The sequence below is a fragment of the Chiloscyllium plagiosum genome, unplaced genomic scaffold (assembly GCF_037043375.1).
Source record: "Chiloscyllium plagiosum isolate Xiang-an unplaced genomic scaffold, Cpla_swu_hap1 HiC_scaffold_9, whole genome shotgun sequence".
Taxonomy (NCBI): domain Eukaryota; kingdom Metazoa; phylum Chordata; class Chondrichthyes; order Orectolobiformes; family Hemiscylliidae; genus Chiloscyllium; species Chiloscyllium plagiosum.
In genome coordinates this window covers 62,786,637-63,290,976 of record NW_028270147.1, presented here as the reverse complement: position 1 = coordinate 63,290,976, position 504,340 = coordinate 62,786,637, and the positions used below count along the sequence as shown (strand labels likewise).

The 504,340-nt window shown below is 42.4% G+C and overlaps 2 protein-coding genes across 5 annotated transcripts; both read left to right on the top strand.

Moving 5' to 3' along the window:
- The first annotated feature begins 99,799 nt into the window (after positions 1-99,799).
- On the top strand, positions 99,800-406,060 carry ror1 (receptor tyrosine kinase-like orphan receptor 1). Of its 3 annotated transcripts, XM_087990688.1 has the most exons (10): positions 100,300-100,412; positions 214,812-214,893; positions 304,782-304,850; positions 320,256-320,543; positions 334,511-334,547; positions 371,263-371,390; positions 372,024-372,341; positions 375,617-375,862; positions 378,105-378,307; positions 402,894-406,060. In XM_087990688.1, exons 3-10 carry the CDS (start codon positions 304,784-304,786, stop codon positions 404,319-404,321), a joined length of 2,715 nt encoding a protein of 904 aa, XP_087846814.1. In that variant the 5' UTR covers positions 100,300-100,412; positions 214,812-214,893; positions 304,782-304,783; the 3' UTR covers positions 404,322-406,060. The 3 variants fall into 3 exon arrangements, with proteins under 3 accessions (XP_043555382.1, XP_043555381.1, XP_087846814.1); XM_043699447.2 differs by lacking the exon at positions 214,812-214,893 and having other exon boundaries at positions 99,800-100,412; positions 402,897-406,060; XM_043699446.2 differs by lacking the exon at positions 214,812-214,893 and having other exon boundaries at positions 99,802-100,412.
- Positions 406,061-428,510: 22,450 nt separating this feature from the next.
- On the top strand, positions 428,511-501,136 carry LOC122554781 (ubiquitin-conjugating enzyme E2 U-like). Of its 2 annotated transcripts, none has more exons than XM_043700154.2 (11): positions 428,511-428,723; positions 433,214-433,358; positions 434,769-434,850; positions 436,061-436,153; positions 436,636-436,733; positions 462,512-462,641; positions 465,413-465,497; positions 483,285-483,370; positions 486,163-486,250; positions 495,988-496,106; positions 500,767-501,136. In XM_043700154.2, exons 2-11 carry the CDS (start codon positions 433,293-433,295, stop codon positions 500,916-500,918), a joined length of 999 nt encoding a protein of 332 aa, XP_043556089.2. In that variant the 5' UTR covers positions 428,511-428,723; positions 433,214-433,292; the 3' UTR covers positions 500,919-501,136. The 2 variants fall into 2 exon arrangements, with proteins under 2 accessions (XP_043556089.2, XP_043556088.2); XM_043700153.2 differs by having other exon boundaries at positions 433,210-433,358.
- The last annotated feature ends 3,204 nt before the right edge of the window (positions 501,137-504,340 follow it).

Genomic DNA, 504,340 nt, shown 5'->3' with positions numbered 1-504,340 from the left:
AGTTAATGGGTAGAATCAGAGTAAGGGGATACATTAAAACCTTCTACTCCAGGCCTATAGCTCATATATGGGAATGCACAGCATATAGTAACTAAGATTGGTGAGTCACAGGTCCAGATTGCCACGTGGAATTATGATGATGTGGTTTACTGAGACCTGGATCAAGGAATAACAGGATTAGTTGTTAAATATTCCTTTATACAAAATGTTCAGGAAATTTAGAAAAGGAAAAACAAAAAAAGGAGAGATGGTTTATTAGTTAAGGAGAGATTGCAGTACTGGAGACAAAGAATATCCCAGTGGATTTAAGGACAGAATCAATCTCAGTTGAGCTAAGGATCAAGAAAGTTGGAATTACGTTGCTTGGTGTAGTTTACAGGCCACCAGCTAGTGAGTATGATGGAGAGGAACAAATCTGCAAGGGAATTAAAGAGAGCTATAAACATTATAGAGTAGTTATAATGGGGGAACTTTACCTCAGTCTGTATTTGAATTGTTAGTGGAAGTATAAAGGGTAGAGAGGGAGAGTGTTCCTTGATAGTGTTTAGGAGAATTTTCCCAGCAGTATGTATCCAATCCAATGAGAAAGGAGATGCTGTTAGACTTTGACTCCAATATGAGTCAGGTTAAGTACATCAAGTGTCAATTGGGAAAACCAAGGACAATGATAATTGCATTGTAAGATTTAGGATGACAGTGGGAAAAAAAACAAAGAACAATACAGAATAAGAATAATTAACTGTGGAGAGCTGACTTTGTTGGTACAAGTATGGAGCTGGGCCAAAGAGACTGGAGTCAAAGGTTGACAGGAAAAGATGTTGAAGAGGAGACAGTTCAGACACAGTCAAAAGAGAAAGAAGGGACAAAAAAATCTTGTGCTAACTAGATAAGAAGAAGATAGACATAAAAACCGAGAAGGAAGCGTATGTTTATGATAGGTGTCAGATACAAAATACAATTGAGAAGCCAGGCTTAGAAAACAAGGTCAGAAGGGATGTAGACAAAAGGAGCCAGCATATAGATCTGTGAAAAGAGACTGACAACTAACATAAAACAAAGAATCATAAAGTTCTCTCAGTACATTCACTCAATCCTTGTGGCCTTCTTTATTTAATCCATTTCTGAGCTATGTTCTATTTATCTAATTCCAAGTCACATACACATCAAAGAAGTTGTCCTCATCCTGCTCATAGGAGAATATATTGCCTCCCCCACTATCATAAAACCACTCTGGAAAGCAATTGTTTACCACGGCTGTTCATTTCCTGCTCCTTAACCAGCTTTGTGTCCACACTGCAGCTATTCTTTTAATTATATGGGCTTAAATGTTTCTATCAATAATACATTATGTGGTATTTTGACAAATGCCTTTTGAAAGTCCATGTGCATGACATCAGGCTTCTGTTAGGTCATTAAAGATGTAAAGTAAATCAAGTTAGTTAAAGATGAATTGTCATTAATAAATCCATGCTGACTTTCATTTATTGACCTGTATTTTTAGCAAATGCTAATTAATTTTGTCAGAGATTATTGCCTCTAAAGGTTTTCCCACCACCATTGTTAGGCTGACTGACCTGTAGCTGGGTTTTATGCTTTTTTTTCCTTGAACAAGGATTTAAAATTTATAATTGCCTGGTCTTTTGACACTCCGTACCTAAAAGGATTGGAAGATTGTGGACAGAGTCTCTGTAGTATCTCTCCTTACTTTCCTCAGAAACGTAAGATGGATCCCATTAATTTCATATGACTTTTCTAAATTAAAGACAGACAAGGAATACTCAGCAGGTCTGGAAGCATCTTTGGAGTGGGTAGGAGAGGTAGCTTTACAGACGGATAACCTTTTCATCATCTTTCCACTTTGAGGACTGTCACACTTCTAACTATCATCTCTACCTATTTTTATCCTATCTAAAATCATTACTTCCTTCTTGGTGCATTTTCAGCATCCTTATTTGCAGTGAAGGCAAATGCAAAATAGAAATGAGTTCATTAGCTTCCAAAAACAAAACCACCTTTTTGGTCCCAAATCTGTGTGCATCACCTGTGGTTTCCTTTATTGATGTTTTTACTATTTATAGCAAACAGCTATATGTTTAGCAAACAACTTCTTTGCTTTCCTGTAAATAATTTATTCTTTCTTTACCCATCTTATTCCCATTGTTTTAGTGCTCCGGACAGTTCCAAATTTCCCTTGGTTTGCCATTGTTATGCGAATCTTAAAAATTAAGCATTTCTTTTTCTCCACAGGCCCTGCCTCCCCATCTGTTGAGTATTACCAGCATTTTGTTTTTATTTCCGACTCCCAATATCCATAGTACTATTGTTTCTGTAATCACTTTCTCAACCTGTCCTGCCTTGAACAACTTGTGCATCTGCACCCCTAGGCCTGAATCCCTTTTAGAATTCCATTTGTTATTTTGTCTGCTTTTCATTCTTTCTACCAAATTGTATTGCTTCAAACCTCATTTGTGACATGTTTGGTCATTCCGCCAGCCTATCTATTTCCTCGTGAAGTCTGTGACTTGTTTCCCATTTTTAAATTTGGCATCTTCTACACATTTTGAAATTGTGTCCTGTGCATCCAGCAAGTCATTAATATACAACAAGACTGAACAGCAGTCCTAAAACCAACCCATAAGAGATCCCCATGTTATCTCTTCCTCCTGTCCATGAAAACTGCCCACTACTACTCTTGACTTCCAACTAATCAGCCAGGAGTAGTAGTGAGCAGCCTCCTGCACTCCCTGCCTCACCCAACCCAAAAGGTTGACAATGTGCATTTAGAAAGTTCTGTGTATACACACTTTGTGTAACACCCTTCCAGTAAATAACATGGTGGCACCCAAATAAACACAATACATGTGAGTGAATGGGAAAGCATGATGTCACTGACAGTGCTGCCAGAGGTACTGTGCATCCACAGTATTTTGCATTTGTGGTCAGACATAATTTTCAGAGTCAGCAATTCTGTTCAATTTATATCCAAACTGCCACTGTTCCTTTTATTCTATTGGTTTTGATTTTGCTCATAACTTTGTTATGTGGCACTTCATCAAATGTCTTTTGGATATCCATATACACCACATCAACCACATTATCCGCATCAAACCAACTCTGTTACCTCATTGAAAATGCCTCAATAAAGTTAGTTAAACATTGTTTTCTTTCTAAAAAAAACTCTGCTACTCAACCCTCTGAGGCCAAGCATAGGTATATTCATTCATGGGATGTGGGTGTAGCTGGCTAGCCACCATTGACCGTCTGTCCCTGGATGCCATTGAGAAGATGGTTGTGAGCTGTCTTAAGACCATAAGACTTAGGAGGAGAGATTAGGCCATTCAGCCCATCGACTGTGTTCTGCCATTCAATCTCGGCGAATAAGTTTCTCAACCCCATTCTTCAAGTCCTTCTTCAAGACTTCTTCAAGTCCTGAAGTCCATCAGCTCTGTGTTGACCAACAATGCCTTTCGGGAGGAGTTCCAGGATTTTGATCCAGCGACAGTGAAGGAGCAATGATATATTTCCAAGTTAGGACAGTGAGTAGCTTAGAGGGGAACTTGCAGGTGGTGATGTTCCCATGTGTCTGCTGCCCTTGTCCTTCTGGATGGAAGCAGTCGTGGAATTGAAAGGTGCTGTCTGCAATGCATCTTGTAGATAGTACACTGTGTCAGTGGTGGAGGGAGTGGATGTTTGTGGATGGGGTGCCAATCAAGTGGGCTGCTTTGTCCTGGATGGTGCCAAGCTTTTTGAGTATTGTTGGAGCTGCACCCATCTAGACAAGTGAGGAGTATTCCATCACACTCCTGACTGTGCCTTGCAGATGATGGACATTCTTTGGGGGAGCCAGGAGGTGAGTTACTCGCTGCAGTATTCCCAGCCTCTGACCTGCTATTGTAGCCACTGTATTTATGTGGTGAGTCCAGTTGAGCTTCTTATCAATGGTAACCCCCAGGATGTTGATAGTGGCGGATTGAGTGATGGTAACACCATTAAATGTCAAGGGGCAGTGGTTAGATTGTCTCTGACTGATGATGGTCATTGCCTGGAACTATGCAACCCATTCTTCCATCAGGGCTATAGTGAAGCAGATAATAGGCTTTCTGAGGATGAGATTGCAATGCTTCAATAGATCTAGAGGTCCTTGCAGTATAATCCAAACAAAATGTGCCGCATAATCCTAGCATGTTGTGTTCTGCGTACCTGGAGCAGAAAAAGAAGGGATGTGACAGACTCGAAAGATCTAGGACAGCAGCAGCTACCTTCTGAGGAGGAAGATGTGGATGCTGAACAGGAAGAAGATCACGTTCAGTGTGAGAGAATGGTGCAGGATTGGGTATAACATATCAGACAGGATTTAATTAATGCCAACTTTCAATCGATGTCAGCTAGCTGCAGTGATTATTCGTTGACTGTAAATTTGTCATTGCTCAAAAAGCAAGCAGTCTCTGATTATTCCCAAAGGTTAGTGCATTGTTTCTTTGTTTGCTTTTCCTTCAGTTTTTTTTATGGTTGTTCAATAAACATTTTCGTTTGTTTGAAGGCTTTCCAACATGTGATGCTGGCACATTGACCAATGACAGGATGTTATGCTATGTTAGGCGTAAAGAAAGAGTAGCACTCCCTTAGACTGGGTTCTAACCTCTAACCTAATTTCTTTGTAGCTGCAGTTACCATAACGGTTGATCAGCCAGGTGATAATGTAAAGTGACAATACATTTACAAATGTATGATTCGATTTCCAGTGAAATGCCACTTGTGTGCCCTTGCGAGTTTTTCATCTATGTTTCCATCCCACCATGTGTGCTGTGAAGGGCTTTTCATTTCACCCGTAGCATAGCTGGGCTTTAACAAAAAACAGGACACCTTCTGTGTGGTTACAAATGTCTGAAAATCTTGCAAGAGTGTTAGTTGAGCAATGAATTAACCATACATACATCAGGAGCAGCTGATCATATTGTGGGTTTGGAATAAGTTGTAGTATGATCATATAGATCATATTCTGAATTGGAGCATATTATAGATTTAGGAGTCAGAGCAATAATTAGGCAGAGTGTCTGTTGTGTAATAAATTTGTAACGTAACTACAAAAATATCCCATAAAGTTGACAATGTCTTACATTTCACAGAGGAGATGGAAGAATTTGATTTTATGGGCGGCACAGTGGCACAGTGGTTAGCACTGTTGCCTCACAGCGCCAGAGACCCGGGTTCACTTCCCGCCTCAGGCGACTGACTGTGTGGAGTTTGCACGTTCTCCCCGTGTCTGCGTGGGTTTCCTCCGGGTGCTCTGGTTTCCTCCCACAGTCCAAAAATGTGCAGGTCACGTGAACTGGCCATGCTAAATTGCCCGTAGTGTTAGGTGAAAGGGTCAAATGTAAGAGAACGGGTCTGGGTTGGCAGGTCGGTGTGGACTTGTTGGGCCGAAGGGCCTGTTTCCACACTGTAAGTAATCTAATCTAATCTAATGGTCAAGTGAGATGAAACCAAAGATTATTGAGCTTGTTAGAGACATGGACCTTTCATGTTCCTAAAGACTGTTTGCCATTTTGGTTACGTTTTTGTATTTGCTCCAGTGTTTCTTTTGTTCCATCTTCTTCCTGCTGAACATCTCATGTGTGAATTGTAGCTGCTGGAGATACCTCTGTTTGGATCACTGACTAGTTTCACAGTTCCTCTTTTGTTCTCTATGTTCCTCTTCAGGATGACATTATTTCAATGCATTGCTATCTTTAAAAGCCTGCCTATCCGAATAACAAGGTACAAAAACAGAAATTGCTGGAAAAATTCAGCAGATCTGGCAGCAACTGTGGAGAGAAATCAGACTCAACGTTTTGGGTCTAGTGACCCTTGCTCAGAAAAATGCTGCCAGATCTGCTGAGCTTTTCCAGCAATTTCTGTTTTTGTTTCAGATTTCTATCATCTGCAGTTCTTCTGTTTTTTTCTTAATAACAGGGTACTTAGAATGGTTATTTTATTTCCTTCTTTCTTTACTGCTAAAGTTTCCTTCTTTACATTTTTCTATATGTAACTGTTTTTCCATGTCCCTAATCCGCCTGCTAGCCATTTACTTCAGTAGCCTTCATCACAATTTGCTATGTTCGCTCCCCTAACCTCACACAGGAGTGGTTTTTAACAAAATGATGTTCCTGAACATTTTTGAGATAAAGATGGTGCCTCTTTAAATCTGTCAAGACTGTCCATATTTCCTTGATTATCTTTTGAAGCGAAGCTGACAACGTTCATCATCTGGATGGTTTACAGTGCTAAGGATGATTTCTAGTCCCAACGTTCTGTTATAAGAAGGACCAGATACTGCATATAATTGAGTTTTGGATGAATTGCTATATTTTTCTTCTGATTCTGTGCAGTTGATTTTCGAGGAGACAATTTTTATTTTGCCATTTTTCTTTAACCTGGCTGGCTGATCTTGGATGATCTTCTGCCAGAACACAGAGTCAATATCAGAACTCCTAAGTGAAATTTTCAGAGTGCCTTTGTAGCATTTTATTTGACTACAGTGACAGCACACCCCAGACTAGGGCACCCCCTCCCAAGTTTACTATGGCAAGCAAAGTGTCAGACATTTAGGGCACATCAGCCCAACACAGAGGTGAATATCTCAATATGATGTTTGCCACCAGGTGGCACTACAGACCTGGAATATGAAAAAGAATATGTATTTATTTTAGTGAATTATCTTGGTTGTTTTGTGTTTCCTCCTACTGAAAAATGTTGGAAGACAAGCATATGGAGAGAAAAGAAACCTTGTTAAATGGCAGTGATATGTTTTTGCATTAGGAAGATAACCTTTTGTAAACAAACAATAGAGGTGAGACAGAGATACTGGTAGTGTTAATGACATGTCAAATTTTGAATGAGGAAAATTGACATAGAGACAGGATGAGGAAAGACCAGGGTGAAACTCTATGCCAATGCAAGTTTGCTGAGTTTGATTAAACTTGGGGTTTGGATTTCCGCTGGAGTAGTACATTTCTCTGTGCCACAAGAACTCGAAAAAGCAAACAATACAGTCTCTGGAGCGCAGCCTGATTCTTGCTTAGTATTGACCTTGACAGCAATCACATAAGTTCAAATCCAGCTTTGACAGTCAAGGGCGGCTAGGCTGAAAGTGAAACTGAATTATTCGTCTTTAGAAAAGTTGAGGAGAATTTGTTCCTGTGTTGTTCACCTATATTGGTATTAATGCATTACTGGTACAGAAATTAAAGAACTTGGTGCCTTGAGTTAACAACTATTTTATGACAATATGAAAAAAAATTACAGAATGTAAAAGGCCAGGCTTGAAGCAATTACAGCCCGCTTTATCCAGATTTGACGAGTACTCGACCTCTTGGTCTCATGCTAATGTCTCCACCACCAAAGATTCTCGACTTTGGTCATTCGTTCCACATGACAACAATAAATAAATGAGTCCAGTTCACACAGCAAAGACTGGTGTAGACATGTAGAAATGTGCCAATTAAGTCTCCGACCAAGCTATTTATATTGATGTGATACTAACATCTGAATCTCCACAATGGTGCAGAAAAATGTCTTGGAAATTTGACCACATGAATCAGCAAGGCCAATGGCTGACTCAATCGTTACCAACATGACTGTTAACAATCATTACCAACGTAATGGTTAATGATCATTACCAACATGACTGTTAACAATCATCACCAACGTAATGGTTAATGATCATTACCAACATGATGGCAAGAATCATCAAGTTGCAGTTACTGAGATCCACTACTTTCCTGACCTTATTACAACTTAGATTGAAACATGTATAAAAGAGATGAATTTCAGAGGTGAGGTAAGAGTGCCTGCCTTTAACATCAAGGCAACATCTGACCCAATATGGCATCCAAGAGCTTCAGTAAAATTGATTTAACTGTTATTTGTGGAACTGTCCAGTGTGTGGTGACCATGTTCCTTCTATGGGTGCTGCCAGCAATCAGGAACATACAAATGGGGTAAATGGGTCATGCCTATCAGTTACCTCTTCAAGATGCATGGCACAGCCACACAGTCTTACATCAAACAAATTGTGCACAGCGAAGGGGACTTAGGGGAAACAAACTGAATGTGAAGAAAGCTAGTTATGGTTGTTGGATGCTCATCATGACAGAGACTTCCTCACCCAAGTATTTTTCAGCTGCTTCAGAAAAGACATCAAACTCATAACATCAGAAGGAGGAATGTTTTTTGCTGATTGCACTGTCTGCAATTTCATTTTATAATTTCTCATTAAATATTTCAGGCCCATATGCTGCAAGCCTTACGTTCTAGGTTTTCAAGTAACAAACAATATTCATGCTGCACAAACGTCAGGGGACAACTTCCTTTAACAACTTCCTTCTACGCACCTCTCCTTGGTAATCATTACTCAGCTTGTTATTGAGGAGAAAGTGAGGTCTGCAGATGCTGGAGATCAGAGATGGAAATGTGTTGCTGGAAAAGCGCAGCAGGTCAGGCAGCATCTTGGGAACAGGAGAATCGACGTTTCGGGCATTAGCCCTTCTTCAGGCATTAGCCCTCCTTGTTATTATCAATCTTGCATTATCACTGACTGGAAATTCACCGGGACCAGTAACATGAATGCTGCAGCTCTGACAACAGAGTGGTTGGGTGCATTGTGATGTGTGCCAAAGCCTCAAGACACAAAACAAATAATTCTTCAATAATCTTAGATGACTGTAGCAGTAAGGAGCTTCAAAGAGTGCCAGGCTCGTCTGGATCCAGCTGCCCTCTAGATCGGCACATCATTCTGTAATTGTGGTATCTACTATCCACAATGAGGACTGCAGCAACTCAGCACAGTTTCCGTAGCAGCATCTCTGAACCCACTAGTTCCACCATCAACCAAGGAAAGCAAGAGCAACTGAGGAACACCATCCGTTCCTTGTTCCCCTTATTACAGGCGCTGTCCTACTTGAAAATTTATCATGCTTGGGTCAAAATTCTGGAAACCTCTGCATATGGGTATCTTAGGAGAACTGGAGCAGGGCAAGGCAGCAGCTCACTGCTACCACTCAAGAACAGCTCAGTCTAAGCAATAAATACTTTTTCCCGTAATGCCACACCCCAAGTGATTCTTATTTAAAACCTCCATGCTTTCTTATCTCATTACAACTGAACTGTGGTCTGCTGTTCTTCATGTGTAATGTCTCGCCATCATAACCCAGCAATGATCATGCCCCATTGATTATGTCATGCGCTCATTCTATCTCTCTCCCTAGTCCCATCCCCATGGCACCCCAGGTTCATCTTACTGCAAAACATTTATCCAGCTCCTTTGTGAAGCGGCTTCATTGTTATTGGCAAAGCTTTATGTTTCAGTTTGGAGAAGAAAGGGCCAATTGGTTAGGTCTGGATGTTATGAATAGGAAGCAAGCCTCATTGAAAATTACAAAGAGAACCAATTCTCTCCATGTTTATTTTTAAGCTTTGTTCACTGTTGGAACAGCCACCAGCCTGGCCAAAGTGATACATTCTTTTACATTTACTGTAAATCGTTTCTTATCATCAACAATCATGCTCCAACTAGTTGAAATCTGAGATACCGATTATTTCATTGAAATTTGATTGCATTCAGACCAGGCTTCAGCGGCTGTTATACAACATTATGTAATATAATCTTACTAATTATTATGCATTATTAATTTGACAGACGTCTTCAGTTTAAGGTTTCACCTAGAAGACAGCCCCTCTGTCAGTGCAGTGTTGCCAGACTGCAATGTTTGCCTTGATTTTTGTATTTAAGCCATTCAGTGGGACATGGACTCAGGATCAAGAGCGTTACCAACTGACTAACAGCTAGCACATTATTTTTAATAAATATTTTTTCTATATTACACCCTATTCCTCTGATGGTGCTGCCTCACACAGGCAGAGATGGGGTAGGCGTTTTGCATTCAATCAAAGCCAGTCAGCTCGAAATCCTTGTCTTTCCCCGCCCTTTAATCGCCTCGTCAATCAAGAAGCTAGCTAAGTCAGATTTTAAAATATTCAATGACTGTTTCCACTGGCCTCTGAGGGACAGAATTCCAAACTAATGATCCTATGAGAGAAAACATTTCTTCATATCTCCATCTTCTTCTTTCCTCTCTCATTACATTATACCACCCAATATTTCACTTCCCTCCTTTAGCCACAATGGGGAGGTAATGGCCTAGTGGTATTATCACTAGAGTATTAATCTAGAGACTGAGGTAATGTCATTGGAACCCAAGTTCAAATCCTGCCATGGCAAATGGTAAAATTTGAATTCTTATAAATGGAAATCAGGGATGAAGAGCCTAATTAAGGCCATGAAACCATTGCCAATTGTAAGGAAAAACCCATGCGATATTCTAATGTCCTCTAGGGAAGGAAAGCTGCCATCCTTACCCAGTCTGGCCTACATGTGACTCCAGATTCACAGCAATGTGGTTGATTTTCAGATGCCCTTTGGGAAATTAAGGATGGACAATAAATACTGGGCTGGCCAGCAATGTCTATGTCCTCTGAATGAATAATAAAATGTTCTGTTTCACTCTTTTGTGAATTCAGTTGCAAAGTAGTCAATAAGGACCATGCCCTTGTCTGGATGCACAGGTTAACTTTCTCTCTTTAATTGGTCTATTTCCTTAGTTATCCATTTGTTCTTTATGTGTTAATAAACATCTTTGTACAATACGAGCACAAACAGCCCAGACCATGTAGCTGGGATATTTTATTCCACATGCAGCAAATCATCACAAACATGGAAGGAAATTAAGGTGAAACAAGAAAGACATTGTTTTTACATGGATTTCAGTCTGCAGTTTACATCCTTTGTCTGTCTGATCCCTTCTTCTCATGAGGCTTCCTTCCTGAAAGTTAATCTTTCCTCTCAGGAATGAAAGAATGAATGAATTGAATTAGCTTTATTGTCATGTGCACTCACATGAGGATAGTGAAAAGTTTGTACTGTCACTGCTTATGGCGCCAACTTAGGTACAACTTATCTAGGTACAGACACTTAAGTATTTGGAACAAAATTGAAAGAATAATAAGTAAAGGTCCAGCACAAAAATAAAAAGGAAAAATGTACACAATTTGCAGTCCTGTTCACCGCAGTCCATGCCAGCACCTAGTCTCCAGCCTGCATCGGGCCAAGTCTCCATCTCATCGGGTTTCAAAACTCTTGGCCTTGCCTCCAGTCCACAAGGGCCTCACCTCCCGCAGCAGCCTCCAGTCCACTAGGGCCTCACCTCCCGCAGCAGCCTCCAGCCTCCAGTCCACTAGGGCCTCACCTCCCGCAGCAGCCTCCAGTCCACTAGGGCCTCACCTCCCGCAGCAGCCTCCAGTCCACAAGGGCCTCACCTCCCGCAGCAGCCTCCAGTCCACTAGGGCCTCACCACCCGCAGCAGCCTCCAGTCCACTAGGGCCTCACCTCCCGCAGCAGCCTCCAGTCCACTGGGGCCTCACCTCCCGCAGCAGCCTCCAGTCCACTAGGGCCTCACCTCCCGCAGCAGCCTCCAATCCACTAGGGCCTCACCTCCCACAGCAGCCTCCAGTCCACAAGGGCCTCACCTCCCACAACAGCCTCTGAATAAGTTTAAAACATTAAGAGTTTTTAAAAAACACTCAAGTAATGAGAAAAAAAGAAAGTGAACAGGCAGAGCAGAGAAGCTCCAGTTAGAATGTTCTACTGCACGGGTGCTGGCAGGTGAGACTAGATTGGGTTGGGTTGGGATATCTGGTCAGCATGGATGGGTTGGACCGAAGGGTCTGTTTCCATGCTGTACATCTCTATGACTCTATCTTGGCATATAAGGAGGATCCATTCAATGGCTCCAGCTGTCCTCCCTCACCATTGCCACCTACAGCTGGAGGTTCTGCTATACACTTCGCTGCCTGGGAATTGCCATCCTAGAAGCTGCACAGAGCACACAGTGACAATTTGTGAAGGAGCTTGGTGATTAGTAGGCTCAGCTGTGCAGTGTGGGTCCTCTGCAATGGCAGCATTCTCTGGGGAAATGGTAAGAATTGGAGCGACAGACAGCAGTTGCTTAAGAGGACCTTCTCAGCTCCTGAACTGTATTGACATACTCCCCATTTCTGTGGCAGATCACCCACATTGGTCTGTAGGTCAGTCATGTCTCCAGGAAGCTTATGATTGGCAGCACTTGTTGGGTCAGTTTCTGCATCCTATCAGCCCTTCCCTGCATCATTTTCCAAGGTGAGAATAGGCCACTCTACACTAGATATAACCCCTGGATTCACAGTACACAGGTCAATCCAGGATGCTGCATCCCTATCTGATTCCCCTTCACGTTTGTTCCTGGACTATAGTTTGCCCTTTTCCATAGTTACATGAAGCTAATTGAATTATGATCATTTGCCCTAAAATGTAAGGTCCTAGGGAGTGTTGCTGAACAAAGAGACCTTGGAGCTGAAAAATGTGTTGCTGGAAAAACGCAGCAGGTCAGGCAGCATCCAAGGAGCAGGAGAATCGACGTTTCGGGCATAAGCCCTTCTTCAGGAATGAGGGTGTGCCAAGCAGGCTAAGATAAAAGGTAGGGAGGGGGACTTGGGGGAGGGGCGTTGGGAATGCGATAGGTGGAGGGAGGTTAAGGTGAGGGTGATAGGCCGGAGAGGGGGTGGGGGCAGAGAGGTCGGGAAGAAGATTGCAGGTCAAGAAGGCGGTGCTGAGTCCGAGGGTTGGGGCTGAGATAAGGTGGGGGGAGGGGAAATGAGGAAGCTGGAGAAATCTGCATCCCTTGTGGTTGGAGGGTTCCTAGGCGGAAGATGAGGTGCTCTTCCTCCAGGCATCGTGTTGCCATGGTCAGGCGATGGAGGAGGCCAAGGACTTGCATGTCCTTGGCGGAGTGGGAGGGGGAGTTAAAGTGTTCAGCCACGGGGCTGTTGGGTTCGCTGGTACGGGTGTCCCAGAGGTGTTCTCTGAAACGTTCCGCAAGTAGGCGGCCTGTCTCCCCAGAGTAGAGGAGGCCACATCGGGTGCAGCGGATGCAGTAAATTACTCAATTCTCCTCCCACCACCTTATCTCAGTCCCAACCGTCGGACTCAGCACCGCCTTCTTGACCTGCAATCTTCTTCCCAACCTCTCCTCCCCCACCCCCTCTCCGGCCTTTCACCCTCCTTCCACCTTTTGCATTTCCAACGCCCCTCCCCCAAGTTCCTCCTCCCTAACTTTTATCTTAGCCTGCTTGGCACACCCTCCTCATTCCTGAAGAAGGGCTTATGCCCGAAACGTCGATTCTCCTGCTCCTTGGATGCTGCCTGACCTGCTGCGCTTTTCCAGCAACACATTTTTAAGCTCTGATCTCCAGCATCTGCAGTCCTCAGTTTTTCCAAAGAGACCTTGGAGGGCAGGTTCATAGTTCCTTGAAAGTGGAGTCACAGGTAGATAGGATAGTGAAGAAGGCATTGGTATGCTTACCTTTATTGGTCAGAGTATTAAGTACAGGAGTTGGGGGGTCATGTTGCGGCTGTGCAGGACATTGGTTAGGCCACTGTTGGAATATCGCGTGCAATTCTGGTCTCCTTCCTATCGGAAAGATGTTGTGAAATTTGATTTACAAGGATGTTGCCAAGGTTAGAGGGTTTGGGCTATAAGGCGATACTGCACAGGCTGGGGCTGTTTTTCCTGGAGTGTCGGAGGCTGAGGGGTGACCTTATAGAGGTTTACAAAATTATGAGGGGAGTCCAGAACTAGAGGGCATAGGTTTAGGGTGAGAGTGGAAAGATATAAAAGAGACCTAAGGGGCAACTTTTTCACACAAGAGGGTGTTATGTGTATGGAATGAGCTGCCAGAGGATGTGGTCTAGGCTGGTACAGTTGCAACGTTTAAAAGGCATTTGGATGGGTATATGAATAGGAAGGGTTTGGAGGGATATGGGCCGGGTGCTGGCAGGTGGGACTAGATTGGGTTAGGATATCTGGTCGGCATGGATGAGTTGGACCGAAGGGTCTGTTTCCATGCTGTACATCTCTATGACTCTGGCACATGTGAGGATCTAAAATTTGAATTTTGGCTGTCATCAGAAGATATCCATATCTTCACCTGCCCAGCCTCATTTACTGAAACTAAGTGCAGAATTGTTCCTCATCTATTGGGTGTGCCATGTGTTGGCTAATACATTTCTCCTGAGTGCTTTTTAAAGGAACTCAACTGTCTCTGCTGTTTATGCTGGTTCTGTTCCAGTTAATATTCAGATACAAACCTCTGTGCATCTGAATTCAGAGCAGATCTATTCTCCTTGTGTGAATCTAAACAGTATACAGACTGACAAATTAATGAGTCTTACAGTATATTCTCACCATAACTTTGGCAGGAGGCTGCTGGAGGATCCAACAGCACTCCAGCCCAGTGGTTCAAGAAACCACCTTCTCTATGGCAATTAGCCATAGGCAAGAAATATTGCTCCAGCTAGTGATGCCCATAGAGCAATCAATTTGTGTGGAAACTTTGCCCATGTCTTATAGGATCAGCTCGGAAGAGGAGAGGAGATGTGAGACTTCAAATATACAATTTTCAGATTCAGAGCTAAAAGTGCTACCAATTGAGTCTGGATGATATTAATATAAAATCAATAACTGATAGGATGGGAGGAGGCTTTTGTGGAGTATAAGCACTGGTATAGATTTGTCTCGGTAGTGATTTTTATGTAAGATAGAGAGTAGGATTACTAAATTAGTGCAAGAAGGTGGTGTTTTGGTCTAAGCACTGATACCAGGTTAAACATATTGAAGGAGAAAGTGAGGTCTGCAGATGCTGGAGATCAAAGCTGAAACTTTATTGCTGGAACAGCACAGCAGGTCAGGCAGCATCTAGGGAACAGGAGATTCGACGTTTCGGGCACATCCTGAAGAAGGGCATGTGCCCGAAACGTCGAATCTTCTGTTCCCTAGATGCTGCCTGACCTGCTGTGCTGTTCCAGCAATAAAGTTTCAGCTAAACATATTGAACTATGTCTCAGCATAAATTAATGCCTTCAGGAAAAGACGCAAGATAAATCTTTCATCTTATGCACTGAAGATATGCTTGCAGACACAGAAGATAAAAATACAAAGATTAAATTATAAGTTTACAATTGTTTCTCATCTGTTAAAAGGGAAGAACATGTTCACAGGCGCATTGCAAAGGAAAAAGTGAAATATATTTGAGAGACACAAAAGTGATTTAAGGAGTCATGTGAAATTCTGCTCATGTTACACTTGCTCTGTTTCGCAAACACTTGGGAAATCCATCATCAGCAGGATTGGTGAAGTCAGTTAGACTGTGTGTATGTTACCACCACAGTCCTTAGAAGGACATGGTTTTAAGTTTCTCAGCATTTGTGCTTTAGCAGTGTTGGGTTTAAATCCTGCAGTGCAAATATTTATGCTTGAGGCATTAGTTTGAAAGTCAAAACAACCCTTCAAAGGAAAAAAAAGTATTAACAGAACTAAAATTGATTGCTTTTTCCAACAATGGCAGAATTTGTAAGCTATAAGGGTTTTTATTAACGCCAAGTCTCAGTATAGTGTTTACTTTAGTTATCTTTATTTTTTCAACAAGCCTGTGTTTTGCTCTTTGCTGCAAATTTGTCCTTTCTTCCTCTTCCCATTCCCTCTCTGAAAACGCAGGCTCAGCCTGAGCATGGACTAGGGCCACATTGATTCATTGAAACTGAAAATCAGAAGAAGCTTGTAACAGGCTGCTACGTGAATCATATCCTTTCACAGTTTGGCCCAAAGACAAAATTAGCCTCTGAGTGTTGGCAGACTATTCTACCACAGAAACGTCACAGCCAAGCTTTCTTCTGTCCTTGCCCATATTCATGCTTATGTATGGTCCAGGTCCAGTCACAGAAAGCAGTCAAAAGCAAAAGTCTTGGCCGGTTTCCATTTTGTTTCCCAGTGTGAGGATGCTTGACTCCAGCTGCAGTATTGAAGACTGATTTTTAAGTGTTGACTTCCATAAACAGTAGAGTCATAGAGTCATGAAATCATACAGCAGAGAAACTCCTCCATCCTGACCAGACATCCCAATCTGACCTCGTCCCAGTTGCCAGCTTTCTTGTTTCTAATTTTGTAAAGTTAAAGGATTAATTACCTTTACAGTATTACCATACAACCTTACAACTCCAATACAATATCAATGATAAGTTCAGAATTTTTAATATGATTTTACACCTGAGCCTGCAGAATAACTTTCAAATAATTAAAGTACAAAACGTCCAGGATAATAAGTATTGGTGGTGCAGAAGTGGTTCAATTAAGTTTTAAAAATTAGCTTTTTTTTACTGAAACCATTTAGTAATAATCTGTGTGAGTGACAATCCCCTTGAGATAAAGGGCAATATTCGATTTGACATTTTGATTATATTTTGTATGAGACCAGGACCTTTAAGTAAGCATGCCTTGGCTCCTCCACAATTCATATTTTCTCAAGTTAAGGAAATATTCAAATTCGTCTTTCTTGCATGACTTCAAATATTGCCATGTTGACCATGATGTGTCACAGCTTCACAGTAGCATAGAAGCAGGATTTGGCTATTTAGTCCCCAAAGCATTGAATGAGATCAGAGTAAATCTTGTTCCTTAACTGGCTGAGTTTACTATGAAGGACTCTCCTTCTCCGCCTCTCTCCTCACCTGAGGCGTGGTGACCCTCAGGTTAAACCACCATCAGTCATCTCTCCCTAATGAGAAAGCAGCCTGATAGCCCTCTGGGATTATAATGACTTTACCTATTTTATTTTTATTTCCTTAACTTGTGCAGCACGGTGGCTCAGTGGTTAGCACTACTGCCTCACAGCACCAGGGTCCCAGGTTTGATTCCAGCCTCGTGCGACTGTCCGTGTGGAGTTTGCACATTCTCCCAGTGTCTGCGTGGGTTTCCTCTGGATGCTCTGGTTCCTCCCACAGTCCAAAGATGTGCAGGTCAGGTGAATTGGCCATGCTAAATTGCCCATAGTGTTAGGTGGATTAATCTGGGTGGGTTACTCTTCAGAGGGTCGGTATGGACTTGTTGGGCCAAAGGGCCTGTTTCCACACTGTAGGGAGTCTAATCTAAAAACTTACCTTTGCTCCATTTCCATTAATACCTTTGGTAAACAAAAAGGACAATCAAACTTGTGTTTAAGATCAACAATCGGTTTGGCATCAACTGCTCTGTGCACAAACCAGTTCCAAAGTTATAACACCCATTGTGCAAAAACCTTTTTCTTAATTTCCCTGGTGAAATATTTGGCTTTGAGTTTGCTCACTCATTAAACTTGCCAATGAACCCTGCATATTTATTTGCTGCCTGCCTCAAAGTTGTTGTCACCTGCAACTTGTGGATATAAGATTTTTATTCATTTATTCAAGACAGCAGTAAATATGGTGAAAGGCTGAGGTCCAAACGCAGATCCCAGGAGAATAGGATCAGTAAGATCCAGCCAATAAGAGTGCTTTTTAACATTGCTAAGAAGAGACATGAAATTGAAGTTGTTTTTGCTTTGAGTTTATCAGGAGCCAAATGCAAGAGAACCAGCTTACCAGGAACATTTGGTTCTGTTTTTATTTCAGATCTCCAGCATCCATATTGTTTTGCAGTGTAAAAATGTTTATTTGACCCCTACAAACCGCCTTACACCTCTCAACAAATGTCCAACAAGGTTGCCTCCATTTCCATGTACTTTATTTTTTCCCACTTAACCTTGTTAAAATGCTTTTGGAATTCTGTACAGACAGCATTCATAGGCTCTGCCTTATCTAGCATGTTACTAGATTAACCAGACATTGCATATCATTCATAAGTCTCTGACTCTGTGATAAGTTCCTTTTCCTTCCAGTGCCATTTCACTTGATCATCATTCCCCATTATTACAGCCATGTTAAGTGCCCCATTACTGTGCTGTTCCACCATGTCCAACCAGAAATGCCACCTAGAGAAACCTTATCATAAAATCTTTATCCAACAGTGCATTCAATAATGCTCATAATTAATGATCTTTTCATTCTTTGCTTTAATGCCTGTTGTGTAGGTGCCTAAGTCTGGCCTAATGCCAGAAGGCTGCTGACTTTCGCTGGGAGACTGAAGATGAACTTGAAGGATGTGCTTGAGCAGCTTAATTAAACATGAAAAATTCTGGTAAAACACAGCATGTGGTGCAGCATCTGTGGAGAGAGGAACGGAGTTAACATTTCAGTTTGTCTGAGAAAGAACATGACCTGAAATGTTAACCCAGTTTTGTACCTCCACAGAAGCTGCCAGGCCTGCTGAGTACAGAGGAACCTCGATTATCCGGCACTCGATTATCCGAATTTGGGATTATCCAGCAAGATCACAAGGTCCCGATGCTCGGTGAAACTATGTTATCCGGCATTAGATTAAACAAATGCAATACTCACACCCCCCCCCCCCCCCACCCCCCATGCCCTTCGGATAATCGAGGTTCCTCTGTATGTCCTGTAGTTTCTGCGGTTATTTCAGTTTTCCAGAATCCACAGTATTTTCCTTTTGAACTTTGAACGATTGCACAGTGCCTTGATAATGGCAGCAGTCTGTCAGACTCATAACAGGCAGGCTGCTGGCAGTGTGCTCCTGAGAAACGGCAGCAGGTTACAGTTCCACAGTGACGCCACTGCTCCCAAGGGACAGCATCTCAGCAACCCCAGTAGTCTGCTAGAGCATATAATGTCAAAAATCTCCTAGAACCTGCCTTGCCTGTTCAACACCAATGTCTGTCGCTAAAAGGGCAGTTGTCAGAGCCAGCGTGGCAACAGCATGGATCTCATGACCTTCACATGAGTTTCCAATGTGGCACTGAGACATTGGGTCACCTTGGCATGTGGTCCAGCAGCAGCACCCAGAGTGCATGGGTGTCTAGTGCTGCCATGATACTAAACTTGTAAGAGTGTCACAATAGGTATGCAGAGATTATGCTGAGCCTTTATAAAGCTCCAGGAATTGCAGCCAGCACTAGTTGCTAGTTGGATTTTTAAGTCTGGATTTCAGAAGAATGAGGGGAGATCAAATTGAGGTATTCAAGATGATAAAAGATGCAGATACAATTGACATGGAGCAGATGCTTCCTCTTGTGGGGGCATTGCAGGATGAGATGTCATAGGGTGAGGGGTAGCAAATTATAAACAGAGTTGAGGAGAAACTACTTCTCCCAAAGGGTTGTGAATTAGAGGAATTTGCGATCCCAAAGTGAGGTAGATGCTGGGACAGTGAGTAAATTTAAGGAGGAGTTAGAGAGATTTTTAATTGGGAATTGATTAAAGGAATATGGAGAGAAGGCAGAAAAATAGGGGTGAGGAACATATTAGCCATGATGGAATGGCAGAGCAGACGTCTGCTCCTATACCTTATGGACTGATGAACTTCTGGCAGGTTGTAAGAGGAGCTTTAGCACAATGGTTCCAGAGATGAGGGATTTCAGCAACCAGGTGGGGTAGGAGAAGCTGAGACCATCCTCCTGACAGCAAAGAAGATAGAGATGGAATTTGATAGAGGTGTACCGGCTCTGATAGAGGATCACAACATTATAGCAGGTTTACCTGAGATTGACAAAGTAAAGCTGTTCCCATTAGCTAATGGTACAAGAACAAGGAAGACACAGATTTAATGCTTTAGTCGAGAAAGGCAGGAACATGTCAGGAAGCACTTTTTTAGGGTTAATGACCAGGAGCTCATTCCCAAAGTCATTGATTTCAAAATGAAATTGGATGGATTCCTGAGGGAATCAAAGAAAGAGTGGGAGTCTGAGACTAATTTCAAATAGCTGGCATGGACTTGATAGGCCTCCTTACTTCCTTCTGTGCCGTAATTGCACTATGTCTTGAATTTAACATTGGTGACAGAATTTAATGACCAGCTTGGAAACAGACAAGAGTCACACATCACTTAAGTTGGGAAGGTCAGCTGGAAGGAATACTTCACCAGACACTTCTCCTTAGTATTCCAGCTATTCATCTGAGATACGATTCTAAAAGGACTCTTCCATTAGCTTTGTAAATAGACACCACTGTGCCTTTATTTGTGTGGATCTCATGATTCTGGATGCTTCAGTAATCACTGCAAGTTCAGTTGCTTACCTCAGTGACCTCTTGCTGCATTCCCCTTCTCTAAGCTACCTGGTTTCTGATGTTGGCTATAAATGGCCCGTCAATTTCTCTCTTTCAGTTGGAAATCCTTAATCCAAAAATCTTGGCATCAACTGGTTTTGGTTTTCGGGATCACTATAGTCCATTCAGGTCCTTTGGGAAGAAAGAACTTTGCTTCACCTAAACAGATCAAAAAGCAAACATTTTTTTTGTCAAAGGTCCGAACTCAGCGTGTACACAAGTCTGTTCTCCTTTTAGGTCTTTTCTGTTTTCAATTCTTTTCTGTTTTCAGGCATACAGATCATGAATCCTAATCTGCATTTCCCTTGTAATCGTTTATTGCCTGCCCATTGCTGCTGTGCAAATTGCTAACAAGACTCCAATGGCATCCCTCTGAAAGATGGAAAGGAAGCTGGAGGACATTGTGAAATTAAGATCTGGATATTTACACCCATTTTAACTTGCCAGTTTTGGAAAATCCATTTAAATAGGAGCCTTTGGTTCTCAATGAAAATCTCCCCACCGGCAGAAATACTTTTCAATATTTAGAACTCTCTGCAATCCAGATTACTTAAATTGCTACCTAATTGAATTCAAGCCAAAATATTTGTTCTATCAAGGGCCTGAATTGACCTGAGGGCTTGGCAGGAATCATCAATGACAGAATAGTCTGCTATTGTTTTCAAGTGAAGTAGTGGACAAGACAGTAACTGAATTGTTACTAACTTTCATTTCAGCCATGCCTGTGGTTTCTGAGCAGGCGATTGCTTAGCGCTTTTTAAAATGCTTGCTTTCAGCCCTGCGAGCATACTGGCTTTTCCAAGTGGTGAAACATTGCAGGGTTCAAATCCAACCAAATCAAATAAAGCCTCAACATGGATGAGGGAAGAAGCCGATAACAGTAACACACAGCGAGCTAGTCAAAGCTTATAATCACAACCAATGGGATTACTAACTGGGTAGGATGCCCCATTTACTGTGGCCCAGGAGACCCTCAGGAGCCAAAGCAAGTATTTAATTTGATGTTTAAACATGGCTTGCTCAGTGTGTTCATGAACTGACAAATGTTACATACCAATGCACCAGCCAATGGAAACCCACAAATACTTCAGAAGACATTAAACAGACACCACCTTCATGCCAGAATGCTTGCTAAAAGAAAATTCCTGTTTCTTTGAAAATGCATACATCAATACTCTTTGTACATCACCAGGATTCATTTATGATTCTAAACAGAAATTGCTGACAGGTTCCTGTGGGGACCATCACATCGTAACACTTTGCCACCTTCCTTCAACATTCACAATCTCCAGAATGGGTTACTAAATAGTGATCAGAAGTGGGAATACTGCTTAATTATTTCTAGTCCTTACCCAGGGCTGCCATGGAATATTTAAATACACTTATAAGTGTACAAGCTGAGATCAGCCTAATTTAAATTCTTGCGTTCATGCCAATATGCCTCATTACCATTACCCCACTGAGACATATAGGGAATAGAAAAAGGTTGTCATGAAGGAGATAAAGAATCAGAGCAGCATAGTTTTGCCGTGTGTTTGAACTCCATGGACCAGGAAAAGGATGTTTATACTCCACCACCAACACCCAACTAAATTCCAAATTTTAGTCATGTTTCTATGGAGAGGTATTAATCTCAGATTATTGAATGTGGATTGACATCAAACATCTCCCCTCACCAGGTGTAATCAGCAGAGATACACAAACAGACTGTTACACTATCCTTACTGTTGTAGACAATGTACAGTATAGCTAAGGTAGATCAATAGGGTCTGAGCAAAAAAACTGCATGGAAAGCTCATACTCCAAACAAAACCCAGTCATTGAAGTGAATGCAAGCTGGGAGTTATACAGAGATCAGTTCAGGATTATTAAGGGTCAAGTGGAAACTTAAAAGGTTGATTGTCGAAAGAAGAAAGGAGGATTTAAAGATTTTTTTTCTCAAAGGTTAATTATGAAGTAGGTAGAATAGTCAACAACAGATGGGTGCCTAGATGGAAAGGGTAGACATGCTGAATTAATTCTTCACATCAATCTTTGCAAATAAGATAGAAGACAAATTCCAGATCCAGTCAAACTGCTTTGGAAATTTATAGCATATGTAGAGGTCATTAAACCATGTGTTATAAAGAAACACAAGGAATTAAATGTCAAGAGGGCACCCATCCAGATGGCATACACCTTTAGTATCCTCAAGGAAATGAATGAGGAAATTGATATGACTCTGGCTAAAATAAAAAGTAGGTGTTTCACAACACAATATAATAGTCACTGTTATTTTGAGATGTGAGACAGGGAATTAAAGATCAATTAGTTGAACATCAGGAACTCATGGATTGCAACCATTGTGCTTCTGACAAGCAGCGGGTCATGATCCAGCATCTACAGACGGTAAGTCGCATCACGTGAACTTGTAAGCATTTCTTGAGGGGGTTTTCTAAAAAAAATTTGTTTAGTGTTTTAGGAAAATAAATATTTATCTAGTTAATTGCAGAATATTGCAGGTACTGTACTTGATTGAATATTTGCTTGTAATTGCAAATAGGTGTAATGATAAATGGGGAAGATCCTGTATGGAGGCAATAGCTAAGGGTTGCTCTTGAATTATTGCTATTGATGTGATAAGATGTTTCTTTAAGTATCGCATTTACAAAATACATCAAGCTAGGTGACTTATGTAGGGGAGATTGACAGAATTGTAAAGGGACTTGAGCCATTTAAGTAAGTAGACAATTAAATCGCAGGTTGAATTTAACATGGATAATAAATATTAGTCCAGGAAACATGAAACACATGTATATAATGACTTGTGGTCCTATTGCCAAAGGTGGAAAAAGTTTTGGATGTGGCTATCAATTCTTCATTAAAAACATCCAGATAATATGACATTATAGTCCAAAGTTAATCAAATACTGGAATATACCTAGAGGGCATTCCATTGCAAATTGAATAAAGTTATTTTTAACTATATAGCCATTCTTAAAGCTGGATTTGAAATATTGGACGAGGCTTTCAAATAGACGTCAGCTATTTCACACCTGAGAGAACGGGGTGCCAGCAGCAGGAAATCTGGTGAGGGCCACATGCATCAATTTGCCTATCTGATTAAATCAGCTTTCAGGCAGCCTTTTAACCGGCATTGAAAACACTTACCAAAGCAAGCAGGAGTCTGTTTAAATGTGTAAATATGGGCCATATGTATTTTGTATGATGCTAGTTGTAATGTTCAAGGAGAAATGGAAAAAACCTGAGATGGAGCATGTCAGTTACTTTTGCCCAGGTATTGCAAGGCCAAATCCATAAAGTGACCCCTGAAGGCTTCTCAACAAAAGTAAGTTTTTTTTAGCAATGATTATTATGAAATCAGGAGTAGTAGGAAAGCAAGACACATATAAAAACCTTCCAGGCCACTCCCTCACATTCACACCACCACTACACTGTGGTGAGGAGGACAGCCCATTACACCCTCCCACCACCATCATCACAGGCCCATCCTAACAGCTGGCTGTATGCAGTAGCCAATTAGGTTTCTTTCAGCTGCAGTTAGTGAGTTATTGATGCTTTAGGTCCCTGACTGTCATGGCAGGCTGGCATTGTGGGCACAATTCCAATATTGAACACATTTGGCAATCATCTAGAAAGTCTCACCCATTTAGAGTACTGTGCACAGTTTTGGGCACCATATCTCAGGAAGGATGTACTGGCCCTGGAATGTGTTCAGAGGAGGTTCACGAGAATGGTCCCAGGAATGAAAAGCTTAACATATGAGGAACATCTGAGGACTCTGGGTCTGTACTCGATGGAGTTTAGAGGGATCAGGGCGGGTGGGTGATCTAATTGAAACATACAGAATACTGAATGGGCTGGACAGAGTGGATGTTGGGAAGATGTTTCCATTGGTAGAAGAGACTAGGACCCAAGGGCACAGCCTTAGAGCAAAGAGAAGACCTTTTAGAATGGAGATAATGACAAACTTCTTCAGCCAGAGAGCTATGAATCTATGGAATTCACTGCCACAGAAGGCTGTGGAGGTCAGATCGTTGAGTATAGTTAAGACTGAGATAGATAGGTTCTTTAGTATCAAGGAGATCAAGAGTTACAGAAAGAAAGTGAGAGAATGGGGTTGAGAAACTTATCAGCCATGATTGAATGGCAGAGCAGACTCAAATGGGCTGAATGGCCTAATTCTGCTCCTATGTCATATGGTCTCATTGTGGCAAATTTGGAAATGTTGCTTTTGAACAAACCTTGCCATTTTGGATTGAGTTATGAGAATAATGAATAGGATGATTTCTGAACTCAAAATTTCAAATTGCTTCAGTTTGAAACAGAGAAGATTTGGAAATAATATGGAATTTGTCAGTTTTCTGTCCACAAAACCTGTGGGGAGCAGATGAAAGAAGGGTCCCAGAGAAACAGGCGAGAGATGGACCCTGAGATGGGGAGTCAGAGAGAGGGATTGATTCATTGGAGATGATTTGAATTGGCTCTTGCTCTACCATAGAGAAAGGAGCTAGCCACTTGTTGAATCTATGGAAAGTAGCAGACTTCAGAGGAATTACGCAGGAATTCGCATGCTGACCCCTTCCTTCACTTAAGAACCTACATTCCACATCCCCAACCCACCCCCATCCCCATTTACCTCCCAAGAGCTGAATACCCTTCATTCATCTGGGCTCAACTCTGTCTCCAATCCAGATCCACACTTCTCTCTTCCCCAAACTGCCTCTGACTGACTCCAGGAGTTAATTGAAAAGCGCAGCAGGTCAGGCAGCACCCAAGGAGCAGGAGAATCGACGTTTCGGGCATGAGCCCTTCTTCCTGAAGAAGAGCTCATGCCCGAAACATCGATTTTCCTGCTCCTTGGATGCTGCCTGACCTGCTGCGCTTTTCCAGCAACACATTTTCAGCTCTAATCTCCAGCATCTGCAGTCCTCACTTTCTCCAGGAGTTAATTCCCTTACTCCTGCTGCTAGACCCAATCTTCCTTAATGTCCTGTTTTGACACCATCACCTCGCTAACTTCTTATGATCTCTCTACATTAATTAGTTTGTACAGTTTTGGATTACTTATTACTTTGGTTTGACCCTTGGCACGTGACTCTTATTCCTATCATGTTATTCCAGCCATTTGGTTTGTCTCCAACACAGCCTTATTTTTAATTTTTTATAATTATCTCTTTGTCTCAATTAATTGGATTTTAAGTCATTCCTTCACTTGCTATTCAGTTAGTGGCACTTTACTCACAGCTGCTGACACTTTTGATCCCCTGCTCAGGTTTATTATTCAGCCTGTCAATGCTTCACTCACACCATTTGGTCTCGCTGCCTATAAACTCTCTGCCTGTGTGCTTCTCTTCATTTCACCTGACAAAGGAGTAGCGCTCCAAATGCTTTTGTGATTTCAAATAAACCTGTTGGATTATAACATGGTGTCATGTAACTTCTGACCTTGTCCATCCCAGTCCAACCCTGGCACCTCATCATCATGGCTACCCTAAACATGGCATAACTTACCTGCTTCCCTCCCCACCTCCATCACCTTGCACCCTGGCATCCTACTCAGTGAGCAACCTACTTAGCTAACCCATATCCTCCTGGCACCATGCCACATATTACCTCATGTACTTACCATTTACCAGCAGCTGTCAAAGTGACTGTCTGTGCCTGTGGTCTGTTAAATACCTGAATCCAACAGCTGGGCGCTGTGTAAAGTGGGGGGAGATTGTGGGTTACCTTTCTCTAAATGTTCTGTACTGTGAGGGAACTTACAGAGTAGAAGTATGGCTCTACAATTCTGAAGTAACCCTGCTCAAAATCTTTCTGTCAGAAATGCAGAGCTTTCTCTTTACAACAAAAATATGGGAGGGTGGTTAGCAACCTGCATGAGGTTGCCATTTCTTGGAAAGTCTGGCCAATAAAAACCAATGTAAATAAATGAATAAAATAACTAAGTAACTAATTGAAACTCATTGAAGATGGCTAGAGAGGTGCTGTATGGAGAGATGCTGTAGCTTGTGGGATTTCTTGGATATCATTGTCACCCTTGGTAAACATGACAGTCATAAATGTTTGATGTTCAAGCAACCTCAACTCAGGGTTTATGAGCTGAAGGATGGACTACAGACACAGTGTACCATTAAGGAGGGGAAGGTTACTTTCTACTAGGAGACAGCCACACCACTAAGTGCCTTCTGATTTGGTCAGTGGTCATGGTCAGGAGAATGTGACTGCGAGTGAGGCAGGTAAGGTGACTCAGACAGCAGGAGTGTTGGTTGGTTCCAAGCCCCCTCAGCTTGTTTGGGTGAGAGTGGGGGCTGCAAGTTGAATGAGTAAGTTAATCATAGCACGATGGTGCAGGAAGCCATTCAGGTGAGGGAGCACAGTAGGTGACAGTATAATGAGGAGGACTGACCCTGTTCTCTGCAGCAAAGAGTGAGATTCCAAACAGTTGTGTTCCCTGCTTGGCGCAAGGGTTTGAGATATCTGTTCAAAAGGAATTTGCAGTGAGAGTGACAATGATCCATTAGTTATGGTCATCAACAACATAGGAAGAATAAAATTTAAAAAGCAGAAACTCAGATTCTAAAAGGTATAAACTCTGGATTATTGCCCAAATTAGTTTGGGTGCATGAAACAAGACAGATCAACAGTAAAAATACAATTACAAGGGAAACAGTACCAGGCAAACTGGCAAACTGGGCTGACAAACATCCAGCTCAGGTGGATTTCAAGTAGAAAAAAATGAGTACTGCAGAGACGAGAGTGTGGTGCTGGGAAAGCCCAGCAGGTCAGGCAGCATCCGAGGAGCAGGAGAATCGACATTTCGGGCATAATTCCTGTGCTTTTCCAGCACCACACTCTTCACCCAGGTGGATCTCATTCTAAGGCCTTTTTTAAAAAAGTTGCTAATGAGGTACTAGTGTTTTATTCCAAACGTTCCCAGGTTCTGGAAAAGTTCCATCAGACTGGAAAGTAGCAAATATATGAAGGAAGGGAGTTAAGAAACAGGAACCTATAGGCCAGGGAGCTTGGCCTTTGTTATGGGGATGTTGTTAGAATTGATCATTAAAGAAATTTTAGCTGTGCATCGAGAAAAAAACTTCAGGTAATCAGAAAGTATTAATATGGATTTGTCAAAGAGAAATCATCTTTAACTAATTTATTGAAGATCTTTAAAGGAGTAACTTGCACTGTGGATGTAGTGTACTTTTGTTTACAGAAGCATTCAATAAGGTGTCACAGAGAAATCATGGTGTAGAGAGTAACAAATCAAAATGGTTAAAAGATTTGCTGACTGGCAGAAAATACAGAATGTGTATGAATGGTTCTTTGTCTGATTGGCAGGATATAATGAGTGGAGACTCACAGTAGTCTGTGTTGGAGCCTCAACTGTTTAGAATTTACAATAATGGCTTAGATGAGAGGAATGAAGGTATATCAGCTAAATTTGCAAACAACACCAAGCTTGGTAGGAAAATATATTGTGTGAAAGTCATTAGGAGTTAGCAGGTGGATGTAGATAGATTCAATGTATGAGCAAAATTCTGGCAGTTAAAACAGGAAAATGTGAAGTTGCTCACTTCAGCAGTGAGAATGAAAAAACAGAGGATCATAGAGTCATTGAGATATACAGCACAGAAACAAACCCTTCAATCCAACTTGTCCATGCCGCGCAGATATCCTAACTTAATCTAGTCATGGCCCATATCCCTCCAAACCCTTCGTATTCATATACCCATCCAGATGCTTTTTAATTGTACTAGCCTCAACCTCTTCCTCTGGCAGCTCATTCCATACACGTACCACCCTCTGCATGGAAAAGATGTCCTTTACGTCTCTTTTATATCTTTCCCCTCTGATCCTAAACCTATGCCTTCTAGTTCTGGACTCTCACACCTCAGGGAAAAGACCTTGTCTACTTACCCTATCCATGTCCCTCATGATTTTATAAACCTCTATAAGGTCACCCCTCAGCCTCCGACGCTCCAGACAAAACAGCCCCAGCCTGTTCAGCCTCTCCCTATAGCTCAAATCCTCCAACTTTGGCAACATTCTTGTAAATCTTTCTGACCCTTTTCAAGTTTCACAACATCCTTCTGATAGGAAGGAGACCAGAATTGCACACAATATTCCAAAAGTGGCCTAACCAATATTCTGTATAGCCGCAACATGACCTCCCAACTCAGGTACTCAATACTCTGACCAATAAAGGAAAGCATACCAAACATCTTCTTCACTATCCATCTATCTGTTACTCTACTTTCTAGGAGCTATGAACCTGCACTCCAAGGACTCTCTGTTCAGCAACACTCCCTTGGACCTTACCATTAAGTGTATAAGTCCTGCTCTCATTTGCTTTTCCAAAATGCAGCACCTCACATTTATCTAAATTAAACACCATCTGTCTCTCCTCAGCCCATTGTAAAGAGAAGGACCCTGAGATGGGAGTCAGAGATCACATTGTAATCTGAGGTAATCTTCTTCACTGTTCACTACACCTCCAATTTTGGTGTCATCTGCAAACTTACTAACTATACCTCCTATGTTCACATCCAAATCATTATGAAAAGCACTGATGAAAAGCAGTGGACCCAACGCAGATCCTTGTGGTACAACACTGGTCACAGGCCTCCAGTCTGAAAAGCAACCCTCCACTACCATCTATGTTTGAGTTGGTTCTGTATCAAAATGGCTAGGTAGTTCTCCCTGTATTCCATGAGATCTAACGTTGTTAACCAGTCTCCCATGGGAACTCCATATAGTTCATGTCTACCACTCTGCCTTCATCAATCCTCTTTGTTACTTCTTCAAAAAATGCAATAAAGTTCATGAGGCATGACCTTCCATGCACAGAGCCGTGCTGACTATCCCTAATCAGTCCTTGCCTATCCAAATACTTAGGAAGAATATTCCTGGGAATGTATCGGGTGAAGTTATTTGGGTGGAGCTGAGAAATAAGAAAGGGACAATGACCTCATTGGGATTGCATTATAGACCCCCTAATAGTCAGCAGAAAAATGAGAAACAAATTTGTAAGGAGATTTCAGATATCTATAAGAATTATAGGGTGGTTATGGTAGGGAATTTTAACTTTCCAAACATAGACTGGGACTGCCATAATTTTTAGGGTTTAGATGGAGAGGAATTTGTTAAGTGTGTACAAGAAAGTTTTCTGATTCAATATGTGGATGTACCTACTAGAGAAGGTGCAAAACTTGACCTACTCTTGGGAAATAAGGCAGCGCAGGTGACTGAGGTGTCAATGAGGGAACACTTTAGGGCCAGCGACCATAATTCTATTAGTTTTAAAATAGTGATGGAAAAGGATAGACCGGATCTAAATTAGAGGAAGGTTAATTTTGACAGCATTAGGCAAGATCTTTCAAAAGCTGATTGGGGGCAGATGTTCGCAGGTAAAAGTATGGCTGGAAAATGGGAAGCCTTCAGAAATGAGATAACGAGAATCCAGAGAAAGTATATTCCTGTCAGGGTGAAAGGGAAGGCTGGGAGGCATAGGGAATGCTGGATGACTAAAGAAATTGAGGGCTTGGTTAAGAAAAGAAGGAAGCATATGACAAGTATAGAGAGGAGAAATCAAGTGAATCCTTAAAAGAGTATAAAGGCAGTAGGACTATACTTAAGAGGGAAATCAGGAAGGCAAAATGGGCAAAAGATGAGATTACTTTGGCAAATAGGGTTAAGGAGAATCCAAAGGGGTTTTATAAATACATTAACGACAAAAGGGTAACTAGGGATAGAACAGGGCCCCTCAAAGATCAGCAAGACAGCCTATGTCTGGAGCCACAGGAGATAGGAGAGATAATAAACGAGTATTTTGCATCAGTGTTTACTGTGGAGGCGAATATGGAGGAGAATGTGGGATGTATAGGATGTAGGGAAACATTAAAAAATGTCCATATTACAGAGGAGAAGGTGCTCAATGTCTTGTATTTGGATCACTTAAGTGATCCAAATGCAAGACATTGAGCACCTTCTCCTCTGTAATATGGACATTTTTTAATGTTTCCCTACATCCTATACATCCCACATTCTCCTCCATATTCGCCTCCACAGTAAACACTGATGCAAAATACTCGTTTATTATCTCTCCTATCTCCTGTGGCTCCAGACATAGGCTGTCTTGCTGATTTTTGAGTGATCCACTTAAGTGATCCAAATGATCCTGCAGAATTCCAAGCTGCAGGAAGATTTAAGTATTCAAATATATAAGGCGCAAAAAGTTAGTGGTGGTAATCAAGAGTGTGAATGGACTTCTTTCCTTTATGATCAGAGAAATTGGACATTAAAGGAAGGATCTTTCGTTTAACAGGGCATCGGTGAGACTACATCTCAAACACTATGTTCGAGATATAACTGCACAGGAGGCTGTTCAGAAGAAGTCTACTTTGATTGATATCTGGAATAAGAAAGTCGTTTTATGTGGATTGGCTGGACAGTGTGTTTCCAATGGAGTTTAGAAAATGAGGGATGACTTGATCGCAAAGTATAAGATCCTGAGTGGCCTTAACAAGGGTGGGTGTGGAAAGAATGCTTCCCTTTTATGGGTCAGTCCAGACCTAGGGAGCTTTACTTAAAATGAAGGCTTTCATTTGATATGAGGACAAACCTTTTCATTCAGAAAGTTGTGAGACTTTGGAACTTTTTGCCTCAGAATGCCGTGAAGAATGGATTATTAAAAACAATTTAAAGGCAAAAGTAGATGGCAAGGGCATCCAAGGTTGTGTGAAATTTGGAAGACAGATTGGCCATGACTTGACTGACAGGTAAAGGTCGAGGGACTAATGGTCTTCTTCTGCTTTATTTTGTGTGGCTGTAAATGTTTTACAATTGGTTTATGACTATTCTGTATGTTAACTCAATCCAGTTGGCTTGACTCAATATGTTTTTCTTTCCTTGTTTAGAAAAACTTATTGGCATCAGGCATATAATTCCTTATTGAGCTGGCATCCATTGCCAGTTCTATGGAAGAATTATACTGGACTTGAAATATTAATTCTGTTTCTCTCTCCACAGAAGTTGCCAGCCCTGCTGAGTTTCTCCAGTATTTTCAGTATTTTGCTTTTATTCACTTAATTCTTTGATCAAATAATACTGCCATTTCCCATCATTGTCAGGAACAGTATAAATAATTATGAACAAAAATGACAATGACTTTCCAGGCAAGTTTCTCATTGTTGTAATGGATTCAGATATCAGTGCAGGCAAAGTAAGATCTTGAGAGTTTGGAATAAGAAGGAAACCTACAGAGTACTGTCGGCTCTGATATAATACGATAGTTCCACTCTCATGCGATCCCGCATTAGAAGAAAATTGTGCAATAGCTGCGCCATTTAAATTAATGGGGCCAGAATCGTGTTATAGCCAGTACAGGGAAGGAAAGTTCGCATCCTACAAATAACGGTCTAAACTCTCCAAGTGCATTAAAGCCAATTTGCATTGAAGAAACGTGTGTTATAGCAGAACCAACTGTACCAGAAATGTGAAATAAATTACTGATAAAGGAGAACCACTACACTCAACGAAGTGTTGACTGTGTCTCTGGGATTGAAGAAGATAGAGGATCACTATAAAGGGACAAAGGAGAAAGGTGATGTGAGTTTCTCATTCAAAAGAAGACAGGTCTGTTGAGCTTCATTGCCTTTTCTTGTTTCAAAGATTCCTACATTCTTAAGTACCAATGCTCTTAAGTGTCTTTCTGCAGATAGTCTCAGTGAGCTAACCCAGTGACCCCTAACTAAACAGCGGTCAGTGAAACCATTCAGAAACTCACAAACACAATTCACCTGTAATGTGGCGCAACAGGTTCCTCTAGAACATATGCCATTCACTTTATAACTAACCATTAGTTAGAAGAGCAACAAATACTCAAGGCAGCACTACAGAGAAAATTGTGCCAATAGTAGTCCTTCAACTCTGATCTCACAAAGATTTCACAATAGTGTCAATTCCAAGTCACAATGTCAATATTTTGCCATTACCTAATGATGTCAGTTACATTTTTTTAAATCATTCCTAAAGGTTTTCTACAAGTTCTGGTCTCCAGCTTGAAAACACTGTCACAGTTACAGGGGCAGAATAATGTTAGAATTATTCTGAACATTATCAAATCAGATCCTTCATTACAGCTTGGCAATGAGCAGTAATTTCAATATTCTGCAGTAAAGGCTTGTAAAATCAATGGGGTGGGGCCATCTCCAACTAATTCTCATCATATCCCACTTTCCCCATGGTTTTCCAACGCTACTTCCTTTTGCAAAGCCCCTCCACTTACAACAGTCTCACCTTCAGCTCTAATTGCCACAGTACTTCAACAGCCCCATGACAAATGGTGGAATTTGAGTTGTATAAAAATCTGGAATTAAAAGTCTAATGATGACCATGAAACCATCGCCAATTGTCAGAAAAACTCATCTGGTTCCCTAGTGTCCTTTAGAGAAGGAAACTGCAGGAGAGTTTCATTTGTTGGATAAGGTCTGGGCACAGAGAAGCCAAGGCAACTGAATGGATGATCTTTATCTGAGCGAATAAGACATCCAGAGTTCCTTGCAGTTGTTGTTAAAGCTCAGAAAGAAAGGGGTAGGGAAGAAAAGTTTCAGGGGACAATTAAAAGAGTGAAAAAGAAGCCAAGAGTTATTTCTGCCTTCTAGAAGGTGGGGAGGAGGGGAAATGAGGGTTTGAGAATCCCGAGGTGGAAGATGAGGTGTTCTTCCTCCAGACATCTGGTGGTAAGGGAGTGGCGATGGAGGCAGCCCAGGACCTGCATGTCCTCAGTGGAGTGGGAGGGGGAGCTGAAGTGTTCAGCCGCGGGGCAATGGGGTTGGTTGGTGCGGGTGTCCCAGAGATGTTCTCTGAAGCACTCTACAAGTATGCGTCCTGTCTCCCCAATGTAGAGGAGACCGCATCAGGAGCAACGGATACAATAAATGACATGTGTGGAAGTGCAGGTGAACTTTTGATGGATGTGGAAGGCACCTTTGGGGCCTTGGAAGGAGGAGAGAGGGGAGGTGTGGGCGCAGATTTTGCAATTCCTGCGGTAGCAGGGGAAGGTGCCGGGAGGGGAGGGTGGGTTGTTGGTGGTGGCGTGGATCTAACTGGGTAGTCACGGAGGGAACGGTGAGTTTGTAGACTCAACTCTGACATTTTGTACAAACCCACTGACTTCCACAGCCACCTGGATTACACCTCTTCCCACCCTACCTCCTGCAAAAACGCTATCCCTTATTCCAAATTCCTCCCCCTCTGCTGTATCTGCTCCCAGAAGGACTAGTTCCACCACAGAACACACCTCCTTCTTTAAAGACTGCAATTTCCCCTCCCACGTGGTTGAAGATGTCCTCCAGCGCATCTCATCCACTTCCTTCACCTCCACCCTCGAATCCCACCCCTCCAACTGCAACAAGGACAGAAACCCCCTGATCCTCACCTTGTAGCCCATCAACCTCCGTATACATTGCATCATCCTCCACCATTTCCGCCACCTACACACGAACCCCACCACCAGAGATATATTTCCCTCCCCACCCCTATTCACTTTCTGTAAAGACCGTTCCCTACGTGACTTCCTCGTCAGGTCCACACCCTCAACAACCCACCCTCAATCAATGTGAACTTCACCAGTGTCCTCATTTCCCCTCTCCCCACCTTAACCTAGTTCCAACCTTCCAGCTCAGCACCGCCCTCATGACCTGTTCCACCTGTCCATCTTTCTTCACACCTATCCGCTCCACCCTTCCGACCTATCACCATTCCCCCCACCTCCATCCACCGATTGCACTCTGAGCTACCTTCCCCCCAGCCCCACTCCTTCCATTTATCTCTCCACCCCCCGAGGCTCCCTGCCTCATTCCTGATGAAGGGCTTTTGCCCGAAACGTTGATTTTCCTGCTCCTTGGATGCTGTACTTTTCCAGCATCACTCTCTCAACAGAAAAAATAATAAGCCATGATCTGTTTTAATTGGTTCCTATTCTGTTGCTGAAAAGTGCAGATGTGTGAGTATCTGATGAGGGAAAAACTCACTGCAATACAAGGTAGTGGTCAAGGCTGCCAACACTGAGCGGCTAAGGTCACACATAAAAACTGTACACCTACAAAGTGAGATGAAGAGTGTCCTGTTTTCAAAAAGTCACAAGAAGTTGTCAAGATATTAAAAGAATCAAATTAACTGGATTTTTTGTTGTTAATTTTCTTATTTTGCTTTCAGGAGCCACACTGGTCAACAGCGTCCATGTGGAAACCAATGCAGAAATGACTTACTCTGTTAGTTTACATGGTAACCATCCGAAAAAAAACAATAAATGCAGGAATGATTTCTTTGCACAGAAGAATTCTGAAAGATTATTTTTACAGAGATGCTTCATCTACAAATATGGGTATAGTGTTAGCCATTTAAAGTTAAAACGCTAACTTTCAGGCTCTCCATCTCTTGGTCTAATCTAAACTCTGCGAAAATGCATCACCCATCATCTCAGTGGAAATCTTTACTGGATTCAAAATGTCAATGTATTGGATAGAAATATGTCTCCCTGAGTCGTCATAGCTTGATTCTTTTAAATGACACCATCAATGATGAATTGAGAGGCTATGGTTAGGTGATACTTGGCCTAGATTCTAAACCTCTGTAGATTTGAGGAGGAAAGAAAGACTGAGGAAGCCAGGTTTGTTTAAAATCTAAGTGAAGACTTACCTGGGAACAGTGCGTTAACTATCCAGCCCCACTTCTCTACAAGGTGCCACAGATGTGTAAATAACCAATTAAACCACCAAGGTCATTAATTTACCAGACTGACATCGATTCAAGACAAAAGCAATTGACACCAGGTTTCATCATGAACAGGAAAATGAGTTTAATTAGTTATGCTTTAAGAAACAATGGTAGAAAAATTAAAGGATTACTAATCTACTACAATGTGACTTAGACTACACCCCTTTAAAACCTCAAAGACACACACGCGCTCATTCTTGAATAAGTCAGACAAAACAGATGGTTTGACTCAAAAATTATACGTGGAAAATCTAGACAGGTAAAACAAAGGTCTAAAGATCAAAAGTCCAGATGCCAAGAATAGATTAAGTTGTCTCTCACAATTTCTTTTCCTTTTGGCAATGATCATAAACTGTTTTTGGTATAGTAACAGTTACTCTTCAGTTTGATGTTAGACCTTGGTCTTTTCTTGTTTTATAATTCTTTCTCTTAAGTTTCTTGTTTTTTCTGTCTTTTAACCAACACAGAGAGGAGGGTAGAAGATGTTTTCTGTTTGTCAGCCCTGGATGGTTTTGGCTGCAGGGCTCCCACCAATGTGCTGCAAACAGCAGCTCAACCAATCTGGAGGCTGTCATCAGGCCATATTTCCTCAATTCAAAGGCATTGGCACTGCTTGGAATACAAACATCTTGTTGCTCCAATGGCAATATATCCATGCTGAGCTAAAATTGTGCAGAATTTAACTCAAAATTGCAGTTCTCCTGGTAATTCAGCTATACAGCAGCGTCTAACATCTATTCCAGTTTATAGACTCATAGAATCCCCTACAGTGTGGAAACAGGCCATTTTGGCCCAACAAGTCCACACCAACCCTCTGGAGTATCCCACCCAGACCCACTCCCCTAATTACTCTACATTTGCCCCTGACTAACGCACCTAACCTACACATTCCTGAATGCTATACGCAATTTAGCACAGCCAATTCACCTAACCTGCACATGTTTGGATTGTGGGAGGAAACCCACACAGACACAGGAAGAATGCACAAACTCCACACAGACAGTTGTCCGAGGCTCGAATTGAACCCAGGAATCTGTCATTGGGAGGCAACAGTGCTAACCACTGAGCCACCGTGCCACCCTAGATTCAAGGTATTTTTTTTTATATATAATATCTAATCCTTACAGTTAGGGGCATTTTATGACTGTATTTTCAAGATTAAGACAGATAGAAGGATGGGTGTTAGAAAGTAGAAGCTGTTTCTGACAATCATTTCGGGACACTGAAATGAGTCATAGGCCTAAGAGATTGTAAGTGTGATAGTCATATAACCACAGAACCAGGTAAAACTTCCAGATTAACAGTGGCCTCTGGCACCGTCAATCTAAAAATGACTCCAGAAGCATGTGATCAGTTTAGGGTGAGTTTTTTTATACTGTAAAATTCCAGTTACAAGATTCCATTCCCATTGATTAGAATTAAGCATTATATTTCAAACCCAGTCTCCAGTATCTCAGTGGAGCTTCCCTTAACAGGACTGAGCTGACTTTAAGAACAGAAATCTGGCTGCTTAAGGCACGAATGTAATGTACTTGAGGGAAGGAAATTTGCCCCCCCTTACCTGGCCGGGCCGAGGTGAGATGGGACTTGAAAGCCACTGCAATGTGGCTGACTCTTAACTGCCCTCTGGGCATTTAGGAATGGGCAATAAACACTGGCCGAGCCAGTGATGCCATGTACTGTGAATGAAGTTTAATAAAGGCAAGTCCTGCTTGAATGCCTAACGAGCACCAAGGCACATGCATAGCCTTTACACTAATTCTGGTAACAAGGTGCCAACTCCAAATTTGTCTAGTGGAACCAAACTGATCAGGAAGAAAAATGTGACCCTGTACCTGAATAATGGCCCAGTATAGTTTTCAACCCTTGGAAGCTATTGGCATTTGTTACTTTATTTCTCATGCACCAGCATTTTCCAGCTTTTAGTTTTCAGCCTGGATTTTAACACATTTTAATTAGTGAGGTGAAAGGAGATTAGAACCACATTCTTGGATCTTTTAACTGTTCCATTGCTGGGTTCCTTTCTCTATTCCCAAGAAGAATATGTAGCAGTTTTTCTGTCCTGCAAATGATTATTGAGAAGATGAAATTTGCTGGGTCCAACTCTTTTCAAAAATGTGATCTCTTTGCAGTTCTTCAATAACATATATACACAATGGTAACCAGTGGAAAAACTAGCAAGAAATTCCTCATGAAGTGCTATATGAATACTTAAGTCACTTTTAAAAATTGATTTTTGTGTTTTACAAATATGACCACTGGACTGTAACATGGTATCATTAGACTTTCAACTGAATCTTCAACATTTTCTTTTCCTCATCCCCAAACAAATCACTATTCAACTTGTGCTAAATATATATTTCACATACACAGCGACTCTGACATATAAACAGAAATACTGGAAAAAAACAGCAGGTCAATCAGAAGGACATAAAGGTTAATTAATTTTCATCGAAACTGATAGTAATGCATTTGCCTGGCAGACATTACAAAGGAATGGCTGAATGCCAGTTTGATGAAATATAATATTTTTGTTTGGATTATTCCTCTGAATGCTGTTAAAGCTGAGTAATTATAACCTTTCTCATTTTAGACATCTAGTGCCAATATCAAGTGCTGCTGTGTTTGATAATGAAGTCAGTTAGAGCTTTTTCCACTCTCTTCTAATAATGTATTATAGCCACCATCTGAGCCCATATGCATCTCAAACACACAACACCCATTCATGTAGCTTCTTTGAAGGACATTACTCATATACTGCCACTAGTGGATTCTGTTGTGTCATGAGACTACCTCCATGACAAATTGGTTTAGAAATGTCTAAATTCATTTTGAATTGGATTCTTGTAACTAGCAGAAAGGGTAAACTTTCAATCCCTCAATCAATTGGAATTTTTTTCCTCAATATCAGAGAGGTAAAGGAGCAATGCACTAAATCCCTTATGATGAAAATAATTATTTTGATGTGCAACTTATTATAAACAGCAAACACAGCAATTGTTAATGATTGAAGAGTTAACATCCAATACAGCTGTATAAACAAGCCTGGCAACCTGTACCTGAAGATATGAAAATCTGGATTTTCTAATTTAATTCTTAAAGTAAACTACCTTAATTAGGTTCAGAAAATGAGCAAGGCTCACCCCCCCAGAAAGAGTTTAAACAACCTTGATTCCCAAAGAAATAATTAAATTATTTACTACATTAAAAGCCGAGTACCCACAGCTGTTGAGAAAAGTATTTACTTCTGCTACAGGATCAATCATTTTCTGTTTATTGCATAGTCAAAGCTGCATGATCAACTTTACAAGAAAAAAAGATTTGTTTCAATTCTGAATCTTGTTGACCTATTTGCGTCAGATACTGAGAGCAATGTTAGCATGTCCTCTGTGAAAGGAAAGTTAGTGATGGCTGGGTGCATCTAACTAATTATGACTTAGAAACAAATGTAATTGTACATTTTTAAAAAGACTTTGAAAACATTAAATGTATTTCAAGTTAATTCTGGTAAAATTATTTATTGATAGTTATTTGGAATTCTGAATTGGAAGTTGCGATGTTGATAACGGTGGAAGGATCTTCTTCATTTTCTTTCACTTCCTGCTTTTTCAAGAATACATCCTCCAATTTTTTCCACACCCACAATATTATACACTCTCTGATATCTCACCCAATGACTACTCTTCATTTATGCAGGTAAGATAATGGTTTAGCAAGTGATTGTGCTCAGAGTGAGAATGAGAAGTCGTTATTCTTATTCTTCAGAAATATTTGTGTTATACCTTTTACAACAGCAATACTATATACAGCAATTAGACTGATAGCCTCTGCACCCTCAACCCTAGACCACATGGCCAACTGCAGCCACTCGACTGCTGCCAGCCAACTCTGTAAAGGCAAGGGATCAAGCATGGGACCCTACAGGTCAATCTGTTGCAGTTGTACAGACCAATGAATACATCAAAGATGTAAATGCTATTTTCCCAATAATTCATAGACTCCTGTTTCTATTAAGATATGCTTGCAAGCCTATTAAGTGGAAGGTTTGCATATAATGTTTCTGATGTAATTATTTTATTTTTAGTGAAGCAATTATCATGGTCAGTCAATTCTATGTTTGAGAGGCTCAAAACTTTGTGGAATCTACATATGTAACATTTCTGTTTGCCTGATAAGAAGTAGGTAATTGCTCCCCAATGAAACTCCAGATAGTTTAGGCGCAGGTTAACAGAACCAAAGCCTAAGTCTGTACAATTGTTAGAATTTAACTGGTTAAAACCGTACAATTTACTTGCAAAAGCTTCCCATTGTTAGTTCACTGAGGGCAGCCCTACATTGGTTTGTGGGACTATCAGAAGCTGAGAGAGAAATCTTTAGTTCTAGCTTTGCCCCTGAAGAAAATTGACTAACAATTCATTGAATGTCCCAGGATGGATTGTGCCTTCCTGGTTCAGGTATCAGACTACCAAACTGTCACTGAGGTTGATTTACGTCTGAACTTTCAATGCCAGGAGTATTGCCTTAGAGTCAGTTTGAACCCAGAAATACCCCTTTTAATCTTGGCCAAATACCATGAAATGCTCACCAGTTGTCCATGCTTCCATGCTATTCTACATAAAAAGTGTAATTTAACTTTAAGGATGATTTAACTCTCCTTGCCCTGTGAAAATTGAATAGGCAGCCAGGCAGTTCAAACCATCGAGGAGACATATTTGCTTCCCACCGTTTCCATACTAACCCACGTTTCCAGACAGCCAGAAATGACCCTCACTGGAAATCACTATAGCCTTTTTAAATTCCCAGATCACATTTAACAGTGGAAATTATTGTGGCTGTCTACCAGGTTAATCTAAGGGGGAGAAAAAAGAGTCCAGACCAGAAGAGGTTGAATCCAGGAAGTTATTCAACAATTTGTTTTAACCTTTGTCTGTGGAGTGAGAGGAGGAGTAGAGCTCCATTAAGCCTATCAAGAAAGTTTAAGCATTCCCTTCCTCCTCATTAGTCACATGGTCCTTCCAAACTTCATGACTTATCTCAAGTTAGGGATAGTTCCTTCATTCCTCAGGTGAGCAATTGATCAGGAATGTACAGACAAGGCATTGAGGTTAAAAATCACCCGACAATCAAATAAGTGAGGCCAGAGGAATTCAGCCTGTTCATTCAATTCTCATCTTACTTAAAATTCAGACCTTGTGTATTTATTAAACATTTGCTAAATATTATTTTCAAGGCATCAGTGCAGAGGAGAAAGAATGGGTAACATTACATAATTCTATGATTAAAAAAATTAAAATACATACTGTGGTAATATCAATACCAAACTACTGTTGTATCTCTCAGAAGATGAAGGTTCATCATGTTAGGTTTCTTACTCCTCAGAACTGGTTCAATTATGGCCTTTATTGATTCAAGCTGACAACATATGGAATGACTATAACCAATTCAATAGAGTCCAATACATTCAACCATTTGGAAAGCCGATCTGGAATAGCTGTTGTGTTGAAAGCTGTCAACTTGTCAAGTGTGTAGCAGATTCCAGCTGGGAGTGATTTTTATCGTCCCCTGCCCTCCCTAGGTCAGGGGTTTCAGATTGGCTCCCAGGCATATCTGAGTACAGGATCTAAAGAGAAGTTACTTCCTAATATTATGAATCAAAATGACACTTATACATCAGCTTGTCTAACACACAATCATTAAAAGAAATTACTCTGTCATGGGAAACATTGTTAAGTTCTAGCAAAACTAGTGCACAATCAAAATTATGGCTTTAGCCTGTTTTAGTCACAAAGAACTATCCTAATCAAATAGCATTCAGTTGAGAGTTGTGACGAAATCAAATGTTCTATTTCATCTGCACAGGTTACTTGAATTATACATAAAGCATATTTTAACATTACAATATTTGTGGTTGATGTATACCTCCAGAATCAAGTGCACCAAACTTGTTCAACCTTTGGAAATGTCTATTCTTACAAATATTTCACTTACTTTGATCAGCAATAGTCTTCTCTTTAGTGACAACTCTTTTGTCATCAAACAAATACTTCATTGACTGTATCAGTTATTGCAATATCAACTAACTCAAAATGCTTAAAATCTATGGCCAATTATTTCTTTAATATTGCATTAGGTTAATCCAGAGGGAGTTGTAAACATATCCAGTAAATCACTTCGATAGTTCCTTCAGCAACGTGCTGTCTTCAGGTTATAAGAACATAAGAGCCAGCAGTAGGAGTAGGCCACCTGGCCCTTCGAGCCTGCACCGCCATTCAGTAAGATCATGGCTGATCTTTCTGCGGCCTCAGCTCCACTTACCCGCCCCCTCACCATAACCCTTAATTTCTTTACTGTTCAAAACAATCTACCTTAGCTTTAAAAACTTTTACTGAGGAAACCTCAGCTACTTCACTTGGCAGGGAATTCCACAGATTCACAACCCTCTGAGTAAAGAAGTTCCTTCTCAATTCAGTCCTAAATCTCTCCCCCTAATTTTGAGGCTATGCCCTCTTGTTCTAGTTTCACTCACCAGTGAAACTAGATCTTATCTATTCTCTTCATAATTTTATATGTTTCTATAAGACCACCCCCCCCCCCCCGATTCTTCTAAATTCCAATGAATATAATACCAGTCTACTCAGTCTCTCCTCATAAGCCAACCCCCTCAACTCCGGAATCAACCTAGTGAACCTCCTCTGCACCACCTCTAGTGGCAATACATCCTTTCTCAAGTAAGGAGACCAAAACTGCACCAGGTGTAGCCTCACCAGCACCCTGTACAGCTGCAATATAACCTCCCTGCTATTAAACTCAATCCCGTGAGCAATGAAGAACAAAATTCCATTTGCCTTTTTAATGACCTGTTCTACGTGCAGACCAACCTTCCGTGATTCATGCACAAGGACACCCAGGTCCCTCTGCACAGCAGCATGCTGTAATTTCTTGCCATTCAAGTAATAGTCCTTTTTACTGTTACTCCTACCAAAATGAATGACCTCTTATTTATTAACACCGTATTCCATTTGCCAGATCTTTGCCCACTCACTTAAAGTACCTATGCTCCTCTACAAAGTTTCACAGTCCTCTGCACACTCTCCTCTATCATTCATCTTCATGTCATCTACAAACTTTGATGCACTGCCTGTGGTCCCCAACTCCAAATCATCTATGTAGGTTGTGAATAATTGCAGTCCCAGCACTGATCCCTGAGGCACACCACTAGTCACTGGTTGGCAGACAGAACAGTACTAATTTATCCCCACTCTTTGCTTCCTGTTGGCTATCCTCTATCCATGCTAATACATAGCCCATAATACCTTGCATCTTAGTCTTATGCAGCAGCCTGTTATGTGGCACTTTGTCAAATGCCTTTTGGAAATCTAGATACACCACATCTCCTGGGTCACTATTGTCCACTGTGTTCATAATGTCTTCATAGAATTCCAAAAGCATGTCCTGCCCTTCATGAACCCCTGCTGCGTCTGCCCAATGAGACAATTTCTATCCAAATGCCTTGATAAATTGCTCGAGCACTTTCCTCACGACAGAAGTTACGTTAACTGGTCTATAATTTTGTCTACCTTCCTTTTTAAAAAGGAGCATCACATTTGCTGTTTCCAATCTGCTGAAACTGCCCAGAGTCCAGTGAATTTTGGAAATTTACCACAAATGCATTTGTTATTTCTCCTGCCAACTCTTTTAGCATGTTGGGATGCATTCCATCAGGACCAGTAGACTTGTCTACCTTTAGCTCTATTAGTTTGCCTAACACGACCTCTTTCATGATAATGAATGTCTTCAGGTCCTCACCTACCTTTGTCTCTTTGTCACTTATTGGCAAGTTATTAGTGTCCTCCACAGTGAAGACCGACACAAAATACCTGTTCAATGCCTCAGCCATTTCCTCATATTCCATAACTAAATCCCCCTTCTCATCCTCTAAAGAACCATGCTTACTTTATCCACTCTTTTTTGTTTTATACATTTATAGGAATTTTTGCTATCCGTCTGTATATTCTGAGCTTTATCTCATAATCTATCTCACTTTTCTTCATAGTTTATTTTGTGGCTTTCTGTAGACCTTTGAAGTTTTTCCAATCTTCGCGTTTCTTGCTGATCTTAGCCACTTTGTATCCCTTCTCTTTCAATTTGATAGTTTCCCTTATTTCCTTCCCCACCCATGGCAGATTACCCTTTTTCCTACAGTCCTTCCTTTTCACTGGTATACACTTTTGCTGAGAACTTTGAATAACTGCTTTAAAAGTCCTCCTCTGTTTGTCAACTGTCCCACCATAAAGTCTTTGCTTCCAATCTACTTTACATAGCAGTCTAATATTGCTATGAGGTGAGCCTTGAGCAGTGTGCAATTCAGCAATTTCAGTTCATAGAATCATAGAACCCCGACAATGTGAAAGCAGGCTATTCAGCTCATCAAGTCCATACTGATCGCCTGAAGAGAATTTCACCCAGACAACCCCCTATCCCTATCCCAATCCCTGCAACCCTGCAATCCCCATTGCCAATCTACCTAACCTGCACATCTTTGGACTGTGGGAGGAAACCCATGCAGACATGGGGAAAGTGTGCAAACTCCGCACAGTCAGTTGCCCGAGGCTGAAATCGAACCTGGGTCCTGGTGCTGTGAGGCAGCAGTACTAACCACAAAGTTACTGTACCGCCTTACTGTTTAGTGAGACTGGCAATGTGTTTTACAAGTTTAACAGTGTTTGGCCAGGCTTCAGTAAAGCCAGTGGCTAAAAGGAGGTGAGGACAGATTTGGTGCTCTTACAGGACTGTTTATGAGTCAGAAGACAAAGGATTGCCACTCTCACACTCCCCTATCATCAATCAAGGATCCTCTGGAGTCAGCGATTAGACCTGACCTATCTTTGTCCACTGGAATCAGGAGGTAGACCAAAATCCTACCATAGATATCAATCCCAAGTTCTGCCTGCTCACTCTTGCCTTGTTTTTGTCCAGGAGAAGGCTGTGCATTACACTAAGGAACAAAGTAAAACTGCGCTATGAAGACCTCTCCTTATGTCAAAGGTCAAGCATCAAACTCTGATGATCCACGGTACCTCCAAAGAAATCTAGCAGGAGACTTCAAAGTGAAGTGCTTCTATGAAAAGGTCATCTTCAGAACAATATGGTTGCATCTCTGCAGTCTACTTCGAAAATTGTTGCCACCTCTATCTGTAGCTGTGCCCTCAAAACAGGATGTCTACAGTAGGTTTTCTAACAGTTTGAACGGCTGCCAGGCAGACTGCGTGCTCAAACCTGTGCTCTGCTTGGAGAGATTGATGGAGAAAATACAAAGGGGCTTTCAGGGCATCACAAAGCTTCAGCAGTTTGCTGTCCTCAAGATAGATGGAATTGAAGAGCCACAAGCTCATGGAAGTAGCAGTGATGCAGAGGAGTGACAGATACTGCTCTTTATCCTTCTTTGCTTTTGTATAAATGCTGTCCTCAATCAGAGTGTGAGCATATCTGCTTTCTCACCATCCTCTCAATGAAAATAAGCCATGGTGCCAGAAAGGCAATTGGCTATAAGTGGAGAACTTTAACCCTCAACAGGAGAACTGCTCTTTGACGAGGTATGTGTGTCATTTGGACAAAGCATTGTATAAGCTGGTGAGGACGACAAAAGGAAGAACCTGAACTGAAACTGTAGAATATCAGCTTGGTCATGGGTGGAAGTGAGTTCTAGCCTGGCCTGCAGAAGAGGGATTAGAGGACATTTTTGGAAGAACAATGTGAAATCCTTAATTTGCTATCCATCAGCCTCATTGGAAATGATCATTATTAGATATTTTACGTAAAAAATCCAAAACAAACATTTTCTTCTGCCGTTAGTAGATTTTCCCGTGCTGCAAAGAGGAAAGTAAATTTTAAAATTAAAGGAAAATTCCAAATGCAGAGTAATATACAAAAAAATCTGTGGGTATATCCCTTTTCAATCAAAATGAAAGTGCAACAGCTGTTACCAAAATACTGTAAAACGCACCAACAGTTATCGATCAACATTTTCTACAATAGACTCTATCAAAATAAGAGTGTTTTTGTACTTTCAATACAATTACTTTTTAAAAAATGTGTTTGTCTTCAGGGATGCTTTGAAGTTGACAGCTTTTTGGTCAGGCTGTGCCAGTTTCAATGAAACTGTTCGATCATCTCTTGTTGGTTAGTTTAATTGACATAGTTACAAATTTGATTTTAAAAGTCTTGGAAAAAGCTCACATCATTGCAGGTCTGTAGAATTAAACATCCTGTTATCTCACACTATCAGCTCTCAAAGCGCTCAAAGTGTCATTGCTTTGTAAACATTTCGAAACATATTCACTTGTCAATTTATTGTCTGTTGTCAATTTTATTGTTAGATAACTAACCATAATTGCTCTAATTATACTTTGTCTTTTTCTGAATAAATTCATTTTAAGTTTAATGAGTTTATTGTTATGCAAACCACACTGTTAACTATTTGTGTGATTTTGAAGCATGCAGTTTAGACAATTTACTCAGGATCTCTGATCTATTTGAAGGCAATTGATCTTACCCAAAACAGTAATAGGGACAGTATCATTGGCCACACAATCTCTTGCATCAGATCATTATTCAACAGTGTGGAGTTTGGGTGAGGATATGGTCAGATTTGGCTGTTTAACTGGTTGTTCCATTAGACGCACTACCTCAGTCCATAGTGGAGGGTTTTGAGTGCTTCTAGAAGCATGAAACACTTTTAGTGGATTGGACGCTGGGAGGGAAGGGTAAGCATATTTTGAAATTCACAGCTCCATATACGTTCTTGTCATATTTTCCACATTACATCAGTTACTACACCTCGAAAGCACTTCATTTACTGTCTAGTGGTTTAGAATGTCCTTGAGTTCATGTAATGTTCATATGTAAATACAAGTCCTTTATTTCTTATAAAGAATGGAAAGAGTTGGTCTTTCAAAAATATCCTTTATAAGTCTTTAGACATTCAAATGACTATCATCGTTTTAAGTTCACAATCAGCATTCAGATAAATGCAAAGTGTGGCATTTTGATAAGACAGAACAGGATAAGACTTATACAGGTAATGGTAGGGCCCTGGGAATTTTGTTGAACAGAGGGACCTCAGGGTGCAGGTACATATTTCCTTGAAAATGGTGTCACAGATAGGCAGGGTTTGCATGCTTGCCTTCATCGGTCAGAGCACTGAGTATAGGAGTTAGGACATCATATTACAGTTGCTTAAGACATTAGTAAGGTCACATTTGGAATAATGTGTACAATTCTGGTCACCCTGCAATTGGAAGAATGTTATGAAACTGGAAAGGGTGCAAAACAAGGATGTTACCAAAAGTGGAGGGTTTCAGTTATAAGGAGACACTGAATAGACTGGAAGTTTTTTTTCCTGGAGCATGGAAGGCTGAGGGGTGACCTTATACAGGTTTATAAAATCAGGAGGAGCAATTTCCAATGTCTTTTCCCCAGGGTAGGGGAATCCGAAACTAGAATGATGGGAAATCAAACAAGTTGGATGGTGCTGTCCAGAACCAAGCAACCAGACCCAACTTCTTTCAAGGCTGCTAATGCCCAAAACTGAAGCAAAAAAGTTTGAATTTCAGGTCATGCTATATATCTATCCATATATCAGTTGACTATTGAACACTCTACAAGTCTGCATATGTTTTGATCCCAAAAAAATATATATAACTATATTCCAGTATTTGTATAATCTCAATATCTGTGTATGTTGCAACTATACATGCTTTTCTAAATATCTCTGAATATCCATTTATCACTTTGTATAAGATGTAAAAATACAAATTTGTTTGAAATAGGAAGACATTTCTTTGATGCAGACACATCAGCTGACTTTATTTGATTTTTTTTCCTGTCATTAGATGTGAAATTGGCAGGAAATACGAACACCTATGTCGCATTGACTTGCACTTACTTGTTTAGAATAAATGGCACAGAAACTGGTCAAGCACACGACTAATCTGCATCATGTTTGGGATTATATTGCTGTGCTGCGGAATGCAGAATTTTGGCTTTTTTTGTCTGCAAGTGGAAAGACCAACTATATCCTACAATTATGAAAGCTATATCAGTTTAGTTATTTGCTCCTGTTTGAAAATCATTTTTATTATTGTGCAGTATCTGGGGAAAGAGTTCTGCTTATCTTCATAAACGTGATCAACAATAACCAGTAAGATGGTTTGTTTTTATATTAGATTGTCAGCTCTAGCCGCAGGCAATCAGATCCATCTCATCTGCTCCTTGCAATCCCATTTTTCTGTGCTTGACTTTTTTTTAATGGATGCACTTTCGATTTCTAACAGGGTGGAAGGTGACAGTGAGCACTCATTAGTCTGTGTTTAGGCACCTCAACATCCAAATCCCTTTCCTGGTAGTTCTTCCCATAAACTCCATAAGTTTTTCATTGTGTCCCTATCCAGCTATCTACATGAGCTGCACTTTCCTACCATCCCCTTCCTCCTGCCTCTGGGATCTGAGGTGACCATGCCGAGTGTGCTCATACACGGTCTACCGCTTGAAAGTAGGGAGCTCCTGACCAAAGACAAAACCTCCATTCTCCATGACCCCTTTCCCATCCATATTTTAGCACATTGTCTCCACCCCCTTGACTGCTGACCAGCAAGACAAGCTGCCTGGTTGTGTTACTGTGCTAACAGACACTGCAAGACAAGGCAAGGCAAGGATCCTGTGAGAATGCAGGTGGACTCTAACTGAGTGACCAGTGAGAGAGCAAACAAGCAGCTCTTAGATGCAGCCTGGCCCAAGCTTTCCTCTGGGTGTCTATCCATGTGCATAAAGGGTCTCTGCACCAATCTATCAATGCGAGTTGTTGATGCGCCCTGTGAAGCCAGCCTGGATTCCACAGTGCCCTGTCAGTGTGGTGTAGAGATGCCATAATGGTAAATGCCAAATAGCAGGTGCCAATGTCTGTGGATGACGGGTGTGTGCAACTGGAGCCTCATGCTCTGAGATGCTGCTGGGTCGTACACAGCATGGACATCATTCAAAACAAGCGGTGAGCTGAATTTGCCAGGTACATGCTGCACTTTCCGTGTGTAGATTTCTCAAAGTCTAGTTCGTTTGGCAAGTTAGGTAAGGTAGAAAGCTGAATATTAATGAAGCAAGTAAAAGATGCAACAAGAAGCTCCCAATGTTGAAATCGGCCTCGCCAGACTTCTCATCTCACTCTGTCACAAATCCCACCCTAGCCCTCATCGCTCTGATTCCTGAAAGATTCTGCTCCATTGAGTGATGCAAAGGTGAGTGGCAGATTAGAAGATTGGTCAGAATATGAAAGAAAACCTCAAAGAATGACCAAAGGATTAATGAGGAGGGTAAATTAAGAATGATTTGGGGATGCCAGTGTTGGACTTGAGTGTACAAAGTTAAAAATCACACAACACCAACTAAAAGTCCAAAAGATTTATTTGGAAGCACTAGCTTTACAGTGTGATATAAGTGAAATTATATATTGAAAAAGACCTGGATTGTTTGTTAAGTCTCTCATCTTTTAGAATGACCATGTTGGTTTCAGTTCTTTCATATGTAACTCACAGAACTTTTAAAAAAGTTAGTATTCTCAAGTGAACTTTAACAATTGGTGTCATGTTGGCCCAGATAATACATTGAAGGTGTGAGCTGCCCTGTGTGAGGCTGTCTGTGCCACAATGATCAGACTGATTCTAATCTAAAAAATGGATTTACAGAATCTTACATGGATTCATGCTGTTATTGAGCAAAGTAAAATGTAATTCTGCAAGTACAAATTCACTCCACAAATTTATATGTGTATGTGTGCATGTGGGTGAGTTGGGGTGGGGGATGGTGGTGGTGGTGGTGGGGGTTATGAGTGTCTGTGAGAGAGTGCGCGTATGTCTGTCAGTATGAGTGTAAAGGGGATAAGTCTGTGACAGAGTGCATGTGAGAGTGTGGGAGTGTATGTGTGAGCGTATGAGAGAGAGTCTGCGTGAGTGCATGGGTCTATATGAGTGTGTGTGTGTGTGTGTAGTGCAATGGGGTCACCTATAGTGTAATATGAACCCAAGGTCCCAGTTGAGGCCATCCTCATGAGTACCGAACTTAGCTATCAGCCTCTGCTCGGCCACTTTTCATTGTTGCCTGTCCTGAAGTCCGCCTTGGAGGACAGTCACCTGACGGTCCGATGTTGAATGTCCCAGACCGCTGAAGTGTTCTCTGACTGGGCGGGAACACTCCTGCCTGTTGATTGTTGTGTGGTGTCCATTCATCCATTGCCGTAGTCTCTGCTTTGTCTTGCTAATGTTCCATGCCTCAGGTACTTCTCCAGGGCAATGGGCAATAAACGTAGACATAATCAGCAACATCCAAATCGCGTGAATGAAGTTTTAAAAAACCGAATTAGGTCACGGTTAGCCATAGAATCCCTACAGTGCAGAAGCAGGCCATTTGGTCCATCAAGTCCACACTGACCCTCCAAAGAGTAACCCACTTAGCCCTCTACCCTATCCCCATAACCCCATTAACCATGGCCAATCCACCAAGCCTACACACTCCTGGACACAATGGGGAAATTTAGCACGGCCAATCCACCTAACATGCACATCTTTGGACTATGGGAGGAAACCAGAGTGCCCAGAGGAAACCCATGCAGGCACTGGGAGAATGTGCAAACTCTACACATGAGGTCACCAGAGGCTGGAATCGAACCAGGGTCCCTGGCACTGTGAGGCAGCAATGCTAACCACGGAGCCACCGAAAAGCAGAACAAACTGAAGGGCTAAATACCTATTCATTTCCTATGTTTCTATCTAATCTCAGCACTTATTTGAATGGGGGATAGTTCTCTGCTTTTTTGCTGAGGGCCTTTGCACAACAGAGCAGAAGTCACAGGAAATTTTGATGTGGCATTAATAATAGCATAAGTAATGCATTCCATAATCTTCTTAATTTTTGCTAGAATAATGCTTTGCACCAAGCGTTCAGTAAATTTCAACATTGATATTTAATGAAAGGAATCTGACCCTGTAATGTTGGGCAGAGCTCGCTACAATTATATGTGAATTGATATTTTTACTTGCATGAAAGGTAGAACTAAAATATGCTGCAAGTGCTAACATATCATGAAAATTGAAATTTTCTGAATTGGGAGTGATACCCAAAGCTGTCTGAAAAATAAACCATTTTGCTCTTGATACTGGCACACCCTTCAGCAGTTTTAAATTCAGCTCAATTCTGTACACTTAAGGTTGAGTCTATGCAATAAAATGAATGCAGTCTTGTTTTCTCCTGCATTTTAAGTTTTGATGAGCCTGTATGCTACTTAGTCAGCCTCATTCCTTCACACAGGGTTATTTTTGTTTCGTTCTTGCTGGTCATCTGGATTGACATGTTTAGAGGGAATCATAGTTTTAAAAAAATACACATATAAATATTGCTGTTGAGTTTGTTTAAATAAATTACATTGTGAAATCTGTTTTCGGCTGTTTTCTTTCCATTTATATAGTTTGAAGTCCTTTTGAATGAAACAACCCTCAACACTTGGTCAGAAAAATGTTAATTTAGCAGCAATGGTTTTATGTGAGGTAACTGAAGGACAAGACCAAAGGCTTGCTGGAGGTGGAACAAATGAGATGTTATCTGACATGCTTTACTCAAGGCACAGCTAAGATGACTTTCAACCTTTATCCTGATGTAAGGGATCTCAAAGGCCTGGATGCAATCTGGTTTGGATCTACTCAAAGTGATTGATTGGAACCTGCAACATCTGGGTTCTGGACACAATATCCAATGGATAGTCACATTTAATTGAACACAGTTCCACCAAACATTCTGGGATTAATGGGATTTAGTCCTACTATGAAGAATCTAAAATAAGAGTGAATAAAACTGTTATTTGTCCTCTGTATAGCATTCTGTCCCCACGCAGAAAAAAGACTGATATTTTCTGAAGTCTAGTCTAATGCTGTCATGTAATACTGAGTGGTTCTGCACTAGTGTGCTTCCAATTAAGCCTGTTGGACTATAACCAGGTGTGTGATTTTTAACCTTGTACACCCCAGTTCAACACCGGCATCTCCAAATCATGGTTCTGTACTGTCAGTGATGCTGTCTTTCAGATGAAATGTTAAACTGAAGCCCAGCCTTCTCTCTTGGGTAGATGTAAAAATTCCATGACAGCATTTGAAGAAGAGCTGGGAATTCTGATCAAATTTATCCTGCAACAAATTCCACTAAAACAGTATCTGATCATTATCCCATTGCTATTTGTGAAACCTTGCAGCAGATTCCAGTCTTCTTTCATTCCAACACGATTATGCATGCCAACAGCATTCAATTAGTTGTGAACTGCTTAGACATTATTCATTTTATTGACATTTTGTTCAAAAAATGAAAGATTCCAACTTCCCTTTCTAAACATAAGGCATCATAAAAAGTTCACATGCCAGGATGTTTCAAAAATCCATTGTCAATGTAAAGATATGATTGTGTGCCATTGATTTGAATCAGATATTTTTAATGGGGATGTGATGAAAATTTTAGATTTCAATGCAGGAATAGGTTGTAACTTCTGATTCTTCAACTCCCAGCCCTGAGATCTTGAATTCTACTACACTTTTGGGTGAAACCCTGAATGAGATTGAGCCATTTTTTCACAAGAAATGTTAAAATTAGATTAATGCTTCTCTTACACAGTTGTGAGTGGCAAGTTGAGATGTGATATGTGTAGAAGTAATAAATTGTCTGTGCAGCCCCTGGCTCTGGGAATGGTTTATCATTCATAAGTGCATGGAAGTGGATAGAAATACGTATCCAATGGTGTGGATGAAATGTTTTATTAAATGTGCATTTCTTGTACTCTTGAATTAATGTTATAGTGGGAACTTATATTTGTGCTCCTCAAGATGAATGGTGTCACTGCTTTGAAATGAAGCACTTGCTTAGTTAGTCAACATTGAGTATTTCCAGAACAGCTACAGTGTGGATTAAGCATAAAAAAAACTCTGTTGTCACATGTCAAAAAAACTAGTGTTTTTGTGTGACATTTCCTCATTCATACACATTAACCTAAACAACCCAGCAAAAGCTAATTGAGTAAGGCCTTCAGAGCACTCCTAGTTAAATACTATGATGCATAAGGGCCAACACTAGACTGAAAGTGCATCTGGAATAAAGAGTACAAAATTTAGCAATGTACTTCACCCAGTTTTACTGCAACAGGCACATCGCTGCATGTTGATTTCACTGTACTGGTGACATTGTTAACCTCAGTAATCCTCTTAAACATACACTGCTGAACCAGCGGCTGCATTAGTGACAGTGAACCTGAATGGCTTCACATTGGGCTCATCCAACTTTGAACAGATGATATCTCCAACCTTTTATGTTTGTCATTCTGGAAGGAAGCCCCATTCTCGATATTTAAACAGATCATCTTCTACTCACAGCTACATTTGCTGTTTGGCTTCTGCTTGCTGTAGTTGGGCTTGTTGAAGCATGTGGTACTTTATACATGTTTATTTAAAGGCAGGAAAGTTGCATGTGCTGAAGGACGACGGCAGATTAATGCCCCATGATGTCAGAGACCTCAGTAAAACCTAACAACTTGACAGTGAGCAGATTGTCTGGCTCCTGCAAGACCCTGCAAGCTCTCTGAGTCAAGGTGGCAGCAGTCTGAGTATGTTAGCATGCCTTGTTTACATGGTAACAAGCAGAAAGCTCAGAACATCAGTCTCAGTCTCCAATGCAACACACAAATGATGGTGGCTACTGTTTGTGCTGGACTAGGAACCGAAAAGGTTGACAATAAAGTGCTGTAACATCTGTGAGTCCATAAGTGTTCTCAAGGAGTTACCCACCATTTCCATGCTGTGAAGGATGACCTTCAAAATCTGTACAAGACTTTGTGCCAAGTTGATGCTAGACTCTTGCGTGTTCTTTAACAGTGACCATAGGTTTCCTGGATCTGAATCACCCATAGCAGATTTTGGATTGACCTTGTCTTCTGGTGAGCTGGTACCTGTGCTAACCTTTACCCCTGCCCTGACTGTAGGCTGCCCATGGCCAGTGACTCTCCAGCTGCAGACCTGGCCTACATGCTACTTTGCAAATATTCAGTATTTGAATTGATGCCAGTGAGTGTGAAATTGATGACTGCTTTTCATCGGAACCTGAGAATATAAGAAGTGGGAACAGTAGCAGGCCATACAGCCACAAGCTTGTTCTGCATTAATACAGCCCTTTGGCTTCACATCCAGTTTTCTGAGTTCTCACCAAACCTCTGAGGGGTCAAAAATCTGTTTATATGAGCCTTATATTCAACAATGGAGCATCCATAACCCTTTGGTGTAGAACATTCCGAAGATTCACAATCCTCTGAGTGATAATCTCTCTATTTCAGTCCTACATAATTGGGCCCCATGTTCTAGATGCATTAGCCAGGGGAAATAACTTCTCAGTGTCTACCCTCTCAGCCCCGTTAGAATCTAGTACACTTCAACATGTAAATTACCATTGAGAGAGAGGGGACATTAGTGGTTTTAGCAGGCTTGAAAATGGATAAATGCCGAGATGCAGTTAAATAGTAACCCAGTCTGTTGTGGAAGGTGAGGGAAGAGGAGCAGGGATCTGGACATTAATGATTAAATCCTCTCTGGCCATAGGAGGGTTGTCAGAGGATTGGAGTACAGTCAGTGTGGTACCATTATTTAAGAAAGGTGGTAGGGATTTACCAGGGCCTACAGGCCAGTGAGGCTAACATCTGTGCTCAGAAAACTATGGAAAAGATCTAAGGAACGGAATTAATCTCCACTTTGAGAGACGAGAATTTCAAGGATATACAGTACAGGTGATTTTGCTCGAACACATGTTTCCTTAACAGAATTTGCTATAACGCAGTTGATGAACTGGGGCCATGTTTCTAAGTATGAACTTTTAAAGCATGTTATAATGCAATTCTGGCCCCGTTAGTTTAAATGCTGCTGCTACTATGTAATTTTCTTATTACACAGGATTGCTCGAGAACAGAACTACCATGTTATAGCAGTACTGACTGTACGGCTTTATCCAGGAAGACCATGTGTGACAAATTTGAACTTTTCAAGGTGGTGACGAGGTGTGTGTTGATGTTGTTGACATGGACTCGAAGATGGCTATTGACAAAGTCTCACACGTTAGACTGGTTAAGAAGCAAAGAGTCCATGGAATCCAGTAAAATTTGTCAAAATAGATTCAACACTTGGCTTTGCGTGGTAAGCAAGGATGATGGTTAAAGGGTGTGTTTGCAACTGAAAACTGTGTCCAGTGGTATACCACAGGGTTCAGTACTGACCCTTTACGGAGAGGGACCGTATTGTTGAAAAGGAGAGTATGAAGCGGACTGGTAAGCTAGAGGAGATACTTATTAGGAAGGAAGATGTGTTGGGCATTTTGAAAAACTTGAGGATAGACAAGTCCCCCGGGCTTGACGGGATATATCCTAGGATTATGTGGGAAGCAAGAGAGGAAATTGCAGAACCGTTGGCAATGATCTTTTCGTCTTCACTGTCAATGGGGGTGGTGCCAGGGGACTGGAGAGTGGCGAATGTTGTGCCCCTGTTCAAAAAAGGGAATAGGGATAACCCCGGGAATTACAGGCCAATTAGTCTTACTTCGGTGGTAGGCAAAGTAATGGAAAGGGTACTGAGGGATAGGATTTATGAGTATCTGGAAAGACACTGCTTGATTAGGAACAGCCAGCATGGATTTGTGAGGGGTAGGTCTTGCCTTACAAGTGTTATTGAATTCTTTGAGGAAGTGACGAAGCATGTGGATGAGGGTAGAGCAGTGGATGGAGTGTACATGGATTTTAGTAAGGCATTTGATAAGGTTCCCCATGGTAGGCTTATGCGGAAAGTCAGGAGGCATGGGATAGTGGGAAGTTTGGCCAGTTTGATAGAGAACTGGCTAACCGGTCGAAGTCAGAGAGTGATGGTAGATGGTAAATATTCAGCCTGGAGCCCAGTTACAAGTGGAGTTCTGCAGGGATCAGTTCTGGGTCCTCTGCTGTTTGTAATTTTTATTAATGACTTGGAAGAGGGAGTCAAAGAGTGGGTCAGTAAATTTGCAGACGATACGAAGATTGGTGGAGTTGTGGATAGTGAGGAGGGCTGTTGTCGGCTGCAAAGGGACTTAGATATGATGCAGAGCTGGGCTGAGGAGTGGCAGGTGGAGTTCAGCCCTGTCAAGTGTGAGGTTGTCCATTTTGGAAGAACAAATAAGAATGCGGAATACAGGGTTAACGGTAGGGTTCTTAGTAAGGTGGAGGAGCAGAGGGATCTTGGGGTCTATGTTCATAGATCTTTGAAAGTTGCCACTCGGGTGGATAGAGCTTGTAAGAAGGCCTATAGTGTATTAGTGTTCATTAGCAGAGGGATTGAATTCAAGAGCCATGAGGAGATGTTGCAGCTGTATAGGACCTTGGTTAGGCCACATTTGGAGTACTGTGTGCAGTTCTGGTCGCCTCATTTTAAGAAAGATGTGGAAGCTTTGGAGAGGGTGCAGAGGAGATTTACCAGGATGTTGCTTGGAATGGAGAATAGGTCGTACGAGGATAGGTTGAGAGTGCTAGGCCTTTTCTCATTGGAACGGCGAAGGATGAGGGGTGACTTGATAGAGGTTTATAAGATGATCAGGGGAATAGAAAGAGCAGACAGTCAGAGACTTTTTCCCCGGGTACAACAGAGTGTTACAAGGGGACATAAATTTAAGGTGAAGGGTGGAAGGTATGGGGGGATGTCAGGGGTAGGTTCTTTACCCAGAGAGTGGTGGGGCATGGAATGCGCTGCCTGTGGGAGTGGCAGAGTCAGAATCATTGGTGACCTTTAAGTGGCAATTGGATAAATACACGGATAGGTGCTTAAGCTAGGACAAATGTTCGGCACAACATCGTGGGCCGAAGGACCTGTTCTGTGCTGTATTGTTCTACGTTCTATGTTCTTGTGTATGTCTATGATCTAGATATGAAAGTAAGAAGCATGATCAGTAATTTTACAGATGACACAAAAATTTGAGATGTTTCAAATAGTGAGGAGGCAAACTTTATACCACAGTTTTATAAAGCTGGCAGAACAGTGAAAAATGGGATTTAATTCTGATAAGTGTGAGGTAATGTATTTTGAGAGTCATGGTTTGGAGATAGAACATAGAACATAGAAGAATACAGCGCAGTACAGGCCCTTTGGCCCTCGATGTTGCGCCGATCCAAGCCCACCTAACCTATACTAACCCACTATCCTCCATATACCTATCCAATGCCCGCTTAAATGCCCATAAAGAGGGAGAGTCCACCACTGCTGCTGGCAGGGCATTCCATGAACTTACGACTCGCTGAGTGAAGAACCTACCCCTAACTTCAGTCCTATATCTCCCCCCCCTTAATTTAAAGCTATGCCCCCTTGTAATACCCGACTCCATACGCGGGAAAAGGTTCACACTGTCAACCCTATCTAACCCCCTAATCATCTTGTACACCTCAATCAAGTCACCCCTAAACCTTCTTTTCTCTAATGAAAACAGCCCCAAGTGTCTCAGTCTATCCTCATACGATCTTCCTTCCATACCAGGCAACATCCTGGTAAACCTCCTCTGCACCCGTTCCAGTGCCTCCACATCCTTCCTATAGTATGGCGACCAAAACTGCACACAATATTCCAGATGCGGCCGCACCAGAGTTTTATACAACTGCATCATAACCTCAGGACTCCGGAACTCAATTCCTCTACCAATAAAAGCCAGTACGCCATATGCCTTCCTCACCGCACTATTTACCTGGGTGGCAACTTTCAGAGATCTGTGTACATGGACACCAAGATCCCTCTGCTCATCCACACTACCAAGTATCCGACCATTAGCCCAGTACCCCATCTTTTTGTTATTCTTCCCAAAGTGAATCACCTCACATTTAGCTACATTGAATTCCATTTGCCACCTTTCTGCCCAGCTCTGCAGCTTCTCTATATCCTGCTGTAACCTGCCACATCCTTCCTCACTGTCAACAACTCCTCCGACTTTCGTATCATCCGCAAACTTGCTCACCCAACCTTCTAACCCCTCTTCCAGGTCATTTATAAAAATGACAAACAGCAATGGTCCCAAAACAGATCCTTGCGGAACACCGCTAGTGACGGCACTCCATGAAGAAACTTTGCCATCAACCACTACCCTCTGTCTTCTTCCATCCAGCCAATTCCTAATCCAAACCTCCAACTCACCCTCAATGCCATATCTCCGTATTTTCTGCAGTAGCCTACCATGGGGAACCTTATCAAACGCCTTACTAAAATCCATATATACCACATCTACCGCTTTCCCCTCATCAACCTCCTTCGTCACCTTTTCAAAGAATTCAATAAGGTTTGTGAGGCACGACCTGCCCTTCACAAAACCATGCTGACTATCCTTGATCACATTATTCCTATCCAGATGTGCATAAATCCTATCCCTTACAATTCTCTCTAAGACTTTGCCCACAACAGAAGTGAGACTCACCGGCCTATAGTTACTAGGGTTATCCCTACTCCCCTTTTTGAACAAGGGAACCACATTTGCTATCCTCCAGTCTTCTGGCACTACTCCTGTAGACAAAGAGGACATAAAAATCAAGGCCAATGGCTCTGCAATCTCCTCCCTTGCTTCCCAGAGAATCCTAGGATAAATGCCATCAGGCCCAGGGGACTTATCTATTTTCACCTTTTCCAGGATTTCCAACACCTCTTCTCTACATACCTCAAAGCCATCCATTCTACTTATTTGTGACTGAGTATTCACATCTACGACAATGCCCTGTTCCTGAGTAAATACTGAAGAAAAGTATTCATTCAGTGTCTCCCCAATCTCTTCCGCCTCCACACGCAACTTCCCACTACTATCCTTGACTGGACCTATTCCTACCCTAGTCATTCTTTTATTCCTAACATACCTATAGAAAGCCTTAGGGTTTTCCCTAATCCTACCGACTAAGGACCTTTCATGTCCCCTCCTTGCTGCTCTTAGCTCTCTCTTCAGGTCCTTCCTGGCTACCCTATAACTCTCAATCGCCCCAATTGAACCTTCACGTCTCATCTTGAGATAGGACGCCCTCTTCCATTTTACAAGGGATTCCAATTCCTTATTAAACCACGGCTCCCTCGCACGACCCTTTCCTCCCTGCCTGACAGGTACATAATTATCAAGGACACTCAATAGTTGCTCCTTGAACAAGCTCCACATATCATTTACACTCTTGCCTTGGAGTCTACTTTTCCAAGCCACACATCCTAAGTCATGCCTCACCGCATCATAATTTCCCTGACCCCAGCTATAACTCTTGCCTTGTAGTACACACTTATCCCTCTCCATCACGAGAGTAAAAATCACCGAATTATGGTCACTATCCCCAAAGTGCTCACCTACCTCTAATTCCAACACCTGGCCTGGTTCGTTACCCAGAACCAAATCCAGTATGGCCTCACCTCTTGTTGGCCTGTCTACATATTGTGTCAGGAAACTCTCCTGCACACATTGAACAAACACTGACCCATCTAACGAACTTGAGCTATAGCTTTCCCAATCAATATCAGGAAAGTTAAAGTCCCCCATAACCACCACCCTATTACTGTCACTCATCTCCTGAATCACCTTCCCTATCCTTTCTTCTACGTTTCTAGGACTATTGGGAGGCCTGTAAAAGACTCCTAACAGGGTGACCTCACCTTTCCTATTCCGAACCTCAGCCCAAACTACCTCAGATGGCAAGTCCTCATCCATCGTCCTTTCCACCACTGTAATACTATCTTTGACAAGCAATGCCACACCTCCCCCTCTTTTACCCCCACCTCTGACCCTACTAAAACATTTAAATCCTGGAACCTGCAACAGCCAATCCTGTCCCTGTTCTAGCCATGTCTCCGTAATAGCCACAACATCGAAGTCCCAGGTACCAACCCACGCTGCAAGTTCACCTACCTTATTTCGTATACTTCTTGCATTGAAGTATACACACTTCAAGCCACTTTCCTGTTTACAGACACCCTCCTTGGAAATTGATGCCATGTTCCTAACCTCCCTACACTCCAGGCCCTGCACCCTGAAGCTACAATCTGGATTCCCATGCCCCTGCAGAGTTAGTTTAAACCCCCCCCAAGAGCACTAGCAAACCTCCCCCCAAGGATACTGGTGCCCCTCAGGTTCAGGTGTAGACCATCCTGTTTATAGAGGTCCCACCGTCCCCAGAAAGAACCCCAGTTATCCAAAAACCGGAATCCCTCCCTCCTGCACCATCCCTGTAGCCACGCATTTAAGTGTTCTCTTTCCCTATTCCTCGAATCTCTATCACGTGGCACGGGTAACAAACCAGAGACAACAACTCTGTTCGTTCTAACTCTGAGCTTCCAACCTAGCTCCCTGAAAGCCTGTCTAACATCCTCGGCACTCCTCCTACCTATGTCGTTGGTGCCAATATGGACCACGACTTCGGGCTGCTCCCCCTCCCCCTCCAGGACCCGGAAAACACGATCAGAGACATCACGTACCCTTGCACCTGGGAGGCAACATACCAATCGTGAGTCTCTCTCGTTCCCACAAAACCGCCTATCTGTGCCCCTAACTATCGAGTCCCCAATTACTACTGCTCTGCTCTTCTTCACCCTTCCCTTCTGAGTAACGGGGACAGGCTCGGTGCCAGAGACCTGAGCCCCGTTACTTACCCCTGGTAAGTCATCCCCCCCACAAGTATCCAAAACGGTATACTTGTTCTTGAGGGGAATGGCCGCAGGGGGTCCCTGCACTGGCTGCTTCCTCCCAGTCCCCCTCACTGTCACCCATCTATCTGCCATCTTTGGAGTTACTACTTCCCTATAACTCTGATCTATGACCCCCTCTGCCTCCCGAATGATCCGAAGTTCATCCAACTCCAGCTCCAGTTCCCTAACACGGTCTTGGAGGAGCTGGAGATGGGTGCACTTCCTGCAAGTGTAATCGGCAGGGACGTCGATGGCATCCCTCACCTCATACATGTTGCAGGAGGAACATTGCACTGCCTTCACTGCCATCCCTCTAAAGCTAACTTTTATTTTAAAAAAAACTGGGTCTAAAGAATACAACAAGCAAAATTCAGCACTTACCTACTTACCACAACAGATGTTATTATTAGGTTAGAGGAGGAGGGCGGGTGGGAGGCACTACCCATGTAGTGCCTCGGGTTCCTCTCCTTCGCGCTTTTAAAGGGGGAAAAAACCTACCCAGGTAAGCTTACACTAACTGCTTCCGGGTCTCGGCTGCCCCTCTGGTCGTCGTCACTTCCCCCTGGTGCTCCCGCTCTTTCTGTGAAGAGAGAGAAAAAAAACACCGCTGCCCGCTACCGGTAAGCACTTTTAAAACCAAACGGTCTTACCTTCGCTGCTGCTCGCACTGGAAAATCAGTGTTGGACTGGGATGGACAAAGTTAAAAATCACACAACACCAGGTTATAGTCCAACAGGTTTAATTGGAAGCACTAGCTTTCGGAGCGACGCTCCTTCATCAGGTGGTTGTGGGAGGATTAACAAAGCAAGGGAGTACACGTTTTGTGGCAGGACCTTAGGGTGTACAGAGGATCAGAGGGCCCTTACTGTCCATGTCCATAAATCATTGAAAGCAATGTTGTTTAACACAGCAAGATATTTGCACATTTTATGTTTTTCACTGCGGCTACTTCAGTTACCTAGCAGCCCAATTTCCATATTAGTCCAAAAGGAAAATATGTTAGTCCCTTACATGTTTCAAGACTTAAATAGATTGTTTTAAATGTATTTCACTGCAAAGTATAACATATATACACTATAGCACAAGACAATTACGTTTATTTGTTTATTCCTTATACAGTATTTAAATAATTTCCCATCATTTTCCCCCTAAATTCTTAAACTTTTCCAGGACAATCACATTCTTGATAATGTGTTGGCTATTACATTATATTCTCCAGCAATCTGAACAACTTTCATATTAAGTTGTTCACTCAATAAGCTCAATTGGAGAAATCTTATGCTTCGAGTCTTAAATTTCTCTGCAAAAGAAAATCTTCTTTCCAAAAGTTAACAAATTATTGTCAGTGAATATTAGCGTCAGGCACTCTTGTGGTGAAGTGGTAGTATCCAGCTACTCATAACATGTCTGATCAGACTGATTAAGAATAACAATATTACTGTTTCATTTCAAACATGATGCATATAGAATTCAAAATGTCAAGAGCCAATAATCATCCCAAAGTCTCATTTTTCATTGTAAAGTATGCCTTTTAACATTGGTTAAATTTCCTTGACATCTCTATTTAAGATTCATCATTTTGTATTTTGTCCCTAAGTCACTCATATATAACCATCATTTTAAAAGTTATGTAAAATCAGTGACAGCCAGCCCTGGTGCATTTATGAAGATGGTATTCAGCTTCACAAAAACCATTCAGTATCTGCTGATCACAGCAGCTTTGCCTGTTTTCATAATCAACCTTTACAAGTGCAGCTATTGTACTCAAGTTAGGTAGGAATTTCCAAGAAATATTCCACACATTCCCAGGAAACCCATGGTTTTCCATTTAGTTTTAGAAATGGGAAATTCAATCACAGCCTTCACTTTTGCTGTTCTTGACAACATCCTTTACCCTACAATGCATATAAATGGTATCTGTTTACATGTGTATTATACCCAAGCCATATATCTCTATGACTCCAACTCTATGACTCTATGATTACCTCTAGTTCTCGTACTTCAGACAGTATAGCCCCAATTTACTCAGCTTCTCGTCACAGGACAACAAATGTTTCAATGTTGTCTGTCTGGTTTCAACCTCACCCTCTTGTGGAATTGCCTCGTCAGAGGGCAGTTTTTTGGCTTCTGAAAGAAAAAGGCACAAGGAAAGAATACATTGAGGGCAGGTTTGGAGGAAGGCAAGAGATGCATGCTTCTACCATCCGCAGATTACGAACGAGGGGAAAATAGGATGTGGGAAGGAGAATTAGGTATGAGTGTATAATCATCTCCAACTTATGCAGCCCCACCACTGGTCAAGGTCTTTGTCATAGCCAAGTGATGGGAACACTGTTTCTTTCATTGGAGTGTTGACATAAAACTGTGCCTATTCCTCACTGGTATAACCTACAATTTTCTCTCAACTTCCTTGCAACACAAGGGGAAATACTTCTGTGTAATGTACTTGGTTGATATGGCTGTCATGAATGAATAGTGGGCAATGGAAGTAGGTGTTGAGATATGCGTGAGAGAAGCAGTAGTGCTAGTGTTTGAACGTGAGATTATTGGTAAGTGGTCATGTGAGCTGAAAATGTGTTGCTGGAAAAGCGCAGCAGGTCAGGCAGCATCCAATGCGTAGGAGAATCGACGTTTCGGGCATGAGCCCATCTTCCCGAAACGTCGATTCTCCTGCTCCTTGGATGCTGCCTGACCTGCTGCGTTTTTCCATCAACACATTTTCAGCTGTGATCTCCACCATCTGCAGTCCTCACTCTCTCCTCGAAGTGGTCATGTGTTGCTTACAGGTAGTGGTGCAGTGGTGGGATATGACAGCTGAATATATATTCACTGATCTTAATCATTTGAGGTAATCAGTGGAGTGCCACAAGGATTGGTGCTGGGTCCTCTACTTTTTTTGTCATTTACATAAATGATTTGGATGTGAGCACAAGAGGTACAGTTAGTAAGTTTGCAGATGACACCAAAATTGGAGGTGTAGTGGACAGCAAAGAGGGTTACCTCAGATTACAACAGGATCTGGACCAGATGGGCCAATGGGTTGAGATGTGGCAGATGGAGTTTAATTCAGATAAATGCGAGGTGCTGCATTTTGGGAAAGCAAGTCTAAGCAGGACTTATATACTTAATGGTTAGGTCCTAGGGAGTGTTGCTGAACAAAGAGACCTTGGAGTACAGGTTCATAGCTCCTTGAAAGTAGAATCGCAGGTAGATAGGATAGTGAAGAAGGTGTTTGGTATGCTTTCCTTTATTGGTCAGTGCATTGAGTAAAGGAGTTGGGAGGTCATGTTGCGAATGTACAGGACATTGGTTAGGCCATTGTTGAAACATTGTGTGCAGTTCTGGCCTCCTTCCTATCGGAAAGATGTTGTGAAACTTGAAAGGGTTCAGAAAAGATTTACAAGGATGTTGCCAAAGTTGGAGATTTGAGCTTTCGGGAGAGGCTGAACAGACTGGGGCTGTTTTCCCTGGAGCGTCGGAGGCTGAGGGGTGACCTTATAGAGGTTTACAAAATTATGAGGGACGTGGATTGGATAAATAGGCAAAGCCTTTTCCCTGGGATGGTGGAGTCCAGAACTAGAGGGCATAGGTTTAGGGTGAGAGGGGAAAGATAAATAAGAGACCTCAGGGGCAACTTTTTCACACAGAGGGTGGTACATGTATGGAATGAACTGCCAGAGGAAGTGGTGGAGGCTGGTACAATTGCAACATTTAAGAGGCATTTGGATGGGTATATGAATAGGAAGGGTTTGGAGGGATATGGGCCGGGTGCTGGCAGGTGGGGCTAGATTGGGTTGGGATATCTGGTCAGCATGGATGGGTTGGAACGAAGGGTCTGTTTCCATGTTGTACATCTCTATGACTCTATAACTAGTCTGGGCTCATTAAACTTCATCCAACACTGGATCCAGATTCTGAGGACTACACTGGCATTTACCAGCCTCACTATATAGAGTCATAGACCTATACAGCATGGAAACAGACCCTTCACTCCAACTCGTCCATGCCAATCAGATATCCCAAATTAATCTAACCCCATTTGCTAGCATTTGACCTCTATCCCTTTAAACCTTTCCTATTCATTTATCCATCCAGGTGCCTTTCAAATATTGTAATTGTACCAGCCTCCACCACTTCCTTCAGCAGCGCATTCTGTACACACATCACTCTCTGCGTTTAGAACCCTTTTATATCTTTCTCCTCTCACCTTAAACCTATGCCCTCTAGTTTTAGACTCCCTTATCCAGGGATAATACCTTGACTATTTACCCTGTCCATGCCCCTCATGGTTTTATAAACCTCTATAAAGTCACCCCTCAGACTTCAATGCCCCAGGGAAAATAGCCCCAGTCTATTCAATCTCTCTCTATAACTCAACCCCCCCCCCCAATCTTTTCTGAACTCTTTCAAGTTTCACAACATCCTTCATAAAGCAGGGAGACCAGAACTGAAGAGTGTTCCAAAGGTGACCTTACCAATGTCCTGTACAGCTGCAACATGACCTCCCAACTCCTTTACTCAATGCACTGACCAATAAAGGCAAGCATACCAAATGCCTTCTTCGCTACCCTGTCTATCTATGACTCCACTTTCAAGGAACTATGAACCTGCAGTCCAACACTCCCCAGGACCTTACCATTAAGTGTATAAGTCCTGCCCCAATTTGCCTTTCCAAACTGCAACACCTTGCATTTATCTAAACTAAAGACTACCTCTCCTCGGCCCATTGGCCCATCCGATCAAGGTACCATTGTACTCTGAGGTAACCTTCTTTGCTCTCCAAAACACCTCTCTCATTGTTTTTGTCCAACTTGTTTTGTTGCAGGGGCAAAGTTTTGCAAAATGCCAGTTAATCAATACCAAATAAAACACAAATTCCCCTCCCCCCTACCCTTTATCTCAGCCCGCTTGGCACACCAGCCTCATTCCTGAAGAAGGGCTTATGCCCAAAACTTTGATTCTTCTGCTCCTCGGATGTTGCCTGGCCTGCTGTGTTTTTCCAGCACCACATTTTTCAACCACAATGAATTATAACTTGCATTGGAACATCCTGCAGGTTCCATACAGGTTAATAGTAGGCAAGGGTACTATGTAAATGGAGAACAATCATTGGCAAAATCCAAAATGTCAAACTAATATTTCCTTTTAACTGACCTATTCTGAATTTTCAACCTTTCCTACTTCCAAATTTCCAGTGTTTTAAACTCACTCTTTTATTTAGGGTTATGTGGCATGATATCAAATTGATACTAGAATTTTCTATTTTAGATTCTTTACAAAGTAAGGCAAAGGGCAATTGTGAATCTCTTCTGGCTGACCACATACTGTAAATCACATTGTCAGCCAGATAAATTGATAGAGCCTTCTTCCATAATATATTGTAGAAAGTCTTTAATTCATTAAACTGATCATTTTAACAATGTCAAATCATGGGATTGTTCATCATATCTCAAAAGTCATTCTGTGCATCGAACATGCTGCTTGTATGCAAAAGTGAGAAAGGACTTTGTTGCAAGGAATGTTTGCCTGTACAGCTGTGTTTGCAGTTTGTAGTGAAAGTACTGTTAATTAAGCAACACTTTGACCATTTGAAGAGTGCAAAAGTAAGCACAAGTGCACAGACATCCTGGCTGTTGGTTTCTATTCGCCAAGATGATCATTGAGACAAGGCATGAATCTGGCTGATGGAAGCAGAGATACGCTTGTCAGTTCAGTGGCTACATTATATTCACGGCAACAAAATGCATTTGAATAGCTCCTTTAAAACAGTAAACTTATCCCAACGTGATTTTTAGGAGAACAATCAAAAATCGTATGTGGATTTAAGAAAGAGACAAACAAAGGAAATATATTCTTTTAATATACCTGTCCTAAAAGAACAAAATACGCAGAATTGTGTGAAAGCTAAGTACTATACTTGGCCATGGAGACCAAGATGTTCCCAGATTCTGTTCTTTTTTTTTCTCTTTCTTCATTCACAGGATGAGGGCATCACTAGCCAGGCAGCATTTATTGCCCATACACCAGTTAAGAGGCAACCACATTGCTGTGGGTTTGAAATCACATGTAGGCCAGACTAGGTAAGGATAGCAGTTTCCTTCTCTAAAAGGCATCAGTGAACTAGATAGGTTTTTCCTGACAATGGATTCATGTTCATCATTAGACTCTTAATTCCAGATATTTATTAAATTCAAGTTCCACCATCATACACAGCAGGATTAGAACCCACATCCCCAGAATATTATCTGGGTCTCTAGACTAACTGTCCCAGCCATAATGCCACTAGGCCATGACCTCCCATGCTGTACTGTTCTCAGTGGCTCAGCAGTTAGCTGCTACAATTGATCACATCAGCTTTGTCCTAAAGAGAGCACTTGACCAAATTCTTACTTCTGTTTCCTGTCCAGCAGGAAACAGAAGTAGAAAGTAGCACTTGTATGGAAGTTGGTTAAGAGCAGTATTGGACTTGACTGTGAATTACCCATTCAATAATTGTCTCGGGTCTCCTTTGAAAATGAATGCTTGGGAAAGATGTCAAAATGTTTGAAAGAATGACATAGAATACATGACGCAAACTGATACTTCCCCCTCGACAGACAGTGCCAGCATTTATGCTGCAGTCAAATCTCCTTCCTTGTGTTCTGTCTTGTCTATCAATGAAGCATAACCCAATGTGAATCCAGATGTCATTAAGAAAGGAGAGGATGATTAGAGGAAAAAAAGTAAAAGATATGTACATGCAAAAGTAACAACCTGCCTGATTCTTTACTGGTTATTGTCCTGTTAACGTTTGTCCCTACTCCTCAAGGAACAGTGTGATGTTGAATTGAGTCTTGTGCATTAAATTTCACCTTTAAACTGCACAAACTGTTGATTGCTCTCACATTTATAACTGTACTAGGTACTTTATATGTTTCTGTTCTGCTGTAGTGTTGTAATGAATTCCAGAGCATGCAATGAGCTAGAGATTTACTGTCAAGTCCATGCTTTATTAGAGCTAATATAGTCCCCTGGGTGTTTGAACACGGCAGGGAATATGGAATGAGTGTTAAGATAAAAGACTGAAGCTTCTAAGTGATTTTGAATTGTGTTGAAACTTGTGGAATTTCCATTATTTCTTTCAAAATACAATGTAAATTCCTCTTAAATATATTTGCACAACAGTCCCATTTTATCTATGACTCTATGACTTCTGTTACTGAATTGACTGACAGTTAAACACCCATACTTGCTTACAGATGCTTGCAATTCCTTGACTGGTTTACAATTGAAAACAGAAGAAGGTTTAGCAACTCTAAGTAGCACCAAGTAACTTTAACGTGGCTAGCTGGATTACAACATACATGCTCTACTAGATAAGCTGCAATATGTGATTTTTCTTCCTTCCAAATAACTCAATGAATAAACAAGATCAAGCAGGCTCCAGATTCAATCCTCCAACTGAATTGGCTTCAATTGTGTTAAAAAAGAGTCTACAAATGGTCTCAGTAAAAGAAACCTTCTGCTTTGATAATACATTTTTCACATGGCTCATTGTCTCTTCTAGAGAGCATGTGATGTTCCATTCATTAGTAAACCTGTAATGTCTTTCTTGCTCATCAAGGCCAGAGATTTTAACAACTCCAGCCATATGCTAATATGCTAATTTACTATGTTGTTCATATTTTTGCTTTGTGGGGAATATATTGATCAGTTTCTGAGTAATTCCAACTTCTGAAAGTCGGAGAGTCACACCTCACAATTTACTGATAATTGTTTGTTTGATAGATTCCACAGTTAAAATGACCAGCTCTAATATTTGTCATTTACCTGCATTTGCCAAGAAGAGGCATTTTAACACATCAATGCAAGGGGCCTAACAGGGAAGGCAGATGAACTCAGCACATGGTTAGGAACATGGGACTGGGATATCATAGCAATTGCAGAAACATGGCTCAGGGATGGGCAAGACTGGCAGCTTAATATTCCAGGATACAAATGCTACAAGAAGGATAGAAAGGGAGGCACGAGAGGAGGGCGAGTGGCATTTTTGATAAGAGATAGCATTACAGCTGTGCTGAGGGAGAATATTCCTGGAAATACATCCAGGGAGGTTATTTGGGTGGATCTGAGAAATAAGAAAGGGATGATCACCTTATTGGGATTGTATTATAGATCCCCTAATAGTCAGAGTGAAATTGAGAAACAAACTTGTAAGGAGATCTCAGCTATCTGTAAGAATAATAGGGTATACAAAGTTAAAAATCACACAACACCAGGTTATAGTCCAACAGGTTTAATTGGAAGCACACTAGCTTTCGGAGCTCCAACACCGGCATCTCCAAATCAATAATAGGGTAGTTATGGCAGGGGATTTTAACTTTCCAAACATCGACTAGGACTGCCATAGTGTTAAAGGTTTAGATGGAGAGGAATTCCTTAAGTATGTACCAAGACAATTTTCTGATTCAGTATGTGGATGTACCTACTAGAGAAGGTGCAAAACTTGACCTACTCTTGGAAATAAGGCAGGGCAGGTGACTGAGGTGTCAGTGGGGGAGCACTTTGGGGCCAGCGACCATAATTCTATTCATTTTAAAATAGTGATGGAAAAGGATAGAGCAGATCTAAAAGTTGAAGTTCTAAATTGGAGAAAGGCCATTTTGACGTTATTAGGCAAGAACTTTTGAAAGCTGATTGGAGGCAGATGTTCGCAGGTAAAGGGATGGCTGGAAAATGGGAAGCCTTCAGAAATGAGATAGCGAGAGCCCAGAGAAAGTATATTCCTGTCAGGGTGAAAGGGAAGGCTGGTAGGTATAGGGAATGCTGGATGACTAAAGAAATTGAGGGTTTGGTTAAGAAAAAGAAGGAAGTATATGTCAGGTATAGACAGGACAGATCAAGTGAATCCTTAGAAGAGTATAAAGGCAGTAGGAGTATACTTAAGAGGGAAATCAGGAGGGCAAAACGGGGACATGAGATAGCTTTGGCAAATAGAGTTAAGGAGAATCCAAAGGGTTTTTACAACTATATTAAGGACAAAAGGGTAACTAGGGAGAATAGGGCCCCTCAAAGATCAGCAAGGCGGCCTTTGTGTGGAGCCACAGAAAAGGGGGGAGATACTAAATGAATATTTTGCATCAGTATTTACTGTGGAAAAGGATATGGAAGATATAGACTGTAGGGAAATAGATGGTGACATCTTGCAAAATGTCCAGATTACAGAGGAGGAAGTGCTGGATGTCTTGAAATGGGTAAAGGTGGATAAATCCCCAGGAGCTGATCAGGTGTACGCAAGAACTCTGTGGGAAGTTAGAGAAGTGATTGCTGGGCCTCTTGCTGAGATATTTGTATTATCGATAGTCACAGGTGAGGTGCCGGAAGACTGGAGGTTGGCAAACGTGGTGCCACTGTTTACGAAGGGTGGTAAAGACAAGCCAGGGAACTATAGACCGGTGAGCCTGATCTCGGTGGTGGGCAAGTTGTTGGAGGGAATCCTGAGGGACAGGATGTACATGTATTTGAAAAGGCAAGGACTGATTAGGGATAGTCAACATGGCTTTGTATGTGGGAAATCATGTCTCACAAACTTGATTGAGTTTTTTGAAGAAGTAACAAAGAAGATTGATGAGGGCAGAGCAGTAGATGTGATCTATCTGGACTTCAGTAAGACGTTCAACAAGTTCCCCATGGGAGACTGATTAGCAAGGTTAGATCTCATGGAATACAGGGAGAACTAGCCATTTGGATACAGAACTGGCTCAAAGGTAGAAGGCAGAGGATGGTGGTGGAGGCCTGTGACCAGTGGAGTGCCATAAGGATCGTTGCTGGGCCCTCTACTTTTTGTCATTTACATAAAGGATTTGCATGCGAGCATAAGAGATACAGTTAGTAAGTTTGCAGATGACACCAAAATTGGAGGTGTAGTGGACAGCAAAGAGGGTTACCTCCAATTACAACAGGATCTGGACCAGATGGACCAATGGGCTGAGAAGTGGCAGATGGAGTTTAATTTAGATAAATGCGAGGTGCTGCATTTTGGGAAAGCAAGTCTTAGCAGGACTTATACACTTAATGGTAAGGTCCTAGGGAGTGTTGCTGAACAAAGAGACCTTGGAGTGCAGGTTCATAGCTCCTTGAAAGTGGAGTCGCAGGTAGATAAGATAGTGAAGAAGGCATTTAGTATGCTTTCCTTTATTGGTCAGAGTATTGAGTGCAGGAGTTGGGAGGTCATGTTGCGGCTGTACAGGACATTGGTTAGGCCACTGTTGGAATATTGTGTGCAATTCTGGTCTCCTTCCTATTGGAAAGATGTTGTGAAAGGGTTCAGAAAAGATTTACAAGGATGTTGCCAGGGTTGGAGGATCTTAGCTACAGGGAGAGACTGAACAGGCTGGGGCTGTTTTCCCTGGAGCGTCGGAGGATGAGGGGTGACCTGATAGAGGTTCACAAAATTATGAGGGGCATGGATAGGATAAATAGACAAAGTCTTTTCCCTGGGGTCAGGGAGTCCAAAACAAGAGGGCATAGGTTTAGGGTGAGAGGGGAAAGATATAAAAGAGACCTAAGGGGCAACTTTTTCATGCAGAGGGTGGTACGTGTATGGAATGAGCTGCCAGAGGATATGGTGGAGGCTGGTACAATTGCAACATTTAAGAGGCATTTGGATGGGTATATGAATAGGAAGGGTTTGGAGGGATATGGGCCAGGTGCTGGCAGGTGGGACTAGATTGGGTTGGGATATCTGGTCGGCGTGGACTGGTTGGACCGAAGGGTCTGTTACCATGCTGTACATCTCTATGACTCTATCTACCATTTTGTGATCTTCCATAATTTCTTTAGAATGACCATGAAATGTTTGACTGGCTCTTGATACACTCTGTCAGTTTGCGGTTAAAGAGATCTACACATTTGCCTTGCCAATCTACACATTTGATGCAGATCTCGTAGCAGTGATTCTTTGGGGCTGTACTGGCAGCAGCAAGTCTTCCTGGATAGAAGTGTGAGCCACAAACTTGAGTGTGTGCCAGGCTCATTTTATACTGGAGAGAAAGCCAGCATTTAAGCAGCTGTGCTGTTGGCCAACACAAGACTCATTCGAGCTGGACCTTGCAATCTTTTTGCCACTTTCACATGGCAATGTTCCCCATTCATTTTAAACAGGCACAAGTGGAAGGGTCAGTCTCTGGGATAATACTTCTTAAGGAATCAGTTTTAAAATTTTGGGTTGACATGTTCATATCTTTTCACTCAGTGGGTTGAATTTTCCCAGGTTTGCTGAGGCAGCTTTGGAATCAAGGACCTCATAATGATGTGATTAAACTATATATTCAGGTAATGACCACTGGCACCACCACATAACATCACGGTTGCCCAACAGAATGATCTGGGATGCCTTATGTTGATTCGCTGCTCCCATTGTTTCCTGGTATTTGTTACTGATGGAAAGGTTGCCTACACAGCTCAGCCTTAATAAATTAATTAGATGTATTACATATTATTTGATCACTGATAACATTATGATTAGATTAGATTGCTTACAGTGTGGAAACAGGCCCTTCGGCCCAACAAGTCCACACCGACCCTCTGAAGAGCAACCCACCCAGACCCATTCCCCAACATTTACCCCTTCACCTAACACTACAGGCAATTTAGCATGGCCAATTCACCTAAACTGCACATTTTTGGTCTGTGGGAGGAAACCGGAGCACCTGGAGGAAACCCACGCAGACACGGGAGATTGTGCTAACTCCACACAGACAGTTGCCTGAGGTGGGAATTGAATCCGGATCTCTGGCATTGTGAGGCAGCAGTGCTAACCACTGTGCCACCGTGCCGCCCATTATATGTGAGATACAGACGTGTTTCTGATGAGGCATCAACTTAAGAGTAAATAATGCTTCATTAACAAACTTCTTTATTCAACAAGGGATGGAAGTGGTAATATGCATGCTGTGTCACCTCCCCATCACACACGCTCCCTCTTCAATCCACTTTTCCTGCTGATGGAATAGCAAGCTCATTGCCAGATGGGCTTACAATGGAGGAATTCCGTAATCATGCCAAGTCACTGATCTGCAACATTGTGTGTTACAAGATGCTTTCCCTCAGGTGCATGATCCCTTCCCTCCTGGCGCCTCCATGTTATCAGGATCCAAGAATGAATTGGGGTGACTTTGTAGCAGGAGGTCTGAGATGTGATGATGTTGCAAATTTTAACCCACTTGCTGGCTGTAAATATAGAGTCATAGAGATGTACAGCATGGAAACAGACCGTTCGGTCCAACTTCACCATGCTGACCAGATATCCCAACCCAATCTAGTCCCACCTGCCGGCACCCAGCCCATATCCCTCCAAACCCTTCCTATTCATATACCCATCCAAATGCCTCTTAAATGTTGCAATTGTACCAGCCTCCACCACATCCTCCGGCAGCTCATTCCATACACATACCACCCTCTGCATGAAAAGGTTGCCCCTTAGGTCTCTTTTATATCTTTCCCCTCTCACCCTAAACCTATGCCCTATTGTTCTGACTCCCTGATTCCAGGGAAAAGACTTTGTCTATTTATCCTATCCATGCCCCTCATAATTTTGTAAACCTCTATAAGGTCACCCCTCAGCCTCCGACGCTCCAGGGAAAACAGCCCCAGCCTGTTCAGTCTCTCCCTGTAGGACAGATCCTCTAACCTTGGTAACATCCTTGTCAATCTTTTCTGAACCCTTTCAAGTTTCACAACATCTTTCTGATAGGAAGGAGACCAGAATTGCACGCAATATTCCAACAGTGGCCTAACCAATGTCCTGTACAGCCACAACCTGACCTCCCAACTCCTGTACTCAATACTCTGACCAATAAAGGAAAGCATATCAAACACTTTCTTCACTAGAGTTGAAAAATGTGGTGCTGGAAAAACACAGCAGGCCAGGCAGCATCCGAGGAGCAGGAGAATCGACGTTTCAGGCATAAGCCCTTCTTCACTATCCTACCTACTTGCGACTCTACTTTCAAGGAGCTATGAACCTGCACTCCAAGGTCTCTTTGTTCAGCAACACTCCCTAGGACCTTACCATTAAGTGTAGAAGTCCTGCTAAGATTTGTTTTCCCAAAATGCAGCACCTCGCATTTATCTGAATTAAACTCCATCTGCCACTTCTCAGCCCATTGGCCCATCTGGTCCAGATCCTGTTGTACTCTGACTTAATCCTCTTTGCTGTCCACTACACCTCCAATTTTGGTGTCATCTGCAAACTTACTAACTGTACCTTTTATGCTCACATCCAAATCCTTTATGTAAATGACAAAAAGTAGAGGACCCAGCACCGATCCTTGTGGCACTCCACTGGTCACAGGCATCCAGTCTGAAAAACACCCCTCCACCACCACCCTCTGTCTTTTACCTTTGCGCCAGTTCTATATCCAAATGGCTAGTTCTCCCTGTATTCTGTGAGATCTAACCTTGCTAATCAGTCTCCCATGGGGAACCTTGCCGAACGTCTTCCTGAAGTCCATATAGATCACATCTAATGCTCTGCCCTCATCAATCTTCTTTGTTACTTCTTCAAAAAACTCAATCAAGTTTGTGAGACATGATTTCCCACATACAAAGCCATGTTGACTATCCCGAATAAATCCTTGCCTTTCCAAATACATGTACATCCTGTCCCTCAGGATTCCCTCCAACAACTTGCCCACCACCGAGGTCAGGCTCACCGGTCTATATTTCCCTTTGTCTTTACCGCCCTTTTTAAACAGTGGCACCATGTTTTCCAAAAGGAATCTATAAATTGGCAGAAGGCCATTGCTGGTGACTGGTGTTTTCATTCTACTTTGAGCTGCTACAATGCAGACACCTTCCTCCCACTCCATTAGTCCCTATAGCAGTGCTGCAGCACCAGCTGGTGGTCAGACATTGGGGATATCATGAGGATGTCCCTCAGTTCTCTCCACAAGCCATGCTGAATGGATCTCCCAAGAGGGAGCATTACATATTGACATGACTCTGAGAAGACCTGGCTTCTTAATTGGCTACTGCTGAGAAGATGGCACCCATTGTGGCTCTATTCCACACCAATTCCACAACAGCATTCATTCATTGTTGGAATCATCCAACACGTTGCTTTATATCCATTTTTGCTGGTACAATTGCAATAATTGTTCTTGATATTTATACCTGATATTTTGCAATCCAAGACTTATATTGCCAGATCTAAACAGTCATGAATTCAACTGGTATGTCATTTGAAGCAAATTCCCAAAATCTGAAATCGAATGAGGAATACTCATGGAAAAAGTTTGAGAAGAGATTTTTGGGAAGTACAAATATTAGCCTAGACCAATTGGACTATACATTCTGTTTATATGCTGCATATTCTATTAAATTTGATGTAGCTGTTCCAGAGAAACAATAAAAGGAAAATCCGCAAGTATACTTGCCACATTATATGGAGAACAGACTGGATTGAATAGTTGCATGTCAATCAGCCTAATCTCAATGGAGAACAAAGTACCAGGGGAGAAATGTGACAGTAGTATTCATCATTAATCATCATTTAGAAAAGAACAGATCAGTCAAAAGCAGTCAGCTCGTATTTGTCATGGGAAATCCATGTCTGATTAACCTCATTGATTCTCCTTGTTATCTTCTCAAATGGTTCACTGAGAATAATGTGTTTGATATGGTCTACATATATTTTAACAAGGCCTCTGACAATGTTGCAAATGGCAGACAGGGCAGGAAAGCAAAATCCCATAGAACCCAAGGGCAAATGGCAAGTTGGATTGGACTCAACGGATACATATTTGACTGGAAAGCTCCAATGAAATTCTATAGGATTCAGTACTGATCCCTGGCCTTTTGTGGAACATTTTAATGTTTTAGACTTAAATGTAGGTGGCAGGATTACGAAGTTTGCAGATGATACAATAATTGTGGAATAGAGCTGTGGATAATGAAAATGGTCAGACTGAATGGGCAGAAAAGTGTTGAATGGAATTCAATCCAGAGAAGTGTGTGATAATGCATGTGAGGACAGCAAATAAGTCTAGGAAATACACAATAAATGATGCTGTGAAATGTAGATGACCAGGGGCTTTGGAGTACAAATTCCTCTACGCAACAGAAATGAAAACAGAAAATGGGATGGCACAGTGGCTCAAGTGGTTAGCACTGCTGCCTCACAGCGCCAGGGACCTGGGTTTGATTCCACCCTCAGGCAACTGTCTTTGTGGAGTTTGTACATTCTCCCTGTGTCTGCATGGGTTTCCTCCAGCTGCTCCAGTTTCGTCCCACAATCCAACAATGTGCAGGTCAGGTGAATTGGCCATGCTAAATTGCCCATACCATTCAAGGATATTTAGGCAACATAAATATTGGATAATAGGGTTGGGGAAAGGGTCTGTGTGGATCTGTTGGCCAAAGGCCTACTTCCACACTGTAGGGATTCTATGAAAATACCAGAAAAACTAAGAAGGTCTGGCAATATCTTTGGAGAGAGATACAGAGTTAATATTTTGTGTACAATGTTTCGAGTTTCAAAGAGAAAAGTTAATTTTATATCTCTCTCTATAGACGCTACCAAACCTGCTGAATTTCTCCAGCATTTTCAATTTTCATATCAGATTTCCAGCATCAACAATACTTTGCTTTTACTTGAAGATAACATGATTGATAGATGATGTGGTTAAGAATTAATTCAGGATACTATTCATTAAAAACTGAGGTACAGAATTTAAGAGCATACCTGATACTGGTTCCTACAGAATACAGAAAGCACACAAATACATTAAAGTGGTAAAAGAGAAGATTTACAAGGATGTTACCAGAATTAAGAACTATGGCTATGAAGAAAGGTTGCACAGATTTGTACTTGCAGAATTACATTTTATTTTCTCAAAAACTGCATAAATCCATGTAAGATTCTGTACACTGGGACACGGAGAGACTTTAACCTTATACCTTCGATGCATTATCTGAGCTGAGATGGCACTTAATGTTAAAGCTACCTTGAGAATGTAACTTTAATAAAGTTCTGGGATTTACATATGAAAGAATGAAACTAACATGGTCATTCTAAAAGATTAAAATGCTCTGAAATCTAGTGCCTCCAAATAAACCTGGTGGACTATAACCTGGTGTTGTGTGATTTTTAACTTTGTCCTCCCCAGTGCAACATCAGCACCTCCAAATCATGGATAGATAAGGATTGATTTCTTTGGAACAGACAAATCTGAGGGACGTTTAATTGAGGTGTGTACAAATAAAAGGGGTCAATACAGAAAGGATTGGAGGGTAGAAAGGCCAATAACATGGGGAACAGGTTTGACAAACCAATGGAAAAGTTGGAGGGTAACTGAAGAGTAATGCTTTCACCCTGAGGATGATGAAATTCACAACTCACAGGCCAAAGAAATGGTGGAGGCAGAAACACTCAGTATATTTGATAAATGCTTGGATATGCATAGAAAGTGCCTCATGCTATAATCTATGGCCAGGAGCTGGAAAATGGGATATAGCTAGGTAGCTCTTTGTTGCCAGGCTCTGACACAAAATCCCTGGTCTGTGTTAGAAATTCCTATGTTCCATTAATTTTATATGTCCACTCATTTTAACCACTCATAACCCACATTCGAACAGGCATTGCTGAACATGTCAAAGAACATATCACATTGCCTTTGTTTCACTCCAATCCACAAATACTTTCATACCCATTGGAGGCTCCCTTGCAGAGAAATTGTATTTGACAAGACAATCTGATAAGCATCTTTCATAAACGTTGTTATGGTATTTATGTTACCTTTCATTGAACTGTACCTGTATCTTTATGTCTTGTTTCTGATGCAGTTAATCACTTTGAAATAACAGCTTTCTTGTTGCCTTTTTTTTGTGGTCTGGTTTTAATAAGAACTTTATAAATATTATTTGGGAATAATATTGAACAGAAATTTCTAAACATTTGGAAAAATTAAACTATTATCTTCAGTCACTGCATGAACTCTGTTCTCTTGTTGCCAAATCCATCGTCTCCGTAGCAATTGTCTGATGCTTCATCAGATTGTTTACAGTCTAGGGGTCACCTTTGACCTTGAAATGAGCTCTGTCCACATTACTAAGGTTACCGACTTCCAATACTGTAACAAATGCCTAACTGCTCTTTTACAGCTGATTTGCTTCTGAAATCTTCAGCCAAGCCTTTTTGCTACCTCCAGACTTGGCTATTCCTCTAAAATATCCCATTTTACATTTTCATAATCTTCAGCTCATCGAAGACAACACTAGCCACTTTCTAACTTGTACCAAATCCCACTCACCTATTAACCCTGTGCTAACATTGGCATCTGGTTAAACAATGCCTTGAATTTCAAAGTCTCAGCATTATTTTCAAATCACTCGATGGTTTCACCCTTTGCTGTCTCTGTAGTTCTTTACAATCTTCCAAGATAGTTGTGACCATTTCCTTTTAGCCCCTTGAGCACCACAACCATTGATAGCTGTGTCTACAAAAGCCAAGATACTAGACTCTGGAGTACCCGCCCCTCCCCCAACTTTCCATCTGTCTTCATCCACTGGTGTACCCGTTAAAAATGATTTGTTTGGCCAAAGTGTTAGTCGCTTTAATATCTGTGTGAGCCTAAGACATTTTACTATGTAAAATGCAATTTGTTGCTATTTTTGGTACTGTTGAAGTAAACGGCTTAACAGGTAAATTGGACCAAACTTATTTTAGTTTTTAATTTTCTGCCATGCCATGATTTTTCCAACTAAAGCCATGGAGATAGACTTTTCCATGTTTAGCTTCTCCATAACAAAGTAAATTCAATGTTACCAAATTCAATAAATTGGTATCCAGGGAATCTTAGACACAGTAATGGTGCATTGTCGCACAACAGTTTGGACTGAAGTTTCCGTGCCTCCTATCACTGCACTATCATCAATTTAAATGTTAAAAATCTTGTTCAGATCGGAAATAATTGAAAATTTCCAAATACATAATCGTTTTGTCCAATACTTGTAAAATTAACATATTAAATGTAGCTAGATTATATCAAAAATGCATATTCTACTTGATGTCCAAAATACTGGTCTTTGATTGAGCTGAAGTGTAGAAGTGCTTTGGTCTGTGTGATTTACGGCAGCTAGTTAGAATAAAAAGCTGTTATTATTGCTTCAGAACTCAGGGTGTTTTCATAACCAGGGATAAAAGGAAAACCTGTGCATGTTGGAAATTTGAAATATAAACTAAAAGGACAAAGCAGGTTAATCAACATCTGAAACTTTACCTTTCTCTTTCAGTTGCTGGTCATCCTGCTGTTAGTATTTACAGTCAATTCTCAATATCTTGTGACATCGCATGATTTAAAGGTAAAAGGGAAAGATTGGACTGCTTTACCAACTGCAAGGCCCATTGATAGAGTTTAATGTTTTGCTGTGTAAGGACACCTAAAAATAAGATCTAGATTGGACATCTTTTAGGCTCCTGAGCTAGCGGTCTATTTAAACTAATGGGGGCCATAGCACGTGTGTGGTACCCCTGATATAATCCTGTGATATAATCCTGAGTGGAGTTGAGATGGGACTCGCACAACTCTGGTTCTGGATTTTGCTCAATAAGCAGTCGTCACTGAATAAGTCAGATTACTAACAGTTTCTAATTGATCTACAGCCAGGAAAGGCAGGAGCGTTCCTCCTGGCTCCACAATACTGTTGGCAAAGAAGACAGTATGCTTTGTTGTACATTGAATAGCTGTATTTATGCAACCTAATACCCTACTGGCTTTGGCTGTGGCTATCCAACATTGGTCATGAACCTCTCATGAAGAGAGTTATAGATAATAACAACAAAATCTCTGTTGACTGATTGTAATTCTGCATCATAAAATGTATAAATACACTCAGTATTGGCCCTCTCCTAAAGCAATGCACTGTTCTTATCTAACATAAGTGTCATTTGCCAGAGTTTGACCCATTTTTCTAGTCCCCCATGTTCCGAGGTCCCAACAATCAAATGACCTTTGAATTCATAGCATCATACAGCGCAGGAGACCATTCAGCCCACCAATCCCATGCTTTGAAAGAGCTGCCCAACTAGTTGCATTTTCAAACCATCTGTGAACAGGCAGAGGATTCCTCCAACACCTATTATTTACGGAAATGGTAAAAGCAGCTATATCTTGGGAACAGCATGATTGACTAGCTTTCAAGCACATCCAAAACTATTAACCACAACTTTCTGCCTCTGGGTCTGTAACCAATTTACAATCCATTGTACTAGCTCTCCACTAATACCACAAAATCCTGTCTTGTTGATGGGATTCCTCAAAGACATTTTGGAAATCCAAATATGAAATATCTGCAGTATGTCCAAATCTTCTTCCCTTGTAACTTCTTCATAAGAATCTAATAGATTACTTAAATAAAACTCTACAATGAAGGAACCAATATTAAATTGTTAATCAATTTAAATCTAATTATATTATCATTACATTCCTCTTTAATAATTTAAAATAGAAGAGTTATCATTTGATATAGTAACAAGGTGGATTTGTACAATCTATAAGAATACTTCATTAAACTTAAATTAAACAGCATTGGTAGCTTGTCAATGTGACAGGAATATTAACATTGTGAAAGTCTATCGTACCATCGTCTAGAGAAATAGCTGAAACTGCTGATAGCTTGTCGTTCACAAAGAGACTGAAACAGAGATTTTTATAGGAGTCTTCAGTGCATTTTTAAAGAAAAGGTTGATGTGTAGTCAGCATTTTCACAATTGGAATGCTTTTTTGAAGCTGACTATATTCTATTTTTAGACATAGTTCAAACATGGGCAAGAAAACTTCTGTTGATTAGCTTCTGTCACCGGCCTCCTGCTCACATGCTACTCCATTTGAACACAACTTGGAAGAAACTGCTGAAAACAGCAAGGATACAGGATGGGACTATAATATTGGTCTTTAACAGTGGCTCACTAGACCCAACACTGACCAAGTTGAAGGACTTGGCTATCAAACTAGTAGCTTGAAGGACCAGCAGTAAATGGTCAGGGAACCAGCAGATGGAAAAAAAAGTACATTTACTTATCCTGAAGAAGCTACCTGTTGAAGATGTATTTGTCCATGAGCTATATTGCTAGGTGTGACAAAGACACATTTATTGTGGAAACAAATTTCTATCTTCACACCGAGGATATCCTCCATCATATTGTGTGGTACTACCACCATACTAAATGGGATGGATTCAAAACAGATCCATTAGCACCAAAGTGGACATTCATGAGGCATTGAATGCCAACAGCAGCAGCAGAGTTGTACTCAACTACACTTTGTAACCTCATGTTGCTAATTCTACCATCAATATCAAGCCATGGTTTAAATGAAGAGTGCAGCAGGGCAGGTAGAAACGCAGGGCTCTATTCCTGATGAAGGGCTTTTGCCCAAAACATCGATTTTCCTGTTCCTCAGATGCTGCCTGACCTGCTGTGCTTTTCCAACATCACTCTAATCTAGACTCTGGTTTCCAGCATCTGCAGTCCTTGTTTTTACCAGTTGAAACAGCAGAGCTAAGCAATTGCAGATCCAAATGAACACTCTGAAATCCTGACAATCCAGTCTTAAAAAGTGATATACAATTAAATAACCAACAAAAGGAAGAGGCACGATGAATATCTTTATCATTAGTAAGGAAAAAGTCCAGTATGAGAGGATGACGCATTTATAATCACCTTAAACCAGAAGTATAGAGTGCATAATCCATCTCACTCTCCTCCTGAGATCTCCACCATCATAAAACAAGATTTCAACCAATTTGATTCACTGCATGATGATGCCAAGAAATGGCTGACTGTAGCATAGGCTATGATCCTGATGACATTTCCTGTAAAGGTGAAAATCTCGTCTCCTGAACTAGCTCCACCTCTAGTCAGACTGTTTCAGTATAGGTAAAAACAATGACTGCAGATGCTGGAAACCAGATTCTGGATTAGAGTGGTGCTGGAAAAGCATAGCAGTTCAGGCAGCATCCGAGGAGCAGGAAAATCTGACGTTTCGGGCAAAAGCTCTTCATCAAGAATACCAGCCTGATGAAGGGCTTTTGCCCGAAATGTCGGATATTCCTGCTCCTCGGATGCTGCCTGAACTGCTGTTTCAGTATAATCAATTAAAGCAGGATAATTCCCACTACAGGTCATTCACAATCAGCAGCAAAGAGATGGTGGGGCTCATTGACAGTGTTACTAAGCACATTGATGCTTGATTCATGTTCTGTCAGCTCCAAACCTCGCTGCTGAAATGTTTGAATCAAACTGTTGAGCGATGATAGGGCACATCTCTGGAGCAGATCTTGGTACAGGAGCCACAGCTTCTAGAGCTGATCGCTATCACGTTTTTGCCGACTCGCTAAACATCTGACCCATAGTATGGAATTAGAAACTTGAAGGCCAGGCAACATCACGAATGGGATGTTGAATCATAGAAAATTGCAGAGTTACAGATACGTACAACACAGGAGGTGTGGAGAAAGTGAGGTCTGCAGATGCTGGAGATCAGAGCTGAAAATGTGTTGCTGGAAAAGCACAGCAGGTCAGGCAGCATCCAGGGAACAGGAGAACCGACATTTCGGGCATATCATCTCTGTGCCAGTCAATAAAATGCCAATCAGCCTAATCTCACTTTCCAGCTCTTTGTGCATAATGCTGCAGCCCATTGCACTTTGGTGCATATCCAAGTATTTTTTTAACTGTGATGAAGGCCATTTTACTTTTAGACAATGAGCTGCTGACCCCCTTGAGCAATTACTTTAAATCTATGCCCCTAGCTTTGGACCTCACTGCTATGAGAAGAAGTCCTTCCTGCCCATACTATGTCCCCGACTATTTTACTACCTTTTACCTTCCTCCATTCCAAAGTAATCAACCCCATCCAATTGTATTTCTCCTTCTCATTAAAATTTTCCAACCCTGGATATAACATCATTCATCTCCTCTATACCCACCCCACCTTAAGTCTTAAGCAATGAAGCAAAGTATCACTAGCATTCATAGAACATAGAACATGGCAGCGCAGTACAGGCCCTTCGGCCCTTGATGTTGCACCGACCTGTGAAACCAATCTGAAACCCATCTAATCTACACTATTCCATTTTCATCCATATGTCTATCCAATGATCATTTAAATGCCCTTAAAGTTGGCGAGTCTACTACTGTTGCAGGCAGTACTCTCTGAGTAAAGAAACTACCTCTGACATCTGTCCTATATTTATCACCCCTCAATTTAAAGCTATGAACCCTTGTAGAAGCTATCACCATCTGAGGAAAAAGGCTCTCACTGTCCACCCTATCTAACCCTCTGATTATCTTATATGTCTCAATTAAGTCACCTCTCAATCTTCTTCTCTCTAACGAAAACAGTTTCAAGTCCCTCAGCCTTTCCTTGTAAGATCTTCCCTTCATACCAGGCAACATCCTAGTAAATCTCCTCTGAATCCTTTCCAAAGCTTCCACCATGAGTTTGTGGCTCCAAAACTCAATCCCTCTACCAATAAAAGCTAACACACCGTATGCCTTCTTAACAACCCTATCAACCTGGGTGGCAAATTTCAGGGATCTATGTACATGGACACAGAGATCTCTCTGCTCATCTACACTGCCAAGAATTTTGCCATTAGCCCAGTACTCTGCATTCCTGTTACTCCTTCACGCGTTTCTGCATTAAACTCCATTTGCCACTTCTCAGCCCAGCTCTGCATCTTATCTATGCCCCTCTGTAACCCACAACATCCTTCAGCACTATCCACAACACTGCCTATGTTAATGTCATCTGCAAATTTACTAACCCATCCTTCTATGCCCACCTCCAGATCATTTATAAAAATGACATACAGCAGTGGCCCCAAAACAGATCGTTGCGGTACACCTCTAGTAACTGAACTCCAGGATGAATATTTCCCATCAACTTCCACCCTCTATCTTCTTTCAGCTCACCAATGTCTGATCCAAACCGCTAAATCACCCTCAATCCCAGGTATTTTGTGCAAAAGCCTACCGTTCCTCAACACCTTATCTCTCTACTACCTTCAGGGATCTGTCATCATTCATTACAAGGTCCCTTTGTACCAACTAGTAACTTTCATAGCCATATCCAAAATACCAGTATTTTTAAGTTTGATTTGATATCTCACCACCACAGCTTTGAATTCCAAGTCCTGAGCTTGATGCCAAATACCATGCCCATTAGAATACCCACTGATGTGGTTTGTGATCTCTGCTAGTTTAGATCCAAAGAAGTTTTAACCTGACAATGCTTCAGGTTTTATCTGATCTGGAAGTGCTTAATGCTGTCATCCTGGGAGGAATCTTATCACCCTGCAATGTTTAAAGATGCCACAGGAAGCCCCCCTCTGGAGAAATCTTCTGGAGGTGAGAACTTAGTAAAGTACCAAACATTCCATATTTCCATGTATGCACCCCAACTCCAAAGTTGCCTCCTCAGGACTGCAAAGAGTCATCGTTTACATCCTGGATGGACATTTCTCTATTCCACAATACTCACCGTCCTGAAATTGAAGTACGAACAGTTGACGAAAAAAAATTGTTTTTAAAATTGCTGCTAGAGTCTTTCAACTGTGGATATTGTAACTAGATTCATGAATGATCTGACTGGTATAAAGCACTGTTGTCAAATTGTTTCCATCACTGGGGACGTGCTGGTGTGTGTTTGATGTAATAATTGCCCTTCACATGATAACATTAATTATATGGTGCTTGGAATGTGCAGCACAAGGCGTTGGTGTTGCAGTGAAAGTCCAATTCCCCTTGACTCTGCCACGTATTTGCAAGTCAACATTGTCTTATTAATGCAGAACGTTCCCAGATGACCCACAAATCCAGAATTTTCCCAAGTGGGTTTTAATTATTACAATATTAAGCATTTGGACATTAGGAAACTTCTCAACTGGTGATTTTTTTTTGTCATGATGTCACCATTTGTAGTTACGCTATGTCATTCTCTGATTCCATTCCTTTGATGGAAAATATTTTTTTCCCGGTCTCCTCTTGGGTCAGATTTAGCACTGAAATTCAATTCCAGATACACCATTTGTTCTCCTTTACCTTGTGGGAATGACAACTTCTTATCCATTACGTTCAATATTGGGAATATGTTTCAGCTGAGTCAGCCTTGTCCCTATCCAACCTACACTTTCTCACCAGATACTGGGCAGCAGTCAAGAGCCTGCTCATGTTTGTTTTTTTCTCTAGTGCAGAGACGTCAATTCCAGTTGGAGCATCCTCACCTGTACCTCTGCTGAACTCAGACAAAGAATTGAAATTGGCTTACCAATGTTGTAGTCCCTCCCCTACAGCATAACAGAGAAAAAAGTGGGAACAGGAATTGATTATATGTGCAACACTACTAACTACATGACTGTTGGATTTCTGATGGGAACGCTGTCAAATGGAGGTTATGATATACAGCAGCACATTGAAGGGAAAATAGCAGGTAGAAATTGTTCCTATTTAACCAATTCGGAGGCTACTCATGAAGCCAGCTATATTATAATAACAATGTGGAAGAGAAAGAAAAATAATCACTGAATGGTGTCTCTGTCAGCATCTTGTTGCCAGTCTATAATTGCCAGTTGAAGCAGGTATGATCTTGACACACTTCTGGGGCAACTGTTTGCCCTGAATCTTCCAAATCCCCTTCCATCAATCTTCAGTATGCTCAGACACCAACAGTTTAGAGCATCAAAAAAGGATGCTTATATTGGCAACCACCACAAGGGAGTTTGTGTTCTGGTAGATGCAACTTGACTCTGGGCAGTGTCTTACAGGGGTCCGAGCAATGTGGACTATGTCAATATGTTTGGCAGAATCATGCAACAAATCCAACGGGACCCATCTCAATATCACAATTATCATGCTCTATCTTTTATGCCTTCCACAAGTGGCATAGCAAAATTCTCACTCGGCAGTGGTGAGATGCCAATTACTGGAGATTAATGCCTGTTAAACCCTTTGTTAACTTGCCTCATTTATAGTCAGCCTTGCATCTTAGCAAACTCGCCAAGTCAGCTTGTCATGGGGAAAACTCGATGAGGTAACCAGAGTGGGTGCTTGATGAATTCAGCTCACCACATACCCTGAACAATGTTCATATTGCCTGTGCCCAATCCACAACCACTGACAGGATCAATGGGCATGAGTCAAATTCACTCCTCACTGGCGTCTGCCACCTTATCATGACCATCCTGACCCCTCTCCCATGCACTGGCAATGCCCTCTAGAGGCACAGGCCTACATTACAGGGTGCAATAGCAACTAGCATTGAAAGGTTGTAACAGGGATATTTTACACATGGGTACAGGTGTCCAGTTCACAGACCAGACCAGGCTCATCTCAGGGCTGCTCATCTGCTCCCTTAACACACGACTGCTGCACTATTCTTTAACAGCTACACTTTTATGCAGAGAGGGAGCCAAATATCAGGGATGTCAGATAAGGACGGCCAAAGGTGCTACCAGTACTCAGTGCTATGCGTACGCATTGCTCCCCTGATCCTGACTGGCGGAGTAGGATTGGTGCAGACCTTCATCCATTGGCTCTCATGGGTGATCATAAAGTGATGCTGGAACATGTGAAAATGTATTTAGACTGTACACAGACAGACTCACAAACACATGCATGACAGATAACATCAGGAATTTTTATGTAACAATTGATATTTACAAACCAGCCTTTTTCACCCATGTCACCCAAGTGCCCTCAATAAGTTTTCCTTTACCACTCCCTCCCACTGTGTTTGAGTTTACTCTCGGATACCCCAGTTGGAGTAGAGGGAACTTGCTCTTTGTGGAGATGTTGGCCCCGGAGGTTTGTATGGTCAACCCTGGGGAGCAGGGTTATAACAATCACTGCAGACCAGATCTGCCAAGCGCCTCCTTGCCAGAGATGAGCTGACTCTCCTCCTCTTGAACTTCCAAAGGTCAGAAGGGTCAGGCAGAATGGAGGTGGAGGGCCCAGCCACCTCTACAATGTGCCGAGTGGAACCTCATGAGGGGCCTGTCTGTGGCTACACATTCAGATGGGAACATCCGAGCACCATCTTGTGGGGAACCCTGGACTAGGTTCAAACTTCCCTGCTTCCCTGTTCTGAGGAGGTGGGGTGATGGACAATGTGCACATTGCCAACAGTACCTGAGGGAGTGGGACCTGGCCCTCCATGGCAGACACCAACCTTTCCACGGGGCCAACTAAAGAGTTGCATGACTCGCTGCTCTCATGCAGCCTCTCAGAAACAGGGGTCATTGCCTCTGACATACCTGTCACTGCTCCTGTTCCTCCCTGTGCTTGTGGACAAAGTGCCAGATTACTGACACCACTGGGTCTGCTCCTGTCCTGCCTGGGTCTGAGCTGGTGGCTGGTCTCCGGACAGTGCCCCCAGTGCCAGTTCCCTGGGGCATTTCTTTCCTCCGCTAGCTGCAGGGCTGTCACTGTGAGGTGCTCACCAGCCGATGCTCCCACACTCTCTACTTCAATACTTCACCCTGAGGTGTCGGTATCTGAACTGGTGGAAGGTGCAGGAGGAAGCCTTGCCAAGGGCTCAGTACATTGTGCCCAGCAGTTGAGGAGGGTGGATCTGCCAGTGTTGGGTGTTTCTCTGCACAACTCAATGGCAGGCTGGCACACTCTGCAAAACGGAAGAGCGAGGAGGTGTCACAGCCCATGTTTAGCAGTGATGGGTAACTAGCGAGAGTTATAGTGGGGTTGATGGCAGAGTGACAGTGGCATGCAGGCTGGTACTCACTCATTTGATGGGTCATGGATGAACATAAGAGCATAAGAAATAGGAGCAGGAGTAGACAATCTGGCCTGTCGAACCTGCTCCACCATTCAATAAGATCATGCCTGATATTCTCATGGACTCAGCTCCACTTCCCTGCTCGCTCACCATAATGCTTAATTCCTTTACTGTTTGAAAATCTATCTATCTTTGCCTTAAAAACTTTCAATGAGATAGACTCAATTGGGCAGGGAATTCCATAGATTCACAGCCTTTTGGGATACCTGAGCATACGGTTTAAATTTATTTTAGTTCCAGGTTTTCTTCAGTTCCTGGATGCAATTGGAGAGGTCATGAGGTCACATATAAAATTGTTCTGTGCGTTGGTTGGTAAGGTGACAAGTGTTTTCTTTTATGTTTCATTTTTTTTTCCCGGCAGTCTATTTGGGAATTTAGAAAAGCGGGATTGGAGGTTAGAGAAGCTGAATGTTCCTCCTGCAGTATTTGGGAGGTAAGGGTCACCTCTAGTGTCCCTGTGATTTCATTTGTGGAAAGTGCACCCAACTCCAGTAGATGGGTTACCATCAGGGGTAGGAAAGGGAACTGGCAGGCAGTGCAGGATCTCCTGTGGTGGTTCCCCTCTAAAACAAGTATACCATTTTGGATACTGTTGCGGGGGTCATCTTGCCAGGGGTAAGCAATGGGACACAGGTCTCTGGCACAGAGTCTGTCCCTGTTGCTCTGAGAGGAATGGGGAAGATGATCAGAGCTTTAGTCACTGGGGACTCTATAGTAGGGGGACAGATAGGAGGTTTTGTGGGAACAAGAGAGACTCACAATTGGTGTGTCACTTCCTCGGTGCCAGGGTTCATGATGTCACTGATCATGTTTTCGGGATCCTTGAGGGGGAGGGGGTGCAGCCCCAAGTTGTGGTCCACATAGGCACCAACGATGTAGTTAGGAAGAAAGATGGGGATCGAAGGCATAAATTCAGGGAGCTAGGGTGGATGATTAGAGCTAGAACAAACAGAGTTGTTATCTCTAGTTTGTTGCCCTTGCCACATGCAAGTGAAGCGAGGAACAGAGAGTGAGCGGAGCTGAACATGTGGCTGCAGGGATGGTGCAGGAGGGAGGGGCTTGGATTCTTGGATAATTGGAGCTCTTTCTGGGGAAGGTGGGTCCTCTACAAACACAATGGTCTTCACCTGAACCAGAGGGGTACCAATAAATAATCCTCTTTTGGGGGGGGTTAAACTAATGCATCAGGGGGATGGGAACCTGAATTGTAGTTCCACTGTAAAGGAGGTTGAGGGTCGTGAGGTCAGGGATAGGTTTACAACGTTGAGAGAGGATGCCGGCCATCAGGATGTTGGTTTGAAACGTGTGTACTTCAATGCCAGGAGCATCTGGAATATGGTGGGTGAAATTGCAGCATGGGTTCGTACCTGGGATTGCGATGTTTTGGCCATTTCAGAGACATGACTAGAGGAGGGACAGGAATGGTTGTTGCAGAATCCAAGATTTAAATGTTCCAAGAAGAAGAGAGGAGGTGGTAAAAGGTGGTTGGGGTGGGAGGGAGGGGGAGGTGGTGAAGCATTTTTAATCATGGGTAGCAGCTGAGATAACGCTTGAGGACTTATTCACTGAGGTAGTTTGGGCTGAGGTTTGAAATAGGAAAGGAGAGGTCACCATGTTGGGAGATTTCTATAGACCTCTGAATTGTTCCAGGGATGTAGAAGAAAGGCTAGCAAAGATGATTCTTGATAGGAGCAAGAGTTACAGGGTAGTTGTTATGGGAGGCTTTAACTTCTCCAATATTGACCGGGAATACTATAGTTTAAGAAGTTTAGATGGGTCAGTTTTTGTTCAATGTGTGCAGGAGGGTTTCCTGACACAGTATGTGGACAGGCCAACAAGAGGATTTGGTACTGGGGAATGAACCCTTCCAGGAATTGGATTTGGAGGTAGGTGAGCACTTTGGTGACAGTGACCACAATACGGTTATGTTTACTAGACAAATGAGCAGGGATAGGTATATGGGGGTTGAGAGTGTGGTGCTGGAAAAGCACAGCAAGTCAGGCAGCATCTGAGGAGCAGGAGAATCGACGTTTTGGGCATAAGACCTTCATCAGTAAGGTGGTTGATATAGTGTATATGGACTTCAGTAAGGCATTTGATTAGGCTCCACACAGTAGGCTATTGCACAAAATAAGGAGTTTCAGGATTGAAGGTGATTTAGCGTTTTGGATCAGAAATTGGCTAGCTGCAAGAAGACAGAAGGTGGTGGTTGATGGGAAATGTTCATCCTGGAGCTCAGTTGCCAGTGGTGTGTCACAAGGATCTATTTTGGGGCCACTGCTCTTTGTCATTTTTATAAATAATCTGGAGGTGGGTGTAGAAGGATAGGTTAAAAAATTTGCAGATGACACTGAGGTAGGCAGAGTTGTGGATAGTGCCAAAGGGTGTTATGGGTTACAGGGGAACATAGATAAGATGCCGAACTGGGCTGAGAAGTGGCAAATAGAGTTTAACGCGGAAAAACATGAGGTAGTTCACTTTGGAAGAAGTAACAGGAATGCAGAGTACTGGGCTAATGGTAAAATTCTTGGCAGTGTAGATGAACCGAAACATAATGTCCAGATGCATAAATCCCTGAAAGTTGCCAACCACATCGAGAAAGTTGTTAAGAAGGCTTATGGTATGTTGCCGTTTATTTGTAGGAGGATTGAGTTTTGGTGCCACGAGGTCAGGCTTCAGCTGTACAAGACACTGGTAAGGCCACACCTGGAGTGTTGCACAATTCTGGTCACCGCATTATAGGAAGGATGTGGAAGCTTTGGAAAGGGTTCAGAGGGAATTTACTAGGATGTTGCCTGGTATTGAAGGAAGTTCTTACAAGGGAAATCTGAGGGGACTGAGGCTGTTTTCATTGTAGAGAAGAAGGTTGAGAGGTGACTTAATCAAGACGTATCAGAGAATCGTGGATTAGGTAGGGTGGACAGTGAGAGCCTTTTTTCCTTGGACGGTGAAGGCTAACACGAGGGGACATAGCTTTAAATTGAGGGGTAATATATTTAGGACAGATATTAGGGGTAGTTTCCTTACTCAGCGAAGTAGGGGCATGGAATGGCCTGCCTGCAGCAGTAGTAGACTCGCCAACGGTAAGGGCATTTAAATGGACATTGGACATACATATGGATAATAATGGAAAGTGTAGGTTAGATGGGTGTCAGATTAATTTCGCAGGTCGATGCCACACCGAGGGGCGAATGGCTTGTTCTGCGCTGTAACGTTCTAAGTGTTATGTTCTATGTTCTAACCCTTTCGGTGAAGAAGTTCCTCCTCAGCTCCATCCTATAACTGCTCCCCTGTTATTTTGAGGCTATGCCCTCTAGTTCTAGTCAGTGGAAACAACCTCCCTGCTCCTGTTCCATCGATTCTCTTCTTAATTTTAAATGTTTCTATAAGATCTCCCCCCCCCCCCCGCCCATTCTTCTAAATTCCAGTGACTGCAGTCCCAATCTACTCAATCTCTCCTCACAAGGCAACTTTCTCAATTTAGGAATCAATTCCTGCAGTGCCAGTACACCCTTGTTTAAGTAAGGAGACCACAACTGTACACAGTACTCCAGGTGTGACCTCACCAGCACCCGATGCAACTACAGCATATACTCTGTTTTTAAACTCCATCTCTCTTGCAATGAAGGACAATATTCTATTTGCCTTCTCAATTACTTGCTACACCTGCAAACCAACTTGTTGTGATTTGTGTACAAGGACACCCATGTTCCTCTGCACGGCAACATGCTGTACTTTTGTTTTCTCCACAGAAGCAGAACCCATCTTCTTCTGTGAGGGCCAGGATTTAGTCTTCATTGGAAGTGAGGATTTTGGGCATCTCGCTACCTGTACAAGCTCACTCTGGCCTGTTATGGGCTGCCTTCTTCTGAAATGGGAAGAAGGGGGTGGCTATAAGTAAATTTATAATGGGTGGCACATCAGTTCATTCTGGTTCGTGTAGAGGAAACGTAGGATGATGTATTGAAGAACTGAGGATGCAGCACAGGGGGCATACAGGTTTAGTGATGTGCGAGGCTGAGAGGGGAGAGCAGGTGAGGGAAGACATCACAGGCAATAATGACAGTACTGTGGCATCAGCTTTAGTTGGTGCAGAAGTGGAGATAAAGTGTGTGTGTGTGAGGTAGTGGAGAGAAGAGTGCAGCAGTTGCCCTCACAAAGCAGGGAAGAGTGTTGACCTTCTTCAGGTCATTCCTGAAGAAGGGCTTATGCCCGAAACATCGATTCTCCTGCTCCTTTGATGCTGCCGTCATTCCTGAAGAAGGGCTTATGCCCGAAACGTCGATTCTCCTGCTCCTTTGATGCTGCCTGACCTGCTGCGCTTTTCCAGCAACACATTTTTCAGCTCTGATCTCCAGCATCTGCAGTCCTCACTTTCTCCTCCCTGACCTTTTTGCAAGGCTGGCAGTTCCTTCACCCCAGGGAAACAGTGCACTGAATCAGGTGGTAACCTCAGACCAGGCTGGCAAGATCTGGTAATATGGCCTTCCCAGGAAAAGGACATCTCTTTGTTGCAGCACCCACTTGACCAGGACCTCCAGTTGGAGAATGGAAGTGGCATCTTCCCCATTCTCTGAAATCTTGTGCAAATGTCCTTGCATGTGCAGGACAGCTTCTGAATACCAGTCCGGCAAAGGTGTTCGACAAGGTTCTCCATGGGAGACTGATTAGCAAGGTTAGATCTCATGGAATACAGGGAGAACTAGCCATTTGGACACAGAACAGGTTCAAAGGTAGAAGACAGACAGTGGTAGTGGAGGGTTGTTTTTCAGACTGGAGGCCTGTGACCAGTGGAGTGCCACAAGGATCAGTGCTGGGCCCGCTACTTTTTGTCATTTACATAAATGATTTGGATGCGATCATAAGAGGTACAATTAGTACGTTTGCAGATGACACCAAAATTGGAGGTGTAGTGGACAGCGAAGAAGGTTACCTCAGATTACAACAGGATCTTGAACAGATGGGCCAATGGGCTGAGAAGTGGCAGATGGAGTTTAATTCAGATAAATGCGAGGTGCTGCATTTTGGGAAAGCAGATCTTAGCAAGACTTATACACTTAATGGTAAGCTCCGAGGAAGTGTTGCTAAACAAAGAGACCTTGGAGTGTAGGTTCATAGCTCCTTGAAAGTGGAGTCGCAGGTAGATAGGATAGTGAAGAAGGTGTTTAGTATGCTTTCTTTTATTGGTCATAGTATTGAATACAGGAGTTGGGAGGTCATGTTGCAGCTGTGCAGGACGTTGGTTAGGCTACTGTTGGAATATTGCATGCAATTCTGGTCTCCTTCCTATCAGAAAGATGTTGTGAAACTTGAAAGGGCTCAGAAAATATTTACAAGGATGTTGCCAGGGTTGGAGGATTTGAGCTAAAGGGAGAGGCTAACAGGCTGTGGCTGTTTTTCCTGGAGTGTTGGAGGCTGAGGGATGACCTTATAGAGGTTTACAAAATTATGACGAGCTTGGATAGGGTAAATAGGCAAAGCCTTTTCCCTAGGGTCGGGAAGTCCAGAACTAGAGGGCATAGATTTAGGGTGAGAGGGTCATAGACTCATAGAGATGTACAGCATGGAAACAGACCCTTCGGTCCAACCAGTCCATGCCGACCAGATATCCCAACCCAATCTAGTCCCACCTGCCAGCACCCGGCCCATATCCCTCCAAACCCTTCCTATTCATATACCCATCCAAATGCCTCTTAAATGTTGGAATTGTACCAGCCTCCACCACTTCCTCTGGCAGCTCATTCCATACCCGTACCATCCTCTGTGTGAAAACATTGCCCCTTAGGTCTCTTTTACATCTTTCCCCTCTCACCCTAAATCTATGCCCTCTAGTTCTGGACTCCCCGATTCCACGGAAAAGACTTTGCCTATTTACCCTATCCATGCCCCTAATAATTTTGTAAATCTCTATAAGGTCACCCCTCAGCCTCTGATGCTCCAGGGAAAACAGCCCCAGCCTGTTCAGCCTCTCCCTGTAGCTCAGATCCTCCAAACCTGGCAACATTCTTGTAAGTCTTTTCTGAACCCTTTCAAGTTTCACAACATCTTTCCAACAGGAAGGAGACCAGAATTGCATGCAATATTCCAACAATGGCCTAACCAATGTCCTGTACAGCCGCAAAATGACCTCCCAACTCCTGTACTCAATACTATGACCAATAAAGGAAAGCATACCAATCGCCTTCGTCACTATCCTATCTACCTTCGACTCCACTTTCAAGGAGCTATGAACCTACACTCCAAGGTCTCTTTGTTCAGCAACACTCCCTAGGACTTACTATTAAGTGTATAAGTCCTGCTAAGATTTGCTTTCCCAAAATGCAGCATCTCACATTTATCTGAATTAAACTCCATCTGCCACTTCTCAGCCCATTGGCCCATCTGGTCAAGATCCTGTTGTAATCGGAGGTAACCCTTTTCGCTGTCCACTACATCTCCAATTTTGGTGTCATCAGCAAACTTACTAATTTATGCTCACATCCAAATTATTTATGTAAATGTCAAAAAGTAGAGGACTCAGCACCGATCCTTGTGGCACTCCACTGGTCACAGGCCTCCAGTCTGAAAAACAAATGCTGTACATCTCTATGACTCTATGACTCTATGTGCGCAGCCCCCTTTTAAAGATGGTGCCGATGTAAGTGATGCTGGATTTTTGGCAAATATCTGCTGAATGGCCATGTTGTGCATGATATGATGGGGCAAAAATCAGATGAGAGAGATACCACAGGGGTGAGTGGTAATTAATCTGGTGAGTTTGGTAAGATAGGGTATTTGAACTTGCTAGGTGAAAATCCCTCCCAAAGGACTCAACACAACTCAGACTCAGCCAAAAGACTCAGCCCTCTGTCTTAATCCACCATTATGATGGCCTGGTAGAGCTTAATGGGACAGTGTTGAGGAAGTCATATGCATAAACTTTGCCATGATCCACTCCCAAATTTGTAGTTTCGTTACCACATTAAAGCCATGGGCTAAACTTGCTGGATCCAAATTGGATTACCTCAGTGAGACTGTTCAAAGCACAAACCCATAAAAATTATGTGCTCTTAGGCAGCACCCCATTAAAGCAGACCTCTTAAAGCGTGGAGGTTTATTTTAGCCATTGTTTTATGCTTTTTTTGGCTGCATTTTGATTTTTTGTACTCATTACTTTTGCTGATGAGGCCTGCAATTTAATATTTTTTAACCACCAGTATGTTTTTTCATATTATTGTTTCCTGTGTGCTTTGATGTTATGTCTTACAATCTCAGTGATCTTCAGAAACTGTTGTATATGTGATCCAGCAGCTGACATAACAAATCCCCATTTCTTTTTACACAATAGGGTAAATATCATCAGGGCCAATAGCCAATTTGCCTTAAAAGTCCTAATCCTTGTCAGAACTAATTCCACGTCAACTTCAGTGCACTTTACTGGAGTGTCACTGTTTCACTTAACATCAGCAATAATGTTCCACAGAGCTTTGTCAACACGGAAGAAGGCCGTTCGGTCTGTTAAGTCTGTGCTAGCTCTCCAAATGTCTGGCTCCCCTGCTGCTGCACTCCTCCCTTCTCCCTGTAACCCTGTGGGTTCTTCCTTTTCAGATCACAATCCAATTCCTTCTTGAATGCCTCAATAGATCCTGCTTCCACCATACGGCAGGCAGTGCATTCTCAATCTCAACCATTCACTGTACGAAAATGTTTCTCCTCAAGTCATCAGGTTTCTTTTACCAACTGAATTGATAAAGCAAAGATGTAAAGTAGTCATTCAGCATCATGGCTATTTCTTCAAACTCTGTCCAACCTACATTGTAAATTTTGTCAAAGGTCCTATCTAGTTTCTGATTACACTCTGACTCTAAGCTGAGGTGAAGAAGGCCTTCCTATAAGTGCCACAGTCCTCATCCCCATTGCTTTATCACCCAATCTAACAGTAGCTGCTCGTATTACCTTCAGTTAGCCTTTATCTTGAGAGCCAGTTTCCATTAATATAATAAAATGCTTCTGTTTTACATAAATTTGACTTCATACTACACTATTAAGGCATATTACCAAATATTTTCTTTTTTTTAAGTCTAATCGATACAGATGATTTTGTTGGTCATAAGCGTCCCATTGAGGACACCCTTCCCCTGTTTCGTCCCTCACCTAACCTTGCGGAAATTGTTTCATTTTTGTGCATTGCGTTCTCTTAAAATCTGGCATTAACCTTAGATTGTTTGCAGCAGTAGCTTGGCTAAACAAATTAAATCTGATAGTATTTTGATTTTCTCCCCAATTGCCCTCACCATCCATGTAACTATTATTTTACTTTTACAAGGTGTTCTGTAGAACTTTGGCTCCTGCAAAACAGAAAGGATACATAACCTGTGAAGCAGCATGGATTCAGAGAGATGTTACTGGGAGGAAAAATGATTGATCTGAAGGTACACTTGAGACGTTTGGGATTCTTTTCTATTGGAAGTGATAACAGATAGAGGTTTTCAAGATTTTGAAGGGTTATGGTCAGTGATCTTGACAAATGGTTATTCATGTGATCCAGCAGCTAACAGGATAGGTCAGGCAGATAATGACAATTTGTGCCTAATGGTTGGCAAGAGTATTAAATGGCACAAATTTAAGATAATCAAAAATTGAATTAAAGTGTGATGAATAAAATATTATTTAGAAGAAAAATGAATAGAATATAAAATTGTCAAGTTGCATGGATTGGTTAAAATAGAAATCAGAAATTTCTTTAAAATGAATTAATTGGTTTAAAAAAGAATCATTAAATTGTGTGGATATTAGGAAGGAGAAAGGGATCAATCAGCTTAGCTGATATGGAGAAAACCATCAGCACAAACTGATGGCCCAAATGGCCTGTTTCTGTGCTGTAACATTCTATAACTGCAAAGTGGAAGAAGTGTCCCATTCCCAGTGTTAAAATCTTTGATACGATTCATCTCAGCTCATTCATCTGGAAGTATTCACCTTTTACACCGTCTAGCTATTTATTCATTGACTCCAAAGTTTTGATCTCTGCTACCCTGACTGGAACTTTGCACACTTCAAAAGGTAATTTTCAGCATCCAGGGAATACAAATACAGAAACTATTAAAAATACCAAGTTACATTCTGAAGCCATAAAATTCACAAACACAGCACTTGGTTTTATTCCCAAAGTAATATAATTGATACATGGGAATTTATATTAAGCTTTTTTGGATCTTTGTTAGACCATGCTTTGTGGTTTCCATAGTATAAAATCATACAGAGACACTCCAGTAGTTGCACAAATATTTACGAGGACTATGTCAGAAGTCAGAGTGCTGCACTATCCAGAAAGAGAAACCAGACTGGAACTCTTTAGTTTCCAAAAGAGAAGCTGAGGGCTGGTGTAACAGAGGCCTTTTGAAGTAATGAAGGGATTTGATAGGCTAGACTTGAACAAGATGTTTCTACTTGTTAGGGAATTCAAAACTACAGGCTATAAATATGTAATAGTCACTAATTAATTCAGAAGAAACAGCTTTACCCAGATAATAGCCAGAATGTGGAACTTATTCCCACATAGAGTAATTGAAGTAAATAGCACAGATATGTTTCAGGGAAAGCAAGACATATAAATGAATGAGAACAGAATAGAAAGACATGCTGATAGGATTCAAAAAGATGAGGTGGGAGGAGGCTTGTATTGGGCATAAACATCAGAATATACCACTTGGGCTAATCTACATATTTCTCTGCAGTAGTATTTCTGTAAAGTACTTTCTGACACCAGCTTAAATATGTCTTTAGCAAACTGTTCTAGAGCCCCTCTAAATCCACTTGTTGAAGTTTGAGAGCTTATTATTCAGTACACTCCAAAAAAGCTGTTTCAGAACACCTTAAAGTGTGCTTTCTAATGACAATGTCCCTTTTAAGGCAAAGGTGGTGCCCATTTAAGGATGCCAGTGACAAAATTAAATGAAAAAGCCTATTTTAAATATTATATTTTAAATACTGCTCCTCGGATGCTGCCTGAACTGCTGTGCTCTTCCAGCACCACTAATCCAGAATCTGCTTTCCAGTATCTGCAGTCATTGTTTTCACCTATTTTAAATATTTCCTACTCCTTTCTTATGCTGTCCTGCGTGAATTTATGTTGTTTAATTATATTAGCAGTGTACAGGAGCATGTAAACAATTTTGACTTTAAATGAAAATAAATTGAGATCATTAGCTGAACTGTGAATCAGATACCCTGCTCAACTCCTTTTTCAAACTATGCATTAATCTGTTGCCCAAGAATGCAATCTTTGGGATATTTTTTCTTCCCTTCCTTAAGATGCTAACTCCTGCTGCAGACAGTATTTGCTGTTTCCATCCTTTTGTTATAAGCCACGACAGTGAGTGTTGGAAACTGTATTACAATGGTGGTCATCAAAATCCAGACTAATCATGCTCTCACTCAACCTAAGTACATACATGTTTCTAAATAATTGTGATTCAAAGCAGGAGTCATAGCGTCATACAGCATAAAACAGACCCTTCAGTCCAATTCGTCCATGCCAACCAAATTTCCCAATTAAACTAGTCCCATTTGCCTGCATTTGGCCTCTATCCATCTAAACCTTTTACCTATTCATGTACCTGTTCAAATGTCTTTTAAATGTTGTAACTGTACATGCATCTATCATTTCCTCTGGCAGTTCATTCCACATAAGCCTGCCCCTAACCTAGGATTCTGGAGCCAATTTTACCAGACCAACTGCTTCAGTACTAAATTCAACTAACTTGGTACAAGCCAGATAAAGTTTATTTTGCTAGTGGAACTTACGAAATGCAGCAGTCAATCTGAGCACAGCAACTCCAATAAACAGTATTTCGACAAATGAGCTGACAGTATGTTTAGAGATATTGAATGGGAGATAAATATTAATATGGAAACTCCCTTGCTCTTCTTTGGAATCATGTCGTGGAACCTTTTACTTCCACCTAATGCAGGCGAAGCCTTTGCTTAATTTCTCATTTGAAAGATAGTGATTCCACCCATGTAGCGTTCCCTTTGCTGCATTGGGATGTCAGTGCAGGTGCTGGGCTCAATAACCTGGAGTAGGAGTTAAAGCTTTTGTGCCCATTGAGCCAAAGCTAACACATTGAGTACTGCTGTGATTCCACAGAATTTACAGCGAACATAGTATCAATATTCATAAGAGAAAGATATCTGATCCAGATAAATGAAAGTTCAGAGATTTAATATCAACAGTGGGTAAACTAATGGAATGATTCTGAGGAGTCAACCTGAGACATAACTATGTAATAACTGACAAAGTCACAAGTGGTGTTTTCTCAGCAAATTTCTCTACATTCACTAGATCTAATTCTCTCTGTTATTGTTTTTCCACAAAATACACAGAAAGAAGCAAACTCATTGAACTCTATGAAAAAGCTCAGGGCTTTTCCTAGCCTTGTTTACCTGGATTGCCAAACCAATGTAAGACTTCTTTCCAGCTCTGATGGCCTGGAGACTGCCGAAACTAAACTTCCCTCTGGCTGGTATTGATCTTTTCTCTATGAACTGGATTTGTTGTACCCCTCCTAAATGGTTTCTGTCTCTGGGTCACTAACTTTTAATTAGTAAACACGTCAGCGATTGTCTCAACAGTTAGCTTGTTGGGGAATTTAGCTTAAGTTGCATTATTTCTTGGAAGTGCTGTTTTGACCCAATGCTAAAAAATGTTTCAGGTCCTTAAAAATGAAACAAGTCACCATCACAAAATTAAAAATCAAAAACCCATTTACCCCTACTTTGAATCCAAATTCCCAAACAATAATAATGCTGGTATATTATGAAACTTTATCACCCTTCCCTTAGGAAATTCATGCTAACTGACCTTGGTTAATCTGTGGCTTTCTGAATGGAAATTTACCCTGTTCATTAGAACTTCTTCCAGTTATTTTGCCATCACTGAGATAAAGCTGACTGGCCTGTAATTACTTGTCTCTCCCTTTCTAAACAATGGTACAATATTAACTGTCCTTCCGTGCTCTGGCTTTACACCTATAACCAGAGAAGATGGGAAAGTGCTAGTCAGAATTTATTATCTTGCTTCCCTTAACAGTAAGTGTTACATTTCACTAGACCTTGGGACATGTCCATTTTCAAAGACCTTAAACTTTGAATTCATCCTCTCTCAGTATGTTCATTTAATATTTCATTTAATTTGAATACACCCCCTCCCTTTTATTCTCCGCTTTTATGAAAACAGATGCAAAGTACTCAGTAAGAACTGTACCAATATCTTCCACCTCCACACATTGGTTGCCCTATCAGCTCTAAAAGGCCCAATTCTTTCTTTAGTATTCTCTTGATCTTTATTTATAAAGAAAACTTCTCATTTTCCTTGATTTTACTTGCCAAAATTTTAATGCCCCCCCCCCCCTTTGCTTTCCTAATTTCCTCTAAACAAGTGTAAAATTGAAAGGTTTGAGAAATTAACATGTTATTGATTGACTCCTCCCTTTTATCCCACTGCAAGTTGGTGTTTGAACACTCTCCCTCTGCTTAACTCTGCAGACTGGAGCCAATTATTACTTAGGGCATAGCTTTACATCCTCCTCTTTCCTCTCACTGCCTCTTTCATTTTATCTCTGTCTCCATAGCTCTGTCTTCCTCTCACCCTCATGGAGTGGTACTGGTGCTCTTTGTCCCATTAGGTTCACACGTTACCTTGTTCATCCTTATGCCCCATATTGTGGCGCTGCCAATCTCCTTGCATTGGACAGTGCCTGCTTTGTAGCCAGGAGGGATTTCTCTGCTTCAGTAACTGCTTTGTAGCACTGAGTGAATGTTGCACTGTTGGAGATGGCTTCCTTCTGGAGAGATGTTAAGCTGAGATCCCCATCTCCCTGTTCAGGTGGACTTAACAGATCCCACACACTATTTCATTGGGGGAGTTAACCCAATGTCCTGACCAACATATGCCCCTCAATCAACATGACAGAAGCCTGATTGTCATCACATTGCGAGATTGCTGTGAGAGATGGCTGTGCACATATTGGCTGCACAATTACAGAAGTACTCCATGGGCCACAAAGGGTGTTGAGGTGCTTAGTGGTTGATGAGAAGTTCTATATAAAAGTGAAAGGCTTCCTGCTATCTGATGAAGGAGCAGTGCTCAGAGAGCTAGTGCTTCCAAATACACCTTTTGGACTATAACCTGGTGTTGTGTGATTTTTAACTTTGTTTTCTGCAGGCTAGAGTGGTATGTAGTGCAATGGCAGGAGGAACTCTGGGTTTGAATCTTGGTGCCAAAAAAGGTTAACCTGCCTGAACAATCTATGCTTCTGAGAATGGGATGATGGGAACAGCGGGACACCTCTTCTGCACAGTAATGCTTGACGCTGAGTGGTTGCCTTCTGACGACAAATTGGAGAACCTCTTGCAAGAAAGTGGAGACAAGAATGTGGTTTGCCGGCCTCACGCAGCATTAAGTTGAGGGGTGGAGTAATCCGGGGGGCATGTATGACCTCGGTGGGGTGATGCTGAATTTCTGGCTGTCTGCTCAGGGTGGCGCAGCTGAGCTGCTGCGGGACTGACCGAGGCTGAGCTCCGGGGACTGAGAGAGAGCTCCCGAGAGCTGGAGGAGTCTGTCTGCAACATCCCCGAGTCAGAGCAGCAACAAGCCGTGTGCGAGCGGACAGCGGCGATGGTGCAGAGTTTATAGAGGGCTGGAAGCAGAAGCGGGCTTGACGAAGCAACAAAGCAACAGAATAAAAAGGGAGACGCCGAAACAGAATCCCTCTGGCTCTGTAACAACTCCGAGATAAAGTAAATCTCCGCTGTGTGGATGTGCCGAAAAGCAGCAGCGAATCCAGCAATGGACCATCCCGGGGCGAAACATCCCAGAGGCTGGGCTGCAAATTTCCAACCTCTCCTCCTCTTCCTGGGATCCAACCTGGTGCTTCACCGCTTCGCTAACGGTAAGGGAACTGCATAGGCTGCAAATTCAGGCTTTCTTTTCCCTGCAAACATTAGCTGCGAGTAAAATTTAGTTAAAACGGATCCCGAGTTATTCAGACTTTAGAAGGCTTTTTTTTTAATGGAAATAAATTTGGTGCAAGTCTTTGAACACGGCTGGACTCGAAGTTGTGTAGACGTTGCATAACCTTTGGGTGATAAATGCATGTAGAATGGTAGTTATATAATATTTCTCTCTGCCACTATTCTCCCGGGACAGTCCTTGTCATTAACTTTGAGTAAATGAGGTGAAGTCACTGACGTGAACACCGTGTCAATTTCAGATCTAACTTCAGCAAGCACAAACTTTGTTTGTTCCTGAATGCGATTTAAAACATCTGTACTTGTAAATAAATCCCATCGGAAGGTTTATCTTCGTTTTCAATCAGCTTCCAGTAAACGGGCTCTCGGCTTTGCAAACATGGAGCCTTTCAGGTTGGAGTTGTGTTTTGCTTTTCAGTTTGGAAAGTGCCGTGCTCGGTAGTTAGTTGCAAGACTTTAATTTCCGAATAAACTGTCAGACCTGCTAAGTGTCCAAAATGCAAAGGGATTAGGCATCAACCTCCCACCCACCCCCAAGCCTCCCAGGGGTGCCAAAGTTGGCAGTTTCTATTCCTGAGGGTATACAATGCAATCTAACTCTTGTGTCGGAGATGAGTGAGTTCTCAGCTTGAGATCTATCTCCCACTCAGTCCCTGCAAATAGTAAATCGATAGCCTAGTGTGAATTCTTCTGGTTAACTAGCATAAAATGCCCTGGCCACTGTTGGAGTGGATGAAGCTTACAAATAAACTATCATGCGCCCTGGAACCCAAGAGTTGGTCAAGTCTTCACAGTGAAGATTATCCTTGCATTCTACCAAGCACATATAAGTTAAAATTTAATAATTAAGATGTTTTCCAACTCTTTAACTTATATAGAGGTAAAAACAATGACTGCAGATGCTGGAAGCCAGATTCTGGATTAGTGGTGCTGGAAGAGCACAGCAGTTCAGGCAGCATCCGAGGAGCTTCGAAATCGACGTTTCCGGCAAAAGCCCTTATATGTCTATTTCATTCCGCAATGCTGGTTTACTTGTGGGTATAATGTGGTTCATATTAAACTGGTTCAGTTAAAATAGTAAAAAATGTCAATGTGGAGGCTGTAGTTCCTTTTTAAAAATTGCCCTATGAAAAGACAATAACGACATGGTATTGTAATAGTAAACTCACTGATTAAGAGGAATTTAAAACCTGATGTGTGTTCCTCTCTGTTGTAAAGACAATCGCCTACTGTGCTGTTCCATTGCAAATGAGAGAGATCCACCGGAGGGTCAGTCCTGTCACTGTTCATCTAATTGAGTTGCATGGGAAAGTTATTCAAGATATACTCGTTCTACTTTTTGTAGAATATCATACTTTACCAGTACTTCTCCCTGTAAAATTTGGTTTACACATTATTGATTTTTTCATCCCAAAATATGTTTTTGCTTATTGTTACTGCTCCCAAAAGCTGGGTAAATGGATATGTTTACAATGGGTCTTTACAGTCAATTCATTCACCAGTTCTGTCAGGGAATATAAACTGTAAAATATTTACTTCAGACCTAATTCTGTTCGTGTGGAGTTAGGTAATACCTTGCTATTGGACAGCAAATATACAATTAAGAGAAAGTGAGGACTGCAGGTGCTGGAGTACCAGAGTTGAAAAATGTGGTGCTGGAAAAACACAGCAGGCCAGCTGTGTTTTTCCAGCACCGCATTTTTCAACAAATATACAATTTACCCTGGATTACAATTCCACATTGGATCAGGGGTGCTGGAAGTTATTGTGCTTGGACAGTAACTAGTTTTTTTGGAATTTTAAGCAAAAGCAAAATACTGCAGATGCTGGAAATCTGAAATAAATCAGAAAATGTTGGAAATATTCAACAGTTCAGACAGCATTTACAGAGAGGGAAACAGTTAATATTTCAGAAAGATAACTTTTGAAAATCCTTTCATTGTTTGTTTGTACTGTCTTAAATTGATCCTTTTTGAATATTTGGTATCTATACCTGTAGAAATGCTGATTCAGTGCAGCTTAGTCAACATAGGCCCAGGCTTTGGTCATCATTGGTTACCGTATCGGCGAGACCTTGTCTGGAACCTTCAACTCAGACTTGTTGGAAGTGTGAGCTGATAACAGGATGGTAAAGGCAACAAGGCATTTGGAATCTTTGTGAATAACCAATGTGATTTAAGAATTAAGAAAAAAAAACTGAAGGAAATACTGAATTAAAATCAAATGATAACAGTCAGAGAAATAGAGACGGGAAGAAAGATTGGGTTAAAAGGTAATTTCCTCAAATTGTGAACAATTTTGAAAAGTCGTAATTAGCTACTTATGAGAATGAGGCACCACAGTTTTAGTTGTTTGTTTTCTGAGCCAGAGAGTTTGAGTGGCAATGCAGAAATACAGATCTCCTCATTGAAACGTACCTGCGCTGTTTAAGTACTGGCCCTGATTTGCATGTTTCAATAACAATCAATGTACAAATGCGGCAACTTTATGAAACTGATTGGCTGTTTGAGGATGAGCAGCTGTTCATGTGAGGCTGATATTAGAAGGAACCTTCACAGTATCTCTTCCTCCTCAAGTTCCAGGATGGTTTACACATCAATTTAACGCATGTACGTTAAATTCAGCACCAATGGTCTATAAATGATGAGTTCTAACCCTTTGTCATAAAGCAATCTCTCTCTCTCTCTTTCCAGACTCATGATATTTCTCTTCTTATTGTTGTTTTGAAGTTTTATTTATCTTGTTCTTCTGAGTTCAATAAAACTGTCCTTCCTTTTGCTATTTTGGGTACACTCCCAAAACTGATATCTATCTGACAGATGTGGGAAATTGCTAGATGTGTCCTGTACAGAAAAAGCAGGACAAGTCCAACACTGCCAGCTGCCACCCTGTTGGTCTACTTAGTCATCAACAAAGTGCTGAAAGGTGTCAGCAAAAGTGCTATCAAGGAGTACTTGCAAATGAAATACCTGCTCAATGATGCCCAGTTTGAATTCCACCAAGACCACTCAGCTCCACACCTCATGACACCCTTAATGGATAAAGGAACTGGACACCAGAGGTAGGTGAGAGTGACAGCCCTTGACATCTTGGTTGCATTTGGCTGAGTGTGGCATCAAGAAGTCCTAACAAAACTGGAATCAATGGGAATTATTGGGACAACGCTCCACTGGTTGGAGTTACATCTGTCCCATAGGAAGGTGGTTGTGGTTATTGGAGGTCAGTCATCTCAACTCCAGGATATCTCTGAAGGAGTTCCTCAGGACAGTGTCCTCGGTTCAACTCTCTTCAGCTGCTTCATCAATGACCTTGCATCCATCATAAGGTCAGAAGCGGGAAGTTAATCGATGATTGTACAATGTTCTGCACCATTCACAATTCCTCAGGTACTGAAGCAGTCCATGTTCAAATGCACCAAAACCTAGACAACATGTTAATAATAATGATAGTAATAATTGAGCTAATATGTAGCATTCACATCACATAAGTGCCAGACAATGACCATCTACACCAAGAGAGAATCTCAACTTCACTTGTTCAGTGGCATTGCCTTCACTAAATCCTCCACTATCAACATGCTGTAGGTTACCATTGACGGGAAATCAAACTGGACGAGACATACAAGCAGCTCAGAGGCTCGGAAGTCAGTCGCGACTAACTTTTGCCCTGCCTATCTCCCGTTTTCCCAGGGACTGTCTATACGTACCAGTTAGGAGTGTGAGGGAATACTTTCTATTTGCCTGGATGAGTGCTGCTTCTACAACATACAAGAAACTTGACAACGTCTTAGCCAAAGCAGCCAGTTGCCACCTTCAGTGTTCACTGCCTCCATGACTGACACACAGTAGCAGCAGAGTGTGCCATCTACAAGATACACTGCAGAAATTCATCTGAGCTCCTTAGAGAGCACACTTCAAGGCCATGACCTCCACCATGTAGAAGGACAAGAGCAGCAGATACATGGGAACACCAAGCCACTCATGTTCCCTGCCAAATGACAACATTTAAAAGGCAGTTGGATGGTTACATGAATAGGAAGGGTAAATGGGAGGGATATGGGTCAAATGTTGTGAAATGGGACCAGATTTATTTAGGTTATCTATCGGCATGAATGAGTTGGATCGAAGAGACTGTTTCCATGCTGTACATCTCTGTGACTCATCGTAAAGCCACACATTCCTTCAGTGTCGCTGGGTCAAAATCCTGGAATTCCCTCTCTAACAGTGCGATACATGTCCCTGCACCCAGAGGACTGCAACAATTCAAGGCAGCAGCTCACTACAACTTTTTCCAGGACAATTAGGAGTGAGCAACAAATACTGGTCCAACCAGTGAAACTCTTTTCCCTGGAACAGATTTTTAAAAATCAGCTGCAACTTCACAATATCAAACTCAAGAATTAAATAAAAGCAAAATACTTCAGATGCTGGAAATCTGAAGCAAAAATAAAACATTGGGAGAAGCTCAGCAGGTCTGGCAGCATCTGTGAAGAGAGAAACAGAGTTTACATTTCGAACCCAGTCATCAGAATCTTCACCATCTGGTCTCCCTGCTGTGGGAAAGATGCTGTGAAACTTGAAAGGGTTCAGAAAAGATTTACAAGGATGTTGCCAGGGTTGGAGGATTTGAGCTATAGGGAGAGGCTGAATAGGCTGGGGCTGTTTTCCCTGGAGTGTTGGAGGCTGAGGGGTGACCTTATTTGTGTCTATAAAATCAAGAGTGGCATGAACAGGGTGAATAGCTAAGGTCTTTTCCCAGGATAGGGGAGTTCAAAACTGGAGGACCTAGGTTTAAGAGGTGAAAGATTTAAAAGGGAACTAAGGGGCAACTTTTTCACACAGAGGTTGGTGTGTGTATGGAATGAATTGCCAGTGGAAGTGATGGAGACTGGTACAATTACAACATTTAAAAATCATCTGGATGGGAATATGAATAGGAAGGGCTTAGAGGGATAAGGACCAAATGCTGGCAAATGGGACTGATGAAAAATTTCTGGTCAGCAGGGATGAGTTAGAAATTTCTATGACTTTCCTACCTATAATGGCTGAATTCCTCAAAGACTGAAGACTCGTTGCACCATACAATATACTCTGAAGATTCTTTCCCAGGATCTCAAACTGTGTCTTGCATCTCTATCACTCTTGTCTCCCTCCCATCATTTAGTCTCCACACCTGGAATCATCTTCTGTCTTGCTTTTTCTAAACTTTTGACCTGTATTTTTGAACTTGCCTTGGGCAATCATCTGGCTTCCAAAAAAAACATTGTGTTTTCCACTGTAACAGGCAGTTTGTAGAACATTTCCACAAATTATTCAGCAAAGTAAGGGTTAATATTTACTTGTTTCTGAAGAAAGGATAGTGTTTTTGCCAGAGCTGCTATTTAGCATGAAGCAGAATTAAAATTTACAACTTATAATAATATAACTGGGTGACCACGAAAAGATATTTTAAATTATATCATACAATTGGAATTTGAGCCACTTTAAGTTTATAATTCAAGCAAGCAAACAAAATAAAATGGAGTTGACCACAGGAAAACTAACAGACACAAAGTGAGGGCTGGTATGGAGTGAGTGGGTGTTCTGCAGACTCTGCGCCAGTTCTTGGCTTCTGCTAAATTTGTGGTTAGTATGGATCATATTCACTTTCTCATATTATCGTTGGGAGACAGGAACACACATAACATGCTTTCATTAGTGGGACTCATTCTGGCAGTTTTCACTCTTTCTCCCTTGTAGACTGTTGATGGGGTGGAGTCCCACAACAATTTTTGAACCTGGGGCAAGTTCGCCCAATGGGCCATTCTTCATACTATTACACAGATGGTGTCAGCAATTGGCTATTCAAACATGGCAGCTCCACATAGCACCTTACCCTTTCCTTGTCTGACCTACATAACAAGAAACTGCATTTTTTTCCTCTCTGGCTCAGTGGTTAGCGCTGCTGCCTCACAGCTGCAGGGACCCGGGTTTGATTCCACCGTCGGGCGACTGTCTGTGCAGAGTTTGCACATTCTCCCCATGTCTGCAAGGGTTTCCTCCCCAGTTCAAAGATGTGCAGGTTAGGTGGATTGGCTATGCTAGATTGCCCATTGTGTCCAGGGATGGGCAGGTTAAGTAGATTAGCCATGGGGAAATGCAGGGTTACAGGAATAGGAAAGGGTGTGGGTCTGGTGGGATACTCTTCAGAGGGTTGGTGTAGATAGCCTGCTTCCACACTGTAGCGATTCTATGATTGTCACCCATTTTCTAGTTTCCCTAACGGCACCCCACAAATTGCCCTCACTGTTACCTAACTGCACTTTCAGCAGGAGGTGAATTCTTCATCTCAATGTCATTGTCAGGCTGATATCAGTTAAACTGATAGAATGCGAATTGAATCTCTTACGCTCATTACCTGACAAAGTTAATCTCCTCAGGCTGGTGTTTCATTAGGAACTCCTGCTTATTTGTGCCTTAAGTAACAGAGATAGTAGTTGCCATTCTGACTGGGCCTTCCCACTGCCCATACAGTATCACAAAGCATTTTCCTGTGTTGCTATCTTCCCGGTCCTTGCCAGACTGATAACAAGATTGTGACTTGGTGTTAATTGCAGAAAATGTGCCTGCGCACATTGCTGCACTCTTGAAGAGGATGGCAACGCAATGGGATCAAGTTACAGAACTACTTGCATCGGAAATGGCAGATTAGTCCTGCTAGGTCTGTAGAGTTTGATACCACACGCCATCATAATGATTCACCATGTTTCTCCAGCTCCTGTCTTTAAAAATGTGTGATTGGATCTTCTTGCAACTGAGTGAAGCTAATTTGTGATCAAAGTAAAATGTCAACTTTTATTGCCTAGCTATCATGCTTGAGGAGAAAGTGAGGACTGCAGATGCTGGAGATCAGAGCTGAAAATGTGTTGCTGGAAAAGCGCAGCAGGTCAGGCAGCATCCAGGGAACAGGAGAATCGACGTTTCGGGCATAAGCCTGAAGAAGGGCTTATGCCCGAAACGTCGATTCTCCTGTTCCCTGGATGCTGCCTGACCTGCTGCGCTTTTCCAGCAACACATTTTCAGTAGCTATCATGCTTCCTCAGTATGGATGCATTTTTATAACAGCTATGTTAGAGGTTTGCTTGCAACCTAAGTGGGTAAACAGACTAAACAACACACGGAATTAGCATTCGCTCTCACTCGCTCAACTGTACTCTTACACTTACTAGACTCTCATTCCCTCACCTGCCCAGCATGTACCTAGGTACATAGTGTCCACATGAACTCTCTGCCTGCATGCACACACTGACTCACACACATGCTCATTCAACTACTTGCACATTCTCACTCACACTTGTTCACTATCCCTCACTGACACTAACACATTTGCCCAACCACTCTCACTCATGTGCTTTAATACTCTCTCACCCATCTGCATGCATGCAAACACACATTCACCTTGCCCAACTGCATACACCTTTCACTCAACCACGCACAGTCATTCACGCACACACTCTTGCATTTGCAGCTGCTCAATCGCGAACCTACGTTCCTTTAAAAGGGAATTTAAGTGTTGTTTAAAAGACAAGAATGTTTAAGAACACATGAGACAATCATGCGAAGAACAATACAAGTTCAGACTTGACAGTCTTAATGGCTGCAAACTTGCTGTACTGTTCTGTGATTTTGTATATCGTTTTCAATAGCTTGTGGATACATACATCTTTTTAATGTTCTGGAGGGTCCTTATGCCTTTTAGTCAAACTGGGTCTGCAGTTGTTATCTCTGGGTTTCTACCTTAGGGCTCGTTTGGTCAGATTCAGGTGAGCTATAAAGGAAAAATGAAGGACTTCCGGACTGATTTTGATCTTTGTAGGCCTACAACAGAGGCTTAAATAAAGTGAGGCAGCTCAGTTTCTGAATTCTTCTGAAGAAAATTTCAATGGATAGGAAACAATTTGCTTTTAAGATGTTTACAAAAAGATCCTTCTGTCTTTGTACTTCATCTCCTAAAGATTAGCATAATTACTTCTCATCACTTCGTGTTCTCGTGTTGTGTGTCTTTTTCTTATTCAACTTTTAATGAATGTTTATACATTGTTAATGGGTTTCTATATGGTTGTAATTTATCAAGACTTTAAAAGCACGTTGATTGAGATCTTTGCCTTGATTCAGTGAATAAATGTATCACCATTTGTAGTACTGACTGGTACAAGGTGGCAAGATCCCAAGTTTGATCCCTGGTTTGTAATCTCTGCAATGATGTGAATGAGAGATGGATGAACAAGGGAGGGGGAAATAGACCAGGAGGATTCCTGCTGCTTTTTGTTATTTAGGGCACCTGCTCAAATATGAGTATGTCTCTATGTGTTGGGTCGGCCATGGTGTAGAAGGCTCCCCTACCCCACTCCCCATGGTTGGTGGGCCTAGCTCGTCTCCTAAGAATGGCCAAAACAGCAAGGTGGAAGATGGTGATGCGATGAATTTTGGAAATGGATTGCTGTTGTTTTTGTTCAATGATGGCAGGCTGCAACACCTGTATGGATTTATCGTTTAGTCCCCAAAGGCTGTGGAATTGGGCTCCTAAAAATACAAGCTTCAAGCTCTAGTGCTATTGCTGGATCATTAACTAAAGGACTGCTTCAATGAAACAGAATGATTTGTGATTGTTAAAACAGTCAGACTTTGAACAGCCTTATCTTAATATTGATTGGAGCTGACTAAAAGATCAAAGTTACATTGTGTTGAATGGGATGATTCTGTGGTCATTAAGCTCAGGGGGCCAGAGGTGAACAGCAAGTGTGCTGGTGAGCTTCCCATTTGATGTATTAAAACTCTGATTCCCCTTCAGCCACACTTAACTATGGCCTTATTTAAAAGCTGCGCAAAAATAGTTTGTCTATAAAGTCATTGTTTCTCTAAGGAGCTTTACCTTTTAGAATTGTGCCTTGTGTGCACATGAATTTTGTGAAATGATAAATAGCATTATTTTTGCTCTGAGTGCAGTTAATTTTGACTGCATGTTAATCCTAACATAGGGCAACAAGCCGTTTACATTCCTGCTCTTTAACATTCCATGCATGTATGTGAATTATGTGTTTGGTTTCACACAGCCAACAAAACAGCCATTAGAAATTTACTTGCAAAGTCACACTCTTGTTTCAGAGCTCTGCTTGGACTTCAATTTGGTTGCAAAGAGTCAAAAGAAATTGGGAAACATTTTGATTTGTTGTAATGAAGTCTTAAGAAAGTTGCAATTGTGCACTCATTAAAAAATGCTTCATTCCAGCTGGTTTGATAGATGGGCATTTTTGGGTAAAGAGTAAATTATCTTGCTCTATTGACCTGTATACTTAAACATGATGTTCTTATAATTGCACAATTTAATCTCCAAATATACAAATTGTCTCCTCATATTTGACTGTTCCTCTGGAATCATCTTGCCACTGATTTTTTTTTTACCCACGTTCTCTTGCACTCCAGTGTCCTGTTATCCTGTTCAAGAGGATCAGGGATGGCTTTTGTTTTGCTGACTCTGCTGGTAATCTGACATTTTGCAATTAAAATATGTAAGTCCAGCCAGTAAGTGAGACCTACTAGTTAACTGTGGTCGCTTCACAGTCTGACTGAACCATGTCCTCTCCCACCATTTATGTGTATGTGGACTATTATGAGCATAGTCAGCATAGGGCTCTCAAGAACAAAACCTTTGGCTGAATCCCCTCTCCTCTCCTTCCCCAATTCTAGGGCACTGACCCCATTTCCCTCCTTTTCTTCCACCATCCCACCTGGACATTTGCATATTAAACCCATGGCTGGAGCCAGCTAAATAGGATGGAACCTTAGACTTTTCTCAGCCATGTACCACCCATTTCTACTGGGCCACATTTGCTAATTGACACGCAGTCATTTGTTCCTTCACTTCTCTGTGGCAGAAAAATTGGTAACCAGACAGCACAAATTTCAGGTCAAAAGAACCAGAACAGCCAAGAGAAAAGATTTTCCTTTGCATTGTTGTTATGCATTGATCACAATGTTGGTGGAAATATATTCAGTAGCAACGTTCACAAGGGGACTGGATAAATATTTAGAGGGAAAGGTTTACAGGGCTTTGAAATAACAGTAGAGGAAAGGGGAAAAAATGGCTAGCCCTTCCATATAAGCCATCTCCTTTTCAAAGGGCCTGTAAATTATGATTATGCTGTCTGCTCCTCGGGCATATTTTAATAGTTGGTGTGAATGAAAACAACTCAATTAATAAGTGCACTGTAAGGGTCTAGCAGTGGTTTGAGGTTTACTGGTACAAATGGTCAGTTACCTGTTTGAACAGGAGAAAGTGCAATTTAAAATCCTTCAATGCTTTTTTTTGTTACTTTTTGGTGTGTGTCATTAGTCAATTTGCTTATATATTATGGATGAGAGTTTCTTGCGAGCTGTTTAGGCTCGGGATAGAATGCTGACTGGTTGACATCTCCCCAGTGTACTGTATAATTGTAAGGTTTGAGTCCAAGATGGCCAACATGGGCAATGTGAGTTGAACTTGTATGTCAGGTCATGAGTGGAAGTGAAGGGGAGTAAAACATCTCAAGATAGTCAATTATACATTTCCAGTTGTATAGGCTGTATCTTTAAAGCAGTGGCTGGAAAGCCGTAAACCTTGCGGAGGAGAGCAGGAAATATTGTGACACATACCTTCCCTTCAATCCACAAACACCATGATAACTTCTCCTTGTTTATAGAATGTTAACAGTATGTGTTGGTGGATTTAAGTTATTCTCCTTGAATTGCCCCCACTTGCTTTCTGTTTCTTTTGTTAATTTTTGTGATTTATTTAACTGGCAGTTATTACCATCGGTGTTCTATTTGGTAGTATGTGGTCTCTGTAATTCCCAAAGTTTCACTTACTGCCATTTTTTATTTTGACTACAGCTTTTGTCACCATTAGTGCTGCAAGCAATGTTATATATTACCTTCTTCAAACCCAACCCAATGGCAGCATTACAGAGTAAATGAGGTGGTTCAACTGCTTCTAATGGACAATGAGTCCTTATCTTGAGAGATGTGGGTTCCCAGCATGCAAGGTAGTTTTTTTTTTGATTGTGTACAGAAAAACTGAGTCAGAATACCTGTATTAGTCAGCAGTTGCAGATCAAGTCTTTCCAACAATAGGGAAAATCTGCAGCTAGAAACCCCAGTTGCAATGATTAAACAACAGTAGATTTCCAATTCTACTGTTAACTCTATTTTTACACATCTCATACAGCAATGTAAATAGAATGGATCACATTGCGTTTGCAGCTAAGATATTTATTCAAAACTCCACTTTATTTTAAAATATATTTCAATAAAATTCAATGTACTATTTTTCTTAAGTTCAGATATGGTGTAAGTTACTTCTTTGGCTTATTTTTATCCCATTTAGAATTTCCTGTGTTATGCGCAGACTTGTGGGTTGCTGAGTTTTGAGGACAAGTTTCAATTTTTGTGTATCACCAGGTTTGTCCTCTCATTAATGTGATCTCTCCCTTCTTCCCTGTTAATTAATGGCTAGGATTCCTTAGTTGGTTCAGTGAGTAGATGAGCTACAAGTTATCCTGGTCCCAAGTTGTTATGTACAGTCTGTGACAACGTCTGGTTGTCACTGAGTGGGCATTAGGACTTTTCCAGTAGGGATTCTCGAGCATTGGTCCATGTCTGCAACTGGACAGTTCAAAATAACTTTTATTTTTGTAGCACTTTTCAGAAGTTCTGAACATCCCCAATTACTTAATAGCCAATTAGGTTTGTTTGAAGTCTTGAAACTTTTGTATTTTGAAGAAACTCAGCAGCAGATTCTGTACTCAGAAAGATGCCACAAACAGGAACAAAATAAATGATCAAATAATCTGTTTTGCATTTGAGAGATAAACATTGGCCAGGACATTTGAGGCAGTATGTGGGTGGTTATTGGAGGTCACTACCTGATAAAAGGATCTTGATTCATGCAATAAGTGGCATCTCCAATAGTGTGGCATTTCCTCAGCACTGCGCTGAGGGGTCAGCCCAGATCCTGGTTTCAGACCTTCAAAATGGAACTTGAACTCACTAGCTTCTGGCTCAGAAGTGAATATGCTAAAGATTCAGCTGAAGCTGACATCTCCTCGTTTGCTTGGATTTTAGACTGTTGTTGGCTTCGATGTTTAGCTTAGCAAGACTCATTCAGAAACAAAGCATCGGAAATGGATAATAAAAACACAAACACAGCAGCTCTGGCAGCATCTGTGGAGAGAGAAACAGTTAATGTTTCATGTCCAGTAGGCTGTTCTTCAGACTCATAACACTCATTGTCAGGTTCTGCATACAGACATGATCGCGATAGAAGCAGAAGCTAATAGAGTGAGCGAGAAAGAAGCATAATAGATAAATGGACTGGAGAACAAAACTTAAAAACAGGAAGGGTATTGGGCAAGGAAGTAAAAACTTTGATTGTACTGTTAGTTGGAGTCAGATAAACACCTAATTCAAAAAGAACTGTTTTACTTGGATCCACATTTGTACATAGATGGAATGAGTAGGGTTCGTCCCATGGTATTTGTAGCCTGCATCAGAGTTATGCTTAGTTGAATGTTTACCCAGCCCCAACTCTGCATTTTAAAAAGCTCAATTCCACATCTGTTTGTATGTATCCTTAACTGTGGAGAAAGATCCAAAAGTAAAAACAAACAGAAAACACTGGAAATGTACTGAAGAAGGTTCCTAATCAAAACATTCTAGAATCTTAGAAAGAATTGGTTCCAAACAGTCTGCACACTTTATAATCACTTTGAAAATGTATTTTCTCTTTCTCATTTTGCCAGACATTGCCAGCTCTGATGACTGGGCATCATGTTCCCTAGTCCCATGAGCTTATGGTCAAGTGTACATCCGAGTGTAAGGGCCGCTTCCACAAGGGAAATGCCAGAGCTTTCCTTTCGCATTTTGTTTCCAGGATGTGGGTGATGTTACATCCGATCCAAAGACCCGAGGAAGGCCAGGAATCGTGCTCATGTGTATTACTCCTTTCGCTGAACCAGTTGGATTTTTATGACCAACTGGCAGCTTCATTCCTTTTGTTTTTCTCTCCCTGTTGTCAGCTGACTAAGTAGCAAATTGTATGAAAGTCAGTTTCAACCTTGGGAGTTGAATTTGCTCCACAAGTACCATGGCTCTAACATACCAATAACCAACCCGGTGACTCGTTTCAACAATCTGATTGAAAATACAAACTTGGCATGGCAAACTTGTTTTCTAGAGTTATTTTTCTTGGCATGAATTTTGTGTCACCATTAGCTCACTCTAATACTGCACAGTGTTCTAGTTCTTTCTATATAAAATAGTTTATAAATTAGCACTTGTGTAGATGGCAGGTGAGGGAGCCACAATTAGCATTCCGGTTAGGAACTGTAAATAGGGCTTTAATGGAATACACAGATCTTGCAACTAGCCAAATTTGCACATTGATTATACACCAGTCAGCATGTCGATGAGTGGAGATAGCTTAGTCTGCTACTGAAAAACCAAGGACTTGTGTCATTGCAAGATGTTTTCATTTTCAAATATTTTTCAATGTCGTCTAGAAGATGTTGATGCATAGATTCATGGGAATGCTAACCTGGAATATCTACCTGAAGTGTAAATCTGGAATATCGCCCAGTAGTCAATCATTGTTATAAAGCCTGGATGTTGTTGAATAACTGGTTAAAATTCAATGGAAAGTTTATATTGGTGCAAGAACCTGCCTTCATCTGACTGCCACATATCAGGCATTCTAGCATCGCTCACAAGGTAATAAGTGTTCATTCCCTACCTCTGGTTCTGTTGTTTGCAATAATGTTCTAAATGATACTCTGACTAAAGCCAGACAACAGAGTACAAACCACTGAATAAGCTGAGGTTTGAGCAGTTTGTTTTCTCATGGGATTATTAGTGTGGATGAATTAGAGAGAATGGCCAGAGCATGGGATGATACAGGAGTTGTTGCTCAGGGAGAGACACAGACAATTAAGAATGAAAGCGAGAGTCCCAAATCAATTTTCTGGTAATGATGTACTTTTGAAATGTACTGTTACCATGTAGGAAGTGAGGCAGCCAACCTGCACTCAAGAAAATCACACAAACAGCAAGAGGATAAATAACCAGATATTTAGGGTTTGTGATGTTGGTTTATGGCTGAACGTTTGTCAATCCATTTCCTTGTTTTATTACATCCACCTGAAATGCCTTTGGTTTATAGCCTCACCTGAAAGTCAGCATCTCCAATTTTGCTGCATTCCTTCGCTTTTGTGCTGAACGCCCTGGAGTGAGGCTTGAACTCATAACTTTCCAAATTCAGAGACAAGAATGCTACCAACTGAGCCATGGTTAGCTATTAAATGATTGTTCTTTGAGGTTGTTTGAAAACAGGCCTGAAATAGTTACCTGCAATTATGATTACATGATTGAGAACTTCAAAGGCATAGCTATTTTTCAACAGTATTAAACACATACATTTTATTTTGGTAACATTACTGCCTCTCTTGCAGGTTTAATCTTTGACTGGTTATTTAAAGAAATTCTGAATTTTGTAAACTGAATTCCAAATGTGTTGTTCAAATATTATCAGTTCAGACAGTGATTAGCTGAACCAAGCAGCCATGGAACTCAGTTGAGTGATGTTTTGGGCCTATAATAAACCTAGATGAAAGAGGGGGAGGGGTGACTCAACATGAATTGCTGTGACTGATCTCTGTCTAAGTTATTCCCAAACTGCTATAATATTGAACTTGTGATTTATTTGGCCACGCCTCCGAATAATGATTCCACTAACATAATCACAAAATTCTGTACCCTTCATGCTTAAAACCTCTATTGATGAGTCTCAAGCCCTGTGGGATTTCCTTTACATACATTTAGGCAAGGTAACAACATATTAGACCATGACACATTATGGGTTTGAAACCCTACTTGCTGGACAATGGGCTAGCAGTTCATCATCGAAAGTTTGTAGATGATACAGAGCTTGGAAACATTGTAAGCCATAAGAAGGACAGATCAGACTGCAGAAGGATATTTCAAGTTGGGGGTAGATTGGTGGCAGATGATGTTCAATGTATAGAAGTATCCGGTGACACATTTTAGTAGAAAGAACATGGAAGAAGGACATGCAGAACTTCAGAGAGTCATTTTCAGGTTGGTGTGGGCAGATTGGTCACAGATGATACAAGAAGATAAGTTGTTGAGAAACACAGCAGGTCTGGCAGTGTCTGTGATAGAAAGCAGAGTTGACGTTTCAGGTCCAGTGACCCTTCTTCAGGGCATAGAGGGGCGAGGAGAAAGCAAAGGTATTGATGGGAGAGGCTCTTTGGCACATTTCTTTACCATCAGAAACTGAAGGTCCTGCTGGCTGGAGAGGAAAGGTAGGAGTGATCACTGCATGGAGTGTGTCCTGACAGAGGTCCGCGAGCAGGCAGAGGGCTGGATAAAGTGAATGGACGAAATCTGGCAGATAGAATGTAAATAGGAAAATGTGAAGTTGTTCACTTTGACAAGAAGAATAAAAAGGCAGAGTATTTTTAAAATGGAAAACGCTATAGAATTCCAAGGTCTGCAGGTACCTAGGAATCCTAGTACATAAGTCACAACAAATGAATAAGCAAGTACAGCAAGTGATTAAGCAGACTAATGGAATGCTGTCCTTTATTATGAGAGGAACTGAACGTAAAAATAAGGATTTTATACCTGATTTAATTGATGTTTATAAGATCCTGAATGGTCTTGACAGGGTGGCGGTGAAAAGGATGCTTTCTCTGGTGGGTTCGTAAGCACAGGAGCCTCTTAAAGTTAGAGTTTTCCAACTGAGGAGAGTACTTTTATTTCACTGATTGCTGTACAACTTTGCATTAGAAGGAGGTAAATACATCCTTGTTGGTATGGGAAGCAGAAGGTTATTGGGTGTTTGCAAACATGGAATTTGAAACGTAAAAATCAGCCTCAATTTTATTAATTATTGGAAGAGACTTAAACGCCTGAATCACCACCTTCTGCTTATCATTGAGATGTTTGTATTTAACAAGGTGGCAGAGAGGTTCGAATCATCGATTATTTCAGTCGGAACAATTGGGCAGAATCGTCCCAGCCCCTGAACAATGAAGACATTGGAAACTAAGCTGGGAGAATTGCATGAGATCAGCACTGAGGGGCTTCTTGTCATTGACAGCTATTGGTCCCATTTTGGAACCAAGCATTGAAAACGAGAAACTTGCCAGTTGGTGAGAGGCCAGTTTGCATGCAATACATCTTCATTATTGTGTCATCTGGCCTCACTGATATGCAGCTTTCCATGCTTCTATCTACTGCATCGAAACTACATGGCAACAGTTCCCAGCATGAAAATCAGAGCAATAACCTGGAGCTCCAGCACTCTGCTTGCTTCTCCAGGCCTTAATCAAGATACATTCCATATATATCTGTATTGTTCAGCAAAGACTACTCCTGTACCCAACACATCCTGCCTGGAAAAGACTCATTTCTCTCTGTTTACTTTCAGCATTCAATTTTCTGTCTGCCAGTATGTTATCTCCACATCATGGAATAATCTTTGTTGTGAAACCCTTTCAAATGCCTTCTAGAAACCTGAGTACAGTGCGTCAATGGTTTCCCTTTATCCACAGTGCATGTTACTCCCTCAAAAAATTCCAACAAATTGATTAAACATGATTTTTCTTTCACAAAACCATGCTGACCCATCCTTGTTACCTTAAGTTTTTCCAAGTGCTCAGTTATAACCTCCTTTAATGATTCATTTTAACACGTTCCCCATGACAGACATTAAGGTAATTGGCCTATACTTCCTAGTTTCTGCCTCTCTCCCTTCTCGAATAATGAGATTTCAGTTCCTCTTTTCCAGTCTAATAGAGCTTTTCCAGAATATGGCGGCGCATTAGGGTGGCATGGTGGTTAGCACTGCTGCCTCACAGAGTCAGGCACTCTGTGCGGCTGTCCGAATGAAGTTTGCACATTCTCCCTGTGTCCATGTGGGATTCCTCCAGGTGCTCTGGTTTCCTCCCACAATCCAGAGATGTGCAGGATAGGTGCATTGGCCATGCTAAATTGCCCACAGTATTCAGGAATGTGTAGGTTAGGGACATTAATCAGGGGAAATGTAAAGTAATAGGGTAGGGAATGGGTCTGGGTGGGATACTCTTTGGAGGGTTGGTGTGGACTTGTTGGGCCAAATGGCCTGTTTCTACACTGTAGGGATTCTATGGATATGATGAATTTTGGAAAATTTATACCAATGGATCACCTGTCATATTAAAAACCCTCAGATGACATCCATCAGGACCAGAAGATTTATCAACCTGCAGGTCCATTAGTTTGCTCAGTTCCCCTTCCCCAGTGATTATAATTTCACAAAGTTTCTCTCTCCCTTAATTACCTGTTTTACAGGTATCACTGGGATACTTTTGTATCCTCCATAGTGAAGACAGAAGTAAAGTATTTACTCAATACATCCTCCATCTCTTTAGTATCTATTATTAGTTCTACATTTTCATTGTCTTCATGACCAACTCTCACTTTACTTACTCTTTTCCTTTTTAAATACCTATAGAAACTCTTGTAATCTATTTTTACAGTTCTAGTCAGCTTCTTCTCGTGCTGTAATTTATTTGTCCTGATTAACCTTTTAGTCATTTTCTACTGCTGTTTGCATTCTTACCAATCTTCTGACTCAGCACTCCTCTTGCCATAATTTTATGTTTTGTTTTCTCACGTTTAACACTCTCCTGAACTTATTTGGTCACTCTGGCATGGTGGGCTCTTCCATTAGTTTTTGTATAGTAGTGAAATATTTATTCTGAGCTTGCTGAAATATATATCCCTATAAGAGTCTGCCATTGTGTTCTCTGATCTGCTTCCTAACTTCAGTTTTACTAGGAGGCAAACTTTTATGTCCACATAGTTTCCCTTAGGGCTTATGCCCGAAACGTCGATTCTCCTGTTCCCTGGATGCTGCCTGACCTGCTGCGCTTTTCCAGCAACACATTTTCAGCTCCCTTTCTTAACATAAAAGTTAGACCCACTCTTCTCTCTTTCAAACTGAAATATAAAATTGAAAATTATTATGATCACTGCTACCACACTTGGTATTCTGCATTATGACAGAATTAATAAATCAGAAATTAGAATATCAGGTCTCGTACAGCCTGCTCTCTGGCTGGTCCAGAACATGTTACTCTAATAGACTCTCTGGAAAGCTATGAACTTTTCATTGAGACTGCTTCGTCAATTTTTGTGTTAGTCTGCTTTTCCTCTCTTTTCCATTTCAAGTTTTTTAAGTCTATTTCCCTTTGTTTTTTCTTTCTCTTCTCTAATTCAAGTCTTTTCATTTCTAACTGTATCTTGGCTAATTCCAGTTGTGATATTTCAAATTCAGGTTTCTTTTCTTCTTATTCTAAATATAGGATATTTGTTTGAAGTATCCATCCTGACCAATTCCTGCTTTCACTTATTTCTTCACTTTATCTGCTAACTCTCTCAGTTTACCTTTAGTCAAAGATTTCAAACAATCAGCATTCATATACAGTCATAGAGCTATACAGTATGGAAACAGGCTCTCTGATCCAACTCATTCATGCTGACCAGGTATCCTAAACCGATTGCAAGTCCCATTTCCCAGCATTTGTTCCATATTCCTCTGAACCCATCTAGATGCCTTTTAAATGTGCTAATTGTACCTGCCTCCACCAATATTTTCCAATTCAGGAAAGCTCTTAGACACAGTCAAAGCCATTTCCAAATTCCACGCAATAGACATCACCGTGGTATAGCTGGTTTATGTCCAGAACCATCTCATAGCCATTACTTTAAAAAGAAAGACACAGGTCCCTTTTAAATTGAGTGAATTTTAAAATCCCACCAAGAGTCTCAGTTGTTACGATCCCAATTGATGTAATTACTGAACAAGTGACATCCCAGATTGCAATCTGGCTTGATAGATTTTTTTTCTTTTTGTTTTAACAAGGTGGTCTTTCGTTGAAGTACAGACTCACAATGCTGTAGATTTGGGTTTTAAAAAAAATGAAGATAGAATAAACCAAACAATTTACGTATTACATTTAAAGTTTTTGAAAAACATGGCAAAATACAATTCTAATTAATCTCAAAAGCACTCCTTTACAGTACTCACATCTGAGAGAATTTCCTTCTGTTCACATCTATAAGGTAATTTAACAGTGGCTTCAATTCTCTGTCTTGATAATCTGATAGCCTCTTTCTAGAGCCTTCCTGCATCTGAGGTTAGATTTTCTCAGCTTCAAATAATCACATCAGGGTTGTGATCCAACACTTCTGGTATCAAACTTTTAAACTAACTCCTTACTCAGAGATAACCTATTTCTTCTCAGTGCTAAACTACTCTCCTTTCTCAGAGCAACTGTTTTGTATATCCAACTTCAGCCAAAACATCTGCAACATCTGCCCAAATTGAAACTATAAGAATTATTTTTTTCAAGCTATGGGAATTTCCCTTAAGCCCAACAAAAATTTCAGATGGCCTAATGCAGAATGCTGTTCATATTTTTTGCTCATATGCTCTCTCAATATAAGCAAATCCCCATTAAACTTCCCAAACTCTCTCAGACTAAAAAGAAAACACTGTATCTGCAGAAATACCTACCAGTTAATCATTAAACACCTTTAGACACACAGAAAGCTCTGTGCATGAGTTCAAAATTCAAAACTCCAAAAGAAATGAGGTTAAAGTATATATAAATTGCACATTTTCTCTATCTTTGTCAGTCTGATCTTTTCCAATTTATATGTAGATTGAAACCCCCATGATTATTGCTGCCCCTTTATCATAACCCCCTAATATCTTTTCTTATATACTTCTTTCCACATTGTGGTTACTGTTCAGGGTCTGCCGGTCATTTCCAGAAGTGATTTCTTTCCCTGACTATTTCTCATGACCACCCAAACCAGTTCTGCAACCTGATCTGCTGAACTAAGGTCATATCCAACTATTGTACCAATACCATCTTTGCTTAGGTGTGTCATCCCTTCACCTTTGCCTAGCTTCCTATGCTTCCTGACTGTCATATACCATTCAATATTTGAAACCAAATGCTATCACTATGCAGATTGTGTAGATGTGCTTTAGGAGAGCACAGGACTTCATTGGACTATGAATGTTTATCCTCAAAGTTAAAAATCACACAACACCAGCTTATAGTTCCTTTGTAAGTTAGCTAGCTGCCTGACGGAGGAGCAGCACTTTGAAAGCTTGTACTTCCAAATAAACCTATTGGACTATAACCTGGTGTTGTGTGATTTTTAGCTTTGTCCACCCAGGTCCAACACCAGCACCTTCTCATCATATCCTCAGAGTAGAATGTCAAAAATTGCTGAGGGTTGTTATTATGAGAACTGCCTCTCAGGCAAGATAAGGGGGAAAACATTGTCAATGTGCACTATGGAGTGGGGAATCAAGAGAATATTGATGGGGACAAAGCATTAGTCCAGACCTGACTTTGCTCGAAGTCCATATATACTTTCCAAAAGGAGGAATGACTGGATAATGATTAGAAGCAAGATCATTGGCTGAGTATATTTTTGTATTTCCCTTTCCTAGCCCAGAGGCATTAAGGGTGGATCTCAGACTCACTTACTAACATGTGTCCTTCCTGGTCTTTGTAAGATGATACAACATTGGTTTGTGTATTTATTACTGAGCCTTTGAAATGCAGAATAATATTTCTTTCTTTAACATGTTTCTGAAATTGATGTGTCACATTTCTAATATATTTAACTGTGGAATCTATTGAAAAAGTTAGAACTAATTTTACCTTTTGAAGTTTCTTTTTTGTTGTAATAAATGTCTTTCTTTAAACTGTGTTTGAAATTGTGTGGAAAATGGGGATTGAATTACCTGCTGTAGAAGCAAGTCATTAAACCAGGATATATCAGTTATCTTGTCATTTAAAATATGCGTTCATCTATCTCCCTCAACTTGACAGACAGAGAAAGGAAACCTGTCCGATAATTGCTCCTTTGCTACCACTACTTCCATCCTCACCCTGTTTTATTTGCTTTTTGGGTGCTGCAGTAGTCTCTGAACTTTCTGTTCCTGCTTTGCCACACACAGATGAGCGTGTTTAGTCCCAAAAGCTTTTCTTCCTTTCTCTAAAAAGAAACATTTACCACACCCTCTGCTGCAAGAATGTCCAAACTCTCAACTCTCAGATTTCCCTTCAAAAACAGAAATTCAAAAGCAAAGTTTAATGGTGCCTACTGATCATTTCCAATTTACCTCATCCTCTCTTCATCTCATCCATCTTCCTGTACAGAATTCTTGAATGGTTTGATTTGTATAGCTGGTTTCTGTTAGCGTCAAACAGGGGGTTAAAATCAACCATGGTTCCTGCTTTAGATCATTAACTGATAACTGCAATGAAAAATATGTCTTTGCAGATGCTGGATAGTATGGAATAGGGCTCAAATGGTGCTGGGCCCATGTCTGAAACTCCGACGCACATTAAGGTTAAGAGTTTCCACTTTGGATGTTATCAGGGAAAGTTTGCATTTATTTTGGAAAGTGCTTCATTTTTCTCAATTTTCTCCTCAAACTCATTTATGTATCACTGAATGAAAAATCTGGCATCCGTGATTGCAATCAGACAGTGTTTTAAAATCATTTTGCTTTGGAAAATATTTTTAAATTGTGACTTTGTGCAGTTTGATTAATATAGCTAATGCAAGCAAAAATGTGTTTTCATCTCCTATGAGTGACCCAAATTTAAAAGGCTGAAAATGATTTTAAAAAAGAAATTACAGCTTCATTCAGGTATATTAGTCAGATTCTTAGTAAATTAAAATACATGTTCAAAAACTTGTAAAATGTCACTATTGATATTGTTGGAGTATCCAGAAGAACTAACTTAGTTTTTGGAGACTCCTTGAAAGCCAGCAAACACACACACAGTTAGTGGAAACTGCTGGTCATGGGTCTTGCATCCTGGGGTGTGGTTAGTTTTTAGGGCAATGTCTGCTTCTTGTGTGTTTTTGTTTAAACTAGCACAAAAGAGCATGGAAAATGAATTTGAGGAGAACATAATTTGCATTTGGAATTCCATAGTCTTTTGTGCTCTCTTCAATGATCTCAAGTAAATTGAATGAAATGACATGGTCTTGCAGACGATTAATGGCCAAATTTCTCCTGTCATCGGATCCATGTGTCAGCCTCTCCATAAGCAGAGGGGAGAGGATTGGATAAAGGTGATGACAGCTACCTGTCTCATCAAACATTAATTGGAAGATTCACCATGATTTTCGATGGACAATGGGTATATCAGGTTACGTGAATCTATATAAGACAAAAGTCGTTTGAAAATTATTCTGCATCTTTCACCTCATCCAGGTTTGAATGGAGACAGGAATAGTGGAAGCTCCAGGAGACTGCTGCATCTTTTTTCCCTCATAGTTGTTTCCTCCTTTCTGAGGGATGGGGTACGACACCATGCGTGCTGTCAGCTCAGCTCAGTATGGATCTGGGGACTGGGTTTGATCGTGTGGAATGTTTCAGTTAACCTGATCCTCTTCCTCCCCCCTGCCCCCCACTTCGCAGTCACACAAGTGTATGTACCAGCAAGGGCCAATAGACGGTCATTGTGAGCAATAATCTGGACTTCTCCTTCTGTTTGGTTTGCGATATGCATTCCACTCACGAGCAACAACTTGAATGAGAACAGTTACATCAATTCAAACTTGGGAACTCTTTGTATTCCAATGAATCATCGGATGATATAGTACAGAGGGAGGTCACTTGGCCTTTATGGCCTTTGGTCCAGATCTGTAGAAGGGATATCGATTTGTCCCACTTGCCAGTTTCTTCTCCCAAGCTCTGCAGCTTTTCTTTTTCAAACGTGTATTCAATTCCTTTTTGGAAGTTACTATTAAATTTGCTTCCACCACCTTTTCAGACAGTGCGTTCCATTTTGTAAAAGCTGACAGTGTGAAATTGGTTTTTCTCACCACGCTCCTTGTTCTTTACCATCAACTTGTATCCTCTAGTAATCGATGCTTCTGCCTCTGGAAACAGGGTTTACAACCTGGCTGTCACCATGGATGTTACTGTATGAGTAAACCTTTGAAGACCCAAAATAATTGGGATCAACTTATACACTGAGTAGGTGGATTCGAGTGGCTTCCAACATAAAGAATGGGCTTGTCTTTAACTCCTACACATCTTCTCAACACGACCTGTATTGCTTTATTAATCCCTTGTGCCCAGATATAAAGTATATCTTGTTGGGCCAAATGGCCTGTTTCCATTCTGAAGGGAATCTAATCTAATCTACAGTAAGTAAAACTTGCATTCGTTGGGGGGGAATGTAACATATCTCGGCTGTAAAGAGGGTCAACTTTTATGCCAAGTATATACAAAAACATGTTTATTGAGGCTGGTAAATGGTTTAGCCTTAAATGCTGCCATTTACAATAAATGTTCAGCTAGAGTCATAGAGATGTACAGCATGGAAACAGACCCTTTGGTCCAACCTGTCCATGTCGATCAGGTATACCAACCCAATCTAGTCCCACCTGCCAGCACCCGGCCCGTATCCCTCCAAATCCTTCCTATTCATATACCCATCCAAATGCCTCTTAAATGTTGCAATTGTACCAGCCTCCACCACATCCTCTGGCAGCTCATTCCATACACGTACCACCCTCTGCATGAAAAGGTTGCCCCTTAGGTCTCTTTTATATCTTTCCCCTCTCACCCTAAACGTATGCCCTCTAGTTCTGGACTCCCCGATCCCAAGGAAAAGACTTTGTCTACTTATCCTATCCATGCCCCTCATAATTTTGTAAACCTCTATAAGGTCACCCCTCAGCCTCCAATGCCCCAGGGAAAACAGCCCCAGCCTGTTCAGCCTCTCCCTATAGCTCAAATCCTCCAACCCTGGCAACATCCTTGTAAATATTTTCTGAACCCTTTCAAGTTTCACAACACCTTTCTGATAGGAAGGAGACCAGAATTTCATGCAATATTCCAACGGTGGCCTAACCAATGTCCTGTACAGCCGCAACATGACCTCCCAACTCATGTACTCCATATTCTTACCAATAAAGGAAAGCATACTAAATGCCTTCTTCTCTATCCTATCTACCTGCGACTCCACTTTCAAGGAGCTATGAACCTGCACTCCAAGGTCTCTTTGTTCAGCAACACTCCCTAGGACCTTACCATTAAGTGTATAAGTCCTGCTAAGATTTGCTTTGCCAAAATGCGGCACCTCGCATTTATCCGAATTAAACTCCATCTGCCACTTCTCAGCCCATTGGCCCATCTGGTCCAGATCCTGTTGTAATCTGAGGTAACCCTCTTCGCTGTCCACTACACCTCCAATTTTGGTGTCACCTGCAAACTTACTAACTGTACCTCTTATGCTCGCATCCAAATCATTTATGTAAATGACAAAATGTAGAGGGCCCAGCACCGATTCTTGTGGCACTCCACTGGTCACAGGCTTCCAGTCTGAAAAACAACCCTCCACCACCACCCTCTGTCTTCTACCTTTGAGCCATTCTGTATCCAAATGGCTAGTTCTCCCTGTATTCCACAAGATCTAACCTTGCTAATCAGTCTCCCATAGGAAACCTTGTCGAACGCCTTACTGAAGTCCATATAGATCACATATACTGCTCTGCCCTCATCAATCATCTTTGTTACTTCTTAAAAAAACTGTTAAACTCTACTCTTTTAATTTGTCACTGGCCTTTTGCAGTGAATAATACAGTAAAACGTTTCAATAATTGCCACAATTTTGAATAGTTTAAGAATAAAAAGAATGAAAGAGAGTCCTAAGCCAGCTTCCCAGTGACACCCCTCCTCCACCACCTCACCAGACCCACCAATGTAGGAGCGTCCCCCCCACCTCAACTGCCATCTCTTTTCTGCTGAGCCAACCTCGCCGATACGGCCACTGATGCTGATGCTGGGTTCTGTGCTGAACATACACTCGCCCTGCAACCAGGAGTCCCGAGCTCTGCTGATCCCTCGGTGACACAGTAGTCCCCACTCCGGGCCCACTGCAACCAGGAGTCCCCAGCTTTGGGCCCACTGCAACCAGGAGTCCCCGCTCCGGGCCCACTGCAACCAGGCGTCTCCACTTTGGGCCTACTGCAAGGAATCCTTGGCTCCACTGCTAGACCAAGCTGCCTGCACTATCTCGCCAAGAGTCCTGCTCTGGCCGTCCTCCTCCGAGATGTCATCTTACTGGTTCTGCCATCTTGAAAAAGTCCATTGCAGCCTCTGCCACTACCATCCTCGAACACCAGGAGGATGTCCCTGTTGCCCATGGAACCACTGCCTCCAGTCGCCTTGAGCAGCTATATCCGCCACTGAGACGAACCGCATTCTGCATATAGCTTGCTGGAGCTGCCAGGCCGAGTTCACCAACTATCCACTGCAAAGGACACCAAAGAAAAGAAAAACAAAAGAAAAATGAAAGTAATTTGGATGTGAAGTTGTTGAGCTGCACTCAGAAGTACCACAGGAAGTTGAAAATGTAAGGAAATTGGTGGGGAAAACGCAAGTGAAGATTCTCTCGATGAAATACAGGATGTCTACCCTCAATTAAAAATCATTCTTTGGGGTCAGCACTGTCTTTCAGGAAGAGGCGCATACTGTGGGATTCAAAGTGTTCCAATGTATTCAGTCCTTTAAGAAATTTTCTTTTGGACCCCACTTCGATTGAAAGAAAGAATGGGGCGCTTTCAAAGAGTCGGTGGAAATTAGATCTGGCCAACAGCGAATGTTACGAGTGCAGCACAATTCACAGATTGTCTAGCTTTTAACCTTTGAGGTCCACAAGCCCTTCGTAAAAGTGACACACAGGAGCTCTCTCTTTAACAGTCACCTGGGACCCAAAAAAAAAGCTTTTTGAGTAATGATAGAAGGAGAGGTAGCAGCTGCTTTTTAAAAAAAAATCCTCTCTGCTCAAAATACCTCGTAATTTGATATTTGATCCCCTATTTCCCAAACAGGAGGATCACGGTCACAATTCATTGCCTGTCAGAAATGTCACATCTGATGATTTCACACATAAGCATTCATTGCCCTTTCGACCCTGGCACTTTGATAACTGCTTCTAACACATGAATAGTCAGACGTGTCATCTGATGCCTCTCGCCTGGAAGCTATGCGGGCAGAAGTATTTGTCTTTCCTAGAGAGGTAGTTTCTCTCGTCCAGTGGTTATAATGTTGAGGACACTACTGTAATGTAAACAGCAGGGCACACACATTGCTGCAGGCACTGACTCCTCTGTGTGATATGACTCCAAATTCTGGAGGCAAAGTACCTCTGGTAGTCCTGAGTACAGGAGGTGCAGTTCTATTCTGGTTGTGAATGAATTAGTTTGTCCTGACAATGACAATGTTTTCTAATGTACCATACTTTGTGTATCATGGTCCATTTTATGTTATGTGTATCAACACATCACAGTCATGCAGCATGAGGTGTGACTAGAAATGTCAGGACCAATCTCCTGACCTGACATTTTAATGAGATAAAGAATTCCTGATAGCTAACATAAAGATACAACCTCAATCAATGAAGGCATCCAATTCTAGCTCCATACTTTAGTAAAGATGTGTTGATATTATGATGTGGAGGTGCCACTGTTGGACTGGGACAGACAAAGTTAAAAATCACACAACACCAGATTATAGTGCAACAAGTTTATTTGGAAGAACTAGCTTTCGGAGCTAGCTACCTGAGGAAGGAACAGTGCTCCGAACACTTGTACTTCCAAATAAAGCTGTTGGACTATAACCTGGTTTTGTGTGACTTTTAACTGTGTTGACATTAGAGAGAGCACAGAAGAGATCTTAAGAATGGTACCTGAATGGGAAACTTCAGTTACACAGATAGATTGGAGAGCTTGGGAGTTTTCTCTTGGGAAAACGAATGTTTAAAATAGAGATTTAATAGAGGTATTCAAAATTATGAGCAGTCTGGACAGAATAGATGAGGAGAAACTTTCCAATGGTGGAAGGATTGATATCCAGAGAGCACGGATTCTAGGTAATTGGCAAAAGAAGCAGAGGTGATTTCTGTTTCACACAGTGTGTGGTTAGGATTTAGAACATACTGTCTGAAATTATGATAGAGGTGGGTTCAACAAAGGTATTCAATTGGGAATCAGATTACCATCTGAAAAGAATCAAAATGCAGGGTTGGAAGAGAAGATGTTAGGACTGTGGAGATCCTTGAGGCTGTGGTGATTCTAGATAAGTGTTCCTTCAAAAAACTAGCAGAGATGTAATGGGCTGAGTAGCCTTTTCTATGCTACCATCACTTAGTCATTCTGTAAGAGGTAAGCAATTAAGAGTTGAGTCAATTCTTACATCCCTGCAATCCTTGGGTATGGATTTTGATTATCTTTTTCTGCATAAATTTTTGCCTGTCAATTAAATGATAATCAGATACAGTAAATCTTTAATTGTGTATGGTTTATTTTCAACCTTTCATGTTATTTACAGCTAAACCCATTGTTTTTGCAACAATAGTCCATTTCTCTGTTGGAAGGGGCAAGACCATCAAAGAGGAGAGCTTTTAACTTACAGTCTGCCATACTTTTTTTAAATTCACTCATGAGACATGAGTGTCACTGGCTGGGCTAGATTTATTGCCCAGCCCCAGTTGCCTTTAAGAAGGTGGTGATGTACTGTCTTCTTGAATCGCTGCAGTGCATGTGCTGCAGGTACAACCAGGCTGTTAAAGAGGGAGTTCCAGGATTTGACCCAGTGACACTGAAGGAATGGTGCTATATTCCCAAGTCAGGATGATGAGTGGCTCGGAGGGGAACTTGCAGCTAGTGCTGTTCCTGTGTAACTGCTGCCCTTCCCCTTCGAATTGAAAGTGGTTGTGAGTTTGGAAGATGCCATCTGAGGAGCTTTGGTGAATTTCTGCAGTGTATCTTGTAGATAGCACACACTGCTGCTACAAGGTGTTAGAAGGTGTGGAGGTTTGTGGATGAGTTGCCAATCAAATGGGCTGCCTTCTCATTGGTGATGTCGAGTTTCTGGAGTGTTGTTGGGGCTGCACCCATCCAGGAAAGTAGGGAGTATTCCATCACACTTTTGAGTTGTACCTTATAGATGGTGGTCAGGCTTCGGAGAGTCAGGAGGTGAGTTACTCGCTGCAGGATTTCTGTTCTCTGAACCACTTCTTGGAGCCACATGGCTAGTCTTGTTCAGTTTCTGATTAATGTTAAATCCTACGATGTTGATAGTGATGGATTCAGTGATGGTAAAGCTATTGAATGACAAGGCATTGGTTAGATTGCCTCTGATTGGAGATGGTTATTGCTTAGCAGTTGTGTGACATGAGTTATTTGCCATTTATCAGTCCAAGCCTGGATGTTGTCCAGGCCTTGTTGCATTTGCACATGGACTATTTTAGTGTCTGAGGAGTCGTACACGGTGCTGAACATGGTGCAATCATCAGTGAACATCCCTACTTCTGATCTTATGATGGGGGGGATCCTCATTGATGAAGGAGCTGAAGGTAGCTGGGCATAGGATACTGCGTCGAAGGGTGTAGTGCTGATAAAGCACAGCCAGTTAGGCAGCATCCGAGAAGCAGGAGAATCAACGTTTCGGGTATAAGTCCTTCATCAGGAAGCTTGTAGTGGATGTCCGTGTTGAGTCAGTCACTGGAAATGGAGATGGAGAGGTTCAGGAAGGGAAATGCAGTGTCTGAGAAGGTCCAGGTGAATTTGAAATTGGGGTGGAAGGTGCTGGTGAAGTTGATGAACTGTTCAAACTCCTTATGGGAGCACAGGGTGGCGCCGATGCAGTCATTAACGTGGTGGAGGAAAAGGTGGGGAATGGTGCCGGTGTAGCTGCAGAAGATGGACTATTCCACATACCTGATGAAGAGGCAAGCATAGCTGGGGCCCAGGCGGGTGCCCATGGCCACCCCTTTGGTCTGGAGGAAGTTGGAGGATTGGAAGAAGAAGTTGTTGACAGTAAGGACCAGTTCAGCCAGGTGGGTGAGGGTGTCAGTGGAGGGGTACTGGTTGGGCCAGAGGGAGAGGAAGAAATGGAGGGCTTGGAGACCTTTGTCATGGCGGAGAGATGTGTACAGGGACTGAATATCCATAGTGAAGATAAGGCGTTGGGGGCCAGGGAAACGAGTTTGTTGTTGAGTCAGTCACCAGAAATGGAGATGGAGAGGGCGAGGGAGAGATCCAGGAAGGGAGGGAGGTGCCTGAGGTGGTCCAGGTGAACTTGAGGTTGGGGTGAACTTAGGATACTACACTGAGGAACTCCTGCAGTCCTGAAGCTGAGATGACTGACCTCCAAAAAAGCTCTAAACTATTCAAACAATATTTCAAAGGAATTTTGTAGATATTCATGTAGGTATTTGTAGTTTCTGTTCTATCAAATATTTAGCTCTGTTCATAGGGCCAGTGTAGATCTCCTCCCAATGGAGGAGCTGCATAGCTGCATTAATGATAATTGAGTTTATGTCTTCAGGCAATAAGTGGGAACCAGATGTCATCCAAACAAAGCGGCCATCTTACCATAATAAAGGCAAAATACTGCAGATGCTGAAAAGCTGAAATTCTGAAGAAGAGTCATATTGGATTTGAAACGTTGATTCTGTTTCTTTCTCCACTAATACTGCTGACCTGCTGAGTTTCTTCAGCATTCTCTGTGATGGTTGGCCTCTTACCATTCAAGTCTCTCACCTCCCAATTCAACCAGATATATTACAATAAAGGAACTTTATTGATGTTCATTTTGTTGAAAAGCAAATACATCAACATATTATTTTCGATATTATGAACTGAATGGTTTCATTAGTCGTCACTTGGAAGTATCACACTTGAAAGTTGCTGAACAAAGAGATATGGTGCCAAATGTTTCCATCTTACACTCATCAGGACAAATGCAAGAATGCCAAATTTCAGATGATTACCAAAACTGATTGGTACGCAGAGTTGGAAATATATTGATATTTCAGTGTCACTGGATCCTGGACAGCATCTATACCAAATGGACTGCAGTAGTTCAAGTATCTCAGCTCACCACCTTCGCAAAGGCAGTTAGGGATAGGCAATAGCTGCTGGCTATTGAGCCAGCGATGCCCACAGACTGTGAACAAATAATAAAAGTCAACTCTGATTGGTATTGCCATGGAGAAAGCAAGAGAAACGATGGGCTCTCCTTGCTCCTGTGCAATTCAAAGATGATGCAAGGCTTGAACATACTCTTTTTGTTTATCAATATTTGTCCGTTCGTATGATAGAACTGGTGTCACTTTTAGCAAATGAAACTGGGCCAAGTTTCAAGCTCAACTGATCATCTTAATAACCTAAACTTCAAAAGTACTTCTGAAGTAAAAACAGAAATTGCTGGAGAAACTCAGCAGGTCTGGCAGCATTCATGGTGAAAAAAGAATGGAGTTAATGTTTGGAGTCCAGTGACCCTTCTGAGAACTTCCCCAACAATTTCTGTTTTTGTTTCAAATTTCCAGCATCTGCAGCTCTTTATTTTATTCAAAAGTATTTTCATTGGCTCAAACCATTTTGATATCTCCTGAGGTCATGAAAGGTGCTTTATAACTATAAACAATTCCTATTGTTCTTTATATAACACCAGTGAGCACTCTGAATAAATAGCATCTTCTTGAAATTGTCCTCTCCATTTGCATAGCACAGTTTGCAAGCATTTCGCTTCTGGGTCAGTGGTCAATGAAGTATTGGTCAGTACAGGATTTCCCTTTTGTCTTTATTAGCCCTGATACCTTAGAGCTGAAAAACAAGTGTGTGATCTGTTTCCTTACTAGAGGCAGACCAGATATGACTTGTTTTTCTTTCTCAAATGTTGTCTCTATCACTCACTAGGAGAACCCTGCAGCCTTCTTGATGCAAACAGAAGTTGTTCTGATTGGAGAAGTTGACCGATGAGTGGGAATTTAAACTTCAAGGGGCCACCAGTGCTCAATGTGCCCCTCAATGAAAAGTTTAAAAAACACCTTGCATGGGGAATGGCATATGGAGTTCAATTTAGATAAATGTGAGGTACTTCATTTTGGAAAGACAAATCAGGGCAGGACTTATGCACTTAATGGTAAGGTCCTGGGGAGTGTTGCTGAACAAAGAGACCTTGGAGTGCAGGTTCATAGCTCCTTGAAAGTAGAGTCACAGGTAGATAGGATCATGAAGAAGGCGTTTTGTATGCTTTCCTTTATTGGTCAATGCATTAAATATAGCTGTTGGAAGGTCATGTTGCACTGGTACAGGACATTGGTTAGGCCACTTGGAATACTGCATTCAATTCTGGTCTCCCTGCTATAGGGAGGATGTTGTAACTTGAAAGGATTCAGAAAATATTTACAATGGAGCTTAGGTCCTCCAACCTTGGCAACACCAAGGCTGAATAGACTGGGGCTATTTTCCCTGGAGTATTGGAGGCTGAGGGGTGACCTGAAAGAGGTTTACAAAATCATGAGGAGCATGGATAGGTCTTTTGCCCAGGGTGAGGGAGTCCAAACTAGATGCATAGGTTTAAGGTGAGAGGGGGAAAAGATTTAAAAGGGAACTAAGGGGCAAGCTTTTCACACAGAGGGCGGTGTGTGTATCGAATGAGCTGCCAGAGGAAGTGGTGGAGGCTAGTATGATTACAATATTTAAAAGGTCTCTGGATGGGTACATGAATAAGAAAGGTTTAGAGGGATATGGACCAAATGTTGGCAATTGGGACTAGATTAATTTAGGATATTTGGTTGGCATGGATGAGTTGGACACAAGGGTCTGTTTCCGTGCTGTATCTCAGTGACTCTATTTATGGGGCACTTTTTACAACCACTGGATGTCTCCAAGTGTATTACAGTTGATGAACATTGGTCTACTCTTATTCCTATATCCTTTCAACCAGTTAAGCCTGCTTTGCCATTTAATATGATTGCGGCTGATTCAGCGTGTTTACCTCCACTGTCCCGATATCCCTTTCCTAAGTGTGTGCTCTACTGTAATATACATGACAGCCAATTTCCACACAACAAGCTCCCTAAAAAGTGACATAATAATGAACAAATCATCTATTTTTCTTGTGTTTAAATATTGGTCAGGACCCCAGGGTTAACTTTTCTACTGTTGTCGAAAAAAATGCTGGAGGTTCTTCTTGGTCCACCTGAGAGTGCAAATGGGGTTTAATATCCTGTCCAAACGATGACATCTCCAACAGTGGAGCAGCCCCTCAACCAGGAATATTATGCTCACATCTTGGAGTCAGACTTCAGCTCATAACTTTCTGACTCAGGCAAAATGCCTATTGAACCAAGGCTGATTCACAGTCAGAAAGAGCAATGACAGCAAAATGAATAGCAACCTATGTCCATCCTATTAACAAGCCAGAATCTTTCCTTTGAGTGCAACTGAATAAACTGACAGAAATCATCTCAAAAGCTCAGTGTATAATGTGGACAGGATGTCACAGTGGTCCTCTGCTTCTAACAAAAGATGTGGTCATTGGAGGATATTTTCATGAAAGTAAAGGCCTTTTTAAAAATTTGTGTATTTGCTACTAATTGCCACACGTAAAAGTTTTATTACATTTAATATTTTTGGTTTCAGACCGGCTTTTGTTCCATAATTAACATCAGTATCCATAGAGTGTATAATCTCTCTGGCAGTCAGCGTTTTAAGAAATCCTTCTCCTTTGAAGATTACTTTGCCTTTAAGAGGGTTTAGCTGGAGATCAGTGCTTTAATAAACATTGCCCTGGGTATCTAAGCAGAATGCAAAGAATGTGATTGGCTAATTTGCTAATTCTGTGCAATGTAGATAACTTGTTTTCACTCAGCAATGAGGGAGTTTGCTTTTGATCACAGTTCGCTTACTAAAAGAATGAACCAAAGAACATTCATGTCAGGAACTCTCTGAGCCAGCTCAGTAAGTGTATCTAGCGTGTATTGTAGCTGGGCCTGTAGACTGCCAAGGCCCCAGAGTTGATCCTGATCTTTGTTGAATTAGTGCTGTCACCTGGGGTTTGGGGGGTTTTGAAGGCTTTGGTCAATTGTAGCCCGCTCTAAAAGGAAAGGGAAAACGCAGCGTGAATCCTCTGCCCGAAAGCTGTCTGCTGACAGAAGTGATCATGTATGATGTATCCATGAAAGACAAGATTGTCTATGACCCATTGCTTCCCCCAACTGTCTTCCTGTAGAAAAGCCTACTGATGCTAAGTACCAGGGCTCATTTTGAGTAATGCCCATTTGAGTGTGATACTGGAGGGAACACAGATGGAACCACATCACTGCATGGAGTCGGTACCTTCAGCAAAGCTGACATGGAAACAGACCTTTAGCAATCTCCTAGAGGCCAACCATAACTCCGTTAACTGATCCCTGAAAGGAGATCATTGGGATGTGATTCCAAGAAATAGCACGTCAGTGTTGATAAAATGTGGCGCTGGGAAAAGCATAGCAGGTCAGGAAGCATCTGAGGACCAAGTGAGTTGACATTTCGGGCATAACCCCTGATCAGGACTGGGGAGGGGTCTCAGAAATAAAGGTTGGGGGTGGGGGGGTCGGCGCTAACCTGCTGTTCTTTTTCCATTGACTCTGACTGTCCAGCATTTACAGTCCTTACTTTTTAATAGTACACCAGTGTGGCCAACAGGCTCAGAATGAGGAGAATAATTGGAAGAAACTTCTTTTTTCTAAAGTTCACTCCAGTCACAGATGTTACAACCTGGAAAGGTCGTTTGTGGCAATTTTGAGTAATTTAGTTTAATATTGTTAGTGCACTCATCATCAAAGGAAAGTACTTTTTATATGAAACAAAACCATATGCATTCCTGGGGTCCTGTGTTGGAGTAAACCCAGCCTTTCTCTTATTTTAGCAAAGTTAGTTTAGAAATCAGCTTTGCCTCATTTAGATTAAGTATCACCTCGAAGTGACCACAACACATCAGGAATTTGGCAGTGCACATGTTTCAATATAAATGGCACGCTTGATAACTCTGTCCCTTGCAGGTTCTATTTTTGCCTCAGCCATTCCAGAACCATATCTGTAATTCTTGCAAAGGCTACAAGTGTGAGTTTTGATTTGTTCCCATTTCTCTTTCCAATGTGAGTCATGTTGATATCAGTATTTTGATATTTTCAGTAATTTTCATAATTTCCTGACTATTTTTAAGCTTTTTAACAATGTTTTTTTGAAGAAAGACAATTGTGTATATCCTTATACAAGGCTACAAATTTAGCTAGCTTTTTGGTTGATGTCGGTGTATTCTGTTAGACAGGAGGCCCTCTGATGATTGGCACTACTTCAAGCTTGGTTCTACAGTCGGGTTTATTTTGGGCTATTCCTTTTTTTTCAATTCCCATTTACTCATTCCCTCTATCTCCTACTGCCTTGCTTTATGAACCTGGTATAAATGCTGTCCTTTCTAAGATTTCTGCTATACTGTGGCCTTTTCTCCTTGTCACCTGAACATTAAGGGAGGCAAAGGTCTAGTCATGCTATTGCCAAACTATTAATCCAGAAAGTCAGGTGATGTTCTAGACATCTGGGTTCAAATCCCACATTAACCACTGTTGACTGCCAGAAAAGCTCATCTGGTTTACTAATGTCCTTTAGCGAAGACCTTACTTGGTCTGGTCCTGATGTGACTCCTGACCTACAGCAATTAGATACAGGCAATAAATACTGGCCTAGCCAGTGAGGCCAACATCCCAGGAATGAATAAAAAAAATTCCTGCTTTCCAGTTTGACTCTTTGAGAATCTCCTTGTTTAAACTCTCATAGAGCTCCTCTCATTATCCCTATCCATGTACAATTGTGACAGCATGTGTATGATCAATGCTTGTTGAAATGAAACTGGCCGCTCTCTGTGAAGTCACGTTGATTGATGAGACATCTTTCATAATCATTTACGCATGTAGGTGTCACAGGCAAGGCCAGCATTTATTGCCCATCCCTCATTATTCATGAGGTTGTGATGAGCTTTCACCTTGAACCATTGCAGATCTTGTATTGAAAGGGGTTCCCTTGGCATAGAGAATTCCAAGATTTGGACTCAGTGACAGTGTGTGGTAGATTTTCACAAGATGTTTGACTGGAAATCAGGGGAACAACCTTATACATTGGACATCTCATCATAGAGTATATACAGTAAAACAAAGTGAATTGATTTTCACATTTTACAACTTTCTCAATTCACTCATTTCTCCTTAATTTTGATAACTGGTATGATTTTGTTTTTTTTTAATTCATAATGTAGTATCGTAGCTGGAGGTATCTGCTGCATAGGTTAGTCCATGAGAATGTGTTGTATCACAAACAAGGATAGTTAACCCTGCCTCGTCTCTGCACCAGCAGCCCTTCATGATGTTGTCGACGTACTTATTTGTACTTTCTCGCACTCTCAGAACTATCAAGGGTAGCAGCAGCCTAATGATCTGTGCTCTGTAAGGAATGGAATGCTTACAAATCCAGCTCTTTCCTCTTCCATTTACCATATAGGCTGGCAGTGTCACCTCAACTGCTGTCTCTACTCACTGCTGAATGTGGCTGATGAAATTTTCTTGGGCACCAATCTTGCTAATCACACAAAATGTGGCTCAGTGGTTAGCACTGCTGCCTCACAGCATCAGGAACCTGGGTTCGATTCCACCCTTGGGCAACTATCTGTGTGGAGTTTGCACATTCTCCCCGTGCCTGCATGGGTTTCCTCCCACAGTCCAAAGATGTGCAGGTTTAGTGGATTGGCCATGTTAAATGACTCCATAGTGTCCAGGGATGTGCAAGCTAGGTGGATTAGCCATGGGAAATGTGGGGTTATGGGATGGGGTGTGGTGCTCTTCCAAGAGTTGATGTGGACTTGATGGGCCAAATGGCCTTCTTCCACATTGCAGGGATTCTACCATCTTAAATCTTTCATAAGTCCTTCCTCCAATTTTCTCTGTCATTTCCAAGACAAAAGGTTAATATTGCTACATTGTTTCAGGTATTCTTTAGACCCTCTCCCAAGTTGCTCATCTCCATGAAAGTGTCAAAGGGTTACTTGACTACAGTTAAAAGTCACACAACACCAGGTTATAGCCGAGCAGGTTTAATTGGAAGCACTAGCTTTCGGAGCACCGATCCTTCATCAGGTGGCGCTCCGAAAGCTAGTCCTTCCAAATAAACCTGTTGGGCTATAACTTCGTGTTGTGTGATTTTTAACTTTGTACACCCCAGTCCAACACCGGCATCTCCTCCAAATCTTGACTACAGTGGCATCACAGCTGAGCCCAATCCTGATGTGTGATGTACATCCATATGTGTATTCATCCTGGCAGGAATTCTGGGTAAGTTATTCATTCATCCCCACCCCCGCCAACCACCGCAAAGACAATAGAAACATCTCTTCAACTACTCTTACTGAGATCAGTTCACTCAGCACAGATCTAGCATCAAATGTGGAGCCTGCAGACAGAAAATAATTGGATTGTCAGCATTCAGTTTATAAGCCGAGGATGGAGTTGATCCCTTATCTTATCAGATAGATAACCCCAGCTTATGTTCCAGCAAGGAAATTTCTCAGGAACTACCAACTAGACTAGCTCCAACTAATCCATTTATAAACGAGTTGTCTAGGGATTATGATATTGGAGCTCGAGTTTCACCAGCGCAGATGCTGGATGCCTGCAACAGTAAGGGAGAAAACTTTATTTGTTTAGTCGGAGGTCATTGTCTGCTCATTACAAACAGTGGCTCACAATCAGACACCAGCCTCTGTTTACTTTACTTGCTTTATAGTGAATGAAGAAGTTGTGTTCCGACTGTTCTTTGTGTACATCATTGTTTGGCTTTTTGACCTTTTGAATTTCAGCTTTGCTAAGTATTTTGAAGAACAGGAGGAGCTACAGAGGCGTCTCAAAAAGAGACAAGGAACTTTTTAGAATAAGAGATGAACTGGGGACAGAGGGTCGAAGTGTATGTTTTTTCGCTATGTCTGGGTTGTGTCAAGTCTTTTTGAGAGTTTGTCATTGTGAAGCCCAGTGAGTTTATCTCATATCTTAAACTCCCCTCATAAATTACCTACCCCTGCTCCTATGCTGTCTCTCACATCCAGTTTCTACCCCGTCCTGCCATGCACTATTTCTGAAACCGCTCACCACTCAGTGGAGTTTGCGGAATGTACTGCCATTCTTTGTGTCTGCACCAGTGTTCACTCTAATGCTCCTTCCCTCTGATACATGGGCCTCTGATGTCCGAGCACAACAGTAATTTTCAGAGGCAGGTATCAAAGCCCCTTGATGGGCGTCAATGTACACGGAACTCGGGAGTGGCTGTGCCTGCATGCAGCTGTGGAGCTCAGAGGGAACATTGCTCTATACCATCTATAAAAGTCTGTTGTGCATCCAGATAGGCACTGGGAATCTGGAGCTGCCCTGCACAGTTACCCCGACTAATGCCCAGCTTTGAAGGAAAAATGTCAATGACCTTTTCCACTCTGCTGAGAGTAAGTTCCACCAACTGATATCTCAGTTCACTGTATCTCTGCTACTGCACCCACATCTCACCAGCACTCATGGTCTACAACTCTCACAATTGCTGGCAATATCTCCACTCTCACCCACCCCCAATGCCTGATACCAATAACCCTGCATTCCCTCTGCATTACCTCCACACTCAGGGCACCTCCTGACCTGCACCAACAGTAACAGCTGTGCCACCCATATTCGTCTCCTGTAAAATCTGCCTCTCTCTCATTGCAGAAGGGAAACAGGCAGAAAGATGGGTCTTGTGCAGCCCGCCATTCAGCTGCTTAGCCGGTTATGAGGATAACATCCTGACTGACTGTTACATGCAGGCCCTGGGTTTGTACCAGAGGTTGCCCTGAACTCAGTCTGCTGGGAAATCCTGGGTGAAGGCTATCCCCCTTGACTTCACTGAGACTGGTGATGACTATGACATATGTCCTGGCATTGTATCTGCACTAAATGGCATGGCCAGGCAGCAGTACTGTGAGCTTGATGTCTCCAGCTGTGAGGGCAAAGCATAAAAAAGGCAAGACAAAGCCAGGCAAGGCAAGTTTGCTGGGAGAAGCCAAGTTGGCTGACAGTGAATGTGTGCAATGATGGAGTGCAAAGAGCCCGGAGATACTGTCTGATCCATTCTGTGAGCTGGATGTGTGTCCCTGAGTACACAGCTTTACACTGTGTTACCGGTGAAGCCTGAGGTATAGCATAGAGCTGAAGGGATTTTTGAGTGTATCAGGAACATGCCAATGTCAGATGGCAAGGTCTGTGGATGTGAGCTGCATATGGTCAGTGCCCATGGAGTGTGCCCTATCACAATGATGCCCAGTTCCCAACACTGGAGATGGCTTAATACAAACTGAATTCACCAGGTGGTCCTCTAGTTTCCTTGTTGAGCTTTCTCGATATTGAGCTTGCTTGGTCTGCTCGGTAAGATTGGCTGAAGATTAATGAGATAAGTTGGGCTGTTAACATGGCATTTAAGTAGCAGAACTCACTCTCACTGGTATTTTGCTGCTGCTACCTAGCGAGAATCTCATTAAGCCGCTTGTGGCAAGCATCAAAAATGCTCCTGATGTCAGGATGGGTCTGGGCTGCACCAGTTCCCCCGATACTGCCCCATCTCAACACAGCTCACATCGCTCACAGCCCAGTGGAGATTCCCCTCTTGGCATTTCCTCTGACCAATAAAACCCAACTTATTAAGTGTACATCTGTTTGTGAAGTAATGGTGTCCTGTTGCATCCAGCAGAAAATTTACTGGTTTTGTTTTCCTTGAAAGGTGTTGCAGGTGAATTAACAGAGAAAAAGGCTGAAGTTTTGAGACAGGAGAGAATGACATTTCCTGGTACAAATGAAAACAATTGAAAATGTGAAATCTGGTTAGCAGCAAGCACACAAGCTCTGTCACTTGCAATTTCCACAAAAGGAAAGCTGTAAAATAATCAAACCAACTGTGGACTAAAACACTTTGATTCTTTTGTTCCATCTACAATTTCCACATAGTTGGTCTTCAATGAGGTGGCAGTAGTGATGGTTAAATGTGCAGAAAGGAGTTTAGCCTGTGATCACTGTCCAGAAATTCCCTGGCTGTGTGATTGTTACATGATGACAGAGTGGAGAAACAGACAATTTTCAAATGCATTGGACTGTGTCTATTTAAGCATCTTGCTATAAATACGTTGTATTTGTAGTTTTGCGCTGTATATTCTTAATTGCTCTGAGTCTTTCGGCATTGGAAAATAGCTCTGATGAATAGTCACCGGTCTCAAAACTTAATTCTGCTTTTACCCACAGGTGCTGCCAGATCTGCTGAGCTTCTCCAGCAATTTCTGCATTTGTTTCAGATCTCCAGCATCTGTAGTTCTTTGTTTTATTATACTAAAAAAATAACGTATTAGTTATTAGTGCCCCATATCTCCAGTTGTTCCGAATAACATCACATATAACTTTTACTACTTCTTAACATTAAACTTCTCGGATACTCCAAAGTATGAAGATGCAATAACTTAAAAGGATAGAACTTAAATTGTTCTTAGCCAACTGAGCTTATTTCATCCGCAGACCTTATGCAGTTTGCACTATCGATGAATCTACCTTGCCTGTTCAGGTTTCTGTTAACACTGTAGCTGTACCACAAGTTGAAGTTCAGAGCTAGAAGCCACACTCCACGGGCAGAGCTAGATAAGGCTCTTCCTTTACAGATTTACACAACACAGGACCAAATCTTCAGAGATGGGGAGAGCCTCCAACTCAGCTTATGTGCTGATGTACAACAGGACCCTGAGGAAGTCCCACATCCAGGATACTTAGGCATGACGTTTAAACTTCTGACTTGTGTGTTTTACCCAGTCCTAGATTTCTCTGCAGTTTCAATGACAATGCAAGCAGATGGACAGAACCATGCAGAAAAGGCCCGGTTGTGCTATACTTTTCCTGGATTTTACTTGAATTTACTGAGAGCTGGAAGTAGGTTTGCTTGCTGAGCTAGAAGGTTCATCTTCAGACGTTTTGTCACCATAATAGGTAACATCATCAGTGAGCCTCCAGATGAAGCCCTGGTGGTATGGCCTGCTTTCTGTTTATGTGTTTAGGTTTCCTTGAGGGGTGATGTCATTTCCTGTGGTGACATCATTTCCTGATATTTTCTCAGAGGGTGGTAAATGGGATCCAAGTCAATGTGTTTGTTGATATAGTTATGGTTGGAATGCCATGATTCTAGGAATTCTCAGGCATATCTCTGTTTGGCTTGACCTTGGAATGGACGTGTTGTCCCAGTCAAAGTGGTTACCTTCCTCATCTGTATGTAAGGATACTAGTAAGAGAGGGGCATATCTTTTTGTGGCTGGTTTGATGTCATGTATACTTGTGGCTAGTTTTCTGCCTGTTTTTTCAATGTAGTGTTTGTTACAGTTCTTGTAAGGTATTTTCACAGAAACTAACATTACCAACTCAAGGAAACCCAAACACATAAATAGAAAGCAGGCCATACCACCAGTGCTTTATCTGGAGGGTCACTAATGATGTTCCCTAGTATGGTGATGACACATCTGAAAATGAACCTTCCAGCTCATTGAGCAAACCTACATCCCGAGTTACAAATCTTCTCAAAACTCGCTTACTGAGAGCTTTTCATAGTAGGTATGAACCAACCTAGCATAACTCTTAAATAAATACACTGGAGGGTCAAAGCATTCCAGCACTCATAAGTATTCTGGCCCTATTCTCCCCTACCACTCTCAGCAATGTTCACCCAGCCTTCTGCTTCCAGCAATACTGATTGCCCACTTACCCCAGGCAATGTCCAAACCCCTGCACCTCCCATCCTGAATTGCCTTTTGAAACCCCTGGCTCAAGTCCTGTCATTGTAGGGAAATTGTCTGAGTGGATGGTTTTTTTAAATTCGCTCGTAGGATGTGGGAGTCGCTGGCTGGCCAGCATTTATTGCCTGACTCTCACTGCCCTTGAGAAGGTGGTGGTGAGCTGACTTCTTGAACCACTGCAGTCCATCTGCTGTAGATATATACACACACACAAAATGCCCTTAGGGAAGGAATTCCCAGTCTTTGACCCAGCAACAGTGAAGGAATAGCAATGTATTTCCAAGTCAGGATGGTGAGTGGCTGTCGGGATATTTGCATGTGGTGGTATCTGCTTCCCTTGTTGTTCTGGATGGAAATGGTTGGAGGTTTGGAAGGTGAGTTTCTGCAGTGCATCTTGTAGATAGTACTGCTGCTGCTGCTACTGAGCATCAGTGGTGGGGGGAGTGGATGTTTGTGGATGTGGTGTCTCTCAAGTGGGCTGCTTTGGCCTGGATGGTGTCAAGCTTCTTGAGTGTTGTTCGAGCTGTACCCATCCAGGCAAGTGGGGAGTATTCCATCACACTCCTGACTTGTGCCTTATAGATGGTGGACAGGCTTTGGAGAGTCAGAAGGTGAGTTACTAGCCACAGTATTCCTAGCCTCTGTGTATTTTAATGGGGTGAGGGGTGAGGTGAAAATCGTCAGGGGATGGGGGGGCAGTGTAAACAATGTTGGGAGGTGAAGGCTGTTTATTTAGAATTCCCTGGAAATTATTCAAAACCATGTGCTACTTTGAATTTAATGCAGTAATGGTTTTTATGTAAAGAAAACACAATGCTAATAACTTTGAAATCAACAGGATGCATCTGTTGTGCATCAAACACTCTCTCTCTCTCCCCACATCTTCGACAGTACCTTCCCACTTCCCTGTGGTTTAAGGGGTGGAAACTCACTTAATTTTTTTTAAAATTGAATTATTATTTTAGTTTTGTACAAAGTTTTGAATTAGTTGCTGATTTTCTATTGAACTTTTGAAAGGCAGTCCACTGTCATAGATACCAGCAGGCAGTGGATTTGTTCAAGGGTATACATTTGTTGACCATTCAGCTTAGTAGTAGCACCCTCATCCCTCATCCAGTCCTGGTTCAAGTCTTGTTGCAGAGAATGTGAGCAGATAATGTCGGGAGATATTCTAGTGGTGGAAAACAGAGGATTGCACTTTAGAAAAAATGTTGAATTATTCAATGAGATATTCTTTTCTGAAAAACTGAGAATCCTACTGATGTGATTGACAGTATTCAGCCCCCATCAAATACCATCCAAAACAATGTAACATTGATTTAATCTCATTGCTGGTTATGGACCATTCTGTGAACAAGTTGGCTGACGTATTTGTTGGTCATACAAGAGTGCCTGTACTTGGAGAATAAACCAACATTAGCAACACCACAAAGCTTTTTCTACAGCTGACTGTGGCCATGAAATCATAGTCCAGCCAGGCCAGCACTTTTAGTTGAGCCAGAGCAAAGAGGGAACATTAAACAGCGCGTTGTTAAGATAGAGAAAATGGCAAGGGCATATTCTTTGAACATATATTGTATGTGAAGTCACACTAAAATGATTCTTTGCATTATTTGAATACAAAAGAGGAGAAACTGCTACGAAAGGTTATCATTTTTGAGTGGCTTTTCAGAGCTTTTTAATTTGTGAACCTTTATTAGTTTAAATGGAAATGAGTACTCATACTCTAAGATTGTTTTCATTGGATGGTTTATTTAATTTGTTTTAATTTTACTCTTAAACACACAGATCCAGTTAGGGATATATTTCCGTGGCTCAGTCCCTCCCCAAATGACCATTTCTATTCATTGAATTCCCAGTCCTACTGACACTGGTTGAGACTTCTTAAAATTCTTTCATGGGATGTGACCATTGGCCAGTATTTATTGCCCAATGTTAGTTGCCATGGAGACAGCAATGCTGAGCTGCCACGTTAAGATGCTGCAGTCTTTGAGGTGTAGGGATACCAACACTGCTGCTAGGAAGGACATTTCAGCCATTTGACCTAGCAGTACTGAAGGAATAGTGATACATTTCCAAGTCAGGATGGTGAGTGACTTGGACGTGAAGTCGCAGACAGTGGAGATTGAATGCTGCTGTCTAAAGAGCTTTGGTGAGTTACTACATTGCATCTTAGAGATGGTACACACTGCTGTAACTATGGCCGAGAGAGAGGATGTTGAAACTGGTGGAAGGAGTGTTGATCATGCAGGCCGTTTGTCCAAATGGTGTCAAGCTTCCCCCATCCAGACAAATGGAGAGTGTGCCATCACACCCCTGACTAATGGCTTGCAGATTGTCGCAAGGTTTTGGAGAATCAGCAAGTGAATTTCTCTGTGCACAATTCTGAGCCTCTGACCAATTCTTGTTAATGACAGTATTTATACGGCTAGTCCACTTGAGCTTTTGCTTATTGCTGGATGTCAATCAACTCAGTTCAGTTAAATCTTTTTAGAAGGTCTGGAATCAGCAATCTGCAGATTACTGTCAACCAGAAACTGAACTCCCCTCAAGATGGTAAGAGTAGATCTAAAATGCCAAATGCCATGAACTGTTGGCACAGTTAATATGTTTAGTGCTGGAGTCACAAAACAACACCTACGCATAACAAAGCTTGGTTGTCTGTTGAGCATTTGGAGAATGAATACAACATTGAACTGTGTGCTCTACACACTGTACATCCCTCATTTTGTCATTTTTGGTGTGAACCATGGATGTGTTACCATTGGAGACAGTTCAGAGAAGGTTCACTAGACTATTACTTGGAAGTAGCAGATTGCCTTGTGAGGAAAGGTGAGACAGACTAGGCCTGTGCAGTACACTCTAGAATTTAAAGAGTCAGAGGTGACTTAATTGAAACATATAGGATCCTGAGGGGAATTGACACCGGGTGGGTATCAAGTGGATTCTCTTGTGGGAGAATCTAGAACTAGGTGTTATATTTTAATAACAAGAGGTTACCCAATAAACAGAGAAAAGGGTTGTGTGCATTTGCTTCAAAAGGCAGTGGGTGAAGAATCTTTAACTATTTTTCAGGCAGAGGTAGATTGATGCTTGATTATAAAGGAGATGAAAGATTATCAGGAATATGCAGGAACATAGAGTTGAAGTTAACATCAGATCATCCATGATCTTATTGATTGGTGGAGCGAGCTTGGAGGGCTGAGTAGCCACCTTTTGTTCCCTGTTCATGTGTGGGAAGTCAGGAAATGGGAACACTCCAACTCCGTGTTGCTTCAACGTCTGAACTGATGAACAAGTGGAGTTGGGCGCACCACTTTGGCGGAAGCAACTTGAGGTCAGCAAGAGATGAAAATAGGATACAGATTCGGGAAGATATTTTAAATGAAAGAGGGAGGAGGTGCCCAGGAACCAGTCAACATGTAGCAGTGAATGTTGAACTGAGCTTTCACACTTGATGTGCTGAGTTAGCTGATCTGAGCATGTCAGAAATGTAAGTGCAGGAATTGGCCCCAGGCCAGACAGGAGAGAAAGAGATGTTGGTTCCCATTCTTTGGCTGTCAAAGTAGCAACCTGTGTCTATGTAGATAGCAGCTCAGTTTCAGGGCTCTAAGTCCATAATAGTCTGTCAACACACATTATCTTTGCTTGCAAAACCATAGCTATTTAACTGAGTTAATGCAGGAAGTTAGAGCCACCAGTAAAACCCCCAGTGTCGGTTTCTTTAGGAGCAGAGGAAGAGGAGGTAAACACAGCATTTTAAATTGGCAATCTGCCATATGTTTCTATTGCTCCAGATCAGCAAAAAAAAACAGGGATTGAGCAATTTGAAATCATTTTGTTTAGGTGACAAGCACATTCTCTGAAGAGATTGACATAAAACAGTGATCCAGAAATATCTCGCTCCAAAGTAAGCAAACGAATTCCAAAGAAAATTGTTGAAGTTGTCATTCGGGAATGTGATATTTTTGTGATAAACGTAATTCCTGGATCATGTGTCCAAGCAGTACACCGACTTTTAGAAGGGTGTATGAAGTAAATCCTAACCTTTTTGGTAATTTTCATCTTCCCCATGTATGTTCCATATGTAATAGAAATCCTCCATTACCTCCCCCTGGCCAGTGTATGTAGTATTAGGATATTCCAATAATTGGGTCAAGAGGCAATGATTTGCATGGGAGATGACAATTTTCGCATTAAATAGTGGGGAAGCTTTCAAGTTTCCTTTGATTATCCTTTAGGAATTGCAAAACATTTTAATGGTACTATTCCTAAATGAACTTCAATGAGTGGTCATAGCTGGTTATAAATGGTCTAGAAGAAGCAGATTTGTTGCCCATTTGTTGATTTTGCTTTCTTCTGTACTATATGTCAACTCTGATTAAGAAGGCTGTCCAGTTTGAATGTATTTGACACAACAAATAACCCTGGGATCCAAGTTTACATCTTTCAGCAGATGCCATTGGATTGGGGTCAAGAGCTATAGAGTCATTTGTCATTGCCTCCCACAATCCCCGTCTTAGAGATGGTTGTAGTGTCCCTATGATCAGCTGCTTCAGATGAAATAAGGAAATTGTTCTGACCCATTCCCTCATGATCATGCAGAGTTTAGAAATGAAGTTTGAAATGTGGGCCATGGGATGGAGATGCCAAGCTGACAAAAGCTGATTGACAGCTTCCAAAATAGCTGACATAGCACCTCCCCCACCCCCACCCTCCACGCCCTCCCCCCCAAACAAAAAGAAGCTGAGATCTAAAAACTAGCCTTGAAGCAAAAAGAGCCTTGAATTGTAAGAGCAAATGCAAGTGAAGTGCCACATTAGTTGTAACTTAAGCTGTAGTCTGCCTGACATTCCTTCATCTGAAGTGCAGAAAAGCCAGACAAGGAGACAAGTATTGAGAACATGAGATCCCTCTTCCAAAGGAGAACTGGAGGACATGCCCACTGAACCAGACAGCTGATAATTCATTTGGCACATTCACCAGCACTTTGCAGGTTCCTATGTTACTGGGTTTTGCATAAAATAATTTTCTTGTTCTTTGTTCAATATTAGGAGTCCAGTTTTCTCATCACTGCTGCAGCACCAAGAGCTGCTCCTACTTCCCCATCCTCAGTGCTCCTAGCTCCTTTTCTAATTTTCCCTCCTGTTTGCCAAAGGCTTGCCTGGATTTGTATCTCTCTTTCTCCTCCCCCATCTCACAATAGTACTGCTGTCAGCTTTCCCCCAGACTTAAGGCTGCTCCTGGCTCTTTCTCTTCTATCTCAAAAGATTGACCACCCACCCCACCGTGCATCCTCACTTTTCCCCCGTTCCTGCTGTAATACCGCACTGTAAAACTCAGTGGCTGCAGAAAATTGGGAAGACAGAGGAAGCGAAGCAGTGCCTCTGTTTCTGTGTAAGAATGAGCTTGAGTCAGATATGCAGGAATGACTCCTGATGCCAGCAAGCAGATGAAAGACTTGAGTATGTGCTGAACAAGGAAATGTAATCATTGTCTGGAAAGCTACAGGTTTTTAAAATGTATTCTTTGATGGGATGTGAATGTCACTAGCTAAGCATCATTTATTACCCTCGCCTAACTGCTTTAGGGAAGGTGATGGTGAGCTGATTTCTCGACCACTTCAGTTTTTGAGTGTAGGGTCACCCCAAAGGATTAGCAAGGGTGTTGCTCAGCACAGACGTTACTTGCCATTCACCTCCAGTTTTGCTAAGGTTCTTTGATGCCACACTCAAATGCTGCCTTGATATCCAATGCAATAACTCTCACTTTGCTTCTGGAGTTCAGCTCTTTTGCACCAGGGCTGTAATGGGGTCAGGAGCTAAGTGGATGGCACGGTGGCTCAGTGGTTAGCACTGCTGCCTCACAGCACCAGGGTCCCAGGTTTAATTCCAGCCTTGGGTGACTGTGTGGAGTTTGCACATTCTCCCTGTGTCTGCATGGGTTTCCTCCCAAGTCCAAAGATGTGCAGGTCAGGTGAATTGGCCATGCTAAATTGCCCAAAGGTTAGATACATTAGTTTGAGGGAAATGGGTCTGGGTGGGTTACTCTTCGGAGGGTCAGTGTGGACTTGTTGGGCCAAAGGGCCTGTTTCCACACTGTAGGGAATCTAATCAGATCCCAAACTGAGCACCAGAGAGTAGGTTACTGCTGATGAAGTGCTGCTTGATAGCACTGTTAATGACCTATTCCATCACTCTACTGAGGATCAAGAGGACACCAACAAGCAGTAATTTGCCAGGTTGAAGTTGTCCTACTTTGTGCGGACAGACTCAGAAGAAATAAATATTTGTATACTAACTTTAGCTTTCTGTTTTCTTCCAAGATTTTAATCACTCTGCTCTAAATTTTCAAGAAGAATTAAATCCAGTTTGTGAAAGAATTGTTTCTGTCTGGAATCTAAACTATGCATTTGCTTTTGAAGTTGAGTTTAATTACTGTTTATCATTATCGGTCTCATATTCTCTTGCATTTTTAAATCAATGTCTGAAGCTGATTGAAACACGGAGAGCAGCTTAATACTTTTTTAAAAATAGTGAACTATAGGCTGTTGTGTTTTTGTTAGATCAAAGAGATGTGCCCTGATTGACATATATCAACCAGACCAATAAGGATCCATTGTTAAATGCTACAAATCCTTTTGCGGAAAAACAATTTTCACTGCCTTCTGTGATGTGGTTTTATACTGTACAGTACAGACCAGAGGGTTTCCCTGGTCTGGCCTGAGATTTGCGGATTTCACTGAGGGCAACAGTTAAGCTAGTAAAATGGGTTTCAGTTTCCATCAACTTGGGAAACAAATCAGGGAGAAATTGAGCACTGCAGATGCTGGAGATCAGAGTCAGAGTGTGGTGCAGGAAAAGCACAGCCTTGAAACGTCAATTCTCCTGCTGCTTGGATGCTGCCTGACCAGCTGTGCTTTTCCAGCACCACACTCTTTGACTTGGGAGACAAATCAGTTACTCCCCTGAGGTCCTACCTTTCATAAAGAACATGTGCAGATACTGACTGAGACCAGAACCACATTCAACCACCATCTGTCTGGAAGTGTGGTTGAGGTAGGGTCTGCTGAAACACTCAGGAGGCTATTGGATGGTTATCCAATGTATACAAGGATTAGGGGAAGATTCAGGAGAATGGCACCATGTACATAGAACATAGAACATTACAGCGCAGTACAGGCCCTTCGGCCCTCGATGTTGTGCCGCCCTGTCATACTAATCTGAAGCCCATCCCACCTACACTATTCCATGTACGTCCATTTGCCTGTCCAATGACGACTTAAATGCACTTAAACTTGGTGAATCTACTACCTTTGCAGGCAAAGCATTCCATACCCTTACTACTCTCTGAGTAAAGAAACTATCTCTGACATCTGTCTTATACCTATCTCCCCTCACTTTAAAGTTGTGTCCCCTCGTGTTTGCCGTCACCATACTTGGAAAAAGGCTCTCCCTGTCTACCCTACCTAACCCTCTGATTATCTTGTATGTCTCTATTAAGTCACCTCTCAACCTTCTTCTCTCTAACGAAAACAGCCTCAAGGCCCTCAGCCTTTTCTCGTAAGACATTCCTTCCATACCAGGCAACATCCTAGTAAATCTTCTTTGTACCCTTTCCAAAGCTTCCACATCCTTCTTATAATACAGTGAGCAGAACTGTACACAATACTCCAAGTGTGGCCATACCAGAGCTTTGTACAGCTGCAGCATAACCTCCTGGTTCCGGAACTCAATCCCTCTATTAATAAAGGCCAAAACACTGTCTGCCTTCTTAACAACCCTGTCAATCTGGATGGCAACTTTCAGGGATCTGTGTACATGGACACCAAGATCTCTCTGCTCATCTGCACTCCCAAGAATCTTACCATTAGCCCAGTACTTTGCATTCCGATTACTCCGTCCAAAGTGTATCACCTCACACTTGTCTGCATTAAACTCCATTTGCCACCTCTCAGCCCAGCTCTGCATCCTATCTATGTCTCTCTGCAACCTACTACATCCTTCGTCACTATCCACAACCGACCTTAGTGTTGTCCGCAAATTTACTAACCCGCCCTTCTATACCCTCATCCAGGTCATTTATAAAAATGACGAACAGCAGTGGACCCAACACCGACCCTTGCGGTACGCCGCTAGTAACTGGACACTAAGATGAACATGTTCAACTACAACCCTCTGTTTTCTTTCAGCAAGCCAATTACTGATCCAAACTGCTATGTCTCCCACAATCCCATTCCTCTGCATTTTATATAATAGCCTATTGTGGGGAACCTTATCGAATGCCTTGCTGAAATCCATATACACCACATCAACCGGTTTACTCTCATCTACCTGTTTGGTCACTTTGCCAAAAAACTGAATAAGATTCGTTAGGCACGACCTACTCTTCACAAAACCGTGCTGACTGTCCCTGATCAGATTATTCTTTTCTAGATGGTTATAAATGATGCTTATTTGGAGAGGTGGGGCTGCACCGCAGCATTCAACGGATTCTGTGAGAATCCTACCATTGGTGAATAACCTGCTATACGTTGTGTAACCTTGAGTGAATAATGGCTGCTTGGATAACATCTTGGAAGAGAAATAGTTAAAATTTACATCATGCCTCATTGTAGCCCTTACAAGTAGCTCTCCATCTTTGTCTCACTTTCTGGCACTTGGCCTGTAGCCTTGTAGATTATAGCTCTTCAAGAGCATATCCAAGTGTCAGCTTTTGAAACGTCATGACCTGATGACCTGATGGCCTTACTGCCTGCATCCAAGAATTCTAAAGGAAGTGGCTGTGCAGATAATGGAGACATTGGTTGAAATATTCCAGAAGTCACTGGCTTCTGGAAGGGTTCCAGTGGTTTGGCACTGATAATGTGCTGCTTCTGTTCAAGGAGGGACAGAGGCAAACGTTGGTCTAATATCTGTTTTGGGAAAATACTAAAGTTCATTATTAAGGAAAAAAGTAGCAGGGTATTTAGAAAAGCTTAATGCAATCAAACAGAATGAGCATAGTTTTGAATCTATGAATGATTTTATTGTCACATATATCTAGGAAGATATAGTCGCCATAATCCTGCACCATTTTGAGATACAAAAAGAATAGAATGAAATTATATAAGAGTCTATCTGTTCAAATTGGTGTCTCGAGCACAGCTCCAGGCTTCTGCAAGCTGTCCCAGTTCTCAGCGATGTTGCCAATTTCCCAGGAGACCCTGGTTCCACTGCTGCCTCCACCACCTTGCCAAGAGTCCCTGCTCCGGGCCTACCACAACCTGCAGTCCCTATTCCAGGCACAACCACAGCCCAGATTCCCCACTCCAGGCGCAACCACAGCCGAGATTCCCCACTCCAGACACCACCACAGCCCCAATTCCCCACTCCAGGCACTACCACAGCCCCAATTCCCCACTGCAGGCACTGCCACAGCCCCAATTCCCCACTGCAGGCACTGCCACAGCCCCAATTCCCCACTCCAGGCACTGCCACAGCCCGGATTCCCCACTCCAGATACCGCCACAACCCCAATTCCCCACTCCAGGCACTGCCACAGCCCTGATTCCCCATTCCAGACACAGCCACAGCCCCAATTCCCCACTCCAGGCACTACCACAGCCCCAATTCCCCACTCCAGGCACTGCCACAGCCTGGATTCCCCACTCCAGGCACTACCACAGCCCCAATTCCCCACTGCAGGCACTGCCACAGCCCCAATTCCCCACTCCAGGCACTGCCACAGCCCTGATTCCCCATTCCAGACACAGCCACAGCCCCAATTCCCCACTGCAGGCACTACCACACCCCCAATTCCCCACTGCAGGCACTACCACACCCCCAATTCCCCACTCCGGGCACTACCACAGCCCCAATTCCCCACTGCAGGCACTGCCACAGCCCCAATTCCCCACTCCAGGCACTGCCACAGCCCGGATTCCCCACTCCAGACACTGCCACAGCCCCAATTCCCCACTCCAGGCACTACCACAGCCCCAATTCCCCACTGCAGGCACTGCCACAGCCCCAATTCCCCACTCCAGGCACTGCCACAGCCCGGATTCCCCACTCCAGACACCGCCACAGCCCCAATTCCCCACTCCAGACACCGCCACTGCCCACGTTTCCCACTCCAGGCCATGCCATGCCACAGCCCGGATTCCCCACTCCAGGCCCTGACACGGCACAGATTCCCCACTCCAGTCACAGCCACAGCCCCAATTCCCCACTCCAGGCCTTGCAACAGCCCGGATTCCCCACTCCAGGCCCTGACACATCCCGGATATGCCACTCCAGGTCCCGACACAGCCCAGATAGGCCACTCCAGGCCCTGACACAGCCCTGATATGCCACTCCAGGCCCCGACACATGCCAATCAGATATCCGAACCCAACCTAATCCCACCTGCCAGCACCAGGCCCATATCCCTCCAAACCCTTCCTATTCGTATACCGATCCAGATACCTTTTAAATGTTGCAATTGTACCAGCCTCCACCATTCTTATACATTTAATGGTAAGGTCCTAGGTCCTGTTGAACAAAGAAACCTTGGAGTGCAACTTCATAGCTTCTTGAAAGTAGAATTACACGTAGATAGGATAGTGAAGAAGACATTTGATATGCTCTCCTTTATTGGTCAGAGTATTGAGTACAGGAGTTGGGAGGTCATGTTGCAGCTGTACAATACATTGTTTGGGCCACTTTTGGAATATTGCGTGCAATTCTGGTCTCCTTCTTATCGGCAGGATGTTGTGAAACTTGAAAGGGTTCAGAAAAGATTTACAAGGATGTTGCGAGGATTGAAGGATTTGAGCTATAGGGAGAGGTTGAATAGGTTAGGGCTGTTTTCCCTGGAGCATCAGAGGTTGAGGGGTGACCTTATAGAGGTTTATAAAATCATGAGGGGCATGGATAGGGTAAATAGAAAAGGTCTTTTCCCTGGGGTGGGGGAGTCCAGAACTAGAGGGCATAGGTTTAGGGCGAGAGGGGAAAGATATAAAAGTAACGTAAGGGGCAACATTTTCATGCAGAGGATGGTGCATGTGTGGAATGGACTAAGGAGGGATTCTCCGAACCGCGATACATAATTACAGAATAAGGGGACACTGATTTAAAATAAGATGCAAGGAAATTTCTCTTCTGAGTGTAGTGAATGTCTGGAAGTCTTGACACTCGAGGGTTGTGGAGACTATATCATTGAAAGTACTGTTATGATACAAACACAGGCAGCCCACATCAAACCAGCCTCCCTATCTCTACATTCACAACACAATATAATTAAAACATTTAATAGCCATCAAAGATCCCCAACTAGACTTTATGAATAATCAGAACCAGATTTTCTGAATAATTTATAGATTACTTACATTGTGGAAACAGGCCCTTTGGCCCAATAAGTCCACACCGACCCATTCCCCTACAGTTACCCCTTCACCTAACACTACAGGCAATTTAGCATGGCCAATTCACCTAACCTGCGCATTTTCGGACTGTGGGAGGAAACCCAGGGAGAATGTGCAAACTCCACACAGACAGTCGCCTGAGGTGGGAATTGAACAAAGGTCTCTGCTGCTGTGAGGCAGCAGTGCTGACCACTGTGCCACCGTGCCACCCAATTATGCTAGACACCAAGTTCATAGTTTGAACAAAAGAATTAACAATTTGTTATTAATACAGTAGTTTTAACCGAACAATAATGTTTGAGGACTTGGGTTTATACTCGATGGAGTTTAGAAGGATGAGGAGAGTTCTAATTGAAACATACAGAATACTGAATGGCCCGGACAGAGTGGATTTTGGGAAGATGTTTCCACAGGGAGGAGAGATTAGAACCCAGGGGCCATAGCCTTAGAGTGAAGGGAAGATCTTTTAGAATGGAAATAAAGAGAAACTTCTTCAGCCAGAGTCGTGAATCTATGGAATTCAGTGCCACAGAAGGCTGTGGAGGCCAAGTCATTAAATATATTTAAGTCTGAGATAGATATGTTCTTGAGTATCAGGGGTTATGGGGAAAATGGCGTTGAGAAGCTTATCAGCCATGATTGAATGGCAGAGTAGATTCGATAGGCTGAATGGCCTAATTTCTACTCCTATATCTTATGGTCTTAAATTAAGCAACAATTAAGCAACTTACTGTATATGATTTAAACCCAATTTCTTTGATTCTAGCCCTCACTCACACAGACAGCCAAATAGACACAATTAAAGGATAAATCAGGTAAAAAACTAAATGAGATGTAACTGGCCAGTTCACTTAAGCAGACTCCACAATTCATAATCTCAGGCATATGATATTGTATCGTGCATGGTTTCTAAAGATACCTATGCATGTAAATAGCTTCCAGTGAACTCTGAGGAATATTCACCTAATACTTATAAATGAGTTTTTATTCTCTGAACTTTCAATACATTGGTAATAGGACGATAACAAGGGAGCAATCAAGTCTGCCCTATAGCTTTCTGACAATCCTTCTGACTTAAACACAATTCAACATTTCCTCAATTCACCCTGTCTTTTAGACTCATGTTAAGAGAAAGCACAAAGTAGGTTTCTTTACATAACAGGAGTTACTTATTACAAATAAATAGATTCCAACTGCAGAGGAGATCATATAGGAGCAGAAGAGGACCATTCAGTTTGTTGAGTCTGTTTGCCATTTAATGAGATCACTGCTGATCGATAATCCTCAACTCCACTTTTGCCCATAACCCTTAATTCCCTTACTGATTAAAAATCTGTCTATCTCAGCCTTGAATATACTGAACAAACCAGCCTCAATAGCCCTCTGCAATAAAGAATTCCATAAATTGACTACTGCCTGAGAAGAAAAACTTCCTCTTCATCTCTATTTTAAATGTGAGACCTGTTATTCTGGGATTATGCCCTCAGGTCCTAGGTTGTCGCACAAGTGGAGAACACTTTACCACATTTACCCCGTCTAACATCCTAAGAATCTTGTATGTTTTAACAAGGTCACCTCTCAATCTTCTAAACTCCAATGAGTACAGGCCCAACCTAGATTGGATTGGGATATCTGGTCGGCATGGATGAGTTGGACCGAAGGGTCTGTTTCCGTGCTGTACACTTCTATGACTCTATGACTCATCTCATAAGACAGTCTCTTTGCACCCAGGATCTGGTTTCTGATTCAGAGAATTGAAAATCCCAACAGTGATATCCTCTGTTTCCACTGCTCCCCATAACTTGTTGTTCCCTCACCTCTAATAAACCAATACTTCCATTACCTTGCATCTCTTTGCTCACAATAGCTCCAGTTGTGAACTGAACATGAGTTGTTCAGAGAATTGAAAATCCCAACAGTGATATCCTCTGTTTCCACTGCTCCCCATAATTTGTTGTTCCCTCACCTCTAATAAACCACTACTTCCATTATCTTGCATCTCTTTGCTCACAATAGCTCCAATTGTGAACTGAACACGAGTTGTGGAGATTTGGAGCACTCTGAAATATGAAACAGAAAACTCTGGTAGCATCTGTACAGAGAGAAAACACTTCATGTTTCAGATTATTGCCCTTTCAACATACCAGAAACAGTAAATCTGTTTTTCTCTCTGCACAGATGCAGGCTGACCTGAGTATTTCCAGTGTTTTCTGATTTCCTTTTAGATTTTCAGTATCTGTTGTCTCATGTTTTTGTTTTTGTTCTTACACTGAGTTTTATAACCATATTCCTGCTTCTAGAATTGATGTAAAAATATTGTCTCAATATTTCACATATTTGATTGTCTTAACTCAGTGGTTGCAATCTCACATCAGAGTTGAAAATTACAAGTTGAAGCCAAACTACACAAGTATATCATTTGGACTGAGATGACACTGTAGTTGTAAGGGAGCTGGCATTTGGGGAGGTTTTGGTTAATCCATTTGGCGAGATGATTGGTCTGTGATACAGAGTGATGCCAACAGTATGGGTTCAATTCCCACACTGGCTGAGGTTACTAAGAAGGACTCTCCTTCTCAACCTCTCCCTCTGCTTGAGGTGTGGTAACCCTCAGGTTAAATCAACACCAATCATCTCTTCAATAACAGAACAGCACACTGGTTTGGCAAGACTATGGTGACTCTACTTTTAGAGCTGCTCTGTCTGCAGGGTTGTCTTTTAAGTGAGATAGAAGCTAGGATCCTCAATATGGATCTGACACATCCAGTTGTAAAGACAGAGCTGGAAAACCCAGCATGTCTGGCAGCATCTGTGGAGAGAGAAACATAGTTAATGTTCTGTGTGGCATGTGGCTCTCCTTCAGAACTAGATTCTCCTAATGTCCTACGTGATATTTATCCCACCAAAACAGATGAACTGACTGCTGATTGTGGGATCTGATTGAAGGCAATTTGACTGCCACATCTAGCTACAACAGTATATGGCTTTTGTGGTTATGCCACGGTTAGGGACAGCTCGAGGAGATGGAAGGTTTGAATGTAAATATATGTTCCTGCTTTCCAGTCCATTGTACAACTGGGGAAGTCTGATAACTTCAGCACGATGGAAACGTGTAACACATTTCAGCAGCAAAATCAGACTGCGAAGTCTCAGACTTACAAAATCGGTGCTCGAATGGGATAGCCATCCAAATGAAACCAATTATAGGAAAGAGGAAGTCTAAAGTCTAAAGAGGAGCCGAGATCCATGGAAAAGGGAAAGCTTTTGATTATGTCACTACTTATCCATTCTTTCATCAAGTTCTGCCACTAAGCCCTGCTGTGCTTCTTAAAACCTGCTGCTTTTCACCTTGCATTCCCATCTCTTATCGTATTACCCTTTGCCGATCCTCTAAACATACTGCTGTTTTTAGTCAGTCCTTGGGGACAGCAATAGACTTTGAAGTACCACATGTGAATCTGCTTCTGTTATGAGCCTCCCCTCCTTTGCTCCCTTTGGGCTGTTTATGTGTTCGCCCTTATCATTATGGCTGTCGTTTCTAATAATCCATCCCTCATCATTGCCCTTGGAGCCTGAGGGTTTAGGTTTTAATGAGTGCACAGGTCTCGAATTTGGGGTCAAAACGCCCTTTGTTCTTTCTTCCAAGTTATGCAAATTCTGGTAGCAGAGGCACTTATTTGCAAAAACAATTCTTGTCATTTTTTTTCTCTCAGTAATAACGTTTATTGAAGAACAGGAAAATAAAGATTTCTTTGTGATACATTTACTTCGACAAATTATTTTTAACAAAGTAAATCTTGGTTTAATTTCTGGCAGAGTGAACACAGCTTTTATCATATTTCCAGAGCATAGGGTTATGTACATGAAAGTATTTACTGCTTCAGAATAAGATCTTACATTTGGTGTTTTGTCAGCTACGTAGGGGAAAGAAAGAATGTAACAATTTTATGTTAATACAAATGAAGCTTTTATTTTCATTCTCCTCACTTGCAGTTATCAATTCTTGCTAATTAAAGTTCCACAGGTACCAAATACAACCTAGTCTTTTGTCCAAACAACCCCCTTCATGTTTGAACCTAGACAACTAAGTGTTGGCAAAAGATTTTGCACTGGGGTGCCGAACCCATTTTAAAATAAAAAGCTTTTATGGATTTTGAGCATCTCTGACTTGGCCAGCATTTGTGGCCCATCTTTAATTAACCCTGAAAGGGCGATGGTGAGATGCGTTCTTCAACTACTGTCAATCCAAATGATGTTGGTGCACCAACAGTGCTGTTCGAAAAGGATTTCCAGGATTCAGACCCAGTGACTGTGTGGAAAGGTGATTTAGCTCGAAGTCAGTCTGGAAGGAAACTTACTGGAAGGGTCTGTCGTTCTTCTCCTTTGAGGTGGGAATGGTCACAGGTTTGGAAAGTGTGTTGTGAGTTGTTGCAGGGCATCTTGTAGATGGTACACACTGCAGGCATTGCATGTTGGCGATGGAGGGATTGGACGTTTAAGGTGGCGGATGAGGTGCCAATCAGGCAGGTTGCTTTTTCCTGGATGATGCCGAACAGATTGAGTGTTGTTAGAGCCACAGTCACCCAGTCAAATAGAGTCAATTTCATAACACTTGTGTCTTTACTCTTTTTAGTTGATAGACAGACTTTGGAAAGACAGGAATTATCTATAGAGTTTCCTGTATCTGACCTGCTCTTGAAGCCACTGAATTGAATGGCTGGTCCAATTCAATCTCTGGTGAATAGTAACTCCCAGGACATTGACTGTGTTTTCAGCAATGGTAATAACTTTCAATGTCAAAGGGAGATGGTTACATCATCCCCCTGGTGTGAGCCTCGTATTTGTGTGACACAAAAGCTGTGGGTAATTGTTAGCTCAAGTCTGAATGCTGTCCATGAACTCCTCCAGACTGAAGTTGAGAGTGAAACTGCACATTGTACAATCATTAGCCAGTGTCCCCAGTTCTGACCTTATGATGGAGGGAAAGTCATTGATGAAGCAGCTGAAGATGGTTAGGTTGAGGGTATTACCCTGACGAAAAGACTTACAAGGATGTTGCCAGGGTTGGAAGTTTTGAGAGAGGCTGAATAGGCTGGGGCTATTTTCCCTGCAGCATTGGAGGCTGAGGGGTGACCTTATAGAGGTTTATAAAATCATGAGGGACATGGAAAGAGTAAATAGACAAGGTCTTTTCCCTGGGGTAGTAGAGTCCAGAACTAGAGGGCATAGGTTTAGGGTGAGGGGAAAGATTTAAAAGGGACCTAAGGAGCAACTTTTTCATGCAGAGGGTGGTACGTGTATGGAATGAGCTGCCAGAGGAAGTGGTGGAGGCTGGTATAATTACAACATTTAAAAGGCATCTGGATAGGTGTATGAATGGGAAGGGTTGAGAGGGATATGGGCCAAGTGCTGGCAAATGGAACCAAATTAATTTAGGATATCTGATCGGCATGAATGATTTGGACCAAAAGGTCTGTTTTTGTGCTGTACGTCTCTATGAATCTATGATTAATTGGGCTGTTGTGGTGCAGGGGCTGTGTGCCTACCTCTGTGTCAGAAAGCATGGGTTCAAGTCCTACCTGCTCCAAAGGTATGTCATAACTGAACAAGCTGATTAAAAATACCCAATCTGTATTGGTGTCCTGGAGCTGAGATTATCAACCTCCGACAACCATAATCATCATCTTGATGCCATGCATGATTCTAACTGACAGAGGATTTTCTCCTTAATTCCCATTGTCGCCAGTTTCGTTAGAGCTCCTTAATGTGGCATCTCCATCCAGCGCAGATCCATGGAAGTAGTAGTGAAGACAGGTTTGAGTCCAGTACAAGACCTGGTAACATCAGTAGTGGCTAAATTGGCAAGATGGGCCCGAAGTTGATTCATAGGAATGGTAGAGTTGAGTTTGGGCTGGTACACTACAGTGGCATATGCATCATTGAGGTCCAGCAAGGACTTACAGGGGCAAGGGCATCTAGATGGCACGGAAGAATGGCAACTTTCATTCCAGCAGCAGTGGTACAGCAAAGGGGATGTATTCCCGAGCACCAGGGCTATGGTGGAACACTTCACAAAAAGGACTACCAAGTTGAATACTATTTATTTATTTCTTTATTTCTTTGCCTTTACATTCAATGTTTTAGTTTATTTTACTGTGTTTTAAGATGGCGCCAGAGAGTGGCAACACTATACAACCCTTTTCACTGTACTTTGTAACAATGACAGTAAATTAAATCTAAAATCTAATGCCATAGATGGTCAAATGCTGCCTAATGACACTTGTGCGTCAACTTCTGATATTCACACAGAGTGGCTATTAATCAGGAGGATTTCAATGTTCTCCTTATGTTTAGCATACTGAAGGTAACTACACTGCCACTACCACCGCTCTGGGTAGCTTAGCACAGAGTAGAAGTCAGCTACATTCTATGTTATGCTTATTGGCCCCGGTAGTACCAGCTTTGTCTGGCACCATTCATACCCCTGAATCTGAAGGTTGTCAGCTCAAGACCCTAGAGACTTGAGGGTAATAATGAGAGAGTGTCACATTTCCCCATAACTAAACCTAAAACACACAAAAGAATATTCAGTCCAAATGGTTTTTATCGGTGTTTACACTCCACATATGCCTTTTCCACACAAACCTTTTCCCAGTATCAGTACCTGTTCCCACCTAGTGCCCCTATTTCTTGATTCTCTTCTTTCTGACATGTGCATCAAGGCTTCTGTTAGGTGTGTTGTGTTTAGTAACTGTGTGTGACAGTGAATCCTGTATTCTCACTACACTAAGTGTCCAAAATTTCTCCTAAGGTCTTTCTTGGGTCTGTTATTGGCCAGCTCATTTTTAGACTCCAGGTTTTGCACAGATCACACGTGGAAGAAGCTACACCGGCACCTATGCAGCTCTTTACTAATTTTAAGAGTCTAACAGGTCACTTCTTTTGAGAAAAGGGCCAGCTTAATAGATCTTAAAAGATACAAGCACTTAAAATTGTTGATAACACCCTTATAAATCCTTTTGATTCTCCAGTGTTTCAATATCCTTTTTGTAATATGGAAACCAGAACTGTGCACAGTACTCTAATTGTGTTATACGCCAGGGGAAGAGAAATAGTGGAGAGAGGCAGTAGCTCATGGTGTGACTGGGCTAGTAATCCAGAACCCCAGGCTAATGTTCTGGGGGCATGGGTTCAAATCCCACCTTGGTCTGTGGTGATATCCGAATTCAATAAAATTCTGCCATTACAAGTGAGTCTAATTGCAGCCATTGTCATGAAATATATTCAGTTTATTAATATCCATCAGGGAAGGAAATCTGCCATCCTTACCTGGTCTGACCTATGTGTGACTCCAGACCTACAGCAATGTGGCTGATTTTTGGCTGCCCTCTGAACTGACCTGAAGGACTAATCAGTTAATGGTGATGATGATGATTTGATTTACTGTCCTGTGTACCTAAGTACAATGAAAAGCTTTGTTTGCAAGCAGTACAGGCAGATCATAGTGAACAAGCACGTATAGATTATAGGGTTTTTAGACAGAGTGAGGCATATAGGTTCCACAGCACAGGAGCTCCACAAAGCAAGATCAACATTAACAAGACCAACATTATTTGAAGTGAGCGAGTCTACTCAACATTCTAGTAATGGCAGGGAAAAAGCTGTTCTTAAACCCCTTGTTGGTGCGTGTGTTCAAGCTTCTGTATCCTCTGCCTGACTGAAGAGGCTCTAGGAAAGTATTACTTGAGTGGGAGGGGTCTGTGATAATGTTGGCAGTTTTTCCACTACAATGAGAAGTGTAAATGGAATTCCTGGATGGAAGGGTGGCTTCCGTGATGGTCTGGGCTGTGTGCACAACCTTCCGTAGTTTCTTACCGTTGACCATTACATAGCCATATAGTATGCTTTCTGTGGTGCATTTGTAAAGATTGGTGAGGGTCCTTATGGACATGATGAATTTCCTATGTCCCTGAGGAAGAAGAGGCATTGTTGTGCCTTCTTGACTGTTGCATTTATGTGCGAAGTCCAGGACAGGTTGTCGGTTATTGTCACACCTACGCACTTGACACTGTCCACCCTCTCAACCTCCACTCTGCTGAGGTAGATGGGGGGGAAGGGCATAGTCTCCTCCTTTCTTTCTGAAGTCAATGATTAGTTCTTTAGTTTTGCTGATATTGAGAAAGAGATTGTTATCATTGCACCATGACACTAAGCCCTCTATCTCTTTTCTGTCGTCTGACACATCATTATTTGACAGCCATCCTACCACGGTGGTGTCTTGAGAAAGCTTGTATTTGGCATTTGTTCAGTTGTGGGTGTACACCACTATGACTGCAGTTGGGGGCTGACTACTAGGGGTGGGCAACAAGTGCTGACTTTGCCAGCAACATCCATTTCCCATGCAAAAATAAAGAGAAACAGGTTCCACAGAAATTTATTTGTTACTGCTTTGTATATTTTATTATTTTAGAAATGGATCCCAATATTTTGATTGTGCTCTTTATCAACATGAGTTGCTACTATTTAATGATTAATTTATATATTCTCCAAGGACTGAGTAAATTGATGTAGTCTTTCACCTTCCTAATGATACCCTTTCAATTTGGGATTATGTGCAAATACCGACATTGGAATGTTATCATTGTGGGCTGAAGAATGACTTTGGAAAAAGTTATCATTGTTATAGTGCTCCTTCTGAGATTAGGGTTGGTAAGTCGTGTCCAGTACAGCAGCAGTAATGTTACTGTCTGCTTAATGTGTTGTATGCATCCAACCAATCAGCTGGTCATTTTATTTGCTGACAATTGATGCCTTTGCTTGGTATAATGGTCCATTCCTCAGTTTAACAAGTACAAAAGCAAAAAGCAGACTGATTCAAGATCCTCCACTTCTCTGCAGGAGTGTTGTTGAATATACTGGGTACTGAATTAGGAATTAGGGACCACTCACAACAATCCAAAGACAAGCCCTATCTACTTCCAGTAAATGCTGAGGGAAGTTCGGTTCGCTTTGTTTCTAAATGAGAAAGCTAAAAATTTCTGGAGTGTTGTGAAAGGAGGCTTATCATTGAACACCTGCCTCCACTTAACCCTGTTGGGGCTTTCTGCTCCACTTAGTCTTTTCACTCGGGTCAGAAAATCAACAGGGGCCTGAAGGCTTTCTGGAAAAATTAACTCCTTTACACTAACTTACCCAGCAGACCGTGGGTACATGGTTTCCAACTCACAGATTTCACATTGCAATAAAAAGCAAGCAAGCTTCCAACTGAGGGTTCACAGAAAGCTGAGATGAGGCAGTTTTGTTTTCTCAGATCAGTCATACAGCAGAGAGCTGTGCAAATCAAATGACACTGGGGTCAAGAGGCATGATCGGAAACAGAGGGGTTGTCTACAGGCCCAGTGGTGGGAAGCATCTACACGTCTAGCAGGAGGCTGGCCTATTGTGGCTCAGCTTCAGTGATAATGAAAATCTAACCACAACACCGGCCTCAATTTATGTACCTTGTGATATGACTAATACAGAAAGTAATTCAGTATTATTACAAGTAGTTTGTAAAGGAGGAATGTGTAAAAGATTAAAAAGTTTAAGTCACGTCTTTGGCGTCAACCTAAGGGGAAAAGTTTCAAAGTATGGAGCAAAGGAATAAATGAACTTGTATTTATGGAATGCATTTTGCAAACTCAGGACTCTCAGGAATTATACGGCTGTTTGAAGCACTTTTGAACTGTCAACACTGTTTTAGTGGAGAAAACACAGCCAAAATTATACACAACAAATTGTATTTATGTAATGTCTTCAATATAATAAATATCACAAGATACTTCAAATGAGTGTAATAAACAAAGTAAGACTTCAATGCACAAAAGTCCATAAAACCATTAGAAATAGGAGCAGACCTTGCCCATTCAGCCCATTAAGTCTGCTTCAGCATTCGATCATGGCTGATATGTTTCTCAACTCTATTCTCCTGCGTTTTCCCCATAACCTTTGGCTGCCTTACTAATCTAGAACCTCTGTCACTCAATGAATTGGCCTCCACAGCTTTCTGCAGCAATGAGTTCGACAGATTAACCACTGTCTGGCTGAAGAAATTCCTCTTCATCTCAGTTCTAAAAGGTCATTCCCTCACTCTAACGCTGTGCCCTTGGGTCCTAGTCTCTCCTGCCAGTGGACCATAACAGCATAAGAAACAATGACAGGAGTAGACCAGTCAGCCTCTCAGGCCTGCTCCGACATTCAACCTGATCATGGCTGATCCGAAATTCTTCAGGTCCACTTTCCTACCTTTTCCCCATAACTCTTGATTCCCTTAATGATCAAGAATCTATCTTCCTCGGTCTTAAATATACATAAAGAATAACCCCCCACAGTTCTCTGTGGCAAGGAGTTCCAAAGACTCTCAACCCATTGTGAGAAGAAATTCCTCCTCATTTCAGTCTTAAATTAGAACACCTTTATTCTGAGACTATGCCCTCTGCTCCTAGTCTCGCCCATGAGTGGAAACATCCTCTCAGCATTTACCCTGTCAAGCCCCTTAAGAATCTGATATGTTTCAATGGGATCACCTCTTATCTTTCTAAACTCCAGTAAGTTGAGTCCCAATCCATTTAATCTCTGCTCATAAAACAACCCCTGTATACTGGGGATCATCATAGTGAACCTTCGCTGAACTGCCTCCAATGCAATGATATCTTTCCTTGAATAAGGACTGCTTACAGTACTCCAGGTGTGTTCTCACCAGCACCTTGTACAGTTGCAGTAAGACTTCCCTCCTCTTGTCGTCCAATGCAACATTTAAGAGGCATTTGGATGGGTATATGAATAGGAAGGGTTTGGAGGGATATGGGCCAGGTGCTGGCAGGTGGGACTAGATTGGGTTGGGATATCTGGTCGGCATGGACGGGTTGGACCGATGGGTCTGTTTCCATGCTACACATCTCTATGACTCGATGACTCTAACTCCCTTGAAATAAGGATCAACATTCCATTAGCTTTCCCGATTACCCGCTGCACCTAGCTTTCTGTGTTTCATGTACAATAACCTGCAAGTCCCTTTGTGTTGCAGCTTTCTGCAGTTTCTCTCTATTTAAATAATAACCTGTTCTTTTGTTCTCCCTTCCGAAATTAACAATTTTGCATTTCCCCACAAAATACTCCATTTGCCAGCTTTTTGCTCCTGCACTTAATCTACCAATATCCCGCTATAAACTGTTTGTATCCCTCTCACAACCTGCCCTTCCACTTATTTTAATATTATCTATAAATTTGGCTACAGTACAGTAGGAGACATTAGGGGAGAGGACCGCCACCTCGGTCAAAGAGGTATAGTTTAAGTAATGTCTTAAAGGAAGAAAGAAAGATGGAGAAGTGGAAGGAGGGAATTCCTATTGAAGCATTAAACAAAACTGAAGGATTAGCCACCAATGGTAAAGTGCACATAGGTATGTGAGGGTTGTATTGCAGAAGGCGATTAGATTAGATTCCCTACAGTGTGGAAACAGGCCCTTCGGCCCAACAAGTCCACACTGACCCTACAAAGAGCAACCCACCCCTAACACTACGGGCAATTTAGCATGGCCAATTCACCTCACCTACACATCTTTGTGACTATGGGAGGAAACCCACACAGAATGTGCAAACTCCACTCAGACAGTTGCCCGAGCCGGGAATTGAACCCAGGTCCCTGGTACTGTGAGCAGCAGCGCTAACCACTGAGCCACCATGCCACCCTAACACAGAGGTAGAGAAAGGTAACACTTTGAGCGGTTTTTAAAAGGGATGAGAATTTTAGAATGAAGACGTTACTTGACAGGGAGTCAGTGTAGGACAGTGATCACAGAGTTAAGACCCACATCCAGCCTTGTAATAGTGACTTAATAACCTGTATTAGTGATTTGAAGGGATTAATATTGGCTCAAACACAAGGGTGCACTCCTTTGCTCTTCTTCAAAATAGTGCCGTGGAATCAAGACCAACCAAATGCAGACAGGCTGTCAGATAACATCTCATCTGAAAAGTGCTCGGTCCCAGTTCAGTGATTTAGCCAACACTGCAGTGATTGTTCCTTTTCCCACTCCCATAACTGCAGCCCAGCTATTCTCCTATGGGGTGGAGAGGAGGGGGGCAGGGAGGTCATAAGTAGGAGAATGAGCGATACTGGGAAGCTGGCACACAAGCTCCAATGACTGATGGAAGAGCAGCAGTGAAGACCTAGAGAGCAGGCTGCCCAAGCACATACTTATTGCTGAAACGACACCGATCACTGGATACTGCAGTGCACTGAGGGGAACCAGAAAGAATTCACACCCAATCACACTACTAAACAGAATATTAAAATATTTTAGAATTAGTTCTAATTCCAGGTTAGCTGAACAGAAACTGAACCAGGGGGATTTTAATTTAGCACTTTCTTTCCATTTTACCGAACTCCCTTTTCCATAAATGCAGTTACCTTGTGGAAATGGTTGGTCACACTTGCTGGGGCTCTTGCTGCCAATTAAATTGGCCTTTAGTAAGTTGAGTTTGTTAAATTTTTCCATTCCAGCTTCCTGCTGCGAATATGATTTCTCTGTGACTGGGAAATCTGGGGATAGACAGCAGAAAAGAAAATAGAGACTCAGTCACGGTGGGAAGTTAAGATGCTCGACTAGACAGCATTGAGCTTTGCTGTGAAGTTCCATCAGGGCTCCTGCTGTTCCAGTTAAGCTCATAGCACACCTCCCACAGCTCGCTGAACAGGCAGCGTTTTGTGCTTATCATTAACCCTGTCAATGCTGCCTCTCCACAATCTCTGCCCAGGAATGAATTGCCTGTGTCACTTCTGGAGCACTGTATACAAGAAATGATTGTCCTCTGAGGAACTGCAGATTAAAGTGTAATGGGTTAATAAATTGAATATGTACCCCTACCAGAGTTCCTCTTAATTAGCTCTCAAAGGCTTTTTGCTTTTCTCGGTCTCTCATACCCTCTTTCCCAACTGCCTCCTCCTTCGAACTTTCTCGTTCCCTCTGTCCGCATCATCCCTCCAACCTCCAATTAGCTTTGCTGTAACATTCCCTCTATCCAGATATCTTGCATCAAATGACCCATCTGAAGAAGGTACCATATGGGGTGCTTGGTGCCCTGACAGATTTATCACTCAACTCTTTAGGAAAGAAATATAATTAGAAAACATTTTACTGGTTTGCTAATGAAGCATGTCCCAGTCATACATTCTGACCTAAACATCTTAACACAGGGACTGGGAAAGAAATCAAGCTTTTTGGCACAGGGTAATGTGGTGGCTAGAGAAATAAAAGTGTTTTGCAGGCACTATATTTGTAATTTGATACCATCCAGGACAAATCAGCCCGCTCGATTGGCAACACATCCACTACCTCCACCATCGGCGCTCAGTGGTAGCAGTATGTACCATCTACAAGATGCACTGCAGGAATTCATCACAGATCCTCAGGCGGCAGCACCTTCCAAACCCACGACCACTTCCATCCGGAAGGACAATAGCAGCAGATATGGGGAGCACCACCACCTGCAAGTTCCCCCTCCAAGCCCCTCGCCATCCTGACTTGGAAATATACCACTGTTTTTGTCACTGTCCCTGGGTCAAAGTCCTGGAATTCCCTCCCGAAGAGCATTGTGGGTCAACCCACAGCAGGTGAACTGCAGCAGTTCAAGAAGGAAGTTCACCAGCACCTTCTCAAGGACAACTAGGGACAGGCAGTAAATACTGGCCAGCCAGCAATGTCCATCCCATAAGTAAACAAAAACATTTCACCATAGTTGGGGAGACAGTTTAGGAAATCACCTGTTGATAATTGAACCTCATTGTGTGGTACAAACCTAGACATCCCAGAACATCCACAGTTTCATCCCTCCTCCAGCTGATCCAGTGATGGTTAGCAGGGCCAGGATTGTCCAGTTGTCTCTCAGTATTAATGGATTATACAAGATGAAGAAGGAGAAAAGAGACATTCCCAATGGCCAGCACCCTCTGTAGTTATTGTGTGTGGGCTGCATCAGGCTCTACTTAGTTTCTCATTTACTCAACTCTTGTTATTTTATGTCTGTCAACTTGATCTAAACTGATTTCTCACAGCACCCATGCAGAGGAGAGAGAAAGAGGTATATGAAATAACTCTGGGGAAGTTTCAACTAGAGGGGGCATTATTAGATAAGACCCTTTGAGTTGAGTGGCAGGCTGCAGAGATGATGGGGATTGATTTTACCACAGCAAACAATCCTTCCCTGCTGCAGAAACAGCTCACGGTGGATAATATATTTATCCTGCATGTAAATATACCTTCCATAAATACTTCTGGAGCTGCCAGTGAGTCTAATTGCTTATGGTTGTTTGTGGAGTGGGGCCTCTTTTATTTATGCTGTTGCAATTGTTTAAAATTAGAACGTTAAAAAATTCTGATTTCCTCACAGTTTTGCCACACAGCCACTGAAATAGTCTCCATTTTAGCCGTGGGACTTTGCTGTGAATTCAATAATGCACCCTTCTGGCAGTACTATCGTGATATGTTTGGACCCATTCGTCCCGAGCCATAGGACCACTGCTAAAATATAAGCAGCTCCTGTCACTGGCCATTGGTTCTCTGACCGGCAACAATAAGGAGGCCAATAATGTTCTTTCTCAGCACAGACACTGGTCGAGCTTTCCTCCAAACATTGTGGAAAATTCACAGCCACAGAACAGAAATTGTAGATGTGACTTCGAATTTGTTGTTGAATGAATTATTTGTTTAGTGATTCTGGAGGGGACCTACTAAGTGGTTAGCACTGTTGCCTCAGCGCCAGGGACCCAGGTTCGATTCCTGCCTCAGGTGACTGTCTGTGTGGGGTTTGCACATGCTCCCCGTGTCTGCGTGGGTTTCCTCCAGGTGCTCCGGTTTCCTCCCACAATCCAAAGATGTGCAGGCTAGGTGAACTGTCCATGCTAAATTGCCCATAGTGTTCAGGGATGTGTAGGTTAGGCGTATTAGTCTGGGGTAAATGTAGGGGAACGGGTCTGGGTGGGTTATTCTTTGGACTTGTTGAGCTGAAGGGCAATGATTTACTAAGGTGGGGTAGTTCTGCACAATGGAAGACAGGCCCACAATCTGGGCGAAGGTAGGTATTGCAGATGCTGGAGATTAGAGTCAAGGTTAGAGTAGTGCTGGAAAAGCACAGCAGGTCAGGCAGCATCCGAGGAGCAGGAAAATCAACGTTTCGGGCAAAAGCCCTTCACCAGGAATGAGGCTGGGAGCCTTGGGAATGGAGGGATAAATAGGAGTTGACTGGGGCTGGGGAGAACGTATCTGAGAATGCAATAGGTGAATGGAGATGGAGGTAAAGATGATAGGTCAGAGGGGAGGGTGGAGCAGATAGGCGGGAAGGAAGATTGACAGGTGGGATAGGTCATAAGGACGGTGCTGAGCTGGAAGGTTGGAACTGCGGTAAGGTAGGGGGAGGGGAAATGAGGAAACTGGTGAGTCCACATTGATGCCCTGGGGTTAAAGGGTCCCGAGACGGAAGATGAGGCTTTCTTCCTCCAAACGTCAGTTAGTGAGCAAGTGGTGATGGAGGAGGCCCAGGACCTCGGCAGAGTGGGAGGGGGAGTTGAAATGTTGGGCCACGGGGCGGTGGGGTTGATTGGTGCGGGTGTCCCAGAGATGTTCTCTGAAGTGCTCTGCGAGAAGGCGTCCTGTCTCCCCAGCGTAGAGGAGACTGCATTGGGAGCAACAGGTACAGTAAATGACATGTGTGGAAGTGCAGGTGAAACTTTGATGGATGTGGAAGGCTCCTTTGGGGCCTTGGATGGAGGTGAGGGAGGAGGTGTGGGCGCAGGTTTTGCAATTCCTGCGGTGGCAGGGGAAGGTGCCAGGATGGGAGGGTGGGTTGTTGGGGGAGCGTGGACCTAACCAGGTATTCACAGAGGGAACGGTCTTTGCGGAAGGCGGATAGGGGTGGGGAGGGAAATATATCCCTGGTAGTGGAGTTCATTTGAAGGTGGTGGAATTGTCAATGGATGATGCGATTTAAGTAGAGAATGGTGGGGTGGAAGGTGAGGACCAGGGGCATACTGTCCTTGTTGCAGTTGGAGGGGTGTGGTTTGAGGGTGGAGGTGCAGGACATGGATGAGATGCATTGGAGGGCATCTTCAACTATGTGGGAGGGGAAATTGTGGTCTTTAAAGAAGGAGACCATCTGGCGTGTTCTGTGCTGGAACTGGCTGTCCTTGGAACAGATGCGGCGGACGCGGAGGAAATGGGAATACAGGATAGCATTTTTGCAGGAGGTAGGGTGGGAGGAGGTGTATTCCAGGTAGCTGTGGTAGTCGGTGGGATTGTAAAAAATGTCAGTGTTGAGTCGATCATCTTTGATGGAGATGGAGAGGTCCAGGAAGAGGAGGGAGGTGTCAGAGATGGTCCAGGTAAATTTAAGGTCGGGATAGAATGTGTTGGTGAAGTTGGTGAACTGCTCAACCTCCTTGTGGGAGCACGAGGTGGTGCCAATGCAGTTACCAATGTAGGAGGAGAAAGTGAGGTCTGCAGATGCTGGAGATCAGAGCTGAAAATGTGTTGCTGGAAAAGCGCAGCAGGTTAGGCAGCATCCAGGGAACAGGAGAATCAACGTTTCGGGTATAAGCCCTTCTTCAGGCATCAGTTACCAATGTAGCAGAGGAAGAGGTGGGGAATGGTGCCAGTGTAACTACGGAAGATAGACTGTTCCATGTAGCCGACAAAGAGACAGGCATAGCTGTGGCCCATGGCTACCCCTTTCGTCTGGAAGAAGTGGGAAGATTCGAAAGAGAAATTGTTGAGGGACAATCAGGGCCTCGTTTTTGATGAAGGGCGTTTGAGTAAAACATCGATTTTCCTGCTCCTCAGATGCTGCCTGACCTACTGTGCTTTTCCAGCAACACTCTAATCCAGGCCCACAATCACTGCCATGGCCCATCTGCAGCTATTACAACAGAAGGAGCAGCAACACTTAGAAAGCAATTGTGCAGAAAACAAAGCAATGATCATGAGGGAGATGCCGAGATCTTATTGCTGTGACTTTATTTACACACAAGGAAAGGGGGGAATTGCCTAAATCATGACCAGCTGACCAGAAATTTCTCAGCTCAGCTACTTCCAAAAACACATTTTGATTTTGTTTGCTGAAAGATTAATTACAGTTGTAGGGCTGATTGTTTCTGAGAAACAAATTGTTGCAAAATGGCTGGAGTCCCGATTTACACCAAAGTACAAACCTGTCCATGATCTTTACAATTGTTTTTAATTATTGCTCTTGAGGGCGGTTATACTGTACTCTGTACAGGTAGTGTCATTTATATTAGTCTCGCAAACACGGTGTCCTTGTTTCGCTCTGTGATCTGAATCTTATTACACTGTGTATCCATTTTAGAAGAAGGTGTGTAACTGCAGTAGATTTTACAGCACTCACTTCTGTACTTCTGTGGAAAATATGGGAGTAAGCACTAGAGACTTTTCCCTCTTTTGAATGTTATTCGTATCACTTATTCAAAGAATACATTACTGGTGTTCCATTCCTTCCGTTAGAAGGTCCTTTTTTTTCTAATTTATATCTGGGTTGAATTTGCTAATCTGAGCTGGGCTGGTCAAGGATGGGTAGGGGTGGGGGTGTGGGTAACATTTGGCTTTAACATCCCAGACACCAAGGATGGGTGGGAGGAGAAAGTACGAGTCAGCCAGGACCCTGCTCAGTGTCCAAGATCTCCCACCAGGAATGCACAACAATGGATGTTGGTTGAGGATGGAATTGGGCTGGGCTGCGATGCCTCCCACGGCCTGCCAGTCCTTCCCAGTCAAGCAAAGGGAATGGCCAAGAGGTGCAGGGAGCAGTCTTTGGAACAGCAGCTGAAAAATGTGTTGCTGGAAAAGTGCAGCAGGTCAGGCAGCATTCGAGGAGCAGGAGAATCGACGTTTCGGGCATAAGCCCTTCTTTGGAACAGCAGCACCAGCATGAGTCTCTTCATGAGGAGAAGTGAATATCCAAGGGGCTCACGGTGCAGACTGACACACAGTGGATTCTCGCAAGCTTTAAGCATGTGGAAATTGATGGAAACTGCCAAACAAAAGGCAGTTATTGTGAGTGCCTTTCCAGTCCTCTGAGTCCCCTCCTTTGTCAGATTGGGTCACAAGTTATCATCCTGTGGCACGTCCAAAATCATGACTCTGACAAAGTAAAACTGAGATTTCCAAACCTGAGTACGAGCTACAAGTCGCCAGGGTCGAAGCGAATTTGTTTTTACTCAAGAATGGGGGAGGGGTTCAGGTCACAAAGGTTAGCTGCTCTGTTCATTAAGTTAAAACCCATGTGTCACCACATGATGGGAATGACGGCTGTGAGGGGTGGAAGGGGAGGGGGGAGGGGGAGGGAAAGCAGTGAGGAGGAGACTCTTCCTCCTCTTCCTGCTCCCACCACCTCCTCCCCACCCCCAACTCCCTGGGTCAAGAAAGAAATACTAAGCAAGCAGATTTCAATTGAAGCTGACAGTAGACTCTGCATGCTGGCTTTTGTGTCTAACCAGGTCTAAAATGTTTCTTGAGGGCCAAGACAAACGCTGGAAGCCATTTTAATGCAGAACACAAAGGTTGATTGAAGGAATGCTGGTTTCCACTGCAGCTTCCTGCTGAGCTGAATGAAAATGCGAAGGAAGAAAGTGACCTACAGAAAATTCCCAAACGATGGCTCGCATCTTTCATGCTGGGACTTTTTTAAAATTCAATTTTCCCAGAATTTTTGAGCTATTTTCCAGAATGTGCTCTTCTCCTAACGACTCCATTTCCGAGCAGGCAGACATCATTCCCAAGTCAGCAGCTGTCATATTCTGTACCACCCCAAACCCCACCCCCAAGTGACTCCTTCATTTCACCCCCACCTCCAACTCCTGGGAACCTTGCTGGTGACTGAATGTCCAGGATAGATGGGGTTTAGTGGAGGGTTCCTCACCCTGCTGCCCCTACTTGACCCTTGCGGATTTTGCCCACAGAGCACCAAATCCAAATTGAGTTCACCTGTACTTGACGTTAATATACCGATTTTCCAGAAGGGGCCACTGCAGAGTAATTTAATTAGCTCCAAGCTCCACCCAAGTCAAGGCTATGAGGCCATTTGTAGACCCTCAATTGAAGGGAAAGAAATATTTTCAATTTAGGCATCACTCACATAGAGTCATAGAGATGTACAGCATGGAAACAGACCCTTCGGTCCAACCCGTCCGTGCCGACCAGATATCCCAACCCAATCTAGTCCCACCTGCCAGCACCTGGCCCATATGCCTCCAAACGCTTCCTAGTCATATACCCATCCAAATGCCTCTTAAAAGTTGCAATTGTACCAGCCTCCACCACATCCTCTGGCAGCTCATTCCAGACACTTACCACCCTCTGCATGAAAAAGTTGCCCCTTAGGTCTCTTTTATATCTTTCCCCTCTCACCCTAAACCTATGCCCTTTAGTTCTGGACTTCCCGACCCCAGGGAAAATACTTTTTCTATTTATCGTTTCTATGCCCCTCATAATTTTGTAAACCTCTATAAGGTCAACCCCTCAGCCTCCGACGCTACAGGGAAAACAGCCCCAGCCTGTTCAGCCTCTCCCTGTAGCTCAGATCCTCCAACCCTGGCAACATCCTTGTAAATCTTTTCTGAACCCTTTCAAGTTTCACAACATCTTTCCGATAGGAAAGAGACCAGAATTGCACGCAATATTCCAACAGTGGTCTAACCAATGTCCTGTACAGCCACAACATGACCTCCCAACTCCTGTACTTTTCCAGCACCCCACTCTCGAACTTTGAGGGGTAGTAGTGTTTGTCATTTCGGAAAGGCAGCAGTCAATTTGTACACAGCAAGCTCACACATACAAAATTGTGCTAATGACCAGCAATCGTAGATTGAAGTGTAGAAGATGGGCGGCACAGTGGGCGGCACGGTGGCACAGTGGTTAGCACTGCTGCCTCACAGCGCCAGAGACCCGGGTTCAATTCCCGCCTCAGGCGACTGACTTTGTGGAGTTTGCACGTTCTCCCCGTGTCTGCGTGGGTTTCCTCCGGGTGCTCCGGTTTCCTCCCACAGTCCAAAGATGTGCAGGTCAGGTGAATTGGCCATGTTAAATTGCCCGTAGTGTTAGGTAAGGGGTAAATGTAGGAGTATGGGTGGGTTACGCTGCGGTGGGTCGGTGTGGACTTGTTGGGCCGAAGGGCCTGTTTCCACACTGTAATGTAATCTAATCTAATGTAATCTAATCTAATCTAAGATAGCTCATCTGCACCATGTTTGGAATAGTCCCATAGATTCTTTTAAAGTTTAACATCCCTTGCAGAACATAGATTGATTTGAGAGGAGGCTAGTGAAGAATTTCAGCACCAAGATTGTTTAGTAAGGCTGAATGGCCTGTCTTTGTGCTGTATGTTCATTGTGGTTTTATATTTTCCAGACAGCTGTAAAGAGGACCATTTCTCTTTGTATTAACCTATTCACATTATAGGGCAGTTTACAAATTTCTTGTGAAGCACAAACTTTACACCTCCTTCATTATTTAGAATCCCAGTTTAAGCTTTAGTTTTCCACTTGACGGTCTTTCTTTGAGAAGTTAAGAAGATAGATTGATGGATGATGTAGAGCAGCAATGTTATCCCAGTGTTTTAGGGAGTATTTATCCTTTAATTAACATCACAAAAGGCAGATTATCTGGTCATTATCACATTGCCATTTGTGGGAGTTGCTAACCCCAGGTTGACTACTGTGCTTCTACATTACAACAAGTGAGTATGCTTCAAAAGTGCTTCATTGTCTGTAAAGTGCCCTGCAGTCATGAAGAAGTGCTGCAGAAATGCGGGTCTTTTTAAAAATTACTGTTCAAATGTGCCAGAAAAACAAGTATGTATTATACTGCTTCTGGCTTTTGAGTGGCTCTGATCAGGAAACAAATAGCAGCTATTGGACTTTTGCTGATACATTTCTGTTAAATGTGAACGCAGCAGCCAGGAGTAATGAGAAGCACAAACAGAAATTGTTGGAAAATCTCAGCAGGCCTGGAAGCATCTGTGGAGAGAAAGTGGAGTTAACATTTGGGGTCCAGTGACCCTTCCTCAGGACTGTGCTTTTCCAGCAATTAACACTGCCATCTTTATTAGGGGAGAAAGTGAGGTCTGCAGATGCTGGAGATCAGAGCTGAAAATATGTTGCTGGAAAAGCGCAGTAGGTCTGGCAGCATCCAGGGAACAGGAGAATCGACGTTTCGGGCATAAGCCCTTCTTCCTGAAGAAGGGCTTATGCCCAAAATGTCGATTCTCCTATTCCCTGGATACTGCCTGACCTGCTGCGCTTTTCCAGCAACACATTTTCAGCATCTTTATTAGGGGCCATGTTCCACAAGACACATGCGTGGCTGCCATGTTTATAGGGGGCACAGGGCAGCAGGGAGCATGTGCAGCCTTCCTTTGATGTTGGGCAAGGTGAGATGGAAGGACTTGCAGCAAACTCAAACCAAAAATAATGTTGGATGGGTTTCGGAGTGACAGTGGCATCTTTAGAGGCAATGTGGTCACGGAGTCGGTCGACATGTGAAGCCTGGAATGGGTCTCTCGCTACCCTGTGGAGTGGGCCCTTGGTGACGGTATGGCGTGGGCTGGGAAGCCCAGAGTGGGACTCTGGCAATGGAATGCTGTCGCAGCAGAGAAGGAAAAATTGGACTCTCTTTAGTTATCTTTCTTTTATTTTATTCGAAGTTAATGTGAATGGCACCTATGTATGGGCAACAGTACACACTTTTCATTGTATCTTATATTGAATGTATATGACAATAAAGGATATTCTGTTCTATTTTGCTCCTGATTTCCAGCAAGTGCAGTTCTTTGATTTTTTTAAAGTCAGGAGTAATGGGCACGTTTCAGAAAGTCTTTGTACACTTTTGAGGTGGCATTTCTGAGCATGGAATTATGGGAATTTAAAAGTACTCGGTGTTTTAACATTTACTGTCAGTTTCAAGAAAGGAAACTCTGTTATCTTCCTTTGGCTCAGGATTCTGTTCCAGCCCAACTCATCTTTAAGTCATGTAACAGCTTCCACACACACAAAATGAGGCTCCGAGTGGGAGGAGGTGGTTTTCCCAAATATTTCTGGAGATTGCGGTTTTACCGTTAAACACATTCTGCTGGAAATACCCAGCAGGCCAGGCAGCATCTGTGGGAAGTGAACCAAACCTGATGGTCTGAATTTAACATTATTTAGGCTGAGTGATCAAATGAGGTCTAACAAGATTTCTGCTGGATCGAATCTAACTCACCTCATTAACTAGGGAACAGGAGAATCGACGTTTCGGGCATAAGCCCTTCTTCAGGAATGCAGACCTCACTTTCTCCTCACCTCATTAACTGGCTACCCACAGGGTCCTCTTATGGTGCAATCATAGTGTCTCTACCCCAGGACCGAGACACCCAGGTTCAAGTCCAGAGGTGTGTAATAACATTTTTAAACCGGTTGATTAGGGAAAAATAGGTCAAATTAGAAAACAAAATGACCTACCCATCAATGTGGTGTCCTTCTTATGTAACTGTTTCCCCATCTTACCATGTGCCATTCCTGGATCAGCTCATTACTTAGTCAGGGAGAGAGGGCAGTGCCAGGAGGAACCCCACACAGGTTCCCCCAGGAGTCTCCTGTCAGGCTGCCTGGCTGGGCCCTCCCTGCCTACCACTCTGAGCTGAAGTTCAAGAAGATTCTCAGTGTGTCTGGGCTGTCCAGGCACAGGCGCACCTGACATCACTCAAGTAATGCCAATGCCAACAAGCTCCACTGTCAGGCATGCTGCTGCCTCCACCCCAGCTGTGGAACTTGTGATTACTCGAACACAGAGAGTAAGGGGAAGAAAGCAAAATTCTTTTGAGTGCATTTTTGTGCCTCAGATGACAACATATGATACATATAAAGTATTACATTTGGACAGATCTGTTTGTTTGAGGGTGATGTCGTTGTGTTGCCTTACTTTATGTCCAAACAGGCTGTACCATGGATCACTGTCTGCAGAAGTTAGAGGCATGGGCTGTACATATACACTATTGCCCTGTGTGTTACAACATCCCAGTTCTTGCCTTGGCCTTTGTGTCCAAAAGTGTTGGTGTAAATGAGGTGATGTCTGGGCCAGGGAGATGCACAGCCAAAAGGGAACTCCTGCATTGGGATGGCCAGGGATGAGCAATCTCACAGGGCTGGGTCCGGTACAGTGGGGTCTGTGTGTAATGTTGCTTCCCTTTAAAGGGCGTCACCTTGGCAGGTCCTGGAGTCCCCTCCCCCATGGGTCATGTCAGTTACTTCACACAATCTTGGTCTGCTGACAGCCATTTTCTTTCCCGTTGTTCACTTCCACTTTCCGCCATGTTGGAAGGTGACAGTGAACACCCTTTGGCCAGTGGATTCCAGCCTCCACCTTTACATGTCAGACAACATCCATGCCCCCTTTCTGGTGGCCCTTCCCATGATTCCAATCAGTTCTTACATCCCCAGGTCAACAGCAAGCCTGCACACCGCCAGCCCCTCTCCCACACACACAGCCACTGGCATGTCAGATGATCTTGTCAAGTGTGGTCATACACTATCCCATCCTCAAGCCAGGATGCTCCTGAACCCCTCCCTGTATGACCCCTTTCCCATCCAGGCCTCACCGTATTGCCCTATTTACAAATACAGTCTCCCCTTGCCCTTCCCTCACAATAATCATCTCCTTTTTCCACAGCCTCCTCACCCTGCCCCCATCTGCACAGCTAGGTTCTCACACGTCCTTCTTATGGCAGCAGCCCTGTGGTATGTCTCCATCCCCTTTACCCTTTAGTGTTCTGGATGGACCCAACCCAACAGCTGTGACAATCACTTTGAGTGACCTAACCAGCAGTTCCAGGTGAGAAGCGTACTGAGCCCTGCCTTATGGCTGTTTACCTCATGCACTGTGTTAGCCCTATAGCAACCTCCAACTCCCTCCCCCCTGCCCCTCCCCCAGTAGCCATACTAGCCACTGTGAAGCCACAGGACTGACCAGGACCCATTCCCTGGACTTCAGAGGGATGGGCCTCCTTACTGAGAACTCCCTGACTGGACAGCTGGTGTCTGGCCCAGTATTGGAGGCACCCTGACTGGCAGGGGTCTCAATGGACTTTGGTGATGAACACTCTCTCAGCCTGTGAGCCCTGGCTGCCTGCTTGTTGCTTAGTCAGTGTGTTTACCGAGAAAGCTGCTGGTACACCGTGCAGGGTGGGATTGAGGTAACACATTGACACACAGCAAGATGGCCGCCACCCTTCGACTGAGCACTGCTGAACAGCCAGGCAAGCTGCCTTGCCAACTGGCAAGGCAAGGATGATATGAGCATGCAAGTAGGCATTAAATGAATGCACACTGAGAGGGCAGGCACCCAGTCCTGATATGCAGTCTGGACCAGTGTGTGAGCTGGATGCCTGTCCCTGTGCACAAAGTGTCTGTGCTGCAGCTTTTCAATCCTAGTTGCTGATGTGGCCCTAAATCCTGGCACGGTGGCTCAGTGGTCAGCACTACTGCCTCACAGTTCCAGGGACCTGGGTTTGATTCCAGCCTTGGGTGACTGTCCGTGTAGAGTTTGCACAGGGATGTGTAAGTTAGGTGGATTAGCTGTGGGAAATGCAGGGTTACAGGCCTAGGGTGGGATGCTCTTTGGAGTGGATATGTTGGGCCGAATGGCCTGTTCCCACACTGCAGGATTCTATGGAATATAGATCTTTGTGTCATAAGTATCTTGCAAGTTTGTCAAGAAGAGGGACATGAGGATCTTGAGGTGTTGGTAGATCTTGATGCCAGTGTCCATGAATAAGCTGTGTGTGTGTTTGTCTGTGTGCGCCTTGTGATGCGGTTTGGTACTGAGCAGCACTGAGCCTGTTGACAGCCAGCAGGAAGCTGAAATGACCAGGTACCTGTTCTCACCTCCAGGCTGGGATCCCTCATTGCTTAGTTTGTTGGTGCGTTGGGTAAGATTGGAAATGAGATATGTCGTCAATAAGGTGTTTAACAAGCTGTAATCCCTCTTGCTTGGCAACATATCAGAGCCTAGCCAGAACTCTCCTCCCTACCTGGTAGATATGTAAAAGATCCAGCACATGGTTGCCAACAACGCGATAGCCCTCGCTGGAACCCTCACACGATTCTGCTACATTGTCCGTGTCCGTAAGATTCCATCCACTGTTTCAGATCCGCGATATTTTGGTTAGGAATATTGACCCTGATTTTCTGCGACACCACCACAGCATGTTGTGTTCCTGAGAAACGGCCATTAGGGGCAGCTAGTCATGGCTGTTCCCCCACACTCTACTCTGGGGAATAAGTCCCGTTAAGTACAGAGGAACCTCAATTATCTGGCATTCGATTATCCAAACAAGATCGCAACTACCCGAAAATGTGGAAAATTGCCCAGGTATGTCCTGAACATAAAAAAGCAGGAAAAATCCAACCCAATTATATACTGCCCCATCATTCTCCCCTCAATCATAAATAAAGTGCCTGAAGGTGTCATCTCAATGATGCCCAGTTTCCACCAGGATCATTCAGCTCCTGACCTCATTACAGCCTCCATTCAAACGTGGACAGTAGAGAGGTGAGAGTGACAGCCCTTGACATCAAGGCTGCATTTGAATGAGCAAGGCATCAAGGAACTCCAGAAAAGCTGGAGTCAGTGGGAATTGGGAAAGGATCTGACTAAACAGCTGGTTAAAGTCATGCTTGGTCCAAAGGAAGATGGTCGTGATTGTTGGCGGTCAGTGATTTCAGCTCCAGGTCATCTCTGCAGGAATTCCTCAGGGAAGTATCCTAGGACCAACTATATTCAGCTGCTTCATCAATGACCTTTCCTCCATCGTAAGGTCAAAAGTAGGGACGCTTAATGATGATTGCGCAATGTTCAGAACCATTCCTGACACTTCAGACATTGAAGCAGTTCATGTTCAAACACAACAACATCTGGATAATATCCAGGCTTGGGCTGAAAAGAGGCAATTAACATTTTTACAATACAAGTGCCAGGCAATGACCATCTCCAACAAGAGAGAATCGATCTATTATCCCTTGACATTGAATGGCACCACCATCACTGAATATCCGACTGTCCACATTCTAGACTTTACCATTGACCAGAAACTGAACTGGACTCACCACATAAACACAGTGTTTACAAAAGGAAGTTAGAGGCTAGGAATATTGCGTGAGTAACACACCTCCTCATTCCCCAAAACCTGGCCACCATCCACTATCTGCAAGGCACAAGACAGGAATGAGATGGAATACTCCCCCTCCCCCACCTTGCATGGATGGGTACAGCCCCAGTAATACTCAAGACACTCAACACTATCCAGGACAAAGTAGTTTGCTTGATTGGCATTGCATCCACAAGTATCCACTCCTTCCATTACTGATGCTCAGTAGCAGCAGTATGTACTATCTACAGGATGCACTGCAGAAATTCACCAAAGATCCTTAGATAGCAGCTTCCAAAACCACGACCATTCCCATCTGGAAGGACAAGAGCAGCAGCGGGAACATTATGACCTGCAAGTTCCCCTCCAAGCGACTCACCATCCTGACTTAGAAATATATCACTATTCATTCACTGTCACTGGGTCAAAATCCTGGAATCCCTCCCTAATGGCATTGTGTGTCTACCGAAAGCAAATGGACAGCAACCGTTCAAGAATGCAGCTCACCACTACTTTCTGAGAGGTAGCTAGGAATGGGTAACAACTATTGGCCCAGCTGGTGACATCCACGTCCCATGAATGAATACAGTAAAAGAACTTGTTTTCATGTTCCAATGGGTTCACAACTAACCAGGTTTGTTTCAGGTGTAGCTGGTGTATGAAGTGCAACAGCAAAGTCCCACAAGTTGTGGGAATATAATAACCAGGCTGTGAGCTAAATGTTATTCAGGAATCCAGAGAAATCCCCTGCTCTTCATTGAACACTCCCCTAGTCACTTTATTTCCATCTGAGATAGATGGTAGAATCATAGAATCCCTGCAATATGGGAAGAGGCCATTCAACCCTACAAGTCCACACCGACCCGCTGAAGATTAACCCACCCAGATCTAATCCCCTACATTTACCCCCAACTAATGCACCTAACCTACACATCCCTGAACACTATGTGTCAATTTTAGCATGGCCAATTCACCTAACCTTTGGACTGTGAGAAGCAACTGGAGCACCCAGAGGAAACACACATAGACAGAGGGAGAATGTGCAAATTCCACACAGACAGTCGCCCAAGGCTGGAATCGAACCCAGGAACCTGGCATTGTGAGGCAGCAGTGCTAACCACTGAGCCACCATGCCTCAGTTTAATGTTGCACAGTCCCTTCGACAGTGCAAGGCTCCTTCAGTGCGGCACTGAACTGTCGTATCCGTTTCTGAAGCTCCTTGAACCAGTTATCATCTGAGAGCAGAGAAAAGAGTGCAGCCTTTGAGCCAAGACTGACAGCTGAGCAAGTGCTGGACTTTATATCTGGAGAAGAATAATCCTGGACCGAATCAGTGGGATGCTTTTTTTTCCCTTTTCCTGCACCATTTTAGTGATCAGTGAGAGCCTTGCAGAGTTTGCCAATTTAGTGCATAACTGTGGGAAGTTTTGTGCAGTGAAATAACATTTACTCAGAGTTGGGTTGAGCCTGCTCCAGATTTATTTCCTGTAGGACACTGCAGGCAGGAGAGAGACGTCCATTTGTTTTAGCCTGTGCTGCATTCCAACTCCAGTCCCAAATGACCTTTTTGTTTTAAATTCAGCTCATCACCAGTCCCCTTAAATTGTCGAAGAGTATCTTTGTTTCAAGCTTATATTAACACACATTTTCATCACCATCTTTATTCGTTTATGCTGCTTGCTGTTTGTAATCAAGAATTTCTGGCGTGCCAGGAACACAGAAGTCCTGACAATGCAGCAATGTTTGAACGGATGGTAATCTGTTCTGGTTTTGCCATGGTCTGAAAAAGTTATTAGAATCACATAAAAGGTCCTTGTTGTTCTGCGAGAAAGGTTAGTAAATCAAAAATGTCATTCAGATCGAGATGGGACCAGTTTGATAAGAATAAATATGGTCTTATCTGACTGACCTGCCTTGTTTGACCCTATTATCAACATTTTGGGGGTAAGCATGGACCAGAAACTGAACTGAATTCACCACATAAACACGCTGTCAACAAGAGCAGCTCAGGAGTTAGGAATACTGCAGTGAGTAACTCACCTCCTGACTCCCCAAAACCTGTCCACAATCTACAAGGCACAAGTCAGGAGTGTGATGGAATACTCCCACACGCCTAGATGGGTACACCTCCAGCAACACTTAAGATGTGTGACGCTATCCAGGACAAAGCAGCCCCCGCTTGATTAGCACCACATTCACGAGCACGTTCTCTCCACCACTGACACTCAATAGGCATTCCCCCAACGCGGATTCATAGGCTAGGCCGAGGCTGCAGGTCTGCAGCTGAAGGAAGGGAAAGGAAGTCTCTGACTGGCATGGTGTCTTCCGGTGTGGCAGTCTCTCGGTGTGGCAGTCTCTCGGTGTGCCTGTCTCCAAGTGTACCAGTCTGCCGGTAGTGTCCCAGGTTTAGCAGTGTCCCGGGTGTGGCAGTCTCCTGGTGTGGCAGTCTCCCGGTGTGGCAGTCTCCCGGTGTGGCAGTCTCTCGGTGTGGCAGTCTCCCGGTGTGGCGGGTTCCTGTTGTGGCGGTCCTGTCCCGGTGTGGAGGTCTCATTCCCATTTGGAGGTAGTCTTTGTCTTCGCCGTTCAGGTGTTCCAGCAGCCCGGCTTGGTGGTCTTATCCAGGAATGGCGGTCTTCTTTGGCAGAGTTTCTGGCCCAGTATTCCAGCAGCCTGGCTTGGCCGTCTCTTCCCAGCTGCTTCTTAGGAGTATCCCATCGTTCCTTAATCAGCTTTCCATGAACCCAGGAGCCATTAAGTGAAGTGTGATGAACTTTGTCTTAATTTTACTTTTTTTTAAATCATCATGTATAACTTCTCTCATTGGTGCAGGCACTGTGGTGGGGTGACATAGCCAGGGTTGGGAAATAGAGAAGGCTAGGTTGCTGGGGAGCTAACGGGCAAGGGTACAAAACAATATTAGCTTAGAGCAGGCTCTTCAAACCAAATGAGTTTACATCATAGAAGCACAGAATGGTCACAGCACAGAAGGAGACCTTTTAGCTGCTGCATCTGTGCTCATGTCATCATGTTATTTTTTAAAAAATGACTATAACATTATGACAGAGAAACCTTTCCAAGCCACGACCACCTCCATCTAGAAGGACAAGAACAGCAGATGCATGGGAACACCACCAGCTGCAAGTTCCCCTCCAAACCACTCACCATCCTGACTTAGATATGTATGAGGTAGAAAGTGAGCACTGCAGATGCTGGAATAATGAAGAGCTTATGCTTGAAGCGTTGATTCTGTTGCTCCTTGGATGCTGCCTGACTGGCTGTGCTTTTCCAGCAGCACACTCTTCAACTTGGAAATATATCACAACTCCTTCATTGTCGCTGATTCAAAATCCTGGAATTCCCTCCTCAAGTGCATTGTAGGTCTACCTATAGCATGTGGTCTGCAGCAGTCCAAGAGACAGCTCGCCACTACCTTCTGAAGGGCAACTATGGACAGGCAGTAAATGTTGGCTAGCCAGCAATGCGCACGAGTGCATAAAATAAATCTAAAACTTGTGCCAAATGCATCATATTCATAAAGGCTTTTCTTTATTTCCACTAGACTGAGTTGTTTAACTGCTTTTAGCATTACAAATATTGTGGCAACAAAGTAAACAAAGTATATTCTGACTCCACAAATTGGAGAAATTCAATTTCCTCAGACAAAATGGTGTAATGTAATGAAAAGAGTGGCTTGGCCAGTGAAGTTTAGTGGTCTGACAGGCTAAGCTGAAAATAACAATCAACTTTATGAACAATCACAGGGAAGATGTGGAGGGGAGGGGAGATGAGTTTTTCCGCTTGATCTTTCTTCAAACACAATTGGACTACAGGAGGTCCAAACACGAAGAAATATAAACAGAGTTATTAATGTTAGCAAATTTTGTTTTCATAAATCTGTGAGGCATCCCTCACAAACTGAAAGGTATGATCGTTTTATGCTTGAATTAGCTCTGACTTCATCCATGGTTGCTATTTGCCTACTGCTGATAAGGTTGCTGGGAGTCAGTAATTTATTTCAGTTCTCCGGCAGATGAAACATATCTATCTGGAAGTAGTGGTAAGAATAGTATCTGCATATAAGTTCGGAATCAAAAACAGAGATTGCTGGAAAAACTCAGCAGGTCTGACTGCATTTGTGGAGAGAAATCAGCGTTAACATTTCATGTCCAGTGACCTTTCTTCAGGACTGAACTGTTCAAAAATAAGAGTGATGTGACAATGGACAATTTGCCTCAACCCAAGATGGCTGCTAAGGGTTGGGTGAACATCTGTGATTTCTGCATAGACAAAGGGTTAATTCATGTCCGAACATTTTCTGGAACATTCTTAGCAGCTCTAAATGATCGTGGCTGGGATGCCAATCTGGAAATGGACATGAGAAGACCAAAAGATCTGTGGTAACCACACTGTCTATTATTGGTGGATTTGAAAACTCAAAAGTTCCTCCACTTATTGTCACCAAACATAAACCATAGCAATGGGAGCTGTAAAGGAACTAGTCAAATCATAGTGAGGTGAAAATGTGTTGCTGGAAAAGCGCAGCAGGTCAGGCAGCATCCAAGGAGGTACAGGAAGTCACCATTCATTGTGCATTGTATAGCGATGGCTTCTTACTTCAAATCATTGTGGGTGGGCAATAGAAGCATTGGTCGTGTGACCAAAGCTGACAAAAGACAATGAATCCTATTGCCCTGAGTCAGGAAGGAAGTATTTGTCTCAAATCCAACTGGGACCATTCCTATGGCCAGACTAACAGACCCTGCCTAACAACCAGTCATAGAGTCATAGAGATGTACAGCACGGAAACAGACCCTTTGGTCCAACCTGTCCATGCCGACCAGATATCCCAACTCAATCCAGTCCCACCTGCCAGCACCCAGCCCATATCCCTCCAAACCCTTCCTATTCATATACCCATCCAAATGCCTCTTAAATGTTGCAATTGTACCAGCCTCCACCACATCCTCTGGCAGCTCATTCCATACATGTACCACATTCTGCGTGAAAACGTTGCGCCTTAGGTCTCTTTTATATCTTTCCCCTCTCACCCTAAATCTATGCCCTCTAGTTCTGGACTCCCCGACCCCAGGGAAAAGACATTGTCTATTTATCATTTCTATGCCCCTCATAATTTTGTAAACCTCTATAAGGTCAACCCCTCAGCCTCCGACACTCCAGGGAAAACAGCCCCAGCCTGTTCAGCCTCTCCCTATAGCTCAAATCCTCCAAACCTGGCAACATCCTTGTAAATCTTTTCTGAACCCTTTCAAGTTTCACAACATCTTTCCAATAGGAAGGAGACCAGAATTGCACGCAATATTCCAACAGTGGCCTAACCAATGTCCTGTACAGCCGCAATGTGATGTCCCAACTCCTGTACTCAATACTCTGACCAATAAAGGAAAGCATACCAAACGCCTTCTTCACTATCCTATCTACCTGCGACTCTACTTTCAAGGAGCTATGAACGTGCACTCCAAGGTCTCTTTGTTCAGCAACACTCCCTAGCACATTACCATTAAGTGTATAAGTTCTGCTAAGATTTGCTTTCCCAAAATGCAGCACCCCGCATTTATCTGAATTAAACTCCATCTGCCACTTCTCAGCCCATTGGCCCATCTGGTCCACATCCTGTTGTAATCTGAGGTAACCCTCTTCGCTGTCCACTACACCTCCAATTTTGGTGTCACCTGCAGACTTACTGACTGTACCTCTTACGCTCGCATCCAAATCATTTATGTAAATGACAAAAAGTAGAGGGCCCAGCACCGATCCTTGTGGCACTCCACTGGTCACAGGTCTCCAGTCTGAAAAACAACCCTCCACCACCACCTTCTGTCTTCTACCTTTGCGCCAGTTCTGTATCCAAATGGCTATTTCTCCCTGTATTCCATGAGATCTAACCTTGCTAACCAGTCTCCCATGGGGAACCTTGTCGAATGCCTTACTGAAGTCCATATAGATCACATCTACTGCTCTGCCCTCATCAGTCTTCTTTGTTACTTCTTCAAAAAACTCAATCAAGTTTGTGAGACATGATTTCCCATGCACAAAGCCATGTTGACTATCCCTAATCAGTCCTTGCCTTTCCAAATATATGTACATCCTGTCCCTCAGGATTCCCTCCAACAACTTGCCCACCACTGAGGTCAGGCTCACCGATCTATAGTTCCCTGGCTTGTCCTTACCACCCTTCTTAAACAGTGGCACCACGTTTGCCAACCTCCAGTCTTCTGGCACTTCACCTGTGATATTGATGATACAAATATCTCAGCAAGAGGCCCAGCAATCACTTCTCTAGCTTCCCACAAAGGTCTCGGTTACACTGATCTGGTCCTGGGGATTTATCCACCTTTAACCATTTCAAGACATCCAGCACTTCCTCCTCTGTAATCTGGACATTTTGCAAGATGTCACCATCTATTTCCCTACAATCTACATCTTCCATATTCTTTTCCACAGTAAATACTGATGCAAAATATTCATTTAGTATCTCCCCCATTTTCTGTGGCTCCACACAAAGGCCGCCTTGCTGATCTTTGAGGGGCCCTATTCTCTCCCCAGTTACCCTTTTCTCCTTTATGTATTTGTAAAAACCCTTTGGATTCTCCTTAATTCTATTTGCCAACGTTATCTCATGTCCCCTTTTTGCCCTCCTGATTTCCCTCTTAAGTATACTCCTACTTTCTTTATACTCTTCTACGAATTCACTCGATCTATCCTGTCTATACCTGACACATGCTTCCTTCTTTTTCTTCACCAAACCCTCAATTTCTTTAGTTATCCAGCATTCCCTATACGTACCAGCCTTCCCTTTCACCCTGACAGGAATATACTTTCTCTGGATTCTCGTTATCTCATTTCTGAAGGCTTCCCGTTTTCCAGTCATCCCTTTACCTGTGAATATCTGCCTCCAATCAGCTTTTGAAAGTTCTTGCCTAATAACATCAACATTGGCCTTTCTCCAATTTAGAACTTCAAGTTTTAGATCTGGTCTATCCTTTTCCATCACTATTTTAAAACGAATAGAATTATGGTCGCTGGCCCCAAAGTGCTCCCCCACTGACACCTCAGTCACATGCCCTGCCTTATTTCCCAAGAGTCGGTCAAGTTTTGCACCTTCTCCAGTAGGTACATCCACATACTGAATCTGAAAATTGTCTTGTACACACTTAAGAAATTCCTCTCCATCTAAACCTTTAGCACTATGGCAGTCCCAGTCGATGTTTGGAAAGTTAAAATCTCCTACCATAACTACCCTATTATTCTCCCAGATAGCTGAGATCTCCTTACAAGTTTGTTTCTCAATTTCACTCTGACTATTAGGGGGTCTATAATACAATCCCAATAAGGTGATCATCCCTTTCTTATTTCTCAGTTCCACCCAGATAACTTCCCTAGATATATTTCCAGGAGTATCCACCCTCAGCACAGCTGTAATGCTATCTCATATCAAAAATGCCACTCCCCCTCCTCTCTTGCCTCCCTTTCTATTCTTCCTGTAGCATTTGTATCCTGGAACATTAAGCCTGAGCCATGTTTCTGTAATTGCTATGATATCCCAGTCCCATGTTCCTAACCATGCTCTGAGTTTATCTGCCTTCCCTGTTAGGCCCCTTGCATTGAAATAAATGCAGTTTAATTTATTAGTCCTACCTTGTCCCTGCCTGCCCTGACTGTTTGATTCACTTCTGTTCTCAACTGTACCAGTCTCAGATCGATCTCTTTCCTCACTATCTCCCTGGGTCCCACCCCCCCACCTTAGGAGTTTAAATCCTCCCAAGCAGTTCTAGCAAATTTCCCTGCCAGTATATTAGTCCCTTTCCAATTTAGGTGCAATCCGTCTTTCTTGTACAGGTCACTTCTACCCCAAAACAGATTCCAATGATCGAAAAATGTGAATCCTTCTCCCATACACCAGCTCCTTAGCCATGCATTCATCTGCTCTATCCTCCTATTCCTGCCCTCACTAGCTTGTGGCACTGGGAGTAATCCAGATATTACTATCCTTGAGGACCTCCTTTTTAAATTTCTGCCTATCTCTCTGTAATTTCAGAATCTCAACCTTTTCCCTTCCGATAGTCAGTTTGGGAATTATGAGGGCGATCTAGTAGTTTTCATTTGTGCTGGTTAGCCTGTAGTAAAACTCGGCTGTAGCCATGTCCAGAAATCCAAACTTCCATTCTTTTCTAAAGAAGAACGAGGGAACTCACCTGGGTCTGCACCTCACGAATCTTAAAGGACAATTTAACCAGGTGGATTGTTTCTGTTGTTCAGTCGCTAGTCAAACTGCCTGCTTTTTCTGTGGCATCCATCTTCACCTGTGTGTGTGCGTGAGGAGGTGTGTTTATTGCATTTAAAAGCTGGGCTGCCATGTGAATAAATATGTCATTTTTCTTCTGACTTTACCAAAAGCCTGTTTTGTGTTCATTACACAAAAGTATTTCAAACACTCCAGTGAAACATGGCAGAGAATGAAGAGGTGTGGAGAATAGGGAATAGTTCCCTAACTCTCACTGCCTGGCTGTGACATAGTGCATTGGAAATGCGACATGAAAATATCTCATTTTCATTTTCTGCCAAGAGTTAAAAAAAAGCTGCGAGCTGAAGGCCCAGAATTTTGTTGGGGCCTCTCTCCAGCTCTGTTGTAGGTTCGTCCTGCCTCTGCAGCCTTTCCTTGTTCTTTAGCAAATGAAACAAACAGAGTGCAAAACGCTTAATGAGAACATCAGGTTCTCCTCTCACATCTGATACTCTCACCACATGTAGAGTTTTGATGTGCCTGATCATTAACTGGCAGAAGCTAAAGTGGAACAAACATATTGATTAATATGATGAAAGAATATGAGTTTGCACATGAATAAATATTCTTGCACTGTACACCGTGAGACAGGTTGCAATTAAGTTTTTTCGAGTGGCTCCAATAATGGTCTGCTTTGCTGTTGTACAGCTGAGAGCACAGAGCCAAATATGTTTTATTGTCGGCGTGTGGAGGGCTTATTTTGCTTTATTAACTCTTTTCTTAACCATTACTCCATTTGCCATTCTCCAAGTTGCTGTCTTTGACCTTTTGTATCGAGTGCTCGCGCTCAGACGTCTGGCACTTGTACAAATGCATTCTTGGACATCGTAAAGAGAGAGTGCTTGATGTAGCAACAAATGATGTTAAAAACAAACACTGGCCCAGCAAAATGGCCAATCTTTTCTCATCTTGAGCAAGGCAGGCAGTTCAGCTGGACTCTTTTCAACGGGCTATACAAAGCCTGCTTGTCTATTGGGATTCCTGCTCAATGAGTCAATGTCCTAGCTTCAGTGAACAAAGCACATCTCATGGATATATTGCTTTCTATTGTTTGGAGTGGCTTATTCCTTCCCCCTGCTTTATTTCTGGATGGTGTGGAAGAAGGCGATGAATTTCGGAAATGTTGATCTTCATATGCATAGATAAGCCACTGTTGCGAAGTTAGTTAGCTGCCTCATGACCTCTGGTGCTAATATTTGTTCCATAATGTAACCTGCTATAGCTTTTGTTATGGCCTTGATGATTATAAAAGGTTAAATAAGTTAATCCTTTTCAGTACTAAATGATTCAATTGCTTCTATTTAATTGTAGAGGGGTGATAGAGTGAAGTCATTAGCATATAGTCCCAGCTCCGAGCCAATTTAAAAGCATTGTTGACTTGAGTGTCATACTCAGTTACATCTTTCAGAAAAACAGAATCATCGGAGATAGAGCTGGGCTTTTCATTTTGTCATTATAAAAAATTCAGACTTAACAAATGAAGTAAATAACTAAATGGGGACATGCTAGCAGAGCCAAGACCACATTTATACTGGAACCTTGTATAATTAGAATCGTCAAAAAGAGTTCTGGATAAATTGCTTAAATGTTTTACTTTGTGAAATGTTTTCCACTTTGTGTCTTCCTAAATATCATGGGACTTCACTGAAGCTTAAGTAATTGGGGGAAAACAATGTGCATAATGTGTGCATAAAATGTTAGAATGTAAGAGAGCTGGATATTCATACAATCCCCGACTCTTGTTTTATCAAGCCCTCAGACTGTGAAGTATTATGCTTTTTTCCCCCAGATAAAAGGTACTGTTCGCTTTTCTGTCTCTGAGTTCCTGCTGTTGAATTGAGACAGATTTTCAGCCTCTCTCCTATTGACAGTTACATTCGATGTCTCTTATAACTACTCATGAATTGAAATGCATAACCTTATTTATCGGACCACATTTTCATGTTTTGTCTGTTGCTTAAAATAATTATGCTTGGGAAAAGGGTCCGATTGATAAAGCTTTAGCAACTGAGGAAAACATAAATGAAAAGGTCATTTATCTTACATAAACCATGTAATATTTTACAGCAAAGGCATAGATAATTTAGACCAGTAGGTCTTTGGTGTTCATGTCCCACAAAGTCTTTTCTACCTTATTTAATTTCACCCTAACAATAACTTCTTCAATTCCTTTCTCCCGCATGTAATTATCTGGCTTCATCTTAAATGTATCTATGGTAATCACCAAAGTGAGTTGTGGAATGTTACTGGACAAGAGTCCGGAGTGCTTTGTGCTAATATTGCTATATCTATGGATTGTGCTACTTCTGTGAACTTAAGTCTGCATTATTTTATCTTCATGGCTTCTGCCGACTATGAGCCTGACAGTAGGGAATCTGTGCTGTACTCTTGAATCTGCCCTGTCTAGCTAGACTCTTCCTACTTTTGAATTTCCTATCTGTACTTTATCTAAGAATAACTCTTTCCTGATTGCCAGTGGGTTTTGTAAGCTCTTTACTTAAGAGCTGATTACAGTTCTCTCGTAAATTCTTCCATTCTTCTCCTCTTAGCATCTCAAAAACATGTGATTGTTGATGTCAAAGATCCACCATCATTAAATCATTCCCCATTATCCTACATCTCTGCCCAAGTTTCTTGCTGTTTCTTTCTTTATATAGGTTCAACAACGGTTTTTATCTATTTTACATCATCAACAAGTCTGACTGCCAGAACCTCTGTCTTTGTGGAACCCTGATTGCTTGCTCCGATCTCGTTCACATGATTACTGTATAAGGGTAATGATTGTCCACCATTTCTAGAAACCTGCTGCCATGTCATTCTACTGTCCTTCTCCAATATTCTGCACAAATTATTCTTGCTGTTTCTTCTTGGATCAAGTAGGACCGAAGCTGCTTTGATCCTGCTGCACGTTCCTTCAGGCCTGTGAACAGTGTAAACTGCAGCTGTTCTGCTCTTCTGAGTACCATGCCCTCTGTTTGTGCCATATCCAAACCTTCTGACCTGACATCAGACTTGACCATGTTTTTGCTCTGTGTCTGTAATTGTACAGTATCTGCTTTCGTCAGTGGGTCTTTTCCTATTTACAGTATCTGACTTCACCATGATTTTGAGACATTGCATTTAGACTGAGGTTGCGCTTCAATAAGTGAATTTCTATCTTTAACCTTCAACCCAGGAGTAACTCTGCCAGTGAATATTCAGTACACAAATTGGGGGGATGACTCTATGACTGTGATTATAACTGTGACTTAATAACTCACAATCTGTGCTTTTGTCAAGAGTGACTTGATGACTTTGAGCACTTTCTATACTTTTCCATTTGCCTGTGGTTGAAGTGAGGAATTTCTGTCCTGGTTGATATCTGCCTTTGCCATGAACTGTTTAAACATTTCATTCACAAATGGCTGACTATTGTCTGAAGCCATCTTATCTGCGAAACTGCTCAGCACAAATTCTTGCTAGCATTTTAATCACTGACTCGGCCGAGGCCACATGAAAGTCTGGAAAATTTTATCCACCTGAAGTAATAATCTACGAGAGCCTAATCCACCTTTACCAAGGCCTTTCTGGGAGAGTTGGAGACATTAATGTCTCTGTTGGTACCTGAATACTGATGATACACATATGGCATGAGAGCATAAAATTTTCGGTTTCCATTGAAATGTATGGGGACTATGTTAGGTTCTTGACCGACATTCAGTGATCCCTAAATGCTGTTAGAATTTTGTCTCTGAATTTCAGAATTACCAGCTATGGTCAAACCCATTCGCTCATAGAGGCATAGGGTCATAGAGATGTACAGCATGAAAACAGACCCTTCGCTCCAACCTGTCCATGCCGACCAGATATCCCAACCCAATCTAGTCCCACCTGCCAGCACCCGGCCCATATCCCTCCAAACCCTTCCTGTTCATACACTCATCCAAATGCCTCTTAAATGTTGCAATTGTACCATCCTCCACCACATCCTCCGGCAGCTCATTCCATACACGTACCACCCTCTGCGTAAAAATGTTGCCCCTTAGGTCTCTTTTATATCTTTTCCCTCTCACCCTAAACCTGTGCCCTCTAGTTCTGGACTCCCCGACCCCAGGGAAAATACTTAGTCTATTTATCCTATCCATGCCCCTCATAATTTTGTAAACCTCTATAAGGTCACCCCCCAGCCTCCGACGCTCCAGGGAAAATAGCCCCAGCCTGTACAACCTCTCCCTATAGCTCAAATCCTCCAACCCTGGCAACATCCTTGTAAATCTTTTCTGAACCCTTTTAGGTTTCACAACATCTTTCCGATAGGAAGGAGACCAGAATTGCATGCAATATTCCAACAGTGGCCTAACCAATGTCCTGCACAGCCACAACATGGCCTCCAATCTCCTGTACGCAGCACTCTGACCAATATAGAAAAGCATACCAAACGTCTTCTTCGCTATCCTATCTAACTGCAACTCCACTTTCAAGGAGCTATGAACCTGCACTCCAAGGTCTCTTTGTTCAGCAACATTCCCTAGGACCTTACCATTAAGCGTATAAGTCCTGCTAAGATTTGCTTTCCCAAAATGCAGCACCTCGCATTTATCTGAATTAAACTCCATCTGCCACTTCTCAGCCCACTGGCCCATCTGGTCCAGATCCTGTTGTAATCTGAGGTAACCCTCTTCGCTGTCCACTACACCTCCAATTTTGGTGTCATCTGCCAACTTACTAACTGTACCTCTTATGCTCGTATCCAAATCATTTATGTAAATGACAAAAAGTAGAGGGCCCAACACCGATCCTTGTGGCACTCCACTGGTCACAGGCCTCTAGTCTGAAAACAACCCTCCACCACCACCCTCTGTCTTTTACCTTTGAGCCAGTTCTGTATCCAAATGGCTAGTTCTCCCTGTATTCCATGAGATCTAACCTTGCTAATCAGTCTCCCATGGGGAACCTTGTCGAATGCCTTACTGAAGTCCATATAGATCATATCTACTGCTCTGCCCTCATCAATCTTCTTTGTTACTTCTTCAAAAAACTCAATCAAGTTTGTGAGACATGATTTCCCATGCACAAAGCCATGTTGACTCTCCCTAATCAGTCCTTGTCTTTCCAAATATATGTACATCCTGTCCCTCAGGATTTCCTCCAAAAACTTGCCCACTACTGAGGTCAGGCTCACCGGTCTATAGTTCCCTGGCTTGTCTTTACCGCCCTTCTTAAACAGTGGCACCACGTTTGCCAACCTACAGTCTCACCTGTGACTATCGATGATACAAATATCTCAGCAATCACTTCTCTAGCTTCCCACAGAGTTCTCAGATACACCTGATCAAGTCCCGGGGATTATCCACCTTTACCCATTTCAAGACATCCAGCACTTCCTCCTCTGTAATCTGGACATTTTGCAAGATGTCACCATCTATTTCCCTTCAGTCTAATATCTTCCATATCCTTTTCCACAGTAAGTACCGATGCAAAATATTCATTTAGTATCTCCCCCATTTTCTGTGGACACATATCCTTGCTGATCTTTGAGGGGCCCTATTCTCTCCCTAGTTACCCTTTTGTCCTTAATATATTTGTAAAAACCCTTTGGATTCTCCTTAATTCTATTGCCAAAGCAATTTCATGTCCCTTTTTTCCCTCCTGATTTCCCTCTTTAGTATACTCCTACTTCCTTTATACTCTTCTAAGGATTCACTTGATCTATCCTGTCTATACCTGACATAGCTTCCTTCTTTTTCTTAACCAAACCCTTAATTTCTTTAGTCATCCAGCATTCCCTATACCTACCAGCCTTCCCTTTCACCCTGACAGGAATATACTTTCTCTTCTCTGATTGCGTTTCTTCTGTTCATAATACTTAACTCTTAGTCTGTTGGACCTTGGCTGACCATTTAGACAAAGTTGTCTAATCTTGGTGCAGTCATCTGCTTTCTGAACTGCGTAAATTTCTCTTGGTTTCACCCCTGCAGCTGGTGATGAATTCATGGCTCCTGTGGTAAAGTATTCGCCACTTCAATGAAGATTAGATCATCCATTTCAGCCTGATCCCCTGTTGGTCTGTATGATGGTTACTCTAATGCACTATCTTCCCTGGGATTAGACTTTCAAGTAGTCATACTTCACTCATCCAAGGTTGGGCCAAAACAGAACTTGCTGGAAAAGCTCAGCAAGTCTGGCAGCATCTGTGGAGACAAATCAGAATTAACATTTTAGGTCAAGTGACCCTTCCTCAGAACTTCTAAGGCTGAATCTCTTATTTCTTAATTACGTTTTCAGTACTTCCTTTAATCCCACTTCATCACAGACAAGTTGTTTGTGGTCTGTTTCCACCTGAAATCATCATCCCATGAGATAATCAGTGATGCATTCACAGTCTCTTGTAACTTCAGAAGCCTCTTTCTTGACTGTTGTTTTCTCTATTTCTGTTATGCTCTTTGTGCGAAGTGTACATGTTTCCTGATCTTCTCATTCTGAAGTTGAATGAGTACTACCCCTAATCATGTGCATCCACAGCTCTACTTCAGGCAATCCGGGTTATTGCGGGCTAATACATCTGAGGAAAGTAGCTTTGCATTTAATTTCTGAAATGTTGTAGTCTGCTCTCTACTTCAAAGTCACTGTGGACCTTTTCTTAAATGATCTGTTAGAGGTTGTGTGGCAGTAGCTAGATTTAGAATGAATTTCTTAATTGGTTAACATGCCATTAAAAATGTTGCTCATCATTGACACTGTTTGACTGTGGGAACTACTTTTTGCTTTCCTCTTTCTGGGATCCACTCTGCCTCCTTGTTCTTGTTATATGGTCCAAAGATATGATTCTCACCTTCATGAACTGACAGTAAGCCAAGGCCTGCACCATTGCAATGCAATTCCTGGATCATGCTCATTTTTGGTCATATCACGTACCAGTCTGTCATCCATACGACAGGTCATACACGATTTGTGTTCAAGGACATGTAATATTGCACGCTGAAACATTTGCCATGCTGATGAAATTCCAAAGTAGTTAGCAATTTTGACTTGTAGTCTAGGAGTATGATCCATAATTGAATGTTTGCAACTGGTTAGTTTTGCCAAACTGCCATCTCTGCTTAAAAGCAATGTGCTGTGGTTCTTCAAGACATATAGAGTCTTGTTGATCTCTCACAGTTTGTGGCTAAGTGTGATACTGAACTGACCTTGTAGGTTGATGCTCACTGTTTGAGCGTTCACAGATGTGAGCCACTGAAATCTGTCAGACTCAACTGGAACAGTTGCACCAGTATCCAATTTAAATTTAATTTGTACGATGACAACCTCGAATCCAAGCTGGCCTGTTTGACTTACCCTAAAAACATATTTTTGCCTTGCAGGGCTTCAACATCAATCTCTTGGATCCTCTACTTTCCAAGTGTTTTCCATTTTTTTTGAAAATTCCCACTGTATTGGAACTTCTTTCCTGTGTCCATGGTAATGCGTTATTTCCAAGTTAACAAAGCGCATCTCGTGTCTGATTCTTCCACATTGGTGGCACCTAGCTCCCCCTACTGGGCACTCATGACATTTGTGGTTTTGCCATGCACCACAATATGAACAACCCAACAGCTTGTTACCCCCTCATTTACAATTTGCTGAGATTATTGGAGGGTGATGGCACCATCTTGGGGCTTACCTAACCAAGCAGTTTGGAGGAAGCCTAAGTGTTGCCTTGAATGATTGCCCAGTTTTGGTTTTAAACCTTGACCTTTGTCATGTACTGACGGAGCTTGATCAACATGAGTTTCTCTTTTGACTGGAGAAAATTCAATACTTCTTCATCACAAATGTTTATGATCACCCAAATCCCTAGTTTATCACTTGGTACTCCATATCCACGGCTAACCTGGAAAAGTTGCTTAGGAATGACTTTGTTGATTCCGCTTGCTTCTGGAGTAGCTTTCCCATTCTATCAGATCATTCACTTTGGAATAAAATACATATGAAATGCCTTGACAATGGACAGTACTACTGCTTCTACATCATGGCTTAGGAGGATGTGATTAACTATAAGTCCACACTGCATTCAGGAACTTACTAGCATGATGCCTTTGCTCTTTCTCACTTTAGCCTGATGTTGTTGAATACCTTTGGAAATGTTACTTCCATGGTTGCCTTTCTGATATCTTTGTGGGTCTCCCACATTCTCAACCAGCTGTGACAATGGCAAAGTATCAACTGGGTGATCCCGTCATTTCTGGATCAGGTACCCATTGACCTGGATACATTTTGTTTTATTCATTCATGGGATGATGGCATCACCAGTGTGGCCAGCATTTATTGCCCATCCATAATTGCCCAGAGGGCACTTGAGAGTCAACCACATTACTGTGGGTCTGGAATCACATGTATTCCCGACCAGGTAAGGATGGCTGCTTCCTTCTCTGAAGTCCATTTGTGAACCAGATGAGTTTTTCCCCAACAAACAGCAATGATTCATGGTCATTATTGGACTCTTAATTCCAGGCTTTTATTGAACTCAAATGCCACCATCTGCTGTGGTGGGATTCGAACCTGGGTCCCCAGGACATTATCTGGGTCTCTGGATTAGCAGTCCAAAGATAATACAAGTAGGCTATTACCTCCCCTAAACGTTGTGATTTTCTTTCTACTGGCTCTTTGAAGTCTTCTAATATTTTCTTCTGATCCACTGGAGACTTCCCTCATTCTGCTGTTCCTTGTGGATTTTGTTCTGTAGCTGCTGCTATGCACAGACATGGTAAAGTCGACCAAGCTGCGGCTACTCTTTATCTGATACTGGTGTATCCATGACTGTGCTACTTCCATTGATGACAGCCTGCATTAGTACACCCTGCTGAACAAGGCACTCTACTGCTGTCCTGCGGCTGCTCTACATAATCAGACTGTTCCTATTCTCAATGTGGAGCAGGATGGGAACCAGGGTGTAGTATTAGAAAGGACAGATCAGTGGCACAAGTATTTGGGAGAAACCAATAACACTAAAGTAAGAAGTGATAAAATATTATGTGGGGGCCAGAGTAAGAGTGGAATGGAAAAGGTCAAAATTAGAATAATTCACAGGAATAAATATTGTGGTGATAGTAGGGACCTGGCTGAAAAGAAGTGCAAGATTTGTTACTAAATATTCCTGGTTACAAAGGCTTAGAATGTTCACAGCCACGCTGGCTCCATAACTTAAACAAAATTGAACTGGGAGCCTCAATCCAGAAAGACTCTCAGAATGGGGTAATCCAGGACCGCTTGCCTTTATTGCTGAGTTCCAGGAGATCTCAGTCTTGCTGAAAGGTCTTTATCTGCAATGTGAGAGTTATAATTTTTTAAGGATTAAATATATGCTGAGAAAAGGACTGTGAACATTTGTGGAACTGTCAAGTTATTTAAATGACCATCTCTTTAATTTTTCTTTTATAGAGTAGGCTTCAGGTGTTTGTGAAATGAAATGAATCTGCTTGCATTTAGCATAGAGGATTTTTATTGACATAACCAGAAGTGTCATTCTCCTCACTTCCACTTTTCACCTTTTTTAACATTATTTTCCATACTAAAAAGTCTTTTAACTTTATTGTCCATATTCAAGAAGTCTATACAGAAATGAATTGGGGGTACATTGTTTGTTATGGCAGTGGTCAGTTTGATATTACAAGTGAGAAATAAGCTGAATATAGGAACTTGAGAAAGCAAGTGTAAAAGGATCAAGAGAGATCTGAGAAAATAGCTAACAGCTACAATAAAAGAGAATCCAAAAGTATAAAGTCATATAAATAATAAAAAAGGTTGCAAGAGAAAGCTGAGGCTGACCATAAAGAAATTGATGCATAAGGAAGATGACATGGCTGAGGTACTGAATGAGTACTTTGTCTCTGCCTTTAATAAAGAAGCCAGTATTGCTGAAATCATCATCAAAGGGGAGACCTTTTAGGTACTGGATGATCTAGTGATCATCTAGGATGACAAAGAAGAGGTATTAGAAAGACTGATTTTACTTAAAAGTTGATAAGTAACCAGGACTAGGATGGATGTACAAAGGAAATAAAACTGGAAACTGTGGAGACACTGGCCATAATCTTCCAAATACTCTTGGATACAAAGAGTACTGAAAAATTGAAAGTATTACAGGCTTGTTCAAAAGGATGTGAGGATAAACTCACCTACTGCAAGATAATCACTTAATCTTGGTGATAGAAATGGTATTCAAAATGTTTGAATTGGTAATCCGAGACAAAATTCACATCTGCTTGGATAAGTGTGAATTCATAAGTTAAGCCACTTAGAATTTGTATTTCAAGCAAATCATGTTTCATTAATTTGATTGATTTGTTTGATGAGGTAACAAAGAATTGAAGAGTGTATACAATTGATGTAGTGAACATACACTTCCAGAAGGGATTTGATAAAAGTTCTAACTACAAGTTTGCTAGAAAGGTTGAAGACTGTGGAATCAAAGAGCCTCATAGCAGTATGGATACAGAGTAGGCATAGCGACAGGCAGAAGAGTAGTGGTGAACGGTTTTGTTTTAGACTGGAGGAATGTATACAGTGAGGTTCCCCAGGGCGTGGAACTAATTCCACTGCTTTTCTGGATCTGCAGTGTGCGGACTAGAATTTCGAAATATGCAGATGACTCAAAACTTGGATTTATTGAACTGTGTTGTGAAAAGTGGTTGCCTTCACGGGGACATGGACAAACTTGTGGAGTGGGTGTACACGTGGGAGACGAAATTTATTGCAGTGATGTGTAAAGTGAAACGTTTTGGTGGAATGAGGAGAGGCAACACAAGGGAAAGGCTATAATTCTTTAAGGGTTGGTGGAAAAGAGAGACCTATAGGTAAAGGTTTGAAAATGGTAGAATGTATAACAGAGCAGTCAAAAGTGCTTAGCGGATCCTCCGCTCAATAAAGTATGGAGGACCAAACAAAGACCTTTCTACAACACTAGCTCAGTGTCAAAAAAGCATAGGCGTTAGAGAGAGTGCAGAAAAAAGTTAAAAGAATGACTCCAAGGATGAGGAACTCCTGTTTTGTGAATTGAATGGAGACACTTGCACTGGTTTCCTTGGAGAGGAGACAGTACAGAGGAGATTTGACAGAAGTGCTCAAAATCACAAGAGGGTGAACACAGCAGAAAGCAAGAAACCAGCACCATTGGCAGAAGGATTGAGAACCACAGGATATCAATTTAAAGTGAATGACAAAAAAAGTCACGGATGGCACGAAGGAAAACGTTTTGACACAGTGAGTGGGTTAGGATCGGAGAGGGCAGAGCAAATTCAGTCATAGCTTTCACCAGAGAGTAGGAAAAGCACCTAAAATGTCAAAGTCTGTGGGACTGAGTGAATTGTTTAATAAGCTTGTGAAAGATAGGGTTTAAGATGGAGGTAATAAAAGCATGGATGAGACATTCAGCAATTGGAGCTGAGTAATGTTATAGAGTGAAGTGGGGATTTTCATAATTAGGGGAATGTTAGTCAGGGCTGAAAATGTGTTGCTGGAAAAGCGCAGCAGGTCAGGCAGCATCCAAGGAACAGGAGAATCGACGTTTCGGACACAAGCCCTTCTTCAGGAATGAGGAAAGTGTGTCCAGCAGGCTAAGATAAAAGGTAGGGAGGAGGGACTTGGGGGAGGGGCTTTGGAAATGCGATAGGTGGAGGGAGGTCAAGGTGAGAGTGATAGGCCGGAGTGGGGGTGGGGGCGGAGAGGTCAGGAAGAAGATTGCAGGTTAGGGAGGCGGTGCTGAGTTCGAGGGATTTGACTGAGACAAGGTGGGGGGAGGGGAAATGAGGAAACTGGAGAAATCTGAGTTCATCCCTTGTGGTTGGAGGATTCCCAGGCAGAATGTTAGTCAGGGTCAAATGTAACACTGAGTTTGTGCTGAGGTACGTAACTTGCACCAGGAGCTAAGGTACAAGGAAAGTAAGTCTAATTAGATGACTTGAATCAGTTAGTATTATTGCAGAAGGCTTTTTTCCAGAACTTGATGTCAACCAGTGTAGCTACTGTTCTGGTGCTGGAACTGATGGCTGATAGAATTGTCCCCACAGTTTTGCAGAACATTGTCAGGCAGTACTATAAATATGAAGATCAACAATGGACAAAGATTGGAGTCAGCTCTATAGTACAAGTACAGAGCGAGTGTCTCCCCAGTATAACAATACCAATTGCATACAAACACAGTGCAGTGACCATTTTAGATGACTGATTGATACGATATATGCTTGTTGAGAAAACACGAGAGTGTTGAGCATTTTATCCTCAATTTCTTATCTAATTTTTGTCCTGAAATGCTTAAAATAAAACTGAGTTTCACTGTAAGTAATCTAATCTAATCTAATCTAACTGGAGATATGTTTAGGCAGGAGTCACCAGTGGTTAGGTGCCAGTGAGATTTCAGTGGTGTCTGATGCAATAAGAGAAGCCAGCCACTGCTAGATAAGAGGCATTGTTTCGGATAAGAATAGTTGCATTTATCTTGACTGTGGACATTTCTGGTCACATCTGAAGATGCCTCCTCCATGCTGGGTAGTGCCTGTACAACATACTCACATGAACAACCCTAATACAGTTTTAAAAAATAAATTACCTGATCTAAAGTTTAAAAGAAAATGACCAGGTTACCTTGTAAAATCTTCCCACTTTGGATACATTGCTCACAATCCTGCCTGATCACAGATGTATAAAATAAAGCTTTAAAAGAACAGGTAATCTGAAACACCAAGAGCTCCTATGTGTATGCAATGGATGCTATATGTATGCACACTCCTTCTTCAGAACCAATCTGGCTTACATTCAGATCTATAATGTGTGTAGATTGTATTCAGTTGAAGAATTGTAAAATTATAATTCTTCAATTACAATTGGCGCAGTGATTCGGTGGTTAGCACTGCTGCCTCACAGCATCAGGGACCTGGGTTCGATTCCAGCCTCAGGTGACTCTCTGTGTGGAGTTTGCACATTCTCCCTGTGTCTGTGTGGGTTTCCTCCAGTTTCCTCCCACGATTCAAAGATGTGCAGGTTAGGATGAATTGGCCATGCTAAGTTGCCCATAGTGTTCAGGGATGCGTAGGTGAGGTGTATTAGTCAGGGGACAGTGTAGAGTGATGGGAGAATAGGTCTGTTTCCACACTATAGAATTCTGATTCTATAAGACAGATAACTTCTCTTGGGTATAGGTCCGGGTGGATTGAAATTAGCCAACCCCATTTCATGTACAGGGTAATACCCCGATAGCCAGCAGAAACATGATATTTCGTCTTGCCTCTTGGAGCTGGAGTTGAACATTGGTCCCAAAGCTGATGTGAAATGCTGCCATGACATGAAATAGTGTGAGATACAAATGATCTACCACAACCCCTCAATGAACTTAGTTAGCTCCTGTATTATAAAGAGAGGACATGGCTCACAGAGCTGAAGAATTCAATGAGTGTTTATTGCAGCAGCTGGTATCTCGATACATACATTACAATCGTAAGCAATACATGTCCAGGCTCAAGCTGAGCAATTCAGATGTAATGCAGTATGCTTCCCTCAGCATGCCATGCTGTAAGAGAACAGGGCTCAGCATGATAGAGCCTGGGAGCTTTACACCATTAGGTCACATGTTGCACAGTGATGACGTTATGAACAAGTCCCTTTATATTCCCCACATATCTGCTGCAAGACACAACACAAGAGCTATTGGCCACTACGGTAACCCCACTCTGGTATCCTGCTAACTCTCATGAAAACTCTTCTGCGGGCTTCTCTGACAGATTAATGGTATTTGCACCACATGGTGTGAAACTGCAGAGCCTGGAATAGCAATTTAGACAACCTACAGGATGTGGACTGCAGCAGCACAAGAAAGCAACTCTCCATCACCTTCTCAAGAGCAACTAGTGATGGTAATAAATGCTGGCTAGCCAGTGACGCCAGGTCGCACGAATGAAAACGGATAAAAAGCTGAACGATTTGAACTCGGCAGTTGGGCAAACCAGATCACCTCAATACCACTGACTGAGAGGGTAAGAATTGACCAGTGTCCAGCTCCTAAATCCCACGCAGTGAGGCCTTCAGGAAAATGGACACTGGGCACCAAAAAGATGGAGCTAATCTCTGCCCTCATTTATAAATGGCCTGCTGTCTGAGCACTTGAAGACCCAGGGAGGCCCTCATGAAGTCCAACCCCAACAAGGGGAAAAAGGAAGATATCGGAAGAAATCGATTCTGTAATGTAGTTATGAGAAGGTGCATTGATACCCAGACATTTACTAGCTCAATGACATTTGTACAGAGTGCCAAATCTTTAATTCAAAGGTAATCTGTGTGAAATTCATGCGCTTGTCGATGAAACAGCAAGGGACCACAGTAAGCAGTGAGCTGCATCAGTTTTTAGTAACAGCAGCAGCAGGGAAAAAAAATCCAGTTTGGGTGGATTGGTAGAGCACAGACGAAGAATCAGCTCTGATTGGACAGTTTTTGTATTTAGCTTTGTCTTGACCGCACTCCTAGGAATCCAAAGAAAACAACCTTTTGAAGAGAAAGAGCTTACTGGAGGATATGCAAAAAAAAAAGACAGCTGAGCTTAAGGGCTTTACATGAACTGGGTAACATTTTCAAACAATGAGATAATACTTTTGGGCAATGTGTTTGTAATTATTTAGCATTGCAATACATGGTTTAAACCCTTTGTTGATGTGGAGTGCACTTTTTCATTTTTAAGCCTTTTCCCTATTTGTTTTATCTGTAGAAAATTGTCCTTCTCTTTCATTAGAGGCTAAGTATTGGTCTACAATGTGGGGTACGGGCAGCAGGAGCCAATAATGAGCAAAGAGTTTAATCAAATTCCGAGCAATTTGGGTGGTCGGATTTAGGCGGGTAATGCTGAGAATTGTGGATATTTTAATAATGTTCCTTTGAGAAATCCAGGGCACAGGAAGCACAGTAATAGTGCTCAACAGTGCAGCATGGAAATACAATCCAGGTTTGCTCAGACCGACACAGCTGGCTGACCAGAGCCAGTTTCTCTTCCCTCACTGAAAGGCAGCAGTATGTTATTGTTGCAGTTTGTGAGAACGTACCCGAGGTTCTGTGGTGAGGCAGGTGTCCCCACCCAACATTTCCCACTACCCTCAGGCGTGGTCTTCTTGTTCTTCATCGCCGTTCAGTGACTTACAGTGAAATGTTTACATGCAACCAGTGGATGAGGACAGTTCTGTGGTGATGCAGTCCATAGTCGATTAAAACGGCCTTACTTTGTTCGGTTGCATTTTAAAAGCTGCGAACAGGGAGTGGTACTGAATGTCTGTCAAACGGTGTCCCAACTAAAAGTCATCTCCTTCAGGAAAAGGGAAGCAATAGTTGGCAAAAAAATAATTGCAACGTGTTTTGTTTCCAAAAAGTAACCTCAAAGTGGTTTAGTGAATCCTGTTGAAAGTTTATAGGGCCATGAAAAATAAGTTGTGGTATTGCTATGAATAACATTTAATGGTCACTAGGAGACAGGATTTTGGTAGAGCTTTGAAACAAATCTGTGGGCAATTGTAAGAATTTACTTCAAAAGCTTTTAAAAGGAGATCATTGCTGTTTTGGAAAAGGACCAAAGACACAAGTGATGCATACTATCTATTAATAATAAAGGCACTTACATACGCAGTAGTACTTCATAGTGAAAGGAATGCACCTTTGTGAGATTGGGGTTGTTAGAAAAGTTGCATGAAAACTTGTCAGACGATGACCATTCTTTAATGAAGTTGCAACTTAAAACTAAAGATTTCATTGACTTTAGCCTGTCTAGACTTTAAGCAATGGCCATGAGATGGTATTATCTCTTTTCTTTTCATGTATTTGTCTTCCATCACCTTCAAACATCTTTCCGAAGACCATAATGGTTTAGCCTGCTTCGTGAGTGCTGTGAAGTTCAGTAGTTGTGGGAGCATCATGGCTGAGCACAATCATTTGTTTCACTCTCACTCAAACTCCTTCCCTCCTTCCTTCCTTTCCCTTCCTTCCTGCCTCCTTTTCTTTGTCTTGTCTGTCTGAGAAAACTACTCATCTGCTGTCTGTCCATCATCTAATCTCATTCACACAGCAAGAGATTGCAATCAGAAATAGGGGATTCTCTGTATTTCTCCCTATTTCCCCCCTTTATTTAGTCCAGTGCTAGTGAGGCCCATTGTAATGTCCCATGTTAATCTGTTAACTCAAGACACAACTGGAAATCTTCCTGTTCTATATGTCGAAGTTCTGCACTGCGGTTATAATTGAGTCACTAGAGAGTGATTATACCAGTACTGATAGTTGATTAACTTTGAACTACGCTGAAATGATTTCTTTTACAAGTTGTTCTGAGGAAGACTGTGACACCGATAAGGAGCAACCCGTTCTGCTGTGATTGAGCTATTTGTTTCTCTTGCAGAAATTCACATCTCTTTGTGGGATTTGTGCAGAAAAATGTAGGTTCCTGGACTTCTCCCTAAGGGAGTGAGTTGTTTCCTGTACAAAGCTAACGTTACATTAGATTCCATGAAAAACTGGGCTATTCAATGCAGGGACTATGAATGCTGGGTCCAGGATATATCATTTTGACTGATCTAGTTACACTTTGAGATTTGATTCTTGTTAAGATTTGGGTTTTAATCAGTGAGGTATTTCCTTTTGAGCAAGCCAGTGGACACCTGTGCTTAGCTTTTCAGGTCAAATGGGAAGTTGTGAGGTAGCAGTGAATTTCTCAGGAACATTTGTATGAGTTTAGTGAAGAGTTTTGGGAACATCTGCTCTTTCAAAGGAAGCTTTGTGGCCGAAGGGCTGCCTTATCAGACATGGATCATCAGCATTAGATTAAAAAAAGGAGGCACATCTGTTGACAATGAAATGAAGTAATTTGGCTCTTAAATGGCACATGAAAGTACTTTGTGTCCACGGTCACAGCTCACTGAGTAAATTTGCCCAATGTGGAACAGGCCAGCAAAGGTCTAAGTTTGTGTTGAGTTAACTGGAGCAGGGGAAAACTGGGTACAGTTGGATGCGGCATAAGTGCTCTAGGTGGGGGGGATGAAAACATTCAACTGGTGGTCACCTGGAATAAATGGGTGTGTGGACTCTGGGGTGGGGTCATTCTGGGTTGCAATACCAAGCAGTTTGCAGACATTTGTTGCTGGGTTTTTGATCTCACTGGGGCTGGGATTGGAGAAGGACAAAGCTAGGAATAGCTGTGTTAGCTGGCATTGATATTTCCCCACTTCACTGTGTCTGAGGCAGGAGGGGGCTTCTGATTGATCTTCCAGCTCTGACAGCCCAATTTGCTATGGATGAAAAATGAGGAATGTGTCTGTCTGCCATGGGAGGAGTATTCAGGACCAAGGAGCTGTTCCCACCTTGGTTTGCCAGGCTTGGAGGGAATGTCCTGCCCTTGGTGTATATCTCTAAAGAATGAGCAGGCTGACTGTCTGATTGAGGGGCACTGCTGCCAGAGAGGGAATATCAGGGGGGTGGTATTTTAGGAGAAAAATTTGTAAAGGAACATTACATCCCAATTCATGTAAGGGATGTATGTTTGGATTTATAGATCTGTCAACTTGATTTATTATCATCTGTTAAGTACAAACATTCAACCACCAGGCCTGCATTCTTTGTTAACTCCCTATCCTCAGTTAGTTTATACAGAGTTTGCAGCAGGAATTTCTGATTGATGTTGAAATTGTCATTTTTCTCTCCCTCCCCCTCACCTTACTGAAAAAGAACTATTTAGCTTTTTCACACAAGATCTTATTTTACAGGACATATTGATTTATGCTGCATTTTCTGTACATCTCCTCATAGGTGCCAGCACCCATCAGTGTCCCTAGTGGCAACAGTAGAGCAGCATTGTAAAAATTGTGACTCTGGCACCAATCTATTATTTAGGCTAGCTGGTCAGTACCAGCAGAACATGCTACTCTGCATGAGAATGTGGAGTATCCAGCCTGTCCACAGCCAGAAACGATCAACCTGCCCTGCCAAAATCAAAAAGATTTACATTGACACAAATCCATTACTCCAAGTTTCTGTGGCTTGTATCCAAAAGAAGAAAGAATAATCAGACAAAGTTTCTTGGAATCGAAGACTGGCTGACGTTAATTTGATGTTCTGCCTGTTTCTCAATGGTCCAGTGTATGTTACAGACAATATGCTTCAACTAAAATGATGTAGGTACTCAGCATTGTTAGCGACATGATGATTTACTGCTCAAGGATGTCCTGAAAAGATCAATAACTTCCAGGCATAACTTTTTTCTTCTGTTTCCACTAGATTTTCAGAGTTCCTTGTGCTATTTGTATTTTTGTTTATGGTGTAATTGATCAATATTAGAGAGGATTTTCCAAGAGCAATTACCATACTGAGAATTTTTTGTAGGAAGGTGTGTGTGAATGGGAAGGGTCCCAGGCAAGAGGCATAGACCTGTACCAGTCAACATGTCCACCAATCTGCTTCTCCCATCTACGTGTATGGATAGAGGTAGCCATGCCTCAGTTTGACAGTGAGAATGCACTTGGGTAAAGCGGGCCAACAACCCATGAGGCACGATCTGTATGTTTCATTCGGACAGCAATTGGATACAAATTCCAACTTTTCATAAACGATCCTTTATCTCATCTACAGTTACATTGAGGACAGTGCTGGGTTTAATCATTTAAATTTGTCTCAGTGCAACATGGCTTAAGAAACAAACAATCCAGTTATTGTCTTAAGTAGTTAAGTACTTTGATGCCTGCCCAGATTTCCAAAACTAGTTTTGTTAAATTGGTGTCTATGAGGGAAAATTTATCCAGATCTCTTTTGAGTGCTTGAATGCCAAATAATTTATTTTACTCTTAAAGGATTAAGCTACGTAGTGCTTGAAATGGAACAGCACAAAATGTCTTTGATCAGAGTATCTGCATGTACGGTTGGTGTGGGCAGTATAAACTTCATACTGGGGCTTTGCTCTTCAGAGACTGGGAGTTTGAAGCACATATCATCTAGAATTACAAGTTCAAAGTGAACCATTGATACTTCAGTTGCTGCCATAAGTGGTCTGAGGGTCTCTTTGTGGGAGGTGAGTAAGATTGTCATACATGTACTTGTAACCATAAAGCAAAGTACTGGATAACAATAATATCACAATAATATTGTCTGTGACCTGAATGGACTATTGTGTCTCTTGTACTACTTTAGTTTCCGCAGGGGCTGATGAGGCAATCCCACCAAATCTCAAATGGTTTGTCACCCAGGATGAAGCTCAGAATCATTAAGCTGTTTTATTTCACAGCAAGTGAACATTTGCTTTGTTCAATAATGCATGAGAGGATCTGTGTAGAATCATTCATGTTTATTGCACACAAAGAGACCATTTGACTCATCATATCTGTTATGTCTTTGGCACAATCTAAAACCAATCCCACCTCTCCAGCTTTCTCCCATTATTCTAGGACGTTTCCTGTTGAAGAAGATATCTGCTAGCTTTTCTTCCAACATTTCTGACCTTTATGAGGCATCACATGAACATGATGTTCAGTTGTTTTTAAAATAAATTTGTTCCATGTATTAAATTGTTAAAATAAAAAATTCCTCTCCAAAAATATCCTTTACAAAATGAAAGATACTACCAACCTAACTGAGATCTCCTAACTCAGCACAAAGCAGGATCAACTCTGGGTTCTGTCCAGCCCACATGCTTCACTATTGCATTTGTTTGTACATTCACAATCTGAGACATCGGAGGTAATGGGAACTTGCCAGATGCAAACCACACTGCAGGACCCTGACAATTGGTCAAGGAGAGTTTTACCTAATTGTTGTTTGCATTTGAAACAGAAGCAACACTTGAAATGCAAGACTTTCACTGTCTTTGAAGAAATACCAAGTGATTATGCTTGCAATAGCAGTAAATGTTTCATCACCTTCTGGCTGAAAGCTGGCAGATAGTCCCTGAAACATCCTGGGAGGAACTCAGTGTGTATACTTCAAGTTCTGCGGCTTGTGTTCACCAGCGGGTGTAAAGTGCTTTACTGATTGTTCTTCATGTTAGCAGCGTGTAGCAAGTTATCATATGTACCTGACCTTAAGTTGGGCACAATGGTCTGTTGTGAGACTCTTGTGTATCTCAGATGGAATGTAATTAACTATTAAGTAATATGTAACAAACTATTTGGTGTTCAGCATTACCGAACCTCTTCTGCTGAAGATTTCCCATTTGCTATCAACAGCTTAGACTGGTCCCAACAAAGGGAATTGGTGGCAGTGAATCAATCCACGCATCCCAGATGGTTTCAGCAGAAGCCAGTATATACAATAATAGATTTGTTGTAAGAAATCTGCTAATTTTTAGCTTTCTCTGCAGGCTTTCTCTTTCAGTCCAGTTGTTTGGGTTCCACTTTAATTATTAGAACTGATCGAAGGAGCTCACGAAGTAAACAACTAAAGATACATTTTGATGAAATGTTGATTCACTGCAGTGAGCAGGCAGTAGCCATTAAACTTGAGGGATGCTAATGATACATATTTTCAGCATTTCAGTAGCTTGCAAAGAATTGAGAGAAGACATTTCTGAGCCATAGGAATGCCATTAAAGGTTAGGAAAACCGTCTTGTGAACTCTTGATATGTTTACATGTAACTACCAGACTCTAAACAATGCTTAAATGTTTCTAATAAGGTTTGCTGGCAACAGAAAGAGGCAACACATGATGACTGCATAGTTTTCCACTGGAAATAAGCTGTACATTGTGAGGATAATTAGATGAATACTTATAATAAAAGGGCACTTCCACAGTGAGAGACTGGGAGGGATAAGTCAGAATTATGATTCCTGTCATCATTTTAATTAAAAATATTATAATATCTATCTGTTTTGACATTACTTTCTTTTTGACTGATGTATTCATTATTGAGCAAAAAACTCACAGAGCATATTTTTGAAGGTAATTTATACCCTTTATTTCCCTTGATAGTCACCCCTCTATTTATCCTCTGTCACTCTTCCCTCCATTTCTGAAGATATTAACTCATGCTATGCATTTGGACATAGGAATTTCCTGTTTTCCAGTAACTTGCCCACCTGGCCTTCTTCATGGGAGCACATCAGAGTAGAGCCTGCTCCTGGCCTTGTCTGTCCAGCCTGTATATGAAGACTGCTGGTCACAGTCAGGATGGGGAGCCCTGACTGATGTTTCATTTCTCATCCATCTGCCACCCTCGCCAGAGGTCTTGACAATAATTCTAACATTGCAGAAACTGATGTGTCTGAAATCAACTAACTCAGATAGTGATAGCAGCCTGCAATCAGTATTGCTGAGTAGTGACTGAATGGTATCTTCATTTGATGATCTGGTATACTCTCATTTAATATATTTTAAACATTTGTTCATTGCCCCATCTCATATACTTTCCAATCTAAGAGTTTGAAATTGCTGACTCTGATACCAACTTTGCATCTTGGACAGTTGTTGGGAATGTTTGACACCTGTCAATAGGATATAGATAGAGTGAATCCTCCTTATTTCTAATAGAAATGAAAGTTGCTGTGTATTCATAGGAATACTTTTCAGATTCAGCCGAACAGACCAACATAGAGACAAGTTAGATTTCCCTAGTTTAGAGAGAAAGTATATTCCTGTCAGGGTGAAAGGAAAGGATGGTAGGTATAGGGAATGCCGGATGACTAAAGAAATTGAGGGTTTGGCTAAGAAAAAGAAGGAAACATATGTCAGGTATAGACAGGATAGATCGAGTGAATCCTCAGAAGAGTATAAAGAAAGGAGGAGTATACTTAAGAGGGAATTTGGGATAGTGTAGGGTGACGAGCTAAGAATAGTTCACAGGTCGGTGCAACATCGAGGGCCGAAGGGCCTGTTCTGCGCTGTATTCCATGTTCTATGTTCTATATGTTCTACGAAATCAGGAGGGCAAAAAGGAGACTTGAGATAGCTTTGGAAAATAGAATTAAGGGGAATCCAAAGGAATTTTACAAATACATTAAGGACAAAAGGATAACTAGGGATAGAATAGGACCCCTCAAAGATCAGCAAGGCGGTCTTTGTGTGGAGCCGCAGAAAATGGGGTAGATACTAAATGAGCATTTTGCATCAGTATTTACTGTGGAAAAGGACATGGAAGATACAGAATATAGGGAAATAGATGGTGACATCTTGAAAAATGTCCATATTACAGAGGAGCAAGTGCTGGATGTCTTGAAATGCATAAAAGGTGGATAAATCCCCAGGAACTGATTAGGTGGACCCTAGAACTCTGTGGGAAGCTAGGGAAGTGATTGCTGGGCACCTTGCTGAGATATTTGTATCATCAATAGTCACAGGTGAGGTGCCAGAAGACTTGAGGTTGGCTAATGTGGTGCCACTGTTCAAGAAGGGTGGTAAGGACAAGCCAGGGAACTATAGACCGGTGAGTCTGACGTCGGTGGTGGGCAAGTTGTTGGAGGTAATCCTGAGGGACAGGATGTACATGTATTTGGAAAGGCAAGGACTGATTAGGGAGAGTCAACATGGCTTTGTGCATGGGAAATCATGTCTCACAAACTTGATTGAGTTTTTTGAAGAAGTAGCAAAGATCATTGATGAGGGCAGAGCGGTAGATGTGATCTATATGGACTTCAGGTGTTCAACAAGGTTCCCCATGGGAGACTGATTAGCAAGGTTAGATCTCACGGAATACAGGGAGAACTGGCCATTTGGATACAGAACTGGCTCAAAGGTAGAAGACAGAGGGTGGTGGTGGAGGGTTGTTTTTCAGACTGGAGGCCTGTGACCAGTGGAGTGCCACAAGGATCGGTGCTGGGTGCTCTACTTTTTATAATTTACTTAAATGATTTGGATGTGAGCATAAGAGGTATAGTTAGTAAGTTTGCAGAATTTGGAGGTGTAGTGGACAGCGAAGAGGTTCACCTCAGATTACAACAGGACCTTGACCAGATGGGCCAATGGGCTGAGAAGTGGCAGATGGAGTTTAATTCAGATAAATGCGAGGTGCTGCATTTTGGGAAAGCAAATCTTAGCAGGACTTATACACTTAATGGTAAGGTCCTAGGGAGTGTTGCTGAACAAAGAGACCTTGGAGTGCAGGTTCATAGCTCCTTGAAAGTGGAGTCGCAGGTAGATAGGATAGTGAAGAAGGTGTTTGGTATGCTGTCCTTTATAGGTCAGAGTATTGAGTACAGGAGTTGGGAGGTGATGTTGCAGCTGTACAGGACATTGGTTAGGCCACTGTTGGAATATTGCATGCAATTGTGCTACTTCTTCAAAAAACTCAATCAAGTTTGTGAGACATGATTTCCCATGCACAAAGCCATGTTGACTATCCTTAATCAGTCCTTGCCTTTCCAAATACATGTACATCCTGTCCCTCAGGATTACCTCCAACAACTTGCCCACCACTGACGTCAGACCCACCGGTCTATAGTTCCCTGGCTTGTCCTTACCACCCTTCTTGAACAGTGGCACCACATTAGCCAACCTCAAGTCTTCTGGCACCTCACCTGTGACTATTGGAACGATGTGAAACTTGAAAGGGTTCAGAAAAGATTTACAAGGATGTTGCCAGCGTTGGAGGATTTGAGCTATAGGGAGAGGCTGAACAGGCTGGGACTGTTTTCCCTGGAGTGCCAGAGGTTGAGGGGTGACCTTATAGAGGTTTACAAAATTATGAAGGGATAAATAGACAATAGGATAAATAGACAAAGTCTTTTCCCTGGGGTGAGGGAATCCAGAACTAGATAGGTTTAGGGTGAGGGGGGAAAGATATAAAAGAGACCTAAGGGGGAACCTTTTCATGCAGAGGGTGGTACGTGTATGGAATGAACTGCCAGAGGATGTGGTGTAGGCTGGTACAATTGCAATATTTAAGAGGCATTTGGATGGGTATTTGAATAGGAAGGGTTTGGAGGGATATGGGCCGGGTGCTGGCAGGTGGGACTAGATTGTGTTGGGATGGACAGGTTGGACTGAAAGGTCTGTTTCTGTGCAGTACAACGTTATGACTCTTTGACTCTATATCATGCAGCTTCAATCAAAAGCAAGTGTTGTCAGTGATAATCTTTGGCAAGAGCAACAACCAGAAATGCAGTTGGAGCGGTAAACCTTTTCTTGGAAATTGCAACATTTCCCATAACAGCAGCTGCTTCTGTTTGATGGTGCCCATCTCCATGGACTACAACGCAACTTTCCTTGGAATGGACAACTACATTGTCACTTCAAAAACTGCGGAGGTTTTCTGCGAAATCACTCAGATTTCAATATTAGAATAAATGGCTCTTTAGTTTTTAAGAATTAGATCTGAACAATTTTCAGTGCAATGGGTTTGCAACTTGTCAAAGCCTTTCTAGAAACTTTCTAGCTTTTATTTCCATTGCTGTAGACACAGCTGATCCACAACAAGGCTAGTTTACACCCTGTGTGGCAAGTTGATAGTTTACCCCTGCGTTAAGCCTGTATTCTGTTTGTACATGTTAAGGAGTTGAAGAGAATCTGGGGCTCTGTTTAATCTCCAAGTCCTATGGCAGAGTAATTATGACGGTCTGATTAATCTGTGATATATCTTGGCAGGAGTGAATGTGACAAGGGGTCACATTCCAGAAGCAGATGAGCAAAGCCTCAGCCTCAACTGCTGAGTTGTAAGTAATGTTCCAGTTTGAAGCTGCAGTATCCTTGTCCCAACAGGAATGCTGTAAATGGGACATATCTTGATGAATTTAACCTTGGCTCCTTTGCACCCTGTGCTCCATTAGGCAATTGGGTTGAGATAACAGTAGACATTTATCCATTTACACAAAAAATGAGCAAGTAAAAATGTTACATTTTGGCCTAGCAGGCCTGTTTCAATAACAAGTTGTACTTGTGTAGCATCATTAACATAAACCTTTCCCAGGCACTTTACTTGATTGTTATAAAGAAAATGTTGGCCCTCATTATGAGATGTTAGGGCAGATGACCAGAAGTTAGTCAAAGAGGTAGATTTTAAGCAGTGTCCAGATGGAGAAAAGTGAGGTGGAGAGGTTCAGAGAGGAAAATTTAGAGTGAAGGAGCATTGCAGTTAAGTATATCACTATCATTGGTGGACCAATTAAAATTGGAGATGCTCTGGAGGCCAGAGCCATAGAAGCCGAGAGATCTTACTGAAGGACCTTACAGAAATCGAGACAGACAGTTGTAGAGATAATCTGCAGATCAGATGAGAACCTGTTTGAGCTCTTCTACCTTCAGTGCAGACATATGCATATATAGGCATATCTTTTTCTAACCATAGCCAGTCTTTTGTCAATCTCAGGAGATTATACAATGTGACACCGGTGCTATATAGTTGTAGGATAATAAAGGTACATTGTCCAGTTTCTCTCTTTTCGTCCTCACAAGATGGTGGGAATCTGGCACATTCATTGCCTGTAAGGGTAGTAGAGGCAGAAACTCACAACATTTAAGAAGTTTGGAGATGTACACATGTAATGGCAAGGCATATAGGCTATGGGCCAAGTGCTGGAAAATGGGATTAGAATTATTAGGTGGCTAGTTTTGATTGGCACAGAAGCCAGTTTCTGTGCTTTTCCTGTGCTATAGATCTCTATAACTGTCTGATTCTATGACTCTATTGTTTTTTGAACGCATGACATTTGCTCTAGTTTGGATCCATAGTCACCAACAACTTTTCTGTTTTTTGTTCTAGTGGCCATTCCTCATGTACAATGGGTAATGCTAAGCAGTTCTGCTGTGACTCTGTTTCTAATTGGTGTTCATGCTGATGCAGTTTACAGCCAGCACATTGGATATTAAACAACAGAGAATCCCCTGTCTAAGACATCAGCATTATATAGCATTCTGAAAATGTGTTCATTCATCTTAACCTGATAACTGAATCTGGGACCTTCAGTTCTGTGTGATTTAGTGTAATCAAGGCAGTTCCTCATTATTTCTGATATGTTGCCTTTCTTCCAATGAAATTTATTTTTCAGTTTTTATCTTTTTCTAAATAATACTCTCTTTAATCGTCTGACATTCAACCATCTGAGAACATTTTGCTAGAGGTACTAACTTGTGGCCCAGTTGTGTATCCAGCACTATTCTCTCTAACTATCACCCTGCCCCAAACCCTTCACATCAGATCCAGTCAGCCTAATCTGAGATCAGCTAACGCAGCACAGATGAGCAACGGAACATGCTTTTTGCATGGTCTGTCTGGGTATCTGAGCTAGAGAGTGTGATTGTTTAGGAATCTTTATTGATGAAATGCAAGTAGGATTGCAATGCCACTGCTCTATTCGACACGCCCAGCATCCAGGAAATAATTCTATACCATTCCCTTGACTGCTGTTTTAGAGCCAATCCTCCAAGATTTCTCCAGATGCATTTGCTGTCGGTCAAAGGCTGATGTGTCTGGTGCTATAATGGTGGTATATTTTATTCCATTCCTGTCATTGTCAAACCAAGGGTTATCTCGGTCTGTGTTTAGAATTAAAAGCAGCAAAAGATGGAATAGTTCAAGTGCGGATCTCGCTTGAGACTACTTTTTGGGCTTAGATCAATTAACCCAGTGACTAATGCATTTGTAGTATTTCTGCCACAGGTCCAGCTTTGTCTTTGATCCTTCTGTACAATCTCTATTCTAATTCTATATTTCAGACTTTGCTGTATTCCCCTCCTTTAAGGCTTTGCTTAAAAGCTGCCTCAGTGACCAATTGATATCTCCTCATATCCTCATGATTCCCTTTTTAACCCATTGTCAGTTTTGCTAAATACAAGTTATTGTTGTACTTCCACTATAGAAAAATGTATGCTATGACAAACAACTTTGTATATTATTCTACATTTTTAAAATTTCTTTTTCCTCTAGTGTATTAATTTCCCATTTCAATATTCTGCAGTGTCACCATTGAAGCTTGTGAATCCAACTAGGTCTTAAAGCTATGAATTCTGCCATATACCTGAAATGTAAAATAAGTTTGTCTTATGCTTTCCATTGAAAATATTTTTCTTTGTCTTTATGTCAAATGGATTTTGAGTGAACTTTTGACAGGCCAAACTGCTTGAAAGATTAGATGCACAGAAGTCCAGAATGTTTTTTTTATCTGCAAAGTTTGCAGAGAGTTCAGCTCCTTGTCTTTTATTTCAAAGACTTCAAGCATGCCACCTTCACAGCTATATCTTGTTTAGTGGTGATTATTTACCTCTCTCTGTATGTGCATTGTAAATATTTATACAAAGGTAGAGAGAACCTTGAGTTTCAAAAGCAATGCTTTGGTTTCTGTTGTCAGTGGGTCTACTATACCGAAAGGGAGTAAAATAAAACCACACCAATGGCTCATCGAATAAAGGATGAAAGGTGCCATGAAGGGAAAATAATTCATGCGAGGAGTTATCATAATCTGGAATGCATTGTTTGAAAGGGTGGTGAAAACAGATTCAGTATTAACTTGCAAAAGGAACAGTGTAAGTACTTTAAGGCAATAAGTCTCACAGAGAGATTATGGTGTGGAGCCAATGACATGTTTTATCAAAGAGACAGCACAAACAAGTTTGGATGAATGACCTCTATCTATTTTGTGTGATTCTATAAGCTTATGGAGTTATAATGTATTTTACAGATCAGGATTGTCTTTTTTTAAAATTCTTCTTTGAGAAGGACCGAAGAGGCTGTTTCTGTGCTGTACATCTCTATGACTCTATGTGAGTATTGGCGTGCTTTACAACTTTCTGACTCTGAGTCTATGTGAATATTGGTGACAAGGCCAGCATTTGTTGCCCTTTCTTAATTGACCTTGAGAAGATGGTGGTGACGTGCCTCCTCCAACAACTGCAGTGCACCCGCAGTGTTCACAGGGAGGGAGTTCCCAGATTTTGATTCAGTGACAGTGAAGGAATGGCAATATAGTTCCAAGTCAGAATAGTGTGTGGCTTGGAGAGAGAACTTGCAGTTAGTCATCTCCCCATGCATCTCTGCCATGGTGTTCTTTTAGTGGGTACAGGTTATGGGTTTCGAAGGTGCGATTGGGATGATGCAGTTAGATTTGTACTCTATTTGATCCGTGGTCTCTTGCAATGGTCATAGTTTAGTGTCGTTAGGCTGCAAAATGGGAAAAATAACCAATTTTTAACTGAAGATTGGTAATCCTCACTGTTACATGCGCAAGTATAAATGTTAGGTTGAAACGGAATTGGTAGCACCCCTCCCCCATGGTTGCACAGACTTCAGTAACTACCATCTAGTTTCCCACTTGCTGGATTTCAATTGGGTAAGTCTGCAGGGAACTGTTTGTACCCGGGGGAGCTTGCAGCAGCTGAGTACACCAACGTCAGAAGGAGAGAACGAAAGGCAGAAAATCAGAAGGGAAAACTCTTAACACAGATCACATCAAAACATTGCAGTGACATTGTTGGGTCAGTGTCTTTGCAGATGTTTGTAATAAATCCACAATGTGAAAAAGCTGAGGTTGGTAAAGGGGCCAAGAAATGAGGAAACAATTAATCTTTGAATTGTTGTCCAAAAAGATGACAAGAAGGATTGTTTTTGAAGGTAATTAAATGTGTCATTGTGTCACCTATCTTGACCATACATCAAACTGACAGCAAGTTTGAAGGGAGCATTCTAACCATCAGATTTGTTTGGTTGAACACTCTCATTAGAAAATTATTAGTATGGAAAGAAAACACATTATAAAAATTAGGGCTCTAAATCATATTCGCTGCCAGGGCTGAGTGGTGTGGAAGAATGATTAAAAGTTCATAAATGGGGTTAAAACTAAGGCAGTTGTTTTTGTGGTTGGCAGGGAGTGCTCTACAGCTTGAAAATATGTGCACTGTTGGAGAGCACCCAATACTTTAACATTGACCACTGTGAAGTGAAACTGAGCCATATGTGTAAAGGTCATTCCCTAGGCTGGACTGAATTAGTGATCTCAGTCGGGGGTGTAGTTGGCTTCCATTGACTTTACAGTCACTGGCCTTGGGAAGGGAAAAAGTCCCAGGCCCTGGCTTTTATTCTGGTTTAATTTCTAGTTTGTGCATGGACATTATGAGGACAAGGATAAGCTTGGCTGTGATGCCTCCATTATTGTAACTCTCACAAGATAACAATCTTTGCTGACACTCATGTGAGTGTTAAGCTCAGAGAGGACTGTGAGCTTTGCCAACCTCCACAGTTCTCTTAATTGCATGAACTTTACACATACTGTCTGGCTGTACACTTGAAGAAAGTCAACTGGATAAGATTGCTCCCATGGGAATGTGCAGTAGCTTAGTTCACCAACTACAGAAGGGCAGAAGAAAAGGGAGAATATCAGAAGGAAAAACTCTTAAAACAGATCTCATCAAAACATTGCAGTGACATTGTTGGGTCAGTGTCTTTGCAGATGTTTGTAATAAATCCACTGTTTGAAAGAGTCTGAGTTGGTAAGGGAGTTGTTTTGGAAGTTATTAGACAGAGCCAGACAATGTTGAAAAATTTTAGGTCTTATCCCCAACAAAGAGGCCGTATCAATGCAGTCAGTTTCCATCCCATCACTCTACCCTCAATCATCAGCAGAGTAATGCAAGGTGTTCTCGATAATGGTATCAAGTAGCACTTAGCAAGAAACTGCTCACTGAGCCTCAGGGAACACTCAACTCCAGGTCTCAGTAAATTATATCTCACTAACTTGATTGACTTTTTTGAAGATGTAACAAAGAGAATTGATAAGGGCAGAGTGGTGGATGTAATCTATATGGACTTCAGTAAGGCGTTCAAAAAGGTTCCTCATGGTAGACTGATTAGTAAAATTAGATCTCATGGAATACAGGGAGAACTGTACTTGGATACAGAACTGGCTCAAAGGTAGAAGACAGAGGGTGGTGGTGGAGGGTTGTTTTTCAGACTGGAGACCTGTGACCAGTGGAGTGCCACAAGGATCGGTGCTGGATCCACTACTTTTTGTCATTTACATAAATGATTTGGATGCGAGCGCGAGAGGTATAGTTCATAAGTTTGCAGGTGACACCAAAATTGGAGGTGTGGTGGACAGTGAAGAAGGTTACCTCAGATTACAACAGGATCTGGACCAGATGGGCTAATGAACTGAGAAGTGGCAGATGGAGTTTAATTCAGATAAATGCGAGGTGCTGCATTTTGGGAAAGCAAATCTTAGCAGAACTTATACACTTAATGGTAAGGTCCTAGGGAATGTTGCTGAACAAAGAGACCTTGGAGTGCAGGTTCATAGCTCCTTGAAAGTGGAGTTGCAGGTAGATAGGATAGTGAAGAAGGCGTTTGGTATGCTTTCCTTTATTGGTCAGAGTATTGAGTACAGGAGTTGGGAGGTCATGTTGCGGCTATACAGGACATTGGTTAGGCCACTGTTGGAATATTGCGTGCAATTCTGGTCTCCTTCCTATCGGAAAGATGTTGTGAAACCTGAAAGGGTTCAGAAAAGATTTACAAGGATGTTGTCAGGGTTGGAGGATTTGAGCTATAGGGAGAGGTTGAATAGGCTGGGGCTGTTTTCCCTGGAGCGTTGGAGGGTCAGGGGTGACCTTATAGAGGTTTATAAAATCATGAGGTATAAAATCATATAAAATCATCATGTAATCTGAGGTAACCTTCTTCACTGTCGACGACACCTCCAATTTTGGTCTCTTCTGCAAACTTATGAACTATACCTCTTATGCTCACATCCAAATTTTATAAAATCATGAGACAAGGTCTTTTCCCTGGGGTAGTGGAGTCCAGAACTAGAGGGCATAAGTTTAGGGTGAGAGGGGAAAGATATAGAAGAGACCTAAGGGGCAACTTTTTCACACAAAGGGTGGTGTAAGTCTGGAATGAGCTGCAAGAGGAAGTGGTGGAGGCTCGTATAATTACAACATTTAAAAGGCATTTGGATGGGTATATGAATAGGAAAGGTTTGGAGGGATATGGGCCAAATGCTGGAAAATGGGACTAGATTAGTTTAGGATATCTGCTCAGCATGGACGGGTTGGACGGCAGGGTATGTTTCCATACTGTACATTTCTGTGACTCTATAAGTTTTGGTTCAATCATGAACGAAAATCTTAATTCTAGAGAGGAGGTGAAGGTGCCAGCCCTTGATGTCAGCATCTTCTGAGCAAGTGTGTCACCTAGGAACCTTACTAAAACTGAAGTCAATGGGAATTGAAATAAAAATCTGCTCTGGTTGGAGCCATACTTAGTATGATGGAAGCTGACTGTTGTTGGAGGCCAATCATCTCAACTCCAGGAACAGGAACTCCTCAGGGTAATAACTTTGGCTCAACTATTGTTAACTGCTTCATCAATGACCTTCCGTCCATTGTAAAGTCAGATATGGAGTTGCTCAATGAGTGTATACTGTTCCGTTCAATTAATAGTTCTCAGATACTGAGGCAGCCCTTTTCTAGTTCCAGCAACACTGGACAACATTCAGTTTTATAATAATAAGTGGCAAGTGAACATTTGCCATGATAGCAATGGACATCACCAATAAGGAAGTATTGAACCCACCTACCCTTAACATTCAGAGGTATTGCCATTGTGAACTCCTCCACCTTCAATACTCTGCGGTCTACCATTGACCAGCAAGCTAATTCAGCCAGCAACACAAATATTATGGCTACAAGAGCACATTAGAAATTGGAATTCTGCATTGAGTGATTTATCTCCTGACTCCTCAAATTGTGTGCACTGTCTATAAGGCATAAGCCAGAAGTGTCAGGAATGCCCTCCACTTGCTCAGATAAATGCAATCCTAACAACATATGAAACTTGGCACCATCCAAGACAAAGCATATCAGCCTACCATCTTAGATTTTCACTCATTCAACCACCAGGGTATCATGGCTGCAAAGTACAGGGTTACCATAGAACTATAACCTACGTGAGTCAAGAGAGAAGTGAATCCTGCTGCTTTTTAAATGAGTTGCTGTGACTTTGTTTAAGTAGTAAATGCAAGTGCATGAATGAGTGTAAAACATAATGCTCAGCAGAATTTGCTGTCCCTCATTTGAGACAAAGGGTATGTGATCTATGATGCTTTTCTGAGCTGTACATATAAGGTGATTGACAGTCATCTCAATAATGCTCCATACTAACATGAGGTTAAACAGTCTTTGCAAGTTACAATTATTTGTAGAAGTGTGTTCTCTAATAATAGCAGTACCAAATACAGCCATCGCTTCCTGATTTATTAGTGAGTGTGTGAATATTCCTTCCATACAGAGTTTGAGGGTAAGGACGGGGGTCGGGTTGGGGGGGGGGGGGGGTAAGTGAGGGATGGTGGTTTTACACCTTTAGATGCCTTAAGCTGAGAAAGTTTAATGAGGCATAAGCTTGTGATTTGTGGAGCATTGTACATGTTAACTGACTACGGAATGAACAGTCACGTGATTTCCATCAAGGTCAGATACCAAAGTGTCACAATGTCCTTCATCCACTTGGAAGGTATGCAAAACTGACTTTATTTTGAAGTTGACTTCATTCTTCCCAAACCCTCCCTCAAACTGACAAGGATATCCTGTTTAAATTGGCTCTTATTGTTTACCTCTTGTAATTTAGACTTATGCCCTCAAAATAATGAGGTGAAAACTGACTTTGAAAAATCCAGTCTAATTGGCAAGAGTGCTATCTGTTTTGTTTCTTTCCCTGTTTTGATACTCTTCTGACTTTCCTACACGTGTTTGGATACAGTTGTAATCTCGTTTTGTCGCAGTGATGGTTAATTGAGTCAGGAACACCAGGAGAAATGCAGAGCCATTTTCATGATAGTGGGGCGTGATACTTTTCAGTTGTTATAAAGCAAAAGGAATTGTTTGCGTGAGGTACTCGGGAACATCTGATGATGTGAATGTAAATAATGCATTGGTGAGTGTCAGTAATCTCTCTAACGGGAACAATTGAACCTGGGTCCGATCCGTTTCTCCCCACATTCACACATGCATTTTAACAGCGCCATTGGATAGTAATCAGAAGCAAGCACTCAGGCTGATTTTTTCCATTTTTCACCCCTGGGGGATTGGTTGATCGTGCTGTTAAGCGAACTGAGAACAGTGAACTCAGCTCACACACTGGATCAAACCTGGAAGCTTTTTGGTTCTGTTTCGTACTCGTCATCTCAATATTGACTGAGCCACCAGTAATGTTTTCTGTAATGTCACTTATGGAATTCTAATTGGTGGTTAGGTGAATGCCGAAGGAAAGGTACAGCTTTTCCCCACCCCCACCAATACCTCCAGCCCTTCTTGTGGCTATACTGTCAGGGTCACCCAGCAATTAAAGTAACCTTAGCATGCAGGAAAGAGGCCTTCGCCCAGTTGACAAAATATTTACCATCTGGATTCTAGAGGAAACATTATGAAATTCCATTCAGACAGTTGAGTAATGACTTGAGTTTGAATGCACTGAAAATCCATCAAGTCTCCATAAAGCACCAGATAAATTACAGATCCTGCCAGCAAGTGTTTCAAACCAGTAATTACCTCATCTTTACCTGATTGCATGTTGCTGTGCTTAATTTAATAGGCTGTTAAATTACAAGCAGCCTGATGAAATAACTCCAGAGAGGCCGGTGTCCCATCACAGTCATCCTTCATTCACATAAGGAGGGTCCTTGACATTGATCTAGCTCCCTCAGAGCCAGCTCTCAGAGTGAGCAGAGTGTCTGACACTCCTGTGCTTATCTGCCAGCCAGGGCTCCCTGATTGGACCAGATTAACAACCCCAATCAGGGAACTCATATTCTATGAGATCCACCCGGCTGACCTCATTGCAATCAGTACACCTGAAGGAAACAAACAAAGTCTTTTCAAGAAATTCAGCTAGTTTTTTAAAATACGTATGCACACAACACATACTGTGGCAGGTTTTCAAAATAGTTGGAAAAATAATAGAATTATGGGTACAAGCATCGAACTGAGAAAGGATGGAAATAGTTCTGCTCTGAAATTCAAGGACGTCTCAGTACCCAATATGTAACAGAGCCATATAGGCCAGGAGGTTCCCAATTTAGATCATGTCCTCAGTACTGAGCGAGCTGACTCTCATCATAATGGCAGTTAAAATGCTACAACTGGCTTCAGGCAAATTTGCAAGGGACAGCAGTGTTAATGACAAAGAAGTGGCTCTGAATGGAAAATGTGTGAAATCGGATGTTAGGCGAGGCGGTGAAAGGATGGATGCTTGTGACTGCTTGTACTGCCGCAGTTGAAGGGTCTGTTAAAACATTCCATCTAGACTTGGAAATAGTTACTCGGGCAAGTGTAGTGTTTAAGCCGATAAGCACCAGCGTACCTTTGAGAGAGTCAAGGAGGAGAAAATATTTTTATTATAACCACATTCCACAAAATTCTGAAAACACATCATTTTCTTCAATTTTGATGGCCCTCATGTATCTGCCTGCAAACACCCTTATCACCAACAGTACCCAGAATACATATTACAGATGTTTCCATGCCGGATATAGCCAGGGTGTCATGGTAAGGCTTCTGCACATTTTCAGCAAAAAAATAAACAACCCTAAGTTTATATCCCTTTGGTGCCTGTCAAATATATATATCAGTAGTGTTGAAGCAGAGTGTATTTTTAAAAAATGCAATCAGTTTGTATAATTTTAAACCAGCTCTGCAGGAAATGATCACAACTACTTTATTTTAACCCAACAAAATGGATGGTCTGTTTCTTATCATTTTACTTCAGACTAAATAGCAAGAGCGTTGCATAAGCCTTGCATTGTTAGAGCAGTGAGCGAAGGGGCTAAGAACTGTACGGATGAGTGAGTGGAATTTTCTGTTACTTAGCCCCCTTCTGATATTCACTTTCAAAATAAGCAGTTCCTAATTCTCAAAGTACATTTTGTTTTGCTTGAGTGGTTTCTGGGTAAAGTCAATGGTTTTTATTCTTGCAGGCCATATTAATGCCGATAGATATAAGGCTTAGTAACATGTACCCTTATTCTTGGGAGGGATAAACAATTGATTCATTCAGTGGGATGTAACATAATGCATTTTGAAAGTAAGAATAAGGCAAGAAAGTGTTCCTTATATGGTAAGATTTTAAATGAAGTAGAGAAGTGGAGAGAACGTGATGTATAAGTCAGAGATTATTAAAGTAAGCAGTGGCAGTGGATGAGGCAATAAAAAAAACAAAGTCTTAATTTTGTATTTGAAAGAGAATTGCAAGGAGAAGAAAAAAATATTAAGCTTGTGCAAGACCTCAGAGGTTCAGAGCATTCCTGGTTAATTAATGAAAATGGAAAATATGCAGTTGATTCACAAGCATGTTACTGGGGATAAGGATTAAGAGCTATGTAGAGATACTTGACAAGTTGGAGTGAAAAGTTAATGGGTGCTTGATGAAGGGTTTGAGGATTATGAAATTTAATACTCATTGGCAAGGCAATAATTTTGGGCACACTTTAAGGTAGTAATTAAGAGTGAGAGAGAAAATATAAAAAAATCACTTTATAAAGAATGTGATTAGAATGAAAAAATCACCCCCACAGACTGTTGAAGTGTAGGCCCTAAATATTTGAAAAAGAGAATTAGTTGTTGCAAAGGAGGAACATTAAAGAAAGGGAAACAGATTTGGAGATTAGGATAAGATTGATAGCTCATGTTGCAGAAACCAGCAGTACAGACTTATCGTGTTGTATAAAGACGACACGGATGCTGGATATCCAAAACGAGCACAGAGAGTGCTGGAGAAACTCAACAGGTCTGGCAACATCTGCAGAGACAGAAATAGAGTTAACATTCCAAACCAATGTGACTTCTTCAGGTTCTGATATTGGACTTGAAACATTAATTCTGTTTCTCTGTCCACAGATACCACCAGACTTGTTGAGTTTCTCCAGCATTCTTTGTGATGTGTGAATGGCCTGTTTCAATGTGATTAGAATGAAAAATTCACCCCCACAGACTGCTAAAGTATAGACCCCAAATATTTGAAAAAGAGAATTAATTGTTACAAAGGAGGAACATTAAAGAAAGGGAAACTAAGTATAAGACACTATGATTCTCTATGTATTAAGAGGTCAAGACTAGGATAGGCCAACTTCGGAACAAACTCTATTTGTACCAACCTGATAATGCAAATGATTTATAATTCCATGGACCTTTGAATGATTTTATCGTCACATGTATTCTACAGTAAGAAAAGTTTTTCCACTGTCACCATGATCTGGGATCATTTTGAATAGTTTAGCATAGGAGAAAGAAATAGAAAGATGTAGCTAAGGGAGAGTCCATCAGTCCTTAGCTAACTCATCATCAATGATGCCTCCACCACCTTGCTACCATCTACACTGGACCCAACCAATGTCTGAGTTGCTACTCTGCAGGTGCCATCTTTCACCGCTGGACTGATTCCCCTCTGCCTCCACCTCACCGCTGCCTGCGCTGAACCCACCAATGTCACAGTCACATCGCTCACCATTGGCCCCACCTCATCGATGTCACCGTGATGCCCTTCCACCACTGCTTTGCCTCCGCTAGTGCTAGACCCAACCAACCATGAAGTCGCTGATCCTCAGGCGCCGTTTTTCATGCTGGGCCTACTTTGCCAACGTTGTCTCCGCCATTGTAGCAGCCACCGATTCTGATGTCAAGTCCTTTTCGCCCTGGAAATGTAAGGAAGGGTTCACTCGAGTCTGTGCTGGACTCATTTGCCACTGCCAGTGCCACCTGAGCTCACAACAAGAGGCAAGTAAAGGAAAAGAGAAGAAAAGCAACAAGAAAAGAGAAAGAGAAGAAAAGAATAGTAGTATGCACAGATAGCCCAGCTCAGGAGTCTTACTCCACCACCATCTTGACTGGCCAGTCTTCAGAAACACTGTGAACGTTTCAACCAGCCATTCGAATTAGTCTTGCTTTTCAGAATGTATATGCTAATCACTGTCAACTTGTGCCAAAACTGGGGACATTTTTGACCTGTGCATTGTCCTGCCTTGATAATTGGCTTGAGATTACTTGGATGAATTTACGTTGAAACGTTGGAACCCACACTATCGCCACCCTTGGCTGAATTAGTATTTGGTCCTCAGAGGAATGAAACAAGCCATTGAATCACCTCACTCTCATTAAAATATAAAATGGCATCATTGAGTCAATTATCAACATTAGGAGAGGTTTCTAATCCCAGTAGTTCTTCTATAATGCGATGGTTGCATTCTTGTGCAACCCCATGTTATAGAAAAGTTGCACTTTAGAAACAGTGTTTAAGGGTGTTGGCAGTGTAATTGAGTTACAGCTAATACACGTTTTAAACGTTTGTGCTTTAAAAACAATATTCCCAATTCAACAATCGGGTTATAGTGAATTTGCATTATGACATGTTGTACCCTATATTTTTTGTGTGTGAAAATGTTAACCAAATATCATTAAGTTTGTGATCATTGCTTATGAACATTATTGTAGAATTAACAGGGGTGGTGAGGAAATACATCCATAGTATATAATGCAACTGTTAAGCGAATTTCTTCTAGCCGAATGAATGTTACTGACCTTGAGCACCTTCCTTAAATGTAAGAATAAGAATTATGTTCACATTCTCACAAACAGGTGTCTCTGCAGTGCATTGGAAATGGTTATTTAGTTTGGTCGCATTCTGATTCCTGGCTAAAGAAGACATGGTCATTGAAGGTGAGGGATTTATCTGGGCCAGGTAAACAAAACAAGTACAGATTTCCCTAAGTCATGTTTGATTCCTAATCTTGGAGCAGAGAATTAAAAAGTCTTCCAATAATATTGGTGAAAAATGTATTAGTGTGGAAAGAGGGGGGCGACATCAAATTGGGGCATGAATGACATGGACTATGTGAAGATTTGTGACAGAATTGCCCAAGAAGGCTCATGAAGCCCATCTCAAGGCAAGTTTACTCTTCGTGGCGTAAATTCCTACAAAATCCTACAGCTAATATGTAGCCACAGGCAGTCCAAGGATTCTATTTTCTGGAAGAAACATTGCCATTTTTCCCTGACTTCCATACTCATCGCGTCTCAGATGCTGATTTAGCCGAGGGTACAATTCTCCATATAAATCAACTGCGATCTAGTATCTTGGTGAAGCAACCATCTTTTATTAGTGAGGCGAGGCAGTGAACATGACAAGGTGCACCATTATGAGTTTGTCGCTGAGACTGGTTAATCGAATATCCACTGGAGTACATTTTGCAGCAGAAAGTCACTGTTAACAGTAGCTTGTATTTAAATGGCCATTCTTTTGCAGTGCAGAGAAGCTCCTTTACAGAAGGATTAAGAGGTGACTGAAAAACTGGTGGAAGAGACAGATTTTGAGGAAACTTTTAGAAGTGCAAGAGAAAGGTAGTAATGCTGACTCATTCCAGGAGATGGTCAGGATGTAGGAATTATGATTCACAGGAGGCTAGATTTGAAAGAGTGGAGGTTACATGCTGCTGGAGGAGGATACAAGAATGGAAATCAGTGAGGTAGACCAAGGATTTCTAAGTGACACAGTCCAGGGTTTCTGAGTCCAGCTGGAACATGCTGACTCTCCCTGCCATTGTGGCTAGCTGGGTTGACACAGAGCAGGAAGGAACACTCTGAATCATCTTTCACAAATGGAGATTCCATTTTCATTCTTCAGTTCAATGTGTTGTGAGAATAGAAGTCGATGCACAGGGAACATTATTGTCAAGTGACCATCATAATATGTTATAATTGCAGTCGAAGTTTAAGCCTTATCACTTGGTATTGGTGGGAAACTTGAGAAAGATGAGGTAGCTTACAAATTCGTCATACTGTTGGTTGTTACATCTTTGAAGTGGAGAGGTAACAGTAAGCACTTTCTTATTGACATACAAGAGACAGGGGTCAGGGAAGTGCCAATAGAAGGTAGTGGCTATAGGATATGTGTGTTGTTTTGTGATTAATCACTGCAGTGACAATGTCAGTTTCCAAATGGCCTCACCTCAGGCATGTCACGAATATTCTTGAAAGCTGAATGTATGCATGTGGTTTTGTTTCTGTCGTTTCTGAACTACTTTCTTCCTCGGTGTGGCCAATGTCCCATTGCTGTTAAAGTGATACATGAGTTAAGGATGTCAGGCATTGAATATGCTTTAATATGTTGTCTAAATCAATCCCCAAAGACTGTGGACTGGCAGGACTATTTGGAATCCTTTTAACTTTTCAAGAATATTCTTCATTGCATTGGAAGACAGGTAGCCTAGTAACAATGAATATCCTTTCTTAAACAGTGTAGTACAAGAATATTGTCACTTTTTCCTCCCAATTTTCTTTCCTTTTTAAACTGAGAGTAGGAACTGTTGGAAATAGTCAGTTAAATTGGGCAGCTTTTACCAAGGGAGAAACAGGAGTCACCCTTAAGATTAATGATTTTTCATTGGAACTGAAAGATGCTAAAGATGAACAGTTCTTAGACAAATAAAAGAGCAAAGAAAAGGGATTAAGGGCTTTTGTCTCTCGATGCCCTTTTCTACCTCTCTCCTAAGGAAATTGGGATGTGCAAAAATAGCAAGTTTGAGATATGGAAGGTGAGTGTGACCCATGGAATTTCAACAAAGAACAGTACAGCACAGGAACAGGTCCTTTGCCCTATCCAAGCTGCACTGCCCCATTTTGCCCTTCCATACTAAAACTGACTTCATTTACAGGATCCATATCCTTCTATTCCCTTCCTATTCATGTATTTGTCCAGGTGCTGCTTGAATGCTGCTATTGTGTCTACCTCCACCACCTTCTGGTGATCAGAGGTGTACACAATATTCCAAGTGTAGCCTAACTAAAGTTCTATAAAACTTCACGATAACTAGTCTATGCTTATACTCAATGCCCCTTCCAATTAAGGCAGGCATGCCATAAGCCTTTTCCACTACTTTACCTACCTGAGCTGTCACCTTCACTAATCTTGGCCCTGCACACCCAGAGCCCTCTGCATATCGATACTCCTAATGGTTCTGCCATTCACTATATGATTTCCACCTGTAATTGCCCTTCCAAAATGCCTCACATTTGTCTGGATTAAACTCCATCTACCATTTTTCTGCCCTTGCCTCCAATTGATCTATATCCTGCTGTGTCCTCTGATAATCCTCCATACTATCCACAGCTCTGCCAATCTTTGTATCATCACCAGACATAATAATTAAACCAGCTACATTTTCCTCCACATCATTTATGTAGATCATGAACAGCAGAGATCCCAACATTGATTCCTGTGGAACACCACTATGAGGCGGAATCAAATATCCATCATCTGGGTGTCTGGATTGGGTGTTGTGTATGTCATGTGACCATCAGCTGTTTGATGTTGGGTAACCACAGGATATAAGGGCTCTGGTTTTGGCTTTGGGTCAGGAGTAGGAGCTAAAGGTGGTGAATGGCAGTGGGGGTTCCCATCTATAGGCGAGTATGGATGTATCAGTGTGGGGCCTCTCGTTATCTCCCTGGAGAGGTAGGACCCTGAAGGTACACATAGGGGCAACTTTTTCTCGCAGAGGGTGGTATGTGTATGGAATGAGCTGCCAGAGGAAGTGGTGGAGGTTAGTATAATTGCAACATTTAAAAGGCATCTGGGTGGGTATATGAATAGGAAGGGTTTAGAGGGATATGGGCCGGCTGCTGGCAGGTGGGACTAGATTGGGTTGAGAAAACTGATCGGCATGGACGGGTTGGACCGAAGGGTCTGTTTCCATGCTGTACATCTCTATGACTCTAAGACACAGAAAGATCTGAGACACAGAAAGAACCTACAGCTGCTTGGTTTGGAGATAAGAAGTGTTGTTTTGTAAATCTTAATTGGGGTTTTTATCGGACTAGTATTATAGAAGGGAAAGTAAAAGATAGTTTAGAGAAATAAATTGTAAATTGTAAATAGTGGTTAGTTAATTATTCTTTGTTATTGTTTAAAAAATAAAGTTGTTAATTTTTATTTTACATAGATCTTGGCCGGTTGAATTTTTACAGATTACTGCATGGGATAAATCCTTTCTGTGTTGCTGGTTTTAAATGAAGCAGGAGAGTTTACCCTGTGTTGTAGCAGGTGTCAAGAGAACTACTGGTACCTATGATTGAGTGCAAGCCACTATCTTCAGGAATGATTGGAAATATATTGAGGGGAATTGTAATGAACTGGAAATTGACCGGAATGTTGGTTATGAATTGCTTCCAAATGCACATTACATGCAAGAAAAGAAATGAACCCAACTTCAATCATTTTCCTATATGTAAGTGCACATTGTATGCAAAAAAAAGGAATCATTTTCCTGTTTTGCACAATTGCACATTGGAAAGTAGGTGCAGTTCCTGAGTATGTGCAATATGTAAAAGACTAAATATACTCCACACCTTTCCAACAGAACACATTATACCTTTAGATAACAGTCCAGTGACAAGGTCAAAGAAATTGTCTCTTGGAGTACAACAAGGATACTCAGCTGCACAAGGGCTAGCAGATTAGCCCAGGTTATGCCAAGGAGCCTGAAAATGAATTTGAAACATTCGTATGAGTTATGATGAAGGAGACCAATTTCAAAAACACTGAGCTAAAGCTTTTATTCTGCCATTTTGGTAGAAAGTGTAATTTTTTCATTTTATCGATTTCCACCTCATATATATTTCCTTGTGTACTTGAGAAACACAAAATAAGTTAATAGGATATCTGGTCAGCGTGGGCGGGTTGGACTGAAGGGTCTGTTTCCATGCTGTACATCTCTATGACTCTATGACTGTCCATTGAACATAGAATCAGAGCGTCATAGAGATATACAGCATGGAAACAGATCCTTCGGTCTATCTTGTCCATGCTGATCAGATATCCCAACCCAATCTAGTCCCACCTGCGTTTCCAGCACTACACTCTTGGCTCTAATCTCCAGCATCTACAGGCCTCACTTTTGCCAGAGAAAGCTGTGGAGGCTGGTACAATTGCAACATTTAAAAGGCATCTGAATGGGTATATGAATAGGAAGGATTTGGAGGGATAGGGGCCGGGTGCTGTTATTGCATGCAATTCCGGTCTCCTTCCTATCGGAAGGATGTTGTGAAACTTGAAAGGGTTCAGAAGAGATTAACAAGGATGTTGCCAGGGTTGAAGGATTTGAGCTATTGGAGAGGTTTTTTGGCTGGAGCTGTTTTCCCTGGAGGGTCGAAGGCTGAGGGGTAATCTTATAGAGGTTTATAAAATCATGAGGGGCATGGATAGCATAAATAGACAAGGTATTTTCCCTGGGGTGGGGGAGTCCAGAACTAGAGGGCATAGGTTTAGGGTGAGATGGAAAGATATAAAAAGTACCTAAGAGGCATGCAGAGGGTGGTATATGTATGGAATGAGTTGCTGGAGGAAGTGGTGAAGACTGGTACAATTGCAGCATTTAAAAGGCATTTGGAAGGGTATATGAATAGGAAGGGTTTAGATGGATATGGGCCAAGTGCTTGCAAATGAACTAGATTAGGTTAGAATATCTGGTCAGCATAGATGAGTTGGATTGGAGTGTCTGCTGCTATGCTGTACATCTCTATGACTCTATGAAGCAGAAGCCAATTCTTCACTTTATTACATTCACTCAGAGGAAACTAAATGTCAGGAGCAGGATAACACTTTTTACTGTGGGAGAGGGTTTAGATGATCCCATTGTGGTTTGTTTGTGGGAAATTTGAAAGTGGTAATGGGTGGAGATGGGGAATAGGAATTCAAATCTTTCCTGGAGACATGCTATCTGTGATTGAACAGGTCGGAATGGAACCACATGAGGATAGTCACACACAGCTAGATGATGGAGGAGAAAGTGAGGTCTGCAGATGCTGGAGATCAGAGCTGGAAATGTGTTGCTGGAAAAGCGCAGCAGGTCAGGCAGCATCCAGGGAACAGGAGAATCGACGTTTCGGGCATCCGTCCTGTCCATCTCCGCATACCTTGACACGGTCCTGTCCATCTCCGCATACCTTGACACCGTCCTGTCACCGAACTCATCTCCGCATACCTTGACACCGTCCTGTCACCGAACTCATCTCCGCATACCTTGACACCGTCCTGTCCCCCTTAGTCCAAGAACTCCCCACCTACGTTCGGGACACCACCCATGCCCTCCACCTGCTCCATGATTTTCGCTTCCCCGGTCCCCAACGCCTTATTTTCACCATGGACATCCAGTCCCTGTACACCTCCATCCCCCATCACGAAGGACTCAAAGCCCTCCGCTTCTTTCTTTCCCGCCGTACCGACCAGTACCCTTCCACTGACACCCTCCTTCGACTGACTGAACTGGTCCTCACCCTGAAAAACTTCTCTTTCCAATCCTCCCACTTCCTCCAAACGAAAGGAGTAGCCATGGGCACCCGCATGGGCCCCAGCTATGCCTGCCTCTTCGTAGGATATGTGGAACAATCCATCTTCCGCAACTACACTGGCCCCACCCCCCACCTTTTCCTCCGCTACATCGATGACTATATTGGCGCCGCCTCGTGCTCCCACGAGGAGGTTGAACAGTTCATCCACTTCACCAACACCTTCCACCCCGACCTCAAATTCACCTGGACAGTCTCAGATTCCTCCCTCCCCTTCCTCGACCTTTCTATTTCTATCTCAGGCGACCGAATCAACACGGACATCTACTACAAACCGACCGACTCCCACAGCTACCTGGACTACACCTCCTCCCATCCTGCCCCCTGTAAAAATGCCATCCCATTCTCCCAATTCCTTCGACTCCGCCGCATCTGCTCCCAGGAGGACCAGTTCCAAAAACGCACAACCCAGATGGCCTCCTTCTTCAAGGACCGCAATTTCCCCCCCGACGTGGTCGACGATGCCCTCCACCGCATCTCTTCCACTTCCCGATCCTCCGCCCTTGAGCCCCACCCCTCCAACCGCCACCAGGACAGAACCCCACTGGTCCTCACCTACCACCCGACCAATCTCCATGTACAGCGCATCATCCGCCGTCATTTCCGCTACCTCCAAACGGACCCCACCACCAAGGATATATTTCCCTCCCCTCCCCTATCAGCATTCCGTAAAGACCACTCCCTCCGTGACTCCCTCGTCAGATCCACACCCCCCACCAACCCAACCTCCACTCCCGGCACCTTCCCCTGCAACCGCAGGAGGTGCAAGACTTGCGCCCACACCTCCCCCCTCACCTCCCTCCAAGGCCCCAAAGGAAACTTCCATATCCGCCACAGATTCACCTGCACCTCCACACACATCATCTATTGCATCCTCTGCACCCGATGTGGCCTCCTCTATATTGGGGAGACAGGCCGGCTACTTGCGGAGCGTTTCAGAGAACACCTCTGGGACACCCGGACCAACCAACCCAACCACCCTGTAGCTCAACATTTCAATTCCCCCTCCCACTCCACCAAGGATATGCAGGTCTTTGGACTCCTCCATCGTCAGACCACAACAAAACGACAGTTGGAGGAAGAACGCCTCATCTTCCGCCTAGGAACCCTCCAACCACAAGGGATGAACTCGGATTTCACCAGTTTCCTCATTTCCCCTCCCCCCACCCTGTCTCAGTCAAATCCATCGAATTCAGCACCGCCTTCCTAACCTGCAATCTTCTTCCCGACCTCTCCGCCCCCACCCCAGTCTGACCTATCACCCTCACCTTGACCTCTTTCCACCTATCACATTTCCGACTCCCCTCCCCCTAGTTCCTCCTCCCTACCTTTTATCTTAGCCTGCTGGACAAACTTTCCCCATTCCTGAAGAAGGGCTTATGCCCGAAACGTCGATTCTCCTGTTCCCTGGATGCTGCCTGACCTGCTGCGCTTTTCCAGCAACACATTCCTAGATGATGGAGGAGTTTAACATGGTTGACTCGTATAAAACAATCATAACTGTAGTTAGATCTCAGAGGTGTGTGCCCTCAGCGGTGAGACAACAGAGAAAATTCCGATCTGCTCGTGCTAAACTTTGTCTGTTTGGATTGCTGACTCACTGACTGATATTGCTTTAGGTGTGCAAATTTCAGGGCTAGGTTTGAACTCTATACAACAAAAGTGTGCATGTTGGAGCCTTAGCGACACAACTGATTTTATCTTTCCCTTCGACTTGCCTGGTCCAAATTCATCCATCAGTTGATTGGACAGAATCCAAAATTACTGCTGATTGTTTTTGAAAAATGAAAACTGGATTTCCAACAAATCCCAAAATTGCATCAGTTATGCTTTGTATTTTAATTTTACGCTACTGTGTTACTGAATTATTGACAAATCAGCAGTAAGCAGTATGAAAATACTTGCCTTAATGTAGAATCTGTGGACTGAGAGGGATAATCAATTATCACTATTGCTATAACAGTGAAAGCGGCTGATCAGTTTCTCCTGGCCTTACTGCTTGCCCCAGTAGATATGCTCAGCATATGCATCTCATTTTGGCTCCAGTACAATCTCTGGGCGAGTGTTCCTTCAGGTTTCAAAGGACCAAGACAGACCATTGTTTGCATTCCACATCATTCAGCTACAAACCTTGAAATTATCTGTGGTGGAGGAGGAGAGTGGAGAAAGAGAGAATGGGAGGGGGAGGGGTGTGTATATTCACATTTTCACTTTTATTTTGCACACTATCAGGCCATTTGTTACATCACTTTCTGGACATTATTCTCATGTACTGCTGAAGTGAGAATGGACCCGGATATAGTTTTCATCTTCTATGTGTATCAGACCCACAATGTTGAACATTAATGAGTGCACATTCACAGACTCTTAATTCCAAAAGGGAAAAACCCTCTAATGGAATATTGTTGCACAGTCAAGCATCTCCTTTTCATAGATATTATCACTATGCAATGGAGCAGTTTTCCAAGAAAGAGTTTACTGTGATTGAACAAGTTGACACAAGTGACCCATTCACTGTGCAGAAAGAAACTAGTTAAAATTTACAAAGTTAGGAGTAAGAACACAAGTCCAATAGAATGTTTTTATCCAAAAAACTAAAAAGAACAAAGCAGATATTATAAATCGATTGAAGAGACAATAAAATCTACTTCTGAACAGATTGTTAATCAACCTGTTCAGGCACGTTATGACACACCACTGGAGCAGGTGGCCCTCTAGCCAGGGTCTCTGGGCCCGGATGTAAGGAGGCCTCACTACACCGCATGATCACAAGGTAAAGTTTCCATTGTTCCAGTTGACCAGAAGGTTGCTGACTCATTAGAGAGAAATGACTAGTGGAGACAGTGGATGTAAGTTTTTATAGCAGTCTGTTCAGAGATGTCATTACATAGTTCTGGAGCAGGTGAGGCTTGAACCCAGGCCTCCTGGCTCAAAGGTAGGAGCACAGCACCACAAGAGCCCCCAGAGCAACTGAGATTTTAATCTTGCAGCCATTAGGACAGATATAAGCATATCAAATCAAAACAATTTGGATATTGTCTAATCAACCTGCTGAAGATGTATTATACACTTCGAGAGCAGGCAGGACTTAAAATCAGAACCACCCCCCCCCCTCTAATTTAGAGGTATGAGCATTTCCACTGTAATACAAGAATTCCCTGGAGCAATAGAAGAAGTTGAAAGATATGGGGAGCAGGTGTGTATATGGGATTGATCACATTAAATGGGTAAGTGTTGAAGTTAATGATCTTCTCCTATTACTAAGCATTTTGACTACTCATGGAAAGCATTTAATTCCCAAGTGAATTGCCCTCATTTTAGCAAGTGTGCATCAAGCACTCATTTGCAAGAGATTTGGAGTGGGCTTGTATAAATTTGATTATGCTGTAGTATTCTTGAAGGGCATTGGAAATACTCTCAAATCTTTCATAAAATTTCCTACTTTTGTCATTAATTCTGTAAGTTTTCTAACACTCCGGAGCTTTTTTTTTTGGTTTCCACCTTGCTCAAGCTGTATTGGGCCCACCATCCAGTTCCATCACGTCAAACATGTAGTGAATCATCAAAAAGCTATTTTCTGTTCTGTTTTAATGATTGAGAGAGTGACACCTGATAATATGATGGTCTAACCTTTACAATTGAAGGTGCTTGAGTGACAAAAACTGTTGGGAAAAGTTTTCTGTTTGTTTATTTACCCAAGCACATCATAGTGTGTCTTACTGAACCCTTCTGTCTGCTTGTCTTTATGAAGATCCCATCTTTGACTCCCACATTCTGAGCATTAATCTGATCTAAGTTCAGTTAACAGTTGAGTCTCCAATGGCTTCTCTGGCCCTGGTTGTTGCTAGGGTAAGAGTTAGTCTGGATTCTTTCTTCCACCACAGACGTTGCTGACTGTTTATTGCCTATACTCTCAAACATCTTTTGGAGTCTTGGATTTTTAAACAGAGATATAAATTACAAAAGCTAGGATATTATGACAAACCTTTATAAATCAGTGGCTACAGCTTAGCTGCAGTTTTGTTTCAGGTTTTGCAAACCATGCATTAAAAAGGATATCAAAATGTGTTAGAATAGGAATTTTTTTAAGCAACTAATTGTGTTCTGGTTGTTACCTGAAAAGGTGATGGTAGCAGATGCATAAATAACTTTCAGAATTGGATGGCTGTGCAAGAAAAGAACTAGGGGACTGTGACTAATTGGATTGCTCTTTCAAAGGGCTAGCACAGGCGTGGTGCACTGAATGGTATTTTTATATGCCCTAAGGTGCTGTGATTGAACAATAACTTCACAGAGATTGCACTAACCGGACAGATAGAATTCCACGACATCTTTGGGGGAAATCACTGGATTGAATAAAGAAGGAATATTGAGAGGAGAATCTAAGAAACAGAATGTTGACATTTCTAAAGACTATTTTCAAGTATGAAAAGTTCAAATGATTATTAGGTAACTGTAAATATTTGTGGAGATCTGCTGTGTACCCATCTGGCAGAAATTGGGTATGTGATTATCCTGGGTGACTTCCTCACTATAAAGCTGGCAGGATCAGAGTTTGACAGATCTCTCTGGACAGCCTTAATTTCACTTTGACAAATGACATCACTTATCCCTGACTGAAATGTTTAATTTTGCCTGAGTGAGATAGCTGCTGTGATTTTCCTGTTTGGTGAGAGTGAACAAGAAGGAGTTTGGTAGCTGAAAACACTGATGCTAGCAGTACATTACTGTCAATCTGTCCTATCCAAGCCTAATGTGAAAAGTGTAGGTTTCCCTTAGCCCTGATTTCTGACAAACCCTCTCTGCCCTAGTACTGCAAAAGTCAACCGGTTGCCAGGTAACACTTGACTTTCTGAAGAGCAACAGCCACTTTTTTCTCATGACCAGCAAAATGTTGACAATGTGTATCAATTACAATAGCCATAGCCCCAGATTGCCACTAATGGGCAAGCAGAGAAATAATTCAAACCAGTGGTTTTACATCAAAAACCATCTCCATGTTGTTAAAACAAAGATTATAGGATGTGTAAAGATTCACAGTGAGCTTGCCAACTCGGTTATATTAATAGGTTTGCAGCATGAACGTGCATGTCTAAAATTCACAGCCCAAAGACAAAGTCACACTTGCGGTTGTCTTTATACTGTTTAGTGTAAAGCAGATTTCAGGGTGCTTAGTGTGTGGGAGACTCCCAATTCCTGTATTTACCACATCAAAGATTAAAGAGATACTGCAGTGTTGTTTGTGCAAAGTGAAGCATATAGAGGAGCTGTCAGCTAGCTTTTGGAAGGGCTTCTGTGAAATAAATTGCCTGCTCGTGTGCAGTTAATGTAAAATTTCTCATATCACAAATCAGTTGAGAAGACAAGTGAAAATCATTTGTTAATGCTATTTTGTCAGCTCAGCATAGCATATGTTTACTGTTATGACATGATGTCAGAAAATTCTGGCAGAGAAATGTTTAACTCTCTTGTTAAAAATTCTTCCTTCCTGTTTGGAGTATCAGTATGACATCCTGCTCAGACTTCCCCAGCACTAATATTTGTGCGCATTTAGCCCCATACTGATTCATGCGGTAATTTTTTTTTAGAAACGGCTTTCACTAATATTGTACTTACTGATCAAGTTTTGATTTTTCTTCCATGTCAATTTTTTTCCATTTTAGTTCACCCTCTTGTTTCTTTCCTTCTGATTTTACATCAGACACTGCTTCTCGAGGGAACAATTAGTGTTCTGTGTCTCTCCACCATGGTGATCTGCTCTGCTGAAAACACTATTTCAGTGCAACAACTTCGATGTGATTTTAATAACACAAGAATATTTCATTCTTATTTGTGTCAGGAAATAACTTGTACTGAAACACATTGAAAATATTGCATGCCACAAACTATTTCATTCATAACTATTATGTTAATTCATGTTGTGGTGAACAATTTCATACAGATATAAATTCTATTTGTCTTGATTGTTGGTGCCTGAAATCTGATCCACTTTGGTCACAAAATCTGAACATGTTCAGCTGGAGATGATTGAAGGGTGCCCATAAAGAAAGAACTTGCTTTTATAGAGTGCCTTTCATGGTCTTGTGATGTCCTTTGGCTGATAAGTACTTTGAGAGTACATTTAAATGTAGTAAAGACTGGTGTAGAGCAGAATATCAAGACGTTGAGTTTGTGTTCAGCAAATCTGACAAACAGCAATGGAATTAATGTGTTTTAATAATAGTGATTGTTGTTTCCCTGGTTGTCCAGGGAACTACCCTGGTATGAAATCTTTTAGATCGAATTGCATGAGTAGACAGAGCTCGGATTAGCGTCTCATCCAAAAGACAACATTATCAATGCAGCACTTAGCTGTGTATTACATTAAAGTGTCAGCCTTGATTATGTACACAAATGTCTGGAGTGGGGTATGAATCCGTGTCTTTAACTCAGAGATGAGAGTGATACTATTGAATCGAGGTTGGCCCTTCCATGATGTATAGGATGAGTTGTGGAAATGGGAAATAAGCAGTTGTTGAAGAAAAATCAGTACATGTCCAAATTAGCTGCAGGGAAGTTTAGAATTGAGACCAGGAAAAGTATTATAGAAAAAGGTTGCTATGTGGAATGGTCTTCTGGGTAGGGTAGAGAACGCAAAGACACTGGAATTATTTGAGAACCTATTTTAAGTTGCTTTCAAGGAAGGAATATATTGAATTGTCTCCCTATCTACAGTTAACTTTGTATGATTTATAATTGTAATTGCTCTAAGTTTTAACTGTATTTTGATTCTGACCATAGTGCCAGCTCACAAAGACATCCATAGGTCAACAAACCAAAAAGTGCGTTGCTAACAAAATTTGAATAGGGTTAACTAGAAAACATGGCACTGGCAGTGTCTGTTAGTCAAATGTTACTTCTGTAATCTGATCCACTTAGATCACAAAATCTGATCATGTTTGGAGGAAGGTGAATGAAGGGTGCCCATAAAGAAAGATTATTTTGAGTATAAAGCAACTTCTTGAGGGGTGGGTCATCAGGCCCTTCTTGCTTCTATTACTCTGCTCCTGTTACAATAACAATAAAAATGTAATTGTAGTGATAGGCTTTTAGCAGCTTTGTTTAACCTTGTAGAAGGGAATTCCATGAAACAGCGCAGAAGTCAAGATTACACCTAACAGAATCTATTTTGAATCCATTTGCTGCAGACAGCTTTATTGAAATATGTGACAGGCTGCCTCGGCTATTTGGCTGCAAGAGCTTCGTCTTGTCAAGGTTTTCTTTCTTTAATTGATTTCAATGGTAAAAGAAGCCCCTTCTCCCTTGGATTAATACAAGAATGTAAGTCTGGTCCAAAGGGAGAGAAAGCTAGCCATACAATGGCTGGGATCTCACCCTGGTGATAGAGAATGACAGTGAAAGAATAATGATGCACTGTCATGCAGAGAGGATTAGGTTGTAATTGTCCTCGATTGGTTGTCTGTTTGTTTGTTTTGTGTTTCCATGGTGTAAGCCATTGGCTGAAGATTGATCTTCTTTAATTGATTAAATATTGTAAATAGGGAAGGAAAGGAATCAATTGGCCATGCAAAGCATTCCCTCACACAGAATGAGCTCTTTTCTTTCCATGCTCTTAGTGAAACTCTGAAATTATGCAGCTGACCACTGGGTCACGGCTGTTAATTAGCCTCACAATAATGACATTATTAAGAGTTTTGCACATCTAACAAGGACCTGACAAGATTAACATTTTTTTTGCAAAGAGACAGAGATGCTCATTAGCTGTGCATTGTAATCATAAATAATATTGAGTTGTTCGTTTCCATAATAACAATGACATTTACTTTTATGGCTAGTTTGCTTGAGTGATTTAGGTAAAGTCTTTAGTGTTATGAGTTCATGAGTGAAGCTCCCCCAGTGGCTCAGGTGGTAAGTGCAGCCCAGAAGGAAGGCATGTTCTGTTCCTATGCTGAAGTCTTTTTTACAGAATTGAAAGCAGGAGCAGTATAACAATTGATCTCAAAATCTCAAGACCATGAAGAGGGAAGGAATTGCCCAAGGGTCCAAATCCTAACATTGAGTCCTTGAAAACTGTGTGAGGGATTTCCAGATGAGATTAAAGTCGAACCCTGTCATGGTAATCCTCATGGAATGACAACTTGGGTCACTTCCCAGGAAGGGCTATTTGCCCCCTTTGCACTGCATTCCAGCAGTAGTCTGTTGGTGCCTTCAGGAGACAAACCGAGGATAGATAGGAAAAAATTGCTATTTAGTACTTACTGTAAGGTAAAGAAGTTGTCAAAATAGATCATGTAGGAGGGATGTGTGATGAGTTGATAGCCTGCAGGGTGAGAGAATAGAAGTTACAGGAATCGAATTATCATATTTTATTCCAGAATTTGGATGGATATATGAATAGGAAGGGTTGGAGGGATATGGGCTGGCTGCTGTCAGGTAGGCCTAGATAGGGTCTGTTTCCATGCTGTACATCTCTATCACTCTATGACTATAACATGACCCTGAATGTCATAATCTGCGATTATTCTTCAATAAATGGATATGCATGTATGACTGTTATTTTAGGAAAATAAATCTACCTCATTTTTATCTTATTAGCCCAGGTGTTAGCAATTTCTAATGAGCCTTGTTCTTAGATAGGATAAAATTAAAAGTCAGCTGGTATCGTTGTGTTCTGAAGAAATCATATTTGACTTGAAATATCAGCACAGTTTCTCTCTATTTCTCTTTATAGATGCTGCCTGATATGCTAAGTACTTTGTTTTTATTTCAAATTTGCTGCTTTCCTATAATGGATCAGCCTGATTTATTTAGAAGACATTTCCATTCCAGATTGCTTGAGAGTTATCGTGCTGTAAAGTTACTTGGCAAACATTTGTCTTGTAAGGCGAAGGTTTGCATTATGACAGCTAATTCTGTTGTGAGCGTAATCTGGTTCTGTTCAGGAGACCCTCTCCGCTATGGCAGTCTCTGTCACATTTACTGCAGGGGAAGAAGTGCAGCATTCTTTAGCACTGTTTTCCCTGGGCTCTTTTCTCTGGTAACAGCACCTTTAATTTCTATTAGTCCCTTCCAATTCCCTTTTAAACAGCCAGCCACAGAGGTTACAGCCATCAGTTGCTATCTCCGAATAATTAGTGTAAATATCTGATATCTTCATGTCTTTCTTCTGGAGGCCCTCAAAGCAGAAATGTAGGTGCTCCACAAGTTGTGACCCAGTGACTACTATAGAGCCACCATCCCTTTGGTGAATGTGGCTGAGCTAGCACAGCTCATTGCTGGCTTTCATTATCAAATGATATTGATGGAATCAACACACCCCAGGAGTTGGTGGTCTTTGACCTGCTAAGAGATGTCAAGGATAGGTGGATCTCACCAAAGGGGGAAACTGTCCAGTTTACCCTTCTGCCCAGCAGGTGCTGTTCAGGTCTCACCAGCATTGAGGTGTGCACTGAGAATTGAACTATTTGCAGTTTGGTGTTCTCACTCTGTTGCTGTTCCATTCTCTCTAACTCAGCTTGGGTATAACAGTTGCAGCTTTTGTGTTACATATTGATATCATCATCAAGTGACAGATTATAAAACCTGGTTATGTTGAATCTAGAACAAGGTTCACCATCAGTGTTAATAAATGGCATCATCCTGGATAATGACGTTTGGTGATGATCAAACCAAACGCCTGACAGGAATGAGAGAGTCCATCCACTTTTGTTAAAAGTGTCCCTTGGTGTGGAATGCTAATGTGACGCATCACTGTCTGAGGACACGGCATACCTTTTAACTTGGATCTCAGATGAGCAAGGTGGCATCACTATCTGGGAGTTCTGCTATATAAGTAGACAGCCTCTGTGGATGACCTGAAGAAATATGACAGCAGCAAAGAGAAAAATAAGCGAAAGAATGTTGGTAATATAACACAAACCTGTTTGACTGCACTGTAGATTCCACCAGTTTCCAATGTGGCTCCATCATTGGCTGGTCTAATCCATCATCTACTTGGGAAAGAGGAGATCATATTGAGCTGCTTTTACTGGCAGCCAATTTTCTGTAGCAAGTTAAAAAGACCACTTCTGTTCACGTGGTGGAAAGCTCTTGAGATTGTTGAAGGCAGTATCAAGCATCTCCTTTATTCCTGGCATTTGTCCTGCAGACTATGAAGGACTGGGGATAAATGTATTCAGCCAGGATTGTTAGTCTGATAAGGTCAACGTAGGGCAATACATACTCCGTGATGCTTAGCAGGAAAATGCCCAGGCTCACCATGTTTATATTACACTTATCCTGGGGCACAGCTCCTTCCTTTTCCGAGGGGGTCCCTGCAAGGGTCCTGCTCTGGTTTAAGAGAAGAGCCTCTTCATAAGATTCACAAGTGATTTCCCTCTACAAGATAATATCAGTGAGAATTCTTGTGTACCCAGGAGCAACTGGACATTTACAGTTTTAAAGATTTTGCAACTTTAGAAGCTACTCATAATCTGCAAGCAGCTGCAGCAACTGAACAGCATGTGGGCAAAGCCATGGAAAGATCAACAATGATGAAACAGTACTTACTGATGAAGTCTTTTGTTTCAGACCTGGTAAAAGCAACACAGAAACTAGAAGCCAGTCATACTGCCCAGTTACAAATTTCTTTGGGAAGTGTGGATCTTTTGGAGCACTCTCAATTCAGTTAGAAGTCAAATGAGCATTGTCACAAGATAATCCATTCTGAAGTGTAAAAGCAATGGACTGGAGGCTTGTGACTAATGGTGTACCTCGGGGTCAGTGCTGTCAAATTACTGTTTGTTACCTATATCAATGATTTGGGTCAGAATGTACAAGGTATGAATAGTAAGTTTGCAGATGACACTAAAATAGACAGTATTGTGCTTGGTGAGGAAGGTTAACAGAAATTGCAGCAGGATCTTGATCAGCTGGGGAAGTGGGCTGAGAAATGGTAAATGTGTTTAATATAGATGAGTATGGGGTCTTGCATTTTGGAAAGTCAAATCAAGGTAGGAGTTTCATGGTGAATGGTAGAGCCTTAATGAGTATAGTGGAACAGAGGGACCTTGGAGTTCAGGTGCACAATTCTCTGAAAGTGAAGTCACAGGTTGACAGGGCAGTGAAGAAGGTGTTTGGCACACTGGCCTTCATCAGTCAAGGCATTGAGTATGGAAGTTGGGAAGTTTTGATGCAGTTGTATAGGACATTGGTGAGGCTGTACTTGGAGTATGGTGTACAGTTTTGGTCACCTTACTATAGGGAGGATGTTATTAAACTGGAAAGAGTGCAGAAGGAATTTACAAGGATGTTGGCAGGACTCAAGGATCTGAGTTATAGGGAGAGGATGGACAAACTAGGACTTTTATCTTTAGAGTGTAGGAGACTGTGGGGGATCTTATAGAAATGTCGAAGTTCATGAGAGGCATGGATAGGGTGAATGCACTCCGTCTTTTTCCCAGAGTTGGGGAATCAAGGATAAGAGGGCATCAGTTTAAGGAAGTGGTTGGGGTGGGTACATTAACAACATTTAAAAGACATTTGGATAAATACATAGACAAGGAAGGTTTAGAAGGATGTGGGCAAGTGCAGGTAAATGGGGTGAGCATGAATGGACATTTTAGTCAGCATGGACCAGTTTGGGCCAAAGGGCCTGTCTCTGTCTGTAGGACTCCATGACTCTATGTGGGGGTTAGGGGGATGGAACGAATCTTACAAATCTGAAGAGAACTTCCTGGAAGAATTGTGAAACCTCATTCTAACTGAATGTGTGAAGTCAGAGATTTGAAGTGGGGAGGAAGATGAGGTAACAGCAAATGTAGTTATATACATGACTGTATAAATATTAACTATGTGGCCAAAACGTGGAAGTAGACATTACGTCCGTAATGATTTTGAATTAAAAAAGTACCCTGGAGGTCATTTTCTACTTCTTAATTTCCAAATTCAATGTGTAGAGCACAGATACATTTGTGTAATTCACCTGCAGTGTGTGGACAAAGGAAATGGCTTACAGTTTACAGTGAATCCTTACAGGATTTAACAATAACATAAACACGGAGTACAAGCCTTGATAATTGAATGAAATGTTTTGAAGAAGTAGCCCAGAGGCAGTGATTTTAAGTGTCAGAACATGCATTATGCTGTCAACTGATGACATTTCCAAGTACACAGGTTAGTCAGTGTTATTGCTCTGCAATTTAGTTTTACTTTTTATAAAGAAAACTTACTTCATACTAACTCTGAAATGTAAACATACATTGTCTCTTGTGCTTTAAAATGTGTGATTTGTATATGTTAATATAATTTATTTTAGAGTTGGATTTTGAACTGGTGACATGTAGGTTTTGGATGAACAGATTTAATAATTAATTTGGCCTTTCTGGAGCCAAGATTTTAAATGAGTGGTGCCAGTGGCCCTCCTGGAGTGATGATGTGAATTTGTTTGTATTGCAAGTGTTTTGCGATCGGAGAGAGGAAAAATCAAAAAGTTACAATTTGCTTTTGTTTTAGAAAAATCAAAAAGTGACATTCACTTAGGGAAAAAAATACATAGACTGGAAAGCTTTTGATTCAGTTTAAAGAAGATTTGACTGGGGCAGGGTGTAAGAACAGTTTCTCTTGGAGAAAGGAATTTGTTCATAACAGGTGAGAAATAGATTATCTCAGTATGATGCGGGTTTTAGTTTGAAAACTCCAGACCAGAAGTGTTTGGTTAGAAATCTGAAAGCTTTATTTGAATCTAAGAAAGCTTAAACTCAGCTATGTGAATAATCAAGGAGAAAGCCCTGAAATTCAGGAACTGAAAGAAATAATTACCTTAACTGATAGATGTGATAAAAAAAGAAAGTCTTTCTGTAGTATTTGAATATTGCGATGGTATTGGAAGAGATGGAAATTTATTTCGCTGTGTGTTTTGAATACCTTCAAGGTATGTGTTTTCAATAGAATCCCTACAGTGTGGAAGCAGGCCATTTGGCCCATCGAATCCATACTGCCCCTCTGAAGACTCTGCAACCTGCATTTTCCCATGGCTAACCCACCTAGCCTGCACATCCCTGGACACTATGGGCAATTTAGCATGACCAATTCACCAAAGCTGCATATCTTTGGACTTTGGGAGGAAATCAGAGGAAACCCTTGCAGACAGAGGGAGAATATGCAAACTCCACACAGACAGTCACCCAAGGCTGAAATTGAACCCAGGTCCCTAGTGCTGTGAGGCAGCAGTGCTAGCCATTATGCCATCTGGTGGGTTTAACCTTGGAGTTGTGGTGCCTGGATAATTTGCTGCTGCAGGGTTTGGAGTAAGGGGATGGGATTGGGGTTTTGAGAGAGGGGACTCAATTTGAGGGGAGATGATGAATAGGAGGGGAAATAATTCACTAGTGGGAATGATCTACAACCCCGTAATGGTCAACACAATGTAGAAAAATGTATACAAGGAGAAATATCGGATGCTTGTGACAAAGGGTGGCAATAATTGTGGGTAATTTTAATCTACCAATAAACTTAAAGACTCAGATTAGAAATTTTGCTGAGGAGGTTAGCCTGGATAAATTGTTCATACACTGCTTTCCAGATAGTTTCCTGGAGCAGCACATTCTGAAACTGATCAGAGAGAAAGTAAAATTCAACTTGGTATTGTGTAATGCAATAAGATTAATGACATCGAAGTTAAAGTACCACTAGGTAGCAGTGACCACAATATGATTACATTTTACATCCAGTTTGAAAGAGAGAAGATTGGGTCTAAGTCTATTATTTTAAACTTAAATGAAGGCAACTAAATGGATGTGGAAGTTGAGCTAATAGAGGTGAACTGTCATACTAAGTCAATAAATTTACGGTACGATGGCTCAGTGGTTAGCACTGCTGCCTCACAGTGCCAGGGACCTGGGTTCAATCCCTGCCTTGGGCAACTGTCTATGTGGAGTTTGCATGTTCTCCCAGTGTCTATGTGTGTTTCCTCCGGGTGCTCCGGTTTCCTCCCACAATCCAAAAATGTGCAGGTTAGGTGAATTGGCCATGCTAAATTGTTAGGTGTATTAGTCAGGGGTAAATATGGGGAATGGGTCTGGGTGAGTTACTCTTTGGAGAGTCGGTGTGGACTTGTTGGTCTGAAGGGCCTGTTTCCATACTGTTGGGAATCTAATCTAATCAAATCGATAGAGACGCAGTAGCAGATATCTAGGCCATACTAAGGATATTCAGAATAAGTATATTCCTACCATAGAGGAGAATTCTTAGGGGAATCCCTATCATCTGTAAAGAAGTTAGGGAATGCATCTAACTTGGGATGTGAAAAGCACATCGCTGCACAAAGATGAGCAGCAGGTCAGATAATTGCCAGTATATAAAGAACAGCAGAGAATAACTAAAAGGTTAGAGTATGAGATGAAACTAGCTAGAAATGTAAAAGTGTACAGCAAGGATTTCTAAATGTATTCAAAAAAATTAAAATATGTAAGATGAGAGTTCATCCTTGTGAGAGTGAGGAGTTAATAATCATAAGAAAGAAATAGCAAGAAAAGTGAACAAATGTTTTGCTTTTGTGTTAGTGTAGTGGGTTCAAAAACATTCCGATAATATCTGGAAATCAGGACGTGAAAGGGAAAGAAAAACTTGGTGAAGTAATAATTGCTGATGTAAAGCCACTTCTTGTTTTGGACTGTGGACTAAAACATGGTAAAAAATACTGCTTTAAACTGAAAGATGGTTACAGTCTTAAAATGTGCTATTGGAACACATTGAGCTGTATGTACAATGTTGTCTTACTCACATGGGATGGGCAGGTGCGGGATGCTAGTTACAATAGCCTCATATCTATGTATTCAGGATAGTTTTTTTTACAGTGACAATCCTTTGATTGGTTTTTCAATTGACCAGCTCTTGTGGGGTCAGAGGGGTTCAACATAGTAACAACCACTTGACTGGTTCCTGGGCAAGAGATTACAGGCCTAAATGTGAAGACAACACAGTAGAAACATCTAGCCTGTGAAGAGAAAGCACTTTAATCACACTCTCCTCTTCCTAAGACCATAAGACATTGGAGCAGAAATTAGGCCATTCAACCCATCAAGTCTGCTTTACTATTCAATCATGGCAGGTAAGTTTCTCAACCTTATTCTCCCACTTTCTCCCCATAACCCTTGAGCCTGTTTGGAGAAGTAACAGAAAATTCTCTGGCAACCGTTATTACCCATTATTTCACTGTAAACTGCCTTCTACAAATTCCCTCATTGAAAGAAAAGGGGGAAAATTACCATCAGTGACACTGAAAGGCCAATCCTTAACCAATGAATGGGAATCTGAGAATCAGGGTATCCGCAACATCTTGTCCTTATTGAAGAGTTGAAAGAAATCAAAAGGAACAAAAAGAAAACAACTCATTGACATCTGTGATCTAAACTAGTGCCAGAACTGCATCCCTGCCTTTTCCTTCCCCACCATATTTGTGCCTTGTCTTACCTCTTAGAGTTTAAGGTTGCATTATAAGTTAGCAACTCGCATTTCTTTCTTGCGATTGGCTGAAAGCAGTTTGGTTACAATATCTAGATATGTACTTGTTAATGGTGTACATCGTCTTTTAACTTGAATTAGATAGACATGTAAAATTGGATAATTTGTGGTTTAATCACATGTTCACATTTGTAACGACTCTAGGAATAGTGGAGCTTGGTTTCGAGTAGACTATTCCAGTGAATTGTGACTCAGGGTAAATGTTATTAATAAGTAAGTTGATGGAGCTGACAAGACTCGGGGTCCAAATGGACTTTCGCCTAGGCTGTTAAAAGATATGGCTAGTGAGGTAGAAGGTGAATTGATTTTATGGGCCAAATGCTGGCAAATGGGATGAGATTAATTTAAATATCTGATTGGCATGGACAAGTTGGACCGACAGGTCTGTTTCCATGCTGCACATTTCTATAATGATAAGTACAGCAGATAATCTAATGGGCTAATGGGATTCTGGCCTCTATTATAAGACAAATTGAACATAAAAGTAAGGATGTTATGATTCAGGGCATATAAAGAGCATTGCCGAGCCCACATCTTGAATACCATGTGGAGTTTTGATCTCCTTGTTTAAGGAAGGATGCAAATATATGAAAGGTGGTTCAGAGAGGGTTTACGTGATTCATACCTGCAATGAGCAGGTTGTCTTGTGGACAAGCTGGGCTTGTTTTCACTGGAATTTAGAATAGTGAGATGTGATTTAATTAAAATGTAATATCCTGAATAATCTTTACAAAGCAGATGTGTAAAGTATGTTTCCTCTAGTTGGTCAGTCTCAAATTAAGATTAGATTAGATTCCCTACAGTGTGGAAACAGGCTCTTCGGCCCAACCAGTCCACACCGACCCTCCGAAGAGTAACCCACCCAGACCCATTTCCCTCTGAATGATGCACCTAACACTATGGGCAATTTAGCATGGCCAATTCAACTGATCTGCACTTCTTTGTGACTGTGGGAGGAAACCGGAACACCCGGAGGAAACCAACGCAGACATGGGGAGAATGTGCAAACTCCACACAGCCAGTCGCCTGAGGTTGGAATTGAACCTGGGAACCCAGTATTGTGAGGCAGCAGTGCTAACCACTGAGCCACCATGTGGCACCAAAAGTGTGCTCTTTAAAGATTAGGTGTCACCCATTTAGGACAGAGATGAGATCAGTTGTTTTTAATTTGAGGGTTATGTGAGCTTGAAACTCTCTACCTCAGAAGACACTGATTATGAGGGGTATTGATTATTTTTTAAGGTAGAAGAAGACAGATTCTTGTTAGTCAAAGAAATCAAGGTTTATCAGAGGTAAATGGATTCGCCAAGGAATGGTGACCACTGCTCTCCTTCTGCTCCTATTTTGTCTGCTCATATGACTCCTGAATGTAACAGAATTCTGATGAGGATTTTGAAACTGAAATCCACTTAAACTACATGAGCACATGAGGTTGTGAGATGTGTTGGGAACAGGAGACAAGGAGTAGGTAATGCTTACACCCCCCTTACACCCTGCTCCAACCAAGCAGAAGGCATTTCCCCTCCAAGATTCCCTTTTCCTCATTTACAAATGGCTTTAATTCTTTGAAGTGATATGATTGTTTGTGTGTGTGGTGCAATAACTACTTGTAAACTTAAACAATGCCCATTCAATATGAGCGTCTAGTGCATCAGAGCTGTGTCTAGACCTGGCCTCAACCCAGTGTCATTGCAGAAGCACATTTCAACAGATTCTTCCTTCATCCAGCAGCACCATTAATAAATGTATAATCTTGTTCTGGAGCCTTGGTTAAGATAAGCCAACTCTTGTGTGATCTTCTGATCTGCATTTTCCGCTCTCATGACAATGCATTCCTACCTTCTTGTTCAAGCAGTTCAACAATCTTTTGGATTCATGCCCAGTCTGGCTTTGTTTAAATCTAGGTTGAACCATTGATTTGAAATGTTTACAGTGAAAACAACCCTGTGTTTGCAATTAACTACAGTAATGAGGTTTGAGCTAGTCATTTGCTAATATGTAACAGTGTCTGTTAAATTTATTTCTCTTTGACCAGATTTTGCTCATACCAGCCTAATGGTGTTAACTCTTAAGATGCTGACAGACTCCAGGAGGCATCCAGATTTTTGCGCCTAGTAGTTTTGTTTGTTTTCAGCATGAAGTGAAAACAAAGATTAGTGATAAAGCTACTCCGGCATCAGGAATAGATTTGGAACTGCAATATTAACACTGAACGACTGAAACAAATTCTAAAAGCATGACTAATTTCACAGAACTTTACAAATTAAACTGGTTGTTGTGTCTGTGTGACAGCCAGTGAGCCACAGTGTATATGATAGCCTGGTCCTGTCAGTTCTAGTTCATGTTCCTTCAATTAGTGCACATAACTGTCGCTGAAGTTAGTGGCAGCATTGAAATAACTCCACACAGGCCAGTATTCTATCACCAAGTCACCCTTTATTTACATGTGGGGAGTCCTTGACACTGATACAGCTCCCTCAGAGCCAGCTCTCAGAGTGAACAGAATGTCTGTCACTCCTGTTCTTATCTGTCAGCTAGGACTCCCTGATTAGATCAGATTAACAGCCCCAATCAAGGAACTCGTACTCTGAGGTCCACCTTAGCTGATCTCGTTCCAATCATTACAGGCACCATGAGTCATATGTGTACTTAGAAGAAAGCAGTAAGACGAATTCACATTCATGTGCCACTATATTTCCTGCCACTTCACTGGCGCAGGAAATTGGTGCTGTTGACATCATCAAAATGCTCTTGAAAGCACACTTACGAGCTTATGCTTTGTTACTGACAGGTAGATACCAGAGGAACACTCACTACCCTGCTTGGTAGTGTTTGGCACTTTGCTCAGCACTCTCTTGAGCGTCCCCTCAGTATACCTTGCCTGCAGTGCTCTGCTCCATGCTCCACTGGTTCTCTGCTCACAAGCCTACCTCATGGTCACCCTCCCATCAATGAAGCAGTATACTGACCAGGAGGGAAAATGGTGAGGGCGAGGGAACAGGCTGAACAAATGTTGAGAGTGGACCTGTAAAACATTTCAGTCCCAGGATTTGAATTGAATTGGTGTAATTGTTTGAAAATAAAGCCTTCTCTTTGTCTTATTCTTTGCACATAACCAGTTACATGTGACATTGCTAGCAGTGAAGTTCCTGTGCCTTTGCATTTGGTGGTAAATGCGCCCTCTGCAGTTGTGGTGGCAGCAAACACCGCATCATTGTTCGACACACAGATGCAGTGTGATAGTGAGTGATGTGGCTCTCGGAATCCTTACATACCCTGGCATATATTGTTAGTAAATCACACTTGAATAAGTTAGCACTGGCCTCTGTTGTAGCCCAGTGATAGTTTTATGAGATTATATTCCTGTGAAGCATCCACATTGTTTTCCAGTGTGGATGGGTGATATATAGACACAGTGTCTGTTGGTTTACATTCTGTGATATTAAGACAGCTCCATTCCCAACACTTGTCCATCCTGGAGCACCAAACTGGACAGAGGTGGGGTGGGGATTCCTCAAGTCTATCAGTCACCAATGAATGGAGTGGGCATCAACTCCCCAGTCAGGGCACATCTCGATAAAGAGCACAGCCTTCCTGCTCCAGTGGGTAGCAGGAGGTACATTGTGTACTGTATCAGTCTGCAGCACATGGTAGGATCTGAAACATTCATTCAATGAAGCCCCCTCATTTGATTTTAAAATTGTGCTTATTTCAAACCTCTAGGAATTGCGAGACATAGAGACGCTGTAAGATGGATGATCAAATGATTGGTGAAAGAGGTAGACTTTAAAGTGTGTTTTACAGCAGTGATTTGTGAGGGTGGGGAATGGGTTATGTGTGCTTCTCTTTTTCAAACTTCCATGCAGTTGATCATACCTCCCTACCATTCCTTTTGGAATTAATTACTACTTGTGTTTCATGTTGGGAGGCAATGATGTTTGGGAAGGGAAGAGGAGATTAAAGCCAACTCAGCTCGTAAACATATATAGTGGAGATCAATATTAACACAAGAGATTCGTGATTTCCTCTTCTGCCAAATATCATCTCGTTCATTTCCCATTGAGTGTTAATCAGTTGTTTGACTGGGGGACGCTTCACAATAAAATATGTAGCCAATGAATTTTGAATTATTCCCTAACCCTCGGCCAATGAAATGTCTTGATCACTCCTTAAAATGAGGTCAACCAGATCAGTGCAGATGAAGTTGGGAACCTTGTCTGTGGAACGAGGAGATGAGATTTATCTACTCCACTGCCTCCTTTCATGGCCAACTGCTGGCCCCTCCCTCAGGAATACTCCTTCATAACTTTTCCCATTACTATAAAAGTTAGACATTTCCAGCTGAGAAGTTATTGCATATTCGGTTCCTCAATGTATTGCAGTACTTAGTCCTGGTCCAGTAACAAACCTTGAATATTGGCCAACTCTCAAAAGTAATTTATTGACACCAGCTTTGAAAAATGGCATCTTTAAATGCTCCATTATTCTCTTCCTAAGCGTACATAAATAAGCTAACAAAGTCCATATGGAAACCCTCTGATTGTGTCTTCATCTACTGGTTTCATTTGAAATTGCGTTTAAAGGAAATAAATATTTCTTTCTATTCGTAAAAAATTTAAATCAATTTTACAAGTTTTTTAAAAAGTTGTAAGATTAATCACAGGATTGGCAATCGAGAGTCAGTTTCATACATGATTATTGTTTTGTCTCTGCATTATTCAGGTGTTCCCTTTCAGGACATACAAAGTTACAGCATGGAAAGAGGCCATTCAGGCTGGATGATCCCAATTCCCAGCATTCTCAGGCACCAGTGCCTCTAGGGTTGAGGCAGTTTTGGTGGAATTTAATGTAGGCGACTGGAATAGATGTCAGTTCAAGAAGACTGGAGTGGGCAACACATCACCAAACCTGCTGTCAGAGAGGCATGGAGTTGTACAACATGGAAACAGACCCTTCGATCCAACTCATCCATGCCGACCAGATATCCTAAATTAATCTAGTCCCATTTGCCAGCACTTGGCCCATATCCCCCTCCACCTTTCTTATTCATATAAACATCCAGATGCCTTTTCAATGTTGTAATTGTACCAGGCTCCACCATTTCTTCTGGTAGCTCATTCCATACACGTACCACCCTCTGCGTAAAAAAGTTGTCCCTTAGATGCCTTTCAAATCTTTCTCCTTTCCCCCTAAAACTTTTGTCCTCGAGGTTTGGACTTCCCTGCCCTGGAGAAAAGATAGGCTATCCATGCCCCTCATGCTTTTATAAATTTCTATAATATCACCCCTCAGCCTCTGACGCTCCAGGGAAAATAGCCCCAGCCTATTCAGCGTCTCCCTGGAGCTGAAATTTTCCAACCCTGGAGACATGCTTATAAATCTTTTCTGACCCTTTTCAAGTTTCACAACATCCTTCCTATAGCAGGGAGACCAGAATCGAATGCAGTTATCCAAAAGTGGCCTAACCAATGTCCTCCACAGCCACAACATGACCTCCCAACTCCTATACTTTATGTACTGACCAATTAAGACAAGCGTTCCAAATGCCGCCTTCATTACCCTGTCTACCTGGGACTCCACTTTCAAGAGACTATGCTTCTCCATTCTGAGGTCTCTTTGTTCAGCAATACTCCCCAGGACCTTGCCATTAAGTGTATATGGGCTGCATTGATTTTCCCTATCAAATGTAGCACCTCACATTTCTCTAAATGAAACTCCATTTGCCACACCTCAGCCCACAATAAATTATTTTGGAGATTTGGCCAAAATTCAAGATTTTTTGCAATAATTGCTGCAGGTGAAGTCATTCTGCCAGCCCCGGCTGAAATCAGACAACTCATTACAAACTGGGTGCATTTAAATGACTTTTTGTATGGCTGCTTTTGGAATGTGTGAAATGCAATATATGACCTGTGTGATTTATGGTGTTTTTGTGATTTGCTTGCTTCTACTTGAAGTTGTGACAACTTGTGGAAAAAGAAACCCTTTGAATTCTTTGTTACTGCATTGGTATTTCACCTGTTTCTTCTTTCACGTGTGCGGAATGAGTTGCCAGAGGAAGTGGTGAGTTCGGGTCCAGTTACAACATTTAAAAGACATTTGTTAAGTACACGAATAGGGAAGGTTGGAGGGATGATGAAGGGCTTTTGCCCGAGTCGTCGGTTTTACTGCTCCTCGGATGCTGCCTGAACTGCTGTGCTCTTCCAGCATCACTAATCCAGAATCTGGTTTCCAGCATCTGCAGTCATTGTTTTTATCTGGAGAGATATGGGCCAAGTACAGGCAGGTGGGGCTTGTTTAGTTTGGGATTATGGTTGGCATGGACTGGTTGGACCAAAGGATCTGATTAAGTGCTGTATGACTCTGATTCTGACCCTTACACTGACCCTGTGTGACGAGCTTGACTTGGGTTGTATTAACCAGGCACAAGCATGTATGCTGATACAGTACTCCCTACTTATTTGTCCTGTTTGCAACCACAGTGAAAGAAAACAAAAGCCTTTCATTTTATGTTTATATACCTGTAATTAGTTGTGCGGGTGTTGAGACAGGTAAATGCATGCTCTCGCTGCAATGAGTAAATGTACGACACAGTGTGATATGGAGCTATAAATTCAAGAGAGTTTTCAGATCAGCCCTTGATCTCCATTGAAGTGCCTAGAACTCTAATTCTGCCTCCTCCCACTCTGTCACAACTGACGGAATGCAATCCATGCAGTAGGGGTCTTGCAAAGAGCCTCATAACATGTCCTTTTGAGAAGGATCTCCATATTAATTGGGTCTTCATTGGGATCAAGAGTCCCAGGGAGTAGAAACCCCTCCCTCAAAGAGTAGCCAGCTAATCAAAAACTGCTAGAGTATTGTAAGACTCACACTCACCTGTGAGTGAACAGTAAAAGGCTTCATTGAACATAGAGAGAGAGAGAGGATGGATAGAGAGGATATCATCTCACAGAGTCAGGCTCCAGTTCCATATGATCTAATGGCATTCTTACATAGCCATTGAGCACATGTAAAAGGAGCTAGACTTTGAACAAAGTAAAAAGTAAAGTTATCATCGTCCCACGGGACCATGGAGACAACTGGTGCTGGTTTAACCTGAGGGTCTCCATGCCTCAGGCAAGGGAGAGGTTGAGAAGGAGGATCCTTCATGGTAGTCTCAGACAATGCAGGAATTAAACCTATGCTGTTAACATCACTCTGCATCGCAAATCAGCTGTCCAGCTAACTAAGCTAACCAGTGGTCAGCGATGGTAATGCCGTTGAATGATATGGGTCAGTAGTTAGATTCTCTCATGTTGGAGATGGTCATTAATTGGTACTTGTGCAGCATGAATGTTACTTGCCACTTGTCAGCCCAAGCCTGGATATTGTCCAGCTCTTGTTGCATTTGAACATGGGCTGTTTCAGTATTTGAGGATTTGCAAATGGCACTGAACATTGCGCAGTCATCGGCAAACATCCCCCCTGACCTTCTGATAGAGGGAAGGTCAATGTGAAGCAGTTGAAGGTGGTTAGGCCTAGAATGCTATACTGAGGGTTCTTGTAGTGCAGTGTTAATGTCCCAACTCTGAGCCAGGAGGCCAGGGTTCAAAGTCCCACCTGCTCCAGAGGTGTGCTGTAAAATCTCGGAACAGGTTGTTTAAACATATCTACACTGAGCAATTCTTGCAGCAATGTCATTTGTGTCAGCTTTGGCCCCAACCAGTGGAAAGTTTTCACCTTATTCCCACTGATTCCAGGTTTTCCAGGACTCCTTGATGCCACACTCGGTCAGATTCAACCTTGATGTCAAGGCTATCATTCTCACCTCACCTCTCTGTCCATATTTGAACCAAGGCTGCAGTGGGGTCAGGAGCTAAGTAGCCCTGGTGGAACCCAAAAACATGGCTTGTTTGGGTATTTAAGAATCAACCTGCTGTGGGTCCAGAGTCCTATGTTAGGTCAGAACGCACAAAGATGACAGATTTACCTAACTAAAAGAAATTAGTGAACTAACTTACAAATGCCATGCTTTCTGTCACATAAATGTATTAATTAGCTTGAACTCATCATTCCTATAATTCTAGCCATTCATGCATTCTGAGATTCCTCCAGCCCACCATCAGCAGCTGTGTTTTCAGCTTTCTTGACCTCAGTTCTGGAATTCTCTCTCTAACCCCTTCAGTTTCTTCTCTCCCAAACTTTCTGACCCACTTTTACATCCATTTCTTCAGCTATGTTTTTAATCAGACCATCTTCCCTTCACTCTGAAGTACCTTGAAGGAACTGTTGTAATTTTATTTCCTTGGCCTCTCCTTCAAGCTCAGCAATCAACAAAGCACAGGTTAAGTTCTCCTGCTTGAAGCTTACATGATTTTCTTAACCTCCTTGACTTGTGCTCTTTCCAGAGACATCTTTTGTAATTTATGATGTAATCTCCTGCTTTTTTTAATGCCCTTATTGTTTAACACTGATTTACAATCTATTTCTCACCACCCTCTGAGGTTTTGGGGAATTGAGGTAATGATAGAATAGAATCCCTACAATGTGGAAACAGGCCCTTGGGCCCAACAAGTCCACACCAACTTTCCGAAGAGCCATTCCCCTCCCCTAATATCCTATATTTATTGCTGACTAATAACAGCTAACCTACACATCCCTGAACACCATGAGCAATTTACCATGGCCAATTCACCAAACCTGCACGTCTTTGGATTGTGGGAGGAAACCGGAACAACCGGAGGAAACCCACGCATGAATTGAATTTGAATTGGACATTGAATCTTTCAAAGACCTGTGCGCTTTATAGGATCATGGAGCAAAATTACAGAGAGTTGTGAACGCAGCTGGGTCCATCACGAAAACCAGCCTTTCTTCCATTGACTCCATCTACATTTCCCTCTGCCTTTGGAAAGCAACCAACATAATCAAAGATCCTTCCCATCCCTCTGTTACACTCTCTTCCATACTTTTCAATCGGGCAAAGAAAGTTTAAAAACACCTACGAACAGATTCAAGTACAGCTTTTCCCTGCTGTTATCCGATTTATGAATGGATCTTTCTCTGCATCTTCTCTGTAGCTGTAACACTATATTCTGCATTCTGTTCTATTACTCTGATGTTCTTATGTAAGGTATGCTTTTTTTAGTTAGCATGGGAAACAATACTTTTCACTGTATCTTGGTACATGTGACAATAATAAGTCAAATCAATTCAAGATTTCACCATCTTGAAAAACAATTGCAGGTTGGAACTGCTTCTGCACCCTGCCCCTGAAGCTACTGTCAGCATGAACAAAGGGCAGTGATGGATTCCTATGGCCACAGACCCAATTGAAGAGTTGTTGATTTTATAACCATGAAACGTAGCCATAGCTATCAGACACTTTGGAGGGAAAACTCCTCCATGTGGTGGCCAGTAGCCCACTGATCTATGTAACTCCAAGTAGTAAGTTGGTGCGCATGTGGGGAATAGTGTACACTCCTTGAACCCCCGGACCAGCCACTAGTTTGCATCCAGGAACCTACCGAACTGATGTTGTTGGTAATGGGCTGTCACCCTCCCCAAGAAGTTTGCTGAGGTCAGGAATGTGTCAGGCTGCTCACTCAACAGCCTCATTTTGGAATGTCCTCCTTGTCCCGCCTTGAAGTCTGGGTTAGCCTGTTTCATGGGCATAGGCAATTCCATCCAGAAATTCCAGCACAGAAAGACCGAAGTTCCTGTTCCAATTTCCTTTCATGCTTTCGTCTCCACAGTTTGCTCCTTGCTATTTGCTCTCATGTCTGGTTACAGTGGACAGAATATCTTGCCCAAGTGACCAATCTTCAACTGTAGCACAGGACAGTGAGTCTTGCTGAGAATTCTATCATGGAAGGCAACACAGGTCTAACCATCCTCGTCTTAACTCAAAATAGACATGCACAAACTCCAACCAAGGTTTCAGAACTATAATCAGAAATGGAAAATCTGTCCAGTCCTTTCCTGGCCCAAGAGTATATTTTTCAGCCCCGTAACTGAAGGAAAAATGGAGGGTTTGAACAATTGGATGAGTGACCATGTGTTCTGGCTGCCCACAACAGACCCGTCTGTCACCTCTTACTGTTGCAGATGTGCCAAACAAAAAGCCCCCTTATAGGGATAATGGGGTGATCGTGGGGGTGATCAGTGCTAGATTACAGCACAGAAACAGGCCATTCACTTCAACTAGTCTCTTCTACTGTTTATATTCACATGAACCATCTCTCACCCAATTCATACAGGGAAAAAGTGAGCACTGCAGATGCTGGAGATCAGAGCTGAAAAATGTGTTGCTGGAAATGCGCAGCAGGTCAGGCAGCATCCAAGGAGCAGGAGAATCAACGTTTCGGGCATAAGCCCTTCTTCAGGAATGAGGAGGGTGTGCCAAGCAGGCTAAGATAAAAGGTAGGGAGGAGGGACTTGGGGGAGGGGCGTTGGGAATGCGATAGGTGGAAGGAGGTTAAGGTGAGGGTGATAGGCCGGAGAGAGGGTCTGAGCAGAGAGGTCGGGAAGAAGATTGCAGGTCAAGAAGGCGCTGCTGAGTCCGAGGGTTGGGACTGAGATAAGGTGGGGGGAGGGGAAATGAGGAAGCTGGAGAAATCTGCATTCATCCCTTGTGGTTGGAGGGTTCCTAGGCAGAAGATGAGGCGCTCTTCCTCCAGGCGTCGTGATGCCATGGTCTGGCAATGGAGGAGGCCAAGGACCTGCATGTCCTTGGCGGAGTGGGAGGGGGAGTTAAAGTGTTCAGCCACGGGGCGGTTGGGTTGGTCGGTACGGGTGTCCCAGAGGTGTTCTCTGAAACGTTCCGCAAGTAGGCAGCCTGTCTCCCCAATATAGAGGAGGCCACATCGGGTGCAGCGGGTGCAGTAAATGATGTGTGTGGACGTGCAGGTGAATGTGCGACGGATATGGAAGGATCCCTTGGGGCCTTGGAGGGAAGTGAGGGGGGAGGTGTGGGCGCAAGTTTTGCATTTCTTGCGGTTGCAGGGGAAAGTGCCGGGAGTGGAGGTTGGGTTGGTGGGGAGTGTGGACCTGACGAGGGAGTCGCGGAGGGAGTGGTCTTTCCGGAACGCTGATAGGGGAGGGGAGGGAAATATATTCTTGGTGGTGGGGTCTGTTTGGAGGTGGCGGAAATGACGAAGGATGATACGATGTATCCGGAGGTTGGTGGGGTGGTAGGTGAGGACCAGTGGGGTTCTGTCCTGGTGGCGATTGGAGGGGCAGGGTTCAAGGGCTGAGGAGCGGGAAGTGGAGGAGATGCGGTGGAGAGTATCATCAAGCACGTCTGAGGGGAAATTGTGGCTTTTGGAGAAGGAGGCCATCTGAGTTGTTCGGTATTCCCTTCAGACGTGGTTGACGATGCTCTCCACCACATCTCCTTCACTTCCCGCTCCTCCGCCCTTGAACCCTGCCCCTCCAATCGCCACCAGGACAGAACTCCCCTCGTCCTCACCTACCACCCCATCAACCTCCGGATACATCGTATCATCCTTCGTCATTTCCGCCACCTCCAAACAGACCCCACCACCAAGGATATATTTCCCTCCCCTCCTCTATCAGCGTTCCGGAAAGACCACTCCCTCCGCGACTCCCTCGTCAGGTCCATACCCCCCCCATCAACCCAACTCCACTCCCGGCACCTTCCCCTGCAACCACAAGAAATGAAAAACTTGCGCCCACACCTCCCTCCTCACTTCCCTCCAAGGCCCTAATGGATCCTTCCATATCCATCACAAATTCACCTGCACCTCCACACACATCATTTACTGCATCCGCTGCACCCAATGTGGCCTCCTTTACATTGGGGAGACAGGCCGACTACTTGCGGAACGTTTCAGAGAACATCTCTGGGACACCCGCGCCGACCAACCCAACCGCCCCGTGGCTGAACACATTAACTCCCCCTCCCACTCTGCCAATGACATGCAGGCCCTTGGCCTCCTTCATCGCCAGACCATGGCAACACGATGCCTGGAGGAAGAGCGCCTCATCTTCTGCCTAGGAACCCTCCAACAACAAGGGATGAATGCAGATTTCTCCAGTTTCCTCATTTCCCCTCCCTCCACCTTATCTCAGTCCCAACCCTCGGACTCAGCAGCGCCTTCTTGACCTGCAATCTTCTTCCCAACCTCTCCACCCCCACCCCCTCTCCGGCCTATCACCCTCACCTTAACCTCCTTCCACCTATCGTATTCCCAATGCCCTTCCCCCAAGTCCCTCCTCCCTACCTTTTATCTTAGCCTGCTGGACATACTTTCCTCATTCCTGAAGAAGGGCTCATGCCCGAAATGTCGATTCTCCTGCTCCTTGGATGCTGCCTGACCTGCTGCACTTTTCCAGCAACACATTTTCAACTCATACAGGGAAAAACCTGTAAAAACAAATGTAATACTTGTAAATGTACTGGTTATAATGGAGCTTCAATTTGAAGTATACAAGACTAGAGTGTCTCATTTGCCAGTTTTACTGACTTTCCCTTCAGTCAGCATATCCCTTCTACTATTTCAGCTGAAATTTTCTCCTCAATGTGTTTTTCTAGCTTCACCTTAAATTCTTCAATGCCAATTGTTTGTAGAAGCAACTTCTGCATTCTAACCATTTCCTAGCTAAAGTAGGTTTTCCTGAATTTTCATTTGGACTTATTCATTTTCATTGTTTTTCTCTGAATACTTCACATTCGCCTAAAAGGCAACTTCCATGAGCTGTACTGTAAAACAATTTAAAGTTGAAAATAAAAGTCCACAATAATTAACTTTATGCAATTTGGTGCTTTTTAATAACTTTCACCTCCCAAGAAAAAAGCCTTTTGGTGAGTCACAGGCAAGACACAGTCCAGTTAAACTATTGCAGGGCCGCAAGAATGTAGCTTGCATTATTTTTCACTGCAATCAGTCTCCTGCCACATGCTTCAAGAGGCAAAAGAATTATATTTTATGGGGTTTGGTAGGAATGCAAGTGATTTGAGAGTCAGGGACCCCTGGAAACATTTACATTTTTGGACTCTCTCACTCGAGAACGCTGACGAACATGGACATCTCTGAGCTGATCATGGACGTCAGCGTGGATTTTCAAAGGGCAACTTGAGTTACACTTTTAGAAAATGTTGTGTATGGACTTTCAGAAAACACTTGAAAGGGTTTCACAAAATTGGTCAAAAGTGAATGTGCAAGGAATTGAAGCTAATTTTGTCATTTGCATACTGCAATTAATTGGGAGGTAAGAGGCAGAGGAGGATAGGTTAAAAATTAGTGCCTCGCTTTCCAAGATGTGGCCGTTGTTTCCCAAGAAGATACTGGGGCTTCATCTTTTCACTTTTGGAAATATGAATGACTTGGGTGAAGGAAAGCAGAGTTGTATTTTTGAGTTTATAGTTGGCATTAAGGAGGGAAAGTAAATGCTAAGAACAGGAAGCCACCAAGAGACAGGAGAAATATCATGCTTTCATCCACCTCTGTCTCACTGATACCAAGGCAGCAGAAAAAGGCACAGGAAAAGCTTTTACTGCAGAATAATGTATAATTTTGTTTGTATTTGCAAGGAAAGGTGATCAGACTCCTGATTCTAGGTTCCATACCACATAATCCTGACAGTTCCAATGAGAAATTCCTGCTTTGATCACATTGTAAATTACAGAAATCCTGACTTTGGACTGTACTGTTTTTATGAGGGACAGATTTTGCCTGAGTATAGCATTTTGTTCATATCTACAATCATGCATTTTTGACTGCCTGTTGGAACAATAAATCCAGAATGTTGGTGTTGCAGTTTCTTCACATTGTGAGGAAACTGCAACACCAATGGAAGTAAGAGAGGGAGCTACATAGTTGGAAACAGGTTGTAAAAAGCTCCAGGAAGCTCAAACTATAATTACTGTGCCATGTGTTACCCTAACTGTTCTCGATCCTCAGACCAACGGAAGCAGATTGTTTTTTAGTTCCACCTGGTGTGAATTTCAATCTACCCCTTGGTATTATGACCCCCAAAACTATATGATTCTCCTTACTGTCATATATTTCATCAAGTTATTGGACTATAGCCTGAAGTTGTTTCTGCTTATAAATTGTGCATGGGCATCTCAATGATGATGCAGTTAGATGCAATGATGTTCAAAAAGGCCAATGATGGCGAAAGATCTAACCTCTAAGGGTGCTGTGGGAGCTTAGCAGCAGCACTTCCACACCTGTGAAGTGTATTTAGAAATGAATGCAGTGAGACTTTGAATAGTTGACGTGGGTCAGGGCTAAGAAGGGTTTCCAAGCTCTGCAGGCACTCCTGATTTGTTGAATCGTGCTGGCCAGTCAGACTGGGCAGCACCTTCACCATGCTGGTGCACATGCTGAGACGGAAACTGGATAAAGGGTGGAGACATGGCCCTCGATATAGGGGTGCAACATGGCTCACTGTGTGGAGAAGTACACTCAGCTCTGTAGGGAATGCCAGCCGCGAATCTTCCGAGACCTCTGAGCCACTTTCGCTCCTTGTGTTCCCAATGGAGGTCATTTCCACATGGAGTCCAGAACTGCTGCTGCTGGGATGTTGATTGCTGTGGCTGTCTTCCAGTGAAGGTGCACTCAGGAGGAGTGGGGCTGACCCCAAGCCAGGAGCAGCAGCACACTGACGTGGAGAATGATGAGGAGCTCAGGAAGAGGTCACTGCCACAGGCCCCCTGAGGATGTGTGGGGTCTGCTGGAGGCCCACATGTTTCTTAGTCTTGACTCAATTTCCTGGGGATGAGTGCAATGTATTTTTTAGAATTAGAATTAGAATTAGAATCCTAAAGTGTGGAAACAGGCCCTCAGGCCCAACATTAAGGAGAATCCAAAGGGTTTTTACAAATATATTAAGGGCAAAAGGGTGACTAGGGAGAGAATAGGGCCGCTCAAAGATCGGCCCTATTCTCAAAATACGTTCAAAATACGTACAACACAGATGGCCTCCTTCTTCAAGGACCGCAATTTCCCCCCCGACGTGGTCGACGGTGCCCTCCACCGCATCTCCTCCACTTCCCGCTCCTCCGCCCTTGAGCCCCGCCCCTCCAACCGCCACCAGGACAGAACCCCACTGGTCCTCACCTACCACCCCACCAATCTCCATGTACAGCGCATCATCCGCCGTCACTTCCGCCACCTCCAAACAGACCCCAGCACCATAGATATATTTCCCTCCCCTCCCCTATCAGCTTTCCGTAGAGACCACTCCCTCCGCGACTCCCTTGTCAGATCCACACCCCCCACCGACCCAACCTCCACTCCCGGCACCTTCCCTTGCAACCGCAGGAGGTGCAACACTTGCGCCCACACCTCCCCCCTCACTTCTCTCCAAGGCCCCAAAGGAAACTTCCATATCCGCCACAGATTCACCTGCACCTCCACCCACATCATCTACTGCATCCGCTGCAGCCGGTGTGGCCTCCTCTATATTGGGGAGACAGGCCGCCTACTTGCGGAGCGATTCAGAGAGCACCTCTGGGCCACCCGGACGAACCAACCCAACCACCCTGTAGCACAGCATTTCAACTCCCCCTCCCATTCCACCGAGGATATGCAGGTCATTGGACTCATCCACCACCAAACCACAACAACGCGACGGTCGGAGGAGGAGCGTCTTATCTTCCGACTGGGAACCCTCCAACCGCAGGGGATGAACTTGGACTTCACCAGTTTCTTCATCCCCCCTCCCCCCACCTTGTCTCAGCCGAATCCCTCCAGCCCAGCACCGCCTTCCTGACCTGCAGTCTTCTTCTTGACCTCTCCGCCTCCATCCTACTCCGACCTATCACCCTCACCTTGACCTCTTTCCACCTATCACATTTCCAACGCCCCTCCTCCAAGTCCCTCCTCCCTACCTTTTATCTTCTCCTGCTGAACACTCTCTGCTCATTCCAGAAGAAGGGCCTGTGCCCGAAACGTCGAATCTCCTGTTCCCTGGATGCTGCCTGACCTGCTGTGCTGTTCCAGCAATAAAGTTTCAACTTTGATCTCCAGCATCTGCAGACCTCACTTTCTCCCCGCTCAAAGATCAGCAAGGCAGCCTTTATGTGGAGCCACAGAAAATGGGGGAGATACTAAATAAATATTTTGCATCAGTATTTACTGTGGAAAAGGATGTGGAAGATCTAGACTGAAAGGAAATAGATGGTGACATCTTGCAAACTGTCCAGATTACAGAGGAGGAAGTGCTGGATGTCTTGAAACGCTTAAAGGTGGATAAATCCCCAGGACTTGATCAGGTGTACCCGAGAACTCTGTGGGAAGTTAGAGAAGTGATTGCTGGGCCTCTTGCTGAGATATTTGTATCATCGATAGTCACAGGTGAGCTGCTGGAAGACTGGAGGTTGGCAAACATGGTGCCACTGTTTAAGAACGCTAGCAAAGACAAGCCAGGGAACTATAGACCGGTGAGCCTGACCACGGTGGTGGGCCAGTTGTTGGAGGGAATCCTGAGGGACAGGATGTACATGTATTTGGAAAGGCAAAGACTGATTCGGGATAGTCAACATGGCTTTGTGCATGGGAAATCATTGTGCATTGTCACCATTGTGTAGCCCCTGAATCAACATGGAGCACAGGGTTAATGCCTTGACCCGGGGGCATGGTGGAGCAGACGATTGGGATGCTGAAAGTGCAGTTCCGCTGCTTGGACCTGTCTAGGGTGACCCTGCAGACAGTGCTGCAATGTCCTGGTGTGTTGTGCTGTACGCAGATGGATCTGACAACACCTGGTGTGTTGTGCTGGATGCTGAGGAGTCGTGGAAATGGGAGCACTCTCCCCAGGAGGAGAAAGAAGCTGCTCTGGTTCCTGACTGAGCTCAGCTGCATCGATCCTTGAAGGCAGGCAGGACCCCATTGACATTCACGTCCATCAGGTGAGAGCTGGGGACAGCAACTCATCCTGGAATGGAACATTGGTCATCTTTTCAGCATTTGTCTTGTATAATGGAGGAGGGGGGGGGGGAGTGTGGGGTGCGGGCGAACTTGGTTCTATTGGTTTTGTTTGTGTTCTCTTTAACTACTTGTAAATAAATGCTTGTTTTTATGTTTGTCTGTATGTGATGTTTCCCTCCTGGATAATGAAAGCATGTGTCTCCAGTGGGTATGAAGGGCAGTCACTTATACAGAGTGTTCGGACAAGATGGATTGTCCATGGTAAAGTGAGATGTCTGTTGGTTAAACAGTGACCAGGCTGAGGGAATAGTGTTTTGGAGGAGATGGAACCCTTGTGGGGAGTGCGAGCCTGGCAAACCATTTGTACTGCTCACAAAACAAAGCTGTTCACTGTACTTAGGTACATGGGACTACAATAAATTAAATCAAATCAAAGGAGTGTAGTGTTGCATTTTTAACTTTATTTTGTTATTTTTCCACATTGTACCTAAGGTTTTGTATCTAGGTATCTTTGTACCTAAGATGGCATTGGGAATGGCGACATTCTACACTGTCCACCGTACTCTTGTAGCCCTGTACTTGAGTACACGTGATAATAAAATCTAATTCTGATATGTGCAAGGGAGTGTCCGCTATATCAGCTCTGTGCTGTGCACAGCATGGCTTTGTGGTCACAGTGCAATTTCCTTGATTGTCAATGCTGTTCTGGCTCCCAGCGGCCTGTCAATGATATCACAGAAGAAGGGATGAAAGTGTTTTGGTGCTAAGTTTTTCTGGCAACGATGTTGAAAAGATGGAGCCAGAATCAGACCCCATAGGGGGTAGAGTTGGTGTTAATGAAGTGAGTTTACCAAGTTATAGCGAGAAACCCTGCTTGGCCTTGTGGCAAAAAAACCCTCCAAAAAACTTGACGCAACTCTTAATAAGTTTAAACTTCAGCCCGTAATCCTTTTCAAAATTGCAGCCTCACATCAAAGAATAACCAAAACCAGAACAGTGCTTGTTCTGGGACATTTAATTACTGCTTGATGACTGTGTCGCGGCATGTGTACAGTTCCTATGTCACGTGCCTAAGAACGTGTCACACATTCTAAGGAATTGTAGGCCTAAATGACAAAAGCTACTTTCTGCAGATTTAGAACCTGATACTGAAACAAATCAAGAATATCAAGATAAATCCAGTTATTATAATCCGGGTATCACTGACAAGCACAATTTAACTTCATAAATGGGAGGATATGGTTTCCTTCATCATATTTACTGAGCCACACCAAGAAATCAGATCCAGTTATTCATCCTTCCTGTGTTAAAATTTCTGATGTGAGCATTAAATAAGGTTACCCAGGGTAATTGAAGGGCACATAAAAGACACTGAAATGATGGATCAAGTTTCCAAAAAGCTTAACCGCCTTTGGACTACAGTGGTTCATGTCATTAGTAGCATTGCTCTGCCATAAACTTATCACCCCTCTTTCATAATGTGAAGCATTTTTATTGCCTGTTTAATGGTGCCTTTAACATCTAAACATGAAGAAGGTAACTACACCTCCGTAAAATTTAGTTTTAAAGAATCTGACTGCTTTAATTTTACCCTGGAATAACATGAGAAACTAGTTTAGGCATCAACTTTTTTTTGGGAAACTGACATTACTCAAACATTGCCTTGATCCTTTTCAGTATTTTAAACAAATGCTTTTTGGGGTTTTCAATAGTGAATGTTGATGATATTTTAGCAGAATGGGAGAAGGGACTTTTCAGACAAGTTAAAATAAAACAGATTCTCTTTTCAACCAAGCATAGATTATGGGATGTTGCAACTGAGATGTTTTAAAATAATAAAGAGATGGGGTGGAGTAGATAGAGAGTATTTTCAGAGATTGAAGGGTTTAGAATGAGGAGACAACGACATAAAGTTAAATGCAAAACATTTAGCTCAAGGAAGTCAGAGAAACCTTTCTCATGGCTTGAAACCTTGAAGGCTGTGAAACACAACCATTGTAGCAGAGACCATGTAAACATGTAAAATGAGGTCAAATAAGTGGTTAAAGGAAAGGGGATAAAGGGATATAAAACAGGCTATGCAAATGAGATTCGGGCTGTTCCTTATGTGAAGGTTAAGCATCAACAGAAACTGGCTTCGACCTGTTTCTTGAATCCAGATTTTCCATAATTTAGTGTAGAGATGCTGAAACTTTCCTCTCAATGGAACAGACTTCTCTAAAAACTTCTCTAGATTTCTTTAAAGCCAACTGAATATAGAAACTACTGGGAGAAGATTGAAAAGGAAATTGGCTCATTGTTTGAAAAACACGGAGTCAGTGATATTAAATAAACACACTCATCCTCTGGAATGCACAAAGTTCACTAGACCACAGACTCACAATGACATAGCCTTCATTTTCTTTTTTCTACCATAGTGTTATATTATTCCTGGGGATAAAGGGGCTACAGATTGGTGCAATGTATCAGCCAGATCCACTCGACTTTAAAATGAGTGGTGAAGGTCTGAAAAGACCCAAAGATAGGTCCATGGCTCATTGTCTGCTGATGCTTCACCCTGAGTTGTTTCCTTAGTAGTTCATGATTTTCCCCAGTGATAGTTTTCCATTACCTTTCACTCTCAGGGACAGGACAAGTCGGCAGGTCCCAAGCCTATCTCAGCTGAAACAGGAATTCAACCATGTTGTTGGCATTATTTTAAACTGCAAACGCTACACGAGCAAACCAACTGAGCTAACTGGTCCCTATGATGGACATTCCAGTTTGAGCAAGAAGGGATGTTCTGATGGGGTCAGGGATAGTTTAGTTAGAGTACAAAAGCAATTAATGTGATGTTATTCTATTGATACTACTCTGTCGATGACCAGCTAATGGAAAAAATATTAAGGGACATATTTGAGGATAAATTCCAAAGAGATGTAAAGGTCTTGTGTTCTGATAATTACCTTAATGAAGATTTGAAAGTGTAAAGGGCAGAGAACAGGGAGAACTGTGTCTGTATGTCTATGACCCAAGGAGGGAGGAGACATTGCTGCTTTGGTTCTTGGGAATCAGCTGGGTCAAGTAATGTCCTTGCAAAAATATTTAGGTGATCATGATCCCAGTATTATAAAATTTATGGAAAAGGAAAAGGAGCAACGTGGAGGATAGCCAGTTTCAGTAGGATAACAACAGGTTTGTCCGAAGTCAATTCAAATCAAACATTGATAATCAAGCAATCTTTTAAAGAGAGATGCTTCAAGTAGATAATCAAAGTTCATTTAGATGAGGTGAGGGGAAGTAAAGCAAGGCAGTTAAATCCAGAACTCGTTGGATGGGGTAAGAAATGGAGAGCAAGTTGCAACTGAAATAGGGTGGATCCGATAAGTGTCTGGTGATAATATGAGTGAGAACCTGCCAGAATCCAGGAACTACGGGGAGAAGTTAGAAAAGACGTGAGAGTTGAAAAGAGAGAAAGAACATGAGAAGAGATTGGAAATAAACATAAAAAAGAATTCAAACATCTTCTATTGCTCATAACTAGTAACAGGATCCAAAAAGCCAATCACGGGCCAGAAAGAGAATATATACATCAAGACACAGCTGAGGTACTATAGTGTGTGTCGTGTCGGTCTTTACCAAAGGTGAAGATACTAGCAGGTCATAGTGAAAAAATAGGTATTTAAGAGACTGGATGGCTAAATATTGACAAACCTGAATTATTAGAAAGGGTGGGCATACTTAGAATGAATAAGTGACCAAACTTGAATGGAATGCATCAATTGGTACTGTGAGTGAAGCCCCAAGGGTGAAAGTTGTGCAGGTATTGACAGGGATCTTCCTACTGTCCACATATAGTGGGATTGCTGCCTGCATGTGCAGTACCAATGTTTCAAAAAACTGTAACAATAAACCCAGCGATTACAGGTTAGTCAGTTTAACCTCGGTATAGGGAAAGTTTTAGGAAGAGTAATCTGGGATAAAATTAACCATCTTTTAGAAAAGGGTGAGTTAATTAAGAAAACCCAGTATGGATTTACTCAAGGGAAAAGCAGAATCCAGAAGACGCTGACAATCTGGAATAAAATCTGAAAATACTGAGCAGTTTTCTGGAGAAAAAAACAAGTTAATGTTTCCAATGTTTTAGGTTAGTGACCTTCCATCTGATGCTACAAAAGCTGACACTTCCCAGCTTGGTTCAGCAATCTGCCGAGCACTGTGAGATGCTTTCAGCAACGTAAGGAGAATTATTTGTTGAGTGAGGATGATATGTAGAATGAAAGCCCCTTCATTTGCATGCAGTGCATCTGAACTCATGAGGCGCCTGAAACAATCTGAGCTGAGTGCTCCAAGTGGAGAAAACTTGGATAACTTCGACTGTATTGCGAATGCCAACTTTTGGCAGCATTTAACGCTTTTTCTGTTTAAAATGTTTTATCGTGTGTTTCATGTTTATGGAATTGACCCAATAACTTAACAGTTAGAATTTTGTGCTAAATGTTCAAAAACATCTGTAGGCACCTTTATAAGCATAAGCTCTTAAAGTCTGAATCAGAACAAGAACGTGACTGTGCAAGTGTCCTGCTCATAGTGAGCTAATATTTAATCCCTGGTCTGTGCTGTGGAGCTGATCTGAGGCAGATTAAAAGGAAAGGTGCTACTGTTTACTGCAGTAACTATAAATGGATCAGGGTAGGGGGCTGGACAGGTAATCAGCCAGTTCTTGATCATTGGGGAGTAATCACTGTGGGGAAAATATGTAAATGTAGGGTGAGGACAGTTGGGTGGTCAGTGGTGATATTCCTTCTCTCAACCCAACTCACCCACATATCCTCTAGATCAGAGGCCATTAGAAGAGCTGCTAAATGATGACTGAAGACTGAGATTCTGATGAGTGGCTTCCACTTGCAACCTGGTTTCCAGATCCTAACATACCGAACTTGGGGTCTTTTCAGAGACACACCAATGATCCTGCAAGTGTGTTACGGCCCATTTATTGAGCAGTGGCTGTTCAATGTGTCTCGGTTGGTAGCAATCCCACTCTTGGATTTGAGTCCCACCCCAGAGAATGAGCACAGAAGTCAAGGCTGACACTCCAGTACGGCACTGGGTACTTGTCAGAGGTGCCTTCTTTTTGGATAAACCAAGGCACCATCTGCCTGCTTGGTACCTGTGAAGATCCCACTAGCACTATTTCAAAGAAAAACAAGGAAATCATTCCAGGGGTTCTGTCCAAATTTTAACCATCAATTAACTTCACAAAAATGACGGATTTTCTGGTATCTATCACAATGCTTTTTGTGGTAGTTTGCTGAGCGTTCATTGGCTACTGCATTTCCTACATTGCAACAGTGATGACACTTCAAAAGTACTTTACTGGCTGTAACATATTAAATAAATGCAAGTCTCCTTTTCCCTTAATCAGAGGCCAAAGCCTGAATTTGTATTGCTGCAATGTTGAGAATTAATGAACATGAAATTACCAATCCATCAATGGCTAGCTTATGACCAGTGAGTGGCAGAACTGAAAGTCATTGGAAAAAAAATCAAGTTAAGTTGATATGTGATCCAGATTTGTTTAGGAGGGGGAGGAATGGATAATCTAGAGGCAAGTTAAATCACTTAATTGCCACTTTGAAGGTTCTGAGTTTCATGTACAACGTGACAGTGTAATATTTTTTTCTAAATAGTTAACAAAAATGAGGAAAGGACTCCTAACAAAAGCAGTTAATGTTATGTCAAATAACACTTTTTCTGAAGAAAAAATAGATGAACATCTGTAAGGACTTGAAAGATGATAATAAGCTGTGTGGAAAATTATAGTTCCTGAGTTGCAATAGCACTGAAATATTATGCCAAGGAAGAGAAATGGCTTTAGATGTACTTGTGGGATGAAAGACTTTTAGTGTAATTTACCAGAACTGCAGAACCTTTAGGGAGATGAAAAATGTAGCTAAGGTCCTATCCGAGGATAAACTGCATGTGGTCTATGGAAAGAACAGTCATTGGCTGAATGCCCACTTCCTAGTTCTCCCTTTGCTTTTCTTTAGATTGCAGTTGTACGAGTTGGGAGAAGGTTTTACAATCTGTACTGGAGTAAGGGTTCCAGCAGATTCATCTAATGTAGTCAAAGCAAAGGTTTACGTGATCATAGTGTACTGCTGATAAAGTCAAATGTTCCCTCTCCCTTCTTAACAGTACTGTGGTTGTACTTACACCACATGGACTGCAGTGATTCACGAAGGCAGTTCACCATCATCTTATCAAGGTCAATTAAGAATAAGCAACAAATGCTGGTATTGGAAGCAATGTTCATATCCCTGAACAAGTGAAACAGATTAGTAAAAAGATCCTTCTTAGAGGAACTTTATTAAAGAATGGCAACATACACACCTTTGTTGATTGCACTTGCTGTTTAATGGAGGTGTTTTATTTTTATCTGGGTGTAAGATCGTAGTCTCCAATTCCTAAAATGCTTGCTTAGCTTCCTGAGAGAGTCATAAGTTTCTGAATTTCACAATGGAAGTTGACCCGGAGACTGTCATTATATGTTGGACCAACTCAATTGTCCAATTTGAGAGGCAACCCTATTTCAAAGGCTTAAGAAAAATGGTCATTCTGAACTCTCCCATTAATGTCTATAATTGTACTGCTTCTTTATGGAAATAGAATCTCTACAGTGTGGAAGCAGGCCATTTGGACCATCAAGACCACATTAACCCTCTGAAGAGCGATCCACTCCCCCACCTCTGTACCTCCATATTTCCCATGGCTAATCCACCAAACTTATGCATCCCTGGACTCTATGCACAATTTAACATGGCCAGTCCACCTAACCAGCACACCTTTGGACTGTGGGAGGAAACCCATGCCGACACAGGCAGAATGTGCAAATTCCAAATGGACATTTGCCCGAGTGTGGAATTGAACCTAGGTCTCTGGTGCTGTGAGGCAGTAGTGCTAACCACTGAGCCACTTTGCCACCCACAGCAGTTCAAAGATTGGTTCAAAGATTACCACCCGATGCAATAACCTTGGACTGAAATGGCATATGATATTATTTTGGCAGTTCTTTTTATAAAGCTACATTGTAAACCATTGTTACATGATTTTTTTTATTAAAAGCTAAAATTAAACCTGATCATTTAACTTTATGATATTCTTGTAGCTTAAGACAATTTGGCTCAGACATGTGCTATATGCCACAGTTTCCATGTTGAATTCTAAGTGGTTGAATTTACACTGGAACAACCCTTTGGTTAGAGTGAAACTGGGGAATGATTCTGGAGGTTTGGTTTAGGATGGTTAAATTGACCTTGTCTAGTTTACTTCGGCGTATGCTGCTGATCTGATATATACTTAAGTTTCCATTGCTGGGAAACACTTGCTGTGTTTATGTTGGATCCCTATCATTAACAGCCTTGTAAATTTTAAAAGAAAAGCGTCAGTTTGAACTGAGAGTGGGCAATGATATGATGACAATGACGTATATGTCTCTTTTTCCAAACATTGAACTGTGTCAGTTGTTAAAATTGAATCGGAGATTGAGATTTCAGCTGCAGTGAAGGAGTGGTAAAAGCCTTTTAAAAATGTTTCATCTTTCTATATAGGTGATAGAAATGCATTAACTGTGACCTTGTCAGTCTGCAAAAATGTGTACTTAGGTTTTATTAAAAGGTTCTTGTGTGTGAAAAATGTGTCAGTTATTTTGAAAAAAAGAGTTGTTGTTCATTTGTCGCTATTGTCTCGTGCCAAATTAAATATGGTGTAAATTTTTAAATGTCAATACCTCCCTTGTGTGTTGCAGTTTTATGTTTTTTGAAGAGCTATTACGGATATCGCTTCTAATTCTCCTTCTGTGTGAGTTGACATGCCTGATTTGTCCACCAAATGCTGAAGCTATCATTAACAATGTGACTGCATTACCTAGTACATGAGCTAGTGACAGTGAAACACAAACCATTGAAAATCAAATAACAGCATGCAAAAATTTTTGAAAGGCCATCAACATTATGTCAAGAATAGCCCCGAAAAGAAAACAAATTGTGCCATGATCCATCTAGTTAAGTGTGACTTATCCAGGAACTACATTTGATTTTATTGCTTCCCTACAGAAGCAAAATAATGTAGAAGCTGGAAATCAAAGTAACAACAAAAGATGTTGGAAATGTTCAGCAGGCCGAGCAGCATCTGTAGGGTTTGAAACAGACTTCATCCACACTTAATGATCCTCATTCTGTAACTGCTCCTTAATTTGTTCAGAGAATTGTGATTGTTTAAGGACTAGGATTCTGTCACATGGTGTGAAGTCAAGAGGGCAAAAGCCCAGTCTCTGTTCAAAATGGGATTTGTTGAAATGCTGGTTGGTGTACGGTTCTTGCAGTTTTTCTGACCCCTTTCTTAAGGCCATTTTTAGGTGCAAGGACACTGGGCGACTTAGTCTCTCACTAACAAATGTTGAAAATTTTCCCCTTCAAGCAGAGAAGGTTAAAGGAATATTTAATAAAGGTGTTAAAATTTTGAGGAAATTTTATGGATTTGTTGAAGTGAAACTGTTTCCACTGGCCAGTCAGTCAGTAGCCAAACGAATCTGATTTAAGATAATTGGCAAAGATCCAAAGGGGAGATGAGAATAGTTTTAAAGTGAGTTAAGATGAAACACAACATACTGCCCAGGGGGCGGTGGAAGCTGACTCAAAAGTAACTGTCAAAATAGAATTAGAAATTAACTTGAAAATGACAAATTGGATAGCTCTTTCAAATTGTCAGCAAGGGCATGATAGGCTAAATAATTCTTAGGGATCACAGTCTTGGCTGCCTGAGCACCTATCAATTTTAGCAGCAATGTGTAGTATTCTTTTTAAAAAACATATTGATTTGTTCTCAGAGCAAAACCCTCCAATCTGTCCAACGACAGCTCATAAACAATGATGATGCCAGCATTTCAGAAGGGGACTGTTTCTGTTCGTTCACATCTCAAGTGATCAGGAGCAAAACTCATCCCAAAATCAACAACTATGATCTGCAGAATTTGCAGCTTTCCTCTAATGCTCCAATGCATTCTCGTTTACACAAGTGCACTGTAGAAAGTTCCAGGTTATGGTTGCTCACACAGTAATTTGATTTTCAAACAATTCTCAATCTTCAATTCTGACTTAGAATAAAATGAATTTTTTTCACCCCAGTTTCTGCTTTTATTCTTGAAAGCACGAGTACGGTGATACAGTTTCAGGGCTGAATGTGCTCATTTATCATGTATGAATGGAGGAGGTTATTTGAAGTCCCTAAGATATGTCTTATGCTGTTGTTGCCTATAACAAACTTATATCAGTAGACACTAGATAGCAAACATAAATAGGATCTGCCTTCATTTCCTCTTAGTTTAGTCCAGTAGGATTTCAGTGGAGATCAGCTGATTCAGCAAAGACTGGATTACAGTCAATTGGAACTCAATTCCACACGTTTAAGTGATCAGGCAAATTTAATGGCATCGTAGCTATCAGGCACTGATCAACATTAATTTAGCTCCACTTGCTTTGCAGGAAGAAAATCCTGTTATTTTATTACATTTGTAATTACATTTATAATTTTTTTTAAAATTATATTTAAATAATTTTTATATATTACATTTATAATTTTTTGTATTAAATATTAACACATTGAACCATATCAATTCCTTAACTTCTGATCAGTAATAAATGGTTCTTTTAAAAAATCCGAGGATGGTTGAGATTGCACAAACATGTGTGTGTAATTTACCTGAGGGAACTCTTCAGCAAAATAGTTTAGATTTATTGGAAGAATATTGGCTGTGAATTTAATGGCATATAATCAGTCCCAGACCCACTTACCATGAGCAGAGGAGCTGATCGGTGCCAACAGAAGTTGATGTAATTTCCATTCTGTCAAGGATGTCACAAGGCATTACTGTAGTGGTTCATGGATATGTGTTAACAGCAACTAAAAACAAAAGGCACCATGTAGATCTACCAAGATATACCATCTGGGGCATATGAGTCTGAGGTTTTTAAATCCACTTTCTGAAATCACACAATGGAGAGATTGTGTGATTGAAAGTTGATTCTGTAGAGAGCCTGTTTTGATTTTCTTTCTTTACCAGACTTAGAAAGCTGATTACACGAATCATTCTCTCAAAACATTACCTTACATGACGTCATTTTCTGTGGTGCTGTATCATTAGCAGACTGTTCCTCATTATCACAATTTTTCTTCTTCATTTCAGCCTTGCTTGACTTCTTCTATTTTTTATTCTCTAATGGTTCTATAATTTGTTTGCTTCTCAAGATTGAAGATGTTCCTTGGGCAATGGAAAATTCAACATTGTGCATCTCAAGAGAGATGAAAAGACAGAATGAAATCTCTCCACTGTGGCCCAATAATGTGTCTCCACCCTAAATTCATAAAATAATTTTCTACTGCACTGTTCTGACTCTTTCCCTTTTACCACACCAGCCATCCAGTGTGAATGCTTATAGGTGGTAATTTTAAAGGTAGTTCAGTGGAATTGCAAAGACATTGCTCAATGTTATTACATAAAGAACTGATTAACCAATGGAGGAGACATCTTTCCTTCTGAGCTTGGCTAGATTTCAGCCTGGTTACCAGAAATAAGCAGGCCCACTGTCTAGATAAAGCTCTACAAACATAAACGTTTCTTTGAATTTTCCTCAAGTGACCACTTTTTCAGGTTAATAAAGACTGGATAATAAAGACTGTCAGACTTTGTGACTGTCAGCAGAGAATCCCAGCTCCACCAAATCCTGTCCTAATCCAGCCTTGTCACTCAAGCACTTTCCAGCCTGGCAATCAGAATCAGAACACTGTTTGAGTTTTCTTCCTCTTTTCCCATCTACCAAACCAAAAGATGTTGAATGCAATTGTGATATCCACCATTTTTGTAAAACTAGGAGCGAGGACAGCAGAGTGGCTCAGTGGTTAGCACTGCTGCCTCACAGTGCCAGAAACCACTTTATGCTTGATTCCAGCCTCGGGCGACTGTGTGGAGTTTGCACATACTCCCCGCATCTGGGTGGGTTTCCTCCAGGTGCTACGGCTTCCTCCCACTGTCCAAAGAAGTGCACGTTAGGTAGATTGGCCATGCTAAATTGCCCATGTTGTCCAGGGATGTGCAGATTAGGTGGGTTAGCCATGGCAAATACAGGGTTACAGGAATAGGATAGGGGACTGGGTCTGTGTGGGATGCTCCCTCAAGGGTTGGTGTAGAGTCATAGACTCAGGCACTTCGGTCCAACCAGTCCACACTGACCATGTTCTCAAGCTAAACTAGTCCAAACTGACCATGTTCCCAAACTAAACTAGTCCCATCTGCCTACGTTTGACCCATATCCCTCAAAACCTTTCTTATTCATATACTTATCCAAATGCCTTTTAAGTGTTGTAACTGTACCCACATTCACCACTTCCTCTGGAAATTCATTCCACACATGAGCTGCTCTCTATGTGAAAACGTTGCCCCTCATATCTTCACTCACTCTTTCTCCTCTCACCTTAAAAAAATGCCCCCAGTCTTAGAATATCCCACCCTCGGGAAAAGACACCTGCCATTCACCTTATCTGTACCCCTCATGACTTTAGAAATCTTTAAAAGCTCACCCTTCAACCTCCTAGGCTCCAGTGAAAAAGGTCCCAGCCTATCCAGCCTCTCCTTATAACTCAGACCCTCCATTCCCAGCAATATCCTGGTAAACCTTTCTGAACTCTCTCCAGCTTAATAATATCTTTTCTCAATGGGCTGAATGGCCTGTTTCCACACTGTAGGGATTCTAAGATTCTATGAGCTAAGCATAGAAACAGTAAAAGAGTGGTTAAAGGAGGAATAGGACCAATTTGAGATCATAAAGGGGATTCACAAATGGGAACAGGGGCATAGCTGAGGTGCTTAGTAATTTTGTATCTGTCTTTACAAAAGAGGAACATTCTGCCCAGGCCATGGTGACAGAGGAGGAATGTTTGCAGGTGATAATAAAGTTGGACGAATTGTAAACTGTAAGGAAGTTTGAGTGGAGTTCCAGAAGGACATAGGCAAATTGATGGAATGGACAAATAGGTGACAAATCAGATTCAATTCTAAGGCGATTCACTTTGGTCAGAAGAACATCAAAAGGAATACAAAGTGGGGGATACAATTCTAAAGGAGTTGCTGCAGCCGAGAGGCCTGGGTATATTTGTGCACAGATCATTAAAGGTGGCAGGAAAGTGGAGAGACCACACAGTGCCCTAGACTTTATTAACAGGGGCGTAGAGTACAAGAGCAAGGAGCTGCTGTTTAACTTGTATCTGACCCTTGTTAGAGCTCAGCTGGAGTATTGACTATGGTTGTGTGTGCCACAGTATAGGATAGACATGAATGCATTGGAGTGAGTGCATAAAGGATTGATAAGGATGATATGAGGAATTTCAGATATGAGAAGTTGGTTCTCCTTAGAGACAAGAAGTTTGGGGGAAGATTTGATAGATATTTTCAAAATCATGAGCAGGCTGCACAAATAAACAGGGAGAGACTTCTCAACAAGAAAAGAAAGAACAAGAGGGCCTAGTTATAAAGTAATGTGTCCATGAAGGAAGAGTGATAGGAGAAAAATGTTTTCACACAGCGAGTTTGGATATGGAATGTACTGACTATGAATGTGGTGGAGGCAAGGGCTTCAAGAGGACATTGAGTGATTATTTGGATAGAAATGATGTGCCGGGATACGGGGAAAAGGCAGGAGATTAGAACCTAGTGGTAGAACTAGTGCAGGAAAGACGGGCAGAATGACCTGCGTCTGCATAGTAATAAGTCTGTGATTGTGAGCATTCAGCCACCATGCTATCGAGATAACTGGATTTTAATTATGACCACAAAAAGCAGGAAGACAAAATAGTGAAACAACATAATTGTAACCCATACATTACTTGCTGTGTTCACAACCTTTTCTGCACAGGAGAAGCTTTATTTGATGATTACGTTAAGATATTTAACGAGGGTTTAAATGTGACTGTATTGTTGAATATTGCATAAGGATATCCTCAGTTTCGATCCTGGATCTGGTTTGAGATAATCTCCATTGATTTGTATCGGAGTCATTGACTGCATGGCACTCACTAGCTTAGGGAAGTGAAAACCAACCGGACCTCCTTCTCTTACTTATACTTCTGGTTGGGTGAGGAGATGCTTTCACCTTGGTTATTACCACTCTGAGGTCATGTTGTCTGCTGATGTTTCTTGTGGAGGCTGATCTGTCAAGGAGAACTAGGTTGGGAGATATTCTGGAGGTAACTAGTGCCTGGGGAACTGTACACTGTGTCCCAAGAAGGAGTTAATTCCTTCAGGAAAGGAAGTAGGGAGCCAAATGTGCGATAAGAGAATGCAATAACTTACTGTTTGATTTCATATTTCTCTCACTGCTGTTCCTGTTTTTTTTTGGCTTCCCTCTAACTCCTTGCAATATCCCTTTTTCACCAGGATGCCTTAAATAAGTACATATGTGCTACATAAAAATGAAACATTTTAAGATGCTCTGGCATATTTTCTCCCTGAATATCAGCAATGCTTTGACCTCTGCATATCTGGCAGTGAGAGAAGCAAGGGACTTACTGGAATGTATACAAGAAATTGCAAAAGCACATTGTAAAGATAATCAGAAGAACAAAGGGAGAATTTCTTTCTGTATTTCAATTCCAAAAGTTCAACCAGAGCAAATTTAAGAAGTACAGAAAGAGCCAACAGTTTCAAAACAAAGGATGTACAAAGGATAGAAAATGATAACTCTCTGCAATCTTTCCCAAAGAGAAATCCTCGAGACAAATTAAGGCCTCTATATAATTGAGAGACTAAAAAAAAAACCTCAAAACAGCAAACCCCCCAGATGCAAGGTGTTTTTCTCAGACTGCAGTCAAGAGATTTGTAAATCAACTTGGGCCAACTGGCCTTCCCTCTCTGTAATTATCCTTATGATCTTGTAAATATTGGTGTCTGTGCATAAGACACATGAGTCCTCATCAAGCTGGTGGAGATGGAACCACTCAAATGAATGAGTGAATAAATAAATAAACTTTACGATGTGATGCTCAGGTACACATACCACGCAGGTTTAAAGATTATTCCTCATATTACTTCATCATACTCAGGCCAATGTTTGTTAACTACAATAAGTCTCGGTATCATCTGGAATGAGGAGGGACTATAATGAGCCAGGGTCTTGTGCTCTTACAAATGTAGGGGGGTGGCTGTCAAGTGAAGACAGGTTTAGACTGGGCTTCATAATCTAACAAGCTGTCATCATTCATTGTTGAAACTGATGAAGGAAGGATAGTTCTGTGTGTGACGCACTGGAGGATTAGTCGCATCCATGGAGCCATATTACATTAACAGTTGACACATTCAGGAGAGGAGGGTAACAGAAGAAAAAGTAATTTTAGAAAAAAATGGGTGATCTGGGATTTCCATGAACATAACTATTACTTCAAATTCATTAAGCGTTTCCACTACACTGCACATTTTCATTCTTCCCTTATACTTCCCTTTATTTCTCACCACAATGTTCTCTGTTCATATTTTGTTTGATCTCACCCCATACTAACAGAAGACATTTTGATTCAAGCTTATAGTTTAAGATTCATTGTACACATTACTATGTAATGCTCCATTTAGTCTCTCTGGTCCTACTGTAAACTTATTTAAACATATGGAACACTATTTGTTTGAGAGAATGACACATAGTCAAATAATGCATATCATCGTGAGGTATAAAACGATGCAGCTGAAGTTGTACATTTTCATTTGAGTTTTCTTTCTGCAGAGAGACTTGGGGTACTGGACTATGGTGAAGGGTTCTGACAGTAAATAGGGGAAATCAAAAGCTGGAGAATTCCTCAAAGCTGCTTTTTTCCCAAGAATCATAATCTTGATACAGTAAAACTGATGAAAGAGGAGCAGGTCCAAGAGATGTCTGGCCTCTTTCAGTGAGAAAGCAGCATCAACTTAAAATCTTTGCTGATAGTGAAAAGAAATGTTCTGAATAACTTCTTTGCACAAAGCTGTTAGAGCATGGAGTGTTTAGACCAAAAAGTCAATAAATATTTGTTAAGGGTCTATTATCTTGTTTTGATCCCTTGTAGAAACATTTTTTTTAAAAAAAACAAACTTTGAGTTGATAATTGAAAAGATGTCATGAAGGAAGTGAATCTTTATTCTGGGGGCCTGGTATGGGGGTCTTGCTCGAGTCAGGTCTGTAAACCCCAGATGTAGTTCAGAGGTGACCACAGATACTACCATTTGCTGAGGCAAGTCCTTCCATTCACATTGAGTGGCTCTGGTCTATCAGTTGATTTTAACTATCCCTAGCTGATATTCTTGAACCTGTGCAGAAACTATGCCAGCAAAATCTTGTAGCAACATGAGCTATGGTACAATTTGGATAAGAAGCCCAGCAAGGCCTATCTCAACATTGGGAGCAACTCGCTCCATCTTTTCTGCATCTTTGAGTGGTGAGGGGGTTACTCACTAGGCAGCGGTGAATTGCGAGTTAAAGGGGATTATTGCTCGTTAACATTCAGCTTCCTCTCTTGTCAAAAGCTCCAATAATTCTCAACATGGCAACTTCAGCTCACTGCTTCTCTAGAGGACTGGGGTTTTGTAAACTGGGCAGCTATTCCATGGGTGCCAGCCAGATGTACTCAGCATCCATAAACACTTGCATCCATATACGTGCCAGACTTTAACAATCCCCATGGCACAGCTCTGATCCACACACAGGATGCTGCTGCACCTCAAGCTGAACCAGCAACTATCATTGTAATGCTGCAGCAAGGACATAGTGCCCTCGGGACACCTTCCTAGCTCATAGACTGGACAAAGCTGCATCTCCGACCTCTTTGCTTGTTCACACAGTGCTCCCTCACTCTGGGCGTACCTGGATGCTCAAAGCATCCCAACCCTGCCTTGTATTTTTAAGCTTTACCCTCTCAGTCAGAGAGATACACGCTCACATAATTGCTGTCTTGCTGTGCCATTTAGCACAGACACACAGACAGGAAGCTCGTCATGGTTGTCAGCATGCCTTGGTCAAGTAAAGTGGCCTTTACTTCAGGTTCATCCTCAGTCTGTTATGGGCACTCCAGGGGCTTGGGCACTGTCAGTTAACAACCTGGGGCAGTCAAGAGCCAGGAGGCTGTCCTGAAGATGGGTGTAGAGCCGACTATTAGGCAGCCCACCACTCGGTCTTGACTCTTTCTGCCCAATTAAGGGCAGTTTTCTACTTGGATAGGGGCAGACATTAAGGGAGATGAAAGTGGGCGGCCTAGCTGTTATTGTCGGTATACGTTGGGAGTGTCCTGAGGGAGTGAGTAGCCAGCTCATGCAGGGTCACTGGTTGAGGTGGCTGACCACAAGTGTGGGAGGATGTAGCAGGCCTTAGTGAGATAGATAGAGCAGGAGCCTTGCTTGGGAGTAGGTGCAGTATTAGAGAGGAGTTGCTGGTGGAGTGGAGAAGGAAATCGAACTTCTTCCTACAGTGCTGTGCAATGATTCAACCCACTGTGTATGTTTGGTCAATAAATGATCTCTCCACAATCTAAGTGTCATGCAATAAACTGAAAAGTAAATTCCTGTTCAAAGAAGGACGAGCGATAAGAAATAAATTGGTAAGGTAAAACTTTACATCTTCTGAAAGGATTTTCTTAAAGAGGATTTCATTAATGTTATCTGATAATGTCTACGAATACTGTTGATGGAATCATGTGTACAAATTAACTGCCTCCATACCAGTAACTGGACTTCTAATGTAATCAGTCAGCTAAGACGAGTTTTAAAATATCTGCTAACAGTGGTACTACATGAATCCAGATCTAGGTACTAAATAAGTGAGTGTTCTTTCTTTCAGAGATAACATAAAAGTATTCCTGAAGTAATAAATGCCAGGAAAACAGAAAAAGTGCAGGGAAACAAATTAACGATAGACTTTGTGAACTATTTCCTTACAGCAAAGTAATAACCAGCTCGTGCAGATGCAAGCAAGTGTATTTGAGCCAGGGCATTGGAGTGATGATGAAACAATGAATTTCTGCATCAGAAGATGGTAGGATTGGTATTCTGCAAGGAAGAGATATTTTGGACTGAAGAGCATTTTCATCCAAATCCGTCCTGTGATTTTATAAATTTTACTTGCATACTTTGCTCAATAAACTTTAGTCAGTCAGGAACTCCAGCACAACCAGCAGAGAATACGATGCAAAGACCTTGTGTTTTTTTTGTGAGCAATTCAATACTTATCTTCCTTTAAATTCCGGACAACATTCATGTTCTGCTCATAAAGAAGGGTAGGAGACTATATTACACATGCGTGCAATGGAACACAATTCTTTCACTGATTCAGGAAATGATTGTCAGATGCAATCCCTGAATAGTGGAAATGCCTGTTTGAACTCTTCTAGGGCACTTGTTCAAGCATGGTTTGTTTATTCTTTTCTTGTCTATCATTGAAATTCTCTGATGCGTTAAGATAATAGATTTTTTGGCATCAGATACAGCTATCATCACAGCAAACTCCCATCTATGAGTGATGCATTGAAATAGTTTGAACAGTTGGTAGGTCAGAAGTGCCCTGGAGCAAACAGATACGGAGCCAAATGCAAAACAACTACATACCAGCTTGAGCACCCAAGTTTCCTGGAGGAATACTGAACTTGTGTAGCATTGTGCAACTTCCAATGTTAAGGAGTTTCTTGCAAAAGGTTTTTTTAATTAATTCATGTAACATGGTTATCATTGATTAGACCAGGGTTTGAGATGCCTTCTGGAATGATTGTAGTGCCTGGTATGTAGGGATGTCCACAGTGCTGTTAAGAAAGGAGTTTTGACCAAGTAGCAATGATGTATTTCTAAGTTAGGGTGTTGATGGCTTGGTTGGGGACTTGGTGGTGTTCCCATACATCTGCTACCCTTGACCTTCTAGCTGGTGGAAGTTGAGAGCTTGGAAGATGCTGAATAAAAGAGAGTTAGGTGAGTTTCTGCAGTGCATCATGCTGCTGGTACGCTGTACAACGGTGTTGAAGGGAACAAATGTTGAAAGTGGTGAATGTGGTGCCAGTCAAGGGGGGTAATTTGACCTGGATGATATTGAGTTTCTTAAGTGTTCCTCCAGCTGCACACATCCAGGTTCAGATGTTCTGCAATGACTTTCACGCATAAGATGAATTAAACTATTTTTGATTAATGGATTTCTCTAGTTTACAAATGAATAAATACAGTTCCTAAGTTTTTTTGTCAAACCATAAGGAACAGCAAGATCTCTATTTCAGTCTGTGCTACATTGTTAAGTCTGCCAGAGGTAGTGGTGGAGGCAAGTAAAATTTTGTCATTTAAGAAAGATTTGGACAGGTACATGGATGGGCTAGGTACCGAGGGATATGAACCAAACACAGGCAAATGGGACGAGTTTAATTGTGAGAAGTGGGCAGCATGGAATTGTTGAGCCAAAGGGCCTGTTTCCATTCTGTCGACACTATGATCTCTAAGTCCGTGTCAGTGGGAAGGTAATGGTGGAGCAGTATTGTTGTTGGATTAATAATCCAGAGATCCAGGCAATGCTCTGCGGACTGGGGTTTCAATTATACCATGGCAGATGGGGGAATTTGAATTTTAGACAATCTGGAAACCCTTGTCAATTATTCATTATCTAGTTTATTAATGCACTTTCGAAAAAGAAAGAGAATGGAGAAAGTAAAATCAGTCAGGGTCTTGTTCCTGATCACTATCCCTGTAACCCATGTTGGAAATTGTTTATCTGTACAGCTCAGTATTACACTGGATACTTTATGAAACATTGTTTCCCTGCCAAACTCGTATTAATTCAATGTTCACAGGTTTTGAATAGGAATCACATTGCACTCATAACATTAGCTCTGGGCTCAAAGTTTATGCGAAGATTTGTAGCTCGGGTGCTCGTTGTTGTGGCTCTGTTCGCTGAGCTGGAAGTTTTTGTTGCAAACGTTTCGTCCCCTGGCTAGGCGACATCATCAGTGCTTGGGAGCCTCCTGCGAAGCGCTTCTTTGATGTTTCCTCCGGTGTTTATAGTGGTCTGTCCCTGCCGCTTCCGGTTGTCAGTTTCAGCTGTCCGCTGTAGTGGTTGGTATATTGGGTCCAGGTCGATGTGTTTGTTGATGGAGTTTGTGGATGAATGCCATGCTTCTAGGAATTCCCTGGCTGTTCTCTGTCTGGCTAGCCCTATGATAGTAGTGTTGTCCCAGTCGAATTCATGTTGCTTGTTGTCTGCATGTGTGGCTACTAAGGATAGCTGGTCGTGTCGTTTCGTGGCTAGTTGATGTTCATGTATGCGGATTGTTAGCTGTCTTCCTGTTTGTCCTATATAGTGTTTTGTGCAGTCCTTGCATGGTATTTTGTACACTACATTAGTTTTGCTCATGTTGGGTATCGGGTCCTTCGTTCTGGTGAGTTGTTGTCTGAGCGTGGCTGTTGGTTTGTGTGCCGTTATGAGTCCTAGGGGTCGCAGTAGTCTGGCTGTCAGTTCTGAGATGCTCCTGATGTATGGTAGTGTGGCTAGTCCTTTTGGTTGTGGTATGTCCTCGTTCCGTGGTCTTTCTCTTAGGCATCTGTTGCCTAAACGAAATGACACGACCAGCTATCCTTAGTAGCCACACACGCAGACAACAAGCAACATGAATTCGACTGGGACAACACTACTATCATAGGGCAAGCCAGACAGAGAACAGCCAGGGAATTCCTAGAGGCATGGCATTCATCCACAAACTCCATCAACAAACACATCGACCTGGACCCAATATACCAACCACTGCAGCGGACAGCTGAAACTGACAACCGGAAGCGGCAGGGACAGACCACTATAAACACCGGAGGAAACATCAAAGAAGCGCTTCGCAGGAGGCTCCCAAGCACTGATGATATCGCCTAGCCAGGGGATGAAACGTTTGCAACAAAAACTTCCAGCTCGGCGAACAGAACCACAACAATTAGCTCTGGGCTTCTCTCCATAGACGTAGCCCCTGCTGAAATTCTGCAGCATTTTCTGTATTTATTTCAGATCTCCAGCATCTACAGTGTTTTGCTTTTGTTTAGTGGGATGTACTCTGATGAGAAAACATTGAGTAGCTGAGCCTGTTACCCATTGGCGTCTGAGAGTGATCTTTGCAGTTCTCTTTCCCAGAGAACAAAGCAGACTGGACTGTTGACTGTATGGAAAACTGAGTTAGACAGACTGTTCACATACAGGAAAGTCAAGGGTTATGGAAGCCTGATATGAAGGTGGAATTAGGACAACAATCAGATAAACTGAATGATAGAATGAGCTGGAGGGACCAAAGCAATCACTCGTATTTTTATTTCTTATATCCTTAAGTGGATGTGGGAGGCCATTGAACCATTTTGAACAAATAAACATGCACTTATAAAGCACTTTTCCCATCTTCAGACTCTAGCAAAGCATGTTAAAGCGAATGAAATACTTTTGACAGATTGGAGGCCTGTGACCAGTGGTGTGCTGCAGGGATTGGTTGTAGAGTGGACAGTGAAGAAGGATATCTTAGAATGCAGCGAGATCAACTGGGCCAGTGGACTGAGGAATGGCAAATGGAAATTGATTTAGATAAGTGCAAGATATTGCATTTAGGTGGGTCAAACTAGGGCAGTCAATGGTTGGGCTCCTCACACAGAGGGTGGTGAGTAGAACAGGCTGCCAGAGGTAATGGTGGAAGCGAGTACAACTTCAGCATTTAAGAATTTAGAGAGGTACATGGATGGGATAGGTACAGAGAGTTAAGGACCAAACACAGGCAAATGGGACTAGTCTAATTGTGAAAACTGGGCAGCATGGACAAGTTCGACCATGCAAATGAATCCATGCTGTAGACTCTATGAAATGTAGTCACAGTTCCAACAAAATCAAATCAGACAGTTTATTTGTACATAGCTAGGCCTGAGAAATAGGAGTAGGGTAGGATAGGACAGAGGAGTTTCCCTGATTTTCATTAATAGTCGTATATGATTTTTCATGTCCAATTTAACAGGCAGATGATGACTTTGACATTGTAGTATTCTCTCAGTATTACACTGATTTGTCTCATGTATCTGCTCAAGTGCCTGGATTGGGATCTGAACCTTGGACCTTATGTTTGTTTTTTATTCAATGCCACTCCCAACCATCAGATTCTGTTTGTCTTCTTATTCGAGGGGCATACATATTTTCTATATCACCCTGTTCATAGATGTTACTACATGCTTCTGAACAAGGTGGGACTCGAACCCAGGTCTGCTGACTCAGAGGTAGGGACACTACTGCTGTACCACAAGAGCCTTTTTTCTAAAGGTGCAAGTGTATCCAGTTAATGCCCACCACCTGTTTATAATTAAATACTATTAATACCTAATTTGGCATTGAACAAAACCCTGAACTTCAACATAACTCCTCTAATAATTACCTTCATCCATGGTTTTCCTAACTTCACACTACTTTAAACCCAATTAACAGTCTTTGAGTAAACAAATATGCTCTGCAAACCAAGGTGGAAATTATTTCCATGAATGTGCACCGGTTTATGGTGGTTTCCTTTGGAATTATATTTTCACCAATGGCACCATAACAGCAACAACATGCATTTATACAGTGCCTTCATTGTATAGAATGTCCCAAGGCATTTCTCTGCATTATTAAACATTTGACCCAGACATCAACTAAACCTTTGGTCTCCTATGCTAAAATAGCAGGTTTTAAAACTAACCTCAACAGAGGAGAAAGCAGTAGAGAGGCAAAGAATTTTAATGACAGAATTCCAAAGTTTAGGACCTTGCGGCTGAAGACATGGGCATCAGCAATGGAGGAGTGAGGAACTGCACGAGGTCTGAATCAGAGGAGTGCAGATATCTCAGGGTCGGAGATTTGGAAGATGTTCCAGAGCTAGGAAGAGGAATGATGATGGAGGTAGCTTCAGACATGTCCAAGTAGCTTTGGCCCTGACACGCTGGTTCAAGATGTCTGTTTTGGATGATCATCTTCGCCTCTGCTCAAACTCTCAATCCCAGTGAGCACCCGAATGGATAACTACTGAGACAGCACTGTATGAAACACCCCAGGGGAAAGAAACCAAATGAGTAGCCATCTGAAATTTCCTTTGTGGAAAAACAGCACCATTGCTAATTATAAAAGAAATGGAAGGGGTAGAAAAGTAAACAGTAGGTCTCAGGTGTGAGTGTTACTAAATGAGTTCCCTTTAAGAGCAAAGACCTAATACGAGGAAAGGGATCATCTAATATGGGTGTGACATTACTCCAGCCATTTTATGGAATTTGGTCCAGAATTAAATTTTCTGAGGGCTTTCATGAACTTAGTATGTTGGAGGAAACTTGTCACATATATTGTGCATCCAGCACTTTATGCATTTCAGGTTCCAGTACCCTACAGTGGTTTCAGAATCTTCCCATAGGAAGCACAATGGGATGCAAACTTTTTCAGGCAAAATTCCTCCCATGAAATATTGACTTTGTTTGAAGACTCCTTTTATATTGCTCAGTCAGGTGAAATCCAAGGGAATTGAATATTTCATTGCCAAAAGATAGCAGGGATCCCTCCCACCCCAGGTTCAGCAGGAATTAGATGGAGAGAAATCTGACCTTCTGTGCATCCTGTCTTTCTTCACTGCAACATTGCTAGTTTGGTGGCAGAGCCTTTTGTCACTTTAGGCCCTGTTTCTGGAATTCTTTTCCTATCGCACTCCAATTTTCTGCTTCTCTCTCCTTTTAAGAGTCTTGTTAAAATCTAGTTTTTGATGAGGATTTCAGTCTCCTGTCTCTTTCCCCATGACCTGCTATCTGTTTTCCTGAATTATTACACATGTGAAGCACTTGAGACTGTGTTTCTTTTTTTTTACATTGAAGCTGCAATATTGCGCAAGCTGTTTTGGTTGAGTTGATAGCATGCTGAACCTCAAAACTCATGACTCCAAGCTGCACTGTTCTGACAGTGACATTTCAGTGAAATAGTTAATTTCGAGTTCAGTGAGAATCCATGAGAGGGAGAGATGGACAGATATTGTGTTGTTTCTGTTGGAGTAATGTTAATTCACCCTTTAATGGATAAGAGAATGTCAAATCAGATATTCCATAATGAGTTCTCCTGATGTGACAGATTCTATCTGAATTCTTTACTAGAATTTAAGCAGTAGGAAAAATTATTTTACTGATCAAGCCGTTTTTTTCCACCTATTAGATGCATTTATCACCCTTGACAAAACTGAGCTACGCAGAATAAAAGAATGTCCCAAGCTCAATTTCTCATCCATGGCGAGTTAGCCAAGTCACATGACACTGACCGAAAACATGGGTAGAAGGGAACAGCAAAACGGGCCCTTAGGATCAGTGACCATCAAACTGACAGCCGCCCAACCCCACCTTGCTGGAAAGTGGATGTGATGTTTGGTGCAGCATTGGGCTAGTACATGAGGCTAATTTGTGGGTCTACTTTGTGGACAATGAAGATAAATAATGCTTGATTGACGGCTTATTGTTTCTGCAAATGTATTTCATCAAAAGAGACCGGCTGTCTGGACACCGCTTGTGTTAGACTTGACTATTCCAGAGTATTTCTGGCTATGCTCTTACCCACTACCATCCTGTAACTTGGGATTGAATCACTTATTGTCACATGTACTCAACTCAAAATAGAGTGAAAAACTTAAACCGTCACAATGAATCAGCGCTGTCCTCTCTCTGGGATTTACCAGTCCCACACCATATTGCTGCCCCAGAGTCTCAGTCTGGGATTTATCAGCTCCACACTGTGCTGCTGCCCCAGAGTCTCACTCTCTGGGATTTACCAGCCCCGTACCGTATTGCTGCCCCAGAGTCTCACTCTGGGATTTAACAGCCCCACACCGTGCTGCTGCCCCAGAGTCTCACTCTGGGATTTAATAGCCCCACAGCGTGCTACTGTCCCAGAGTCTCGCTCTCTGGGATTTACCAGTCCCATACCGTACTGCTGCCCCAGAGTCTCACTCTCTGGGATTTACCAGCCCCACACCGTATTGCTGTCCCCGAGTCTCACTCTCTGGGATTTACCAGCTCCACACTGTACTGCTGCCCCAGAGTCTCACTCTGGGATTTACCAGCCCCACACCGTGCTGCTGCCCCAGTGTCTCACTCTGGGATTTACCAGCCCCACACCGTGCTGCTGCCCCAGAGTCTCACTCTGGGATTTACCAGCCCCACACCGTATTGCTGTCCCCGAGTCTCACTCTCTGGGATTTAACAGCCCCACACCGTATTGCTGTCCCCGAGTCTCACTCTCTGGGATTTACCAGCTTCACACTGTACTGCTGCCCCAGAGTCTCACTCTGAGATTTACCAGCCCCACATCGTGCTGCTGCCCCAGTGTCTCACTCTGGGATTTACCAGCCCCACATCGTGCTGCTGCCCCAGTGTCTCACTCTGGGATTTACCAGCCCCACACCGTGCTGCTGCCCCAGAGTCTTACTCTGGGATTTACCAGCCCCACACCGTGCTGCTGTCCCAGAGTCTCACTCTGGGATTTACCAGCCCCACACCGTGCTGCTGTCCCAGTGTCTCACTCTGGGATTTACCAGCCCCACACCGTATTGCTGTCCCCGAGTCTCACTCTGGGATTTACCAGTCCCACACCGTGCTGCTGCCCCAGTGTCTCACTCTGGGATTTACCAGCCCCACACCGTGCTGCTGCCCCAGAGTCTCACTCTGGGATTTACCAGCCCCACACCGTATTGCTGTCCCCGAGTCTCACTCTCTGGGATTTAACAGCCCCACACCGTATTGCTGTCCCCGAGTCTCACTCTCTGGGATTTACCAGCTTCACACTGTACTGCTGCCCCAGAGTCTCACTCTGAGATTTACCAGCCTCACACCGTGCTGCTTCCCCAGAGTTTCGCTCTGGGCTTCACTGGCCAGCTGACTCTGTAACCACACTCTCTCAGCTCTTGTAAATATCCAAAGATGCGCATGATCCCTGTGTTGTCTGACCATTGGTGACTCCTGAACCAACACCAGTATGATTTTAAAATGCTTATTTTAATGGCTGTTTTAAAATGGGGGAGGCAAAGGCTAGAGTATTAATCCAGAAACTCAGTTGAGGTTCAAATCCTGCCACAGCAGATAGTGGAATTTCAATTTAATAAACAAAGTTGGAATTAAAAATCTTGATGACCAAGAAACCATTGCTTCTTGTTGGAAAAACACATCTGGCTCAATAACATCCTTCAGGGAAGGAAGTCTTCCATCCTCACCTGGTCTGGCCTACATGTGCCTCCAGACCCACAGCAGTGTGGTTGACTCTTGTTTGCCCTCTGCAATGGCCTAGCAAGCCACATAGTTGTATCAATCACTTTGACATCTCAACAAAGAAATGAAACTGGACGGACCATCTGGCATCAACCTGGCACTGGTTAAGACAACAGCAAAAACAGCCGTCTGAACCCAAACATCTGGGGACTAGTGCCAATATTGGGAGAGCTATCTCCCAGACTAGCCAAGCAACAGACTAACATAGTCATACCCATGGGATCATACCTTACTGACAGTGTCCCAGACACCACCATCATCATCCCTGGATATGTCCTATCCACCGGCAGAGCAGACCCAGTAGATTTGGCAGCTTAGTGGTATACAGTTGGTAGGGAGTTAACCCTGGGCATCTTCAGCATTGACGCTGGAACCCATGAAGTCTTATGGCTTTAGGTTAAACATGGGCAAGGAACTTTTTTGCTGAATACCACGTACTGTTCTCCCTCAGCTGATGAGTCAGTACTCCTCCATGTTGAACAACATGTGGAGGAAGCACTGAGGATGGCATGGGCACAGAATATACTCTGGTGCGGAATTTCAATGTCTACCACCAAAAGCGGCTCAGCAGCAGTGTCACTGATCAAGCAGATTGGGTCTTAAACAACATAGCTGCTAGACTGGGTCTGCAGCAGTGTGGTGAGGGAACCAAGAAGAGGGAAGAACATACTGTCCCCATTCTTACCAATCTGCCAACTGCAGATGTGTCTGCCCATGACAGTATCGGTATAAGTGACCACCGCACAAGTCCATGTAGAGACGAAGTCCTGCCTTCTCTTTGAGAGATTTTGAACAGATCTAGCAACTCAAGACTGGACATCCATGAGGCACTGTGGGCTATCAAGAGCAGCACAATCTGTAACCTCATGGCCCAGCATATCCCCCATTCAGAGCTGAAAATGTGTTGCTGGAAAAGCGCAGCAGGTCAGGCAGCATCCAGGGAGCAGGAGAATCGACGTTTCGGGCATGGGTCCTTCTTCAGGATCCCCCATTCAACCCATTACCATCAAGCCAGGGGATCAACCCTGGTTCAATGAAGCGTGGAGGAGGGCACACCAGGAGTAACACAAGGCATGCCTAAAAACAGGACTAAATACATGCCAAACAGCATAAGCAGCAAGTGATAGACAGAGTTAAGTAATCTGATAACCAACAGATTAGATCTAAGCTCTGCAGTCCTGCCACATCCAGTTGCAAATGGTGGTGAACAATTAAACAACTCACTGGAGAAGGAGGCTCCACAAATATCCCCATCCTCAATGATGGAAGAGCCCAGCATGCCAGTGCAAAAGATAAGGCTAAAGCATTCACACCAATCTTCAGCTAAAAGTGCCAAGTTATCCCTGATAACATTCCAGCAAGAATACTGAAGACTTGTACTCCAGAACTTGCAGCTACCCGAGCCCAGCTGTTCCACAACAGTTACAAGACTGACAGCTACATGACAATATGAAAAATAGTCCAAGTATGTCCTGTATATAAAAAAGACAAATCCAATCTGGCCAGTTACCGCCCCATCAGAGATGAGGTGACAGTGACAGCCCATGACATCAAACTGCATTGAACTGTGTGTGACATCAAGGAGCCCAAGCAAAACTAGAATCAATGGGAATCGGGGGGGGGGAAAATGCTCCAATTGTTGGAGTCATACCTAACACTTAGAAAGATGGTTGTCGTTTTCGGAGGCCAGTCATTTCAGTTCCAGGACATCTGTACAGGAGAATCTCAAGTTAGTGTCCTAGGCCCGATCATCTTCAGCTGCTTCATCAATGACCTTCTCTCCATCATAAGATCATAAGTGGAGAAGTTCGCCAATGATTGCACAATGTTTAGCACCATTCATGACTCCTCAGATACTGAAGCAATCCATGTTCAAATACAACACGATCTAGATAATATCCAGGCTTGGGCTGACAAGTGGCAAGTAACATTTGTGCCACAGAAATGCCAGGAAATGACCATCTTCAATAAGAGACAATCTAACCATCACCCTTTGAATTGAATGGTGTAACCATCACTGAATCCCCCACTGTCAACATCTTGGGAGTTATCATTGACCAGAGACTGAACTGGACTCACCACGTAAACCCAGTGGCTACAAGAGCAGGTCAGAGGCAAGAAATACTGCAGCAAATCACTTCCTGATTCCCCAAAGCCTGTTCACCATCTACAAGGCATAAGTCAGGAGGGTGATGCAATGTTCCCCCACTTGCCGGGATGGACACAGCTGAAACAACTCTTCAGAAGTTTGACACCATCCAGAACAAAGCAGTCTACTTGATTGGCACCACATCCACAAACATCCACTCCCTCCACTGCCCACGCTCTGTAGCAGCAGTGTGTGCTATCTATAAGATGCATTGTAGAAATTCACCAAAGACCCTTAGGCAGCACTTTCCAAACCCATGATCACTTCCATTTCAAAGGACAAGGGCAGCAAGTACATGTGAACACTATGACCTGCAAGCTTTCCTCCCAGCCCCACACCATCCTGACTTGGAAATATATCACTGCTATTCCTTCACTGTCACTGGGTCAAACCCTGCAGTTCCCTCCATAGAGGCATTGTGGGTCAACCTTCAGCACATGGCCTACAGTGGTTCTAGAGGCAGCTCACCACCACCTTCTTGAGGGCAACGAGGGATGGACAGTAAATGCTGGTCCTGCCAATGATGCTTACATCCCACAAATGAATAAAAGCAAATTCTCATGCTTAAATTTTACTGTGGCATCTCCTTTCTCTATTCCTGTGTTTTTCTCCAGTCTTCCAACCCTCCAAGGACTCTATCTCTTTTACCCTGCCCCCTATTCACACAACTTTGGTGACCTAGCCTTGAACCATCTCCTTGCAAAGCTCTGAAACTCTCAGTAAGTAATGTCTCTTCACTTCTCCCATCCTTAATGATTGTCATTAAAACTTTTACCTTTGACCTAGTGTTTAGTTGTCTGTCCTAATACTGTATTCCCTTCTCTAACTCACTGCCAATGTTTTACTTAGTCGGCATCTGTGAAATGTCTTGAGGTATTTTGTTGCAGTTGAGGGGCTATTCCATGACAGCTATGTCTAAGTTGGCTGTCCTCTTATCCCATGATTGGAAAGTAGTTGAGTTTAAGCCCCACTTTAGAAATGTGACCAGATAATTCAGGCTGGCCTTCCCAGTGCAATAGTGAGGGAGTGCTGCACTGTCAGTGATGCATTCTCCAGCTGAGATATTAGACCAAGGGTACCCTCGTCCCCCTCATTTGGATGTAAAAGGTCCAGTCACCACTATTCAAAAATGTTTTCTATACAGTTTTGAGCCAAATTTTATCACCAAAAAAATTGCCCGTTATCACCTTGCTGTGTGCAAATTGTTTGCATGTTAGAAATACACCATTGGCTGTAAGTTTCTTGGATGAAATGGTGTTATATAAATTCTTTCTTTGTAAATGTGAATTGGTTTTCATCAGATAGCTGGACTGTCATTCTCAAAAAAAGACCTTGAATACCATTCAGAAAACTGCAACTGTTGAATAATTTTATGAGTATTTTGATGAACAAGACATGCAAAATCTTTGAGCAGCTATTTACATTAACTGCATGTACATAGCGATGGAGTATCACTTCTGTAATCTTTTAAATCAACCCTGTAGTCTGAAACTCCATGCAGGATTCTTGATTTGCCTCGTAAATTCAGAAGGAATGCCATAGAATTTCTATACATTCTGATTTGTGCATTGGTGAACCACACTTAGCAATCTTTATGGTCTACCGGATGTAATTTATCCATCAATATACCCTCGAGGAAATTTCATTGTTTTAGTATTCCCATTGCCTGCTTAAGTGTAGTAAATCAACCATTAGTCCTCGGCCAGTTTGTTTGCTGTAACAGTTTGTTTAACGTCCTTTTGGCATGAGGAGCCCATTTTCCTCATGAGCAAATAATCAGAAAAGTGGGAATGAGTACATAATCCTTGGGAAAATAATGAGAGCTACTGACTTTGATGAGCTATCTCCTGTGTCAATATAAGCTTCCTGGATGCCATTAGTTCTCAAACATACCGCTTAGAAAATGTGTGTCAGCAAGTTTTTACATCAGGGTGAAGTCACAGTTAAACTTGAGCTTTGTAAGATGTTCATATATGAATAATTTACAGTGTGAGTCACTGGATAGTTATTGGGAGCAGGAATTCAGCAGTCCTGAGGCCAACTAGTATTAAAATTGCTGTTGCTACTGAAGTCAGGTAACTTGGGTATATTCTTTAATTAACTCCTTTCCCAGGATGTGCACATCACTGGCGAGGCCAGTAATTGTCACTTGTCCCTCGTTGCCTACGAGAAAGAGTTGATCAGCTGCAGCCTTGACCTGCTGCCATCCCTGTGATGTGGGGAACTTCCACTATCTTGATTGAACTTGCAACCTCCTGGCATATCCAGCAATTAGTGCTGTTACAAAGACAAACTGTTTTATTCAGTTATAATTCCCCTCTATTTTCCAGAACATACTTCTCTATTGGAGATTCCAGCCCCCACAGTAATTCTTCTTGTGACAGAGCAGATGCACAAGCAATGTGGTTCAACCATTTACCATTCCTGTTCAGAGTATACCACTTGAACTCGAAAGAACAGCCTGCTGTCGCTGAGGCTGGATTTCATAGGATGATAATGACCCTATCCACTGGCCAGAGAGTCAGGAGCATCTTGCCTCAGCTGTTCATGGAACCTCCCACTGCATTTCGCTATCCCCGCATATTAAGTGACTACAGTGCGGGCCTCCAGCTGCTTAAGAGATGAAGGCACTTCCCCAAGAGCTGTCAACCAGCAGTTCCCCAGTCCCGGCCAGCAGCTCCCCAATCCCCACCAGCAGCTCCACAGGCCCTACCATCAACTCCCTATTCCCGGCCAGCAGCTCCCCATTCCCAGCCAGCAGCTCCCCGTTCCCAGCCAGCAATTCCCCGTTCCCAGCCAGCAGCTCTCCATTCCCAGCCAGCAGTGTTACTAAGCCTCAGATTGAAGGTGAGGTGCTGGCTCTCCCTAGGCCCAGTTCGGCAGGCCTTGCCAGCGTGGTGATGTTTCAGTGGAGGCACACCCTTACCCCAGAAGAGGGTGTCTGGTATTGTACGATGGCATTTTTCCAGATCAAACAGGCTCATTCCTGTAAGGTATCAAGGTACCTGCCTCCTTGGACCCTTGTCTCACCTACAGCCTCTCTCCCTGAGTGTTCACTCAGTCAACTCTGTGCATCTATTGTGTAGCAACATAAGGAAGGATAAAACTCAGACTAAATCAAAACAAAGAACTACAGATGTTGGCAATTTGAAACAAAAACAGAAATTGCTGAAGAAACTCAGCAGAACTGGCAGCATCTATGGAGAGTGACCCATCCTCAGAATCTGAAACATTTGTTCTGATTTCTCTGCATAGAAGCTGCCAAACTTGAAGAGCTTTTCCAGTAATTTCTGTTTTTGTAATCTGAAGACAGTACTTCCCCCAGTTCCCTGCAGGCAACATGTTGACCATATTGCTCATTTATCATACATGAGGCCATGGCTTTCTTGGACAATGGATAAAATCCAGGGGCCAGACCAGAAGATATACATCCTAACTTAGTGCTATTGCAATGGAATCCCTACAGTGTGGAAACAGGCCCTTTGCCTCAACAAGTCCACACTGACTCTTTGGAGAGTATCCCACTCAGACCCATTCCCCTACTTTTACTCTGACTAATGCACCTAACCCGCACATCCCTAAACACTATGGGCAATTTAGCATGGCCAATTCATATGGCCTGCACATTTTTGGACTGTGGGAGGAAACCCACATTGGCACAGGGACTCTCCACACAGAGAGTCGCCCGAGGCTGGCATTGTGAGGCGGCAGTGCTAACCACTGAGCCACCGTGCTGCCCTAGATCCTACCTTTGCCCTTGGAGGCTGAAGTAGAATATCCACTTTTATCTTCACTAATCTCAGTGCGAGTACACCTTCTGTTGGCCTGGATGGGATAAATTAACTAGACATAGTCGATTCAAAACTGAACCCTTATCCTCTCTGATCTTTTGGACTCAGAGATGATAAGTTCTGAGCTATTAGAATGACTTCCTCCTTTTTTTTAATGTAGTTCAGGCATTTGAACATTGAGGTGAAGAAAAACAATGGAGCACACTGAGATCTTTTACCAAATGAGATCAGACATCAAACCCCAAAGGATGGCGCTGACACACCAGAGCAATTCCACAAGTAAATAATTTATCATTTATTTCTGCATTTAACCCAAGCAATCAGGAAGTTGGTCCCTGGCTGTTGCAAACAAGACAGCAAACAGACATTGGACCCTTCACTGCCATTTAGCAGCTACTTAGCAGTTTAACACGTAGTTAATAATGAAGAGCATGAATTGATCTATAGCCAAGTATAATGCAGCCTAATACCAAGACAAGTGCAAATATCCTATCGTTTTTACAGACTAGTGGTTGAGTTAACATTTCACTCTTCACCCCTTTGTAGTGGCTCGTTTTAACAATTAACGTCAGTAATGTTAGGGGATGGTTGTTGGATATATTTACTTCCATTCAGTATAAGGAATGTCATTAACTGTCAGCACGCTTAGAATGTGTTCTCACTGCGGTTCCTATGACATGTTGCTAACTGTTTTATATAAACTGTCTACAGATGTAAAAGCTAAACTATTTATTTTAATTCTTTGTGAATAAGAGAGAAAGTTTCAGATGACTCAGCTATTCACAGCAGTTAGCAGTTGAACCTCTGGTCAATACACAGTCAACCAACAGTAGTGGGAGCTGCTGGCGTCTGTAAGAACAGTTTGCGGTAACTTTAACCTATGGAAATCTCATGGAATCAAGTGGAACACCAGTTTGATACAATACCATTCCATTATCAAGTTGACGAAGAATAAAATCTGGCTGAATGTTAACCTATCTCTGTATGTGATCCATTTGTCAATGGACTGGTTAGCTTTAACTCACCGTATTTAATTTACTCACCTCCATTATTTTCTAATTACGCTCAAAAGTGATGACATATGGTGAGTTTCTGGGAGTGTAGAATTAGATGGTGCAAGTTTAAAATCACCAGGTTTGAAATTATAAGAGGCTGGCATGGTGGCTCAGTAGTTAGCATTGCTACCTTACAATGCCAGAGACCTGGGTTCAGTCCCGGCCTCGGGTGACTGACTGTCTGTGTGGAATTTGCATATTCTCCCCGTGTCTGCGTGGGTTTCCTCCGGGTGCTCTGGTTTCTTCCATAGTCCAAAGGTGGTACAGGTTAGGTAGATTGGCCTTTCCAAATTGCCCATTGGGTCCAGGGATTGCAGGTTAGATAGATTAGCAATGGGAATTACAGGGATAGGGTGGGATTCTCTTTGGAGGGTCAGCATAGACCAAATGGCCTGTTTCCACATTGTAGGCATTCAATGATGATATTATCTCCCTCCAGATGTGTGTAATGGAATCCTCAAGAAACCAATTCATACGGTGTAAGTTTACTCTTCTGGAAACAAATTGGAGGAAGTAGGTTACAATGGAATTTAGGATGAGAATGTTGAATGTAGATAAAAGATGGTGGAATACAATGAGCAGCAGGGTAGTGACTGAACCATGGAAGCAGAGAGTCACCAGAGTATTCTAGGCTATAAATTTACATGGAATTTTTAGAGATTTGCTTCTAAATGTGTTAGAATCTGTGAGAGATTACGTTTGACTTCACTTGTGCTGCTCATGAGTTGAATGACCAGTTCCAAAGAAGAAGAGTGACACGGTGGCTCAGTGGTTAGCACTTTTGCCTCACAGGACCAGGAACCTGAGTTCAATTCCAGCCTCAGGTGACTGTCTGTGTGGAGTTTGCACATGCTCCTCATGCCTGCGTGGGTTTCCTCCGGGTGCTCTGGTTTCCTCCCATAGTCCAAACATGTGCAGGTTAGGTGGATTGGCCATGCTAAATTGCCCATTGTGTTCAGGGTTGTGTAGGTTAGGTGCATTAGTCAGGCGTAAATGTGGAGTAATAGGGTAGGGGATGGGTCTGGGTGGGTTACTCTTTGGAGGGTCAGCGTGGACTTGTTGACTGAAGGGTGTGTTTCCACACTGTAGGGGTTCTATGCTTCTAAGAATCCTATCAGTCTCAAAACTTTAACCCCGGGCTGAATCTTACAACTTCTTTTGGCAAAGTCTGAGTTGTGTTGAGTTTTCTGGAGGGTTTCTCGCTGTGAGGCCCAGCGAGTTTTCACACTGTTTTGTATCAAAAGCACTTCAATAATTATCTAACACACATGTGTTATTTCTTGTGTACAAGGTTGGTGAGACAGTACCTGGAGTATTGTGTACAGGGTTGGTGAGATTGAACCTGGACAATTGTGTACAGGGTTGATGAGACTGTACCTGGACTATTGTGTGCAGTGTTGGTGAGACTGTACCTGGACTATTGTGTACAGGGTTGGTGAGATTGAACCTGGACAATTCTGTACCATTTTACCATGTGCCACTCCATTTTACCATGTGCGGTTCCTGGAACAACATGCCATGCAGCCCATTCAGGCATTAGATTATAATTTGAGAGACCAAATAATACCCTGGGGACCTGGGTTCAAATCCTCCCATGGCAGATGGTGAAATTTGAATTCAGTAAGAATCTGGAATGAAGAGTCCCTTGATGACTGTGAATTAATTGCTGATTTTCAGAAAAAAACCCTATCTGGCTCAATGATGTCCTTTAGGGAAGGTAACCATCTTTACCTGGTCTGGCTAACTGACCCTCATCAATGTAGTTGACTCTTAAACTGTCCTCTGGGCAATTATGGGTAGGCAATAAACAGTGGCCCAGCCAGTGATGCTCTCATCCTGCGAATGAAGAAAAGAAAACAATATCCTAGAATTCACCACTGCCTTTAAGAGCTTTCACATCAGAGCAGTCTTGAACAGTTCCTGACATTTGCCCCTGGCATGGCAGATAGGGGGAGATCGGTGCCAGAGTTTGCCCACAGGATCCTGGAGCTCCTGCTGGACAGGGTAATACCCAGGCAGGGCTTTCCCTTCCCCCAGGACCAGTAATAGAGGCCACAGCATCAGACTGTGCCAGGCTAGTCCGAGGTAGGCACTTGGGATTAAGCAATCTCAGCTACCTGGAGGAATGCACTGTGGTTCCGTTTTTAATTCCCAGATTTCCAACACTCAGTCTTTTTGCTTTCCTTTGAATGATATTTTTGTTTGGAAAAAGCTTCAATAAATCAAATGTGACAACATAGGAAACATTGCAGCAGGACGTAGTTAGGCATGGGGTTAGCATAAACAGGTAGGCTCCTTTTTTGCCCTGAGTGTCATCGGTGACACAGCAATGGCACATGCACCAGGAATGCAGCCTGTCAGTGCAAATGGCAGCAACCTTGGAACAAAGATGGCTGCCCATGTAATCACCGTGTCAGAGAATTTAACCCAATTAATCAGAGATCACAAACACACAGATGGGACTGAGAACTGACAAGGGTTTATTTAACAAACAGCAATATCGCAGAAGAGACTTGACCCCACTGAAGCAGTCACTGACAGGCTGATCAGAAGGAACCACAGCTTCTTCCCCGAACAAAGAACACAGTGGAATTTTATACCCTTACAACAATGAAGTGAGAGTTATGAGACAATGGTGTGAGTTGTACAACTAAGAAAAGTAAAGTTGAGCAGGGTGCAAGGATTCTGTGTCACAGGGCACAGAATGCTGTCTTTCTAACAGAAATGAAACCATCACAGCAAATAAACACTGTAACACATTGTCCGTAGTATCCACACATACACTTCACATCACAGCGAGAAAGATAGGGTCACAGCAGTGACACTGTCTGTGTACTGTATACAGTACAGGGTGGCTGGCGGCCATTTTAATGGTCGTGTTGGCGTTCAAGCAAATTAATTTGAACAAAGTAATACCCTTCACTTCAAATTGTATGTCACAATTATGGAAGACATTCAGTGATACAAAAAAAAGTGTATTTGAGATACTTTCTGATTATTCTGTTTTATGTAAAATCTTTCCATTTGGTGATTGTTTTTTGTAAATTTCAGTGCCGTTTGTAAGATATTTTATTTCTTTATTTGTACCAAACACTAATACTGTCTAATAAAGTGTTTTGGAAGAAGGAGGAAGTTGCTAAGCAAATGTGGGTATTTGTCAGCCCTGATTCATTTTTACCTTACTGTTTACCTGTAAGCATTAAAAACCTATCCTATGTAATACTTATTACCCTAATCTTTTGATGATACCGTGGTCAGTAAATGCACATCACAGTGTTAAAACTAGTTATAAAGTCCTGGGCAGTGCCTGGTTTGATTTCTGGTCTGTATACAGTTTGCTGATCTCAGCTGGAGTGACAATAAGTTTGTCAGATTTAGTCTTGACGTTCCTGGGGAAAAGTAAATCAGCCAGAATTTCCTTGTAATCACTGTCCTATAACTCCTGCTAAAACGTGTGTACATGTGGAAATGGGGTGAAGATAGGGAAGTGCTCATCTGTGATGCTCCGATATTCAAACAGCTAATGCAAAAATCTGCTTGTTTTGTTTTTGCCCACATTTCGACCACTAGACCCATTATCTTTAACCATTGCAACAAAATATACAGTAGACTTTTTTATCTATACCTACAGCCATCAACTGTTCTCTTATCATTTGAAAGTATAAGGAGGTATTTTGCTTGGATCACAGTGTTTTCTGGGACTTAGTCATTGCTGCATAGAATTAATTATCATGGAATGGTCGAACAGTTAGAGAGCTTCTGGCATCTCTTTACGATGTGGGATGGTTTTGGGAATTCTAGTCTGACAGATGGATGAGGAGGAGGAGAAAGATGGAAACAGAGCTCAGTTGGCAGAAGAGCAAATTGTAGCAGCACAGTTTACAGGGATAGCCCATATAGCTAATAATCCAGAACAGATGTGATTTTTGCCTCTAGCAGAATATTTTATTAGTTGTGGAGATGCTTATGTTATTTCCATAACATAAAAAATTAAGCGTGAATAACATGGTATTGAAGAATCCAACAAACACTTGTTAGAGCCAGAGATTACTGGAAATGTTACATTCACAAGCACATAAGTATCTGGTTTAATATTAAGCTATTAGATTCCAACAGAGCAGCATGCTTTCAATAGCATGTCAAGCTTCAAGTGATCCGAATTAAGTTGGAGTATGTGGTCTTTATACACATTGCTACTGTGCGATGACACATAAGCCATGTCATTATCATGTCTCTTAGAGGTATACTAAGGTATACTCTGTCATTTAAAAATATACTTTTAAGAGACAATAAGATACAACACAAGATATAGTGTTCGGATACTTGGTAGTGTGGATGAGCAGGGGGATCTTGGTGTCCATGTACACAGATCTCTGAAAGTTGCCACCCAAGTAAATAGTGCGGTGAAGAAGGCATATGGCGTACTGGCTTTTATTGGTAGAGGAATTGAGTTCCGGAGCCCTGAGGCCATGTTGCAGTTGTATAAGACTCTGGTGCGGCCGCATCTGGAGTATTGTGTGCAGTTTTGGTCGCCATACTATAGGAAGGATGTGGAGGCACTGGAACGGGTGCAGAGGAGGTTTACCAGGATGTTGCCTGGTATGGTAGGAAGATTGTATGAGGAAAGGCTGAGGCACTTGGGGCTGTTTTCATTAGAGAAAAAAAGGTTTAGGGGTGACTTGATAAAGGTGTACAAGATGATTAGGGGTTTAGATAGGGTTGACCATGAGAACCTTTTTCCACGTATGGAGTCAGCTATTACGAGGGGGCATAGCTTTAAATTAAGGGGTGGTAGGTATAGGAGAGATGTTAGGGGTAGATTCTTTACTCAGCGAGTCGTGAGTTCATGGAATGCCCTGCCAGTAGCAGTGGTAGACTCTCCCTCATTATGGGCATTTAAACGGGCATTAGATAGGCATATGGAGGACAGTGGGCTAGTGTAGGTTAGGTGGGCTTGGATCGGCGCAACATCGAGGGCCAAAGGGCCTGTACTGCACTGTATTTTTCTATGTTCTATGTACATATCGCACAGGAGACTGCATAAGTTTTATCATTTTCTGAAATGAAACTGCCACAGCCATTGCACTCAAAACTCTTGCAGCTCAAGGCTTTATCTGTAGCTCATTTCAGACCTGCAGTCTTTGCTTGCGTTAATCAATAACTGATGCCAGATTCATTTGATCAAACTTCTCCAACTTTTTCCAGATGGAAAGCTAAAAGTAGAAAGGCAGAGCTCTAATGTTCACAAAGATTGTATGTGCACCACCCTGCCCCACCCCCCAGATTGAGGTGTCATTGATTGCACCCACATTACCCTGCAGTCTCCTGTATATAACACACCAGGGTCTCCCTGCATCATAAGACCTTCCACTTTATTCGAACTGAACTGGTATGTGATATCCAGCACCATTGATCACACAAGTCTTTGCTCTCCTATCTAACAGCTGTCCTGACAGTTTCATCTTGCACCAGTCTGCCATCTGACAAAACCTTTGATCCTGTGGAACAAATGAGAGGCAAGCTGTGTTGGAACAATAGTTTAGCTTCTACGCACTTGGCCTATTCTCAGCTGCTGAACTGCACGTCAAATAGAGTTCTCAGCGAGCTGACTGCTGAGTGATTGCGCAATTATCCTGGTGTTGGACAGATTTGATGGTATCCTGAGATTCAGCTCACAGATTTGTTGTCCAATGTATGACACTGCAACAGGGACAGTACATGGAGGTGATCTTCAGCATAATCAGTGGCAATGCTATTAACGAGATGGAGGATGGTGTGGGGGGAGGATTATCTCAGAAGTTTGTGAAGCCAAAGCTCTTTGGTAATATCTCACTGCAGAGCACTTCACCTGTACCTTTTCTGCTCTCCTGCACTAACAGTGATCTCTAACATCTCTGCCATTCCTTAAATAAACTACATCTGACCAAAGATCAATCTTGATATAGGAACATACTCAGCACACAAAGATTTCAAAGAGGATCATTGTTGAATTGTGTCCATAAAAAAAGCAGGTGCTCCTCTTGTTCTGGCATATTCCCATCTGTCTGTTGGCTTCTTCTGAACGTCGAGTGAAAATGGATAAATATGTACCCCGTCCCAAATCAGGCAGCCTGGCGACAGGAGGAAATGACATGAAAGAGCAAGAGAATTTGACCATCTGTAGGTTTTGAGGGTGAATGCAAGGAGAGAGGTGGAGCAACAAATTCTTCACAGTGACTTGAATAAAACAATAGGAATTGGGGTAGGGAAAGGTTCAAAATACCAAGATTAAAATTAGGTTCAGCTGAATCCGTGAGAGGGATGATTAATGTTCTCCCCTTCACAGTTTTGGTTAGATTGTTAATCATTTAATCCTTGACCGCAGTCAGATCCTGGTGCCAGTGCTGATTGCTGGGATATTTCTCTCAACGTTGCCTCACTAAAATTTACTTTGGCATCCATTATTTATTAGAGTGAGAGGACTTTCTGCTTGACCTCAACTTATTGTTGAGCATTTTTCCTGCAGTATCAGTCTGAGTGCTCTGATCAAAGTCGCATTGTCTGTCCCCGTACAATCTCTCTGCTCCCTATCCACCATCAAGAAAAGCACCTCCCTTGAAGATGCTGCTCAACTGCAGTCTTGTTGGATTTTCTGCACTGTTAATTGGCAAGTTGCTGACAACTGACCACGAACAGACTTCATTGAAGTTAATCTCAACCAATTCTCAACCAAGCTCCATTCCAATTCCTTCAAGTGAACACACAGACATTACTGAGTCGCTGCCAGATACACACGCAATGATTTTCTGCGGAGCCTTTCAGACAATATGTTTTAATGAGGACAAAGGTAGTGTCCACTAATCTGAACAGTTGCTATCCTTTTATTTTTAGCAAGCATTTTTCCAACTATTCGAACAATTTAAAGCCATCAATTTCTGAAGAATAAAATTAAGAAGGGCCTTGTAAATCATTCTTGCACTTTGTAGACAATGACAGTTAAAGTAATCTCATCAGGATGATTTGTCTAGGCCATTGTTGTAGAATTTGATCTGATTTGAGAGCAAATTGTTTTCTAAACGTATTATTGTATTGCTCTGAGCTACAGCTAAGCGCACATTAAGCAGGCAATCCAATAAACTGGAAATCTCAGGCCAATTAAAAAGAAAAATGCAGGATTTGTCTATTGTACTACATGTTAATCGTATTAGGTAGAAGAACCTTAATTACTAAAACCAATGCTGTCTTTTTGATTGGTTTAATACATTGATACTTGTAAGGAGTGATGTTTTTAAAAATGAGTTATGTGCTGAGATTCGGTGTGAAATAGAGCAAACACAAATGGTATTGAGTACTTTCCTTCACTCAGTTTGAGTGTAATACCACACAGGTGTTTATCCACACATCTTGACAACTGACATGCTCATGGAGACTTGCTCAACCATGATATTTGGATATAAAGCAAGGAATGAGAAAAGGGCAATTATTCCATATTACTATGGATCGTGGGTATTTTACTTATGTCTGAAGTTATCAGATGAATCACCTGTCTTCCATTCATCAAATGAAACGATTTTCATGTTTTCCCTTTTGTACCCCTGAGAGGGGTATTCTGTGAAGATTTTAGTTTTCTATAAATGGCACCCCTTTCAAGTTTTCTACTCACTTTAGTTTCTTCCACATACATTTCCTAAATGAGCAGCCACCAAAGAACTTGCTTTTCATTTCGATCCATGCTGAGTTCAATGGCTAAGAGGTTAATGAGAGCAGTTTGGATCCTCAAATATCTCCTTTTCATTTTTTTTGTCAAAAGTAAAACACAGCATGTCCTGTTGATGGCCCATTTAAGATTGGTAATGGAATTTTAACTCGCAGATGAGAATATAGTGACATAAGTGGTGCCAGTCTGGAACTGCTGGGTCTCGGTTAAAATGCAGATTGTTGTGACCAAAGTCACCAAGCAGTTGGAGCTGAGTGGCTGCCTGAGCACTGGTTTCCTCTTGGAAAACATTTACAAAACCATTGACAACTTGCATTGCAGGGCGCCCTCAGCATAGTTAAGCCATGTCACAGAAGCATTATCACACATCCTAGTACTCCGGATGCTCTTGCTTCCAAGAAAACTGAAAAATAAATTACAAACCTACCATAGAACTGTAGATGCTGGAGATCTGAAATCTGATCTGAGACCTGCTGAGTTTCTTCAGCACTTCCTATATTTGTTACAAACTTACCAAACTTGCACCCACACAGAGTTCCTGGTGAGGAAACCTCCAATGATCCCTCCTTCAGGTTTAACTTTAAAATAGCAGATCAGACCATGATGACATCTTCAGGACCTGATCTGCATATTTAAAGAGGAGCTTACTGGCTTGGAGTAAACAAATGTTCTTATCTCTGTGATTAAAATTGCAGTCACCCAGATCAAAGCATAAAATGAGCTGTTGAGTCTCTTACCTCATTTGAAGCTAAAATAGATCCCCGATATCTATTTGTAAAGACTCTTGGGTGTCTGCCAGTCTTATCTTTACGTAGTCCATCACTGTGATATGACAGGGCTGAAGGGGGTACTGCAGATGCTGGAGATTAGAGTCAAGATTAGAGTGGTGCTGAAAAAGCATAGCAGGTCAGGCAGCATCCGAGGAGCAGGAAAATCAACGTTTCGGGCAAAAGCCCTTCATCAGGAATGAGCCCTTCATTTCTACTGAAGAGCTTTTGCCCGAAACGTCAATTTTCCTGCTCCTCGGATGCTGCCTGACCTGCTATGCTTTTCCAGCGCTACTCTAATCTTGACTGTGATCTGACAGCCTATCAATACAATGCCACCTGCACATTGTATTATATTTTAAGCAATAAATAACCAGAACCTTTTGGCTAGAAGCTGAGAAAACCAATCTGTCAAACTCTTGTTTTGTGGTAGTATCCCTACCCATAGTCCAGAAGGCTGGGGTTCCTACCTCTCCAGAGCTATGTTGTAACACATTTGAATAAGTTTACTGATAATGTCCAGAAGCCCATTCTAAAATAAATGAGCAGTTTGTATTTTAAAGAGTAAAATTTAAAGAGTTAGTTAATACAGTGGGTTAGCAGCATTGTCTTTTCCTCTCAGGGAACCTCTGGATCAATTCCAGCTGGGATTGATGGACTGAAGATTGCCACTTGATGATGGATATAAATAAAGATCTAGTGTGAAATGAGTTTAAACTGTCTCAACCCACTTACTAGTGAATGATGACACTCTATAAAACAAGCTTTGGTTTGACAATAATTAACAATTTCATTCTGATAAGTGAAAAGGAAGACTGATGCGGAAATTAGTGAATAGTTGTTGGACTGAATTTGTTTCAGGTATGTTTCTGGGAGGTAACAGCAGTTATGTATTAACGCTGATTTGCAGATGTAGAGAATATTGCTTTGTATTACCCTTAACAATGCAACTTCATTAAACAAAAAAAAAGGAGTGAATAGCTTTTGATGTTTGTCATCACAGCAGGAGAGAGTTTAAATGTCTTTGTAAATACATGAATTATGGTAGACTCTATTCAGACATTACTAAGTGTTTCTTTTCGGTTTCCTCAGGAATGGATTTACCAGATGAACCTCAGTTGCAGCCTTCCACGCCAGCATGGAACAGTTCCAGTGACTCAGGCAAGCAGCCATTTCATATCGTAAAACTCCAGCGAATTATAGAATGCTGCTCACCCCAGCCCTCAAAACGTTCACACATATGTGTCTCCTGTGCTGTACAACAGCATTCATGCTGTTAGCAACTTTAGGAGTAAAACTGGACGAGATTCTGTATAAAGGAGTGAAACATTCTTCTGCGATGGTCCACATCTGCAAGTGATTTTACTGAGTATTTGTTTTGTTGGAGCCTGGTTGGAGACGCTGGGACACCAAAATGATACTGTAATTCAAACAGGATGTGTGTTTCAAGGTTTCCTTGAAATTCTGGAGCTTTGATGCTGTCAGAACAGAGTAGTTTAGCTTTCTGTAGCTGTCAAACTTGTGAAATTGTCTGGGCTTAAATGAAACAGTCTTGATTCTAAAATACATAACTCTATATGGAAAGTCTATAAATCTTGTAGCGTACAATCCTCTAGGCCTCTCATTTATCTTCCTCTTCTGTTCATTAAAACAACAGGAAGGCTTAACTGTTTCCATCTTCTGATTGAAGCTTTTCACTTTATTGTCTGCAGTGTATTTGAAAAGTCATCAAACTGCATTGCTAACCAACACCCATGATTTTTTTCTGCTGCTTTTCTGGTTACGTTAGTTGTAGGATTTAATAGACTAGGAGTTTTTCTCTAGAAAAGAGAAGGCTGAAGCATGACCTGATTGATGTCAACGTGGAGGGAGTTGGTAGGGTAATAACCAAAAGAATGTTTATAGTTGCCTTGGCATCCAGAGTCACTAATGAATCCAGTATCAAAATTTAGGAAAAAAATCTTTTCACTCTGTGAATGGGTAGAATGTGAACTCACTGTCACATGAAGCAGTTGAGCAAATTACAATACCTGCATTGAAACAGACTCTAAATCAACATATCAGGTCAACAAATGCTTCTGTGGAGCACAAATACAGGAATGGACATTTTAGGTTGAGTGGTCTGCTTCTGTTCTTGATGTTTTGTAATTCTGTGTCACAAATAGGCATGTTGCAGGTAATTCGTTGGTGAATTTGCAAGAATGAAGCAGAATCCTTCCCTGAATTCCTGGTTCTAAAACAAGGGTGTTACATTGTGAAGTAATAGCCAGAACTTTGGCCAACAGTAAAGGAAAGCCATAAAGAAATTCATGTCTTTTTCAGACATGAGGCTAATATCAGCATGTACTGGAAAATCCTTAAGAGTAGTGCTGTCTTAAAAATAATGTTAGATGTGGTGTCAGGAGCTGAATGTGTAAGTGCAGCTTCTGGTGTGATTATGACTGCATGAAGTAGGAAGGTTTCAGGTTCACTCAGCCTATAAAACGTTGGCTGATCTTGGAAAGGAAAGGTTGTTAGAACATCTCTTGAAGCTACAGGAGGAAGGGGAAAACCCACTAGGATGCTCATCTCTGATACTCACTTAGAGAGCTGTACACTGGAGGCATTTAAGAGGGTACTGGGTGATTATTTGGATGTGCAAGGTATGAGGTAAAAACAGGAGGTTGGCAGTAAATAATGCTCATTTGAAGGGCTAGTACAGACATGATAGGCTGTATGGCCTTCTCCTGTGCCATTACACTTATGTGATTTTGAGGCCATTGAATGAGGCTGTGCTGCAAAATATACATGTACAGGGTGTAGACTTGTCTTTCATGCCTTCCACAGAAAATTGACCAAATGCACGCCTTCACAAAAGTAAACCAGCACTGATGGAAGTCTGGTCAAAAGTGTGTCATCAGTCTCAGGACAGGCAACAAGAAATTGTTGAGAGAATGGTGTAGTTACCAGCAGATCATAGCATTGTTCTTATGGGGGAAGGAAGTGTCATTGCTGGAGTGATAATGTGAATTGCTGATGCACTTATAACACTCTTGGATTTGGAAGGAATTTTGGAAGTGTTTAGAAGGAAGTTTGTGAGGAATCTCCTCAGAGGGGCAGTAACTGTTTTTTGATTAGTTTCTGTAAAATAAAACTTCCTGGAGCTTCCACTGGGATTCTCTAGTGGCAGAAGTGGTGAAAACCACGTAAATGGCCAACAACTTCTGTTTATATTGTTTCTCTAGGGATTGAGAAAGAAGACCGAGAAAACCCCATGGGAGTTCCCTTCCAAAGTACTTTACGTACCCCTGGAGTTAGATAAATAATTCAATTTATTCCCTCTACATACCACAGTTACATTTATGATATATACGTATATAAATGTCATACATCTGTATACACTTCCTGTGTCATTATTTTCCATTATAGATTCCTCTGGCTGTGTTTATAATGAAATCTAGCAAAGTCACTTTGCGATGCTGTAATCACAAACTCAACCAGAGGTTATTCTGTATCCTGAGTTCCCATGACTCTTCATATATTAAACAAATGGATAATGCAACATGATGCATTGAATATATAATATTAAAATGACAGTGACAGGAAGGAATACAGTGCACAATTCGAAGAGCAGATCAACAGTTAAATCTAGAGGTTACATAAGGAACAAAAGGATAAAAATAAAGATTAAATAAATAACTTGGATGAAGGGAAAGTATGGTTTTCAAGTTTATTGACAGAAGAATAGGAATAAGTTGTGAAGCGTACGTAGTAAGGTGACAAAAATATATAAATATGTTAAGTGAATGGTTAAAAGTCAAACAAGTGGATTATAATTTGGGAAAATGTGAAATAGTCAATTTTAGTATGAAAAGTAAAAGAATAAGTATATTATGTAAATGCTGAGAGATGACACATCTCTAAGATGCAGAAGGATCTGGATGTTCTGATGCATGAATCATAAAACCTTGACTGCAGGTACAACAAACCATGAGGAAAGCTAATAGAATGTTACCATTTAGCGTGATGGGAATTGAATACAAAAGGACCAAGGTTGTGGTTCAGCTATACAGGGCGTATATGCCCTATATATTGAGACCACATCTACAGTAATTTGTGCAGTTTTGGTCTCTTTGTCTAAGGAAACAGTTCAGAAAAGCTTTCTGACTCATATATAAAATAGACAAGTTGTCTAATCAGAAAAGGTTGGACAGGTTAGACTTAAATATGCTGGAGTTTGGCATTTTTTGCATTCCTTAACTCTTATAAAGTTCTCATGCTAAATTGATACAAAACAGTATTAAGAAATATTAGGCTCAGATATATTTATTATCCCTACTAAACAGAGTCCACTTGTCAACTAATCAGCACTCTTCTCTTGTACAGTATCAGTGTTGGTTTTTGTCTTAAATTGATATTCTTGCATATTGTCCTGATGAGTGAAAGACAAAAAGTTTTGACAAAGTGTATTTTTTCATAATAATAGTCAAATTGTGCACAACAAAAGGACTACATATGTAAGAACATAGGAGCTGGGAGTAGGAGTAGGCAATTCAACCCCTCACGTCTGCTCCACCATTTGATTTGATCATGGTTGATCTGCTCACAGTCTTCATTCCACTTTCCTACCTGCTCTCCATAACTCTTCAGCCCAAAGTTTATGGGTTGATTTTTCACCACACACAGACATTTAAGACAAAGTGTGATCTTCTGGATAGAGAGAATATGGAGCCAGAGTCTTTATATTTACTTTATATAGTTTACCAACCATGCAGACGAGGAGCAGGAGATGCTAGTCACCAATTAATAAAATCAAGTTTAATCTGATTGTTTCCAGTTCCACCCTAAAATTATTCAAAAACTCAGTTCTCACTACCTTTTTCAGGAAGACCGTTCCAAAGACTCAGACAGGACCCCCTGAGAGAGAAACAATCACCTCAACTATGTCATACTTTTAGATAGTGACCTCTAGTCCTAGATTCTCCTACAACTGGAAACATCTGTCCACATCTACCTGTGAAGATTCCTCAGAAACTTGTACATTTCTATCAAGTCACTTCTTACTTGTCTGAATTCCATCTGAAACAAGTTTAACCTGTCCAACATTTCCTTGCAATACACCCCAATCATTCCAAATATTAGTCTGGATTAAACCTCATTAAACCTTCTCTGAACTCCTTCCATTGCATTTACATCCTGCCCTAGGTAATTAATACTGTGCACAGTACTCCAGGTGTGGTCTCAACAGAGTCCTTTATAACTGAAGCATAACCTCCCTTTTTATATTCAATTCCCTTCACAATAATGGATAACATTCTATGAGCAGTCCTAAATACTTGCTGTAGCTGCATGCTAACCATTTATGTATCATGAACATGAACAATCAGATCCCTCTGCATCTCAGGGCTTTGCAATCTGTCACGATCAGATAATTTTTTTGTTCATCCTGCCAAAATGGACAATTTTATATTTTCACATATTTTTGCCCAATTTTTAATGTACAGATGTGGCAACAAAATGTCCCCATCCCTCCACCCAAATAATTTATATAAATCTTTATCAGTTGAGGTCCCACCACAGATCCCTTTCGCACACCACTCATTACATCTTGCCAACCTGAAAGAAAATTTATGCCTCCTTTTTTGCTTTTTGTTAGCTAAACAACCTTCTCTCCCATATATGGCAGAAGCTGAGTGTAACTGATACATATAGCACACTTTTTTAAAATACTAGTTACATGTTATCAACTTGCTCCCTGCTGTATTTCATTATATTTTAATATATAGCAGATCTCTTTTGGCATGATGGGGAATCAGAGGCTATATACGCGTGGGTGATGGCATGCTGGAGTTTCAGTGAGATGGTGTTTGCATTCAGTGAAAAGAATTGACAAGATTTTTGATGCATCACCCTGTAGGTATTGAATGAAGTGTTTTATTATTAAAGTCATGGTTTCCCTACCCCCTGCACAGAAATCAACAGAGGGGACACAGACCAATGGATGATTGCTGTGTTCAGCCCTTAGCTTTTCGGACATAATTAATGGATTTAAAAGAAAGAAGTGCAATCTAGTTTTTTACTTTAGATTTGTAAAAATACAGTTGCTCTCTGCTAGCTTCCAGTGAACTGGTTGCGTCACCTAAACACATTGACTGCTCTTGAGTATCTAATGGCATTCCTAGTACTTATACAACCCACCAAAGTTGATCAGTTATTCATTATCTGATTGTATTTACTGGCAAGGAAATCACATAACATTGTGCAAGATTTCAGTTGGCAAAAGAGTGCCTGATAGTGCACTTCTTATACATTTACTAGCTTCCAGCTATATTGTTTTCCCATTTCTCTCTTATCTTTTGTCCCAGCATTTCTGTAGGTGCTGGGCACCTTCCTTCATTGCAGTCAAGTGCCTGTTGTGTATGGATAGTCTTCATGATGGACCTTGTCCTGCTGTTCGGGTAACCAAGCTCATTGCTTTCCTTATCCAGTATTCACACTCTCAGAATATCCATTGGAGAATACTCAGGTTGTGGTATCCTGTTCTGCTTTTGACTCTCCCAGACTACATGGGCTGGGATTAATTGTAATCCCAGGGTAATCCAAGGGTAGCAGCTGCTGTCTTCCTGTTCTGTGTAGTTACTTGCTGAATAAACCTAATTGGCCACCAAGAGAACATGTTTTTGAACTGCTTACATATTTCACAACGAGCTGAATCAAAGTTTGGAGAATATGAGTTTGATTTTCACTCATGGCATGACATTTGAAAGGCTAGTTTTCCTATCCCCACAAACATCACGGTTGTCCTTCACCTCAGATTAACACATGAGAGCACTTTGTCCCCGCATAGAAATTAGCAGGTTTTTCTTGGCACTTCTAAGCTAGGACATTTAGCTCCACCATTCTATCAGATTAACTGAGATGGGACAGTAAACATAAAAGATGCGGGTGGCTCTTCTGGAACTTATCAAAAACCATTTATTTCCATTCTGAAAATAACAGATATTGCACAGTCCATGCAACTAAACCAGATCCTACTCCTTTTTAATTTACCATACATGGACTTTCCAGAAGTCGCTGCTCAGTGGTAGGGCCAGGAATATCACCAATATTGCGGTCTGTTAAAATAGGGACAGTGAGAGAGCCAACCTGTACCTAAATTGCATTTAAAATTACCTTACCTAATGTAAAAAGCGTAAACACTTGAAAGGAAATCTTTTCGAAGAAGAGATGAGAAGACATCATGGATAGTGTAGGAAAATATGGAATACTTGTGCTTACAGATCTCTATGGCAGGATACAGCCCCAAGCCAAATACTCCAAACATGTCAAGAATGGTATCTAACATTAATTATGGAGCTCAAAATGGACAGGAGATAATATACACACTGGGATTTGATCTGCTCTGTAGCGAGGTTAATGATAACGAGGGGAGGGGATTGGGGGTGACCAGCAGAGCTAAGTCTTCTCCTTTTTGTTTCATTTAATCCTTGCTGTTAGTTTTCTTCCTTTACCTTCCGAAGGTTTCATTTCAAGTGTAGGATTCCATGCGTATCAGGCACTCTCCCATGTATGCAACTTTTTTCAGATAGTGATCAGCAGTAAGTTTCTTTTAACCATTCACAGCTGACCTAATGTGATTGCCAGGTTTTATAAAGCAAGATTAGCTAACTTGACATAGGCTAGGGATTGAATATGTAGAACCCAATTTGATTGCAGGGTCTGGAGGAGAGCAGAACGAATACTCAGCTGCACGCAAAAATATTTCTGGACTAAAATGAAAACAGAAAGTGCTGGAGAAACTCTGCAGGTCTAGCAGTATCTTTGGAGAAGCTTCTCCAGCATTTTGCTTTTATTTCGGACACCTGACATTAACAGTGTTTTATTTTAGTGGGTTGTGTTACTGTATTATTGGTGCTCCCCTTTATTCTGAGAGAATGCAAAAGTATTTACAAGAATCTTTCTGTGCACAACAGCAGCAATTGACATGGTTCAGGCCCGTGCTAGGGGAGCACATTGCCTGTTAAAAGTTAAAAATCACACAGCACCAGGTTATAGTCCAGCAGGTTTATTTGGAAGCACGAGCTTTTAGAGCGCTGCTCCTTCATCAGGTGGTTGTGGTGGATGAAGGAGCAATGCTCCGAAAACTAGTGCTTCCAAATAAACCTGTTGGACTATAACCTGGTGTTGTGTGATTTTTAACTTTGTACACCCCAGTCCAACACCGGCATCTCCAAGTCATGATTGCCTGTTGAAACTTCAGTGAATGAATAGCAGCTTATTAAGTGATGTTAGCCCTTCACAGTTGACCTAAAACAACAATGATGAGAGGCATCACAAAATTTGCATTTGGGACAATTAAAATTCTTCCATTGTTTTACTCCTGTAAATCATCAATAGCTGGTTTAACTGTGACTTCAAATGTTTTGGAGGACAGAGAAAGAAAAGATGGGAAATCAAAAATCCCAAGAAAAAGAGAAAAGGCAGAGGAGTGAGCAAAACCTAATGGTGGCAAATATCTGTTTTCTTAATACAAAAACCAGATTTTTAAAATTCTGATCTATTATTTAAAACATTGTAAAAATTGAAAGTCTGCCAGAGCAGAGAAGGAGATGGTGAGTTTTTTTTTAACTTTGAGCAGAAATAGCACTGTTTTTTGTAATCTTTCAAAATAAAATATGTCTCTTTTTACTTAGAACTTGAGAGATCAAATGGCAGCAGTATCAAGAAGTGAGCCTAGTTTTCACTTGAAAGACTAGTTCAGCCAAAAGATCTTTTTCAAAAATAAACTGATTTGTTGTTCAAGTGTAATAATTTATAATAGGTTGACCACAAATTATTACACCCCTACAAATCAGAGGAAAATAACGATGGAGTCATTATTTCATTTGGATGCCTTGACTTTTCAGATGACTTTTATAAAAAGTACAACACATCCTGGGCCATCCTTAACCAGCTTCTAGTGGCACTAGCTAGTTGAGTTGCTGTAAGAAGTCCCCAATAAGGGACAGTAAAACTACATCTCAGGATTAATTTTCCAAGTTTCAACTATCAAAGGCAAACTCCTACACTCTTTGTTAAAATAACATTGATTTTGCAGACTTGGAGACCAGCTCCATCAGTTTTTTTTTGTCATTCCCACAAGCATTCCTGTGACATGTTACAGGGATGAATTGGCTATAGCACAAAGTTGCTCTGTTCACTTCAGTGGGGGCTGGAACTTTAGACTAGTCTGGGAGCTGATCCAGAATCACCTAATCATGGGAAATACTGCACCAACTGAATTTGCAACAGTACACAGTCAGTATTAATCGTTCTTCCTGCAATGAACTGCTTCAAATCAGTGAACAATCCCTCGAATACTCCTTCACCAGACTTTCCTTCTTTAAACAATCAGCATTTGATACCCACACTACACTGGGAAATTATGGATATTTGCACACAGTGTAGGCATAATATTTGAAGGGCCCTGTATTAATTCAGGCAACCTCAATAGACTGGTATTGGTCTCTCAATCACTAACGCACACTGAACAGAAGCGATTGATTGTGTTGTATATGAGAATGCTCATGAGGAATTGGGCCCTGAATATTGTAATTTAAATGATTAGTGAAAAACATTGCCTCCATCTGCCTGTCCTTTTCCTTTCTGTTCTGTGTTGAAGGTGTTGACCATATTGGAAGAGGGATTCCAGTCAATTTTGAAATATCTCATTGAGTGGCAAGTTGTTCTGGGAATGCTGTTTGATCAGAGAGGGTTGGGATGAGACAGGAGGGATTCCATGTGTTGGGGTGGGTAGTTAATGAAGCAAGTTTGGTAAGATATGGTGATAAAACTCCTAGGCCTGGGAGTGAAAAGTCCTCTGAAAAATACATACTGCATTTGGCACTTGGCTAGAGTTTTTGTTTAACTAAGTTGCTGAAGTTTTTTGAAGAGGTGACGGAGGTAACGCTATTGATGTGGTGAACGTAGACTTCCAGAAGGTGTTTGATGCAGTGCCACATAATAGGCTTTTCAGGAAAGTTACAAAAACAGAAAGTGCTGAAGAAACTGAACAGATCTGATGCAGGATCACTGGGCTCAAAGTATTAACAGTGTTCCTGTCTCCACAGGTGCTGCCAGGGCTGCTGGGTTTCTCCTGCACTTTCTGTTTTTGTTTCAGATCTCCAGCATCTAGAGTTTGTTCTTTTATTTTTGTGAGAGAAGTTGTAAATCGTGGAATTAAAGAGTCAGTAGCAACGTGGATATAAAATCGGCTTAGTGATAGGAAACCGTAATGATCAATGGATATTTTTCAGGCTGGAGGAAGGTTGTAGTGGAGTTCCCAGGGATTAGTATTGGGACCTTAGCTTTTCCTGATTTGTATTAATGATCGGGATCTTGGTGTACATGCGACAGTTTCAAAGATTGCAGATGACACCGAACCTGGAAAGGATTGTAAACTGTGAGGGTGATGATTTGGAACTCCAGAAAGATACAGGCAGGTTGGTGGAATGGGCAAATAGATGGCAGGGGTGTTTCAGTTTGGTGGAAATAACATTGAAAGCCAATATATAATAGGAGGTACAATTCTAAAGGAAAATACAGAAACAGAGGCACCAGGGTGTAAATGGATGCAGATCATTGAAAACGGCAGGACAGGTAGAGAAAGCAGGAAGTAAAGCATTCAGTGCCCTCGGCCGTATTAATAGGGGCAGAGAGTACAAGATAAGGAGGTGATGTAGAACTTGTAGGAGAAAGTGAGGTCTGCAGATGCTGGAGATCAAAGTTGAAACTTTATTGCTGGAACACAGGCTCCTGAAGAAGGGCCTGTGCCCGAAACGTCGAATCTCCTGTTCCCTGGATGCTGCCTGACCTGCTGTGCTGTTCCAGCAATAAAGTTTCAATGATGTAGAACTTGTAGCTGACACACGTTAAACCTGAGTTGGAGCATTGTGTATAATATGAGTACCATGTTATAGGAGAGACATGAATACGTTGGAGACAGTGCAGAGATGATTTACAAGAATGGCTTCAGGAATGAGAAATTTCAGTGATGGAATGGACTGAAGAAGCCTAAGAGGAGATTGGATAGAGGTTTTCAAAATCATGAGCATGCGGACTAGAATAGATAGAGAGAAACATAAATGAGCACAAACAGGATGGCATTGATTTAAAATGATTTGCAGAAGAAGCAAGAGATTAGATTAAATTACTTACAGTGTGGAAACAGGCCCTTCGGCCCAACAAGTCCACACCGCCCCACCGAAGCGCAACCCATCCAGACCCCTACATTTACCCCTTACCTAACACTACAGGCAATTTAGCATGGCCAATTCACCTGACCTGCACATCTTTGGACTGTGGGAGGAAACCGGAGCACCCGGAGGAAACCCACGCAGACACGGGGAGAACGTGCAAACTCCACACAGTCAGTCGCCTGAGGCGGGAATTGAACCCGGGTCTCTGGCGCTGTGAGGCAGCAGTGATAACCACTGTACCACCGTGCCGCCCAAGAGAGGTATGAGAAAAATCCTTTTCTCCCAGCAAATAGTTAGAATATGGAATGCGCTACCTGGGAGTCTGGTGGAGGCAGATTAAGGGCATTCAAGAGCATTTTGGAAAATTATTCAGAAAGAAATAATGTACAAGAGGCTGGGGAAATCAGAGGAGATAGGCAGTATATAATGATGCTCGACTGAAGAACCAGTGAAGGCATACTGGACCGAATGGCCTCTTTTTACATCTTAACAATTCTGTGATTCAGTGATAAGGTTCAGCCTTAATCTAAGTTTTAAATAGGTGACTCCTGATTTTTAACCTAGTTCTTTATTCTCCCGTTAGAGGAAACATCCTCTCTATCCCATCAAGACCAATCAGGATTTTATATATTTCAATCAAGTCATCTTTTACTCCTCTAAACCCCAGTGTTTTCAAGCCTTTCCTCATAAGATTAGCCGTATATTTCAGCTATCGGTCTTGTAAACCTTCTCTGAACTGTCTCCTACATTTGCATCCTTCCTTCAATAAGGTGACCAATACAGTACACAGCATTCCACATGCACTCTATGCAGACCCCTCACAACCTTGTATAAGGGTATAGAAGGGTACTCAGAGAGTAGTAAGGCTATGGAATGCTTTCCCTGCAACGGTAATAGATTTGCCAACTTTAAGTACATTTAAGTCGTCATTGGACAAGCATATGGACGTACATGGAATAGTGTAGGTTAGATGGGCTTCAGATTGGTATGACAGGTCAGCGCAACATCAAGGGCTGAAGGGCCTGTACTGCGCTGGAATGTTCTATGTTCTATAACTCAAAGAAAAATCCCTTCAGTCACCTGTGTTCCGAGGAAGACAACCCCAGTCTATCCAGTCTTTTCTCATAAAAGCAATTTTCCAGTCATGGTAACATCCTTGTAATCTCCTTTGCAACCTCTCTAGTGCAGTGATTTTGTGGCTATTGTTTGAGGACAAGGCAGAGGTCCATATTTTAGTTCTGAGGTTGGGGCTTGCATTGGCCCATTTCTAAGTCCTGGTTCCATATTAAGTTGATGCCTGAGGCCCACAACAATTTTCATCATGCAGGACATTTAACATCCAGGGAAAATGTTCATTATAGACTGAAGGGTAGTGGGCAGGCTCCCAAGGCTGGGAGGCCAGTCGGACACTGTACACTTCTGAGAGTTCAACAGCTTCTTTGTCTGAGGTGGGACTTGCCTGCTGAAGCTAAAGGAGAGAGGCCACCTCAAGAATGAAGATGACATTAATACCAGCTTCAGCTGCCAGGCTGATAATCCAAAGTAGAACCTGTCCATCATGCAGCCCCAGCTATGGTCATCGCCAAAGGTTGGCTGAAGGGAATTGGGGTTGGGATCAAACCTGCTGAAGCTCTGGTCCACTGCTTGTGAAGAGGAAGCGGGAACGTGCTGGCAAACAGGCAGGCCAGCCAGGGATGGGAGATTGTGGCCTTCTCCAGTCTGCCTCCTACAGGAATTGGAAACCTCACCAGGACACATGACTATTTTCCTGATATATACAAAAGGTTCTCCGCTCCAGCAGTGTGTTTTTAGCTTTATAGCTGTTCAGGATACCTTGAGATGGTGGAAGGCGCTAAATAAGTACAATTTCATTGTTTCTCCGTGATGCCCTTTATGGTCTGCTGGTATTTAGTGTCCAGGTACAGACAGAAACAACAGCAGATTGGGTGTGGTATGTCAGGGCAACATGTATGGATCTGTGTCTTTGAATGACCCAGCCTTCATGAGAGGAAATAGCTGAAGATAAAAAGTGTGACAGAAGGAAGTAGAATTTCCTGGGATGTCTAAGATGTATAAAGTTTCTTTTTTAATTATATAACTGTAAAAGCCGAGAGTCCTTGCTCTGTCTGAGATAAGTCTGAAGTGAGGAGGCTAAGGCAAAAGCCTGCCAACATAAACCAGTCGGAGAAATTAGTTTATGTTCTGCATAAAGTTGCCATGGAAAGTGTAAAGGATTTCTTTGAGTACTAAAACAAAGAATGGTTGTTCTGGGGTTAATTCTCAACAGAAAGTAACAGGGTTGGGGGTGGTGATGGCGGAGCATGATGGGAACAGAATTTCCAATTGATTTTGATTAAACTCACAGTTGTACAATATAAAGAATCCCCGTCTGAGATGGTAGGATCTGTGTGTCATTTTGATGTCTGAATATTTTAAATTGCGAAAGGTTCCATATGTTGGCAAGTCACCTCTCTGATATTGGAACAAGATGGTAGCTGTGATTACAGCACTTTTGAGTTACATTCTTTGTAATCAGAAATTATCTGGAAGATATTGAGACGAGAGCTAAATACCAAGGGATCAAAAGGGATGACCTGAATGCATCCAGTACAATATTTTTGGGCTTAGCATCCAGCTGTAGATCAGTGGCGGACTGGTCTGAGTCCGAAGGTTGAGAGTTCAGATTCCACTCCTTGTAGATCAGCAGAGGCTTTGCTGCACTGTTGGGGAAGTGCTATACTGTTGGACATGCTTCATTTGATTTTAAACTAAAGTCTTACCAGTTTTTTCAGAAGAGCATGGAAAGATCCCATTGCAGATTTTGCAGAGGAATGTGGGGATGTTGCTACAAAAACAGAAAGTTTTGGAAAAATTTAGCAACATCTGTAAAGAGAAAACCGTGTTGACCGTTTGAAACGATGAATATTAGCCAAGATTTAGATGTTGGTTAAATTTCAGTTTCTTCGAAATCACTACCACTCAGATGATGATGGTGTTGTTGCTATTTATGGAGCTGCTACAACTCAACCTTACAATAGTGAGATCCATAGTAGGGCAATAACCTGGTTGGTCGAGGTGGTGACCTTTCTGGCTCAGCCTTGCCAAACAGGTCACCGATGTGATTATTTACTTGCTAACCGGTTTCTATTTCCCCATGAACTAGAGAGCGTACTGCGGACAGAAATAAAACTGTAGGCTTGCAAGCAGCTGTGCTAGTTGTTCTCGAATCAGTTCTACAATGTAAGTAGGGCGTTAGGATGTAATTTCAAGAGAATGCTGGGTGGTTATAGACCTCATTAAATGCTTAGTATTATTAATTCCCAATCAGTGCTATTAAAACTCAGACAGTCTATTATTTGTAAGACTCGTGTTTAGGGGGTTTTGAAATTTTAATTTACTCCCACCAGCCTGCCAATCCCTTGCGTGTGCAGTACCTTCAGGCAGCCCTGATGATTCATGACCATAAAATGACTCTGCTGGATTTGCTAGTACAATCTGGAACGCAGTAGCTCCCGTGTCGATCTATCAGCAGTGTGTCTCATCTTGAAAGAAAGTAACAAAGTATTTGGAGTTCACAAAGTAATTAGCAGTCAACATTGCCAAGTATAAGCTGCAACATTTAAGAAATTATAGTTAGAGAGAGGATGGAGGTCACACGGTGTTTTGTGACAGACAAAAAAAGAAACCTTGAACATATTTGGAGATTTAACTTTCTTTGCTCTGTGTGTTTAACAACATAACAGCTCAGGTTGAATGGTCTGAGAAGAGAAAGTTTGTAAACAAGGACATGCTATGACAGGAGTTAAATGTTTCAAATCCAGGAAAGTTCTTTCTGTAGATGTCAAGATAATGTAATCACATTTGTGTCGAGTTACTTACAAATTTTAAGAAGTGAATTGTTTCTTCATGTTTTTGAGTTTTGCTGTTCACTGGAGGTACTAATTTATGTTGGGGACTGCTTCAGGAGCACCAGACCATTTTAAGTAGAACACGCAAGAATTGGGAGCAAGTGTAGGCCATTTGGCCCTTTGGGGCTGTTCCATCATTTGGGGCTGTTCCAAGGTTGATCTGATGGTGGCCTCATGGTGGGTGGCATGGGGGCTCAGTGGGTAGCACTGCTGCCTCCCAGCACCAGGGACTCCGGTTTGATTCTATCCTGGGTGGGGTTTGCACATTCCCCCTTGGTCTGCGTGGTTTTCCTCTGGGTGCTTCAGTTTCCTCCAAGATGTGCAGGTTAGGTGGATTGGCCATGTTGAATTGCCCATAGTGTCTAGGGATGTGTAGACCAAGTGATTTAGCCATGGGAAATACAAGGATAGGGCAGGGGCATGGATCTGGTTGGGGATGGTCTTTGGAGGGTCAGTGTGATTCAAGTGTCTGAATGGTCTCCTTCCACACTGCAGAGTTTCTATGAACTCCATTTTCCTCATCTTAGCTGGGTGGCTATTGAAATGAATGTATTCAGCCTATTTGACCACTGCAAAATCTCATTTATGTTAGCTTGACCCAATCTTTTCCCTGGCACACAGGCACACAAGTACATTTTTCAGGAGGTATCAATGCAATAAAGTAAGACCTAGTTTGCATTTGTATAGCACCTTTTATGTCCCGAGAGGCCCCAAAGTGCGTTGGAGCCAATCCAGTACATTTGAAGTAATTATTGTTGTTAATTGCTGCAATGTGATGACCATTTCAACACAACAAGGACCAGGAAATATGAATGAGATAATGACCATTTCAACTGTTTTCAGATTTTGATTGAGGGATATATATTCCTCAGAGCAATGGAGATTGCTCCTGTTCCTCTTTGAATATTGCGACAGGAGCTAACTCAGTTAAACATATCAGCCCCTCCAATAATGCAGCACTTTTTATGTAATGGCTTGAAGTGTCACCCAGATCAAGTTGGAATGGGGCTCGAAATCTTAAGAAGGGCTAATGTCCTGAAGAAGGGCTAATGCCCGAAACGTCGATTCTCCTGTTCCCTAGATGCTGCCTGACCTGCTGCGCTTTTCCAGCAACACATTTCCATCTCGAAATCTTAACCAGAATGTAAAGTGAAAATGCTTCATTTGACCCAAGCTTTAAAGGATGGGAGATCTGACCATTTTCACTGTACTTTCTCATCAACTGACACTGAACAAACTAATTCTACACAGACAGTGCTTTCAGCTTAAGACATATGTGGTCTGTAAGGATCAGTATGAAACATGATGATGGATTTAGCCACTGATCGATGTCAAAAGTGCTTGTATTCTTTGTCACCGAATAAACTTTATTAATCTTCCACATTAATTGAGCCTTTTGGCAGACTTGCAACTAAAGATAATTTTGAAAAACTCTTTTACAGATTACTACCTAACGTTGGATGAGCCAATGAATAATATCACAACTTCGCTTGGCCAGACTGCAGAGCTATACTGCAAAGTCTCCGGCAATCCGGCTCCAACCATCCGCTGGCTGAAGAATGATGCACCAGTTGTCCAGGAACCACGGCGGATATCCTACCGGCTGACCAGCTATGGTTCCCGTCTCCGAATACGAAACCTCGATACTACAGACACTGGTTATTTCCAATGTGTAGCTACAAATGGACAAAAATCTGTTTCAACCACGGGTGTGCTTTTCGTCAAATTTGGTAAGATCTATTGAGAAGCATTACAATCTTTTATGTACTTGAGGAAATAAAACAGGGAGTCCTAACACTAAACGTAGTTTAATAATGGTACTGGGGTGCCAAGTAGACAGCACTTACAGTCATAGAGAAACAGACCCTTCAGCCCAACCTGTCCATGCCGACCAGATATCCCATCGCAATCCAGTCCCACCTGCCAGCACCTGGCCCATATCCCTCCAAACCCTTCCTATTCATATACCCATCCAAATGCCTCTTAAATGTTGCAATTGTACCAGCCTCCACCACTTCCTCTGGCAGCTCATTCTATACATGTACCACCCTCTTGTTGAATGCCTTATTGAAGTCCATATAGATCACATCTACTGCTCTGCCCTCACCAATCCTCTTTATTTCCCACACCCCAAGCCATGTTGACTATCCTGAATCAGTCTTTGTCTTTCCAAATACATGTACATCCTGTCTCTCAGGATTCCCTCCAACAACTTACCCACCACCGACGTCAGGCTCACTGGTCTATAGTTCCCTGGCTTGTCCTTACCACCCTTCTTAAACAGTGGCACCACGTTAGCCAACCTCTAGTCTTCCAGCACCTCACCTGTGACTATCGATGATACAAATATCTCAGCAAGAGGCCCAGCAATCACTTCTCTAGTTTCCCACAGAGTTCTCGGATACACCTGCTCAGGTCCTGGGGATTAATCCACCTTTACCCGTTTCAAGACATCCAGCACTTCCTCCTCTGTTGAGCCTTTGTGGGAAATGTACTAAATGTGTGGTTACCAAACATGGCCAATTAGTGACTAGCGGGTAGATATATATGTCAGGTGGTGTCTGAAAGTTGGAGGTCCATTTTGAGGCCTTCTGGCAGTTGTAAAGCACTTGGTTAGAGGCAAAAAAATGCAGGTGCTGGAATACAAGGTAGACAAGCAGGAGACTGGAAGAAAACAGCAATCCAGGCTGCATCAGGAGACGGAGGAGTTGACGTTTCAGGTGTAACCCTTCTTCAGGACTGGGGGTGGTTGTAAGGGGAGCTGCAGATAAGGGGGGTGGTGGGCAGTGCGGTGAAGTGGGGAGAGATGAAGACAGGTAGAGGGTACGACCTGGTTGGTCAATGGGAGGAATGACTCCAGTTGGTGGCAGGGAGCAGTGGAAGGAAGGGAGTCGGGGGATGGAAAGGGAGGTTATTTGAAATTGGAGTATTCAATGTTGAGTCCTCTGGGCTGTAGGCTGACCAGGCAGAAGATGAGGTGTTGTTACTCCAATTTGCGGTTTGATTCATTGTGGCAATGAAGGAAGCTGTGGTTGGTCATGTTGGAAAGGGAGTGGGAAGGGGAATTGAAATGGGCAGTGAGTGGGAGGTCTGGCCGGCCCCTGCAGGCCCTGCTGAGATGCTCGGCAAACTGTTCTCTAAGTTCACATTCGGTCTTCCCAATGTAGAGAAGACCACATCAGAAGAACTGATGCAGTAAATTAGGTTAGAAGAGAGGCAGGTGAACCTCTGTCTCACCTGGATGAACTGTTTGGGGCCCAGATGGAGGTGAGGGGGGGTAGTATACCAGCAGGTTTTGCATCTTTGCTGGTTGCAGGGGAAGGTACCTGGGGTTCGGGGTGGGGTCGGTGGGGAGAGTGGCACGAACCAAGGATTGGTGAAGGGAATGGTCCTTGCAGAAGGCAGAGATGGATGGGGAAGAGAAGATGTTCTTGGTGGTGGGGTCTAGTTTGAGTTGTTGGAAGTGATTAAGGATGATGTATTCGATGCAGAGACTGGTGGGATGGTAGGTGAGGACAACGGGGTCTCTGCCTTTATTGTGTTTAGAGGGGGAGTGGTTTAGAGCAGTGGAACGGGGAAAGGAGGTGGTGCAGTGGAGGACTGTCAGGATGATAGAGGGAGGAAAAGCACATTGTCTGAAATAGCTGGACATCGGGTGTAAAGCTGGCAGGATGCCGCATGATGAAGTGCTGTCAACCTCTTCAAATTTAAAATCAGAAAAAGGCCTTTGCAACCAGGCCATCTCTGTGGTAGAATGGAGAAACCACTTCACTGGATGTCCTACTGATTCTGGGTGGTTTCTAACAACAGGCCTTAATAAGTAATGGAATTGAGTATCTGCTGCTTGCGGGTAGGTAGCCCTGCTGCCCACACTGCCATCCGAACTCTGGAAAACAGCCCGGGGTTATGCTGGAAATGGAGCAGCAGCACATTTGCCAACTGTGCAAACTCCTCAGCCACTTATTTAAGTGAGTCCCAATGGGGATCAAGATGCAGTCCCTTGTTCTGCAGTGAGCATTGGATGGCACAGGACAAAGTAAAGTGGAATTAATATGCTGATTCTTGTCATTAGGATTCCAAAAGTGTTCAATTCTGGTCTCCCTCCTAATGGAAGGATGTTGTGAAACTTGAAAGGGTTCAGAAAAGATTTACAAGGATGTTGCCGGGGTTGGAGGATTTGAGCTATAGGGAGAGGCTGAATAGGCTGTGGCTGTTTTTCCTGGAGCGTGGGATGCTGAGGGGGTGACCTAATAGAGGTTTATAAGATCATGAGGAGCATGGATAGGGTAAATAGACAAGGTCCATTTTAGGGTGAGATGGGAAAGATTTAAATGGGACATAAGGGGCATCTTTTTCACACAGAGGGTGGTGTGTGTATGGAATGAACTGCCCGAGGAAGTGGTGGAGACTGGTATAATTACAACATTTGAAAGGCATCTGGATGGGTATATGAATAGGAAGGCTTTAGAGGGATATGGGGCAAATGCTGGCAAATCAGACGAGATTAGGTTAGGATATCTGGTTGGCAAGGAAGAGTTGGACCAAAGGATTCGTTTCCGTGCTGTAGATCTCTTTAACTCTATGGCTCTAAGTTCCAGCTTTAGTGGTATGTCCATTGTGAAAAACATCTCGCAGGATAAAAAGATTTAGATGACAATTGTATCAGTCATTTTGAGTGTAGATGAAGGACAGATGGTCATTACAATATCATTTGTGGGTTTAAGATGGAATTAATTAAGGTTATTAAAGTTTTGTGCAAGTAAATTCTTTGCAATAGAGAGTGTTCAGTGTAACTCTTCCTATAATGTATTGATACATATGACTGGAGCGGTCTCTTAATGCTGTACAGCTATTTCTTATTTTGGTTATCACAACACTTAAAAGCAGTTAAAGTAACTGTTCCCTAATGGTTCAATCAATGAATTAATCAATATTAAGGTCAGTCAGGTCCTCATTTTTATTTTATTTTTAAACATTTTTTTTTAACCCCCACACTACCGCCTAACCGCAGTAGTGCTTATTTTTTCCCCCAGCACCCATGGTGTGTGTGTGCAGGTGTGAGACACAGTGAAAGATACAAAGTGCACGAATCATTATTCAATTTCCACCACCAGGAAGACAGGAAAACACCCAAGTGGCCAGTGACAAGCAGTGCCCTTCACATCAAAGGGCAGTGCTGTGTGATCAAAACAGTGAAGGGGAGGGTAGGGACTAAATCAAAATAGAATTGGAGGGAGAAATGATGCACTCCACTCCCTGCGGCGCCCACCTCTCCCTGAACAACTCCAGGGTGTTGGTGGACACCGCGTGCTCCTTCTCCAAGGACACCCGGGCTCTAACGTAACCGCGGAAGAGGGGCAGGCAGTCGGCCCTAACGACCCCTCCACGGCCCGCTGCCTGGACCTGTTGATGGCCAGTTTGGCCAGGCCCAGGAGCAGACCCACAAGGAGGTTTTCGGACCTGCCCTCCCTCCTCCGTACCGGGTGCCCGAAGATCAGGAGCGTGGGACTGAAGTGCAACCAAAAGCAGAGGAGAGTGCAAACGCCCACACCCAATATATACATGGTCCATGGACTCCACAGCACCACAGAACAAGCAGAATGGCTGGGAGTCCGTGAACCACCGCAATCTGCGGTTGCAGGGGAGGTCCTCATTTTTATGATGGGCTGTGTCAAATTAGCTCATCTGACAAGGTGCTGGAGGTCGGAGGTCTTAATGTTACTGGATTAGAAAGTGGAGAAGAAATGTCAACCAGAGTTGTCACTCCCAAATACCTTAGTGTGAGTCATGTTGGGAAGTGCACGTTGGATAGGATTGGGTTCGGCTGACATGTTAAATAGTTGAATATCCTGCTTATACTTTCTACATCTTTACATGTGAAGCATGCTTATCTAGTTAAGGTACTTTTAAGAGTGGAGAATAGAAGTCTTCAACTTTTGTTTCTATTTAAAATATAGTCCTGAAAGAAATAAGATAACAAAGTGAAGTACAGATGCGTCTCCCTGCCTGAAGTGCCTTATTTGGATTGAGTTCAGAGGGTTACCTCAGCAATGTGGGACCTCAGCTGCAATCCATCAGTTACTAACTTGCCAATTACATTTGCCACCCCATTGGAAGGAGGCAATTAAGGTGTTGACATTTTCCCAAGATAAACAAGTTAACATCCAATTATTGTCATCATCCCAGGTCTCCCTTACCACCACCTCTCTTGATTTCTCTACTGTTCCTAATTGATCAGGTTGCTTATCCACCATCCATTACTGAATGAGCAGAAATGTCCTCCAATTAAGCATTGAAAAAACTGAAGCCTACGGTATCACTTCAAATTCTGTTCCCTAGCTACTAACTCCAGCCCACTCCCTAGCAACTATAAAAGACTAAACCAAATCATTTGTACCCTTGTTATATTTGACCCTAAGATTAACTTTCCCCACATATTTGTGCCATCACTAAGGCTGCCTGTTTCTGCTTTTGTAACATTATCCAACTTCATGGCATGGTGTCTCAGTGGTTAGCACTGCTGCCTCACAGTGTCAGGGATCTGGGTTCGATTCCAGCCTTGGGTGACTGTGTGAAGTTTGCACATTCTCCTCGTGAGGGCAAGGTTAGGAACATGAGACTGGGATATCATAGCAATTGCAGAAACGTGGCTCAGGGATGGGCAGAACTGGGAGCTTACTGTTCCAGGGTACAAATACTACAGGAAGGATAGAAAGGGAGGCAAGAGGGGAGTGGGAGTGGCATTTTTGATAAGGGTTAGCATTACAGCTGTGCTGAGGGAGGATATTCCTGGAAATACATCCAGGGAAGTAATTTGGGTGGAACTGAGAAATAAGAAAGGGATAATCACCTTATTGGGATTGTATTATAGACCCCCCCCAATAGTCAGAGGAAAATTGAGAAACAAACTTGTAAGGAGATCTCAGCTATCTGTGAGAATAATAGGGTGGTTATGGTAGGGGATTTTAACTTTCCAAACATCGACTGGGACTGCCATAGTGTTAAAGGTTTAGATGGAGAGGAATTTCTTAAGTGTGTACAAGACAAATTTCTGATTCAGTATGTGGATGTACCTACTAGAGAAGGTGCAAAACCTGACCTACTCTTGGGAAGTAAGGCAGGGCAGGTGACTGAGGTGTCATTGGGGGAGCACTTGGGGCCAGCGACCATAATTCTATTCATTTTAAAATCGTGATGGAAAAGGATAGACCAGATCTAAAAGTTGAAGTTCGAAATTGGAGAAAGGCCAATTTTGACGGTATTAGGCAAGAACTTTCGAAAGCTGATTGGAGGCAGATGTTCGCAGGTAAAGGGACGGCTGGAAAAGGGAAGCCTTCAGAAATGAAATAACAAGAATCCAGAGAAAGTATGTTCCTACCAGGGTGAAAGGGAAGGCTGGTAGGTATAGGGAATGCTGATGGCTAAAGAAATTGAGGGTTTAGTTAAGAAAAAGAAGGAAGCATATGTCAGGTATAGACAGAATAGATCGAGTGAATCGTTAGCGGAGTATAAAGGAAGTAGGTGTATACTAGAGAGGGAAATCAGGAGGGCAAAAAGGGGACATGAGATAGCTTTGGTAAATAGAATTAAGGAGAATCCAAAGGGTTTTTACAAATATGTTAAGGACAATAGGGTAACTAGGGAGAGAATAGGGTCCCTCAAAGATCAGCAAGGCGGCCTTTGTGTGGAGCCACAGAAAATGGGGGAGATACTAAATGAATATTTTCCATCCGTATTTACTGTGGAAAAGGATATGGAAGATATAGACTGTAGGGAAATAGATAGTGACATCTTTCAAAATGTCCAGATTACAGAGGAGGAAGTGCTGGATGTCTTGAAACGGTTAAAGATGGATAAATCCCCAGGGTCTGATCAGGTGTACCCGAGATTTCTGTGGGAAGCTAGGGATGTGATTGCTGGGCCTCTTGCTGAGATATTTGTATCATCGATCGTCACAGGTGAGGTGCCGGAAGACTGGAAGTTGGCAACCGTGGTGCCACTGTTTAAGAAGGCCAGTAAAGACAAGCCAGGGAACTATAGACCGGTGAGCCTGACCTCAGTGCTGGGCAAGTTGTTGGAGGGAATCCTGAGGGACAGGATGTACATGTATTTGGAAAGGCAAGGACTGATTCGGGATAGTCAACATGGCTTTGTGCATAAGAAATCATGTCTCACAAACTTGATTGAGTTTTTTGAAGAAGTAACAAAGAAAATTGATGAGGGCAAAGCAGTAGATGTGATCTATATGGACTTCAGTAAGGTGTTCAACAAGGTTCCCCATGGGAGACTGATTAGCAAGGTTAGATCTCATGGAATACAGCGAGAACTAGCCATTTGGATACAGAACTGACTTAAAGGTAGAAGACAGAGGGTGGTGGTGGAAGGCTGTTGTTCAGACTGGAGGCCTGTGATCAGTGGAGTGCCACAAGGATCAGTCCTGGGTACTCTACGTTTTGTCATTTACATAAATGATTTGGATGCGAGCATAAGAGGTACAGTTAGTAAGTTTGCAGATGACACCAAAATTGGAGGTGTAGTGGATAGCGAAGAGGGTTACCTCAGATTACAACAGGATCTGGACCAGATGGGCCAAAGGGCTGAGAAGTGGCAGATGGAATTTAATTCAGATAAATGAGAGGTGCTGCATTTTGGGAAAGCAAATTTTAGCAGGATTTATACATTTAATGGTAAGGTCCTAGGGAGTGTTGCTGAACAAAGAGACCTTGGAGTGCACGTTCAAGGCTCCTTGAAAGTGGAGTCACAGGTAGATAGGATAGTAACGAAGGCGTTTGGTATGCTTTCCTTTATTGGTCATCGTACTGAGTACAGAGGTTGGGAGGTCATGTTGCGCTGTACAGGACATTGGTTAGGCCACTGTTAGAGTATTGCATGCAATTCTGGTCTCCTTCCTATCGGAAAGATGTTGTGAAACTTGAAAGGGTTCAGAAAAGATTTAGAAGGATGTTGCCAGGGTTGGAGGATTTGAGCTATATGGAGACGCTGAACAGGCTGGGGTTGTTTTCCCTGGAGCGTCGGAGGCTGAGGGGTGACCTTATAGAGGTTTACAAAATTATGAGGGTCATGGATAGGATAAATAGATAAAGTCTTTTCCCTGGGGTGGGGGAGTCGAGAACTAGAGGGCATAGTTGAGGGTGAGAGGCGAAAGATATAAAAGAGACCTTAAAGGCAACATTTTCACACAGAGGCTGGAATGTATGGAATGGAATGCATGGAATGAGCTGCCAGAGGATGTGGAGGAGGCTGGTACAATTGCAACATTTAAGAGGCATTTGGATGGGTATATGAATAGGAAGGGTTTGGAGGGATATGCGCCGGGTGCTGGCAGACGGGACTAAATTGGGTTGGGATATCTGGTCAGCATGGACAGGTTGGACCGAAGGGTCTGTTTCCATGCTGTATATCTCTATGATTCTTTGACTCTATGACTGTGTGGGTTTCCTCCGGTGCTCCGGTTTCCTCCCACAGGTCCAAAGATGTGCAGGTTAGGATGAATTGGCCATGCTAGATTGCCCATAGTGTTCAGCGATGTGTAGGTTAGGTGCATTAGTCATGGGTTAATGTAGAGTAGTAGGGTGGTGGAATGGGTCTGAGTGGGTTACTCTTCAGAGGATAGGTGTGGACTTGTTGGGCCGAAGGGCCTGTAGGGATTCGATGATTCACGCCAGTTTCTGCCCATCTGCTCTGTCAACTTATCATTCTTGCCTTTGTTACCTTGAAACTTGACTATTTCAACATATATCTGCTTGGTCTCACATTTTGTACCTGCTTTAAACTTGAGGTCATCCAAACTTCTGCTCATATCCTAACTCACACCAAGTCCCAGTTACCTATCACTTTTCAGTTTGCTGAAGTATATTAGCATCAAAGGAGCAATGACTTGATTTTAAAATTTTTGTCCTTGCTTTCAAATCTGTCCTGGTCTCGGTAATCACCTTCTGTTCCTCAGGGAAATCTGCACCCATTCAGTTCTGACCTCTCGGACACAGCTGACTTTAGTAGCTCCACCATCAGTGCCAAGGTGTCAGCTGCCAAGGGGCCTACCTCTAGAATTACATTGCCAAACCTCTTCTATCTTGTTTTTCCCTCTTACAGTATTGCTCTAAGCCTCCTTATTTAACCAAGCCTTTTGATTATCTCTTCTGTGGTTTGCTGTCTAAGTTTGTTTTATAATGCTCCTGTAAAGGGCCTTGGAGTATCTTATCATGTTTGAGGTGCTATATTAATACAAGCTGTTGTTAGTATCCAGTGTTGAGTTTGGGCACTTGCTGTCTAGGTCTTACGACGTTTAGCTCAAACTGTCCCTAATTTGTCAATAAATAAATGCAGAATGACGATTCTGAGACCATAAAGCATCGGAGTGGAGGGAGGCCATTCAGCCCTTTAAGTCTGCTGCACCATTCAATGATGTCATGGCTGACCTGAATATCCTCCAACATCATTTTCCTGTCTTATCCATATGACCGTTGGTCCCCTTGATTAAAAATCTGTCTTATCTCCATACTTATATACATGAAAAACAGCCTTGACAGTCTTCTGTGGTAAAAAATTCCACAGATTCAGTATCCTCTGAGAAAAGAAACTGTCTTTAACTTTGTCATTCTATGATCTATGATCTAAATGTGCAACACTTTATTCTGAGATGATGGCCTCTTGTCCGAGACTCTCCCACAAGGCATAACAGTCTTTCTGCTCCTACACTGTCAAGTCCCCCTAAAAATCATACATCTTTCCACAAGGTCACTTCTCATTCTCCCAATCTCCAATTATTATGGGCTGAATGTACTCAACCCCTTCTCATAGAAAATCCTTCCATGCTCAGGATGAGCCTAGTGAGCCTTCTCTGGACTGCCTCCAATGCCAGTATATCTTTCTCGAGATAACGGGCCTAAAACTGTTCACAGTATTCTAGCTATGGTCTGACTTATACAGTTTTTGCAAGACTTCCCTTTCTTCACTGAATTCCCTTTGAAATAAAGGCCAACTTCTTATTTTGCCTTCCTTAATAGCCACTGAACTTTGTTGCTAGCTTTCTGTGTTTCATGTATTTGGGCTCCCAAATCCCAATGTGTCAGAGCTTTCTGCCGTCTCCCCCTTTCAAATAATATTCACTTCTTCTATTCTTCCTGCCAGAGTGAATAACTCACATTTTCCCACATTATATTCCATCTGCGAAGCTTTTGCCCACTCAGTTAACCTGTCTGTATCCCACTGCAGGCTCTTTGTGTCATCTTCGTCACTTATCACCCAGTACTGTGTCATCCACAAACTTAGCTATCATACACACACTTCCCTCATCCAAGTGATTAATATATATTGTGAATAATTGTGGCCCCAGCACTGATCCCTATGGCACTCCACTAGTTACAGGTTGCCATTCCTGAAAATGCCCACTGTACCCAATTCTGTCTTCTATTAATTAGCCGATCCTCTATCCATGTTAATATACTACTTCGAACACCATGAGCTTTTATTTACTTAAGTAGCCTAATCTGTGGTACTTTGTAAAATACCTCTGAACATCCAAAAATATTACATCCAGTGCTTCCCCTTTATTTATTCTGCTTGTTCCTTCCTCGAAGAATTCTAGTAAATTTGTCAGATATTCATGAAGCCATGCTGACTGCTTCATTTCATGATGTATTTCTAAATGTTTTGCAATTACGCCCTTTATAATCGACTCTTAACATTTTCCCAATAATGAACATTAAGCTAACTACCCTGTTTTTGTCTCAGGCATCATTTATTAAACTTGCCTCTGACTCCATTATACTTTTTCAAGTAAAGAAACAGTAACTTTGTCTTTCTTGCTATTTTTCCCACCCTTTGACCCTAGTTACTGCTGTTTTCCTATGTTAGCGTACTCTGTAATTTCCATGTCCCTCTGGTTATCATGGAGACAGCTATCCTGTAATGTTGTAAAAACAATGACTGCAGATGCTGGAAACCAGATTCTGGATCAGTGGTGCTGGAAGAGCACAGCAATTCAGGCAGCATCCGACGACAGGCAAAATCGACGTTTCGGGCAAAAGCCCTTCATCAGGAATAAAGGCAGAGAGCCTGAAGCGTGGAGAGATAAGCTAGAGGAGGGTGGGGGTGGGGAGAGAGTGGCATAGAGTACAATAGGTCAGTGGGGAAGGAGATGAAGGTGATAGGTCAGGGAGGAGAGGGTGGAGTGGATAGGTGGAAAAGGAGCTGGGCAGGTCGGACAAGTCCGGACAGGTCAGGGGATCGAGTTGCTGGAGGTTAGAAGCTAGGATGAGGTGGGGGAAGGGGAAATGAGGAAACTGTTGAAATCCATATTGATGCCCTGGGGTTGAAGTGTTCCGAGGCGGAAAATGAGGCGTTCTTCCTCCAGGCGTCTGATGGTGAGGGAGCGGCGGTGGAGGAGGCCCAGCACCTCCATATCCTCGGCAGAGTGGGAGGGGGAGTTGAAATGTTGAGCCACTGGGCGATTTGGTTGATTGGTGCGGGTGTCTCGGAGATGTTCCCTAAAGCGCTCTGCTAGGAGGCGCCCAGTCTCCCCAGTGCAGAGGAGACCGCATCGGGAGCAACGGATACAATAGATGATATTAGTGGATGTGCAGGTAAAACTTTGATGGATGTGGAAAGCTCCTTTGGGGCCTTGGATAGAGGTGAGGGAGGAGGTGTGGGCGCAGGTTTTACAGTTCCTGCGGTGGCAGGGGAAAGTGCCAGGATGGGAGGGTGGGTCGTAGGGGGGCGTGGACCTGACCAGGTAGTCACGGAGGGAACGGTCTTTGCGGAAGGCGGAGAGGGGTGGGGAGGGAAATATATCCCTGGTGGTGGGGTCTGTTTGGAGGTGGCGGAAATGTCGGCGGATGATTTGGTTTATGCGAAGGTTGGTAGGGTGGAAGGTGAGCACCAGGGGCGTTTTGTCCTTGTTGCGGTTGGAGGGGTTGGGTCTGAGGGCGGAGGTGCGGGATGTGGATGAGATGCGTTGGAGGGCATCTTTAACCACGTGGGAAGGGAAATTGCGGTCTCCAAACAAGGAGGCCATCTGCTGTGTTCTATGGTGGAACCGCTCCTCCTGGGAGCAGATAAGGCGGAGGCGGAGGAATTGGGAATACGGGATGGCATTTTTGCAAGAGGTAGGGTGGGAAGAGGTGTAATCCAGGTAGCTGTGGGAGTCGGTGGGTTTGTAGAAGATGTCAGTGTCAAGTCGGTCGTCACTGATGGAGATGGAGAGGTCCAGGAAGGGGAGAGAGGTGTCAGAGATGGTCCAGATAAATTTAAGGTCAGGGTGGAATGTGTTGGTGAAGTTGATGAATTGCTCAACCTCCTCGCGGGAGCACGAGGTGGCTTCAATGCAGTCATCAATGTAGCGGAGGAAGAGGTGGGGAGTGGTGCCAGTGTAATTACGGAAGATCAACTGCTCTACGTAGCCAACAAAGAGACAGGCATAGCTGGGGCCCATACGTGTGCCCATGGCTACCCCTTTGGTCTGGAGGAAGTGGGAGGATTCAAAGGATAAATTGTTAAGGGTGAGGACCAGTTTGGCCAAACGAATGAGAGTGTCGGTGGAGGGGTATTGTTGGGAACGTCTGGAGAGGAAAAAACGGAGGGCTTGGAGGCCCTGGTCATGGTGGATGGAGGTGTAGAGGGATTGGATATCCATGGTGAAGATGAGGCGTTGGGGGCCGGGGAAACGGAAGTCTTGGAGGAGGTGGAGGGCGTGGGTGGTGTCTCGAACGTATGTGGGGAGTTCCTGGACTAGGGGGGATAGGACAGTGTCGAGGTAATGTTGCCATGCTACTTGCTTTAAGTGTTCATTTCCCCTCTCCCAAACCCCTCATTCAGTCCTAGGTACTTGATTCGCCAGGCCACTGATCCCAGAACAACTCTAGGGAACCACATCCCACTGGACAACTCCTTCCTATATAGGTGCTAGTGCTCCATGTCTAAAACCCATTCCGCCTGCATCAACCTTTCACACAGTTAACTGCCTGACTTTATTTACCCTGCGCTTGGCTCAGATAGTAATCCAGAGATTTTTGCCTTAGAGATTTTGGTTTTTAATTGAACTCATAACTGTTCAAGGTCTTTCAACAGAACCTCCCTTCTAGTCCTACCAATGTTGTGGGTACCAACATGGATGACAACTACTGGAGATGTCCTTAATTCTGGCACTGGGCAGACAACACAGCCTTCAGAACTCCTCCTCACAGCTGCAGAAAACAATATCTACTGCCCTAATTATACAACTCCCTGACCAGAACTATCTTCCTATTTTCTTCCCCACTTGAATGACTCCTTGTGCTCAGGTGTCCTGGTTAGTTTGCTCCTCCTTTCTGCAAGTCCCAATCTTATTTACACAGGTTGAACAAGTATCAATTATCAATGGTCATTGAGTACTCAAATAATAATTGTTACGTTCTCTACCACAAAATATCCCAAGTTTTACATCTTCTATTTCCCCACTCCTGCCATGAATACAATTGACTAGTACAGTAGGTCATATGTTTGCATTGGAAAGAAAAGAGAATAGTTTGTTAGAATGCTGTCGCACATTGCAATGTTGCATGTAACATTAAAATGAGTTGTTGGGAGTGGACTGGTGACATTGAGCAGTGGCACATCACAGCTAGGGCACAAGCCCTGGAGTTTGAATCACTTCAAGCTGGAAGAAGCAAAACTTGTGGAAATAACATCTTCCAAGGGACAGTCAAGAAAATCATTGTACACTCCCCCACCAAAGTTATTTTCTGATGTGATACCATTAATGGGAGCCTTGACTCCTTCATTACTGGAACAGGCTAACTAAAGGAAGAAGAAAATGCAACAATTAAAAATGTTTACCTGAATTCCAATAAAAATGTTTTTAGAACCTGATCTCGACCTATTGCTATAACTACCTGAGCCTTGGGATCGAATCAAATGGCTGATCTCAGTCATCTCAAACGGGTTTCTGTGATCACTCCAGCACACTCTAAATCCGATATGTATCCTTCATCTGGTGGAGAAGTTACCTGTTTGGCATGATTGTAAGCTTTGCTCGAATTTATTTTTCTTTTCCGAAGTCAGCCATACAGAGCTTGGCAGGAAAAGCCTAATTATCAGCTCGGCTCAGTCAGGCTATTGGGCGATTTCCTTTCGCGTTTCTAGGGCCTTATTGTTACATTCCTTCATTTTCTGCCTCTCCTTTCCTAAGACATTGCTAAAAGCTGGGATCAGTTATTATGGGTGTCATCTTATCATTGTTTGCACGGGAACACATTCGAGAAGCATCTGATTGTTGCACAGTATCTATCCATATTTTAGCAGGAGTCACTGTTGATTAGCAGGAAGTCTGTCTGATTTTTGCCTTCTCTCCTCTCTAGCCTCATGTTCAGAATTGAATCTTAACAAACCTGTTACTGAACTCTGATCTATTAACTCAGAACAGGCGAGGGATAAACCCAGAAGCTTCTTGCCTCTAAGTGGCTCAGTTCCATACTTGGTAAACATTTAACTATTTGTCCATTGGGCAGTGAAATAATTTTTCATCAAACATCTGTAATGGATAAACTGCATCCTTTTCTACCAAGGTTTAATTTTCCATGCTTAGATATAAATCAAAGCACAAGGCTACAGGTAAAAACAGCACTTTGCCACAAATGCCAAACAAAGAGTAATGCCTGAACTCTCGAATTTTAACACTTTCTCTTTGTCCCCTTTGTAGGACCCCCACCGACTCCAAATTCGGGAAAGGCAACGCAGTGAGTATATTTTTGTCGTACTGTTACCTGCTTCTAAAGAGCACAAAAGAGATAATATGGGTTTGTCAATAATCAGCTGAAGCATTACTTTAAAAAGTTTTTTACATTACACCTATGATGATTTAAGTCACTCCTACGGGTGCATTTCATATGACGTCCATGATTGTCACTAAAGAAATAGTGCAGCCTAAGGAATGATCACAGACAATGGAACCTAAAAGATAATCTTCACTGACTTCAGAATTGCTTTTTTTTTAAAAACATCGTACTGCAAAGTATGTACTTTCAACTGTCCTGTTTGTATGTTTTTTTCATTCATTCATGGGATATGGGCATCGCTGGCTGGCCAGCATTTATTGCCCATCCCTAGTTACCCTTGACAAGGTGATGGTGAGCTGACTGCTTAAACCACTGCACTCCACAACATGTGTGTTGAATCAGTTTGTTTTATAGTTTAATTTTTATCCTTTCCTGCTCCCCTGAATTCCTATCTTTCCCAAAGCTTCTCGCTCAAGGTAATTCTGTTGTTCTACTAAGACAAACAAACTCAAACATTGCTGGAGAAACTCAGCAGGTGTGGCAGCCTTTGTGGAGAACAGAATTTTGTGACCAGAGACCCATTTTCTGAACTTTTGAAGAAGAGTCACTGGACTGGAAATGTTAATTTAGTTTTTAGAGCTGCTGAGTTTGTCCAGAATATTCTGTTTTTGTTTGTTTCAGATCTCTCCAGCATCCACAGTTCTTTGTTTCATTGTACTGTTCTTTTAAGCTTCTACCTTCAGGGTTAATGGCCTATCTCATCATAGAGGTCATCACAGCAAAATAAACATAACTTGCATGCATCTTTTAACACATTAAAAAAACCCTAAAATGATCACAGGAGCATAATCAGACAGAAATTGATATCAAGATGAAGAAGGCAATATTGATTAGGTGAATAAAAGCACAGTGAAAGGGGTAAGTTTCCAGAAATGTTTTAAAGAAGGAGTGAGAGATACGCTGAGGTTTTTGAAGGGCTGTCCAAGGCTCAGTGCTACGATTCTGAAGGTACATCTCAGAATGATGGTGCAAAAGACTTTGCAGTAGAGGCCAGGTTTGAAGAATGTAGAGTTTTCCAAGAGCTGTACATAGAGCCATAGAGATGTACAGCATGGAAACAGACCCTTCGGTCCAACCTGTCCACGCCGATCAGATATCCCAACCCAATCTAGTCGCACCTGCCAGCACCCGGCCCATATCCCTCCAAACCCTTCCTATTCATATACCCATCCAAATGCCTCTTAAATGTTGCAATTGTACCAGCATCCACCACATCCTCTGGCACTCATTCCATAGATGTACCACCCTCTGTGTGAAAAAGTTGCCCCTTAGGTCTCTTTTATATCTTTCACGTCTCACCTTAAACCTATGCCCTCTAGTTCTGGACTCCCCGATCCCAAGGAAAAGACTTTGTCTACTTATCCTATCCATGCCCCTCATAATTTTGTAAACCTCTATAAGGTCACCGCTCAACCTCCAACGCTCAAGAGAAAACAGCCCGACCCTGTTCAGCCTCTCTCTATAGCTCAAATCCTCCAACTCTGGCAACATCCTTGTAAATCGTTTCTGAACCCTTTCAAGTTTCATAACATCTTTCTGATAGGAAGGAGACCAGAACTGCACGCAATATTCCAACAGTGGCCTAACAAATGTCCTGTACAGCCGCAACATGACATCCCAACTTCTGTACGCAGTCCTCTGACCAATAAAGGAAAGCTTACCAAACACCTTCTTCACTATCCTATCTACCTGCGACTCCACTTTCAAGGAGCTATGAACCTGCACTCCAAGGTCTTTTTGTTCAGCAACACTCCCTAGGACCTTACCATTAAGTGTATAAGTCCTGCTTAGATTTGCTTTCCCAAAATGCAGCACCTCTCATTTATCTGAATTAAACTCCATCTGCCACTTCTCAACCCATTGGCCCATCTGGTCCAGATCCTGTTGTAATCCGAGGTAACCCTCTTCGCTGACCAGTACACCTCCAATTTTGGTGTCATCTGCAAACTTACTAACTGTACCTCTTATGCTCACATCCAAATCATTTATGTAAATGACAAAAAATAAAGGACCCAGGACTGATCCTTGTGGCACTTCACTGGTCACAGGCCTCCAGTCTGAAAAGCAACCCTCCACTACCACCCTCTGTCTTCTACATTTGAGTCAGTTCTGTATCCAAATGGCTAGTTCTCCCTGTATTCCATGAGATCTAACCTTGCTAATCAGTCTCCCATGGGGAACTTTGTCGAACGCCTTACTGAAGTCCATATAGATCACTTCTATTGCTCTGCTCTCATCAATCTTCTTTGTTGCTTCTTCAAAAAACTCAATCAAGTTTGTGAGACATGATTTCCCACGCACAAAGCCATGTTGACTATCCCGAATCAGTCCTTGCCTTTCCAAATACATGTACATCCTGTCCCTCAGGATTCCCTCCAACAACTTGCCCACCACTGAGGTCAGGCTCACCGATCAATAGTTCCCTGGCTTGTCTTTACCGCCCTTTTTAAACAGTGACACCACGTTTGCCAACTTCCAGTCTTCCGGCACCTCACCTGTGACTATCGATGATACAAATATCTCAGCAAGAGGCCCAGCAATCACTTCTCTAGTTTCCCACAGAGTTCTCGGGTACACCTGATCAGGCCCTGGGGATTTATCCACCTTTAACCATTTCAAGACATCCAGCACTTCCTCCTCTGTAATCTGGACATTTTGCAAGATGTCACCATCTATTTTCCTACAGTCTATATCTTCCATATCCTTTTCCACAGTAAATACTGATGCAAAATATTCATTTAGTATCTTCCCCATTTTCTGTGGCTCCACACAAAGGCCGTCTTGCTGATCTTTGAGGGGCCCTATTCTCTCCCGAGTTACCCTATTGTCCTTTAATATATTTGTAAAAACCCTTTGGATTCTCCTTAATTCTATTTGCCAAAGCTATCTCATGTCCCCTTTTTGCCCTCCTGATTTCCCTCTTAAGTATACACCTACTTCCTTTATACTCTTCTAAGGATTCACTTGATCTATCCTGTCTATACCCAACAGATGCTTCCTTCTTTTTCTGAACGAAACCGTCAATTTCTTTAGTTATCCAGCATTCCCTATACCTACCAGCCTTCCCTTTCACCCTAATAGGAACGTATTTTCTCTGGATTCTTGTTATCTCATTTCTGAAGGCTTCCATTTTCCAGCCGTCCCTTTACCTGCGAACATCTGCCTCCAATCAGCTTTCGAAAGGTCTTGCCTAATACCGTCAAAATTGGCCTTTCTCCAATTTAGAACTTCAACTTTTAGATCTGGCCTACCCTTTTCCATCACGATTTTAAAACGAATAGAATTATGGTCGCTGGCCCCAAGTGCTTCCCCACTGATAGCTCAGTCACCTGCGCTGCCTTATTTCCTAAGAGTAGGTCAAGTTTTGCACCTTTCTCTAGTAGGTACATCCACATACTGAATCAGAAAATTGTCTTGTACGCACTTAAGAAATTCCTCTCCATCTAAACCTTTAACACTATGGCAGTCCCAGTCAATGTTTGGAAAGTTAAAATCCCTTACCATAACTACCCTATTATTCTCACAGATAGCTGAGATCTCCTTACAAGTTTGTTTCTCAATTTCCCTATGACTATTAGGGGATGTATAATACAATCCCAATAAGGTGATCATCCCTTTCTTATTTCTCAGTTCCACCCAAATAACTTCCCTGGATGTATTTCCGGGAATATCCTCCCTCAGCACAGCTGTAATGCTATCCCTTATCAAAAATGCCACTCCCACTCCCCCTCCCTTCTTGCCTCCCTTTCTATCCTTCCTGTAGCATTTGTATCCTGGAACATTAAGCTCCCAGTCCTGCCCATCCCTGAGCCATTTTTCTGTAATTGCAATGATATCCCAGTCCCATGTTCCTAACCATGCCCTGAGTTCATCTGCCTTTCCTGTTAGACTCCTTGCATTGAAATAAGTGCAGTTTAATTTATTAGTCCTACCTTGTCCCTGCCTGCCCTGACTGTTTGACTCACTTCTGTTCTCAACTATACATTGGGAGGAGATTACAGAGGTAGGGACGGAGATGTATGACTCCAACACCAAAATGTAAATTTTAAAATCAAAGTGCTGGAGAAGGAGGAACCACTATAGGCCATCAAAAATAGGAATAATAGCTAAAAGATGTAAGCTAACACCCCACCATAGAGTCAGTCATAGAGATATGGAAACAGACCATGCGGTCCAACTTGTCCGTGCTGCCCAGATATCCGAACCTAATCTAGTCCCATTTGCCAGCTATTTCCTTCTAAACCCTTCCTATTCATGTACCCATTCAGATGCCTTTTAAATGCTGTAATTGTACCAGCCTCCACCACTTCCTCTGGCAGTTCATTCCATACATGAAAAGGTTGCACCTTAGGTCCCTCTGTCTCTTTCCCCTCTCACTTTAAACCCATGCCCTCTAGCTTTGGACTCCCCCATCCACGGCAAAAGGCCTTGTCAATTTACCCCGTCCATGCCTCTCATTATTTTATAAATCTCTATACCGTCACCCCTCAGCCTCCGATGCTCCAGGGAAAGTAGCCCCAGCCTATTCAGCCTCTCCCTATAGCTCAAACCCTCCAACCCTGGCAACATCATTCTAGATATTTTCTGAATCCTTTCACGTTTCTCAACATTCTTCATATTGCTGAGAGACTAGAATTGCACACAATATTCCAAAAGTGCTTGAGTAATGCCCTGTACAGCTGTGATATAACCTTCCAACTTCTATACTCAATGCAGTGACCAATAAAGGCAAGCATACCAAATGTCTTCTTCACTGTCCTGTCTATGTATGAGTCCACTTGCATGGAAATGTGAACCTGCAGTCCAAGGTCTGTTCATTCACCAACGCTCCCCAGGACCCTAACATCACAGCATTTTGGGTGAACAGAGGTACATGGAAAATGAGAGGGCAGCTTTGTGTGAACAGTGCACAATTCCAGGAGGATGGAGTGATTCTGAGGAGGTCAGCCAGCTAGACATCATAGAATATGAGTTCCCTGATTGGTCTGTTAATTTGGTCCAATCAGGAAGCCCTGGGTGATATATAAAAAGGGTGAGTGTCAGAAATACTGAGACTCAGAATGAGGCAATATTATTGTCGAGAACTGTTCATGTGTAAATAAAGTCTGACTTGGTGACAGGATGCCAGCCTCTGTGGAGTTATTTCAGTGAGAGTTTCAGCAGCAGAGGGAATAAGGCAGGCTGAAGACAATGGTTTCAGTCATCTCAGTTTTCATTTGCAGAAACTTTGGCTTATCGAGCATTTGAAATCAGATAAGCAAAGAACTCCGATACCCAGGCAGTGGAGGATGAAACACTAAAATTTATGAACTTATAAATTTGCTTATCATTTAATCCAATACCCTCTTTTCACTCTGCTCCAATATTCATATGAGCAGAGGTGAATCCCCAGATCAAATTAATATAATTAACACCTTTCAGCAGAAATTGGTGAATTGCCCAGCCTGGAATACTGTCTTTTTGTAATATTCATATTGCTGCTCCAGTACAAGTCTAGAATCAAAGCTAGACTTCTTAGTTCGTATGGTAAAGGTAGATAGGAAAATATGTTGTGATGGGCACCTCAACGTTGTAGACAGGTATGAATAGATTGAGTGAATGTACAGAGATCTGGTAAACGGAATATCATGTGGGAAAATATAAAGTTATGCATCTTGGCAGATAAAATAAAAATGCAATGTATTATTTAAATGCTGAACGCAAGAATTCCAAGGGATTTAGGTGTTCCATTGTATGAGTCTCAGAAGTTAGTGTGCAAGTACAGCAAGTAATTGGGGAGCCTACTGGAATGCTATCCTTTATTATGAGAGGAATTTACCATAAAATAAGGATATCATATTCCAATTACACAGGGCATTGTGTACATTTCAAATACTATGTGCAGTTTTGGCCTCCTTATTTAAGGAAGGATATAAATGCTTTGGAAATGGTTCAGAAAGGATTTGCTAGTTTGATTCTTTCAATGAAGGGATTGTCTCATTCAGAAAAGCTGGACTGACTGGGCTTGTTTCCACTGAAGTTTAGTAGAGTGAGGGGTGATTTGATTGAAGTGCCTGAACAGTCATGAAGATGGACATAGAAAGGATGTCTCTTCTTGTGGATGTGTTCCAGAACTAAGGAGCACTATTTAAAAATGTGCTTTTCCCTTTGGGACAGAGATGAAGAGAATTTATTTTCTCTCAGGGCTCTGCAATTTTGGAACTCTGCCTCTGAATATTTTTCAGACAGTAGTAGATGAATGCTTTTAAGGCAATGGAATCAGTAGTTATTGGGGGTAGATGGAACTGTGGAATTCAGAACACTAATATATCAGATCTCATTGATAGTGAAGGGCACCTCAGAGGGGTGAATGGCTTATTTATGCTCCCAGTTCATATCGCCATACATACGTATGTTTCCCATAGCCCAGTGCATTTGTCACCTTCAACCATTCATACAATTCTCTTTAAGAAGTTACAATTGAAAATCTTTTCATGACTTTTCAGGCAGTGCATTCCAGATCAATAACACCTCACTGCATGGAGAAATTCTCATCATCCCTCTTGGTTTTTGGCTAATTAACTTTTGTCCTTCAGTTTACCAAACTGTCTGTCATTGGGAAGTGTTTCTGCTTTTTTATTCTACGAGACCTTCTTTTCAAGAGTTTGAATACCTTGATTAAATATGTCCTTAATCTTCTCCGCTGTAAAGACAATGGCCCCATCTTTTCATGTCTCTCCATGCAACTATAGCCCCACATTTCTGTTAACCAGTCTAATACAGTTTAAGGTTTCAGTATCATTCCTAATGTGTAATGAACAGAACTGAACAGAACAATCCAATTGTGGCCTAACCAGTGAATTAGAGGTTTAGCCAAACATCCTTACTCCTGTATTAAATCTCTTTATTTATGATGACATGGTCCTTGTATTCCTTGTAGCCTTCTCTCCTTATCCTCATATATTCTAACATTTGTGTACATAAGCCCTCAAATCTCTCTATTTATGCACCTGCTTTGTCATGATAGTCTTTAATTTGTATTGTTTCTCCTTAGTCTCCTCCAAAAATGGATTATTTAATATTATTCTAATTGTATTTTTCACATATCAGCCCAATCTCACCAGGCTATTTCCTTCTGAAGCCTGTTCTATTTTCACGTTTTTTATTTTCTGAGTCTGCAATCCTTTGTGATCATGCCATATATACCCAAAGTGGATGATTAACATAGGTCCAAGAGAGCAGTAGTCCTAATACGGATTCCCTTGGAAGCCACATTATGTACCTCCCTTTAGTCTGAAAACAATGATTCATTGCAACTCTCTTCTCTATCAATTCGCCCATTTTGTATCCATGCAGCCACTATTCCTTTAATGCCAAGGGTTTTAATTTTACTGACAAGTCTAATAGGTAGTACTTTATCAAATCCCTTTTGAAAACCCTCATGTACGACGTCAGACCGACTACTTCATAACCTTCTTGGTTACTTCATTAAAGGATTTAATCGACCAAATATAAAATTTGTGTAAATTGTTATTTACTAATCTAAGATTATTGCTTCTGTCCCATATTATTGTCAAATTATTTCCACATTTTCCTGGTTATAAATAGATATAAAATACTGTTAATACCTATGAGTTTGTCAGTCTTCATCACTGCAACAATGTTTTATTAAATGAATTCGTGAAGAACATAGGTCCAGATGAAAAATGCCAATGGTAAATCTAAAAAAATTGGGACCAAGTTTGTACAAATTAATAAATAGTGATTAGACAAAACCAAGCTTGGGTTTTAAAAATCTGTAGATTGTAATAGGAAGTTGAAGGCTATAAGAGTTACAACTTTTTGAGGTCTTGTAAGCAATAACTTACGCAAGAAATTATGTGGTGAATACTGATTTCCTAGTTTTGAAAATGCAGAGAAGAAAAATGAATGTTTGGGGTTTAGGAGGAGCAGGATAACATTATTCAGAGAAAATTTAATTCAAATGTTCTCAGGAATATAAAATACGAAGGAATGTGACAGAGAGCAAGGTTAGAAGCCCGATACAAGAGATGAAATTTTAGACACTTCCACCTGTCCTGAAAATGCAACTGAGTGCCTGCGGTTTAGTTATTCTAAGTACACTTTGCAGGTGACGGACTCAGTATAAACCAGGAATCAGTGACGTTCTAATGCCTCAGTTATATATTCATTAAATTTGTTGAACTAATTGGGGATACGATACTTAGAACCAGAATTCTCTTAAAGACTGTTTCTAATGTACAGATCAGTAAGGAAACAGCAGCTTTGTATCATGCTTCCATTAGCTTCTCAAAAACAGGATTTTGCCTATGCGTTCCATGAAGTTGATTCATTTTCATAATTAGTGACCACAGAATTCATTATCTGAATTATAGCAAAAGAATAATTTTTATGATTTGGAGATGCTGGTATTGGACTGGGGTGTACAAAGTTAAAAATCACACAACACCAGGTTATAGTTCAAGAGGTTTACTTGGAAGCACACTAGCTTTCGGAGCGCCACATCTTCATCAGGTGGTTGTCCACCTAATAGTTTTTAGTTGCCAATCAACCTCAGGCCCAGAAAGCGAACAATGGAAATGGTGGTTTCACTCCTTCAAGTTGTAAATCATTGCTGGAGATATTACAAATGCTGAAGTTTACTTAAACACGTGCCACTGCTATGCCATTATCAGATCTCACATCCCACAGCTTCGTAGAATTCGGGAAAATGTTTGACCGGTTATGCTGCATAATACCTCCTTCCAGCAACTTCAGTTTCACATCAAACTTTGACCATTCCGATGTTCTCTCAGATTTTTCTCCTAACTTGAAGGTGCTTATTTATGCTCCACAGATTGCAGGAGCTCCCCTGTCTTCTTGGTTTAGGCAACATGGTAATGGCCAGGAAATGATTCACCTGTGGATGAAAGGAAGGGAGATTCAGCCAAATGTAATCGTGACCCCACATCCACAAAAACGAGATGAACTTTCCAGGGCAGCCACACGGCAGCTAACAGCAGCGGGAATCCCCCATTCTCCATATTTCTTTTTCAATGGTGTTGAGGCCATTGCCAAAGAACCCAACCAAATTATCAACTGAGTTCTAATAACTACATTCAGACCACAACACAACCAGTCACCTTCCTTTCCTGATGATTTAATCATCCCCAGTGGCATACTGTGAAATTGCTCAGGTTTTGTTTCCTCATAGTAGCCTGCCAGGCATTTATCAATGAGTAAACACAAAGGTAGCATAAAGAACCCACACATGTAACACTTATATAACTTTGCAATCTCTCTCTGCACTTCCATTAATTTAATTAAAAATCTAACATCTTTAAGCAAGTCAACAGTTAAGTGGGTGTAATGTGTGTCATATATATGCCTGTGCACGCAAAGTCTTAAGAAATTTTCTCTTGTTTAACACAATGTCTGTACACTGATAAGAATTGCACTTCTATCCCACCCTTGTGTTCAACCCCAATCCCAATTCCAGCACCACACTCTCAACTCTGATCTCCAGCATCTGCAGCCCTCACTTTCACCCAGTCCCAAAGTGTTTGGCTGGCACCATCAGTGAGAATGCTGACTTGGTTCAGAATGCAGTACCAGGGAATATGGATGCACCGTGCACAGCCTATCCACATTTGGTTAGTTTTTACATGTATGCTGACAACACCCAGCTCTACCTTGCTATTTTCTTCATTGACTCAAAGATAGTTGCCGCACCTCAAATTGCCTGACTGTTTTCAAACCACGGGTGAGCCAAACTTCCTACAGCTAAGTATCAGCAAATTTGAGACCGTCTTCTTAAGGTTCTGTCAACACCTCTGAGATTCTGTCTTTATATTTCCCACTCTCATACCTCATTATCATCTGATCAGAAACTGAGTCAGAATAGGTGTGAGCTTTTAGAATTCTGTTGAACCACAATATTTTTAACTTGCTTCACCCCTGTCCAAAGTCTTCGTAAAACTGCTCCTTCAAAATGCCCATACACCCCACATTTGCCACCAATTTGTTCCTCTGTTGCTGAAACAATAGTTTCCTTTTGTCACTTCCAGCCTTGATTTCTATCATTTCCCACAGCCGGTTTGCTGTCTCAACCTTATACAAGAAGCAATTCATCCTTCACACCACAGTTCATGTCCCCACATGTACCAAGTCCCACATTCCAAGCTTAGTTTCTCCTATTCTGATGAACTGTTTCAAAATCCAAATGTCTTTAAACCCATTCTATTTTACAGTGCATTTGCTGCTCTATTTCAGAAATCTCTTCAACCCTACTCTGTATTTTTTCACCTGCCAATCACAACCTTTCCTGTTTTTCCCCACATATGGCATCCATCATATCCCTGTCCACCTCAGGTTAGAATACTCTGAGAATTCATTGTGAACAAAATGATTATTACGTATACACAAGTTATAGGTGTAAATCATTGTTTCACTGAGTTGGGGGAGCAGGCTGTCAAGTTTGATTGTAAGGTTCAAGCATTGGAAAAGGATATAACTGCGAATCTAAACTGTTTTGGCTGCCCTGACCTATACAATGCTGATAAGCCAATAGATCTTAGTGCATGAAGGTGGGTTATCAGTCAAAGAATAGAAAGGTTTCTGCATCATTGGTAATCCATGTATCTTAATTCTGCATTTTCCAAATTGAGGAAGGCTAGAATCATAGGCTGGAACCTTTTTTGAGTCAAAATGTGGAGGCAAACCCACAAAGTTCTGGGTGGCACAGTGGTTAGCACTGCTGCCTCACAGAACCAGGGACCCTACGGGTTCAATTCCACCCTTGGGCAACTGTCTGTGTGGAGTTTGCACATTTTCCCCATGTCTGTGTGGGATTCCTCCAAGTGCTGTGGTTTTCCCCCTCGCCCAAAGGTGTGCGGGTTAGGTGGATTAGGTATGCTAAATTGCCCATAGTCTTCAGGCATGTGCAGATTAGGTGGATTATCCATGGTAAATGCTGGATTAGAGGAATGAGGTGGGATGCTGATGGAGAGTTGGTCGATGGGTCGAATGATCTGTTTCCACACTTGCAGGGATTCTATCCTGTACTGAAAAGTTCGCAATAAGTTTCTTTTTTCACTTGTGGGACGTGGGCATCGCTGACTGGCCAGCATCAATTGCCCATCCTTAGTTGCCTTTGAGAAGATGGTGTTGAGTTGCCTTCTTGAACCGCTGCATCCATTTGCTACGGGTAGACCCACAATACTCATAGGGAGGGCATTCCGGGATTTTGACCAAGTGACAAAATCCAAGTCTGGACAGTGGGTATTTGGAGGGGAACTTGCACAATTACCTTTACCTCAGCTCATTTCATATGCACAGGAAGGTTTCCTCCCTATGTATTGGGGCATTACATATTGAAATGTGGTGGCTCCAATAGAGGCCATTCAGCCTGCTGTATCTGAGCATCTCATTGCGGGGAAAGAATCAGCTGCCTATTCTAATCTTACTTTCCAAAACCTGGACTGTGGGCTGTAACACTGCGGGTGCAGATGTCTTTTAAATGGGTTTACATTTGTAGGAAGCGTGTTGGGGATTTATAGAGTAGAGGGTTGGGTTTATTTATAAGGCACTTTACTCTCTGCAACCAGAAACATCACTCAACCTTTGCTCATCACCCCCAGCAACTCCTGGAGATATCAGAGACAAGGTAAAAAGTGGGGATGTTCCCCTGAAGAGTGAGCATTGAAGGTCTTTTCCAACACCAAGAGGCCATCGTGAATGGTATGCATGATGTGGAGGTGCCAGTGTTGGACTGGGGTGGGCAAAGTTAAAAATCGCACACCAGGTTATAGTGCAATATGTTTATTTGGAAGCACTAGCTTTCGAAGTGCTGCTCCTTCAGTGGTGAAGGCAGCCTGGACTGAGGTAACAGCAGAGGACAGCACCCATGGGTGCTGAGAATGAATAATCTGCTGTTGTTGCACCATGATATGTGGTAGTCTCTATTCAATGCTTTATTCCCTTATGAATGTAAAGTTGCGTTGTAAGTTAGTCACTGCACAGGACTGTCATACATAAGATCGGATGCCTCGTAAGCAATCCAAATCCCATCACCTCCATGCAGCTACCAATATTGCATTACTCATTCCACAGTGGTATTAACCCTCAGACATCTGCCAGAGTTCATACTTCAATACATATAGTGAGTCTGTGTACACAGCCTTCAATGGAAGTGCAGGCCACTGGGTTGCAGTGCTGACAGAGATCATATGCAGATTGGAGCAATGGGCAGAGGAGTCTGCTCAAGTCTGTCTGGTATTGTGGCTCCAGGATGTGAGTGCGTGGCTGCCTCCATGAAGCAGTGGTTTCTGTAAGCAGTGAATGCCTGTTACAAGACAAGATTTGAACCATAAACCCACAATCCCTGTTTACATCTGCAGAACTCCATTCTTTTGACCAGAAAACTGAACAGGAGGTTATCAATACCAAGGGATAAATTAATTTACATTTAATGGCAAACATAGTTTCTTTAGGTTTTGAAAGTATAAAGCAAGCATGCCCTTGTAGGCGGGAATACCTACGTGCCATAATTGGCTGGAGTTCTGATTGTCCACATACATTAATGCAAAATCACTTGCCCTTATATGCAGCCATTATCACGTTCTAACAGACTTGTCTGCCTCACATCTGGACAGCCCTGGTTTCCTCAGAATCCTCCTCATCATTCACTCCCTCAGTGTCTGTCAGACTGCAGCTTTCTTGTCTAAGGAGACTGATGACTGGTCCATCTATCCCCACCACCGAGTTCTCACTCTGTCATTGAGCTGGGCTGTGTAAGGTGCAGCAAACAATCGCTATTCTGGGGATCCTACCATAGAGTGCTCCTCCTGAGCAGTACAGACAGTGGAAGGTCATCTTCAGTGATGGCATTCTTGGATATGCTGTTTTGCCGTGCTGTTCTACATCACCCTGAGGGTTGGACACCTGGATCATTGGCCATGCTTTCTAGGGGTGTTCCTCATCACTCATAAGCCAACCCTGGAGACGTTTCCAGGAACTGAATATATGGCATATGGGAGTTGTGTAGGATGTAAGCATTGCCACTCTGGAACATGGGCACACACCTACAGGAATAGTTGTCTACAGTCAGAAATGAGCTGGACATTGAAGAAGTAAAATCCTTTCCTGTTCAGGGAGCTTTGAGTGCCACATGCAGTCAATGGCCTCCTGTACCTGATGGAACCCAGAAATAACTGCACATCTGACAACTTAGACACCTTGGCTTTCTAGGTCCAGTGCTGAATTGGACAAACCGTACTGCTTTCCTGTACATGGCTTGAGTGAGCTCTCAGATATGAGTGTGGACTGCAGATTCTAAGATGACACATATACCCCCCAATCGATGCATGAAATGCCACTGTGATCCTCAATGCCGTGGGTACAGCACTGCCTACCAAACTGAGCAGGTAAAGTTCTGCCTGGAGGAGGTGGCGGGTGTAAAATACACTGTTCTCTATTAATACACAAGCATCTCCAGCACTGCCTTTCACACATCTGCAGGCAGCTGTAATACCTTTGGTACATCTGTTCTCATCACAATGGAGCTGAAAACCTCATCTTCAGTCAGTGCAAGCTCATCCACTACTTCAGCAACCCTCAAGCCTCTTACATCTGGTTCTACTCATGTTGGCTATTCTTTATTCTTCTCCTCCTCCTCCTCCTCGTTCTTCAAATCAGCAATGCTGCTACAGCTTCCGGTTCTAGTTGGTCAAACTTGTGACACTGAAGTTCATAAGGAACATCAGGAATGAGATGTTTGTTTTCACTTTGAGATCTTGGCATCTTCACTCTATCCCTTGGGTTCTTAGCAGCTGCTGATGTCCTGGGTGAAAGCTTACCCTATAGCTGCCTCTACAGGGTGAGGTACCCCCTCCATCACCCAGGATTGGTTTTCCTCTTCTTCAATCTGCCATGTTCTATTTTTATTCATCCATTGGATGTAGATATCACTGGCCAAGCTGGTATTTATAGCCCATCCCTATCTGCCCAGGGCAGTTAAGAGTGAACTCCATTGCTGCGAATCTGGAGTCACATGCAAACCAGGCTAGATAAAGATGGCAGGTTTCCTTCCCTGAATGATATCAGTGAGCCAGATGGGTTTTTATGACAATCGACAGTAGTTGCATTATGCCATCACTTTTAATCTAGGTTTTTAATGAATTCAAATTTCCCCTGCTGCATGGTTGGTTTCAAGCCCATCTTCCCAGAACATTACCCTTAGGGGGTTCTGGATTGCTACTTCAGTGACATTACCACTACACCACTGCCTCCCTATGTGTGAGATCTATTGTAGTAATGATCTGTACTTTGCTTTCTATGCATTTGATAATGAGCTCAATCTTGCTCTTGCTGGCTTCATTAACCCCAATGATACAGCCCTACAACCTTGAAATCTACCACCTGCAAACCGGTATCAGTCCATGTCCTTGACTTTCAGATATATAGGCCTGTGAATATGCATGGCTGAATATTTAACAACCCACCACCACCACCACTCCCCCGCACCACCACCAACAACCTCCCCACCCACCCTCCAGCACCATCGCCATTGTTGGTGAGTCTCTGGTGCCTTCCTTCTCAGAGTAAACTGTACCCTGCCTGCCGTGTTCACACCTTCCCATGAGTTTGTGAAAACAAGAGTTTCCCATTTTTGCTAAACAAGATGGTCCTAGTGAACATAATTCCAGCAAGCCAGGGGAGCTAATGAGTATCCATGGCCTGACAATTAATGCAAAGAATGTCAGGAAAGCCAATTTAACTGAAAAGTTCTGAGGGTTTAATCCCAAAATGTTAACCTCTCAGGAAGCTGGGTTTGTGCCTCCCACCCAATTAAGTTCCCTCGCCCATCCTTCTAAAACTCCAGGCGGGTCTGGAAGATTCTGCCAATTGTATCTACTCATGGATCAATCAGTCAAAGTTGTTACTATTAAATTAGCAGACATGAGAGTTGCTTTACATAATCATTAGGAACCTGACAGAGAGAGACGTTCCAGAAGCAATCATGACACACCTTTAGACAGCGGCGCTATAGAATATACTGTGTATTCATTTGTCTGTTTGCTGCATCACAGGTTTGCTTTGGACCTCAGCATCAGAAGAAACTATTTGTCAGTTTGAAACAAACATTAATTAAGGGATTTGCAAGTGAACTATTCAGGTCTGACTTGCGTAACAGCAGAAAAAATTAATGGCTCAAATGAAACTGGGAATGCCTTTAGGTAAAAATTTGGAATAAATTATTTTCCAGACGCTGAACCAAATATGGTCAATGGGCAATGACTGGTTGCAAGCTGTCTAATTCTCATGTTGATAAATGCAATTTTCGACTTTCAAAACTGAAACTCTGTTTGAAGTAGTTTGAACTCCTGAGTACTTTTAACCTGTGAACAATAACATTTAACATTCTGATTTGAAGGTAATTGAAGATGCAAGTGTATGCAATTCACAACTGGTTTGGTAGCAATTGAACATGTAACAATCTGAAAGTGCAGAGGTTTGAAGCTAAATGTTTAATATGTACTACACATGATACCCAGAGTGTTAATTGGACACTCCAATCTCCCATTTATGAAGATATTCAACAAATAAGTTCTCAAAATAGACACTTGTTGGATGCCATAGGTAAGATTCTCCCAGGCTGATAGCAATCAGTGTACCACTGGTCTCCTGGTTTATCAGTCAACCAATAGTGTGGCCATTGTAAAATCTAAAATCTTACACTGGTTTCTCCTTTTCCTTTTTTTCAGTTCCAGCCTTTCCACAGGCATTATAAGGAACATCTAATGGAAATTCAACACTAGTATCCATTGTCTTGTCTTTATCAAACTCCTTTGTCATTCCCACAAACAAAATCAGTCAGAAATTAGTTTTCATTATTTTATTTATTTAAATGCTTCACAAATTTATTCCTGAAAGGGTTTTTTTATTTACTCAACCTGGCTGTCAATCACGAATTTCTAGTTTGGTGTGCCAATTTTGTTTCATTTTTGAATAATAAACTAAACTGTTAAGTACGAGGTAATCGCTTTGCTTATCAAGACCTCCTGTATTAATATGGCTGAAAGGTATGAAAATTGGTATCCTGTTTGAAACAGACTATCAGATATCTGTTGTGGCCAGTGCCTATCTTAGGAATGCATTGAAGGATGCCCATAGCAAACTCGTCAAATAACACAACAAAATACGAGTTCTCTCAAAGCTCCAAAGAAATGATTAACTGGTGTATGTGAGATAACAGTTTTTCATGGGCAGTTATGCTGCATACAGTGTAGACAGTTTGTAATTTTCAAGATTTCAAAGCCAAGTTCACATATTGCACAAAAAACAATTTGTCTTTTTGAATCGAAAGTCTATCACTTTGTATATTCAGCGAGAGTACAAAATGTGCAGAGCCAGCAATAACACAGTGCCAACTTCTCTACCCAATGTAAAACGTAGCACTTCCCATTTGTGTAAGGAATCTGTCATTCATTCGGCCATTGAGCAGTTGTACAAATTGTGGGGTTCTTTTAGTTCCCATATAAAAGACACATATTTTGTCCCATACGTTGGCCAAATTAACACCATTGCACAACTAAGTTATCTCTTGATGTGCAATAAACTAAAGCGGGTTGGAAATAGTCCTCTGCCCCGGTCATTAACACAGAGGAGGTGGTTTTTGACTGTAGTTTGGTTGAATATTTGTAGAGTCCCCAGTCTTGCATTCAAAGACAATGATAAATTTTTACAGTATTACGAAATCTTGGCATAAGCTTGTTGTTGGCTCCCTCCTGTTGTTCAGCTGCTGTCTTGCAAATAAATCAAAACTATTCTATTGTCACTCTTCCCTTTATCAGAAAGATAGAAAACAGCTTTTCTACAGATTTGGTGTATAAATAGTTTTTCTTTTATTAAGTCACATTACCTTTCTCAATAAATTACTGTATTTGGCTGCATGGTTGGAGGTGGAAGGATATGTCTTGTCATGATGTTCCAGGCATTATTAAGTGTGGGCAGACTTTCCTGCCTGTTCACATGTTATATGTAAGCTTTGAGAGTTAATACTAGTCTGGGGCAATGGTGCTGTAATAGGCTGAATCTTCTCCAGGTTAAGGAGGGTTGGTTCTCACCTGCCAGGTGAAAGTGAGGACCGCTGATGCTGGAAATTAGAGTTGAGAGTGTGGTGCTGGAAAAGCACAGCAGGTCAGGCAGCATCCGAGGAGCAGGAAAATCGATCTTTCGGGCAAAAGCCCTTCATCAGGAATGAAGCTGGGTGCCTCGGTGGGTGGAGAGATAAATGGGAGGGGGCTGGGGATGGAGGGAAGGTAGCTGAGAGTGTGGTAGGTGGATGGAGGTGGGGGGAATGGTGATAGGTAGGAAGGGTGGAGCGGATAGGTGGGAATTTTGCAATTCCTGCAGTGGCAGGGGAAGATGCCGGGAAGGAAGGGTGGGTTGTTGCGGGGAGTGGACCTGATGAGGTAGTCGCAGAGGGAATGGTCTTAGTGGGCGGCACGGTGGCACAGTGGTTAGCACTGCTGCCTCGCAGCGCCAGAGACCCGGGTTCAATTCCCGACTCAGGCGACTGACTGTGTGGAGTTTGTACGTTCTCCCCGTGTCTGCGTGGGTTTCCTCCGGGTGCTCCGGTTTCCTCCCACAGTCCAAAGATGTGCAGGTTAGGTGAATTGGCCATACTAAATTGCCCGTAGTGTTCGGCAAGGAGTAAATGTAGGGGTATGGGTGGGTTTCGCTTCGGCGGGTCGGTGTGGACTTGTTGGGCCGAAGGGCCTGTTTCCACACTGTAATCTAATCTAATCTAATCTACAGAAAGTGGATAGGGGTGGGGAGGGAAATATATCTCTGGTGGTGAGGTCTGTTTGTAGGTGGCAGACCATAAAGACTGTTCCCTCCGTGACTACCTCAGGAGGGGAGGGTGGGTTGTTGGGGGCGTGGACCTGACTCCACCTGCGCCCACACCTCCCACCTCACCTCCCTCCAAGGCCCCAAAGGAACCTTTCACATCCATCAAAGTTTCACCTGCACTTCCACACATGTCATTTATTGTATCCGTTGCTCCCAATGCAGTCTCCTCTACATTGGGGAGACAGGACGCCTACTCACAGAACACTTCAGAGAACATCTCCAGGGCACCCGCATGAACCAAGCCCACCACCCCATCACTGAACACTTTAACTCAGAGGTGTTGACATTCCTCCTAGTCCCACCCCCCCCCCCTCATTTATCTCTCCACCCCCAAGGCTCCCGGCCTCATTCCTGATGAAGGGCTCCGGCACTAAATGTTGATTTTCCCTGCTCTTTGGATGCTGCCTGACGTGCACACACTCAACTCTTACCTGCCAGGTCACTGTCTCCTGGGCTCACTATTATAGACAAATATGTGGACGGTAGATGAGACAGTAGATGATAGATTCCTTCATTCCCACTATCAATCCGCCTGGTAAGCACCAACAATCTAACTTTATTATTAAAGATGGATGCTTGGATGAGTTAATGGAAGAGTATCCATATCTGAGGAACTATATCCCAGTATGAATCAGTACCTTCCATGTGAGGAGGGGGAAATACTGGAGTACTCAAAAAGAGGGCATAAATTAATCAAATAACCCATACATTCACAATATCCTGGAAGAAATACCTAAACATCTTGCAGTTCCGGAGGCAATAACCTAGTGAATTATATTTTGCAGATTATAAACTTGAGGGAAGAAAATTGTTGAAAATCTTATTTTCTTTAAATGCTTACTGAAACTAATTTCAAAGCAGCTTGTGACTCAGTTCTGTGAACAGGTGGGTAAGTGATGTTTGTCTTGAAGATAAACTTTAATTAATTGTTTGTTGTCCTAAAGGCCTTTGCAGTCTAAACTGATTCCTTGCCATATCCTTCCTGGTGAGCAGATGAACCATTCTGTTTTCTTGTCAGTAAATATCTTTGATGTTAGCCTCCCTTGTGATGATTTCCTTCCCATTCCTTTGCCTGCGTGTTTGATAATGTGGTTGACCATAATTGTATGGCTGGGAGAGGCAGAATATTTGAAAGGACACTGATACCTAATGGGGGAAGGGAAATAGTATCAATATAAATGTCCCCTTCCTGTCTAAAAATGTTTTGATAATGGAACACTACTAAGCATCATCTCTTCAGGAGGTGAATGGTCACCTAAGGTTCCTGGTCCTAATCATGTGCCAACGGTTCTTGTTTAAAAGTGCATACAGATGCATACTTTGAGAAGAACATTTTTAAAATCAGCTGTGATGGCAACACCTTTGAATAGCCCAAGAGCGTTATGTACCACTCATGAAGAATGGCTTCTTAAGAGGTATTGGAAGGTCTGTCAGTGTTTTGCTAATCAAACCCAGCAACTGTCTTCATCTTAAAGAGGGGCATGAGAACAATTAGAGACGGATGGAAATTGTTGAGCATTTGTACACTTTAAGAATGAAAATGTCAACATCTCTTAATCTGTAGAAGACCATCCTATTTTTTTTAAATACTGGCGGGATAATTTATGTAGTGTCTGCCTCCAACTGATTCTCTACAAGTGGGCTCCTTTGCTCTCTCAGACAAGGATCCCATGATTAAAACACACAACTTTTAAAAATACAATATTGATTCATGAAATGCTTAAGGAAAAGCCTTAGCTTGAACTGCAAATTAACTTTTATTTACTAGAGGGCATTGCTTGCTGGCACATAGCTCTCCAGCTAATGATAATGCTTGATTTCTGGAGCTGCTCAGCTCGTCCTCTCAATGACTCGGTACTATGGGTCAGTATGTAAATTCACTGCTTCAGCCAAATCATTCATTTTTCTGAAATACTGCTGAGATTCAAATGTTGTTCCTTTGTGGAGAATGCATATTTTCAGAAAAAGAGAATTCGCTATGATATAAAATTTTCTCTGTCGCAAATCAGCCTGAAATATTAGACTTAATACACATGTCTCTTCAGATATACATCTTTGCAATGAATGAGTCTCATAAAATACCAATGCTTAAACTAGAGGGGAAGAAAATCTCCTTTGTGCCAATACAGAGTAATGCAGCCAACTTTCCACTAAGGATAAATAAAGTTTAAAAAACAGCATTCCAAACCAGCATTGGTTGCAGTTAGTATGGAAGCTTTAGGACTTTATATTCAAAACTCATTTATCACTATTTTTAGATTAAAACTGTTGGATCATCTCACACTTTAACTGTTCTTTTGCAGTTTCTGAAGACCATGCAAGTGTTTATTTCCTCTTCCCTTAATCCAGAGAACTTTGAGTTTTAAAGTTTAATGGAAATTAACCATTCTCAGTTATCTAAATTTTTTAGCCCGGTCTTTTCAAAGTTTGTGATATTTTCTACCAGGAGTTGTGGTCATGAACTTGTGGTACTTTTGAAATACTTTTGAAGTTCGCTGTAGTAGAATTTAAAGAATAGCCACATGGTTTACTCTCATTCTGAACGAAGAGTTGACTCTAATGTTACACTTGTGTTGAATCACACAGATTTGTGCCTCCTTCAGGCTTGTTGAGTGAATGTTTCAGAATCTGCTTAACTTGAGGATAACACATTGAGGGTATCCTGCCGATTGTATAGCTGTAGACTGTAGCTATTTATTCAGTCAGTAGTGGGTTCAGATTTGGCACCATGGTCAGGGACAATTTCCTGATTGTATTTGGCAGATTGCAAAATAGATTAATCTAGGAATTTGAATGTCTTTGGGTTTCCAGTTCCGGCCTCTTCATGTTGTACAATATTAAAACTAAATATAACTTCGACATCGCACTACAAACTGGAAAGAGTAGATTTACTACATGGTGTTTTTGGAAATAAACCTTGATTTTAATAGCTGCATGAAGACCTGTTAATTAGCAGGAAGGTAGATATTCAGACTAAATTTATAAAGTCAACCAAACTTTAATAGAAAAGATGAAGACATTTTTCAGTGCATCATATACAATTTATTGGAGCTTCTGCTAACCAAAAGTCAACATAGAGTTGAAATTCTTGACCCTAATTCTCTGGAGGTTGACTGACTGAAATTTGTCAAGACTTTCCACTGATGATAAACAAGCTGTAGGCTTTGCTGAACATATTTGTGCAGATTATGCAAGAAAGGACTGTATTTCTGGTGATTCTCTAGTACATTCCATTTAACAAATTTATAATTAGGAACATCAGACTTTTAGATTTGGGCTAAACATATCACCAGGAGGAATAGCATTAAATATATTCTATTTTGAAAGCAACAGGGACTATTAATTCCAATCTTCCTTTTGAGTTAGAGTAGATTGCGCATCATCCCAGGATGGAGCAGGATTGCTGGTGTTTAGTCAATTATCACTTACTATGCAATGAAGTAATGCTTCACCCTTTACCGTTTCCTTGGTCATCCTAGAATAATGGCTTCCTACAAGGTCAAACCGTTTTTTAATGAAGTTGAAGATTTAGTGGCATGCTTACTTCAGTGTCCCTGACTCCAATCTCCAGCTATGTACTTATAATAAACATTTCAAATATCTCATCCTGACAGTCTAAGTTCAAACTTGACTGGTCTTTCAGCACTGTTTGAATGGATGGTATTAACCATTCTCCATAATTATAAACAATAACAGAAGTTGCTGGAAAAGCTCAGCAGGCCTGGCAGCAGCTGTGCAGAGAAATCAAAGTTAACACTTCAGGTCCGGTGACCCGTCCAGACTCAAAACATTAACTCTGATTTCTCTTCACAGATGCTGCCAAACCTGCCAAGTTTTCTCAGCAACTTCTGCTTTTCTTTCTGATTGACAACATTCGTAGTTCTTTTGGTTTTTATTCTCCATAATTAAATTCTGATGTGTCCGTGCTGTTCATTTGCTAACGTGCAGCAATAGAAATAGGTTTTCCTGTTCATGCCCAATCAGAATATGACTCAAGAATGAGTAGCCAGCTGAATGGAGATTCAGCGAGCTGGTTGCCATAGGCTTCATTTCCATTCAGATGTACCCATTATGCATATCACAATATTGATTGTAATTGATATGAGGCAGGATTTGTCTCTCATTGTACAATGTGATTTAGGATAACCATAGATTCAGAACAAAAAGTGCCTGATGCAATATAGTGTAAACATTTGTGAAGTCCATGATTTCACAGAACGAATGGTTATTCTGAAATGCACTGCCTAGAACTGTGGTTGAGGCAGGTTCAATTGAGGCATCAAAGAAAAGTTAGATAATTGTTTTCATTTAAATTATTGTCAAGGATTAAGTGGAAGAGGTGGTGAATTAGCATTGAGTTAAAATACTCAGAATAATTGTAAACTTCATTGTAACTCTTCTGTAGTTTTGTGATTTGGATTTCAGTTGAATATAAGTCCACAATTTCTCAATATCCAGGTAGGTATTAATCTTCACATGTACACTTACAATACCCAAGACTACCTCACTGTCATCTCTCTTCGTTTCTCTGCCGTCTCTAAATTGTCAGACCGCTTGTCTAGTGCTCACATGACCTACATTGACTCCAGACTAATCAATGCCTCAAATTTAAAATAGTTGCCATTGTTTTCACATTTCCATTGCTGCACTCTTTACCTTCTTCATAATCTTGCCTAGCCCCACAGTCTTCCAAGATATCTCTTTTCATTCAGTTTTGGCTTCTTGGAGGAATTTTAATTCGAATCTCTCCAACATTAGTGACTTCTGTTTGTTGCTACACCCCCTAGTTCTTTACTTCCTCCCTAAAGCTCTCCATTGTCCTCACTGTCTGTTGTCTTCAGAGGTCTCGAACTAAAAATAAAGTGTTGCTCATTTCAGACAGAGACCAACACACATTTGTTTGAAACAGACCATATGCACTTTTACATGCCTTTTTGATTGGATTGCAAGATAAAGGGGCACTGTCATGCCCCTCAGTTTGATTACATTAATTGTGCCAGTTTTATAAACCTGACTCTTCCGTGTTATGGACCAAACCAACTCCTTTCAAATATATCAAGAAGATAGCCTAGACTCTAACCTTTTCTTATTTAGAGGCAACTGTAAGGTGCTGTGTTCCGGATGTAATTCAGTTGGTTACACTACTCAGTTTTATGCAAAACCCACATTATTCTTACCCTACTATTAAAATACAAACAATAGAAAGAAGAATTGGTCTAACTTTAACTCTGTTGGAAAGCTTAACAAAATAATAGATTGTTTAACTACTAAACAGCTGTTCCAACACAGTAACATCCGATTAAACACACCCTTGGCAAAGGGAAATACAGTAAAAGAGATTGCATGTGAGACAATGTTTCTCCAGGCCTGGAGGAAAGAACATCAAGAGAAAATTCTGACAGAGAGAAGTCTAGTTTTTAGTTGTAACAGAGAGCAAATAAGTTTCCACAAACAGCTTCAAAACCCCAGCAACTGCTGAAAGCTAACCTAAAGCCCTGGTTCTGTGGGAGCCTGACTCCACCCTTTCATGCTACTTCTATTGTTCTAACTAAAAAAAACCCAAGGCCCCACAAGTTCTTTACTTTATTGGCTTGGAACTGAACGCTGTTTATAAAATAAGGACAAAATACACTTCTTTAAGCCATAATATCATCACAGTTCCATTTGAACTGTGTGCCAATGTATTACAGGAGCTGAAATCACAAGTAGGAAGTATCATGAACTGAATTGACTCATTGCCATGGATGTTAAATCTAATCACTGCACTCTGAAACATTGCAAGTTTAGTCTATGCCTGGCCCTAAGGCAGTCATCAAAGCAAACATTCCAGACAAGTGTCCACTTCCTACAATCCAAGAACTGACAGCATTATTTCACAACCTCACACTTTCACAAAGTTTAACGTGTTAGAGCTATCTTTAGATAACTCCAGCAAAGTCAATATCACACAGCATTTGTTGCTCAAGATGGTATTTTTTGATACAGTAGAGTGCCCTCTGAACTAAATTCAACACAAAATACATTCCAGAAGATCTTTCTTCAGTTTAGGGGACAATGTTTCTACTAAATGGCATTGCTTCGCTTGGATGGGACAAAACAGAATTGTGTCAACAATTATCAGCATTTCTCATGATCCACTGTAATACAATTCAACATTCAACCAATCTGAGCGCTTTTTGTCAGAGGGGAAATTTTGAGAAACCCATTCACTTCCTGCTTTAACTGTATTAATCCAGCCCACACAAAACGCCAAGCCAAACTTAGAGTCATAAAGCCATAGAGATGTACAGCATGGAACAGACCCTTCGGTCCAACCAGTCCATGCCGACCAGATATCCCAACCCAATCTAGTCCCACCTGCTAGCACCCGGCCCAGATCCCTCCAAACCCTTCCTATTCATATACCCATCCAAATGCCTTGTAAATGTTGCAATTGTACCAGCCTCCACCACTTCCTCTGGCAGCTCATTCCATACACGTACCACCCTCTGCATGAAAAAGTTGCCCCTTAGGTTTCTTTTATATCTTTCCCCTCTCACCCTAAACCTATGCCCTCTAGTTCTGGACTCCCCCACCCCAGGGAAAAGACTTTGACTATTTGTCCTATCCATGCCCCTCATAATTTGTAAATCTTGATAAGGTCACCCCTCAGCCTCCGATGCTCCAGAGAAAACAGCCCTAGCCTGTTCAGTTTCTCCCCATAGCTCAAATTCTCCAACCCTGGTAACATCCTTGTAAATCTTTTCTGAACCCTTTCAAGTTTCACAACATCTTTCCGATAGGAAGGAGACCAGAATTGCACGCAATATTCCAACAGTGGCCTAACCAATGTCCTGTACAGTCGCAACATGACGTCCCAACTCCTATATTCAATGCTCTGACCAATAAAGGAAAGCATACTAAATGCCTTCTTCACTATCCTGTCTACCTCCGACTCCACTTTCAAGGAGCTATAAGCTTGCACTCCAAGGTCTTTTTGTTCAGCAACACTCTCTAGGACCTTACCATTAAGTGTATAAGTAGTGCTAAGATTTGCTTTCCCAAAATGCAGCACCTCGCATTTATCTGAATTAAACTCCATCTGCCACTTCCCGGCCCACTAGCCCATCTGGTCCAGATCCTGTTGTAATCTAAGGTAACGTTCTTCGCTGTCCACTACATCTCCAATTTTGCTGTCATCTGCAAACTTACTAACTATACCCCTTATGCTCACATCCAACTCATTTATATAAATGACAAAAAGTTATAAAATGTCATAACTTTCACACATCACTGACCATTCTTCAGCTGTCACCGCCAGTCAATGAGAATGTCAAAACAGAAGGAAATGAAATCCAAAAAAAATCAAAACAAAGCATTGCAAATTTGGCAAATGAAAAGTTGCAGGAGAACCATCATTTTCAGTTGGAGATTGAGGTTGCATCAAACAGCCAATAATAACCACAAACTTGCATCATCTCTATGAGATCCATATTAGATCAAGGGTTTGCTTAGTGCCGATGATTATCTGTTGGATAGTGATACAAAGCTCTGAAGTAACTAAAAAATGTAAAATATGCAAAAACCAGTGAATAGACAACACTCTCTTTCAATCTTTCAGACACTTCTTAAAATCTAATCTTGGACCAAACCATGGCCTGTTCTCCTTGGCTCAGAGTCTAATATTGCCCAATTACACTTCGGTGAATCACCAGTGCAAAAGACAAGGCTGAACATTTGTATCAATCTTCAGCTAGAAATGCAAAATGGATGATCCATTTTGGTCTACTCAAACAGCATGTCGGTTTTCACCCAGTTCAATTCATTCCATTAGATATTAAGAAGGAACTGAATACTGCAAAGGCTATGGAGCATGACAACATTCTTGCAATAGTACTAAAGACATGGCTATTCCTACAACAGTGCACCTACCTGACAATATGAAAAGTGTTCAGGTATGTACTGTACAGCAAATGTCACACATGTGATGGCATACTCTTCATTGGATGGTGCAGGTCCAACAATACCCAAGCTCAATTATATCCAGAGCAAAGCAGCCCATTTGATTGGTATCCCAACCATCAGTTTTAGCATTCATTCCGTTCACCCCAGCACACAGCTGCAGAAATGTATACCAACTATAAGATGCACAGCCGTTTCTTCACCAGCACCCATGACCTCTACAATCTAGGAGACAACAGCAGCAGATGCATGGAACATGACCAACGGCAAATTCTGCAACTCTCTCCTGAACAGCACTGAGGGTGTCCCAGTACCTTTAATGACTGAGGTTGGACGGGTGCTGTATTTCCTTATCTAATCCCATCCTCCTCTAGTCACAGCAAGTTCTATATTTCACCAGGTTGGCCAGTTACATGGGGATCAGATTGTGCCAGATTCAATGCTAAGAATAAGTTGACTAGGTTTCTTTCATCAACAATGAATACATGTTTCATTACCAAAACAAACTTACTCAAACAAAGAAGCAAAAATTATGACAATCAGTTCAGATTGCACAAATATATTTATCTAGTATTTTAGGATAAATAACGTACACATGCACACACAGCCTGAGGAGAAACAAGAAAAAATTGAAAACTGCAGAATATTGGCTTTAAAGTATTTTATCCAAATAACAGTTAAACTCATGAAAAAACAAGTCACAGATTGTCCCAAGTGGTGTTCTGATTCTGAAGTTATTCTGTGTACCCAAACTTCGGGCCCAGGATTTTTTTTTCTGGGACAGTTGTCGCTAGCTGAATTCCCTATCCTGGAGATGATGGGTCCAACATATCCCCTCCAGGAATCCTCCATGAATGGTAAAGATGACTTCTGGGTGATTTTCAGTTCTCACACTTTTCCAAGTGTTGCAAAAAAAGAGGGACAGTGCAGTGGTCATTTGCTATTTGATGGTGGAATTAGAGTCATAGAGATCTACGGCATTGGAATCAGACTCTTCAGTCCAATTTGTCCATGTCGACCAGATATCCTAAATTAATCTAGTCCCATTTGCCAGCACTTGGTCCATGTCCCTCTAAATCCTCCCTATTCATGTACCCATCCAGATGCCTTTTATATGCTGTAATTGTACCAGCCACCACCACTTCCTCTGGCAGCTCATTCCGTACACGCACCACCCTTGCGTGAAAAAGGTGCCCCTTAGATCCCTTTTAATCATTCCACTCTCACCCTAAACCTATGCCCTCTAGTTGTAGACTCTCCCAACCTAGGGAAAAGACATGATCAATTACCCTATCCATGCCCCTCATGATTTTATGAACCTTTATAAGGTCACCGCCCCCCCCCCAGCCTCCGATACTCCAGGGAAAACAGCCTATATCGCTGAGTTGAAAAGTGCAATAGCCTTGTTCACAAACGGAACCATGTGACCTCTCTTTGAAAGTTGTCCCAACCATATGAGTACATCTGAGCTCCTCTGTTCCTTGCATTTGCAATGTTCTTACTGTTATATGTGGTGATCTGTCTTTAAGAAAGTCCCCTTTGTTTAAAAGTTCAAGATATATTTACATGAGTCTGTACCACAATTTATGAAATGATATTTGGATCACATCTCTCCATAACAGCCCAAAGACTCAGTAGTTCAGGGAGTCTGCTCACTATCACTTTCTCAGGGGCTGTTAGGGCTGGGTAATATGTGCTGGCTTAACTAGCAATGTCCATATCCTCTGTGTGGAATGAAAAAATCTTTGGAACATTTGATTGCATTAAAGCTGCTATATAAAACTTGTTGTTTTGTCTCTCAATGAATCTGTGTTGCTGAACCTCAGTACTTTTGGATATGGTTATGTATTTCTTTAATAAATTACTGTACTGCCAATAAAGTGGTGTTTCCCTTGAATGGAATCACGTAGACCAGGAAGGGCACTGCCGTCGATCTAATGAATGCTTGGCTAGCTGGTCTAAGGTGATGGGAGAGCGCTGCAATTGTCTCGGCACCTCCTGAGCTAAGAGTAAATAATCAGCAAGGCTTCATACTCTTTATTGTCATCTAGTGACCCCTGCTCAAAAGTGTGGATTTTTGGATGTCTGTGGCAAAACCACATTCATTGTTGAATTAATAGCTGTCATTCACCCTTGTGGCCTATACATAATAAACAGCCACATGGGCAACGTATTGGCAGTGATGTATGAAACTATACTCCACTATAGGGAACATTGGGAACATAGGAAAAAATAAAAGCAAAGGATAATATTGAAAGAATAGGAAGTTAACAAGGCCCATTATGCCCATTCCCTTCACAGCCTGCGTTTGATGAATTACCAAACCTGGGATACAGTTGTGGAAAATGTCTGTATATGTATCTGTGCTTGTAACTCCATTATTCAGTCATCCATAAGACGATAGGAAATAGGAACAGCAGTAGGCCATTCAGCCCCTCGAGCCTGGTCTGCACGTGGTTGATCCAACATTCCTCATGTCTGCTTTCCTGCCCTTTCCCCTCACCCTTGATTCCCCAAATGTTCAAGAACCTATCTTCCTCAGTCTTAAATATACATAAGGACTCAGCGCCCACAGCTCTCTGTGGGAAGGAGTTCCAAAGACACTCAACTTTCTCAGAGAAGAAATTCCTCCTACTTTAGACTTAAGTTGTTGTCTTTTATCTTGGGACAGTGCCCTCTGTTCCAAAACTCTCCCATGAGGGGAATAATTTTCTCAACATTTACTCTGTCAAACCCTTAAGAATCCCATACATTTCAATGAGATCACCTCTCGTTCTTCTCAACTCCAGTGTGTACTGTTTAGCCTTTGCTCATAAGACAATCTCTCCATACCAGGGATCATCCTGGTTAACTTTCTCTGAGCTATCTCCAATGAAATATCTTTCCTTAAATAACCCTCGTTGGTTCCTTTCCATGGGCAGTGATTGTGTTGCATGTGCTGTTTGTTATATTTGTCTATTTCTGTGAATGTAGCCTGGGATATCAGACTGTGTACCCTGAAAGAGAACCCTGTATTATTTTGGCAGCACTGGAATAATTACTTATTTTTGAAAGAGGCTGTGTTTTTACTCTTTCTCCATTTTGAATTCAGTTCCAGACAATAGGCTGACCTTTCTGTCATAGTCCTCTGGCATTCTCTCAGAGCAATGGGGTACTGATTCTATCCCTCTAGATTTCCTATCCTTCCTGTTGAGAAGTCCTACAAATGCTCCTGCTGAGACCAAGAACTCCTGTTGTGTTGAGGTGAAGTCACATCTCACCACTCCACTGTACAATGCACGTAGCCTCCATTACATTGTACTTTGGCATGTTTGCAGATTTAAAAGATACCAACAAACATAAAATCAAACGTGACAGTGGACAAAACATGAAGCTCAGGTTTAACATAATGAAAATTCCAATACACCAACTCCTCGGATAAATCAGTGGGTCAATACAAAGTCAAATTTCAAAAGTCCCTCAAATGAGTAAGCAAAACAGTGCAGATGCTGGAAATCTGAAACAAAAACGTTAAGTGCTGGAAATACTCAGCACATTTGTCTGATTCTGTGCAGAAAATAGGCAAGACTCTACAAATATGTTAATTAAGATGTAAACAAGGAGCAGTATTTAAAAAAAAACAACAGTGATCTGCACAGGAGATAGAATGACGGGCTTAGTGTTTAAATAGAGAAGAGGAGATAGATAAATGGGACAAGTGATATTTGCCTGAGATCGTGAGGCATTTGAGAGAAATCAGAAAAAAAAATACATTGAGACACACACACTGGTATCTACCTGACAATGTGGGCACGTTATCTAGGTGTGTCTTGTACACAAAAAGCAGGATAAATCCAACCCGGCCAATTACTGCCCCATAGCCTACTCTTGATCATCAGTAAAGTGATGGAAGGTGTCATCAACAGTGCTATCAGGCAACACCTGCTCAGCAATAATCTGCTCAGTGACACCCAGTTTGGATTCCACCTGGGTCACCTGACCTCATTACAACCTTGGTTCAAACATGGACAAAGGAGCTGAATTCCAGAGGTAGGGTGAGAGTGACTGCCCTTGACATCCAGGCCAAACTTAACCAAGCATTGCATCAAGGAGGCCCAGCAAAACTGGATTAAATGGATATCATGGGGGCAAGCTCTCCACTGGAGCCATACCCATACAGCTATCCTGAAATTACATCTGATTCACTCCTTCCTCCTTCTCCACATTTAAAACTTGCCCTTTGATTCACTCCCATCAATTTCTTTAATTTAAACCTCTCGATCGTATCACCTCTTAACCTCTTCATCCCCAAGGTTGGGGTCCACATTTACACAGGTCATTAAACTGCTTTGTAATAATATCTCTTGATATCTTAAATATTTACACATTGATGGAGAATCCTTAATATAGCTTTGCAGAGTCCTGTTTCCTTCAAAGAAATCTAACATCGTATGTGTCGTGTTTCAGTTTACAAATTAACATTTTACAGCACACAGCAAGCCATCCCAGGCAGCTATGTATTTTACTGTCAATGAACAAAACTGGCTAATTATCACACCTACCCCTCTGGCAGCCCTGAAACAATGTGGGGACAATCTGGATTGCAGTAAACTGATGCAACAATTAAAAATAAGGAATTGTGTACAATCCTTGAGCTTTTTCCTATTTTAGTGAGTAATCTGCAGTGCATTTCAAATAATGTTTGGCCCTAAAGCGTGAAACTATGCAGATTTGGAATTTACACAGTTGTAATGGTGGATGAACACTTGGCATTTTATGACTGTCTGTTGTCTATTTAGCAGAGGCAATAATAAATACATTAATGTCTCCATTATAATCTAAGACAGAGGAATACCATTAAAAAGTGTTAAGCTTTTAACCTCTGTTCTTGCCAACCATAATTTTTTTAACTTTTATTGCTCTTTTATGCTGTCAAAAAAGGAAATTAAAATCACTGCAAACTGCAAACTGCAATCCTTCCTTTAAATAAAATTGCGAAACTGTGGTCTCTACAGTCAGACATTGCGAGATCAGTTTTGGTTACTCATGTGAGGCTGACAAGTGGCTTCTTACTTAGATTTAGCTATTACTGTGTACCCTTATTGGTATCAGTTTTCACATTTTCCTATGCATGTTATTATTGTAATGACTCTATGCCACATTGCAACAATTTACAGTACAAAAGGAGGCCTTTCAGTCCAATATCTGTGTTCTAGCTCTTTGGCAGTTTCCTCCTTTTCAAGTTTGTGCATGCATAAATATATTTCCTTTTGAAAGTTATTATTGAATCTGCTTCCATCAAACTTTCATGTAGTGCATTACAAGTCATCAGAACTCACTTCATTGACAAAATTCTTATTTCCCTCTGGATGTTGGCTTATTAGCTTAAATGCTTTGGTTGCTGATCACTCCTGCTGGGGGAATCCATTTGACCCTATCTTATTTACCAAAAAAATCATTAATTTTGAACATCTCAATTTGACTTTTTTTTATGACACATCCATAAACAAACTAACAATCTGCTTCACATAAAAGTTGGGTTTATCCCACGAGGTGTTTTGGGGGAACCAAAATGTCCTTATATGTCACATTTTAAACACAAAATTAACCTAATTGTAACTGCAGCTCTCAGAAGCTAGCAAGCCACCTTTTAAGTCTTAATTGTACCAGTCACTGTCAAGGTGAAGTGAGAGTGACTGTCCCTGACACCAGGCAACATTTGATTGGGTGTGGCACTAAGGAGCTACAGTCAATGGGAGTAGGATGCCGTGCACTGACACACCAAGGTTCCTTCCAAACACATGACTTCCTCCACCGAATGAAAGGCCAAGAACAGCATCAGCATGGCAACAGTGCCAATCATGTCCATCTTGTGTCAGGGTAGATTGCTGCCACCGCCCTTGTTCCTTGACTGGATTTAAGGGCTTACAGTGTCAGGGAAAACCACTGGTGAGCCTTAACAACGAGAGGCCCTTAAAATAGATGCAATTTATTGCATAATAACAATTGGGCAAACGATACATTAGTAAGGTGACACATTGTTTCTAAGATTATTGAGAGACCTATGGAAATAGATCTTCATTCTACAAGATCATCAGATGTTCTGCCTTTTCTCCTTCCAAAATCCTTTGACATCTGCAATCTTCAATGTTCACCCTTTCAGAAGTGTGACCTGAACCAACAAACGCCACTATCTGCAAGCTCCCCCAACCCACCAAACCCCCCCAAACCCTGTCCCAAACCCCGCCAAGCCATCCTGACTTAGAATAAAATGCTGTTCTTTCACTGTTGCTAGGTCGGAAATCTTGAAATTCCCTTCCTCACAGATTTGTGGTGTACCTACACCAGATGGTTTGTATCAGTTCAAGAAAGCAGTTCATTACCGCCTATTCAAGGGCAACTAGGGAGGGGGGAATAAATGCTCATCTTGCCAGTAGGCTGCCTAGAGAAAGGAAACAATGAGAAATAATAGTCTGTTAGTCCCAGTCCTTCTCAAACAGCTGTAAAACTCTTTCACATCATTCTTCCAAGGTAAAAGAACCAATAAACCACCTACTTTCTCAAGGGCTGTCTGTTATAGTTCCATCAGTTTGACAGTGATCTTCCTGCTTAGCCAGTCGCTCAGGATTGAAGATGACTTACTTCCATTCTGTACAGACAGTGTCTGTAGATCGAGCATTAGACTTGTCAGCTGTTTCAGAATGAAGCGATTCAGAGTGGTCAGCTCAGTGAGTTGCCTGGAGGTTTGTGCACTCCCTCCAACTCACTGACTTCATCCCTGAATGTTCCTGAATAAGCATCTCCGTGTGTTCAGTCCCTTTCCAATTGAGCCTTTTGCATTTTGGCCATTAAAGAGCTACGGTCACAGTGAATCAAGAGCTGTGTTTGAGTTCTTCAGGAAGGGTTTGAGAATATTCCTAAGGTGTTTCTTCTGTCCTCCTTGGAGTTGAGTTCAAGAGTCTGGTATCAGGCTAAAATGTCCCGTCCAATGAATGCAAAGTTCTTTCTCTTGTTGGAGATGGTCATTTCCTGTACTTGGCTGGCACATATATTACTTGCTACTATCAGCCCAAGCCTATCCTGATTAGTTCTTACTGCATCTGGGCACAGACTGCTTTATTATCTGAGGAGTTGTGAATGGAACTGGACCTTGTGATGGTGGGAAGACCAATATTGAAATAGCTGAAACAGTTTGAGCTGAGGACACAACCCTACAGAACTCCTGCAGTGATGTTCTGGAACTGCCACCTTTCAGAGCCATAACCCTGCTGTAAAAATCCCATTTATTTCAAACAAAATAACCTTTAATCAATTGCATTTGATACAGTGTATTGTGATTACATTTCAGGAAGATGTAATTTGCAAAATTGGGCCTGGGAGTAATTGTTAATTCCATGTTGGTTGGATATGAGTCAGTGGTTACCCAAATTGCAACTTTTTCAGTCAGAGGTTTTTCTGCGGTATTTTCATTTGTCTTTGAATTACTTGAGCTTTTAGAGTTTTTGTGTTATGCTTTTCCAAGATTTATAGCTATTATAATCATATTGCACAAATATATAGTTCATAAACATCTCTGCAGCTCTGCAGCAATGTGAATTGTATGTTTGAAGTAGTTCATTTAGATGTTGACACCTGGTACAACTAAATCTAGGGATGGACAGTTACTAATTACATTACATATTTTACATTGGAGTCATTCATGAGCTTACCCTTTTCCATTCCTTTTGGAACAGCAGTGTCAGCTTCTCACAGGAAACACAGAAAATCTTTTTGTTATGTTTAGAGTGGAGTCAGTGTGGAAGATAAAAACCACATGCATTTAAAAAAAACACAAATCTAAAGACATGCAGGAGCCCAGGATCTGTCGGTAGATTTCTTTGGGTTTTGGAGACGCCAGTTTGAAAATTTATACAGCACCACCCATTGTCGGGAGGGCTGAGTGACAATGAATGAGTGACTCACGCCTTTATTGTAATTAGAACTTGTTTGAAATCCAGCCACTGTGGTTTCCCAAATCCATTTGCCAGAAGTGATATTAATGTACTCCTCCAATGGCAGATTTTGTGAGGGGGTGGGATGAGTTGATCAGGTGGGAGAGCTGTGATACCATCATGTTCCCCCTTCTCCCAAGTTACGTCCATGGTGGAAAGGCCCATGGTCTGAACTTGTCCCGAGTTCCTGCCTCAGGCACTGTCTGAGTGGAGTTTGCACATTCTCCCCTTTGTCTTTGTGGGTTTCCTCTGGGTGCTCCAATTTCCTCCAATAATCCAAAGATGTGCAGGCCAGGTGAATTGGCCATGTTAAATTGCCCATAGTGTTAGGTGCATTAGTCAGGGGTAAATATAGGGTAGGAGAATGGGTATTGGTGGGTCATTCTTCGGAGGGTCAGTGTGGACTTATTGGGCCAAATGGCCTGTTTCTATACTATAGGGAATCTAATCTAATGTAATCTAGTTGAGGCCCTTAAGTGGGCCTTTAATCTGACCCCACCTCCACTGGTCTTGCAGCGCACAGAAGGAAGCTTGCTTCATTCAGAAGCATGAAGTGTCTGATTGAAGGAGCAGTCCCGCATCTGAACATCCCTCCTGCCATCCATTGATGTCACTCAGCCTGGGATCGGGGTGGTATTGGCAGGAACCACTGCCGCCGTGATAGTGTTGCTGTTCAAGAGCAACTCAGATTAACTGGCAGCTCGGGGTGGATGTGACTTCCACTTCCGGGGTCCTGAATTCCAGGGCAGGCCTGATTCACTCTGTAGTCTGTCCTTGACTGTAGCAATGTCACTGACATGAGCATTGGAGTAGAGGCTCAGGGAGGTTTTTAATGGAGGAAACAGTGCTCTCATTAACCAGCTTTCCATCTGTCAGAATGCCCACATTACTTCTTTTCGAAGTGTACTTGCCATGTTAAATGTCAGTCCCTGAATTAGACAGAAGCACATCTGACTGGGAGAAGGGAGCCCTGGCTGCCAAATGTTGCCAGCAGATCGGAGGCCTGGAGCTGTATTTATGGGTAGCACGGTGGCTCAGTGGTTAGCGCTGCTGCCTCACAGTGCCAGGGATCCAGGTTTGATTCTGGCCTCAGGCGACGGTCTGTGTGGAGTTTGCACATTCTCCCCGTGTCTGTGGGTTTCCTCTGTGTGGTCTGGCTTTCTCCCACAGTCCAAAGACGTGCAGGTCAGGTGAATTGGCCATGCTAAATTACCCATAGTGTTAGGTGCATTAGTCAGGGGTAAAGTCGGGGAATGGGTCTGGGTGGGTTACTCTTTGGAGGGTCAGTGTGGATTTGTTGGGTCGAAGGGCCTGTTTCCACACTGTAGGGAATCTAATCTAATCTAATAGCCGCGCCACCAGGGAGACAGTGACTACTGCTTGTCCTATACCCACTGGAGGTCCAGGCTGCCAAGACACAGATAGGTGATTGTGGAAGGCGTGGGCTCACAGGCTTGCAGAAGGTAGGCTGAGGGATGTCAGCAGTAAGAGAAGGGCCTCACTGTGGGTAGGCTTGTCCCTTTCCAATGCTGGGTCTCTCAAAAAGGCACAGAGTCCTTTTGAATGACAGAAACAAGCAGTTCAAAAGCAATAGAGGTAGCAAATTCCACAATAGAATTAGCTGCGTCAATTTATCTTCAGAATATGATGTGAGGTTAGACTGAACTTTTCTAATTTAAGTTGATAAAGACATTGTTTGATGGAGCAATAAACTATATAAGTAATGATGTCTTGATCTTCAAACTGTACTAAATTAGCTGATATCATCAAGCAAGTGATGGAAATATTGTATGTCGCCACATTGCACAATATTGCTTGGTCTGAATGTCAGTGTAATAAATACAAGCCACCTTTTTGTTTCTGCATCCTCAGTTCTTTGTTCTTTTTTAATAATAACTTGGTTGGGGTTCTTTCTCTATTTCCCTTGATGGCCAAATTAATCATTTACTGATCCTTCTGCCTACATTTGTGTATATTTAAGACTCACCACAATGATGGAATAGCAGGGAGAAACCACAGTCAGGATGCGAGTTGGTGATTGCCATCCAGTTGCCCCATAAAGAAGGAAAAAGCACCTTGGAGCTTTATGTAACTATTATTGTCTAAGAATTGACATAAGGTGTTTCACACCTAATACTTTCTTGTCCAGTTACTATTATTAATTCAAGAAATACGTCAATCAAATTGCACAAGGCAAAATCTTTCAAACCAAAATGCTGAGAATGGCCTGTTAATCAGTTTTTGCTGATGGTGTCCAAGATACTTAGATCTTTCATATTCAACAGGCAGATAGTTTAAGAAAAGATGATGTACTGATCAGGCAGCATATCGGTTTAAGTGATGTGCTCATGTCTTTGAGTGGTCCCTATGCTATATATACTTCAAACAGGATTGGGCTTAGCTATGAAAACCCCATTTCCATTCACTGTCTGGATGCACTACATCAAGAATCACAAGTATGACTCCCCCTAGCCAGTGCTGCGGCCTGTGCCTTAGAATTATTCACATCAAGAATGCTGTGAAAATCATTGGTAAGAAATAGATTAGCAATAATACAATGAGCGTAAAGCACTTCAGAAGTTTGGTTTCCCATCAGCTAAAAAAGCTAAAATTAGAAGTTCACTGAAGCGTTTTATGTGTTTTTTCAAATAATTTAATCTTTTCAAGATGTTCTCATTCAAGTTTTGAGGAGACAACTGTGTGAAATCGGTAAAGATGTTTATAACAGTGCCCTCTAGTGACTGTCAAATTATGATCTAAATGAACACCTCAGAATTAATCTCACGTTTGTCTCTCCTTCCACCCTGTAGAGTGACGTTTGAAGAAGATGGCTTTTGTCAGCCCTACAGGGGCATCGCCTGTGCAAGGTTCATTGCAAACAGCAGCATATATGTGGACTCTCTGCAGATGCAAGGGGAAATTGAAAACCAAATCACAGGTGTGGGAAGTATTGGATGACAATGATGAGCTCTTCCTGTACTGTACTTTGATCAAGGTGTTGGTTGCAAGCTGCGATCATGCTGAAAATGAAAAGCTTTTTCTGAAGTTAGTAAATTAAGCAATTAAGCATTCTGCCTCAGTGATTAGCCGGGTTGTAAAAAGTGCTGATTCATTAAGGCACATGGTTGTATGGACACTTGTCACCTGCCAATAGGCCTTTCTAACTGTTTGAATTAAGACAATATTCAATCACATAGAAGAGCAAATGCTGCCGACAAGTCCAAATTATTTTCTAATCTGATATCCGAAAATGCATATTGTCCAACAAGTTATATGAAACAAATTTGGAATGATATTGGGGCCTCCAGAGTGCTTGGGTATGGTTCCATCGCTGGCAGTGCAGTTACCCATTGAGCTATCAGGAGAACTTTGAAACAATCTAAAGGGCCAAGTTATTTACTGTGAACTAGAAAAGCTTTCATGGAAAAGCAGGGCCCCTTCTAAGTTTCTCAAGTAAATATACGTTGATGTATTTAGTAAAGATTCTGTGTAGCTTGTTTTAGTTGATATAGAAAATAAGAACAATTTAAAGTCGCAAGCAAGTTAATAATCTTGTTCGTTTATCCTGTAGCTGCTTTCACAATGATTGGAACCTCAAATCATCTAACTGATCGTTGTTCCCAGTTTGCCATCCCATCTTTGTGTCACTTTGCCTTCCCTTACTGTGACCAAACCTCGTCAGTGCCTAAACCCCGTGACCTTTGCAGAGATGAGTGTGAAATCCTGGAAAATGACCTTTGCAAGACGGAATATATTTTTGCCAGATCAAATCCTTTGATCCTAATGAGATTGAAGCTGCCAAACTGTGAAGATCTCCCCATGCCAGACAGTCCGGAGGCAGCAAATTGCATGCGTATTGGAATTCCCATGGCAGAGCCCATCAATAAAAGTAAGTCATGATGAGAACTTTGACTCTAGGAGGATATTGGTCAGTCCAACAGTTTGAGAGATTTCTGTGGAGCATTTTTTCACATTCCCAACTGAAGTTGGGGGATTTAGGGATCCTAGTGCAAGAATCACACAAAAAAACTAGCATCCAGGTTTAGCAGGGAATAGGGAAGGCAAATGGAATTTTGGCCTTTATTTCAAATGGAATGGAGTAAAAAATAGGGAAATCTTCCAAAAAGCTGTACAAGGTCCTAAATAAACCAGATTCTGAATACTGTGAACTGTTTTGGTCCCCTTATCTAAGGACAGATATATTGGCATCAGAGGCAATCCAGAGAAGATTCACTTGGTGGATTCTGGGTATTTTTTAAGAGGAGAGGTTGTTAGGTTTGACATAGATTCATTGTGTTTAAACAAATGAGAGAGGATCTTCATGAAACACATGCGATTTTTAGGGGGCTTGACAGGGTAGATGCAGAGATGATGTGGAGGTGCTGGTGTTGGACTAGGGTGGACAAAGTTGAAAATCACATGACACCAGGTTATAGTCCAACAGCTCTATTTGTAAATACAAGCTTTTGGGAACGCTTCTCCTTCATCAGATAGCTAGCTACCTGACAAAGGAGCAGGGCTCCTAAACCATGTATTCGCAAATAAACTTGTTGGACTATAACCTGGTATCATGTGATTTTCAACTAGATGCAGAAAGGTTGTTTCAATTTGTGACTGAGTCCAGGATCAGAGGACATAATCTCAGATTGAGGGGTTGCACATTTAAGACCAAGATAAGGAGGATTTTTTTTTTCATCTCTTGAAACATGGTGAATCTGCAGAATTCTTTATCACGGAGCATGGGTTGTTAAACATGTTCAATGCTGAGATAGACTTTTAATCAGTAGGGGGATCAAGGATTATAGGGAAAAGGCAGGAAAGTGGTGTTGAGGATTATCAAATCAACCATGACCTCATTGAATGGCACAGCCAACTCAATGGGCTCAATGACCTATTTCAGCTCCTACATCTAGTGGTCTTATCGTACTGAGTGTCAGCAATTAACCTTTTCAAGTGGCTATTCCCTCTGAATGATGAGTTCATGCTGTCATATGCATGAATGTCTGATATACTGCAACCAGGGGAATTTGCAATCAGCAGCTCAAAGCCTGATTCATTTCTTTCTCCTCATTGAACCAAGGTTCATTGAGGCAAATCTTCATACCAGTGCCCATGCTAAGGTCAGTTCACTGAGCAGAGAACTTGGGACACATCTAAACAACGGGGGAATCAGACTCAACTTTCACAGTCAAATAGCTTGCCAAGCAAAGATTAGACTAAAAACAAAAACATGGAGCAACGTTCAAGAATATAACTAGAAAAATATTGTTGCGTTATAACAATTTGTCATGGCTAATGGAACAGAGCCATAGAGATATACAACACAGAAACACACCCTTCGGTCCGACTCATCCATGCTGACCAGATATCCGAAACTAACCTAGTCCCATTTGCCAGCACTTGGCCCATATCCCTCTAAACCCTACCTATTTATATACCCATCCAGATGCCTTTTAAATATTGTAATTGTACCAGCCTCCACCACTTCCTCTGGCAGCTCATTCCATACACGCACCATCCGCTGCTTGAAAACGTAGCCACTTAGATCACTTTTAAATCTTTCCCCCCTCACCCTAAATCTATACCCTCTAGTACTGGACTCCCCCATCCCAGGGAAAAGACCTTGTCTATTTATCCTATCTATGCCCCTCATGATTTTATAAACCTCGATAAGGTCACCCCTCAGCCTCCAACACTCCAGGGAAAACAGCCCCAACTTATTCAACCTTTCCCTATAGCTCAAGCCCTCCAACCTGGCAACATCTTTGTAAATCTTTTCTGAACCCTTTCAAGTTTCATAACATACTTCAATAGGAAGGAGGCCAGAATTGCACACAGTATTCCAAAAGTTGCCTAACCAACGTCCTATATGGCTGCAACATGACATCCCAACTCCAATACTCAATACTCTGACCAATAAAGAAAAGCATACCAAATGTCTGCTTCACTATCCTATCTACCTGCGACTCCACTTTGAAGGAGCTATGGACCTACACTTCAACGTCTCTTTGTTCAGCAATACTCCCCAGGACCTTACCATTAAGGTTATAGATCCTGCCCTGATTTGTCTTTCTAAAATGCTGCACATTTATCTAAATTAAACTCTATCTGCTAATCCTTGGCCCATTGACCCATCTGATCAAGATCTTGTTGTACTCTGAGGTAACCTTCTTCACTGTCCACTATATCATCAATTTTGGTGTCACCTGCAGACTTACTAACTAGACTAGAATAGGATATCTTTTATTCTCACAGACCTGGCTACTGACAAGTTCACAATTACAAAAATTACATTTTTTTTCTGTTCCTTAAAACCTTTTATTCCTTGCTGGGATATGGTTTCACAGGCACTGATTGGCTGCTATTGGTAATGAGTGTAAATAAGCTGTTCGACCACAAAGGGCAAGACAGTTGAGTCAGATTCTTTGTTCACCCAATAGCTGGATACATTTCTCTCCAGCAGGGATGCTGGAATGATATGAACAGGATGAATTTCAGCTGATTTGCCTGTTGTTGACCGACAGTTGACATGTCCAATTTAGTTGGGCAAACCTCTGGAGGTTCCAACTGAGCTCAGGCTGCTCATTTATCAAAAATTAGGATCAAGACCTCAAAATTCATAGTTTATGACTTAGGTACTTGCCTCAAAAATTAATTCAGCCATTTTCAAAACCTATAACCTCTACCATCTCGAAGAACAAAGACTGCAGCTCCATGGGAACACCACAACCTGCAAAATCCCCTCTAAGTCACATTCTATTTATCTTACAGTCACTGACTTAGAATTCTATCATCATGGCAATCGTGAAGGATACTGAAACCTTTAATCTAGCTCATTTAAGCTTCCTAGAAGTGGCATACATTCACATGCAGGGACCCATTCTCTGCAAACAATTTTTTTTTAATCATCTGGGAGCAAGGGACAGGGGAGTCTATCCCCATTTCTTTCACCATAACAACGCCTCAGCCTATTAGAGTCAATTTTCAAACTGATCAACATCCCTTACCTCCCATTACGTAAGTTGTTGAGATTGTTTGAAATCTGGCATTCTTGTGTTTGTCCGGATGATCAAAGAGTATAGCGGCATGTCTCTTCGGCAATATTTGAGTTTTACTGTGTCAAGCAACTGTTTGTGTCCTGTGTTTTTTGTTTCTCCCCCACAGATCACAAATGTTTTAACATTAGCGGCATAGATTACCGGGGCACCGTGAGTGTAACTAAATCAGGCCGACAGTGTCAGCCATGGAATTCTCAGTATCCACACAGTCACTCTTACACTGCCGTTAAATATCCTGAACTCAATGGTGGTCACTCATATTGCCGGAACCCTGGGAATCACAAGGATGCTCCATGGTGTTTTACTCTGGATGAATCAGTGAAATTGGAGTTGTGTGAAATTCCATTGTGTGGTAAGGATCATCTATTGAACTTTCTGAAAGAGGGCCAAATATAATGCAATGAGTCAGTATATTGTACTTCCAGTGCTTTTCATATTGAGAAATATAGTGAGGGTCAAAGAACCTTAGTCCTGCACAATAACAAGACTACAAAAGCAAAGGTTAACTTAAATTAACAAGTAGTCATCAGGAAATACAAAATCTGAGTTCTTAGAAGTTGGACATAACAATAGAAAGAAAGGCCAAGGACAGATTGATGTTTCACAGACTGTGAAGGCTCTGAGAAAACTGAATCAGAGTGGCGGGTAATAAAGGAATATACCGTGAACAACACCAACCTGCAGGATATTATCCTTGAGTCATCGGCAGAATAATAAAGAAACGTTTGGAAGAGCAACTGCTAAAATAGAGTCAGGCTAGAAAAGATGAACAGAATGGAAGTGAGTGAAGGATCACCCATTCAGCTTTTTGTGAAAGTGAATCTTACAATGAGAGGTTTTACTGGATGATCAGCACAGGTAGTTCTTGAATAACGCATGATCCGGCAGCACGATTTGGGTATAATGTTGCTGAAGAATTAGGAAATGATATTTTCGAGGACACTTACCTGTGTTCGCAATCGTGAGATTCCAGCGGGGATCGGTTTGCACACTTCATTTCGTGCATGCGCCGATGTCAGCTGCTGACAAAACAGCTTTCTCTGTGGGAGGTACTGCACAGAGAGCAGCTTTCTTACAGTTTTAAAAGTACTTTGTTAAATTTGGAGAAAGTGAGGACTGCAGATGCTGGAGATCAGAGCTTAAAAATGTGTTGCTGGGTGGGGAAGGAAATATATCCTTAGTGGTGGGGTCTGTTTGGAGGTGGCGGAAATGATGGAGGATGATACGATGTAACTGGAGGTTGGTGGGGTGGTAGGTGAGGACCAGGGGGGTTCTGTCCTGGTGGCGATTGGAGGGGCGGGGTTCAAGGACGGCGGAGCGGGAAGTGGAGGAGATGCGGTGGAGAGCATCGTCGACCACGTCTGAGGGGAAATTGCGGTCTTTGAAGAAGGAGGCCATCTAGGTTAAATTTGCTTTTGTTTCATTACTAAATTTGATTTCAACCTTCATTCAGGCTGTACTGTACTTTATGTTGGACCTTTCGGTGATTTTTGAGTGTTCGTGAGTGATATTTTTTGCTGATCTGCCCCTAACCCCACTTTCCCCATAGGCCCTGTTATTTCTATAAATAATTTTCTATTAAGCAAGATTTCACTGGAACACAACAATGGCATTATACGAGAACTGCCTGTATTATTTCACATCTTACTGTCACTGAAATCGTATCACTGTCAAACACCAATATTTAACTCAGTAAAGAGAAAACAATTTTATATCTAAGATAGGCTGTATTTCTTTATTGAAATGCATTGTAATTCAAAAGTAAGTAAATTGCACTTGATTATTGAGGTGTGTGATGCTGTTATAAGGCACTATTGCATTTTGTGACTTTGGCGAAATGCTGAAATAGTTTTCATACTGAAACCTATTTTATTCTAACAGTTGATGCATGCTTTATTACTTGTGTTGTGATTTATTCCTGAAGGATGGAGGAGTCTTGTGTTGTTTTTCAATGCTGGAGTATTGAGCAGTGTTAGATTTTTAAGCTGAAGTACTTTAAAAATGTCATATTTTACCTTTGACGTACGCTGAAGTCAGATTACTTCTGTTAGTTGCAGTTTATTCATGACGTGTCAGCCTTTGCTTTGTGAGAGACCCCTCGCCTCTGAGGCAGAAGATTAGGGTGTCAGATACACTCCAGATATTCTCAACATGTCAACTAAACTGACTTCAAAACCATACAGCAGGATTGCTAGACTGTTTGATGTGGTGCCCTTTACATGAGATAAACTGTGGTTCTGGCTGTCCTGACAGATAAATATAAATGATCCCATTGGCACAATTTTGAAGTAAAACAAGAAAGTTCTTTTGCTTCCCTGGCCAACATAAACCACTTAAAGCAACACCACTAAAATAGTTACCTGGTAGTTTATCTGATAGTTGTTTGTGGGGCTATGGTATGCACAAATATTGGCAGTTATTTTTCCCGAATCCCAACAGTAGTTCAAAAGTACTCCATTGACTGTGCAAACTTTGAGATTTTCCAAAATCGTGAAAGATGTAATTCAAGTTTCATGCACTTCACTCTTGCAAAAGTGGACTGGATTGAAACTTGTTACACGGGGACTAAGACTTTTTTCTTTCTTCACAACCAGACTCGAAAGAAAACAGCAAGATGGAAATTCTTTACATCCTGGTCCCCAGTGTTACAATTCCCCTGGCAATTGCCCTGTTGTTCTTCTTCATCTGTATTTGTCGGAACAATCAAAAGTCGTCAACACCTGTTGTCCAACGCCAGCCGAAACCTGTGAGAGGGCAAAATGTCGAAATGTCCATGCTGAACGCGTACAAACCAAAGGTAAGAATGATTGTTCTGCTTTTAAGTATTATTCTATCATTCCATCTATTTTCTACACATTTCTTTATATGAATGTTATCGCTTCTCTCCGTTATTTTAAAAAACTTAGTAAAACTAAGTGACCTTAAGTCACTTTTCCGCATGTGTAAAAAAAAAACAAAAAAACTGTCAAGAAAATTCCTTAGAGCTGTTCCAGTTCCACTGTAGTTACTCCATCAGCAATGTAGTGAAAACCCTGGGCAGGAAATTATACTCCACCGGAACTGGAAGTGAGAGGGCAGCTCACTTCAGCTGGCAGCAGGCACACTCCTGGTGATGGCAGCAGCTCCACAACACCCCACATTAGAGATGGCCATTGTTGAGGCTGCTCTGACAGAATGGGAGAACACAGAAGGATGGAGGCTCTGCATGGTCACTGAGTTTGGGGGATGCCACAGACAGGCAGGCAATGATTGTTGGGGGTTGTGGTGGGCTGAGTGTCACGAGGCTTGGAGTTAGAGGGACCCCCTCTGTGAGCCACGGAGCACTGAGAAACAGGGGTTCCTGCCTGTATTATACACCCCCAACCCGAGCTTCCCCCACCCACACACACACCAATTGGGAAGTGGAGCCAGGATACCCGGAGTTTTCACATGGCCACAGCTGCACAGCCAAGAGGACAAAATGCCCACAGTGGCAGGAGGTGACCCTTGGTTAGCTACTGAAGAGGCTCTTGGTGGGTGGATGTCTGCCAACTTTCCCAGCCCTGGTGAAATGGCATGGTGGGGATAAGATGTCTTCAAGTCTTCCTGCATCTTTTTGCCAGCCTTCCCACCTCTCAGCCAATTCCCAAAGGCCTGATACAAGTTCATTCCTGTTTGTGTGTGTATGGAGGCTCTGTGCTGCATGTCAGATAAAACTACCCTGAGACATTTCCCATGTGGAGCATTGTAATAATCATCTATAATACATGCTACGTTTAACATGCATTCCCTCCTCTGCTTGTAAAAACTTTCCTATGTAAGCCACACATTCTTTCTGGGTCTATTTTCCCATTCAGAGTGCTTTGGGGCGATTCTGACCAAAGAATGAACACAAGTATGAAGGTGGAACAATGTTAGTAAGACTGGCCTGTTTAAAACTCCAAAATTTGCACATAATTCTGGTTGCAAATGCTGATTCTATTAATTGGAACCTGTCTGGAGGTGTTAACCAGAACCCTCAGATTTAGCACCGAGATGCTGATAGACCACAAGTCTTTGTGGAATGATACATGTAAGAGAGCACTGCCTGGAACACAGTGACATGTTTTAAAAAGAGGGACTGGACACACAGGCTGTTGGACATGAAATCGTGGAAAGAGGAATGTCCTGTACCCACAGGTGAGGGATGTTACCTCGACCTCCTCCTGCTCCTCTCCCTTTCTCATGCAGTGGCTGTTGCTGCTCTGACTAGCCCGTTCCTTACCCAGGTGATGAGGGGACCCCTAGCAAGATGCCAATGACCAAGCACTCCCTTTCTCCTGGTGACTCCTACAAGGTGTCCAACAAGGTGGAGTAGCACAGCACTTACTCTTTTTAGGTGAAGTCCTCAAAGAATTTCCGAAGTAAATCTTGCTCGAGTGTTGGTGAAGTCTTGATAAAGTGTCCCAGAAAGTCTCCTGATGTGTTTCAGACGTGCCCATCACAGCTTCAGCAGCAATGGTCATGAAATGGTGAGTATCCCTTTAAATGGTGAGTATCCCTTTAAGTAGCTCTTGAAATCAAAATCAGTGATGCGTTTACTCCCACATGTTTGGTTGGAGGTGAGATGAGGAATTAGCTGATTAAAATGCCACAGTGCATTTATTTCATTATTGAGTTCTAGTGGGCATTTTAGGTGAGAGGAATGTTGTTTGAAGAGATTCCAAAAAAAAATTATACTTGAAAGTAGCTAGCTTCGGCTCCTTTACCAAGATGGTCTCTTGCAGTAAAGACTTGTTAAACCTTAAGATTCTACATTGGCCACCTTTTAGCTTTTTAAAGCCTCAGTTAGTCAATAAAAATTACTCCATGTTTTGGTGCATAGTTACCAATGTATTACCTGACCACTAGAGGGCAATATCTACACTAACACTGTATATTGAAAGTTTTGATCAATGTGTTTGTCCAGTGGGATTTCACTGCTTACCAAACTTGTAATAATCCACTCGTCATTTCCCACATGACATTAACATATGCAATGTTAAAACAAATGTGTGATATTTGAAAATAGGTTTGAGGATTTTAAATCAACAGCAGTTAAGACTGTTATCGTCACTGGCTCATCTCGAAGAATAAATTGAAAAATATTTTGCATAACTCTGTTCCGTAAGCCAAACCTGTTATGAATATTCTCAAGGGGTGGTGACAATCTGTTGACTGAAACGGTTTGTTGCTGCAGTTCATGTGAAAACAAGAAATTTCTTCAAGCGTAAACTGTCTCTATTTCATCAGAATTGATATATTCCAAGAATCAGGAGGGGTAAAGAATCAACATATCTTTACTTGTTAGGCTCTGCCCTCTGACTCTTGCCTTGCTTACATTCTGATACCCTCCACTTCTGAACACAGTATCCAGACATTTAGTAGACGGTTGGGTTATGAACAATCTTTGACAATCTTTCTTTTTATTCCAACATACTCCATTTCTTTTGAGTGCTCATTTCAACAGGTTTAATGAGATAAAGGTGTAATGCATTTGACTTTTGCTGCACCACAGCCATTCGTCAAAGTTGCATATTTCAGCCCACATTGGTCGCAATACAGTGTTGTCCATTGCTCACATTCCTCAACTGTTTTGAAAACTGCCAACTGCCAGTAAACCAAAACCAGGTTTTCTTGTTTTGGTGAACAATTGGCCCTTCAGTTTCCAGGTCGCTAGAAACCTGACAACTGAACTAAATTCTGAAAATCAGTGTGAAATATTTGTGGGACTGGTAAGTGGTAGATCTCTATAAACAGTAAAGTGGGGTGCCTGTCATCCAATTATTAGTCGTGGTTATTTTAATCAACCTGTTCAGGTACGTTTTGACAGTGATGTGGGGCTGGTGGAATTTGAAACCAGACCTTCTGCGGGGTTGCAATATAGAAGTACCACCGATCAAAATAGACTTTGAGATAATGATTTTGCTATCCCATTCATATATGCTCATAAGCAACTTCTTCAAATTTTAAAATTACTGTGGAGTTTGCTTTACTAGTTAGTCCATTAATCCACCGGATCAAAGTTGTGGTGTTGATTTTTACATTGAATGAGAGCTAATTGCACTGTTGATCAAACAGGTGTCAGAAAGGTATGGACCAATGTAAACCGGCCAAATTGTCCACATGTGTAACAGCAAGATGAGGATTTTGCTGTAGCAGCAGTGGCCATGCTGTACAGTCCCAGATTGTTGTCACAGATATTCCTCCACCTTCTTAATCTTTCTCCGTGGCCATCTGGAAGAAGACATCTGAGTTCGCTTGCTTCAAATGTTGATTGAAAAGAGCCAAAACTTGGGAGAAACAAATGAGGCGCTCGACTCCCAGCTTCCTACATTTCCATTAATTTGAAATTCTTTTTAGCTCTCCTAAACCATTACTGTACTTAGCTATGTTCCAAGTGCTAATGCAATGTCACAAAATTGATGCAAAGAGAATACGATTTAATCAAGGGATTGTGGTGGCTACATTTTCATTGTTCTAATCATCGTAGGAACTCTGGTGATCAGTTTAGTGAGTATCACACTCCCCTTTGGTAAGCACCAGTAAAGCCCAGTACTCCTGTACCTAAATAGGTTTTGCAGTCCTTTTATTTGGAGCATTATGGTGGTTGAATTAGAATTAGCCTAATCAATGCAGGGAAGTCAAGATGATCATTTTGATGGATTACACTCCACATCAGAAAGCTCCAGCAGAGTTCCACAAAAAGAACATGCCTCTCACAAACAACTTGTCCATTTGTAATGGACGTTTGATTTTTCAGGTATAAGGATGTCTGCCTCGTAAGGATTCCATAGATTTTCTTTAAAATCACACCGTTCAGACATTTTTTTTGGATTAGATTATATTCTCTACAGTGTGGAAACAGGCCCTTCAGCCCAATAAGTCCACACCGACCCTCCGAAGAGTAACCCACCCAGACCCATTTCCCTTTGACTATTGCACCTAATTAGCATGGCCAATTCACCTAACCTGCACATCTTTGGACTGTGGGAGGAAAATCACATAGACAGAGGGAAAATGTGCAAACTCCACACAGATAGTCACCCAAGGCTGAAATCGAACCAAGGACCCCAGGGCTGTGAGGCAGCAGTGCTAACCACTAAGCCACCGTACTTCCCCACAGATATCTGGAAAAGTATCCAAAGTTGTTTTAATCAACCTGTTCAAATGAGCTGGAATACACCTTTGGAACAACTCAGGCCTCTTAGTCCTGAGATAGGGACACCTTCACTGCACAGATATTTTCTAATCAATCTCTTCAGGGATGTTATGATACACACTTGGAGGAGATGTGACTTTAACTCATGCCTCCTGGCTCAAAGGTAGGGACAGTGCCCTATTGATTAGGTGTAAGTACCTTCTACACAGCCTAATCAGAGATATCATCGTGCACCTCTGAAGCAGGTGAGACTTGATCCAGGGCACTCCTGGTTCAGAGGTAGGGACGCTATCACTGCACCACAAGTGCCCCAGTTATTGATTGTACGTTGTCTTAAATGAGGCTTGTTGCTAGAAACCAACATAAAACAAAGGGAAATAATTAAAAAGATAACACTGAGATTATCAATCAATTAGTAGTTTATCCAGCAGATCACTCTGAAATGTAAGTACTTGAGTGATGCAAGATTTGCAATGGATTAATTAGTTATCAGCTTCATTGGTTCAACTGATTGCATATAACTGTGATTGTGTGGATTTGATGAAATTATCATCTTGATTACTTTAAAACAAAGCTTCTAAATGGCATTCTGGCAGTTCCAGTCTGCAGTTGGACAGCTTTATGGGTTTTTTTTCAACTTTCTTGCCTCCTTTCATGAAGTCAATAGCCCCTGCTGGTGTATAGTTTCACCAGTGTTTCAGAGGGCAGGCTAGTGGCTATTTATCATATTCTGCACTTAACCTGCCCTTGATGGTAAGCACTTTGACTGAGGGGCCCAACAGGGCACACAGCCTGTACACTGCCAAATCCATACACATGTATTTTCTGAGGAGCTATCTGGAATACAAATGCTGGCTGATTTCATTTCCCTTCTCTTGAGTACCATGGCCGTATTGTACAGTTTCTATTCCCCCGCCTGAGTTAAATTAAGTTTAGGAGCTCATGTTTTCCAGTTCTATATGACTCAGTACCACACTGAGCTGTCGACCATGAAGAAAGTTGGTGAACTTCCTATTTAGCATATGCAGCAGTCCTTTGATATGGATGATCAGTTCTTAAATAAGCAGTTGGCTGCACGCTGTGCTGCCTCCAATTAGTGGCCCACAAGGGAAGGAGTTATTTGTTTTAATAAACAGCCACCCTAAGTGCTACATTCATTCCCAATGTCCTCTGCTGCCCTCCCCACATCATTTACTCGGAGCTGGAGCTGGTACATTTGTGAACAGCTTGCGCATGGTGGATCACAAGTTTCCAGGTGTGACAGTACCTCACTTGCCTCGTCTCTGAGGCGACACTGGGCCGTATCTGACAACAGGCTTTACAACTGTCGGGCCTGTGTTGTAATTGACAAGGAATGCTTGATGCTGACATGGGATGCTGGAGTTGAGAAGATGTCCTATTTCCCAGGCACTGTCATCCCTCACCTTGGTAAGCCCAAAATTAAAAAAAAGACCTTTTCACAGAAAGTGATGAAAATGGTGATGCAGTTTTCAGGAGAAAGCCTAAGTTTAAAAATCAAACGGCAACAGACTTTGCCTGACACAATTTGTCTTTAAAAAAATCACTGGCAGCATATCAGAGTACTATTAAGAGTTCAGACAATAGTGCAATTAGTTTGAAATGCAAACAAGATGGGGGAAGTATGCATTCCCAGGTACAGGGGGAGCCACTGTTTGTGTGTGGGCTTGCCGTCTATGCCCAGTTCTGTCTTGCTTGAGATGAAAATCATTCTCACTGTGTGGTCACTCACTCACATGCAAGTAGTTGAGTGTCAGATTAATATTGCTGTGGCATTTTTCCAACGTGAAATAGTCAGCAAGCAATCTTCTATAAGATGAATCTGATCCTAATGGTTAAGTATTATGTTTCAACAATAGTACATGGTTTTAAGTCTCTGTATGGTGAGATTTTGAATCAACTCTTGCTTTATTTTGGCTGCAACCAAATCAATTAATCTCTGCCAATATAAATTATCCTGGCATCCTTCATTTTTACATTTTTATATATGTCTACCTTGATGTGAAATTCAAGTATCCATAATGATTCTCTAATTGTGAAACTTTACAGGATGTTTGGAAAAATGCCTTTGTACACTGAGGACTGCAATAGTCATGTGATGTCTGTGTCATCATATGTAAACACAAGTCTCAGAGCAGAAGGCATTTTCCCACCACAAGGAACCTGGTCTCCCAAGTGTGCAGCTGGGATTGATTTGATTTTGACAGCTGTAGGAAAATCAATACTTTTTTTAAAACACAACGATTAATTAAAACCTTGATTTCCAAATTTGTATAGGACATCTGTATGAGTCATTATGGCTTTGAATTTTTTAGTATATGATCTGGTAAACATGAAGAGAAATTGAAGGTGAACTGGTAATAGTCCACATCTCAATGGCAGAATGATTAAGATTGCTATTGAGTTGAATGAGAAACTTGAAAAGGTGAGAGTAATAGCTCTATACGCAATGCTGGGACAAGAGTTCCTCAAGTTGTGTTCTTCATAGTCTTCACTTAAGAGCAGAAAAGCCAAACAGGAGAAAGTTTGGATGCTTTGAAAGTTCACTCTGAACCTTCTGATAATGTTATTTATGAATGTTAAGCATTAACATCAAGCTCAGGAGATAGAATCTTGATTAGTGACAGCAATGAGATGTCGCAAATATTGATTAGTGACAGCAGTGAGATGTCTAGCTGATTCCTGTAAGTTTGGGCAACTAAACGTTCACCTCATCAGAAGTAAGATTGTCTGAGGGATGAGAGATCCTGTTGTGAGAGCATGTGTGCCAAGGGAAGATAAACTAATTCTCAAGGGAACTATTGACATGTACAGAAGCTTTAAGGTGTTAAATCATTAACTGGACAGTATTAATGCAAGAACTGACACACATTTGCACTATGAGAGGCAATCAAGACTTCCAAGCATAAGCCAATGAAGATGATGGAAGCACAATTTACAGAAGGCACAGCAGAAAGACCAAGGCCAAAGTCTTGGATGTAAAACCTGTTGAGGATATAACGGGGTTGGCACAGTAGCCAGGGACCCAGGTTTGATTCCACCCTCAGGCGACATTTACCCTGTTTCCTCCGGATGCTCCGGTTTCCTTCCACAGTCCAAGAACGTGCAAGTTAGGTGGATTGGCAATGCTAAATTACTCTGTAGTGGCCAGGGAGGCATGAGTTAGGTGTGTTAGCCATGGGAAATGTAGGGTGATAGTGTAGGGGAATGGGCCTGGTTGGGAGGCTCTTCCGAGACTGCATGTGGAGTTGTTTGGCTAGATGACCTAATTTCACACTGTAGGGATTCTATTTTTAAAAAACCACCAAGGAAATGGAAGCATTTTAAAGGGTGGGGAAGTAGGGTTGTGGAAGCATTGCTGTAATTGCAAGGTGCTCAACAACTTTGTCCACAAATGTTTTCCTCAGAAAAATTAAAACAAACCCATAAAAACGATTGTTGGAAAGATGCTAAACAATGATTCTGATGACTCATTCCACACCCTAGAATGGTTGCTTGTTAAATAAATGGGTTGTTACTGTTGATATGATGAATGCAGAAGGATAGCATCAAGTTAATATCAAGTGTTAGATAGATACTGGTGCTACTTGCAACATCATAAACTCATAGACTTGAGTAAAGTTGCTCAAGTTTAAAATAACTCCAGAGAGGCCAGTATCGTGTCACTAAGTCACCCTTTATTTACACAGGAAGAGTACTTGTCATTGATCCAGCTCTGTCAGAGCCAGCTCTCCGAGTGAGCAGGATGTCTGACTCTCCTGTTTCCCTTTTTTTTCTCATTCCCCCACACTACCGCCTAACTGCAGTAGTGCTTATTTTTTCCCCAGCACCCATGGTGTGTGTGTGCAGGTGTGAGACACAGTGAGAGACACAAGGTACATGAATCTTTATTCAGTTTCCACCACCAGGAAGATAGGAAAACACCTGGGTGGCCAGTGACAAACAGTGCCCTTCACATCAAAGGGCAATGTTGTGTGATCAAAACAGTGAAGGGGAGGACAGGGACTAAATCAAAATAGAATTGGAGGGGGAAATAATGCACTCCACTCCCTGCTGCGCCCACCTCTCCCTGAACAACTCCAGGGTGTTGGTGGACACCGCGTGCTCCTTCTCCAAGGACACCCGGGCTCTAACGTAGACTCTCCTGTCTTTTTTTTTCTTTTTTTTCAGCGGTGGAGGTGGGCCTCCAGCAGTAGCAGTGGTGGAGGTTGTGGGGAGGGGCCCGAGGCGAGTCCCAGGCAGCGATGGTGGAGGCAGGCCTCAGGCAACAGCAGTGTTTGAGGCAGGCTTCAGGCAAGTGCTAGGCAGGCCCTTAGTCACAACAGTTGGGGCAGACCTGTTGTGGAGGGTCCCCAAGGCAAGTCCCATGCAGCCCCAAAATTTAGTCCCAGGCAGCAGCAGTGGAGGTGGGCTTCTAACAGCAGCAGCATTGGTGGAGGTCCTGGGAGTGGCCCCAAAGCGAGTCCCAGGCAGCAGCAGTGAGGCAGGCCCCAAGCAGTAGCAGCTGAGGCAGGTCCTGGCGGGGTCCCAGAGACCAGCGGTGGGAGTGGGCCCTAGGTCAGCAGCAACACTCCCTTGGCCTGAGTGAGGCCCAGGCTGCAGCTCCAAAAGCAGGCCCAGGACTCACAACTCCCACCTCCTTCTGCCTCTGCCTCATCCTTCTTCTTCTTCCTCCTCCTCCTCTTCCTTCCTTCCTCTCAGATTGTGGGGCAGCTGGTCCAAAGACAGTCCTCTCAGACACCTTCAAGGAGGAGAGTCCTTGAACATGCACACACTGATCCAGCTCCCTCAAGAGCCAGCTCTCAGAGTGAACAGGGTGTCTGGCACTCCATTTCTTTTTCTTTTTAGGATATCTGACACCCCTGTTTATCTTTTTTTCTTTAAATTTAACTCCCACACTACCGCCTAACTGTGGTCGTGCTTATTTTTTCCCCAGCACCCATGGTGTGTGTGTGCAGGTGTGAGACACAGAGAGACACAAAGTGCACAAATCTTTCTTCAATTTCCACCACCAGGAATATAGGAAAACACCCGAGTGGCCAGTGACAAACATTGCCCTTCACATCAAAGGGCAATGCTGTGTGATCAAAACAGTGAAGGGGAGGGGAGGGTAGGGACTAAATCAAAATAGAATTGGAGGGGGAAATAATGTACTCCACTCCCTGGGCGCCCACCTCTCCCTGAACAACTCCAGGGTGTTGGTGGAGACCACTTGCTCCTACTCCAAGGACACCCGGGCTCTAACGTAGACTCGCCTGTTTTTTTTTTTCTTTTTCAAAGGGCAGTGCTGTGTTAGATCCCCTGTTTCTTTTTTTTTCTCTTCTTTTTTTTTTTCTTTTTAACCCCCACACTACCACCTAAGTGCGGTAGTGCTTATTTTATCCCCAGAACCCATGGTGTGTGTGTGCAGGTGTGAGACACAGTGAAAGACAAAGTGCACGAATCTTTATTCAATTTCCACCACCAGGAAGATAGGAAAACACCCGGGTGGCCAGTGACAAGCACTGCCGTTCACATCAAAGGACAGTGCTGTGTGATCAAAACAGTGAAGGGGAGGGTAGGGACTAAATCAAAATAGAATTGGAGGGAGAAATGATGCACTCCACTCCCTGCGGCGCCCACCTCTCCCTGAACAACTCCAGGGTGTTGGTGGAGACCACTTGCTCCTACTCCAAGGACACCCGGGCTCTAACATAGACTCGCCTGTCTTATCTGTCAGTCAGGCTTCTTGATTGGACCAGATTAACAACCCCAATCAGGGAACCCGTATTCCATGAGGTCCACCCGGCTGACCTCAATACAAAGATGGTGACCCAAAGAGAAAGCTGTTGAAGTTAAAGTTGGGGTTCTTTAATGGAACAGTGCTCAACCATGAGGACAAACTAAGCTGAGAGCCCAAAACAATGGAAAGCAAAGAAATCAGCAGTTCAGAGCAAAATCCCTCACCTTGGCTGAAATAGGACAAAATCTTAAACTGGTCACCCTTCACAGACCATTGGTAGCTAAACAGAATCTGACAGACAAAAAGCAGATTAAACAACTTATACAACATGATGTAAATCTTCATATATCTCAGGCAGTTGCAATGAAAAGATGACCTGAAAGTTTGGCCATCAAGGACACTCTGATTGCTGGAAGAGAGTATTAGACATGTTGAGATAGTCTTACAGCATGAGAACAGACCCTGTTGTCCCACTAGTCCATGCTGACTATGTTTCCAAACTGAACTAATTCTACTTGCCTGTGTTTGGCCCATTTCCCTCCAACCTTCCCTCTTCATGTACTTACTCAAATGTCTGTTAAATGTTGTAACTGTACCTGAATCCACCACTTCCTCTGGCAGCTCATTTCACACATGAATCACTTTTGAGATGACGTGGTGGCTGAAGGTAGTATCTTGGATAAAGGGATTAGGGTCATTATCCCTAAAAGAAAAAATAATGCTAAAGTGCATTGATGCAAGCCTTTGAAGAATTTTGTCTCATCTAAAGAAAGCAAGAGAATTGCTCCACTGACTAAACCTGAGCGGTGAGATCAATGACCCCTTCAGTGATTGCAGTGTGTGTCATTAATATTAAACTACGGGCGGCACGGTGGCATAGTGGTTAACACTGCTGCCTCACAGCACCAGAGACCTGGGTTCAATTCCCACCTCAGGCAACTGTCTGTGTGGAGTTTGCACACTCTCCCCATGTCTGCGTGGGTTTCCTCCAGGTGCTCTAATTTCCTCCCACAGTCCAAAAATGTGCAGGTCAGGTGAATTGGCCCCGCTAAATTGCCCGTAGTGTTAGGTGTAGAGGAATGGGTCTGGGTGGGTTGCTCTTTGGAGGATCGGTGTGGTGGACTTGTTGGGCTGAAGGGCCTGTTTCCACACTGTAAGTAATCTAATCTAAAGAAAGCAAGAGAATTGCTCCATTGACTAAACCTGAGCAGTGAGATCAATGACCCCTTCAGTGATTGCAGTGTGTGTCATTAATATTAAATTAAGCAAGCAAAAAGAACCATCATGGATTATCATATCCCAAAAAGGCTGTAGATGAAGCTTGGAGCAGACCTCTTCACTCCCATGAGATTGATCTCCTTGTCACAGTTCACTACACTCAGACTCCTGGGATATTTACAAGCTGACATCCTCAACCACCAGTGAGACAGTAGAGTGACCAACAGCACATTCATTTGATGTGACTTTGCTGACATTGTGATAAATGACAATAGTCCTTGGTTTGTGAGTTAAGAGTTCAGGTGCCTTGCTGATTGAGCAATTCAGAATGACCCGTCACCTGTGCATTGCTCCTGTCAGATGCAGAGCTTAGGTCATGTTGCAAATTATCAAAGGGATCACAAAAAAAAATCAACCACATCCAGCACTGATGCATACAAGGTTATCCTGGAATGGAGAAACACATGTTCTGAAGGCAAGGCAAGTTATCTATTCTAGTGACTACTGTCAAGTCACAGCCAGACTACTCTTCGAATAGATTAAAAACTACTGAGGTCAGAAATCAGAACAGAAATGAATGACAAGATCAAAGTGAAAAAACAAACATCAACAAAAGCCAAATTTTACACTAATAGAGCTGTCAAAGCATTGCCAGATCTGTGAGTTGGAGATTGGATGAGTGCAGATATTTTGTGCACTCACGTGCATGTAGAGAAACTGTCACCTTGATCAGAAGCAGTGAAAGTTAGCAATTGTGCAATTGTAGTTATCTCCCTGGAACTGGATAAGCTCCTCCTTCACTGTACAGTTGGAGAGGTGGATCTGAATTCTGCAAAGATGATGGCTGCCACTGATAGCAAGCTTTGAGGCACAAAGGGCATTTCATGAGGTGGGATGGTGGCATATCTGAACCACATGACCTCCCTGCCTCTGTATGAAATATTTGTGGGTGAGAAGCCCCTAATTGATTTTCTAGCCCAACAGTCGGTTGAAGCCGCAATTAGCTAATTAACAACTACTTAATTAACGGCCTCATCCTTCAGCTGCCGGGATTAACCCAGCTCAGACAGCCCTGTTGCCCTGCTAAAAAAATGCAGTCACCTTGCTATCTTTGTATTTTGGTATGTTCAAAAGCCCTCAGTGTCTGATTGAAGTATGAGACATCAGGGTGAGGGAGCCTACTGACACCCAAATCCTATTCCCCTTCCATTATGATGCCCACTGTGAAACCCACCACCCCCTCCCACCCTCCAACATACTTCACCGGTGGCCTGGATTGCCCTTCAACCTAGACAGACAATGTAAAATAAAGCATACAATTCTAAACGGGGTGCAGGAGTAGAGAGACCTGGGTGTATATTTGCACAGATTATTGAAGGTGGCAGGACAGATTGAGAGAGCAGTTAATTTTAATAGATTCGAACAAAATACAACAAAAATGTTGATCTATGTTCCAGCAATTTTCATAATAAATGTAAAAATAGCTGTTTTACCACTACATTGTCACTGAGTGCTCCCATTAGTCTTTTCGCAAATATCCTGGTCTAGAAATGAATATAGTTGCTGAAAGAATGATGATCACCAGACTCCAGCCTTGTGCTCCAAGTGTATTATAGGATTGTAATTAACGAGCAGATATCAAAAACTTAATGCATGACTTTTTAACTAGGCCTTCTGTTGATTTATTACAATTAATGCTTCTGAAACAATGACGCCGTGATTCTGGGATTTGGGATAACATTTGGATGCTTCAGCAATCCAGACATCTCCTGCACACCTCTCAATCCACCTTCTTAACATCAGAAGCACAACCAAATGGTCATTCTGTTAATGTCATCATTGCTCAGTATTTAGGTTGAATCATCTTTTCCCTTTTGATTTCCATTGCACTTCACATTCCAATTCCCAATCCACAGAATCACAGAATTATTTTAGTATGCCTAAGCTATTATATGTCATAGACATATCAGCTATGCCCTTCACTACACTAAATTTATCAGCTGTCTCTATTATGTTTCTAATAATATCTGTCTAAATTTCAAAATCAAATTGAATATCTCTATTAGAAAGGATCCATCTGCTTTCCTAACTAGCGATAACAACGCAAATTTATTTCTCACAATTTTTGTGAATCCTCTTTCTCACGTGATTAATTCTTCAAAAGGAAATGATGATTATTTTAACCCATCTTTATTTTTCAACTCTAATCTTATTGATATTGACAAGAATTACTGTCCATAACTTCAGTATTTACAAACATTAAATATCAAGTGATTTTCCTGTCAAACCTATGTTTTTCTTTGCCAACTATACTCCTACAAGATATAGTAATTGATGTATCATTGTTCTCAAGATGCTTGCCTTGAAATGTATCCTGTAAATGTACACTTCTCTTCAATCATTTTCACTCTTTTTTTGGAAATTTGCTCTTGTTCAACACATCCTTAACCTTTGCCTAATTTCTCTGCTGCACTTAAAAAGCACTTTCTAATGTTCTATGGAATATATAATTTGAAAGTTCAGCCCTAATGACTATCACATGTATGGTTTTAAGGCATAGCCATTTCATTGATGAATTTGCAGACCATGTTATGCATGTTATGCAAACTCTTGCATAGTTTGGATTATTCATCATTTGCTTAAATTCCCAGAGTATATATAATTTTTCATACGATCTCACATCAAAGCTCTGCATTTATTAGTTGTCTAGTGTTGCCTCAGATCACTCTCTATGTATTGTTGACAGAATTTTTTTCTCATCGCCTTGGGCCTTCCTCAATGCTCAGTACTCCTTCCATTATTCCTTCATCATTCTGTCTTCACTCACTGCTTAACCTATCCACTCTTTTTCATATAATTAAACAAAATATTCATCAATTTATTTTTCGTTCTCAGTCCTCAGCCCTCAGTCCTCAAGACATCCAGATATTTGAAAGCGCAGTGCCTGAGTCTTGATCTCCTCTGAGGAGAAAGTGAGGTCTGCAGATGCTGGAGATCAGAGCTGGAAATGTGTTGCTGGAAAAGCGCAGCAGGTCAGGCAGCATCCAGGGAACAGGAGAATCGACGTTTCGGGCACAAGCCCTTCTTCAGGAATCCTGAAGAAGGGCTTGTGCCCGAAACGTCGATTCTCCTGTTCCCTGGATGCTGCCTGACCTGCTGCGCTTTTCCAGCAACACATTTCCAGCTCTTGATCTCCTCTGTCCCTGAAGTGGGAAGACTTTTAAATGATTCAAAAAGTATTTGTGTTGCTTGCTCATCTAACCAGCAGCTGTCACCTCTTACCCTTTGTGGGTCCACATTTCATCGTAGCACCATTATTGAATTCACTCTCTTGTGGTGTCAAACAGAATTCCTGTCTCCTCCATTGCTCAAGTTACCTGCAAGAAGTATGTGAGTTCACCTTCCTTTCAAAAGAAAGACATTTTGTTTTTCCAAAGCACCTTGTAATACTTTGTAAAGTTAAAGTCTGTCTCAAGACTACTTCCATTTTTGAGGTATTAGCACCTCACAAACATGGGCAAGATGTAAATGTAACGAAAACATTGTCATCTGATAGACAACCCTTCTCTCACCCACAGCCGTGTTTCTCTCCAACACAAATCTTTTGTTTATATAATCCTGGTCCACGGTCCCCAATCTTTATTGCTTTGTTTCTCCTAATTTGTATTGATGCTGTCCTAAACCACTTTCTGCTTTACTGTATATCTTCATTCTGTAAAAATTGAGACTCATTCTTTCTAGAACCTGAAAATTATATAAGTCATTAACTTCCAGCAATTTTCAGGTTTTTGAAATCCAAACTTGACATTGCTATTATAAAAGATAATGAATGGTTCTGATATGGTCAATGTTACAGACTGCATTGTGCTCCATTCAATCTAATGATTTCATTCAGTTTTGGATTGAGAATGAGGAGTCCAACTCTAGATTCTAATTGGCTACGCTAAGTCCTTTCTGGCTCCTGATCGTTTTAGTAATTCTGTTCAACATGGTTAATATGGCAAGAAGGATTTGTGGCAGCATTCCCCCTGACCTCCAGCTGCCAAATGGTTGCATACAGTCGAAAAATAAATTGCTCTCACTTAGCAGATACAGAATATTTATGAAGGATTTATAAGGACAGTACTAAATGGACATTTGGCTGGGAAACAATCATTTCAAAGCTCTAGGAATAAAGGGCTCTGTAGCATGGGGTAAACAAAAATTTAGATTAGTGGTGTAAAAGATCAGACTGGGAAGGATAAAGATATAAGGAGCACCTACTATTCACAGGGAAAATACTCAACAAGCCGTACAAGGACACAGTTTTCTAGTAATCTATTAGACAAGAATACAACATTGTTATAATACAAGTTTAAAAGCTTAAAAAGACAGTAAAACAAGAGAGTTAAAGCAGCTTTGAAATGCTACAAATTGAAACCATTCTATAGTATTAAGAATAAATAACCACACGAAGAAGAAAATGGCAAGTGAAATAATACTGCTTCAAAGACTTAATGCCAGAGTAAGTCAAACAGAATGCAGGATTAACTATTTGGAGAAAACTGTTCTTAAAATAAAGAACTGCTTCAAAATTAAATACTTGGTCTCAAGCTGAACAAGTAAATACACTGTTAGATTAGTAGAACCTACAGTATAAATTAGCAAAATCTAAAAGAATACATAGATACTTTTGAAGAAGTTCCACAAGCTTCTGACAATTACTTTAACCTTAGAACAAATAAAATTCTTAAAAGGTCAAAATTTAACAGAACACTTCAGCATGCAGGGGAATATGTATATAATTTCATTAATGACTTCTCTAAGTTTGGGAAAAACTGTGATTGTGGAAATTTGAAATCAAATTCATAAGTGTCATAACTGTTGCTGCCATTATTGATGAATCTTTATCGGATTTATTACAGAACAAAGATGATTTGACTTTGGAGAAAGTTGTTCACTTTGTACTGAAACAGAAATTAGGAAGACTTGCAGACAAATCTTGAAGGTGAGGGATAATATTACTACAGGAGAGCAACAGAACCTATTCACTTTATAATGTACTAATGCTATACACACAATGTGACAAGCTAATAAAGGAGTTGGACAAATAGCATTTATAATGAGTCAGTGTCACCACTATGGAACCAGAAAATTTGAAGGCACAGCAATGCTGAAATATTACTAACAAATTGCACATTATAGGAGACTTCTAGAAGGGGTGCAGAAGCACCACTGTTTCAGAGTAGCAGTAAGCCAAATACTTAATTGCATAAAAATGTTAATGCAAAAGAGCCACCATTGCTGGGACTAGTTTGGGAGCAACTTTTCAGTTCTTCACCTTTCAAAAAAGATTGTCAATATCAGTGACAAAGATGATGCTAAATAAGCAGCATCCTCTAGCACCATGATTGAGGTTGTGAAAATATTTCATTCACCAGGAAGGCATTTACAGAAGAGGAATGTTGATGTGCAAACAGCTCAAATGATTGAGGTGAAGAGCTTACATACTTCAACATGGGGTGTGTACCAGCAGATTGAGAATGGTGACTTGGCTGAAGAAAATCAAGATGAGCTGCATATGACTTTGTGATAGCTACACCAATGTGCTCAGGTTCACTACATGGTCTAACAGGAGAAATTCCCTGACCCGAAAATCCAAGATAATACAAAGAAAAAAGAGAGCAACCATCATCCCTGGTGGACTTTCATGAGATTAATGGTCCTGCAGATCATGTTTGGGGCATGAGTTAGCTGGGGAGTGTTTCTCTGCAAAGGGAATTCTGCAGATTAAGCACGCTGCAGATATGTAAATAGACAAATTACCAGGTTTAACAACATCCAAAAGATAAATGATCCTCCAATCGACAAAGAATCCCAGAAAATCAGAATATTCCTAGTTTACAGCACGTGCATTCCGGAAGAGTAGAGAAACCCCCACGTGTCTGAATTTGTGACATCAGATTTTAACGATGATAGGGTTGTAGTAAATGTTGAAGTAGTTATATACCTGAATGTAAGAATGTTCACTAGGGAGAGAAAAGCTTAGTGAGATTTAGGATTATGTGACCGTTTCAAAAGGGTTAATGTTTAAGACTTGTTTTAAGATGTAATTTGACAATTAATTCAGTCTGGAATGGAGATCCAGGAGTCCAGCTCTAGATGGGGATTGAATGCGTCATCTTTACCCCTAGTTAGTATTAGCAATTATGTCTAACTAGCCAATGTAAATTGTGCCTATTCCTATCATGCAATAAACTGCATCATGAGGTTAAGACCAGTGCCTGTACTTGTTAAGACTCTGAGTGTTTTATTCTCGACTATTGCTAACCAAATAGGCTTCTAGATACAATACAAAATAGATAATTGGTGGCAGCACTCCACTCCAACCACAAACTGTATATGGTTCATTCCTCAGGCATGTGACAAATCACTTCTTTCTGAATTCTTTGTTTTCTTTCCTGATCTTTTGAACTCTGTGGTTCTGTATTCTACATTCTCACCTTACACCAGTTTCCCAGTTTAACGATGAGTAAATAAAATTGTTCATGCTGAGTGAGCTGATTTTAGGCAGGCTCACTGAGGTCATTTAGTATAAAAGTTGTAATTGACTAACTTTTACCTTTGGTTGGAACTGAGCTTCAGATATTCCTAATCTGTATGACAAGGTGGACCTCTTTTATCACTGAACACCCAGAGATCTAAATAGCCACTTAGCTAGGTTCCACTGTATCATGTAGTTGAGAGAACAGAGGACTGGAGAAAGTGAGGTCTGCAGATGCTGGAGATCAAAGTTGAAACTTTATTGCTGGAACAGCACAGCAGGTCAGGCAGCATCCAGGGAACAGGAGATTCGACGTTTCGGGCACAGGCCCTTCTTCAGGAATGAGAAAGAAGGGCCTGTGCCCGAAACGTCGAATCTCCTGTTCCCTGGATGCTGCCTGACCTGCTGTGCTGTTCCAGCAATAAAGTCAGAACAGAGGACTGACCCTGTTCAGACATCTTTGAACAAGTCAATGAAGAGACAGCAAGATTATGCTGATTGGAGCTGCGTCATGTCTCCCCCCGCCTCTTCTGAGGAGGCCAGATACAGATCCACATCGGGCCGCTGTTGCACAACAGCTGGGTCTCTACTTTTAGTGGTTCCTACATCTAAAGACTGCCTCAGCAGGAATACAATGTTCCCTCATTGAAGACAGGCATTTGGAGGCTGAGATTGAATCCTGCAATGAGCACAATATGATGCTCAAGTCATTCCATCTTAAAATGCATTTCTCTCACTGTCTCATACCCGAAGCTCCTGGAAATGATATAAGAGATAAGGGTAGAATTTAATGCCCTCCTGTGAGGTGAGAATGGGGTTGGGGGGGACATTTACTTGGATGAAAGGCTGCTGTTTTAGGTGTGGACTGAACTACTTTGTCATTGCTATTCCGATTATATCCAAGAGAGGAAGACTAATCGGACAGTCTTCTTGCTGTGATGCCAATTGAGGTGCTTAAGTTGACACTAGAACCCACTTTAAGGGCCCAGTCTATTGCTGTTGGTGATTGCGGAACCCAAGCATCAAACTCTTACTGGATTTGTTTAAGGCTCATGAAGCAGTGGTAATCCTTTCTGCAAAGGTAATCATTGCCTGATCAAGGATCCTGCCATCAGAAAGGGGATGGGTGGGTTTGGGGAGGGATGTGCTGACAACCACCATTTCCTCCAAACTCCTGCCCTCTCCCCAGCCAGCAACCACATTCCCTGCTATGCCCTCATTCACCTTTGGCCTGGGGTCCTCAGCAATCCTGGACTTCTAGTTTGGCACATTGCCAGCTGTTGCTACCCTTTCAGGTGGCAATGGAGAGCTATCAGCTACTGACCAATGACTATCATGGGGCAGAATTTTATGCCCCATGCTCCTTGATTCTGGGAAAGACCTGCTGCTGGCCACGTAAGTTCCTGATTGGCACCTATTCTGGCCGGCCCTTCCCCCTCCAAAGAAAGCTTTCACTAGCTCTTCGGCCTCGTGAAGGCTGTCACTGCCTGGATTCATTTCTCACCAAATGACGAGATGCTGCCAGGAATTCAACCGACTGAATCTTGGCAAAAAGCATGAGAGCGAGGGATTGAACTGACTGTGGCCAGAGAAGGGAGGAATAAAACATCACCTGAACATTACGTTTAAAAAAAGGCATCATATTCCAACATTAGATACGTTTGGTATATGTATTATTGGTCTTGATCTTAAATTCATGGACTTTGCCTGTCAAGTTTGAGGGGTTATGTCCTTCTTACGGTAACTGCACCCTCAATAATTCCCAAAATGCTGAAATAAGATTCATCTGTACAATTTTTGGCAACTCTTTTTTTCACTCTGTTCCTACGGGCCTGATTCATGCTGGAATATAGTTCCATAGGCACCAACAGCTCTCTAGTACCTCATTCAAACCTCATGGCAAGAGTCAACAGAAAGTGTGGAACAGCCTATTTAGCTATTAAGGCATAAACCTGACCCTTTTCCTCCCATGACAAAATAGCATGCATTTTAGGGGGAGTAATTAAATAATAAAGCGTATTCTTGACAGCTTTTTTGTTTTCCCCCACTTGTCAAAATGCACAGAGGGTGATGGTAGCATCTCACAGTGACTTCAGCTGGAATGAGCTCACTCAGCAGACAATGAGTGATTCTGGATCAATGGTGCTGGAAGAGCACAGCAGTTCAGGCAGCATCGAGGAGCTTCAGCAAAATCGACGTATCGGGCAAAAGCCCTTCATCAGGAATAAAGGCAGAGAGCCTGAAGCGTGGAGAGATAAGCTAGGGGAGGGTGGGGGTGGGGAGAGAGTAGCATAGAGTACAATGGGTGAGTGGGGGAGGGGATGAAGGTGATAGGTCAGGGAGGAGAGGGTGGAGTGGATAGGTGGAAAAGGAGCTAGGCAGGTCGGACAAGTCCGGACAAGTCAAGGGGACTGGAAATTTGAAACTAGGATGAGGTGGGGGAAGGGGAAATGCGGAAGCTGTTGAAGTCCACGTTGATGCCCTGGGGTTGAAGTGTTCCGAGGCAGAAGATGAGGCGTTCTTCCTCCAAGCGTCTGGTGGTGAGAGAGCGGCGGTGAAGGAGGCCCAGGGCCTCCATGTCCTCGGCAGAGTGGGAGGGGGAGTTGAAATATTGGGCCACGGGGCGGTTTGGTTGATTGGTGCAGGTGTCTCGGAGATGTTCCCTAAAGCGCTCTGCTAGGAGGCGCCCAGTCTCCCCAATGTAGAGGAGACCGCATCGGGAGCAACGGATACAATAAATGATATTAGTGGATGTGCAGGTAAAATTTTGATGGATATGGAAGGTTCCTTTAGGGCCTTGGATAGAGGTGAGGGAGGAGGTGTGGGCACAGGTTTTACAGTTCCTGCGGTGGCAGGGGAAAGTGCCAGGATGTGAGGGTGGGTCGTAGGGGGGCGTGGACCTGACCAGGTAGTCACGGAGGGAACGGTCTTTGCGGAAGGCGGAAAGGGGTGGGAAGGGAAATATATCCCTGGTAGTGGGGTCTTTTTGGAGGTGGCGGAAATGTCGGCGGATGATTTGGTTTATGCGGAGGTTTGTAGGGTGGAAGGTGAGCACCGGGGCGTTCTGTCCTTGTTACGGTTGGATGGTTGGGGTCTGAGGGCGGAGGTGCGGGATGTGGACGAGATGCGTTGGAGGGCATCTTTAACCACGTGGGAAGGGAAATTGCGGTCTCTAAAGAAGGAGGCCATCTGGTGTGTTCTGTGGTGGAACTGGTCCTCCTGGGAGCAGATACGGAGGAGGCGGAGGAATTGGGAATACGGGATGGCATTTTTGCAAGAGGTAGGGTGGGAAGAGGTGTAATGCAGATGGCTGTGGGAGTCGGTGGGTTTGTAAAAAATGTCAGTGTCAAGTCGGTCGTCACTAATGGAGATGGAGAGGTCCAGGAAGGGGAGGGAGGTGTCAGAGATGGTCCAGGTAAATGTAAGGTCAGGGTGGAATGTGTTGGTGAAGTTGATGAATTGCTCAACCTCCTCGCGGGAGCACGAGGTGGCGCCAATGCAGTCATCAATGTAGCGGAGGAAGAGGTGGGGAGTGGTGCCAGTGTAATTACGGAAGATCAACTGTTCTACGTAGCCAACAAAGAGACAGGCATAGCTGGGGCCCACACCTCTTCCCACCCTATCTCTTGCAAAAATGCCATCCTGTATTCCCAATTCCTCCGCCTCCGCCGTATCTGCTCCCAGGAGGACCAGTTCCACCACAGAACACACCAGATGGCCTCCTTCTTTAGAGACCGCAATTTCCCTTCCCACGTGGTTAAAGATGCCCTCCAACGCATCTCGTTCACATCCCGCACCTCCGCCCTCAGACCCCACCCCTCCAACCGTTACGAGGACAGAACGCCCCGGTGCTCACCTTCCACCCTACAAACCTCCGCATAAACCAAATCATCCGCCGACATTTCCGCCACCTCCAAAAAGACCCCACCACCAGGGATATATTTCCCTCCCCACCCCTTTCCGCCTTCCGCAAAGACCGTTCCCTCCGTGACTACCTGGTCAGGTCCACGCCCCCCCCTACGACCCACCCTCACATCCTGGCACTTTCCCCTGCCACCGCAGGAACTGTAAACCTGTGCCCACACCTCCTCCCTCACCTCTATCCAAGGCCCTAAAGGAGCCTTCCATATCCATCAAAATTTTACCTGCACATCCACTAATATCATTTATTGTATCCGTTGCTCCCGATGCGGTCTCCTCTACATTGGGGAGACTGGGCGCCTCCTAGCAGAGCGCTTTAGGGAACATCTCCGAGACACCTGCACCAATCAACCAAACCGCCCCGTGGCCCAATATTTCAACTCCCCCTCCCACTCTGCCGAGGACATGGAGGCCCTGGGCCTCCTTCACCGCCGCTCTCTCACCACCAGACGCTTGGAGGAAGAACGCCTCATCTTCCGCCTCGGAACACTTCAACCCCAGGGCATCAACGTGGACTTCAACAGCTTCCGCATTTCCCCTTCCCCCACCTCATCCTAGTTTCAAATTTCCAGTCCCCTTGACTTGTCCGGACTTGTCCGACCTGCCTAGCTCCTTTTCCACCTATCCACTCCACCCTCTCCTCCCTGACCTATCACCTTCATCTCCTCCCCCACTCACCCATTGTACTCTATGCTACTCTCTCCCCACCCCCACTCTCCCCTAGCTTATCTCTCCACGCTTCAGGCTCTCTGCCTTTATTCCTGATGAAGGGCTTTTGCCCGAAACGTCGATTTAGCTGAAGCTCCTCGATGCTGCCTGAACTGCTGTGCTCTTCCAGCACCATTGATGCAGAATCTGGTTTCCAGCATCTGCAGTCATTGTTTTTACCTAGACAATGAGTGATGTCTAAGGTCCTTCCTGGACTGTAGGTCTCATCTTTACACCACTTACATACAGGGCTGACGATTAGCTCTCTACCACTTTATTTTGTCAGATAGATTAGAGAGGAGAAAAGTTTTTATGAATTAAAGGTATTAAAAGAAAATTTTAATTTCAGTAGTTGAAAAAAAAAATTTAGAAAATCTGGTGAATAGAACACAGAAGGAATATGGTCTCTTTAATTGTTTCTTTTTTGAAACATGGTAAATGAAACCCAGACTTGCCTGGTACTTAACATAAGTGGCTTTTTAAGAAAGAGGGAAAGAAAATGCGGAAATCTGGCATGTCTGGAGTTAGTTGTTTTTTTTCCATTGGGTTCAGTTTATCTTGGCTGAGAACCGAGCGTGTATCTTACATTTGCTGTACAGTTTGATCATCTCGCTACAAGACCAGCCTGTCAAACAAAAGCAAGCAGATTTACAACCTCCTGTCGTGTCGCAAGCTTCCCTGAAACTCCAAAGTTATGGCTCCTCTTTTCTCGTTTGATTGTCACCCAGTCTTGGTGCAAAGAGACAAAAATAAAATCCACTAGGAGTCATGCAGAGGTCAATTTTTTTTTATTACTCAGTGTATAATATAGTGTATGTCAGTTTAAAACAACCTTGCCCTTGAGGATTTGCTCTTAATACAGACCATCTGTGCGTTTATAATGAAACTTTATTTCCTGCCATTGCCATGCAATGCATGGGTTCGTGTTTCAAATCTATTGCAGCTTTAGAAGTATTTTAATGGTGTTTATTAAGTAGTAGAGTCTGCAGTGTATTCTAAAACAAGATCCTGAGTTATGAGGTGCTGTAAGAAGCACAGAATGTGTTTTTCATTTTTTTGAAAAAAAATCATATATTACAGATTAGTTTTATGCAGGCTATTTTGGAAAAACCTGCACAAAGTCAGAAGAGAGGTTGACATCTATGCTTTCTTTTCTCTTTTTCCTGATGGCACAGTTTTCTTTTCTCTATTTGCTGAATAAAACGTCAGCTTCATAAGGGTAAAATTTCCAACTGCACACTCCCAGCACAGTGCCTCAATCTACCAAGAATGCAGATCAAGAAAGTGTGTGCGTACTCCCAATTTTTCTCCTGTCCACTTAAACAATTGGAAAATTGTGTGCTATTAGTGTCCTTGTTCAGAGGTGTACCTCTGACAGATGAGGGTATGTGCAGTAAGAAAATATAACCTCCAACATTTTCAAGAGAAATCAAGTTTTTGTTTTAATTAGCATCGTAATTCCATTAACTGGTGCCATGAATGAAATGAAGATTTTTTTTTCCCCAAAATGCTTACTGGCTGTTTTTTGATCTTGTGTTTAAAATTTAGCATGGTCATTGCAGTCACCTAAGTTGGCTAGGTATGTTAAAAGCAATTTTGGAAGTTAAATTGCTTCATACAGACCAGCGTGGTCCTGGGAGACTTCAGCCTTGGCTGAGCCTGATGATCCTAATGGGACTAGTTGGAATTTTTTTAGCGACTCTGAAACTGAATCAAGTTTTCTCTCTCCAGATCCTGTCTGCAGATTTGATCATCGGCATCAAATAGGATTAGGCTCTAATGTTATGTAATATTTTGATGCGGCAAACAGTTTGGACTTACAGTGGGCCACTTGAGGGTAAAGTATCTTGGGACATGAGTGCAACAATTAGTGCAATGTAAATAGGAAAGAAGGAAATAAATTAGGGTAAATTGGGGATATACTTGTTGCAGACTTTCATATGACTATTTTAGGTCAAACATTTCGTATGCTGTATTTGTGATATGAAACAAACCACTCATTATATAATTAACCAAATTATCTTATTAAACTCATATTATCAATGAGTCGATTCATATATATTTTGTTTTACTTTATTGATCCCACAGCTTATAATCTGTTTTCTTTCATCCAGCAGTGTAAAGCTAAGGAGCTGCCTCTATCTGCTGTACGGTTTATGGAAGAATTAGGAGAGTGCGCCTTTGGAAAAATCTACAAAGGTCATCTTTACCTTCCAGGAATGGATCATGCCCAACTCGTTGCTATAAAGACACTGAAGGACTTCAGTAACCCCCAGCTTTGGGCTGAGTTCCAGCAGGAGGCATCCCTGATGTCAGAGCTGCACCATCCCAATGTTGTCTGCCTCCTTGGGGTGGTGACACAGGAGCAACCAGTGTGCATGCTCTTTGAATACATGAACCATGGTGACCTTCATGAATTTCTCATCATGCGATCACCCCATTCTGATGTTGGCTGCAGCAGTGATGAAGATGGAACTGTCAAATCTAGCCTGGACCACGCAGATTTTTTGCACATCTCCATACAGATAGCAGCTGGAATGGAATACCTATCTAGCCATTATTTTGTTCACAAAGACCTCGCAGCACGTAACATCATTATTGGAGAACAACTGCGAGTGAAGATATCCGATCTTGGCCTTTCAAGAGAGATATATGCAGCTGATTATTACAGAGTGCAAAATAAATCCCTCCTCCCAATTCGCTGGATGCCCCCTGAAGCTATACTGTTTGGAAAGTTTTCCAGTGATTCTGATATTTGGTCTTTTGGTGTGGTTCTATGGGAGATTTTTAGTTTTGGACTGCAGCCATATTACGGATTTTCTAATCAAGAGGTAATAGAAATGATACGGAAGAGGCAGTTACTCCCATGCCCAGAAGATTGTCCTCCTAGGATGTATGATTTAATGACGGAAACTTGGCATGAAATCCCAGCCAGAAGACCACGATTTAAGGATATTCATACCAGGCTGAGGTCCTGGGAAGGGCTATCAAGTCATACCAGTTCTACAACACCATCAGGAGGGAATGCCACAACCCAGACGACATCTCTGAGTGCAAGCCCAGTTAGTAATCTCAGTAACCCAAGGTATCCTATACACATATATCAAGCGCAAGGTCTACCCCAGACCCAAATTGGAGGCCTAATTGGTCCATCGATAGCACAGCATCAGAGATTCATCCAAGTTAACAGTTATCCTGTACCACCAGGGTTTGCTGCCTACACAGCGACCCATTACCAACAAGGGCCTCCAAGAATGATTCCACATGGTCCACCACCAAAGAGCCGATCGCCTAGCAGCGGGAGTGGATCAACAAGCACTGGTCATGTGACAAGCTTGCCTTCCTCAGGATCAAATCATGATGCAAACACTCCATTGCTATCTCATCATCTATCCATGTCAAGCCATCCCAGTGGAACCAGTGTGCCAATCTTTGCACATATGTCCCATAAAACAATGCAGATAGACCCAATACAGACAACATTACTGGGGGACAGTGATGGCCAACTGGGAAATGAATCTGTTATCAGGGCAGAATTGTAATATATATATATATATATATATATATATTCTTAGAACATGTTTCTACAGTTTTTATAATTGTGTATAATCTGATTTTAGAAAGAAAATAGGGAACAAAAAGAAGATTTATCTACATGACAACACATAAGTGAAGCTTTAGATGTCAGCCACCTACGATCATCTTCCTGACCAAACTGTGAATGAATATTTTTCTGCACCAGTGCAGCAAATACCTTTTTCCCCCTATTTCCTCCCTTCTTATCCTGAAGGATTTTTTTTTCTTAGTTGTGTGGTACAAAACACTGTCTGTTTTAAGTGACCATTCATCATGTGTAAACCTGCCCTCTGTGTCAGTGAACTGTTTGACAATGGAGGAGCTCATTACTGTGATCTACGTGCTCAAATGATGTCCACACACTTACTCGCTTTTCAGCAAATAACACTGAGTAGTCATTAGCAGCAATGATTTTGATTAATATTCTTTTCCTCTCTTGCATACTCTAGAATCAGTTGTTGTGTTCCAACTGTTGGCTGAGATCAGGATAGGGAAGGAAATTCAGGTCTGTAAGTCTCAGTTCTGTATTGAGAACAGTACCTTTTCCTGTTAAACCTTTCAGAGAGCTGTGGCAATTTTGTTTTGAATTAATGATTTTTTTTAAGTGTTTGTTGTTCCATGAAAATAATTAACTTCACCACACAAGTGATTAATATGTGAGAGTTTGATGAAAAAGTCACCTACCCAGTAACAAGTGTGATATTTCAGAGGAAAGCTTAATTTTATAACAAAGTACAAAAGCAAATTACATTCTGTGGACTTTGTTTAAAGTGAACGTGACTCCTTTTGTAAACAGATCTCTGAAATTTGCAGTTCTGTAAGCTTTCTCCCAAAAAAACTGAATTGGACTTCCATGAAATTCACAAGTACTGGTAAAATACGAATGGTGACATTGGTAAAAGAATATAACTGTAACATATATCTGGTTTAAGCCACATTTTAAATTAGAATTTTAAATTTATATAAATAGTAAGTAAATTTCACTTATATTTGTTGCTATGCAACTATTTAATATAAATTGGTTCAAAATGCAAGCTTTGAGATGACAATCAACTTTTTTCTTCGGGGAGATTTGAGTTTGGTAGTTCAGTTTGATGAATGAATTGAGGGAAGTGGGAGAGGTTGTAAGGACTAACCTTCTTTGAGATGTTACTGAAATTGATACTGAAGGAAGGGTATGTCAGAGAATATTATAGCTTGTCATAAAACACATTGAGGAAACTCTTTTCCTTAATTTCATGTATCTAAGCATCTGGGCTACAAAGATGATCCAGGTGAACTTCAACTTGCTCCATTACGAAGAACTGGACATTTGTTTTTGTGCTTGAGTAAGTGAGCTGCATTGTCCTGCAGTCACTAAGGATGTATAATTCTTTTAGAATGAAAACATAACAAAACTAGCAATACCAACTCTCAGTGTGATTTGTCCTTCTGGGAGATGTTTTCATTTTCAAAACCACTTCCTACAAATAACTTGTGATGAGGTGTGCTTTAATCTTGTTTTATTTTTGAATATTTGTTGTATGTATATTTTACTAGGACACAGCCTTGTTGATTTGTTTGTAACCAGAAGACAAGCATCAATGGAATGGCTAGTATTCAGTGTGGTTATATTGTAACAGGACTTATTTCTCCACAAATGTTTTTGCACAAAATGTTTTTAATTGTTTTGTATGAAGAACTTCAAATACATCCCTGCATTGTATCCATGGTGTATTTTACTGCTGCATTCACATGAGTGGCGTGATAGATTGGCACAATTAATACTTTGATTCTAGTATTTAGTACACAATTAGTCATTTTCATTGTAAATTGTGACCAGATTACTACTATGTTTATAATGGGAACTTCTTTGTAGCTTCAGGAACAAATGAACTACTTTTTGTGCTGCTGAATTATGGTTACTTGGGAAGCTGTGGGTCAACCCTAATTTAAACTGGAACCTACATGGTGGTTAGAATGAGGAATTCTCAACTATAAATCTTGTGGAATTATATAGCTGTATGCAAAATAGGAGGATTAAATAGTATAAGGAGTAAGCAGGGTAATAAAAGTGGGTCAGGTATCTCATAGAGAAAACCATTGCTTTCGATGTCCAAATAGCCAGTTCCTATCCTGTAAGATTGTACGACTATGATTTGCTACTATTGATCTTGGAGCTGTTGAGCTGAGAGAAAAGTTAGTCATGGTTTCTATTCCTGTACATTATCTAATATATGACAAGGTCCATACTTTCACTGTGATGAAATGTACTGTCTGAGACTCTCATATGAAGAACAATTACTCAAGACTCTTTACACATGGAACATTTTTACTGGTGTTAGCCTCAGACCAAACATTGGAGGGTAGAAAAAGTGTTTGCTGCAGCCAAATGTACTCCCTCTACCCCACTGCCTCATTAGAGGAATTCAAAATCCATAAGAAAGCTGAGTAAATGGAGACAGAAACCAACAGAGGCTAAAGTCCAACAAGAAGAATCTATAAAATAACTTTAAGAAAAGATTATAACAGGATGGAAAATAAATCATCAGAAGAACATCAGCCCTGAGCTAAGGAAAGGTATTTTAGAAGCGATTGTTAAAGCTTGGAGAGTTTCAAAAAGTAGATGTAGGGAAAGAGTTTTAGAGTTAGAACTGAGATGCCCAAAGGCATGGTCACTAATGATGTGAAAGGACGTGTGGATGGAGAAGAGGCCAAAGCTGGAGGAATACAGTAAGTAGTTTGTCAATTCCAGATTTTTATTCATTGACCTTAAATTTCACTGGTGGGGTGAGGGGGGGTAAGAAATGTGAACCTGTGCCCTCAAGCATTAGCTTGGAATACTTCAGTTACATTACACTGCTCCACCACACAACCAATCCATTAAACTATTTGGGTAGTACTTGACTGCAATAACAAGTGTAAATAAGGTTCAAGTTTACCTTCGCAAGCATTTTCTTCCTTTGGACCCATGGCGAGAAGTCACTGAAACAATTACACAGTGATGTCAACAAGTTTCATTCCACCATCAGAATCACCATGGACTACTCTCTACTATCTGTGTCATTCTTGGAGACATACATCTCCATCAAGGATGGGCACCTCAGCACCTCACTGTACTGCAAACTCATGGATAACCTCACAATGCTACATTTCTCTAACTACCACCCAAAATATATTAAAACAGCCATCCTCGATGGACAAACCCTCTGCATACACAGGATCTGTTTGGATGAGGAGGAACATGACGGAAACTTGAAAATGGTCAAGGATGCCCTCATAAAAACAGGGTACGATGCTCAACTCATTGACCACCAGTTCCAACATGCCATAGCGGGAAAACCTAATGACCTCCTCAGGAGACAGGCACGGGTTGCAACAAACTGGATACTCTTAGTTGACCAGTACTTCCCGGGAACTGAACAAATACGCCATGTTCTTTGCAGCCTTCAACACATTACCGATAAGGATGAGCACCTCGCCAAGACCTTGCCCGTGCCTCCACTTCATGCCATTAAACAACCACCAAACTTTAAATAGATCATTGTTCGCAGCAAACTGCCCAGCCTTCAGGACAATAACACTGTACAACCCTGTCACAGCAGTCGCTGCTAGACATGTCAGAATATCGACACAGATAACACCATTACACATGGGGACACCTCCCCCAATGTATGTGGTGAGTACTCATGTGACTCAGCCAACATTGTCTATCTCATAAGCTGTAGGCAAGGATGCCCCGAGGCATGGTACATTGGCAACACCGAGCAGACGCTGCAACAATGGATAAATGGACACCACACAACAATCAACAGACAGGATTTTTCCCTCCCACTTCAGTGGTTCTGGACACTCTGCCTCGGATCTTCACATGACTGTCCCCCAAGGTGGACTTTGGGACAAGCAGATGCTGATAGCAAAGTTTGGTACCCATGGGGATGGCCTTAACCGGAACCTTGGGTTCATATCACACTACAGGTGACTCCACTGCACGATACACTCTCTCATACACACATACACACGCTTCTATATACTCACACAAGCAGGCAAAACCCTATCTCCCACCCAAGCTCTCTCTCATGTGCACACATATACACTCCCTGCATTCACACCACACACGCACCCTCTCATACACACACCATCACACTCATACACACACTTAACCAAGCTTACACACACACTCTATCACATGCACTGACACTCTCATGCACACACACTCTGTCAGTTTATGGGATGAGCTTGTTTTTGCAGAATTACATTTTATTTTGCTCAAAAACTGCATGAATCCATGTAAAACTAAACAGAGAGCTTGTCAGTGTGACTCAACATTGGGACAAAGACAGACTTCACACCTATTGTTAGAAAAGCTGAGCTATCTTGAGAATGTAATTTAAAAGAAGTTCTAGGATTTACATATCAAAGGACAGAAACCAGCATTTCCCATTCTATAAGAGGAAAGATTTGATCTAAAATTGTTTACTGTATCACATCTCCATGATACTCTTCTCCTTTGGCTAAAAACTCTGTGATCATGATCTTATTCCCCACAACCACATGATAAAGGAGTGGCGCTGTGAAAGCTAGTGCTTCCAAATAAACCTGTTGGACTATAATCTGGTGTTGTGTGATTTTAATTTAGCAAGGGAAGGTTTGTAAAACAGAAAAATTTGTATTCCAGATTATGCCCAATGGTATTTGAATAACTGAATATCAACATCATCTGAAATACTGTTCTGATCACATTCCACAGGAAGATGGTAAGGGCAACAGAATACTAATTTCTACGGAAAAGTAAAAAAGTTTGCTTTGGCTTCTTTGAAAATCTTTTGAAATTTAATGAAAGTTGAAGTTTTTGAAATGATGAAAACAATTTTCTGATTCAGTATGTGGATGTACCGACTAGAGAAGGTACAAAACTTGACCTACTCTTGGGAAATAGGGCAGGGCAGGTGACTGAGGTGTCAGTGGGGGAGCACTTTGGGGCCAGCGACCATAATTCTATTCGTTTTAAAATAGTGATGGAAAAGGATAGACCAGATCTAAAACTTGAAGTTCTAAATTGGAGAAAGACCAATTTTGACGGATTGGAGGTAGATGTTCGCAGGTAAAGGGACGGCTGGAAAATGGGAAGCCTTCAGAAATGAGATAACGAAAATCCAGAGAAAGTATATTCCTGTCAGGGTGAAAGGAAAGGCTGGTAGGTATAGGGAATGCTGGATTACTAAAGAAATTGAGGGTTTGGTTCAGAAAAAGAAGGAAGCATATATCAGGTACAGACAGGATAGATCAAGTGAATCCTTAGAAGAGTATAAAGGCAGTAGGAGTATACTTAAGAGGGAAATCAGGAGGGCAAAAAGGGAACATGAGATAGTTTTGGCAAATAGAATTAAGGAGAATCCAAAGAGTTTTTATAAATACACTAAGGGCAAAAAGGATAACTAGGGAGAGAATAGGGCCCCTCAAAGATCAGCAAGGCGGCCTTTGTATGGAGCTGCAGAAAATGGGGGAGATACTAAATGGGTATTTTGCATCAGTATTTACTGTGGAAAAGGATATGGAAGATATAGACTGCAGGGAAATAGATGGTGACATCTTGCAAAATGTGCATATTACAGAGGCAGAAGTGCTGAATGTCTTGAAACAGGTAAAGGTGGATAAATTTCCAGGAACTGATCAGGTGTACCCTAGAACTCTGGGAAGCTAGAGAAGTGATTGCTGAGCCTCTTGCTAAGATATTTGTATCATCGATAGTCACAGGTGAGGTGCTGGAAGATTGGAGGTTGGATAACGTGGTGCCACTATTTAATAAGGGCAGTAAAGACAAGCCAGAGATCTATAGACCAGTGAGCCTGATGTCGGTGGTGTGCAAGTTGTTGGAGGGAATCATGAAGGACAGAATGTATATGTATTTGGAAAGGCAAGGACTGATTAGGAATAGTCAACATGGCTTTGTGCGTGGGACACCATGTCTCAGAAACTTGACTGAGTTTTTTGAAGAAGTAACAAAGAAGATTGATGAGGGCAGAGCAGTAGATGTGATCTATATGGACTTCAGTAAGGCGTTCGATAAGGTTCCCCATGGGAGACTGATTAGCAAGGTTAGATCTCATGGAATAAAGGGAGAACTAGCTATTTGGATACAGAACGGGCTCAAAGGTAGAAGACAGATGGTTGTGTTGGAGGGTTGTTTTTCAGACTGGAGGCCTGTGACCAGTGGAGTGCCACAGGATCAGTGTTGGGTCCTCTACTTTTTGTCATTTACATAAATGATTTGGATGCAAGAATAAGAGGTACAGTTAGTAAGTTTGCAGATGACACCAAAATTGGAGGTGTAATGGACAGCGAAGAGGGTTACCTCAGATTATAACAGGATCTTGACCAGATCTTAGCCAATGGGCTAAGAATTGGCAGATGGAGTTGAATTCAGATAAATGCGAGGTGAGACATTTTGGAGAAAGCAAATGAGAGCAGGACTTCTACACTTAATGGTAAGATCCTAGGGAGTGTTGCTGAACAAAGAGACCTTGGAGTGCAGGTTCATAGCTCCTTGAAAGTGGAGTCGCAGGTAGATAGGATAGTGAAGATAACGTTTGGTATGCTTTCCTTTATTGGTCAGAGTATTGAGTACAGGAGTTGGGAGGTGATGTTGCAGCTGTACAGGACATTGGTTAGACCACTGTTGGAATATTGCGTGCAATTCTAGTCTCCTTCCTATCGGAAAGATGTTGTGAAACTTGAAAGGGTTCAAAAACAATTTACAAGGATGTTGCCAGGGTTGGAAGATTTGAGATATAGGGAGAGGCTGAACAGGCTGGGGCTGTTTTCCCTGGAGCGTCGGAGGCTGAGGAGTGACCTTATAGAGGTTTACAAAATTATGAGGGGCATGGATAGGGTAAATAGACAAAGTCTTTTCCCTGGGGTGGGGGAGTCTTGAACTAGAGGGCATAGGGCAGAGGAGAAAGATATAATAGAGACCTAAGGGGCAACTTTTTCATACAGAGGGTGGTATGTGTATGGAATGAGCTGCCAGAGGAAGTGGTGGAGGCTGATACAATTGTGACATTTAAGAGGCATTTGGATGGGTATATGAATAGGAAGGGTTTGAAGGGATATGGGCCGGATGCTGGCAGGTGGGACTAGATTGGGTTGGGATGTCTGGTCGGCATGGACAGGTTGGACCGAAGGGTCTGTTTCCATGCTGTACGTCTCGATGACTCTATGACTCTATTTCAGAGGGTCACTGCAGAACTGTTACTCAATATGGTGAGCTGCTGTAACTACAGGGATCCCAAGTTAAAGTGTGTTGTTCAGACTAAGAACCATAATCACGCAAGTTAAAAAAATTTACTTAAGTGTTATTAGAGATGACCAATGACACTGACAAATTAGATGAATCGACAGAAGAGAGAAGAATTGTTGGATGGCAAGAAGTGACAACATGCACTTACACATTTATTTGTAGTCTGTGGCTATGATAGAAAGTCTAAATCTTTTTGATAACAAGGCTGATCAGGAATCTCACCTCTTTCCTCCTGCCACTGGCACATGTTGGAAAAATGTGGAGATTGATATTCAAGCCTATTGGTCAGATTATGAACACCTTCCCTGGTCATCAAGTCCTGTGGTGGAACTTGAAACTAAAGTTCCTGGTTATGAGGCAGGGATGTTGCTCATCGAGCCACAAAATTTCCATATAATGTATAGAGGAGAGTTATTAAAAAAAAGAGTGCTCCTGGCACATGGAGCTCTATTAGTCAGGAACGCAGATTAGGAATTGAGGCATGCAACCATATTATCTTCTATTCATTACAATTTGTGGAAGTTTTACACACAAAATGTTCCTTGGGGACTTGGGAGAATACCTTTCTTTATTTTTAATTTACTAACGTTACTATTTAGAAATCTTTCTCATAAACCTGAATTCACAAAGTGTTCCTCTTTGATTATTTTAGTTTTTATATCTGAACATGAAGTAAATCTGATTGGGGTATATTACCTCACTGCTACTATTCAACTCATCAGTAACTCATGGGATATAAAATACTATCTCTCTACTACCATTACCTTGTCTTCATTGAATCCTGAAGTATTAATAACCAGTTCTGAAACTAGATTCTCTGAACTTTCTCTGGAGATCCAGGCCTTGTTTCAGAATGCTCATGTTTGCTTTCTGCTGCATAAATTTAGAATTCACTTTTGTTCTTTATCTTCAATTTCCTGCAAAAATATTTTTTAATTCTCACTATTTCTATATTATCTGTACTGTAGTCTCTTCCTCCAAACCCGACCCTCATTGCCACTGTTTCCATATAATTTTGAATTAAGTACACCGTTCCTTTGCAAAACCTCTGTGAATATCTAACTTACCACCTTCTTTCACTTGTACATCAGACCACCTTAATGGCCCTTTATGGGTAGTTTGTTACCTTACATGACGTAAATGTAATTGTGATATGAATACAGTACAAACTCATAACATATTCCAATAGAAATTGTGAATTAAATTCCAAACAAATACATTGAAATAAGCAAAATTGGATTTCTTCATGGATGGTGAATAGGGAACTTGATGCAGTCTGTCAGAATATCCAATTGTTGGTGACCAATGACATACTAATAGAAGTTCAACCTGTGTGTGTGTCCCAAAGGTGCTCAGTACCTTGGATACACTGTCCTATTGGAAATTCATGCAGGAACATCTATTCCATTAAGGTCTAGTGATACATCTGATTGGTCAAATGTCAGGTACAAATGATGACTATAGGGGTCAGAAACATATCAAATATTAAATAAAAAGAAGAGACAAATTCTGCAAATTCTGAAGCCTATTAATCAAAAATTGCAAGTCAGCAAAAGCTACCAAAAACAAGACAGAAAGGAAACTAATGAAACTTCAAAGCTGTTGAAATTTTCTTCTGTCATCTTATTTTAATACAAAATAAAGGCAAAATACAAGTTGTCTGTCACCATGTTGCCTAATAAGCATTATAAACTGCAAAAGATACCTATCAGTAAAGCTCCATGAGCCAGCAGCATATAAAGAAAGCTTGAAATATGTTTGAGAGAATTACAGATATTCGGGATAGGGATGTTGAAAATGTAAAAGAAAGGCAAAAGTGATTTTAAAAATACCAAACACCTATATAGATAATTTCCTTATTAGGTTTAGTTTTCATAAAGGATAACACATGAGGAGGAAATACCCACATGAAATTCTATCTGCATTTAATTCATTGTAGTTAAATCTCAAAGGCTTGGGAGTTAGAGAAAGCCTTCCATCCAGTCCGAGAAACGTAAAATAAAATTCACAAGATAAAATAGAAAGCTTTAGAAAAGGTCAACAAAAGAGGAAAGAAAAGAAACATATAGTGAAGTACGATGTTCATTCACCATATTTTAATTTTTTACTGATGATTTCAGGCACCTAACCCTTGTGTTGGTTGGAGTGGGGGTTAGGCCTTAATTGATCATTGCCCAATATCTGATGGATATGTCAAAGGAAAATAGAATTGGATACAATCATGTTGTTCTCTACAATCAATGTGTCTGCCAAAGCTTGGTGCACAGGATCACAAATATGGAAAGCAAAACATGAACAAAATATTGGATGGCAGTTAGTACCTGTGGAACTATCGTCTGACAATACCTCCAGAAAAGCAAGTAAGGGTTTTGGTTATTTTTGCACTCCTGACCTGTAGTGCTGCATCTTTGAGGGCAAGACACTGCTGATTTAATCAGGCTTGTTAAAGAAAATGAAGTTGGCAGAACAGTGTTGTGGACACTACTCTTGTGCTCGTAATAGAAAGGCAGCAATTCGTGTTACACACTGATCCAATTTACCTCATACATTAATAGGAGTGCTGAAGGGGTCCTTTTGTGGGCAGAGATAGAGTTCCTCTCCCTGGACCAAGTCCCACCAGCTCCACAGGTGTGTAATAACATCTCTGAATAGGTTAAATTGGGAAAAAAAAGAGTGCTGAATGCTGCTAAAAGATTGAACTAAATTCATCAGACATGCTATGATAATCACAATGTAAGAAAATACAGTAATCGAATCAACTTCTTTCATCTAGAAATTGTTGTCATGATAAAAATGAAAAAAAAGCTTGAATTTATAAAATGAACTTCAAGTGTCCCAAATTACTTAACTGCCAAAAATACTTTCAAAGTGTAATCATTACTGTTACCCAGGAAATACTGTAGGCAATTGGCGCACACCAGCCCTGCAAATAACAACGTATTAATGAGCAGAGAATCTATTTTGTGACATTGATGGAAGGATACACTTTGTTCAGGACAATGGAGGTAATTCCTCTGCTCTACCCTCAAAATGGCACCACATTACATCTACTTCTGAGGGTAGACAGGGCGTTAGCTTAAAGTCTCATTTGAAAGAGTGGTAGAAGCCTATAGGAGTCTGAGCAACATGGACTATGACAAGATCAGTGGCAGAATCAGACAAAAAGTCTGGCGATGTCTATCTCAGCTACAGGAGCAATTCACTCAATATTTTATGCATTTGCCAGGCAGTGAGGAGTGTTTCTTGCTAGGCAGCAGAGAGTTGACAAGTAAAGGGTATTAGAGCTTGTTAAACATCATTTTATGGTTAGTAATTTTGCAGAAAATAGCAAAATTGGTGGTGCAATGGACAATGAAGAAGGTTACCTCAAGAGTACAACAAGACCTTGATCAGATGGGCAAGTAAGGAAAGGAGTGGCAGATTGATTTTAATTTAGATACATGTGAGATGCTGAATTTTGGAAAAGCAAATCAAGGCAGGTCCTATGCACTTAATGGTAGGGTCTTGGGGAGTGTTGCCAAACAAAGATACCTTGGTAAGCAGGTGCATAGTTATTTGAAACTGAAGTTGAAGATAAACAGGGTAGTGAGGAAGGCATTTGGTAAGCTTGTCTTTATTGGTCAGTGCATTGAGTAGAGGAGCTGGGAGGTCATGTTGTGGCTGTATAGGACATTGGCCACTTTTGGAATACTGCTTTCAACTCTGGTCTCCCTGCTGTAGGAAAGATGTTGTGAATCTTGAAAGGATTCAGAAAAGATTGACAAGGATGTTGCCAGAGTTAGAGGGTTTGAGCTGGAGGGAGAGGCTGAATAGACTGGGGTTATTTTTCCTGGAGTGTTGGAGGCTGAGTAGTGACCTTATAAAGCTTTATAAAATCATGAAGGGCACGGTTAGGCTGAATAGTCAAGGCCCTTTCCCCTGCGTAAGGGAGTCCAAAACCAGAGGGCATAGGTTTAGGGTGAGAGGGGAAAGATTTAAACGGAACCTAAGGAGTGATATTTTCAGGCAGAGGGTGGTGCATGTATGGAATGAGTTGCCAGAGAAGGTGGTGGAGGCTGGTACAATTACAGCACTTAAAAGGCCTCTGGTTGGGTATATGAATAGGAAGGGTTTAGAGGGATATAGGCCAAGTCCTGGCAAATGGGACTAGATTAATTTAAAATATCTGGTCAACATGGATGAATCAGACTGAAGGGTCTGTTTCTGTGCTGTACATCTCTATGACTCTAATGTTGTAATTTGCCTCATTAATATTCAGCTTCCCATTTCACCAATCTTGCCAAATAAATTAGACATAGAGAAAACTCAACATGGAAGTCACAGTGAGTATCCGGCAATGTCAGCTTACCACTGGCTACAATCAGTCTCCATGTTGGACGCCACGTGCCAACATCTCAGGCATGCTCCATGCGCAACACCCACATGCACACCATATCCATGGACATTGGCGTCTGATATGTAACAACTTCTAGCAACCTCCATGGCACATCTCTGATCCACTTACAGGATGGTTCTGCACTTCACTGCTGCAACTCAGGCTGCACCGATGTCTAGCATTGTAATTATGCTGGTTGGACACAGTGTACTCAGGGACACACAACTAGCTCATGGATTGTGCCAGATTGGATCTCCAGATGCTTCTTCACCCAGCCTGAGCATATCAGGATGCTCAGCATCCCTGCCTTGCCTTGCGTTTCAGTCAGAGATACAGAGCTTACAGGGTTCTTGCCATATCATGGAGAGCAGACACAAGGCAAAAAGATGGTTATGATTGCAACAGGCATCAGTCAAGTCAGGGATTCCCAGCAGAGCAAGTCAAGGGCAGCTTATGATATCAATCTAGGGGCTTGGGAACAGTCAGAGCTACTCAAGATGGCCTATGTCAGGATCCACTCCACATAAGGATTGAGGAGCTGAATATCAGGCAGCCCACCATCAGTCTTGACTCTTTCTGCCCTATTGAGGCAGTTTTCCTCCTGGAATGAGAGAGAGAGACAAGTATTAAGGCAAATGAAAGTGGGCAGCAACTGGGTCTAAGTGCTGAGGTGTCCTGACCAAGTGAGTAGGCAGTGCCGAGGGATTGCAGGGCTGCTGGTGTTGGAGTTTGGAGTGGGTGACAGTAAGTGAAGGTGGATGTAGCAGGCATCAGTGAGCATGGTCAAGCATGTGCCTTGGTGAGAGGTATGTACAGAAACAGAGACAGACTGTAAGATGTGAGATAGAAGATGGTGGCACTTATTCTGGCAGAGTGAAGAAAGACATTGACCATCTTCCTGCACAGCTGGATATTATTCCAGATGGCTGAAACTACACTGACCTGGATGGCAACTATGCACCAGGGTGGCATGGTCTGAGGGTGGTTCTGGGGAAAGAGGATATCTAACCTCCACACCATCCCAGCCAGCAGGATGTCTGGGTCACTGCCCGTTTAGTGGGGGACAATTTCCCCATCTTCTGTGTCCAGGGCAAATGTCAAGAATGGTGTCCAGACTGACCAGACTTGTCAAGGTGTATAATGGCTGCAAGGGATGCTGATTGCCAGATATCCACTGAGTGGAGAGTTGTTTGGGAAAAGCTCGTGGTAAGATGGGGGATAAAGTTAGATAAAAGGAATACCATTGGAGCAGAGTAGGTAGTTAATGAGGCACGTTTGCTGAGCCTCATTGTGAGAACCCCTCCGTATGACAATACAATTCAATGTGCTGTTTGCCAAAAAGATTGCAAGATCCAGCCCAGCATCTCCGACAGTACTGCATTCCCTCAGTACTGCACAGAAATATCTGCCTAGATTTTTTGCTAGACTTAAAAACAAAATTCTAACTTGACACTTTTGAGAAAGATTGAATCCTTCTTCTAAAAGATCCATCAATTGTTTTCAATTACCTCTCAGATGTAATTTAGCAGTCCTCAAATAACTGCTGCCTTTGTGACTGCTTTTTTCAATTTTACAAAGAAGAAGTCTTGTGTTCACCAAAGTAGATTGCAATTTTATACATGGAAATCAGTTTGGTGCGAGGTTGAGGTGAGGATTTATTATTTTTGACCTTAACTATAAATTCCTTTTGATTTTGTTTCTGAAAGCCAGGTAATGATTTTCTCCTACCTGAAGTTAGTTTCAACATAAGATGAACATGTTCTCTCATCATTATTTGATGTTGTTCTCTAACTGGTTTATTTGGTTACTGAGCCATATACACCAGAAGATCCCAGGCTCAGTTCCTCGTGTAAACAACATTAATTATACCACATTCAATTACAGTCTTCTTGAAAAGATAGGATAAATATCCATCAAGATTCTCCACTTTTGATCACTATCCATCAACTTTTGTTGGATTATGTCTTTGCTTGGCAAAGGCCAGATTAGCTGTGATCTCCCCTATCTCTGACACCTTCACAACTCACACGTAAAAGCATTACAACATTGCATTGCTCAGTGATGAAGAATGGTTCCTTTTGCACGTCCCACTGAGAAATGGAGTCAGCATTTTAATGATGTGAGAAAATGGGGTGGGAGGAGGACAGAGTAGAAGGCCACAAACGCAATTAAAATTAGTTTTGCTTTAAAGCTGCTGACAGCTTCATTGGTTAAAATGCAATCTAGTCTTATTATCTGCTTCCTGTTCCATTTAGTCATCAGTGACACTGAGCACCAGATGTATGTCATCACCCTGCAGTTCACTGGGGTTAGCAAAAATATTAAAGTATAATTAATGTTACTGTCAACAGGATTCAAGTTGGAATCCGTGCAATCAGGTTTTCTGAAAGTTACAGATGATCCAGTGATTAATGAGCAAGTGAGGAAGGACGAGAGAAGCTTAGTGAAACAGTGAGATGAAATTTCCTAGGGAACTGGGCATGGGTTTATGTATGAGAGAAAGTAATGTCTGCTGAAATTAATGACAGGTCAGTGTTATCCTGCCCTCGTCCCACTTTTTGTGGTTTGAAGGCAGATGGAGAATTCTCCTACTGCTCCCCTCCTACCTTTAAGATACCATTTTAAATGTATTTAAAAAGTCAATTTTAACCAGTTTAAAACTCTAATTGCTTGATTTCCCAAACAGGGGGCATGCTATCTTGTCTTTATAAGGAAGAAAACCCTAAAAAGTGTTCCATGTAAGAAAATACTTTGTGAGAATGAGATTATGCACTCTGGTCCAAGCTTCTCTACGAGGGAAAGCAACCTCTCTGCATCCACTCTATCAAGCCCCCCCCTTACAACCTTATATGTTTCAATAACGTCTCCTGTCATTCTTCTAAATTCCAATGGATATAAGCCCAACTTACTCAAGCTCGCCTCATAAGAAATTACTCTATACCCGGAATCGCTGACTGCTTCCGATAGCTGTATATCTTTCTTCGATAAGGGTACCAAGCAGAGCTAGTGATGGAAACGAGTACAATTCATCATTTAAGAAACATTTAGACAGGAACATGGATGGGATAGGTGTGGAGTGATATGGAAGAAACATAGGCAAATGGGACTAGTTTAAATTGTGAAAACTGGGCAGTATGGGCAATGTGGGCAGAAGGGCCTGCTTCCCTGCTGTAGACCTCTATGACAGTACGACTATTCCAGCTGTGGTCTACTAGTACCTTGTCAGGTATAATTCCAGAGGTGTAAATAACTTGAGTACTGTGCAAAAGTAAACATACTTCATGTTTAAACCGAGTAAGAGATTGAAGAATATGGAGGTCTTTAATATCAAAGGTGAACCCGACATCATCTGCGCCTACATTCAGGAAGATTTGTGGGAGTAAACTTGTGGAAGCAACAGGCCTATTGACTGTCAGCTGAAGAGGATGCAAGAAAGCCCTGCCATACCTTGTTCCACTCAAGCAGTTGCCAGCCCAGAGTTGGGCCTTCCCCTGAGATCAAGAATCCCAGGGCAAAGGTCCTATCTGCTGAGACGGTCTATTGAATGCCAATACCACTAGGGAGACAGTGGCTAGTGGGCAGCTTCCCTGGCCCAGGACCATCGCTGGATCCAGAATGATGATGGGACAGGGGTTTCTGAGGAGACCTTTGGCACCAGAGCATATTATTGCCCTCCTCTTTCTTGATGGTAAGTCCCTCAATCATAAACTGAGTGCTTTTGAATGAGGGACCTCACAGAAGCCAGTGCAGTTTGCTTACCATGCTCCCTATATGGGAAACCCCTCACTTACTCCAGAGTTAAAACTAGCAGATGTGAGATGAGCCCTTTAAATGGACATTAATTTCTATTAGAGGGACTAATGGCAATGGGGCAGAAAGCCTGTCCATGTGTCTTCCTGCCATGGACTTCATTGGATAGAGACATAAAGGTGACAGGTCCCCACCAAATACTCTCCTATCCCAGTAAATGCCTCTTCCATGGGGAAGGACATAGGATCCCATCCTGAACCAACAAACAGGCCTGGCTGATCAATGACTAGTAACATTTGGTCCAAACAACTGCTAGGCAATGACCGTTGCTAACAAAACAGAGTATAACTATCTCTCTTCAATATTCAACAACAGTTCAATCACTGAATCCCCACTGTCAACATCCTGGCAGTTACTATTGACCAGAAATTGGATGGAAAGAGCACATAAATACTATGCTATTGATCAGAGGCTGGGAATTCTGAAACATGAAAGTAACTCATGACTTTTCAAAGCGTGTATATCCTTTACAAGGAACAAGTCAGAGTTACGATGGAATACTCTTCACTTTCTTGAATGAGTGCAGCTCCAACAACACTTAGCACCAATCAGGATAAAGTACTCCAACCACAAATTGCACCATTCATTCCACCACTGCACAGTAGCAACAGTTCGTACCATCTATAAGATGCACTGCAGCAACCCATCAACCATCCTTCAACATCACCTTCTGAATTCATAACATTTACTATTTCAAAGGACCAGCACAACAAATACAGGGAAACACCACCATTTGCAAGATCTCCTCCAAGCCACACACCATCCTGACTTGGAATGTTTCCTCATTATTGCTGAGGTAAAGACATGGAACCAGCTTCCTGGTAGAACCTGGAATGCATCTGCAGCACAAGGACAGCACTAATTCAAGAAGGCAACTCACCATCACCTTCTTAAGAGTAATAAGCTACACTTCATCCCATGAATGATTAAAAAGGAAATGTTTCCTTCACAGGTTACTGGATAGCAATGAGGAACAAGACTTTTGATTCATATTTCCCTCTCTCTCCCATTATAAAATCTTGACCTATTACAACTCCGAGGAGAAAGTGAGGACTACAGATGCTGGAGTTCAGAGTCGAGAGTGTGGTGCTGGAAAAGCACAGCAGGTCAGGCAGCATCCCAGATGCAGGAGAACGATGTTTCTGGCATAAGCTCTCATTCCTGATGAAGGGCTTAAGCTTGAAACATCGATTCTCCTGCCCTTCAGATGCTGCCTGACCTGCTGTGCTTTTCCAGCACCACATTCTTCAACTATTACTAATCCTGCTGACATCAGCTAATTCAGCACAACCATGGATCAAAGTTGCAAACTTCCTGCTTTTTAAAAGGAGTTTCATGCTAGAAAGTGTGTTTATCCACCAAACTGAGAAGTGCTCATTGTCCATCATTTAAAACACTCTTCAATTTCTACTTAAGTAGAAAAAAAACCTCAGAGATCTAAATACTTTGAACTATTGACATTGGTCATTCTTCAGTAGTAATAATACTGTGTTACAAAAATGGGTTTAAATTAATATTGCAATCATGAAACAAAATTTAAAGATGCTTTAATATATAAATAGGCTGATTTACGTTGCAATTGCTACATGTTAATAATTTCATGTTGGAATTCATTCAAATGTAATGTGATATTTCTTTTTGTGTGCTCCTACTGGTCAGGCAACATTTAAATTGTTCTGGATTAGTGGTGCCTGAAGAGCACAGCAGTTCAGGCAGCATCCAAGGAGCAGCGAAATCGACGTTTCGGGCAAAAGCCCTTCATCAGAATCTGGTTTCCAGCATCTGGTTTCCAGCATCTGCAGTCATTGTTTTTACAACATTTAAATTGTTCCCTTGTCTTGACCTTCTGCAAGTATGACAGTGTATTGTTGTGTGTACCAGCTTTGACATACTTTTCAACCTCCTAAAAATGGTTTGTTAATTCGCTGTATATAGTGGATTTGGGTTATTGCTCATATTGATCAGACATTTCTACAATGAATGCCTTCAGTGTCGAAAGGCCAAATGCTGAAGTAATAACTGATTTGGACAAGACTCTTACAAAGAAACTTTGTATCAGTCAACAGAAGCTGCTAAAAGGCTACAGGTGAATGCAAGTGTTTGCCCCAGTATTTACAAGGTGAGCATCATTAGACAGACCATTTTAGAAAGTAACTTACGAATGCTCATTTATCTGTATTCCTCTATCGTCACTTAATCTCACCCACTGCATATATTCTCTTCCTCATTCAGCTTGATATCAACATCTCTCCATTTTCCAAACTTTTAAGTAATAACAAGACATCCTGTGGTTAATTCCTAAACTTTCACATATCATATATTTTTCAAACCATGAAAAAAATCTCATAAAGCCCAAAAATTACTTTTCCCTCAGCTCTCTTTTTAATCAAATCTGAAACGGTCAGGTAATTCCCTGGTCTCTGGGCTCCATCCAACATGTCAACTCTGCCACTGTGGACTTGCAAAATTTCTCCCACAACTATGCATTTAACACTCTCATTCCCGTAAGGTTATTCATTGCAGTGTCCCCCTCAGTTTCACCCTAAAAAAGTCTGAGAGTTGCAATCTTAAGTGGATCTGTTCAATGAATGGTCAGGCAGTTATTATCAGAAAAATAGAATAGTGCAGATGCTGGAAATAAGATGTAAAACAAAAAACACTGGAAATACTCAGCAGAACAGGTTGAATTTGTGGAGAAAGTAACAAATTTAGTGTTTCAGGCTATTAAACTACCAAGGAAATTAGGAAAAGGTCATTGGATTTGAGCAAGTAGTGGATGGGGAACAGGGACAAAGGAAGATTTGTGATAGGCTGGAAGGCAGGAGAAATTGAACACTCAGAGTTAATCATACAGGGCCAAAGGAAACAGCAATGGGGCAAGAGAAGGAATAAAGAAACAGAAGGTATGCCTGGAACAGATGTGCTGATGTCCGATATCAAAAATAAGACAAAAGTTGAATCGTGCACAGAAAATTAAAGGGATGGGGGGACCAGGGACAATCCTTGTTTGAGACAGAAGAAGACATCTTAGAAAAACTGGCTGGGAAAGTTAATGAATGAATGAATTTCTTGAGCTTCCCTTACCTTTACTCCTTTGGAGACTTTTCACATTTTACAGAGGATCCTTTTGTTTTAAACTCATTTTCAAAATTTTCATTCTACCAGGTCCCTACCCTCTGGCCTCTGATCCTTTCTAGGCCTTTTCATTGAGAATTGGCAGCATGACATTTTCTATCCCAACTCCTTTGCTCCCCTTCATGCACTTCCATACATCTCTTCCTTAAAGCAAAATATTCAGATACTGGAAATCTGAAGTAAAAGAAAACAGAAGGTGCTGGAAAAATACAACAGGTCTGACAGCATCTGTGGTGAGAGAAACAGAATTAACATTCTGAGTTGGGTATGACCTTCTTCAGAATTGAAAGGGAAGGGAATGCAAAATACAGCCTTTTGGACTCATTATTGATACCACAACTTCAGAGTTTGACCTTTGTCCTCCATTTTTCTGACATCCTTCATCCCCCACATAGCCTTGACTTCTGTGTCATTAAAAACAGCAGGTCTGACTGCATCTGATGATCTGCTGACAGACCCATGGATTTTCATCATCTATCCCTGCTTTTGTTTCTTTGTTTTATTTTCCTGTCTTTTCTTTGCCCTGTTGACTTTGTTCTCAGCAGGTTGGAGCCATTTTCTCTCGTTTATGCCTTAATTTACATCCATTTTAAACTCTGTTTCTCCTCCACCACCATTAGCACTCCCTTTGTTCTTTCCTTTGGCACCACCAGCATCTGATCTACCTGCTCCTCCTCTTGCTCTGTCAACAACATAAAAACTCTGGTTTTCCAAACACTTTGGTAGGATGCTGTATCATGTCTCTTTCTCCAGAATATCGATGACTGTATCAATACCAATTGCTGCTGTCCCCACCAAGCTGGAAAATTTCATCAACGCTTGTTTCCAATTTCATCAAAATATCCCTGGCAAGGGCCAGGCTAATGGACTGGGGACATTGCTTTGAACTCCTCATTACAACTGAAAAGAGCCCAGAAAGCCATTCAGGTTTTCTAGCAACAAAAACAGAAATTGCTGGAGAAACTCAGTAGGTCTGGCAGCATCTATGATTCCTGAAGAAGGGCTTATGCCCGAAACGTCGATTCTCCTGCTCCTTGGATGCTGCCTGACCTGCTGCGCTTTTCCAGCAACACATTTTCAGCTCTGATCTCCAGCATCTGCAGTCCTCACTTCCTCCTGGCAGCATCTATGGAGAGAAAGCAGAGTTAATGTTTCTGGTTCAGTGACCTTTCTTCAGAACTGATTGTAGCTAGGGAAGAGTTGATATGCATGGTGAAGAAGGGGTGGGGGTGGGGGGGAGTGGAGTAAACAATAGGTGGAGGTGCAGCCTGGAGATAGAAAAACTTTTGGACAGACAAATAAATGGGGAAAGATCAGCCTAGGAGAATGAATCGCTGCTAATGGGATTATTAGTAGTTGACAATGGGTTGTTTGTGGTAGCAACCCATGTGATGGCAAGGCTTGGTGTGTGGGGATTGGGTAAGGACATGGGAGAAGTTGTTTAGGCCCTAAGATTATTGAACTTGATATTGGGTCCCCAAGTGGAAAAGGAGGTGCTGTCCTTCCAGCTTGCACTGAGCTTCGCTGGAGAACTGCGGCAAGCCTAAGACAGAGATGTTGGCCAGGGAACAGGGTGGTGTGTTGATGTGGCAGGTGACAGAAAGCTCAATCTTTTGTTGCAAACAAAATGTAGGCGTTTTGCAAAGCAGTCACGCAGTCTACGTTTCATCTCCCCATGCAGAGGAGATCACAAATGCTGCCAAACCTACTGAATTTAACCAACATTTTCTTTTTTTTTCTGATCTTCAGCATCCATAATTCTTTGGCTGTTTTTTGTTCAGGTTTTCTAGCAGTTCAATGCAACTAAGCAAAGTGAGTAAATTAAGCAATCCACAAGGACTGCAACAGCAGAAGGCAGCTCATCACCATTTTCTTCAGGGGCAAGCAGGGTTATGCTATAAATACTGGCCTAGCCTTACAGTGCATCCTATGATTGAACAATATACAGTCTTTTGGATGCAATATTGATTATGAATAAGTAAATCAGCATTGCCTTAATATTATCTACTTTGGTTCAATGCATATTTCATATATACTTGACTTCAAAGCAGTAGGAAAGACCCTTCGCATCCAAGTCCAACCTAACTAAAACTTCTTACTTTGAATGATGACACAGTAACCAAATTTATAGTTCAGGGATGACATCATTAAATCAAAGTTGCAGATGCTGAAGATCTGAAACAACAACAGAAACTGCTGGAGAAATTCAGAGGTCTCAGAGAGTCAGATAGTCACAGAGCTATACAGCATGGAAACAGTCCCTTCAGTCCAACTTATCCTAAATAAATCTAGTCCCATTGGTCAGCATTTGGCCCATATCCCTCCAAACCCTTCCTATTCATATACCCATGTTATAAAAATGTTATAATTGTACCAGCCTCCACATTTCCTATAGCAGCTTATTCCATAAACACAGCACTCTCTGTGTGAAAAGGTTGCCCCCTAGGTCCCTTTTAAATCTTTCCTCTCTCACTTTAAACCTATGCCCTCTAGTTTTGGACTCCCCTACCCTGGGGCAATGACCTTGTCTATTCACCCTATCCATGCACCTCATGATTTTATAAACCTCTATAAGGCCACCACTCAGCCTCTGCTCCAGGGAAAACAGCCCCAGCCCATTCATCCTCTCCCTTTAGCTCAAACCCTCCAACATCCTTCTAAATCTTTTCTGAACCCTTTCAACTTTAACAACATCCATCCTATAGCAGTGAGACCAGAATTGAATGCAGTATTCCAAAAGTGACCTAACCAATGAACTGGATAGCCACAAGATGACCTCCCAACTCCTGTACTCAATGCACTGACCAATAAAAGCAAGCAATCCACAAATGCCTTCTTTATTATCTTGTCTACCTGTGATTTTACTTTCAAGGAGCTATGAACCTGCACTCTCAAGTCTCTTTGTTCAGCAACACTCCCGAGGACCTTGCCATTAAGTATATAAGTCCTGCCCTGATTTGTCTTTCCAAAATGCAGCAATTCACATTTATCTAAGTTAAACGCCATCTGCCACTTCTCAGCTCATAGGCCCGTCTGATCAAAATCACGTTGTACTCTGAGGTAACCTCCGCAGTCCACTACACTTCCAATTTTAGTGTCATCTGCAAACTTACTAACTATACCTCCTATGTTCACACCCAAATAATTTATATAAATGAGAAAAAGCAGTGGACCCAGCACTGATCCTTATGGCACATTGCTGGTCACAGGCCTCCAGACTGAAAAGCATCCCTCTACCACCCTCTTCCGTCTTCTACCTTTGAGCCAGTTCTGTATTTAAATGGCTGGTCCTTCCTATATTCCATGTGATCTAATCTTGCTAACCAGTCTACCATGAGGAACCTTGTCGAACGCCTTATTGAAGACCATATAGATAACATCCACCGCTCTGCCCTCATCAATCCTCTTCACTACCTCTTCAAAAAACCCAATCAAGTTTGTGAGACATGATTTCTATCCCTATCCCATGCTGACTATCCCTAATCAGTCCTTGCTTTTCCAAATACATGTAAATCCTGTCCCTCAGGATTCCCTCTAACAACTTGCCACCACCGATGTCAGGCTCACCGGTCTATAGTTCCTTGGCTTTTCCTTACTTAAACAGTGGCACCACGTTAACCAACCTCCGGTCTTCCAGTACCTCACTTCTGACTGCCAATGATACAAATATGTCAGCAAGGAGCCCAGCAATCACATCTCTAGCTTTCCACAGAATACTAGGGTACATCTGATCAGATCCCAGAAATTTTATCCATTTCTATGTATTTTAAGATATTCAGCACCTCCTCCTTCGTGGACATTTTTCAAGATGTTGCTATTTACTTTCCTAAGTTCTCTATCTTCCATGTCCTCTCCACAGTAAACAGTGACGCACAATAATAGTATTGTATCTCTCCCATCTATTGAGGTTCCACACAAAAGTGGCGTTGCCAATCTTTGAAGGGCCCCATTGTCTCCCTCATTACCCTTTGTCCCCAGTGTATTTGCAGAATTCCTTTGGATTCTCCTTAACCCTATTTTCCAAAGCTATCTCTTGTCCTCTTTTTGCCCTCCTGATTTCCCTCTAAAGTATACTCCTACTGCCTTTATATACTTCCAGGGATTAACTTGATCGCTGCTGTCTATACCTGACATACGCTTCCTTGTTATTCTTGACCAAAACCTCAATTTCTCTAGTCATCCACCATTTCCTACACTTACCAGCCTTGCCCTTCAGCCTAAAAGGAACATACTGTCTCTGGATTATTGTAGTCTAATTTTTGAAGGTTTCCCATTTTCCAGCCATCCCCAATCAACATTTGCAAGTTCTTGCCTATTACTGTCAAAATTTGTCTTTCTCCAATTTAGAACTTTAACTTTTTAGATCCGGTCAATCCTTCCTCTACCACTATTTCAAAACTATTGAAATAATGGTCGCTGGCCCCAAAATGCTTCTCCACTGACACCGCAGTCACCTGCCCTGGTTCATTTCCCACGAGTAGGTCATGTTTTACACCTTCCTTAGTAGGTACATCTACATACTGAATCAGAAAATTTTCTGGTACACACTTAACAAATTACTCTCTATTCAAGCCCTTAACACTATGGCAGTCCCTGTATATGTTTGGAAAGTTAAAATCCCCTACCATAATTACTATTATTCTTACAGATAGCTGGGATTTCCTTACAAATTTGTTTCTCAATTTCTTGCTGACTGCTGGGGAGTCTATAGTAAAATCCCAACAAGGTGATCATCCTTTACTTATTTCTCAGTTCCACCCATATAACTTCCTGAATATATTCCCAGGAATATCCTCCCTAAGTATAGCTGTAATGTTATCCCTTATCAAAATCACTACACCCCCTCCTCTTTTGCCCCTTTTCTATCCCTCTGATAGCATCTATACCTTGGAACATTAAGTTGCCAGTTGTGTCCATCCCTGAGCCACATCTCTGAAATAATCACTATGCTATCCCAGTCCCATGTTCCTAACCATGTCCTGAGTTCATCTGCCTTACCTGTTAGGCTTCTTGTATTGAAATAAATGCCGTTTAATCTATCAGTCGTGCCTTGTTCTCTGCTTTGTCCAGCCTGCCCTGACTGTTTGACTTGCTCCTTTCCCCAACTGCACCAGTCTGGCAATATCGGTGGAGAGAGAAACAAAGATGGTGTTTTGAGCCCAGTGACCCTTCTTCCTCACTGGAATTGAAATGTTAACTGTTTTCTCTCTCTCACTCTCCACAGAAGCTACCAGACCTGCTGAGGTCTCCAGCAATTTTTGTTTCTATTGAGACAATGTTGTGTTTGCTATATGAACCCTTGGGTTATGGCAGCTGGATTGAAAATGGGATTGGTAGGAAGTTTTTTTAAATCATGTTAACAATTTTTTTTAGAGGAACTGAGAGCAAGGTTTGAATGAGTTGCTGTCAGGCAGATGGACTGAGAGACTTTGCCCTGTTTGAATTTCTGTTGCAATGACAACGAGAGACCAGCAGGGGGCGCGGGGAGCACCGTTACCAAGCAACCAGCAACACTTCCGGTCGCAGGTCAGCTGCTGGACATGAAGGAGTGGGAATCCCTGTCAGTTTCCCAATGTGAAACTTTACAGCCTCATGTTTATCAATCACTCTCCGAAAGAAGTGGATCTCTTTCAATATTGTCTTTTGTAAAGTTGTATTAAGTGTTGATGAATCTCTGTGAAGATCCAGAAGCTTGGGAACAGACTGGACTGGAACCAGGAGAAGAACAATTCACCAGAAAATCAGACACTGGGAACAGCAGCAGCTCAGGTCAGATTGATCCTCAACAGCCCCTTCATCATCCTGCAATAATACTCTGTAACTGCCTTCAGTATCCCCAAACCACCACCACTGTTTCCCCCTCACCCATCGCTCCCTTACATCTCATCACCCCTTACCCCTACATCACCCCCTTAACCTCCACATCACCCCCTTAACCTCCACATCACCCCCTTAACCCCCACCATCACCCCTTACCCCTACATCACCCCCTTAACACCCACCATCACCCCCTTAACCTCCACATCACCCCCTTAACCTCCACATCACCCCCTTAACCTCCACATCACCCCCTTAACCTCCACATCACCCCCTTAACCCCCACCATCACCCTCTTAACCTCCACATCACCCCCTTAACCTCCACATCACCCCCTTAACCTCCACATCACCCCTTGACCCCTACCATCACCCCCTTAACCTCCACATCACCCTTTAACCCCCACATCATCGCCTTAACCCCCACATCACCCCTTGACCCCTACCATCACCCCCTTAACCTCCAGAAACTCCCTTAATCCCCCACATTGCCCCCTTAACCTCATCACACTCTTAATCCAGATCACCCCCCAACCCCCACAGCACCCTTAAACCCCACATCACGCCCAACCCCTACAGCACCCTTTAACCCCCACCATCACCCCCTTAACCCCCACATCACCTCCTTAACCCCCACATCACCTCCTTAACCCCCACCATCACCCCCTTAACTCCCACATCACCCCCTTAACCCCCACCATCACCCCCTTAAACCCCACATCATCCCCTTAACCCCATATCACTCCTTTAACCTCCAAATCAATCCCTTTACCCCATCACCCCAATAAACCCCCACATCATCCCTTAAACTCCACATTACCCCCTTAACGTCCACCTCACTTCTTTAACCCCATACATAATCCCTTTACTCCCAACATCACTCCCTTAACCCTCCACATCACTCCCTTAACCCTAACCACCCCTTTACTTCCACATCACCCCCTTATCACCCCACATCACTCCCTTATCCTCCACATCACCCCCCCCAATCTCCCCATCACCCCATTAATCTGTCCCATCATTATAGTAACCCAACATTTATCCTTCATGACCCTCCAACTGATTTCAGTTCAATGTCTCTTTGACATCTCCTGTCAGCTGAAAACCCCATTTACCATCTCCCAGCTTAGGTCTCCCCAAAGCACTCCAGAACCAATCAATTACATTTTGAAGTTGAGAGTATGGTGCTAAAAAAGCACAGCAGCTCAGGTAGCCTCCAAGGACCATGAGAATCGATGTTTCGGGCATAAGCCCTTCATTCCGAAATATTGATTCTCCTGCTCCTCAGATGCTACCTGACCTGCTGTACTTTTCCAGCACTGCACTCTCGATTCTGAACTCCAGCCTCTGCACTCCTCACTTTCTCCTAATTACATTTTGAAGTATGGTTGTTTTGTAACGTTATGGAACAGGCCAGACCCCCTCAAAACATTCCAAGAAAGTAGCCCGGAACCTGACTTTGCGAGATGTTTTAAGCAGGTGTCAAGTGGATATTCCAGGAGGGATGCAGCTGGCCCAACCATTTAGTTTTGAATGAAACAGAATTTATTTGCAAGATTACCGAATGAAACACAAACAAAAGAGAACAGAGTATAGAGTAACTTAAAGTATCCGAAAACCCAACAGATTATCCCAATTTAATGATGCTGTTCCAAATTCCTGCGGCAATCCCTACAAACACCCCTTTCCAAAAAAAGGAAAAATCCAACACAGGTTCTTACAGGAGAGATGTCAGAGAGAGGGAGGATCAGCATGGACCTGCTTCTTTGGGTCCAGCAGCTTCATCACTGACTGCCTGCTCAAACCCAAACCAAACCAGAGAAAAACTGAGCTGGGAGAACTGGCCACTCCCCTTTCATTATACAAGTTTTTTTTTAAACTTGAAAGCCTTTTGCTGGAGGCAGTATTTGTTAGTCATAATTAAATTGGCCCCAAAACCCTTCAAACCTTGACCTCCCGGAATCTCTGAATAGAAGACCAAGGACAACACAACCTTATGAAAGGAGCAGCATCACAGTAATATAAACATTCTGTTGGAATGTGAGTGAATTACTTGTGTCATATAAAACCTTGGACATAATGTTGAAGTTGCCTTTTAAATGTAATTAATAGAGACCTCAAAGGTCTGAAGTGAGTGGGGTGACTGACAAAACTCTGTAGGTTTGGTTTTATTTATTCATGGGATGTGGGCTTTACTAGATTAGATTAGATTCCTTACAGTGTGAAAACAGACCCTTCGACCCAACAAGTCCACACCAACCCTTCAAAGAGTAAACCACCCAGACCCATTTCCCTCTGACTAACGCACCTAACACTATGGGCAATTTAGCATGGCCAATTCACCTGACCTGCACATCTTTGGATTGTGGGAGGAAACCGGAGCACCCGGAGGAAACCCACGCAGACACGGGGAGAATGTGCAAATTCCACACAGACAGTTGCCTGAGGCCGGAATCGAACCTGGGACCCTGGTGCTTGAGGCAGCAGTGCTAACCACTGAGCCACCGTGTTGCCCCTGGGCCATTATTTAATACCTATGCCTAATTGCTCTGGAGAAGGTCGTGGTGAGCTGCTTTTTTGAACCATTACAGCCCTCAGCACATAGTGACATCCATAGTACTGTCAAGAAGGAGTTTTGACCTCATGACATTAAAGGAATGACAACATGGTTCCAAGTCAGGATGGTGTGTGACTTCAAGCAGATCTTGTAGGTGGGGTTCCCATGGATCTGCTGCTTCTGCCCTTCAAGGTAATAGAGGAATAGGTTTGAGACATGCAATCAGGGGAACCTTGGTGGTTTACAGCAGTGCAGCTTGTATTATGCATCCATTATGCATCAGTGGTTAAAAGTGAAATGTTGAAGGTGGTGGGTAGGGATATCAGTCTCTAGATTAGAGTGTTGCTGGAAAAGCACAGCAAGTCAGGCAGCATCCGAGGAGCAGGAAAATTGACATTTCGGGCAAAAGCCCTTCATCAGTTTCCAGCACCACTCTAATCTAGACTCTGATCTCCAGCATCTGCAGTCCTCACTTTTGCCTGGTCGGGATACCAATCAACTGGGATGCTTTGTTCTCAATGGTGTGAAATTCCTTGAGTGTTATTGGAGGTGTACACATCCAAACAATTGTGGAGTAGTCTATCACACTCCTGAAGTGTGGTGGACAAGCTATGGCATGTCAGGAGGTATGTTACTCGCTGTAGAACCCCTAGCCTCTAAACTGCTTTTTATAGCCCAGTTTTCATGGCTGGCCTAGTTCAGTTTCTGTTTAGTGGTAACCCCTAAGATTTTGGGGTATTTATTTATTTACGTATTCACAAGATGAGGGCATTGTTGGCTAGGCCAGCATTTATTGCCCATCCCTAATTGCCCAGAGAGCAGTTAAAAGTCAACCAATTTGCTATGAGCCTGAAGTCACATGTAGGCCAGACCAGGTAATGACAGCAGTTTCCTTCCCTTAAGGACATTAGTGAGCCAGATGGGTTTTTCATGGTATCATTAGACTCTTAATTCCAGATTTGATTAACTTCAGACGGTGGGGAGTTCAGTGATGGTAATGCTGTTGAATGTCAAAGGGTGACGGTTAAATTCTCTTTTGCTGGACACTTGTGCAGCACAAAGTTACTTACCAACTGTCAGCTTAAGCCTGGATATATTCCATGTATTGCTTCACATGGACATGAACTGCTTCAATATCAGAGGTATAACAAATAATACTGAATGTTGTGTAACACTGGAATCGTGAATCGATGTCAGCTATTTTAATTGCCAGATCAGAAGAATTATCTAGGGAAATTTTAGGTGCTGAATGTTTGCAGAACATAGAAGCATCAAGAGTATGGTGCCAGCTCTGGCCCATTTATTTCCTCATTAAAACATTTACTGTGAGGATGTATGATGAACAAAGCCCATAAACTGTTAAGTCAGGTGCAAAATACAGAAAAAGAATTAATTTCTTGGCCTTAGAAGTATATTGGCAGTCAGCTTTCTGGGTACAGGTCTGTGAAATTAGCCATGTATACCATATCACGACAGAGGGTGGGCAGAGAAAGGGGACAAATATATAATGATTTTAAAAAATCTTACCCCAGAATATCCTTCAAAGTAAGAAATAAAAATAATCAAGTGTTCACGTCATACAGTATAATAGCATGTTAAATTTGATGACATAACTGCTGTCAAATTTCACTGTAAAACACAATGAGCACTCAGTGTAAAATATTAAGCAGAATAACTTCTTATCATTAGATAACCCAAGTTTCCACAACAGTCCAAATGGCCTCCTTGCCACTTTATACAGAATCACTTTTCTATCTATTCTTTTCCAATAATAACTGACTGATGATATTGTTTCATTTACATATTAATTGCATTTAGTTCATTTGTTGTAAATATTGTATAATATTAAACTGCACTTTCTGGTTTGTTTGACATTACAAAGATAGAGGACATATACAATGCCTTATTTTATACTGAAATGATTAAGAAGATTATTCATCTGATGAGCCAATTTCCTGCAAGGCCATGCAATCCAAGGCATACTTATTACTGGAAAGAGAATACGCTAAACTTCAAGAAACTAGACTTTTTGTAAGTAAGTCTGAATGGTTTACTATATTAGTTGACCTTGTATGACCGGAAATGCTGCACTTTCACACAGCCTGCTTTGCCTCAGTTTCTCCCTCATTTGACACAAAATCTAGGGTCAGAGCAAAGTGATTTGACCTCTTTTTGATTGATCTCATCTGTCATTTTCCTGCTTTGGGTTTCCATATTTGGTCACCTTGAACTTTTGAAGCACTGATCACAGACAAACATGCTTTCTTTTTCTCTCACAATAACTTTCTGTTTAATTTTCAGTCTCAAATTATTTTTGCTCTGTCTTCTAATTTCACTGATGTTATATCATGTTATTTCACTGTTGCCTCTATATTCCTGTTTGTCTTGTTCTTTTTCTCTCTCCTGCCTGATTTCTGAAATATTCCGTTCCCTCTGCCATCCTATAATTAGGCCTCATATACTTTGTATCCCCTGAGACTGGCTTCGCCACAGTGTTTCATGGTTAGATGATGAATGAGTTGAGGGAGTTATTTAGTTTTGTGGTGGTTAGTATTTTTGAATTGTTTGTATTTAAGTGAATATAAAACTGTTGAGCCAATCTCTGCAATATGAAAATAATTGTTTGACCATCTCACTGAAATGTAAACCAGTGAGTGTTCCATATGTGAAATTTAAGTAATCAGATATTTGCTGCCATGCAGTTCTTTTCTCTGTGTTTTATGGATAGGGACTGGAGACAAAATGTGTAAAATGTAGATGTGGTAATGAATAAATTTATCCGGTAAGCAGGAATTTAAATGTAACTGATAAATAGGAATTCCAAGGTTTACAAGACACTTTCTTTCTTCCTGTTTAACTTTGTTTTCCTGAAGAGAATTGTTCATGCTCTGGCACAGTGGTGTGGGTAACATCTATTCAAGTGAGCCAGGGAAGAATCGAGAGTCCCTTCTACGCGGCAAGGGGTCATTTAACCCATTGAGTCTGCACTATTCCTCCGAGAGCATCCCACCCAAACCCAGCACTCCATCCTATCCCCTTAGGCTAATCCACCTAGCCTGCACATCCCTGGATACTGCAGGGAAATTTAGCATGGCCAATCCACTTAACCTGCACATCTTCGGACTGTGGGAAGAAATTGGAGCACACAGCGGAAACCCACATTGACACAGGGAGAACATGCAAACTCCATATAGACAATGACTACAGGCTGGAATTGAACCTGGGCCCCTGCCACTGTGAGGCAGCACTGCTGACCACTGAGCGACCTTGCCACACAATTCGCAGATTATTTTACTGTGGAAGACGAAAATCCTCGCCCGCTGCTAAACTAGCTCATTGATTGTAGAGTGGAAACCGGAGGTGGGAGGAGGACTTCTAAATGAATATGCACTTTTAAAGTCATACACTTTAATAACACACTATACTTTTATGCAACTGTAGGGCATTACTGTGTCCCCCGTCAAAGACGATCTGTTAGAATGGGTGGCCACAGTTCAGGGATTGAAGGATTCACTCTGGGAAGGTAAGTGTGAAGTAAAAGGCAATTTTTAAAAGTTTATTTCTGAAAAGTCATGTATGTTAGAGAGCAATAATTGTATTTTTTTACATCAGATGTTGTCAATTATTAATTTAAACAAAAAGTCTGGAATAAAAGCCTGGACGTCTGTTTCAGATCTTCGGCTGGTTCATAATTTCTTGGTATTTCTTCCTGTCTGTGCAGAGTTTTCAGTTCTAATAAATCTGAGCTTTTTCACATCCTCTGCTTTCTTTCTTGTTTCATAATTGATAAATGAGATGGTAAATTCAAAAAGCATCTTTTTGTAGCTTAATAAGTGACAGATGGGCTTGAAATTGTAAAGGAAATTCTTTTCTGAAGGAAACAAAGTTGACAATGGATTTTTAGTTTTTATTGTTTTCTATACAAAGGATTCATTTTTTTATTCCTTGTTTCTCTGACAGTTTTCTCCCAACTGAAGTTCTCAAGAATGGTCACTGGACTCGAAACATTAACTGATTTTTCTCCACAGATGCTGCCAGACGTGCAGAGATTTTCCAGCAATTTCTGTTTTTGTTTCCGATTTCCAGTTCTTTCAGTTATATTGTCTAGTTGCAACAATGATTTGCATTCTGTGTTTTGTAATTCTTATTGAAAAACTGTTGAATCGTTTACTGTGCACATTAGAAATTAGAAGAACCTCTTTTTACTGTATTCACTGAATTAAAAATGAACTCAATGTCTATTAATTTTTGTTTTGTAAGTTTAATTGACTTTAAATATTCCCGGATGATTCAGCTAGCAGGGGGACTGGTTAGTTTGGGAAATCCTAATGTGCACTGTTTATTAGTCTTAGCTGGATTAGTTCCATTGTTCTTGATTTCTGTGATCCCCATGGAGAGTGAGCACTCTGTGTTCAGCTGTGATGCCTTCCCTGCTAAATAGCCTACTCAGGGAATTCTGCTAAAGGTGCCCTTTGCTACACTTTATCTGTAAAGAGTTGATCAGTGTGTGACACTTTCAGCAGACGGCAGGTTTCCCTGTAGGACATGATGGTGAAAATGGAGCCTGGTTTCCTTTATGTTAATTCTATGGGCCAACATGAACAGAAAAGTTTGCGTTTTGGTAGTATCTGACATGGCCCTGCAATCCTATTCTTCAAAACTCTGCTCTTGACCTCCTCTGTGCCAGAATTTCTGCGTTGATTAAAATCTGTGTTTTTTTTTACCTTATTAAGGTGCTGTCCTTCAGGTTTCCCTGAAGTATACAGAAGATTACAACTCAATCCCTCCAACTGTTACTTTCAATACAATTCCATTTCATCCCAATGGTGAGTAACTGCAAACCTTCTCTGGGAATAATGTTGTTTTGCTGAGATTATTTTCATTAACTGTCTTAAGAAAAACTGGGTAGTTGACCTGTTTTGTAATTAGGATTGAAAGTCATAGAGCTAGGTGAAGTGATTCAACACTCCATGAGACACAATGGATCCTGTGTTGCTGTGAGGAATGGAGAGCATTATCCACGGAGAACAGTAAAATATTGTGGAGATGCAAGAATAGATGCCCATTCTGGAGTTTTTGCCTCCTTTAGGGATCAAGAAGTATTTGTTCAGAACATCCTTGGAGATTAAATGGTGCAGTAGAGGGCATAAGTAAATAATTTGTTTAAGATTAGGTGGATCAAAATGGATATAATTGCCACTTGGGCTTTGTTTTTTGCTACTTTTTCATGTCCTCCTTATTTAAATAAATGTAATCAGTTGCTTGACAATTTAACCTGCTTATTGTTTTGTGTATCCTCCACTTACAGTGGACTCAGTCACAGGAAAGCCATGTATAGACTTTCTTGATAATCCCAGGAAATGGAGAGAAGATTTTTCCTTGACAACCATCCTGCTTACCATTCAGGTGAGAGGACATTTTTGCAGAACTGGTTTGATTGCTGCCTGACAACTCAGTTGGTTAACACTCAGCGTGGAATTGAGCCGTGTAGACCAGAGAGGCTTCTATTTTCATTCCTCCTCAATGCTAGTTGAAGCCTGGCTGAAGTCAGACAATTCATCTCAGTTTCTTGTGTGAGAGAGGGGAGATTTATTGGGGTCCAAAATCTAACATCTAAAAGGCCTGTATGTGGTGTCTGATGAGGTGCATGATTGGGTGAACCTGTGATGCTCTCATTGTTAAATAGCCAGCAGATGTTGACCACTTTGACCCTGCATGAGCTTTTGGAAGCTAAATATTTTCTTTTTCCTTTTGCTATTTCTTGCTCATTCTAACAGAACACATTGGCATCTTTCTGGATGACGGTCTTTGGTGTCATTGGTCTCCATGTTGACTGGAGGGTGGATAATGTTGTGCATTTCCTTAAGAAAGTTTGTAAGGAGAAGCCTAGGAACTACAGACCTGTAAGTCTGATGTTGGTGGTGGGTAAGTTGTTGGAGGTGATCCAGAAAGTTAGGATTTACATCCAAATGGAGAGACAAGGAATGATTTGGGATAGTCAGTGTGAGGGAAACCGTGTCTCCAAAGCTTGATTGATTTTTTTGAGGAAGTAACCAAAAAAATTGATGAGGGCAAAGTGATAAATATTGTTTACTTGGACTTTAGTAAAACCTTTGATAAGGTTCCGCATGGTAGACTAATTAGTAAAGTCAGATCACATAGGATTCAGGGTGAGCTTGCAATTAGAGTCATAGAGTTGTAGAGGTGTACAGAATGGAAACAGACCCTTCGGTCCAACCCGTTCATGCCGACCAGATATCCCAACCCAACCTAGTCCCACCTGCCAACATCCAGCCCATATCCCTCCAAACCCTTCCTATTCATATACCCATTCAAGTGCCTCTTAAATGTTGAAACTTTATTGCTGGAACAGCACAGCAGGTCAGGCAGCATCTAGGGAACAGAAGATTCGACGTTTCGGGCACATGCCCTTCTTCAGGAATGAGCAGAGAGTGTTCAGCAGGAGAAGATAAAAGGTAGGGAGGAGGGACTTGGAGGAGGGGCGTTGGAAATGTGATAGGTGGAAAGAGGTCAAGGTGAAGGTGATAGGTCGGAGTAGGGTAGAGGCGGAGAGGTCAAGAAGAAGATTGCAGGTCAGGAAGGCGGTGCCGGGCTGGAGGGATTCGGCTGAGACAAGGTGGGGGGAGGGGGGATGAAGAAACTGGTGAAGTCCAAGTTCATCCCATGTGGTTGGAGGGTTCCCAGTCGGAAGATAAGACGCTCCTCCTCCGACCGTCGCGTTGTTGTGGTTTGGCGGTGGATGAGTCCAATGACCTGCATATCCTCGGTGGAGTGGGAGGGGGAGTTGAAATGCTGTGCTACAGGGTGATTGGGTTGGTTCGTCCGGATGGCCCAGAGGTGCTCTCTGAATCGCTCCGCAAGTAGGCGGCCTGTCTCGCCAATATAGAGGAGGCCACACCGGCTGCAGCGGATGCAGTAGATAATGTGGGTGGAGGTGCAGGTGAATCTGTGGCGGATATGGAAGTTTCCTTTGGGGCCTTGGAGAGAAGTGAGGGGGGAGGTGTGGGCACAAGTGTTGCACCTCCTGCGGTTGCAAGGGAAGGTGCCGGGAGTGGAGGTTGGGTTGGTGGGGGGTATGGATCTGACAAGGGAGTCGCGGAGGGAGTGGTCTCTACGGAAAGCTGATAGAGGAGGGGAGGGAAATATATCCTTGGTGGTGGGGTCCGTTTGGAGGTGGCGGAAGTGACGGCGGATGATGCGCTGTACATGGAGATTGGTGGGGTGGTAGGTGAGGACCAGTGGGGTTCTGTCCTGGTGGCGGTTGGAGGGGCGGGGCTCAAGGGCGGAGGAGCGGGAAGTGGAGGAGATGCGGTGGAGGGCATCGTCGATCACGTCGGGGGGGAAATTGCGGTCCTTGAAGAAGGAGGCCGTCTGTGTTGTTCTCTTAAATGTTGCAATTGTACTAGCCTCCACCACTTCCTCTGGCAGCTCATTCCATACACGTACCACCCTCTGCGTGAAAAAGTTGCCCCGTAGGTTTCTTTTATATCTTTCCCCTCACACCCTAAACCTATGCCCTCTAGTTCTGGACTCCCAGACCCAGGGAAAAGACTTTGCCTATTTACCCTATCCATGCCCCTCATAATTTTGTAAACCTCTATAAGGTCACCCGTCAGCCTCCAACGCTCCAGGGAAAACAGCCCCAGCCTGTTCAGCCTCTCCCTATAGCTCAAATTCTCCAACCCTGGCAACATCCTTGTAAATCTTTTCTGAACCCTTTCAAATTTCACAACATCTTTCTGATAGGAAGGAGTCCAGAATTGCACGCAATATTCCAACCGTGGCCTAACCAATGTCCAGTACATCCGCAACATGACCTCCCAACTCCTGTACTCAATGCTCTGACCAATAAAGGAAAGCATACTGAGCGCCTTCTTCACTATCCTATCTATCTGCAACTCCAAGGTCTCTTTGTTCAGCAACACTCCCTAGGACCTTACCATTAAGTGTATAAATCCTGCTAAGATTTGCTTTCCCAAAATGCCGCAACTCGCATTTATCTGAATTAAACTCCATCGGCCACTTCTCAGCTCATTGGCCCATCTGATCAAGAGCCTGTTATAATCTGAGGTAGCCCTCTTCGCTGTGCACTACACTTCCAATTTTGGTGTCATCTGCAAACTTACTTACTGTACCTCTTATGCTCGCATCCAAATCATTTATGTAAATGACAAAAAGTAGAGGATTCAGCACCGATCCTTGTGGCACTCCACTGGTCACAGGCCTCCAGTCTGAAAAACAACCCTCCACCACCACCCTCTGTCTTCTTCCTTTGAGCAAGTTCTGTATCCAAATGGCTAGTTCTCCCTTTATTCCATGCGATCCAACCTTGCTAATCAGTCTCCCATGGGGAACCTTGTCAAACACCTTACTGAAGTCCATATAGATCACATCTACTGCTCTGCCCTCATCAATCCTCTTTGTTACTTCCTCAAAAAACTCAATCAAGTTTGTGAGACATGATCTCCCACGCACAAAGCCATGTTGACTATCCCTAATCAGCCCTTGCCTTTCCAAATACATGTACATCCTGTCCCTCAGAATTCCCTCCAACAACTTGCCCACCACCGAGGTCAGGATCACTGGTCTATAGTTCCCTGGCTTGTCTTTACTACCCTTCTTAAACAGTGGCACCACGTTGTCCAACCTCCAGTCTTCCGGCACCTCACCTGTGACTATCGATGATACAAATATCTCATCAAGATGCCCAGCAATCTCAGGTACACCTGATCAGGTCCTGGGGATTTATCCACCTTTAACCGTGTCAAGACATCCAGCACTTCCTCCTCTGTAATCTGGACAGTTTGCAAGATGTCACCATCAATTTCCCTGCAGTCTATATCTTCCATATCCTTTTCCACAGTAAATACTGATGCAAAATATTCATTTAGTATCTCCCCAATTTTCTGCGGCTCCACATAAAGGCCGCCTTGCTGATCTTTGAGGAGCCCTATTCTCTCCCTAGTTACCCTTTTGTTCTTAATGTATTTGTAAAAACCTTTTGGATTCTCCTTAATTCTATTTGCCAAAGTTATCTCATATTCCCTTTTTGCCCTCCTGATTTCCCTCTTAAGTATACTCCTACTTCCCTTATACTCTTCTAAGGATTCACTCGATCTATCCTGTCTATACCTGATATATGCTTCCTTCTTTTCCTGAACCAAACCCTCAATTTCTTTAGTCATCCAGCATCCCCTATACCTACCAGCCTTTCCTTTCACCCTTTTTTTGGATTCTCGTTATCTCATTTCTGAAGGCTTCCCATTTTCCAGCCATCCCTTTACCTGCGAACATCTGCCTCCAATCAACTTTCGAAAGTTCTTGCCTAATGCCGTCAAAATTGGCCTTTCTCCAATTTAGAACTTCAACTTTTTCATCTGGTCTATCCTTTCCATCACTATTTTAAAACTAATAGAATTATGGTCACTGGCCCCAAAGTGCTCCCCCAGTGACACCTCAGTCACCTGCCCTGCCTTATTTCCCAAGAGTAGGTCAAGTTTTGCACCTTTTCTAGTAGGTATATCCACGTACTGAATCAGAAAATTGTCTTATACGCACTTAACAAATTCCTCTCCATCTAAACCTTTAACACTATGGCAGTGGAACAAAATTGGTTTAAAAGAGGGTAGTTGTAGAGGGTTGTTTTTGGACTGGAGGCCTGTGACCAGCGGTGTTCCACAGGGTTTGGCACTGGGTCAACTTTTGTTTGTCATTTATATAAATGATTTGGATGAGAATATAGGAAGCATGGTTCATCAGTTTGTGTATGACAACAAAATTGGTAGCAAAGTGGACAGTGCAGGAGGTTATCCAAGTTTAAAAGAGTTCTTGATCAATTGGGAGAGGCAGATGGAGTTTAATTTGGATAAGTGCGAGGGGTTGCATTTTGGTAAAACAAATAAGGGCAGGACTTATACAATTCATGTTAGGGTTCTGGGTGGTATTGCAGAACAGTGAGACCTAGGGGTTCAAGTATATAATTCTTTGAAATTTGCGTCACAGGTAGATAGGGTGCTTAAGAATGCATTTAACATGTTTATCTTTATTGTTCAGACCTTTGAGTATAGGAGTTGAGACATTGTGTTGAGGTTGAACAGGACATTGGTAAATCCTCTTCTGGAGTACTGTGTGCAGTTCTGGTCACCCTGTTGTAGGAAGGGGGTATTATTAAACAGGACGGGGTTCAGAAAAGACTTACCAGGATGTTGCTGGGAATAGAAGGTTTGAGTCATAAAAATAGGCTGGAAACACTGGGAGTTTTCACTAGAGTGTAAGCGGTTGAGGCGTGACCTTGCAGAGGTTTATAAAATTTTGAGGGGAATAGATAAGACGAATAGCAAAGATGAATGGCACATATCTTTTCCCTAAGGTTGAGAAGTTCAAAACCTGGGAGCATATTTTTCGGATGGGAGGAGAAGGATTTTAAAAAGGACATGAGTGGTACCTTTTTACATAGTGTGTTTGGAATAAAAAGCCAGAAGAAGTAGTGGAGGCAGGTACAGTTACAATGTTTAAAATGTTTAGATATTGCTTGGATATGTACATGAAAAGTATGGAGGAATATGGGCCAAACGCAGGGTTTGGGAGGTGTTATTGAAGGAGCCTTGATGAGTTAATGCAATGCATTGAGCAGATACTGTACAGTACATTGTGGTCACTGTTTGCCAGTGATGGGGGCGGGGTGGTGGTGCGGGGGAAGCATGAATGTTATAAATGGCTGATAGGAAGCCAGTCTAGCAGGCTGCTTTGCCCTGGAAGATGTCGAGCTTCTTAAATGCTGTTGGAGCTGCACTCTCCCAGGTAATGGAGAGTATTCCATCACATTCTTGACTTGTATCTTGTAGATGACAGAGAAGTACTGGGAGACTGAAGATGAGTTATTTGTTGCAGATTTCGAAGTATTTTACCTGCTCTTGCAGCTACAATGTTTATATGGCTCGTCCAGTCCGGTTTCAGGTCAATAGTAAACACCTGCCCCCAGATTTCAAGGGGAGATGAGAAGTCTCTGTTGTTTGAGAAGTACTGTGGGGTGACAGTTGTTATATTGCGAGTTATCCATTTCATGAAGCAAGAAGCAGGATTCAGTCTGTCATCCTCAACTGGTTATTTATAGTTCATTGTTCAATGTCAATTCTAGTCTGTTCCCACACCGACCCAACCACCCTCCTGACCTGTGGGACAAAATACAACTGTTTCTCATGTTTTCTAATCAACCTGTTCAGTGATGTTATTACATACTGCTGGAGTAGATATGTCTTGAATCAAAGTAAAAATCATACTATAGATCAACAAACCAGCTCTGCTTTGTTTTGAATATTTTCTAATCTGTTCAGATGTTATGACACATCTCTGGATAGGTAGGACCTGAAGCCAGGCCTCCTAACTCAGAGGGACACTGCCACTGCACCACAAAAGCCCTTTAAAAAAAGAAACCTTTTGTTATATCCAGAAGTGCTGTTACTCGATTAAATGTCTTTTACCCCCAACACTAAATCACCCATGATTTTTTTTTCTTATCTATTAACCTAGTAAGTCATTGATGTTTCCAATTGAACAATTTACATGCAAGTCCTGTGAAAGGCAATGCAAACTATCAAAGGTTAGATAGAGGGGGAGAGGTCTAAATCAAAATGGAGTTGAAAGAGGGACAAATGTCCCTTAAGTATATGCTCCAATGAGCATCAGCTGCTCTAACTCTGGAGCACTTCCTGGTTCATTCTTAAAACTTAACAAACACATGCTACAGATACAAAAATAAATTTCCCCTTCTTATAGTTTGTACTGTATTGGGGTTCCTGGAAGAAGGATTCCATAACAATCTTTTATTCAAGGCATTCCTTTTTGTAAGGCAGTACAATAATTGATTACTTGTATTTACTTACCTCCGTTTAGATACTTCTTTTCTCTCTAACATTTGCTTTGGACTTCTTATTGTCAGTTCTTAGTCTTTTTTCATTTACATACATCATAGGATGTACATTATTCCAAACAGATCCATTATCTGTTTGACATTCTATGGGTATTATCCTTTCAGTCCTCTTTCCATTTGACATTTCTTCCAAGGTGTTCGATAAATAGAGAGCCATATTTACTGCTTCAATGAGGGATTAGCATCTGATGTGCTGTTCACAATGCTCTTGCTTTTTTTTTTAACTTCCAAAACCAAAAGGAAACTGTTCTCATTTTCTCCCATGAGAAATATTATGACTGCATCATCAAAGTTGGCATATGTAGGCAACACTGGAGTAATCAATTTCATATTCTTTGGGTTACCCAAATCTTGGAAGTTCATTCGGCACTTCACTCTCTCTCATTCTCTTTTTTTTAATAAATATTTTTATTGAAAAAGAAAAAAGTTTTGGGTTTTTTTTAAACAAAATTACAAAACTAGTACAAAATAGTGTAACCACTTTACAATATAACAGCAATATCAATATAAATAAAGACAACAAACTACTAATCTGCTCTACAGACTACCAAAACACAAAGTAAGATATAAGGAAAAAACACTCTATTAAAAAAACTACAATACAGTACGTAACTAACAAAAAAAAAATAAACATTCAAAATAAAATTATATCAAGTCATAACAAAACCCGTATTTATACGGGATTCTTCCTCCCAGGGTCCCCCGAACTGATAGACATCATCCTAGACAAATGCCCTAGACAGTATGGTTGATACATCTGCATGGGTGTAGCTCAAGAAGGGCTGCCATGTTCTATTGAACAATTCCATTTTCTGGTGCAACATATTCGGAAGGAAGTCTAAAGGATATGTTCCATAACTATCCTATGCCAATTCAGAAGTCCTGGGGGACTTTCCAATACCAGCTTGCTAAAGTGTTTTTCCTCGCACAAAAGGAGAGGATAGTAAACAGTTTCTTCCTGTATGCATCTAGAGAAGGAAGATTTGGAAAGCCCAAAAGGAGAGACACCAGGTCCAGCCCAATCTCAATTCCCAAAATCTTTGTCAAGGCACTCGCTACACTGTCCCAGTGTCTACGGATCTTTCTCACACTCTTTTCATGTCTTGCTACCGTCAAAATGTCCTCAACCTTCAGATTCCATATCACTAGACTAAATACTTCCACGTGAACGGTTACATTCAATCAAATGGTACATACAATTTACCTGGCCCACAAGGCTCCACAGGTGCTCTAATTCATCTTCCCATGCAGCCACACTTTTTTGTACAGACTTGGCATGACCGATAATAATGGGATTGACGCAATTCAAGTAAGATTGTTGCTGTAAAATTCCATCCAACTCAACCTGCTCTATTATCAAACTAACATATTTAAAAAGTGGCAGAAGCCTAATTAACAGGATGCGAATTTGGTTATATTTTAAGTTTTACAGTCAGAAACAGCGAACATTGAAAGGCATTAGCTCACTCTGAGTATAGAAGAACCAAGAATTGATTCAAGAAAAAGCTTTTAATTCACTTTGCAGAACACCTGGGCAGGGTTAGATGTAAGAACAGTTTCTCCTGGAGAAAGGAGGTAGTTTGGAATAGTTAGGAAATAAGTGAAAGAATTTTAGCTTGAAAATTCCAGACCAGAAATGTTTGGATAGGATGCTAAATGGGTTATTTGAAGCTAAAAATGTTTAGGCTTGGTTGTGCAAATAATGGAGGATAAAAATCTCAAGCACTCAAAACAGGGAATTTTTAAAAATTTAGTCAAACCTACAGATATGGTAGAAAAAGCACCTAAATCCCTCATATTTGGTTATTGTAAAGTGATGGTGTTGGGAATAGATGGGACTTTGTTTTGCCATGCATTTTAAAATCTACTAAATTGTTTTATATATTTAATGGCTTATTTGGATTGTTTGATGTCATTTTTATTTGTTTTGCATAACAAACTTCTGTTTTATTGTTAAAGCCAAATTTGCAGCATTGTGTACTTATCTGCAGCGTTGTGTTTCAGTGATAGGCAGCCACATAAAATTTTTAAAAGAAGATCTAATAAGCCAGATTTCAGTCTGGGATCTGAACTGTCCAGTAGCAATATCAGCTGGGATCATAACACATTGCAAAATCTGACTTAGTTTAGTACATAGGAGAAAGTGACGACTGCAGATGCTGGAGATCAGAGTTGAGAATGTGGTGCTGGAAAAGAACAGTAGGTCAGGCAGCATCCAATGAGCAGGAGAATCAATGTTTTGGGCATAAGCCCTTCATCAGGAGTCAGGCTTGTGGGCCGTGGGAGCTGAGAGATAAACGGAAGGGAGGTGGGGCTGGGGGGAAGGCAGCTGAGAATATGATAGGTAGATGAAGGTGAGGGGGAAGGTGATAGGTCAGAGAGGAAGGTGGAGCGGAGAGATGGGAAAGGCGATGGACTGGTCAAGAGGGTGGTACCAAGTTGGAGGCTTGGGACTGAGATAATGTGGGAGGAGGGGATATGTGGAAACTGGTGACTTCCACATTAATCTCGTGTGGTTACAGGGACCCAAGGCGGAAGATGAGGCGTTCTTCCCCCAGATGTTGGGTGGTTAGGGTTTGTCAATGAAGGTGGCCCAGGATCTGCATGTGCTTGGCGGAGTGGGAGGGGAAGTTGAAGTGTTCAGCCACAGGGCTGGTTGGTGCTGGTGTACCGGAGATGTTCTTTGAAATGATCCACAAGTTGGCATCCTGTCTCCCTGACGTAGAGAAGACCTCACCGGGTGCAATGGATGCCACATTGTTGGGTAGATGCCAGTGTTGTAGCTGTACTGGAACAGCTTGGCTAGGGGCACAGCAAGTTGGCGGCACGGTGGCACAGTGGTTAGCACTGCTGCCTCACAGCGCCAGAGACCCGGGTTCAATTCCTGCCTCAGGCGACTGACTGTGTGGAGTTTGCACGTTCTCCCCGTGTCTGCGTGGGTTTCCTCCGGGTGCTCCGGTTTCCTCCCACACTCCAAAAGATGTGCAGGTCAGGTGAATTGGCTATGCTAAAATTGCCCGTAGTGTTAGGTAAGGGGTAAATGTAGGGGTATGGGTGGGTTTCGCTTCGGCGGGTCGGTGTGTACTTGCTGGGCCGAAGGGCCTATTTCCACACTGTAAGTAATCTAATCTAATCTAATCTAATCTAATCTAATCTAATCTAATATAAGTTCTGGAGCATAAGTCTTCAGTATTGTTACCAGTATGTTGTCAGGGTCCACAGTATTTGCAGTACCTCTAGCTGTTTCTTGACATCACGTGGGATGAATCAAATCGGCTGAAGACTTCCATCTGTGATGCTGATGACCTCTGGAGGAGGCCAAGATGGATTATCCAGTCACAGTTCTGACTGAAGGTGGATGCAAGTGCATCGACTTTGTCTTTTGCACTACCCTGGATTAGTGGTGCTAGAAGAGCATAGCAGTTCAGGCAGCATCCAAGGAGCAGCGAAATCGACGTTTCGGGCAAAAGCCCTACCCTGCCCCATCATTGATGATACAAATATTTGTGGAACGTCTTAGTTCAGTGGGTTCAGTTTGTCATCCATCTCCCTTCATGACTAGGTTTGGCGGGACTACAGTGCTTAGATCTGATCAATTGTTTATGGAATCGCTTAGTTTTGTCTGTTGCATGCTGCTCCCGTTGCTTGCTGAATATTTCTTGTCCACGTTTGACCTGAGGCCAAGACATGTCATGTATCCAGAGTCAATATTGTGAGCAGTGGGATACTGAGATAAATTATGATAGCTAGATGAATGTTTGAGATCAGTATGTATACACTAGAGATCAAAGTACAATGTGGCTGGTTTCAGACCTCACTGTTAACACATTAGGCTGTTTTTTTCCCACCAATCAAGCAGAACTCAGAGGTTGGAACTATTCCTGGCTCCTGGAACCTCTTTTGGGCAAAGGGAACACTCACTAATTGGAACTTAGTGTAATTAAGGACTGTGTGGGTATGCTTTTGACTCTAGAAGGTTGATCAGAGGTCTGTGGCTGCTTTTAAACCCAGAGAGGCAGGGAGACCTTCTGGATCTCTCGTGGGGTCCATTTATACATTGGCTCAAATTTTAGCTTCGATGGTTTGCTCCATGTGAGGGCTGTTTTGAGGTCACAAAACCTGGAAGTCTAGGTTTCCTGAATAAAACTACAGCATACCTTTCATTCAGTTTTTGCAGTTTTCCCAACTACAACAGTCTCTGGGTGGGTTGGGTTCCTGTTTCTGATATTTCAATTTTTAACCTCCGATCTAATTTTAACCCACCCACTTTTGGAGTTTCAACCTGTAGTACAACTAGAGGGCTGTGTGGAGCGGGGCAAGGTTCACACAGGCCAGTGATGAGGAAAGCACTTTGTAAGATTGTTAGTGGATTGACACCTCAGGCCATGTTTGGCCAGACCCTAACATAACGCACCCAGGTGGTGCCAGTATATAAGACCATAAGACATAGGAGCGGAAGTAAGGCCATTCGGCCCATCGAGTCCACTCCGCCATTCAATCATGGCTGATGAGCATTTCAACTCCACTTACCCGCATTCTCCCCGTAGCCCTTAATTCCTTGTGACATCAAGAATTTATCAATTTCTGCCTTGAAGACATTTAGCGTCCCAGCCTCCACTGCACTCTGTGGCAATGAATTCCACAGGTCCACTACTCTCTGGCTGAAGAAATGTCTCCGCATTTCTGTTCTGAATTTACCCCCTCTAATTCTAAGGCTGTGTCCACGGGTCCTAGTCTCCTCACCTAACGGAAACAATTTCCTAGCGTCCACCCTCTCCAAGCCATGTATTATCATGTAAGTTTCTATTAGATCTCCCCTTAATCTTCTAAACTCCAATGAATACAATCCCAGGATCCTCAGCCGTTCCTCATATGTTAGACCTACCATTCCAGGGATCATCCATGTGAATCTCCGCTGGACATGCTTCAGTGCCAGTATGTCCTTCCTGAGGTGTGGGGACCAAAACTGGACACAGTACTCCAAATGGGGCCTAACCAGAGCTTTATAAAGTCTCAGTAGCACAACAGTGCTTTTATATTCCAACCCTCTTGAGATAATTGACAACATTGCATTCGTTTTCTTAATCACGGACTCAACCTGCATGTTTACCTTTCGAGAATCCACAGCTAGCACTCCCAGATCCCTCTGTACTTTGGCTTTACGAATTTTCTCACCGTTTACAAAGTAGTCCATGCTTCTATTCTTTTTTCCAAAGTGCAAGACCTCGCATTTGCTCACATTGAATTCCATCAGCCATTTCCTGGACCACTCTTCCAAACTGTCTAGATCCTTCTGCAGCCTCCCCACTTCCTCAGTACTATCTGCCTGTCCACCTAACTTTGTATCATCAGCAAACTTCGCTATAATGCCCCCAGTCCCTTCATCCAGATCATTAATATATAACGTGAACAGCTGTGGCCCCAACACTGAACCCTGCGGGACACCGCTTGTCACCGGCTGCCATTCCGAAAAAGAACCTTTTATCCCAACTCTCTGCCTTCTGTCAGACAGCCAATCCTCAATCCATACTAGTAGCTCACCTTGAACACCCTGGGCCCTCACCTTGCTCAGCAGCCTCCTGTGTGGCACCTTATCAAAGGCTTTTTGGAAGTCTAGGTAGACCACATCCACTGGGTTTCCCCGGTCTAACCTACTTGTCACTTCTTCAAAGAACTCCAACAGGTTTGTCAGGCACGACCTCCCCTTACTAAATCCATGTTGACTTGTTCTAATCCGACCCTGCTCTTCCAAGAATTTAGAAACCTCATCCTTAATGATGGATTCTAGAATTTAACCAACAACCGAGGTTAGGCTAATTGGCCTATAATTTTCCATCTTTTGTCTTGATCCTTTCTTGATCAAGGGGGTTACAACAGTGATCTTCCAATCATCCGGGACTTTCCCTGACTCCAGTGACTTTTGAAAGATCTCAACCAACGCCTCCGCTATTTCTTCAGCCACCTCCCTCAGACCTCTAGGATGTAACCCATCAGGGCCAGGAGATTTATCAATTTTAAGACCTTTTAGCTTTTCTAGCACTTTCTCTTTTGTAATGGCAACCATACTCAACTCAGCCCCCGACTCCCTTTAATTGTTGGGATATTACTCATGTCTTCCACTGTGAAGACTGACGCAAAGTACTTATTAAGTTCTCCTGCTATTTCCTTATCTCCCATCACTAGGCTTCCAGCATCAGTTTGAAGTGGCCCAATGTCTACGCTTGCCTGTCATTTGTTTCTTATGTATTGAAAGAAACTTTTACTATCATTTCTAATATTACTGGGTAGCCTACCTTCATATTTGATCCTCTCCTTCCTTATTTCTCTCTTTGTTATCCTCTGTTTGTTTTTGTAGCCTTCCCAATCTTCTGATTTCCCAGTGCTCTTGGCCACTTTATAGGCTCTCTCTTTTTCTTTCATAGATTTCCTGACTTCCTTTGTCAGCCATGGCTGTCTAATCCCTCCCCGGATAATCTTTCTCTTCTTGGGGATGAACCTCTGTACAGTGTCCTCAATTTTACCCACAAACTCCTGCCATTTTTGCTCTACTGTCTTCCCTGCTAGGCTCTGCTTCCAGTCTATTTTCATCAGTCTATATCCAGTCTATATCCTGTTAGTTTTGCCAGTATCTGCACTTTCAGAGAATAAACCTCATTCCTGGGAGCCCTTCACTGTGTGCAATGGGTTAAAGTTGGACCTTTAACAGAGGTGTGTCATAATATTGCTGAACAAGTTGATTAATTGCATTTTGTCATTACATCAGCAGTGTTGTCAACAGACCACTATGTCACATGAAGATACCATTTGAGGGATGTTATGCTGAGCTAGCTTTGCAAAGGTTGGTGATTCTGCCACTGATGAGCAAGCTCAATTTAACAGGATATGTGCCGTGAGCCACTGTTAAGGACAGAAGGGAACGGGCGAATGAGAATAGCCTGGGAGAAATGTGCCATTGAGAAAATAAGATGAGATTGGTGGTGAAAGATAGTTTTGATTTTTTTCTGATAAATCAACGCTTCCCCTTCCTTACTTTCTCCAACAGAAGGATAATCTGTATGTGTTGTGCTTCAAAAACAATTAATTAATTTAAAACATCCAACTATGTATTTAGTATGTCATGCACTCTTTAAGTTATGATCTAAAAATGATCAGTTTATATTTGATGCATTTCTTTTAGATTTTGCTGCTAGACTATTTCAGAAAAGCTAACCCTTTGTCATCCCTTCTGTCATTATCATCCTGACTACTTGGATGTGATGGGCCACAGTGCCTTTATCTGTGCTGTAGATCTCTGTGACTCTATTTACTTTCATAATTTTCTCGTCCCTAGGCTAATTAGCACATGGCTCAGGCAATAATCCAGAGATTCTAACCCTCGAGGACCTTTTCTTCCATTTCCTTCCTAGTACTTGATACTCCCCAAACATGTCCTCCTTCCTAGCCTTGCCTATGTTGTTTGTGCCAACGTGGACCACAACAACTGGAGCCTCTTCCTCACGCTCCAATATCCTTTCTAGCCAGTCGGAGATGACTAGCACTCAGGCACCAGGCAGGCAACACACTGTGTGGGACTCCCAATCCGGCTCACAAAGGATACTATCTGTCCCCCTAATTATAGAATCCCCTATAACAACTCCTTGTCTTTTTGCTCCCCCCCTCTTTAATGGCCTTCTGCACCATGGTGCCATGGTCAGCTGGCTCATCCTGTCCACAGCCCTTTTCCTCATCCATACAGTGACCAAAAATCTCATACGTGTTGGACAAGGTCAAGAGCTGAGGCTCCTCCACTCCTGAACTCAGAATCCTCCTACCTGCCTCACTTACAGTCACACCCTGTTGTTCCTGATCACTGACTGAATTTGAATGACTTGATCTGCTGGGTGTGACTGCCTCCTGAAACGAAGCATTCAGGTAACTCTCCCCCTCCCAAAACACATCATAGATGCAGAAGTATGAAGCATTATGAAAAATTATGTAAAATAATTGAAATCTATTCCATCCCATAACCCACTGATTAGTGAACATGATATGAATGCAAGGCTGAGTAAGAAATAGTTCACTGCTCCATTTGTGATGCCATTGGAGATTTACGTCTCGATTGCACCATGAAGACCAACCTCTGAGCTGCAAATAATAACATGAAAAGAACAGGGAGAGGTTTTGGAGATATAAATCCCAAAATATAAGAAATCCTAGCTGGATTACATCTTGGTCTGAGAAAAAGGGAAGAAAAACAGGGTCAGGAATGCTGAAGCTTGCAAGTCACTTCATGCAATTTGGATGAGATCATAGAATTAGGACAGCAGGCATGGTCTTAGCTCAAAGGCTCCAAGAACAAGTAGATGGGTTCCAGGAAGAAATACATGCCTGAATAATTTGAATAAGGATAGATTATTAACATGAGGAACTAGCTTATAATCAAAATCCGAAGCAGATATACAAACCTTTGTGATAAAAATGACAAAGCATCCTCAGAGGAATCTCCACTTCTGGTAAAATAATTCCAAACTTAATTCAAGAAACCACATCTGTTGAAAAAAAAGCCTGATATCAAAACTCATCGACTTGCTCAAGAAACAGTGAAACAGTCACCTGACAAAGTTCATTTTACACCAGAAAAGGCAAAATCATATCTCCAAAAGGTCCATGGCCGAGCTAAAGCTGCTGACAATATAGCAAGCTTGGTATTTATAAAGATGAAGATCAAAAGCACTGGAAATGTATTTATGCTAACCCATCATGCAGCTGGATGCATGAAGACAGTAAAATAAAGCAAAAATATATAGCGAGGAAGAAACAATCATGGAAAAGGTCAATTTGTAAAGTTGTGGGTCAAGAACAAACTGTATTGGATGAAAACGTACCATTGAATGTCAGAAAAAGAATGTGACATTATTATCAAACCATTAATCATGACAATCTTGTCAACCCAATTGTACATGACAGATAAGAAAATCACCTGGACTGGGTATAGAAAGTGTTTTCTGTAGCTGTGTCGCCATGCTTTCATCCACAAGAAGAAGTCAAAAATAAAACCTTGAAACGTTATTATTCTGATTCCACTGCCTGAGAGTACATATTGGAACCTCACTATCAAACACAGGCTCAAACACTTACCCCAAAAGCAGCAAAAATGTACAACTTTCCAATCAATACTCAACTTGTCTGGGATTCTGATAGGAAAAAATAATGTTCGCAACAAGTAATGTGAGGAATTTTGATATTCAATTGGAAATAATAAATGCAAATGGTTACTCACTGCAAGTGATCTATTCCCTTTAGCAATGTGAACAATGCAGGCACTCTCCTGTACCTCCTCCTTGTGTAGATTAGAGGGAAAGGAGGCAGTCAGGTGGGGCATTGCAGTAAAGACCTGATGGTGGTGGAACAGGGGTGTTTCCCCTACAGACAATTTCCTATGCTTTGGGATTTTAGAAACCAGCAGGCCCCCAAGTCCATTTGATCAGGGTTGGTCACAGTTTGGCAACACTGGAGGATTTAAGTTGGATCAAAGCTCATTAATTAGGGAGTTGAATAATCATTTGAGCTTCCCTTTCTGATTCACTGAGCAATAGGCTTTGACTGCGCAAAGAATTGGATGGCACGGTGGCACAGTGGTTAGCACTGCTGCCTCACAGCTCCAAGGAGCTGGGTTCGATTCTAGTCTTGGGTGACAGCCAGTGTAGCGTTTGCACTTTGTTCCTGTGTCTACATTAGTTTTCTTCCCTTCTCCAGTTTCCTCCCACAGTCCAAATTTGTGCAGGTTAGGTGGATTGGCCATGGTAAATTTCCCCATAGAGTCCAGGGTGTGTGGATTAGGTGGATTGCCCATGGTAAATTGCACCATAGAGTTCGGGGTGTGTATGTTAGGTGAATTGGCCATGGTAAATTGTCCCATAGAGTCCGGGTGTGTAGATTAGGTGGATAGGCCATGGATAATTGTCGCATAGAGTTCGGGGTGTGTAGGTTAGGTGGATTGGCCATGGTAGATTTGCCCGTAGAATCCGGGGTGTGTAGGTTAGGTGGATTGGCCATGGTAAATTGCCCCATAGAGTCTGGGTGTGTAGGTTAGGTGGATTGGCCATGGTAAATTGCCCCATAGAGTCCGGGTGTGTAGGTTAGGTGGATTGGCCATGGTAAATTTCCCCATAGAGTCCGGGTGTGTAGGTTAGGTGGATTGGCCATGGTAGATTTGCCCGTAGAATCCGGGGTGTGTAGGTTAGGTGGATTGGCCATTTTGGGCGGCACGGTGGCACAGTGGTTAGCACTGCTGCCTCACAGCGCCTGAGACCCGGGTTCAATTCCCGCCTCAGGCGACTGACTGTGTGGAGTTTGCACGTTCTCCCCGTGTCTGCGTGGGTTTCCTCCGGGTGCTCCGGTTTCCTCCCACAGTCCAAAAGATGTGCAGGGTCAGGTGAATTGGCCATGCTAAATTGCCCGTAGTGTTAGGTAAGGGGTAAATGTAGGGGTATGGGTGGGTTTCGCTTCGGCGGGTCGGTGTGGACTTGTTGGGCCGAAGGGCCTGTTTCCACACTGTAATGTAATCTGTAATCTGTAATCTGTAAATTGCCCCATAGAGTTTGGGAGTGTAGGTTAGGTGGATTGGCCATGGTAAATTGCCCCGTAGAGTCCGGGGTGTGTAGGTTAGGTGGATTGGCCATGGTAAATTGCCCCGTAGAGTCCGGGGTGTGTAGGTTAGGTGGATTGGCCATGGTAAATTGCCCCGTAGAGTCCGGGGTGTGTTGGTTAGGTGGATTGGCCATGGTAAATTGCCCCATAGAGTCCGGGGTGTGTAGATTAGGTGTATTGGCCATGGTAATCTCCTCGACAACATTGTCGGGGAGATTACTGAGATACAGGCTACTAGACTAGGTGTGATTGAGGTTCACAAGGAAGAGGTATTAGAAATCCTGCAGAGTGTGAAAATAGATAAGTCCCCTGGGCTGGATGGGATTTATCCTAGGATCCTCTGGGAAGCTAAGGAGGAGATTGCCGAGCCTTTGGCATTGATCTTTAAATTGTCATTGTCTACAGGAATAGTGCCAGAAGACTGGTGGATAGCAAATGTGGTTCCCCTGTTCAAGAAGGGGAGTAGAGACAATCCTGGTAATTATAGTCCAGTGAGCCATTGTTGGTAAAGTGTTGGAAAAGGTTATAAGAGATAGGATTTATAATCATCTAGAAAAGAATAATTTGATTAGGGATAGTCAGCACGGTTTTGTGAAGGGTAGTTGTGCCTCACAAACCTATTGAGTTCTTTGAGAAGGTGACCAAATAGATAGATGAGAGTAAACTGGTTGATGTGGTGCATATGGATTTCAGTAAGGCGTTTGATAAGGTTCCCCACAGTAAGCTATCGTACAAAATGCAGAGGAATGGGATTGTGGGAGATAGAGCAGTTTGGATCAGTAATTGGCTTGCTGAAAGAAGACAGAGGGTGGTGGTTGATGGGAAATGTTCATCCTGGGAGTCCAGTTACCAGTGGTGTGCCGCAAGGGTCGGTGTTGGGTCCACTGCTGTTCGTCATTTTTATAAACGACCTGGATGAGGGCGTAGAAGGTTGGGTTAGTAAATTTGCAGACGACACTAAGGTCGGTGGAGTTGTGGATAGTGACGAAGGATGTTGTAGGTTACAGAGAGACATCGATAAGCTGCAGAGCTGGACTGAGAGGTGGCAAATGGAGTTTAGTGTGGACAAGTGTGAGTTGATTCACTTTGGTCGGAGTAACCGGAATGCAAAGTACTGGGCTAATGGTAAGATTCTTGGTAGTGTAGATGAGCAGAGAGATCTCGGTGTCCAGGTACACAGATTCTTGAAAGTTGCCACCCAGGTTGACAGGGTTGTTAAGAAAGCATACAGTGTTTTAGCTTTTATTAATAGAGGGATCGAGTTCCAGAACCATGAGGTTATGCTACAGCTGTACAAAACTCTAGTGCGGCCGCACTTGGAGTACTGTGTACAGTTCTGGTCACTGCATTATAAGAAAGATGTGGAAGCTTTGGAAAGGGTGCAGAGGAGATTTACTAAGATGTTGCCTGGTATGGAGGGAAGGTCTTACGAGGAAAGGCTGAGGGACTTGAGGCTGTTTTCGTGAGAGAGAAGAAGGTTGAGAGGTGACTTAATAGAGACATACAAGATAATCAGAGGGTTAGATAGGGTGGACAGGGAGAGCCTTTTTCCAAGAATGGTGACGGCGAGCACGAGGGGGCATAGCTTTAAATTGAGGGGTGATAGATATAGGACAGATGTCAGAGGTCGTTTCTTTACTCAGAGAGTAGTAAGGGTATGGAATGTTTTGCCTGCAACGGTAGTAGGTTCACCAACTTTAAGTACATTTAAGTCGTCATTGGACAAGCATATGGACGTACATGGAATAGTGTAGGTTAGATGGGCTTCAGATTGGTATGACAGGTCGGCACAACATCGAGGCCGAAGGGCCTGTACTGCACTGTAATGTTCTATGTTCTATATAAATTGGCCCATAGAGTCCGGGTGTGTAGGTTAGGTAGATTGGCCATGATAAATTGCCCCATAGAGTCCAGGATACATTGGTTAAGTGGATTAGCCGTGGGAAATGCAGGGATAGGGTAAGGGGATGGATCTGGGTGGGATACTTTTTGGAGGGTTGGTGTGGATTCGTTGGCTGAAAGGCCTCCTCCACACTGCAGGGAGTCTATGATTGTATAGCCTGTGTTACATTGCTTTGCACAGACAGTCTCTGGATTACTCATCCAGTGACATGATCCACTACTCTACCAGCTTCAACATCTATTTGTCAGTTAGCCAAGAGTAACTGATTCCTGTTGAAATACATATTGCACATAATGTTACATAGTAACATCAGAGAATAGTAACATTTTGCTGAATATTGTGACCTGGTCTACAGGTTTTCAAATCACAACCTCTAGAAAGCAATGAACAGAGTTACTCCTAATGTCTCAGTGAGAGAGACACAACCAGATACAATTCCCAGATCTGTATTAATTCAATGATGGTGAAAGGGGGTGGTGTAGTTTGCCTCAGTCTGCCAGGGATTTAACATTCACAGTTCTGATAGCTATCCTGTGACACTCGGCAGGGCTGCGGAAACCAAGAAAATCAGGGAGAAAGTATTGAAGGCTCAATCAGGGTTGTATGTGAATGTATGGAGTATCGTTAACAGTGGAGAGTTACAGGCACAGTTTGCAGATGATAAGCTACTCAGGAAAGGAAGGAACGGAGAAGAGGATAGCAGAACTGGTTAAGGAATTAATTGCAGGGCTGGAGAAACAAGATGTCTCAGAAGGTCCAAGCACAGAATCAATTTGACTAGAACTAGGGAACAGAAAGTGTACAATTATGTTGCTGGATGTAGTCTTTAGAACAACCAGTAGAAAGGATGTAGAAGAACAAATCTGCAGGGAAATTACAAAGAGATGCCAACATATTGGAGTAGTTATAATGGAGGACTTCAATTACTCAAACATGAACAGGGTACTCATAGTGTTCAGGGCAGCAAGGGACAAATGTTCCTGGATTGCATGCAGGAGAGCTTCCTATAACTGTATGTTTCCAGTTCAACAAGTCAGGATGCACTGTTAGACCTGGTGCTCAGAAATGAGCTGGCAAAGTGGACCAAGTCTCAGTTAGGGAGCATTTAAGAGACAGTGATCATTGTATTATAAGGTTCGGATGATGGGACAGAATGATTTGCAACAATCCAGAGTGAGAAACATCAACTGGTGGAGAATAGATTTCAATGGGAGCAAGAATAGAACTGGGCAGCATTGACTGGAACAAGAAGTTTGCAAGAAAAACATGAACTGAACAAAAGGCTACAATCAAAGAGGAGATGGCTTGGGTCCAATCATGGTATATTCGCTCAAATGGGAAAAGGTAGAACAAACCAATCCAGGACATCATCGATGACAGAGGAAGTAGAAATTAAGATAAAAAAGAAGAAAAATGTGCTTAGAACAAGTGTCAGGTCGAAAATAAACAGCATGGGTGGCATGGTGGCACAGTGGTTAGCACTGCTGCCTCACAGTGCCAGAGCCAAGGGTTCAATTCCTGCCTCAGGCGACTCTCTGTGTGGAGTTTGCACATTCTCCCCATGTCTGCGTGGGATTCCTCTGGGTGCTCCGGTTTCCTCCCACAATCCAAAAATGTGCAGGTTAGGTGAATTGGCCATGTTAAATTGCCTGTAGTGTTAGGTGAAGGGGTTGGGTTGCACTTCGGCGGGTCAGTGTGGACTTGTTGGGCCGAAGGACCTGTTTCCACACTGTAAGTAATCTAATCTAAAAAAAAATTTTCAGAGGGAGGTGAGAAAGCAAAGAAGAGAAGCAAAGAGTAATTATGAGAAAAGGTTGGCAGCCAACAGAAAGAGGTGTCCCAGAGTTTTCCAAGGCTGTACAAATTGTAAATGAGTAGTAAAAGGAGGCGTAGGGATTGATTAGGGATCAATGGGGGATGGGATGTGGGGGTGTGCAAAGGGAGACGTTATATGTTGAGGCTGGGAGCATGGCTGAGGTGATATATGAATATTTTGCATCATGGTGACAGAGAGGGAACTCAGTCAAATGGTTAGCACCGAAGTGATAGATAGACTGTGGGTACTTAACGTTGACAAGGAACCGGGACCAGATGTGAGCCACTCAATGATTTTGAAGGAATTGAGAGTGAAAATTATACTGGACACAATCTTTCAGTCTTTCCTAGGTGCCAGAAGAGTGGAAAATTGCAAACACTCTGGCCCTGTTAAGAAAGCTCGTAAGGATAATCTCACCAATTCTGGACCTGTCAGTTTAACTTCATAGATGGGGAAGCTCCTAGAGACAACTATTTGGAGTAGAATTGGTTACATGGATAAAGGTGAGTTGATTAGGAAAAACTTGCTGGAGTTATATGAAAACGTAACAGGCTCAATGAGAGTAGAGCTGTTGGCGTGGTAGACTTTCAGAAGACACTTAAAACAGGGCCATACAACAGATTTGTGAGGAACATTTTAGGTTATGATATTAAAAGAACAGAAGTAACATGGATGTGAAATTGGCTGGTTGATGGGTAACAGAGATTAATCAATGGAAAGTGTTTGGGCTGGAGCAAGGTTTTGTAGTGGAATTAGACTCTGGTTTTCCCTGATATATAATAATGATTAGGATCTTGGTGTGCAGAGGGCAATTTCGAAGTTCACATATGACACAAAGCTTCAAAGATTTGTAAACAGGGAGGAGGACAGTGCAGAAGTCCAGAAGGATGTAGACAAGATGATAAAGTGGGCAGATGCTTCAGATATGAAAAAGTGTGAAGTGATGGATTTTGGTCAGAAGAACAATCTAAAATAGGGGATGCAATTTGAAGTGGGATGCAGGAGCAGTGGAATCTATATATGTGCATTGAAATTGGCAGGACAGGTAGAGGGAATAGTAAGTAAAGCACACAGTAACCTCAGCTTTATTAATAGAAACATAGTACATAGAAGCCAGGAGGTGATGTTGAACCTGTGTAAGACACTTGGTAGACCTCAGCTGAAGTATTGAGTACAATTCTGGGTGTCACCATATAGAAAGGATGTGAACACATTGGAGAGAGTGCAGAGACATGTTATAAGAAAGATTCCAGGATGAGGAACTTCAGAAATGAGGAACGACTGAAGAAGTTGGGACTGTTTTCCTTGGGGAGAAGAAGACTTAAGTGGAGATCTCTTAAAGGTTTTCAAGATCCTGAATGGGCTGGATGGAGTAGGTAGGGAGAAACTGTTCCCATTTGGAAAAGGAACAAGAGCAGGATGGGACAGAGTTAAAGTGATCTGCAGAGGGTGAAGTGGGGAAAAGCTTCTCACTTGGCCAATTGTGTGGATGTTTAGTTGGATAAAAATAACATTCAAAGGTATGGGGAAAACAGCAGGACACAGCACCAGATAATGATACTCATATAACAAGCCAGTACAGCACAATGGGCCAAATGGCCTCTTCCTGTGCTGTAACACTTCTGCATTTCTGAAACTATGTGGAGGAAAGAAAACAAAACAATATCTTCACACAAAATAGGAAAAGGGTCAATTCAAATTTAAGATTAAACAGAAATAAAGTTTAAAGTAAAATCAAACCATCTTTTAAGTTATTTAATGACATTCTACACATTCATAATTTGCCTAGTATTTGTATTTAGGATGTGAGGGAAGATTGGATAAATACATTGAGGATACAGTGGTGATTGTCTGTTTTTCATATCCAAATTGAAAGGCATGGTGGCGGACTGCTGCACTTTTTAATCTACTTTATGAATTAAGATAATATAGAATATCCTCATTATTAGAATGCATCCAGAGCTGGAGTTTTACCTTTATCATTTTCTGAAATTTCAAGTTTACTGCCTGTCCAGGATGTATTTTACTTTGTTTGCCATTTATTTAGAATGTAATAGGTAGTCATTCCAGCAGAGGGAGGCATTGTCTGCAAATTAAAGTTTACAAGACAAACCATGCCTATGCCAGCTCCCTGAAATGTTAAAAATCACACAGCACCAATACATAACACAATACCTGTTGGACTATAACCTGGTGTCGTGTGATTTTTAACTTTGTACACCCCAGTCCAACACCGCCACCTCCGAATCATGATTCCCTTAAATTAGATTACTAGATTAGATTACTTACAGTGTGGAAACAGGCCCTTCGGCCCAACAAGTCCACACTGACCCGCCGAAGTGCAACCCACCCATACCCATTCCCCTACATTTACCCCTGCACCTAACACTACGGGCAATTTAGCATGGCCAATTCACCTAACCTGCACATTTGTGGACTGTGGGAGGAAACCAGAGCACCCAGAGGAAACCCACGCAGACACGGGGAGAATGTGCAAACTCCACACAGTCAGTTACCTGAGGCGGGAAATGAACCCAGGTCTCTGGCACTGTGAGGCAGCAGTGCTAACCACTGTGCCACCGTGCCGCCCAAGAAATGTATATCCATTTTGTCCGTTTCCTCATTCCTTCCTCACAGTTTTTTACAATATAGGAGAATTTCATAACCAGATCCTATTTGGTTAGTGCAATGAATTATTTTGATCTTGAGATATGGCAAATAATTGCATGAATTTTTTTCAGACCTGTTTTCTATATTCAATTCTCTCGCAGTTTCTGCACGTTCCCCTGACAATAATAATCAATCCCTTACTTTAATTTTTTATAGAATATGGACATCAAGGACTAGGCCAGCATTTACTGCCTATACCTAATAGCACTAGAGAAGATAGTGTTAATCAACCAGCACAGCACTCAGGGTATAAGCACACACAGTGTTGTTTTACCCCCGTGTCTGTGAAGGAATGGTGAGACCGGTCCAAATCCGAATGGTGTGTGACTTTGAGGGGAATTGCAGGCTATGGTGTTCCCAGGCGTCTGCTGCCCTCGTCATACCAGGTCGTTAGTCTTAGTCTGTCATTAGAGAAACGACTGGTGGTGGTTTAACCTGAGGGTCACCTCACCCGAAATGTTAACTCCATTTTCTCTCCATAGATACTGTCAAGTTTCTCCAGCAATTTCTGTTTTTGTTTCAGATTTCCAATATCGGCAATATTTTGTTTTACTATAATAGGGATCACAATTTTGGAAGATTAAAGACACACATACACAAACACACATAGACTCTCTTTCTGTCTCTCGATCTCACGCACACATTCTTTCTCTCTGTAGCTCTGTCACCCACACTCTCTAACACACATACACACATATTTTCTGCCTCTCGCACACACACTCTCTCTCTCTCACCCACATTCTCTCTCTACCTCTCTGATACATACTTTCTCTCTCTCTGATGTGCACATGCACTCTTTTCTCTCTCTCTCTCTCTGTCACTCTCACAGACACACTCTCTCTCTGACACCCACAGTCTCTCTCTCACTCACACACGCACACACTCCCTATTGCTAGTTTGTTCTCTCGCTGATTCTCATGCACATTTCCATTTTCTTACTTTCTCCTCTGCTGTATTTCATATCTGTTAGATTGAGGTCTCTATTTCCTTTATTTGTACTTTCAAAATCTATCGCTGCACGTTTCTTAACTTTGAGCGGTATGAGCAAATCTCTGACCCTTTCTACATCCCACTAGCCAATGTCCTATCATGTTCCTACACAACTGGCACTAACTCATTCACTCCCCTGTCCTGGAATGTTTGGGAACTAGTGAGAAGGAGTTTGGTGAATGGTGTGAAGGTAATGAGCCTTCAGCTATCGTAAGACTTGCTGTAGCTGCATCTGCTGCTTGGCTCCTAGATTGCCTGTGATCATGATGTGGGGACAACTCTCAGAAGTTAAAATTATATTTTGAGGGATCTTCTTGAGATTTTCTCAAAAAGCCTCTTTTTCTTTTTAATCACTTGTCACATAGAAAGAGATGAAGATAAACTAGAATCACAGAATGCCTTCAGTACAGGTAGAGGCCATTTGACCCATTAAGAGTGCACCAACCCTCTGAAAAGCATCCCACCCAGACTCAGAATCTATCCCTGCAACTCACCCTTTCCCATGGCGAATCCACCTAACCTGAACATCCCTGCACACTACAAGGTAATTTAGCTCGGCCAATCCACCTAACCTGCACATCTTTGGATTGTGGGAGGAAACCAGAGCACCCAGAGGAAGCCCGAGCAGACACGGGGAGAATGAGCAAACTCCACACAGACAGTCACCTGAGGGTGGAATTGGTGCTGTGAGACAGCAGTGCCAAAGTGATACAGACATGTATCTTCTGCATTGTGTTGACATTTGATATTTCTGGAGGAGAATGGGAAGAAGTCAGCAATATTCTCAATAATAATGAACCACGTCTCTTGCAGCGACCACCTTGTTTCCCCACCTCGAGCACCCTCCTCCTCTCCCAAACACTTCTGCAGCCTCTACTACATTGCATCCAGTTCTTTCCTTCCTCACTTCCTTGTTAAATTGGCCATGCTAAATTGCCCGTAGTGTTAGGTGCATTAGTCAGGGGTGAATGTCGGGGAATGGGTCTGGGTGGGTTGCTCTTTGGAGGGTCGATGTGGACTTGTTGGGACGAAGGGCCTGTTTTCACACTGTGGGGAATCTAATCTAATCTAAACAGCCAGAAATGAAGGGTGAATTTTATCCTTCAGTTCAGTTTGGGTTGAAAGTTGAAATGCAGAGGAGGGAAGATGATATCAGATCAGTTAATTCACCTCTTGGTCCTGTCTTTCTTTAATCATGGAAAGTTTGATTTGGAATCTCCACCTAGGTGATGTTGTCCAATCCCGTGCTGGAAGATGCAGTCAACGTGGACGCTGCGGAGATGCTGAGGGAAAACCCAGTGTGTTATCGAGAAATGATTTTGGAATGTGTCAGAAGCAGCAGGCAGCTGAATGAAAGTAAGACCTTGATTGTCATAAACCTCCGAAATATTTATTTAGTGAAAATATAACCCATGGAACTGTCCAGCAGCCAGGTTGTGAAGGAGCAAAGAACCAAATCAAGGGAGGGACAGTCATTTCGGAACTTCAAATTAGGGGCCCCTTTTAAAAGTGCCAAGGGGTAGCTCACAGCTCAGTTGAAGTGTGAAGCTAATCAGTATTGACCAACAAGATCCCAGCATTGATCCTGAGTTCACTTATGTTAGTGGGCTCAAGCTGCTGCAGGTTAGGCAGGGGGAAACTAACCAGCACTGATACTGAATATCATTATTAAATGTTCCTGACTGAAACATGTTTATCTCTCTGCTGGGAACAGTTTATAGAGTTCAGCGCAGAAACAGACCCTTAGGCTCAACTCGTCCATGCAGATGAGATATCCTACATTAATCTACTGCCATTTGCCAGCACGGGGCCCATATCCCTCCAAACCCTTCCTATTCATATACCCATCCAGATGCCTTTTAAATATTGCAATTGTACCAGCCTCTTCCACTGGCAGCTCATTCCATACACGTACCACCCTCTGTGTGAAACAGTTGCCCCTTAGGTCCCTTTTATATCTTTCCCCTCTCACCTTAAACCTATGCCCTCTAGTTCTGGACTCCCTTACCCCAGGGAAAAAACCTTGTGTATTTACCCTATCCATGCCCCTTGTGACTTTATATACACAAGGTGACTTCCTCAGCTTCCAACGATCCAGGGAAAACAGCCCCAGCTTATTCAGCCTCACCCTATAGTTTAGTTTTGGATATGGTGTCTAAAAAAATAAATATCATTAATATTCATTCTCAGGAGTTACACTTGGAAGAGTTCATTGAATGACGGTCATGTTGGGCTGTACAGGACATTGGTTAGGCCACTGTTGGAATATTGCGTGCAATTCTGGTCTCCTTCCTATCAGAAAGATGTTGTGAAACTTGAAAGCGTTCAGAAAAGATTTACAAGGATGTTGCCAGGGTTGGAGGGTCTGAGCAACAGGGAAGGCTCAACAGGCTGGGGCTGTTTTCCCTGGAGCGTCGGAGGCTGAGGGGTGACCTTATAGAGGTTTACAAAATTATGAGGGGCATGGATAGGATAAATAGGCAAAGTCTTTTCCCTGGGGTCTGGGATTCCAGAACTAGAGGGCATAGGTTTAGGGTGAGAGGAGCAAGATATAAAAGAGACATAAGGGGCAATCCTTTCACGCAGAGGGTGGTACGTGTATGGAATGAGCTGCCAGAGGATGTGGTGGAGGCTGGTACAATTGCAACATTTAAGAGGCATTTGGATGGGTATATGAATAGGAGGGATATGGGCCGGGTGCTGGCAGGTGGGACGAGATTGGTTTGGGATATCTGGTCGGCATGGACAGGTTGGACCGAAGGGTCTGTTTCCATGCTGTACATCTGACAGAGACATGTTAGCTTTTTATCACCTCCATGTGATCCCTTTCAGAAACATTGTCCTTGAGGAAGAGTCAGTCTTGCAGTGAGATATGTTTGAAGAGGGGAAAGGGGTGATTGGGAAGAAACTAGGAAGCGTTAGGCTTTCAGTGGGACGAGAATTGGAAGGTTTGGTTTAGTGGACAAGGTAGTGGGGTAAACTTGCACAAGCAGCTGAATGGATTCAGGTTCTTTAAACTTGTTAGACAGTCACAGTAGTGGCGGAGGGCTTAAAGAATGGGTTGGTGTCAAAGGCAGACCTGGTCATGGGTGGCTGTGCGAGGCAGGTTGAAGCTTCTGATTTTTGGACTTAAGGCCCCATTGTTTTCTCTCTTCTGAGGGTGGAATGGAATGAATGGAAGGCACTAAACATCCTTGGTCTGATCCAAGTGGAATTAGCTGCTGTCAGCTCAGAGTAGATGTTTCAGCAACATTGGGATAGAGAAGAAGGAAAATCAGCCCCCATTCACCCTGGATCCTTATCCAGTGAGAACAGAAAGTAGATACACATCAAAGAGAATTTAATCAGTTGAGATCATAGTAAAATTGGAGGTTGGAGTTGTAAGGAGAGGCTGGATAGGTTGGGACTTTTTTTTTGGATTGTAGGAGGTTGAGGGGATGACCTTATAGAGGTTTGTAACGTCATGAGAGGTATAGACAATGTGAATGGCAAGTGTATTTTCCCTAGGGTGGGGGTTTCAAGACTAGGGGGCATATTTTTAAGGTGAGAGGAGAAAGATTTTAAAAGGGACAACTTTTTTACACAGAGAATAGTTTGGGTGTGGAATGAATTTCCAGAAGAAATGGTGGATGCGGGTGGAATTACAACATTTAAAGACATTCGGATAAGTATATGAATAGGAAAGGTTTGGCGGGATATGGGCCAAGTGCAGGCAGATGGGAATAGCTTAGTTTGGGAACATGGTCGGTATGGAATGGTTGGACTATGTGACTGTAAAACAGGAAACAAATACCGAGATGGTAGTAGTGGGGGAGAACTGCAAAAGGCTGTAAATGATACAGAAGGAATGCAATTATGACAGGAGGAATTTGCATGCTGGGGTTAACATTCAGATATAAAATATATACATATTGCATCTGGCTATTATAGACCAGCTCCTCAGTATTGTTACAGGCTTCACTATTGACATGCTGAAAGTGGGAATGGCGTGTTTTCAAGATTTTCATCTGGCAGCTCAATTCAGTAATATAAGGTGGAGATTTTGGGGAACAGGAAAAACAGTGTGACATAGTTGGTTCCTTGTATTAATACTGGCGTCTCTCAAGTTTACCTTTGCCCCTCAACAGCTGGAATTAAGTTAGAAGTTGAGAGTTTTCCTGTGACCCGTTTTGAAGACCACATTTCCACACTACCTTGCGGGAAGCCATTAACGTGAGTAGATCAATAGAACCCAGATGTCAGTAATCAACATTTGGATATTCTAGACCCACACAACTTGGTTCACCTCATAGAAATATAATAAAGTTAGTGAAATAAGAGTACTGGTGGATCGTATATTTTCTGGTAACCACTAAGAACCTCTGAATTTTAAATTCCCATTTTTGCAGGAAGCTTTTTGTCCTGATTTTCATCATTTTTGTCTTCTGCCTTTAAGCAAATGCATTGTGAACATTATTGGATTTATGTTTTATGCTAAAACAAAGGAACTGCTAACTCAGTGAGTAGCTGAGTGTAATTGAAGTACTTGCAAGATGTCAGCAAAGAAGAAAGAACTAAAGAAGATAACAAATAAGAATATAGCAATTATAAACGCACAGATTCAGCCTACTCAGCCATTTGATAAAATCACGGCTGATCTAATTTTGCCCTCAAAATCACATTCCTGCCTATCCGGATAATCTTTTACTCCCTTGTTAGTCAAGAATGTATTCCACCTCTGCTTTAAAAGTATGTAATGACCCTGTCTCCAGTGCTCTGTGGGAAAGTGAGTTATAGTGTTTCTGACACTGAGAGGAAAAAAAAGGTCTTCCTCTTCATCCTCTTGAATGGGACACCCCCCCATCTTTTTTTTTAATTAAACTGTGTCTCTTGAATCTAAACATTCCCACAAGAGAAAACATTCTCTCAGCTTCTACCTTGTCAAGTGCCTTCTGCATCATAGATGTTTCAGGTGAAACCATGTCTCATTCCTTTAAAATCCAAACCGTACACACCGAGCCTATCCAATGTTCCCTCATAAGGTAACTTCCCCATCGTAGGTATCAGTCAAGTGAATCTTCACCTTATTGTGCCCAATACATTTTAATTCTTTTTTTAAAATAAGTAGGTCAAACTGTACGCAATAATCTAGGTGTGGTCTCACCAGCATTCTACACATCTGTAGCAAGACAACCTTACAATCTATTTCCCTTGTAATAAATGACAAATTCCACTTGCCTTCCAAATCACGTATATACTAACATTTTGTATATCAGATTTCTCTCTGTCTCAGAGTTCTGCAATTTCAGTTTTGCAATAAATAACACACTGCTTTTTGTGCTTCCTACCAAAGTAGACAAGTTCACATTTTCTCAAATTTCCTCAGTCAATTTTTCGCCCACTCTCTTCACCTATCTATACGTTTACAGGCTCTTATGTCTTCTTCACCACTTGGTTTCTTACCTGTGTTTGTGTCATCAACTAATTTAGCAAGCATACATTCAGACTCTATCTGAGTCGCTTACGTCGAGGATAAACTATCGAGGTCCCACAGGGCATTGTGTCACATTACTCACCACATCCTGCAGGATCTGAAAACATTTCCTTTATGCCCTCCCATTTTGCCAGCCATCTTCGCTCCATGGTAGTATGTCACCCCATATATCATGAGCTCTTATTTTGTGCCATACCTTGTCAAATGCCTTCTGGAAATCCAAATACAGTGCAGTGCACCTGCAGGTGAGAAAGTAGGGAAAATAGAGTAGGATCAGCAGTGAGGAGATTCTTGATGTTAAGAGCAAGAAATTCCACTTTGTAATCGAGTGTTGAATGGCCAAGACCTGGATCTGGCTAAGAGGTCTAATTGCTTGTATTAGCATTCATTAAAATCTCATTAGCTCATCTTATCGCATTGATATGCACCAAATGCTCCTTTTCTTCTTTTATATTTTCATAATATCATGTTTTCTTTCTATCCCAGCACATTTCATTGTTGTTTGTATGTTAGCCTATCCTGTCCCTCAAGTACTTCTGATCCATACCAATTACCAGGAACACAGGGTGATGTTGTGCCATACTGGTCAGTTTGGCCAATTCTCTCACCCATTGGATAAAGGCAACAAGATGGCAATAATTCTTCATTCCAAAGTCAAAACTGTTACTTTACTTCTCTGACCCTCCAGCAGTTGGAAACATCTCTGGGCACAGTCTATGGGCATGCACCCTGTCTACAGACATTGGCATAGACCATATGCCAGCCTCATGTACCCTTATGGCACATTGTTAATCCACAAGCAAGACAGTATTCCACTTTAACGCTGCCTTTTGAATCCAGCTGGCACCTTTCATTAGAGTGCTGCTGCTGCTAGGCCATTTTGCACACCGGAACAAGCATCGATCGCATCAATTGGGCCAGGGTGCTTTTGAGGGCTCCTCACTTGCTGTCTTAGTGGGCACTCACATTTTGTCTATTTGAATGCCCTGACATTCCTCCTCCTCAGCCAGAGCTTAAAGGCTCACAGTACGTCTGTCTTGCCTTGCCTTTCAGCAAAGACACAAATTCAGGAAGCTTGTCCTGGTTGCCAGCAGTCATCAGTCAAGATGGTGGACATGTTGCTGCAGCACACCACGCTATGTCAGTCTCATATTACACTTGTGCCAGTAGCAAACACACTGTATGTGCATCATCCAAATGGCTATGTCTTCAAGTCTAAGGGCAGTAGTCCTCTATCAAGGTAAGGGAGATAATGTCATTTGGGGGATACTGGCACAGTAAATCAAAAGCACCTCTGCTATCAGTCCATGAGCTTGGGACACAGTCAGTTAAGGTGGCCAGGGTCATTGGGTTCATACCTCTATAATCTAGGCAGTAGGTCGTGTCCAACTGTCTGGCTCCAGTGCAACCAGTTCCAGGAAGTTACGGGAAGACCGAGGAATGACACAGATATCAGTGTGGGATCTGTTCACTCGTCACCATGAGGAACTGAATGTCAGGCACTCCACTGCCCATTGTGGCTCTCTCCACCTCTTCCCTGAAATGAGAGGAAGGGAGGGAATGACTGAGTTAGAAGGGGGTTAGTGCCAGTGGAGGTGAGGAAAAGATTTTCTGAGTCAGTGGGGTGGAAGCACAGAGGCCATGCAGGGTAAGTAGGGTGGGGGGATAGGATGGGTGGGAGCAAACAACAGTGAGAGGGGTAGACCATGAGCCTAGCTGGGCTATGGGCCTCGTAGCTGAGACAGGGAGTGTGAGGTAGCAGCGATAGTGTGTGAGAGGAAGCACAGATAGTGTATGAGAGGAAGCACAGATAGTGTGCGAGAGGTAGCAGAGATAGTGTGTGAGGTAGCAGAGATAGTGTGTGTGAGGTAGCAACGATAGTGTGCGAGACGTGGCAGAGATAGCGTGTGTGAGGTACCAGCAATAATGTGTGAGAGGTAGCAGCAATAGAGTGTGTGAGGTAGCAGAGATAGCATGTCTGAGGTGGCTGAGATAGCGTGTGTGAGGTGGCAGAGACAGCTTGTGTCAGGTAGTAGACATAGCGTGTGAGACGTAGCAGAGGTAGCATGTGTGTGAGGTAGCAGAGATAGCATGTGTGTCAGGTAGCAGAGATAGCATATGTTAGGTCATAGAGATAGCGTGTGTGAGGTAGTAGAGTTAGCGTGTGAGACGTAGCAGAGATAGCGTGTGTGAAGTAGCAGAGATAGCGTGTGTGAGGTAGTAGAGATAGCGTGTGTGAGGTAGCAGAGATAGCATGTGTGAGGTAGTAGAGATATCACGTGTGAGGTAGCAGAGATAGTGTGTGTGACTTAGTAGAGATAGTGCGTGTGAGGTAGCAGAGAGAGTGCGTGTGAGGTAGCAGAGAGAGCGCGTGTGAGGTAGCAGAGAGAGCGCGTGTGAGGTAGCAGAGAGAGCGCGTGTGAGGTAGCAGAGAGAGCGCGTGTGAGGTAGCAGAGAGAGCGCGTGTGAGGTAGCAGAGAGAGCGCGTGTGAGGTAGCAGAGATAGCGCGTGTGAGGTAGTAGAGATAGCGTGTGTGAGGTAGTAGAGATAGCGAGTGTGAGAGGTAGCAGAGATAGTGAGTGTGAGAGGTAGCAGAGATAGCGAGTGTGAGAGGTAGCAGAGATAGCGAGTGTGAGAGGTAGCAGAGATAGCGTGTGTGAGGTAGTAGAGATAGCGTGTGTGAGGCAGCAGAGATAGCGAGTGTGAGAGGTAGCAGAGATAGCGTGTGTGAGGTAGTAGAGTTAGCGTGTGAGACGTAGCAGAGATAGCGTGTGTGAAGTAGCAGAGATAGCGTGTGTGAGGTAGTAGAGATAGCGTGTGTGAGGTAGCAGAGATAGCATGTGTGAGGTAGTAGAGATATCACGTGTGAGGTAGCAGAGATAGTGTGTGTGACTTAGTAGAGATAGTGCGTGTGAGGTAGCAGAGAGAGCGCGTGTGAGGTAGCAGAGAGAGCGCGTGTGAGGTAGCAGAGAGAGCGCGTGTGAGGTAGCAGAGAGAGCGCGTGTGAGGTAGCAGAGATAGCGCGTGTGAGGTAGTAGAGATAGCGTGTGTGAGGTAGTAGAGATAGCGAGTGTGAGAGGTAGCAGAGATAGCGAGTGTGAGAGGTAGCAGAGATAGCGAGTGTGAGAGGTAGCAGAGATAGCGAGTGTGAGAGGTAGCAGAGATAGCGAGTGTGAGAGGTAGCAGAGATAGCGTGTGTGAGGTAATAGAGATAGCGTGTGTGAGGTAGTAGAGATAGCGTGTGTGAGGTAGTAGAGATAGCGTGTGTGAGGTAGCAGAGATAGCGTGTGTGTGAGGTAGCAGAGATAGCGTGTGTGTGAGGTAGCAGAGAGAGTCTGTGTGAGGTAGTAGAGATAGCGTGTATGAGGTATTTGAGATAGCGTGTGTGAGGCAGCAGAGATAGCGAGTGTGAGAGGTAGCAGAGATAGCGTGTGTGAGGTAGCAGAGGTAGCGTGTGTAAAGTAGCAGATATAGCCTGTGCGAGAGGTAGCAGAGATGGTGTGTGTGAGGTAGCAGAGATAACGTGTGTGAGGTAGCAGAGACAGCGTGTGTGAGGTAGCAGAGATAGTGTGTGTGAGGTAGCAGAGATAGTGTGTGTGAGGTAGCAGAGATAGTGTGTGAGGGAGTAGAGATAGCTTGTGTGAGGGAGTAGAGATAGTGTGAGGGAGTAGAGATAGTGTGAGGGAGTAGAGATAGTGTGAGGGAGTAGAGATAGCGTGTATGTGAGGTAATAGAGACAGCGTCTGTGAGGTAGGAGAGATAGCTTGTGTGAGGTAGGAGAGATAGCTTGTGTGAGGTAGCAGATATAGCCTGTGTGAGGTAGCAGATATAGCCTGTGTGAGGTAGCAGATATAGCTTGTGTGAGGTAGCAGATATAGCCTGCGTGAGCTAGCAGATGTAGCCTGCGTGAGGTAACAGATATAGCCTGCGTGAGGTAGCAGATATAGCCTGCGTGAGGTAACAGATATAGCCTGCGTGAGGTAGCAGATATAGCCTGCGTGAGGTAGCAGATATAGCCTGCGTGAGGTAACAGATATAGCCTGCGTGAGGTAGCAGATATAGCCTGCGTGAGGTAACAGATATAGCCTGCGTGAGGTAGCAGCGATAGCCTGTCTGACGTAGTAGAGATACTGTGTGTGTGTGAAGTAGCAGAAAGAGCGTTTGTGAGGTAGCAGAGATAGCGTGTGTGAGGTAGCAGAGATAGTGTGTGTGAGGTAGTAGAGATAGTGTGTGTGAAGTAACATAGATAGCATGTATGAGGTCGTAGAGATCGCGTGTGTGAGGTAGCAGAGATAGCATGTGTGTAAGGTAGCAGAAATAGTGTGTGTGACTTAGTAGAGATAGCACGTGTGAGGTCGTAGAGATCGAGTGTGTGAGGTAGCAGAGATAGCATGTGTGAAAGGTAGCAGAGATAGTGTGTGTGACATAGTAGAGATAGCATGTGTGAGGTAGCAGAGATAGCATGAGTGAGGTAGCAGAGATAGCATGAGTGAGGTAGCAGAGATAGCGTGTGTGAGGTAGTAGAGATAGCGTGTGTGAGGTAGTAGAGATAGCGTGTGTGAGGTAGTAGAGATAGCGTGTGTGAGGTAGTAGACATAGCGTGTGTGAGGTAGTAGAGATAGCGTGTGTGAGGTAGCAGAGATAGTGTTTGTGAAGTAGCACACATAGCGTGTGTGAGGTAGCAGAGATAGTGTGTGGGACTTAGTAGAGATAACGTGTATGACGTAGTAGTGATAGCGTGTGTGAGGGAGTAGAGATAGCGTGTGTGAGGTAGTAGAGATAGCGTGTGTGAGGTAGTAGAGATACGGATGTGAGGTAGCAGAGATAGCGTGTGTGAGGTAGCAGAGATAGCGTGTGTGAGGTAGCAGAGATAGTGTGTGTGAGGTAGCAGAGATAGCTTGTGTGAGGTAGGAGAGATAGCTTGTGTGAGGTAGGAGAGATAGCTTGTGTGAGGTAGGAGAGATAGCTTGTGTGAGGTAGGAGAGATAGCTTGTGTGAGGTAGGAGAGATAGCTTGTGTGAGGGAGTAGAGATAGCTTGTGTGAGGGAGTAGAGATAGCGTGTGTGAGGTAGCAGAGGTAGCGTGTGTGGGAGGAAGTAAATATAGTGTGTGTGAGGTAGTAGAGATAGCGTGTGAGGTAGTAGAGATAGCGTGTGTGAGGTAGCAGAGATAGCGTGTGTGAGGTAGCAGAGATAGTGCGTGTGAGGTCGTAGATATAGCATGTGTGAGGTAGCAGAGGTAGCGTGTGTGGGAGGAAGTAAATATAGTGTGTGTGAGGTAGTAGAGATAGCGTGTGTGGTAGCAGAGATAGCGTGTGTGAGGTAGTAGAGATAGCACTGTGAGGTAGCAGAGATAGCGTGCGTGAGAGGTAGCAGACATAGCGTGTGTGAGGTAGCAGAGATAGCGTGTATGAGGTAGCAGAGATAGCGTGTGTGAGGTAGCAGAGATAGAGTGTGTGAGGTAGTAGAGATAGCGTGTTTGTGAGGTGGCAGATATAGCGTGTGAGGTAGCAGAGATACCGTGTGATAGGTAGCAGAGATAGCGTGTGTGAGGTAGCAGAGATAGTGCGTGTGAGGTCGTAGATATAGCATGTGTGAGGTAGCAGAGATAGCGTGTGTGAGGTAGTAGAGATAGCACTGTGAGGTAGCAGAGATAGCGTGCGTGAGAGGTAGCAGACATAGCGTGTGTGAGGTAGCAGAGATAGCGTGTATGAGGTAGCAGAGATAGCGTGTGTGAGGTAGCAGAGATAGCGTGTGTGAGGTAGTAGAGATAGCGTGTTTGTGAGGTGGCAGAGATAGCGTGCGTGAGGTAGCAGAGGTAGCGTGTGAGGTAGCAGAGATACCGTGTGATAGGTAGCAGAGATAGCGTGTGTGAGGTAGCAGAGATAGTGCGTGTGAGGTCGTAGATATAGCATGTGTGAGGTAGCAGAGATAGCGTGTGTGAGGTAGTAGAGATAGCACTGTGAGGTAGCAGAGATAGTGTGCGCGAGAGGTAGCAGAGATAGTATGTGAGAGGTAGCAGAGATAGTGTGTGAGCGGTAGCAGAGATAGTGTGCGTGAGAGGTAGCAGAGATAGTATGTGAGAGGTAGCAGAGATAGTATGTGAGAGGTAGCAGAGATAGTATGTGAGAGGTAGCAGAGATAGTGTGTGAGCGGTAGCAGAGATAGCGTGTATGAGGTAGCAGAGATAGCGTGTGTGAGGTAGCAGAGATAGCGTGTGTGAGGGAGCAGAGATAGCTTGTGTGAGGGAGCAGAGATAGCTTGTGTGAGGGAGTAGAGATAGCTTGTGTGAGGGAGCAGAGATAGCTTGTGTGAGGGAGTAGAGATAGCTTGTGTGAGGGAGTAGAGATAGTTTGTGTGAGGGAGTAGAGATAGCTTGTGTGAGGGAGTAGAGATAGCTTGTGTGAGGGAGTAGAGATAGCTTGTGTGAGGTAGCAGAGGTAGCGTGTGTGGGAGGAAGTAAATATAGTGTGTGTGAGGTAGTAGAGATAGCGTGTGAGGTAGTAGAGATAGCGTGTGAGGTAGTAGAGATAGCGTGTGAGGTAGTAGAGATAGCGTGTGTGGTAGCAGAGATAGCGTGTGTGAGGTAGCAGAGATAGCGTGTGTGAGGTAGTAGAGATAGCACTGTGAGGTAGCAGAGATGGCGTGCGTGAGAGGTAGCAGACATAGCGTGTGTGAGGTAGCAGAGATAGCGTGTATGAGGTAGCAGAGATAGCGTGTGTGAGGTAGCAGAGATAGCGTGTGTGAGGTAGTAGAGATAGCGTGTTTGTGAGGTGGCAGAGATAGCGTGCGTGAGGTAGCAGAGGTAGCGTGTGAGGTAGCAGAGATACCGTGTGATAGGTAGCAGAGATAGCGTGTGTGAGGTAGCAGAGATAGTGCGTGTGAGGTCGTAGATATAGCATGTGTGAGGTAGCAGAGATAGCGTGTGTGAGGTAGTAGAGATAGCACTGTGAGGTAGCAGAGATAGTGTGCGTGAGAGGTAGCAGAGATAGTATGTGAGAGGTAGCAGAGATAGTGTGTGAGCGGTAGCAGAGATAGTGTGCGTGAGAGGTAGCAGAGATAGTATGTGAGAGGTAGCAGAGATAGTATGTGAGAGGTAGCAGAGATAGTATGTGAGAGGTAGCAGAGATAGTGTGTGAGCGGTAGCAGAGATAGCGTGTATGAGGTAGCAGAGATAGCGTGTGTGAGGTAGCAGAGATAGCGTGTGTGAGGGAGCAGAGATAGCTTGTGTGAGGGAGCAGAGATAGCTTGTGTGAGGGAGTAGAGATAGCTTGTGTGAGGGAGCAGAGATAGCTTGTGTGAGGGAGCAGAGATAGCTTGTGTGAGGGAGTAGAGATAGCTTGTGTGAGGGAGTAGAGATAGCTTGTGTGAGGGAGTAGAGATAGCTTGTGTGAGGGAGTAGAGATAACTTGTGTGAGGGAGTAGAGATAGCGTGTGTGAGGTAGCAGAGGTAGCGTGTGTGGGAGGAAGTAAATATAGTGTGTGTGAGGTAGTAGAGATAGCGTGTGAGGTAGTAGAGATAGCGTGTGAGGTAGTAGAGATAGCGTGTGTGGTAGCAGAGATAGCGTGTGTGAGGTAGCAGAGATAGCGTGTGTGAGGTAGCAGAGATAGCGTGTGTGAGGTAGTAGAGATAGCATGTGTGAGGTAGTAGAGATAGCATGTGTGAGAGGTAGCAGAGAGAGTGTGTGAGGTAGTAGAGACAGCGTGTGTGAGGTAGCAGAGATAGCGTGTGTGAGGTAGCAGAGATAGCGTGTGTGAGAGGTAGCAGAGATAGCGTGTGTGAGAGGTAGCAGAGATAGTGTGTGTGAGGTAGTAGAGATAGTGTGTGTGAGGTAGTAGAGATAGCGTGTGTGAGGTAGCAGAGATAGCATGTGTGAGGTAGGAGAGATAGTGTGTGTGTGAGGTAGTAGAGATAGCGTGTGTGAGGTAGTGGAGAGAGCGTATGTGAGGTAGCGGAGATAGCTTGTCTGAGAGGTAGCAGAGATAGCGTGTTTTCGAGGTAGCAGACACTGTGTGTGTGAGGTAGCAGAGATAGGGTGTGTGTGAGGTAGCAGAGATAGTGTGTGTGATGTAGCAGACACTGTGTGTGTGAGGTAGCAGAGATAGTGTGTGTGAGGTAGCAGAGATAGTGTGTGTGAGGTAGCAGAGATAGCGTGTGTGAGGTAGCAGAGATTGCGTGTGTGAGGTAGCAGAGATAGCATGTGTGAGGTAGTAGAGATAGCATGTGTGAGGTAGCAGAGATCGTGTTTGTGTGAGGTAGTAGAGATAGCATGTGTGAGGTAGCAGTGATAGTGTGTGTGAGGTAGCAGACATAGTGTGTGTGAGGTAGTAGAGATAGCGTGTGTGAGGTAGCAGTGATAGTGTGTGTGAGGTAGCAGACATAGTGTGTGTGAGGTAGCAGAGATAGCGTGTGAAGTAGCAGAGATAGCTTGTGTGAGAGGTACCAGAGATCGTGTTTGTGTGAGGTAGCAGAGATAGCGTGTGTGAGGTATCAGAGATAGCATGTGTGAGGTAGCAAAGATAGTGTGTGTGAGGTAGCAGAGATAGTGTGTGAGAGGTAGCAGAGATGGTGTGTGAGTGGTCGCAGAGATGGTGTGTGAGTGGTCGCAGAGATGGTGTGTGAGTGGTCGCAGAGATGGTGTGTGAGTGGTCGCAGAGATGGTGTGTGAGTGGTCGCAGAGATGGTGTGTGAGTGGTCGCAGAGATGGTGTGTGAGTGGTAGCAGAGATAGTGTGTGTGTGAGGTAGCAGAGATAGTGTGTGAGAGGTTGCAGAGATAGTGTGTGTGAGGTAGCAGAGAGAATATGGTGATACTTACCCTCGTGGAGCCGAGATGGTCATTGACCTTTTTTCTGCATTGTTGGGCATTCCTCCAAACTGTGTGTACTGCCCTGATCCGGATGGCAAGCACAGACCCAGCCGGAGAGTCTGTGTTACAGTGTCCTCTGGGGGAAACGGACAGTCCGTCCTCTGCACCAACTCATCCACAAAGACCTCGAGGTTCCTTTCAGCACAGTTTCCCTCCATTGAATATGTCTACAGCAACTCACATGAACAGTGTGGGGCAACTGCAGGCCTGCTTGTGCTTGACCTGGTTCACAATGGGGAATGTTGCCGTCTGTGCCGAGAGACATGGCATAAGGATATGGTACATAGTTAATGAGGTGAGTTTAGTAGAGTGAGAAACCTCATGGGGCCTCACATAGAGAAACCCTCCATGAAATTTGACAATATTGACCCTTGAACTACTTCAGATCAAATTCAGCCCAATTTCTATTAAGGCACAAAAAACAAAATGAACAAAGTGAAGGATTATGTATTCAAGAGAGAGATAAAAAGGGACCAGAAGAATTATAGGAAAAAAAGTTTCCATTCTCCAACAATAATTCAAATCTGAGATAAAGAGATGCATATTAATATAAGTTAATTTTCAGTGCCAGAGTGGTGGTTTAGGGAAGATTTAGACATACCATTATAAATGTTTTCCAGTGAAGAAGGCCATATTTTCAGTTGTATCTGGTGGGTATTTTATCATGTAAGTATCAACATCTCATGTTCATGTCAACCTTATGTCCCTCAGCAAGTTGTGAAGTGGCAAATTTACATTTCAACAATAGCAAGCTCTGTAAACCTACAGTATTTCTACAGAGAAAAATGATCCATTTTTAATCTAATATTCATCTACTCCCCTTTTTGAAGGATGGGTACAATTATTTGGAAATTTACTCACTTGAATGTCAGGAAAACTGACTAAATCATGACTGGTATTTATTGAAATTTTGTTTGTTTTCAGTATCAATTCCACAATAATCTTTTCAGTACTGCACACCTGTGAGATCTGAACATATGATTTAATTTTTCAAAAACTCCTGAAGATTATCTCCATATGTTTGTTATAAGTAATGCTCAATGGCTTTTCCTTAAATATCTCAAATTTTAACATACCCTGAGGTTAAACAGGGGCCTTCAGACTCCTGTATTCTCCTGTCTAAATTGTTGCTTGGGGATAGTTGTGATTTGCAGGAAAGAGAATAATCATTGAAATGTGTGTTGACCCTTTGAGCTCCATCATTTCAGTGATGTAGCACTCATTCAACACCTGAGGGACATGGAACCTTTCTTATGGTTTAATACTACATTAAGTGGAAAAGTCTATCTTTTTTCAAAAGAAGATGAATTTTTTTTAAAAATTTCCCGTGGGCAAATTTATGGTTTTGTGATTGTTGCTTATCCCAACGAAGGAGCCATTTCCTCTCCTTTTGTAAATCCTGCCCTAAACAAGCCATCAAAAAGCTACAAGAGAACTATCTGCACTAATCCTTCTGATTTCCATTTCCTTCCTCTTATTGAGGCTTTGCCAGACTACCATCTGAAATTGAGAAGCCAGTTGGGTGCCGGATCACTTGCCTAACAACGTATTACTATAAGATTTAGTTAATCCATGTTGGTAAAGCAACAATTGAAAACAATTTCGTTCATGCTCTGCATTTTCTGTTTTTAGTTAAAAATCTTAATAAAAGCTCCTCTGCATGATTAGAATATACTTTGGAGCTTATACATACACAACAGGAAGTTCAAACCACGTTTGTTACAATTTTACGTGATCTCAGACTTGGTAGAGGTAAATTGTTCTTTGTCCAAAATATTCTCTCATATTCCATCTTTTTCTGCAAAGTTCAAAGTTCTCTGTATTTATTAGCTCTGCCAATCTCCTGTGTCTCTGCAACTCAATTTGAATATTTTGATTCTCACTTTCAGATCTTTGCATCATCATCTTTTCCGGATCTTTCCACTACTCTGCTCTGACTGTCCCTCTGTTTCTTTGCTACAAGGCTAGTCATTCATTGACTATCTATATCCTGTGGAATTCCATCCCAAAGTACTGCTATGTTCCCTTCCTTGAATTGAAATTCAATAGAAGTCTAGAATTAGAAGTCGAGTGGTGGTCATGAAACTTTCTGGGTCGCTAATGCTCTCTAGGGAGATAAAACTGCCATCCTGACTTGATCTGTCTGGGATGTGACCCCCGACCCAGAATGTGGCCTTAATTGCCCACTGAAATGGCCCAGTAAGGCACTCACTTGGATCAACTGTGAAAATGTCTCAAGAGAAGGATGGTCAACTTGGCATTGACCTCGGCAATGAAAACTCAGCCCTGTCAACCCTACAACATACTACCCTTTACTGGCATTTTGAGGGCTAGTACCAAAATTGGGAGATTGTCTCACAGACTAGTCAAGCAAAGGCCTGATATAGTCACACTCACAGAATGATAGCGTAACCACGTTAGTGAGAGAAGTCCGATGAGGCTTGTATTAACCTCTAGAGCAATTTACTGCACTTTTTATCTAAGTTCCAGGCCTCGAGGTGAGATTCTCATGAGGGAACACTGAGTTGCCTATTAAGATCTCATCTCATTAATATGCAGTTTGCTATGCTATCACCAGTCGCTAGCAAACTGGATGCCCAGAATTATCGATGTAGAGGGTGGAGTGGGTACCTGACAACTTCAGCTGACTACTTCCTCTAAACGACCTCAATCTCGGGCCACATTCCATAGGCACTGGCCACATGCACCATATATCTGTGGACATCGGCAACCTACATGTGCCCGCCTTGAAGAACCCCTCTTGGTACATCTCCAATCCATTCACAGTATGTTTCTGCACTTTGATACTGCACTGACACCAGCAGCACTGATGCAGCAAGGACACTTTGTGTTCAAAGGTATGCACCCACTCATGGACCGGACCAGGCTACTTCTCCAGGCAGGGGGCTAACACCTTTAACATCTCAACATCTTATCTGCGCTGGCACCAATTGTTACAGTTAACCTGAAAATGTAACTTTTAAAAAAGGTTTTGTGATTTACATATGAAAGAAGTGAAACTATCATGGCCATTCTAATAGATGAGAGATTTAACAAACAATCAAGGTATTTTTCAATGTATAATTTCAGTTACATCACACTGTAAACTTTTGCTATAAATTCTGTGTCTTACAATTGTGTAATCCACAACCACCTGATGAAGGAGCAGCGCTCCGAAAGCTAGTGCTTCCAATTAAACCTGTTGGACCATAACCTGGTGTTGTGTGATTTGTAACTTGGTACACCCCAGTCCAACACCGGAATCTCCAAATCATCTCTGTAAACTGCTTGCATCCCACTAGCAATCTGCCTTTCTGCCTATTTTTGTGTTGGCTGCAACTTTGACGACAGTACATTTGCTTCCTTCCTCCAATCATAATGAAGTTGCAGATCTAGCACTGATCCCCGTGGAACTCCACTGATTACAGTTGCCGAAAAAGAGCCCCTTATCTCCATTTGCTGTTTGCTGCCAATGAGCGAATTCTCTACCCATACCAATATACTACTCCAATACTTTGGGCTCTTATCTTATGCTAGGAAAAAGTGATGACTGCAGATGCTGGAGATTAGAGTCGAGAGTGTGGTGCTGGAAAAGCACAGCATGTCAGGCAGCATCCAAAGAGCGGGAGAATCAATGTTTTGGGCATAGGAATGAGGAATTAATCAGGAATGAGGCTTATGGACCGGGAGGGACTGAGGGATAAATGGAAGTGGGGTGGGGTTGGGGGGAAGGTAGCTGAGAATGGAATAGGTAGATGAAGGTGAGGGAGAAGGTGATAGGTCGGAGAGGAGGGTGGAGCGGATAGATGGGACAGGTCAAGAGGATGGTGCCAAGTTGGACACTTGGGACTGTGATAATGTGGGGGGGAAGGGAAATGAAGAAACTATTGAAATCCACATGGATCTCGTGTGGTTTCAGAGTCCCAGGTTTCAGAGGCGTTCTTCCTCCAGGTGTCAGATGGCGAGAATCCCAGATCACCTTCTTCTTCAAAGATTACAATTTCCCCTTCCACCTAGTCGATGATGCCCTCCAGCATATCTCCTTCTCTTCCCACAGCTACGCCCTTGAACCCAACCCCTCCCAACACTACAAAGACAGAACCCCTCAGTCCTCACCTTCCACCCCACCAACTTCCGTATACACCGCATCATCCTCTGCCACTTCTGTCACCTACAAACGGACCCCACCAAAGATATATTTACCTCCCCATTCCTACCAGCATTCCGTTCCCTCCACGACTCCCTCATCAGATCCACGCCACCCCCTACCAGCCCAAAACCCACTCCTGGCACCTTCCCCTGCCACCCCAGGAAGTGCAAAACCTGTGCCCACACCTTCCCCCTCTCCTCCGTCCAAGACCCACAAGCATCCTTCCCCATCTAACAGAATTTTACCCATATCTCCACCAATATCATTTACTGTATCCGTTGCACCCGAAGTGGAATGCCACCTTGCAGACCATTTCAGAGAACATCCCTGGGGCACCCATACCAACCAACCCCACCATCCCGTGGCTGAACACTTGAACTCCCCCTCCCACTCTGCCAAAGACATGCAGGTCCTGGGCCTCCTCCATCGCCAAACCCTTACCATCCGATGCCTTTTATTTCACCTTGGGACCCTACAACAACACGGGATGAATGTGGATTTCAACAGTTTCCTCATTTCCCCTCCTCCCACATTATCCCAGTCCCAAGCCTCCAACACGGCACCACCCTCTTGACAATAGACAATAGGTGCAGGAGTAGGCCATTCTGCCCTTTGAGCCTGCACCACATTCAATATGATCATGGCTGATCATCCTTAATCAGTATCCTATTCCTGCCTTATCTCCATAACCCTTGATTCCACTATCCTTGAGAGCTCTATCCAACTCTTTCTTAAATGAATCCAGAGACTGGGCCTCCACTGCCCTCTGGAGCAGAGCATTCCACACAGCCACCACTTTCTGGGTGAAGAAGTTTCTCCTCATCTCTGTCCTAAATGGTCTACCCCGTATTTTTAAGCTGTGTCCTCTGGTTCGGCACTCACCCATCAGTGGAAACATATTTCCTGCCTCCAGAGTGTCCAATCCTTTAATAATCTTATATATCTCAATCAGATCCCCTCTCAGTCTTCTAAACTCAAGGGTATACAAGCCCAGTCGCTCCAGTCTTTCAGCATAAGGTAGTCCCGCCATTCCAGGAATTGACCTCGTGAACCTACGCTGCACTCCCTCAATAGCCAGAATGTTGTTCCTCAAATTTGGAGACCAGAACTGCACACAATATTCCAGGTGTGGTCTCACCAGGGTCCTGTACAGCTGCAGAAGAACCTCTTTGCTTCTATACTCAATCCCTCTTGTTATGAAGGCCAGCATGGTATTAGCCTTCTTCACTACCTGCTGTACCTGCATGCTTACCTTCATTGACTGGTGTACAAGAACACCCAGATCTCTTTGTACTGCTCCTTTACCTAAATTGATTCCATTTAGGTAGTAATCTGCCTGTCCATTACCTTTCCCATCTATCCGCTCTACCCTCCTCTTCAACTTATCACCTTCTCCCCCACCTTTACCTACGTATCACACTCTCAGCTACCTTACCCTCCACCCCACCCCCTCCCATTTATCTCTTAGCCCTCTGGTCCACAAGCCTCATTCCTGATGAAGGGCTTATGCCCAGAAAGTTGATTCTTCTACTCTTCAGATGCTGCCTGACCTGCTGTGCTTTTCCAGCACCATACTCTCGACTCTTATGCTGAGTGGATGATCCATCTGGACTGCTGCAGTGGTTCCCGACATCACAGATGCTAGTCTCAAGCTAATTCGATTCACTCTTCATGATTCCAAGAAATGGTTGCAAACACTGGATACAGCAAAGGCTATCAGTCCTGACAGCTTTTGGCAATAATGCTGAAGGCATGATCAACTTGCCACACCACTAGTTAAGCTATTCCAGTTCAGGTACAAGACTGTCTTTTACCTGACAATGTGGACAATTGCCCAGGTACATCCTATATATAAAAAGCAGGACAAATCCAACTACTGTCCTATCATTCTACTCTCAATCAGCAGCAAAATAATGGAAGGTTTCATCAGCAGTAGTATCACACATCACACAAGTTCCAGGCAATCATCATCTGAAACAAGAAAGAATTTAACTATCACCTCTCAACTCTAAATGGTACTACCAGCACTAAATCCCCCACTACCAACATCCTAGTGTTTATTAGAAACCATGATTGGTCACATAAATATTGTGACTACAGGAGCTAAAGCTCCAAACACCTGTCTACCATCTGCAATGTACAAGTCAGGAGTGGGATGAAATGCTTGCCATTTGCCTGGATGAGTGCAACTCCAGCAACACTCGAGAAGGTTGGCATAATCCAGGATAAAGCAGCCCTCTTAATTCGCACCAAATCCACAAACATTCATATCCTCCACCAACAACATTCAGTAACAGCAGTGTGTACCATCTACAAGATGCACTGCAGAAATTCACCAACGCTTTAACACAACAAACCCGTGACCACCATCATCTTAAAAGATGAGGGCAGCAGATTCATGGGAATATCACAACATCCAAGCCATTCACCATACTGACTCAGATATTTATACTCCAAAATATAACTTTATTTAAACAGAACTCAAGTTCACACTTTTCATTTAGCCACATTTCATAAAATTCATACCCACTAAATACTGGCTCCCCATATTTATACATCCAATTCCAACCCAATTAATTATTAGTTAATATAGTTATCACCTGTTCCCTCATTTCAGTAAAAGTCTCTAGCATGGCTTCAGACCATATTAGGTGATATGATTGGGAACATATTACAGTTACTTCAGTGACACTGTCTAAATCCTGGAGCTTCCTCCCTGATGACATTGTGGATGTAGCTACTGCGATGCATGAAATGGACTGCAGTGATTCAAGAAAGCAACTCCCTACAACTTTCTCCATGGCAGTTAGACATGGACGATAAATGCTGGAGCAGCCAGTGATACCCACATCCCATGATGAAATTTTGAAAAAAAAGTGCCTTGAAGTCCTCCTCTTTAAGACAGTAAGACTGTAAGAAATAGGAACAGGACTAGGCCACACAGCCCCTCGAGCCTGCTCCGCCATTCAATAGGATCATGGCTGATCTGACATTCCTCATATCCACTTTCTGCCTATTCATCATTACACTTCATTCCCCTGTTGATCAAGAATTTATCTATGAGTTATCTTTAACTGTGTCTTCGCATCTTCTTCCGCACAGCAACTCCTCCAGTCCCACTTGTTCACTTGCCGTTCACTTGTCAAGAACCGTACTTGAAAAATGCCTATTTGGCTAGGTTACTGATATGCTATTGGTGAATATGTGATCAATGTATTTGAAGCAATCTGTTCAGAAGAGAAGGGGCAAACATAGAAGGTTTACTGAAAACAAGATATTTGTGTCGTTCTGTCTTTCCGTGTTTGTCAGATTCCAGTTTTTTCATAATTAATTCTTTTGTATCTTCCTCTTTATAACATGAGGATTTCTGTGAGCATTGGTTACGTTTTGATCATTACGTAAAAGAGATGCCAAGCTAGAGTTTTTGGTTCTACATGTATCATTTAAACAGCATTTAACTGGGTAAACTCTTTACTCAATTAACTTAAATAATTATGCTGTCTTTTAGAATAAAAAGGATTGCTTTTGATGACTATCATAAGACCTGGTGCGAAATCGCCACGACAAAAGCAACTGAGAGCCACAAAGATCCAAGTACGGTAATATACCAATTCAGGTGCTTCTTACTACTTGCTCTAAAAATAATATGACAGATTTGGATGATACACTGGGTTAGGATGCTTACTTTATACATTCAGGGCCTGCATTTCAAATCAGCCTAGACTACTACTTATAAGGGTTCAAATTTAGTGAGTTTCTTTTCTTAATTTTCTCATGGGATGTGGGCCTCATTAACAAGCATTTGTTGCTTATCCCTCATTTCCCTTATGCTGAGTGACCTGTTGGGCCTTTGAAGAGGGCAGTTAAGAGCCAAGCACATTGGAGTCACATATAGGCCAGTCCAGGTAAGGATGGCCAGTTTTCTTCCCGAAAACATAAGTGAAACAGATGGACTTTTACAGCAATTCCACAGTAGTTTCATGGTCACTACAATTGAAACTGGCTTTATTTTCCAAACTTATTCATTGTACTTCACTTCTATCAGTTGCTGTGGTGGGATGTGAACCTTTATCGTCAGAGCATTGGCCTGGCCCTCTGCAGTCCTCATCATTACCATTAATACAGCATTACCATTATGCCACTCTGTTGTCCATTTTGGACAAGTTCAACAAAGTTTCCATTAAATGTTAACATGCAATGCAAAATTGAAATCTAGTTAAGTTCTGAAAGGGCAATTTGGAATGAGCTATGTATGAAGTATAAAACAATGTACATTTAATTTAGTATGGTCTACAGTTACAATCTATAGCAATGACTTGGATGAAGAGATTAGATTAGATTACTTACAGTGTGGAAACAGGCCCTTCGGCCCAACAAGTCCACACCGACCCACCGAAGCGCAACCCACACATTCCCCTACATTTACCCCCCTACCTAACACTACAGGCAATTTAGCATGGCCAATTCACCTGACCTGCACATCTTTGGACTGTGGGAGGAAACTGGAGCACCCGGAGGAAACCCACGCAGACACAGGGAGAATGTGCAAACTCCACACAGTCAGTCGCCTAAGTTGGGAATTGAACCCGGGTCTCTGGCGCTGTGAGGCAGCAGTGCTAACCACTGTGCCACCGCGCCGCCCACGGTGCTTGATTTGCTGATAACACAAAGATTGATAGGAGAGTAAGTTATCGTGGGAACACAAGGACCCTACAAAAGGATGTCGGTTAAGTGATTGGGCACAAATTCAATAGATGTCGTATCAGGTGGGAAGTTGTGAACTTATCCATTTTGGCAGGCAGAATCGAAGAGCAGTTTATTTTTAAATGTGAGAGATTACAAAATGTTGCAGTACAGTGTACTGTACATGACTCTCAAAAATGTTAGTGTGCAGATGTAAGTTAGGAAGGCAAGTGGAATACTGTTATTTATTGAAAGGGCAAGTTTTACTAAAGTTGTAGAGGCTATTAGTGAGACCACATCCAGAGTATTTTACAGTTTAGGTTACTTTATAAGGAAGGATTGGACAGATTGCTTCTGTATCCTTTGGAGATTTACAAGAATGAGAAGTGATCTTAATGAAGCATGTGAGATCCTGAGAAGATTTGAGAGGATGGATGTTGAGAGGAGAGTTCCCCTTGTTGGAGAGTTTAGGAACTACACAGTTTAAAAATAAGGGATCTCCCATTTAAGATTAGGAAAATTCTTTTTATCTGGATGCATTGCTAGTCTGTGGAATTATCTTGCTAGAAAGCAGAGCAGAGCAGTGTCATTGAATACTTTTTAAAGCTGAGTTGGTAGATTCTTAATATGGGAGTCAAAGAGTATAAGCATTGATAGAAAATTAGAGTTAAGGCCATAGTTAAATCAGCTGTGAAGTAAGCTCAAGAGACAATGAATGGTTTACTCTTCCTAATTCCTATTCACTGCTTGCAAAATGGTCTACTCTGTACGGATCAAAGATTTTGAATGCAAGTTGAGTGATTGCTTCGCAAATGCCTTCATTGAGTCCGCAAGCATTCCCTAAGTGTCCAGTCACCTGCTATATTACTTCTCCACTTTTGCAATCCTACCAACATCACATCCGCAGTCTTCTGCAGTTTGCCAATGAAAATCAAAGTAAGCTCAAGGAACATCTTTCTATGAGGCACTTTTGCACCCTTCAGAGCTCAATATTAAGTTAATTTTCAGACCATAATTTCAGCGATTCTTCTGACAGACCTTGACCACCAGACCGTATTCCCACCCCCCCACCACCTCACCAATTTCACTTGCTTAAAGCCAGTTCATTTGTCAGAATTTGTAACAATCTAGTTGAAAGTTAACCAAAACTTTTAGCTGCTTTTCTTTCCACAGATGCAAGCTGACCTGTTCCATATTTCCAGCAATTACTGTCTATGCAACAGAGTTTTGCACTGGAAAGTGAATACAGCAAAGTAGTTAAGCCTTAGAGTTTTAATTTATCAAACATTGAAAGATTATACCAACTTTCCACAATGCCTACTTTACTCTAGTGTACCATTTGGGAAAGCAGCATTTCAAGGAAAATAGCTGCATAGTTATGATTCTCCAATGTGTTCAACCATTAAAATGAAACCTGTTCTCAAGAAACAAATAGGTGATTTTATTTGTAGTTGAAACTTTATTGCTGGAACAGCACAGCAGGTCAGGCAGCATCCAGGGAACAGGAGATTCGACGTTTCAGGCACAGGCCCTTCTTCAGGAATGGGCCTGAAGAAGGGCCTGTGCCCGAAACGTCGAATCTCCTGTTCCCTGGATGCTGCCTGACCTGCTGTGCTGTTCCAGCAATAAAGTTTCAACTTTGATCTCCAGCATCTGCAGACCTCACTTTCTCCTCGAAGATTTTATTTGTACCTTTGTTTCAGTGCCAGTGCCCTATCCTCATCTCAAAGCATTGTATGATGGACTGGAAAAGGAGGATTTACGGGAAGAGATTGAAGAACAGAATAAAGAGTGCGTATTCATCTGAATTCAATGAGTTAACACCTAACAGTACAGGTACCCACTTATAGGAGGTTATATAGATTGCAAGTATTATATAATAAAATCAGGGCTAGTCTTATATAGCAAAGCCATGGCCACTATTATAAAGTCAGGGTATTGTGGGATTCATGATACCACCTGAACCACGTTTGTAGTTTAGCTGCAAAGGACCCCCGCCATTGTGAACACCAGTCTGAAGACTACTTCACATCCAATGTTTGAGTAAAGGGGCAAAGAAAGCAGAAAGCACCAGAAATCTATGTGACAACTGTCTGAAATCTCTGAAAAGACCAAATCAGCTGTTAATTGGGCCTGTAAACAGTACAGTTCAAATTATTTAACAATGTTAAAAGTCACACAACACCACAATATAGTCCAATAGGTTTAATTGGAAGCACACTAGCTTTTGGAGTGAAACCACCTGATGAAGGAGCGACGCTCCAAAAGCCAGTGTGCTTCCAATTAAACCTGTTGGACTATAACCTGGTGTTGTGTGATTTTTAACTTTGTACACCCCAGTCCAACACCGGCATCTCTAAATCATGATTTAACAATGTTCGCGTTGCACAGCATCTAGTTGAAATGGATCCTTCAAAGAGGCCTAAGTGAAAAGGCTACAAAAATGCTACTAAACAGTTCTTAGCTTGACACATTGCCATATTTCCTTGCCGTTTCTGTGAAAAGGTTTTTGGTTGCCAATAGCCAAACCCTGAGCTCTCCGTCACCTTCAAGGACAAACATTGCTGCTACGGGCATCTAGCAACCATTCATTTGATTTCTCACAGTTATTTTGACCCTGACTTACCTCATACACTCAATGTGTCATGCATGTGGTAGGAGTATGACAAACATATTAAAATAATCTAGTCTCATAATATTGTGTGAAATCAGTTCATTTGGATGAAAGGGAACACAAAGTTTCACAAGCTTTTAAATCAGTACCTGCCATCAAGAACACAGTATATGTCCTTGTTCACATATATTTATATGAAGTTTTGTTTATCGTAACTGATTAAATAATTGAAATAATTACTTCAACTTGTTTTCGGCTATCATTTTCCTTCCTCATTTAAGACAGTATATACGGCCAAAGATAACACAGAAAACAAGGGAGGCGTTGCATTTATGTGACACCTAATCTTTTTTACTTTCCATACCAAATGGCACCTCCAATTGTCATCTATTCCTTAAAGGACTGATTAAAAAGAATTCAGAATTAATGGAATCTCATTATAGTTGATTCCCTGCAGTCATCTGGTAAAGTCCTCTGGGATTATGGTACATTTCTAGCAAGACCTCTAAGCAAATTCAGATTCTTCATGTCTCATATAAATCCAGTGAAGAACGACAATCTGTTAGTCTTGATGGCTCTAATCTGAGTCAATTCTTGCATTCACTATCTGTTCTAATCTTAAAAGAACTCCACTCATGCTGCCTCCAAAAGTTCAATGTCTTGTTTTGTACCCAACATTTTCTTTCACTGTTCACATTATTGAACAGGGTAGAAGAAAAAAGCATACTGTCTGATTGATGATGAGACAGTGAGGTCTGCAGATGCTGGAGATCAGAGTTGAGGGTGTGTTGCTGGAAAAACACAGCAGATCAGGCAGCAACTGAGGAGCAAGAAAATCAACTTTTCGGGCTGGAGCCCTTCATCAGGAATGACTGCAGTTTCTGTTTGTATCACAACCTTTCTTGTGCCTGATACTCTAATCCTCTCTCTATGACTTCTGTCATGGTTGGTGCCACTATACACTTTCCCGATTTGTCTGTCCCCAAGTAGTAATTATCCCCACGCTTCCCAAACTATACTTTGAGATCCCTATTGGGGCTGCAGGATGAGACTTTGTTATAAACTGGCAAATAGAAGATGCGGAGAGTGAAAACATAACCGTATAAGTATCAGGTTGCAATGAGGAATAGGTGAAAAAGGTAACTTAGACACTTACTTTAGATAAATTGGCAAGAATGCTTTCCTTTCCATTGTGGAGCAAAAATAAAAATGAAAAACTTTGAGAAGGAAATTGGTAGGAGACTCCCCAGCATTAGAATATTTTTCTTTATTTCTCAGTCATGGGATGTGGACATCACTAGTTGACCAGCATTTATTGTCCATGCCTAATTGTCCTTGACAAGGTTGCTACAACACACTGTGCTTTACATTTTTTAACATTTTTTTAACCTGATTTTGTAATCAACCAGTTCAGAGAGTTCCAGAATATTCATTCAGTGATAGAGAAGGAGCAGCAATATAGTTCCAAGTCAGAATGTGGCTTGGGGGGATCTTACAACTGTTAGTTATTGAGAAATTGAGATAAAGCAAAACTAACTGATCTTATTGACTTGCACTCACTCCCAGTCCACTAATGCCATGATTTTAAAATTCTCATTTTTCTTTGAAGCCCCTCTATGATCTCTATCTCTGTAATCTCCTGGAGCACTGCAAACTGCTGGGACCTCTGCCACATTTGTCTTTGCTTTTACACCCACATTGATAGCTATGCTTTCAGATGGTTGGGCCTTAAGCTCTGATTGCTTCTGTAAATTTACCCACCCTCTTTCCTGCTTTAAGGCTGTTCTTAAAAATCTACCTCGTTACAGTGATTCTTCAGCCTCAGTTCTAATGATACCTTCCTGAGGTTGCTTTCAGTTTCAGTTCACCTTGGGAGATTTGACTATGTTAAATATGCTACAGAAGTGCAAAATATTATTGAGGTAGGAAAGAATAGAATGCAAGTAATCAGAGATATCCTTAGTAAGAGAAATAAACATGATCTTTGAACAGGACCATGGGAGATGGACTGATTGGATCATTGCTAGTATGTATAAGCAATGCATTCAATAATGATGTGATTTGGAGGTACTGGGGTGGACAAAGTTAAAAATCACATAACACCAGGTTATAGTCCAACAGGTTTATTTGGAAGCACTAGCTTTCGGAGCACTGCTTCTTCATCAGGTAGTTAGTGGGGCAGATCATAGGACACAGAATTTATAGTAAAAGGTCAAAGTGTCATAGAACTGATGTGATGGATTGGACAAACCTAGATTGCTGTTAAGTCTTTAATCACTTCAAATGAGGTTGCTGGTTTCGATTCATTAATATGTAAATCCCCACTGGCCCTGCTGTACAGAGGGAGGGGCAAAGCATAGACCAATAGTAATTGGAGACTTGATAGTCAGTGGCACGGATAGGCGCTTCTCTGATCACGAGAGAAACTCCAGGATGGTACGTTGCCTCCCTAGTGCCAGGATCATGGATGTTTCTATGCAGGTGCAGGGAGGGTAAACAGACAGAAGCCATTGTTCATATTGGCACAAATAACGTAGGTGGGAAGAGTGACAGAGTCCTGCAATGACCATTCACGGAGTTAGGTAGTAAACTAAAAAGCACGACATCTGGATTACTCAGGATTACTCCCATGTGCCACTGACGACAGGAACAGAGATTTTGTACAATTTAACTGGTGTAGGGGAGAAGGATTCAGATATGTGGATCATTGGGATGTCTTCCACGGTAGGTGGGACTTGTACATGATGGAGGAGTTGCACTTAAACTGCAAAGACACCAATATTGTGGCAGGGAGGTTTGATAATGCCACTTGGGAGGATTAAAACTAGTGTGGCAGCTGGTGGGAACTGAAGCAGCAGGTCAATACCTATAGAGACTGGGCAATAGCTTGAGACTAAGGCAAAAATAGCTAAGAGGAAGATCAGTCAGGGAGAGGTTGCTGAGCTCAGTGGAACTTGAGGCTTGGACTGTATTTGCTTCAATGCAAAAGTATAACAGGTAAAATGGATAAACTTAGAGCCTGGATTAATGCATTCAATTACAATGTTGTTGCTATCACAGAGACATGGGACAGGATTGACAGTTTAACATTCCAGAATATTGACGAGACAGAAAAGGAAGCAAAGGAGTTGCATTATTGGTTAGGGAGCATATCACAGACTGGGTTGAGGGAGGAAAGCCTGGAGGGCTCTTTCAGCGAGGCATTATGAATAGAACTCAGGAATAGAAAGGGTGCAATCACAGTGCTTGGATTGTACCACAGACCTCCCAGCTGCCAGCGGGACAGATACATAGGCAAATTCTGGAAAGATGCAGAAATAACAGGGTCGTTGTGGTATGTGATTTTTAACTTCCCTCATATTGACTGGGACTCCCTTAGTGCTGGGAATTGGATGGGGAGCAATTTGTTAGGTGTGTCCATGAGGAATTGAAACATTATGTGGATAGTCCAATGAAGGAGGGTGTCATACTGGACCTGTATTGGGAAATGAGCCCAGCAGATGATCAATGTTTCGGTTGGGGTGCATTTTGGTAGTAGTGATCATAATTCCGTAACTTTTCAGATACTTATGGGTAAGCACAAGAGTGGACTTCAGATGAAGATGTTAAATTGCAGTAAGGTCAACTATAACCAAATTAAGCATGAATTGGAGAATGTGAATCAGGAGCAGCTGTAAATCCACATCTGAAATGTGGGAGTCTTTTCAAGCCCAGTTGATTAAAATACAGGACAGGCTTGTTCCCGTAAAAATTAGGACAGGAATGAATCTAGAGGAAGTAGGAAGGGTATTAAGGGAGCTAAAAGTAGCCATGAAATATCCTTGGCCAGCAGGGTTAAGGAAAATTCCAAGGCATTTTATAATGGAGGGTGGTTATGTGTGGAGCTGGAGGAAATGGATGAGATTCTTAATGAATACTTTACCAAAGAAAAGGACTTGAGGAATGTTGAGATTAGGGAAAGGTGTATGAATATTCTCGGGTAGATCAACATAATGAAGGAGAAAGTGTTGGGTGTCTTGAAATGCATGAAGGTAGACAAATCCTCAGGGCCAAATGAGCTCTATCCCAGAATACTGTGGGAGGCAAGGGAAGAAATAGCAAGGGGATTAATACATATCTTTGCATCCTCTTTGGCCTTTGGCAATGTTCCAGAGGACTGAAGACGAGGTGCCACTGTTTAAGAAGGGTAGTAAGGACAAGCCAGGGAACTATAGATCAGTGAGCTTGACGTTGGTGATGGGCAGGTTGTTGGAGGGAATCCTGAGGGACAGGATGTACATGTACTTGGAAAGCCAAGGACTGATTAGGGATAGTCAACATGGCTTTGTGCATGGGAAATCATGTCTCACAAACTTGATTGAGGTTTTTGAAGAAGTAACAAAGAAGATTGATGAGGGCAGATCAGTAGATGTGATCTATATGGACTTCAGTAAGGCGTTCGACAAGGTTCCCCTGGGAGACGGATTAGCAAGGTTAGATCTCATGGAATACAGGAAGAACTAGCCATTTGGATACAGAACTGGCTCAAAGATAGAAGACAGTGGGTGGTGGTGGGGGGTTGTTTTTCAGACTGGAGGCCTGTGACCAGTGGAGTGTCACAAGGATCGGTGCTGGGTCCTCTACGTTTTGTCATTTACATAAATGATTTGGATGCGAGCATAAGAGGTACAGTTAGTAAATTTTCAGATGACACCAAAATTGGAGGTGTAGTGGACAGCGAAGATGATTACCTCAGATTACAACAGGATCTGGACCAGATGGGCCAATGGGCTGAGAAGTGGCAGATGGAGTTTAATTCAGATAAATGCGAGGTGCTGCATTTTGGGAAAGCAAATCTTAGCAGGACTTCCACACTTAATGGTAAGGTCCTAGGGAGTGTTGCTGAACAAAGCGACCTTGGAGTGCAGGTTCATAGCTCCTTGAAAGTGGAATCGCAGGTAGATAGGATAGTGAAGAAGGCGTTTGGTATGCTTTCCTTTATTGGTCAGAGTATTGAGTACAGGAGTTGGGAGGTCATGTTGCGGCTGTACAGGACATTGGTTAGGCCACTGTTGGAATATTGCGTGCAATTCTGGTCTCCGTCTTATCGGAAAGATGTTCTGGAACTTGAAAGGGTTCAGGTATACTTAAGAGGGAAATCAGGAGGACAAAAAGGGGACATGAGATAGCTTTGGCAGAATTAAGGAGAATCCAAAGGGTTGTTACAAATATATTAAGGACAAAAGGGTAACTAGGGAGACAATAGGGCCCCTCAAAGATCAGCAAGGCGGCCTTTGTGTGGAGCCACAGAAAATGGGGGAGATACTAAATGAATATTTTGCATCAGTATTTACTGTGGAAAAGGATATGGAAGATATAGACTGTAGTGAAGTAGATGGTGACATCTTGCAAAATGTCCAGATTACAGAGAAGGAAGTGCTGGATGTCTTGAAAAGGGTAAAGGTGGATAATCTCCAGGACCTGATCAGGTGTACCTGAGAACTCTGTGGGAAGCTAGAGAAGTGATTGTGGGTCTCTTGCTGAGATATTTCTTTCATCAATAGTCACAGGGGAGGTGCAGGAAGACTGGAGGTTGGCAAAAATGGTGCCACTGTTTAAGAAGTGCTGTAAAGACAAGCCAGGGAACTATAGACTGGTGAGCCTGACCTCAGTTGTGGGCAAGCTGTTGGAGGGAATCCTGAGGGACAGGATGTACATGTATTTGGAAAGGCAAGGACTGATTAGGGATAGTCAACATGGCTTTGTGCGTGGGAAATCATGTCTTACAAACTTGATTGAGTTTTTTGAAGAAGTAACAAAGAAGATTGATGAGGGCAGAGCAGTAGATGTGATCTATATGGACTTCAGTAAGGCGTTCGACAAGGTTCCCCTTGGGAGACTGATTAGCAAGGTTGGATCTCATGGAATACAGGGAGAACTAGCCATTTGGATACAGAACTGGCTCAAAGGTAGAAGACAGATGGTGGTGGTGGAGGGTTGTTTTCCAGACTGGAGGCCTGTGACCAGTAGAGTGCCACAAGGATCAGTGCTGGGTCCTCTACTTTTTGTCATTTACATAAATGATTTGGATGCGAGCATAAGAGGTACAGTTAGTAAGTTTGCAGATGACACCAAAATTGGACGTGTGGTGGACAGCGAAGAGGGTTACCTCAGATTACAACAGGATCTGAACCAGATGGGCCAATGGGCTGAGAAGTGGCCGATGGAATTTAATTCAGATAAATGCGAGGTGCTGTATTTTGGGAAAGCAAATCTTAGCAGGATTTATACACTTAATGGTAAGGTCCTAGGGAGTGTTGCTGAACAAAGAGACCTTGGAGTGCACGTTCATAGCTCCTTGAAAGTGGAGTTGCAGGTAGATAGAATAGTACAGAAGGCGTTTGGTATGCTTTCCTTTATTGGTCAGAGTATTGAGTACAGGAGTTGGGAGGTCATGTTGCGGCTGTACTGGACATTGGTTAGGCCACTGTTGGAATATTGTGTGCAATTCTGGTCTCCTTCCTATCAGAAAGATGTTGTGAAACTTGAAAGGGTTCAGAAAAGATTTACAAGGATGTTGCCAGGATTGGAGGATTTGAGCTATGGGGAGAGGCTGAACAGGCTGGGGCTGTTTTCCCTGGAGCGTCGGAGACTGAAGGGTGACCTTATAGAGGTTTACAAAATTATGAGGGGCATGGATAGGATAAATAGACAAAGTCGTTTCTCTGGGGTCGGGGAGTCCAGAACTAGAGGGCATAGGTTTAGGGTAAGAGGAGAAAGATATAAAAGAGACCTAAGGGGCAACGTTTTCACACAGAGGGTGGTACGTGTATAGAATGAGCTGCCAGAGGATGTGGTGGAGGCTGGTACAATTGCAACATTTAAGAGGCATTTGGATGGGTATATGAATAGGAAGGGTTTGGAGGGATATGGGCTGGGTGCTGGCAGGTGGGACTAGATTGGGTTGGGATATCTGGTCGGCATGGACAGGTTGGACCGAAGGGTCTGTTTTCATGCTGTACATCTCTATGACTCTATGACTCTGTGACTGAAGAGTAGTCAATGTTGTCCCTTTGTTTAAGAAGGAAAACAGAGATAATCCTGGCCAGTGAGCCTGACATCAGTGGTGAGGACGCTGTTGGAGAAGCTACTGAGAGGTAGGATTTATTCACATTTGTATCCGTTGCACCTGATGTGGTCTCCTCTACATCGAGGAGACAGGACACCTACTTGTGGATTGTTTTGGAGAACTCAGGCTTTGGAGTTCCCGACTCAGGCGACTGACTGTGTGGAGTTTGCACGTTCTCCCCGTGTCTGCGTGGGTTTCCTCCGGGGGCTCCGGTTTCCTCCCACAGTCCAAAGATGTGCAAGTCAGGTGAATTGGCCATGCTAAATTGCCCGTAGTGTTAGGTAAAGGGGTAAATGTAGCAGTATGGGTGGGTTACGCTTCGGCGGGTCGGTGTGGACTTGTTGGGCCGAAGGGCCTGTTTCCACACTGTAAGTAATCTAATCTAATCTAATCTAATCTCTGTACACCTGCACCCACCAACCCCACTGCCCCATGGCTGAACACTTCAACTCCCCCTCCCACTCCGTCAAGGACATGCAGGCCCGGGGCCTCTTCCATCGCCAAGCCCTTACCACCCGATGCCTGGAGGAAGAACACCTCATATTCTGCCTTGGGACCCTGCAACCACACAGGATCAGTGTGGATTTCAACAGTTTCTTCATGTCCCCATCCCCCACATTATCCCAGTCTCAAGCATCCAACTCGGCACTGTCCTCCTGACCTGTCCATCACCTTTCCCATCTATCTGCTCCACCCTCCTCTCCGACCTATCACCTTCCCCCTCACCTTCATCTACCTATCGTATTCTCAGCTACCTTCCCCCCAACCCCATTCCCCTCCCATTTATCTCTCAGTCCCCGGCCCACAAGCCTCATTCTTGACGAAGGGCTGATGCCCGAAACGTCGATTTGCTCCTCGGATGCTGTCTCACCTGCTGTGCTTTTCCAGCACCGCACTCTCAACAAATTATACAAGAAATGGCAGAACCCTTAGGAGCACTGACATACAGAGAGATCTGGACATACAAGGCCATGAATCCCTGAAAGTGGGAACACAGGTGGCTAAAGTTGTCAAGAAGGCAGACAATGTGCTTGCCTTCATCAGTCGGGACATTGAATATAAAAATTGCCATGTTACAGCTGTATAAAACTTTAATTAGGCTACCTTTGGAATATCATGTGCAGTTCTGGTCACCGTACTTCCAGAAGGATGTGGATGCTTTGAAGAGGGTGTACAGAAGGTTTACTAGAATGTTGCCTGGTCTGGAGGGTTTCAGGTATGAGGAGAAGTTGGATAAACTCAGATTGTTTTCACTGGAACATCGGAGGCTGAGTGGCGACCTGACAGAAGTCTACAAAGTTATGAGAGCATAGATAGGTGGATGGTCGGTGGCTGAATCCCAGGGCGGAAAAGGGCACAAGAGGGCACAGGTTCAAGGTGAGAGGGGAAAGTTTAGGGCAGAAGTGCAGGAAAGATTTTCACAGCGAAGGTGGTGGGTGCGTGAATTACACTGCTAGTGGAGGAGGTAGAAGCAGGCACATTAGCAACGTTTAAGGTGCATCTTGATAGATACATGAGCAGGAGGCGAACAGAGTTTGAATCCATGAATGGGCAATAAATAGCGGGTCTAAATAAGGACCAGGAATTGGTGCAGGCTTGCTGGGCTAAAGAACCTGTTCCTGTGCTATTTTATTCTTTGTTTGAGTCAGTTATTTTTACTTAGCATTGTCTAAAAATGAGAGAATATTTCCTCTGAAAATAAACTGCCACTTAGATGTCAGCAATTTAAAATCAAATTGTGCAATTTGATTTATGTTCTAACTGCGAGATAACATACTGTGTGCTTTTGTATCATGTTGTGCGCAGGTTCAATTATATAATGTATGGAGCGTTTAAGAAAGAAAGGAAAGCTCGAGTGACATTGGACGAGAAACTTGCACGAATCAACCGCATGAAGAATTGCTACATTATGGATAAACCCTTAGGTGATTTTTTTAAAAAATACTATTTCATGGAACGTTGGCATAGCTGACAAGACCAGCATTTGTTGCCAACCCCTAACTGCCCCATAGAAGTTAAAAAAAGTAAAAAGTACTTGGATAGGCACTTGAAATGTCATTACTTTCAAGAGTATAGATTGAGTGTTGCAAAGTAGGACTATTGTAGGAGTTATTGTCAGTGTAGACTCAATAGGCTCATGGCATTTTCTGGACTATACAATTCTATAAATCTAAAGTGGTGGTCTGTCACTGGTTTGAACCACTACAATTAATCTCCTGTAAATTCCTCCTTGTCTTCTTTGGCTGTCCCTCAGGGTTGAGGGTGACTTGCTCGAAGTGGTTCGCCCCTGTGCAGATGCTTCTTCTCCAGGTTGTGTGTCTTAGAGGGGATGTTGCATTTGTTTAAGAAAGCTTTCAGGGAATCCTCAGCCCTCCTACTGATCACTGTCCGTTGCAGAGCTCGGAGTAGAGCGTTTGTTTAGGGAGTCTTCTGTCAGGTATATAGACAATGTGGCCTACCTGTTGTAACTGATCGAGTATGACCAATGCCTCAATACTGGTGAAAGAATGCTCAGGTTGGTATACCTATCCTGCCAGTGGATTTGTAGAATTTTGTGAAGGCAGTAACTGGTGATAACTCTCCAGGGATTTGAGGACCATGGCTGTTCATGGTCAATGTTTCGGGTGCACACAGGAGGATGGGGACCATGAGCTTGCTGTTAGGTTTGAGGTATCGGATTTTGAATACTCTGTTCCTCAGGCATCTGAAGGCTGCACTGGCACATCAGAATTGATGTTGAATCTCTTTGTCACTGTCTGCTTGCACTAAGAGGAGGCTCCTGAGGTATGGCAAATGATTCACAATGTTCATGGGCTTGCCATAGATTTGTTGGTCGGGGAGCAGTGTTATGTGGCAGGAGCATGCTGGTAGAGCATTTTGGATTTCCAGATGTTTAGTCTGAGTACCATTTTCTCATTCATTATGGTGAATGGAACAATGTTGGTTTGTAGCTCAGTCTCCAAGCTTGTGTCCCAACAGGTATCTTCTGTGTACTGGAGCTTGGGGAGAGAAGGTGGTCTTGGTTCTGGCCTGGAGACATTGAAAGGTGAACAGTTTGCCGCTCGCTCTGTAGGTTAGCTCCACTCCAGTGGGGAGCTTCATGGACACAGGATGGAGCATTACACCAAGGAAGAAGGCAGACGGTGTTTGTACGATGACACAGCCCTGCTTGACCCCAGTTTGCACTTTGGGTCTGAGTAGATCCATGGCTGAGAATCACAGCTTGCAAGTCAAGTGGAGAATGGTGATGAATTTCTGCAGGCAGTTGATTTTGAGGAAGATATACCACATTACTCATGTGAGTTTCGAAAAGCCATGTACAGAGATTGGTGCTAATGCCTGCCGTTTTCTTGGATTTGTCATGCACTAAAAACCATGTCCCTTGTGCCTCTTGACAAGCAGAAATCATTTTGAAACTCATGGAGGAACTCTATAGTCACTATGGGGAGTCAGTTGAGGAAGATTCTCCTGATGACCTTTCCTGTGGCAGACAGTAGGCAAATCCCTCTGTAATTTCCCCTGTCAGACCTGTCTCCTTTCTTAAGATGGTAACAATTACGGGCATCTCTGAGATCTCCTGGTATGCTGTCTTCTTTCCAGACAAGAGTGATGAAATTGTGGATTCGTGTCAAGACTGCTTCTTAGCCATATTTCCAACCTCAGTGGCAATTCCATCTGTGCTGAATATGTTGTTGTTTCTCAGCTGTAAAATGTTTTTTCCAACCTCGTGGCAAGTTGGAGGTGTGCTGAAATGACGATGGGTAGTGTGTTGCTGGATGATCTTGAGAGCACTTACATCGAAGGCTGTGCCTAGGCCGAGGAGGTACTCAAAGTGCAGTCTCCAGTAGGTTCTGACTGCCTCTCAGTCTCGATGAGCGACTGTGTTTTTGATTCTCAGTGGAGTAGCTACCTGTGTACTCAGACTGGAGACAATTTTGATTGCGCTGAAGAAGCTGCACACATAGTGGTGAGCTGCTAAGTCTTCTGCGCTCTTTCCACTCACCATCTAACCTTTGGATCATGGGTTCTTTGTTACATTTCAGCCTTCAGTTGCCTGTCACCTTGTTTCCTGTCACTCGGGTTTTGGTGGAGCTGCCAATTCAGGAATGCCTTGTTGTTGTGTTCTAGGAGATTCTGAATCTTTTGATCATTCTCATTGACTCAGTCTCAGTTCCCCATTGAAAGGCCGAGTTCACAAGTGCTGACTATGGTGTCTTTTAGTATGGACCAGCTGTTGTGGGCAGTCTGTGGCTTTGGCACATTGGTCATTACCAGGTTGTCTGTGAGGCACTGCTGGAGTAGTCTTTCTTCTCAGGGTCTTTGAGTCTAGCAACATTCAGCAGAATGTTTCTGCCTCTGCCAATTTGGGGCCAGGTTGATGGAGATGTGAGAGTGGATTAATCAGTGATTGGTCCAGTGGTTGCCAGCTCACCATGGTGAGGATGATGCAGACATCTCTGTGGTCCCTCCATCAAATGCTAATGTAATCTGTTCCATGCCTATGCTTGGAATGGGGTAATGCCCTCAGGTCTTGTCCTTGTCCCTCTGGGGGAGCAGCATGTTTGTTATGATGAGGTCATGTTCTTGACACTTGGTCAGGAGGAGGACTCCATTGGAGTTTGTTTCCCCTTCACCTTCCTTGCTTAACATATCTTTCCAAAGGTTTATATCCCTCTTGACTCTGGCATTGAAGTTGCTGAGGAGAATCAACTTGTTTCCTATGGGGATGCGGGACAGCAGTTCACAAAGGCTGGGGTAGAATGCCTCTTTCATCTCATCCGTTGCGACTAGGGTCGGGGTGTAAATATTGACAACTGTGATGCGCTGCTTCTGGGCCAGGCTCAGCTGTAGGGCCATGAGGTGCTCACTTAGGAGGATTCATTGGGATGTCCAACCAGTTATGGTGAAGCTGACCCTATTGAGGTGATATTCTTCTGATTTGCCTTTCCAGAGGAAGTGTAATCATCATTTTGTTCTTTGAGCTGCCCTTCTCCTGTTGGTTGTGTCTCACTCAGGGCAGCGATCTCAGTGTTATAGCACCAGAGTTCCTGGGCAATAATGGCACTGTGATACCGAAATCTGTCATTGTTGAATTCATTTGACTGGGGGTGGAGGAGGTGGTGAAATATAGGCAGACTCCATTGAGGGCTGTGATTGAGAAATCAGGGCGTGGGGGTTCAAGCAGACGTTACACTTTCATTTTGGGCTGAAGATTATCTAACTGGAGGCTGATCCCCAAGCTGCTGTCAGGGTTTACCTGCCTATCTTGCAATGTGGCCTGGCCAACACTGTGCTCATAATACATCAGCGAAAGCAGGGAGAGTTCAGTTAGCCCAAAGACCAATGGGTTACTCAATACTCACCCATTAATGGATTAAAAGAAGTAGATTAACTGAGTCAGTGATGGGCATACCATCTTCTGCCAGTTCATCCAATTTTAACTGAATCCCATCCCTGCAGCTGTCACCCCATTCCAATGTGTGATTTAACATTCCAGCCGATATAAGATTCCAGAGATGTCTTGTAGAGAGTGCACATTCCTGGAGATCAGGTGAAGGTGAGGTGTTCTTCCATTGTAATAGATGTGACATTATACTATCACCATCCATCTTGAGAGCAGTGTTAATCAGGCAGGAAGGTCTGGACTACAGGCCCTGTTGCCTTCTTCATTACTCCCCAACAACAAAAGGATATGCCTGGCAGTTTACCTGCCTGTGGGCTTTTGGGGCTAGATCTTTTTATTTGGGCACCTTTAGCAAGGACAGCCCCACCCTGGGAAGATCTTCTTACCCTCTAATACCATGAGATGAGCTTTATGTTTTTACACAATATACTTTGCTGATTCGTCAGTCATTTTTTAAAGCATAGTAATGCTTCTTGAATTTTATGAAGAAAATTGGTCAGGTTTAACATAGTAAAGGGCTGGCCAACAATTTCCTAGTGTAGTGCTGATCAGACCAGAATCTGTCCCTCTTTTGATTCTCCATTCTTGTTGAATCAATTGCTATCAGTCAGAGGAGCAGCATGCAGCATGGATACCACAATTAAACTCAGTATTCCTATATCAGTATTTATGTAGTGAGGATGAAATCAGATTTGATCCTGATGCTCTCCAGGCAGGCAACATTTCCTGGTTCAGTTCAGATATGAAGATCAGGAGAAAGTGAGGACTGCAGATGCTGGAGATCAGAGTCAAGAGTGTGGTGCTGGAAAAGCACAGCAGGTCAGGCAGCATCCAAGAAGCAGGCGAATCAACTTTTCGGGCATAAGCCCTTCATCAACACCTCCTGATGAAGGGCTTATGCCTGAAACGTCGATTCTCCTACTCCTCAGATGCTGCCTGACCTGCTGTGCTTTTCCAGATATGAAGATCAGCCTGACTCACTGGCTCATATATAGCATTGCCCAGTGACAGCTGGACCTTTCCAGAAAGGAGGGAAGAATTGTTTTTTAAAAATTTTCAAAATTTGTGCACACTTTCAAAGATAATAAATGTGAAATCTTTTCACTGTCAGATTAATCAACTGTGGATGTTGATATATTTCATATTAACATTATTACATCATGTTATTTGCTTTACTTTAGAAGCTTCAACTTCAGTAACCCAGGATCTGCCAACAGGAACCAAGCCAGTGCAATCCAACAGCAATACAAAAGATGAGGAAATGTGGGACAAGGAAGTAGACAGTTTAGTTGGTTGGACAGCTCAGCTCAATTTAGATGAGTTGGAAGGGTGATTAAGGAAAAGCATGTCAATATTCAACTCTTTCATGGCCTGCAAGCCTGTCACTAAATTAATTTGGAAGATTTGATGTTCCCTTCAATACTGCAAAAACTGGTTGTTCCTAAAATAATATTCAAAGGTCTCTATCCTGAAACATATCTTTATTATTTCCAGACTGTGAAATAAATGTTATTGATGTGATTAAAAACTTTGAAGGAAACGGTTCTTGGATTGCAACTTTGGTTTCTACTTTTTTTTTCATTGATGATGACACCTCCCATCTAATATTGCTCAAAGGAACTCTAGATCTCACAATACCCGTTAAAATTGATGACGTGAGAGGGACTTGGATTCCATACTTTCTCAATCTTCACTTTCTCCAGTGAAAATATTTCAGTTCACATCTTCTGTCCTCAATTTGTAGAGTTAATATCTAAATGAATCATAAAGACCATAGAGTAAAGACAAAATACTGGAATGCTGGAATATTATTTATAATTACTGTATTTATTACAAAGTCCAGAAGGTACAATTTCTGTGCCCAGATATTTACCATAGAGATTTCTTTTGCCTGCCATCTTAAATTTCAGACATTTAATCTTGTATCTTGGCTTCTTGTTCTTGAAACCTCAACTGCTGGAAACAATGTATTTCTGTCGATCTGTCCACTCCTTTCACCATAAATGTGAAAATTTATTCATACTCACTTTTCAATCTGGATTATACTTAATTAAGCCATCTATTTTTGAATCCAGTGAAGGTGATCTAGCAAGGAGAATGAAGCAGGGACATTCTCTCAAGCTGTCAGAAAATGGTTACCAACGTTTTCCTCCACTGCATTCAGTTGTTTTGGGATACCAAACCTCAGGGATGATCTGTTAGTTTAGAAGTGCACATCACAGATTCACCAGCATGATATTAAAACGTGAAAGATTATTTCATTAATTCAGGTTGTTTAAATTTGGGTGATATTCCCTCGAGTAATGAGAGCTAACTAACCTCATCGTAGTGTTTCATCAAAGGGATTCAGTAGAGTAGGTACAAAGAAACTGGTTCTTCTGGAGGAGATTCCAAACCAAGAGGACGTATCTTATAATTAGATGCAGACAATTTAGGTGTGAAAGCAGGACGTATGTTCTGACACAAGTGGAAGTCTCAATCTCTTGCCTCAAAAAGGCTTTTGAAGCTGAATCAATTATGATTTTTAGAAATAAGTTTTTTTTTATTAGGAGTATTAAGGGATGTAGAACAAGTATGAGTAAATGGAATGGAGCTCTGATTGAATTGAATGGAACCAATGAAACCGAACATGCCCACCTTTTCATGGTTAATCAGCTTAATGCTACCAATGCAGTTGATATTGCCTTTTTACAATAACATCAATATTCAGCATCACTCTTTCTCTCTCTTTGTAGATGCCACCTAACCTACTAAGTACTTCCAGCCACTTCAATTTATATTTCAGATTTCCAATACGTGCAATATTTTGCTTTTGACTTGCCAAAATAAATTTACAGTAATCTACAATATGTTGTTGCAAGAACCACCAAGGGAAAAATAATGCAGGAAAATGTAAGTTAATGTGGAGAAACCAAAAGCATGTCATCAGGATCCTCCGTCTACCTGTCATTCCTGGAGCTGGGTTTTAATAAACTCAACATATTTTGAAATCTGTTATGCACCTGTTAGGAAACACATGCCTATTTTCAGTGCTCTCAGAACACAAAACACTAACCTCAAATCACACACTCTTTACTTTCTATGATGTCAATTAACTTTCTGGAAACCTAAACCTTTGTTAAGGAACAGAAGTTATTATTTTAACTTTCATTTTCAGTAGTGCATAAACAATCACTGAGATGCATGGCTCAAAATGACTTTTCCACTGTCATAAGGTCAGAAATGGGTATGTTTGTTAATGATTGCACAATGTTCAATAGCAATTGTGACTCTTCAGATACTGAAGCAGTCTGTGTCCAAATGCAGGTTTGGGCTGACAAATGACAAATAACATTCATGCCACGCAAATGCCAGGATATTGCCATTTACATCAAGAGAATCTAAGCATAACCCTTTCACTTTCAAAAGCATCACTATTGCTGAATCGTTCATAATCAATATCCTGGGGTTACCATTGACCAGAAACAGAACTGGACTACGCATATAAGTATATTAGCTACAAGAACATATTAGAGGTTGGGAATACTGCAGCAGGTAACTCAGCTCGTGATTCCCCAAAGCCTGTCCACTATCACAAATCAGGAATGTGATAGAATACTCAAAGTTTGTGAGAAGATCTGTAGCTCGGGTGCTCATTGTTGTGGTTCTGTTCGCCGAGCTGGGAATTTGTGTTGCAGATGTTTCGTCCCCTGTCTAGGTGACATCCTCAGTGCTTGGGAGCCTCCTGTGAAGCGCCTCTGTGTTATTTCCTCCGGCATTTATAGTGGTAGAATACTTTTCATTTACCTGAATGAGTGCAACTCCAACAACACTTGAACCTTAACACCTTCCAGGCCAATGCAGTTCACTTGATTGGCACCACATCCACAAACATTCACTCTCTCCACCACCAATGCTCATTACCATCCAAGTTTATCATTGATAAAATGCACTGCACAAATTCACCAAGGCTCCTTGGACAGGACTTTCCAAATCCATGCCATCTACCATCTAGAAGGGCAGCAGGTATAGGGGAACTACATCCACCTCAAGAGCTGCATTGCCTACTCCTGCTCTGATTTCTTGTATTCTGATAATACCACTGTAGCATTTGTCAAAGCTACCTCTTGCATGTCAGACTCATTTTACCTGTGACACTAATATTCCTTTATCATGCCAACTCAATACAGGGTATTTTACTGGTGGAGCCCTGAAGAGTTAGGATGTCAATTGTTTCAGTCCTTTTGGAGCCTTGGCAGGATTTCCTTTTATTGGGTATGTCCTTTATATGTCTATGGGCCTGATATTCACACTTGTGCAGTGGGAATGTAGTTCGAATTAATGAAATTTGCTGTAGGATTGTGTTATTATGAAGAATCTGTTATATCCTTGAAATTGAACTATTTGATGGATCAAACAAGAGAGGGTTTCATTTTAAGTGTAAATGTAATCATATTGGTGAGGTGGGGGGGGGGAGCGGGGTGGGGGGGAGCGGTTGCCTTATGGTAATAATGTGGACCTGTAATCTAACAGGTCATTGCATTCATGAGAGATACAGAACAGACTTGAAGTGAAAGAGTAACTAACAAAATACTAATCAACTACTTGATTAAAACCATCCTCAGAATACAAAGTAGCAGTGCTGAATAATAATTAGAGGCATTAACTCACAGAGCATGATATCTAATTACTTTATTGTGAGTGACTGGGGATGGTGCAAGAAACTTTCATCAGTCTAGAGAGGACTAAAGTTCTGTCATAGCCTAGAGCATGCTG

What these genes read in the sequence shown, in the direction of transcription:
- ror1 (XM_043699446.2), top strand. Translation starts at nt 100,280, where the DNA reads ATGTGCCGAAAAGCAGCAGCGAATCCAGCAATGGACCATCCCGGGGCG. An exon ending in GAACAGTTCCAGTGACTCAG is followed by an intron (nt 304,851 to 320,255) that starts GCAAGCAGCCAT and finishes ACTCTTTTACAG; the next exon opens with ATTACTACCTAACGTTGGAT. An exon ending in GGCAGAGCCCATCAATAAAA is followed by an intron (nt 372,342 to 375,616) that starts GTAAGTCATGAT and finishes TCTCCCCCACAG; the next exon opens with ATCACAAATGTTTTAACATT.
- LOC122554781 (XM_043700154.2), top strand. Translation starts at nt 433,293, where the DNA reads ATGCAATCCAAGGCATACTTATTACTGGAAAGAGAATACGCTAAACTT. An exon ending in CAGCAGGCAGCTGAATGAAA is followed by an intron (nt 462,642 to 465,412) that starts GTAAGACCTTGA and finishes GCCCCTCAACAG; the next exon opens with CTGGAATTAAGTTAGAAGTT. An exon ending in TGAGAGCCACAAAGATCCAA is followed by an intron (nt 483,371 to 486,162) that starts GTACGGTAATAT and finishes CCTTTGTTTCAG; the next exon opens with TGCCAGTGCCCTATCCTCAT.